Consider the following 576,716-nt stretch of genomic DNA (forward strand, 5'->3'; position numbering starts at 1 on the left):
GATGTGAAGCCCCTGGGACCATGCAAAATGTTGCAATATCTCAAAGAGCTAAAGGATATTTCACCCCATGACCCAGAATACTGAAAATGGGATATGTTTTCCTGCCACCATCCGGAAAGGAAAGAAGATAAGTTTCCAGAAGCAAAGCAACCTGACTGGTAAGGCAGGATACGCATACAGCTGTTGTTTGTTTTTAACTAACCTAATGCCGTAAACACTCTTGGGTCAGATTAATCTTCACCACAGGGTCACCCATGGACACCTCCACCTGGCTGACCCTGAGAGGTCCAACAGGACCCTCCATGAACTCCCCCTTTTCAACGACTCCGGGAGACAGTGCAGCCTGACATCAAAGGACTAGCGGCCATTTAAATTTCAGGATTGCAATTTTGATGATTTTTTTTTTTTTTGCCATTTCATGACAAAGCAGACCCAACAGAATAAGAAAGTAATTTCCAAGACTGATAACTTCGTTTCTTTGGTTTCACCCACTTTCTCGTTTTCTCTGATCCTAAACCCATTCCATGCCAAGAATAGTACAAATAGAGATAAAATCAGGAAATATAAGGGACACTGGCTCCCAACAAAACCCTCATTGAAGCAACAAAAGAAGAAAGAAACAGTACAGGGAGGGAGCAAACAAAAGAAGGACCAGTGCTGGGTGTCCAATGGCTAAAATATACTCGCTAAAATTCTTAAGTCTACATCTCCCCTCCTGTACCTACCTCTGTGTTTGGAGACACCCAGAGAGCCAGACTCTCTTTCTTATATTGCCGAATGAAATGCCATTTCTTATTTGAATTTTCACACTAACTCCTTGGCCTCCTCCTTTTCTCATCCTCTTGATATTTGGATTCCCCTCACGCTGGCCACTGTTCCTTCACACGAATGCTTCCTCTCTCCTGTGACTTTTTTCTCCTTGTTCTTTCAAACCAGCTTTACTCCCGGACCCTCCCCTGGCCTCCCACGTGGCCTGGATGACTCCCTCTGTCTCTTCCTTCATCTCTTTCCATCCCTCATGTGTCCACGTGCCTCCTTTTCCCACCCCACGTCCCTAAAAAAAAAAAAAAAACCAAACCACACCAAAAGAAAACAAAAAAACCACTGTAGTTTCTTAGGCTTCCTTTAATTTAATGCAAAGCAGAAAGGTCACTTTGTATTTCTCTTGCTTCTATTAATTTACAGGTATTCAATCTATCTCTGCTAGATAGGCTAAGGAATTCTTTATCCGTTGCCCTCTTTGGGCAAGGACAGCTATATGAAGTTGTCACAGAGGGAAGGTTACAAGACATGGTAAGGCACTGGGGAGAGAATTAATGGTCTTTCACTAAGCTAGACAGGTAAAGCCATAGCCGGGTAGTCGGAGAAAGCAGATCTGGGCATAGTTTTGTTAAGTTCAGGGACACATGTGCACAGGTTTGAAGACAAAGGAAACTTGCCAGTGGAGATAGAGGGAATACAGAGAGCCTCATAGTCCCTCTGTGATGGGGAAAGAATGTGTTCACAGGACAGAGGGTGACTTTAAGGAGCAAAGGAGGATGCTTTGCTCTGGGACAGCAAGGAAGGACAGGCTGATAAAGGATTTTGGTCAACCAGAGCCTTGGGCTGTGTGATCAGAGAATGTTGAACTGGATGGAACTTTCAACATAACTAAATCCCACCATCTGATTTTCCAGAAGTGGAAGCAGGGTTAGAGAGGCTATGACTGCCCTGAGGTTTCAAACTGCAGCAACGAATGGGCTAGAAGTCACATTAGGGTGACAGCGGTCACCTGGAGGGGCTTAAGTTTTTCTCTCCAATAAAACAGCACATGCATGCTGCAGTGATAGCCATTTCTCTCTGAGTTTACCTCCATCAGGTGCTCTGGTGTGACTTTCATTCACACTTCTGACTCTTCTAGGGCTGGGACCCACTTCGCTGTCAGCCAGGAGTGTCATTTCCACTTTCTCCGTCGTTATTCCCTAAAGCTGTGAGTAGCCATTGAGTTGCACGAATAATTGTGCATTTAAGCAGGTAGGTCTGCACAATTCTAGTGTTTCCATGTACTCTCTTACTTAATCCTCACTGCAAACCCAAAAGGTTGGAGACATTATCCCATTTTACAGATAAGGAAAACAGAGCATGACTAGGTTAAACTGTCTGCGTTCCCATCAGATAAATCACATCAAGCATTTAGAACAGAGCCCAGCATGTGGTAAGCACTCAGAGGCTGTTAGCTGTTGTTATTTTTAACGTTATACTAGACGTCATTTTATGTAGCAGGTGGGAGCACAGACTCTGGACAGATTCTCAGAGTAAAACCACCATGGACACTAAGGGTGTGATCTCAGGGAAACTGTTACTTAACCTCAGTTTTCATATCTGTAAAATAGACATCATAATAATAAAGAAATTACAACCACGCACAATGCATAGTAAGTACTAAGTATCATTACTTCTAGATGTCTGTTTCTTATTCTTTCCTAGTTTAAAGCCTAAAATAAACTATCCATATGCATCAGATTAATATTAATTAAGATTAATACCATCCAAGCCTGGGTGGCCAGACACCATGAGCAGAGTGGTGAAGACCTGACAGCTTTGTTTCCTTATGGGGGTCTCTAGAATTCAGCAGCATTAGCCCTCCAGTTTTACTTGGTTATTCATTCAACCAACATTTGTTGAATACCTACTAGGTACCAACAGAGGAAAGCCACGGAAGTGTAAGTCATCCCTCTTGACTTGGAGGTGCTTCTAGTCTTTTCAAGGAGACAGATAGAGAAATCATTTCAATAAAATGTGCTGGAGTGGAGACTCCACCCCAACACCCAGAGAAAGAGATGACATCTGAGCTGGGTGTTGAAGGATGAAAGAGGGGGAGAGGGCAGAAATACATTCCAGGCAGGGGCAACGCTGGGCAGCCTGGAGGAGCCTGGCTTGGTGAGGAAGCAGGGAGGGAGGAGGGAGGAGGTGTTCTGTTAGGGAAGGTGTGGCAGGAGAAGCGGGACCTGTGAGATGGAGAAGCATCTCGCATACCCTTCTAGAAAATCTGAACGTTACCCTACAGGCAATGGGAAGCTTGCAGAGCTTTTAAGGAAGGGAGTGATAGAATCAGATCCGACTTTTTTTTTTTTTTTTTTTTTTGCGGTACGCGGGCCTCTCACTGTTGCGGCCTCTCCCGTTGCAGAGCACAGGCTCCGGACGCGCAGGCTCAGCGGCCATGGCTCACGGGCCCAGCCACTCTGCGGCATGTGGGATCCTCCCGGACCGGGGCACGAACCCGTGTCCCCTGCATCGGCAGGCGGACTCTCAACCACTGCGCCACCAGGGAAGTCCAGATCTGACTTTTTAAAAGAAAAGTCTGCAGGTGGTGTGGAGGGTGGATTCGGTAAGGAGGGTGGATTCGGTAAGTAGGCTGGAGGCCAGGAAGGCAGTACTGAGTCCCTTTCAGAAATCCTCCCTCTCAAGATCACCAGTACCAGGACCCAGAGAGCGCCATGGGGACAGAGGGGATTAGGCACTGGGAACACAGTTAATTAGGAGGTGGAATCAACAGGACTTGGTGACAGTCTTTTTGGAATGAGCTATTGGGGGTGAGGATTGCACACCAAATCACTGCTCCAGAGCCTGGATGGAGGGGCGGCAGCTGCCTCTGAGATACGCAGATCAGGAGCAGAAACACATTTGAGATGAGGGTGGAATGTGCGGTGAGTTCAACTGTGAGAGCACTGAGGCTTCTGAGGGCATCTCAGCGGAGCTGTCCTGTGGGTGGTGGACAAGATATAGGACAAGAGTTCCTGAGAGAGGCCTGGCGTAAGGCATGGATGGAAGGGTAAACGGTAGCTGAAACCGTGGAACGTCCTGACCCGGAGAAGAACAGAGCGGCCACCGTGCCTGGAGGTCACAGTACGAAAGATCCCAGGGCCGTGGGAAGGGGAGAAGTTTCCTGGATAATTACCAGGAACTTAAGGGTTTTTCTCCATAACTTAATGTGTTAGGTTCCCGAATGCCCTAGCTTAATTGGAGATGATGAATTTTGTTTCTGCATCACTTCCATAAGGGGCTGGAGGCGTCACGGAGAAGTGGAATGGAACAGAGTGACTGGCAGCAACCAGAAAACTCAATTAAATGGAATACGTGTGCGCATCAATTTAAAAAACGTCTGGGGCTTCCCTAGTGGTGCAGTGGTTGAGAGTCCGCCTGCCGATGCAGGGGACACGGGTTCGTGCCCCGGTCCGGGAGGATCCCACATGCCGCAGAGTGGCTGGGCCCGTGAGCCATGGCCGCTGAGCCTGTGCGTCCGGAGCCTGTGCTCCGCAACGGGAGAAGCCACAACAGTGAGAGGCCCGCGTACTGCAAAAAAAAAAAAAAAAAGTCTGAAATTGCCCTGCCCAGACTCTCTGATACTCAGACCCAGTCCCTGATTCACCAAGTTAGTGTTTTCCAGAGAAAAGAACCAGTTCTTACTTCAATATCTTTAAAAAAAAAAAAAAAAGACAAGAAAAGGCTAATTCAAATCATGCCTTAGCACAGTAAGTCTGTACAAACTAATTAAAACACTTGGTTGATTTTATAAGAAATTACATCCTCCCCTGTGTAGTGTCATTTGCTATCCTGTGATAAGCAGAAGCTTCAACTGGCAGTTAAATTATAATTACTAATAATTATATGTCATTTAAATTATTAACTTATTTAAATTATGAGAAAACTAGTTAGGTATACTTAACGCACTTGAATTGAAAGACATCAGTTTTCAAAACGTGAAGTTTCTGAGGATTAAAAAAATAAAAATAAAATGATATCCTGGCTGGCAAAAAGTCTGGGAACCCATAGCAAATGCTCTGCTCTTATTCACTGTCCTACTTAGTGAGCTGGGAGCCACCTGGCAGGGCCACAGGCATCTCCTGAGGTGACCAAAGGGTCCTGCCTGCTCACATTTCCAAACACTTCTGTGAAAGAGATGAATGGAAAATTTAAAATCCTGCCCAGCTAACTCCCAGTCATCCTTCCAGAGACTCTAAGAAGCCCACCAGGGTGGGTGAAGTCTCCCTCTGGGTTCTGTTTTGCCAGATTCTTTTGTCATTGTCTGGGTTTGTGTTTCGGTTTGTTTTGGTTTTGGTCTGGCTCTACTATCAGACAGCAACCTCTTAGGGGCAAACATTACCTTATTCCTGCCTCTGTTCCCAACACCGAACACAGTGCCTGGCATATTTCCAGAGCTCCAAAAATGTGTCTGGAGCAGAACACAGACAATCTGCTCTACAAGGAGATTTGCCTTTGAAGACAGAGGATGAAGAACGGGTATTTTCTACCACGAAAGTTCCAGCGGCAGCTCTGGGCTCAGCAAGATGGAGGAGAGGAGGCCACCTTGCAGTCTGGGTGTGCTGGATACAGGAATCTCTTCCTCCAGGCCATGCCTGCAGCTGAGCACTGGATGGCGGATTATCAGTTTGCACCCTATGAGACAATGGATCTAAATAAGCTTTTATCCTCAGAGTTAGGACTAGTGGAGCCTGGAAGAAATTTTAATTAGGGCAAAGATGGACAAAAGTATTTGCATTGAATGCTGGGTCTTCCCGTTCTGGCAAACGGCAAGAGTAAGATTCAACTCCAGATGCTCGCTACGTGTGTTTCTCCCCCTTTGTAATGAAGATCTCAGTTGTCTCCGGCTTTACCAGATCTGTTTGTAATTGCATTCCTGTCTCTGCTTCAAATTACTCTGACCATTTTCTGCGGAGCTCTGTTTTATGTGCATCCTGGTAGGTGTGACTCCTTCTTAGCTGACTTCTCCAGTCATTTACCTACTCACTTACCCAAGTGGCTCTCCTTTTAAAAAAACAAGCAACAGAGTCTTCAGATTATTTATTTCACTCAGCACAAACAGTTCACAAATAGAAATCTAGGCTTACAAAAGCATTTGGGGGAAGGCTACTTTTAAAATCTTTGAACTGCCAGACATCTGTCCCTAATGGATAAGAAACGTATTGTATGTAATTTAACTACCACCTTCTGTTTTCTATTCTACATTTCTCTTCCCAGATAAAGGGCCTCTCCTCATATCCTCTTATCTTTGCCTAAAGCATCACCTCTGGAAGAAGCAACTAGGAGCCATGAAGAGAATTAATGTGGTCGCAATATGGGGAGGAAAAAATTAAAAGATGTAAATGAGGCTGAAGGGCAGAGGCTTTCGGTTCAGACTCCAGTTGCAACTTACACCTACCTCCCTGTGTCCTTTAAGCGCGTCAGTGTAAACTGCCTGGACCACGGGAAGAGGCTGCATCCTGATTCAAAGATGAGATTTCAGACTGGAATTCTCCATCCTGGTCCACAAGGGGAGTCTGGGCTTCCACCAAGCCAGGAAGAGACCTCTGGACTTGACAAATCCTTCAAATTAATCCTCTACACGAAAGGGCTTATAATCTATTCATCTGATTTTTTTTTTTTTTTTAGCATTATCTTTAGAACCTGGTTGTCTCAGGTATAAGAAGCTGCCTAGAAACCTGCAGGGGCTCGTGATGGAGCGTAGGGGTCGGGGAGGCGGAAGGGAGGAATGGGTTTCAAGGTAGAGAGACCCAGTCCAATGACTCACTGTATGATACTTCTCAAGGGAGATCCACTTCATAAGATCAGATGCTAAAGTGGACGATTAGTCCTTCCGGTGGCTAGGATGCATTCTGACCCCCCTGGCAAGGATTTTCAAGGCCACACTGCAGTGCTGGAGAATCACATCAGTTTATGTCCAGGCTGAGATGCCAGTTCTGCAGTGTGTGTGTTTGTGGAGTGGAAGATGGGGAAGGTCACACTGTCGTTATCCAGCCTACATCCCACGGCTTCATCTTCCATTCATGGCTATTCTTTTGATACCACTAAGTACCGGTAGTTGGGAGAAACAGGACATGATTGATTAATGGGGAAATTCAGTGGGATCAGAATTTTAGAACTCTACTTCTTAAACTCTCTGAGTATCTGTCTCCATGTCAAGAAACAGGACGAAGAAATACGTCACCTAGATGAAGGGTCAGGGTAAGCATGAAGGGACTTCACGTATACTAGCCTCTACAAGGGGCTTAGGAGAAACACCGTTTTTCTGTCTGTACAGTAGAAGCATTGCTGGAATTTTTTCCGGGGGTGGTGGACTTTGAAAATCTTCCAGGATGAAATCACCTTGAGCCCTCTCTGTGAAATAAAGCTGTGACTTGTTCATGGGCGAGGGCGGACCCCGAACTGTTTCCTGAAAAAAATTCCTGGCTTGGCCTCTGATCCCTTCACCTTCCACAGTACTCAAATACTTCTAAAGTCTACGGATCGCCCCTCAATTAATGACACAAAATAGGGTCTCTCTAAGCCCATGAACGGGTGCCTTCTAACGCTTATCCAAAGGCTAGGCCAGAAAGAGTTCCTTGTGAAGGGTTTTTTCAGAATTATTCAGTCCATCACTCTTCTTGGTACTTCGAGTTCTTTCTTTGGATACAGCCAGACACCAGAAAAGTAAATACTTAGACATTTAATCCTTAGGTTCCAAAGAAAACAGAGAGCTGCATTTTCACTGGGGAAGCCCCAACGCAGTCAGGCATTGGGTTGGATCTGCTTGCGTTGTGCCGTTGGGGCCCCTCCATCCTCTGGGTCCACCAGAAGAGACCTCAATCAGAAAAGGCTTTTACTGCTAAGGGCTGCGGAAAGCCTGTCTTCCACCGAGTGCGCTCTCAGAACTGACTTTCTCTCCCCTGTCCTTGTCTTTTGAGGTGGAGCCTCAGAATTTAAGTTGAAACTCAACGGAATAAGTCCGTGGCCCCTCCTGCCTGCCTGATGCTACTGCATCACTCCTCAGACCTCTGCACCTATCCTGTTAGTCTCCCTCCTCCTACTGTAGCACGTGCTTGGGTTGTGAGCTGTCTCCAACCCTTTCTGGACATTAGAAAGTCCTAACAAGCAAAGAAAGTGCTTAATCCGTTTCAGAGACCCATGATTCGACTTATAAAATGGCCAGGCCTTACGTTTCAAGTCTCCTGTCCTCCCAGCGGCCCCTTACACTTCAGTTCTCAGGACACTGACGAAGGGAGGGCGTTCCTATTTAAACTAGTAACTGATTGGCTTCCAACTCTCAGCACCAACTCCTGCAAATTCAAAGGTATAGATAAATGTTTGTTGAATGAAAACCAGATCTGCAAACGGAAGACATTGAAGCTTTGCTCCACAGTTTGAAAATTCTCCCCACATTCAACTACATGAGCCCCCAGTTTCCTGACCTCGTGACTGGTTTTGTTTTGCTTTTCTTTCTGAATTCCCGCTAGTTTGGACACCGTTATGGAGGAGTCAGTTCCTTTCTGCCTGTTTCACTCTCTTCAGGCGAAGGCTGAGAATACTGGTGAGCAGGAGATGGCAGACTGTTTTTGTAAAGGGCCACGCAGTGAATACTTTAGCTTTTGCAGGCCATGTGGTCTTTGTTGCGAGTAGAGTTGATTTTTATTATTCTTGGGTTCCGTATTTGTGAATGTGCCTACTCACTAACATTTTTTTTTTGTTTTTGTGGTACGTGGGCCTCTCACTGCTGTGGCCTCTCCCGTTGCGGAGCACAGGCTCCGGACGCACAGGCTCAGCGGCCATGGCTCACGGGCCCAGCCGCTCCGCGGCATGTGGGATCTTCCCGGACCGGGGCATGAACCCGTGTCCCCTGCATCGGCAGGCGGACTCTCAACCACTGTGCCACCAGGGAAGCCCCCTACTCGCTAACATTTACCTGTAACCCCCAAATCAATACCTTTGGTGGTTTGGCAGTCACGTGTGGGCAGAGCAGCAAAAACTGCGAGTCACCTGACACCCATGTTCCCAGCACTGAGGGTGAACAAGGCAAACTTCTGCCTTCGTATTTCAGCTCTCACACTGTACACAAACATCCTTTTTGGGATCTATTTAGTGTCGCGTTTATTGCGTTGTGTGAGTGATTTTGCTGTTTAAAACGGCCCCCAAGTGTAGTGCTCTGAAGTGCTGTCTAGTGTTCCTATGTGTAAGAACGCTGTGATGTGCTTTAAAAGGGGAAAATTCATGAGTTACATAAGTTTTGTCCAAGCATGAGTTACACCCCAGTTGGTCATGAGTTCAGCCTTAATGAATGAACAATATATATTGAAATAAAGTTTCTTTAAACAGAAATACATAAAATAAGGTTATGTATTGATCTGTTAACAAAAATGTTGTGACCAGAGACTTGCAGGAAATTAACCCTGTATTTCCCTTAGGGGCAATGGTTCAGTATTGCTGATTTACAGAACATTGATTCCATTCAACTCTGCATTTGTAATGCGAAAGCAGCCATAAACAGTATGCAAGCAATGAGCATGGCTGCATTCCAATAAAATTTCCTTTGTGAACATGGAAACTTGAATTTCACATAATTTTTTATATGCCACAAAATATTATTCTTTTATTTCCCCGCTAAACTATTAAAAAATGTAAAATCCAGTTTTAACTTGCTGGCCACACAAAAACCAGTGACGGGCTGGATTTGGCCCATGGACCATAGTCTGCCAACTCCTGCTGTGTAGCCTTATCTTCCATGAATCCCACTGCTTTGAAGCCAGATCATGGTAGATTGGAGAGACCCACATCTCACTCCCCCGTAGTCTCTGCCATCCCAGGACCAACACTTTCATGATGCATGAGAACATTCATGATGTCTGTGTCTTTGGAGTACAAGGAGACAGTTCTGAAGCTGGAGTTCAGATAGCTGGATTTGAAAGCTGGTTGTGTGACTTCCCAGCTGTTTTACTTGAGGGAACTTTCCTGGGCTTTATGCCACAGAGAGAATCATGGCAGTCTGTCTCCTAGGCCTGCAGTACAGGTTAAACTGCATCCGAGGGGCTCTGCAGATGGGATTCCTTTATCACCCTCACCACGCCCACACCAGACCAGTTAGGCAGCTTGACCTCTACCCTTGGGGTTCCTTGGACATTCATCACCCAAGCCTCACTAAGGGAGCAAGTAGATACCGACAAATCTCATTCCTTTCTACCCTGCCTCATTTTCAGGGGTCAGGGAGACGACGCCACGCAACCAATAAAAGAGCAGGAAGATATTTCCCGAAAAACCGCAGCCCCCCTTTCCATTGCCTCACAACTTATACAGTAGGGTGCCCCCCCAGATGGCCCCAGCCTTGTTTAGGCTCACGTGCTGGTGCGAAACCTCTCAAATGTCAGTGCTTACAAAAGAGGGAAGAAAATAGAAAACTCTGTTTATTTTCCTGACTTAAAAGATAACATCGCTTTGCCCTTTCCTTTTGTTTAAGGTCAGATGGGGAGCGTTCTTTGAAAGTGGCTCCAGGAGAGTTTCTCAGAGATCCATGTATTTAGCAATTTATGTTTTTCACTCCGAATGGACCACTTTCAGTAATAATGATATCATGATGATTACGATTATAAGAAACAATGTTTCACCTCATCCGTAAAAATGAAGTAATGATTCAGATCCCAGCCTGATGTTTAAAGTATTTGGCAAGCTGTACAGGAAGGTTGTTATATCTAAGTAAATGTTGATTTTAAAATGCCAGTTTTAGTGGATTTTATAAGCAATGAATGACAAATTAATCACTTTTATCCCAAGGAACTCACAGCACTTCACAGATACGGTCTCATTAATGTTTGCAGAGTGGAAAAGCATCATTCATGAAACCACAGCCTCAGACCTTAGAGCAGCTGGAAGGGCCCTCAGGGAGCCTCACCAAGTCCTGAGTCTATGAACCAGGAAGCCAAGACTCAGGGCTGCCGACCTTGGGCGTCTTGGATCCAGGAAGGAGGGGGAGGTGCGTGCGTCTGGAAGTGCGTCTGCATGGCACGCTCCCCCGACTTGGACGCCAGGAGTTGCGCAGGAGGCGGGGAGGGGGGCGGGGGAGGAGGGGGAGGGCGAGGGGATCCGCCCCTCCTCGCCCGGGTCGCCGGGGCGGAGCCAGCCCGCGGCACGCGTCCCGGGCGTCGAGGGGCGCGGCGAGCGCGCAGTCACGTAGCCACTAGGCAGTCAGTCCGCTCCGCGCCACCCTCGGACCGCGCGGACTCTTGAAGGTCAGCACTTTGAGTTATGGGTGTGATACAGGAAGGGAAAACTCCTCCTTTCCTTCCCTTAGGTGTATCTTCCTAGAAATTGACAGAAAAATGGGAATCTGGCACATTCGTGTATCTGATACACTTTTTGAAAGCAAAGAAGTGTCACCGAATGAGCAGGTGGCTCAGAGAGCACGAGTTTCTCCGGTTTTGCAGATAAGGAAGCGGGTTTGGTCCTAATGGAACCGGCCCAGTCCCCCCGCACTCCCTTGCTTACCCGCCTCGCTCCCGCCCCTCCCCCCCCTCGTTCTTTGCCCTTGCCTCACTCACTCCAGCCGTTGCACTATTTTTATCTGGTGGCTTAGGACTTGAAACAATGCATTAAAAACGGCAGAGCTGGGAGAGCTAACCCCACCTTCGCCAGCAAGTGAGGGTGTGTCTTTAGCGAGTTGCTTCATCTCTTGGGAAGCGGGGAGTGCAACAGGGGCTAACCGCAGGTGCACCCCGAGGCAGCGGGACTTGTGTGTTACGTGCGTGGAAGGCAGGTCTGCTCCACCGCTGTCCTTTGCTGAGCCTTGATAAAGTGCGAGCTCTACTCAAAGCCCAAGCTCGGTTCCTACGCCCCACTGCTGTCAAAGCTGAGTCCGAAAACCTGCACGTTCTCACGCCCCCCCACCCCCCAGACCTTGCCTGCCCTCAGTCAAAGGGACTGATTGATACTACTTGCACGTGGTGGTTAAGACCACAGTTTCCATTACCAACAGAGACGGTTTTCAAAGTCTGGTGGTGGAATTGAAGCCTTCCAAAGAAGGACTAATCAGAAGCCCGATATGTAAAGCAGTGGAGGCTGGAATGCATCGAGTGGCCTGGCTCCGCAGGGGACAGTTTGAAAATCTCTGGCCTGTAGGATAAAGGTAAGGCTCTTCAGCGTGCTTGTCTCCAAACCTTCTAGTCTGGTCTCAATCACGCCCCGCCTCCACTCCCACCCCATGGTCCAGACACATCAGAATATGATGTCCCTTTCCCTCTCCACCTCCCCTGCTCCTGGATTCTCTGCTCAGAAGTTACTTCCTCTGTCATTCTTTCCTCGGAGGCCTCTTAGTGCTTTGTGCCTTCCTTAAAGGTAGCAGCTGTCACACTTTGGTTGGAGGTCACGAGTCCTGAAAACAGGAACTGTGCCTTGTTTTTGCAGCTTTTAACTGATATTTAAAGAACACTTGAGTGCTGGGTTCTGGGAATACAGTTCAAACTCCTGGAGCTGACACCCTAGGAGAAGGGGAGATGCAATGAGCACCATCGAGTAAAAGGTGTGGCCTGTAGAGTGATCAGTAGGGGCGCAAGAGGGGGGAGGACGGAATAGAGAATGTGTGTCAGTGGGGATGGGAGGTTCCAACTCAGGCACGTGGAAGACGACAGGGGCGTCAGCCTGAAGGTGGCGAAGGAGAGAGCAGTGTGGACCTTTGTGGGGAAACTCTTCCAAGCACTGAGAGGCAAAAAGCAAAGACATTTAAGGTGGGAGCAGGGAAGAGGCCAGATGGCCAATGGGAAGCGAAGAAAAGAGAAAATGGGAGGAGACAAAGGGGTGAGATAGAGAGGTGAGGGGTTTTACCGGAGTCAGTGGGTTGGACCCAGTGTTTTGAAGCTCCCACAGTCCCAACAAAGGACACAGGGGCTGCCATGGTGACCCTTCCAGTGCCCAATTCTCGGGCCTTGTTATTTTCTTTCTTTAAAATTTTTTTTGGCTGCTCTGTGCACGTGGCAGGAGGGATCTTAGTTCCCAACCGGAGATCGAACCCTCATCCCCGCATCCCCTGTAGTGGAAGCAGGGAGTCTTAACCACTGGACCGCCAGGGAAGTCCCTTTGTTAGATTTCTTTGTTTCCTTTGACGCCATTAACCTTCCCCCTTTTTTGAAAGTCTGACTTTTGGAACTCTGCTTTCTCCTTTTCTTTCCTACTTCATTGGTCACTCTTTCTTGGGCAGCTGTAATTTTCTGCCTCAGGTCACCCTTGGAGGGCTTTCCTCCAGCCAAGGCCTTACCCTCAGCCCACTGACCTTGTTAACACGCATCCTCGCAGTGTGACCTCATCCACATGGCCACCTAACACGTCAACAAGGTTGGTTCCTCTGGCAAGGAGGAAGGGGAGGATGGCAGAGTGTACCACGGCCAGGAATCATCTAGCCCTGCTTTCCTCTCCAGCTCCAGCTCCTGCGCTTTCCCCACATGTAACCTTCTCTCGGGTCACTCCAAATATCTCCCACTTTTAGACATCTTAAGCTCTGCTTGATACATAGTATATTAAATTAACTATTGCCAAGAAGCAAATCCCCCAGAACTCTTTCACGGCTTACAAAACCAGTAATCACTTATATAACTCTCGGTTCTGGCTTAGGTTCCCTCGTGAGACCACAGTTAAGATGTTGGCCAGGGCTGCAGTCACCACTGCTGCTGGAGGATTCCCTGCTGAGACGGCTTAGTCACCTGACTGGTAAGTTGTGTTGCCTGTTGGTGGGAGGCCTCAGTTCCTTTTCACATGGGCCTCTTCGCAGGGCTGCTTGAATGGCTCGGGCACTGACTTCCTCCAGAGCATGCAATCCAGTAGAGCAAGAGGGAAACTGCAGTGCTTTTTATAATCTAGCCTCAGAGTTCACACACTGTCATCTCCATCGTTCTCTATTGGGCGCTCAGAACAGCCCTGATCCATTGTGGGAGGGGGCTACATGAGGGCACAAATAACCAGGAGGTGAGGGTCATTGGGCGCCATCTTGGAGGGGGGCTATGCCATGTGGTTATCCACTTTCGAAGTCTGAATAACTCTGACTTGTCCCTCAAAACCCTGCTCGCTGACACACAGCTAGTTCCATGGAGAAGCCTCCCCTGGTTGGTGAACTTCCTCTTCTCCTTGCATTAGCCCTTGGGCATCTCTCCCTTCCCTCATGTACCAAGCTGCACTGAAATTGGTGATTTACTTGTTTCTCTCTTCCCTAGTCTTTAAGTTCCTTGAGAGAGAAGAGAGCGTTTAATAGGACAACGTGATATCACAGTGTCTTGAACAGTGGTGCATGGCAGTCTCAGTATATTTTGTATAAGGAATAAATGAATGAGTAAATCACATTTCCTTTTCCAATCAGAAATATTTATATAGCACTTAATTTATATCGCACCCCACTTCAGGTCTCTGTTGATTGGTTTTCATATTTCAGCTTTCATGTTGCATTTCCCACCCCAGTCTCACCCCTGACACAGCCGTATTCTCCTTTGACCCAGCAATTCCATTCTAGGAATTTATTCTAGGGAAATAATTACATGTGTGTCAAAGAGGTAGCTGAGCGCTGTCCATTGCAGTTTGTGTATGATGTTTGGTTTTGTAGAAAACCTAAATTTCAAAAAACAGTGATTTGATTAAATAAGATATGCAATAATAAAATCAACTATTATGTAACCGCTAAGGTAGTACCAAAAAATGTTCAATTGATATGAAAAGATGTTCAGTTGATATTTTTAAATGAAGTAAAACGAAATTATAAAATGTTTTAATTTTTAATTTGTGGTAAAATACATGTAACATAAAATTTATCATCTTAACCCCTTGTTTTAGTAAATTTATTCATTTATTTTTGGCTGCGTTGGGTCTTGTTGCTGTGTGCAGGCTTTCTCTAGTAGCAGCGAGCAGGGGCTACTTTTCGTTGTGGTGCTCGGCTTCTCACTGCGGTGGCTTCTCTTGTTGTGGAGCACGGGCCCTATAGCGCACGGGCTTCAGTAGTTGTGGCATGTGGGCTCAGTAGTTGTAGCTCGCAGTGTCTAGAGTGCAAGCTCAGTAGTTGTGGCGCATGAGCTTAGTTGCTCCGTGGCATGTGGGATCTTCCCAGACCAGGGCTCGAACCTGTATCCCCTGCATCGGCAGGAGGATTGTTAACCACTGCGCCACCAGGGAAGTCCCCATCTTAACCCTTTGTAAGTGCACAGTGCAGTAGGGTTGAGTGCGTTCACATTGTTGTGACACCGATCTCCAGAACGTTTTTCATCTTGCAAAACTAAAACCCTATACTATTTAGCAACATTTCTCCATCCCCCTCTTTCTTCCTCCCCTCAGCCCCTGGCAACAACCATTCTACTTTCTGTCTTTATGAATTTGACTACTCCAGGTACCTCATATAAGTGGAATCATATAGTATTTGTATTTTTGTGACTGCTTATTTCACTGAGCATACTGTTCTCAGGGTTCACCCATGTTATAGTATGTGTCAGAATTCCATTCCTATTCAAGGCTAAATAATATTTCATTATATGTATATATCGCATTTTGTTCATCCATTTGTCTGCTGGTGGATACTCAGGTTGCCTCTACTGTTTGGCAATCATGAATAATGCTGCTGTGAGCACAGGTGTACAAAGATCTCTTCAAGACCCTGGGTCATGTTTTTACTTTTTTGAGGAGCTGTCATGCTGCTTCCATAGAGGTTGCACCACTTTACTTTGCCATTAATAGAGCTCAGTATATCCGACTGCCTTGTGTTGTATATTTTGTCTGTCCTTCTAGAACCACTCTCTACTCTTGTTGACCCTCCTCTGTGCCCTTGGCACTTTGACCTTTGTGGGCCACATCAACAGACTCTCTCACTTCAACTGGGTTTGGCCAATAGAAGTTTCCAGCAGAAGGTTGAAAGGCAGGAGGAGAGTGAGGTCAATGAATTTAGTACCTAGCTCCTTCTTTGTGGTTCACCTCAGACTGCATCTCTCTATTGAGGGCCACAGCGCCTACCAGAAGGCCCTCTCCATCTAACCAGCACTGTCTCTCTCTGTCTCTCTCTACCAGTTACTGCCCCTTTCACTTGCTCTTTCAAGGCTATGCATGGTTACTAGCTTCGAGATGTACCGCACCATCTCTCTTTGCTTGTCCTAAACTCTGCTCACACCTTTGTAAATAGTCCTTCTATTAAACTCTCCTTGAATTATCCTGGTTTCCAGCCAGGATCCTGATGCATCCGTATCTACTTGACATCTCCCCTTGGAATTCTCACAGTCATCACAAACATGACATACCCAAAGCGTAACCTTTGACTTTCCTTCAGTCCTCTGCTCCCCACTTTCTGCGATCTCTGGGAACATTAGCACCGCCAAGCCAGGTGCACAAGACAGACGCCTGGGAGTCCTACATGATTTCTCCCTCTCCCTCACCCCTACTTGCCTTCATCTTATCCATCACTAAGTCTGTAAATTGAGCTTCACACAGCTGGCTTCTTGCTCTTTAGATCTCAGCTTAAATGTTATCTTCTTTTAAAAAAGAACCTTTCTCTACCCAACAGTAAGGACCCGCATCCCTTTATTCTCTCTCCGGGTACCAGTTTGTTTGCTTCTTAGGAAGCAGTATCACTAAGGAAGTGATCATCTATTTTACTTGAGAGTTATGTCCCTTTGGTAGAGAAGGATGACTCTGAGCTATAAAGGGTAATGAACATAGCTCTTAACATCACCTAACTCGGAGGCTGGTTTTTCCTGGGCTTGATCCAACATGGCAGAATTAATCTTTGAAATTCCAGACCTGTGTCTGTGTTAACCCCTTTAAGGTATAGTACCCCTCAAAGCCTCATGGAAAACAAACCATTGGCTTTATCCATCTATCCTACACTGTAGAAATAAATTACATGACATCTGGGGTTTCATAAGAGCCCAGTTCTATTGGCAGTAAGTCCAGGGGTTTCTCCTTGCCTGTACATTTGCTTCAGATAAACTCCACATATAAAAACAACTTTGAAAAGATGTAATCTACATGCATAAAATGCCAGATTTATGATTTAATTATTTGGCGCAATCAGTGATCTGAAAGTTCAGAAAACAAAACAAACAAACAGAACCCTAAATGAAAGAAAACATTTCTGAACCAAATTGCCTTCCTGGTGTAGAAAGTCCTCATATGCATGGAGTCGGACAGGAAACAGAACTAGATCTGTGTGTTACCAGAACAGAACTAAAATATTTGCCTTTTTTCTCCTTGTGGAACATCACCTAAAAGAAATGCCCATTGTGTTTGATGTAGGGATTCAGAGCAGGACTTGCCGTGGTGTTTAGGGTCTCCTTTGTATTGGTTTCATCTGCTTGAACCTTGGGTTGAACCAAGCAAAGCATAGCATTGGATGCTACCTCTGATTAGGGGCTCAAGAAAATATTTAGAGAGATGGGGAAAGTATAAAATGAGAGGATGACTGGTCCATTCCACAAACATTTATTTATTGAGTGTCACGGACAAGGGCAGCAGTCCCCAACCTTTTTGGCACCAGGGAGCGGTTTCGTGGAAGACAGTTTTTCCACAGAAGTGGGGGGATGGTCAGGCAGTAACGCGAGAGATGGGGAGCGATGGGCAGCAGCAGATGCAGCTTCACTCACTTACCCGCCACTCACGTGTGGCCCGGTTCCTAACAGGCCGCCGACTGGTACCAGTCTGTGGCCCAGGGGTTGGGGACTCCTGCTCTAGGGTATTCAAGGTAAATGGATGAGGTTCCTTCCATCCAGGAGATTATTATCTCCCTTGAAAAACATAAAGCACTACAGAAATACCAGTTTCCTATGATACTGTTTTACTGCATCTACAGTGAAGGGAAACTAACAGCCATAGGCAGAGAACAAGTGTTATGGGTTGAATTGTGTCCCCACAAGTTCATATGTTGAAGTCCTAGCCTCAGTACCTCAGAATGTGACTATTTGGATGTGACCTGTATAGGATCTTTACAGAGGTAATATGATTGGTGTCCTTACGAAAAGAGGAAATTTGGAGACAGACACCCATAAAGGGAAGACCATGTGGGCATGAAGACGGCCGTCTACAAGCCAAGGAGAGAGACCTGGAACAGATCCTTCCCTCACAGCCCTCAGAAGGAACCAACCCTGCTCACACCTTGGCTTCAGACTTCTAGCCTCTAAAACTCTGAGACAATACATTTCTGTTGTTGAAACCACCCAGTTTGTGGGAGTTTGTTGTGAACTACCAAGCAAACTAATACAACAAACTCTGGTGAAAAGAATTCAATAGCAGATCGGGGCACCAAGATGAGGAAAAAGGTATGACTGTGTTTTGACTTTCCTTCCTCCTCGGTGGCCCTCTTCTGATAATCTGCCAAAGACACTGGATGTTATTTCCTTCCTGGACTGGTTAAAAAAACAACAAAGAACCAGGAGTAAAGGATGGAACTAGAGCCTTTCTGGAAGCTTCTCTGGGAACTCCCTTCAATTTAAGAGGCGTTTCCTTTACTCCTAGGTTCTAAATTCCTGAGCAGCCTGTTCACTCTTAGAGTTGGAGCCCTTGTCGCATGGAGATCTGGTGATTTGGACACCATAAGCAGCTTGAGGCCTGCCCCTCTGTGTGATTAGGCCAGAGAAAATCAGAACAGCTCTTTGCATCGCAGAACTTTATATAGTATTTGTTCTGTTGTTGTGGACACTGGGGGTAACCATGTGGTGATGGTGTTATCATCTGTTTAAAAGTCATCAACTCATCCAAGGAGACCAGAGGCCATAGATTTTCCATATTCTCAAGACTTAAATGTTTGCTCTTGGACTACCAGGATTGGAGGAATGAGGTCTAAACCTTACGTTGTTCAGCTGAAGAACTAGTGGCTCAGGAACATGTTTTGTCTGGGGTTTCCTATCCAATCAAATCAATTTGTTGAGCACTTACTGGGTGTGATGCTTAAGTTTATGTGTCAGTTTGGCTAGACTGTGGTGCCCAATTGTTTGGTTAAACATTCGTCTAGATGTTGCTATAAGAATATTTTTTTGATGTGATAATGTTTAAATTAGTAGATTTGAAGTAAAGCAGATTATCCTCCACAATGTGAGTTGGGCCTCATCTAATAAGTTGAAGGCCTTAAGAGAAAAGACTGAGTTTCCCTGATGAGGAGGGAATTCTGACTCTGGATCACAGCATCAGTTCCTACTGGAATTTCCAGCTTCCTGGCCTGTCCTACAGGTTTTGAACTTGCCAGCTCCCACAGTTGTGTGAGAAGATAATTCAAAATAAATCTTTTTTTTTTTTTTGTGGTACGCAGGCCTCTCACTGTTGTGGCCTCTCCCGCTGCGGAGCACAGGCTCCGGACGCGCAGGCCCAGCGGCCATGGCTCACGGGCCCAGCCCCTCCACGGCATGTGGGATCTTCCCGGACCGGGGCACGAACCCGTGTCCCCTGCATCGGCAGGCGGACTCTCAACCACTGCGCCACCAGGGAAGCCCCAAAATAAATCTCTTGATACATCTTACTGATTCTGTTTCTCTGGAGAACCCCGACTAGTACAGTATGGAACGGGCATGGTGAGGAATGGACAGGGGATTAATACCTGGCTTTTGGGTTCCTTGGCTCTGCCTTGGTGGCCACCTACCAGGATATAAACCAGAACAGTTGTTCTGCTCACAGCCATGTAATTCATAACGTTGTTGGGGAATGAGTGCTTTTCCTCACACATTCAGTTTTTGGAGTGATGAACCAAAACCAAAATTAAATCCGTCAAAGTACCTGTGAATGTGCTGTTCTTTCCATTGGGCCACACTGGTCCTCTTCTATAGGAAATACCCTCACCAAACCTAGGCAGGTAAGGCTGAAGCCGTCCATCTGTTGTCCCCCCGGTGTGAGTGTCACGTGTTTGTCAAGTCCACTTGATTCCTCCCACACACTCAAGCTCTGTATTCTGGGAGTGAAGCTGAGGAAAGTTTCCTCTTCCTTAACAGAGACTGTCAGAGTGCGCTTGCTTTAGGAAACGGTGAAAATGCAGCCGGAGTGTTCGTGGGGAGGCTGTTTGCAGGCTTCGTTCTTCGGCTGTGCGGAGCTGAAGAAAAATAACCACTGTGGAATCTCAGCTTCTTAAAACTGAACATTATCGATGCTTACTACCTTCCGTGGAGGCCTTGGGTGGAAGGTTACAAAACAGGATAAATTTTCATCTAAAAATAAATGAGCAGATTTTACACAATAGAAATTCTACCTGGGTTAGGATTTCAGCTCCTTTTATTTCACGTCTCCATGAGCTTAATTATACTGAAAAAATTAAGTGAAAAAGTTGAAGGAAGATATTTGGAGAGTTAAGATTTGGGCAAAAAACACAACTTTCATTTTATTTACTTAATATTGATTAAAAAATTTTTTTATTGAGGTATAGTTGATTTACAATGTTATATTAGTTTCAGGTGCACAGCAGAGTGGTTCAGTTTTATATATATATATATATATATATATATATATATATATATTCTTTTTCGGATTCTTTTCCATTATAGGTTATTACAAGATATTGAATATAGTTCCCTGTGCTATACAGTAGATCCTTGTTGTTTATTTTATATATAGTAGTGTGTGTATGTTAATCCCAAACTCCTAATTTATCCCTCCCCCCACTTTCCCCTTTGGTAACCATAAGTTTGTTTTCGAAATCTGTGAGTCTGCTTCTGTTTCGTAAATAAGTTCATTTGTATCATTTTTTTTAGATTCCACACATGTTATATAATATTTGTCTTTCTCTGTCTGACTTACTTCAGTTAGTATGATCGTCTCTAGTTGCATCCATGTTGCTGCAAATGGCACTATTTCATTCTTTTATGGCTGAGTAGTATTCCATTGTATGTGTGTACCACATCTTCTTTATCCATTCACCTGTCAGTGGACACTTAGATTGCTTCCATGTCTTGGCTATTGTGAATAGTGCTGCTGTGAACATTGGGGTGCATGTATCTTTTCTAATTAGAGTTTTTGTCTTTTCCGGATATATGCCCAGGAGTGGGATTGCTGGATCATATGGTAACTCTGTTTTTAGTTTTTAATACTGATTTTAAGCAGAAGCATGGTTTTGATCAGATCTTTGAGTGCAGTCTCTCCCAGGCCTACCACTGGTTACTGGTTCAGCCAGGGGCGATGGAGCCAGTGGTTTCTTAGGGTTCTCAAAGGCTGTAAGGAGACGCTCACAGCAAGGGGTTGAGCAGACTCAATGAGACAGAAAGCAGGCTCCATTTCAAGAAGCTAAGCGGTGAATCAGCTGTTTGCAGAAACCGAAGAGCTGGAGGTATGGATTAAAGATGGATATAAAGCTAAAAATCTGGGATGAAGAGGGATAAAGGGACCAGCTAGGATGCACTTTGCAGGGTGTGAATTTACTATAAAGGAGTTCTCAGAAGAATGGACAAAGGAAAAGTGGACAGCTCATCTCTAGCTTTGCTTATTTTCTCTGTGATTTCCGGCTGGCTTCCCTGACCCTTGGCCACCGCCCACCCCCTCATGGCTTTCACCTACCCCCATCCTAGGCAATAGGCAGCCAATGCTGATGACGTGTTACTTAGAGTGCGAGCTGGTGGTATCAGACTAGGTTAGGCAGCTGTGGGAACCTACTGGCTCCCCTGTGACGCTGACTTGCCTTAACGTTATTGAAATGTGCTGTTTCCCTGCCCTGTTCCCCAGGGCCCCAAGTGAAAGCTCACTGTGATTTTGAAAAGTGAAAAATGTCCCTGCGATGGAGATGCAGGACCAGCTTGTTAACGTTTATACAAGGGTCTATTTTCGGAAGACAAACTGTAGCCAAGACACAGGTCAGAGTTCAGAAAGGAAGATGGGGCAGAAATGATGAAGCTGTGGTCCTTTGCCTTGCATGTATCTGATTCTTAAGACGCTGGTGATAAGGTCCTGGAGGGCTGCTAAATGTGGCGTAGAAATTTGGCTTTAAACATTTTAGAGGCAACGCAAAAGGGGAGCATATGATAAGCGACGTGATCAGGGAAGGGGCGGTTACAGCAGAAGTACTGTTGTTCTTGGAACAGAGATTAGAGAAAGACCCGCCCTCCCACTGCCCTTATCACTGCCACCCACACCAGCTGCCTCTGGGAACAGCATGAAGAAGGCTGAGGAGTAGAGTGGAGCGTGTTTTCTGACATCCTTCTCGTAAAAGCCTCAGCAATCCTCAAGGCCTGGGGCTATAGCGATATAAAAGTCCCCACCCTCCAGAATTTTATGATTTCATTAGGAGAGGGAATCGTTGGTGATTTAATGGGTAGACGGGTTTGCATGGATGCCCTTGGATGAGCATTTCTAGAGCAGGGAGGCTTTTCACGTTGCCAGTCGCTTATACACCATCTGCCTGAAGTGTGGTGTCCTGTGGAGAGACCCGCGACCTCTCCAGTGTGTCCCTTCTGAAAAACAGGAAGTGGCTAAAGAGACGTGACCAGGGAAAGAGAAAAATATACCTTTGTTGCGGTTACAATAATTCATGGGAAAAGTGCGAAACTTGTGAAACAAAATTGTGGGTCTTGGAGGGAGGAACATGAAGTCAAAGGAGAGGGATCGCAGGGGAAGGAGGCGTGACAAGCTGAGCCCCAGAGGAGAGACCACTCCCAGGACTAATCAGAAAAGCTTCAATGAGCGAAAACACCGGAAACTTCCGGAGAGCTGCACCCCCACCCCCACCCCCCCGCAGAGGACACGTTCCTTCAGCCTGAACCACGGCATGGTCTTGCTGGGGTAAAGGCAAGAGGAAAGCCAGGCAAGAATTAATTCTAGAGGGACCTTCTCAAGGGCGTGGCATGATTGCCTCCACGGCGAAGTGCTTCTCTCAGTGGAACCTCCAAGTCATTCTTTCGAGTTAGGTGTGATTTCTTTGTTGTTTAGTTTTATTTGTTTATTCTTGCCCTAATTTAGGTGTGTACTGTTTGGATGGAAACGTTAGTGTATCCTAGAAGTGGCTCTGTAATACTTGGGAGCAGAAGTGACAGCCAGCTTCTGGATGTCAGTGTAAGTTGGGTGTGGCAACCAGGGTATTGGAAGGTCGTAGCTATTACAGGTAATTCCGTTCCCTCCTTGTCCCCTCCCACCAGCCTCCAGGCAGACCAGGTGGCACCTAGTACAATACTTCAGCAGCCCCACATCGGCCCTCGGAGGGCAGAGTGGCTTCTTGTCCAAGTCCCAGCCACTCTTTTTAGCTCATTTCCCCCCAGTGCCTTGCGTTCCCCCTGGAGGACTGGTTGCTGCCATCCCCCCGCCCCAGCAAGGGCCACGGTAGCCCTCCTCTGAAACACGAAGAACCATGCCTTCTCCCCTCCTCCTCTTCCCTCCAGCTTCCCGTGAGGTATTCCAGCTCTACGCCAGCTAGTTTACTGGAAACGTCACCCATCCCCGTTTGTACCCATTAATTACCATTAGTCACACTGGGTGCACAAACGTGACACCTCTCATTCTGGGGCCATCTCATTCGGCCTCACCTGTCTCTCTCCGGCAGCATCAGTCCATGGTTATCACGGGACTTGGAAACTATCTTGTATGTAATTTATCTGCAAGTTTATTGTCTCTTCTTCTCCCTCGAAAATATAAGGATAATGAGGGCAAGGACTTTGCTTGTCTTCTTGATGACTGTGTTTTCAGTTCTGAGAACAGTGTTTGGCACGTTAATAGGTATGCAGTCGTTTTTGTTGCTGTTGTTGAAGAAGAGAGAGGATATAGTCAGTTGTAAACCAGAGAACTTGGGGAAATAGGACATCCCACTGAGTGCTGCCAGGGGGGAACTCAGAGCAGCCAGAGCTCACTGAAGGTGGGAGCGCTGGAGAGCCGAGGAAGGAGGAACATCAAGGTGTGGGAAGGAGGCTAGCGCAGAGGTTCTCAAGGTGTGGTCTGCGGAGCCCCGGGAGCAGGGGTTTCTGAGAGCCTTTCAGAGAGTCTGTAACGTCAAAACTATTTTCATAACCTTATTAAGATGTTGACTTTTCCACTGTGGTGACATTTCCACTGACGGCACAGAAGCAAAAGAGGGTAGGGCATGAACCAAAGCAGAGGCACCAAACTGTCACCACACACTCACAGCAAAAGAGATTCCAGTTTCATTGAAGAATGTCCTCAGTAAATCAGTGAAAGCTATTCATTTTATGAAATCTCGACCTCGTGTCCATTTCATATTCTGTGTGAAATGGGAAATACACATAGAACATTTCTGCTGAATAGTGAAATATGTTGGTTTCCTTGAGGAAGAACACTTGGCAATTGAATCGTGAGCTAAATTGGCTCTTTTTTTTTGTCATGGAACATCATTTTTACTTTAGAGAAGGAAAGACAAACTATAGTTATTTAGACTTGGGCATTTCACACATATTCTGCCAAAAATGAGTAAAGTGAGCTTGTCAAGTGAAACAATGACACTATCAGTTGCCAGCAATAAAATTTTAACTTTCAAGAGAAAATTAGAATTATGGAAAACTTGTGTCCGTCACAGGAAGCTTGAGAGCTTCCTTATAGAGACTTTTCTGTTGAGATTGGTGGTGATATATGAAGAGTGGGATTTTTTGATGTTGTATGATAAAATAGGTCAACATTTGGAACGATCGATATAGTTCAGTGAGTCATAATTTTCCAAATGTTACAGCATCATGCATGAGAAAATGAACTGTACAAAGAGCAAAATAGATGAATGGATTTCATATAAGAGTTTTAAAAGTTCATTGACAAGGTTGCAGATTCCACACTGAAAATTAACTTTAAAGAAATGAGCAATTTAGTTGCAGTATCAAAGAATATGTACAATTATCTTTTTTTAAAAAAAACCTATTAAACTCCTCTCACACACGGGGGCTGATTTTTCTTCATCAACCTCAACTAGAACAAGACATTACAACAGACTGAATGTAGAAGCAGAGCAGATATGAGAATCCAGCTGTTTTCTATAAGCCAGACATTAAAGAGATTTGTAAATGACATCACCCTTCTCACTAAACTTTTTGTTTGGGAAAACCGTCATAATTTTTGTTAGCATGTAATGCATTATTATTTTTTGATAAATATTTTTAAAATTTCTCAGTATTAATGTCTAATATGGTAAATACTGATAACCTACATTTTTAAAAAAGCTCCTCAGAATCCCCTTTTGTGAGTGTAAGTGTTAAAAAAAAAAAAAGTTTAGGGATTCTGAGGCCAAAATGTTTGGAGAACCCCTGGCCTAGATTAGGGTTAAAAGAACTCAGCAGTGGCTCCAAAGAGTGAACCGTTTTCTTCTCCCGTTTCTCTTTAATTGAGGCCACGTCCACACCAATGAAGTGAATTAGAGAAAAGTACTGAAGGAAGGAGGTGAATATCTATGGATGCTCCTTTGTGCTGTAGGAAGTCGGCTCTCACTTCTTCCTCAGACCTAGCCTGTGAGGTCATAGGTATTCAGTCCCATTTTGGTAGAAGAAAGGCTCAGAGTAGTTAGGTACCTTGCCCAAGATCACACAGCCCTGAAGTGGGTGGCAGAACCACAGGTCTGCCCAACACTTCCTGTCAAACCCCAGTCCATCTGAAAATTATCAGAAATGTTTAGGTCCAAAATACTTTCACTTGAAATGTAAGTGTGATTTACTTGAAATGTAAATGTAAGTGTCCAAAATACTTTCACTTGAAATGTAAGTGTGATTGAGGTAAATACAGTTTTGATGTATTTGAATGACCCCAGTGCCTGCCTTGCTGTGCCATCACCCTGGGCTGGCGGAGACAATGGCATCACAGAATAGTTACCAGATTTCCTGCAAAACTATAAACCAGCTGGGCCTCTCTTTAAATTGCTTGGACTGATTCTTCTTCCTAAGAAAAAGGTGTGTGTGTGTGTGTGTGTGTGTGTGTGTGTGTGTGTGTGGTTTTTCTTTCCCTTCTGTTTTTGCTCTGGCATTCTTTTGTGAGCATGTAACTGATTACTAAATAGGGTCAAAACAGCTTGAGTTGGGCTTCCTGTGTGAATGTGCACGGCACGGATTTCCAGCCTTTCGTGTGATATGTTATCTGTGGCAGCTGTGCCCGCCGTTGAAGTTTCGGATGGCTTCCATCAACTTCCTGTATTGTTGGAATGGTGGATGTGTGTGCACACCGCCCGTGGAGACAGAAGGGAGGGTGTTTCTACGTGGTTTTCCTTGGATTTTGTGAAAGGTTTTCAGTTAGATGTGCAGAGGGCCACGTGTTTCTGTGGAAAGAGCTCTGGGTTAGCACAAATGTGGGTCCAGTGGTTGTCTGCTACGAATTATCTACGTAGTTCGGGGCAAATTATTTAGTTCTCCGGCCCAATTCTGCTTCCTTATAAGGTTCCTTCCAGCTCTGAAATGTTGCAACTCGGAGTTCTTATAAAAGCCTCACTTTCCAAGTCACCACACTTTGCTGCTCTGAAACATTCATTTTTCTTCTTTCTGATTTTATTTTCTATGTGCTGTTTGTCCTCTTCCATGTCCCTTTATTATCCCAACATTAAGTGCTCTTGTATTTAACTTCTTTCAAAATGGTTCTCTTTCACTAGCTCTTATCATTCAGTTCCCATTGCCTCTAAAATAACATTACAGATGGTCACCGTTTTCTTAGAAAGAAGGTCCAGAGTGCGTTCACTTCCTGTTCAGTTGGGGGCGGATCTAGAGTTTGGAGATTGGTTTCTGTCAGGATCCTCCCTCTGCCCACAATAGAGCCCAGAGAGGCTGGGCTGGCAGCCACTTCTCCAGCTGTGCTCTATTTTTATTAAATTTAATTAGATTGAAGTATGCAGGATAATGGCAAACTTAACTCATCTGCTGTCCTGGCCCAGTATGAACATTTAAAATAGAACCCGGACGTTAAACTTCTCTTGTTTTCTCCTCAAGCTTGGGCTGTCCCTCCCTCTGCCGGCTTCCCCAGATCCGCCGCGAGTGGGTGCAGCGCCATCTAGTGACGGCATGGGCTGATCTTTTGCTGCCTAATTCCTGCAATGCCTGCCTAAGAGAACCTGTGCACTGTGAAATACAGGCAAACAGGGACCTAAGTAACATACTGGGAACTGCAGCAGGTCACTTAGTATTGATATACAGAAAGTTCTAGTGTGTTATTAACCATTCAAATTTCTGTAAATTACAGAATCCCTGGGACCATGTGAAGTGAAGATTTATGGGCGTCTTCACCTCAGATGAGTCCTGAATGTTGTTTTGAACTTTTCAGTGAGGTTTTGTGTTCTTAGTGTGAGATCCAAGTGTTGGGGGGGTGGTAATTTACACGCATGTGAAAAACATGGTCAAGTTGCTTGATTTGTCTCAGCCTCAGTTTCTCTCTTTATCATCTGTAAAAGATCATTTCTAAAATCCTTCCAACCTTTTAAAAAATTTCAACCAACTGCAAGCACTACAATTCTGTGACTTACTCTAGTGATTGTACACACGTCAGATCCATGGTTCCTTCCATCCTCCAAGAGGAAGTATAGAAAGAATATCAGTAGTTGTCAGTGATCGGGTACTGCTACATCTCCGGTATTGTTTTACACACATTTGCCTTTTTATTTGGTCTTTAAAAAATTCTTGCTGACAGAACTCTGTGAGATGAATATTATTATGCTCATTTTACAGACAAGGAATCTAAGGCTACCACAGCCTGCTCTCCATGTTCACAGGCTGATAAAGAAGATAAAAGAGAAGCAAGTGAGAAATATGCTGTTGTCATTATAATTCATCATAACACCATTGGCAGGGTTCCAACAGTACCAAGTGTATTCAAGCCTCATTGGAGGAGCTAGTTCTCTATCTTTCACATACTCATAAAGCCTCTGTAGTAAGGTGATTGTTAGAGAAATAGTAAAAAAACGAACAAACGAAAAAAAACTTTTCCAAGGATTCAGGGGGAAACTCACATTTTTAAGTGCTAATGTGATGCTCAGACCTGTTCGCTGTGAGCTGAGCAGTGAGAAGAGATAGAGGCCCTCAGGAGTAACTGCTGTGTCCCAGCTGATGATACAAGGATGGCAGGTGGCAGAGGTCTGCCAGCACCACTGGAGGAACAGCTCTGGGGGGCTCCAGGCATATGGCACCGTGACAACATCCTATGTGTTTTTGTTGATTGGTTTGCTTGGGTCTTCTTTTTGAAAGCTGAGCAGCCTTTCCCAAAGTGTGCTTTCTAGGGTGACATTTTATGAGGCACGCAAAGCTTCCAGGTCAAACGGTATGAGAACTGCTGGGCTGAATAAAGTTAATGGGTTTCTTGGCTCTAAGTGTAGGACTGCTTGAAACATTTTATATGTCTGTGTGCTTTTTAAAAAATTTATAAATTAACTGTATTTTAATATACAAATCAAATAACCCCCAAAGTGTAGCTCTTCTCCCTGTGCTGGGAACCCTGTTACCTAACCACTGTTGGTTTGTGTGTGTAACTTTCCCAAAACATCCTTGTAGCACCGCCTTGCTTTGTGGGATAGCACGTTAATTCTGATGAATGATGAAAATGTTCTCTTGCTGTCACCTGGCAACCTAGTCTACACTCCCACAGTGCAATGAGGCCAGTAGCTGCTGCCCCCTGGAGGTGGGCTTCCACCCTCCAGGTTTCATGCTCCTCCCAGCATCCTGTCCTTGGGTTGCCCTCCTGCTTCCTGTCGTCATTGGCATTTGTTATCAATGGTTTTGAGTAATGATCAGTCCTACACTGACCTGATGTCCAGACGGACCATCCTATATTAAACAATAGAAATTAGTCATGAGTTAGCTTATTTTAGGGCCTAAATTGTATGCCCAAGAGGTCTGTTAAGGATTCTTAGGCCGCTAAACAGTTTTTGGGAAACCCTAGATCCTGATTCATGGAATCTTATCATTGTAGTAATAACATCTTTCCTATATCCTGGGCCCTATACATATATTAATTTGACTAACCCCCCACCAGCAACCCTATAAAGGTAGGTGCACGTAGCATCTGTGATTTATAGAAGAGAAATTGGACCAAAGATTGGTTAGGTAACTAATTTCACCTCTAGACCACAACTTCCAGAATCTCTCAGCACCTCCTACTGTTTCCCCTCGTTGGCCTCTTATAACCTCCAAGACTTCTGCTTCTCAGAACCTCAGCTGATCATGACACAGCCTTCTTGAGCATTTACTGACCCGTGATGCCTCCCTCCTTCCCCCAGCTTTCACCTCCCACTCCCACCCTCAGCTCACTGCCCCGAGTGTGACACATTTTGAAGAGCTTCTTTGTCAAACTCTATATGAAGTTTCTGTATTGACATAAAGTGAAAGAAACAAAAAGCAGACTTTTAAGTACAGTTTTTTAAAATTTATTTAATTAATTTATTTTGGGCTGTGTTGGGTCTTCGTTGCTACGTGCGGGCCTTTTCTCTAGATGCGGCAAGTGGGGGCTGCTCTGCGTCGTGGTGCGCAGTCTTCTCATTGAGGTGGCTTCTCTTGTTGCGGAGCACGGGCTGTTGGCACGCGGGCTTCAGTAGTTGTGGCTCATGAGCTTAGTTGCTCCACAGCATGTGGGATCTTCCTGGACCGGGGCTCGAACCCATGGCCCCTGCATTGGCAGGTGGATTCTTAACCACTGTGCTACCAGGGAAGCCCCTATGTACACTCTTGACTTCAATTATGGGAAAAGTGCATAGAAAAGGAGGCTGGAAGGAAATATGGTGATGAGGTTGTGTTAGAGTTGCAGGGTAATGGATGATTTTTTTATTAGTTTTCTGAAATGTGGTTATATGAGATATAAAATGGGAGAGATTTATGTTTTATGAATTTATAGATTTCTTTCCAAAAACTGAAAGACATCGAGCAACTCACATGGTTACCATACAATATCATGAAATATGAAGTAATCTTTACAATAGTTATTTTTTAATTTAATTTAATAATTGCTGTTTGCCTTACACATGTAATTTTGAATTCCTATAAAATGTCATCGAAGAAGCTATTGTTTGCTCTTTTTGGAGCTGAGAAGACAAACCAAGGAAGAGAGAAAGCCAGTGATTTTTTTCCAAGACCACAATTGCCAGGTTCATGTGACTTTAAAGTACCCTCTTTGCAGATAAACATGTGTCTGCAACACCTGTGTCTGTGGGCTGTTTTCACACAACTCCTCTTGGTCAGTCATCACCGTTCAATAATCATTCATCTGGTAGAAACAGTTATTATATAAGACCCCCATTTTCATGGTACCCATAAGTTTTGTTGCTGTATGAAGATCATATGAAGAGTGGCAGAAACATTACAAGACTCTATGGCCTCTGACATTGCTCCTGGGTCCAGCTTCTAACATTAATTCATTAGCCTGCATGCTGGCCTGTCTCCAGGATGGCCCCTAATGAGCCTTGCCTCCTGGATTCACAAGTGTAGTCCACTTCCATATCATATCAGGGTTGTTCTGTGTGACCAAAAGAACCCAGCAGAAGTGATGATTTGTCAACTCAGACACTAGGTCATAAAAGACATCCTGGCTTCCATCTTGCTTGCTTGCTCTTGGATCACTTACTCTGGGGAAAGCTAACTCTCATGTCATGAGGACATTTAAGTGGTCTGTGGAAAGGTCCACATGGTGAGAAACTGAGGCCTCCGGCCAACAGCCATGTCAATGACTGATCTTAGAAGCAAGTCCTCCAGCCTTATCAAGCCTCCAGATGACACAGCCCCAGCTGATACCTTGACTGAAGCCTCCTGAGAGACACTGAGTCAGACCTACCAGCAAAACTATCTCTGAATTCCTGAGCCACAGAAACGGAGATGATAAATGTTGCTTTAAACCAATAAGCTTTGGGGTACCTTGTCTCAGAGTGACAGATAACTAATAGATGCTTCAGATAATATCTTTAGTTCATAACTAAAGTCTGAACTCTACTTGAAGATCCGTACTTAAAGACTTCACCTAAGGAGACTCACCTGTCCTGAGACCTGGTTTAAATGATGACATCCTGGGGACTTCCCTGGCGGTCCAGTGGCTGGGACTTCGCCTTCCAGTGCAGGGGGTGCAGGTTCGATTCCCGGTTGGGGAGCTAAGATCCCACATGCCTCAGGGCCAAAAAATCAAAACAGAAAACAGAAGCAATATTGTAACAAATTCAATAAAGACTTTAAAAATGGTCCACATCAAAAAAAAAATCTTAAAAAAAGTAAACAATTGTTGAGTTAAGTAGTAAAGTATATATTTTAATAAATAAATGGTGACATCCTGGACTTTAAGCTGATGCTATACAGGGTTGAGACTTTTGGGAGGTGTTGGGAGGGATGAGAGTATTTTGCATGTGGGAGGAATGTGATGGTTTAAACTATGTACACAAAGCAACTAAGTCCGTGCACCACAACTACTGAGCCTGCGCTCTGGGGCCACGAGTCACAACTACTGAAGCCCGCACGCCTAGCTAGAGCCCGTGCTCCGCAACAAGAGAAGCCACCGCAGTGAGAAGCCCGCACACTGCAAAGAAGAGTAGGCTCCACTCGCCGCAACTAGAGAAAGCCCGCGCTCAGCAATGAAGACCCAACACAGCCAAAAATAAATAAACAAACAAATAAATAAATAATGTCCACAAATTATTTAACATTCCTTTCAAAAGGAGGCGCCTCATTACCATGTACTTCAGTGTGGGCTGGACTTACTGACTCACTTCTCTTTTTTTAATTGGAGTTTAGTTGATTTAAAATGTTGTGTTAGTTTCGGGGGCACAGCAGAGTGAATCATTTATATGTTTACACATATCCACTCTTTTAGATTCTTTTCCCATATAGGCCGTTACAGAGTACTGAGTGGAGTTCCGTGTGCTCTACAATAGGTCCTTATTAGTTGTCTATTTTATATACAGTAGTGTGTATGTGACTGACTCAAGAGGAGGTGACAGTGTGAGGCTTCAGAGACCAGCTCATAAAGTCACGGGCTCTTCCTGCTTGCTCTTCCTCTTGGATGGCCTGCTTTGGGGAAAACTGTGAGGGCTCTTGTAGAGGTCCACGTGACACTGAGATGTTCTACCAACAGCCCTTCGAGTGAAGCTCATGGGAGGTGGCTTCCCAGCCCCAGTCAAGCCTTTGGATGACTGCAGACCCTGCCGGTATCTTGACCGCAACCTTGTAAGAGACCCAGAACCACTAGCTCAGAACCACTCAGCTGTGTCACTCAGCTGAGTGAAAAAATAGTTTGTTGTCTTAAGTTACTGAATTTGGGGGTAATTTGTTATGTAGCAATAGATAATTAATTCATCAGTGCTGAAAAATTACCTGATAATATTTTCATATTTGGATTAGAAAGTTCTGGATAAATCCAAGTACGTTTTTTCCTACCAAGGTCATGACTTTGTAATTATTCTTGCTCCTATCCTTTCAACATAAGCTCAAAAGATTCTTTTGTCTCTATTATTTAATTTTAACCTATGTTTTCTCTGTCTTGATAGCTCTCAAAGAACTACAGACAGAGAGGGAAAGAGAGAGAGAGAGGTCACGTAACATTGAAGGAAGAGAAGCATTCTTACACAAAGGTACCCAAGCTGATATATGTGTACCACATTTACTGTATATACATACATAGAGTAACTGTGTGTGTATGTGTGTAGATATATATAGTAAATGTGTATATATATATATATATATAGTAAATGTATATATATGTATATTTCTATATATCTGTATACACACACATGCAGTTGAGTGATCAAGTACATATTATACATGTATTCAGTACTCAGTACATGTAACTCACAACTCCATACAGATAATAAATCTCTTAGAATATACAGAAGATACAGAAGAGTCTTTAGTTTCAGGTTCGAGTTGTATATTCCATCCTAAAATTCCACTGGGCTGTCTGGATTTGAAACTGGCTCCTCTGCCGTATTCAATTCAGTCGTCCTGAGCTCCTCCGGGGAGGAGGGGTGAGCAGGAGTCCTGCTAGGCTCAGCGCAGGAGCTGCCTGATGGGAAACTTCCCCTCCGTGGCCCCGTCTCTCTTCTCAGCTGCTCCTTGGCCCATCCTTCCTTTCACTCTGCTTTCCTCTCTCTTCTTGTTTCCAGCTCAGCTTTTCAGTCATCTGGTTGTGTTGTTTTGATGTTCTGTGTGTGAGTCTGTGTGTGTGTGTGTGTGTGTGTGTGTGTGTGTGTGTGAGAGAGAGAGAGAGAGAGAGAGAGAGAACCCGGGAAGGGGCAGTGCCGCGGGAATGGGGTCATATCCACCATACAAATAAACAGCTGCCGTGCTCTGTGGTTGGTGCGTTGCCTGTCAACTTCTGAAAGGCCAGTGGACAAGCCTGTTGCTTCAGCAGAGCTAAGTCTATTAGATCCGCCACGATGAGGGAGAACATAACCTTGATCGTCTTGGTAGTGTCTCGAAAACGGAGATGAGGGCAGGGTATTTGTATGGTTCCAGGGCCTGGGCTGGGTGACTTTCAGGTGCGTCTTGCACGGTGGGGTCGGGATTGGGCCGAGTTCCGCCTTCCTAGCTTTCTCTGGATCGGCGGGCACCGTGAAGTGAGGACCTGGGGCCACTCTTGATGCACAAGCTATGAGTCTTGGTGAGTCAGCTGTCTAGCTGGTTCATTGTTTTCTTCTAGGAGGCTTGTATTTCCTGAAGCGAACAGCTAGATTATTTTGTTTGGTCCTAACATTACTTAACACGGGCACAGGGAAGTACGTTGGTTTGGGTGCTTGGGTGCTACAGACGTGGTATCGTGAAGTGGGGAGGGTTAGTTCCTTGGGGGAGAGGGCTGGGAGGGAAGAGGATGAGGGTGGAGAGACTTCGCAGAAGAGTTACTCGAGTGAGAGATGGAAGCATGATGTGAACTCTGCAGAGATGCGAGCTGGGAAAGGATCCAGAGTGTCTCTCAGACTTTAATGTTCCTACAGATCAGCTGGGGATGTTGCTAAAATGCAGATTCCTTATGCTGCGGCTCTGGGTTCCCGGGTGAGGTGGATGCTGCTGGTCTGGGGACCGCACTTTGAGTCATGAGGTCCTAGACCCACAGAGGGATGTGCAAAACCGCCTGGGCATGAAGTGGTCAGGTGTATTTGGGGAGCATCCCCGGGCTGTTCGTGCAGATGACGGTGAACTAGGAGGCGGGAGAGAGGCCCTGGCTTAGGACGGCTTGTGGCCGGAAGAGGAGCTGGGACTTCAGGAGCCAGGTTCCCAACTGCGACTGCACATCCGAGTTGAGTTAGAAACAGAGGGTCTGAATTAGTGGGTTTGGAGTGGATTCTGTTCACTGGCATGTGCGTTTTTCACCTGCAGCCAGGCTGAGAACCACTTCTGTAAGCAAAGGATAGCCCGGGAAAGGTTTTTAAAGCAGGTGTTCATCTTGGGCGACTCTGACGGCTGCGTGGAACTGCAGTGGATGAAGCAGTAGAGGAGGAGGCCTGAGTTCCCCGGAGAGGGGAGCTTTGGGAGTTTCGTTTAGCCGTTGAATGAATGTGGATTAGAAAGCTGGGTGCGAGCGAATGAGGTCGCTGGTTGGAGAGGAGAGAGCCGAGTTCTGGAAATTGACTGCTCTGGGCTTGAGACGTTTCCCAGGGATGTATGGCCTGTAGGACACTTGGAGTCCCTGGGCTCCTGGGAATAGCATGGGACCACCAATGCCTGCTGGGGGCACAGAGGAACCAGAGTGGGCACAGAGTGCTGGGGGTGGGGGGACAGTGAAAACCAGTGGGGACACTGCCCAGGTTTGCCTAAGCCTGGCCCTGACCTGGCCCTGACACCATCGGGCAATTTCTAGTTGGATATGTTACTGGGAAAATGCCGTTGTATAACCTAGAAGTTTGGAGTTTGATCTGTTGATGCTACAAATGCTTGCTTCCTCTATTTCTTTCAATTTCGTTTCTTTTTTTCCTATTCAATACAAAACTCTAATGTTTTTCTTTTTACAACTAGAAAGAACAGGACCGATGTCTCAGCATCATTACTCAGCAGTTATTCTTGTCCTGTTTGTCCTTTAAAACAAGATGTTTGGGGCCCCCATTTGGAGAGGATGTTACATTTGACCCTGTGCTCGCAGCCTCCCTTGACAGCTCTTCCCTTTCCTGATGCTTTGAAACGCGAACACAGGTTGTATCTTATTCAGTTTGGCCAGGACTGTTACCATTAACCTGAGTTTACAGGTGAAGAAATTGTACAGGTGAGAAAATTGAGGCTCAGGATGGGTCAAGCCATTTGGTTAAGCCCGCCGGTCTTAACAGCAGCGAGAGATAGAACCTGGGAGGGGAGGCTTAACACCTCAGAGAAAGGAAGCCATCTGCTCTCTTATCTCCCCCTGGTCCAAGCTCGCAGTGCTGACTGTAGTTTTCCACTTGTGTCCTGAATACCATCTCCCAGGCAGCCAGCCGGGGGTGATCACCCTCAGCTGTTGAGAAAGGACATCCCTTCAAAATCCGAAAATCGAGGCAACCAATTCTCGGTTTTCCAACTCTAAACTCCTGCGTAGATGAAAGGCAAAGTGTGTTTTTTTTTTCTCGCTTCCACACAGACCTCCCCCAGCCTGGGAAAGGAGAAAGCAGGAGCAGTCAGATGTAGGTAATTAAAGGCTGCAGAGAACCCCCCGCCAGGTGTACCCCCCGCCCCAGCCCAGTTGGCCCAAGGTCAGTCACGTAGTCTCCATGGGGGTGAGCGCTGGGTATTGCTGAGCCAAGACCTGATTCACTGGAACCCATCAAATAGTTACCGAGTGATTGCCTTGTGCCCAGCACTGTTCTTGGTGTGGGAGATAGAGCAGCGGACAAAAAACAAAACCACAGAACAAAAGCCCTGTCCTCTTGGAGCCCTGCATCTTGGGGAGTGGGGAGCAGATAACATACACAAGTAAAATGTAATATTTAAAGATGGTGAGGGCTTTGGGCAGAAAAAGAAGCATGGAGGGGGAATAGGGAGTGTGTATGTGTGTGGAATTTTAAATGGGTTGATCGGGAAGACCACTTTGAGAACCTAATATCCGAGACAAAGCTGGAAAGAAGTGAGGAGAACATTGCTTTCACTTCAGGGACCCAGTAGAGGGAACAGCAAGTACGGAGTCCCTGAGTCCTGAAATGTTTGAGGAATAGCAAGGAGGCAGTAAGGCCAGAGCTGCGGACACAGGGGAGCAGAGTAAGAGATGAGACTGGAGGGAAATGGGGTCTGAGCAGTAGGTGCTGGAAGGTCGCTGACAGTTTTCTTCTCATGACTCTCAGGCCAGAGCAGCCATTTCACTGGCATTGTCAGTGGCCCAGGACACGTGTCTGTCACGGGATGGATGTGGAAATTAGGGAGCTGGGTGTGTCTAGCAAGGAAGCCCCAGAGGCCTCCCACTGAGTCGTCTCCCACCCGTGCAGCCCAGTCTCCTTCTCCTCCTGTTCTCTTTGCCAGATTGCAAATTCTTAAGTGCAATGTTCTTAAGTTGTTCACACCTTCCACATTTCAACAGTTGATAGCCTTAAGTATTCCAGTGTCGCCTTAGCCGCTAATGATCACGATTTCAGTCCTCTATCAACTCTGCACGTACTTTAACATTCCCCGGGAGACCTGCCTTTACTTTTCTTCCACAGATTATGTTCTCTTCTGCTTTCTGTCGAGTGTGATTCTTTGGTATCACTGAACAGCTTCTATGTGAGGTAGCATGCACTAGAAGATGCAGCCGCTGGCTTGGACCGCCTCTCGTCTCTGCACAGACTGGTCTGAATTACTACCTGGTTACCAGCTTCTTAGTTACCAAGTGTTTGGAAGTTAGTGATGACTCAGCATCAGCCGGTTCTGGAAAGACCTCTAGGTGGTGCTGGGCCGGGGCTGACAGCACGGCGCACAGCCGGCTTTTACTGTCCAGAAGAGGGCGCCCTAGTTCCACCTTCGCTGCAGGGCCTCTCCTCCCAGCTCCCGGCTGGGCTCTGTTCCCAGCCTCCTGGGCAGCCAGGGGGGATATGGGAGCCATTTCCTCCTTTTCTTCTCCCTGGCTCTCTAATCAGATTCTCGCTCATTCTCCCTGAGCTCTGCTCGTGTCTTATTTTCATTCCCAGACCTACTGGCCCAGCCCCGCCCTGCGCCTCTGCCCCGCCGTGGACCCTCCACCTCAGCCCCTCCCTCCACACCTGCGCGCTGCTCCGCAGTCTTCTGGCCAAGCGTCTGCTGGAAAATCCTCCAGCCTCTCCAGCATTCTAGGTTGAAGCCCAGCCCCCTAGTGAGGTGTTCAAGGCTTATGAGAATCAAAGCTGCCATCTGCTCTGTCTTCTTCCCTGCCCTTTTCTCCCTCTGGCAGGAGCTGCCTCCCCGCCGAGTGGGTAGAACCAGGGCGTTTGCACAGACAAGCCCAAGTGCAAAGCGGAGGACCCTGACTCTGGCAGGTGGCCCGACCTCTTAGGCCCTCATGGGGCCCAGCAACGCCTCCCCTCAGGTCGGTGTGACAATTAATGAAACTCTTGGCGCAAAGTGTCCGGGTGATAAAGGGCACCATCACTGTTACCATCATCTTCGTCAGTTTAGTTCGTCAGTTTTCACCCTCTTCGCCATTGTCCAAATCTCTACCCTTCTCACCTGTCGATGTGCCACCGTCTAAGGTCCAGCCTTGTGTCACCTCCCGTAGACAACCCTCGTCTACCCCGGGGCCCCGTGGTTCTCTGCATCTTCCTCTGGGAGCCCCTCCTGCCCTGAGCCTGGCAACAGTGAACCGTCTTCCTGGGCACTCCTGTTGGGGCCAGCACTCTGCCAGGCCTGTAAGTTTCTGCAGTGGAAGGGGAGACAGAGTCCCCGCCCTCGCCGCACAGATACTCTGCTAGAGAAAGAACATGCTAAGGAAGTAATGTGTGTGACCAGTTTCAAGAGGAAGGCTGCACACGGCTCTGGGAACATAGAGAAGGAACATGACTTAGTATCTGGTCTGGGTTAGCATGGTCCGACCTCAGAAAGGCACATTTAAGTTGAGGTGGATGTGCAGTTAAGTCAGGCCAAGTGGGGGGGTGGAAGAATATTCCAGAAAGAGAGAACTGTGCACATCTTATCTCTCCTGCTAGTTTTCAGTTCTCTGGGACCAGGGACTGTCTCTTATCCCCATAAGATCTCCAACAGTCCCTAGATAGCTCCTTGCCAAAAGGAATTGTTTAAAAATTGTCCAACACAAGATATAAAGAAATGTAGAGTTTTAAAAGCACCATCTTTAAAATGATGGAGAAAATAGCACTGTCTGTTGCTATGTTTTCAGTACCCTTCTTGGGGTGGTTACTCCACTCACTTTGAATCCGTTACAGGCAGACCTCGGAGATATTGTGGGTTCCGTTCCAGACCATGGTAATAAAGTGAATATCACAATAAAAGAAGTCACATAGATGTTTTGGTTTCCCAGTGCATATAAAAGTTACGTTTACAGTATATTGTAGTCTATTAAGTGTGCAATAGTATTATGTCTAAAAAATTGTACATAATTTAATTTAAAAATACTTTATTTCTAAAAAATGCTAACCACCCTCTGAGCCTTCAGTGAATCATAATATTTTTACAACAGTAACATCAAAGATCACTGATCACAGATCATCACAGCAAACACAGTAATAATGAAAAAGTTTGAAATACTGTGAGAATTATCAAAATATGACACAGATACAAACGCAGGGTTGCCACAGGCCTTCAATTTGTGAAAAATGCAATATCTGTGAAGCGCAACCAGACGAGGTCTGCCTGTACCGACGTAACACGGTAGTGAAAACCAGGCAGGTTCTCCATAAACACCCACTTCTGAGGGCTGAGGCCTCACAAGGTGAAATGGGGGACTTTCTTCAGGATGGCTGTGCTGTGCCTCCCCCCAGAGCAGGGAGCGCTTCCTGCACGGAGTGTGCAGGTCACTTGAGCTCACACACTGAGGTCCCCCGTTAATAAAACAGAGGGGTGTGGGAGTGGATGAGGACACCCTAACGATCAACTTCACGTGGACTTCAACTCGTTTCATGGAACTTTGGGGATCCAACTGCATTTCTTTTTTTTGGCGGTACGCGGGCCTCTCACTGTTGTGGCCTCTCCCGTTGTGGAGCACAGGCTCCGGACGCGCAGGCTCAGCGGCCATGGCTCACAGGCCCAGCCGCTCCGCGGCATGTGGGATCTTCCCGGACCGGGGCACGAACCCGCGTCCCCTGCATCGGCAGGCGGACTCTCAACCACTGCGCCACCAGGGAAGCCCCAACTGCATTTCTTTTGATGAGAAACTTTCAGGTGCCTCTGATGAGGATGCGCACAAGCAGCCCACTGCCTTGTCCGGGGCACAAGGATGGTGGTCTCTCATTACAGGGCAAGAACAAGGCCTATGGAAATGGCCCCACTGTGCCCCTTGAAAGTCGCAGCTCCACCCACTTTATGCCAAGCCCGAAGCCTGGGCACAGGAATCTTTGCCAAGGTTCCCAAACATGGGGCCAGTGCTCAGGCTCGTGGTACGTGTGGGGCTCCCCCCTGGCAGGTTCCTTCCACCCCTGGGGCAGCATTGGGGGCCCCAACTGGCTCCCTGCTAGTGGGGCTGCTCCAGCCTTCCTCTTAATGCGGCATCTCCATTGATCAACCCTTTGGGGGCCCCGGCCTCTCAAAGGCGTGGATCGGGTTAAGTTCATGGTCCTGTTCTCCTCTGGAGCAAGGGAGCCCTGAACACGAAGGTCTGGCTGCCCTGAGTTTTCAGGAGTGACTTGTGGGAAGGAAGGGATTTCCCTTTGTATCTCCAACTCTCATGCCCTTCATTGTATACTTGGCCAAATACCGTGGCCTCTTTCTCTTCAAGAGAAAGAAAAAATCAGTAACGGACGGTTAAATATTGGTCACTGGTGGTTGTAACCCTTGATCAGTGAACTCCGAGGACCAAGCCCACAGCATCAGTTATCATCAGTCCTCAAATAAAAGTCTCACAGATAAGGGAACACTTAACTCTTCCCACCTGGGAGCCTTAGAGAAAGATGAGAGGACTTAGAAGTACGGGCTCTATGAGGAGAAGTTATCTTGGGAGGAGACTCAAAATGCGGGGAGTCAGTGAAGTTGAGACACAGCCCTCCACAGGCAGCTGATCCCAGGAGTGGAATTCCAGCAGCCAGAGCTGGACTCTTCCTTTCTCGTGTTCAGAAGCCAGGCTTGGAGTCGTCGGTGGGTGGGAGAGCTCCGTTATTATGTCCATTTAGGTGGGCCATTTAAAATGGCAAATGAGGGTTGGTTTCTGGAGGTCAGGGTTGGGGGTGACACGGAGAAGAAAGACACCAGGTGGAAAAGTGACTGGAGCTGGAAAGGTGTTAGTCAACTTGCCGTTTTTTGTTTTTAATTGGAGAGACATAAGGGACAAAATCATGGATGAGGCAGGAAGGCTTTTTCATTGCTAAAGGTGAATATGGAAAAGTAATGCTGTCAATTATCCTAAATGCACAGGGCTGTAGGAGGGTGAAGATGGAATCGACGTGTAGCAGTGGGATCGGGGTGATTTCCCTGAAGATGGGACCTGAGCTGGGGGCTGCAGTGTGACAAAGACCTGGATGGATGCAAAGGGCCGAAACCCCCCGAAGGAATACAGTGTGGTGTGGTGGGAAGGGCAGGTCTGGTTCTTGGCTGGGGCAAGTCCCTCCTTCTTGGAGTCAGTGACAGCTTAGGTCCCTGGCAGCTCAAGCATCTGTCAGTTTCCCACCCCCTGAGACTGCTTCCAGGTACACCATCGTCATGGGGACTGTCTTCTGTGCCCTGACCCTGAGGACTGGGCGGGGAGTGATGCCTACAGTAAAAAGCAGGCACTGAAGCTGGTGATTTCCTTCTGATTCCAACCATCGAGAAAACTCGAAAAACTGCTAACAAACCCGTGACGCATAGAGCTTTTAAAGCTGAATTTACACTTAGATGTTTCAAAAATGCAAGATGAGCACAAAGATGGAAGAAGTGGTGGTTTCTAAAGACAAGAACTAGTGATGTTTTTAAACTGAGAGATTTCTGCCAAAGAGTGCATAGTGCGTGATGGAGGCTTCGTTGATTCTTGCCAAAAGATGGGCACAGGTTGTATTTCATTTGTCGTCGTACTTTTCATTTTTGTCTCCCAAGCGGCCATGCTCGGGCTAGTAACTGATGGCTAGATAATTGGTCACTGGTTGGTTTTCATTTTAACCCTTGATCAGTGAACTCCAAGGACCAAGCCCACATCATCAGTTTTCGTCAGCACACGGATGCTTGGGGAGATGCGGTAGCTTCTTCCATTGCTCGGGGAGATGCTGAAGGGATGGGAGGTGGTCAGGACTGCACATGCCAGGGCACCATCTGCTACTCGAACACGGCCCTGCTGGGAGCCACAGCAGTGCCGGCCTCAATCCCCTTTTACGTCACACCCCCAACTCTGATAATGAGCTGACAGCCTGCAGATGGAGCAGGTCAGGAAAAAGAATAAAAGTGCTTGCATTCCAATAACATAAAAAATGATGCTCTTTCAATATTAGTACCGTATTTTCACACATGCCCACTTTCAGATAGTCTAATACATCTTTATTCATCTTAAAAGATGTCTTTTTGCTTTAGTCAATAATATCCCTTTATTAACCCCTTAATGACACTCTGTTATTAAATGGCTAGCTTCGTTTCTTTTAGACAAAGCTAACAGAATCCAAATACAAATTCGCCCAGTTCTGTTGAGTCTAAGGAGAGGTGCCTGTGTGAGTGGAAAGAGGGTAATACCTGTCCTGTCACACTCAAGAGTGGAGATGAAAGGCAGAATTTTGTTCATCTAGTAACATTTTTGAAAGTACATTTAGACATAACAAACTATCTTATACATTTCATAGGCATACAAATTACACTATTTTTAATAATATTTACTACAAAAGATCCTAAACATTATTGGTTAATGCAAATAAAATACCTCCAACTTAGTACAACCGTCACGATATTTTACATCAACTTGTCCTTTTAGAACTATTGCTAGCTTCATCTGGGAAAAGCTAAAGTAACTAACTATATTGTAGAAGAAAAGGATTTTTGCATTTTTGATACAAATACACGTCAACACCAGAGGAGGCACAATAATATATGACAATTCTCTTCATATTTCCCCAAAACAAAATGTATTCAATGAAATACATTTCCAGTGTAATTGCTAATTTAACGTTTTTACAAGTGCATAAGAAGGTCACTAGTGACAGCAAACACTAGATGTCTAGGAATATACATACAAATATATTTACATAATACATATTTAAGAGAACATCCAAAGAAAATGGGACAGTTTTTACATACATATTCAAAGTATCTGAGAAATTCCACTGGGGTCCACATTAGTGAGCCTTAAGTATTGCCAGGGTAATAAGTAGTGTAAATAAGTAGAATAGAAAAGCAAACCTTTACTAATGGTGTCTGTCTACATACATTAATAGAAAATCTAATGGAAGTGGTATGATTGCATTAGAGAAATGCCTGTCATTCAGCCAAATTCTCTTCTGGACGAGCATAAATACAAATGTAAATTTTTCATGGAATTCAACATTCAGTTACACTGGCTACAGATTAATGACAGTGACCCTCTGTCTTTTCTTTATGGAGGTAATATCCAGAGAAGAATAAATGTTTTGTGTGGAGAAAATATATTTTTACATGTAGATTAATTAATAATCAGTTGGGTTGGGTAAATTATATTTTTGCCAGTTCTAGTTGAAGGAGAGACAAAATATATATTGATTTGCCTCATGAGAGATCCAATTTGACAATCACCTCTCACAAGCGGTCCGTCAGATTGGCCATATAGATTACATTATAGCTCTGCTCCCACCCAGGTAGAGTGATGACGAGGCATAATCAATTGGGAAAGACCTGCTTCTAGAGGGGAACAGAATGTGGGTTATAACGGAAATGATTCACATTCCTACGAATGCATCCTACGAATACATACTGGAGGACCATGGTGAATAAAAAATAGGGCAGTTCACAGTGAGCTCTTTGATTAGCTCTCTTAGGCTTCCGTGATTGCATTCCCCATGCCATGCCAAATGCTTTCTATGTGCATTACCATTTCAATCCTTAGCTGGTAAGAGTTCTTTTAAAATATTCCCACTCCAGTTTTGTAGCTATTCGAGGTTGCAGATATGGAGTCTATAATATCAAACCAATAATCATAAATTTGAGTTAAGATTGGGATGAGGGGAGTTGAGTGTTCTGGTTTGAGGTCTGCTGATGCTTCTGTAATTCCCTTCCACTTCCATGGTTCTTCCATCTGTTGGATGGGTGTGTGATGACACTTATCTCAGATGCCCTTTGAATTGACAGAATGCAGTCTGTTTCATGCATTTTTCTTTGGAGAAGGATTACAGTTGGCATTTAAAATTCAAGTTTATATCCAGGGGATGTGATAATTACTTGTCATTATGTAAATCCTAATGAAAGTGTTGTTTAAAACAGCAGATTGCAAAACAGAAAAAAAGTGTTTGCAATTGCAAGAGATGAGCCTGAAAAACACTTGAGAGAATTTATGAAGCGGGGGATGTGCAGGCCATCCTAAAGAGTCTGCATTTTACTCTGTTGGGTGTGTTATTTTCTGAAATGTATTCCACAGAATGCTTGTGCCAGAGGATGTTACCATGTTGAGGGCAAGCTCAGTTAAATCAAATCCCAGTTTACTTTAGGGGAGGCCTTAAATATGCTCATATGCGTTGAGATTCTCTAAGAGGGGTTTTTGTAAATTGCTTTTCTCAAGCAAACCAATAGAATGCGGTAGTAGGTGCACAAGGAATATGAAAAAACTGCTCCAGTTTGGCACTTTCTGCTCAGTTAATTCTTATATTCTGTGTATCCTCGATACACCTGATATTCTTTGCCGTATTATCCTATGTATTTGGCACATAACAGGGTTCAGTGAACAAACGGAAGGAATGAAATATCTGAATAGCCCTCTATTTTCTCACCTATAAAATGGGAAAACGATAATACCAGTTTTTAGAGGATCGAAGAGTTGGATAAAAGTGATCACAGAGCATTTTGTTACGATTTTTTTTAAATTAAAATCAAATGGAAAGAGAATTACAAATGAAAAAAGTTAATATAAAAGATAGGGAAAATATATAAGGGATTCCTGTCCAATTACTGTCTAACTGTGAAATCTTTGCTTAACCTTACTAAAGCTTATTTGGAAAGGGGCTAATCACACTTCCCTTGAAATGTTCTCATAATCTGCCTTGCACCATGACTGGGGGTTTACAGTGTTGTGGGTAAGAACACAGGCTGGGAGGCAGCTGCCTGGTTTGAAATTCAGCCCTGCCCTTTACTAGATGAATGTGGCATTGGGCAATTTAATTGATTTCTTTCTGACTCAGTTTTCCTAATCTGCAAAGTGGGAGCAATAAGTATACTTAGCAATGGTGAGGATTACAGATAAAATAATACATGTTAGATATTTAAGAAGTTAGCTGCTGTTATTATTTCATATTTCCTACACAATACGAGAGACATGCTCAGGCTTTTGCCCTAATTTGTTCTTCCCAGACTGCAGCTGCCCGGCCAGTGGTTATACCCCATTTCCCCCTCCCTCCCAAACTGAGTGCTCACAACTCATTTTTTTTTTTGCGGTACGCGAGCCTCTCACTGCTGTGGCCTCTCCCGTTGCGGAGCACAGGCTCCGGACACGTAGGCTCAGCGGCCATGGCTCACGGGTCCAGCCGCTCCGTGGCACGTGGGATCTCCCCGGACCGGGGCACGAACCCGCGTCCCCTGCATCGGCAGGCGGACTCTCAACCACTGCGCCACCAGGGAAGCCCAGTGCTTATTCTTTTGATGGCCATTAATATACAAGTACGTTAACATTCCTAGCTGATTTAAATCTGGATTATTTTCTCTCTGGATTACTGCTAATTTTTGCCAGTTCAACTGATGGTCAGTTAAAACCCAGAGGAAGTACTGACATCTAGAATTTGGAAGGACACAGAAAGGCAAACTAAAAACAGAAATCACACACCATCTTGTATATAGGGATGTGTAGTGAGAAGGGAAGAACAAACGAAATTGATAATCTAAGACGTGTGTTAGATGGTTTCTTAGTTACCATGACTTGCTGGTGTCATTTAATCACTTTGGTGACAATTTTAAAAATAATAGTTTGAATGGGCCACTCGCCTGGTTGCATCCTTTGTCCATGTTAACGCACTTTCCCCCAAATCGTTTGACTGTTTATGGAATTCCTCACGTAGGCCAGTGAGGCATCAATAAGCCAGCAGAGGTTTTTAAGGCCCTTCCAAGAATCCCCCGCACATGCTCCCCTCCACTTCAGATAGTGGGACTCTGCAGTGATGCCAACAAGTAAAGGGGAATGAACAGGAGAGACACTCCTTGATCCAGTACTAGTAACGGAGTCTAAGTTTTCAAAGTATGTACTTCAGACAGATTAGCAAAATCTATAATAGAGCAAGTTAAGGCCGACTGAATACTCACAAATAACCTGTGTATGTTTAAACTCACTTATTTGTATTTCCTTTTAAGGACGGTCCTAATATGAACATAATTTATTTTAAATGATCAAGATATTTACATTAGGTTGGGTCTTCAAGGGCATATATATCATGTATATATGAAGTATATGGATATACCATATCCATATACATCCATGGAGATTTATACATATATATGTATGTATATATCTCCAAAGGCAGACGTTAGATTTAAGAGTGCTTTGCACATGAATACCAAAGAGATATTATCAACCACAAAGTCAAATATTTGCATACGAAATAACGTCTGGATGAATAGAATTCTTGTGCTCGGCAGATGGAGGGCGAAAGATCGCTATTATTAGTGTTTTTTAAATTTACAGCCCTGTCAAAATTATGTGAAAATATTCCTCTCTAAAGAACTAGAGAGTCATTTTATACAAAGTGGGGTGTGTGTGTGTGTGTGTGTGTGTGTGTGTGTGTAGGGAGTTGCTCATATAGGTTTGTTCAAAGCTTTTCTGGAGCCATCTAATAAACTTGAGTTCCATGTAAGTGGTGGGCTACCACCAGAAAGCCCTGACTTGAAACAGATTTCTAGCAGCAAGGCTGGGATTAAAGATGCATGTGACAACAGGCTTCAAGGAGAGGAAAAATCCACTCATAATAAAAAGGTCATCAAGCCTTAATTGTAAGAATGTCTCTGACTCTGAGAACATTTCTTTCCACCAAAAACCCCCACTAACACTCATGACTTAATGTCCTCATTTAAGAAATGGAAGACATTAAATTAAATTTTAATTTATATTCCACTTTTATGTCTGTTTTCATCGTCCCTCTGATGCAAACTGTGTGCCGAACAATATAAATCGTAGATCTCATTTCCACCCGACAACCTCATCAAACGAAAAGGTGATGATGCAATCTTATTTCGAAGCCAAGAGAGAGTAATAAACACCAGTACTTTTCAGATGCACATTAAAAATAATCCTTTAGGACTTCCCTGGTGGTGCAGTGGTTAAGAATCTGCCTGCCAATGTAGGGGACAGGGGTTCGAGCCCTGGTCCGGGAAGATCCCACGTGCCGTGGAGCAACTAAGCCCGTGCACCACAACTACTGAGCCTGTGCTCTAGAGCCTGCAAGCCACAACTACTGAGCCCACGTGCTACAACTACTGAAGCCCACGAGCCTACAGCCCGTGCTCCACAACAAGAGAAGCCACTGCAATGAGAAGCCCGCACACCACAATGAAGAGTAGCCCCTGCTTGCTGCAACTAGAGAAAGCCCATGTGCAGCAATGAAGATCCAATGCAGCTGAAAATAAATAAATTAAATAAATTTTTTTAAAAAGTCCTTTAAATTTCTTTGAAAGTAGCATCATTATTTTAAGTTAGAGCACAATCACCGAATGGAAAAATAAACCCAACACAAATGAAATCTTATACTATTTTAGTATTTTCAGTGGAAAACAAAACAAGAATTGGGTTTCCTCTGGGTTTACAGTGGCCCATACAGTAAAAAGCCTTTTGTCAAGTGTTGATTCTCTCCTCATTAAGGAACTGCCTGAAACTGTATTCTTGGGTCAACTTACTTTTGCTTCTCCTAATTATATCTGTGTCTCAGAATCCACGACATGGATTTAAACAGACCCATGGTTAAATGTAAACAGATGTGGTGACCAGACAGTGCCCAGCTATTCGTTTGTCTATAAAGTGGCAAACATTGAACCTTTAATTAATAGGACTTGATTCTACCTAAATCCCTAATATAACTATTAAAATGTAGTCCCTTTCAGTAAGATAAATGCCCAGATATTATTTTTAAAGATCCAACAATCAGTCCTCCACCAAGTCTCAATATCTTGTACCTTAATGATCTGTTTGTTTTGAGAACCAATAAAAAGCACTGTTTCAACCAGATTCTCATTTCCTAAGTATCCCTTCAATGCATAAGTAAAGCATCATTCCAGATGAGAACTCATTAGTCAATCCTGGTCTTGCCATAACTGGATATTCCTGCTTCTAATAAGGTTGGAAGAATACCACCTGGGTAACTTGCAACAACTTCCCGGTGCCCACATACTCCACTCTCTACATGCTGACAGTGCCTTTAAAGCCTCTGAGCAACATCAAAAACCTTATTATTTACTTATCGTGAAGCAAGTTCGCTTATCATCTAGAAAAGTTCTCGGAACCCTTCTTGTCTCTCTCCACCATCTCTCACCTTTCTGAAGACTTTAAATAGAAGCAAGGCCTTGGCAACGAAATAATTTATCACATGGTTCAAATTACATTTGTGCCCTGGTACGAGTTTACCTATTATCTTGCACACAGATCTAAATTATAACCAGAGAAGTAGGAATTACCCCCTTCCTATATACAAATGATGTTTTTAAAAGGTATACTTAAAAGCAGAATCTTTTGAAGTCACTATATAATACTGAAAAACAGTATACATGTATTGTTATAGTGATTCAGCTGTATTGAAGTTCATGTTATATTGCTTCTTCAGATCTCTTATATTAACATTTAACCACAAATACTCTTTGTCAGATGCTTCAGATGCCAAGCACTGTGCTTGTCTATAGACTAAAAAGATGATGAATTCATAGTCTCTATAGACCAAAATATAAATGGATTCAATACAGACCAAATGACGAAATTGGATGCCCACTCAGGGGACCATATCACAGACCCAGTGAGAAGAATGGGGTTCATCTTTTGGAGGAGATGTCTGAAATGATCCGATCAATCACAGCTTTCCTTCTTCTCTGCAATGATACACCAGTTGCCATGATCATTCCCAGAGCTCAGAATATGGAGCTCCGACACACTGTCCTTCAGCAGGCCATAGAGCTCGCCTTCTCGAAACACGTGGTAATAGCGCATAAAGGCACCAGATTCCAAAATGTCAGGCTGTTGTTCTTCGACAGAAATGGTGTCACCTGGGTTGGAATCTTTGGAATCAGCTGCAGAAATCCCCCTCCATATTTTACTAGCAGAAGGGGTACCCTCTTCTAAGTTACCTGCATCCGTACAATTCTCCCTGGTGTTGGTGCTACCCAGAAAATTCCCATCTCCATTTCTCCTCACGCCTCTTGGATGGTCTCCATTTAGGTGTTTGTGTGTGGCGGGCGCTCTCAGCCATTCCAGGTGTTTCTGAGAAGTCTCCACAAACACTTCCTCATCTAAATGTTGCTCTCCTGTCGAAAATGGCTCTGGATGATCTAAGTCGAAACTTGAGTGTCTTGAAGGCTGGGTGGATATCGCGCTATTGGCCCAACTTTCTGTGTTTTTCAAGGGTCTCATTTTTTCAATTTGCTTCCTCAGAGTTGATTCATCCAAAGATCTAGAGGAAAACCAGGAACGAAAAGATTTCCCCAGCGTGTTATAGAATCCGTTTTCTTCCTCGCCTTCCTTGGAAATATTTGCACAGCAGGTGCCAGCTAGAGCAGAGTCACGGTCCACGCTGCGGGACCGCCTCGAATCACAGCGCCCCTTAAAACAAACGGGACAGCGACACGCAGAGCAGGGAGGGGGGTAGGGATGGCTTCTTTCTGGATGCCCGCACTGCTTCTTTCTCCCAGGCTGGCTGGATTCCGAGAGGGGCTGGGAGCACAAGGCTTTGTTCCATGGAACAAGCACGTCTTGCTTCTCAAAGTGCCGGTTCTTCTGTTCCATGGCCCAAACATAAATCATCAGCTGGCCTCCAGGAACTAAGACCCTGGCCATTTCCTTTATTGCTCTGATTCTTCTTTGTTTTGTAGAAAAATGATGTATGACTGAAAAAGAAGAAACTAGATCTCAGTGGGTATATACACACGTAAACCTACACGTTTATAGGCTAGTATTTTCCATATAAAAATGATGCATCTTTTTTCCTAAATAAAGACTTTTATTAGAATTATATCACAACTGTTTTCTGGGTGGAAGAATGGTAAAGAGAGAGGTATGCTTTCTTTTTTAAAATTTTATATTGGACATATATACACTACCAAACGTAAGGTAGATAGCTAGTGGGAAGCAGCCGCATAGCACAGGGAGATCAGCTCGGTGCTTTGTGACCGCCTGGAGGGGTGGGATAGGGAGGGTGGGAGGGAGGGAGATGCAAGAGGGAAGAGATATGGGGACATATGGATATGTATAACTGATTCACTTTGTTATGAAGCAGAAACTAACACACCATTGTAAAGCAATTATACTCCAATAAAGATGTAAAAAAATAAATAAATAAATAAAGTTCAAAAAAGAATTTTATATTGGAGTATGGTTGATCAACAATATTGTGTTCGTTTCAGGTGTACAGCAAAGTGATTATACATATACATGTATCTATTCTTTTTCAAATTCTTTTCCCATCTAGGTTATCTATTACAGAATGTTGAGCAGAGTTCCCTGTGCTATACAATAGGTCCTTGCCGGTCATCTATCTTAAAACATGGCAGCGTGTACATGTCAATCCCGAACTCCCTAACTATTCCTTCTCCCCACCCTTCCCCGCCCCGGTAACCAGAAGTACATTCTCTAAATCTGTGAGTCTGTTTCTGTTTTGTAAATAAGTTCATTTGTATCATTTTTTAAAAAAATTCTACACATAAGTGATATCACATATTTGTCTTTGACTGACTTCACTTAGTATGATGCACTTTTGACATGTAGTAATGATTGCTTATAGTTTATAATAATGTTAATATAATATGAAATTGTGTATACTTAAGAGAAAGCAGCTTATAGGTCATCATTTTACTTGCAGTCTTTGCAAAGTTAAAGTGAGAGTCAAGCAGGACTGCCTGTATCTAGTCTTAGGTGGGTTATTAGGCATATTTTTATCAAACAGTATATAGAAAGCACTGGTCTATTAGCTTCTAGAGTTTAATGACACTGTGTCAAGAGAAAACATCAAATTATTTTTCCACACATATGCCTATCACTTATCTCAGGTAGGAAATTTGCACTCAGGAAAGTCTGGACACTACTGCTCAGATATGAGTAGTGAGGGAACAGAGAAGATTAAACAGCTCCTGTAAGCTCAGCATAATCCAGACGTTAGTAATGGTTTCAGGCAAATACATCTCTTTAGTTTGCCTGCCACAGAGAGATAGTAAATGCCTAAAATGAGATGATTATATGGCTAAAGGTGTCAAAGGAAGATTATACGAGAGGCACACTTTGTATTGTTCCCAATCAGGTTTGCTCTCCTATCAGCAGTGCACAAACCCTTGTTTCTCTTACTGTACCATGCAGCAGTGTGAGAGGTATTAGGTTCAAATGCATTTAAAGAACAGGACACCACTGTATTTTGTCCTAGATCTACCAGTGACCAGCCTTATGATCTCTGACCAATTACTTTACTTCACTAGGTGTCAGGCTGTTCTCCCCAATCCCCATCGCCAAAGAAAGGGCCCTTTATAATGGTCAGTTTGAAAGCTTACACTTCTCGAAGTAGTGTCGTGGTCAATGAGCTAAAAGAGGGCAGAGAAGTCAGGACTGAGTAAGGCTTAGGACAGTACTAACGTTCACATCTATGACTACTCCTGGCCGTTAGTGTCCCCCATAACTTGCACCTCATTCGCTCTGGAACTTCCATGGGTGTGTTTTCTAAATGCAGGTGGTCCTCGTCATCTGTGGATTCTGTATCTGCAAATTTGCCTACTTGCTAAAATTGTCTTGTGACTTCAGAACTCAGTATGCTTAGCATTTTCGTAGTCATTCCTTGACATGCATAGAACAGCCAAAAAGTTGAGCCTCCCAAGGCACACGTTCCCAGCTGGGGTCCAGCGAGGAGATGCTCTGCCTTCCTGTCTCAGCTCTGGTGCTGTCAACAAGTGTCCTTTTCACAGTCTGTTTCGTGCCGTGTGTTTTCGCATTTTGGTGTTTTGTTGGTGGTCTCTCTGTTGACGATCCCTCACAGCCCTGCCCCAGCACCGGGTGGAAGTGCTGTCTAGGGTTCGTAAGCCGTAAGGCTGCGATGTGTCTTACAGAGAAAATATGTGAGTTAGATGAGCTCCTTTTGGGTGTTATAGTGCTGCTGGCATGAGTTCAAAAATAAGTCATCTTTAAACAGAAACACACATAAAACAAGATGAGGTGTTGATTAGTTGACAAAAGTATTGTGACCAGAGGCTTACAAGAACCTAATCCTATATTTCCCCTGGGAGCAATGGTTCAGTATTTGTTAATTCAGTGTTCATGGGACATTACAGAACATAACCACGGTGAATAATGAAAATTGACTGTATTCTTGTGTTTTGGCCATTAAACAAAAAACGCTATTAAACCAGGACTATTTTAATACAGTAATTTCTTTTTATCAGATTTATAGGTCTTCAACATTTCAGGATTCTTGGCTTCAGAAGTTGGTTTTTTATAAAAAAAATATTTATTTATGTATTTGGCTGTGCCGGGTCTTAGTTGCAGCATGCAGGATCTTTAGTTGCGGCATGTGGAATCTAGTTCCCCAGGGATCAAACCCGGGGCCCCTGCAGTGGGAGCGTGGAGTCTTAGCCACTGGACCACCAGGGAAGTCCCCAGAAGTTTTGTTTTTAAGGAAGAACATCTTTATATTTTTCATTCCTGAAATATTTGTTATGCGATAATTCATTTTAATACCATAATCTCACCCAGGAAATATCCGAATCTTTCATATTATATTTTATATTTATATTTAACATATAATACTAAGTAACTTTTAAGCCAAATGCTTTTGAAAAAGAAAAAAATTTACAAATGAAGTTTTCATTACATATAAAATGTATTATACATGCCTATGCATACATGTTCTATTAAGAAACATTGTAAATGTAACCCAAATGGGACCTAAACATATATTTATATGAATTTTATCAATGTCAGGAAACTGTGTTGAATTTTAAAGGATAAAAATGTCCCCTGTTGTTTAAAAATCATAATCACAACTTAAAGGCAAAAGTAGTACTCAGTATATGTATCCTGTAGGATAGGGTGTTGAATTGAACAAGTGGGTAGGTAGAATTCAATGACTGGACTCCAGAATCAGAAATTACACAAGGTCATCTTTAAAGTCCTGTTATATCTTGGGATTTTATGATGTATTGTTATTTAATTTTTCAAGGGTGTTTGTCTCATCTAACTGGAAGCATTCAGAATCCGTGGGCTTAGCATAAAGCAGAATTTTTCAACCTCAGCATTGTTGGCATTTGTAAACAAGCTAGATGATTCTTTCTTGTGGGAGCTGGGGAGGCAGCAACTAGATGACAGCAGCACATACACATAACCAGTTGTGACAACCAAAAATGTCTCCAGACGTTGACAGGCATCGCCTGAGGGTGGGGGGCAGTGTAACCGCGAGTTGCGAACCACTGGCACGAATAGTTGGTTGACACTATTTCAACAGATGAACAAATTTTTATAAAATTTTGGTCATACTATACTTTTTTTTAACATCTTTATTGGAGTATGATTGCTTTACAATGGTGTGTTAGTTTCTGCTGCATAACAAAGTGAATCAGCTCTCCAGACACATGTCATACTATTCTAAAAGTAAGCAGAAAGACTGTTTCTTTTTGTAATCTGTGAGTAAAACATAAGGAATGTATAATTAGGTATGATGTGTACTGTCTCATTATTAAATGACATGGAAAACTATATATTTAAAACTATATTTCTTCATGTTAAGCAAGAAATGCCAACATACAGAATTCTAAATAGCGAAGTAAATATATATGGACATAGGAGAGATGGTTTATTGAAAGTTCTCATAATATAGTTCTAAATGTAAAATCTAATTGGAAATTGACTGCACCACGTTAATTTATAGTTACAGTTCATAAAAACACACGCTGGGTTTCCACCCAAGGAAGCATTTTTCATTGGAAGATGGCAACCAGGTGTGCTCCATTTCCTCTGTGGGCAGGAGACTTAAACTGAAAGAAAAGAAAGACTTAACCATGTACAACATGGAGCATTTCCCCAAAGTAAGAAAGTTGGTCAGTAACCCCACGCCTGCAACAGTGGTTCAGCAGCACAGGCTCTTTGTAGGTAGCCAGCTGTATAGACTCTACAACTAAAGTAAACAATAGAAGAGCAAAAAAATACACTTCTCTGACCTCCCTCCAATTTCTGGTTCTTTAGGTGGCATGACCAAACCAAAAATTCTTCCTACTAAAGATTCAGAGCATTGTATAGTGTTGCTTGGTTCAACAAGAATCCCTTCTCTTAATGCTTAAAACCAAATGGACTTAACAGTTTCAAACTGTTAAGCAAAGAAGTAGGGCTGTCAAAGAGCAGGTTTCCATGGCAACCACCTCCTGCCAGTCCTAACTAGTTCCAAGGTTATGGCATCCAAGCCGGCATCCCCTCACTATGCAAAGATACAGGCCCCAGCTAATGGTGGAAATACCGATTTCTCATCTAGTCCAGGACGGAGCAAACAGTCTTATTCCATATGTTTATCTGCAGTCAGTTTTATATAGATTCACCTTGCTTTGATAAAGCTTGTTATATTCAAATACATGAATTTTTTTTAAGTGTGTTGGAGGAAATAATTTGCCCTGCAAAAGATTTTTCACTTTGGGAAAGGATTTGCCACGAGATTTCCTTAAATAACATGATTCCCCAGCATACTTAAACATGACTAACACACTAAGTTTCAGGACTATATGTATTGAGTAAAATGACCCTTACCTGTGTATATTTCAAGCATGGATTTTTGCTGTTTCTTTTCATTTTGGCATGTATATCTTATGAGCACACTTGTTGGGGGAATATGAGGAATGTATTCCCTAGATTTATGAACAGTCTCTGGCAGTAAGAGAGCAGAGTGGCACTATAAAAGCAATGCAATCTGGGACCAGGTGGGACCATCTTCCCCAGCGACTTTTGTACAGTGAGTGGCAGGTTGGTGACACATCCTTCCAGTGACATTCAGTGCCTTAGTCCCACAATATTCTGCTAATAAAGGGCACACCTGTGGCCTGGAAAAGGTAATATGACTTCTAAAGATCTACTTCACGTTGAAAGAATCTGGCTTCATTTCAATAGAACAAAGTACTATTTTCAATGAGTACAATTCCTCCAATACTTTCTTACTCGTAAGTGAAAGAAATTGGAATGAGTCATCAAAAAGAAGAAAACAACAGTTTGAGGGTTGAACTAGTAAAAACAATCATATGTACCACCATAAGTACATTTGAACTTAGTTAAATAGTTCAGTTGCAATATTTTTAAAAATTAGATAAAATGAATTACATAGATCTTTCTACAAAGAATAGATGTTGAGTTGTGAGAGCAGCCTCAACCAGGTAACGTTATTCTCATGGTGAAGAGTGAATGCGTGACGGGGCTGCCTTACCTCCTATGGAGATGATGGCGTCGAAGCCCTGATCCCTAAAGGGGAGATTAAGGTTGTCACATACCATGACTTCACATCCTCTACTCCGGGCAATCTCTACCAATGGCGCACAGTAGTCACAGCCCAGGGTATGTACCTGGCTGTTCACTTTAAGATACTTTCCAGTTCCACAACCTGTAAGAGAAAAACCTGTGTTACACGCTATCCTTAATGGAAAGTGGAACATTGTAGGTTACTTTGTCTTATCACAGGGAATAGAAAGAACTTGATACAGGCAAACCTCGGAGATGCTGCGGGTTCCATTCCAGACCATTGCAATAAAGCGAATGTCACAATGAAGCGAGTCACATGACTCTTTTGGCTTCTCAGTGCATTTAAAAGTTACATTTACACTATACTGTGGTCTGTTCAGTGTCCAACGGCATTATGTCTACAAAAACAATGTACATACCTTAATTTTAAAACAGTGTATTGCTAAAAAATGTTAACCATCATCTGAGCCTTCAGCAAGTCATAATGTTTTTGCTGGTGGAGGGTTTGAAATACTGTGAGAATTACCAAAATGTGACACAGACGCGAAGTGAGCAAATGGTATTGGAAAAATAGCACCAATAGACTGGCTCAGTGCAGGGTTGCCACAAACCTTTAGTTGGTACAAAACACAATACCGAATCTGGGAAGTGCAATAAAATGAGGTCTGCCTGTATTAACTAACCAAGACAGAACACAACATGGATTGAAGGTACACACAAAAACAAAAAGAAAAGCCTTCAGGGAGCACATACATGTTTTTATACAGGAGATAAGAGGAAACGAAAATGGGAAAAAGAAATATTATTTATTGTATATTTAATGAGGTCATGTCCATAGGGCTTTCTTAACAGGATAGCACAATCAAGAAATGTCAGCTGGCCTCCAGCAGAGAATAATAGTTCCCTAGGATCCTAGTGACAAGGTCCAGTCTCTTTACAAAAGTTACCTTCACACACATATTTCATTATGTTTAGGTCTACATGTTCTGGGCATTTATTCTTGTGTTATCTTGCCAAACCTTCATCACTTGCTGGCTATATAAAACAGACTACTGTCAACAACTTTTCAATGGGTATAGATAAAATAACTTACACAATAAAACAGGCCTTTCAAAAATTTAAAATTTGAATGAAAAAACGATTTCAGCATCTTTTTATCCAATCTGTTGTCAGTGCTAGGTTTTAAATGATCTCTATTAACTCTGAATACAACTCTGACAAAGAACTATTTTTTCTTAAATAGACCATTTAAAACAAAATATTTATTTGTTTACTTGGCTGCACCGGGTCTTAGTTGTGGCACACGGGATCTTTAGTTGCGTCATGCAGGATCTAGTTCCCTGACCAGGGATTGAACGCGGGCCCCCTGCATTGGGAGCTCGGAGTCTTAACCACTGGACCACCAGGAAAGTCCCTTAAATAGACCATTTTTGACATTCACTTTCTGGTGGCAGAGACCCAAGTAAGTAATTCAAGATTTACACAGCCCAAAGATTTAGATCAGTCAGATCTCACAGATATTATGGTGAAGAAGGTAGTAACATAAAGGAATAATCATCTTGAAACAAAGCCTTCTGTGATCTAGTACCTAGTATTTTATTCTACCACAGACATATCATCTATTTATTTTTTCAGAAATATTTAAAGATGTCATTAGAGTTGATATCCCTACTGCTGGCATTAGCTCTAAATTTTTTTGCCTGAAAAATATCTACCACTATTCAAAGATGATTAGTTTGCTGCTTTAGAAATACATCTCAACACTCTTTGATAACTCCTCCTTAATAGGTGCTATTCAAAATTATGAGACACTAAAAGCAGAATTAAAATTCATTGATGCCAGCTGAGACAGTGGAGAGCTTGTGAATAAAAAATAAGATTTCCAGCTTCATTATTTCAATGTAAATGATTGAGGTCTTGGAAATATTTTAGATCTCGTAGCCACTGTTTCTAAGAATGCTTTTGCAAAAAAGGATCCAATATTTGAGGGCAATCATGGGGAAGATACAATTCACAAAGTATTTTAAAATTGAAATCCCGAACATTTCAAAGACGATGCTCATATTTTAAGAAAAATCATCTTGTAAATTTTTTTGCTGTTTTGAACTGGCTCAGGGGATACATTTAGAGAAATGAAAGGGAAGATTACTTCAAAGATACTAATAAAAACAGGTTCATAGAACATTGGAGCTAGAGGGACTTGTTCAGAGAGCATATGGTAACAATGAGGAAACTGAGGTCTTTTCAGATTTCATCATCTCCTGAAACGTTCCCAGTGCCCCTGATACCTTTGATATCCTGTATTTGTTTCTCTCTCTTTTTTTTTATTTGCAGCCATGCCGCGAGGCTTGTGGGATCTCAGTTCCCCGACTAGGGACTGAACCCGGGGCCACGGCAGTGAAAGCACCGAGTCCTAACCACTGGACTGCCAGGGAAGTCCCCTGTATTCATTTCTAATGGCATTCATTTTTAAGGATAGTAATGGAACTCCTGAATATGATGCAATTATCCATTTTCAAAGTGCAGACACCGAGATGCTAGAGAGGGGAGATTTTATCCTAATGAGGAAATCAAGAATACTGCCAAGGCTAGTCCCTCATTATCTTAAACATGCAAGAAATAAATCAGAACATTTTTGGTACTGCAGCTCCTGTACACAACAGTCATGCTCCTTTACAAAATCTCAGTGATAACCTTCTGTAGTTCTGCAGAGATACCGTAGCAAGTGTCTGCATTGCTTCTTTTCCCCTCTATTTTGTATTCTGCACCTCACTACAACTAAGGAAGAAAACAGATAATTGCCTCAATTCAACAAGATATTTTGGCCCATGGTGGGCGAGTATTTGCTAGAAATAATTAATCTGAATGTTCCCTCTGAAGTTTGCAGAAAGAACTACATTTTATAAATTAAGAGTTTTTTGCTAAGACCTTATCTGAAAGAGAATTCTCTTTTGCTATGGGAAAAGGAAGAATATAGCCTATTTACTTCGCCTTTTATGTACATCTTTTGAAGTCAGAGATGAGGCAATATGTTTTATTCTGCAGGCCTGGTGCCTGCCCTTTAGTAGGAGCTCTAAATGTTTATTGACTCAGAGAAGGAATGGTAATTAGAGAATAACTTAGCAAATGAAGTCTGACCATAGTCTATGGGAATAAATAATTGAGAGTTAAAAGGCAAGAAGAATTTTAATTCTTGAAAAATTAATTTGAGTTATGTATACAAAAATAAACATTTCAATACTATTAGGATAGTTGTCTCTGATGTCACGTAAAAAGGTCACCTTGCTCAAAAAAGAATCTAGTTCTAGTCTTTATTCTGCTTCCTAAACTAATCCAAGTAAAGCCCTCAAACCACAGAACACCTTCCATGTATCATCTTCTTTTTTTTTTAAATGTTACAGTCCATTTTTATTCATAATTGATTAGTTTAATACTTGCTTGAATTGAGAGAAATATGGGTTTTATATATATATAGGGATAAGGTTATAATAAAATGGTTTGGTTAACCAAATGTGGTTCAGTTTTATTTTTTATTTTATTTTATTTTATTTTATTTTATTTTATTTTATTTTTTTGCGGTACGCGGGCCTCTCACTGTTGTGGCCTCTCCCGTTGCGGAGCACAGGCTCCGGACGCGCAGGCTCAGCGGCCATGGCTCACGGGCCCAGCCGCTCCGCGGCACGTGGGATCTTCCCAGACCGGGGCATGAACCCGTGTCCCCCGCATCGGCAGGCGGACTCTCAACCACTGCGCCACCAGAGAAGCCCATTTTATTTCATTAAAAAAAATTTTTTTTGGAGTACAGTTGATTTACAATGTTGTGTTTCTGCTGCACAGCAAAGTGAATTAGTTATACATATACATATATCCACTCTTTTTTTTTTAGATTCTTTTCCCTTATGGGCCATTACAGAGTATTGAGTAGAGTTCTCTGTGCTATAGAGCAGGGTCTTACTATTCATCTATTTTATATATAGTAATGTGTATATGTCAGTCCCAAACTCCCAGTTTATCCCTGGCATGCACCATCTTCTAATGGCCTTAAATTACTAGCCCATTTCAGGAAAAGGTATTGCCTTAATTGCAAAGATCGCAGGATTTCCTGAGGGTCCTTTGCATTTCTGCTGTCTTTGAATCATCAACGCTCTTTATATTTAAACTACAGTTCCTGCTCACTTCATTCCTGATACCTGCCCTGAAGAGTTAGGTTCCATCAGGAGCCATTATCACACATCTCAGCAGATCAGCTGGGAGTGGGGTGATGAGCTTAATAAAATTTAGCCAATAAAACAATCGCACCACTAAAATAGCGAAGCAGCTAGATAATTCCTGTATGGGCAACTGGAACCCGATTACCTCTGCCTGTTTTTTACCTATGCAAAGTTTTATTAGTCAGTAATTATAAATTGCTAATCTAATAACCAGTCAGATTAAACTGTTGATGATTTTACCTAAGTGGAAAACCTAGAAAGAAAAAATATTTCCTTTTGGAGATAGTCACATTGTTCTACTTCCTTTTTTTCCTACTAATCCCTTTGGGCTTCTTTCTTTCCTTTTCATTGATTTCTTCTTCATTTCAATTTTATTTTAAAACTTGTCTTTCACTGTATAATCAAAATATTCTTATTTACTTACTGAGAGGTAAAAAGTGTAAAGAGTACAAAAATCAAAAGATACAAATGGGTAAAATAATATTTACTAGATATATTTATTGATTTGCACAGCGGTACTTAAAGAATATTATTTGTGCCATAATTTGTAGTAGCAAAATGTAGCAAACAACATACATATCTGTTGGTATGGTGTTATCAGCATAGAAGGCTATGCAGCTTTTAATAGTTAGCAGCTCTATGAGAACAAACACGGAGTGAACTCAGTATATTAAAAGAAACGAGCTAGGTGTATAGCATTTTGTGTAACATACTAATTTGTGTAATTGAAAAAGGGGAATCCACCCATGCACACACTTATATGCACAAATATGCTTATATTTATGTGAAATACCTCAAGAAGGTTATACAAGAAGCTAAGAGCATGGTGCCTCTGATGGGGGTTACTTGGTGCTGGAAGACTGGGATGAGAGAATATTTTTCACTGTACATTTTTTTTTGTACCTTGTTGTTAAGCCATTTAAATGGATTACCTATCAGAAATATTTTAGGGGCTCCCCTGGTGGCGCAGTGGTTGAGAGTCCGCCTGCCGATGCAGGGGACACGGGTTCGTGCCCCCGTCTGGGAAGATCCCACATGCCGCGGAGCAGCGGCTGGGCCCGTGAGCCATGGCCACTGAGCCTGCGCGTCCGGAGCCTGTGCTCCGCAATGGGAGAGGCCACAACAGTGAGAGGCCCGCGTACCGCAAAAAAAAAAAAAAAATTTTAGGCAATTTGTATTCCCCCCATTTTTGAACTGTTTGTTCATATGGTTTCATCATTTTGCAGGGGGGTTGTTGGTCTTTTTCATACTGACTTTGAAGAAGGCTCCACGGAGTAAGAAAATTGTCTATTTTTCTATCAGATATATTGCAGATATTTTTACCTAGTTTGTTTTTGGTTTTTTACTTCATTTATATATTTGTCTAGAAATTTGCCTTGTAGAACCTTTTAAATTTTATGTTGTCAAAAATACCAGTGCAATTAATCCTCATTACTCACAGACTCTGTATCTGCCTCTTCACCTAATTGCTAAAATTTATTTGCAGGGCCCAAGTCTGTACTGGCAGTGCATGCGTGTAGAGCTTTAAACAGAAACACACGTGAAACAAGGTTAGGTATTGATCAATTGACAAAAATATTGTGACCACAGGCTCGTAGGAACCTAATCCAGTATTTCCCCTAGGGCAATAACTCAGTATTCACTAATTCAGGGTTCACGGAAACTTTATAGAACCTAACTACTGTGGATAATGACAATCAACTGTATTTTATTTTATGAGTTCTCCCTTTTTTTGTGTCATACATTGAGAGGCCTTTTGCTTTTGAGAATTTTTTTTAATTATATAGTCATCATCTAGTCCTTTAATGAATTCATTTTCTTATACTTAAATCTTTGCTCCATTTGGAATTTTTGGTGTAAGGTATGAGAAAGTAGCATATATATTCTGTTGTCCCCAAACCTTTTCCTCCCAGCTGATTTAAGATTCTGGTACTTTGCTTATATTATGAGTGGTAAGAGTTCCAAACTTACTGCATTTTATGAAACCAGATTTTTTTTTAAAGTTGACATGATAGAGATGTTTTTAAAGACTCTCCACTTCTACGTGACATGTACCCCTTCCCCAAATTCTACCCTGCTCGCACCATCTTTAACAAGCCAAAAGCCCTGGGCACATCTGTTTCTCTTACCAAAATTTAGAGTGAATGTCAAATTAGACGGAACTTGTAGCTGTAGACTTAACGATTCTTACGGTGCCGTATGCATGTAATTGCTAGAAAGCAGTTTTAAGTGGGCATGCTCCAAATAGGAATCCTACCATGTCTTAAAACTTAATCTTAGATCTCCTGGGCTGTGATTTACCACTTCTAGATTCCAAAAGATACTGAGCCAAAGTCCTCCAAGCAAATCATTATGTGCTTGATTATGAAGATATGATCTAATTAAAGATATGCTCTAATAATAAGAATAGTTAAGGGAAAGGATCCATGAGATTCATAAGAGGTTACAGGACCTCTTCTATAATCTCACAATTCTGGCTCTTCTGTAGAAGGCGTGAGAGCTACTCAGCGTAACCCGCCAAAACACTGTATTCACGAATGTGAATGTCTCTAAGTTAATTATTTTTTTAAATCATTCAGTGTTTTTTAAAGTATTTTTAAAATTAATTAATTTATTTTTTGGCTGTGTTGGGTCTTCGTTGCTGCGTGAGGGCTTTCTCTAGTTGCGGTGAGCGGGGGCTACTCTTCGTTGCGGTGCGCGGGCTTCTCATCGCGGTGGCTTCTCTTGTTGCAGAGCACAGGCTTTAGGTGCACGGGCTTCAGTACTTGTGGCACGTGGGCTCAGTAGTTGTGGCTTGCGGGCTGTAGCGCGCAGGCTCAGTAGCTGTGGCGCACGGGCTTAGTTGCTCCGCGGCATGTGGGACTTCCCGGACCAGGGCTCGAACCCGTGTCCCCTGCACTGGCAGGCGGATTCTTAACCACTGCGCCACCAGGGAAGTCCACTCTGAATTTAAAATGGTCAGTTTCACAAGCGGCCATTTCAATCCTGATTTATTCAAGCAACGTCAGGTTGATTTTTGTGGGAGGACGTGCACGAAGGCTCTGAAAAAATTGCCACTGTCTATATGTTGATTTGAGGGGCTTTTCTACTTTCTGGCTTGACTGTATGAATTTCTGCTATCAAGTGAATATTCCAGGTGCTGACATGCCAAGGACACAATTTCAGACTTCTGGTTAGAACAGAAATGAAAAGTGAATCTGAAAAGGAAAGGCATGACGGAATATATTTCAGATTACGTGGCACCGCCCCAGGTTACCTATGTCAGCGATGAGGCTGCCAGGCTTCTGGTCCTGGAGGAACTGGCGGACACGAGGCCAGGCTTTGCTCTGCAAGTCGCTGAAGTAAGGAGCGGTGCTCTCATACACATCGTGCACATGCTGCTTCTCCAGCTGGGCGGCTGCATGATCCATCCTGGGGAAAACAGGTCCACGCCAAGGAATGCAGTTCAGAGTAGGCACCAGAGATAGCTGATGGGGATGCAGATTTCCTAAAACTGGGAACTTACAACTGCCAAGATTGTGTCGCTTTTATACTTCTGTTTTTCTGGCCATGCCACGCGGCATGTGGGATCTTAGTTCCCTGACCAGGGATCAGAACCACAGCCCCTGCACTGGAAGCACGGAGCCTTAACCAGTGGACCACCAGGGAAGTCCCTGTTTTTATACTTTCTTATAAGCTGCAAAGAACACAGCCTTCACTGGAACCTCACCAGAGTTGTCAAAAGGCTAGCAAATGCATCCTTCTTACCTGCACATCTTCAGAAAACAGTCATTTGGGAATGAGCTAATTATAGTATGTTTCTCTGAAAGAGCAATTCTTTCAGAGAAAGGTTCACTTTGGATAAAATCGTTCTATCGGATGCTAAATAGATTTTAAAATTGCATAGCATGTCACTCAGCACTCCAATCCAATCACAAAGCCCGATTGATTCTACCTTTTTAATTTTTTTGGATTCCAACCATTTCTCTATATCCTACTGATTCTGTTTTAGAAAAGGTCCTCATTTCTTGCTGAATTGCTTCAACAGGCTGTAAACAGTTTTGTTTGTTTGTTTGTTTGCCCTTCAATCCCTTTCCTTCAATTATGCCACAATTGTTTTTCTACAACATAAGTCTTACTGTGTTGCTTCCTATCTTAGACTTCTTCAAAGGCATTTTATAGCTTGTCTGATCAAGTTCAGGTATTTCAGGGGGCATACAAGGTTCTTTTTGATCCGGCCTCCATTTTCCTCTTGAAGCCATTTCTCACTGCCCTTCCCCAGCATCAGATGCACCTGTAATACTCAGTGATCGTGGCTTCTCAGGCATGACACAGCCCGTGTCATCCAGGGGCTGGACGGGTGCTGTGCGTTACCAGGAGAACTCCTGTTCATCCTTGGCATAGGCATTGCCTCCTCCAGGAAGACTTCCCTGACTTCTATGCAGGATAAGGGCAATCAGAAAGGAGTGGGCAGAGTACAAGAGCAGCTCTTAGAGACCTCTGCTTATTTGGGGTTTGATCTTTTAATTATTGTGACATGTGAGTGAGGAGTAGTATCCCAGGGAAGGGCTCAGAATGTGGCTTTTTACCAATCAATATGAAAGTATTTTTAATCTCTGAAGAACCCATTTGACCCTACTCGTGCGTACCAGCTAGCTCAGTCCTGCCCCTTGTACTCCTGTTGCATCCCATGCATCCTCTACAGATTACCAAGGGCCGTAACAGTCTGTTAGATATTTTTCTCTAGCACTGGCTGGAAGATCCTAGGTAATGAGGACTTATCTTACTTAACGCTGAATCCTCAGTAGTTAGCACACAGTAGACCTTCAAAAAATGAACAAACAAGCAAGCAAACAAGCAGAATGGACTCTGAGTACAGAGGGTAACATTGGCTTTGGTAGAAGAGAGTAACCTGGGGAGTGTGGGAAGAGAGGGGACCCTACACCCACAAGCTTGTAGATGGGAATATGGTAAGAGAAGGTATTGTCCTTGCACAGCCTCTGTGTTCCCTCCATACGCCCACCCCCTCATTACTCCCAGTCTAGGAAGTAGGAAGCACTTGGGTAAGATGGCATCTGACTAGTTACTCCACTGTAAAGTGCCTACCCCTCCGCCACCCCTCCCCAGCTTTCTATTTAAGAAATATGAGAGATACTTTGAGACCATGTAAATATCCTATTTCTCTTCATCTCACTCACCACTTTTAGCATACAATCCATTGATGCCTCTTTCTAATTGAAGTATAGTTGATTTAAAATATTGTATTAGCTTCAGGTGTACAACATAGTGATTCAATATTTTTATAGATTATACTCCATTTAAAGTTATTACAAAGTAATGACTGTATTTCCCTGTGCTGTACAATGTAAACTTGTTGCGTATCTATTTTATACGTAGTAGCTTATCTCTCTTAATTCCATAACCCTCTTTTGCCCCTCCCCTTTCCCCCACTGGTAACCACTAGTTTCCTCTCTATATCTGTGAGTCTGTTTCTGTTTTGTTACATACATTCATTTGTTTTATTTTTTAGATTCCACATGTAAGTGAAATCATATGGTGTTTGTCTTTCTCTTTCTGACTTATGTCACTAAGCATAATATTCTCTAGGTCCATCCACGTTGCTGCAAATGGCAGAATTTCATTCTTTTTTTATGGCTGAGTGATACTATCACCAAATGATACTATTCTAATTCCATCATTCCCTCAACTGTGAGGAAGAGCTTTTCAGGATTTACTCTTAAAACAAACTAGCAGTAGGTTATCCCTAATTACCACGGACCTGCCCACAGTCCCTGCAAAAAATCTGGCAAACTCCTGACAGAGTACAAATCTCATTTGTGATGTCTGACAAAACTTCCACCCAAACTGAAACAGCTTATGTTGCACCCTCAACTAGAATTTACAAAGTAAACATATGGCTGGCTATAACTGCCTACACTTGAGAAAAACCCAAACACTGAGCGCTCTTCTCTTTAATCACAATCTCAGTAGACTTAAGTCTGTTTAAAACTTTCCCCCCTCAAGGAATCAATCAGGCAATACAGTCTTGAGAACCGTAAAACAAATAAATTTTAATACTTTATTGCACTTGCCAATGTTAAGTGGCAATCAACATAAACTCGATTCCCCTCCATCTGGCTCCAACTACAAGCTCAGAATCTGTAGTATCTGAACAACACCCCGTGGAGACCTTTCTCTAAGTCTTCCCCCCAAGTTGCCCTCCTTCTACTATAAACAAGTAGCCTCAAAGAGCTATTATAAAGTGTGTGAACAATATAAATCCATTTTGTTTATTTTACACTTAAGATTATATTCTGCAGAATATATAGCTGACCATGAAATTGACTTGTAGAGTTGGGGCCATCTCATAGGACATTTTCAACAGTCTGTGGGTTTAAATTTCCTGCAGTATACACATATGCAAATTCCTTGTGAATCCGGTAATATGACTAAGCTAGTAAGACTAGTGCTAAAGTAGTAACATAGGGTTCAAGCTGGAGCTAGGCAGGTAGGGTTTGGTTTAGCCAGGCGTCTTAATCTGTGTGCTGACAAATTCCAGGCCTTGGAGCTGATGCCTTGTTGGTGAGTCATGAAAGAAGAGAAAGTAATTTGAAAGGGACAGAGAAGTCAGAACGTAATGCACCAAAAACTTGAAGAACTATTTTGGACTTTAAGTGCAATGGAAAGTGGTTCCTTGGAAAACAGGAAAGAGGAGAGAACGTGACAGGAAGTTAATAGGAGAGGTCAGTGGCTTGGTGTGTTTTCCATGGAGAGAGGAGCAAAGAGAGAAACGTCAGCATTCTTGCTTCTAGCCACAGGGTGGTCAGTAACAGGTCACAGATGTTTGTTTTTCCTGTTCTGGGCATGTAACTAGGATAACACTTGTCTACCCAGCTTGATTCAGGCAAAGCCGTGGGGCTTGCTTTGACCATTACATGTGATCAGAGAAGATGTGAATCACTTCTGGGCAGAAGCTCTATGAGCCAGTGTGTGTCTCTGTGATCGTGGAAACATCAGCCCAGGTCCCTGAGTGACTCCCCTTTATGGATGGACAGTGTACATGTTTTAAGCCAAAAACAAGGGAACAAACAGCTCATCATAAAGGATCTTGATTATCTATCTAGATAATGAAAAAGTAAAAACTATTAATCATATTCTGTTAGAAGATAACTTGTTACCATGTGAGTTTGTCCTGTCTTTTCTTTATAAATACTAATACTTTTTACTGTAGATAGAACAAAATTGGGAGAAAACAGAATACGGTTCTATATCCCACTTTTTTAAACTTAATTTAATATTGTGAGCCAGGGAAGGAAAGGAGAGAGGCAGGGAGAAAGGACAGTAATATCTGTGGACCTGAAAGCGTGAAGGCATCAAGGTATTGCTGGAAGCGGTTTCTGTCAACTTGTGTGTGTGTGTATTTAACAGTAAGACATCAGTTTGAAAAAGAAGAGAATCTGTCAAAGGTCGTAGTGAAAAATAACTTTGCAGAGCTAAGATTCGAGGGAATACTTAATCTCTCCCCAAGCCTGAGCCCAAGCACTTATGACCATTATTTACAATCCCAGACATTTCAGAGATTAAATACTTTTTAAAATTTCTGCTTACCCACTCTTCCTTTGAGGAACTGCACCTCTCTTTGGACTTCGAGTGATGCTGGAGCCTGCCAGTCACGTAGGACAGGGGTGGACACATGACCTAATCTAGGACAATCATTCTCTCTCCCCTGGGAAACTGACAAGAGGTAGTTGAAGTCAGATCACTAAAGAAATATCGTCCAGTTTCTCCTAAGTCTTACCTTTCCTGAGGTTTGGTTTGCAGCTCTTCTGTTCTATCAGCTACTTAGTATACTCCCAACAAATCCCTCCTCGTTTGTTTTGATGTTTGCAGGCAAAGCACTTTATTTCAGACTTGAATTCATCTTCACGGTCACCACGTGGACGTCAGGGGGTGTCACAGTGGAAGAGATGCGCTGTGGCCACCAGAGTCCCAAGAGGACTTGCCACACATAGATGAAAGGACTCTTGTTGGAGCCCTCTGGCAACAGAACATGGTGGGATGCAATGTCCTATTGGAACCCATGCTGGACTAAGAGAAGATCAGAGCTGTTGTCATAGTGCGGCCATCTTTGCCACCTGTCCGTCTTTCTTTTCTGTGCTGCCACAACCTAGTATCTGAGCTGTTCTTACGGCTTTCTAGTTGGTCTCTCTGTCCCCCTTGCCTTCCTCCCACTTCTCACACCCGTCAACCTCTAATATATCCGTAATGCTGGGAGGTTGCAATACTCCTTTTCAATCACTATTCACTTGGTGGAGACACCATACGCTCCTATAGTAAAAGGCAACTGCAAAGACCACGTTGCATATGTGCTATTCTTAGCCTGATGGCTGTAACTTGTAATTTCCCTCCATGAACCCAGGAAAAGCAGTTTAGAACCTCTAGTTCATGCCGATGCTGGATAGTTTTCCTATAATGTGCATTTGATAATCTCCCCTCTCTGTTGAAAACCCTTCAGGAGACCTCTATGAGATGAAGCTTTCACTCCTCCATCTGGCATTCAAAAACCTCCATGACCTGGTCCCAGTCCAGCTTTCCAGCCATGTCCTATAACTTCCACAGCTCAAATTCTCAGCTCTACCCAAAGACCTCTACTCACCTTTCCCTGAGTGGGGCTTCTTTATAGCTCATCGTTCAGGTCTTTGCTGAAGCCAGCAGGCTGTTCTTTCTCATCTGAAATGCTTCCCTTCCACAATCTTACCTTCAAAGTCTAGCTCAGCCTCTTTCTCCTCCGTAAAGACTTTAAGGATAGCTATCCATAAAAGTAATAATTTCTCTCCGTATTTCTATATACTGCATATTTATTGTCACTATCACTCTTAGAGCATTTCTCCTGATACTGTCTTGAACTCTCAACTTTGTATATGTTCCCAACTAGATTAGAAGCTCCTGGAGGGCGGAGGGCAGAACTGAAATTTGATCTTTCTTTTATATATATCATAGTGCCTTCACTCAATAATTAACTGTAGAACTAATGAATCAGTGAGCTGTTTCCTTAGCTCCCTATGCAAGACAACAGTGCTTTCCTCCAGATAAACTGGCCCTCAGATATTCGGTCATAAATCATTAATCCCCTGGTAGGAGTCAAGAGGCACTCAGGAAGCAGGGCTAAGACGGAGCTTTCCCGGTTGTGTTTTGTGTTTCATAATTTCCTTCCCTTGCAGAGGCCTGTTTCAGAGATATACCCTAGACACACAATAGTCACATTTTTATAACTAAAAACAAATATAAATAACTGTAAACTGTTCTCTTGTTATAAATGCCACAGAAGACACAGTAGTTAAAAAAAGAGAATAGAACTGCTTTAAATCTCAAAGATAGATTCAAACTATAATTCTAAAGTGAAAATACAAATTGGTCTGGACAGTTCAAAGACTTTACTTACATAATAAAAAGACTTCATTATAAAACACGTAGGTTTATTTTTAAACCTCTTAATATATGATACTTCAAATGTAACACCTACATATTATTTTCAAGTACAAATTATACCGCAACCTTTTGAATGATAGAAACTATCATTTCACAATATGCTTAAGTCCTAGAAACACATTTTGTTCTCTAATAAAACACAATAAACTCCAGCTTACCTTATATCACATTGTCATAAATTTTAAATGAAAGGAATTGGGACCAATTAGGTTTCCCGAATGCGCTCATATTATGTGAATTGCTGGGATAGCTGAAAGCTACTAACCTGAGTCATCTTGTGATTACAGAAAATTACTTCTTGTCTTTGTGAGTCATGGCAGTTTCCACCCTCAGAGAGTGATAGTTGTTGTTCTAATTTTCTCAATGTGTAATGTAAATGCAAAGTAGTAGGAGTGGAATCAAATAGCGAGGCCCTTCGCACGACAGACCACTCTGTACGAGCCTTTGAAGGGAATACAGGACCTATTAGAGAAAAAAACAAATACGAAAGTTCATTTTACATAATAAAAATATTGAACCAGCTACAGCCCAGGTTGACCTCTTGACAGATGCATAAATTACCCAGAGAAGAAGGGATTAGAAAGAACTGTTAATACATGAAACATGCCAGAACTATAAGAGTAGTTTCTGAATCAATTCCTCAGCTTTCTGTAGAACATACAGTACTTGCTCCCAAAATTAAATTGGGTGATTTCATCTTGTTCCTCAAAAAGTTACAAGCACTGAGAGTCAACTTTGAAGGCAGTGGTTTAATTAAATGTAACTATTTAAGAGATACGACTAAATGTTATTAAGTCATTCAAGTACAATTTAACTGTTCAATATTTGCTCATATCATCAGCTATTTCCATGTGCCTTTGACAAGTATTCCTAGTTACTCTTCGTTGTGCGCAATTACTTTTTTCTTTTTTCATAATAGAGCAGGTCTGTCATGAAGCTCATCAAAAGACTCTGAGTTGCTTTTTAAAAAAAAAAAAAAAAGGACCTTGTATGACAGAAAGCACTTTGTAATGGAGAGGTCTTAGGATGTAAAATGAGGTCTGAAGAGATGTCTGGTGCGGTAAGAAAAGCCCATCCTGTAACACCTGGGGCCCTGATTCCTTACCTGTAAATGAGGCCCATGGACTTTAATCTTGATCATAGTTCTCAACCATTTTCCTCAGTCTTCACATCCTTCGTGTGTGCACCTCAGTGCCACGAACTGTACCCCTTTATTACAGTGATTCTCAGGATGGTCCCCGAACTCCCCCGAGCTCCCCATCCACCCCACTCTTGGTCCCTCTTTAAGAAGCACTGATTTGGGTGTGCTTTGGAAAGCTTTTGTCTGGTCTTCAGAGTATGCATATACATTTTAACATGTTATCTCTCACACCTGTGAGACATCTCTCAGTCATATGCAGGTATACAGTCTGTACCACTGAGAGCCACAAAGCTTGGCTTTTTAGGAAGAACATTTAGGAAGAGTCTTGAAAGAGCTACTAGCCAAAAGATCTCATCTTTCCTTTTGCAATTTTAGAACCTGCCTTAATCATAAAGAAGATGATGTTGTCGTCTGAGCCTCCATGCTAGTGGCAAAGCTAAAGGTTGTCCCCTGGGATTCACCCTTCCTGCCCTGACCTAGGGGCTGCTTTGTCACCAGCCACCCTGGCTGTCTAAGCACCTTTCCTTCAGGCATTAGTGCCCAAATGCATTCACCCTCTCAGATATGCCACTGAGGACAGAGTGTTCCAAGCCTTAGTCACAAAGTGTAGCGAATGAAAAGAATTTCAGATAGTGCAGCAGGCATGTGTGAGCTACTCGCGTGAAAGCAGGGGTGGGGAACTTTTCTTCTATATCCCCAAATCATAGCCCCCAAACACCTATAAAGATAATTGACTTTCTATAAGTTTTCTAAATTATGATCCAAATTTGCCTCTCTTGAAAACGAATCATGTTAACTTTTCCAAGAAGTTGCTGGGCAAAGACAAAATAGGGTAGTATCTATCTTTTAAAAAATTGAATTCAAATGAGTCCTTTTACTTTATCAGCCATACATCTCTGGAGTATTTAGTATTAAAAAATGCATTCCTCCTCCCTTTCTCCTTGAATAAATGGGAAACTGTCCTTGAGGGCAAAGGTGACTCAAACCTTCTGAAATTTTGAGGTTAACCATGTGTGTATATTTTCCTGGGAAGAGGGTCAGCACCTCAAACTGTGGCTCAGGGGCAAAGTCAGTTTGGGGTTAAAAATCTATTAAATTAAAAATACACATTCATTCACTCAGTAAATATTATTTAAACCTCTGTTATATAAATATAAGGCACTAGGGATAAAGGTTTTTTTAAGTCCCCCAATTTAGGAATCCAAAATTTAATATGGGAAACATACAAAGAAATAGAAAATTAAAATATGGTAGAACCTTCACTATCGGTATGGATACATCCCGAGAGCTTCTGAGCTTCTGAATCCCCAAGCTACTTATGCCTTGCCTTATTTTGTCTATCGATCTATAGATAGACTGATTGATTGATAGACAGAAAGATTAACAGATAAAATAAACCTATTACAAATTACTACCTCATGGACCTTTGGGCCATCACAAGTATTTAAGACCACAAATGCCAAGAGCCCACATCTGGTATGATGAATATTATGATCCAGGTGTGCACAGGTGCTATAGGAGCACGTAGGAGAGGCAACTCATCCAGCCTGGCGGGGGGGATGGGGGGGTGGGCGGTGGGCGGGGGGGCGCATGTGAATGCTCCCTTGAGAGACTGACAACCAAGTTGGAGCTCCGAAGACAGTAGGGGTAAGTCAGGTAAAGTGGGAGTGGATGATTCTAGCCATAGGAAGCAGCATATACAAAAAAAAAAGAAATGAGACTAATTATAATCTTTGATGAACTTCAAGTAACTTAACAGTAATAGCAAGACACACATACATGTACACACAACATATATTATTTACTACCATCCAGGGCCTGTTATAAGCAGTTAACATATATTAACTCATTCAATCTACCCAATAACTACATGAAATAGGAACTATCTTGTCCCCATTTTATAGACAAGAAAACTGAGAACATAAGTGACTTTCCAAGGTCACATAGCAGAGCCAGGATTTGAAACCAGAAGGTTAGATTCCAGAGTTCACACTCTTACCTAGACAGTCGACAGGGAGGGAGGGAGGAAGGGAGGGAGGGAGGAAGGACAGATGATGCTGTAAGAGTATGTAGGAGTCAGACCACATAGGACCTAGTTTAGCTTTCTAAGGAGTTAGATTTTATCCTGGACATAATGGCGAGCCATAGAATTATGTCAATGAGAGAAATGACAAAATCTGATCTGGTTTCCAGAAATCTATGGCAAGAGTGTAGACTAGTATTTCCTGGACAGGTTCACAGAGAAAGAACCTAGTTAAATACTTTAGACAAAGAATGATATCAAGGATGCTTAGGAGGGGGAAAATACAAGAGATATTAAGGAGAGAGCATCACATTAATAGGACTTGGTGACTGATGAAGAGTTAAGGCAAAGAACACACTGAAGAGGAAGCAGTGATACTGATGAGGCTGGTCCTGTAAGATCTACCACCTCCATCCTAAAATAAAGGGAGAGAGAGAGTGAGAAGGAAAGGCAAACAGAAGGAAACTTTGGTAATGACCATATATAAACTGTGACAAACGCTTCCTTTGGAATGCATGTGAATACAGCCAGAGAAGGTTCCTTAAGAGGTATGCATCTACAGGAAAGAGGCTATAAGAAGGACTAGGTGTTGTAACGGAATTGCCACAGTGATCAGTAACACATTATATTTTATAGTGTGGCCTGGGCTGTTTGTATATATTCCTTATGTTCTGTAATTGACGGCAACATTTTCCAGATAGGGACAGTGGATCTCATGATCACTGCATCCTTGTTGAGTATTGCAATTTACACAGCACTCAATCGGTGTCTGTGGTGAAAATATGTGAAGAAAGGCAGAGAAGAATAAAAAAGAAGGCCCTTTAGATGGTGCTACAGTTCACTGTCAGAGGGAATACATCCAAGGGAGGGTTCAGGTTTGGACGTATTGTTTTTGTGGTATCTGAGGGACAACCAAGTAAGAAGGATATGAAGCTCAGGGGAGCAGACTGGATTAGAAATCATTTAAAAATCATCATTATCCTAGGACTTGGCAGTGACATTTTTTTTTAACTTTTACCATTTATTCCCAAAGAGAGAAGGCATATAGTGTTCAGACACAACCAAATACAGTTTGGTCTGACTCAAATAGCTTAAAAAACAGAATCTCCTGAGCACCAGCCTGGTCCAGGGGATGGACCCAAGAGGCAAAGGCAAGGAACCAGTTAACGATCATTTCTATTTACATGGAAAAATCTCTGCACAATTAAAAAATTAAAGTTGTTGGGCTGGTCCAGTGAAGAGGTAATAAGGTGTTTATTAAAAACTCTTTTTCACCCGGAGGCAGTTAGCATTTATAATTTAAAACCCAGCCCACCACAGAAAGGGAGTGAATTAAATCAAGAGATTGTGCAGAGCAAGAAAAAAAATGAGGTTAGGAGACCATGAGTCACCAATAGTCAGCCCCAATACATGTTAGAGGAGAGGTTAGCCATGTGCTATTAGGGTTCTAGAGTAATTAGACTGAATCCAAGAAATACCGACTGAGAAACTACTAGGCGGCTGTTGCTTTTGGTAGCTCTGAGAACAGAGATGGGTGGTGCTCACTCTCCAGAAGCTACAGGTGAATACGAGAGTGACACCGACTAACGGTTGAATGACACCATAGGGAGCAAGCATATGATTTATTGATAGAGCAGCAAAGGTAGCAAGCAGTGTCAGCGTTTATAATTTGGGGCGGGGACTTCCCTGGTGGTCCAGTGGTAAAGAATCCACCTTCTGATGCAGGGGACATGGGTTCCATCGCTGGTCGGGGAACTAAGATCCCACATGCCGCAGGGCAACTAAGCCTGCACGCCACAACTACTGAGCTCGCACGCCACAACTGCTGAGCTTGTGCGCCTCAACTAGAGAGAGAAAAACCCACACGCCACAACTAGAGAGAAGCCCACACGCCGCAACAAAAGATCCCGCATGCCTCAATGAAGATCCTGCGTGCTGCCGCTAAGACCAGCCGTAGCCATAAAAATAAAATAAATATAATTTGGAGTGATCCTTTAACTCTGAGTGTTACTCCGTCTAAATAACGAGGCATGTAAACCAGGGTGCTGTTCTAATTAGTATTGCCTATGCTACACAGAACCACTTAATGATGCACCAGAGATTATAGTAGAAATGGTAGGAGCAGGGCAGCTGGCATTTCCAATTGAAATCCTATGAGCAGAACAAACTCAGGGCTTTCAAATAACAACATATGTAGCACTGGGAGAATAGGACCCTCTCTGTCATCCCAACAGGGACTGAAAGGTTACCCTGGAGTAAATATATGTGGAAAGAATGTGGACAAAATGAGGGGGGTTCTTTTAGGGGAAAGATCAAATAGTCCGAAAGAATACTTGGTTTTCTTGAAAATGTTCGAAGACTGTGTGTCTCAATTGGCTTCATGTCAGAGTAGAATAGTATCGCCAAAATCTAAATAAAGGAAATGAAGGTGGAAACATCTAGGCGAGGAACGGGTGTCTGTGTGAGGGGCGGGGGGTTGTTCCGGGGGGAGAATACAAAAAAGTAGGAAATGAGGAAGCACAATATTGATCATGAGATCTATTATCCAGGGCTGCTTCTCCGTGAGCACTGGCTGGGCCATATTCATTGTGACTCTGTCACAGTTCATCTTGATTGTGTAGGTTAGAGAATGCCAGAGAAGAACAAAGTCAAATATGAGATTTAAGACAAATGAGAATATAACCCCCAGCTTCCCGCCCTCCGGCATTTGCCGCTCGTGACAATTTGATGAAACCAGCTCTCAGTCTGTGTTAAAGTCGAGGCAATAGGCTCCCAGAACAGGAGCTGGGAAGAAGATGGTTCTGATATCACGAAAGGCAAAGCCAGAAGAGAAGCAGCACAATACCCATCCCCTTTCCTCTGAGGGAAGAAGCTTTCGGCAAGTTGCATGACGAGGAATCTCATGGTCATTTTAGAATCTTCTTGTCAAATGATTGTTCAAGAAGGACCTTTTGCGGGAAGCCCATGTAGTCAACCGTAAAACTATAAATCATGTGATGGTTATTCTAAGAATGGAATTAAGGGGAGAAATGTGAGAGTGAATTATATATTGGTGTATTTTATAAACTACATTTATAATACAATTGACCCAAAAGAGGCACTCACGGGATATTACTGAAAAAAAATCTGATTGTATATTTGACGTTCAGGAAGAGAGTCCATGTGCAAAGTACAGTAAAATCTGGACTGTCAAGTATGTTGTCCTATAGATTCCACCTCCGTCTTATTCCCCTTATGCGTCTCCCCGTCTCCTTCCCCGCTGCCTCAGCCTGAGCTTAAGCCCTCCCCTAGTAATCCAGTTCACACTCTTGTGGATTTCACGGACCCGGAAAATCTCAAAGGGACATTTGGAGAACCAGAGAGACCATAATTTTGAACTGAAGAAGTCCTTTAAAATTAAATAAAATTCAGCTTTATGAAAAATTTACTCTACCTTTAAAAAAGTTATCATTTTACTACAGATTGATGAAAACACTGTGACAAACCAACACTGGAATAGACAACTGGGTTTAGGGAATTCCTTGGCAGTTCAGTGGTTAGAACTCGGCACTTTCACTGCCAGGGCACGGGTTCAATCCCTGGTTGGGGAACTAAGATCCTGTAAGTCGTGTGGCGCAGCAAAAAAAAAAAAAAAAAAAAAAGAACTGGGTTTAGGAGAGCAGATTAATACAGTGGTTTCCCAACCCACCAATCTCCCTGCCTTCACAGCTCTGTGTCCTGAAGTTCATCCTCTACAGCACTGTCACAGTCATGTCTTGCTCCCCCCTCTTCGGACTTAAAGAGAAAGTCCAAATATCTCAACAGGTCATAAAGCCCTCCACAGTCTGACCCCAGCCCACCCCCAGCAATATCCCTTGTGATGTCCCACCCCCCAGCTCCATGCCCTGTGCCCTACAGTGCCGGTCCCCAAAAAGGCCATCAGCTTAGCAACTTAGCTGATTCACACTCAGGCACAAGCTCCTTACCTGGTGTCACCTTTGTGACTTGCGATTCTCTGAACAGTTTAGACATTTGAGGTCTTCGTGCTTTTTGCTCATCTCTTCCCTCTGCCCGGAATTACCTTTCTTCTCTAGCCCACCTGCCAGACACAGTTCTCTTTGAAGGTTCAGCTTGGGTCATATTTCGTGACCCCAGCTAGGATTCACCGCCTCGTGCTCCCTTGTGTCTACTCTGTGGTATACAGAAACACATCAGTACTAGCATTTTGGTGGCCATTGCCTTGTGTCTTTGGACTGCCTCACATCCAGCTGTATTTGTGATTAGGGACAGCCTCTAGTGTGCAGTACTGGTGAGGTGCAGGGCCTTGCCTTTCTCCCTGGCCACTGAAGCAGGGAGGTTTTCCCGCTTCCCTCACCTGGTGGGATGGTGTATTAGTTTGGTAGGGCTGTCATAACAAAGTACCACAGACTGGGTGGCTTAAACAACAGAAACCTACTTTCTCACAATTCTGGAGGCTAGAAGTCGGAGCTATGCTTACAAGCCAGGGAACTCCTGGATCCTCCAGAGGCTGGAGGAGGCAAGGACAGACCCTCCCCTGGAGGCTCCAGTGGGAACTTGGCAACGTCTTTTTCAGATGGTCTTGGTTTGTACCCATTTGCCAGCCTAGACTCTCTTGATTTCGTGCAGTCCCCAGTGTATTCCAGAAATTCTTCTTCTCTACTTAAGATGCCTAGGATTAATTTCTGCTGCTTGCAATTAAAAACTTCAACTAATTTTTTAAAATTTATTTATTTTTGGCTGTGTTGGGTCTTTGTTGCTGTGCGGGGCCCTCTCTAGTTGCATCGAGCAGGGGCAACTCTTCGTCGCGGTGCACGGGCTTCTCATTGCGGTGGCTTGTCTTTGTTGCGGAGCACGGGCTCTAGACACGTGGGCTTGGACTTCAGTAGTTGTGGCACGCGGGCTTCAGTATTTGTAACTCATGGGCTCTGGAGCGCAGGCTCAGTAGTTGTGGCCCATGGGCTTAGTTGCTCTGTGACGTGTGGGATCTTCCCAGACCAGGGCTCGAACCCGTGTCCCCTGCATTGGCAGGTGGATTCTTAACCACTGTGCCACCAGGGAAGCCCTCGACTAATTTTTTTAAAATATCAGTAGCTGTTACAGTCCAGTCCGTTCAGAGAGATACAAAGATTCTGAAAACCACCATTAATGTTTCAGAAAGGGAATCGGGCATCTAATGGCTTACAGTAGCAAAAGGCTAAATCAGTTAATCACCTGTGGTCATAGGAATGAGGTGCCTAAAGAGGCAAGGCTGTGGGGACCAACTCTGCATCCCTGAGAACAGTACAGAAGAAGATAAGGAATTCCAGAAGGGAGATAAGACATTCAGGGAGCTTAAGAAAGAGTAAAACAAACTCGAATTACTTCACTCTTAAGCCTGATTCTCTTACCTCTTGAAGCTAAAGCAGCTGAAAATTAAACTCCAAGTTAGAGCTTGTGGGTTGCCGAATTACTTGCATTTACAGAGTCACCAAGTATTTTTGAGAAAGTTAGGACATTTCTTGGGGCGATAGACTGGGCCCTGAAAACAGGACTGAGAATTAATGGATCCAGCACCTCCTTATTTCCTTGTAGGCCCTACAGTTCCCCCACCAGAGAGGGTTTCTAGGAAGAGGGACATAGGTTGGCCCCCTCCTCACCTACATTCCCTCCACCTCTCACTGTCCACAGGTCTGTACCCAGTCACTTTCCTGCACGGCCCAGGGAGACGAAGTCAAACCCCGAAGGCTTACACACCAGGAGAATTACAGACGTTGAAGGTAGAAAACAAAGAGCTGGGGTAAATGTCCACACGTGTGGATTCTGAGGGAGGCTTCCAAAAGGAGGGAAATATAATTTTAGATTGTACCAGATTTACCAATATGGGCGCCCTTACCAGAGGTTCTGGATTCACTGTGCCAACCTGCCCAAAGTGAGGGGCTCCGAGGAGCTTGCCCATCAGGTACCTCAGAGTCTGGACTCAGTGGTGGCCCAGCCAGAATTGAGATGCCGTACGTTGCTTGGCCACAGATCAGCTAAGGCTTGGCAAGATGACGCGCTTCACGCCATGTAGTGGCTGCCGGATTGGCCTGTTAGTAACAGAGAAACACAGTTTGGGGAAGAATCGAATGGATGGACCTCTCAGAATGGCTCCACCGTGTGAGAATCTTTAACTCAAGAATATAAGATGGCCGGGCTTCCCTGGTGGCGCAGTGGTTGAGAATCCGCCTGCTAATGCAGGGGACACGGGTTCGAGCCCTGGTCTGGGAGGATCCCACATGCCGCGGAGCAACTGGGCCCGTGCGCCACAGCTACTGAGCCTGCGCGTCTGGAGCCTGTGCTCCGCAACAAGAGAGGCCGCGATAGTGAGAGGCCCACGCACCGCGGTGAACAGTGGCCCCCGCTTGCCACAACTAGAGAGAGCCCTCGCACAGAAACGAAGACCCAACACAGCAAAAATAAATAAATAAACTCCTATCCCCAACATCTTAAAAAAAAAAAGAGAGAATATAAGATGGCCAGCACAACCTCCTTCTCCACTACTCGAGAGCTTTGACTCTTTGGGTGCATGAACTCCTTGGGCTGCCATGTTGACAAGGATGGAGGCTATATATGGGCTCAATAATATGATCCTTTCTCCAGGCTGATCTTGCTGCCCCCGTGACCGAGTGCTCAGTCGACCAGCAGAGGGAGTAAACCCTGAGCCCACGATGGGATACAAAGGTTGATTGTCTGGGGCCCCTTTTCATCATGGAGGGGGAGCAGCTAGAGGGGAATTAGATGGGGTAAACATTCAATCTGGATTTGTATCTTCTTGCTTTGCCTACCACGCTTCTGTTAGCAACACCATCTCCTAGCACCATCTCCAGGAGGCTCTGCTTTGCCCTCAGGCTTCCATCTGGTTTGGGCCAATGAAGGGCAGAAGCAGGATTTGGGAGGAGACAGAGGTGAACTTATTTATTATGCCAACTCCCTCCCACAAGGGCCTGGGTTTAACAGTGGCTTTGTTTCTCTCCTGATGGCCACAACTTCTGCTGGGCTGCTCTTTCCAGAGATCAAAGTTCTTGCCAAGTAACTAGTCTTTTTCCCTTTCCCCTTCAGGCCTGGGGTGAATATTGCTCCCAGCTGCTACCCCAGCGTGCTTCACCATCCCTTGTCACGTTTCCTAGGGGCCCTGCCACTTGACTCGAGGATGGAACAAACATTTCCCTCTCTTCCCCCAAGAGCCGTGTGTGTGTGTGTGTGTGTGTGTGTGTGTGTGTGTGTGTGTGAGCAGGGAAAGGGATTATCCACAGCACGCCAGAAACAATCTCTGTAAATCAGTCATCTCCCCAGTGTTCAAGTCCTTCAACATGGATGTTGGCCTAAAGGGTCACAAAACCAGATTTCATATTATCCAGCCTTAAAAGGAATGAAAGTCTGACGCGCACTACAACATGGATGAACCTTGAAGACATTATGTCAAGTGATGTAAGACACAAAAGGACAAATATTGGATGGTCCACTTCTGTGAGCTTTCTAGAGTAGTCAGATTCATAGAAACAGAGAGTGGAGTTGTGGCCAAGGTTGGGGGGTGCTGGGGAATTTGAGGGAGGAGCAGGGGAGTTACTGTTTAGGAAGTTTCAGCTTAGGAAGAGGAAAATAATTCTTGAAGTTGGTTGCCCAACAATGTGAACGTACTTAATGCCACTGCTCTGTGCACTTAAAAATGGTTAAAATGGTAAATTTTAACAGATTTCTGCCCTTTCTCCTGCAAGTCCTGCTTGGGTATCGTAGCAAGTAGTTTCAGCCCATGACAGTAACTGCCCCCTAACGTCTTTGGGACCCTGCCTGTTGTGAAGTGTGGTCCCTGCACCCCCTTTCTCCACAACTTGTGTTGTGGGCATGGGGCTCTGCAGACAATATTTCTTCCTTGCCAAGTGGCTCTGCACACAGGGCACACCACACCAAAGCGAGTCCGGTAGGTGAGAGGAAGGTGGAGGGACCAGCCCCTTTCTGGTTGCTTCCTGTTCCTGCCAGTGTAACCTGGCAACAGTCCTGCACCCCACAGCACCATTTGCTTCCGGGAGCAATCAGTTCCCAGTTCTTTTCCACTCTCCCAGCACCAGCCCTTTGCCCACCCCTGAGAGATACCTCCAAGCCAGGTAGCACTCCTGCCAAGAGATCTGTGCCCAGCCCCTCAGGGCCCCCCGTCTGAGCTCTCAAGGTAACAGCACTAGCTAGCCAGCACCCCCTTCCCAGAGTCTGGGTCCTAACTCCATGGGTCCTCTCTGAGTTTCTGAGGGCTGGTTCCCAGCTCCAGGGGCCCCTCCTCTAAGCTTCTAGGTTCTGAAAAGCCCATTCTCTTCTCTTGGATCCCCCAGCACAGGATGACAATTCCTACGTTACTTGTTCCCTCTATGACTTTCAGTCCTCTAATGCCTGTTTAACCAGCTCCTTATATTAAATTCCCTCTGTTAACATAACTAGTGGGGTTTCTGTTTTCCTGATGGGATGTTGACTAATACTACTGTATTCCTGCACTTCCGTGCAAAAAATGAAAACAAGAAGCTGTGTCATTTCAACAACCTGCTCTAGTTGTTTATTGCCTGTCTGCTTTAACTGGTTTGTAGACACCATGGAACCAGGTGTTTTTGGTTCACTGACCTATACACCCAGCACTGTGAACTCAGCCTGGCGTACAGCAGGCACCCGTATCATCTTAATTGGGTAAATGAATAGGAAATATTTAATTTGAACATAAAAAACCAAAATAATTCTAGTCATGAAAATGTGCTTACAATATATAAAATTTATAACCACGTGCAAATACATCCAAGGGGAAATATGTAGCTGAAGTTTGCAAAGCTCTCTTTCTGAAATTCTTAGCAATATCCATTTTGTGCTTTACCCCCCATTTTCTTGTTTAATAATTTTAGTCAGTGGGGGTTTCTCCATATTTTTCTTGTTCATTAGGGCATGTTATCCATAAGTAGCCAGTCAGTGTGATATTGCAATTTATAATAAGAAATATATATTTGGTCTTCCTCCACTGTTCCTGGCACAGAGCTCCTAAAACCCTTATCATTTCCTATATGAGAGCCACAGGGGCATCTTTTGTTATAATATTTAGTTTTTTCTCAGTTCCTGAAACAGCTCCAAGAGCATAAAGGCGAAATGAGTGTCTTCTGTTATTAATAAATAACCAGCCCCTTTCAACCACACCTGAGTTTCTGTTACTGAGGTGACCTTTGGAAAGCCCCTAAGGAAGGGGCTGGTTGCCAGGGGAACCAACCACGTGCATGATTGGAGGGTTGGACCTACAGGCCTATCCCCCAGATCTCCAGAGAGTTCAAACACCAAGGGCCAAGGATTTAATCAATCATTTCTTCATTAAAAACCCAAAAGGATAGGATTTGGAGAGCTTCCTTGTTGGTGGACAAGAATATCTCCACATGTCAGGAGGGTGTCACACCTCAGACTCCAAGGGGGCAGAAGCTTGGGGCCTTGAAAGATCCAGACCTTGCCCTATGCATCTCTTCCATCTGGCTGTTCCTGAGTTTTACCTTTTAAAAACAAGCCAGTAACCTAGTAAGTAAAATATTTTCCTGAGTTCTGTGAGCTTCTCTAACAAATTAATCTAATCTCAGTAGGGGGTCATGGGAACCCCCGATTTATTAACCAGTCAGTCAGAGCACAGGTGACAACGTGGACTTACCATTGGCATCTGGGGTGTGTGTGTGTGTGTGTGTGTGTGTGTGTGTGTGTGTGGCAGGAGGGTAGCAATCTTGTGGGACTGAGCCCTTGACTTGTGGTGTCCAAGTCTATCTGCAGGTGGATGATGTCAGGATTGAGTTAAATTGTAGGACACTTGGCTGGTGTGGCAGAACTCTCAGACGTATGGGAAACCTCCACATCTGGGGACCAGAAGTGAAGCAGTGTGAGAGTAGGGAAGACAAACACAAGTGTGTTCTTCCTTTACATTTATTCAATCAATAAAATACACAGTTTAAAAATCAAAACACCAATACGTTAAACTTCACAAATAAAACTTCAAAAGGAGAACTCGGGGCATTTTGATGTGATGAAAAAATACTGTATTGGGAGATGACATAGGCCCAGGTCGTCACTGGCCACGTGACCTTGGGCAAGTCTCTTAGCTTTTCTTGGTATATGTGACTTCAACTTAGATATAAAGAAGTAGAGATCATTTCTAAAGTGCCCTTCCTCTTTTAAGACTCTGATTCTTCAAATAGCAATGTGCTTTAACATCCCAAGAGCACAAGATAACTTTCAAGTATCGACAGTCTATCCCAGACTCGAATGTCTTTTTATCACAGTCCCCAAACCTATCACTCCACCCAGACTGAGCCTGGGAAAGTGTGGAGTGACTGACAGTCAAATAAAAAGCTTTGGTGCCAATTCCTATTTCCAGGTCCAAATGAAATTATAATTTTCTGTAGCTAATACTTTTTAAACTTGGCTGGATATTTTTAAGACCCTAATCTGTGGAGCAGTGTTAATATTGACAGCTGCATGAAACATCTAACACATTGGAATACATTGCAAAGCTCAAAGAAGACCAGGTCAGGGCAGTGAACTCTTCTCTTTCCCTGACATCTAAACATGTCAGACAGCACAGAAGACATCAGCCCAAGATCTGACCAATGCAGCACAGGCTCACAGCAAAAAGCCCTGCACCCACGGAGCCATGAGAATGAACTGGAATAATAGTCCTCAGAAAGAACTGGAATAATAGTCCACAGAATGAACTGGAATAATAGTCCATGGAAGGAACTGGAAAAATGGTCCACAGAATGAACTGGAATAATGGTCCATGGAGGGAACTGGACTGGAGGAATCAGGCTCCCCAACTCCAGACTACACTAAAAAGCTACAGTAATCAAGACAGTATGGTACTGTCACAAAAACAGAATTATAGATCAATGGTACAGGATAGAAAGCCCAGAGGTAAACCCACGCACCTATGATCACCTAATCTATGACAAAGGAGGCAAGAACATACAATGGAGAAAAGACAGCCTCTTCAATAAGTGGTGCTGGGAAAACTGGACAGCTACATGTAAAAGAATGAAATTAAAACACTCTCTAACACCATACACAAAAATAAACTCAAAGTGGATTAAAGACCTAAATGTAAGAGTGGACACTATAAAACTCTTAGAGGAAAGCATAGGAAAAACACTCTTTAACATAAATGACAGGAAGATCTTTTATGACCCACCTCCTAGAGTAATGAAAATAAAAACAAAAATAAGCAAATGGAACCTAATTAAACTTAAAAGCTTTTGCACAGCAAAGGAAACCATAAACAAAACAAAAAGACAACCCTCAGAATGGGAGAAAATATTTGAAAACAAAGCAACAGACGAAGAATTAATCTCCAAAATATACAAACAGCTCATGCAGCTCAGTATCAAAAAAAACAAACAACCCAATCAAAAAATGGGCAGAAGACCTAAATAGACATTTCACCAAAGAAGACTTACAGATGGCCAAGAGGCACATGAAAAGATGCTCAACATCACTAAATTATTAGAAAAATGCAAATCAAAACTACAATGAGGTATCACCTCACACCAGTTAGAATAGGCATCATCAGAAAATCTACAAACAACAAATGCTGGAGAGGGTGTGGAGGAAAGGGAACCCTCTTGCACTGTTGGTGGGAATGTAAATTGATACAGCCACTGGGGAGAACAGTATGGAGGTTCCTTAAAAAACTAAAAATAGAGCTACCATATGACCCAGCAATCCCACTACTGGGCATATACCCAGAGAAAACCATAATTCAAAAAGTCACATGTACCCCAATGTTCATTGCAGCACTATTTACAATAGCCAGGAGATGGAAACAACCTAAATGTCCATCGATAGATGAATGGATAAAGAAGATGTGGCACATATATACAATGGAATGTTACTCAGCCATAAAATGGAATGAAATTGGGTCATTTGTAGAGACGTGGATGGACCAAGAGACTGTCATACAGAGTGAAGTAAGTCAGAAAGAGAAAAACAAATATTGTATATTAACACATATGTGTGGAGAGATGGTACAGATGAACCTGTTTGCAGGGCAGGAATAGAAACTCAGATGTAGAGAACGGACGTGTGTGGACACAAGGTGGGAAGGAAAGGTGGGATGAACTGGGAGATTAAGTTTGACATAAATACACTACCATGTTTAAAATAGCTAGCTAGTGGGGACCTGCTGTATAGCACAGGGAGCTCAGCTCAGTGCTCTGTGACAACCTAGATGGGTGGGATGGGGAGGGGGGAGGGAGGTCCAAGAGGGAGGGGATATATGTATACATACAGCTTCACTTATCCACTTCATTGTGAATATACATATTCACTTCATTGTACAGCAGAAACTAACACATCATAAAGCAATTATACTCCAATAAAAAAAATAAAAACAAAACGAAAACAACAAAAAAAGAGGGAACTGGAATAATGGTACAATATAAAGTGGAGTACCACTGCTAGAACCACTCTCTCTGTACTGTTCTGTGTGATGGAGAATACAATACAGTATAAAAGTCGGTCCAACGCTACTTTAGAAATAGTGCGAACAGAGGAAAAACAGGCTTACGTAAAAGACATCACAGAGTCAAAAGTTCAAGGACAGTGAAAGAACAGACTGGTCTGTTTAACGATAGCACATGTCTACAAAAGTGAACAGAGTAAATTTGTTGTTTACATACAATTTTGTTCACATAAGTAAAATACAATGTGTGTGTACAAAATATATATAAGTAAGAAAATATGGTTTTCTTACCTGGAAAAAACTAAGTAGTATTGGAGGGGCCCCAGGAAGGGGCTAAAAAGGGATGCTTACTATCAGCGAGGGAGCCTAGGATCTCAAGGAATTCTCTCTCTCTCTCTCTCTCTCTGTGTGTGTGTGTGTGTGTGTGTGTTTATATATAAATGACACAAAACAGGAAAGTAGACTTACAAGCCTGTGTGGGCACAGAAGTAGGCAGCTCTGTCTCAGAGCCCAGGATGGAAGCCGGGGTGTAACCACGAGAGGGAGGGACTCTGGTTTTCCTAAGTGTGTGAAGAGGAGATGCCTCCGTGACGACTTCTGAAGGGCTGCAGATCGGTTGCTTCTCTCTGTGACGCTGCTCAGGCCAGGCCAGGGTAGTTAATACAGGGCATCTTTTCTGTTCATCACGCCTGAGCTCTTCTCGTAATTAACCGACGTTGTTAAATTGCATAAAACCTACTGGGAGAGGTGGAGGTGCCCTGCTGGTGCCTCCTGTGAGCGACTCAGAGTCGAACCCCCTGGGCTGCCTGTGCGCCTCATCCCGAGGACCGGTCCCGCCCGGGGGGGGGGGGCAGCTGAACACCCAGTCCACGTGGACTCCAGCTCGAACCTCGCAACATCACTAGGATTCCTCTTACCCTGACTGCATTCTGTAAACATTCAGACCTCAGATTAGAGAACATGAAGAGACTCTGGTAATTAATTAAAAGAGCTATGGTAGCTCCTTATGACAGATAAATCAGAAATTGCTAAAAGATCAATGTTTGTTTATGAAAGGAAAATTCTTCTTTTCCAGCAATTCCAAAGAGCAAACCCATGGCTTTCTAGATTAAAGGAACAAAAATCAGGAAGCTCTGCCCGCTTTGTTCCCCTTCTGACCTCATCCTTATCGAACAGGCCACGTCCCAGGAAGGGCACATAATTCTGCAGACCTTTATAGTCCCTTAGCATGTATGTCTTTTGTGATCTGGGTAGCATCTCGTTTAAAATAGAAATTCAGGGCTTCCCTGGTGGCGCAGTGGTTGAGAGTCCGCCTGCCGATGCAGGGGACACGGGTTCGTGCCCCGGTCTGGGAAGATCCCACATGCCGCGGAGGGGCGGGGCCCGTGAGCCATGGCCGCTGAGCCTGCGCGTCCGGAGCCTGTGCTCCGCAATGGGAGAGGCCACAACAGTGAGAGGCCCGCGTACCGCAAACAAATAAATAAATAAAATAGAAATTCATCTATGGTGTTGTGTCCCTTTTTAGAAACCGTATCACAAAGTCCTTGAGCCTGTGCATTGACGGTGGTAAACTAAACTTGTAACAGTGCTTCAAAAGAAATTCATAATTTGTTAATAGCTTAGTCCCAGTTATTGCTTTCATATGGATAATCACAATACAGTATAAAGACAATGTTCTAAAAATGTATTTAGTACTGGTCTGGCTTTCTAAGTTGATTAGTGACTGTTATTCTACCGTGGGAATGACAGCTTCCATTCTTAACAAGAAAAATTTTAAATTCAGAATTTGCCTTCCCTAGAAATTACCAATTTTAAATAGCTGCTTTAATTAGAAAGGATACATACACTTAGGTATAGTGCATTAGGGGCAAAAACTTAAGAAATAATCGAAATGATGTGGGCTTGAGTTGGTCAAATGCCAACAGAGAAAGTCATTTTAATGTCAGCTCTACTACAAGAAAAACCTCCGAGGTGACCAAACACTTGTCATCGTCCCTCTGACTTCCCTGTGTTCTGCTGGGGCTCAGTCTTTGTGTGGAAGCGATAGGGTGGGACAGGAGTAAAGAACATGGCTTTGAAGCCCTAAACTCCTGCACTGTCTCATCCCCTCATGGAACACGCTTGTTCCTAAAGCCTTGGATGGTTTTTTACTTGTGCTTTTGCTCAACACACTAGTGATTAATTTAACTGGTGGAAGATTTCGGGGCCCTGTACGTATCTTTAGATGATCATTTCAGAGAGAAAACAGATACAGGAATTGATTTACCTTGTGCCCTACAGTTAAGCAGTGTTTGCACACAAAATCCACAGAAGATTTCTGCTTCTCAATCCAGTTTTTTGTGTACTGTGAAAAAGTTTATTTTCATGCTACCTGGATTTTGTTACTTATACTTCCCATACCTCAGGAGTATTAACTATTGGTGCTTGTACTGACGATGATGCTACCTAATCCTAAAATGCCTTTGGATTATAATTTCATAATGTAAAACTTGAAAGGGACAATGAAAAATGTAAACGAGATGATGTTGTAACCTCTATTTTTTGCTCCTCTGATCTGGAGGAATGAGGCCGTTATTCCCCCACCCTCCCCCTGCCCCATGCACCTCCCCAGGGGACAACTCCCGGGCAGACGGGCTCCACTCATTTCCAACTGATGGCTTGTTCTAGAAGCCAGAGTGCTTTCCCATCTCCCGCCGCATCTTGCTCCTACTCTGGGAGGGTGGGTGGTATTAGCATGTACCATCCAGCTCCTGTACTAGTGTGGGAAGCCCTGTGCTAAATAGACAGACACTGAACTCAAAATTTAGACCGATTTTAATAAAAACCTAGGTCACATAATTGAACATTAGAAATAGCTGAGGTTGATCCTTTTCATTACCAAGGTACTGTTTATTTTAATCATTTTTAGGGAAATCTTTCTAACATATACTACAATCTTTTTATGTATATGTGGCTTTTTTTTTTTTTGGCAACGCCTCACGACTTGCAGGATTTTAGTTTCCCAACCAGGGATTGAACCTGCACCCTCAGCAGTGAAAGCAAAGAGTCCTAACCACTGCACCGCCAGGGAATTCCCTTATGTCTTTCTAAAGAGCCTATGTAACACATTTTTTAAAATTGATAACATAGGAGTTAATTATGACAGAGTATTATAGAGCAGCGATGCTCTCCAGAGCCTAACAGAGTGTCTGCATTTACGCTAAGTGGCACTAGGTTTTGAATGCATCTTGACTGTTTCTCTGCCCTACCCTGCCGTGGGCAGTCACTTTTCACTCTGTCTCTCTCTTCTCCCTTGTAATTTGCTGCTCTTTGTTGGCTTGGGGCTTAAAAGAGATCAGACAACTAAATCTGTTGGAAGCCTACCTAAAAAATGGAGAAAAAGACATTCGGGTCATTAGAGGGGTCAGCTTTGGATGAACCAGTTTGGTGCTATCTGTACTGATGGCTCTCAGGCTGTGTTGGTTCTGGGTCATGATCTGGAGGCTGGAAAAGGCTTGCTGGACCTGTGGCCTCCTGCTACATCCTCGGGTGCTGGCCCTCTGATTGTCAGCCTTTGGTTTTTCAGGCAGAGCTCCCTGACCTCATCTCCCTGCTGTGTGCTCGCATCAGTGCTGATTCTGTTTCATTTCTACTGAGCTCCTTCCTGATAGCTCAGATCTCGTAATTCTCTCCATTGTCTGTAGCAGTCCACACCTCTGAAAACCAACCAGTGCAAGTAGTGGGGTTTGAATGTTTACCTCACACACCTGAGGCTTTCAATTCAAAGTAAGTGCCACAGTTATGAAAATTGCATAGAAGGAGGAATTATGCCAGGTGGAAAAAAAAGTGGTCTGATTTGCAGGCAGCTTGCATTGTGTTTTATAAGAATATGTTTGACATTTTAAGCTTTCCTGTGGCAGCAAATTGTAGTTCTCCTAGCAGCAAGAGTGATTAAGTCTGTGCCCAGAATAAACCAGACTGTTTTGGAAAGTTTAATTTTTTCAGTTTTCATACTCTATTTTATGACAGTGTTTGTTTCTTCAGCAATAAGCCTGTAAGGATACAGTCTATCATGTCTAATTTAAAACTATAAATACCATTTTTTAACCTTCACAGAGTTTCGTCATAATCTACTTAAAAAAACAAGTTAAATACAGTTTGATTCTAAATTAAAAATTAAATAAGGCAATTAGGATTGACATACATACACTAATATGCATAAAATAGGTAACTAATAAGAACCTGCTGTATAAAATCCAAAAAAAACTTAAATAAGACAAAAGATTTAACATAAAGCACCTATGGCAAGATGGAAATATTTCTTGGTGATGATTACACAACACTTAATGGAATCCAGGAAGCCATCTTCATGGACTGAGTGTTTGCATCTCCCCCAGAATTCATATGTTGAAGCTCTAACCCTCAGTGTGGCTATATTTGGAAATGGGCCTATAAGGAGGTACTTAAGATTAAATGAAGTCATAAGGGTAGGGTCCTGATCTGACAGGATTAATGTCCTTATAAGAGACACCAGAGGGCTCTCTCTCTCCATGTGCACACAGAGGAAAGGTCATGTGAGGACACAGTGAGAAGGTGGCCATCTGTAAGCCAGGAAGCAGAGGGCTCTCAGCAGAAACCAGACAGGCTACAACCTTGTGCTGGAACTTCCAGCCTCCAGAACTTGTGAGAAAACAAATTTCTGTTGTTTAAGCCACCCAGTCTATGGTACTTGGTCATGGCAACCGTGCGGACGAAGACACCATCTATTTTGTGATAGGTACACTTATTTTACCAAGAAGGGTGATGCTGTGTCATCAGCTGTAAGATGTACCCCAATTCCAATGATGTGGAAATGTGAAATATTAAAAAATAAGGATGAAATACAGTGTTTTTGATAAATAGTTTTTAAATAACAACAAAAATAGGACAATACTGACTTGAGTTTTTAGAAGTGGCTTCCCCCTTAGAAAGGCCAGTCAATAGTCTACTTCGATCACCAGATCTTTGTTTGATGGCCTCCTAAATTGATGGAAAATGAGAAGTTGCACAGCTCATGCATGAGAAAACTAAAGTCAAATATGGGCAAATAGATAAAAAAACAAAGCTTTCACTTTTATTGTTTACGTTGGGAACCTAACTCAATTTGCCCAGAAAGCCTGAGATATTGACAAAAGGGTGCCTTATCAGGCTGACTCTGCTCCTACTTCATTAAGAAAACGTAGATTTCTTCAGTTTCCCTCTTACTACCCCACAGTCTTGTACATCCCTTTTGTTTCTGAATCATCAGACTCCTGTCAAGGCTAGCCCCTCTCCTCCGTTGACCCCGTCTTTCCCGGGACAATAGCCTCTTCTTTCCATCCCAGCGTTAGGCTCTGGCCCCGTGGCCTCCTCTCCTCAGCCGGCAGAGACACAGAGCTTAAACAGAAACAGAAAACCACACACAAAGCATGCCATTCCAGACCCTACTTCCGCCCTCAAGCTTTACACTCCTCTTTCCTTTTCAAGAGGGGTCCATGAGCCCCGCCGGCTTCCTCGTCCTTCATTCTCCTCTCAACCCACTGCAGCCTGGTTGCCGTGTGACACACTCTATCACAAAGGTCTCTTGGGTTCTCCTGCCCACACCACCCTGGAGAAACACTACAGTTGAATTCCACAGGATGGTCATTTTGCCGGCACCTCTGGGACTGACCATTAGCACGTGGACCAGAATGTAGTCTTTCTGAAGCCACTGGTCATCCAGCAGCCAAGAGGCCTCAAACAGCTAACGTGCTGCTCAAGCGAAGAATTCAGGACGCTGAGGAAGGCTTGAAGGGAAATGGTTGCAGGATATAAGGGCGGAGAGGGAAGACTGTGATGCTGGCGTGGTCAGGCCGAGGAAAATACCAGCTGTGTGTGGACTGAGGTTCAAGGTCTATGTCACAGTAAGTGAAAATCATGCCATTGGTGTCACTTATAAATACTTGAGAGCCAACGAGTAAATAAAACTATATAGTTCGTTTCTGACGGACTAGAATCCACCTGTACTGATTCTACAAGCCCAGAGGTCCACCATGCCACACTGCAGTCTAGTTCAGATAAACAGATCCATGATCTACCTAAAGTCGTCACAACTTTAACTAAATACACAAAGTATTCAAAAACTTGAATAAATGTTTTAATGGTTACTATGACCTGTAATAAAAATTTCCATGTCAAAATATATCGTATCGTTTTCCTCCATTTTTTTAAAATATTCAATTATTCTTCAATTTCCTGTTTTAAAGGACGAATCATAATACACAGAGCACTGGGAGTCACTCAAAACACCAAACATGTAGTTAAAAGTCTGCCACTTGACAGTTAGCAGGGCATGTCTTGCCTACAGCAACAGTCATCTGCTTTTAACAGCACAAGTGGAGGGATTTCTAGTAGCTTCTGCTTTTCAAACATTCACTATCATCCTAAAGTGGTATGTTATACATAAAGCCGTCCGTGTATACCAAAATGTATCATCCTAATGAAAATAAAAAGCTTCTGCACGCACGTATTGCCAATGCATCTCAAGAGGCCTAAATTTTAACAGGCAGAATAGACACATTATCACTTAAAAGATCATAAATTACTTTAAAAATGTCTGGCTCAGCATTCCCCTTGCAGGTTTCTACATCTACTGCATAAATACAGGTGTGCACCTGTGTCTCTATAGCTTTTTTTAAGGGAATGGCGGATGGTCTGGCCCAGTTTTTCATGGTCACATAGGAACTACAACATTCTCCGCTAGCAAAACAAGAAAAGGTAGGTCTGCATTTCTGGCAACTTGAGGCAAAGCCTCAAGAGCTTCCTGCAGAGAAAACCAGCCTGGAGAATCCGGGCAGTGTCTGCAGTAGGAAAAATTAATGGTAGAAGGTTGGAGAGCCTCGATAATGAAGGTTTTTTCTTTCTTTCTTTCTTTCTTTCTTTCTTCAAGAAACCACTTAAAATTTTATTCTTTAATTAGCAACCTTGGGGAGGAACAGGACATCAGGACTTAAAGGCAGAGGCAGAGACCTGAAAGCAGCTGGCTTTTCCTTGTTAGGCTGGAGCAGATCCCCTCCAGCTCTGGGCTCTGGCAGCAGCCTCCTCTCTACATCCTGGTCCCAGGTTGGTTTGGTTGCAAACTGGCTTCACTTCATCCGAGGCTTAAGCCTTACAGCTTCAAGACCGACATTTTCTCTGGTTTCAGGCCTGTCATTCATTGGATTCTCTGGCCTCTGATCCAAGTCTTGAACCCACATGCAACTGGATGGCAAGAAGTAGTTTGCTCGGAAGTCTGATTGAGCACATGTTCCTCACCTCCTAAGAGCTTGGGTGAAGTTTCTCTGCCTAAGGTAAGTGCAGCTTGTGGAATGTTTCAGCTGGGATTAGAATGACAGAACTGCTGTTGTTTAGTAATTTCCCTGAGTTGGAGCCATGTTCCCTACCACCTGACGTGCCATCACCTGGACCCCTGAAGTTAACATTTTCTACTCTAGCACATGAAGTGCCTATTAATTTTTTAAAAATATGTAGGTAATCTTAAAATTAACATCTTGCATTGATGTGGAACATTGGTTACAACTGGTGAACTAATATTGGTACATTATTATTAATAAATGTTCATAGTATATAGTAGAGTTCATAATTTGTACTATACAGTTTTATGGGTTTTGCCAAATGCAAAATGTCATATATCCACAATCACCCACATACCATGCAGAATAGTTCCACTGCCCTAAAGATCTCCTGTGTCCACTTATTGATCTCCTCTCCCCCACCCCCAAAACCCCTGGCAACCACTGATCTTTTTACTGTCTCTGTAGTTTTGCCTATCCAGATGTCATATAACTGGAATTATACAGTATTTAGCCTTTTCAGACTGGTTTATTGACTTAGCAATTATGCACTTAGGGTTCCTCCATGTCTTCTTGTGGCTCCATAGATATTTTCATCAGGGAATAATATTCCATTGTATGGACAGACAGTTTATCCATTCACCTACTGAAGGACATCTTGGTTATTTGCAAATTTGGGATGTTTGTGTTATAAACATGCACATGCAGGTTTTTGTGTGGATTTGCCTGTTAATTTTTTTTTTTTTTAAGATGTTGGGGGTAGGAGTTTATTTATTTATTTATTTTTGCTGTGTTGGGTCTTCGTTTCTGTGCGAGGGCTTTCTCTAGTTGTGGCAAGTGGGGGCCACTCTTCATCGTGGCATGCGGGCCTCTCACTATTGCGGCCTCTCCTGTTGTGGAGCACAGGCTCCAGACGCGCAGGCTCAGTAGTTGTGGCTCACGGGCCTAGTTGCTCCGCGGCATGTGGGATCCTCCCAGACCAGGGCTTGAACCCGTGTCCCCTGCATTAGCAGGCAGATTCTCAACCACTGCGCCACCAGGGAAGCCCCTGCCTGTTAATTTTTCAGTGCTCGCCGATATAGGTGTGGTCTAATGAGAGCAGACTGGTGAACGCTGTTCATTTTCAGCACCCATGAGATACTCACTTTGGGTCTGCTTTTCTCAACATCCTTAACACCTGTTGGGCTCTCAGCTATCATCTCTGGCTGGCAGATAACTTCTACATACAGATGTATTTTCTGAAGCTCAGTTACCACTCATTACCAAAAGTTTATTAAGTTTCTTCAAGGCTGCTGTTAGAGATGAACGAGATTCCTTTGTTGACTCCACAGAAGGCTGGTATCTGCCACTGAGATTTAAAGAGAGGGAGCAGTTCCTTAAGGAATAAGGAATAAGCAATTCCTTATTTGTTGCAGATATGTCAGTGTAACTTTCCAGGGCTATAAATCTGTAATGGGAATAAAATTACCTAAAATTTCAAATGAAGGGTCATATTTTAATGCATCTATTTCCATAAAGGGATTATCTAAGTTTTGGGTGCACCAGTGTTCTTGACATTGATATCTACTTCCACAGCCAAAGGAAGAATATTTTTCTCTGTATGTGGAAGGTCCGCAGCCGATGACTGTAGCCCATCTCCTTTTATCTCAGCTTCCAAGCCAACAGATGGCTGTTGGTTCTGTTGCCTGTTTCCAGGAAGATCACTGTCCCCTGTGTTATGTTTTTGGTCACGTGGACCAATTCTGTTCGATCTCATGCTGTTGATCCCCTAGTTCTTTGTGCGGCTGGAGGCTATTCATGTGACTCCAACTCTGACATTCTAGATGCCAGGCCTTTTCACTTAGAGACATCTGTGGTCAATGCATTATGGTAGTTGTGACAGAAAAGCTAGCTTCCTTTCTTGTGTGAGGGTGGAATTTGAGACCCTGGGTGTTTTTTTCAGCAGGCAGCTTGTTTAGATTATCTCAAATTCCTTTTTCTGATGAATTCTGCAGAGGCATAGCTGGACTTCAGCCTGACAGAGTATTATGCTGAAGAAGTATAACCAGAAAGGATCCTGAGAGGAAATAATGTTCTTTTTTCCCTCCATTTAACTTCATTTAAAAATCAATATGGTGGGTATATACCCCAAAGAATTGAAAGCAAGGGCTCGTAGAGAAATTTGTGCACCCATGTTCACAGCAGCATTATTCACAATTGCCAAAGGCAGAAGCAACTCAAGTATCCATTTAGTAATGAATGGATAAACAGAATGTGTATACACATACAGAAGAATACTATTCAGCCTTAAAAAGATGTAAAACTCGGATACATGCTACAACGTGGATGAACTTTGAGGACATTTTGCGAAGTGAAATAAGCCAGTCACAAAAGGACAAATACTGTGTGATTCCAGTAATATAATGTCCCTAGAGGAGTCAAATTCATAGAGACAGGAAGTAGGAATGGTGGTTGCCAGGAGCTGGGAGGAGAGGTGAATGGGGAGTTACTGTTTAATAGGTATAATTTCAGCTTTGAAAAATGATAAATGTTCTGGAGATGAATGATGGTGATGGTTGCACAACAGTATGAATGTACTTAATGCCACTGAACTATACACTTAAAAATGGTTAAAATGGTAAGTTTTATGTTATGTATATTTTACCAGAGTTTTTAAAAAATCAATATTACAATTAAGGCAGAAATACAACACAACTAGCACCTTAATCTTGGGTGACCGTAGGTCCTGGTTTGCTGGGGCAGTGCCCACTTGTGCTTCTTTTCCCCGGGGCAATCATTAATACAGGCAGACCTTGAAGATATTGTGGGTTTGGTTCCAGACCACCGCAATAAAGCGAATATTGCAATAAAGTGAATCACATGAATTTTTTGGTTTCCTAGTACAATAAAAGTTATGTTTGCAATATACTGCAGTCTATTAAGTGTGCAATAGCATTATATATTTCAAAAATGTACATACCTTAATTAGAAAATACTTTAATGCTAAAAAATGCCAACCATCATCTGAGCCTTCAGCGAGTCTTATCTTTTTGCAAGAGTAACATCAAAGATCACTGATCACACATCACCACAGCAAATATAATAATAATGAAAAAGTTTGAAATATTGTGAGAATTATCAAAATGTGACACAAAGGCATGAAGTGAACAAATGCTGTTGGAGAAATGGCACTGATAGACTTGCTCAATGCAGGGCTGCCACAGACCTTCAAACTGTAAAAAACACAACACCTGCAAAGTGCAATAAAATGAAGTGCAATAAAACAAGGTCGGCCTGTAGCACCCTTTTCCCTCTCAAAAGTGTCCCAGGTTGAACAATAAGTCACATGATCACGCTGGATCTGTTTCATAATTGCATGAATCATTGCACTGTCATCTTCATTGGCAAATGTCTTAACATTTAGAATGTGCCCGCATTTTCTAGAATTACTCTAATTACAAGCTCGATGTCCCGGAAAACATATCCGATCTTTTTTATTTTTATTTTTTAACTTGAAACAACACTCGTTTATTTGCTCACAATTCTGTTGCTTAGACGTTTGGCATGACACGGCTGAGTCTTCTGCTCAGACTCTGACGAGACTGAAATCAAGACATCAGCCAGGCTGAGCTGTCATCTAGAGGCTCTGGCGTAAAATCTGCCTCCAGGCCAGCTCTTGGAATTGAATTAAATTTCTTGTGGTCATAGGATTGAAATCCTTGATCAGACTGAGGTCCCCCTTTCCTTACTTCCACCCTTAACATTTAAAAAAAAAATTATTGATGACTTGTTGAACACTGACTAAATACCAAAAGCAGTCCTCTTTTCTTACAAACTCCTTACTTCTTTAAACACCAAACCCCTCTTTCTTTGGCTTTTTCTAAAAATTGAGGTAATGTTGGTTTATAACATTACGTAAGTTTCATGTGTACAACATTATATTTTGACTTCTGTGTACACTACGGTGTGCTCACCCCCAAAAGTTTAGCTTCTGTCACTGTACAGTTGATCCTTCTACCCATTTTGCCCTCCTCCCATCCCATAACCACTGCTGTGTTCTCTGTATCCCTTTGTTTGTGTTCTTTTGGTTTGTTCGCTTATTTTGTTTTGTTCTATGTTCCACATAAGAGTGAAATTATACGGTATTTGTCTTTCTCCATCTAACTTATTTCACTTACCATAATACCTTTAAGATCCATCCATGTTGTAGTAAATGGCAAGATTTCATCTTTTTAGGGCTGGGTGATATTCCGTTGTGTACATAAACCACATCTTCTTTATCCATCCATCAATGGGCACTTTGTTTCCATATCTTGGCTATTGTAAATAATACTGCAGTGAACATGGGGCTGTACATATCTTTTTGAATTAGTGTTTTCGTGTCTTCAGATAAATATCCAGGAGTGGAATTGCTGGATCATATGGTAGTTCTATTCTTAATCTTTTGAGGAATCTTCAGATTGGTTGCACCAATTTACAGTCCCACCAACAGAATATGAGGGCTCCCTTTTCTCCACATCCGTTCCAACACTTGTTATTTCTTGCGTTTTTGATAATAGCCATTCTAATGGGTGTGGAGTGATATCTCACTGTGGCTTTGATTTGCATGTCCCTAATAATTAGTGATGTTGGACATCTTTTCATGTGCCTGTTGGCCATCTGTATGTCTTCTCTGGGAAAAGGTCTATTCAGCTCCTCTGCCCATGTTTTAATTGGGTTGTTTGGGTTTCTGTTGTTGAGTTGTATGTTTTTCATATAGTTTAGATATTAACCCCTTATTGGATATATGATTTGCAAATATCTTCTCCCGTTTGGTAGATTGTCTTTTCATTTTGTTAAATGTTTCCTTTTGCTGCGAAGAGGGTTTTTAGTTTGATGTAGTCCCATTTGTTTAATTTTTGATTTTGTTTCCCTTGCCTGAGGAGACATATCCAGAAAGACATTGCTAAGACCAATGTCAAAGAGTGTACTGGTTTCAGGTCTTAAATTCAAGTGTTTAATCCATTTTGAGTTGATATTTTTGTGTATGGTATAAGACAATAATCTAGTTTCATTCTTTTTCATGTGGCTGTCCAGTTTTTCCAAGAACATTTATTGAAGAGACTATCCTTTCTCCTTGTATGTTCTTTGCTCCTTTGCCATAAATTAATTGTCCATACATGCGTGGGTTTATTTTTGGGCTCTCAATTCTGTCCCATTGATCTGTGTGTCTGTTTTTCTGCCAATAACATGCTGTTTTGATTAGTATGGTTTTATAGTAGAATTTTATTTTATTTATTTTTAAAATTTATTTATTTATTTTTGGCTGCATTGGGTCTTTGTTGATGTGCGCAGGCTTTCTCTAGTTGCGGCAAGCGGGGGCTACTCTTCGTTGCGTTGCACGGGCTTCAGGAGTTGTGGGTCGCGGGCTCTAGAGCACAGGCTCAGTAGTTGTGGCACACGGGCTTAGTTGCTCCGTGGCATGTGGGATCTTCCCAGACCGGGGCTCAAACCCGTGTCCCCTGCATTGGCAGGCAGATTCTTAACCACTGTGTCACCAGGGAAGCCCTGTAGTATAATTTTAAATCAGGGAGTATGACGCCTCCAGCTTTGTTCTTTTTTCTCAGGATTGGCTATTTGGGGTCTTTTGTGGCTCCATATAAATTTTAGGATTTTTTGGCTCTATTTCTGTGAAGAATATTGTTGGAATTTTGATAGGGATTGCACTTAATCTGTAGATTGCTTTAGGTAATATGGATGTTTTAACAATGTTAATTCTTCCAGTACATGAGCATGGAATATATTTCAATTTCTTTGTGTCTTCTTTGATTTCTTTCAAAAATATCTTATAGTTTTCAGTGTACAGGTCTTTCACTTCCTTGGTTAAATTTATTCCTAGGTATATTATTCTTTTTGTTGTGATTGTAAATGGGATTGTTTTCTTAATTTCTCTTTCTGCTAGTTTGTTGTTAGTGTATAGAAATGCAACATATTTTTGTATATTGACTTTGTATCCTGCAACTTAACTTCTAATAATTATTTCTAATAGTTTTTTGGTGGGGTCATTGGGGTTTTCTATACATAAAATCATGTCATCTGCAAATAGTGACAGTTCTTCCATTGCAGTTTGTATACATTTTATTTCTTTTTCTTGCCTAATTGCTCTCCAGTACTATGTTGAGCAGGAGTGGTGAGTGTGGGCATCCTTGTATTGTTCCTGATCTTAGAGGGGAAAGCTTTTAGTTTTTCACTACTGAGTATGATGTTAGCTGTGGGTTTGTTATATGCCTTTTTATGTTGAGACATGTGCTTTCTATACCCATTTTATTGAGAGTTTTTATCATAAATGGGTTTTGAATCTTGTCAAATGATTTTTATGCATCTATTGAGATTATTATATGGTTTTTGTCTTTCACGTTGTTAATGTGGTGTATCATGTTGAATGATTTGCCAATATTGAACCATCCTTGCATCCGCGAAATAAATCCCATTTGATCATGGTATGATACGTTTAATGTATTGTTGTATTCTTTGGTAAAACCTTCTAACTCTTGACAAGCTCACTTACTTTGATTTCTGTGGGTTAAAGGGAACAGATAAAAGACATGGTCCTAGATAGCTGCCATTTTTTTGTCACTCTCGCCTGACTTTTTGTTGTTTTCTTTTAAAAATATCAGTAGATATTCCTTGAAGTCAGAAATATGTTTATGGTTCAGTTAACTCCACCTTTCACCACACCATGAGAAAATACACCTCTTTCTCTTTAAGAAAGCCACCGTTCTCCATACTCTTATAAGAGTACCATATTATTATACCCCTTGATTGCTATCTCCCCCAGAGCATCAGTCTCCCAAAGGTAGAACCATATATCTTTAGCACCTAGTACCAATCCTGGTACACAAAGGTGCTTAATATCCACTTCATAGTCAGTGAATAAACAAATCATTCAATGATGTTCAAATACTAGTCCTCAAATTTTGCTTTAAAAAATATACAGAAAGCCCATGCTCCCTCTATCCACATCCCCAGTTCAATCTGGCACATCATTAATCTAACCAGAGAGTGATTTCAGATTTGGATGTTCTACTTTATAATACACTTGGCAAATCAAAAGATCATTTTGATTTTCAATCCATAAAAGGAGTTGTATCCTACAAAGCTGGATAAGCTTTCAGCTCCATATAGCTGAAGACAAGAACTCATCATGCTTATAACCCACGGGGAGGAGAAATCCAGGTTTTTCTCTTGAATGTTTACTCAAATATGAATGAAAGAGAAAAACTGTGGGAGGGGAAAGAAGCTGGAATTAGGTCATTTGTGTGTTACTGTAACATAGAAAGATGAATACTACTTACTTTTCCCTGCAGTTAATCAGATTAAGGTTCGATTCAAGCAGTTCCTTCCTGAGAATACACTTTAAGTGGGGTTTAGTTGGGGGCTCAGTATGGAAGAGAGTGGATTTGTCTTGAAGCTGCATTTACAGAGAAAGAGTACTGTTTTTATTTTGATATGTTTATTTTTGGTGGCTTGGGCAGAGTGGCTAAACTCTTGGTGTCACCACTGGACCCCAAAGAACATACTCTTCATATTATAGTGTGGTTTACCCCCGGCAACATTTGTAGTTTTGCATTTGAATGCTTTCATCACCTATCAGAGAAGATACCTGAATGAACTCTCATTTTCTGAAACATGAAAATCACTTAAAAATTGTATATGTATTAGACTGACAAATTCACTAAATAACTCCATTTGCCTCAGGTACTTTTCTCTCATTTTCTATCTCCAAATATCAGAGGCAAATATAAAATGATTTCATTCAGTAATCAAGACTGATTCCTAGATGTGCTCATGTAATTCTTGAGTAAAAATAAATGATAATGTGTTACTTAGAAATTGTAAAGATCATATTTACTTTAGTAGTTTGAAAAAAAATCTGACAAGCTCTAGAGCATGAAATAAGTGATTAAAGTGAATTCAAGCATACTCTTTTTTAATCTCCAATTAACAGGACATTTCTATCTTTTTAATCCTTAAAAAAAGCACCATTAAAGTTCCAGAGCAAAGAAGGATTCAGTACAAACACAGATACACAGATAGTTCATCTAATGAAAGAACCAGCCTGCCAGGAGCTATTATTTCCATGATCAGACCTTGGTTCTTCCTTTGTGTTGCTATTCATTAAACGTATAGGCTATCTGGGACTTTGGCGGGGAGGACCTTTTAAAAATCATTTTCCCAATATTTTACTTTGATTATTAAACCAAAACAAAGGAACATTATTTCACATTCAGATAGAACCACCATAGGCAGAGGTGGGCGCTTGGTAATTTTTAGTGATTTATTTGCTTGATGCTTTTTCCAGCAATTTTCCAGTAATGACTATAACATCCATCTGATTGAAATGCAAATTGGTTAGCAACTGGATCCTTTTTTGATTCTTACAATATGTCATGTACCTGCTTTGAATGAAATATTCTAGCTCTGATGAAATACGTTTTCAATAAGCGTTAGACATGGAGTGTCACTCAGCATTCATTCTGGTCTCCTTCAGGTGTGCCTTCCTCTATCTCTGAGGCTGGAAAGCCATAAACCACATTTCCCAGAGTCCCTTGCAGCTAGGGTTCTGGGCACAGCTTAGGTTCTGCCAGTGAGAGGAGCTGAATGAGAAGCCAGGTGTCTAAGGAAGATGTTTGCTATCTTGTTTTTGACGTTGGTAACCATGTTCCGTTACTAGCCTCCTGGGTGGAGTGGCGCATTGTAGCAGCTTCTCTGATCACTGGAACACAGCTCAAAGAGTGTGCTCTTGATGTCAGCAGCTCAGGTGGTGGCTCTGAATCCCAACCTCCAGACTTCGGCAATGATGGCCCTAGGGGGCCAGTTCAAAGATACCTGTTCTCTCTACCGTCCTCCCCAGTCAGGGAACCTGTACCATGTGTAGAGTCTCTGCAGGTGCTGTTCACTGGGCATTAAATGCTCTTCCTTCCCCAAAGACCTTCCTTCACGACCCCCTCCCTCCACAGGTCAAATTCCCCATCTCTGCCTTTGACATGTTTCCTGCATAGTACTTAGCACAGTTATAATGACAGGTTTACCTGTGTATTACCAGCAGACATGCTTCCAGGAGGGGTCAGGTCTGCTTTTCTTGCATTCTGAAGGCTTAGCATGGCGCCTTGGGGTGCTGAATGATTAAAACCTGCACGAATCATATTGCTGCTTCAGCCCCAAAGTCCAAATACTCCATTTCTAAATATATAACTGTCCAGGGGGAAACTACGGACTGTTATCATTTTATGAGGGCCACACTTCTAATGGCATTAAGAGAAACTAATTAATTAAAGGTTTAAATTTGATTTGAGAATTTCAATGGGTCATCTCCTTCGATCTCATCATTATCTCCAAAAGCCACCACAGGTAACTTCTTTCACCTAGGTAAGCCAAAGGCCTGTGCATGGGGGAGAAGATGCAAGTTTCACAGTATGAGCCTCTAACTCCCAAAAAACAGTGATTACTAAGAGTCTAGTGTGCTCTATACTATATTCTATGAGCGTATACTAAGTATACCAGGACAGTGGAATGAGCCACTCACCCAAATATTCAATTCTACCATCAATTACACAGCAACCCCTCCGCAGCCCCTAGGAGATGATATTTAAGTCATAGTATTTCTCTTTGTTGTAAGACCGCTCACAATGTGCATTTTACCCCAAGTACCTCCTGACAGCCACCTTAGTTAGGAAGTATCATTATTCCCATTTCACAGATGAGGAAATGGCTCAGAGCTGGGATTCAGTCCAGGTAATGGAGCTCAAACTCCAAGTGGTTAGAAGTTTCTCTGGATGGGAGGTGAGTACCCAAAGTGAATGGTGTCACTCCTTTTGCATACATCTTAGCTAGAGGTCCAGGCTATGTACTGTCTGATGACATCAAGAGAAGAGAATCACACAGACTGAGGGACATTCAACTGGTCATTTAGCACCACCATACTTTGAGCCTGACCAGCAACCAGTGACCAAGGTATGCCAGAATCAGCCTCCATATTTAGTTCCTTCCGTCTGCCCTTAAATAAATACCAGTATCTTCATCCTTTCCTGCCACTCTCCTCAAAACCCTTCCTAATTTATCTACGAGTAAAAACATAAGATTGCACACAGAAGTGCTGACAGCCTGATCGCAACATTCATCATACCAAGGGCTAAATCACAGTGAGAGCTGACTCAGTTCCCATTTAAGATGTCATTCATTACAATTACATTAATTCATTACAAGTGGAATGCATATAAGTATTCACATATCCACCTATCAGGAATACTGAAAGTATTAATACCTTCTTTACAGCCCTCTTAATCCCCAGTAGGATTTGGCTTTAGAAGATACCGCGATACATACACAGAGATATAAGATGTATTGGGAAGCCCCCCACCCCGCCCCTCCGTTTTAATGCAGAGTTAACCATGAAGACATAGCATTTTCCATTTCCCATCCCTCTGGTAAGTAAAATTTTACTAAAACCTTTGAACTACCTTGGTGCTCTTGCTATATGATGACAAACACACAAAAGGACAAATTATTTCCAAAGAACATCATTACAGTAATTGAATCTTTCTAGAAAAAGGATTTCTTTTGAATTAAGAGAAACGTCTGTAGACAGCTCCCCTCTCAAATCCTACCAAATGCATTAAGAAAGCAGTTCTCTGGAGCAGTTTTCCTTAGTGAGGAGGTAGATCCTTTTCAACCTGTCAGGGTCCACTTTAAAAGAAGTTACGGGCAGTCAGTGGCCATCAGGGAGTCACTTTCATTCTCTCCAAATGATCTTCCCCTCTGAGCTACTCTAGAGCATCCCTCACCATCCCTGGAGAGTCCTTTATACTGCGTTTTCAGCCGGCCAACAAGGACAGAACCACCTACAGTTCTCTCTTCCTAAACTTCAAAACAGATTAACCATTCATTAGTCAAGGATTCTCGATGCTGATGAGTCACGTGAATAATAGTACTTCAGCTCCTGAAACAAGGGGTTAAAAGCCAACTGTTACCTGTATTATTGCTAATAACCTTAACCTCAAAATGATATAGTCACATTCTAGCTCTTTGCCCACAGGAAATGTTCAGTGTACACTTAAATGCATGGAGACCAACCCGTAAAAAGCTTTGCATGGAGGTGTTCACAACCTTACCCTCTTTCTACCTAAAGCATCCCATGCTTATAACATTTATCACAGAGAAGCCAGATACTACATAAGGACACAGATAGCAAATATTATACAAATCCTACCATGGCATTTTGATATTCCTTCTTAGACTGTATTTTTGACATTAGCTTGGGCTATTTCAGTTAAGTTCTTCCAAATCAACTAAAAAATATTCTGACAAACTTTCTGGCTTCAAGTTATCTTAGTTCATCGCCTCCTGCTAGTTAAAAATCAATTCCCAAGTGATAGCTTCTAAAGGGAAAGATACACGTGTACTCCAGGAAAACACAAATTCATTTTCACCTTTAGACACTACATGTCCCCTACAGCTCTGGGTTCTGATTTATCCGGTGTAACATCTGAAGCACATCCCCGCAGTCCCTTACTGCACGCCAGGCTCGGCTGGCTGTTCGGATCACGTCTAAGTTTTCAAGGTAAACATGTTACCCTCGGCCACTGGAATGACAGCGGAAGAGCAGGCACTCACCCAGGCGGTCAGACCCGGGACGCGGACGCCGGAGAGCGCGGGAGGCGACCTGTCGCGCCCCCTCCTCCCGGTCCGCGGGGCAGGGGCAGGCGCAGGGCCGGCCGAACTAGGGTGGAAAAGAGGCTTCCCGCCGCTCCGCTCTGCGGACCATTGTCAACGCCACGGTCGCCGGCGCTGGCTGCAAGGTATGGGGGCGGGCAGCTCTACGGAACCGAATAGTTGCAGTGCATCCCCCCCGCCCGAGGCCGGGGGAGAAAATCTGCCTTCGCATCAAAGCCGGGGTCTGTACCGGCTGTAACTTCCACCCGGTGACCTACTTTAGAGTGTGAGAATGAAAGCGATGGGAAAAAATAGACGGAGCGCGCGCGGGGGAGCGGGGCGCCGGGGACGCGCGTGCCCGGGTGGGAGCGCGCGCGCGCGCCCCCAGGGCTTCCAAAGAGAAGTTGCTGCGCGGCCCCCGGAGGCCTCGGGCAGAGCCTGGGGGCCGCTCCTCCGCCAGTCCCTCCTCCCGCTGCGGCCCGGGTGCGGGCTTCCCGGGGCTCGGGGGCCTCCGGGCGACCGCCCGCGGCCCCGGCGGCGCAGCTCCCCGCCCCCATCGCCGAGCCCGCCTTCCTGACCCGCCCTCACCTCTGGGGGCTGCGCTCGGGCTCCGGCGGCCCGGGGACCCAGGCCAGCGGCGCCTCCGGGCCGGGAGGGCGGCCAGCCTCGCAGGCGCGGCGGGCGCCGAGCGGAGCCCGGGGAGTGCCGCCTGCCTGCCCGGTCCCCTGGGAGTGCCCCGCCCGAACGTGCCCGGGAAGTGAGGCTCTGCCGCGCCGCCCGGCCTGGGGATCGGGGTGACCTTCCTGCCCGCTCCCCGCGCTCTTCTCGTCTGTGCCTCCCGGCGTGGCCCGTCCTACGTGGGAGAGGACGCCGAGGCGAGCACACCTGGAGCGCAGCAACGCCGTACCTGGGTGACAACAGCGTGACGTTTCAGCGCGTCTTCTCTCATTTGATCCTGGCAAACACCTTCTGCCACGGAAAGGCCCCCAGTGGGTACATGGGAAAACCGACGATCAAAGGGGTTAAGTCCCAGGTGCCACTGGTCAGACTTTCCGATGTTTTCGCTCAAACGGCCTGCGTAATTTGTTAAGAATTTTTCTAAACTAGACCCGTCAGAAGAAGGGATGGAACTTAGGTTGGAAGTATCTGCCGAAAGCTGGACACAGATTTCCCCTGCCCCACCCTCCGCGTCTGTAGCAATAGGGTTAACTATTTTCTGCCAGGTCCTTAGCCTGGTCGTCTTCAACCTCTGTTATCAAACAGCTCAGTAATTTTAAGAGGCGTATGACTTAAAAAAAAAAAAAAAGGCGCGTACCCAATACGGGAAAGTTAACATGTTTAGTAACTGTTCTGACCCTCTTTGTGTTTCAGCTTGACCCTCCCGACTCCGGGGTCGGGGTGGATGGGTGGAGATGTACTTCCAGGCATAGTTTTTTGTGGGGACCCAACTACATGTCTCATATAGATACCGGTGATGCTATTTAAGGCGCTACCAAGAGGGCGGTGGAGATCAGCATATATAGATCGCGATTCTGGAATAGTTTTCTAGTGCCACACTATATCCGGGTAGGGGAGGGAACCTTTGCTTCGGCATCTCTATCTTAATGCCCAAGGATAATCAAATTGACATTTCCTTTTTATATAAACGTTTCGTTTTGCATTTAAAAGGGAAAAAAATCATGAGCCTGGTGATACATGTTCTTCTTGAGCTGAATGCCAAGCCCACAGAAGTGCCACTGCTCATTTTTGCTTCTATTCAGTGGAATTAGAGCTACACTATTTCCTTGGACGCAGGCTCCATACTGGATACTGGGATGTTGCTTGTGCTCTTCTAACAGTGCGGTAGGAGGCAAAGCACACCTAAATAAGTGTAATACAGTGGCTGCCACATAGCAGGTGCCTAAGAAAATACTTGTCCAGTGAATAGGACCTCAACAGAATGTGATAAATGTGAAAGAGCCCTGGCTTGAATCCTGCAGGAAAACATGTGGGAAATCAGTTATAGGTGACGAAGTCAGGGGAGGCAGCCTGAAGGAGGCAACAGGTGCAGGATTTTGATACGCAGAACCGGCTAAGGAATGGAAATGAGAAAGTATGTTTGCTATGCTTTCAAGATATGGCAGAGGCAGAGGTTCTTAACCTTTTGTAGGTAATAGGCCCATGTGAGAACCTGATAGAAGCTTTGGAACTTTCCTATGTTAAAAAAAAAAGAATGTAAAAATATTTGCATACATTTTCTGGGATTTCACAGACTAGCTAAAGCAGATCTGTGGAATCCCTAGAGGTCTGTGAACATGAGTTACCATTTCCGTGTTGGGAGGCAGGGAGAAAAATAGATTATTCTATTTGAGGCCATTATAAGAGGCATTTCCATGGCCACTGACAGAATTTGAGTAACGGCTCAGGGACTGGAAAGAAAAGTGTGCTACAGAGAAAATGTGCACGCCACCAGAAGCAAAGCACTCCCTCTTTGAAGCAGGACCTTTTTAACACTTCTTCTTATTATTTTTTTTTGTACATGAGAATTTCACTTTCAGCTCTCAGCAAAAGGGTTCAGGGGGAAAGACAGAGATAAAATATGACTGCCAAACATTGGCAGTCACTGATGCTGCGGGGTATCGTGTTATTATCTCCTTATTTGTGATGCTTGACATTTTTCATGAAAAATATTATTATGTCTCAGGTGGATATAACCAATCCTATGATGTTTCTTAACCCAGCTTGTTAGAATGGAAAGTTTGTATGGAAAAAAAAGGAAACAATACAAGTATGCCAGTGTTACCATCTATAAGATTGTTATTAATTAGTGGAGTCTCTACAGAAGTAATAGTTTTACTCTTACAGTGAATTATGAATTGTGGTGGCCATAGTCTCAACAGAAATTAGACCACTGTGGAACAAGTGTTCTCCTGTTTCTTCCTAAACTCACACTTAACTTCATTTTACATTGCTTAGTTAACTAAGTGCCTTTATTATTAATATATATTACAATATATTATGATATATATTATTAACTAATAATATATTATTAAACAATGTTATATTATTATATATTGTAATAGCAACATATTATATATGTTGTATATAATATTGTGTGTTATATTGATATAATAATTACATTATATAATACTATATATTATATTATTTTATTAATATTATTCAACTGCTTCATTAACTCAGTTCCTGTATTAGTTAACTCTGTGTCTAGCGTGCACTTCTTGAGGAGCAGATGGCAGGCCATGGTCCTCTGAGTACCTGCTCTGCCCATTTTGAGAAAGGCAGCCACAGTGGTTCCTTACACAGAGGTTGCCATACTTTCCATCATGTGACTAACTCAGACAAGGATTCATGCCCACCTGAGGGAGCTCTCTAGTTTGTCCTGTGACCTACAAGGCTGCGGCTGGAGAACGATGCCATATAGGTATGTGCTGTATTGTAGATGACGAGACAGACCCAATCAGATCTTTTCCCAAGAGCCTTAGAGGCAAGGCCTGGATTTAAACCCAGGCAGTGAGTGTTCCAGGGCCTGGGTTGGTAACCACTCTGTTCACGGCCTCAGAAGAAGCAAAGACAGAGTTAAACAGAGCCACTTGCATGACTGAGTCACACTGTAGGAGCAATGGATGCCTTGACGCTGAAGAGCTCACCCTACTGTACTACCTGGGGCTACTGTTTCCTTTCTGACCTTCCAGAACCTTCTGAGTTGCTTATGACTGCAGAGACTATTGCTTGTTCTTCGTTACTTCGTGAGCTTCATAATAAAGCAATGTAGATGACCTGCTTCTGTCTTTATAACCTGAAAGAACACCACTGTGTGATAACATACAGTGCCCGTAACACTGCCATGACAGGAAGTGGAGCTACAGCTGTCCCGCCCGTGGCTCTGCCCTTTTAGTGGGCTTCTCTCCTCCCGATAGAAACAGACATGTTATCTGCAAATAAATTTCTACAAGTCAAATCACATTTTCCAATTGACTTTTTTTAAGTAAAATAAATTTTAAAAAAACACATTTTTCCCCTGAACCATTATGAAAATTATATGCAGAATTTAGCAGCTATGATTTTTAACCATTTGTTTAATGGAAATATGAAAAAAACATGTAATGAATAACTACTAAAACCAAATTACTTCATGTCTCTTCTGCTTGACATCCATGACCAGTTCTCCGTTGCTTATTAAATACCACGAATGCCATAGAATAGGATACAGAGCCCCTGACCCCAACCTACCTCTCCAGGCCCAAGGAGAATCATGAGATTTTTCTAGCTTCTGCAGCCCTAAGCTCCACACCTCTGGTTTCTTAAATTAAGGCAAGAAATTCATGTAAGCTATTTTTCTAGAGCTTCTGACCATTATCTTATTTATTTTGTCCTCATTTTCTATCACAATTCTTGGCACTTTGAGGTTAATGCACGTATTTTAATTAATGAATTCACATGTATTGCTACGATGCTTGTATAACTATTCCATTCAGTTCAACCTTGACCATCTACTTCATACAAGGCCTCGATCTAAGTACTGGCTATTAACCATGTTGGGTGCTTACCTATTATTACTATAATGGAGACTTTAAAAATATTGCCATGTATTTACCCACATTTTTCCTCCTTTCAAAGTCATTCCATATTTTTGAGTGATTTTAACTCGTTTAGCATGATACTATCTTGGTGCATAAGAAAGTGGGATCTCTCCACCGGTGGAATGGTAAACTGAGGCGAGATTAGCCACAGATTACAGGAAGAAATTGTGAGGCACTGTCAGAAAGATCACCGGAGGAGACTGGAGACAAAGCAGTCTGAGAACAGGGATAGACAAGGCTCAAGCTTTGTGACCTCTTTGGTTCCAAAGGGTTTCCCACAACAAACCAGTCAGACTGGGCTGGGGGGTCAAAGAGCTCACAGCTGTTGATAATATAAATCAGCACATCTTGGAAACAGGAGTGCCGACCAGAAGCTTTGCTTAGCATCTCGGAGTGTGCAAGGGCTGGGGTCCAATATGCTGTCCACTTAAGTCCTAAATCCTTCACTTCTTCAACCACTTTGTTTCCAGAGAGTCTGGTGCTGTTTCTTTTATCCATGGAACTGGTATTCTCCAGACCTCTGAAGCCCAGAAGGACTCCTTTGGGGGTAAATGGTGAATTTCCCAACATGGAAGATAAGATGGTTTCTTATCTGATAGAGTTTTATGGGCCTCTCTGTCTTCCTGAACTACGTAAAAAAATAACCCCACCAAAAATCTCAACATTCCTCAAGCACCTCTCCTTGCTTCTCTTTTCTCTCTCCGTGATCTTTCCCCGGACAGCCTCATCCACCTTTATGACTGCAAGCAGAATCTCTGTGAAGATGTCTCAAAACTCTGTGTTTCTGAGTTGGTCTTCTCGTAAACCTCCGACCCACGTTGCTGGCAGCTTGCTTGACGTCCCCTTCAGAGTGACCTCAGTACATTTGGATCTGAGGTCCTGTGCTCTCCATGGACCTAATCGAGCTGCTCTTTGCATTTCTCTATGAATCCCATCCTCCCAGTCACCTGCTGCATCCTCAAACTCTTTGCTTCTCCTGGCCCTTCGTATCCCACTGGCAGCCACCATCTGCCAGTTTGATCTTTGTAATGCTTTTATTTATCTACTTCTCTCCCTTCTAATTGTTTCTACTTTAGTCGTTTATGTCCTATTACTTCTCACCTAGATGATTATAGTAATTGTTTAATTTGGTCTCCTGACTTTCAAAACCATGTCTTCTTTAAAACCTTTTAGCTTTTATCTAAAACCGAATCACTCTGTCCAGAGACTTTAGCAGTCTTTATCTATGTGCCTCTTATAAAACCTAATACTAACTTTTTGAAGTATTTATTCATTTTTTTCAACAAGTATTCATTGAACATCTGTCATATGCCGGGCACTGTGCTAGGAAAACAGTGGTGAGCAAAACAGATAAAATTCCTACCCTCATGGAACTTATGGTCTAGTGAGATGACAGACATTAATCAAATCATCACAGATATCACAAATAAAATGTGTAATTTCAAACTGAAGCAAGTATCTGGGAGGAAAGGTGCAGAATGTCATGAGAGTTCACGTGTCCCATCTGTCTCCTCCCGGGAACCAGCAGTAGGATTCATCCTCAAAGTCTAGCCCAGAGCTGTATGTACATAGGGAGGTGTTCAAAAAGTTTTTGTTGAAGGAAATCAGGCATCTACTTCCGACAAGTAAGTGACATGATACTTTTCTATATTACATAGTATTGAATAAAATACATGACAAATGCTGATGGTAACCCACTGCCACTTACGCTGTTGGCTTTTGCTCCATTACCGCAAATCCATGGATCATCTGTTTCGAAAAGCATCCTGTTTTCTTTGCCAGCATGGCAACACGTGAATTCTTGTTATTCCAGTAGCATTATCAAGAACATTCTTTATGGCAGAAGTTCTTATACACACTAATAATTTGCTGTTCTCAGCAGTACCAGCCCCTTAGCCCTCTTCCATCTAGTTCATAACGTTTGCTGAAGATGTAAGAGAGCATTGTTTTTTCTGCCCCACCGGAAGCTGTGTCGTCCTCCAGACATCCTCTGTGTCCTTTTCCTACTTCCTCTTCATCTCTGTAGCTGTGTGAGTATTGTTTCTGCGTCCCTTTTCTCTTCATTTCTGCCATGTTGCTCTTTCATCATCTTCTGCTTGTGATCCTGTCATTTTTTTGGAGTCAGCTTTTTGCTGGAGCAATAAGTGACACATATCTCCTGGTTTATTTTATCTCTACTTTTTTGCAGTGCTATTATATAATGGTTTTTCAAGAAGCACTCTCAGACACAGAAACTCAGGTCTGATTTTTTTTTTTTTTTTCTGTATGTGTTGTTTGTTTTCAGCTTCAAATGGATAGCGAGTGAGAAAGTGACCTTATTTTCATGGTAGGAAAAGGAAGACTGTAAAAAAGAAATTCCAGCAACAGAAAATGTGTCGTATAAAAAGTAGAACATCTAGAATGTAGAAAAATACAGAGGCATGATTTTGAAGATAATTTAGTGACCTAGAAATACAACAGAATGTTAAGTGAAACAGCATAGAAAAGATTTTAGGTTAGGTAAATTATATATTCACATATATGTGCAGGAAAAATACTGGACAAGTATACCAAAATGTTAACAGTGGTTCCCTCTGGGTAATGGAATTTTCACTTTTACGTTCTTCTGTATATTTTGAAGGAGAAAGGGACTGTGTGTAGTTTCAGAGCATGGCATATCCCTATTTGTAGCCACAACTCTGTCCTCATGGATTTTATTGATCTGGCATCCCTGCTGTTACCCATCAAGTGTGTGAGAAGCCGTATCAACATGTGGAAGGCCCTCTTGTTCCTTTCCTTTAATATTATTTTAAGTACTCAAGTGCAGCAGTGTAAGTCCAGTTGTTTTAAATATAGAAGTCACAATTACCACAGCATTTCCAAACCTGAAAGCTGTTCATGGCTATGTCAAAGACACAGCCATATGTGCCCCATCTTGTATTGTGCTTAAATTACTTGTTGTATTTACATCATGTTTTGTTAGGTACCGTCAAATATCAGCTCCCTGGGTAAGCATCTTGATTACATCTACCTATTGTTAATGGTGATCTTGAGTTTATATGATAGTCAGCTCTAAGAAGAATGGAGAAGTAGATTCATTGTGTGTGTGTGTGCACGTGCTTATTGTGTGCACTTATGTGTGTATATGTAGTTCCTAGAGATTTGATATTCTGGGGCAAGTGGAAGGTGAATTTTGAAGTGGTTTTATTTTTCTCTGACAATATTTTTGGAACTTCAGGGGAGGTAAAATTTTTTTTTTTATTTAGACTAGAATAGTAATTAAAATTAGGTACTAATATATGTTACTAGAAGTTAACTTACTGTAAAATAGCTTCAGAAAACTGCGCCATAAGAAAATTTTGTTGGAAAACTATTTGTAATTGCCAATGTACAGTGTTTATATTCTGAGAACAAGCAAGACAGTACTGCGCTCCTACAGTCCCACCACCAGAATTACGATAACCAGAGTTCTTTGACCCCAATCTCAACCAAGATCTCTGGATCTTAGATTACTCGCCTGAAAATTCAGGGAATTGAGTTAGACCTCAGATCACTGAGCTCCCTTACAGTTCTTAAAACAAACTGTAAGCATTTTTGCCTGGATCTAGAAAGTTGTAAAATATAGAGGGAGATTTGGTGCCTTGTTTATCTTTCCCATTTATTATCTAAAGGTTGAGTAGAAGCTTCCTGTTTTCCAAGCTGGATTTCAAAGGATTGGATGTGGAGTTAATAACTGGTACTAGCTTCTATTTAATTCACGTGGAGAATTTAGGAAGAACTTGCAAGATGGAAGAGGAAGGAGACTTATTCTGAGAGGCTCCAGAGGGCAGACTCGGACCAGCGAAGGCGAATTACGGGGAAGCACATTTAGACTCAATATGAACAAGAGGTTTTAAAGTTTGAGCTGCCTGGAAGCCGGGCTGGCTCCTTCAACAGGTACAAATCTTTGTCTCTGGACAGGCAGACGAAGAGGCCAGCTTACTTATTGCTGATCCTTGCAGAAGGAATCCATACATCAGAGGGGAGCTCATGCTTCCGAGACATCTCAAAGTCCCTTCCAGAGCTGGGATTCTTTGATGCGGTATCAACAATGGGTGTTGAGAAACAGCAGAACACAAAGTCTCTTCAGGCATTTGGACAAAGAATGAGGCGGATATTTCCACAACATAGCCTTTGCCACTCCGGTTTCTCCTTCCTTCTCTAGTTAGTTTCATCAAGAAACTGGTTAAGTTTGGAAATAGTAGTCAAGCAAAGATATAAACTAACATGGGGAAGAGTTGCAAAGATCGGTTTCCTTCCATTATTCAAGGCATTTGTCTGAAACCAGAGCAGGGAATATGCCTCAACGACCATGAGGATTCTGTGTACAGATAATCAGGGAAAACAGCATCCTTGGCTTGAGACGTAAGACTGTGCTCATACCTGCTGACCTGGAATTTGTACTTCCTTTTTCCTATTTAATGTGAAAGAAGAAAAGGAAATAAAATAAAGTTAATGAGTAGGGAGGTGATTAAAAAATCCAATTGAACAAAAAGGCCAGAAAAAGGTATTTTGGTTTTTGCAGATTATTTTGTTTTTGTTTTGTTTGTTGTCTAATAGCAAAATGAACAGTCATCACCTAACAAGAATAACAAAATAAATAAAATGCCTTCCTAAGGGAAAGATTGCAAGTGAACTGGCCCAGAGGTTGAAGTCATTGCCAAGGGGCAGACAGGTGGGAAGGCCCTTGGCCCGAACATTTTCTGTTATTGCAGAAGCAAACTCGTCCATCATTTTGGACAGTGGCTCTTACATTCCTGAAGGCCAAGGCTTTTCTGCACTTACTATTCTGGCCACATACAGGCAAGGGTAATGTAATATACGTAGCCATCCCTTGTGAGCTCTGTTTTATCTGATCGGAACTCAAATCAGTCTAACCTGAAGAGAACAATTTAAGAGAAATGCCAAGCACAGTTTTCCTATATCCAAACTGAGTCCAGGTTAAAAGAATTTTCTTTACCCACGGGCTAACTTGACTGAAGAAATGTTCGTGCAAGAGAGAAAGCCATCTCACATGGAAAAAAAAAAAGTTTTTTTTTCAAAAATTCAATTTACACCTAAATTTATAAACTACAGCATACGTAAAAATTCAGTATATTTTAGCTCCAGCTTTAAAGAAAGTCTGAAATTGCTTGGAGTTCTATGTCTCTGATTGTCATGTTCAACTGTTAGGGAAATTTTTATCTTAGAAATTATTTGGAATTAATCCAACATTCCGGACCCAGGTGCATGTTAGAGAAAGAAGGGGAAAAACAAGGATTTGAAAAGACATTTTAGCTCTTTACTATTGACTGAAAGAGAAAAAATCTAGGAGCAGAAACCATTTGCTTCTCAGCAGGTTAAATTTTAATGTTACTGGCCGATTATTCTAACACAGGAGTAAAGCAAGGAATTTCCTCCAAGAAGTGTTCTTGATTTCATGAGAAAATAACATAAAAGAATCACATCATGTTAATAAAACAGTTATGTGTGCATATAAAGTTTAAGAGATGGAAGGAATTTTTGAGATAATAGAGTGTGTATGAAAGAAATAAACGTTTACTCTAAAAACATCTGAGAATTCAGAATTGCATGAAAATGGAAAAAAACCCATAACTGAACCACTGAAAGACACTATTGTTCACATTTTGGTGCATTTCCTTCCTGTCGGCCTGTGTGAGTCCATCTGTTTAATATTTTTAAAATCAAAATTGGGATATTATATTCATTTTTATTTTAAATTGTATCTTTGTGCAACATATCATGTTATTAAGTAATCTCCCAAAACACTGATTTTAACATAATCATAAAAATTAATTTTAAAGATATTTATCATGTGCCAGGTGTTGGACAAAGTACAACAATGCATTAACTCACATAGTCCTCAGGAGAGCCCAAGGCAGCATAATTATTATCCTTTTTTTTAACAAATGGGGAAACTGAGCTTAAAGGAAGTTAAATAACTTGCTCAAAGCCAATAAATGATGGGGCTGCGATTTGAAATGATTTGGTTCTAACTTTAACGACAGTATTCTTTTTTTTTTTTAACATCTTTATTGGAGTATAATTGCTTTACAATGGTGTGTTAGTTTCTGCTGTATAACAAAGTGAATCAGTTATACATATACATATGTCCCCATATCTCTTCCCTCTTGCATCTCCCTCCCTCCCAACTTCCCTATCCCACCCCTCTAGGTGTTCACAAAGCACGGAGCTGATCTCCCTGTGCTATGCAGCTGCTTCCCACTAGCCATCCATTTTATATTTGGTAGTTTATATATGTCCATGCCACTCTCTCACTTTGTCACAGCTTACCCTTCCCCCTCCCCATATCCTCAAGTCCATTCTCTAGTAGATCTGTATCTTTGTGCAACATATCATGTTATTAAGCACTGTTATTGGAGCATTTATTTCCAGCATTTATTGTTTGCAGATTTTTTGATGATGGCCATTCTGACTAGTGGGAGATGATATCTCATTGTACTTTTGATTTGCATTTCTCTAATGACTAATGATGTTGAGCATTCCTTCATTTGTTTGCTGGCAGTCTCTATTTCTTCTGTGGAGAAATGTCTATTTAGGTCTTCTGCTCATTTTTGGATTGGGTTGTTTGTTTTTTTGATATTGAGTTGCATGAGCTGCTTGTAAATTTTGGGGATTAATTCTTTGAGCTGCTTGTAAATTTGAGGGATTAATTTACTTCATTTGCAAATATTTTCTCCCATTCTGAGGGTTGTCTTTTGGTCTTGTTTATGGTTTCCTTTGCTGTACAAAAGCTTTGAAGTTTCATTAGGTCCCATTTGTTTATTTTTATTTCCATTTCTCTAGAAGATGGGTCAAAAAGGATCTTGCTGTGATTTATGTCATAGACTGTTCTGCCTATGTTTTCCTCTAAGAGTTTGATAGTTTCTGGCCTTACATTTAGGTCTTGAATCCATTTTGAGCTTATTTTTGTGTATGGTGTGAAGGAGTGTTCTAATTACATACTTTTACATGTACCTGTCCAGTTTTCCCGGCACCACATATTGAAGAGGCTGTCTTTTCTCCACTGTACATTCCTTCCTCCTTTATCAAAGATAAGGTGACCATATGTGTGTGGGTTTATCTCTGGGCTTTCTCTCCTGTTCCATTGATCTATATTTCTGTTTTTGTGCCAGTACCATACTGTCTTGATTACTGTAGCTTTGTAGTATAGTCTGAAGTCAGGGAGCCTGATTCCTCCAGCTCCGTTTTTCGTTCTCAAGATTGCTTTGGCTATTCGGGATCTTTTGCGTTTCCATACAAATTGTGAAATTTTTTTTTCTAGTTCTGTGAAAAATGCCAGTGGTAGTTTCATAGGGATTGCACTGAATGTGTAGATTGCTTTGGGTAGGAGAGTCATTTTCACAATGTTGATTCTTCCAATCCAAGAACATGGTATATCTCTCCATCTATTTGTATCATCTTTAATTTCTTTCATCAGTGTCTTATAATTTTATGCATACAGGTCTTTTGTCTCCTGAGGTAGGTTTATTCCTAGATATTTTATTCTTTTTTTTGCAGTGGTAAATGGGAGTGTTTTCTTAATTTCACTTTCAGGTTTTTCATCATTAGTGTATAGGAATGCTAGAGATTTCTGTGCATTAATTTTGTATCCTGCTACTTTACCAAATTCATCGATTAGCTTTAGTAGTTTTCTGGTGGCATCTTTAGGATTTTCTATGTATAGTATCATGTCATCTGCAAACAGTGACAGCTTTACTTCTTCTTTTCCGATTTGGATTCCTTTTCTTTCTTTTTCTTCTCTGATTGCTGTGGCTAAAACTTCCAAAACTATGTTGAATAATAGTTGTGAGAGTGGGCAACGTTGTCTTGTTCCTGATCTTATGGAAATGGTTTCAGTTTTTCACCATTGAGGACGATGTTGGCTGTGGGTTTGTCATATATGGCCTTTATTATGCTGAGGAAAGTAGTCTATGCCTACTTTCTGGAGGGTTTTTATCATAAATGGATGTTGAATTTTGTCAAAAGCTTTCTGTGCATCTATTGAGATGATCATATGGTTTTTCTCCTTCAATTTGTTAACATGGTGTATCACATTGATTGATTTGCGTATTTTGAAGAATCCTTTCATTCCTGGGATAAACCCCACTTGATCATGGTGCATGATCCTTTTAATGTGCTGTTGGATTCTGTTTGCTAGTATTTTGTTGAGGATTTTTGCATCTATGTTCATCAGTGATATTGGCCTGTAGTTTTCTTTCTTTGTGACATCTTTGGTTTTGGTATCAGGGTGATGGTGGCCTCGTAGAATGAGTTTCGGAGTGTTCCTCCCTCTGCTATATTTTGGAAGAGTTTGAGAAGGACAGGTGTTAGCTCTTTCTTCCCTAAATGTTTGATAAATTCACCTGTGAAGCCATCTGGTCCTGGGCTTTTGTTTGTTGGAAGATTTTTAATCACCGTTTCAATTTCAGTGCTTGTGATTGGTCTGTTCATATTTTCTATTTCTTCCTGGTTCAGTCTCGGAAGGTTGTGCATTTTTAAGAATTTGTGCATTTCTTCCAGGTTGTCCATTTTATTGGCATAGAGTTGCTTGTAGTAATCTCTCATGATCCTTTGTATTTCTGCAGTGTTCATTGTTACTTCTCCTTTTTCATTTCTAATTCTACTGATTTCAGTCTTCTCCCTTTTTTTCTTGATGAGTGTGGCTAATGGTTTATCAATTTTGTTTATCTTCTCAAAGAACCAGCTTTTAGTTTTATTGATCTTTGCTATCGTTTCCTTCATTTCTTTTTCATTTATTTCTAATCTGATCTTTATGATTTCTTTCCTTCTGCTAACTTTGGGGATTTTTGTTCCTCTTTCTCTAATTACTTCAGGTGTAAGGTTAGGTTGTTTATTTGAGTTGTTTCTTAAGGTAGGATTGTATTGCTACAAACTTCCCTCTTAGAACTGCTTTTGCTGCATCCCATAGGTTTTGGGTCATCGTGTTTTCCATGTCATTTGTTTCTAGGTATTTTTTGATTTCCTCTTTGATTTCTTCAGTGATCTCTTGGTTATTAAGTAGTGTATTGTTTAGCCTCCATGTGCTTGTATTTTTTTACAGATTTTTTCATGTAACTGATATCTAGTCTCATAGCGTTGTGGTCGGAAAAGATACTTGATACAATTTCAATTTTCTTAAATTTACCAAGGCTTGATTTCTGACCCAAGATATGATCTATCCTGGAGAAAGTTCCATGAGCACTTGAGAAGAATGTGTATTCTGTTGTTTATGGATGGAATGTCCTATAAATATCAATTAAGTTCATCTTGTTTAATGTGTCATTTAAAGCTTGTGTTTCCTTACTTATTTTCATTTTGGATGATCTGTCCATTGGTGAAAGTCCATAGTAGGGGTGTTAAAGTCCCCTACTATGAATGTGTTACTGTCGATTTTCCCTTTTATGGCTGTTAGTATTTGCCTTATGTATTGAGTTGCTCCTATGTTGGGTGCATAAATATTTACAATTGTTATATCTTCTTCTTGGATAGATTCCTTGATCATTATGTAGTGTCCTTCTTTGTCTCTTGTAATAGTCTTTATTTTAAAGTCTATTTTGTCTGATATGAGAGTTGCTACTCCAGCTTTCTTTTGATTTCCATTTGCATGGAATATCTTTTTCCATCCCCTCACTTTCAGTCTGTATGTGTCCCTAGGTCTGAAGTGGGTCTCTTGTAGACAGCATATATACATGTCTTGGTTTTGTATCCATTCAGCCAGTTTATGTCTTTTGGTTGGAGCATTTAATCCATTTACATTTAAGGTAATTATCGATATGTATGTTCCTATTCCTATTTTCTTAATTGTTTTGGGTTTGTTATTGTAGGTCTTTTCCTTCTGTTGTGTTTCCCGCCTAGAGAAGTTCCTTTAGCATTTGTTGTAAAGCTGGTTTTGTGGTGCTGAACTCTCTCAGCTTTTGCTTGTCTGTAAAGGTTTTAATTTCTCCATCAAATCTGAATGAGATCCTTGCTGGGTAGAGTTATCTTGGTTGTAGGTTTTTCTCCTTCATCACTTTAAATATGTCCTGCCACTCCCTTCTGGCTTGCAGAATTTCTGCTGAAAGATCAGCTGTTAACCTTATGGGGATTCCCTTGTGTGTTATTTGTTGTTTTTCCCCCGCTGCTTTTAATAATTTTTCTTTGTATTTAATTTTTGATAGTTTCATTAATATGCGTCTTGGCGTGTTTCTCCTTGGATTTATCCTGTATGGGACTCTCTGTGCTTCCTGGACTTGATTAACTATTTCCTTTCCCATATTAGGAAAGTTTTCAACTATAATCTCTTCAAATGTTTTCTCAGTCCCTTTCTTTTTCTCTTCTTCTTCTGGGACCCCCATAATTCAAATGTTGGTGCATTTAATGTTGTCCCAGAGGTCTCTGAGACTGTCCTCAGTTCTTTTCATTCTTTTTTCTTTATTCTGCCCTGCAGTAGTTATTTCCACTATTTTATCTTCCAGGTCACTTATCCGTTCTTCTGCCTCAGTTATTCTGCTATTGATCCCTTCTAGAGTATTTTAAATTTCATTTATCGTGTTGTTCATCGTTGCTTGTTTGCTCTTTAGTTCTTCTAGGTCCTTGTTAAATGTTTCTTGCATTTTCTCTATTCTATTTCCAAGATTTTGGATCATCTTTACTATCATTACTCTGAATTCTTTTTCAGGTAGGCTGCCTATTTCCTCTTCATTTGTTAGGTCTGGTGGGTTTTTATCTTGCTCCTTCATCTGCTGTGTGTTTTTCTGTCTTCTCATTTTGCTTATCTTACTGTGTTTGGGGTCTCCTTTTTGCAGGCTTCAGTTTCGTAGTTCCCGTTGTTTTTGGTGTCTGTCCCCAGTGGCTAAAGTTGGTTCAGTGGGTTGTGTAGGCTTCCCGGTGGAGGGGACTAGTGCCTGTGTTCTGGTGGATGAGGCTGGATCTTGTCTTTCTGGTGGGCAGGTCCACGTCTGGTGGTGTGTTTTGGGGTGTTTGTGGCCTTATTATGATTTTAGGCAGCCTGTCTGCTAATGGATGGGGTTGTGTTCCTGTCTTGCTAGTTGTTTGGCATAGGGTGTCCAGCACTGTATCTTGCTGGTCGTTGAGTGAAGCTGGGTCTTGGTGTTGAGATGTAGATCTCTGGGAGATTTTTGCTGTTTGATATTATGTGGAGCTGGGAGGTCTCTTGTGGACCAATGTCCTGAAGTTGGCTCTCCCACCTCAGAGGCACAGCACTGACGCCTGGTGGAGCACCAAGAGCCTGTCCTCCACACGGCTCAGAATAAAAGGAAGAAAAAATAGAAAGAAAGAAGATAAAATAAAATAAAGTTATTAAAATAATCATTAAGAAAAAAAATTTTTAAAGTAAAAACAAAGAGCTTCCCTGGTGGCGCAGTGGTTGAGAGTCCGCCTGCTGATGCAGGGGACAGGGGTTCGTGCGCCGGTCCGGGAAGATCCCACATGCCGTGGAGCGGCTGGGCCCGTGAGCCATGGCCGCTGAGCCTGTGCTCGGCAACGGAAGAGGCCACAGCAGTGAGAGGCCCGCGTACCGCATAAAAAACAAAACAAGCAAAAAAAAAAACCAGAAGGACAGAACCCTAGGACAAATGGTAAAAGCAAAGCTATACAGACAAAATCACACACAGAAGCATACACATACACACTCACAAAAAGAGAAAAAGGAAAAATATATATATATAGCTTTGCTCCCTAAGTCCACCTCCTCAATTTGGGATGATTCGTTGTCTATTCAGGTACTCCAGAGATGCAGGGTACATCAAGTTGATTGTGGAGGTTTAATCCACTGCTCCTGAGGCTGCTGGGAGAGATTTCCCTTTCTCTTCTTTGTTCGCACAGTTCCCGGAGTTCAGCTTTGGATTTGGACCTGCCTCTGCGTGTAGGTCACCTGAGGGCGTCTGTTCTTCTCTCAGACAGGACGGGGTTAAAGGAGCAGCTGATTCAGGGACTCTAGCCCACTCAGGCCGGGGGGAGGGAGAGGTACGGAGTGCGGGGCGAGCCTGCGACGGCAGAGGCCGGCATGACTTTGCACCTGAGGCGCGCGTTCTCCCGGGGAAGTTGTCCCTGGATAATGGGACCCTGGCAGTGGCGGGCTGCACAGGCTCCCGGGAGGGGAGGTGTGAATAGTGACCTGTGCTCGCACACAGGCTTCTTGGTGGGGCAGCAGCAGCCTTAGCGTCCCATGCCCGTCTCTGGGCTCCGCGCTTTTAGCCGTGGCTCGCGCCCGTCTCTGGAGCTCCTTTAACCGGCGCTCTGAATCCCCTCTCCTGGCGCACCAGGAAACAAAGAGGCAAGAAAAAGTCTCTTGCCTCTTCGGCAGCTCCACACTTTTTCCCGGGCTCCCTCCCGGCTAGCTGTGGCGCAGTAGCCCCCTGCAGGCAGTGTGCACGCCGCCAACCCCAGTCCTCTCCCTGCGCTCCAACCGAAGCCCGAGCCTCAGCTCGCAGCCCCGTCTGCCCCTGCGGGTGAGCAGACAAGCCTCTCGGGCTGGTGAGTGCTGGTCAGCACCGATCTTCTGTGCAGGAATCTCTCCGCTTTGCCCTCCGCACCCCTGTGGCTGTGCTCTCCTCCGCGGCTTCGAAGCTCCCCGCTCTGCCACCCGCAGTCTCTGCCCGCGAAGGGGCTTCTAGTGTGTGGAAACCTTTCCTCCTTCACAGCTCCCTCCCACTGATGCAGGTCCTGTCCCTATTATTTTGTCTCTGTGTTTTCTTTTCTCTTTTGCCCTACCCAGGTACGTGGGGAGTTTCTTGCCTTTTGGGAGGTCTGAGGTCTTCTGCCAGCGTTCAGTAGGTGTTCTTTAGGAATTGTTCCACGTGTAGATGTATTTGTGGGGAGGAAGGTGATCTCCACGTCTTACTCTTCTGCCATCTTGAAGCTCCCCCCCTAACGCCAGTTTTCTTAATGATTATGGTAGACCACCTCTACATGACAAATGTAAATGATCCCAATAAAACGTCAAAAGTTTTATTTCCTTTTTTGTTTTTACTTGTCAGGAAGTCAATTAACTTCCTTCAGAAGCCTTACTGAATAAATCACCGTGACAGCTGTATGAATTGTATCTCCCCTCAGAGAGCAAATAGTGCTCTCTGTACAAGGTCTTCAGTTTTCTTTTTCAAAGCTCTGAGTTTTAAAGGGGCAATACTGTATGTGTCTCTGTGTTTGGAGAACACCGTAAGCCTACCATAGAACTGTAAGAAAATCCAGAGAACATTATATGTGCTTCCTTTTTTGTAGTAACGTATGAATCAGAAACCAAAGTCAGTGTTGCTCTGTCCCGTGGCACTTACCGTATGTTACACTGTGTTACTTCTCTCATTATGTGTAAGTCCTGATCCCTGCCTCGATTGTAAGCTCTTTCAGTATATTCTGTCACTTCTTGCACGTTCAGAGTCTAGCACATCGTCTTGCAAAACAGTTACTTGCAAAACGTCTGCTTGCAATTTACATGATGGTGATTACAGTCAGTGAATTAATACTTCAGTACTAAATACTTAAATGCTAAGCAAGAATCGTCTTAAATGAATCACCTTCATAGATTATCTTGTTTCTGTGGCACAGACAATGCTAAGTGATTATAAACCAGGTCTGCTTACGTCCTCGGCACTCGGGGAAATGACCTAGCCCCGTCTCAGTTTAGTGGGACCATGTCCGTGTAACTTACTTCTGGCTGTAGAATGTGGGCAGCAGTGATGTGTATGCCCTTCCAATCTTGGTCTTACTCCCTGCAACCTCCTCTGTGGCATGATCTCTCTCTCTCTCTGTGTCTCTCTTTGTCTCTCTCTCTCTCTCTCTCTCTCTCTCTCTCTCTCTCAGATACACACACACACAAACACACACACACACACACACACACACACACACACAGAGTCATATGGAAGACAGAAATAGTAGATGCATAGGTCCATGAATCTCTATGTGGAAGGCTACCCACTGAATACTAAATTTGACTGTGATGGGATGTGAGCTACTGAGATTTGGTGTTGTTTTTTAAGCACCTAATACCCTATGGTGTTTGTCACATACTGAGTTTCAGTTATGCCTGAGGCTCTAGGCCAGTCTATCCTCTACTATCATGTTTCTCTTCCTTTTGCTCCCACTATTTCTTCAACCTGAAATTCCCTCCTCTTGTGTCTGTACCTATTAAAACCCTTCCTATGACTCAGCTCAAATGTCCTTTGTGTGAAGGTTTATTTCCTGTCACATGGAATAATCTTGCTCTGCTCTGTTACCAAACTTTGTTTTCTTACTGTACTTTCATAGTTTAGTATGGGCACCACTGTATCCCTAGTCTTAGCCCAGTGTTGGCATTTGTAAGCAGTCAGTAATGCTTGTCAACAAATGACTGACTGAAAGATCAAATGGGCAGATGAATGCATGTCATTCCTCCTACAGGTTTGATAAGTTCTTTGCGTGTAGGATCAGGTGTCATTTATTTCTCTATTTCCCAGTGACAGGCACAGAACGTGGCACCTGGGACGCATTTAAAAAATGCTTGTGACTGCATGTGTGTGTGGGTGTGTGTGTCCATTCCTCTCCCTTGTGGTGAGCAGAACATCCCATTTGCCAGTTGCAGCCGCTTGACCTCTCGTAAGAACATGAGATCCCATCTCATTTTTACTTTTGAACGTATATATAAATGTAAGTTATATATATTTGTACTGATGAGAACTTATAATCTGCTTTAATAGAAATAAATGTTCGTGGTAGAAGCTTTTGACCATGAAAAAAAAGATTAAAAAATTAAAATAAAAAATGCTTGTGGAATGGCTAAGGTGCTATCAATGATGGTGGAGAGAAGTGCAATTTTTTTTTTCTTAGAATAGGTGTTCATCAGGGTTTCATAATTCTGTGAATATTTAATAACATTCACAGATGGGAAATCTATCATTAAACTTGACCTAAATTCCTTTTGTTGCAATTTCAAATCTTCCATGATTCTTAGTTACCCTACAGTCAGAGCACTTTGAAGCAGGAAGAGATTCAGTTCTCATGAGCTATTTCTGTCTGATTGATGTATTTACAGAAGAGATGGTAATGATTCAACTGTTCTAAATCAATACTGCTGCATTATTTCAGGAAAGACAGGGTTTTGAGAGTGTTCTATCATTTATTCCTTTTCCCTTGTGGTTTCTGTGATTTGTCACAAATTCATGGTTATATGGGGGTCGAAAATACGGATATAATAATTTGGGGAGAAAGTAATGGGGTGGCAACCGGGAGGCCGACACTATTGCTGAAGGCTCAGGAATTAGTACTATTCCAGTTATAAAATCAAGAAATGTGTCGCACATGAATAAGCAAGGTGGTTAAAAATTACATGGAATTAATTATTAAGAATATGGCCATTATCCAAAATATAAGCACAACCTGATTTCAGAAAATATAGCTAACCATTGAAAACACCTACCATGATTGTTATTGTGCTGAACAGCCCCAAATGATGCCCTGAAATGTAAAAATATGTATTTATTGCCAAATATCATAATGGCAGCAAAATAAGCTTTTAAATTTTAATTGTAAGATCCAAATATATTTTGGTAAAATATTAAACAATAAGGAAGATGTACAGATTTAAAAAACGGCTCTTTTCACAACCTCTTTCCCACCCCAGCTGCATTGTCCTTCCCGGAAGTCACCTCTGTTAAGGGGTGTGTGTTATGCCTCTAGACTTCTGTGCAGTTGCCAACAAGTATTTGCCCCTACAAATATGATGGAGAGCAGCTTTTCAACACATAGGTGTTATCCTATACTAATTAATAATACTGCAGGTATTATTCTACAACTTGTTTTATTTATTCAACCATTATATCTTGAAAACTAATATCCATACAGACAGATTTGCCTCATTCTTTTTTTAACTGAGGTTGCAACATCCATCCTGTGGATTTACTGCGTTTTATTTAATCATGTCTCTATTGATAGAAATTTACATTTACTGAATATTTATTATTTTGAATTGCTGTAGTGAAGGTCGCTGCATACATCCCTATAGGCACGTGTGTGAGTATTCCTGCAGGTCGGAAAGTGCCAGGTACAATATCAGTGTCAAAGGATGTTTTACGGGCTTCCCTGGTGGCGCAGTGGTTGAGAGTCCGCCTGCCGATGCAGGGGACATGCGTTCGTGCCCTGGTCCGGGAAGATCCCACATGCCGCGGAGCGGCTGGGCCCGTGAGCCATGGCTGCTGAGCCTGCACGTCCGGAGCCTGTGCTCCGCAACGGGAGAGGCCACAACAGTGACAGGCCCGCGTACGGAAAAAAAAAAAAAAAAAAAGAAAAAGGATATTTATAGTACATTTAAAAATTTGATGGATGTTCCTCAGTAACCTTCCACAAAAGCTCCACTGCTGTATTGTCCCAACTATAGTTTGAAAGTATCAGTTCTGGATGTTAAAAGTCATTGTGTTGAGTATTTTTAAAATTTTTAAAAATCCAGATCTTAATATAAGTGTGATCCCTCACATGGCTTCTGTGTGGAAGAAGAATAGGAGGGTGCATGGAGGCTGGGACTTGTGCAGTAGGCAGCAGAGATGGTGATGTTGCTGGGGCTGGAATTCAGATGGCCGCACTGGGAGACATGTAGGAGGGAGAAGGGGCAGGACCTGCGACGGAGGAGACGGTGGGTGAAGGGAAGGGAGCATTCTAAACGACCCCCAGGTTTCTGGTCTGGGTGACTGGGTGGGGAGCAGGGCCATTGGCTGAGATGGGGGCCTGGGAGACAGAGCAGGTTTGGGAGCAGGTGATGACTTCAGCTTCGGACATGCCTGTGGGTCTGGAAAGCAGCTAGGTCATGCCCCTCGTTTTCCAGCTGAGGCAGGTGAAATCCAGAGGAGCCGCATGACCTGCCTCGCACAGCAGAGCGCTGGCAGCACCAGGGGGACTTCCCGCCCCACTTCCTTGCAGAGGTCTAACATATGACATATATTGTCTACCAGTCAGCTGCAAGTCTTTTTAATTTTGTTTGTGTATCTTTTTTCATATATGAGCTTTAAACTTTTAGGTAGTTGAAGCTGTCAGTTGCTCATAAGGGGTTTCTGGGGTTTGTATTTTGTTTATGAAATCTTTCCCCTTCCCATGATGATAAAAATGGTTGCCTATATTTTCCTGTAACACCTTTGTAATTTGTTGTTGTTATGGTGCAAGATAAGGATCATGGTTAACACAATGGAATGCGTCACTCAAAGACCATTTCACCTTCCTTCCAGATTTTCATAGAACTAGGATTTTTGGATGTGAGTCTGGCTCTACCAGTAGGAGGTACTTACAAGAGACTTGTATTTGAACTGAGTTATTTATTTATTTTAACATCTTTATTGGAGTATAGTTGCTTTACAATGTTGTGTTAGTTTCTGCTGTATAACAAAGTGAATCAGCTATACATATACATATATCCCCATATCCCCTCCCTCTTGCATCTCCCTCCCACCCTCCCTATCCCGCCCTTCTAGGTGGTCACAAAGCACCGAGCTGGTCTCCCTGTGCCATGCGGCTGCTTCCCGCTAGCTATCTGTTCTACATTTGGTAGTGTATGTATGTCCATGCTGAACTGAGTTATTTAGAGCGAAAGGAAGGGCATGGGGTATTCATTTGGCAGACTTGGATCTTGGCAGAGCTGTCGAGTACTAGAGTCAGCAGCTATGGTGGCTGCTTCTAATTAGGCAGATGGATTCCTGTTTTGGCAGCTTCCTGAGATGGCAAAGGGGTGTAGTTCTGGAGCAGCAGCTGTGGCAGCAGCTCCTAATTCTGCAGCTTTCTCTTGTGCATGCATCAGGTGCCTTAGCTCTTTAATTCTGGGTTCGGTTTTGGTAGTCATTCCTGGAAATTCAGCCTGGAATCTTTTTCTTTTTATTTACTAAAACAATTTTGTGAGCACCACATACCCCTTAATAAATTCCTTTTATCTTAAGCCAGTTTGAGTGGATTTTATTGTCTGCAACTAAGAACCAAAACAGGATCCAACATTGTTTTTCACCCAAATCTGTCCATAATTACATTTTGAGTCAATTTCTGCATTTTTCTGTTCCATTGATCTACTTATCTACTTCTGTACCCAATACAATACAGTTACAATTGCTGTAGTTTTATATTGTGTTTTACTATAAGTGGGGATGTCCCTTTTCATTGTTGTACTTTGTCAAAATTTCCTTGGTTATTAATGCACATTTTCTTTTCCAAATGAACTTCAGAATTAATTGGTTGAGTTGCATAAAAATATATCATTATTGTTATGATTTCATCTGCATTTAATTTATGTATTAATTTGATAAACTGCTTTAAAACAGCAGTTTTCATATTTTTGGTCTCTGGATCTCTTTATACTCATAAAAAATTATAGAACTTCAGAGAGCTTTTGTTATATGGAATGTATCTATCAATATTTACCGTATTAGAAATTAAAACTGATAGTTCAGAAATATTTATTAATTCATTAAAAATAACCATAAGACACATTATATTTAAATATATATATACCATATTCATTATGAAAAATAACTATGTCTTCCAATACAAAAAGAATAGTGAAAAGAGTGACATTATTTTACATTTTTGCAAATCTCTTTAATGTTTGGCTTAATAAAAGAGAACTGGATTCCTAACCTGCTTCTTCATTCAGTTGGTTGTGATATGCTGTTTTGATTGAAATATATGAAAAAATTCAGCCTCACACAGATACGTAGTTGGAAAAGAAAGGAGTGTTTTAACAGCCTTTTCAGGTAAGTGTGGACATTTTTCTTTGATATTACACCACAACCTGGTAATTAGTAGCTTCATAGAGGTTAGTAAAACTGTGGAATATGAAATCGTATCGATGAAATTTTTGTACTCATTAAAATCCCTAGATCTGTCTTGCACTTTATTTTTTTATAAATTTATTTATTTTTGGCTGCGTTGGGTCTTCGTCACTGTGCACGGGCTTTCTCTAGTTGCAGCGAGCGGAGGCTACTCTTCGTTGCAGTGCACGGGCTTCTCATTGTGGTGGCTTCTCTTGTTGCAGAGCACAGGCTGTAGGCCCGTGGGCTTCAGCAGTTGCAGCACTTGGGCTCGGTAGTTGTGATTGTTGGACTCTAGAGCGCAGGACCAGTAGTTGTGGCTCACGGGCTTAGTTGCTCCACAGCATGTGGGATCTTCCCGGACCAGGACTCGAACCCATGTACCCTGCATTGGCAGGTGGATTCTTAACCACTGCACCACCAGGGAAGCCCTGTCTTGCACATTAAATAGATCTTTTACCCATTCATCTTGTAACGTGATGCATTGGCCATTTGGCAAATATTGGGTTACTGAGTTATGCTGATTTTGCAAATATTAGCACATTTCATCATACAAAATTTAAAATTCTGTTCATTAATATCACCACTGAACTCATCAAAAAAGTTGTCAAGTATTAGAAAGCTGACAAGCTTACTATGGTGAATATAACTTCTTCAAAATTCTAATTTTCACTTAAAAGTTTAAATTTTATCATTAATAATAAATACTGCCAGTTGTTTTCTTTGAACCTATAGGCCCACTTCATTCCACTTAAAAAATATGTTTGCCAAAAACCCAAGTCTAAATAACCATAGTTTTCTTGTCATTTGTTCTTTCAAGTAAAAATGGTGTTCCATGAAAAAAGTAGATGAGTTATTAAGAAAAAAAGTTACCAAACTTTGAGTTAATAGAGTTTTTGGAGTTCAGAATTAAGGATAAGGAACTGTGGACCTGAACTACATTTACTTCATTACTGATACCTACATTTCTTAGTTCACACTTTGGGAATTATCTTGATGGACTGAATAATCAATTTATTTTACAAATATACATTGACCTCTGACCTCTACCATGTGCCAGACACTGTTGTTCCTGGTTCTAAGTATAACAAAGCAAAGTTGTGAAACTTATATTTTAATGAGGTGAGACAGAGTATACAGTTGACCCTTGAACTGGGGGTTGGGGGCTCTGACCCTCTGAATAGAGGGAAATCCGTGTCTAACTTTACAGTATGCCCTCTATATCCGCGGTTCCGCATCCAGGGATTTAACCAACCTTGCATCACGTAGTACTGTAGTACGGATTTAGTGAAAAAATCTTGAGTATCCGCGGACCCGCACAGTTCAAACCTGTGTTGTTCAAGGGTCAACTGTATAAACATCTAAACAGAAAAATATAATCCCCAACAGTCTAAGAGCTATCAGAAGAAATAAAGCAGGATACAGACATAGAAAGTGACACAAGTGTGATAAGGGGCAGGAGTGAACTGGGAGAGGAGTGATGCAGGCTGAGCGGCAGAGCTGTTTCAACAGGGTGGTCAGGGGAGGCCAGCTGGCCTTTTGGCCAGAGAGCTGTGTGAAGTAGGGCAGCAAGCAATGTGAGTATCTGAGGAAAAATCTTTCTGGGCAGAATGAAAAGCAAGTGGTCCAGGAACAGAAATATTCTAGCATGTTGAAGGAGCCGTAAGAAGCCAGAGGGGCCACAGCAGAAAGAGCAAGAAGAGAGTGGAAGGAGTGCCTGCTGCCAGGTCATGTCTTGTAAGGACTTGGAATCTTATCCCGAGCACAATGGCACGCCTTTGGTGAGGGTGCTGACCCAGCAGGGTGGTGGCATGATGAGGCTTCTGCTTGACAGGATGAAAATGGGGAAGTATAACAGGTCCCGGGGTTTGATGTTCAATATCCATTCCGACCTCTTTCTAAAGGGCCTCCCTTTCCTGGAGACACCAGAAAGCTAAAACCCACATCTCCCAGGTTCCTGTTTAGCTGGGGTTCTGGGGTTGATGTAGGTTCCACCAATCAGATGCACTCACATGAGGTTTAGTAGGGTTTTGGCCATGAGTTGGCTGGTTCCTCTGTTTTCTGCTGGCAAGTATCATTGCCAGAAGAAGCAGCTTCTGATCATGCTGGCTTCCTGTTTGTGGCAAGGCTCTATAGTTTGGGGTATGTCACCTTACCAGTTGAGGGATTATGGTAGTGGCAGTAGCTCTGTTGGTGGCCTGCTTCTACAGTGTGGATCATCAAAGTTTTAATGAGGGGTCAAGCTGGTGTTTGTTTCTTCAGCCTTCCCACTGTTGCTGTAAGCTACTGAAATGGCTCCTAGTAAATTCCTTTCTGCTAAACTAGCGAGATTAGATTCTGGTCTCTGCCTCAGTAGAGGGAGCCATGGGGGGAGGCTAACTAGGAGGCTTCTGCAGAACCTTGCAGGAGATAGGATGGTGGGTTGCTGCAGGTGGGGTTGTGAGAAGCGCTTGGATTCAGGACATATATTTAAAGGTTGGGCCCACAGGACTTGGATGGATTGAATGTTGAGTGTTAGAGATTGAGGAATATCAAGGATGATTCCAAGGCTCTTTGGACTGAGCAGCTGAATTAATAGCAGTTCCATTTATTAGCTATTCATGTGACTATGTAGTGTAGGCAGGTGAGTACAAGAGACCAAGCTGATGGGAACGGTCAAAGCTGGAAAATATATAAATATATATTTGGGATTTAGCAGTATATAAATGCTGTGGATGAGATTGTCTGTAGAGGAAGTGAAGAGAGAAGAAAAGGAGGGGGGAGGATATAGCCAAAGTAAGCTCCAGACGTTTGGAAGAGGAAGATGATAAATCAAAAGAGACAGGGGAAAGCAGAGGTGAGGTAGGCGGTGTGGATGCCCTCCAGCCGAAGACGCCAGGAAACACACCTGTAATTGAACAGAGTTGGGTTCATTACTCATTGCACCAAAGGTGAACACATGCCACGGGGATCCATGGGTGTCTCAGTACAAGGGCGTTAGAATCTGTTATAAGATTTGGGCTTGTGTTAGGTGATTTTGGGGGTGATTTTGATCTGGCTTGGATGCTGTCAGAAAGAGAGAATAATCCTATGATTGGATTTCTGAATAAATCTGTGGAGAAGAAGGGAAGACAAGAGCAAGGGTAAAGCTGTAATTAACAAAGGAGCAGCAGTCCCTTGGATTCGCCAGGATATGGGATGTTCAGTACTTTGTGGTTTGGACCATGTTCACACATAGGGCTGTGTTAACACAGCATTGTGAAGCACTCTTTTCTTGTTTTGATGCCTGGTGGTCACAGAGTGACTTTGTTTGAGGTGGATTTTCTGTGAAACTGTTTATGTTTAAGGGGAGTCCAGCAGTGAGTGCAGGGCCAGCTCCTAGCAACACCAAGGTCTGACTATTAGCATCAGGCTAGCTCCCGGATGTCAGGGGTTGCCTTTCTCCTTCTCAGAGGAAACCAGAAGAGTGTGGTGTCATCAAAGCCAGGAGATCAAAATGATTCAAGAAAGGAAAAGTGATCAATTATTTAAAACCCTGCCCAGAGGTCTGGTGAGATGGAATTGAGAAGGTCCTATTGGACTTGGTAATATTGAGTTTTTTGGAGACCTTGACAAAAATATGGAAAGTTAATTGGGTTAAAACTTTCTACAAAAATCTGAGTTCCAGTTTTACCTATTAAAAAAAAAAAAAACTAACTACTTGACCTTGGGAATGTCAGTTCACTTTTCTGAATCTTAGCTTTCTGTTTATAGGACAATGGGGTTGACCTTAATGCTTCCTAAATCTTTGGGGGAGACAGCATTGTATAGCGTCTGTACTATAGAACAGTGGTTCCCAAACTTGAGCATGAATCAGAATCACGTGGGCGGCTTGTTAAAATACAGGTTGCTGGGTCCTACCCCCAGAGTTTTGATTGAGTAGGTCTGAAGTGGGGCCTGAGAATTTGCATTTCTTACAGGTTCCCTACTAGTATTGACAAAAGAAGGATGGCCTCTGTAATGATACAGACCCGGTACCAAATCCTGGTTCCACTTCCTAGTTGTGGTATCTCGAGGCTGTCACTCAAACTCTTGGAGTCTCAATTGCCCCACCTCCATGGATTTCACAAGCTGCTGCTCCAGACCCCTCTAGCCTCAGCAACCGCTGTTCCCAGCCATGCCCTCTTTGAAGACTTAACGTTTCTCCACAAAGCAAATCCAATGTTGATTTTATTAAAATATAGGGGATTTTTTGGAAGGAAGAGTGGAAATGGAGGAAATGGTTTATAGTGCAAATATTTAGGAAGAAAAATTTTTTTTAATCCTACAAACATTTTTTTCCCCTCCTGACACCTCTCCTGCATGGCCAGCCTCTTGGCTTCCTTCCCTCCATCCTTGGACGCTGTTTCATGCAGCCTCTTCTTTCTCTTCTTTCTCTTCTCCTCTCTATTTTTCTCTGCGTTTCTTAAGTAGAGCCATTCAGTACTGGCATCTCCAAGTTATACAGTACTTCCCTCCCATCTCAAGATCAGCACACGTTGGACTTTCAGGTGATCAGAACTTACATAAAGTAACACTTGAGGGATTTGAAAAAACAAAGACATTCAGCTTATATCACATAAGTTAGTAAGACTATCTCAGCCTTTATGAGTGTTTCGAGGATTAAATGAGACGTAAAATGTGATGTGTCTAGCCTCGTGCCCGACCCATAGTATGTGATCAGTAAAAATCAGTTCTTACTCTTCCCTACTTCCAGCTCTCAATTATTGTGATTTATGATTTTATCCTTTTTATGTTTTAAGAACAATCATGGAAAATACCTAAATCACAATTGGAGAGCATTGCCACGTAAGCAGTCCCGCTCATCTCGGTGTTCCTTGCCCTCTCAATACAGTTGATAACAACTCACAAGTGGGTTCTGATGACTTATATCAGTTGCCTTGGGAGCCAAACATAAGGGAATATGTTGATGGATCAAAGTATGGTAAAGACAATCTAAAAGGCTCTTTTGATATATTTCCAATTCCATCTCAATGTTCTTATCAGTCAGTTCTTACTCAATAGCTAAAAGATTGAAAAGCTTAAACTTAATGTGTTTGTTTAAATTCAATGTTCCAAGAGCCTTCCAACCTGACAGCAGTAAAATATTTAAGTCTATTGGTCTTACTGTTCCAGGAATTTCACAGAGACGCTTTGTTCAGATGATTTCCAGCAAGGACATATTAAAATGCATTTATCCCATCTGTCTGTGAAGACCTGGAAGTGGAAACAGATCGTTGGAGGGATTTAGCCATAGGGTCAGATCCTTCTTTTAAGTCCTCATCACCTGGCTCTTAGTTTATGACATTTGAAGCACTTACTTGCCAACAGAGATGAAAGGTATCTATTGATTCAAGATATTGACAGTACTTGGTTGGACTCGTACTTGTAACCCAGACACTGGAATGGATTTTTAAATTAACCTCATTACTCAATCTTCTCTTCAGCCCCCAGATCTGGGAAAACACAATAACAGTCAAATGCTGAGATAATATTTAAAAGCTGCATCTACCTGTTACGGTTTTAATCTAAAATTTTTGGCTTGCTAATGACTTTTGCCAATTGCACATCTCTGCCCACCACCAATCACCCCAGATATTGTTCCGTTCCTTGCACTTCAGATCTGTCTCCCTCACATCCCTTGGAGATGAAGCCCTGTACCTTATATATTTTTCTCACCCCAGGACACACAGCATAGTGCCTTATGCATGGTAGAAAGAACTCAACAAATATTTAAGCGTGAAGAAGAAACCTAATACTTACGAGATCCAAAATATGGAGTCCACTGAAGTTATGTACAATTTTGCAGTAAGATTCTTGCATTTAGGTTTTAACATCTCAGGAAGCAAGCCGAAGCTCTGTAGGTAAGAATGCTCAGACCATTCTCTCCCCAGTGTCTTGTGTTTTCTCACAGGAAAACAGAGTGTCCTCAGAGACTGCTTCACTAAATTAAAAACATGGTCCTACCTTCAGAGCCATGTAACCCAGCTCCTAAACATCACCTTTGCAAATTTAAAATGCTCCTCTCTGAGTCCAGGGTCTGTAGGTGTTGGACCAAGGGGCATGGTCTGTTGACATTTTCTCAGTAAGGAAACTGTCAAGTCAACATGCTCCTTGGGCCATCGATCAAACTCCACACATATAAAGAGACCCACCAGGAAACATCCGTGTGCAGGCCATAGATGCAGGACAGTCAAGGAGCATAAACCTTCTGGGATATCACATTGCAGTCAACTTTCATTAAAGGTCTGGTTTAAGGGAGGCATAATTTTAGCTACATAAACCAATAGTTACGATGGCTAAGAAATCCTCTAATTGAGCTGAGTTTTTTCTTTATTTTCTTTCTCCCTTCATCCCCTCCTCCTTCCCTTCCTCCCTCCCTCCCTTCCTTCCTTCCTTCCTTCCTTCTTTCCTTCCTTCCTTTCCTCCTTTACTCCTTCCTTCCTTTCTTCCTTCCGTGTCTGTAGAAAGGAATAAATAAGACCATATTACTATGCTGTGTTGGGAGCTGTATGCATTCAGCTGGGTCATAACCTTCTTGTTATTTTGATGCAATTTTTTCATTAGCAAATGACATAGTATTCCTGGTTGATTCCTCTGATCAAGATTTGTATTAAGTCAGTAGGAGAGATTAAATCAAGGTAATTGAACAGATTTGTAGCCCTTTAAATGCAATCATTCATTTCTAAATCTAATTCCAGTGACAGGCCTAGGCTTGAGTCATCTTCCTTCTCTGATAGGGAAGTTTCTTACTAGGCAGGACCCACCTCTGGACCAAGAGGAAATAGTAGTGCTTTCGGGCTTTGACTTTAGGAGAATAGACTCAGCAAAAGCAGATTAGCTGCCTGCAGGTGTACATCAGCAATAAGAGCTAAAGAGATGATAGAGGACATTTAGAGGCGTCTTTCCTTCCCTTTCCCCACACACCCTATAAATGGATAGGCAGATACACGTTGGTAAAGAGTCCCCAGCTGGTAAATGAAAAACTTGCACACAAATGACCAGCTCCTCCAGGCTGGAAGGAACATCTCAGAAAAGGTGACCTTGTGTTTGAGGGGCATGAGGTAGGTTGGGTCAGAGGAAACCCACCTCCCAGCCCTAAGAGGGAAGGTGTAACTCCACTGTATTAACATGATCATTTTAAAATTTTAAAAATAATAAAATATTTTAGAATAACATCTAGTTGAGATCATTCATAGAAGAAAATTCTGGTTTGCAGGCAGGGCATGTAGAGAAGTGAGAGAGTAAGTGATTCTGGAGCATGGAAGATGTAGGGTGGCGAGCAACGTCAGGTGGAAAATGCTCTTCTTACTCAGGGAAGAGCGAGGTGATGTTACTGCTCAGCACCTGGTGACAGCCCCATAGCTCAGGAAGTGACCAAAGAGAACTGCAGGGCTTCCTCTGAAAACCATATTATACTCTTTGATATTATATTTTTTAAGAAGTAAATTCTAAGTTCCAACAGCAATCTTTATTTAGTCAAAGTATTGGCTAATTATTTGTGGTTTTGTTTCCGGATTCCTGCCAACAATTTAATGTTGATTTTTCCATATCACTTAGCCTTGTCTCTCAGATTCATTTCAACTACATAACTGCTTAAAATGTACATACGCAAATCACAGATAAAAATGTTAAACAGGGCAGAGCAAAGATGAGAACCGTGTGGTACTTTGCAAGACGACACTCTAACCTCTGTAGTTTATAATCCTTAGAATTTGGGAGATAAATGGATTTTTCAGAATATCTAGTGCAACATTCATACTGATGAGAAACAGAGACCTGGAAGGTGGGTTGAATGGTTCAAGGACATACAACTTCTTTTTCATTTATTCAAGAATTGTGTGTGTGTGTGTGTGTGTGTGTGTGTGTGTGTTGTTTCATCTATTACATGAACTCACTTTTATGGAGGAGTCCAGATCCTCTCCTGACTCCAAGACCAGTGCTCTTTTCCACTAATTCTTTTGACAAAGAATCATGAGTCATCACTGCTGAATACAGATATTTATGCAGCTCTTAAAGCCCCTGGGTTACTGTCATCTATCTGCAAGGGTCTCATGGGATAGTCTATTAAATACTTTGCTAATATTAATATAAATTTGACTGAGCATTCTACTGCCCTAATAAGTAAATGATTTTGTGGATTTAACTTGACATTGCTTGTATGAAAATTAATAAAGGGAAACTTCACTAAAATGGAGTCTGGAAGGCAGGGAGAGCTCTCACACGTGTATATATATACACAATGCCAATATAGATCCCAACAGGAAAAAATGTACCTTGCATTTCTAGCAGGAAGTGACACTACTTTAATACCACCCGCAGGAGGAAAAAAGGTTTCTCTCCTCATCTGGTAACAGCTCAGCCAATGAGAGACTCTCACAGCTCAGACATTGAAAAGCCGCTAAACTTCCAGTTTCCTCCAATCAGCTTTTTGTTTAGACAGCCCCTCCCAACTTCCCCTTCTCCTCTATAAAAGAGTCTCCTTTCTTTTGCTTTACTGACTTGCACGTGCTTCACCATAGTTGCACGTTGCAATTCTTTGCTGCTCCCAAGTAAACCTGTCTTGCTGGTAAAATAACTGGCTATTTTATTGTTTTAGGTTAACGCTTGTAGTTTAATGAACTTGTTTGTTCACTCCATCCCCAGTCCTGTTCCATTCTCCTTCTACTCACCCAACTTAGGACATCTTATCCATTGTGATGACTCCCAAATATGTATCACCAATTCCTATCTTTCCTTAAAGTTTCAAACTTTTCTCTTCCCATATATACCACAGACCTCAAACTCAACATGTTCAAAACCAAACTCATTATCTCTTCCTTGTCTTGAATTTCTACTATCCTTGATACCATCACAGTTGACTTGATGTTTGGGGCTAAAACTGGAAAGCTTCCAGTTTCCTACTCTCTTTCCTCATTGAGTTATCTTGAGCCTATCTCCAAATTCTTTTAGTTTAGATGCTCATTTTATCTTATTTTGATAACCATAATAGCCTCTTAACCAATTTCCAAGTTTCCACACCTCTGATTTCTGATACTGTCTTGAGAGTGCTCTTTCTACAGCATCCGTCCAGTTTTTACCAAACTGGGCAGGTGTGGAACATTATTTTGCAGTATCCTAAAATATTTTCTGTGTAAAAAAAGTTGCTTATTATTGTGGCAGGCAGAATTCTAAGATGGATCCTCAAGATTCCTGGACTCTAGTTACTCAATCAAATACTAATTTACTTACTGCTGTGAAGTGGTTTTGCAGATGTAATCAGAGTCCCAAACTGATTGACTTTAAGAGGGCAGATTATCCTGGTGGGCCTAACCTAATCATATGAGGCCCCTAGTCAGAGAAGGGAAAACAGAGAGATGTGCTCTGGCTGGCCTAGAAGAAAGCAAACCGCTATACTGTGAACTGTCTGGGGAGGGGGTGGGGAGGGGAGGCGGCATGTGGAAGGAAACTGAAAGGGACCTCTAGAAGATGAGAGCAACTCCCGGTGCACAGCCAGCAAGGAGATGGGGACGTCAGTTCTGCAACAGCAAAGAGGCAAAGAACTGAATTCTGCCAACAATGAAAAAATTTGGTGGTGGATTCCCCTCCCCTCTCCAGCCCTGGCCCCACAAAGCCTCCAGGTGAGAACTTAGCTTGGGCAACACGTTGATGTTAACCTTGTTAAACTTGAAGGAGAGAACCTAGTCATGCCGTGTCAGACTTCTGACCCACAGACTGTGAGCTAATAAATGGGTTTTAAATTCCCAAACTTGCAGTGATTTGCTACACAGCAATAGAAAGCTAATACACGTACATAATTATACTTTCGAAATACTGTGCTAAACTGAGTTAACAAGTTTCTTTATTTCAAGAATTCTCAAGTGGAGGGGGGGAGACAAATGAGAAGTATGGGATTAACATATACAAACTACTGTACATAAAATAGATAAGCAACAAGGATTTACTGTATAGCACAGGTAATTATACCCAATAGCTTGTAATACCCTATAATGGAATATAATCTGCAAAAAAATCACTCTTCTCTACACCTGAAATTAACACAATATAGTAAGTCAACTGTACTTCAATTAAAAAGTTAAAAATAAAGTACAAGGTATGTGGGTGTGCAAATACCCTTGCACATCCTCCTTTGAATGCTAAAAAAAAGAATTCTCAAGTGTATATTATGCTCATTAGAGTTTTTGTGAATCTCCAAGAAGGAGATACATTGTGATGTGTTTCCTAAACCACGTTGACTGCAGACTCGGTGAGGGACATTGTTCTACCAGCACCAGTCTGGGAAGCTTCTCATATAATCATTCTATTTCCTTTAAAACTTGTGATGGCTTGCTGTCATTCGCCCCAAAATGTTCAAATATCTTAATTTGGCTTTCGGGGACTTGCACACTTTGATCCCAGCCTCTATTTCCAGCATCATCCCCGTCATTTTCCCACATCCAGCTTGGCTCACTCTTGTAGACCAAGTCATGATAGTTCAGCCTTCTTTGACTTTGCACATGTCTCATTTTTTGAGACACACTCACACATCCCTTCTGTGACAAGTCCCTGTCCCCCCAGGCAGCTGTGCTTGCTGTGCAATTTAAACTCCCATTGTAACTTTGTATATAGAGCCCTTAGGTCCCATGTCATATTATACGTCTTCACCTCTTCATACCCGATTGTGAGCTACTTGAGGAAAGGAACTGTGTTTTATTCATCTCGGTATCCTTCATGACAGAAGTGGACCTCAGGCTTCATCTTCTGGGGTCTCTGGATATCTTACTCTTTCCTTTATAAAAATTGGGGTGACATTAGCCTGTCTCTAATCTTCAACCTTTTTTTTCTTGAATTAAATTTTCAATTTTTTGTGTGTGACCAATTATGAGAAATAGGGAGAGTAGAGAAATGGAAAGGAATATTGACACAATCCTAGGGAATAAGAATGAGCAAAGGTTCAATGTGTGAAGAAAAGTTCCTGAAACTGAAAATCTAGCTACTCCTGGCCCTTCCAGAAATATCTTGAAAATTGAATATCGTTCTCTTTTTCACACCCCAGCCCCGCTACCTATTTTCCCTGGTCTCTTCCTTCCCAGGGGCTATGTATAATTTTCACTTCATTCTAAACTGAACCCCTCCTCACTGCCTGCTCCACACTCTTCACCCAATGATGGGTGTTTCGCCTGTCCCAGGTAAGAATCAGTACTCTCCTTATCTATCCTTAGAGAATTCTGATATGCTGTGTTAAAGCAACGTCAAACAAGCAGAAAAGGCACAATGTTAACATCATTCTCTTCTGCTCTGTTTTCCTGCTTTGGGAAGTTATTTTAAACATTTCTGTCTAATGTAGACACTGATGATACGTAACAAACATCCCTCCCCTGTCTGTCTTCCATCTCTTGCCCCTTCCTTTGGATGAACAAATATTCATCTACTCTTCTACATGTTGCAGTTTCCCTTGCAGTTAAGTTGGGTTGAGAGTCTGCCCATTAGAATCTGGGGAAAAGTGAAGCAAGTCACCTTAAGCCCTGGTCCATAAAGGACCCCATACATTCTTTTTTCCCTCTCATCCCCTGCCCCGGTACCCTTGGAGAGCCCCGTGCACCAGATGACGTGAGTTGAAAATGGAAGAGGAACAACTGGTCTACTTCACTTTGTGTGAAGCAGCTATTACATTAAACCCACTGAAGTTTCAAGCGTTTAGTCATTCACGTGGCAGAGCAGAGCCTTCCCCTAGTTTAGTCTGTTAAACATTTAAAACTTGAAAATAGTCCATAAAAATGTACTGGCTGCAAATATGTAAATGAAAATAAAAGATGAATTTGAAAGAAGTCAGCCAAGAATCCCCACAGTTTTTTCCAAGTGAAGCTTTGTTGTTAAAATTTAAATGCCAAACAAACGCTATAGGTGCTTAAGTTATAATTTAAGTAGTCGGAAGGAAATAAATTTCCCACGCACAGATACAATTTTATCCAAGAACTAGGTTGTACCCCTTCCAGTTTTCTTTCGGAACTCTTAATTATAGAGATTACTAGCTCAAGGAACAGGAGGTTAAACATCTGCTTCCTAAAATGAAGCCAAAGGCTTGAGACAAATAGGGTGAATCATACTAAAAGTAAAGAATGAGAAGCTAAAATTAAACATCACCCCCAGCAGTTCATACCACTTCTAATTGAAATAGTCCTCTATCAAGGGCTTGATGTTAGGAGTGCAGTGAGACAGTGAGCGAACCTTTGAGAAAGGCCTTCTCAATGCTTCCTTAGCAGTCCCATTTTATAATCGCCCCCCTCTCTCGTCACATATAGACAGGGGTGTACTTTGTCCTCAGATCCTTCTGCCCCTGCACCCCCTCCATCTGATGCCTGAAATGTCAGTAATTATCCCTTTGGTAATAAAAGTAATCCAAGTTAAAGGTCTTTTGATTTAATTGAATGTTACTTTTATTTATTTATTTATTTTTGGCTGTGCTGGGTCTTCGTTGCTGTGCGCAGGCTTTGTGTAGTTGCGGCGAGCGGGGGCCACTCTTCGTTGCGGTGTGCGGGCTTCTCATTGTGGTGGCTTCTCTTGCTGCAGAACACAGGCTCTAGGTGCGCGGGCTTCAGTAGTTGTGGCATGAGGGCTCTAGAGCGCAGGCTCAGTAGTTGTGGCGCACGGGCTTAGTTGCTCCGCAGCATGTGGGATCTTCCTGGACCAGGGCTCAAACCTGTGTCCCTTGCACTGGCAGGTGGATTCTCAACCACTGCGCCACTAGGGAAGTCCCTATGTTAAATTTTTATATTAGATTTTTTTTTAGAGTTTATTTAAATATAAGATGCCTTTTACTATGTATAAAACAAATAAGCTACACGGATATATTGCACAGCACAGGGAATATAGTCAATATTCTACCATAACTTTACTTTTTATTTTTTAAATATTTTGGCTGTGCTGGGTCTTAGTTGCAGTACACGGGCTCCTAGTTGCGGCATGCGGACTCTTAGTTGCGGCATGCATGCAGGATCTAGTTACCCAACCAGGGATCGAACCCGGGCCCCCTGCATTGGGAGCATGGAGTCCTACCCACTGGGCCACCGGAGAAGTCCCACAATAACTTTAAATAGAGTATAATCTATAAAAATATGGAATGTTATCATCTGAAACTAATAATAGTGTAAGTCAACTATACTTCAATTAAAGATTAATTAATGATAAATAAATAAATATTAGATGTTTTTAAATGACAGCTTCTACAGGGTTGTATAACATGCCTGTTCTGTGTCTTTTGGGTGACAGTCAGTCACGTGCAGCCACAGGAGGGGACACAGGAGAAGCTCAGGGAATCAAAGTGTATGGTTGCTGCAGGTCCTCGATACAGGAAGCACAGCCCGTGGAGCAGGATCATGTGGGGAAGCCTCAGGATGGTCAGCAGACAGAAAGCAAGAGCGAGGGGAAAACCGAGGCCAGAGCCTGTACTGGGCATTCCCGAGAAGCCAAGGCAGGGCAGGGGAAACAGTTCGCAATTGGCTAGTTGCAATAATGTCTTCGGGCTCTAAAGTACACGGGTGGTCCCAGCTGCCTGGTACCTGGCCTTGGGGTGATCAAGGCAGAGGAATGTGGCCTGCGTATGTGCAAGGTCCAGAGAGAGAAAGTGTGGCCCTGGCCGGGTGAGTTTGCATGTCACAGGCAAGCTGGGCTGAGCCCTTTGCTGTCTCAAAGGGCTGGCCACACCAGGGAGGGGCAGTCTCTACACAGCCAGAAAGGTTTTATAAGGTGTCAAAACATAATGTACAGGGCTTCCCTGGTGGTGCAGTGGTTGAGAGTCCGCCTGCCGATGCAGGGGACGCGGGTTCGTGCCCCGGTCCGGGAAGATCCCACATGCCGCGGAGCGGCTGGGCCCGTGAGCCATGGCCGCTGGCCCTGCGCGTCCGGAGCCTGTGCTCCGCAACGGGAGAGGCCACAACAGTGAGAGCCCCGTGTACCACAAAAAAACAAAAACAAAACAACACAATGTACAGAAAATTTTAAAATATATACAATACAAAGTCAAACAGAAGCATAAAATGAAACATTAACAAACTTACCCATCCCCTCCCTCACCCCGTTCTGCAATTCCATCTCATCTGAAGTAGAGTAAGCACTTTGGTGTGTGTTCTTCCAGGCTTTTCTCTCTTGTCAAACATATGCAAACAAACATACTGACTCCAACATAAGAATGTTTATAAACGTGGAGTCACACTCTGTACATCTCTCTGCTGCTTATGCTTCCACTTGACTATATTTCGTGAACAGCCCTCCACATTAATGCTTGTAGGTATAACTCATTACTGTTGGTAGATGCTTTCTCTTTTATAGGATGATGTTCTAATTTATTCACCCACTCTCTCTTTATAGATGTGTAGGTTATGTTCAGTTGTTGGGGTTTTTTTAATAACTACATGTGTGCTTTAATACATATCCTGGTGCATAAATCCCCACGTTCCAATGCTTTTATTTCCCCATGAGATTGTTGGACCAATGAATGCATTGTAAACGCGAAGAGATATAATCCATAGTGTCAGAATTTTTTTCCAAAATGTTGTAGCAGTTGAAACCAATATCCGCAGTATGGAAGTTTACCACATTCTGATCAGCTCTGGCTGGTTTAAATGTTTTCATTTTTATAAATCTGATAGGTGATAATGGTTTCATTATTTTTCTAATTTATTTTTCTCTTGACTATTAATAACACTGAACATCTCAAACAAAGAGCATCTCTATTCAATTTTATAAGAACACTAAGAACCGTGGTTTTCTCCTGGTCTCTTATGAAGATTTGTTCCCCCTGAAGAAGCTGGTTGAGTTACAGCATATCACACATAAGAGCTGATTTTGCTCTTTTTCCTACAAGTCTGCATTATACATCTTCTGTCTCCCTGGAATGAGATGAAATAAAACTCTGGCCTTTTCCAAATTCATTTGATTCAGGCTGTGTATAGGATTTTTGAAAAGTTCTGTTTGTTATTATCTCATCTTGGAAAATAATGAAAAAAGAACAGCTGTCAGCCTCTTGCTTCTGAATGTTGTTGTAATGTATTTTCTTGGAGGAAATAACACTGAATACATTTAGCTATTGAATATACTTGGTTTAAAACATACCATCATTTTGTGCCGTCACTGAGACCTGATGACACCAGTGTTCTATGGTTTTGGTACCGTTAAGCCTTGTCTTGCTAAGCAGGATGAATCAGGGAACAAAAATCATTAAGCCCTGGTTTCTGTGAGTGAGTCTAAGGTAAATATACCTGTGAGGGCTACGCACTTACTTCTGATGTAGTGGCCTTAGCAGGGAGATTGGCAAGGTGGCAGTGGCCTTATTTTAATAGCCAGGACCTGTGCCCAAGATCCGTGTAAGGGGGGTGATGCTGAGGTGGTAGTATTAGTGTGTTCTCCAGAGAAGCAAAACCAATAGGATCTCTCTCTCACCCCCTCTCTCCCTCATCCATCCATCCATCTATCTATCTATCTATCTATCTATCTATCTATCTATCTGGAGGGTTAAGGAATTGGCTCATGCAGTTGGGAAGCTGACAAGTCTTAAATTTGTACCACAAGCCAGTAGGCTGGAAATTCAGGTAAAAGTGGATTTGCAGTTTGGGGTCCGAAGGATGGAAACTCAGGCAGAATTTCTTCTTCTCCAGGAAACCTCAGTCTTAGCTTTTAAGGCCTTCAACAGATTGGATGGGGCACATTACGGAGGGTAATCTGCTTTAAAGTCAACTGATTGTAAATGTTAATCACATCAAATAAAACTACCTTTACAGTAATATCTAGATTAGTGTTTGACCGAACAACTGGGCACCATATTCTTGCCAAGTTGACACACAAAATTAACCATCACTGTTGTGTATCATTTGCTTCAGAGGAGTTCAAATGACACAACCACTATTCTTTTCTCTATGGAGCAAGCAATTTAAAGTGGAGCCTGGCTGCAGTCCAGCTGTGTTCCAGGAGAGATTTCTAATGTCCCATTTATTTCTAGCACATCTACCCCCATGAGCAGCAAATGCAGAGACCATGAATATATCCTGCTTTAGGGAAAAGGTAGGAAAATATGAAGAGAATGCTTGATTCTTCTATTCTCCCACCTTCCTTCTTTTCCTCCTTTGTCCACTTAACCCAAAAAACTGACCTCTTTTTCTTTTTAAAGTAGCTGGTGTTAAGAGTGCTCAATTGAAATGGAATAAAGCATTCTTTTCTTGGCATAATTCTTCTAGCTAATGGGAAAAAACATTCTGGGCCATATGGATAATTTTAAGTAAAATTTGCACCTGAGTCATTGGCCTTAGCATCTATATACTTTTTTAAAGATTTATTTGTTTGTTTGTTTGTTTGTTTTTGGCTGCATTGGGTCTTAGTCGCAGCAAGCAAGGTCTCCGTTGAGGCATGCGGGCTCTTCGTTGCGGGCTTCTCTCTAGTTGTGGCGCGGGCTCCAGGGCTCATGGGCTCTTGTAGTTGTGGCGTGCGGGCTTAGTTGCCCTGCAGCATGTGAGATCTTAGTTCCCTGACCAGGGATCGAACCCGCGTCCCCTGCATTGGAGGGAAGGTTCTTTACCGCTGGACCACCAGGGAAATCCCTAGCATTTATATTGATGAAATATACTGGAGAACTTAAAAATGTCCACTTCTACTTCACTTGTGTAATTAAAAAAATAACGGACTGAGGTGAAATTAATGTAACATAAATTATTTTAAAGTGAACAATTCATTGGCATTTAGCACATTCACAATGTTGTGCAAACACCACCTCTCTCTAGTTCCAAAACATTTCCATCATTCCAAAGTGAAACTTTATCCATTAAGCCATTTCTCCCCACTCCCCCTTCCTGTCAGCTCTTGGCACCCACTAATCTAGGTTCTATGGCTATGGATTTATCCATTCTGGATAGTTCTTATAAATGGAATCATACCTATGTGACATTTTGTGTCTGGCTTCTTTAACTCAGCGTAATGTTTTGAAAGTCCATCGATAGTGTAGCATACGTCAGTACTTCATTTCTTTCAATAGCTGAATAATATCCACTTAATATATATAGCACAATTTGTTCTTTTACTTGCTGATGGGCATTTGGGTTGTTTCCACCTTTTGGCTATCGTGAATAGTGCTGCTGTGAACACGTGTGCACATGTTCTTGTTTGAGTACCTGGTTTCAGTTCTTTCGGGTATATATCTAGGAGTGGAATTGCGGGGTCATTATAACTTTTTGAGGAACTGTCAAACTGTCTTCCACAGTGGCTGAACCATTTTACATTCTCATCAGCAATGTATGAAGGCTCCAATTTCTCCACATCTTCTCATTTAACATTTGTTGTATTTTGTTTTGTTTTCAAAATGTATTTCATTCTAGCCACCCTAGTGGGTGTGAAGTGGTACCTCATTGTGATTTTGATTTACATTTCCTTAATGACTAATAATGTTTTGTATCTCTTCATGTGCACTTGTGTAATTTTAATATTGTAATTCCATCCTGAATTCTAGGTACATGGCAGGGTTTCTCATCTGGTGTGGTATACATAGCATAGGTCACAGATATGCCAAATTATTGACCCCCTCAGCCCTTGGGGCTGCTGGGGGAGACTTTAGATGGTCAGAGGCCCCTGGGGTCATTCATCTCAGGCTGTGAGCAGACTCCTCCACTTTCTCCATCATTCTCTGTGTGTGCCAGTATGTGAATAATTTTGGAGGTACTGGTTTTTGGGGGTGTAGGAAACCAGAGTCCTCTTGATCCATCTTAGTTAATGGGACAACAGACTGACTCTGAGCTGTTTTATAGCATTGGAATTTGTTTAATTTTTTTCAGAAATCATAACAACTTTCTGTAATGGCTCACTAAGAATAGCCATTCTTAGACTATGTTCCTAAAATAGGGCTATATATTAATGTAATTAGAAAAGTCTAGTGATAGATTACAACAATCATGGTAAGTCATTTAACTTTGGAGAATTTTAATCTTCAAAATGGCATACAACATATGCATACTTTAAATACTAAAATGCAAAGCATTTAAAATACAAATACTATGTATTTGTTTTATATCATGACTTATGAGAGATAGATGTTTTGGATAAAATCCCAGTTCTAGGCAGTGTGAGGATCATCCATCCAAGGTTAACATCTTAAGGCAATGGTTAATGCCAGATATTTCAATAGTTTAGCTTATGAGATATTTCATATACCTGGTGCTTAATTAATAGTACTGTCTTTGAATAGCATTGGGAATCATAATTCAAATGAGCTCACAACATAATACCTTATTTAGAGTTATGTAGAAGAGCATTTAGTTGCATTTTAAAGTCCTTCTGAAGCTTCCTCTGACAGGGACTAGATGTTATCATGTCTGGCTTCTGGGCAATAAGTAAAAAAATGTGCAACTGGATACTCTTGGTGATGAAGAAGGCATTGAGATGGGCCCTTCAATCAGAGTCTATAGCCTAATCCACTCCTGGAGGGCAAAGAGAAAGAGTTGATACCTGTTAGATTTCGTGAATCAATGGAAACATCATCTGAAACAAAATTCAGACACTCAACCTCAAGGGTCATGTTGACCAAGTCAACCCACCATTTCAGGTTCTTCTGGGTCTTAATCCAAAGCTCCTTTCCCCACCCAGGACATTTCTATGCTCAGAGAAAATAGAAAACCTCCCCTCCCCAAACATAGCCATTTTGTGCTAGTTATATCAGACTAAAATGAACATCATAGACAATCTATGGTCAACGCAACCTAGAACATAAAGATTACTAAAGAAGACAATAGGAAGTGTCTCAGCAAGGCAATTAGCAACCTGATTGGTAAACTGTTGCAAACTGCACTACTCATGCAGACACCATGGTTCTTCTCTCAACCCTGGTTTAGAGCCCTTCAAAATTCAGAACTGAGGGAAATGGACATCTTCTAGTTCTGGAACCACCCTAGTATCAGCATGAGCCCGGTAAACACACAGCTTTTGGAAAAAGAGTCAGTGCCAATCACAGCCAGGAAGGGAAATCTATTGGATAAAATACATTTAAGATAAAAATTTCCTAATTATCTACAGGATGACTAGCACCAAGGAATGTTTACAGATAGGCAGATAGAAACTATAGGCAATCTGCTCTTTCTTACGGCAAATTGCAACAGACAAAACTCTCCCACAGGAGGTGAACATGTCCACGTGCCATCCCAAACACAGCTTCCCTGCATTTCTTAATAATTCTGTTTTACTGAAGAAATTAAGTTATACTATTTTGTCATTAGCGAAATAACAATCTGCATGGAAATGACAGAAAACCTGACTTCTGGAGAATATCTGCAAATAAATAATTAATCCTCTTGTGAAACCAATGCTAGAATATTATTACCTAGTTTAATGGCCTTTTGTCCTAAAATCAAATCTCATAAGAACCAGTGGCTAGAGGAAAAAAGTAGCAGAGGAAAAAGAAGTAAAACAAAAACAACAGCATCAACAACAGAAGCCTTATTTATAGCATCATTTTGTGCTAGCATGAGAACACTTATTTTAAAAATAAATATCTTACCAGGATAGCAGAAACGGTTTTGCAAGTGGTAAGGAACATTTTGTTATAAACACTTTCTACCTGCAGTAGAATGCAAGAAATTGAAGGCACAGTAAAATCAATCCAAAGGTCAAATTTTCCAAGTGGTGTCTGTGAAATTCATGTATTTGCATTAGCTCACGTATATGAAAACATTAGTTTCTGCTAACTTTGAGTTTAGAAAGAACCAATGATGGATTTTTAAGAAATGAGGATACAGCCAGGTGTCACTGCTGTGCCTCTGAGGTGGGAGAGCCAACTTCAGGACATTGGTCCACAAGAGAACTCCCAGCTCCACATAATATCAAACAGCGAAAATCTCCCAGAGATCTCCATCTCAACACCAACCCCCAGCTTCACTCAACGACCAGCAAGATACAGTGCTGGACACCCTATGCCAAACAACTAGCAAGACAGGAACACAATCCCACCCATTAGCAGAGAGGCTGCCTAAAATCATAATAAGGCCACAGACACCCCAAAACACACCACCAGACGTGGACCTGCCCACCAGAAAGACAAGATCCAGCCTCATCCACCAGAACACAGGCACTAGTCCCCTCCACCAGGAAGCCAACACAACCCACTGAACCAACCTTCACTGGGGACAGACACCAAAAACAACGGGAACTACAAACATGCAGCCTGCAAAGAGGAGACCCCAAACACAGTAAGATAAGCAAAATGAGAAGACAGAAAAACACACAGCAGATGAAGGAGCAAGATAAAAACCCACCAGACCTAACAAATGAAGAGGAAATAGGCAGCCTACCTGAAAAAGAATTCAGAATAATGATAGTAAAGATGATCCAAAATCTTGGAAATAGAATAGAGAAAATGCAAGAAACATTTAACAAGGACCTAGAAGAACTAAAGAGGAAACAAGCAACGATGAACAACACAATAAATGAAATTAAAAATATTCCAGAAGGAATCAATAGCAGAATAACTGAGGCAGAAGAACGGATAAGTGACCTGGAAGATAAAATAGTGGAAATAACTACTGCAGGGCAGAATAAAGAAAAAAGAATGAAAAGAACTGAGGACAGTCTCAGAGACCTCTGGGACAACATTAAATGCACCAACATTTGAATTATGGGGGTCCCAGAAGAAGAAGAGAAAAAGAAAGGGACTGAGAAAACATTTGAAGAGATTATAGTTGAAAACTTTCCTAATATGGGAAAGGAAATAGTTAATCAAGTCCAGGAAGCACAGAGAGTCCCATACAGGATAAATCCAAGGAGAAACACGCCAAGACACATATTAATCAAACTATCAAAAATTAAATACAAAGAAAAATTATTAAAAGCAGCAAGGGAAAAATAACACATAAGGGAATCCCCATAAGGTTAACAGCTGATCTTTCAGCAGAAACTCTGCAAGCCAGAAGGGAGTGGCAGGACATATTTAAAGTGATGAAGGAGAAAAACCTACAACCAAGATAACTCTACCCAGCAAGGATCTCATTCAGATTTGATGGAGAAATTAAAACCTTTACAGACAAGCAAAAGCTGAGAGAGTTCAGCACCACCAAACCAGCTTTACAACAAATGCTAAAGGAACTTCTCTAGGTGAGAAACACAAGAGAAGGAAAAGACCTACAATAACAAACCCAAAACAATTAAGAAAATGGGAATAGGAACATACATATTGATAATGACCTTAAATGTAAATGGATTAAATGCTCCCACCAAAGACACAAACTGGCTGAATGGATACAAAAACAAGACCCATATATATGCGGTCTACAAGAGACCCACTTCAGACCTAGGGACACATACAGACTGAAAGTGAGGGGATGGAAAATGATATTCCATGCAAATGGAAACCAAAAGAAAGCTGGAGTACCAATACTAATATCAGACAAAATAGGCTTTAAAATAAAGAGTATTACAAGAGACAAAGAAGGACACTACAGAATGATCAAGGGATCAATCCAAGAAGAAGATATAGCAATTGTAAATATTTATGCACCCAACCTAGGAGCACCTTGATACATAAGGCAAATACTAACAGCCATAAAAGGGGAAATTAACAGTAACACATTCATAGTAGGGGACCTTAACACCCCTACTATGGACTTTCACCAATGGACAGATCATCCAAAATGAAAATAAGTAAGGAAACACAAGCTTTAAATGATACATTAAACAAGATGGACTTAATTGATATTTATAGGACATTCCATCCCAAAACAACAGAATACACATTCTTCTCAAGTGCTCATGGAACATTCTCCAGGATAGATCATATCTTGGGTCACAAATCAAGCCTTGGTAAATTTAAGAAAATTGAAATTGTATCAAGTATCTTTTCCGACCACAACGCTATGAGACGAGATATCAGTTACGGGAAAAGATCTGTAAAAAAACCAAACACATGGAGGCTAAACAATACACTACTTAATAACCAAGTGATCACTGAATAAATCAAAGAGGAAATCAAAAATACCTATAAACAAATGACAATGGAGACACGACGACCCAAAACCTATGGGATGCAACAAAAGCAGTTCTAAGAGGGAAGTTTATAGCAATACAATCCTACCTAAAGAAACAGGAAACATCTCGAATAAACAACCTAACCTTGCACCTAAAGCAAATAGAGAAAGAAGAACAAAAAAACCCCAAAGTTAGCAGAAGGAAAGAAATCATAAAGATCAGATTAGAAATAAATGAAAAAGAAATGAAGGAAACGATAGCAAAGATCAATAAAACTAAAAGCTGGTTCTTTGAGAAGATAAACAAAATTGATAAACCATTAGCCACACTCATCAAGAAAAAAAGGGAGAAGACTGAAATCAGTAGAATTAGAAATGAAAAAGGAGAAGTAACAATGAACACTGCAGAAATACAAAGGATCATGAGAGATTACTACAAGCAACTCTATGCCAATAAAATGGACAACCTGGAAGAAATGGACAAATTCTTAAAAATACACAACGTTCCGAGACTGAACCAGGAAGAAATAGAAAATATGAACAGACCAATCACAAGCACTGAAATTGAAACTGTGATTAAAAATCTTCCAACAAACAAAAGCCCAGGACCAGATGGCTTCATAGGCTAATTCTATCAAACATTTAGAGAAGAGCTAACACCTGTCCTTCTCAAACTCTTCCAAAATATAGCAGAAGGAGGAACACTCCTAAATTCATTCCACGAGGCCACCATCACCCTGATACCAAAACCAGACAAGGATGTCACAAAGAAAGAAAACTACAGGCCAATATCACTGATGAACATACATGCAAAAATCCTCAACAAAATACTAGCAAATAGAATCCAACAGCACATTAAAAGGATCATACACCATGATCAAGTGGGGTTTATTCCAGGAATGCAAGGATTCTTCAATATACGCAAGTCAATCAACGTGATACACCATATTAACAAATTGAAGGAGAAAAACCATATGATCATCTCAATCGATGCACAGAAAGCTTTCAACAAAATTTAACACCCATTTATGATAAAAACCCTCCAGAAAGTAGGCATAGAGGGAACTTTCCTCAGCATGATAAAGGCCATATATGACAAACCCACAGCCAACATCGTCCTCAATGGTGAAAAACTGAAACCATTTCCACTAAGATCAGGAACAAGACAAGGTTGCCCACTCTCACAGCTCTTATTCAACATAGTTTTGGAAGTTTTAGCCACAGCAATCAGAGAAGAAAAAGAAAGAAAAGGAATCCAAATGAGAAAAGAAGAAGTAAAGCTGTCACTGTTTGCAGATGACATGATACTATACATAGAGAATCCTAAAGATGCTACCAGAAAACTACTAGGGCTAATCAATGAATTTCGTAAAGTAGCAGGATACAAAATTAATGCACAGAAATCTCTGGCATTCCTATACACTAAGGATGAAAAATCTGAAAGTGAAATTAAGAAAACACTCCCATTTACCATTGCAACAAAAAGAATAAAATATATAGGAATAAACCTACCTCAGGAGACAAAAGACCTGTATGCATAAAATTATAAGACACTGATGAAAGAAATTAAAGATGATACAAATAGATGGAGAGATATACCATGTTCTTGGATTGGAAGAATCCACATTGTGAAAATGACTCTACTACCCAAAGCAATCTACAGATTCAATGCAATCCCTATCAAACTACCACTGGCATTTTTCACACAACTAGAACAAAAAATTTCACAATTTATGTGGAAATACAAAAGACCCCGAATAGCCAAAGCAATCTTGAGAACGAAAAACGGAGCTGGAGGAATCAAGCTCCCTGACTTCATACTATACTACAAAGCTGCAGTATTCAAGACAGTATGGTACTGACCCAAAAACAGAAATATAGATCAATGGAACAGGATAGAAAGCCCAGAGATAAACCCACGCACATACGGTCACCTTATCTTTGATAAAGTAGGCAGGAATGTACAGTGGAGAAAGGACAGCCTCTTCAGTAAGTGGTGCTGGGAAAACTGGACAGGTACATATAAAAGTATGAGATTAGAACACTCCCTAACACCGTACACAAAAATAAGCTCAAAATGGATTAAAGACCTAAATGTAAGGCCAGAAACTATCAAACTCTTAGAGGAAAACATAGGCAGAACAGTCTATGACATAAATCACAGCAAGATCCTTTTTGACCCACCTCCTAGAGAAATGGAAATAAAAACAAAAATAAACAAATGGGACCTAATGAAACTTCAAAGCTTTTGCACAGCAAAGGAAACCATAAACAAGACTAAAAGACAATGCTCAGAATGGGAGAAAATATTTGCAAATGAAGCAGCTGACAAAGGATTAATCTCCAAAATTTATAAGCAGCTCATGCAACTCAATAACAAAAAAACAAACAACCCAATCAAAAAATGGGCAGAAGACCTAAGTAGACATTTCACCAAAGAAGACTTACAGATGGCTAAGAGGCACATGAAAAGATGCTCAACATCACTAAATTATTAGAAAAATGCAAATCAAAACTACAATGAGGTATCACCTCACACCAGTTAGAATGGGCATCATCAGAAAATCTACAAACAACAAATGCTGGAGAGGATGTGGAGGAAAGAGAACCCTCTTGCACTGTTGGTGGGAATGTAAATTGATACAGCCACTGGGGAGAACAGTATGGGGGTTCCTTAAAAAACTAAAAATAGAGCTACCATATGACCCAGCAATCCCACTACTGGGCATATACCCTGAGAAAACCATAATTCAAAAAGAGTCATGTACTCCAATGTTCATTGCAGCTCTATTTAAAATAGCCAGGAGATGGAAACAACCTAAGTGTCCATCATCGGATGAATGGATAAAAAAGTTGTGGCACATATATACAATGGAATATTACTCAGCCATAAAAGGAAACGAAATTGAGCTATTTGTAAGGAAGTGGATAGACCTAGAGTCTGTCATACAGAGTGAAGTAAGTCAGAAAGAGAAAGGCAAATACTGTATGCTAACACATATATATGGAATTTAAGAAAAAAAATGTCATGAAGAACCTAGGGGTAAGACAGGAATAAAGACACAGACCTACTAGAGAACAGACTTGAGGATATGGGGAGGGGGAAGGGTAAGCTGTGACAAAGTGAGAGAGAGGCATGGACATATATACACTACCAAACGTAAGGTAGCTAGCTAGTGGGAAGCAGCCGCATAGCACAGGGAGATCAGCTCGGTGCTTTGTGACTGCCTGGAGGGGTGGGATAGGGAGGGTGGGAGGGAGGGAGACACAAGAGGGAAGAAATATGGGAACATAAGTATATGTATAACTGATTCATTTTGTTATAAAGCAGAAACTAACACACCATTGTAAAGCAATTATACTCCAATAAAGATGTAAAAAAACAAACAAAAAATAATAAAAAGTTTAGCATCCAAAAAAACTAAAAATAGAATTACCATATGACCCAGCAATCCCATCACTGGGCAAATACTCAGAGAAAACTATAATTCAAAAAGACACATGCACCCCAATGTTCATCTAGCACTATTTACAATAGCCAGGTCATGGAAGCAACCTAAATGCCCATTGACAGACAACTGGATAAAGAAGATGTGGTACATATATACAATGGAATATTACTCAGCCATAAAAAGGAACGAAATTGGGTCATTTGTAGAGACGTGGATGGATCTAGAGACTGTCATGCAGAGTGAAGTAAGTAAGAAAGAGAAAAACAAATATCGTATATTAATGCATATATGTGGAACCTAGAAAAATGGTACCGATGAACCAGTTTGCAGGGCAGAAATAGAGACACAGATGTAGAGAACAAATGTATGGACACCAAGGGGGTAAAGTGGTGGTGGTGGGGTGGTGGTGGGGTGATGAATTGGGAGATTGGGATTGACATGTATACACTGATGTGTATAAAATAGATAACGAATAACAACCTGCTGTATAAAAAAATAAATACAATTCTAAAATTCATAAAGAAAAACCCATGCTATCGATGAACCTCCTATTCATCAGTAAGTCACCAGCTCACAGATATCAATTTATTTTTATAATGTACTCATAAATCAGTTTGATGGATTTTTTCCTTATAATGAGCAGACTATTGTGCATATCAGGGACAGGAAAGTTAATCATTTACCTAGAGGTCATGAAAAATTAATTTAGAATGAGTTGACAGCTGTCGTGTGGGTCATTATTACTTTGTTAGAGACAAAGCTTGCTGATATTTCTTTAATACTACTGTGAGATAACAGAAAAATTATATTTGGGTCTCTGCCCGAGTTCCTGCAACAGAGCTCCTAAAACTCTTGCAATTTCCTAGTGATAAGAGTACTGAGAACATCTTCTGTTCTAATATTTGGTCTTTGAGCCCCCATCCTGACACAGAGTTCCTAAACCCCTTGCAATTTCCTGGATGAAAACAGTGTCCTTTGTCCTAATAACATGACTCTTGGTGGGTTCCTGAATGGGGGCTGGTCACCAGAAAGACCAAGCCATGATTAGAAACTTAGAATTTTCAGCACCATCCCCTTCTGCAGCGAGGGAAGAGGGGATACAAGTGGAGTTAATGATTGATCATCCCTGTGTGATAAAGCCCTCCATGAAAATTCCAATAGTTTGGGGTTTGAAGAGCTTCTAGTTGGTGGCCACGTGGAGGTGCTGGGAGAGTGGCACACCTGCACAGGGCATGAAAGCTCCGCCCCTTCCCACACACCTGTCCTACACATCTCTTCCGCCTGGGTGTTCATCTGTGTCCTTTATCATATCCTTTTAAAATAAACTGGTAAACAGTAAATAAACTGTTTTCCTGAGTCTGTAAGCTGCTCTGGCAAATTAATGAACCTGAGAAGGGATCATGGGAACGTCTGATGTATAGCCAATTGCTCAGAAGCACAAGTGACAAACTGGCTTTGCTATCGGTGTCTGAAGTGGGATGAGGGCAATCTTGCGGGATGGAGCCCTTAACCTGTGGAATCTGACGCCATCTCCCAGTAAATGGTGTCAGATTTGAGTTATTAAATTGTAGGACCCCCAGCTAGTGTTGCATAGAATGGCTTGAAACTCCCACACGGTAGAGTCCGTAGCGTTCTGAGTGTGATGATTGTGTGAAAGTAAAGGAGAGATACACTCAGTAGTGTAGGTTTTTGCTACACAAGTACCGTATTATAGTTTTTAATGTTAATGAAAAGTACCACAGGCTTTATAGCCAGGGTTATTATTATCACTTTGTAGATAATTAAGTTGTGTTTCTACATCTTAACAAAATAATTTTTATGATTGAGTATTGGTATTAGAGTCTCATGTGTGTTCAGTAGTTGTCATGTGGCCAGAAAGAGTTCATGGAGTCTCTCTAGTGTCTAATTTATTAGAATTTTGGCGTTACGTCTGTTTGACATAAAATTGAGCAACTTCAGAGTGTAAAAGTTACCTAGAGACACTCCAACATCATTTTGTAATTTTACAGATAATTTTACAAATGAAGGAATTTGAGCGTAGAAAGGTGATGTAACTAGTACAGAATCATAGTTAGTGGAAGAGCTAAATGCAGGATCCAGGCGTTGGACTCTGGTCCCCAAGTTCTTCCTTAAAATGTAAGGAATGAGTGAAGGAGCCCCTCTGAGGGAGGCCTGTCCAGGATATCATCAACTAGAGCAAGAATTCAGCATTCATAACACTGAGAGGCTGCAGGTAGTAATTTTAAGGAGAATAAGAAAAGTATATTGACTTGCATTTGACAACTCTGACTTGACTTTCTCTAAACTTATTTGCATTTGTAGCCATTGCAAACCTAACCAGAGCATTAGAAATATGTTTTTATTGGCGGAGATCTTATTTTTCAAATAGCGTCATTTTGTAACTCTGTTATCAAGCTATCAATTTAATCTACAAAATCGATTAAAATTATGTTTTGATCCTTTCTTGGTTTTTTGTTTTGTGGGTTGGTTGGTTGGTTGTTAGGTTGTGATTCATTTATTTTTGTTTGTGGTCTAATATCAGCGCTGCCTAGGATGTGGCAAGTTTGCTAATGATGCTAATTGAGTTTACATGTTATTTAGTTTTTCTTTTTTTTAATCGCTGACACTCCACCTTGATGTTGAACTGCTCATTATACCACGGAGCTCAGAAATATGCTCCTTTTTGTACGTGAAGTATGTCCACTTAGCATGTAGAATTAGCATGGGTTTAGTTCCCTTTAGACATTTTATGTTCGACTGTACAAAAGCACAATGAAAATAACCAAGGTTCAGAAGGTGTTTTTATAGAGCAGAAATAATGAGCCTGATTCTCTGACTCACAGGCTACAGATGGATCCCACTGTCAGGTTAGCAAGAGAGGAAGAAAGAAAACAATTTTCTCTTGCCTGTTGGTCGGGAACAGGTTGGAACCTCCTTGTTTCTTCTATCCCCAGAGCCTACTGCATCCCGGAGAATAGAGCTGCCCCCTCAAGCCCCTGGGCGCCGACTTTCCAGCCTGACCGCTGTTCAGCCCAGCTCTTGTGATGCAGCGCAGAGGGCGACACGATTCTCAGGAGCCAGAGCCTGGAACAGCTGCCAGGCAAGGCCTCCTTTCATTGGCTGTTCCCCTCCCGTGGATATGAGGGGCTTCTCCGAGCTCGTAGACACTGGCGGCGTCCTTGTGATCATCATCTCGGACAAAGGAGCAAGTGAGTTTTTGTTTGTTTGTTTTTTACTGTCAGTTAACGTTCATCCATTTAGGGCTGAGATTGAGTTTTTTGGTTTGTTTGTTTTGTTTTGTTTTGCGGTACGCGGGCCTCTCACTGTTGTGGCCTCTCCCGTTGCGGAGCACAGGCTCCGGACGCGCAGGCTCAGCGGCCATGGCTCACGGGCCCAGCCGCTCCGCGGCATGTGGGATCCTCCCGGACCGGGGCACGAACCCGTGTCCCCTGCATCGGAAGGCGGACTCTCAACCACTGCGCCACCAGGGAAGCCCTGAGATTGAGTTTTTAAATCATAGTAGATGACTTTGAAGAAGCTAAGGGCCAAAAGACAGACTTTTCCCCGAGGTCTGTAACCAGCTGGTGGCAGAGTTTGCATTCATTCCTCTTTCTACCACACCACCCTTTATTTCTTTCTTTCTACAGTGTCTACATACTAGTTGCTCAATAGGTAGTTACTGCTTTAATTTGATTCAGTTAAGTTAATCATCATATGCGTTAACCTCATCATAGCATTTGGTCTCTGCCCCAAATCTTATGCCCCCGGAGTAACTCCAGCTCAGTCACGAGCTCCCTCCACCCTCCTCTGGAGGCCCACTGGAGCTGTGGGAAAGCTCAGGCTCCCATTCCTGCATCCTTGAGACCTAGCAATGGTGCAGCAGAGGAGAACCATCCCCTATGACTGTCTAACCAACCCCTCTGGGTTTTGTTCACCTTCTCTGGGAGCTGTTCATCCGCCCTAGGGTGTGGAGCTGAAAACAAATCAGTCCGTCGACTCGTGGTCAATGACCATTTTCTGGTGCCTCCTCTGCGCCTGGTAGAGTGCTGGGCCCTGGGAGTATAGCGATACAAGATGTGGCTCTTTCCTGCAAGGAGCTCAAGGATGGGGGGCTGTGGCTGGCTGGGCCCAAGCCTTCTTAGGCCTGATGAGCAGAATGCAGACCTGCCTTATCTGCAAGTAGCTAGAGCCTGGAGAGCCAGCCTGACATTTACAAGGCAAGTTCATGAACTTCCCATCAAGCTTGTGACTGGTGGTTTCCTTTTCCCACCCAAGACTCCTGTTGGGGCACCTCTGTGAGGACTGGGTGGGGCAGTGGGAGGTGAGGCCACTCTCCTGCGTGCTGTCCAAAAGTGGAGCGTTCCTACGAAACCTTTCCTAAGTCGAAACGGTGTAAAGGGAAGAAGCAATTACCTTAGGACACATCTTATTAACAGATGCTCAAAATACATCAAGATGAAGCACAGATGCCCACAGACACAGTTCAAAGCTTATGGTGGCTTGATGCTGAGATGCTGAGTGTGGTTCCCAGGGAAGGAGCCTCGTGGGACCACTCCAGGTGCACGGGGGTACATGCTGCCTCTATAAAGGCTGCTGCAAAACACGTGCTGAACGCTATTTTCGCTTTTTGCCTTTTTTCGTAAAAGAGAATATCCTCTTCAGACTTATTTTGGTTACAGAAAGCAGGTACTAATGTAGGCCTTTTGTAAAAGCGAAGTGTTTAAGTGGTGTAAAGTGAATTTTTGAAAAGCCAGCATATCTAGATCTAGATCTGTTAGACAGCCTCATTACAGATTTGACTTTCACAAAAGTGAGAGCAACTGAAATCCTATTTGTCATTCTTTCCCGTCTTTGATCTCGGACCAGCTATTTGTTGCCTGGTGCAGGTCATTCGGAGTCAGTAGGGTGGGTAAGCATAACTTGCACTTTAGCAGGAGGAAGAAGAGTGGGATAAAGGTCGGCTTGCCTAGCCACCAGGAGACCTGCTTCTTTTTTTCTTTTTCAATTCTTTTTCATTGTGGTTTATTACAGGATATTGAATATAGTTCCCTGTGCTATACAATAAGACCTTGTTGTTTATCCATTCTATATATAATAGTTTGCATCTGCTAGTTCCAAACTCTCAATCTAACCCTCCCCTGCACCCCTCCTTGGCAACCACAAGTCTGTTCTCTGTCTGTGAGTCTGTTTCTGTTTCGTAGATAAGTTCATTCGTGTCATATTTTAGACTCCATATATAAGTGATGTCACGTGGTATTCGCCTTCTTCTTTCTGACTTACTTCACTTAGTATGATAATCTCTAGGTCCATCTATGTTGCTGCAAATGGCAAAATTTCATTCTTTTTATGGCTGAGTAGTATTCCATTGTACATATGTACCACATCTTCTTTATGCATTCATCTGTCCATGGACATTTAGATTGTTTCCATGTCTTGGCTATTGTAAACACTGCTGCTATGAACATAGGGGTGCATGTATCTTTTCGACTTATAGTTTTGTCCAGATATATATCCAGGAGTGGGATTGCTGGATCATATGGTAACTCTATTTTTAGTTTTTTGAGGAACCTCCATTATGTTTTCCATAGTGGCTGCACCACTTTACATTCCTACCAACAGTGTAGGAGGGTAACCTTTTCTCCACGCCCTCTCCAGCATTTGTTATTTGTAGACTTTTTAAAAAAATAAATCTATTTATTTTATTTTTGGCTGCATTGGGTCTGCATTGCTGCACACAGACTTTCTCTAGTTGCAGCGAGCGGGGGCTACTCTTCGTTGCGGTGCGCGGGCTTCTCATTGTGGTGGCTTCTCTTGTTGCGGAGCACAGGCTCTGGGCAAGCGGGCTTCAGTAGTTGTGATACATGGGCTCAGTAGCTGTGGCTCAAGGGCTCTAGAGCGCAGGCTCAGTAGTTGTGGTGCACGGGCTTAGTTGCTCCGCGGCATGTGGGATCTTCCCGGACCAGGGCTCGAATCCGTGTCCTCTGCATTGGCAGGCGGATTCTTAACCACTGCACCACCAGGGAAGCCCTGTAGACTTTTTAATGATGGCCATTCTGACCAGTGTGAGGTGATACTTCATTGTAGTCTTGATTTGCATTTCTCTAATAATTAGCAATGTTGAGCATATTTTCATGTGCCTATCTCAGGAGGCCTGCTTCTTGGCCTCCACGTTCTAGCCCAGAGCAGCCAGACTTTGTGCCCTGAACGCACATGGCATTGTGGGAGGGGATTGAGGTAGAAGACCTTGTGCCACAACCAAGTCCCCCTCTTGGCCAACACCAAATGGAACCAAACACAGATCAATCTGGAGAAGGTTTAGATGGAGGAGAACATGTTTCAGGCTGCCTAGCTGGGGACAAAGGCTGAAACTTAACTGCTGGTGGTGGCAGTGACTCTAGCCCCTCCTGAGCCTCGTCCCAGCTGCTGTGCTGTCACGGCCATTCTCGGAAGTCCCAGGGGTCCCTCCCCGTTCATTCCGTGGGGAGGTTCCGAGGAAGGGGAGTCACAGCAGTGGTGGCCTTTCTTCTCCAAAGACTAGCACCACGTCTAGACTCGTAGCAGGCGGCTAAGGCAGAGCTGGTGGGAACCATCCACTACACTATCACCCAGGACATGCTAGTGGGCCTGTGGGGAGTCTCATTACTGCAGAGATGAGATGCTGTCACCATCAGATGGCGGAGCTGGTGAGTTAGGAACAGAACCCTGGTTTTGAAAAGAAACCTGAGCCTTTGCTAGGGCAACGGGCACAAAGGCTGGTCACAGTGATGTCATCTAAACTGCATCAAATTAAGGAGCCCTGAAGAGGTCCAAGGCTGAGGAGGGTGTGCCCTTCCTCCCTGGGCACGGAGGGGAGGGGATCTCCTATTCAAAATGAGTCGGGGCTAAGGAACCTGGACCAGCATTGTCACTTGTGATCACTTGAGCTCTGGGCATGACCCTTGGGTCCCTACAGAAGCCAAGGGCTGAGGAGGCAGGGGCAGTAATGTGCCTTGTGGGGTACAAGGCAGCCCATTGAGTGCTGGCGTGGCTCCCCATGGCCCCCACCCCCAGATGTAGCTAGGAGCTCTGCAACCGGCAGTGTTCCTCGCCCCCCGGGGGACCTTGTCTATATCCCTTGAAGAGGCCCCTCGCTGATAATGAGTGAGGCAGTGGAACAGCATCTGCCACTCAATTGTGCCCTTATTCTGAATATCCTTTGCACATTTGCAAGCCCTCAAACCTGGACTGGATTTTTGAGTTCTGGCCCAGCACACGCGGGAATCACGTATAGAGCAGAAAACTATTCAAGTTCGGTAAGAGCTGGGTGGGCGATCCACACCTGCTTTCACAGAAGTGGGTACCAGTGACACCTAACCCAGTCCCAGGTGGGCGACCTGAGGCTCTCAACTCGTGCATTGAATTGGGAGAAATGAAAAGTTATTCAAGAGAAGGTGGCTGGGGCTGGACGTGTAGAAGAAAGGTATTCCAGGCAGAAGGGACAGTGTAAGCAAGGGTGTGGAGTTCAGGGAACTGGTGGTAGGGTCGCTCAGTCTTTATTGGCGAAGTTATTCCCAAGACTCTCAGGAAGTTTCTAGAGAGAATTGTCTATTAAGACATTCAGTCATTCAACAGACATGTATCGAATGCCCACAGTGTACAAGGCAAAAGGCATTAAAAAGGTTAATAAGGCTTGAGAGAAAGAGGTGAGGGAGATTAAGAGGTACAAACTTCCAGCTACAAAATAAATGAGACATGGGTATGAAATGTACAGGGTGGGGAATACAGAAAACAAGAAAAAAGAGGTGTAAATGTGAAATGTGTCCAGTTTTGTTGCAGAACAGTTATACCTCCATAAAGCTAAAAATTTTTTCCCTAATGTTAAAAATTGAAATTAAAAAGTTGATAAGGCTTATTCTCTGTCCTCAAAGAACTCACAATTTAGCAAATATTATTTATAAAGGAACAGATGCAATGATAGACGTTAGAACACAATGTTACAGGAACATGAAGAATGGACTGATTACTTGTGATTAAGCAAGTCAGGAAGGCTTCACAGGGGAAGAGATTTTGAAATTATCAAATAGAATGGGAAAGGGACATTTGCATTGCCAAGATGTTTAAACATGTCCAGACTTATTTTAGTTTGCCCTATTTGTGAGAATGCTTCAACTGTCGAGATGCTTATAAATTAGATGCTAATTAATGAAGTGAAAATGACGCAGGGAAGAGATCCAGATTTCTTTTAGAATGGCAGGGTAGAAAAGAGCTCCTTTCTAACGTTAAGTTATGCAAATAAAACTAACTGCATTTATAATTGTAAGAGAATTGGGAATGTAATTTAATATGTAAATATATTCTAACAGGGAATATTTATAATGCTAACAAATTTTCTAGCTAAGATAATGTATATTTATTATCATTCATTTCTAGTTTTTTTGAAATAATTTTCTCCTCAATATTAATGTTTTTCTTCCCTCATGCATAAATATAGTATATTTGCTCTATCACAGTTTCTCAAACTTGATGGGCCCTGCTCTGCTTTCATTTTCTATCCCTGCTTTAAAAAAAAATTTTTTATTGGGTTATAACATACATACCTGCACATATCTTATTAAAGGTGTCATTCAATAAATTTTTACATATGGGTGTATTTATGTAACTACAATTCAGATTAAAATACAAAGCACTTCCAGAACCTTCCAAGGTTCCTTCATGCCATCTCCCAATTAATACAAAACTCTGCGGAGGTAACTACTGTTGTGAGTCTATCACTGTGGATTAGTTTTGCCTGTTTTTGAACTTTATATAAATGGACTTGTAGAGGATATACATTTTTAAGTCTGGCTACTATTGCCAACATTATGTCTCTAAGGCTGAACCATGTCCCAGGTAGTTTGTTCTTTTTCATTGATGTGTTGTTATATTTTATTTATGAATATACCAAACTTACATATCTGTTTCTGTTGATGGCATATTTCCAGTTTGGGACTATCATGAACAAGTCTTAGAGATGTCTTTGGTGGACATATGCATTCATTTCTCCAGGGTAAATAGAGGAGTGGAATTGCTGGGTCATACCATAGATGTATGTTGGACTTCAGTAGAAACTGCTACTGAGTTTTCCAAGTGCAGTGATTTAAACTTCTCCTAGCTGGAACGAGAGACTTGGTAATCTCAGTCTTTTTAATTTTAGCCATTCTAGAGAGTGTATAATATAACTCATTGTTTTGATTTTCATTTCCCTGATGACAATGTTGAGAACCTTTTCATTTGCTTATTGGCTATTTGGATATCCTCTTGCGAAAGCCCTATTTTAATATTTTGCCCATTTTTTAAAAGTTGGGTTGTCCTTTTTTCATTGAACTGTAGGGTTCCTATTTTAAGATGAGTCCTCTGACAGATACGTGCATTGCAAATGTCTTCTCCAGGTCTGTGGTGTGCCTTTCACTCTTTTAATGCTGTCTTTCTGTTGGAAAGAAGTTCTTGACTTTAATAGCATTCAGATGGGTCAATCTTTTCTCTTGTGGTTAGTGCATCCTGTCCTTTTAAAGAAATATTTGCCTCCTCGAGAGAAAACTTCTAATGAAATGAAGACAAAAATTTTAACATCTCTCATAGAACCCTCAAGCCTCTGTGAATACAAATTTAGAGTCCCACTTGAGAGCCATGCTCTCATATATTGTTATAGAACATTCTATCCTCAGATAGACAGATCCCCCCCAAAACAACACGAAAATACAAACACGGTAGGATTCCATTTTAAACCAAATAGGCAAGAGGTTTTAACTTTAAAGGAGCAGCTATTCAGAACTGTAAATAAATATAGGTAAATATATAAAATAAATATTTTTGCTCCACTGTGTTTCAAAGATTCAATAATATGAAAAATTTCTGAAAAAAGAGTGTGAGAGGAGAAAATCAATTCACTTTAAAGCATTGGAGCAAAACCTTGGTCCTTCCCCTCTCTGCCTAATTAGGCACACTCATCTCTCCCCTTGACCTACTTTTATCACTACTCCAACACACACACACACACACACACACACACACACACACACACACACACACGATACTTGTCCCAAGGAAAGAACACAACTGAGATATTTATGGCTTCTGAAACCTGCTCTAACTTGACAGTCCACAAACATAACAGATGGTCTATAATAACTGAACTGTTGTTGAATGTGTCTTCAATGGTTAATTACACACTTATTTCTTAAAATTTAAAACACATGGAGAGTCATTATTCCCACTAAAGGAGCATACACATATTTTCATTTTCTAGTAAGGCATATTATCATACAATTTTAGATAGACAGATATAGATAGATGGTAGAGAGCAAGGTAGATAGATAACAGATTTCAAATAATTTGGCATATTTAAACACAATTACCATCTGCCATATCGAACATAACTTTTCTAAGTTTCTGAAAAGCTGATAAATGTCAGGGTCTTGGGTAGTAGCAAGCCTTTCTTCATGGTACCCCAGAATTCAGAGTACTATTTCTATATGGATTCTTTGTATAAATGGGAGTCTCATAATCTACAGAACATTTCTCTCGCTAGCAAGGTTCCAACTAGAAATAGACACACCAAGAGTTTATACGCCTTAACGAGGGTCAGAGCAAATCACTGAAATAATTGAAACTGTATTTTAAAACTTGGCAGAGAGACCTTCTCTTAATGTTCAAAGATAATTCACAATACTAAGGCTCTGTATTTTTTTTTTTTTTAGATTCAGTAGTATTTATGTATTTATTTATTTGACCACACCACGTGGCTTGTGGGATCCTAGTTCCCTGACCAGGGATGGAACTCGTGCCCCCTGCAGTGGAAGCAAGGAGTCCTAACCACTTGGACCACCAGGGAATTCCCCTCTGTATTTTTTTGAGTGTGATCTTTTCCCAATTTGTCATGATTATTTTGAGAAAAAAAAAGAACCCTCAGTGCAAGAATATTGTCTTTAGTTTTCTTCATTTGTTCATTCATTTTTAATGCTTCATTTATAAAAGAAATTTTGTTCATATGTGAATAATAAATGCAACCAAGGGTTACATATGCTTTCACAGAATGGGGTATGGGGAGCAGTGAGCCTCAAATGAAGAAGGTCATTCCATTTGGGGTGGGGAGGGATTTCGGGAGGCTTTGTAAAAGAGCCATAGAACGACTTTTGAAAGATGAGTAGGTTCTTCACTTATCCATGTCCGCTCTTCCTCGATTTTCGTTTACTGTTCTCTTCACTGCTGTTCTGTTCTCCAAAAATGTTTTCATGGATGTCTTATCACTGGTGTAACCACTGTGGGTGGAATCTGGAAGATCCCTTTAGTCCCAATCCTGAAGAATTCATATCTGCCCCTGGGCTCAATGTCAACAGATCACTCACCGAGAACAGAGTATATAAGAGACTGCTTAGGGTAGATGCTTGCAAGATGTCAGATCAGAGAGATACCTTGTATTTGTAGGAAAGCTCTGGAAGTCTGACTTGGGCAGCAGAGGTACAGAAAATTTGGTGTCTTTGGTTTAGCTTTGAAATTCTAATGAAAGTTGGGTTTTCAGTCATCCATTCTGTGTTGGACTGTTCCTTCCCCTGTGCTTAAGTACATTTCATTCTGTTCTACTTGGAGCAGGACTGAAGTTCAAATAGCAAGGAGCCTAATAATGCCAGATTTCAAACAATTAGATTCCCCAGGAGTTTCAGTTCAATAATTAGGATGGACGTGAACCAGCTGAGTTGTTCTTCCTCTGGTCCAGTTCACAAGGAGACTCTGGTTTCTTGGGGAGGGGGCTGCATCTAGATTCTACAATGTTTTTTTTTCTGAAACTTTACAACTGATTATTGAACAACATCCTCAGCAGAGCGATTCCGATAATTAATTAAAACAAAATACGGAGATAACAATTTGAGCTGAAGAAATTATGTATTATTCATCAAACCAAAAAAACTCTTTGCTGTTGGTAAGGTAATGGGCTAGACTTTTCAATCCTGCGAAGTTTTTTTTTTTTTTAATTCTTTCCCAAAGGGCCATGCTTATTTCTTTTTCACATTGTTATCAGACACATTTTCTACTTCAAGATTGTTGCTCAGCAAGTTTAAATTAGGAAGACATTTTTATTAAGCGGGAAAGAAGTTAGGATTTTTAAAAGTTTAGTCTTTCAATCAGAGGGAAGGAGAGAGAAAGGGAGTGGAAGAGGGAGTGTGTGCGTGTTATATTAAGAGATGCAGGGATCTTGTATGGGGAAAAGAAACATTTTCAAAAAATTGAAACAGTTATGATAGACCTTTCTCTAGTGGGTGTTGAAAAAGTACAGGTCTTCTTTTGGTCTGGTGTTGATTAGATCTGGTGTAGTAAGCTTTAGGAACAGTGGTACGTAAGGTTACGTAAGGTAACTTCCCTGGGTGAAGGCATGTAGGCTAACATGGAAACTTTATAGTCTTGTTACAATTACTTTGTTCAAAATGTCTTTCCAACTATATTTCTGTTGCCCTAGCTTCTGGTGTTGTTTCTTAAGAGCTTCAAATTAAAATCTTAATAATGTTAACATTGTCACGGCCAAAACCTTGATGCTTCTACCCCGTGTGGGTAGAAAAGGTAAGGCTCGCCTTTAACTAAGGCTTAGTCTTATTTTGATGTGCAGCTCCTGACATTTGTTCTGATTCACATGGTCTCTAAGGACACTAGAGAAGACATGCAGAAACACAGCTTTACCTGCACGCAGGTGAAGTCAAAAGCCACCTATTCAATTAAAAGTTCAAAAAGTTCCCTTCTTTTAATATTGTTTGCCTTGTTTTGAACTTTTTCTGTCAGAGCTGATGTTTTTGCCTTGTGATTAACATTTTCCCTACAGCCTTTGAGTTTGTTTGTTGTTCTGTTTTCTCTATTAGCTCTGTTTCCATAATTGTCAGCTCTTCTAATTTGGTGGTGCTCCTTCATAATACTGATTTTACTGAAAGGTTGGGTTATTTTTAGTTGTTTTCCCATATTTATATCTGCTTTGAGGTGAAGGGGTTGGGGGCATGTGAATGGAAAAGACTTGTCCTTGAATGGATGGTTGTTGGTGGTAAACTGTACATGTAGGATTCATAACATTTGATAATATTTGTTTTAATATTTTCATTGTTCTTTATGGCCGGTTTGCTGTCTGTCTTGGGGTAGGTGGAACTTGCCATGTTCAGTAAGAGAAAATATTCCGCTTGCAGACGAGGCTGGCTTTGGTGATACAAGTGTGAGTAGGTGTGATAACGGTGGTGAGAATAAATGAATGAAGTCTAATTGCCGGCACAGAACAGGGCTTCTCCTCTTAAATCAAAATACCATCTTAACTGTTTTCTCACCGCTTCTTTCTAACAAGGCATTTCCCTGCCTAACCCTTTTCCAGTGGCCACTATGCATTCCCTCAAAAAATCTGCAAGCCTCATTTTTTTTTGGTAAATTTATTTATTTTATTTATTTATTTTTGGCCACATTGGGTCTTCGTTGCTGTGCACAGGCTTTCTCTAGCTGCAGCAAGCGGGGACTACTCTTCGTTGCGGTGCGCGGGCTTCTCACTGCAGTGGCTTCTCTTGTTGCGGAGCATGGACTCGACTCTAGGTGTGCGGGCTTCAGTAGTTTTGGCACACGGGCTTAGTTGCTCCACGGCATGTGGGATCTTCCCGGGCCAGGGCTCGAACCTGTGTCCCCTGCGTTGGCAGGCGGATTATTAACCACTGCGCCACCAGGGAAGCCCCAAGCCTCATTATTGTGAGATCCCAGAACAATAGCTTTAAAACCAATACCATTGCTGGTTCAAACTGCCATTTTGAATGATTACATGGGATGGTACAGTAGAATCCTCAAGGTAATACCAAGGATCCTGGTCTTACATTAGCCATGTTTCCTACAGTATCTCTTGGAAATGTATTGTACATTATCTGGGGCACACAGCTTCCAGAAGCCACCCAGATTAGCTACATCTGAATCTGGGAGTGAAGTTGGGGGTGCTTGGGGCCCAGCCATTTTTATAAGCAGCCCAAAATTGAGAAATGGCCACTGTTTCAACTTTCCATTTGTAATGAATATAAACCAAATTGCTGCTATTAATAATTTTCAACTTTGAATCCTATGTCTGGATTTAGAGCAGTGATAAACTTTCTCTCTCTGCATCAGGCTTTCTGGGGGTGCCCCTTGCTAAAGTGCGTATCCATGGGACACATCCACAAAAAATTTCACGTGACTGGTGTGGGCCAGGGATCTCCTTTAGTAAAAGAGAACTCCAAACAGTCTTTTGAAAATTAAATTTTCAGAACTATTGATCTAGTGATTTCTTCCCTGTTTCTGTCTGTCAAACATCAATTTGGTTGACACTTCAAATAGGGAAACATACACTCTTATTTAACGTATGGGGGCCAAATGATGTAGAATCTTCACGGCCAAGGTAGAATGTTTGGATTTTATTCCAAGACTGAAAGAGATGGGTTTTTTAAATAGGTCTAAAGGGAAGAAATGTGATCTGATGTGATGTAATTCAGGTCTCTTCTAAGGCCCTGTACCTAACATTGTTTTTGTAATTTACACTCTTTTTGCTAAAGAAGACCCCAGGTTGTATGTCTCAGACCTGCAAAATCCTGTATCTGCCTGATGGTATGGTACGTGAAGGGCCTGGCAGGGTGTCTGGCACACACGGGGTTCTCAGGAAATGGAGATGCTCCCTCTTCATCTCTGTCTTCTTCTTGAAAGTCGTATCTCACCCTATCCATTTATACATCCCAGTCTCTAGCTCAGTGACTGTCATCAAGGGACATTCTTTTTTTTTTTTTTTTTGCGGTACGCGGGCCTCTCACTGTTGTGGCCTCTCCCGTTGCGGAGCACAGGCTCCAGACACGCAGGCTCAGCGGCCATGGCTCACGGGCCTAGCCGCTCCGCGATGTGTGGGATCCTCCCAGACCGGGGCACGAACCCGTGTCCCCTGCATCGGCAGGCGGACTCTCAACCACTGCGCCACCAGGGAAGCCCTACCAAGGGACATTCTTGAATGACAGATAGAAAGCAGAACAGGAGGGAAGGAGAACTGATTCATTGGTGTCTTCCTTCTCCTACCACTAAGGGTACCAAATAACTGACTTTTCATTTATTTTAACTCTAGCAAATGCAATCTTGTATTGATGGATAGCAGAGCCTCCGCAATGTGTATGACTGTGGTTTTTGATGGACAGAATAAAAAGTGGTACATATGAATTTTATGGGGAAATACATTATTACCGATTTTGTCAAAATGCTGGAAAGTCATGACAATATATTAACAAAGGCAGTCTGTTTTGTTGATTATGAGGCTGATAGGCTGCTGGCCTTTTTTTAGAAAACCTTCACATGTTTTCAAAGAAATAACCTGGAAGAAATAGAAGTTCTTTTGCTTTTCTACTCCGTATAGCATGTATGTCTCCCACTCCCCAAAAAACCATTTTACACATTTTGCAAACATTAATCAATATTCCTGGATCCCAATTATTACTCTAAGTAAAAACTTTTAAAATTATCCTCTCTTCACAATGTGAACTGTGAGTCCAGAAATGCTATGACCACCATCTCAGCAGAAATAGAAATTTGGTTTTAATTTTTTTAAGAAGCTTCCTCTTACCTTGGTTGCAGGGATCCCCACTTTTTCCTACCTTTCTGACTATTCCTTGTTAATCATTTTATGGACTACTATTATTTTTTCACTCTTAAACTCGGACATATTCTAGGCTTATGTCCAAAGTTGCTTTCCTTCTGTTTATGTTCTCCCTGGAAAATTGCACCCACGTCTCTAGCTTCATCTGTCTCCAGTGTCTCCACGTCGAACCCCAAGCCATTTCTTGATCTCATTAGCCTCATAGTTAGGTGCTCCTGGGAGTTTAGGACACAACTTGCAAGGGTTCATGAATACAGTCAAGAGTCGTCTGGTTTAGGATCTTAGAGAAGGAGTGCTGTGTTCTAGCCATGGAGCCCCAGATGAAGCCGATGGTACAGAAGTGAAAGTTTGCAAAGCTAAAAAGATGGACAAACACATTGTCTCGTGGTGAAATGATATAACGGTGGATAATTCCTCCTAATTAGTTTCTGCAATTGAAAATGGTAAAGTTAACATGAATTAATTATTTCTATTTTCATTAATTCAGTTGACTATCCCCCATTATTCTGAATTAATTAATAAGTGGTTCTTATTTCCAATCTTTTCAAAATAAACTTCTGACAATTATTTTTGTAAAACTTAAAATATTATACCTAAAAGCCCTGTGAAAAGTAACTAAGGACATTGTGTTCCATCATTAAAATGACATGTAAACTTCAAATTTAAAAGATAACTCCTCATTCGAAAGCTTTAATAGAATGAAACTCAAAAAGAATTTTATCTGATAAAATTCAGGTCATTGAAAAAAGTTCAGGAAAAAACATTCTCTATAGAAAATAGTACTTTTATTCGATTATTAGTTCAGTTAGTTTTCATCTCCTTTAAATATTAGGTATAGCATCCTCAGATATGTTTAGATATTAACAATCCTGGTAACACATGGAAATATCAAATTTCAGGTAGATTACAGTGAGTTATAAAGGACCTTAACCTCTCTCTCCCTATAAGGTTCATCACCATCACATCCTCACATTTCTGATCTTCTCTAATTCCTTCCATGATCACTACCCCAATATCCATGAGACAAGGAAAAATAAACAAAGCTTAAATATAAGCCTCAAAAGATCCATATTTTAACAGACATTGAGTGAAGAACTTCATCGTGGTTCATAAATTTAAAATGAATTGAGGTGGGTTTCCAAAACTGTTTTAAATGGACGCAAAAAACACCATCTCCAAATCCAGTTGGTTTTGCCACTGTTTCTAAAGATAATCAATGCACATAATTCTCTAAGCAAGGTTCCTCCATAGTAGAATTGTCTTTCCAGGAATAGCAAAGCAACTGAAGAACCTGCTCAGCCTTTCTAACCAAAAATATATATGAGGGATCTACCAGAGTACCTCTTGGCACATCTGACTCGCAAATCCTTGAGAAGTTTTTAAGTGAGACAAATCTGAGGGCCTGATGGAGGTTTCTCTTCAGGGCACAGTCTTTTTATAAAGTTCATGTAAACTGTGACTGCATAGATGGCATCGTGTGAGAAAGATTATTTGGGAAAGTAGACAACTGAAAAAAAAAAAGACAAGCATCTGTAGTTGTATCATAGAACAAAAGCAAGACAGGAATCAAATCTAGCTTGTAATCACACGCTGAAGAACAATTTTGAGTGAAGAAAAGGTGGTGTAGCAGAAATGATTCATTAGCCCTCAGCATCTGTGGACTGATCTCCGGAGCTCCCCTCCCCCCCTCCTCTCTGCTATGTAATTAAACAGCAGGAGGGGGCCCATGCAAAGGGAGGCCTGCAAAATTTTTAATAACTGGGCCATTAGCCAAAGTCAGAATAGCACTTGGGAATGGTTGCAAGCCACACATGAAAACCTTCCAGTTCAACCAAACTGGGAAAAGGCTATTCCTTTTCTCTTCAGAACATCAGTTTCTGAGTAGAGGATAAAATATGATAGGAGACAAAGATGTGCAGGCTCATTTCATAGAGCTTTATGAGAAAAAAACAGCTTACTAACCAAATTAAAGACCTCCATCTGGAAGAGATTGCCAGTTGCAGTTTTCAAAGAATAAAGTCTGCAAGTGAAATATGCATTTAAGAGTAGCAAAAGGAAGTTAAGTTAAATTAAAAATACACTTGAAGGTAAAGTAATCTTATAGATTACATTTTTAGGAGCTAAAAATATGAAAGCTAGTGGGTGGAAAGTAAGTCTTTGGCTATCAGAGTAAATAAAATATCTAAAAAGATTTTTAAAAATCCATTAATGTCTTAGTAACCTTTTTTATTCTAGAGTCTTGTGATGAAACCACTTAAAACTATCTGTTTGGCTTTTCCAGTTAAATGCTTCTTTTTTAGGTATTTATTTATTTTTTACTGAAGTATAGTTGACTTTACGATACTATGTTAGTTTCAGGTGTACAATATAGTAGTTTGGTATTTTTGTAGACCTCACCAAAAAAGTATTAGAACTAATAAATGAATTCAGTAAAGTTTCAAGATACTAGATTAATATAAAGAAATCTGTTCCATTTCTATACACTAATAATGAACTATCAGAAAGAGAAATGAAGAAAACCATTCCACTTATAATTGAATCAAAAAGAATAAAATTTCAAGGAATAAATTTAACCAAGGATATGAAAGAACTAGACTCTGAAAACTATAACACATTGATGAAGGAAATTGAAGACTCTACAAATAAATGGAAAGATATACTGTGTTCAGGGATTGGAAGGATTAATATTGTTGAAACGCCCATACTACCCAAAGCAATCTACAGATTTAATACAATTCCTGTCAAAATACCCATGACATTTTTTCACAGAGCTAGAACAAATAATTGTATAATTTGTATGGAAACACAGAAGATCTCGAATAGCCATAGCAATCTTGAGTAAAAGGAACAAAGCTAGAGGTATCATGCTCCCTGGCTTCAGATTATACTACAAAGTTATAGTAATTAAAACAGTAAATGGTATTGGCACAGAAACAGACACATAGATCAGTTGAACAGAAATAAATCCATACACATATGGTCAATTAATCCATGGCAAAGAAGGCAAGAATATACAAATGGGGAAAAAAAGTCTCTTCAATAAGTGGTGTTGAGAAAACTGGACCTATAAAAGAATGAAACTAGAACGTTTTCTCACACCATATAAAAAAATAAATTCAAAATGGATTAAAGACCTAAATGTAAGACCTGAAACCATAAAACTCCTAGAAGAAAGTATAGGCAGTACACTCTTTGACATTGGTCTTAGCAACAATTTTTTGGAGCTAAATGCTCCTTTAAGAAAATTTCTCCTCAAAGCTAAAGATCTGAAGGAATTTGCAAAGTGGCTGTTAACATTGAAACATCATTAACTTTTTAAAAAGCGTTTGATCACAAGAGATACTAAGACCCAGTAGGACTGGCTAAGAGAGATGGCTTCTCAGACAGAAAAGGGAAAATTAAGCAGAGAGGGGAGAATGAGCTGCCTGTTCTACCTGTGCCTGCCCCACGTTCCAGGGTGGTGATACCTTTGTCACCATTGACCTCTCCATCTGTGGAGTGCTTCTATTTTGACTGTTGGGGCAAGACATTCTCTTGATTTTCTTCTCTTCTCCCCACAAGCAATGTTTCAATCTGCGATATAGGTTCTTCCACTTGGCCCAATATGAAAGCTCTTCTCTTTTATTTACTTCTCTTATGGAATTGACTGGAAAACACACAGACTTCTCTTGAGTCCATGCTATAAACTCCAGTTTTAAAAAATCAAATTCTATGAATATTTTTATGTTCTGCAGTTTTCGTCTCAGCATCTATAATGTTTTAAACTATGCCTATATAGTGCCCCAAAATATCCTTAATGAGTAAAAAAATGGTGGAATTATTATTTTGATCTGGACATGCTTTCAACATTGTCATCCCAATGGAAGATTCATCCAAAATGGCTAAAATGATTGCTCTTTTGTATTTCCTTTTAGGGTAGCCTTCAACTACTAACTTTCTTTCTTTTTTTGAAATTTAAACTCTATTCTTATTTTTATTTATTTTTTGCCTGCAGTTTTTTGTCTTTTTTTAAAAATTGAAGTATAGTTAATTTACAATGTGTTAGTTTTAGGGTGTACAGCAAAGTGGTTCATTTATACATATATATATATATATATATATATATATATATCTGTTCTTTTTCATATTCTTTTCCATTATAGGTTATTACAAGATACTGAATATCTTGTGCTATAGCGTAGGTCCTTTTGGTTATCTATTTTATCTATAGTATCAACTACTTACTTTCTAAATGAATGGTGCGTAGAAGTGATTGGCAAGTGTGATAGACATCACCATGGCAACTCTTCATAAGGGAAATTGATGGTTGAGCAGGTTAAGTGTTTGTATTAAGAGCTTAATAACCCGCAGGCTGTTCTTTCAGGTTCTGTAGGTTCCTCAGGATTTCAGAGGAGGGATAATGAATCAAATATTTTGTTAGTTCAGAAAGCCTCACCCACAAAATATGTATTTAGTACTTTAATTTGTTCTTTGGCTGCCACACAGTTTAGCATGATCAAAATTTTTTTTCTGTCAGTGGCATTTGCGTCAAGAGCTCTGACCAAATATGACCTCAGTCAGCGCTAGATTCCAGCCAACACACACTGGGTCAGACACTGAAAGGATCACACCCTGTCTTCAGTTTCTCCCTCCAAGACCAGCTACATAATTCTAAAGGCTCAGTGCAAAATAAAAATTTGGAATCATTTGCTGAAAAATTATTAAGAATTTCCAGACAATGAAAGCACAGCATTAAAGAAGCCAAGTCCCTTCAGCACAACTGTACAGGTTGTACGTCCACAAAGGCAGCTGGGCTCCCCCTGTCTCCTTGCCCTTTTCTTCCTTCATCGAGGCTGATGTTTTCTTCTCTCCTACTCATTTGCAAGAAGGTGAAAGAAAGTAGCTAGAATCTTCCCCAGGCAGCAGAGTCTTACTGAGTCCTCATTATTCCAAATGAGAGAAAAGAAAAAGCTGAGTGCTGGCTATACAAAACTACTAACCTGAAAGAGTCAGAAAACACTGCAGTGAAAGGAGCCCTGCCCTGGCAGGGATGAGACTGAAGAGCCTTTTGGGCTTATTCCATTTTTAAAAAGTTTTAGAACTCTGTGAAAATGGGTAAGTATATCTAAACTTATCGTATACCAAATCTGGGCTCTGGTTGTTTTAATAATAGGAGAAAAGTATCTATGGTTTAGATCAAGCCATTGTCTTTTTCCTTTAAGTATGTTAACATTAACAAGAAAAAAATGAAAAGTTCTTTTAAAAAATATTTGAGAACCAGTCTCATCCTAATTCTGTGGTATGGGTACAAGAAAGGCAGTTGTGGTTGAGGGATTTGTCTCTGACGGAGTATAACTTAGTATTGCCCTAAATGTGCCCTGCAGATTGCTAGTGTTCCATGATTTAAAAAAAAAAAAGGACCCCATACTCAAATAAGACTGGGAAATGCTGCTCTAGATAGCCACCTAAAAGTCTCCTAGATGTCCTGTAGTTTAAAAAGGAAACAAAAACACAAAGAAAATCTGTAACCCACTTGTTCTTTGTATAACCCAGTTTGGCCCAAACACATTTAGTGACAGAATGCTTTCTTTGTGTAATAACTATTAAAATCCTGGTGTTGATCAAGCATGCTTTGGGAAATGCTGATTTAATGAATCCATGGAGATCATAGGAAGCGATTTTTTTTTTTTTTTTTTTTTTGCGGTACGCGGGCCTCTCACTGCTGTGGCCTCTCCCGTTGCGGAGCACAGGCTCCGGACGCGCAGGCTCAGCCGCCATGGCTCACGGGCCCAGCTGCTCCGTGGCATGTGGGATCTTCCCGGACCGGGGCACGAACCCGCGTCCCCTGCATCGGCAGGCGGACTCTCAACCACTGCGCCACCAGGGAAGCCCAGGAAGCGATTTTGTATTGCTGATCACCTTCTAGGTTCCATCCACTGTTTTATGCGACTGACGTGCCTTGACTGAAAGAAAAGAACCAGCCCCCAGAGGTGGTTATCACGATCCTGATTTTATATACAAGGTGACCACGTTTAGTAATTGCCATGGACACACAACTTTAGGTGGCATAGGGTTTTGAACTAGTGTCTGACTCTAGAGCCTAGGGCCCCTTCCTCTACAGCACTCAGAATTTACTAACAGTGGAAAGAAAGCAACATAAAGTATTTATAACACCTTATGAATGCATGCTCTCAGTTCTGAAGGTTGAGGCTTCTTTCATAAGCCACATGGAATTCTCTTGACAGATTTTTCACAAATGAAACAATGAATCTGCCTTGTCTTGTGGCTTGCCATCTGTTATGAAGCCCAGGAGAAAAATCTTTCTCTTCACAGCAAAGCTAGGCTGAACAATTGTACCAAGTAACTAAGGTGTAGAATTCAGAATACCTCAGTGGAAAATCACAGCTGATGCACTGGTCTGCATACTGTTAAATTGAAACTAATACTGAGAATGTTGTACATCTCACTAGGTTCATTCTAGAGATAAACATGTTAGGAGCTTAGCCCTTAGCAGAAATTTTCAAACTTTTATTAACCAGCTACCGGAGGCAGCTGGATCAAAATCAAAGGCAACGTTCAGGTTTGCATTAACTTCTGCTCGGATCCTGATTTACTTTTTATTCTTAAAGCTGAAAATGAACTTTGCTGGTGAGCAGCTTTTTTCACTCTGTCTGAAATAATTCAGTGTTTTTAGACTTGCTATTTTCTCCAGATTTTCAGGAAAACTTAATCTGTAATTGGTGAATCATTGCACATATTAATATTAAAGGAAGTATTCCATAAATAAAGCCAATCTGGAATAGAGGCTGCATCAAGTAGGTACTTGTGAAAACAGCCATAAAAAGGAACACATGGTAAGAAGGGCAGAATAAAGGGACTGCTCAGACCAGAGGTTACAGTGAGAGAAGACTCACTCAGAGAAAGCTCAATTCATGTTAGCACTTGAGGGATAAGTCGGGATTAAAGACACCAGGTGGATTGGCTGTAAGGCAATCTGTGTGAAAACACTGACATCTAACTAGGAAGCAGTAGACCCAAGATTACAAGAGAAACTCGTTCTGCTAGCAGCTGGGGTGCCTGGGCACTGTATCTGAGAACAGCGCCCCGTCCCCATTTCGGGTGTTAGGGTGAGATAGCATCACCCACGCAGGACTGTTCTCGAAAGAGCGACACCACCACGAAGGCACCACACCAGAGGCAGCAGATGGGGGGACAAGAGCCAGAAAAGCTCCTTCTGGAACACACAGGAGAAGAACCTTTGAAAACTCTCAGAAAGACCTGAGGGGATTCTTGAGGGTGGCTAATTTCTAGCAATCAGTCAATTAGAGACTCTACATGAAGTGTAACTCTGTTACAGAGGCAGGCTGGAAAAGGAAGCAGTATGTAATGACCTAGTTTTGGTTGCACTGGTTATGCTGGCTGTGGTTTGTGTCTCTCCAGCCCCTACTGCTCCTGTAACAAAGTCCTCTCCACCTGACCAGGGGTGTTGGCACATGACCCCAGCTTGGCCAATCACAGAGTAGGTCATGCATGCCCATAGGGCTCTGTGATTAGAACAGGGATGAGCACGTAACCAAGACGGAGCCTATTAGGATATATCCTTGAACTTGTTAAGAGTCGGATTCAAATAAATAGTAACAAAACGTTTTTAATCTAGTTGAGGAAATTTAAATGCTGACTGGACACTTGATGATATCAGGGAATTACAATTCATGTTTTAGGTGTGATGATACTATTGTCCTTATCCTTTAGGTGTACATACTGAGGTATTTATGGATGAAGTGATTTGAAATCTGAAATTTGAATCCAAATAATCAAAATAATATAAGGGAGTGAGTGTAAATGAAAGAAAATCATCCATGTTGAAGCAGGATGATTGGCACATTGGGTGTTGTTACACTATTTTTTTCTCTACTTCCGTGAATGTTCACATTTTTTTCATAATTATGAAAGGAAAGAAATTCCTGAGATTTTATCCACTGAAACTGGAAGAGAGAAGCTGTTTCCTCTTAGATCATTATACTTTGAACAGCATCTTGTCCACCAGTGGAGAAAGCCCATCTTAATAAATGATGAGACCATCCTGCAGGGGAAATAGAGACAGTGCATGGAGGATGAGAGAGGGGTGACTCACACAGTGGTTTTACAGGATTCACATGGGGAGCTGATCACAAAATAAAGCTGATCACATATTATCCCTTCGTGTAAAATGCATGCTTGTTTATGTCAAGAAATATATATTTCTATGCATAGACTACTACACTGGAAGATAATATATAATTCAAATGCATTTGTACATTGCATTAAATATGTTGCATATATACACACATATATAAAATACTGTATTTAAATCTTTAGTCCATCTGGACTTTATTTTAGAACACAGTGAAAAGCATATAATGTTTTTTGGTCCCAAAATAATTATCCCAGCATCATTTATTGAATAATTCACAGTTTTCCCACCAGTTTGATATGCCACTTTAGTAAAATCCCCAATACTTAGGTCTGTATAATCCATTATGTTCTTTTGGTCTGTATACTTCAGCACGTGTTTAACACTGTGTTAATTATTATGCTATACGGTATGCAAAATCTGAAATTTCAAGTTCCCTCTTGTAAAAGACATTCTCATTTTTCAGTATTTTAAATGCCTTTCTGATGTTTTATTTTTTCGGATAAAATTTAGAATAATCTTGTCAAGTTTTTAAAAATCCTATTGAAATTTAGATTGTAGTCACATTACATTTATATATTGTTTGGGGTAATTTTAAGGATGTTGACTATTTTAATAAGCTCTCTGAAAATTGCATAGTTTATATATAGGCCTAGATAAGAGAATTCAAAATACATAGCACTTCTGGTTTTCTTTTTGGAAAAACTGTCATGACTTTTTAAAATTCCGAGTGCTTCATTTGATGTTTCTACTAGATATTTTTGTACAAGGTTCTACTTTATTTCCATTAGCATGGGTAATGCAGATTTGTTCCACCGATGTAAATTTACTTGAATGGTATTCACCTCTATTTATTTCTGATGTATGTTTGAGTTTCTGACAAGTTTTATCAAAGCCAGGTCTTTTATTTTTCATTTACATCACGGCTGTATTCCAAAAGAGACAAAGAGCGTGTATCAATATTTGGGAATTAGGCTCCCCCTGCTGGTAGATTTAGCTCCTTCTAAAGCATTTTACTCTCAGACTCTTAAAATCCAATTCTGTTTTATAACATCTTGGACCTAAGAGATTGAAGTGTTTGCTAACTCCTCTGCTACATGGTCTGCATGGATGTTGATAGGAAATTTAGAAAGCCATATAATTAACTCTAAAACGTGCAAACCAGGAACTACGAAAGAGGAGAGATCACTATAGTGGTGGGCTGGTAAGTATGTAACAACTAACAGTCTGAAAAGCACTGATTTGTACTGTTTGCTAATTTTCGTAGTGTAAAATAGCTCCGTCATGGCTCATTTCAAGTTCTGGATCTGAAGTCAGTGAATGTGCAGCCGGGAACAGATGCTCATAATTGGCTCGGACAAGCCAGCTCCACTACACCACTGGTTGAGGCTGGGGAAGGCTTGAACTGGATTTTATATTCTGCATAGGATATATGAGAGGCAAGAGTGCATAGCAGAAAAAAATCAAGTGCTATAAAGTTAGATCCAAATTTAAATCCTGCTCCACAGCTTTCTAGCTTTGAGCAATATGTTCTTTGAAATTGTGTTCTAGTCTCTAAAATGAGTTAGTACCTCAGCTGCAAAACTATTGTAAAAGTTAAACAGGGTATGTATATAAATCACTTCAACAAATCATGTATTTCTAATAATGGCAAGATAATTATCCACATACACACAGAGGAGGTGGGACCATCTGGACTGGAGTAAAGATAACCAGACACAGAGATGCTCACCAGATGCTGAAACGGGAGCTGTTATACTGACAGGCGCTCATGACCTCTGATCTCGGAGAGTTTCTAGGCTAGGAAGAATCTTCTGCTCAGTTGGCTCTGAGGAAGTCATTCTGATTATAAAGAGAAGTACATATTGGAGAATTATGAAGCAGTAATAGCAGATAAATAGGATTGTATTTCAGTTTTGGTTTTCTGCATAAGCGGCAAGAGAAGGCAATTAATTGTGGAATAACGGAGAGCACATTGTCTTGGAGTGGCAGAGGAACAAGACAGACCTGACTCCTTGCTGTCTCCTGCTGCTGGATGGATTTATTTCTAGTCTTTTGAAAGTTCTCCCTTTGTGTAGGCCTCTTGGTTCCAACTTCCCACCTGATAAAGACCCAAGTCTTCAATCATTTCCTGTCTCTGTTTAAGTATTGGAAGACACGCTCTAGGGAGCTGAGGACAAGCGGATCACTAGGTTACTGGGATGAACAGCCCAACAGCCATTCCATAGCCCAGCCTCTCAGGAATTTCAGCAGAGGACTCCAGGCAGTACTCCCAGGGAGCTGAGAAAGACGTACAAAACGTGCCTGGTCTTCTGTAAGTTTAATTTCTCCACAATATTAAACTCAGAGGATGTCGAAATATCCTTTTTTCTCCCTCTGATAACTGTGTTTTAGGCTCCAGGAATATCCATTCCCAGATTCATTTCCCTAGCAGAATTTCTAGCTGGAGAAGCCTATAGAATACCAAGAATTTTTGTTTGTTTGTTTGTTTTGGTTCTGCTGTGCGATGAAAGCGCCAAGTCCTAACTAACCACTGGACTGCCAGGGAACTCCCGACCAAGACTTTTTTTAAGCGTTGTCTTTTTAATAAAAAATAAACTGTCTGTGACAGGTTGTTTTCTGAGTCCCAAAACAAAGGAAAGAGGAGAGGAGAGAGGTCAAGGGTCAGTCAGAGTAAAAGTGGAACAGGACTCAGATTACCCCTGCCTTTCCAGCCAGGGCAGAAGGGACCACAATCTGCCCCGACCGAAGAAAGAAGGAAAGTGGTCAGACTTCAGGAAAGACTCCTGGGAGTCAGAGATGCACATCTGAGAAGAGGAGCAGCTCCCTCTCGAACCCTGGGAGTGGGGATGGTGGTATCCGAGGTGGCATCTGCTTTCAGAGTAGAGTCTCCAGGAACAGTTTTATCTCCTGGTTGTTTAGGTGTTTAGTATTTATTACCATGGGGTCTTCTAAGATATTTTTAAACACCACCCTGCCAACAGCCTGCCGAGAAAAAGGACACTTCTAAACTATTTCAGTAAAAAGCATGAAAATTTACTTACCATTTTTACCTGATCATCACCCAGTGATCATGTTCTCAAGATGATTGCACCGAATTCAGAGAGGTAGTTTTAAACAGGGTACATTTTTTATTTTTATTTTGCAGTCAAACACAAGATCATTTAGGAGGGGCCTGAAGAATATAACATGATAAAGAGATTCGGAAAATTCCAGTATTTTCTTGACATCCCAGTTGCCACTCCAGGATACTTTGTCCTCCTCAGGGATTCTGAAGGAAGCGGGATGTGGACGGCTGGGTGCAGCTGCCACCTTAGAGCTTCCTTTGGAAAATCTGCCCAGCGAAGGTAGATCCCGGAGCATGCGCACAGCGTTCCACGTCAGGTCTCAGCTCCGCGCAGCCCTGAGGTCCGGCCGAGTACTTACTTGTTCCTTTCCTTCAAAGCTGTCAGAGGAGAGGGAGACATAACTTACGCGTCCAACTGTAGCTCTTTGTAATTGGGATTCTGACCAAGTAAAAGGCAGGTTTTTATTTTTTCAAAGAGGATTTTTTTTTTCATTAAAAAAGGTTTTAAAAACACTTTTAGAGAGAAGCTTTGAGAAAATGTAGGGGAAGCATCTTTAAGAAAAAAATTTAGTTTGTATGCTCTTCTTATTGTTTGTTTTTATTGGAAACTGAGCTTGGTGGGTTTTTGAAAAGCATTTAGCAAAGTTTTGCTTCGGGCCTTTGGGCTGCTATTTTTGTGGCTTATTTTATTTGAAAGCTTTGTTTATTTGTTTAGAAACCGAGGCTAGAGGACTTTAAACAAAATCAAGTTTCTAAAAAGGCTCTTCATTCCCCATCCCCGCTTCAGGTCCAGAAATGTGGTGGAAGATTTCTATAAAGAAACATTTTTTTTTACTTTTGGACTTTAGTTTGCCTGTGTTTAATTAGAAACTGAGGCTGGGGGATTTCAACACGATTTTTTCAAGCCATGTCTAAATTTTACAGCAGAGTCTTTCTCTGCTATTTTTATTTTGTATCAGAAGATTTTCATTTTCTTAGCTTTTATCTGTTACTTTGTTTTATTTGGAAATGGTAGCCTGGGAGCTTGAAACATCATCACATCTTGGAAAACTTAAAAGCCACTTAAAAATTGTACAACCAAACTTGGGGCTGCATATTTCTGCTGTCTTTGTTTTTCTTGAAAGCAGAAGCTTTTGATTGCATGTTGTGTACTTACACCATACGCTGTTTCGGTGTGAGTGGTTGTTAAATTCATTCGTTATTTTTTGTTTGTCTTTCATTTAACTTACTGAATTATAAGCATAAACTTCTAGGCACACGCGATTCCCTGAGAGAGATGGGCTCAGCCTGATTGCTGAAGGATTTAGAGAAAAGCAGGTGAAAGTTGGCACCAACTTACAATATCCCTCTGCCCCCAACCCTGCATTAACCCCACTCCTCCCATAATTAAGGTGCTTGGTTTACTGAAACTCCTTTTATAGAGGACAGTTTTATTAAGATATAAGTCACATATTGTACTTTCAAAGTGTACAATTAAGTGGTTCTCAGTACATTCACAGAATTGTGCGGCTTTCACTAGCACCTAATTTTAAAACATTTTCGTTACCTCAAAAAGAAACGCCGTACCCATTGGCAGTCACTTCCCATTTCCCTTTCTCCCCAGCCCGTGGCAATCATTCGTCTGCTTTCTGTCTCCATGGATTTGCCTATCCTGGCCATTTCATATAATTAGCAGGCATCATACACTTTATTTTATCCAACATGTATTTCCTGAACTCCTCCTCAGTGCTGGGCACCCCCCTGGGCTTTGGGGTACAGCAGTGGACAAAATCAAGTCCCTGGCCTTATGATATTTGGATTCAGTGGGTGCTTGGTTGATTATTCCATTTGGGGAGTAGGGGCAGGATTTGTGGCTGAGCCGTAGACTGAGGGATGAAGGGTGTGAGAGGTAGATTTCAGGTGGAGCTCGAGTTGGTGGTGGGTGTTGGTTGTAGAGTGGGGGGAAGGGGCTGTCACCAGGAAGGGTGGACTGGAAATGGGAGACTTAAGGGGAAAAGGAGGAAGGCTGGGTTTAGCTCATTGGATTGGGGACTAATTGGATCAGGGTTTCCTTGATGTCATCCCGTGTATGATATGGTGAATGCATGCCCGTTTTTACAGGTATGTCTCGTTAGTGCCGACTGGACAATCTGAAAAGGATCCCACTATAAACATGTAGAAATGCCCTTCCACCCACCCCAGCATATACACACACATACTGGGGAGTGAGATACACTCATTCATTCTTTCTTCATTTCTTTTGACAAATATTTACTGAGCTCCTACTTTGTGCCAGGTACTTATCCAAGCTTTGGTGTATGACAGTGACCAAAACAAATGAAATCCTTGGCCTCATGATGCTTAGATTCAAGTGGGTGTACATCTGAATAAATACTTTTTAAAAAATGCATAACTGAGCTAGAAATTAAGACTAAATATAATATTAACCTAATATTGGTGCTTTGCTGGGATGTCAGGCTCAGTCGTATAGCGAGTTGAGTTCCGTGCTTGAGTGGTGGTGGGAGATTAGACTCTGGATCCACACAAGGAGTGACTCTCCCACCCCCTCGCTCCAAAAAGCCATGACACTTGAGTTGGACCAGGAAGATTTTCACACTCTGGCACAGAGGGACCACAAGGGAGCTCTGCCTCCGTGTGGGGATCTGTAGGGAAAAAAATTCAGCCCTAACTATCAAAAGCCACGGACCAGAATCTCACCTGAATTTGTGATGTGAAATTGCAATAGCGAAGACGTTGGAAAGACTTAGAAAAGCCACATCTGGGGAAAAAAATGTAGAGCCATTAGCAGGAGCAAATGTAACACTGCTTAAAATGATATTCGCCCAGCCCACACTGCAGAAGCGTCTCACAGAAAACCAAGCCCTGACAGAGATGAGCTCATTGTTAAAGATGTCAGTGTATAGGAGGACACAGTGAGTGTCAACAGAAACAACACAGGGTAAGTTTACAGGTCTGAGAACTCCGTTTAATGGAATAACCATCCAAAAGAGGATATAAAGAAAGGCTGTCTAAAATAATTAAAGACATGAGCAGGGAATCAAAACTCTTAAGAAAGACTAAGGCCCTGTGATAATAGGGCAAGCAGATTTGCAAAACCATCAAATAGAGCTTCCAGAAATAAAAACACAGACATTTAAGGTAGAAGAAAAATCCTATGAAAAGTTAGGTTAGACATAATCAATGAAAAAATTATGGGAAGGAAAAGAGAGGGGAAATTATCGATAATGCAGCTAAGAGAAAAAATATATGGAAGTATTAGAGGTTAAGAGACATGGAAATGGCAAGAAGAGAATGAAAAATTATAGATACACATAAAATGAGTTTCATGAAAAAAGAACAGAGAGATAAAAATATTCATTACAAATGATAAGAGGAACAATTCATCAGGAAGCTATATTTCTAAACTTACGTGAACCAAACAATAAAGAAAATTTTGTCATAGTTACATAAAGAAATTGTGAAAAAAAAAAACCCACACACAAAATAATTTTTAGTTTTAACACACCTCCCTTAGTATGTGCTATTGGATAGATCAGGCAGGATTAGTAAGGATATGGAATATATAAAAAACACAAGATGGGCTTGATTTAGTGAACCTATACAGAGCCGAACACTTAGAGAATAAACATTCTTTTTAAGTACACTTGAAACATCAACAAAAATTGTCCGTATGCTAGGCCAAAAGGGAAATCTCAAAAAAATCCAAAGAAGAAATAACAAAAACACCATGTTGTCTAACTGCAAGTTTATAAAATTAAAAAGAAATAAAATAATAAATCTCCCCCCCAAAATATTTAGACATTTTTAAAGCATGTATTTAAGTAATTCACAGATCAAAGAAAATTTTATATGGAAAATGAGAAAATATTTAGACTGACAACAAAAACATGACATATAAAAACTAATATGATACAGCTAAAGCAGTACTTAGAAGAAAATTTAACTGCATGTTTTAGTTGGGTTTTGGCCAAAGATAGAAAGATACTAGCTTTCTCTTTACAGATTCAAATAATTAATAAGTTCTTTTTAAAAGAGTCTCTGTTATGAAATATTTCAAACATATGTGAACGTACAAAGGATACTCTAATGAACCTTCAAATACCTATCGCCCAGCTTCAGTAGTTATCCACCCGTAACCACTCCTCCTATTTCATCTGCCTCTCCGGCCTGCCCCCTCCCAGACACCCCTGGATTATTCTGAAGCAAATTACTGACATCATGCCATTTCATCCACAAATATTATGCATATCTAAAGATAAGTACTCTTCAAAAAGAAAAAGAAAAATATAACCACAATATCATAATCACAGCTACATCTTTTTAACAAGTTCTTAATATGGTCAAGTGTCCAGGCAATCATCCCATAACTGATCAGACTGTGACACTCCCTCTGGGTGGCACCCCTACCCCACACTCAGCTATATCTAACATCTTCAGAACTGTCAGGAAAGGAAGGAATGAGAGAGGAAAGAAGAGAAACTTTCTTATCCTCTTTTTAATGTCTGTAAGTAGCACATTCTTGTGACTCTAGAACTGTGCTCTCCAATATGGAAGCCACTAGCCATACGTAGTTGTTTAAATTTCAGTTAACTAAAATTAAGTCAACTTTATTATTTTTTTCAACTTTATTTATTTATTTGGTTGTGCCGGGTCTTAGTTGCAGCAGGTGGGCTCCTTAGTTGAGGCCAGCAGGCTCCTTAGTTGTGGCACATGGGCTCCTTAGTTGTGGCATGCGGACTCTTAGTTGCGGCATGCATGTGCTATCTAGTTCCCTGACCAGGGATCAAACCCGTGCCCCCTGCATTGGGAGCATGGAGTCTTATCCACTGTGCCACCAGGGAAGTCCCTAAAATCAAGTAAACTTTAAACTTCACTTTCTCAGTCGACTAGCCACATTTCAAGTGCTCAATAGACAAAATAGACAAGAACATTAAAGAAAGAAAAATTATTGGATAATCTCACCTTTGAACAGAGATGCAAATAAAATATATAACCCAGATCCAACATGGTATTCTTAAAAGCCCATCAGGACCAAGAAGAAGTTTTCTCAGGAAAACAAGATAACATTTCTTTAGAAAACATAAAATTCTCCACGTTAATGAATACGGAGACAATAGAGTCAGGGAAATTATTTTGCTAAACTTCGTCCCCTATTCACGATACTGCCTTTAGCAAACCAAGGATAGAGGAATCTGCCTTAACCTGTTAAAGCGGATCCGTGAAAACCCCACAGCAAACATCCACCTGGATGGAAGTGTAAATTGGTACAACTTTAGAGAACAGTTTGGCAGTAAGCTGAAGCAGGCTAAAGGAGTACACACTTAAGATTTCAAAAATTCCACTCTAACTGTAGGCTCTAGAGCAGTGGTTCTCAAACCGAGAAGTTTCGCCCTCAGGGAACATTTGGCAAAGTTTGGGAACATTTTTGGCTGTCACACTGCAAGGGGAGGAGTGTGGACGGATGGTGGGGCGTGGTCGTCACTGGCATCTAATGAGTGGAGTCCAAGGACATTCTGCTGTGCACAGGCAACCTCACAACAAAGAATTATCCAGTCCAAAGTGTCAACAGAAGCTCTGCCCCCGAAGCGTGACCAATGATACTCATAGCAGCGCTATTTGCAATTAAAATAAAAGATATAGAAACACAGTTCTTAAAATGGAGCACCGTGCAGCAGTTCATTTGCATGGATTACAAATATCAACATATTTGTTGAAATCTCAAAGCAATGTTGAGTGAAGGAAAAACAGATTGCCACAGGATGTGCAAAATTTATGAAAATTTGTAAACCTTTGCCATCCTTACGGTAACTCGACCCTTGGTTTAGTTACTTGCCACTGGCCATTGGCATCTACCCTCCTCCTCCTCAAGTCCTCCTCTTCGCTTTACTAACCCCGTGACAAGACGTCATGTTTTACATCAATTTTTTTGGACTCCATTTATATTGTTTTTACTATATACGTGTATGATAAAAGTTAAAAAGAAGAATACATGGAAAGGATATGCTCCAACTTCAGGAGAGTGGTTATCTTTGGGAGGAAGGGAAAGGAAAGGCTCTGACAGTACCTTCACCTTCTCTTGAGAAAGTGAAGAGATTGCTGACGTATATGCAGCAACATATTAACATTTCCTTCATTTCCGTGGTCGGTGTTACAAAGGTCCATTCCGTTATTTTTCTGTGTTTTAAAATAGCTCACAATTAATAACTAAGAACAAAAAGGAAGAAAAGGGATGAAGGATAGGCCAACACTGGTCTTAGAATGAGAAGTAAATATAAATCACAGCTCTGCTGTTTTCTCAATAAAACCTTGAGGAGATAGCCGCATTATCCCTGGCATCTTTCCTCATCTGTAAAACAGGCTGACAGTCCTTAAGTCCACATCAGTGTTTTTAAACTTTAGTCATTCTCTAATGCTTCAACATTTCTGCTGCTACTCCCTTATTGCCTGTGATATTTGGGGTGCTCAGCGCACAACCTAAAACCATCTTTCGTCCTGTGACCCTCATACCCCACTTTGGAAAACATTGCTCTATTATTATAAGGCGCTTTGTGGATGAACGGAGGCTCCATATATAAAAACCCCCAAGCCTGTGAGCACATATTATGCGTTCAGCAAATACAGGAAATGTATGTTGGACCTTAATCTACATATGTTATGTCATAAATTATACTTTTTGCAATTTAAAAATATTTAATCCAGGCCTTCTAAATTCACATTTTAAAAATCTGTGATTTGTATATGGCCTGGGGAATATAGACAATATTTTATAATAACTCTGTATGGAGAGTAAATATTGAACTACTATGTTGTATACTTGAAACTAATATAATATGATAAGTCAACTGTACTTCAATAAAAAATAGATCTGTGATTTTAGTAATCTAGGAAACAATGCTTTGGGTTTTTTTCCTTCATTTTTTCTCTATGCCTAGATGCAGTAACTATTTCTCTTCCAGTCTTATCTATAGCGTTAATTTTTTATAATGATAAATGTTGTTCAATGATAAGAAAATGAGTGTAAGTTGAGAGGTTCTAAACTATAGGCTTTTTTGAATAGTGAATGATTCTGAGGCATCCCAGAGGCAAGAGATTTCAAAGCCCCATGCTTCTCTCCCCACCCCTTCCCATGCTTCTGGCCCCTACTTCGGAGGGTTATGATTCTTTGGGGGCAAAGAATGCCCCATCCTCAGCTCCATCTGATAAGTAAGCAGTGTCACAGATGATGACTTCAGCTGTAAGTCAAAGATGCATCTTCTCAGGAGCACAGATCGCAGAAAACAATGGGTTCTGTGATAGCTGTTTCAGCCTCACCCACATGAATAAACTCACTGGGCCCTCACACCAGCAGGGCAGCCGGAGCCTGATTTACAGGACCGCTGCACAGAGCTGCTGTATAATGAAGTCCTTTTGCTCATGGACTTCCTTGGGTAGCTTCCTTGTTGGACTAACATTTCCACAGTGATCCTCATTTTCAAATGTGAGGCAATCATGCCAATAATTTAAAATCCCAAGCACAGTCTGCATTTTGAAGAATGACAAAAAATATTATCTAAAATCATCTATTTGTCCGTTAGGGGAGCCCTTCCTTAAAGGTTTGGCAGGGGAGGGAGCTGAGATTCAGAGAACATCTAAAGGTTAAATCGTCCAGGTTGTTGCTAGTTATCAACGGAATGCCTAAATGCAAAGTTAGCGCCACATACCAGACAGCTCAATCAAAAAACATTTTGAGAGTTTGCTCTGTACAAGATACCAGACTAGGAGCTTTGTGGCATATATAGAAGACTTAGCTACGGCCCCCAGTCTCCAGAGTTTACACTGTATTAGAGAGAAATGCATGTGAAGATAAAATACCAGTGTGCACAAGAGATAATCAGAAATTCATTTCAACACTTTAAGAGATAGAATACGACACCCACATACAAGATTCACTCCTGAATAAATGGTAATGATAATGGCTCAGCAATAACCTAATTGTTATTCTTACCATTCACTGTTTCAGTGCTTACTTTCTCCTAGACATCATGTGAAGTGATTTTCAAATGTAACTCAGATGCTCCCACATCCTTTGGCTTTCTGTGGGCCTGTTTTCTTTAATATTGAAATAAAATGCCTGGAGCCTCTATTCCTCATAATGTGCAGAGTCTGACACATTCCACAATATTTGGGGGGTGGACTTTTCTTATTGAAGTGTAGTTGATTTACAGTGTTGTGTTAGTTTCAGGTGTATAACCCACTGGTTCAGGTGTATAGCACACTGGTTCAGTTTTATATATATATATATATATATATATATATATATATATACACACACACATATATACATATATACACATATATATGTATTCTTTTGCAGATTCTTTTCCATTATAGGTTATTACAAGATATTGAATGTAGTTCCCTGTGCTATATAGTAAATACTTGTTCTTTATATATTTTATATATAGTAGTGTGTGTCTGTTAATCCCAAACTCCTAATTTATTCCTCCCCCATTTTCCCCTTTGGTAACCATAAATTTGTTTTCTATGTCTGTGATTCTGCTTCTGTTTTGTAGATAAGTTCGTTTGCATCATTTTTTTAGATTCCACAAATAAGTGATACCATATGTTATTTGTCTTTCTCTGTCTTACTTACTTCACTTAGTATGATAATTTCTAGGTCCGTCCATGTTGCTGCAAATGGCATTATTTCATTCTTTTTTATGGCCGAGTAATATTCCATTGTGTATATATACCACATCTTTTTTTATCCATTCATAGGTTGATGGAATAAATGTTACTTCCATGTCTTGGCTATTGTGACTAGAGCTGCTGTGAACATTGTGGTGCGTGTATCTTTCTGAATTAGAGTTTTCCTCTTTTCTGGATAAATGGGCCAGAAGCGGGATTCCTGGATCATATGGTAGCTCTATTTTTAGTTTTTAAAGGAACCTCCATACTATTCTCCATAGTGGCTGCACGAATTTACATTCCCACCAGCAGTGTAGCAGGGTTCCCTTTTCTTGGGGGGGCTTTCTGAGTGTGTCTCAAGGGAGTGAGAGTAGGTGGTGGGTGTTCCATTCTCCTGCCTCCTCTCCCCAGATTCCTCCTCCTGGACTGAGTCTGAAGCATGCCCCTCCCAGCCATCCACGCGTACGCTGATCCTCTTTCTGCCCTCTTGATCCCACTCATGAAACTCTTCCCTTCTTCCTCATCCGTTAAAACATCACTCCTACAATGCATTGTAGCAATAAACTTTTCTGAAAGTTAGAGGGAAAAAATAAAGGACATTAAATATGGAACAGCATAGAAAACAATCTAAGATTGAATATTTTATATCTAACAGTTTCTCTTTCCTCCAAAGTCCTCTTCCACTTACCCCTCCTTCTTTCCAGATTTCAGCCACCTCAACCTCATGCCCTCTTTCCTGGACTGACTAGAGGTAACTGGTTTCAAATACTTTATTCAGCAGAGAAAAATCAGCTCTTTGAATTCAGTTCTTTTGCATTATCTAGACATGTGGGGGAGGGGAATGAGAAATGTAGGTTTGCCTTTCAGACCCAAAGATACATCAAGATATTTTCTAAACAAAAGAGCAGTTCTTTCTTTAAGAAATATTCTTCTACCTTGACCAATGACTCAAATGGAAGTAATCTTTAAAAATAATATTCTTGCTCTGCCTCACTTCACATGCGTCTACATATATGAATGGAACAACTGATTATTACTCCCATTTTACAGATGAAGTAACTGAGGCTTAAGGAGGTTAATGTGTTTAATTTACTCAGTTTGTAAGGGACAAAATTGGAATTCGGACCCATATCTACTGATTCTAAAGCCTTATCCTCTTGACTACCCTATTCGTACATCTCTAGTACAGAAAGCACGGGCTGAAGACATTCAAGAAAAGTAAGATTCTGGCAGAAAGAAGAGGGGAAGTTTCAGTTAGAAGAAGAGACACATAAGTGAGGATTAGTCCAAACACAAAGATTTGAACTAAGGGGTGGCAGTGGGTAAACAGTTTTGACCATCTGATGGGGAAAAAAGAGAATTAAAAATGGCTTCACATTTTCTAGACTGGATAACAAGCATCGTTCATTCATTCATTCATCTAATAGGCATTGATGTGTCAGGCACTGTGTATGTCAACATCATGCCAAGTGTTGGGAACAGTAGGAAAGTTAGGGATGAGAAGATGAGGCGTCTACAGTGAGACATGAAGAGGCTGCAGTGAGGAGACACATCCCTGTATAATGTCCAGCAGGCAGCAGGAAATACCAAACTCATTTGTCTAAAAGTTTGGGGCACTTAGAGAACACCAGGTGGCAGCACAGACTTGTCAGTTAAAGGGAAGCAGGCCCAGCTAATATCTATGAAGTCTTGTGTTTTGCATCTGAAACAGATTAAAACAAAATACGCTTATTCTAAGGCAAGTACTTCTAAAATATTAGCAAATAATGTTAACTCGTTAAATGCACGTTTAAACATTTATAACCAACCTTTCCATTTGGCAAGCCGGGAGTTGTTTTAGTAGAAGGATAGGTGTATTACTATTGCTTAGCTTTTACATAGTATAATTTATCCAAAAATCTAGGGGAAATATGCACATGATAACGGCACCATTCTTCCAGCTGGACGCATGTTCTCCATATTCTTAAACTGTACGTTACCATGTCCACAGTTTATAAGCTAACATTTACCCATATTGGCAGAGATGAAAATACTGTAACTGTGAGAACCTTGAGGTTATGATACTGCTAAATGAGGTAGATGTTTTGTTACATAATTAGCACATTCTATTCTGTTTCTATACTTAGCATAATCCTTCTACCCATGCTTTCTACCCACCCCACCCTGCCTTCCCTGCACTTAATACCTTCTTTGGTCTCAGGTTGTTTTATCTTTCCTTACAATTAGTTGTCTACCTTTTCACTTTATGTACTTACAAGTCTCCTTACAACACAGCAGTGCACTGTTATTAGGGAAGGAACCAGTGCAGAGCTCAACATGGAGCCAGCACGATGAAAACGCACTCAGAACAGAAACAGTACCCTCATTCCTCTAAGCTAAGAGGTTTATAGATGCTTTAGAAAGATGCAGTTGGTAACCAACGCCAGTCTCACACTGGGGATATGATGGTTTGTGAGTCCATGATTTGTATCTTGCTGTATAGAGTTATTCTTAGGCCTTTAGTCGATGGTAAATAGTTCATTCCAACTGTGAATTTAGTTCTTTTCAACAAATCCATTTGTGCTCCTTATATAACTCTAAATGATTGAAACTCCTCAGGGAGTGATCCATGGTTCATCCAGCAGATTTTTTAAAAATTAGAAAAAGCTTATGTTGTGAACCATCTGCCCATCAAAACAGGTGTCTATTTCTGGGATTTGGTGGAACTCAAGAAGGTAGGAGAAGAGCTACCTCTAACAGGTGGGAAAACCTGGCAGAGAAAAGGGAGGGGGCAAAAGAAAACTAATCCAGAGAAAAACACCTTACCCACATGGAGAGATACTTTCTAAAGCAACTCTCAATATCATGAGAGGCTGTTCCGGATGAAAGGGACATGACTACTAAATATGATATCCGAACCTGGATTGGATCCTGCATTAAGAAATAAGGAAATTATTGGGATGACTGACAAAATTAAAATAGGGACAAAATTAAAATATTGTGTCAGTGCTACATTTCCTGAATGTGATCATTATACTACAGTATGTAAAAGAATACCCTTATTCTTAAGAGACAGAGGCAGAAGCGTTTACGGGGAAAGGGGCATGATGTCTGCAACTTAACAGATAGTTCAGAAAAAAGAAAGAGGTGAAAAACCAGATATAAAATGTTAACAAATGTTGAATCTAGGTGAACTTTAAAGGTTTATGGAAGTTCTTTGCACTGTTCTTACAACTTTTCCATACGTTTGCAATTACTTTAAATTGAACAGTAATAATGATAATAGGAGTAATAATAATTTAGAGAAACTGGGCATAAAGCTTCGTACTAGCTACATTTTTCTGCTTCAAATCAGACTAGACACCTTTGTCTAATCACCTATGATAGCTATAGAAATAAATATGCCAGGGTCTAAAGTCTATGTTAAATATCCAAAAAAAGTTTTAATTTATTTACATATTTACTTATTTTCTAATATGTTATTTAAAGATTTGTTTTTCACATGAAAGGTGTCAGTACAGCACAAAGACCTTTTTTCTGAATCATTGAGACTGAGTCACCAACCCGACACCCCATAATGGCAGGACACTTTAGGGTGCATTTCCTACAAACAAGGACATCCTGCTACAGAACCACAGGACGGCCACTAAAATCAGGAAATTGACATCGATACATAGTTACCATCGGAGCCTCACACCCCTATCTCGCTAATAGTCCCAATAATGTCCTTAATGGCCAGTGGATCTGGTTCAGAACCACATGGGGGTCTCTTCATTTTCCTTCACTCTGAAACTATTCCTCAGACTTCCTTGATGTTCATGACCACTTGAACATGTTCATGTTCACTTCTGAAGTTAAGTTACCTTGTAAAATATTCCTCAGTTGAGGATTATCTGTTGCGTCCTCATGATTAGATTCAGGTTTTGCATCTTTGGAAAGAACAGCTCAGTTGTGATGCTATAGTCTCCTCACCATATTTGATCAGGGGGACATCATTTCAGTTTGTCCCGTTATTGGTGATACTTGCTTTGATCACTTGACTGAGGTGTCGTCTGCCAGACCTCCCCAATGCAAGGTGACTCTTTTTCTCCTTGTAATTAATGAGTATTTTGTGCAAAGATACTTCAAGAAGAAATAGCCCATTCTTTATGAAATGTGCAATTTACTTATTTATTTATATCAGTATGACTCATAGTTTTCTAGTTCATTCAATAGGTTATAATCTACTAGTAGGATTATTTATTTTGAAGCACAGATTGTCCCGGACATGGCCAGTGGGAGCCCCGTCAAGCTGGTCCTGTGTCCTTTTGACATCCTTTTTGTGGAGAATGTTGTTGAGAAAACCAGATCTGAGTACTAGGTGTTTAGCTCACGGTAACTGGGGCATCACTTCACCCCGGTCCTGTCAGTGGACAGCCAGGCAATATATGTAGGTTTCTGTGTATATTTAAATCTATTTATATTTCTTTATCTGCCTCTCTGTATATTGAAAAACCAAATGTTCACACTGATACTTCCAGTGGCAATCCAACAGCACTGGGCTTGTTCAGTTCTCTCCCTCCTGTGACGGTGAGAAATCTGTCTCCCGTTACCCTTAACGTATTTACTTATTTGATTGATTCCCCAGTATGTAAACAGTCTCTGAGTGCTGTCATGAACATCTCCTCCATGTGGACGCTTTCCTCACCACACCTGGGCTCCAACACCCTCAGGTCCCTGCTGGAAGACGCCCTCCTGGTATTCTTAGGGCTCAGACTCCCCAGGCTGCCCCCACCCCCTGCACAGACACCCTTCTTACCCAATCTGGCTCTGACACCCCATGCCAGGCCACCTTCCCACAAGGGTGTCCTTCCTACCCCACTCACGTTCTAATGCCCCCACTGAGGTCGCGCTCACACAGAGATGCCCTCCTCTCCCTGCCTACGGATGGGAGCTCATTCTTCTTCTAGCTTTCTTGTTCATTCATGACCGTTCTTTATAAAATCAATGAAAATAAGAGGGGAAATGAAAGGTGCATGGAGTAAACTCTGCCACCGCCGTGTGTTTGTAAGTTTAAATGAAGCAGACTTGAAATGAATCATTTAGTTACCAAGATAATATCCCATTAATCTTTAAATTCTCTCAACTCAAATCGTAGGACGTTTACCTGAGTAGCAGAGACTTGGTAGACAGCCTGGGATATGGAAGTCAAAAAAGCAGAATCTATCCTTCCTCCCCCCGAACCAGATTATGGAACGATTTCTGGGCTTCCCAGATGACATCAAGAATTCAGAGAATGAGCCTCAAAGCCTCATTTAATGAACCCATTTTAATGAAGTCATCTGTTGATTCTGTTTTTATTATTAAACAAGCAATCAGGTCTTCTACTGAATGGCCCGGAATTTACTTGAACCGTCAGGCTCCCAAGATCACCTGGCACAGTGGTGACGAGAGCCACATTCGTTTCTGCTCTGTCCCCGCACTTTTAGTCGGTGTGGATGGTGCCATTTGCATGGTTCTTTCCTGACCTCCACTCTTGGCTCTTGATCTGTATCTAAACTTCCAGCTATTCGCCGAAGGCAGCGTGGTACCAAGGAAAGAAGGTTGGTCTTTGGAGCCAGTCTGATTCAGTTTGAAATCTGTTTTTGGTGAAGCTGAGTTTCCTCCTCTAGAGAATAGCATCAAAATCTAAACCTATTCTGCTATATTTCTCTGAAGATTGGGGTGATATAAATGTCATGCGGGGAATAATTTAACAATTATGTATGTGCTTTTCTACTTTTGACTTTCCTAACACATGGCCTTGTTCCTAAGGACACTCAGGTAGGGAGGAGGGTGGGAGATGGAGATGTTCTGTAAATGGAGCACAAAACAAAACGAGTGACAACAGCAAAACGACAGTGTTCTGCCTCTGTCATTTAAACTATGATTTACTCTAAACGAACTAAAACACTTAGAGCTTTAAAAAAAACATTAGAAGCTAGCTTAAATGAAGCAAAACAAAGGCTTTTCAGGCAAGGCTTTTGCCATAAGAAAGGGTTAGCTAAATTCGTTTATCTTTTTCTTCAGCTTAGAGTTTTATGAAGGGGCAGACAGAGCAGAAGAGGAGGGGAAAAGCCTGCCCTTTTCCAGCCCTGAGATGATTATGTAAAGGACGTGAGGAGTTGAGAAAAAGGGAGAGGGGAGTGAGATGGCCAGATAGATGTGTCCTGGTTCTTCCCTCGGAAAGTTGCTATGTAAACTGAGTGCATGGGCTCTTGTCTTGTTGCTTGTTTGGGTCACATATCAGACCGGGAACAGTCCATCCAAGTAAACCTGAAGGTACCATGTGGTCAGGTAGAGAAAAATGGCTTGAAGTGTAGCTTCCCGGGCTTCTCTCCTTCCCATGTCGAGGGCCAATGGACCTGCCTTGGGGCTGCTAGGATAAGGCAGGGTGACCCAACAGAGGCTAAGCGTGGACCACATGGAAGACAAAAGGGAGGCTCAGGAGTCAGCAGGCAGTGGAGGATTCAGAGAAGCTGAGCCCACCTGTGAGAGTTGTGATAGTTGACTAGTGCCGCCTGGACACGTTGTCCAAAACACAGACCCATGAGTTCCTGGGCCCCAGACAGCAAGTTTGGAAGCAGCTGATCAAGCAACATCACGCCAGAGGCCAGATGTTGCCAGATCACACTCCAAATTCAACATAAGACCAGAGTACCCCTTCCCCCTCAAACTCAAGAAGTCTTGCGGCGCCCCCTACCACCCGACACCAACAGCACCATCTTTGGAGAAGACACAGAGAGAAGGGTGATTGGAGAGACAGGACGTTTGCATCCAAATGAGAATTTTTATTTAATCCCATAAGGATTGTTTCATCTTTTAGGTTGGACTGTTTAAATTACATTAGAGATATGGATGGGGGAAGGAGAAAGTCTGTAAAAGGTCTTATCTCGGGTCACAGACTAAGGCTGTCGCAGCGCATACCTTCCTCATTCACATGATGCTTCTACGCTCATCTCAGTCCCAAAGACTTCTTCTGCCGAAAGCAGCCAAGAAACTGAAAACAGGGCCCCAACACAGCCAAGCCATGTTCCAAGAGTGGTTATTAACATCCCATCTGTCACAAGCTCCTTCTGCCAGCAGTGAGAGTGCGCCGCCCAAGGCCAAGGATGGGAGACGAGGGAGGAACAATGATTCCAGTTCCTTCTCTGTTGACGATGCCCATCCACGAGCCTCTTTTCCGTTTTTTAAGGGCATGATGTTAATAGTGTTGAATTTCATGGGAAGAAGAGAAAGTAGTACTAGAGAAGTTTCGCATAAGGCGATCTAAGAAGACTTTCTGCAACTCTGCCCATGGCGCGCCCACATCGGCCATCTCAGTTCCGCAAGCTCCGGGGAATGACAGCAGGGATGAGCCTATTAACCACATCTGAGCAGAGACTTACTCTTTTAAAAAGAGTTCTGTGCTCAACTGAATTCTTAGGACTTGGACCAAAGGAGGGCAAAACAAAACAAAACACAAAGCAGAACATGAGAGGAAAGTGTCCAGACCTAAATGTTTACTTTATACCTCCTGGAACCTTATCCTAAGATATCAGTGATTCAGCTTGTCGCTACCTTCAAAACAATGCCTTTAAACATAATTTGAGTTTAATTCTAAATGAAACTGTTGAGAAGTGTATGTTTTCTTTACCAACAAGCCCAAATTGCTGACTAGTGTGGGCTGTGTTTTTCCCCAAGCTTTTTTTGCAGGTACTGAAGTCTGTGTAAAGAGAGCCCTAATTCTGAAGGGAAAAGTGGGAATTCTCCTGCTGGCAGTTCCCTTCTTGGTTAATTAGATGGTGTTAGGAATAAAAAGGTTGGCCGTGTTATCTAGAAGAAAGTATTATTAGAGATGGCATTAGATCCTAAAAACATTTAATACGCTGTGTCCCGGTCTCCAGGGCGCCATCTGGAGCAGCTGCTTGGGGAAAATGACAGCAAATTGATAGGAATATTAAAAATTGCCTCAATTAATTTATTAACAGAGATAAAACCCTTTGATGAAAAAAAAGCATTTCAAGTGTCATTTGCAAATCATGATTTGACAGACAACAAATGTACATGATGAAGAGTCATAAGACTTGTGTCTCTGCTTAGAACCACCATCCCATTTATACTATTAGAAGGCAAGTAACTTCTCAGAGACCCATTTCCCTTTTTGTAAAAGAGAGATAACTTTTTCACAAAACATCCAGCTAAAAAGTCTTTTGAGATAAAGAACTAAAAGCTAGCTATTAGCTCGTAAGTTTCATACTTCTTTATTTTCTGGCTTAAATGAGAATGGGGTATTCAGATTAATTAATTATTGTGTTTATAAAGTCCCAGATAAATAAACTTTTATTGCAATAACCTTGTTTCAGAACGCTTCTCATGCTCTCTACCAGTTAGGTTAGAATGAGAGGAAAGATTGAAATGCTTAAGAAATGGCTCTCAAAAATAAATGGATAATGGTAAACACACCTGCTGTTTACTTACTTCTTGCCAGATGCTACAAAAGTCCTGGCAGAAAATGAAGAAAAATTGCTGGTCTCACAAAGATCATTTCAGCTCCATCTAGGCCCTCTGGGCAGTCAACACCAGCAGAATTGTTTTAGACCAAGAAGAACAGCAATATGGTAGCTTCATTGTAAACGCTCTCCATCTTTCCTTTAGAAATGTCTTTGGATTTTTTTCTGATGGGCGATGGAGGTGAAGAGATAAACATTTCTTGTGGCATGATTCCCTAATGGTTTTGCTAGCAGAATTACTCATCATTTTCTGGTTGAAAAAAAAATCATTCACCACGCTGAAGCCTAGAACTTGCTTAAAAAAATAGGAATGGTTCTAACCTGAGACTCATAATTTGAATATGTAGAGTTTTGCAGCTGTATCTAGTTATCTTTTGAAAGTCAGTTGTCTTATGAATAAATAAATAGGTTTTGGAATGTTCCGTTGTTAAGAAAACAATAATATAAGAAAAAAGCATTTTTAAACCACTTTATGAAGGTATGATTGACATACAAAAATCTATACATATTTAATATATACAACTTGATGAGTTTGGAGATAAGTATATACCAGTGAAGCCATCACTACAATTTGTGTCATAAACATATCCATCACCTCCAAAAGTTTCCTTCCACCCTCTGTACGTATTGCTTTTTTCTGTATGATAGAACATTTAACATAACATCTGCCCTCTTAGCAAAATTTTTAATATATAGTACAGTATTTTTAACTGTAGGCTCTATGCTGTACAGTAGGTCTCTAAGATGTATTCATCTTATATAATTAAAACTTTGTACTTTTCGCCTAATACCTCCCCTTTTCTGTCTCCCCCCACCCCCTGGTGCCCGGCAACCACCATTCTACCCTCTGCTCCTTTGAGTTTGACTACTTTAGATTCCTCATGTAAATAAGACCAAAACATCTTTTACAGTTAATGATCATGTGATAGTAAACTGGAAAAAAAAAATCTAGATAAGACACAAGAGACAAAGATCACTGTAATTCCAATATATTTTGATACAACCAAATTCTATCATTTAAATGGAAAATAAATGGTGCACATTCTGTCCAAAACAAAACTTTCTGAAGGTAAATGTGTTTCACCCACATTTTTGTTTTAATGTGAATGAAACTTATCTGGACCCGTAAGGAATGCCTGTGAAAAGGCTGCGTACTTTGCCTTTTCTGGGCCCTTTTTAGGAACTGATCCCATCTAAGAGAGAAAACATTCGTACCTTGTTGATTCCTAGTATGCTCGATGGGAATAATCGAGCAGCTCCAAGCTGGATTCCATAGGCCACTGACCCAGTGCCTGTTTCCACTAACATACCTGCTGGGTTCCTTTACCTCAGTCACAGGCACCATCCCCAGTTCTCCCCACTGCCACCTCTGGGCTCTCACTCACTGACACCTGTGTGACTGACACCTGCGTGACAAGTGTGATCGCATAGCCCAGAGCACTCCGTAGTTACACAGAGGGGGCCCTTTTTAGGGAATGGGATCTATTTCGTGCACAATGTACTTTGATGTCTTCAAAGATTAAATGTTCATTTATCACCATCTAACTTCAAAGTCCTAAGCCATCGAAGAGCTTCCATTGATCTGGTCTTAACATTCCTTTCCGGGATGTTGACAGCACCTCTCACATTATCCCACACTTCTACACAACTGGAATACTAGGGAGTTTGTTTGGCTTTTTTGCTTAATACCCCCGCATTTTTTTATTTTATTTGCAAAATTTTCTTTCTCCTCGAGTTTGACTATTTATATCCCACCCACCCTTCTTCCCAGCTGCATTTAAATGACATTTCCACTGTGAAACGTTCCCTGAATTTCCGTCAACCCCTGGCTAGGTGTAATCTCTCCTTCACCTCTGCCTTCTGATACCAGTTAGCTAGTGTCTTTCTTAGAGAGCGTTTATCATATCCTAGCGCATGTTTGTTATTTCTGTGTAATTCTCATCTTCCCTAACAATGATAATAATAATAGCAGTTACTGTTGTTTGGAGGCTCACTGTGTTATAGGCAGTGTGCAAGATAGAACTTTATTCCTGCAATGGTTTTATAAAGCAAGCATTATGATCTGTATTTTACACATGAGCAAACTGAGGCTTAGACAGCTTAAAGCAGTGTGGTCCAAGATCGCAAGGCTAGCAAGTGGTGACACTGGGATTCAACAAGACCTCAGTGCAACTCCAGTGCATTCTCTTAGGCACTGCCTTATTCCTAGATTCACAAGTTCCTTAAAGGGGAGATTGAGGAAACTCACATTTACTGAACATAAAGTGTCCGTGCCACTGGAACCAAAACTTGCATGCATATCATCTCATTTATCTGTGAGTTACATGGTATAATCCACATTTTGCTGTTGAGAAAACCAAGGTTCACTGTAAATATATTTTTGAAAGGGAATAAATTAATAAGACATCTGTAATGCAAATAACTGGTGAACGATTGAGAGCCAGAATATACAGACATGTCCTATAAGTCAACAAGGGAACTAGTAACTACCCTGCAGGAGAATGGGTAAAAAACACGAACAGGGGCTTCCCTGGTGGCGCAGTGGTTGAGAGTCCGCCTGCCGATGCAGGGACATGGGTTCGTGCCCCGGTCCGGGAAGATCCCACATGCCACGGAGCGGCTAGGCCCGTGAGCCGTGGCCGCTGAGCCTGCGCCTCCGGAGCCTGTGCTCCGCAACGGGAGAGGCCACAGCAGTGAGAGGTCCGCGTAACGCAAAAAAAAAAAAAAAAAAAAAAAAAAAAAAAAAAACACGAACAGGCATTTAGCAAAGAAGAAACCAGAATGACCAAAAACATACGAAGTGACGCTCAGCTTTACTTAAAATGTTCACTTTTAGGTGTATTCTCTAGGGAAACTGTTCCTAAGATGAATACAGGTGTGTTTGCCCCAGTATAGTTTGAGGAATGGATAAGCTGTGGTATTGTAATATAAGAGAATGTTTTACTGAATTAAAAAGAATATATGTATAAAAGTAGATGAATCTTGATGATATAATACGGAATTAAAAAATCAAGTTGCAAAAGTATGCTACTTATGTAAAATTTAAAACACACAAAAATAGCAAATATTCTTTATGGATAATATGCATTAAAACCTATGCAAAATATATGTAGTAAAAAGTATGAAAACCTGTTAAAAGTTAATTTATGTCACCTAAGCATCATGAAATTTCTCTCTGAAATGGCTCTACCAGTTTTCATTTGCATTTCCAGTGTATGAAGCTTCCTATGACTCCAACATTTGGGGTTGTCAGGCATTTTGATTTTTGTCAACTCAGAGAGTATGAAATAGCACCTCATAGTTTAAATTTGTAGCTCCTTTCCTTCTAGTAAAGCTGAATACCATTTCGTGTGGTTACCTATGGGGAAGGAGGTAGAGGAATGAGATCAGCGCTTGTGTTAGTTTTTTATCTCTGAATAACAATCACCACAAGGTTAATGGCTTAAACTAACACCCACTTACTGTCTTACAGTCTCTGTAGGTTAGAAGTCCAGGCAAGGCTTTTTGCTGGGGTCTCTGAGCAGGGTCTCGCCAAGGTTTAAATCAAAGTGTCAGCCAGACCGTGTTCTCATTAGAAGCTCAACTAGAAAAGAACCTGCTTCCAAGCTCCGTCTGGTTATTGGCGTAATTCAATTTCTTGCAGCTGTGGAATTCACGGAAACTTGTTTTTTCAAAGCCAGCGATAAAGAGAGAGGTTCTCTGTCTTTACAAGTCTCTGATCCCCAGATCCCCTTTTAAGGCACCCCCTCATTAGGTGAGGCCCAAACAGGGTAATCTCCCTTTCAGTAAACTTGAAGTCCACTGATGAGGGATTTTAATCACATCTACAAAATCCCTTAGCCTTTGCCATATAGCATAACCTGGTCGAGAGAGGGACATGTCATCATCTTTGCCACATTCTATTAATTAGAAACAAGTCACAGGTTCTGGGGAGGGGCCTATACAAGAGTGTGGGTCACTGGGTATAACCCCACGGCCTGTCCACCACAGGGGTAGAGTCTTGACTCGGTCTAAAATATGTTCTTTCTCCAAAAAACAGAATCTAAATTTTAACATTTGTTCGATCTTGATGTTGCATACACAGATTTCCATTATATTGTTTCTGGACTTCTCTTTATCATTGAAATAGTCAAAGTATAAGCAACAAAAAAATTTTTTTAGTTAATAAGTAAGCTCACCAACAAAGGACAGTCCAAAAAGACCAATAGAAATAAACGAGAAGGATGCAGATAAGGGGTCTGGCTCAAAGACCTTATCGTTTTTGTCTAAACACCTGATTCTGAGAGCCCAAAGCAGTGTCTTAATTACCTTTTTTGGCCTGTTTTAAAAACCAGTGGGCCCATGGACCCAATGTCTGAACCTTCTCACCCAATTAACAAAATGCATCTATGTCATGTTTTTATTTGATGAAACAGGAGATGAGCTTATTTGGGTTCCCAACTGCTGATAACTGGACGTCATCTGACTTATTCTCAGAGTTGCAGTCTAAGAGCCACTGCGAATCCAAGAAAACCAGAACCCAGGATCATTAAACACATTTCTGGGTCACATTCCTGCAAAGAGAAAATTAACCCCACCTCTGGTAACTTGTTGACAAGGGGACAGAAATTAATGGTATCAGGCAAAAACCTCTAGTCAAACATGGCTGAAGTCCGTGGCCCAAACTCTAAAGGTTCATTTACTTTACTAGGAGTTAGCAAAGCAAAGAAGGTTCAACAAGATCTGAACAGCCTGGAGGTTTTAATTATATGAACATATTTTGGTTCCAAGACAAAACACTGTAGAGTGGTTTACACAACTCAAAAGAATAGAGGGTCTGAGTAAATTTTTAAGCAGGGGAGGAGAAACCAGTCGTTTTCCAGAAAATTTTTAAATGATGAAGGTATTAATACCTGATTTAACATTTTCAAACTTCTCTTCCTTGACCCCCTAGTTATTCTAAAGTGGTTTGCCATTTTATTTGCATTTACTTTAAATTGTTTCATTTTGTTTGTTTTACCTCTTTCAAAAAAAAAATCCAGTAAAAATAGACACGGAAAAATTGGAAGGCCCTTCTGGAAAGTACTTATTTCAGCCTTCTCTCAGCTCCGTCCTAATAGAGATTGAGGGCATAAAAGTCCTCCATCTCTAGGCATAAATGGAGTCCAGAAAAAAATCACACCATGTGGGACTCTCTGTTGATTTCTGTATGAGTTAGGTTTTATTTGAACAAGGACTATTTTTGATTGGGGAAAAAGGTTGCAACAGGGCACCTGGTGGCAGGGAAAGGACTCCTTAAAGGAAGTTGCAGTCCGACCTGCCTAAGCTGAGTGCCAGTTAAAGGGTTTGTGCATTGATTGTATTTCCACGCGTTTCACACGTACTTCGTCTTCTCCTGCTGGCAGCTTTGCTGAATCATTACACTAACACCGCTGTAGTAGTTATCTGTTACTCCATTAACAAGTTACCTCAAAACTTAGCAGTGTAAAACCACAAACCTTTATGATCACACGTAGTTTCTAAGGCTCAGGAATCCAGAAGCAACTGAGTTGGATGTTTCTGGCTCAGGGTCTCTCCGGAGGCTCTATTCAAGGTGTTGGTCAGGACTGCAGTCATCTGAAGGCTTGACAGGGCCGGATGACCTGCTTCCAGGGTGGCTGCCTGCCATGGCTGTTGGCAGGAGGCTTCAGTTCCCTGACAGGTGAGCTGCTCTATAGGCTGCTTGAGCGTCTTCATGACATGGCAGCTGGCTTCCCCCGGAGAGAGAGATCTGAGAGGTAGAGCAAGGCAAAACCGCGATGTCTTTTATAACCTACCTTGGAAACGACATAGCATCACTTCTGCAGTATTCGATTGGCCTCTTGGACCAATCCTGATAGGATGTGGGAGAAAATCACACAGGGTGTGGCTACAAGGAGGCAGAAATCATTGGAAGCAGGAATAATGGATTATTGATACTTACAATATGCTAGAGTATTTCTCTCTCCCTGTTTCAAGTGACCCCTTTTCCCTAGTACATTAAAGTTTTTATTGTATTTTGGAATTAAAAGAAATCTGAGGGAATTCCCTGGCGGTCCAGTGGTTAAGACTCTGCACTTTCACTGCTGAGTGCCTGGGTTCCATCCCTGGCTGGGGAACTAAGATCCTACAAGCTGCACAGCACGGCCAAAAAAGTAATAATAATTAAAGAAAAGAAAAGAAATCTGAAAATATATAAATGCTGGACTTTATAAATTTCCCCTCCAAAGGTAGGTTCACTTTAAAAGAGAGGTTTCTTTTGGAGGATGATGGAATATTCTGGAGTGTGACGGTGGTGATGGCTGTACAATGTTGTGAATATACTAAAAGCCATTGAATTGTATACTTTCAAATGCTCAAAATATGTTAGGTGAATTTTATCTCAATAAAAACAAAATTTTGAAGAGGGGGCCTGAATAGCACTGATATCAAGTTTGCTGACCCAGAAAGATTTATGGTTGCTTTTAGCTCTTTGTATTGTGTTTGTTCTCTCAGCTCAAAACTTAGAGTGTGGTTAATCCAGAGACCATCAGATCCTGGGAAGATTGATCTATGGTGCTAACACTCATGGTTGGTTGGGGTCTATTGGAAATAATACTAAGTACTAGTGCAGTGCGATGGCAGTGTTTTCAGAGCGCAATTGACATACATTCCTGTGATCCAACTCACATGATCCTTCCGTTAGAAGTACAACTAGCATATTTTATACTGACCTAACAAATGTTATCAATAGATATGTGTATTCTTTGAGCAGTTCCCTCACGATCACTTTTGTCAGAGCATTTTTTGCATGATTTGTGATTTCACTTGGCGGTTGTTTTCCATTATGTCGCATTGTGCTGTCAGTTACTTGGAGAGGTTCCGAATTTTTTTTCTTGTACTTAACACCGTTTGTGGCTATGAGAACTGAGTCTGCCAGAGCTCTTTGTTTTATTGTTGTCATGCATGCACCATCCTTATCAGTAATCAGGAAGACAGAGTCAACATCACCTAGCACTGATTGTCTACCGTGTGCCAGGTGTCATGTATACTGCATCAGTTACTATTAACCAACTGTCCTGAATAGCTATTAGTTATTCCTAGTCTCGAGACTCAGACTGGTTACATGACTTTCCCAGAAGTTGTACCAACAGTTAAAAATATGTCACTAGGGCTTCCCTGGTGGCGCGGTGGTTGAGGGTCTGCCTGCCGATGTGGGGGACGCGGGTTCGCGCCCCGGTCCGGGACGATCCCACATGCTGCGGAGTGGCTGGGCCCGTGAGCCATGGCTGCTGGGCCTGCGCGTCCGGAGCCTGTGCTCCGCAACGGGAGAGGCCACAACAGTGAGAGGCCCACATACCGCAAAAAAAAAAAAAAAATTGTCACTAAAAATAAGATGCTTAGACACAGATCTGTCTGCTTTGGAGTAACTCAATAAATTGTAATCAAATTCAACTGAAATTAATGACATTGAACTCAGCTGACGGGGTATGTATGAAGTTTGTGTGTTAGCTATAAATCTCCCTTCCTGTTTACCATATTCTCCAGTACCTGGCCCTCATCAATCTATGATTCAGAGGACGATGTACAGGAAATGGGGCTGAGTAAGCACGTGACTTTCAGACAGTTCCTGAGCTTCTCTTTACCCCTTCTTTTCCTCTCTCTCAGCAAGTCCGGAGCAGAGTTGCTGGGATGAGATCAGAGCATGACATTGCTTGTACCTGTTGATCAAAATCACAGGGTCAGCACAGCATCTGCTCAGTCCTCTCGAGGCCCAGTGAGTATTTCTGGTTTCCTGGAGGCCTCTTCCAGGTTCGGTTTTTCCGGTTTCCTGTGGTGACTAGTCAAATAGGGAAGCATTGTCTCTCAAGATCGAAGGCTCAATCCTGTGATAAAATGCTTTTGTTATTCCTGTTCTGCCATGATATCTTTTATTAACTGGAATCATAAGAGATCTCATGTATAAGCAGAAACTGAGCAGCAATAATGAAACTTTCATAATCATTGAATGTCCATGCCTTGGAAAGAGTCAGGAAAATGTGCTTAAAGGGCTCAATGATGCCCAGCTCTACTGACATAAGGGACCTTGGGTCAGTGCAGATGTCAAATGGAGAGAGACAAAGAGAATTTCAAAATGCCCAGCTAACTGCAGTGAGATTTGCTGTTTACATTTGCATAGAGATGGCTACAGAGAGGTACCGGAGGGTCAGAGGATTTATAGAATTCTGGTCCTTCTGGGAAGTGAAGAATCTGGTAAGAGCTGGACATATTAACTGAAAAATACACTGGGTTATTTTCATCTAAGAAAGCAATTACGTTAATTTACACAGTAATGATTATCTTTGGAAGTGAAGATAGAAGAAATAGAATGTGTTTGGATATTAAGTAACTGAAGGGAAATTGTAGCAGAAATTATTATATGCTTACCTACCACTACTTTCTCCACTCTGTTTTTGTTCAGATAGACACCCACTTCAGCAAGAACATGTACCTAATGAGAAATAAGCCTAGTCTGAGGTCTATCTAAGTCAGTCATGGTGGTCCCATTCTCTTAACTAGTAACTGATTTAGGCAAAGACATGGGATATAATTCTGGCCAATGAGGCAAGAGGGGAATTCTGGTTGGGGGACTTTTTGTCCTGAGAAAGACACGAAGAAGAAACTGCTCCTTTCTTTGGCCATTGTTGCTTATGGACATCTCTTAGCCTGAAGATAAAACCAGAACACAAGGAAGGCAGAATCATACAGAAGTTGACCTAGAGATACTGATTATGCCACGAATGGAGCCATATTCCCTTGAATAGATTCTTGTTAAGTGAGACAACAAAGTTCTTTAACATTTAAACCAGTTGGTGTGACGTTTTCTATTATTTGCTGCCCAAGTCATTCTAATGATGTAGCTCACAAACCTAGTGCATCATCAAAATCAGAAGAGACTTCTTCACACAATGTATACACCAACATATTATGTATGTGACATCCCCTCCCCTTTGATCCCTATCTCAAGTTGAGAAATAGCTAACCCGAAATTTTTATGACAATTAAAGAGCCAAGGGTAAGCAAGACAATCTTGAGGAAAAACAAAGTTACAGGACTTAACACAACCTTATATCTTGACTTGTTTTAAACGCTGTGGTCTTCGTACATGGAAAGGCAAATAAACCAATGGAACAGAACAGAGTCCGAAAGAGACATACACATGTACAGTCGTTCAGTTTATGACCAGTTATTCTACACTGCAAAAGGGTAAGATGGTATTTTGAACAAATGGTATATGGGTATCCATATGGAAAAATCAGACAGAATTTGGATACCTTTGTAGAAAAGAAATAATTTAAATCCTCATCTTACACCACCTACAAAAATCAACTCCAGGGACACTATAGATCTAAACATGAAAGAACAATAAAGCTTTTAGAAGGTAACCTAAGAGAGTATTTTCATGACCTTGGTGTAGGCAAATATTTTTTTTAATGATACACCAAAACCATAGAGGGAAAGATCGATAAATGGGACTACATTAAAATTAAGATCTAAAAAGTACCATTAAGGGAAGGAAAAGTCATACTACAAATGGTCATATAAGACATCAGATATAAGATGTATATCTGACAAAGACTATATAAGGAACTTATGCAAAGCAATAAGAAAAACACAGCCAACTCAACAGGAAAATGCACAAAAGGTATAAAAATAGACACTTCCTAAAGGGATTTGGCTAATTAACATTGACAAGATGCTCAATATCATTAGGAAATGCAAATAAAAACAACGTGATTTCAGATGAATCAGAATGACTGGAATTAAAAGAAAAAAAAATACTTGCAACAAAATATTAGTGTACATGAGGAGCAAGTGAAACTCTCATGTATTGCTGATGGGAGTATAAATCAGAAAACTGTTTGGCCTTTTCTACTAAAATTGAACATAATTATACCTTCTGACCAGTGGTTTTCTGATGAATATTTAACATTCTCCAAGTGGATTTCCAACATAAATGTTGATTGATATTTTTGTTTATATTCACAAGTAAGACAAAAGTGAAGCCAAAAAGACGCGTTTGGGAACTTCACTCACTTGTTGATAACAGGAACGATTGTTTGCTGAATTGAATAATAGTTTTCAAATATTCAAAAATATTTTCTCAATTTTTTATGCTACTTACAATGTAATGGCTACCAGTACGATACACATTTACACTTAATCTGATTATTAATATTTTCTCCATCTTTGTAAGTCTTGATGATAAAGAAACACTAAGTCAAGTCCCGATTTTTAGTAGTTGCCAATTTCCATGGTATATTTACTACCACCAAAACCAGTGTAATGCTACTTACATGGTGCTCTTGAATGCAGATTTGAGAAGAGATACATAGTAGCACACCGTTATATTTCTACCATATAGACACAATAAATGCAAATAATATTGAGAGAACAAATAATAGCAAAATATAGTAAAAGAAAAACAAGGATATGAAAGGTTTTGAGTATTTATTATTTTTTAAATAATTTATTTAATTGTAAGTTTATATAACAATTTTTAATTATGTTTAACAACTGGATTGCAAATTTCCTAAAGATTTAACTGTGGGCTCTTATAAGCCGGTACAAGACTGCTCCAGCCCACCACTGTTCTTGACCTAGGAACTACACTTCTTGATGTATATCCACAGAAATATGTACATGTGTTCTCCAAAAGACATGCACAACAATTTTTATTGCAGCAGTATTCTTAAAGAGTTAAATGTCAGAAACAATGCAAAGGTCCATCCAAGACAGAATGGAAAAATAAATGATTACCTTTTCATACCACAGAGTATGAGTCAGCAATAAAAATGAACCAATCACTGCTTCAGCAGACTCAACAAACAGAATGCTAAGCCAGGTACAAATGAGTGTATACTGTCTGAAATCAGACAAAGTAATCTATGGTGATAGAAGTCAGAAAACTGTTTATTTTCTGGGGTAGAGTAGGGTTGGGAGTGACTTGGAGGTGGCCTAAGAGGGACTTCTGGGGTGCTGACAAACTTTGATTTCTTTTTCTAGTTGTGGCCCCAAAAGTGGGTTCACTACATAAAATGTCATTGAGCTGAACCCTTAATGCTAGTATGTATGTATGTTATACCTTATAAAAAGGTGTACATTTAAAAAGAATCACTTAGGGAAGTGGTTTTTCTCACTGCATATGCCCTCCACCAGGGAATGTTATGTGATATCCCCTCCTTTAAAGGAAATGAACTGATTTTAAGACAAGTTATTGGAAAAAGTAAAGATGAGGAGCTGCTTATTGTTGAGTCTCTGGATAAAAGGGAAAACATACTCTGGCCCTTGGGAACATCTTTCCCAGGGAGTGAAAAATGCTTTGTTATAAGGACCTATTCCACTCTAAGAAAAAAAATGTATGATATATAAGATCATATTAAATTCAAGTTTAGGGAAAGCGATAGAAACCAGCTAAGAAGAGTCAGGGATGCAGTTTCTATTGATTTTCTCAGGATTCGAGGACAATGTGGGAAATCACGTGGGATTATCACACCATAAAACAGGGCAGACTGCTTCAATAAATGTACTAGAACATCATAGTCTCCTTGTGTAGAGTATTCTGATTCGGGGTTTGAGATCTTCCAGGAATGGTGATTCTGCCCTCCCAGGCTTTGTCTTACTTTAAGCCTTATATCATAAAAGCATTCTGCCCTCTCTGAGGTTTTGCCTAAATATATAAATTATTCTCTGTAGTGTTTTGGCTCCATATACTTACAGTGCTGAGAACACACACTCCACATAATCATTAAAATGACACAGGACATTTCTGAAATGTGAGAGGAATCAATCAGCCAACTACATTTTAAACAGCGGAAAATTGTTCAGGAAATTCTAGAAGGTCATAGTTAAAATGCATTTAAGTCAAGTAATGGTTTTAAGCAGAAATAGAACAAAGTATTTGGGAGACTGTCTTGTTTTGTCTATGTTCATTAAAAGGGGGTCATAGGATCAGTACATACCTTTTAAATCTACCCTTTTGTCAACGTTTTAACTACTAAGAATCTCTTCTTAAAATCTGTTTCCCTCTATTCTCATGTTTTTTAAGATTCTGTATACCAAAAAATTACACATTATAAACGTCGATGTAAATAATAAACAGCCTAAACCGCAAAGTTACATAAGATGTTTGTCAAGAATTAGGATTGGAGCTGGCCAGAAGTAAGGGTGCTTGTTAAGTAAGGATTGACTGGGGTCTGAAATGGTTGCATAGTTATAAGGGGAGACCTTGAGACCATAAGGTTGGCAGCTGCTAGAGATACTGTTGTGAAAATGGCTGGTGGTGTCCACGAGTTTGATACAGTTCAGACAATTCAGCTTCTTAGTAATTCAGAAACATGTCTGAAACCAAATCCGCGATGGCCGCCCGGCTCCATTTTTGGATGCCTGAACCACATTTACTCCAGTTTGATTTTTAAATGATCTTAACTATGTCATCATAAATAATTCATTTTTATTTGTTTAAAAAGGTATACAGTTGCCAAAGAGAAAGTCCACCCAGCCTGAGATAACCAGTATAATCAAAATTATGTAATAAATTCAATCCAAAGAAAAAAGAAGACCATTTTAGTATGTTGTGCTAACTAAATGAAAATATGATTTTAGGGACTTCTGCAAAATTAGAACTTGCATGCAAATCCCTATTACTGCCTGCAGTGCCTCTAGAGACCCAGGACATCAGTTTATGAACCACAGCTCTACTGTTTCATTATTATTGCATCAAATTTAAGAGTAGTCGTTTATATACAATGGATGCTGAGGAAATTTGGATATACCAATTAACATCTAGTCTTAAAAAAGTCTTCCGGGCTTCCCTGGTGGCGCAGTGGTTGAGAATCCGCCTGCCGATGCGGGGGACGCGGGTTCGTGCCCCGGTCCGGGAAGATCCCACATGCCGCGGAGCGGCTGGGCTCGTGAGCCATGGCCGCTGAGCCTGCGCGTCCGGAGCCTGTGCTCCGCGACGGGAGAGACCACAACAGTGAGAGGTCCGCATACCGCAAAAAAACAAAAACAAAACAAACAAACAAACAAAAAAAAGTCTTCCACTGGCATTTTTCAGTCATTTACCTTGAGTTAAAACACAAAGAATTGTTATTAAAGCAATATGGGCATTTTTCCATTACTCAGTGCTTCATATTCAATTTGTGAGCTGGCTGCACTTGCAAGGATTCCCCTCACCACCTGACATCACTTAGTTGACAATGCAAGGATAGCAAAAAAAAAAAAAAAAAAAAATTATTATCTACTAAGGAGCTATATGCGGTAGAAGTCAAAATGATTGCCTAAAGTTAGGTATGAGATGATATACTAAACGTCAGTTGCCCACACCGGCCATGTTGCCCTTTAAAGACAGCAACAGCACTTCTATTATCATTGAAAGGCCACAAAGCACTTTTCTAGATCTTTGTCACAATCCTTAGAGGGAAATCAAGGAGTGTATTGTTATCCTTGGTTATGTATATGGAAATGCAGGCTAGACATTTGCCCAACACCAACTCAGAGCTTCTCCCTCCTAACTCAGAGCTCTGTCCACTATGACAGTGTGCTGCCCGAAAGATAATTACAGGTTCTTTGGCAGTGTTATGGGTTGAGCCTTATCCTCCCAAAAGATATGTTGATATTCTACTTTCTGTAAAAAGAGAAAAACCATGTGAAGACAGAGACAGGGATTGAAGTGATGCAGCTGTAAGCCCAGGAACACCAAGGACCGACAGCCACCATCAAAAGCCAGGAGGAGGCAAGGAAGGATTCTAGCCAGAGTCTCAGAGGAAGCATGGCCCTGTTGACACCTTGATTTCAGACTTCTAGACTCCAGAACTAGAAGAGAGTTGTCTTGAGCCACCCAGTTTGTGGAATTCTGATACAGAAACCTGAGAAGACAAATACAAGTGTGAACACTTAAATTTCAGTTCAAGGCAAGAAGCCTGGAGACAAATTATTTCCCTATAAGGAAAATCTAACTCCCACAAATGAGCTGGGACATTTCTACAAACACTGACACAAGGAAAAAAAAGAAGGGATTTTATGTAGAACCACTTCTCAATCGTGATTGTAGCTTTCCATACCTCACTCTCAAAAAACCTCCTCGTGGGAGATAAAACCTCAGTGGGACCCCAGTTCCCTTGAAGTCACACCCTTTCCCGCACAGGTGACCTAATACTTTGTACATAATACTCCTAGCTTTTGTTGGAGACTTGAGCGATGTGCCAGTGTAAATCTAAAAACGGCAATATTGTTGGAATTCACGCTTATTGGGCAACAAACTCCAGACAGGGAGCAACTTAAAAAAATAAGATAAGGAAGAAAAAAATCACAGACTTTGTCCTAAGAGATAGTCTACAAATATTTTCAGCTGAGACCTGGTGGGTATTTCTAAATTGTGCTCCTCAGAAAACTAGCCCGTGAACAACTCCTTAATAGGGGGGTTTAGTAATCCAATGAGTTTAAAAAACACAGCATTCTCTTAGGGAGATTCCCTATTCACACTTGCAAATGAAATCCTCTGAGAGATATTAAAGTTAACATATTCACAGATGTTTTAGCTAATACTGCATTTCCCCAAATTATTTGATCATAAAACTCCTTTTTCTTACAACAGTCATTATTATCTAAGAATATATACTTCGAGAAACAATAGACTGTGGTATTCTTAAATCTCACCAAGTACGTTAGAGGGTAGCTCATGCAGGAGAGAGCTCTGACGTATTTACTTGCTGTTCTGTACTTCAGGTTCGCTTACCAGAAGAGGTACACCTGAAAAGCTTCATTGAATTACTGAGCATGAGGTATGAATTCAGGTCATGGGGCCTATGCAATTCGGGGGAACCCTTTAAGGAAAAGAATACAGAATGACCATGGGAACACAAGGCCCAGTTTCTTCCTCCCGCCTTGGAATAACCCCAGACAAGGGAGGGTTTCGGAAGTTTATACTCCACTCACTTCATTGAAAACCCATCTCTGCTTCAAATATGGTTGGCTCCATGAAATAAACTAGAAACTCAAATTAACAGTGGCATAAACAGGATAGGAATGTATTTCTCTCTCACGTAATAGTCCAGAGATAGACACTTGGCTGCCTTGTGCAAGGTTCCTTCTATATATCTTGTTACTCTGTCATTCCTAGCATGTTGCCCTTGGCACCAAGTTCCTTGTCCAGGCAGCTGGATTGAGGAAGGGCTGGAAGAAGGGGCTTGCTCTGGACTTAGGAACATGCTCTGCAAAGAACATTTAGAGCTTCTTCTTCCATCGCATTGGCCAGAATTTAGTTAGATGGCCTCCTTTAGCTGCTGGGCAACTTGAGAAAGGAAGGCTGTATTCTAGGTGGTCAGGTACCTCAGCTCAATGTCAAGGCTTTTATTATTGTAGAAGAAGAGAAAGATCGGTTTTAGGGCAGCTAGCATTCTCTCTCTCTCTCTCTGTCTCTTTCTTTCTCTCTGACTCATTAACTTTTTCTCTCCAGCTTTCTTGAGGTCTAATTGATCTCTCATTACCTTTTAAATGTACCAACTCAGAGCTTCAATATCTAGCACGGAGGCACTGAGGTCCCTAAAACCATCAGAATAGTCTTATATGTGTTTTTAGAAAAACAAAGCCTTTTTAGAAGAAAGTAAAATAAAAACCTTCCTGAACTGCAGGGGTCCCCGCATTCTTGGTAAGCAAAAGATACTCTCCAGTTGCCCTGAGGCCCCAGAAGACAGGACTGAACACGAGGTGAGGGCGGTGCCGAGTGAGACGAGGGCAGACCCAGGAGGGAAGCTGCCGCCAAAGCCGCCCTTCCCCGCCCCGCCCCTTGGAATCCGGGAGAACCTGGGGGGCAGAGAGGGAGGTGAGTTGACTCTCCTTGGCATCGAGAACCTTACAGCTTCTTTTTTTTCTTTCTTTTTTTTTCCGGGTGGGGAGAAGCAGGGACGTAAATACTTCACTGGAGGAAGGTTTAAAAAAGAGAATCTGTACTTGGATTGTTTGGAAGAGAGAAATGGAGTGGAGGATGGTCTGGGAAATCTGAGTAGGTTGGTTTCTGACTCTCTGAGATGTATATTCCTATTAACAGCCCGCTCTTTCTGCTCGCGAGCCTGTCAACACTTCAGCCAGCGGAAAGTTCCTGGGAACTGTCTTGGGCGTTTGGCAGGCGCGCCCAGGGCCAACTGTGTAACCCTCCGGGCTGTTGGGATTGGAATTGCTCTTTTAGGAGTGCAGGGCTGGAACAAAGAGGCCCTGTTGGGTATTTCCAGATTCTGGAATAACTCTGCCTTTAATGATGGTGTAGAGTTAATGTGATCTAAACTTGCCATACTCACAGGTTTGTTGTGTTTTTTCTTTGATTTTACTTTTTTCAAGCTGAGCTTAAGAGGCATATACTTGAATCGGTCGTGCACTCACCAAAGGGGTCTGTCTACTCCACAGAGGAGTTTAGATGCTGTTCCCAGCCCGGCTGTGGCGTAAACCTGCCCTGGTAAAGCAGAAAGGCATAGGGTATTGATTATAAAGACTCTTCATGGGCTTCCCTGGTGGCGCAGTGGTTGAGAGTCCGCCTGCCGATGCAGGGGACACGGGTTCGTGCCCCGGTCCGGGAAGATCCCACATGCTGCGGAGCGGCTGTGCCCGTGAGCCATGGCTGCTGAGCCTGCGCGTCCGGCTCCGCAACGGGAGAGGCCACAACAGTGAGAGGCCCGCGTACCGCAAAAAAAAAAAAAAAAAAAAAAAAAAGAATCTTCATTGCCCTCAGTAATGAACAACATTTAAACAACCTTTATTCTTTTTTTTTTTAACCTTTATTCATTTGAGGTGTCTATTAAACGATCTTGATAAGAGTGTGCTGTAATAAAAAAAATCAGATTAAATCTAAAGGAAATAATTCTTAAAGAGGTGGATGAAAAAATGTTGGCAAGGCCTGAACTTCTGGCAATGGCTAAGCAAACGTTAGGATAAAAGATTAATAGGTTCTAATACTTTATTCAAACAAAGCACTGTTTTAAAAAATACATCCGATGTCTGCAAAAATATAAACTTTGGTCATCTGATATTTTGAGTAAATTAATATACGTAGTGTTCTGTAATACTAATTAGTTTATACAGTGCCCATTCAAGGTAAGCAGCGACTAATGATTCAGAGTGATATGAACTGATGTAGAGGGTCACGTCTATCTTGGTACATTAAGTCCATTCTGTTGGTTTAGTTTGTGTGCATCATGCAGGACCCTGGGGTGGGGACGGAAGGGATACAAACATGGGAAGCTATTGTTGCTGCCACAGCAAGTGAATGATCCAGTGGGAGGAGATAACTCAGGTCTACAAATAAATATAATTCACCATATTTTGTAATTGATGCTAAAGATGGCTACGAGCTGGAACAGTAGGCTCCCTTTTCGGAGACTGACTTACTGTGTGTCAGGCATTGGATTATATAATTTACATGATGTCAGTCACTGTAAGGTAGCAACTCCCTGTATGATATACTATGAGGAAACCAAGTAACAAGAAAAGGTAAGTAACTTGCTCAAGGGCAAAGCTAAAAAGCTGGGTAGCCAGGTTTCAGACTCAGACTGCTGGATCCTTGCTCTCTGCACTATAAGACACACATCGGACACACGCATGAGGGTGCAACTATTTCTGGTTGGGGCAATCATGGACTGTCATATAGAAATAGCATCTGAGCTGGGTCTTGAAGGATACACAGTTGTCCCTCAGTACCTGCAGGGAATCAGTTCCAGGACTCCTGTGTATGCTCAAGTCCCTTATATAAAATGGTGTCATGTTTGCATATAACCCATGCACATCCTCCCGTATACTTTAAATCATCTCTAGATTACTCATAATGCAATGTAAATGCTATGTAAATAGTTACCTGCACTAGGTAAATTTAAGTTTTGCCTTTTCGAACTTTCTGGAATATAAAATATATATATATCTTCTATCCACAGTTGGTCGAATTCGCAGATGCAGAACCCATGGATACTCAGGGCCCACTGTAGAAGTTTATGACAGAGTGGTGGGAGGGACTAAAATAAAGATATGGAGACCGAAAAGTACAGAGGCTGTGTAAGGAACTTAAAAGATGTCTAATTTGGCGGCAACTTGATGAATAGAGGGAAATAATTTGGAGAGGTTGAAGCTGGGTGGAGGGGGTGAGGGTCAAGCAGAGGTCCAGTGGTGATGATTCATGTATTGAATTGGGTCCAGGGCAAAAATCCGAGCTCTGTGGCCTGGTTTCCTCTGGACAATAGAGATCAAAAGGAATCCTAAACTCACTTTCCAATTCTGTGTCTATACTTCTCTGTCGGGGAACCCTCAGTTCCCTCTTCCACTTCCCGTCTCAGTCCAGGAGGGCAGCAGGCACCCCCATTCTTCTGCCCTCTCCCCTGGTCCTCCACTAGTCCCTGTCCAAAGTAGAACTGGTTGTTCCCTGGTTGGTGAGAACATGAGCCTCCCACTGGCCACTTTTTACCTGTGGTCAGAACACCCGTGTTAAAGGACAGTCCCATCTGAGTCGTTCCCTGTGTCCACGTGGTAAGCTCTATGCTTCCGGCCCAGGACCCTGATGGGGCTGCTGTCTTGCAGTAAGACCTTCTTCTATCCATCTTGATGTATTCTGGCAGCTAAGTGGACTCCTGATAATCTTGGACTCAGGGACAAGGAAACAAAAAGAAGCCTTCCTTAGACTTCTTTACCTAAACCTTATTCTCCAAATCTTCCTTGCATCGGAATGATTGAGTCCTTGCCCAGCTATTAATAAATCGGCATCTTGTTTCCTGGTTGGTTTTGTTCTCTGCATATATAGATTTCTTGCTTAGAATCTCTAAGGAAGAGGGGAACGGGAAGAAACAGAAGAGACTGGAGGATGAAGAGGAGGAGGGATGAGCAGGAAGAGGAAGCAGGGGAGAGGTTGGGGAGATTCTCATCACCAGCCCCAGGAAAGGCAGATACTTGGGGGTTGATGGGGGTGGGGTGAGGATGGCAAAACTTTCTGGCTTCATGTGTTTTCAGTTCCATACCCCGAAGAAGGGGAATTTCCCGAATTCAGTTTAATGCTACAAATACTTGTTGGGCCTGTAGTACATGTAAGAAACTGTTCTCCATATTGGGAGCTGGCTGGGCAAGGAGAGGAAAGAGATAGACTAGCTTCCCTCAAGGAACTACAGTATGAAATCGAGTGGACTTAGTTAATCATTGAAGTTTAATAGAAGAATTCACTTCTTACCATTTACTGCAAACTCTACAAAATATCAAATGACAAATTGACTCATAAGAGCTCTTAGAAGTGAGAACTGGGTGTCTTCCAGGGGGTTATATAAGACAGACAACACCATTTATAAAAATGAGCTTCTTTTGTAGTTTTTCTTGATTCTGGAAGCTTCAATTACCCTTCTCACCTCTGATAACTTTCAAAAATCATGCAGAGATGCTACCCAACAAGTGCCTTTTTAAGCAAAAGCAGGTCACTCCCCCAGCCAAGGATCCAGCTCTTTTCACATTTCATCAAAGATAACAGAAAACATTCAGAATAATTGTAAACAAAGAAACAAGTAAGAGATTTCCAGAAGCTAATATTTTTAAAATTAGATCTGAGAAAACACTATTGCAGTTGTTAGATTTATCCCCATCTTAGAACATCACCCTTAAAACTGCATAACTGGAAAATTCTTTGCAATGTTCTTTTTCACTGTTCAGTAGCATCTTTGCCTCTTCCTGAGCATATTATGCTACCAGACAGACTATAAACTTCACTCTTTATTACAGAAAATAGCTATAAACATCTACAGGAATATTCTTAATATGTTTTGCTGGTTTTAATGCTTTTCTTATGATAGTTATGAGATTGATTGGTTCTTTGCTCCAGTGTTCTGTAACTCTAGGCAATTAATAGCTTCAAAAAGAAACTAAAACCCCGGAGTTATGAGGGAGAATCAAACATATGCAAAATGATGAAAAATTGATGTGGAAAAGGGCAAAAGCAGATTTCACTGCTGACTTTCGGACAGTGGGCCCTGAGATACACCTCGCCCATTTCTTCTCCATCTTTGACTCCTCTCAGAAGCCAGGTCCCCTATCAAATAAAGAAAACAAGCTAAACACTTAAGGGCAACTGCTATGACTTTTACACACGTGGATGGGAAAATACAATAAACACATGTTGAAAGGGACTAAATGGACGCCAGTGGAAGAGCATCAAGACGTGAGTTTTCCAGAGTGTGCCCTTCACTAGCAGAGATATTCGGGGACATTATATCAGTCAGTGTAGGAGGAGTGTGGCCTTCTGTACTCACAATCCTCCCTGTCCCTGGAGCAAATACAGAAGGAACATTCTGCAGTTTTCCTGGGAATGAAATGACCCAGGAAAGACACTGTAGCAATTGCGTCTCACAGGGAAGAAAGGGGACACTGAAATGAAAAGAGGACCATCTGCTTTTGACATCAGAAAACACCTTATGTTGCAGAGAGTGTTCCTACACCAACCCGGGTGAAACTCTCTGGTTAATTCCGATTATGCCTTTAGGGAGAGGACGGAAGGTAGAGAGAATTAGGTTACTGTGCTCCCTGCTCCCTGCTAAGCTACCATTGCCCCCACTCTGTGTCTATTCATGGGCACATAAGGGACCTGGCACTCCGACCTTCTTCCAGCCAGCCTCAAGAAGAGATGTGCTTGGTGTTATTTCCTAGGGCCACCATTCCTTCTCAAGAAGATTACACAGCAGTGGTCTCAACATCTTTAAAGACTGAACTGAGGCTTCTCTCGGTCCAGCTCCTCCCCCACCAGCTGAGACCTCATTGTCCCTGACTGTAAGGGAGCAGCTCACTTGCTCAGCAATGAGTCGGTCGTGCATTTAGCTCCCTCTCAGCTGTATATTCGAGACTTACAATTGGCTTCTTTTATTCAACCCTAGTTCTTCAGTGGTTAAGCTTCTATACTGTCTTTAGTCCATTGGAGCTAACTATGACAATACCACAGACTGGGTGGCTTACAAACAACAGAAATTTATTTCTCGAAGTTCTGGAAGCTAAGAAGTCCAAGATCAAGGCACCAGCATGGTTGTGTTCGGGTAAGAGCTGGCTTCCTGATTCACAGCCAGCACCTTCTCTCTTGTGTCCTCAAATGGCAGAAGGGTTGAGAGAGCTCTGAGGGGTCTCTTGCATAAGAACACTAATCCTATTCATGAAGGCCCCACCCTCATGACCTAAGCAACTGGCAAGGGCTCCACTGCCTAATACCATCGCTGTGCAGGGGGTTAAGATTTCAACATAAAATTTTGAGGGGATGCAGACATTCAGAGCATACCATATACTGTGCTCTCAGAGACTTTATTTGTCTTGTATTGTAGACTCCCTAGTAGCTGAATTGTTCCACTGTTGACTTAATTTTCTCCTTTCTTGTAGCAACGCTTGTCCTAACAATGCCAACTGCCCACCCACGTGAACTTTTTATGAATACCTGACCCACTCTTAGTTTGCCAGTTATCATGGGCATTTACTTTGTATATCACCTGGTTTTCTCCTGAGGACTAACTGTTAGCTTTAAGAATTCCTTTTCAGCTCACATTTCTGGGTACATTTTGTTCCTAAAATAGCTGACCTTTGACCTTACTTGCTTGTTCAAAAACCTGGCTTTCTCTTGACACTGTGGCTTTAATTGGATACTTAGTCTTCTCTTTTTCCACTTTTGCTAATTTTACCACCATCTAAACTCTGGTTTGAGAAAACTAAATCTGACAGCTGAAAAGAGCACTTAAAAATTCATTAATTGTATTATAAATTACAACTGTATTATGTTTTTCTGCCTTCTCTAAAATTAATATTGCTTCTCATGAATTTATTTGAATACTTTTGCTTATATTTGATTTTCATACATCTTACATTTTTAAGCAGTTAATATTTTTGCATAATGATACTGATAAAGCTTGAGACCTTCCCTAAACAAATAAATTATTAACTTACAACTGAGCTCTAGGCAGAATTATGATTCCTTCATTCGCTAATAACCTATCATAAGAACATAGGGATTTGAATTGAGTCATACCAGGGGCAGTCCATCCCAGTGTTCAGCTGTGAATAACTACTTCAAGTAACATGCAATGGTTGATATGCAGCTGTGCTACCTAACAAGCTTTAAAAGTAACTATTATATATCACAGAGAGCTAATAGCATATTATGGCCCTTTTAGTCATAAATTTGTCCGTGTTTTTCATAATTCCATTTGTGTTTCGTAAGAGAACCACTTCTGCTGTGGACATCAGTCACTCTTTTAGGCTGTATCAAATAGAGAGACATAGGTACAGAAAGTGATGGAGGAGGAGAAAATTTTATTATTCATGCTAATAAAATGTAAAAAAGTATGGTTTCATCTAGAAAAGCAGACATAGATATAACTGTAAAATATTTTTGTATGTTTGGTGTCTTTAGTGTGAGGTAGGGGAAAGAATATAGACCTCAAAGTCAGACAGATCCAACACTGTCCTTTACTATCTTCATGACCTCTCTGAACCTGTTTCTTTAATCTGTTAAAAAAAAACTAATATTTACCTTTAAGGTCTGTTGTTAGAATTAAAATAATAATAAATGAACTCAGTACTTAGTAGGAAGTTAATATATGAAAGTAGTAATACTAGTAATACTAATTTGATATCTCTCACTTGGAAATATTCTTTGAATTAAAAAGTGAAGAAGGAGGGAACTAAAGAATTAGAGTTTTGTTTGGTCTTGGCAACATATAGGCAGAACTGTCAAAGGGAACATGGTCTAGAGCTGCACTGTCTAATACAATAGACACTAGCCTCATGTAGTTACTTACACTTAAAATTTTAAATTAAAAATTTAAATTAAATCTTTGGTTGCACTAGCCACAGTTTAAATGCTTGGCAGCCACATGTTGCCAGTGGCTACCATATTGAATAGAGCAATAGACAATATTTCCATCACTGCAGAAAGCTCTGTTGGGAAGTGCTGGTCTGGATCCAGAGATTCTCTGTAGACTTCATTACTACTGTCAAAAAGCAACTGTCTAGGATTAGGTGGCTCCTCACAGTGCTGGGAACTGGCCAATGCCAGTTTCTAGTTCCCTTTCCCCACCACGTTAATGGGCTTCTCGGTCTCTGCTCCCTTATCTCATCACACAAAGCGCCTTTGCACATTTGTCTGTTCTTATGGCATCTACTAGAGCCTGTCTTGTTTCAAGGTGTCTGTTCACTAAACCCAGCTCGGACCTTTGGGAGCATAGAACCCTTTACAGGAATAACTTCGTTTTCAAATTCAAAGTAATGATTGAAATGCCTCTCACTGTAGAATTTCAGGAGGAAAATTAAGGCTAGGGGATATACCCTATTCTCTTTAAAAACCATGGTATTTGGGCGGCTCCCTAGTTCCCTCTGTCCACAGCTGGTTCTATTCTGGCTGCACTAATTGGATAGATTAAAACATGAAATGTCTCTTGGAGGAATCAAATTTTTTGAGACAAATATGACAGTTATATTCATTGTTTGGGAAGATTTTTAAAAATTTTATTCTTGTTCATATTAAGGGCCATGTGATTCTAATAAGACCCATATAATAGTGAGTATGAAATGGTTAAACAATTAAACTCTGAAGTTCTGCTCCCAGGTAGAGCGCTTAATGATTTGAAAGTGTCATGGTGACTTAGAACAATAGAGGGGTCATACCTTCTCAGATCCATCAGGAAATTACTCTTCCTGCTTGAAATCGCTAAGTTTCAAATGTTTCTATTGCCCAAATAAGGCAGAATACAGAAGTTGTTGCCAGAGGGAGAAACGCGAGGTCACATAATAAAGTGAGGAGACATTCCCATTATATGGCAGGCATTTAACAGGGATCCTTGGAGAAATGCAGCCCCTTTAAATACAGGTGGTGGAGACCGTATCTAAAACCAGCACTTTGAACATCTATAATACAAGAGACTATTTTCTGACTTTAATACATAAGAGTGACAACCTCAGAACAAAACTCCCTGGGTCTAGAATCACACAGAAGATATATAAAAAGATCAGTAGAACCTGGAGGTTCAATATAAGATGAGAATTCTGACCAGACTAGAACAGAAACAATTCTACCAGCCTCATTGAAGGAAGTCAACAAGTCACCACTCGTTGGGAAGAAAGGATAGATATAAAGCGGTATGAGAGTTCTCACCATATATTAAAAATTGCTCAATTAAATTATTAAACTCTAATTAAATGTATATAGTTCATAATGTATAGTGCAAATTAGTCTTTTTCAATTCATTATTTGGTTTTTAAAAATCTTCATTAAAATTCATTTCCTATTCATAAATAGATAAATAGATCTCTTATTCATCATTTCTATTCATAGATAGTATTGACCTGGAACAAGCAGACTGCCAGATATTTCTCCAGCAAAGATGGGTTTATTTGGGGTTTGTAGAGAATTACATCTGCAACCATGTTGAGCCATGGGCAAGTCCCTGCTCAGTGAGGAAAGAATGCTTTTTTAGAGGAGAAAAGGCTACAGTAAACAAAGGGTCCATGGCTCTTCATTGGCTGAGTCCTTGCCTGGAAAGAAGAGGAGTCTTTCCTCTTCCTGTTGGGGCTCTGCTGTCATCACAGGGCATGAGAGCTCCCCCTTCTGGTCTCCAGCTTCTATTTAATTGAAGTTTTTGTTCACTGATTTTTTACAATAGATATTTTGGCTGGACTCTCAATTGATACTTGGATTTGAGATTGTGTGCTCTACCTTGCAATGTGAGGAAAAGGGTGCCCCACCCAAACATATCTTAACGGGACTTGTTTCTGCTTAGCCAGCTAACACAACGAGTCACATGTTAGAGGAAATACAAGGTTGTGACACAGCACCCCCAGAGGCTCTGGCCGACCCGCAGGATCTCTGAGACCTTAATCTGCCTCTGTTTCTGATCTCCCCTTGTCTTTGGCACACTCAACTTTCAGCTGCCTAACTCTCCCCACTCTTAAAATAAGAAAACTCAAATTTCTGAGCCACTGAACAGGGCTGTTAGCTTTCCATGCTGGAGTTATGTCCTACCAAAGGCCTGATGAGTATCAGTGGTTTGTTTCCAAAATGTCTTCAGTTATTGTATGTGTTTTTATGAAAGATTAAAGAAGTAGCATTAATCATCCCAAGCCTTTCTGTCTTTCCCCTTCCCTGCCCAGGCTAAGCATACTTGAACAAATACAATAAGAGCTTTCACTGTGTTGGCAAGGATGTTTGTAAATGTGTGTGTGCGTGTGTGTGTTTACCCATGTGATTTATAAATAACCTAAGTGAACTAAGTAAAGTAAGTTTAGGCCATGCTTACCAGGAATATTAGGAAGCAAAGGCCCTTCAACATCTGAATTAGCTCTGGCACTGTTTCAGGGAAAACTGGCTCACATCTCTTGCATAAGACTTATGTAAGAGATTAGATGTGGTGCCTAAACTATTCCAGTTATCTACAGCATGGAAAAAAGAAAAGTATGCTACATTGTTGTTACTTGCTAGCTCTCTCAATTTCAAGGGATTCTTTGCTTATAGAAGTAAAGCATCTCAATTCTTAAAAAAAAAAAATAAAGGTTAGTTTTTCTAGTCTTTGTCACACAAACATATGTAGAAGTAAACCAAAAAGGAGGGGAAAAAAGCTATGGTACAGGCAATAAGTAGTTTAGAACTTGGGTAGATATTTAAATTAGTTCATCTATAAACAGTAACAAAAATAACAGTTTTACGATTAAACTTGAAACTCCAAAGCCACATTCCATACATAGCTATTACATATCACTGAAGAAATAGATTTTCCCACACCTCATAAAATAGCTCCTCAAATTTTAGAGCTCACTGTTTATTACCATCATCATTATATTCTGGAAAGGATTTAGATCAAATCTGATTTCCAGATATTTTGACCAAAAGAGAAATGAAGGACAGACATGACTTGAATCCAAGTCCATGTGCCCCATGCACAGGGAGGCCAAATGAACAGAGATGTCGGAGTCTGGAGTAGAGAAAGGTCTATCACAGGGCCAAGCAGGGAGAATGGGCAGCTTGTGCTCAAAAGACCCAAACAAACTCCCCGATGATTTTCAGGGAAGCATTTTTAAAGGCAACATTTGGGCCGCAGGGGTTATGACCTTCTTCTGCTGGTGAGGTAACAGGGTGGTTCTTCAGGACTCTCCTGCTCAGCCTGAAGTTACCATCCTCCACCTGGGTGTGGGCCTTAGTTCCAGTAGAACAACTCAAAGATATGCCTCAGATTTTTTTTTTTTAATATTTTTTTTTTATGCACTGGATTGTTGTGTATATCCCTTGAGGAGGAACTAGGACTCTGTCTTAATGCTGCACTATTGTTTCCTGACTGCTTTTCCTTTGTTCCCACATTCCCTCACTTCCCTAATTAGTAACTGCCCTTTGGAACTCAGGGAAAGTCTAGAAGGCTAAAGTCTTTTTCCTGCAAACCAGAAACAGGGGACACGGAAAGGCTTTTGTTCCCTGGGAGGGCCCCACAGGGCCATGCTCAGTTTCATAAGGTTCTCCTTGGTTCTCATTTCTGACATATATATTTTTCTCTTTGGAGCTGTGTGGTAGAGAGAAAAAAACTTAAAATGTAGAGTCAGGCCAGCTAGCTCAGGTACAGATACAGACATCATCGCCTACTTGCTGCATGACCCAAGAAAATTGCTTAATTACTCTGAGCTTATTTTCTCAATTGTAAAAGGAGAATAATAATATCTATCTCGTAGGGTTGTTATGAGGATTTAGATTAAAATAACCAACATGCGTTGAGTGCTTATGTGACACTGTGATTAATAATAAGAAATAAATATTTGGTCTTCCAACTCTGTCCTTGGCACAGTTCCTAAAACCGTTGGAATTTCCTAAGTGATAAGAGTGATAAAGTTATCTTCTGTTATTTATAACAAGCCCCTTTCACCACCCAGAGTTTATGTTAATGAAATGACTTTTGGAAAGCCCCTAGGAACGGATGCTGGTCACCAGGGGTACCAACCAAGTACTGAAAAGGTGGGAACTTTTAGCCCCACCCCCTGACATCCAGGGAGGGGAGAGGGGCTGGGGGTTGAATCCATCACAGATGGGCAAAGATTTCATTGGTCGTCTTACTTCAGGAAGCCTCCATAAGAACCCCCAAAAGGTCAGGGTTCAGACAGCTTCCAGACTGGTGAACAAGCAGTGGTGCTAAGAGGGTGACACACCCAGAGAGGGCATGGAAGCTCCAGCCCCTTCCCACATACCTGGCCCTGTGCAGCTCTTCCATCTGGCTGTTCCTGAGTTATATCTTTTTATAATACACTAGAAATTTAGTAAGTAAACTGTTTCCCTGAGTTCTGTGAACCACTCTGGTAAATTAATCAAAAGCAAGGAAGGGGTCATGGGAACTTCTGATTTATGGACGGTTGGTCAGAAGCACCGATGTTTTATTTGGGCAGATTATGCTCAGAAACTGAGATTGTCTTCCCCAATAATTTATTTAACACAGGTTCACTGCAGGAATTATAATTTATAACAATAATATTTCACAAGACAACAGCATTTAAGATACTATTTCTTAATAAGCTAATAAAAAATAATATATTTCAAACCAGTAATAGGTTAATTACACTATTGTTCCAGGCGGAGAGGAAGTAGAAGGAATAAAGTTCAAATTTAGTCGAGGTGTACCTTTCTACGAGTTGGTTCTCAGCCGAGTCAGTCCTTCCAACAAAAAGTACAGAAGTAGAGTGTGTTGTAGTAGACAACACAGGAGCAGTTCTCCTAGACAGCTTACTATGTAACTGGCGTGTTCTCAGCACTTTATCTAGAAAAAACCATTCATTTACTCCTCATAGCAATCCTACGAAGTAGGTATTATTATTATCCTTCCTTTCCTGATGAAGAAACCAAGGCCCAAGTAACTCAGCTCTTAAATGGGATAATGGGGTTTGAATGGGGTTGTGTGACTCTAGAACCCGCCAGTCTGTGAAGTAACAAATATGTTAGCACTTAGCCAACCACAGGGCCTGTATTAAGTTCTCCTGAAGGGTCATTACACTTATCTTTCCTCTTTCCAGAGAAGAAAATTTGCAATGGGGTAATATATGTTCCACCAGTCTGTAGCGTCCCCGCTGAGCCAGGATGTAGCCTTAGATGGCATTTACCACTTGTTTTGAGCTGCATTTCTGAGCAATCCCAGCAGGGCCCAGGGGGCACTGAGAGTTACTACAGGCCTCACACAGTCCCTGGGCTGGGCTTCAGCCAGAAGGACAGAAGTACTAGGGTGTGGGTCTTTCATACACGGCATTTTGCAAAACTTCATGTAGAAGGAATTGAAAGCAGATACAGTGACCTAGTGGAATAATTAGGCTGGAATAATTAAAACAAGCCTGCAGTATCTGCATAAAGAAAACTTGTGCTTTATAATGGTTATTAGGAAAAAGACAGTCTGCACATTTATTTGGCTCATGTGAATTAAGACATTAAGTCATGGTGGTTTTAAGATGAGGTGTGGTCAGTCATAAAATTTCTTGAGAAACATTGAGTAATGAGGTAGATAGTGCACGTAAACTGACCACAGTGCCAGCCGCAGAGCAAATGTCAGGCAATTTGTCATCGTCTTACTATTACACTCTGTCTTATAGTACATAAACTCTTGAGAACCTCTGGTTGGAATGAGAAAAGTTTCTTTCCCCGAGTGTTCCTAGATGAGAGGATGGTTTGAGGTAAACTGCACCGATTTCAGTGTCTCCCGCAAAATCAAATACAGATAGCTGCTCAGGGCACCTGAAATGTGATGGAGGGTTACCAAGGCAGTTCGCCCAGACTCGTGTTGTTCTTCTGGTGAGAACCGCAATTTCAGGGCTCCCCTGTTTCACCAATCAGCTAGTTTGGTGGAACTGACTCACTTGGTCCTTATAATTAGTTGTCGTGTCTCTGTATACTTCAATATGGAAATTTGCTCAATTATTGTGAACTGTTAAAACCTATTATACAATTATATTATTATTATACAATTATATACAATTAAAACCTATTATAACCAAAACTATTATAGCTCTGTTTGCCGATTAGTGAAATAGTAAATGTTACTCGCCCATTGAGAAGTAGTTCTCCTTCTAAAGAAGTTTAGGTTCTTTAGATCTGCATGGCTTGAAAGTGACATCTAATCTTGGGTTCACTGCTCAGTTGGGTCTGGGTATATGAAGTATTTTTACATTTGTTTTAATTTAAAAAAATTTTAATTTTTAAATTTTTTTTAATTTGAAGCATAGTTGATTTACAATGTTATGTTAATTTCTGCCAAAGTGACTCGATTATACATATATATATTCTTTTCCATGCTATTTTCCATTATGGTTTATCACAGGCTATTGAATATAGTTCCCTGTGCTACACAGTAGGACCTTGTTGTTTATACTTGTTTTAGTATTCACTCTTTTTCAAAGTGCCCAAACCCATCCATTGGTAATACATGACCCAACTTCACTCGGTCATGTGAAGCATTCCATCCAAATACACTGAACACTGAAGGCACATGTCAGTACGTGGGTGGTGGAGCCCCCGCTCTCCCCTTGGGTTCTTGGTGTGCCGTAGGTCACAAGACAACAGCAGCTTACACGTAGGGACGCCTCCAGGGTCAACCTGTATATTAAATATTAATAAAGCTTACTTCCCATCTTGTGTTTAGATGAAAAATAAACAGAAATAGAAGTTCTCCAGTGAATCTTCTCGTGCACACCCAGAGGAGTGTACATCCCACTTGGAACACCACCACTCCCTTAAGGCGTAATTAAAGAGTTACTAAATGCTAAAATGAGAGCTCATCCAAACCCATTATTTTAAGGATTGGTGTGTACAAAGCCAGTGTCCTTGAAAGTTTTTCACAGTTGCTGCCTCCCCAACAAACTTTCCCTGGAAGTCACAATTCAATGCAATTCTGTTTTTCCGCTGTGTTCTCCTCCTACACCATTTGGGAGTTTTGCTGCACACAATTGCAGGGCTGGCTTATTCCATCTGAGAGTTTGTGGCAGGTCCATGATGGATGGCCCAATTCTAGCATAAATAGCAATACATTTCAGTTTGCTAAATACTATCACTGAAGGGGACCTCTGGTCCCCAGGGAGCAGTAGGATGTGGCAACATCAGCCGTGCAATTGTAGATCAGATCTGTTTTTATACACAAAGATGGTCATCAATATCATATTTAGATGTGGTATGAGTCAGAGATTTATATATGATTAAAATAGTTTTAAATATATTTTGCAGCAAGAATAGAAACATTAAAAATCACTCTGTTATGTTTATGCAAAAACAATTTTATTTACTGTAAGAGCTTTTTATTGAATGGCTTTAGAAACAGTGGACATTTTCTTTGGAGATGACCTGTGAGTGGATTTGTTGGTTTGAGGACGGCGCTAAAGTTTTGCGAGAATTGATGAGCTTCCTCTGCCCTGTGCCACCATGGAGATCGTTTTTAGGTGAAGAAAATACCAGAACGATTGTCCATGAATACAAGGCACAACCTAATGTTAACTATTTCCGCAGACTTTTCTTGAGATAGGTGTGTATTAATAAGAGGAGAGAATAAGGAGGAATTCGATTATCCTAGTATGTGAATAATAGCAACTCTCAGACGGTAAGTCCTAAGTGCCACTGGATGTTTAATTTCTGGTTTCAGAAGATCAATCAGCCTGATTCTCTGCTTTGTGCCAAGGAGTACTCATCACCTGGGGGCTTGAGAACAGATCTTCCTATGCCAGTTTTTCTTATTTCATGAACACTTCTGCCTACCTGCCAAACAAATCATCTCGCAGCTCTCAGGAGTTAAGCTCTTTGGTTAAATTCAGTAGCCAGCAGAAAATCCCCTCCATTACGTATATTTTGTGGTTGGGGGGTAGGCAAAGCAACAAATATTCCACAGTCTTTTAACAACTGATGGGATGGATTATCTCGTGATTTCTGTACTCGAGTCAAACACGGAGTGGCACTGATATTGGAGAAGATTTTGTATGTTTGTACCTTTTCAAACATTCAAAGAAGGTGAAGGAATAAGACAGAGAATGTCTGTACACCCATGCCATAGATTCAATAACAATGTCATTATTTTACTGTCTTTGTCTTTCTACCTATGTATTCTCACACACACACACACACACACACACACACACACACACACACTTTTATTTCCCAGCATGCATTGATGATCCTTGCATAACTAATTATTTCTTTGCTGGTTGTTAAATGGTGATTTTTTAGTCTATCATTCCTTCCACGTGTATGAATGGGCATTCTTCTGAAAAGAAAGTCTTCCTTTCACTCAGCAACTCGTGATGTTGATAATTCTTCTCAAAAAGACCATGATGACCTATTTAAGATCATTTAAAAATCAAAATGGAGTAACTGTGGTTCAGGCGTCCAAAATGGAGTCAGATGGCCATTGTGGGTAGAGTTTCAAACATGTTACTGCATCACTGAGAACTTGAGTTTTGTGAACTGTATCAAACTCAAGAACACCACCACCAGCCATTTTCAAAATAATATCCGCTGGCAGCTGCCAGCTACAACATTATGGTCTCAAGGTCTCCCCTTATAAGTGTGCAACCATTTTGAACCCCAACAATCCTTGCTTAACAAGAACCCTTACTTCTTGCCAGCTCCAATCCTAATTCTTGACAAACAATTTATGGAACTTGCTGGGTTTTGCCTATATAAGCCTCCCCCGTTTTGTAGTCTGGCAGAACACAATTCAAGGGCTTCTTGAATCTGTGTCTCCCAGGTTATAGTCCTCAGCTTGGCTCAAATAAAATTCTCTTCTGTTTCTTATTATACATTGTTTATTGATTATTTGTGTTGACGGCAGAGTAAATGCTTATTTTTTTCTCTATAAAAAATTCAGATTGGGGCTTCCCTGGTGGCGCAGTGGTTGAGAGTCCGCCTGCCGATGCAGGGGACACGGGTTCGTGCCCCGGTCTGGGAAGATCCCACATGCCGCGGAGCGGCTGAGCCTGTGAGCCATGGCCGCTGAGCCTGCGCGTCCGGAGCCTGTGCTCCGCAACGGGAGAGGCCGCAGCAGTGAGAGGCCCGCGTACAGCAAAAAAAAAAAAAAAAAAAAATTCAGATTGAGCTCTTGGCATGGTAGTAGCCTCCAATGGTGGTACTTCTTTTTCTCCTTCCTGTTCTCCCTTCCTTGCTTCCTTCCTCTTTCTTGTTTTCTTTCACCCTTTGTTAAGTATCATTGTGGACTCATAAATTCTTATTTATTCATTCAGTGGGTTAAAATTACAGTCATTTTTTTGAGCTTCAAACAGTACAAAAGGTGGCCAGTTGGAGGCTCTTCAAACTGTGCCCTTTAAAAATTTGTTTGACTTTTTATTTTGAAATAATTTCAAACTTACAGAAAAGTTGCAACAATAATACAAAAAACCTTGGCATTTCCTCACCCAGTCATTAACATTATGCAACCTTTGATTTACCATTCTCCCCGCCCCCCCACCCGCCTCTCTCTCTCTCTCTCTCTCTCTCTCTCTCTCTCTCTCTCTCTCAGCTGTTTTTTTCCCAGAGCCATTTGATTAAGTCCTAGTCGTGATGCCCCATTAACTATAACCATTCGAGTTTGCATTTCCTCAAAACGAGGCACTCTTATGTAACCAAAGGACAGCCACCAAATCTGGAAATAACGGAGACAACATTACCATGATCCCCAAACTCCCGTCACCTTCTCACTCAGAAAGAAATTTAGTGCCCAGCTCTTGGTGGAAAGAAGGCAGTTTAGAATGCTAAAACATGCAACCTAAAAATGAAATGTTTGCTGTGTAGTGTGTGCAATTGTGGTAACTGTCTCTAGACCTGGAACATTATTTCTCTGAATATCCTTGGAGTAAGGTCTTGTGGAAGAAGACAGTTGAGAGGAATTAGCCGTAAATCTGGTTCATTATTTTTGTTTTTCTCTGGCAAAATACATTCTTTTTCCATGTAAGGACCTAAACAACTACAAAAAGTTACTCTTTTTTTTTTTTTTTTTTGCTGTACGCAGGCCCCTCACTGCTGTGGCCTCTCCCATTGCAGAGCACAGGCTCCGGATGCGCAGGCTCAGCGGCCATGGCTCAAGGGCTCAGCCGCTCCGCGGCATGTGGGATCTTCCCGGACCGGGTCACAAACCCGTATCCCCTGCATCGGCAGGCGGACTCTCAACCACTGCGCCACCAGGGAAGCCCCAAAAAGTTACTCTTAAGAGCAAGACTTAAAGGGAAGACCCCTAAGCATTTGTAGGCCCTTGCTGACTTTCAAACTGCTTTTCCTGTACTTGTTCATCTCTAGAGCTGCAAACTTAGTTCGAATTTCCATTAAAGTTTTCAAATATTGTAAATGGGCTCCCAGTCTTGGCCTGTGCAGAGCAGAACTGACTTCCTAAAGCACCAGAAGTGTGGGCATTAGAGAACTTCAAAAAAGTCTTGCACTTGCAGGGGTCTCTAAAATTAGGAATATTAGGGTTTGCTTTTTCCCCCCTTCACCTTAATGGCATTTTTATTATTTTATTTTCTACTTCCCACATGCTGTTTTAAAAAAGTTTATTTTCTATTTAGTTTTTGAAAGTAATATTTTCTTTTTTATTTTTTGAAAATAATATTTTTTAAAGATAAGAACCAGTTCGAACTATGAGGTGGTTTAATTGCTCATTAACATATTCTTGTGAAAATCTTAAATTATAACTGATATACATATATATCTAAACTATATATATGTACATCAGTTACATATTTATACTGTATGGGGAATATTATAGTGATTGTTTTCAAATTAAAACACTTTATTCATGGATAATATGGATAGATTCTAAGGCTATTCTTAAAAATTTGTAATTTGCATAGTTGGTGTGGGATAGACACTCACAGGGCACTTGGGGTTTAGGGATTTGTGTTTTCTGTGGCCATAGCAGGATTATACCAGAACCTTGAACCACCCCCTCATCCTTCAGACCTTCCTTTTCTTCCTGTGCTTCCCCAAAGGTCATAAACGTAGTGACACCCTCCTCAGTGCTTGACATGCAAGGGGCAATTGCTTTGCTGGCTTCGTTTCGTGGGCTTGTCTCTGGCAGTATGCATACAAGTGAGTTAAACCTTCCACTGGCAAACAGGACGGGAGAGACCTCACTCTCTTTTGGTGGCTTGCTGGCTGCACCACTTATTTAAATTTTATTTTATTTATTTATTTTGGGCTGTGTTGGGTCTTCATTTCTGTGCGAGGGCTTTCTCCAGTTGCAGCGAGCGGGGGCCCCTCTTCATCGCGGAGCGCGGGCCTCTCACTGTCACGGCCTCTCTTGTTGCGGAGCACAAGCTCCAGACGTGCTGGCTCAGTAGTTGTGGCTCACGGGCCTAGTTGCTCCGCAGCATGTGGGATCCTCCCCGACCAGGCCTCGAACCCATGTCCCCTGCATTGGCAGGCAGATTCTCAACTACTGCGCCACCAGGGAAGCCCATGGCTGTACCACTTTTTTTTGGTTTTTTTTTTTTGGTTTTTGTTTGTTTGTTTTGTTTTGTTTTGTTTTTGCGGTACGCGGGCCTCTCACTGTTGTGGCCTCTCCCGTTGCGGAGCACAGGCGCCGGAAGCGCAGGCTCAGCGGCCATGGCTTACGGGCCCAACCGCTCCGCGGCATGTGGGATCTTCCCGGACCGGGGCACGAACCCGTGTCCCCTGCATCGGCAGGCGGACTCTCAACCACTGCACCACGAGGGAAGCCCGGCTGTACCACTTTTAACGTGAGTTTGATCTTAGCCCAATGTTGATCTTCTGGTCCACAGGTCATTAAGTATTTTATGACCTTTCTCAATCTTAGGTCTGCCAGCTCTTTTTTCTCTTTATATAAGATGTAAGATAAGCCAAATTATTGTTCCTTTTACTAATACTTAAAAATATATTTTGAATGGAACACACACAGAGCAAACAAAACCTGTAATATAGAGTACAAATATTATATTTTCTCAACATAGGTTTATATACATATGACTTAGCAATATAATTTACTTGCACTCCAGGAATGAAGAAACCTTTTTGTCTCTATTTTAAAAGTTTTGTTAATTTTTTTTTCCTGTAAATACTATTCTTTGTAAGAGATAACAGGCTCATTCTGAAAACATGCTTTGTAACCCCTAACCAAAGATCTCAAAAGTCATTGCTTGAAGTGACAGCTCACATCTCATGAAATGGACTTGTTTTGATAGTAGACCCTTGGATTATATGCTCCTTACAGCCCTTTGTATTCACCTGAGGAGAGGGTAATATACAAGCGGTATGACCCACATAACCACAGAGAAGAATCAATCTTTCCTGTATGTAGAATATGTCCCAGTCCTGCTGCCTTGCACGTATACTAGCTTGTACTTCCCCACCTCCGGACTAACCAATGATTATTTTTACTTATTTATGACGGCCTTTCACCAAAAAGAATTTGAGGCAGCTTGCAAAATTGATTAATAGCTATTGGAAAACAGACTTCAGAGCCAAACGCGGGTTTTATCTGGAAGAAAGTTTCACCACAATAAGCATAACAGTTGATCAATGCCAGAAGTAACTTTAAAAATTGCCTAGGAAGACTCATTAATGCTCATTATGTACTTTCTGAGCTCTGGAAATACAAATGCACTTCAAAAGCTACATGATATAGCAAGTTACACCAATTTAAACCACTTGCAATTAAGGAGATATTGACAGCTTCCAAAATAAAAGACATCTGTGTAACAAAATATACAAACCTTGTCTTTTAACAGGAGCCACTTTTTGTCCAAATAGTAATTCGATCCAGCTACAAACAAAATTTTCCTATGAAAGAAAATGTGAGATTTGCTGATTTATTTTTTGCCAACCTGAAGAATTACCAAAGATTCCCCCCAAATAAGACCTAGGACTTTGGGATAATCCTGTAGTTCCCAATTTGGAAACTTTTATTATGGGGACATTGAGCTGTTCTGGATTTTTCAGAAGAGCATATTGTAAAAATATATCCCAAATCTGATTATCCTAGGCTAGTCTCCACCGTTTCTTGCTTGGACTACTGCAGTAGCCTTCCAATTGATTTCCTTTCTTTCATGCTCACCAAACTAAGGTCTGTTCTCTACAAGGTAGCCAACCTCTGAAGATGGAAATCATATCCTGAGCTCCTCTCTTCACACCCTTCACAGGCTTCCTATTTTACTCAGTGATAGGATTTTGTTACCCCACCTCCCCTCTTACCTGCTACTCTGGTCCCATCTCCCACTCCTTCCCTTTGTTCATTCTATTCCTACTCCTTTAGCCTCTTCATTATACTTCCAACAAGGGGAGCCCACTCCTACCTCAGGTCCTTTGAACCTCTGTTCTTTCTACCTGGAACATTCTTCCCCCTGTTATCCCAACAGTTTCTGCCACGAAGCCTTCAGGACTCAACTCAAATGTCATTGTACCAAAGAGAAACTTCTCTAACCGTTCACCTTATATGAAATCGCACACCCTTTCTCTCCGTCAAGCTCTATTTTTCTTGTAAACCGTATCATTGTTTGATATATTATACATATTTTTATCCGTTTGTGTACTATCTCTCCTGACCAGAACGTAAGCTCCATGAAGACAGGGCTCTTTTATCCTTTTGTATTCCTAGCATCTAGAACACTGCCTGGCAAAGTGCTCACTATTGAATGAACGATGACATTTACCCACAAGCTGAGATATGACATTTATTTACTTTTGACTGAAATTCCAACTGAGTGTGATAATACTGGTAAGCTCTCACAGATCAAATCTTCTGATTGGAAGTCATTTATATGAGTGCATCGTTACCTTTTGTTTTCGTTATCCCCCAACAAATTTTTTTAGACATATTTTTGTTCCTAACCACCCTCCTATGACATTTTAATACCGTAGATATATTACGTATGTTTTTATGTACTGTGTATATCTCTCTATGTATCTATATATCTGTGCTTTATATATAAAAAGAGTAAGATATTTTCAGCCACTCCATAAAAACCAATTTCTGCCGTCACTGAGAATGCATGATCTATATCTACATTGGCAAAAATTTGGAGAAATAATTTATTACCTAGTAAGTTAGTCTAGTGGATAAAATCTTCCTAAACATGAGGTCCATTGGAGAAAAATAATGGTCCTATTTGATTAAAAAAAAAAATGGAAAACCATGTGAATAGCTGCTAACTCTCATTGCCACCTTGCTGGGCTATGTCTTCTGTGTGCCAGTTGTATTCCTTCTTCCATTTAGTTGACACGGAAGAATACAAGAACTATGAAAAATACAAGAAATACACTGCACACAGAACCCATGCCTTTGGTTTCCTGGCTATAGTGTTGCTGGCTATATTGGTTTTGATTATATGTCTGCTCTGTGTGCCCTCTTTATGTTATTTTGTGCTTCATGATATTTTTTCCTGCCTCATTCTTTTTTTTTTTTTCTGCCTCATTCTTGAAAGGACTCAGACTGCTTAAAACTTAAACAAAAAGCAATGATAAAATAACAAAATGAAAGTATAAGAAGTGTATTACAGTAAGAACTATATATTTGGTCTTTGTCAATGGTTCCTGACGCAGATCTTCTGAAACCCTTGGAATCTCCTGAGTGATAGAGATGATGCGTGTCTTCTGTTATTCATAACAAACCCCTTTCAATCATACTTGAGTTTATGCTACTACGGTGACGGTGACGCTTGGTGGATCTCTAGGTAGCTTCAGGATGGGGGCTGGTTGCTAGAGGAACCAACTATGTGATTAGAGTGTTGGAACTCTGAGCCCCAGAGAGGAAAGAGGTTCTGGACATCCAGAGATTGAGTTCATCGATCTAATCCTACAGAATGGAACCTCCATAAAAACCCCTAAATCACAGGGTTCAGAGAACTTCCCCATGGGTGATGCCTCTTGGTTCAGCGAGGGTGGCCCCTCAGAGAGGGCATGAGGGCCCCATGTACCTCCCCCACACCCCTCATACTTTGTCCTTTGAATCTCTTCCATCTGGCTGTTCCTGGGTTGTAGCCTTTGAAATAAACTGATAAATGTAATAAAGTGTTTCCCTGAGTTCTGCAAGAAGGATTCTAGGAAATTATCAAACCTAAGAAGTTGATACAAGGCCAAGGCAATATGTAATTAAGGGCCAGATGACTAGTCTAAGAGCAAATGATTTTCAAAGTGTATCCTGCAGAAACTCCAGAGAGGTGCCTTGGGGGCTGCTGTAGGGATGGAGAAGGGGCAGGATTTAGGGCTTGGGAAGGTCAACAAGTAAGGTTCAAGGTCCACCACTATCACCCTTTAATCTCACTTCTGTACATTTCTCTTTTTTTCATTCTTAATTTTCTTTTAATTTTTATTTTATATTGGAGTATAGTTGGGTTACAACTTTTGTACATTTCTTATGTTGGCATTTTGCATGCTTTGTTTAAAGAAGAATGTGATGATTTAATGTGTTCTGTGAAGTTCTTTTGACATTTGAACTGATTGAATTTGGAAGAATAGTTTCCAAAGGTATGATCACAGTTAATATAAACCCATTCAATCAGAAGATACTTCATAGTCAGAATCAGCAGCTGTTGTGACAATCAAAAGTGGAATACCAGCGTTCCAAGGATCTGCACTCAGCCTGTCTCTAAGGCAGTGGTTCTCTGACGTTAGCATCTATCAGAATCACCTGGAGGGCTTGTTGGAACAAGAATTCTGCTTCAGTAGGTCTGGGTGGAGCTTCCTGCTCTAGGCAGGGGAACTTGAAAGCAGCATAAATAAAAGTGGTTTAAAATCATTTAAAAAAAAAAAAAGCCAAAAGAATCAGAGGTGGGGTTTTTTTGTTTTTTTTTAAGCACTGGAGTTTCATCTGCTCCACCTGTGGATTCCCCCTTGCTTTCCCTCATTTTAGTCATGGTATTAAAATTAAAATACAGGTGTCTGATAAGCATCAGTAACTAGAAGTCTGTTTTGAGTTTGTAGATCTTAGATTATCACCAGTTCCTGTTGGGAGACAAAAGACATTAAGAATAACAGAGTTGCAAATGTTCTGTTTCAGACACTCTTCTCTGAAAGAAAAGCAAAAGCAAAACAAGTCAGACAGGGAAAGACAAATGTTATATCACTTAGATGTGGAATCTAAGAATAATATAAATGAATCTATATACAAAACAGAAACAGACTCACAGACATAGAAAACAAACTTATGGTTACCAGAGGGGAAAGGGAGGGGGGAGGAATAAATTAGGAGTATGGGATTAACAGATACACACTGCTATACATGAAATAGATAAGCAACAGGGATTTACTGTATAGCACAGGGAACTACATTCACTATATCGTAATAACCTATAATGGAAAACAATCTGAAAAAAAAAATATATATATATATAAAACTGAACCACTTTGCTGTATCTGAAAAAAGAATATATATATATATAACTGAATCACTTTGCTGTATACGTGAAACTAACACAATATTGTAAATCAACTATATTTCTATTTAAAAAAAGCAAAACAACTCCATCCTATAAACAGCCTTCTCTATCACTCCTTATCCTTATGCTGCTATGTTTTCTTTATGACACTATTACCAGAAGATATCATATATACTTATACTGGCATATTATCTCTCTCTCCCTTTCTCTAAAGTGCAAACTCCAAAAGGGCAGGGATTTTACGTTGCTTTGATACTCCTGTATCTCCAGTGTCTGGCATGTAGCACACACCTTATAAATATTTCTTAAATACTTGCCTGGCATGTAGGACACACCTTATAAATATTTCTTAAATACATGAATGATTAATTGTGACATTGCTATACCTGGCTTCTTTGTCCTATGAAATATTGGTGAAGGCATTTTTAAAAATGTAACATTTATGGTTTATTTTCATGAATATAAAAGTAATAAGTTCATGTTAGAACTGAAAAAATTCAGGGAAGCACAAAGAAAGAAGATCGCTAGTAACCCCACTATACATTTTCATCTACAATTTCTGGTGTTTCCCCTCCTCGCCCCCCCCCCCTTTCTGTATTTAAATAAATGAGATTACAGTCCAATTTCTGAGTTGCTTTTTTGGAATCTGAATATATTGAGAACACTTCCCCAAGTTATTTGATATTATTCTATGGTACTAGTTTTTTTTTTTTTTTTTGCGGTACGCGGGCCTCTCACTGTTGTGGCCTCTCCCGTTGCAGAGCACAGGCTCCGGACGCGCAGGCTCAGCGGCCATGGCTCACGGGCCCAGCAGCTCGGCGGCATGTGGGATCTTCCCGGACCGGGGCACGAACCCGTGTCCCCTGCATCGGTAGGCGGACTCTCAACCACTGCGCCACCAGGGAAGCCCAGTACTAGTTTATTGATTGCATAGTATTACATTATAAGAATGGAATAATTTATTAAACTATGACTCTCCTTTTTGGAATTTAGGTTGTTAACAAATTTTCACAACAGAAAACAATGTCGTCATAGGAAGATCTTTTGATGTATCTGCAATAGTGCATTTCTGAATCTTAAGCATCAGTCTGGGCTTGCATAGGAGGTGACGGTAAGCCATTTCAACAAGAAATGGAAGCTATAATGCATTATTGTTAGCAAATCTTCACACCTTGCAAGTGAAGTTAACCTCGGTTGATATGGATTTAGATATTTCTTTTTTAAAATTATTTTTTGATTTTTGGCTGCATTGGGTCTTCGTTGCTGTGTGTGGGCTTTCTGTAGTTGTGGCGAGCGGGGGCTACTCTTTGTTGCGGTGTGCAGGCTTCTCATTGCGGTGGCTTCTCTTGTTGCGGAGCACGGGCTCTAGGTGTACGGGCTTCAGTAGCTGTGGCACGGGGGCTCGGTAGTTGTGGCCAACGGGCTCTAGAGCACAGGCTTAGTAGTTGTGGCGCACGGGCTTAGTTGCTCCGCGGCATGTGGGATCTTCTTGGACCAGGAATAGAACCCGTGTCCCCTGCATTGGCAGGCAGAGCCTTAACCACTGTGCCACCAGGGAAGTCCCATATACATATTTCTTAGTTCCCGAGATCTTGTATCTAAAGACTTCTTGTGTTACCACTTACAAGGTTTATGAAAGATGTTTAAGATGTGATGTATTTCTGTTATCTCATTAATTAACTTCTGCTTTTATCTTTATGAATTCCATACTTTTGTGCTCCTCAGTTTTATTCTGCATCACCTCTTTTAAATTCCTTTGAGTATTTTCTTCGTCTGTTTTCATTTATTGTTTAATAATGAATGTATTTAAGTATAAGAGGTTAGAGTTCTCTAAGTTCAGTTCACCATATGAACAACATAACATTTGATAAAGAGTATCTGCATTGTCACTATTTTAATATAAAAATGTAACTGAAATTTAAAATTTTTTACCTAAGAGTTTTTCAGGCAATTAAAAATTACATATGTACTTACATACACAAACATCATATATGTTTGTGTGTGTATATGTATATATATATATTATATATATATATATATATGTATGTATAGTCTTTTCTTTCTAATTTCTATTTCTATTGTTTGGGATTAGAAACTGTCATAAGAACACAACATGAGTTCTACCTCCTTAATATATTTCAAAGTGCACAATAGCATATTGTTAACAAGGGGCACTACGTTACACCACAGATCTCTAGAACTCATTCCTCTTGTATGACTAACTTCTTACCTGTTGAACAACAACCCACCATTTCCCCCTCCCTCCCTCCCGAAGAAGCCACATGTGTAAGAGGGCAGGGCCTCTAGGAAGTTGGATCCCTGAATGACTGTGTGGAGCAGACCCAGCCCCACCTACTCATCACTATCTTCTGACTCAAGTTAGACTATTGTGTGAGGAAAGAAAAAACTTCCATTACGTTAACTGAAATGTTAGGGTTTATTTGCTTCAGCAGTTAATATCCTTGAACCAATATACACTTTCCTCCTTCTACACCCTTGCTTCTCAATTATTTCTGGATATATTTTCTGGATATAGTTGCTGGATCCAGATAGTCATACAGTGACACGGAGCAGAGGATGAGGACGGCAAGCCGTGGAAAAGTGTGTGGGAATTCTGCAGGTAGGATGATGGTGCTTAGATGACCTCTCAAATCACCACCCTGAGGGTAGGGACACAAAGTCCCGTTTTCTAGTTTGAACAGCCCATGAAGGTTTTGAGTAATGCAGTAGGCACAGTTATAAAGTGTCTTCTTTAAGTATCAAAAAAATACATAAATATATATACACACACATATATATAAAACTTTTGGAGTAATAAGAAAATAATGGCCTCCATTTACTGAGCACTTACTATGTGCCAGGTATTTTAGAGGGCTGCTGCTTCATGAAGTGAAGACTAAGGATGCAATGTGGCCAGGAATGCCTTGGTACATTTTATCAATGTGACTTCATCATCACTGTTGGTAATGGGAACTCTGCCCTCATTCAGTGTGTGTTTTCTGCCAATCCTTGGTTTTTGGTGATTCAAGAGTTTTAATTTTTTAGTGTTGAAACAAGACATCTCTTGAAGTATGTGGCCCACTCCAGAGATGTGCTCCTTCCCCAGGACCCTCCTCTTTGGACTCCAGAGTCCATCAGCTGGGGAAGAACTAGATGGTTCAAATAAGATGGATCAAAGAGGATGCCCCTCGAAAGACAATATCAACCTCTGAGGGTAAGACAACAATCAATAATTTAGGAATATCTTTTCAGCAAGTGAAATCTTGTTTAGATTATCTTTATCATCTGATATTTAAATAACAGCAATGGTAATACATGATTTATGAGTAATGTTGGACAGATTACAAATAGCTTTATTGTAAACTATCTTATTCGTCAAAAATCATTCACTATATATTCAGGAAAAATACAAGGAAAAGCAAATTAAAGTGTACTGGCCGAGAAAAAAGTCAAAGAAAAAATTTAGATTCCTATAACAAAAGAAACCAGCACTAACAGATGTATTTTGCATTTAGTCCACCTAAAAGGTACCCCTTAAAAAATATAATTTCTGTTGTATTTTTAGGTTTAATTACAGTTTTAGATGCAGTAGTGGGAGGTGCTCAAAGTATTCTCTCTGCTTCTACTCTTTCCCCTTCAACCCAGCCTCTATACTGCAGTCCGAGTGGTCTGTTTAAAATGTAAATAAGACCAGGTCAACCCCCTGCTTAAAACCTCTCAGTGGCTTTTTCCTTTTACCTGAAGTAAAATCCAAATCTTTTTTATCTGAATGATCAGGATGCTGGCTTCTCTCCAACTTCTTGTCATTCCACACTTTTCTCTGCTCCCAAGAATTTTGTTCAGCCACACCAGGCCTTCCTTTAGTTGCTCAAACACACTGAATTATTTCTGACCTCATAACCCTTTGCCCAGGCTGATCCCTCAACACTGAAGCCCTTCTCTGCCGACTTGAAATGGCCAAAGCCATCTCATGTTAACATCACCTCTCGATATTAGGCATTCTGTGAGCTCCTGTAGGTAAATTAGGTGCCCACTGCCAGATTTTCCGTTACAGTGACATATCTTACACAGCACGGTGCCACATGGGAAGCATTACCTGGTCAGTAGACTATACTGTCCCACTAGACCAGGATGCGTGGGCAGTGACAGTATCTGTCTCACTCAGTGCCATGGCCACAGCATTGAGCACAGTGCAGGCCCACAGTAGATGCTCAATAATATACGTTTTTCAATTGTGGTGAAATACACCTCACGTAACCTTTACCATCTTCACCACTTTTCCGTGTACAGTCGAGTGGCATTAAGTACATTCACATTATTGTATTATCATCACCACCATCCATCCACGGCACTCTTTTCATCTTGCAGGTGTGCTCAATAATGTTTATACAAAGAAGAGATGCGAGGTCCTTGGTCCCGTTTGTAAAGTGAAGAATCCTTTGCCATGGAAAATAATCTGTCTCCAATTTAACCATTAGAGAAGTTCAGACTTTAACATATTTGATTTTTATAAATAAGGTAAGTGATGGACACAAAAGAGCTCTAGAAATACTTGAAGACATGGGCTTGGGAGAATGAAGTATTGAATAATACCGATAGATCTAAGTGAAAAGGCTGAAAAAAAGTGAATAAGAAAGGAGGTAAATAACACAGAAACAGGACGTACATTTAAACTAGCTTTAGCCTCTGGGTACAGTAAGATCTTTTACAGATGAATGCTCGTGTAGATGGTGCATTTCCTTCTAACATGGGCTCTCAGAGGAGTGTGTGGCCATTTGATTACCTAAAAAAGGAATTGGAAGACAAGAAACCACCCAAGAGGTGGCTTGTATCTGGGAGGAATCATTTAGGTTTGATTCCTATGAGGTACTTCCAAAGCTACAAGACTTAAAACTCAGTAACTGACTTGGAACTCTTGTTGTCAGACAAAATCCTGGGGTGTGTGTGTGTGTGTGTGTGTGTGCGTGTGTTCAGAGTATTCTGCTAGGATTTTGGGGGCTTGTGGAGGAGGAAGACATATCTATCCTAAAAAGAAGATTTTCAATGTAATAAAACAAAAAAGAGTCAAATCAAATTAGAGACTGTAGAGCAGATATGTACAGATAATTATATACTTATGGGGTGTACATAATCACTAATTAAAATAAGAGCGGAGGGAGACTGAAGTAATGTGGTCTAAGCACAGGCAGGTCTAATGGAAGACAGTGTCTCCCAAAACACAGTGATTTAATGTCTATATAAACACTTTTCTGAACTAAGACAATTAGCATGAATGTAACTCAAATCTGCATAAGTTACAAGTGAATCCTTCAGAACTAACATTAAGCTCTGTAAATGCCATTATAAATCATTACATCTGAAATACTTCCTAACAGAGAATTCTTACAAGAGACCTTTAGGAAGGTGACCAGGTATTCAGCCAGGTCAGTTTTTTAGCCTTTGAAGGATTTACCATTCCTCAAATCAAAACCTAACCATAAATGGAAATTAAAGACAAGCTCCTCCCCACCCAAAAGAAGCACTAAAAGTAAATGAACCGACTATACATCTCTAGGAGGTGTGTTCTCAAGGTGAGCATTTCTCGTGACAAGATACTTTCAGAAGGCAGCGCTGTGCTGAAGTGCTGAGCTCGGCAGAACTTGTCTGTTCCCATCAGTTAGCACAGCCTCGTCTGGCCACTGCTCTGCGTATTGATGGTGTGTAAACGCGCTTATGTAAGGAAAGGAGAAACAAATATACAACCAATGCAGCGCTGGCTACTAGTGCCCTTCGGAGTATGCGTGTTTTGGATTGTGCTTTATATACAACCCAAAATCCTACCTCAATAAATTTGTACAATAAGTTGCAAGCTCTTTGGAGAGCAGCATCACAATACACAATATGGATATGCATTTATTTCATCTTCTTTAACTGGATCGTCACTTCCTATTACAGGGATCCATCTGTGTTCCAACTAGACACTAATGGTGTATGCTAATGGGACACCTGGTTGATTTTTTTTTTTTTTTGCCTCTAAAACAAAATTATCTGTGTTTGTATGAAAGCCGTGACTTCTCTTTATTAGCATCACAGTTGGAGTTGATTGTCCGAAGGAGCCCCCTTCTGTAGTCTCTTCTCCCCAGAAATGTCCAGACACATCCTGGTGGCTATTACGAACCTCGGCTCTAGGTTTGAATCTAGGCTGTACCTCTTATTAACTGTGCAACTTTGAAGAAGTTACTTAATAAGTTTTCTCATTGGTAAAATATGGATAATAGTGCCTATCTCAAAAAACTGTTCAGCAAATGAAAGGAGATAATGCACAAGTGTGTGGCACGTAGTAGCGAATAAATGGCAGCCACTGTGATAATGGACCACCCAGTTGCATTTGATGATGTGCAGGCAAGGCTGTGTGGTCCACTTAGGGGAGCACTCTGAAGGTACCCAGCACAACACGAGCAGAGGCAGCCACTCAACCACAGTGCTGCCTTCAGGAGGTCAAAGGCCTCCTGTCGTGGTCCGAGCACGGGTTGGAAAAGAATTTCCCGACACAAGGCACAAAGTAAGGGAGATAGAGTTTATTAAAGAGAAGGGTCACTGAAAGAACAGCGGGCCGACTTCCTGGTAGCCAGGGAGAGTCGACAATGAGCATGGGTTGCTTGTCTATTTTTATAGCCAGGGAACCTGTAAGTCATCTGCTGACTGGGCAGAGTGTGTATACTTTCAGTGTGCTGAGCGGGAGAAAAACACGGCAAATGTCTTTCCTTATATGGGAGGGGAAAGGGACAGGGCATGCTGCTGGGGAGGGCTCTGGGACATTGCAGTGGTCACAGTGTGACAGAGCGATAGGAGCCCTGTAACTCTTTGTTCAGGCAATATCGTCCCTTTGAGTTTATCTTGTTCTTTGTCCTTGGAGCACACCACATTCCCCCCTCTCCTTATTTACAGGGCCAATTCTTTGGCCCTATTGGATACCCTGCTCATGTCTACCTACCTGCCTAGCTCCTCTGGCATTCAGGAACGCTTTTTGTGAGGAGAAGGGGCGACAATCTCTCTGGCTGCTTCCTGCTGGGCAGGGGTGTCGTAGGGGCCCTGGGTCCCAATGCCCATTCTCTGTCAGGGTATATTTACAGAGGGGATGAGAGCCCACAGAATGATAAGGCGGCTTGTTCCAATGTAGTCCATGTGCCAACCGGCTGGTACCCTTGTTATAGCACCATCTGGAATTAAATCTTTTGAACCTGTTGGGAGATGAACTTAGATAATGTGTTAATAATGCAGGGGTCGAACAACGAAACAAAGGCCATCAGGATTAATGGTCCCAACAAGGGCAATTGCCATGTCCATATCTGGATCCCCAGAGAGGAGACGAGGCTGGAAAGCCAGCTGGGGCCCTGTCCTGCTCTCTCTTTTAAATCTTCTATTAATTTGATGTTTTTCTTTAGAATCTGAAGGTCTTCGTCAATGTGGCCGGAGGTATTAATATAGAAGCAGCATGTCTCATTTAGTAGGACAGAGACACCCCCCGCCTCAGCTGTTATAACATTAAGGGCCCTCGGCCAGAGAGCCTAGGGCTGACTGCTGTTCCTCGGTGGCTGCTACCGCTGCCTTCCAAGGTTCCTGGACCATGATGGTGAGATGGAGAACGCTTCTCCCTAAGGGGTGTGGCTGCAAACCAGAAGAGTCCTCCAAAGACGCTATGTATTATTTTGGGGCCGATCAAGAATTGGGTTATCATAAGCACGTCCCCCTTAATCAGTGGTTTGTTTTCGTCTCTCCCGGGCAGGTCTTAAGGCCTCCTCGAGGAAGGACGCAAGGTTGGGAATGCCTCCTGAGGAAGCTAAATCCTTTGTAGTCATAATGGTAGCCTCTGGGACTGCAGCAATAATCATACAGGAGCCCCTCCAAAGTGTGGGAAGATCCAGACAGACCCCGTTACCACATAGAGATGAAAATCCAGTGCCCCTGAAGGATTCCCCTGCTGTGGGTCCCCAGAGCCAAGCCCTGACCTTTTGGGAGTTTTCCTCTGGAAATAGACTGGGGTCCCATGGCCTAGGATTATATTGGGCAGGCCAAACTCCAAGGAAGTAATCATCTATACATAAAGGGGAGAATTCGGGCTCTGACTGATGATGGGTATGACAGGGGGATTGGCATAACGAATTTCAGAATATAGCTGAATTATGTTATATTTTGGAGGAGAATCTTGCTGGGAGGTTAAACTAAGTAAGTGTCCGGTGCTCACACTGACCCCCACGTATTTAGTTCCCAGGGCCGAGCTGTTCATGGGGATATGGTCTTTGTTAATATATTTATTAGTCGCATCTCTCCTTGAATTTCCCCAGCACAAAGTGAAATGACCTTCATGTACATTATATTTATTTTCCTCTGGCCAGGGATCCCACTCCAGGCTAGTCTGATTAAAATTGAGGGTGTAGTTACACAGAGAGTCATTAAACCAGCCCCAAATGGGTCCCCAACCATCCGGGTTTTGGAGACAGAGCTGTGCCTCATCTTGCCCAAGCTTGGGCTAATGCCCATATCCTGTTTTTCTCTTCATGAGTACAACAGGTGGTCAGGACTACACATGAATGTCTCACCAGGTCGGGTCAAAGGCTATAGTGAGGGCCTGAAATTCCTTAATAAAAGTGGTGGGATCCTGACGGAAGGAACCTAACTTGTTTTGGATTTGGGAAATGTCAGACATGGGAAAGGGAACATGGACTCCAATAGTGCCCATGTCTCCATTTACTACTTCCCTTAAGGGAAGCATATTAGAATCTGTTTCCTGGCGTTGGGCAGTCCACGACCTTGTGTGGGGAGGGGAGAGGGGGCTTTCTCCCTGATAAGGGGGTGACTGATGGGGAGCTGTGGGTTGAGGGGGGGGCAGGGGCTGAAGCAATGAGGGTTGATGGCGTGGGGGACAGGAAAGGTCGAGTAGAGGGTCGTCTAGGAGATCTGATGGAGAGGGAGACAAGAGGGGGTCGGGGGGGATAAGGCGGCAACAGAAAGACACAGGCGGCATGAGTCCCTCAGATCCAGATTCTGACTAAGGGCCATAAAGGTCTGGACATAAGGAACCTCTGAGTCCTTTCCTTGTTCCTGGCAAAAGAGATGAAGTTGGAGGATCGTGTTATAATTTAGTGTGCCTAAGAGGCCATTGTTCTCGGTCCCTCAGTTTATACTGGGGCCAAGCCGTGTTACAAAAGAAAATGAACCTCTTCTTTTTGAGATTTTCAGGGTCAAATTTTCCCAGTTCCTGAGGATACAGCCGAGGGGTGAGTCCGAGGGAGGCTCCCGAGACGAACCAGAACCCATTCTTAGCCTGTACGCCGTAGAATGGGCGCACTGAGAGTCACCGGCTGACAGAGAGGCGTCCCCTTTGTCCTGGTGACCTCTCCGTGCGACTAAGGCACAAAATGGGCCGACTGCCCCAACAATCGCATCCGACCGTGAGAGGTGACCCCTGAGCGTGCGACTAAGGCACAAACCATGCGACTAAGGAACCGTGAGACTCGAGCAGAGAAAGGAAAGAAAAGAGAGATTCCCGGGATCCACCGGGTGACTCACCGTTTGGTGATTCCCTGAAACGTGAAAGGCACTCCTGGGATGGCTCAGAGGCAGCGCCTAGGCTCCTGTAAGTCAATCCGGACCGAGAAAAAGGTGAAAGTAACAGAGGAGACAGGCTGAGGAATCGGCCTCGTAGTCCTGCCGGGAAGGCGGTGGCCAAGGGGAGGGGGCTCAGCGTTCTGCATGAACCAATATGTGCCTCACGGTGCACGGAAGTTGCCTTGCTGGGGGCAGACGCTCTAACAGCCTCGTCCGTTCCATGACCCCCTTATCCTTTCACGGGAGTCTTCAAGCGGCAGGCGCCCTGATGGCTTTCAAATGCCTGACCCGTGCCCGCACGATACCAATCGGCCCAGTCTGCAGTCAGAAGGAAGGCAGAGGGACCCTCACCCGTTCTGGGCGGCAGTTACTGGGGCGAAGTGAGCCGTGGAGCCTTCGGAACACACCGGGGTGTGGCTCTGGCCAGAGTCCTCTGTTGTTTCCCTGGCAACTTGCCTGTTCACAGAGGGTCCTACGGAATGAGGAGAGGAGGTGGGGGAGGAGATCCCCCCAGGAGACATTCCTGTATGGGCCACCAAAATGTCGTGGTCCAAGCGCGGGTTGGAAAAGAATTTCCAGACACAAGGCAGAATGTAAGGAAGATAGAGTTTATTAAAGAGAAGGGTCGCTGCAAGAACAGCGGGCCGACTTCTTGGTAGCCTGGGAAAGTTGACAGTGAGCATGGGTTGCTTGCCTGTTTTTATAGCCAGGGAACCTGTAAGTCATCTGCTGACTGGGCAGAGTGTGTATACTTTCAGTGTGCTGAGCGGGAGAAAAACACGGCAAATGTCTTTCCTTATATGGGATGGGAAAGGGACAGGGCATGCTGCTGGGGAGGGCTCTGGGACATTGCAGTGGTCACATTGTAACAGGGATGAGTCCTGTAACTCTTTGTTCTGGCAATATTGGCCCTTTGAGTATACCTGTTCTTTGTCCTTGGAGCTCACCACACCTCTCTGCTACTTGCCAGGACTACATTAGTGTGTAACATCATCTTTTTTATTTATTGAGGTATATTGATTTACAATATTATATTAGTTTCAGGTATACAACTTAGTGATTTGGTATTTTTATAGATTATACTCTGTTCAAAGTTATCATAAAATATTGGCTATATTCCCTGTGCTGTACATTACATCCTTGTATCTTACTTCTTTTATACCTAATAGTTTGTACCTCTTGCCCCTCCCCCATCCCTCTCCCCTCTCAAACCACTGATCTGTTCTCTGTATCTGTGAGTCTGTTTCTGTTTTGTTATATTCATTCATTTTATTTTTTAGATTCCACATGTAAGTGTCTTTCTCTGTCTGACTTATTTTGCTGAGGTCCAGGTCCATCCACATGGTTGCAAATGGCAAAATTTCATTCTTTTTTGTGGCCGAGTAATAGTTCATTGTATACACATACCACATCTTCTTTATCCATTCATCTGTGGATGGACACTTAGGCTGCTTCCATATCTTGGCTATCGTAAATAATGCTGCTATGAACATTGGGGTGCGTGTATCTTTTCGAATTAGTGTTTTCATTTTCTTTAGATAAATACCCAGAAATGGAATTACTGGATCATATGGTAGTTCTATTTTTAATTTTTTAATTTTTCTTTATGCAGCCTGCACTGGCCTTCACTGCCTTGGCCCCTGACACTAGGGGAGGAAATCATCCCTGGGTAGAAAGCATGGAGGGTCCCTGTGCCCCTGATTGGCATGTGCACCGTGGGTCAGAACTAACTTGATGATAATACCTCCCCTCTTTCCCCTTCTTTCTCACTCATACCTTTCTCCTAGAGCCCTCTTGTCTGCTGTCCTGCAGGATACCTGGGAGCTTAGCTCTTATATTGGATCAGGTAAACAATGGGTGTTAATCACACTCCTAACCCACACATAAATAAATTGGTGGGAGGCCTTGTTTCTTGTATTTGTCTAGTTTGCTTCCTGGGAAACAATGGCTTTCTTCTTTATCCAGCACTAACTAATTTCCGGAGTCATTGCTGTTATGATAATCTGTGCTGTCCACGACACTGTATGGCTGGCCAACCACTTATACTTTTACTGCCAGTCTCTCACGAGGACAGGCTATGATAAAAAGAAAATATCCAGGGAGATCACTTTTTCTAGCTGTCCTGTTATTGGTGAAAAAATACTTGCTTTCCTATGCTTTCTAAAATCACACACAGCCTTATTTTATTTAAGCATACAGACTTTTTTTTTATTTTAACAAAGATCCTATTTCAGTGGATAAAACATAGTTTAGTCGACTCCTGTTCATCCCATTGGAGAGGGAGGGATTCCTGCCCAAGGGTTCCTGGGATAGCCAAACATGACACCAACACTGGACAGGTGAGATCCACAGCAGTGCATCGCAGCCCAGGAGAGGACACTGCATGCCATGCAGAGCCACCCAGGAGCAAAGTGAACCTGTAGTGTTAAGAGAGTGAGGTGACATCTGGTTCCTTTGGAGGATGTGATTGGCCTGTTTGAGTCATTCTGCTAGCTGGCAGGGAACTGAAACTCACTACTCCAGGTGAAGTAGGATCTGCCTTCGGTTTCCTTGATTTGGAGGCTTACTTGGCTGGGACCTCGTCCATAGGAGCAGAGTGGGGAGGGGAACTTCCTATTAGGACATGCAGGGCCCTCCCAATCTCACCACATATCAAGGCAACAGAGAATATTTCATTTTAATAATTAATTATTAAATTAATGATTAAATTTAACTTAATTTTAAATCTAACACCAGACATGTGAACCTCTCATTCTCTTGGTGTATAAAACCAGAGCAGGTAAAAAGACTTTTTCCCCTACAAGCTACCCAAGGCTAGGACAAGGCAATACTGTGAGAAAGAAGCAATTATTTGGTATCTTCAGGCAATGAGACATTTTATTTCCTTTCCTGAAATATGGATACCGTTCTACTCCTACCACCTAGCTTCCAGTCATTGATTAAGAGGGGAGGGAGATAAGTTTACCTGTTTCCCAATTTAGATCCCCTCTCAAAACAACAGAATGATTCATAATTTTCTTATGTACTCTGTAGCCACTACTTCACAACCTCTCTCCCACCCATTGTTGAAAAACGATTTTCTTTTCTTACATATTTCATGGCACCCTTATTTATGTTTATATTATTAATATCTATACTTTGGACAACATTATAAAGCCTTGGAAAGTCAATGCATGCTCTGTACTTTGCAAAGGTCATTATCAGAAGGATAAGAATAAAGGAGTGGCCTCCACCTGCTCACCTCTGCCACCTTGGATTTGACGTCATTAACACCGCTGCCCCTTTGTCAGGCACTGCGGGTGTTGTGATTGGGAGAGAGAGTGTGCTTCCATGAACACAGGACGTGCAGGAGGCATATTGGATTCCTTTGCCTTCAGCATAACAGAGGAGGTGGCCCCAAACACCGTGGGAAGGCTCCTGATGCTGACCTGGGGGTGATCCCCTTCTCCCTGGAGCTCCGTGGCCTCTGGGCTTGGCCTCAAACAGGTAAGTCCCTTATGTTCCTCAGCTGGGATGGCCTGGGTTCAACTGTAAGCCTCCACTGATGGTCTTGGCGGCTAAACAAGGTTTTTCCAGTGAGCAGAGCCATCTCTTGCAACTGAAGGGGACACAGCTGAAGGTGAAAAGAGTGGGCAGTGTCTAGTTTCAGGTGGCACTGTTGTGTGTCTTGACTGTGGATGGCTATCTTTACAAACTTCAAGGGAAGCTGCCTGGTTAGCTCCAAGGTCTTGGTAGGCCCGGGCCTCTTTCCCGGGTGTCTCGCCACACCTGGCGCGCCCCTTGCAGCTGGTTGGGCCAGGAGCATAGCATCAGGTAATGAGAGGCTGGGGCCGGTGGATCCCGGTCACCATTTGCACTTGGCGTGTCCGTGGATCACTTCTCTTTTTGCTGGTCTGGTTGAAGTCGCTCTGAAAGATCGCTGCGAACTTGAATTACCACGCGCTCCCTCGTGCAGGTAGTAAGCAAGCTCACTGCACGCTGCTTTACCCTGGGTAAGAAGGCGAGGCAGACGCGCGGATGCGCAGCACGGCCATCATTTATCAAGACAGCTCTGCATGGCTCCGCATCTCGCGGGCCTCCTGTGTTCCGCAGGCCTGGCCGGCAGGGGGCTGACCCACAGTCTGCGCAGGCCCCACTTCTGCTCCACAGCCCCCGGGTAGGGGGCGCTCAGAAGGGAAGGGGGCGCAGATTACCCTCCCTTCGGTCCTTTGCAGCCAGCTGGGGACGAGCCTGGGGTCTGGATGCAGACTGCGCGCATCCGAGGGCACCGAGCCAGAGGTGGTGGCGCACTCGGGAGGGGCCTCCCCTAGCCTCGTAGACAGGCCCGTTCACCTTCGCATCCCTTGACCTGAGCCGAGATGCTCAACTGCTCGCCTTCTTCTGATCCTCCACCTAAACCACCCCGTGGGGCCACCTTTAAGCCTCTGCTGCCATTGTGACCTGGCGCCGTCACACCGCCCTCTGCCCCCAAACCCCGCAACCGCGCTGACACCCTGGGTGGAAGCGCGGTGCGCTTGTGTCGACTCCGCCTCCATAGGGCACGGCCCACCCCTCTGGGGGCAGACCCAAGGGGGGTTTCTTAATTACAAAATGAAAAATTTCACATGTGGGCCCAAACTGCTTGGTTTTACGCTGGAAAAGTAAGAAAAGGCAGGCGTCTGTTTGTTCAAAAATGACAGCCTCCCTGAGCTGGAAGGGACTTCAGAAGTTATATGTCACAACCCCCTCATCATACACAGAATTGGAGAAACTGACCATGGGTGTGCACGATCCAGGTGGCTTACCCTCTGGGTAAAAGGGGTTTTGGCCTTATGACACGCAGCAGTCTTTAAACTCACACCCTGTTGGCCGTTGCAAACTTTTCTTACGTGTTGAGGTGGCTCTATTTTTTTGCCCCAGATAAACACGAAACAACTTTGATTTATCATAGAAACAATTCCAAGACGTTCTTGAAGCAAGTTGTTTATGTAAACAGATACAGATGAAAGCTTCATAAACTCCGTTCTTGCTGTGGCTGCGTTTGAGTTAGTTCCATTTGGAGCCAGATAACTTGGCCACATCAAATTGAAGGGAAACAAAAATGAGCTGTTTTGTTACTCAAAATACCCCTTCTGGTTAGAAAGGTTTGATCCAAATCTAGAGAAGCCTGCCTATGGGACAGGCCTTAATTTTTTTAGACCAGAGTTGATGTAATAGGGGACAATGATATCTTGATAACTGGATTAATAAATCTTCTAAGGCCAAAGGCACTTGTAGAAAAATTATCCTGGTAATAAACGTGCACGTGGGAAACTTTGGTTCCCTCCATGCTGGATGAGAAGTATCGTCACCTTAGACCTGAGTCAGAGATTTCAGGTCCTGAATTTTCACAGACAAAAACCAGAGTCAGGATCAGGTTAAATTAGTGGCCAGAATTCTGGGGGTTCCTATGAGTTAATCAGCTAGCAGTGGGAAGGGTCATCAAAACTGACACTTGGGGCTTCCCTGGTGGCGCAGTGGTTGAGAGTCCGCCTGCTGATGCAGGCGACACAGGTTCATGCCCCGGTCCGGGAAGATCCCATGTGCCGCGGAGCAGATGGGCCCATGAGCCATGGCTGCTGGGCCTGCGCGTCCGGAGCCTGTGCTCTGCAACGGGAGAGACCACAACAGTGAGAGGCCCGCGTACCGCAAAAACAAAAACAAAAACTGACACTTGTATACTGAAACATATTCCCATACGTCACATTTTACTTAGAGCTCTGGTCAAGGCGTTTCTGATTACAAGGCATTTTATTCAAATTGATCACGTGTTTTTGATTTGGTTTCATATGGGAGTTGATGTGATTAACTAAGTAGAGACATAAGAATATGGGAACTAATCCTACTGGGTTAGATCCCTGGACCATTCAGCCCAGTATTCTCTTATCGACAGAAGTACCAAAGGATGGATCATAGGAAAGCATTGTCTTCCTTGACTAAATTAAATTTCGGTAGAGTCTGACTTCCTTTAGTAGTATTTTAATGTACCAGTTCTTAAACTTGTTCAAAACCCTTTAATAATGCATTTTGTTTATTTTTGTGATAACTCGTGTTCCATGCTGGATGAAAGAGTTCTTCATGTTTACTTATTTCACTTGAGTTTGAAAGAATGTCCGTTCTTACTTAAGTTTGAAAGACTGTCCCTTCATCTAGCTTTGTCACAGTTGGAAAGGAAATGGAAAAGAGATGCTTCTCTCTGGTGCAAGGCCGTAAACCAGCCTGGCCTACAGCAGGCACTGGACGCTGAATAAAGATGACCTATAACGCGTATCAGTCTGTGTTGCACATCTTCCTCCTCCGCTTTTTTCTCCTAACTTTCTCAACGACTAACCTGGTTGCTTATTCTACCATTATGTCCTTGTTTTGACTCTCTGATCTGTACGTGTTCACCTCCTGGTTATGAACTCTTCCATCATCTCTCCTTTTTTTGACACTGACCCTGGAGACCGTCTTGGGACACAGATCATCTGACCTAACCTAGTCACTGGTGTTTTTCTACCTAACGTGCATGATTTCCTTCACCAGTTCCAACGCCCTCCCCATACAACCAACATACTTCAGTCTTTCAGATGAAATTCTACAAATATTCACTTTATCCAAGTCACTCATTATTTTATGAATTGCAAACTTGAATTCTTATGATTTATCTAGTAACTCAGATTCAAAAAATGTCACATAGGAGCTGAAAATGAGGCAAGCAAAGGTACACTGCATGCCTTTATCGTCTAAACCAGGTGACAGCCCAGTCAAGCTGTACAATCCTGGGAATGTACAAATGAAACAAAACCACGCGGGTGGGGGATAGGAGCAGGGGCTCCTCTGTATTTGATGGGCGTGGCGAGTTGACTGGGGATTTACCAGTTTACCAGATTCCCAGCACATACATGAACTTTCAAGGAGTCAATTCACTTGTTGTTTTTCCTTTTCAAGTAAGGTGATATTACAACTTCTCTTTCTCAAATGTAATTATAATTTTGTCCAGTCCTTTCCTAGGAAATCATGTTATAGGTCCATTCCGCATCATTAAATCCATAGACTTCGCTCTCCCCTGTAGCTGTGGCACAAATGGCCAAAGCCATCACAAGCAGAAGCTGAGCATCGAAGCACGCATGTGTGTATCCTCTGTGTACCGTCTGTATGGAGCACCGGAGTCCTTTCCTTATTCTTTCATTCAATAGCTTTTTTTATTGAGGACCTATTATGTGTTCTAGACACTGAAAATCCAACAGAGAATAAAGCAGTTTCTAAAGTTTTCCCTGTACAATTTATATTCTTGGGGGAGACAATAAATAAGAAAAAGAAGCCATGTAGTATATTAGGGATAAATGCTAAAGACAAAAAACAGGAAAAAGAGATAGGGAGACCAGGCAAGACATCACAGGTGCCATTTGCTCAAAAGTCTAAAGGAAGAGAGAAAGGCAGCCTGGAGGATCTCAAGCAGAAGAGCATCCCTGGCCAGGAGAACAGAAAGGACCAAGGTCCTGCGAGGCCGTTGTGTCCGGAGAAGTGTGAGAAAAGAGAGAGCAAAAGAGCTGGAGGGTAGGATAGACCAAGTACTGACTTCTGGGTCATGGTTGGGACTTTGGATTTTCTTCTGAGTTAAAATGAGAAATAGATGCTGTGTTTCGAGGAGCATGCTGTTTATGTTTTGAGAAGATTACGCTGCCTGCTGCGCTGATAACAGAATGCAAGGGTGTCACGACAAAAGCAGAGGCCAGTGGCAGCAACCTAGGTGAGACATGCTGCTAGTGGCTGGGACCAGGGTGGTGGCAGGGGAGGAGTGAGTTGGAGTCAGAGTCTGGATACACTCTGAAGGTAGAACCAAAAGGATTTTCTGGCCCACCATGTGTAAAGTGTGAGAGAAAGAGAGGAGTTGAGGATGACTCCAAGATTTTTTTGACCCACGTAGGCATCCTACCAGGTCTTCTCAAATGTTCAAAGACTTTCTGATTTTCCCAGGAGTTTAGTAAGCATTTCTAAATAATAATAGTAATAATAACGTTAGATCTTATCCAAAGGAATAGTGCTTTATAATTTTCAAATTATCAAAGCTTTATTTGCTATGTTAGGCTGTTTGTTTCTTTGTTTTCTTGATTTATTTATACATGTGCACATATATATATTTGCTGATTATAATTTTTCTCTATATCTGTTTCCACTTGCAAAATTTTTTCTCTTACCTAAAGAATACCAAGACCCATTGCGTTATTTTAGGAGAGATGCTGATAGCTTGAGCCAGGGTGATGGTGGGGCTGGCAGGGGTTTGGGGAGCAGCGGGAACAGTGAGAAGCGGTCAGAGTCTGTATATATTCTGAAAGCAGAACTAAAAGGATTCTCTGGCAGGCCCGATGGGACATATGAGAGAAAGGAGAAGTGAAGAATATAAATTGTCCTAGTGTGTTAATGGTAAATATCTTTTTATCACTGATGAGAATGAAGAATATTAGGTGATATCATTACTTTGTGTGTGACTCATTCAGCAATGATTATCTAGTGCCCTCAGTGCTAGAGACACCTCAATGAACAAGATGGGCAGAAATCCCAGTTCTCAAGGAGCTTACATTTTAGAGGACAGAAACACTTTGTATATATATATATATATATATATGATGTCAGGTGACAGTAAGTGAGGGGTCGGTGGACAAGAAAGGAGGATAGACAATCCAGGAGACTTTATATGTAGTTAATTCTTAGAACTTCTTAACTAATGTATGGGATTTTTTTCCTATGTCTATTTCTAGTTAACAGCTTGATACTGGGAAATGCATTCATTTTATCAATTTGACTACCAGTAAAATAGAATATGGGTTACATAGTATTTCTAGGTTCTTCAGAGTATTAGAAGAATTAAGAATGGTGCCCTTGAGCACTTCAACAGTGTTCCCCAAGGGGATAACAGAATACTTTAATACTGGGCAGTATACTTGCTCAGACAGTAGTCATTGCAGGCAACTGGGTTTAGACATCTACTTACCGTCACCTCTATTTAACCTACTCAGTTTGTCCTCATTAGGGCTCTTCACTTAGAACACCATTATAGCAATCATATACTGTATTTTTAGCATCTTATATAAATTTCCCCACAAATGCCCGTTATATAACCAGCTCCCCTCCCCCCCAGGCTCTCCTCCAGCCTCTCACAGATTTATATAAGGGGCGAGGAGGGGCGTATGGGGGGGATCCCTATCCAGTGACTGCAAATGTTTGTGTCCCAGAGATGGTTCTCCCTCCTCTGGACAGGGCTGGGCGTGCACCACCCAAGTGTGCTTCTGATCCCTCTTCTCAGCAGCCTTCACCTTCTGCTGTTATATTTTCATCAGGTGTCACATTGCTGTGTTCCTGTGTCTGGGAGACTCTCTGCCTCCTCTCACTGTGTTCAAACCAACCCCTAGGACTCAGCTCCGGAGGCAGAAGGCACCTGAAAGAGAGTTCCACTTCTAGCATTTTTCAGATGGCAAACGAGGCTCAGCAAGGCCAGGGGATTTCCTCCCGGATATAGAGGCATAGACGCGGTCAAGACCAGGTCTCTGGATTCCCTTTCTAGTATGACTTCTATTAAAGCAGCATCTTCTCAGGTCTAAGAGTCCTCGTGTATGTAAAACGAGGGGTATGCAAGGTGGCTCTAAAGTCCCTTCCATCTGTGCCTTATGTACTGATACGCTATTATTGGGTATGTACTGATTGTTTCATTTTAGAATTCACTGTTCTCAATGCATTGACTAGAATGTTACCAACTGAAATGAATCAGGAAGAGGACATAATTTTGCTTGGCTCTTTTAAGCTTAAATTCAATTTCTGTTTTTTTAATGGTAAGAATGTGAGGAAACAAATGGTAAATTCACCCACAGTAAAAAAAAAAGAAAAAGAAAAAGGGGTTCAAATACACACCTTCAGGTGATTTGTGCACAGGAAAAGCACTATGTTACGTGATTCTTAAATAGTTTATCTAACTATACCAGGAAAAGTCTCCTTCTGGTGCAGTGGGGCGGGGGAAGGCAGGGATACGCAGGGAATGATGGTGATAAGCATTTTCCAAATTAGGAAATAGATATGCTTTTCTTCTTACTCTCTTACATAACTGATCTATTTTAGAAGACAACACAAAAAAACTGAAATGAAATACAAATCTCATGATTTTACTACTTTGTTAGCAAAGACAGAAGTAACGCTGGAAGGGAAAGAGAGGAGAGTTTCACCCCATCCTATTCCTCTTGGCCCGGAGGATTTTTTTTTTTTTTTTTTCCCACAGGATTCCCTCTCCTCCATGGCAGCCTGCTGGGTGAGTCAGAGACCAAAGTCCAAATTTTAGAAAATGAATGAAGAAAGATACTAATTTTCTCTCCTCTGAATTTAAAAAGCAGTCGCATCAAAGTACATCTCCTCTTTTGGTGGCATAGCATGACAGACAAGTGACCGGTCTTAGAGTCAGTGATCGTTTTGCCCCAGACTTCCTGATTCAGAGGGAAATTGTGCTGCACACAAAGGCCACAGAGGCAGTACAACCTCTTACATAAATAAGTTACATAAATGAGAACCAGTTACGTAAATGTATAAACGAGCAAACAGGAATTATAACCATTCACAAATGCCAAGGAGAACACGGCAAGATTCCTCCTACAGTCCCATTTTTCCCCCTTCACATTATCATAATTGTACTATTTTATTTCACACCAGAATCAGATATGGCTATTTGTCACATTTATTGGGGAAAGAAATTCCAAAGGATAAATGATGCTTCATATTATTTTCTGAACCATATATTTTACTTTTGGGGGAAATTCCCTAATAAAACCTGATTTGAACTATACTTGATAAGAAACATAAGCATGTTTATCAACTTATACTTTTTTTGTGTAATCATGAACACATGTATTCATTACTATTGTACATTTTGCAAGCGGCTCTTAGGATAGGAATACATCACAAAAGTAAATGTCCATGGGCATATGGATATTTGTTTTACTACTTATGGTTTCAAGTTTCAGATGAGTATGTGGGCATCTGACTAATGTCATTCTTCTGTTTATGGAGGGAAGGGAGTGATTCAGGGGTCTAGAATTAGATTCAAGGTTGTGCTTGTGAATCAATCCCAATACACCACACTTCAGATGATTAGGAGTTGCTCCTTGGGTCTCAGCTGGCAATCTGTTTCAGGTTCAATGTGGATGTTGTCTTGGGGGCAGTGTATCTACGTCTCTGAAGTCGTGAGATTTGCTAATTATGTAGTAGAAACACATGTAACTCAAAGCAGTTTTGAGCCTAACTGCCTGTTCTCTGTAAAGAGGGATGTTGATTAAACGTTAGCCAGTTTCATACATAGTATGCTCAGGTTGAGTCCCTTTAGCTCCGTTTTGAAAATCTCATGTGAAATATTTTTATCTAAGATCTAATAATAGTGGAATGCGAGTAAAGTGATCTTAAAACGTTTGTATATTATTAGCTGTGTGATTTTGGGCAAATAACTTTCCCTCTCTGGGCCATTGTTTCTAACCATTTGAAAAAGGACAGCATTAACAATCTAGTACCATATAATCAAATCTATAAATATTTTCAACGGAGAGCTTTAAACCCGCTACCACCAAGTTTAAAGGAAATATAACCCATTATACAAAAACCAGATCATTTTCCTTCTCTTCTGTGGGCAAAACTGCAGACCTTGCTTGGGTTGCAGTGATATGACTTTCCTGTGAAAAAGCATTCACCTGGTGTTTTCTCTTTAAAAATGCCAAATATAGGCCTTAGCCAGCTGTTGGGCAGTAAATGAGATGTGGAGAGGAACCTGTGGGCCTCCTCCCTCGAGATGGTGGGGGGGGCGGGGTTAAACCAGAAAAGCAGCAGTAATTTGGCACCAGGGAAAACTGTCTTACACTCTGGAGGGAGTCGCGTCAAGTAGGTGAGTAGAGTTATTTTGTTCCTAAAGTTGACCTACTCTAGACTTGGGGAGTCACAAAGTCATCAGACTGACTTTGCGCGTTCCTAAGCCCTCTGCCTCTACGTGTCCATCTGTAACTTGGGCATAAACTAGAGAAAACGCAGATGAGCACCTACACTACACCGGGAGGCTCCCAGGGGCCAGGAAGAGGGGGCGGGTCCCCACTCAGGTGGGCGTTTATGTCCGGGAAGGGTGGGCAGTTTGGGCCTCAGTCCCGCGAAGCCTGCTGCCCGGCAGGAGAGCACCCATGAAGCAGGGATTAGGGGAGAGTCCGCGGCAGGTGCGGGGTCGTCCGACGGAGATACCAGTGGGGCGAGGGAGGTCTGGGCTCCTTCGGGCTTTGTTCGGTTACAAGCCAGGCCCTTCTTCCGGAGAAGCCAATTAGATCCCCGCTGGGAGATCATCTGACCTCGCGTCTCCCGCCAGGAGGGGCTTCGGGAGGGGCTGGACAGGCGGTAGGATCCTCGGGGACCCGGTCGCGGGGCGGGGGTTGGGGGGGGAGAGTGCGGGGGAGTCCCGGGCGCCTCCGCGCAGCCCGGTCCCGCCCCGCCCCGCCCGCGCCCGCCAGGCCCCGCCCCCGGGGCTTCCCGGGCGCGCGCCGCCCCGCTGTGTCCGCGCGCCACGCCCCCCTGCTCGCGGGCCGCGTGCGGAGCCGCGCGCCCCGGAGGCTCCGGGACCGTGGCGGCGGGCGGCGGCGGCGGAGCAACCCTTTGCGGGCCATGTCTTCTCCGGTCGTAGCGAGGAGCTCCCAGGGAGAGAGCCAGGAGGCGGATCCCCGGCCGCGGAGCCGGGGCCGGTTCTGGGAAGTGGGCGGCGGCGGCGACCGGCTGGAGCGCGCGGCCGCGGAGTCGGAGCGCTGGGAGCTGCTGCTCCGCCGGGGCGAGCTGCTGGCGCTGGGCGGCCACCTGAAGGGAGCGCTGGAGGCGTACGCGGCGGCGCTGCGCCGCGGGGCCCCGGTCAGGCCCGAGTGCCTCGGTACCCTGGTGGACTGCCTGGTGTTCAACTACCGGCTCCGCCACGGGCTGGGCTGGAGCGCGACCCCGGCGGAGGGCGCCCACCCCGGCGCCGGCGGGCTGCTCAGCTGCCTGGGCTGCCGGGGCTTCCTGAGCGAGCCGGTGACCGTGGCCTGTGGCCACAGCTACTGCCGCCGCTGCCTGCGGAGAGAGCTCCGCGCCCGCTGTCGCCTCTGCCGGGACCGGCTGCCGCCCGCCGCGGCCGCTGATGCTGAGGGGACCTCCCCGCGGCCGCCGCCTCTGGCCGCCGCCATCGCTGCCTCGGGCTTCAGGACCAGCGTCGTTCTCAACCACCTGGCCGAAAAGTGGTTCCCGGGCGAGCGGGAGAGAGCCCGGGCGGCCGGGCGTCTCGGGGAGCTGCTGCACCAGGGGCGCTACCGGGAGGCCCTGGCCGCCGCCTGCGAGGAGCTGCGAACAGGTGACCGCGCGGGCCCCGCGACCCCACCCTCCTTTCCCCGACGGGCGGGCGGCCACGAACTCGTCTACGCCCCCGGGAGGCTTCCCGAGGCCGGCTGCCTCTCGTGGGTCGGGTCTCGGGGTCCTGGAGGGTGTGGGAGGGGGCGGCGCCCCAGGGTGCTTCGGTCACAGTGGGGATCGCCCTCGAGCCGACTGTGACGCGGCGCGGGGTTCCCTCCGCTGCGGCCTGGCGCTGTGGCGGGCGCGCCCGGAGTGGAGCGGAGCGGCGCGGCGCGGCGCGGGTGGCCGGGCGAGGCCGCCCGAGCGCGGGATGGGGAGGGAGTTGGGCGAGCCTGAGCGGCTGTTCTCTTCCTGCCGCGCTCTTTCCGGTAATTGGCCGCTCGGGCCGGGCCGGGTCCGCCACGGGGAGACGCCAGCCGGGGCGGGGAGAGGATCCCCAGACGAGGCTGGGTGTGCAACGTATACCTTGGTCTCCCACAAAAGTCACCGGGGCAATTGGAAACCGCTGGAGGCAGAATTGCATAAGCGGGGGGCGGGGGGCGTTGTGTAACGGGTGACGTCCGGTGGGCGTGGCAGGAGCTCGGCGCCCGCACCCCGCACCCGGAGGCCCCGTGGGCCGCCGGGCTGCGGAGGTGCTCCGGGTTGTTCCAGTCTTAGCTGAAAATGCCTGCCGACCTGGTTCCTCTTGATGATTTCCCCCTGTGTGTGTCAGGGCGTGCTTATTTCAGAAGCACACGTGTGCTTACTTTCGAAAACACCTAGTTCACGGTAAAGATAAAGAGTCAGCCTCTGATCGAGTTCGTTGCCACGCTTGTTTCCCTTTCCACTCTTGATCAAGCTGTGGGGAAAAGGCCTTGAAGATCTTTTGTCTGTTTCTTCGCCTCCAAGAAGCAGTTTCGGCCTCCTAACTTAGGCTAGCACTTTTCTTTTTGGGCTGTGGAAAGGGACGTTGCCGGAGTTAGTTCGCTGTGTAAAATTAAGAGTTGTTCTTTAATTCGGTGGTTTTCTACCAGGCGGATTTTACTGCCCGCCCCCCAGCCCCAGGGGACATTATCTGGGGCAATATCTAGGGAGATTTATGGTTGCCACCCCATGTGGGAGTGGTGCTGGTGTATCTAGTGGGTAGAGGCCGGCGATGCTGCTCAACATCCGGCGATGCACGGGACAATCTCCCACACAAAGATCAGGCCCCAAATGTCAATTTTGTCACTGTTAAGCCTTGTGTTAAGTAAGGATGTTTCAAGACTAAGGTCTGTACAGGCATGGAATAACACTTGGGGAAATAATCCCCAAGAAAACAGACTTCCAGAATATAAACTGATGCTAAGTATGAGGTGCATTTATAAACTGTAACAAAGTATCTTGTTGTAGGTCTTTTACACTAAGTGCCCAGTCACTTTGAGCTAGTTAACTGTGTTGAGCTGTTTAATACCTTTAGAGTTCAAAGCACAAACTTGGCATATTTTCAGTATCTTTATGGGAGTAGCAGTTATAAAATAGAATGATAGATCCAAAACAAAAGAGAACTATTTGGAATGCAAAATTCCAATACAACTCAGCCTCTCTGGGTGAATAGAGTATGAATGGTGAAGTACAGACCATCTAGGACATGGTCCTCCTTTTTTTTTTTTTTTCATTTATTTATTTATTTTTGGCTGTACTGGGTCTTTGTTGCTGCGCGCGGGCTTTCTCTAGTTGCGGCGAGCGGGGGCCACTCCTCGCTGCGGTGCGCGGGCTTCTCACTGCGGTGGCTTCTCTTGTTGCGGAGCATGGGCTCTAGGCATGCAGGCTTCAGTAGCTGTGACACGTGGGCTCAGTAGTTGTGGCTCGCGGGCTCTAGAGCGCAGGCTCAGTAGTTGTGGTTACACGGGTTTGGTTGCTCCGCGGCATGTGGGATCTTCCCGGACCAGGGCTCGAACCCGTGTCCCCTGCATTGGCAGGTGGATTCTTAACCACTGCAGCACCAAGGAAGCCTGGTCCTCATTTTTTAAATGAAGCAGAAGCTGCAGCAGTGAAATGACTTGTCCACAGTCACACACAGCCAGCTGATTGTGGAGGCAACACCATGTCCTCCATTCCTCCTAAATGTTGAACCAGGGTTCATCCTACCGGTATAACTCATCCAATGAAAATGTTTAACATAAATTTCCAAGGAATTTTTTTGTCACTAGTGTAAAATAAAGGATGAAACTTACTGACAGCCCTGTTCAGTATTAACTCCCACTGATTTAGTGGTTTGACCTCTTAAATTAGGCATTTCGTAAGAATTCAGGTCCTAATCCATGGAAGAACACGGAGTACATTTACTAATTAAGATTTAGCTTAATGTTCTATGACCAATAATCTTTTAATTAAAGAAGATTTGGGGCCTGGAGTTGAGGATATTATTTTTAACAGAAAAAGACTGAAAGATCTATTCTTTCTCCTTTTTTCAGTTTGCATAGCCTGCATGTGGGAATTCTGTCCACTCAGCTGCTTAATTCTACTTTAGCAGGACTAGAACCCAAGTCTCCTGACTTTCACCTCATCAGTCTGTTTTCCCCTCATTTTTAGGTCTTTCAAAAATCATTAATTCCATAATCAAAAATGTGTCTGAATGGTACTAATGAGGATAACTTTTTTCATCCTTTGAATTTTTAGTGCAAAGTAGGAGGGAAAAAATCTTAGAGCTAACAAATTATAGTTGGTAAAGTACAGATATTATGTATTTAACAGTTTATGGGCATAAATAAAAAAGGTTTAGTAGAGTTATAAATGTACTTGTAGAGTTAAGCTTTAAATTTTTGAGAGCCAGGCATTTGAAATGTATTTATATAATTATACAGCTGTAGTTACTTAAGATACTTTCATTATTGTTAACAATGGAAAAAGACCTTCACTATAATTTCTTCGTATAATTCTTACAATGAAACAAATACTATTAACTAGAAAAAATAATCTAGTCTACAGTTAGCCCACACACATCCAAATTTAATCCCTGTCAACAAGAAAGGAAAGTTAGAAAACCTTTGCCAAAATCAGAACGTTCCCATTGAGATTACATAAGTTTCTGTTGAACTGAAATATATTTAGATAACATTTAATCCATTGATCTTTTGGTATTAACTCTCAGATGTTTCATAACTTTGTCTTTTTAGTATTCAAGGATATTATGTAAGTCTTTTCTGCATTGAACCTTTATACTTAAGAGTCTTTTGAAATAATGCAACTTTGCTGTGCTCTCTTTTATTTTTTTTCAATAAAGATTTTTTCCCTTTTTGTTTTTATTATCTTATTTTTGGCTGTGTTGGGTCTTCGTTGCTGCGCGCAGGCTTTCTCTAGTTGCGGCAAACAGAGGGTAACTCTTCACTGTGGTGCGCCGGCTTCTCATTGCAGTGGCTTCTCTTGCGAAGCATTGGCTCTAGGCGTGCGGGCTTCAGTAGTTGTGGGCTTCAGTGGTTGTAGCACATGGGCTTAGTTGCTCCACGGCATGTGGGATCTTCCCGGACCAGGGATCAAACCCGTGTCCCCTGCATTGGCAGGTGGATTCTTAACCACTGTGCCACCAGGGAAGTCCCTCTTCCTTTTATTTTTAATGAATTTTTACCCTGACTTGCCATTCTCCCCCCCAAAAGAACACCAACAGAACAGTATAATTTACAGTTTGAACTGGTTAAAAAAAAATAAAAGTCGTAAGGAGGAGAATATTTTATTTGAAATACTTGGAGAAGGAAGGTTTTGTTTTGAATATTAATTATGTAGTCCTTGACTATTACCAAGTATTTTTAAATTCTTTGTCATTTCATTGTCATAAAGAATCCTGTGGAGTACCATTATCCTCAGAGGGAAATTGAGACACATAGGGTTAGAGAATGCAGTACAGCCTAGTAGTTAGAGCTGTGCATGCTGGTGTCTGATGACCTGGGTTTGAATCACAGCGCGGCATCCACCTGCTCTCTGGCCTTGGGCCTGTGTTTGACCTCCCTGTTTTGCTTTCCTTATCTGAAAAGTGAAAATAGTGTCTACCTCATAGAAAGATAGCAACCATAACAACAGCCTAGGGCTGTTGTGAGAATTAAGAGTCAAAACAGGTGAAGTGCTTTGAATGGTGCCTGATGGATAAATACTCAGTAAAAATTAAAATATTTTTAAAATGTAAAATTTGTGCTCCAGCAAGAAGGTGATTTAGCTAAAATTGAAATCTAAATCTTATAATGTCAAGTCCTGCTCTTTTCTCTCTACCACATTAATATTACCAGAGTGAGGGTTAAATCCTGATTCTTGCCTGCATATGTTAATTAGTAGTAACATTTTAGCATACATCAATAAAATATAGACATTGCAAGGCTTTCGTTATAAAAAGGTAAGTCAAATTATAGGTAGATACTGAATACATTTAAAGAAAATGTAAAGGGTTTTTAATATCTTAGTCAACTAGGTTAACATGAAGAGATTTGAATTTAATTCATCAGTAAACTTATATATGCCCTAACTTATTCTGCAAAGTACCTGAAACAGTAAACATTGACATTTATATGGTGCTTTATACTTCACTGAGTATTTTCACTTCCATTATCTTAACTGATTCTTACAAAAGATCATGCAAGATAGGAGAGCATGTATTAGTACCCCTAATTCACAGATTAAAGGGCTCCAAGAATTTTAAGTGACTTTTTTTAAGGCAAATAAGTAACCAAATTAGAACTGAAGGAAAGAGCTCCAAGAATTTTAAGAGACTTTTTAAAGGCAAGCAAGCAACTGAGTTGCAACTGAAAGCAGAAATTGGGCATGTGAATATTGCTTCTAAGACTGAAGTTGATTTTAAAAATTAGCATATAAAACATAAATCTTAGGTGTTCTTGCTATTAATTTAACAAGTATTTGTTCAGTGCTTACTGCATACTAGGCATTGTTTTAGATGCTGGAAATACAGAGGTGAGCAAAATCAAGTCCCTGTCTTTATAAAGTTTGTATTTCTTGTTTCTTTTAAAATTGCAGCAAATTGGTATTTACAGTATTGAAAATCACCAGAAAAGGGGCTTATTGCTTAACTGATTTCTAACAAACTGAGCCTATATCCAGTATATCTGTGATTCATCTTTCCTTTAATTCAGAAGTCACTTGAAGGATTTTTGCAGTGCCTCAGGGTTACTATAAAGATCAGTTATAACAGCTTATTCTTATTGTTACAGATGAAAAGGGGGGTATATAAATAACCCTTAAGTGCTGTGTTTTAAATAATTTCCATGTTTTTACTTTTTTTAATTCATCAAATGATGAAAGATTTATCAAAACTCAGTTATCATAGATTTCTCATTATTTTTATATTAACCTTTGGTTTATTCGGAATTGTTTTTCTATTTAGTGGAATATTTCTAAGAGGCTTAGATATATTCAAGTATAATTTTTAACAAATTTGTATAGTATTCTGCCTCTTACATTGTAAAGATACTTTTCAAAATTGTTATGTTTTACTATAGAAGGTGAATGACTTAAGAGAACTATAAAATGCAAGGCAGAAGTTTCTGTTCAGTTTTTTTCTTTGGTAGGATAAGATCATCATTTTCTTTTTTCTTTTTTGCTTCCCCTCCTTTTGTCCAACCTGCGTTACTGATCCCTAAAGATATTTCTCATCCAGCTAAGGTTTATTTGGGTAAAAGAGGTAGAAAATACTTTTCTAATACCTTGTATCAAGAGCTAATCTCATTTATCAATCAGCTTGTTTTGAAATATTCTGTAATATTAACAGTAACTTATTTATTGAACACTCTTGTGCCAGGCACTATGTTAACCGTTAATATGCACTATCTTATTTAGTCCACAAAACAGTCTTAAGATGTAGGTATCGCCAGCATTTTATAGGTGAGGAGACTGAGGTTCAAAGAGTTAGGTAAACTGTCCAAAGTGGATCTGGAGCCAGATCTTCTGAATCCAATGGTTATGATTTTAATTAGTATGCCAGACTACTATTCCTGGACTTTATTAATCAGTCACTAACAACTTGTCAATTGGCAGCTCTTAGTTTAACTGTGATAACCAAGTTCTACCGTACTGAACGTGACAAAGAAATAGAAGCAAAGAAATTCGGTATTTCAGTTAGCCATTGGAATTCCTGAAACAGCTCAACATATAAATATCCAAGAAAAAAGACACTCAAGAGGAATACTTACACATGAACAATCCAAATAGCCAATAAATAGTTTTAAAGGTCAAACTCACTGAAAAAATGCACATTAAAATAATGATGCTGAGTGGCATGGACATATATACACTACCAAACGTAAAATAGATAGCTAGTGGGAAGCAGCCCCATAGCACAGGGAGATCAGCTCGGTGCTTTGTGATCACCTGGAGGGGTGGGATGGGGGGAGGGAGGGAGATGCAAGAGGGAAGAGATATGGAGACATATGTATATGTATAACTGATTCACTTTGTTATAAAGCAGAAACTAACACACCATTGTAAAGCAATTATACTCCAAATAAAGATGCTAAAAAAAAATAATGATGCTATTTTCATTTGTGTTTTCCTAGGAAACAAATACACAGCTTCTGGGCGTGTAAAATAAAGTTTTATAAAAGAAGGGTGAGCAGAATGTATTGAGGACTGTATATCTATATGACTTCCTACACAGTCACTCAACTTTATAGAAAATAAGGAAATAAACTCATATGTAAAAGCTTATAGATATATGTTCATTGCAGTATAGCAAAGAACTATATAGTAATGAATTTTTATATTAGCAAAAATTAGAAGTAATAGGGAATTTTTAAATAGATGGTATACATAGTGGAATAGTTTGCAACCATTAAAAATCTTGTGGATATAATTACATTGACAGAAAAAGCAGATTATACACAGTATATATGGTATATTTTATAAAACTGTACATTAAAAATGTAATCTACACAAACATAAAAAGTACAGGTTATATGCCAATACTGGTTATTTCTCAATTCATGAGAGCATGAAGTGAGGAACTTTAGGGGACAGATTTTAATGAATTTCTTTGTGGTGGGAAAAGGATTTTTAATTCTTAATTTTCTGTATTTTTCAAAGTTTAAATATTTTATAACTTCTGTTATTCAAAACAAGTTTCTTGAAGATGAAGTAAATGATGTGTACACTCCTATTACTACCCATCGCGTACTGGAAAACAGATGAGTCGTCAGCGCTCTGGAGAACTCTCCCTCCACAGCCCATGTGGGGCCTTGGACAACTTAAAACTAGTTTCCTCATTGTAGCAGAATTTTATTTCAGTCTTTTTATTTGCCTAATGACTCACAATATTACTGGGTTGAAGAGAAGAGAAAATGAGGGCATGAATTGAGGAGCTCAAGGGGACAGATTTTAATGAATTTCCCCTGGTTCAGCAAACATTTATCAAAGCCAGGATTTGAGGATACAGAGACAGTAAATACTGGAGGGAGCTCAAAAACAGATTTTTAAAATTAAGTAAATGCTGCTCACAAACAGTAAAGGAACACAATCATAATAGCAAACACTTAAAATAGTGCTTAAAATATACCAAGCCCTGTTCTAAGTACTTTGCACACATTAACTCTCTCTCTCTCCCCCTCCCCCTCCTCCTCTCCTCCCTCTCTCCCCCTCTCCCTCCATCCCTCCTTCCCTCTCTCTCCCTCCCTACCTCCCTCCCTCTCCCCCTCTCTCCCTCTCTCTCTCTCTCTCCCCCTCCCTCCCTCCCCCCCTCCCCTCTCTCCCTCTCCCCCTCCCCTCTCTCCCTCTCCCCTGTTATTAGCATAGAGGCGAACAGCAAGAACTCTGGAGCCAGGCAGCTTGGAGGTAGCATCTAGAATCCACCACTTACGGGCTGTTTGATCTTGGGCAAATTACTTAAACTCTCTGTACTCAGTTTCTTTATCTATAAAAATATGGACAGTGTTATACCCACATAGGATTGTTCTGAAGGTTGTAAATTATTTAGAACAGTACATAGTTTGTTGTTGTTATCAAATAACTGTATTAGCTGAAAAAAAAATCATCTCACGTAACTTAAATTCTTGCCCTTTGCTTCTTTGTGTATATTTTTGCATTAAAGAAGTGTGCTTAGTGCATCGCACGGGGAGATCAGCTTGGCGCTTTGTGTCCACCTAGAGGGGTGGGATGGGGAGGGTGGGAGGGAGACGCGAGAGGGAGGGGATACAGGGATATACGTATACTATACGTATAGCTGATTCACTTTGTTATACAGCAGAAACTAATACAACATTGTAAAGCAATCATACTCCAATAAAGATGTTTTAAAAAAAAAAAAGTCTGCCTAAAATTAGTTCAGTTCTTCCCTTTGGGGTAGATTATTTTGTGTGTGTGGTACGCGGGCCTCTCACTGTTGTGGCCTCTCCCATTGCGGAGCACAGGCTCCGGACGCGCAGGCTCAGCGGCCATGGCTCACGGGCCTAGCTGCTCCGCGGCATGTGGGATCTTCCCGGACCGGGGCACGAACCCGTGTCCCCTGCATCGGAAGGCGGACTCTCAACCACTGCGCCACCAGGGAAGCCTTAAATTTTTTATTTTATATTGGAGTACAGTTGATTAACAATATGTTAGTTTCAGGTGTATAGCAAATTGATTCATTTATACATATATCTATGCTTTTTCAAATTCTTTTCCCATTTAGGGTATTATAGAATATTGAGTAGAGTTCCCTGTGCTATATAGTAGGTCCTTGTTGGTAATCTATTTTAAATATAGTAGTGTGTATATGTCAATCCCAAACTCCCAATTTATCCCTCCCCCCACCTTTCCCCTTTTGTAACCATAAGTTTGCTTTCTAAGTCTGATTTCTAAGTTTCTGTTTTGTAAATTAGTTCATTTGTATCATTTTTTTTAGATCCACATATAAGTGATATCATATGGTATTTGTCTTTCTCTGACTTCTTTCACTTAGTATGATCATCTCTAGGTCAATCCATGTTGCTGCAAATGGCACTATTTCATTCTTTTTTATAGCTGAGTAGTATTCCATTGTATGTATGTACCACATCTTCTTTTCTCATTCATCTGTCAGTGGACATTTAGGTTGCTTCCCTGTCCCGGCTGTTGTAAATAGTGCTGCAGTGAACATTGGGGTGTATGTATCGTTTTCTCTGAATATATGCCCAGGAGTGGGATTGCTGGATGGTATGGTAATTCTATTTTTAGTTTTCTGAGGAACGTCCATACTGTTCTCCATAATGGTTGTACCAATTTACATTCCCACCAACAGTGTAGGAGGGTTCCCTTTTCTCCACATCCTCTCCAGCATTTATTGTCTATAGACTTTTTGATGATGGCCATTCTGACTGGTGTGAGGTGATATCTCATTGTAGTTTTCATCTGCATTTCTCTAATAATTAGCCTTTTCATGTGCCTCTGGGCACCTGTATGTCTTCTCTGGAGAACCATCTATTGAGATCTTCTGCCCATTTTTTGATAGGGTTGCTTGTTTTTTTGATATTGAGCTGTATGAGCTGTTCCTAGATTTTGGAGATTAATTCCTTGTCAGTTGTTCATTTGCAAATATTTTCTTCCATTCTGTGGGTTGTCTTTTCATTTTGTTTATGGTTTCCTTTGCTGTGCAAAAGTTTATGAGTTTAATTAGGTCCCATTTGCTTATTTTTGTTTCTATTTCCATTACTCTAGGAGGTGGATCTAAAAAGATACTGCTGCAATTTTCTAAGAGTTTTATAGTATCAGGTCTTACATTTAGGTCTTTCATCCATTTTGAGTTCATTTTTGTGTATGGTGTTAGAGAGTGTTCTAATTTCATTTTTCTACATTTAGCTGTCCAGTTTTCCCAGCACCATTTATTGAAGAGACTGTCTTTTCTCCATTGTATAGTCTTGCCTCCTTTTTCATAGATTAATTGACCATAGGTGGACAAAAACTCAAGTTTATAGCTGAGGAAACTGAGGTACAGAGGGGTTTGCCAATTTGCCCCAGTTCACAGCGAGTGAGTGGAGGAGCCAGAAGTTGAACCCAGGCAGTCTGGCTTCCAGGCTCACGCTCTGAATCCTTATGGGATGCTGAGTGGCAGCAGACGCAAAGGAAAGCGTCTTGGAGAAGAGACTGGTGAGCTGAGTCTTACTGGATTAGAAAAAGTTATCCAGACTGAGGGGAGTTGGTTTGAGGTGGTCTCACAAAGAATGATGAGGAAGCTCTGTGAAGAAAGGAGGAGATGTGAGTAGAAAGGCATGCATGGAGCTGAGTGAGCAGCTAGGTCTTGTTGGAGTCAAGTGGGAGGCTCATAATGATGGGAAAGAAGGCTGGAGAGGTGGGCAGGACCCAAGCAGGGAGAAACTGGGATGTTGTGCTAAATGCCTATTCATCTGTGGATGGTGGGGATACAGGTGAAACTGGAGGCAGGGGGTGCAGTGAGCAAGCTGCTACAATAGTCTTAACGATATTCTGGAAGCCAAAACTAAGGCGATTAGCAGTAGGATTGGAAGAGACCAGGGATGGATTTGGGAAATATTAGAGGAGATAAAATGGACCACGGTTAAGAGTTTGACTTGGGACGTCAGTGTTACAGAATATAGTGACCAGACACCTTGTTTGGGGGGCGGGGTGTGAGAAGTGTACTGAACTTGAGGAAAAACACAGCAGGCTGTTGGAAATTTGATGCACCTGGAGGTAGAATGAGAAAATTAGATGTGGGATTTAAATCATGCTCAGTACACTTAGCCCAGACCCCATCTTTATACTTCTTCATTTTTCCAACAAATTGAGTCTGTAATGTGCCAGGCACTGCATACCTGCAGCTGTGGACTGAGAGGCAGGCCCGCCTGGTGGCCTATGCAGTGAGGTGACTAGTTCATTCCAGCGTCGGCAGGGCCAGGTAGGAAGCAGACAGTAAATGTTTGTCGCCTGTTTCACACCTGAGTTAATCACACACACGCCAGGCTGATGGCGTTCTTTTTCAGTTGCCTTTTTCGCAAAAGTGGATACAGAGGGCAGACATTCTGTATCCTTAGGATATTCGAAGGGCCCCAATTAGTGCATTTGGCTCTTTTTTTGAATTAAGAAGGATCTGCAGGAAATAAGTGGGGTAGCCCTAATCTCTTTTAAAACATATTGGAGAGTGTGAACTCAATTGATGAGGTGGGGTTTTTCCCACCCAAACAGAGTCATTCAAATGTAGTCCTTTGGGCTTCCCTGGTGGCGCAGTGGTTGAGTCCACCTGCCGATGCAGGGGACACGGCTTCGTGCCCCGGTCCGGGAAGATCCCACATGCCGCGGAGGTGCTGGGCCCGTGAGCCATGGCCGCTGAGCCTACGCGTCCAGAGCCTTGCTCTGCCAAGGCAGAGGCCACAACAGTGAGAGGCCCGCGTACCGCAAAAAAAAAAAAAATGTAGTCCATTGACATTTGAAGTTCTCAATAAAAACATGACCTATGAGGATTTGGGGAGCAAGAGTTTTAAAATATGATCCTCTTCTCGTCTCTTCATGGGGTCCACCTCTTTTCTAATCCCAGTAGACACTAGCTTTCCAGGGAGTCTGGATAGCCTGAGTGCTTCTGTGTTGAGATGAGAGGGGCACAGTTCTTTCTTGCTTCCCTCAGAGGGGAGAAGCGTTGTAGATTGACTGGGTGCTTTAAAGGCGGAGATCTCCTCCTCCCCTTCCCCAGTGCTGCCCTAGAGAAGCTGCGTAAAGGGCACCACTGAGCAGCGAGGCCTTGATCAGAGGGTGCGTTACTCACGAGGTCCGAATGTGTACTGCGTCAAGTGTCATGCCATGGGGACTTGCTGTAAAAAACAACATGTGAGAAGATAAAAAGCCCAGTGAGGGATCCGTGTGTGGAGTGGGCTGCTTGTTGTGACCGTGAACCCCCTGTCTCTGGAGGTGCTGGAGCACAGGCGGGGTCCCAAGAATGCTGTTGGAAGCACCCAGCTGTGCACGTCCTGGTCGCCGTCCTCTCCAGCTCAAGGGTTTGGATGCTGCTGTAGTGACTGCTTACTCCTTGGACGGGTCTGGCACACATTGCTCTGTTTCCCGAACTCCAGTTGTGCTTGTGAAATCAGGATCACATGGTGCCATTTCACAAGAAAATAGAATTTTCTAATGAGACTGTAAGCTCCTCGAAGACATGGATAAAGTAAAATCTTTTAAACCCCCTCAGGGTCTAGCTTGGACTCTTCATTCTTGATTGAGTAATCACATGGAGCTTTCAGTTTCTATGCATTTTTGTTCAAAGTTAATGATTTACAATTATATTGCTTTAAGAAACAAAAGATGTAATATGCCACATGTGTCTTTTTCTACTGAGGAAGTAAGAAATATTTTCATGAAATATTAATTTTATTCTTGAAAATTTTTCATTGGTATAAATCTGAGGGAACAATAAAATTTGGGTTCTCAAGTACCAGCAACTGAAAAAGGCCTAATTTAATTGTTTAATCTAGATTTATCTGTAGAAAAGCAATGATTTAAAAACTAGAGTAGGGACTTCCCTAGTGGTGCAGTGGTTAAGAATCTGCCTGCCAGTGCAGGGGACACAGGTTCGAGCCCTGGTCCGGGAAGATCCCACATGCTGCAGAGCAACTAAGCCTGTGCGCCACAACTACTGAGCCTGCACTCTAGAGCCCACGATCCACAGCTACTGAAGCCCGTGTGCCTAGAGCCCGTGCTCTGCAACAAGAGAAGCCACCACAATGAGACGCCCACACATCGCAAGGAAGAGTAGCCCCCGCTCGCTGCAACTAGAGAAAGCCTGCATGCAGCAACAAAGACCCAGTGCAGCCAAAAATAAATAATTTAAAAAAAAATCTAGAGTAAATCAGGGAGCTATTAACGAGTTTTCTTTTATTATAGATTTTGTTTTTCAAATGAGGCATTATGGGTCTTTACACCCTTCCCACAATGAATGCTTTGTTTTATAAGCATACATTTTGGAAGCCTCCAAAGATGAATAGCTTTCAAAGAAGACTCAAGTTATGTCATCTGTAGATGTACTGAAAATTAGTTTCTGGCCTAGACTTCAGTTTTACAATCTATGTACCTGTAGTGATTGATTGTAGTATCATAAATGAACCGTCTGAAATTTTGAGTGCAGTTGGATACTAGTTTAGTTTCTCAAATAGTGATGGAGAACATAGTGAAATTATCAACAAAGTTCTTTTCCCTCAAATATTTGAAATTAAATCTGTCTGGGGACTGTCCAATACTATTTTTGCTAATGGCAGGAATTAAAAATGTTTTTCCTCTTAAAAAAACTGAGTCTTATCAACCCATTTCCTCCAGAAGCAGGATCACTGTGTACTTTCCTAAGACTGTGCCTTGGTCAGTCTTTGTAACTATGGGATCCCATGTGCATTGGTTACACATATGGTCATTTATAAATAGGATTTCAAAACTGGTATAAAAAAGTAAGATTTACCACAAAAAGGCAAATCTTCTAAACATCTAAGACATGAGTCTTTTAAATTTTAACAGAATGACCTATTTTAAGCAAACATTTTCTTAGGGATGATTATTCATATTATAAAAATATTTTCAGTTTTTTTAAAAAGCATAATTTCCTCCACTAAAATAATCTACTCGTAAGGATTTGATATAAATTATAAATCGTAACATACTATTGGGTTGCACCTGTACAGTGCTCGGTTCACTGCCTTTGCTTTGGTGGTTACTGACTAGAATCACTGAGTCAGTTCGTAATCTAGTATGATGTATTTTGTGGGTCATACAATAATCTTTTAAAAATAATCAAACCTTCATAGTATATTTATTTCAGAGCCCAGCGACTTGACTCTGAAAATTTACAGAGCTGAATCATATGCTGGTCTGCGAGAGTTTAAAGCAGCCATAGAAGATTTAAATGCAGTTCTCTTTCAACTGCCAAATTGGCCTGAGGTAAAATTACTGTCTTACATTTGCATACATTTACAAATTTCAACTGCAGGGAATATGCATTCAGTTATGGTTATAAGTTATAATGGAATGGATTGGGTGATTCTTTAAATAAAATATAGAGTTCTAGAAATCTAAGGTCAATATTTTGAGTGGATGAACATCATGACAGTTTTTTAAACTGTAAGAAACCTTTGTCTCCTAACCAAAGAACAACCTGAATTCAAGGCACAGAAAAAAACAGACTTTAATATACAGCATTTCCTCAAAGAGACACAACTGGCCCTATTGCAGAGCTGGATCCAAACTGGTTATCAATGGAGGAGGTTTTATCAACGGAAAGAGAAGGGGTCCTTGTGGCTGAACAGTTGACTGAGGCATTGTGATGGGAACTGGATGATTAGGCTGTGGTTAACTGTGGTAGATGGGGTCAAAGGAGGTTGCCTTGCCCATGCTGTTTTAAAAAAGGACTTGTGGCATGTATATAATATATAATCAGTTTACTAATTCTCCTTTTTATCAAACTGCCAAGGCAAATTAGTCCATCTCCCATATACTTTAAGCTAGAAGTCATTTTTTTATGTGACTTTTTCCTCCATTCAAAGCTGTGCCTTTGAGGACAGTATAGTAAGGATGCTCTAAAAGTTATAAATTAATAAGGAAAATGATTCAAAATTCCATGATGGCATGACTGGTTAGTACAGGTCCAATGAATGTTAAGAGGGAAAATGATTGTACGGACAGCTTTACAACTATTAAAAAGAAAGAACCCTCTGGACTTATGACTGAAGGGATAAAATGAGAAATGTGGTTTTGAAGTCACTTTCTGGGCCTCAGCTCCCCTGTAGGTGCCTCTCCAGGGCAGGGTGTAAATATGCCTTTAGAATGCCTGGGCCTCCTCAGTCAGTCAGAGTTTGAAAATGAGTATTTCCAAGCAGACTTTCTTTTGTTTTCCCCTTGATACTGATTTTTTAAAAAAAACAATTCCATCCATAAAAGTCATGTATATGTGCTTTTATTGAAGGTCTACTTCAGGAAAGGAAAAGTCCTCCACGATGCTGGTTTTTTAGGTGATGCCTTACAACTGTTTCTTCAGTGCTTAGCGCTTGATGAAGATTTCGCACCTGCAAAGCTAGAAGTAGAAAAGGTAATCAGTTTACCAACTATAATACTTCAAGGTAGGGCTACGACACAGGTCTTTTTACAAATGCCAGTTAGAATCTTGGGTAAGAACATAAGGAGTGTCCATAAGTCAAATTCAGTAGCAATTTGACAAGTAGTTTTCAGGCTTATATACTTATTAGCATACTGAATTCTTACCGAAATCAAAACATTTCATTCAGAGATAGTTAAATGCATTATTTTTGCCTAGTTAAATTTAGATGTTCTCTAATAGTTTGTTCCATGGGAGCCAGACTAATCATCCTTAATTAAACATTGTTGTCGTGATGTTCCTGCTCAGGAATTTTTATTGGCTTCCTTTGCCTTTCATTTCAGGTCTCAACTTTGCTTGCTTTCCGTGGTTGCCAGTGGTATTGCCCCACTCAGTTTGTTTTGCCTTAATATTCTCAGTACTGCATATATCCCTTTCCAAAGTTTGTTCAGCGATGTGTCAGTAGGTGTTAATTAAAAGGAAAAAGGGAAGGGGGTTCTCCGATCAAATAAATGACTTTGGAAAACATTGGGTCGAACCAAACAGATTTCTTCGGATTTTGTCAAGAGTTTTTGCTTTGCTAGCATGACAACAGCATTCAGCTTTTGCCAGATTTACCCACAGAGCATCTGGGATGACTAGAGTCTTTGAAAAATGTTTTGGGAAAATCTACCCTAATATAATTTCAGTGCCCTGTCATGAGATGCTCCCCTCGATGTCCCCCCAAAGATGCCACATTATTTATTACCTTCGTAGTGTTTCTCAGAGTGTGGCTTTTTTTCAGAATCATCTCGGGTGCCTGGTAAACACAGAGATTCCTGGGCCCTACCACAGACCTTTGGAATTAGAATCTCCGGAATTGGGGCATAGTTTAACAAGCACCTTGGGAGATTCTTATGTACCTTGAAGTATGAGAATTTTGAAATTTTTCTCAGATTCCAAATGCCTTATGAATACAGCTAACATTGCTATATCCTCTATAAGGTTTGTTTGCACGCATGTTCTAGCCCACTGATTTAACAAAAAATGGTTTACTGTTGTGTGTTGTGTGTTTTCTGACTGTTCTCTTTGCTAGAGTGATTGCCCTGGTGAGATTGCAGACTTTTTAAGGGTGTATGATTTTGCATTTTCCATGCTGCTGGATATCCTTATACGTCTGTAAATATTTGTTTGTTCGTTAGTAAGGTCAGGTGAATGCAAAATACCTACTGCCTTGAAATATTTATTTTTCCTCAGTATTTTTTTGGGTAAATTGTGGTATAATGTACATACAATAAAATGCATGGATTTTACAGTTCAGTGAGTTTTGAGAAATTATACAGTCACGTAACAGCACCCCAATCAAGATATAGAATACTTCCATCATCCTAGAAAGTTCCCTCATCTCCTTTCCAGCAAATTCCCAATCTCTCTGCTTGCAGAGGCAACTACCGTTCAGATTTCTATCACCATAGAATAGTTTTGCTATTCTAGAACTTCGTATACATGGAATCATACAGCATATACTCTTTTGTGTCTGGCTTTTTTTGCTCAACATAATGTTTTTGAGATACATCCAGTAATTTTTTTCTTTTTGATTGTTTACCAAGTATCCCATTGTATGAACACACCACAGTTTGTGATATTCACAGTTAGTGGCAATTTTCATTTGGATTGTTTCCAGTTGATGCTATGGACATTCTTATACAAGTCATTTTGTGGACATATGTTTTTATATCTCTTCAGTAAATACCTAGGAGTGGAGTTGCTGTGTTCTAGGGTAGGTGTGTGTTTAACACCTTTTTTTAAAATCAGGAAATGTAAAACCATACCCAAATTTTAAAATGTTTGTTCATTAGATGGGGTGTTGCTTGAGCACATACAGATACACACACTTTTGTTTACATTATATATATATTTCCTTTTTAATTACATTGTAAAGACTCATGAAAAATTCTGATTTTTGTGTATTGAGAGACAGTACAGCTGAAAAGCCAAACCTCCAAACTGAGGCTTTAAGAAATCGTCTGCTGTACATATACACACAAAATTTGTTTTGACAAGCAAACATGTGAATCCCTCTCATTTCCTTGTAGCCAGGTTCTTCCTCCGTCTTAACCACCCCCGTTTCTTTGAGAGTTGTAGACATATTCCTGAGAGAAGCACCCAAGATTTTGATACTGCAGCTGCCTCTCATATCAGACAGCTGCCATTTGGTGCCACAAATAATGCTGGGCAGTGGTGACTGACTGTGCAGGTCACTTGTTCAGGGAGAAACTAAATTCAGTGTAAACACATGGAATTTTAGAGTTTAGTAGTTAAAGGTCCAAGTTCACATAAACACTCTTAAGTCCACCTTAAAATATACATTGGGATGAACCATGAACTATTTTGACAGGATAGGACTCACTGATGTTCAAAGGTAATATTTTCCACTTCTCTTAAGATCTCTTCTTTCTACAAACCTCATATTAAAATGTCAACCTTGGACTTCCCTGCCCGTCCAGTGGTTAAGACTCCGTGCTGCCAATTCAGGGGGCACGGGTTTGATCCCTGGTCAGAGAACTAATAAGATCCCACATGACTCGGGGTGTGGCTAAAGTAAAAAAATCAATAAAACGTCAACCTTTACCTTGGGTACCTTCTCAGGCTACCAAACTCACCACCCCGTGCCTTCCTTTTGAATCATTTATTTGAGGTGATTTGACCCCACTGAGGCACACCTTGGTTTTGCAAGACTTTTTAATCAATATGGAAGTTCTGCTTTTTACCTAACCTGTTCCTTCCCTGCTCATTAAAAATAAAGTTGGCTACAACTTTTCTTTCTTTTAAACTGATGGATAGCCGACTCAGAATATTATATTAGTTCTAGGTGTATGATATAGTAATTTGATATTTTTGTAGATTATACTCCATATGAAGTTATTTGCTACAAATTTCCCCCAAATTCTTAAATATTAGGTAACTTTATATTAAATTATCCTCAACCAAATATTTTATAGTTTTCATTACTTTTTTATAATATTTCTCTTACAGATTTTATGTGATTTATTGTCACCTGAAAACTTAAAAGAAGGCCTGAAGGACTCTTCCTGGAGTTCATTACCGTGTATTAAAAACAAACCTTTTGGTTTTCCTTCAGTAATAGAAGAGTCTCATTGTGCCAGTGAACTTAGCCCAGAGCAGGTAAGGGGGTGAGTAAAGATAATCATGGGCAATCCGTTTAGGTACTTTCAACCTAGTAGGCATTGTCTTAATAGAATTTCATCTATGGCCTTTTATTTTATACTGAAAACTTTTATGTAAAGTATATGCTCATTAATCACAAATTTAGGTCATTCAGTGTCAGAAAACTTTCAGTCTCTTGGAAAATACAGAACATTGTATTTATTTCCGTTTCCTTGGAGTAGGAACTATATTAGCATAACTGCTTTAACCTTATTATGATGTAAGCCAGCTTGATGTCCAGGGCTATCTAAGTACTGGCAAAAATCACTCACTTGCCAGGGTTTTAGAATTTAAAGTTGGTGCTGTTTAAATGAACAATAAAATGAACATTTTAAGACATCAAAATTTCAGTTTGGTTCTGGCGAGAATAAGGATAGTAAAGAAATACAGTTAGTTACCCTTATTTGTTGTATTTTTTTGTAGAATGAAGAAATAGCAGAGGTCACTTCAGAGCCTGTCAAAGGAAGCCTAAACCATGCTCGGTCAGCACAGGCTATAAATTCGACAGACATGCCTGCCAGAGAGGATTGTTTAAAAAGAGTGTCCTCAGAATTTTCACTCTCTGTTCAAGAGCAAGGTGTTCTGCTGAAAAGAAAGCTGTCTCTCTTAGACCAGGATGTGATGGTAAATGAAGATGGAAGAAATAAGCTGAAAAGACAGGGAGGTAAAAATTTCACTACACTCCTATAAAACACATTGATTTATTTAGAATGGCCTTCAGACTTCTTCCTAAAGAAGATAACCCCATCTCTTTGTTTTAATAGAAACTCCCAATGAAGTCTGTACGTTTTCATTAACTTACGGTGACATCCCAGAAGAATTAATAGATGTCTCAGATTTTGAGTGTTCTCTCTGCATGAGGTAAGTATGTACAATTTTATAAAAGATGAATATTTTACATTAATGTAAAGTACAGAGTAGATAAAGGTAATCTACTCTGTAATAATAGGCAATGTGAAGTAACAGAACAGTGGGTTAAAAATCAAAAGATATGAATTTTACTCCCAGGTTTCCCTTTCACATCTTAGGCAAATAATGTAATCTCTGAACCTTATTTAGCTTTTCCTTACTTAGAAAGTGGGGTCAGGGTTTGCATAGCCTATACTGAAGTCTTGTAAGAATCAGATGACTAAAATATAAAAAGTATCTGGGGAATTGTAAAGTACTATAAAAGCTCTACATGTTATTATTGAGACTCCATGGTTTTAGATTTGGGTAAGAATACAATGATGTATTGTGTGTATAACATTGGATAAGGATTTCCATTATGCAGAATGCTTGTAATTGTAAGACTAATAGTTTAAAAAGAACATTTTCCAGGTACAGAAACTGTGCTGGAGGCAAGGGAACGCTGTAAAGCACCCGGCACTGTCCACACCAGGCCAGGGGTGATGAGAGGTATTTCTGAGCAAGTCCCTTAATTCTGAGTCTTGGCTTCTTCATCTGTGAGGCGAGGGGATTAGACCCAGATGATTTCTGAAGTACCTATACATCTAACAGTACTTCTAGGAACTTCCAAAGTATCATGTTTCAGGAAATAATGTAAGAAAAATTAGTTTTTCCATATTGTTTGAATATTAAGCCTCCTATTTCTTTAGAATTCAGTGGTGGTAATTTAGTGGATTATTTTTGTAAGGCTTTTATAATCTTGTTAAGAAAACCAATTTTAAAGTGATGATAAAATAAGAATCTGTACAAAAATGAATGAGTAATTATTAATGATATAGTTTACATCATTAATTTTGCACTAAGTCTTTGAAATCTGGTGTGTATTTTAGATGCACTGCACATCTCAGTTTGGACCAGCCCCACTTCAAGGGCGCCATAGCCACATGTGAGTGGTGGTTATGTTAGTACAGCTCCAGGCCCCCAGCGCAGGGTACCTCTGGATGGTGAACTTTTAAACGCTTCAGGAGGATATACTCGTATTTACCACTGCCCCTTCTCTCCCCTCCTGCCCACCAGACCCTCCTTCTTCCTCCTCTACTCTAAAGAGAGATTAGTGTTATGGTTCCATTATTAGTTTGTTCACTTTTTCCAATGGAGTTTATTGTGAAAACTAACATGTATTTTGGTTGATTTCAGGTTGTTTTTTGAGCCAGTAACAACCCCTTGTGGACATTCATTCTGTAAGAATTGTCTTGAGCGTTGTTTAGATCACACACCATACTGTCCCCTTTGTAAGGAAAGCTTAAAAGAGGTAAACATTTTTATGCTTATCTGTTTATTGGTCTTAAGTGTAGCAACATGGTTTGATTTTATTCAGCCATAGCAATGATTAATAGGTTCAGAATAAATTACATTGTATATGCTGAGTGGCCAAAAGGGACTCTGTTTTGTTACCCATATGCTAGTGTTAGAGAAAAGTGAGTTTGGAGAGGGGAGGAGAAAGCAGAGAGGGTCTGAAGGCCAAGACCTCTTACTTAATTTTTTAAACAAAGGAGGTGTGGTCAAGTACCTGGTCGGGAATCTACTGAATTTTAATGATGACAGTATTGGGGAAGCCCAACTGCCCTGCCTCCCACCACCATTTTTAGGCTAGATTTCAGGTCTAATCCAATCCCCTTAACATCTGGAGCAACTGTGTCCAGTAGAACTTTCTGCATTGATGGAAATGCTCTGTATCTGTGCTGTCCAACATGGTAGCTACCAGCCACATGTGTAGAAGGAATTGTATTTAAAATTTTGTTTAATCTTATAATTAATTTACATTTTAGTAGGCACATGTGAGTAGTGGCTACCGCATTGGACAGCACAGCCCTAGAAAGAGGTGGCCTGGCGAGAAGAGAGGGAGGCACAGCTTCCCACGTCCCTCCTTGTCTAGGAAGTGAAAAGCACTATTCACCTGCATTAGGAAAATAGCTGCATCTCAGGTGGGTACCTTCCATAACCAGTGGGAGAGCAACACCCTCTCAGTCGTGCTTGAGTGACTTGAAGTCCCCAAAGGTGAGGCCAAAGCCTTCGAATTCTGAGTTCCAGGTGCAGTGGTAGCATTGATCAGGGAGAGTGATTCTGTCCCTGGATTGTTTGAAGAAAAGAAGTGTCTTCCAAATATGAATTAAAAAATTGATAAAACCATTTTGCTATGGAAAATAGTTATTTCCTATACAGAAAACATAGCTCTGTACAGCAAGCCTATATGTAGTAAAACAGAAAACCACATAAACAATGTTCAAGTCAGGAAACATAAGATAAAAAAACTTCCTTCTTAAAGAGTCTGTTAGTTATTTCAACTAGTATACTCAGTGTTTTCAGTTGAAGTACTCTAAACATGCTGTCTTTCCTGGTTTTCCAGAGTTTTTAGATACACTCATATATTTATTATGCTTTTTTTCAGATTAACATTTAGATACATTGCTTTAAATTTACAGTTCTCTCAGTTTTAAGGAAAATAAAATAAGGATATTATTTAAAAACATAACATACTGTTTAAAAATAACTTTATCCTTTGTCCTGACCTGAAGACACCCTGTATAATATAATTGGTAAAGTCTAAATATATATATTTACAAGGATAAAATTGACATGCTCTCCAGTTTTCTACTTCTCCTACTTGTCATTTCATTTTGCTCATTTTTTCATCTGAATACATTTTAAAGACACGGTTTTTGTAGCAGTATACTAGTCCGGTGTGTAACATTTTCCTGTTGTTGGTATGTAAGTTGTTTGGTTTTGTTGTAGCATACTGTGGTTTGTGTCTTTTGACACTGTGGTTTGTGTCTTTGACTCTTTCCTTAGGGTAAATTCTTGGGAGGAGAATTACTGGATCAAAGGCCGTATATTTATAAGACTCTTACTAAAACCAATTGCCAAATTGCCTAGGTCCCGAGTAATGTACAAAAATAGATTCTTACCAGTACTGTAAGAGAGGCTGTATTTCCCAAATTTAATACATGAGTCTTAAATTTTGAAACATCTTAATTTAATAGAAAACGGTAATGAAACTGCTTTTATAGTATCTGTCATTTGATTAATTTTATAATAAACTATCCCCTGGGAACTTGTTAGAAATACAGATTCTCAGACCCTACCCCAGAGCCACTAAATCAGAAACCCTGGGGTGGGGCTCAGCAGTCTGCATTTTAACAAGCCCTGGTTCATGCTAAACCGTAAAAACCACTACTATAACCCATTTCCCCACCATTCATATTTCCTGCTCTGTACTTCATCGGATAATGACAAAACTTTTTGCTGGATCTACAGAGAAAAAGGTGCTGGCTTCTCTTTATCTTGTGATTGTCTCCCAGGAATAAATTGGTATTGGGCTTTTCTTGTTTTTTTTTTTTTTTTTGGTCCAAAATCCTGCACACACACTGACCTGGTCCCTGGCCCTATGCAGTTCTTAGTTTAGTTACAGAGATATAATGTATCCCTGTCCATGTAATATAGTGCAGGGTATGGTAACTGCCTTTTATATGGTAAAGGGTTAAGTAACGGACTCTTGGGAGACAAAAAAATAACTAAGGAACACTTTATGCAAAAGGTAGAATTGGAGCCAGACCCTGAAGGATAGTCAGATGGCTTTTGGCAGTTGGAAGAGAGAATAACACAAAAATACATGAGGGTGGCAGTGTTCAGAGTATTAAGGGAGTGGCACAAATGGACCATTTTATACAGAGGGTGGCTCACGTAGGAAAAGCAGCCTCTTGATAAGGGGATCATTAGTCATAGTGGGATGACAATGGAAGGAAAATCTGAAAGAAAAATTACCTGGAAGCTCTGTCACTGAAATGGGGGACAAAAAAGGAGTAGTTTTGCTTTTCTTAAGTAAGGCAAATAAATGCATCATTTTCTTCATTCCTTATCTTATTTTTGTTTCTCAATTCAAATGGTAGTTTCAGATACTCATGCACTGTGAGATGGAACTTGGCCTTTGGTGTGGGAGATGGCAGGGCAGCGCTGACTGCTGCTAATAAAGATGTACGATCATAGCAAGACAAGGGTCTTATATACAGAACTTGGTTCAGGTTGCAAGTATGTGTCTTCAATGCTCTTGAGTTAAGCCTCAGGCAGGTTTACCTGTTTAGCACCATCCATTGTAATGGTCCCCCTCACTAATTAAATTAATTCAGAACTGACTGTATAAATATGTAATAAAGGCTTTACTATATCAAGTTAAACTGTTTTGCCTGTTTTATACTGTAGGAAGAAAAGCACTGGAATGTAAAATAATATTGTTTTTCAGTATCTAGCAGATAGGAGGTACTGTGTCACACAGCTGTTGGAAGATTTAATAGTGAAGTATCTGCCTGATGAACTGTCTGAGAGAAAAAAAATATATGATGAAGAAACTGCTGAACTCTCACAGTAAGTTTCTTCTCAGAAAAATTAACAATCAAATTACGAACTACTACCCTTTGAAATAGTAAGGAGAAGCCTCACAGCAAGCTGGGTTCTGTCTTTAGTTCAACCCAGTGTAGTCAAAGGCATATTTTAAACAAATAGTGGCCAGCTTCCCCTGTCCTCGACAAAAGTTTTTAAAAGTTCATTTGGTAACTTCTAGATGTTCTGTTGGGAGTGACTGACTCAGCTCTCTGCACTGAAGCAGTGTTTTAGGTGGAGGAGGGGTTTCCTCCAGTGACATCAGGCCCTGGAATCAATCGGGAATGGAGAGGGGTGAGGTGGTTGCTGGGAACTGCATCCCTCAGGCGTCAATCATGGTGGTGCAGGGGGAAGGTGGAGGATAGATGGCCTGGATTGGCAGGAGGGTTAGCCAATCAGAGGTTTGAAGGGGGTGGGACCTTGAGGCCTGAGACTGAAATTGGAAGGGGTGACTTAGGGGCTAAATTCTCAGTTAAGGAAGCTATTGACTGTTAGCAGAAATGACTTAGTATCAGCAAGGTGAAAAACCTGGTGGTAACTTTGGGATTCAGTGGTACCACTAGTAAGAGCACATAAAAGCCAATTGGGGCTGGGTAGGTTGGACATGGTTTTGTTGCTCTGTATAGCTTGCTTTCTTCTACATTTCTTTTTCCTTTCTCTTCCCCTCATGTCTTTTCACCAGTCTCTTCTTGAGTGTCCAAGTTTCTTTCATGGGTTTCTAATTTCTTAACTCTCTTTTTTTCCCACTTACTTTTAACTGGACACTAAAGAGCAAAATTGTAATTTTTATATGCTGTTTCTAAAAAATACAGATTAAACATTTTATATTTCTAACTTTCTAAGAAAAAAATAATTGTGCTTGCAGATTTTCTTTTTCAATATCTGTCTACCAGATGTCTTCATTGGGCTAGTGGCCTTCAACAGAAGAAAGGTTTCTAATCTTTTGTTTGTAGAAGTTGATATTGATTTGTCTCCTCATGGAACTGATATTTTATTGTGTGATTTTATGATAGAAAATATTCTGATGTGAGGATTATAAGCCTTTTTGACCAACACTGCAGAAAGCTGGGATATAAGAATGCTTCAGATGTATTTTTGAAATACTAAAACATGGTGAGAGGACCAGACCCCTCACAGAAGAGTGAAATCCATGGATGACAGAAAGAGTAGTGATGTGAGGGAAGCTGAGTGTGATGGAGAAGCCTCAGGGAATCTTGCTGTGTACTAACAGGGCTATTCTTTTAAGGGGTAGCTCATCCCCTGGTACTTACAAGTTTTGCTAATTAAGAGGTATACTGGCTCCCCCCCCCCCCGTTTTTATGTTCATAAGAGTGCTCAATGGTGGTAGAATATACAGTTTTAAAAGTAGAGGAACTAGGACTGGTATGTTAAACGTGTGTATTAAATATTGCCTTTACTTAAGTAATTAGTGGTCTTTTTGAAGAAAGACTAGAAAATATAAAAACATTAGTATGTTAAACGTGTGTATTAAATATTGCCTTTACTTAAATAATTAGTGGTCTTTTTGAAGAAAGACTAGAAAACATTAGTGGGGGGGGGCCATAATCTGTAACCCGAACGTAATCATCATTGGCATTTCGGCATATATCCTTCCCGATCTTAATGTATATAAATACATTTTAAACAAAGATGGGATCATTTTAATCCTATCATTTCTGTAACTTCCTTTTCTCGTTAATCTGAACATTTAACCATAGTATCATTTTATGGTTACGTCATAATTTATTTTACTGGCCTTCTCTTTTTGCTTCTAGGTTTTGGCTACTATACACAGTGCTATGTTGAACATTCTTATAGTACTTGCAGGAAAAAAGTGAGCCTTTTGGTTCAAAGGATACGAATCTTTCTGAAAGCATTTGATGCATATGGCCAGATTCTTCTTCAGCATGGCTGTGCTGTTCACGCTGCCAGTTTTCCCACACCCTTGCCAAAGCTGTGCCCTGCCTTTATCCTTCACATTTCTTGCCAGTCTGGCAATAACAGTGTTGTCATTTTAATTATCTGGAAGAAATGTTATCTCATTGAATTACCTGGTTTTGTTAGTATGAAAATATTTTAATGCCTAAAAATTTTGAACGATTTGCTTTTTTTGTGGGACCTCATGTTTTCTTATTATCTAAGAGTGAGAGTATACTCTGTCATGTTAGAAATATTTTAAACAGATTTTAATATAAAATAGTAATTATAATCAATTGCTTTGTGATTCATAAAGATACTTAGCTCTGTATGATAACTTCGTATATCAAATTCAAATTTACTTGTAAGAGGATCACCAACATATTTTTAGGATTAATATTGTATCAATATGAGCTTAAATGAAAAGGATGCTGATTCCTTTTCTTACCAAGAATAAAAATCACCTGATTTTAGAGTGAATTTGCCTATTATTTATTACTGTTGCAGGCTTCACTCATTTTTGTTGTTTGTCCTGATATATAATAATGAAACTTTTTTCTTCTTCAGCTTGACCAAGAATGTTCCGATATTTGTTTGCACTATGGCCTACCCCACTGTGCCTTGCCCTCTTCATGTATTTGAGCCAAGATACAGATTGATGATTCGAAGAAGTATACAGACTGGAACTAAACAGTTTGGGATGTGTGTCAGCGATACACAAAATGGGTATGCTTTTTATGTAAATATTTTTATTGATTTCTGGAATTTTCTTTGAATATTGCTGAGAACTTGCATGTTTGTTGCTTGACCTTTGATGTTAATTGGAGTTTTTCCTTTAGTTTTGCAGATTATGGTTGTATGTTACAAATCAGAAATGTCCATTTCTTGCCTGATGGGAGGTCTGTGGTTGACACAGTTGGAGGAAAGCGGTTTAGGGTTTTAAAAAGAGGGATGAAAGATGGATACTGCACTGCAGACATTGAATATCTGGAAGATGTGAAGGTATGAAAAACTATTCTTTTTCAGCATGCTCTGGTATACTGTGTCCTAGGCATTGTACACGTGTAAAGGCTGATAGGAACATTAACCAGTTCTTCCTGTCAGAGACCCTCAACAATACTTATACAGATTAGCTCCAAGTTACCTTTTCATCTTGCTCTTAACCATCCTGAGTTCCAAGAGAACTTGGGAGACGAGCACCTAGATATACTGTTCATTTCTACTGGCTTGACAGCCAGCACAGTGCCTAGAATGTATGTATTTGCATGGTAATTGCTTAACAATAGCAGTGGATTCAATTGAACTTCCAATCCATGTAAGTTATGAAACCTGCTAATTCCTACCCTTTTAAACTGAATTTATTAGTAGTCAAAGCTGATGTAATCATCAGTAGATTGAACTTTGATGTAAAGGTAAACACATAAAATCCCTGAAGAATTGTTCTATATTAAGATATGCCTAAGATACCCTAAAACTGAACACAGCACCCAACTGTGTCTAACTTTAGGGCAACACAGATAAAGCACTGTCCATATAATTGGTGGTGGTATCTTACCTGTGGAGGGTTACTGTGAAAATTTTCTTGGATAGGGTTAATGCTGCCCTTTTGGTACTTCCAGTACCTACTCTATCATCTGCAGTTCGTTTAGGTACCAGAAAAATGATTTGTGGTACTGTAAATATCAAATGAAAGGCAACTTCCTTTGGAAGGGCATTAGAAAAACATAGATCTTACACTCTCACTTGTTCATTGATCTGTTTGAGCCCTTCATCTCAGTCAGCACTTATTCAGTGTTGGCATTAGGCATTTCTACAAACAGTGGCTCATTAAATTTTCAAAACGCTATGAGATAGCTAGCAGATGAAAGAAATCAGGAGTATGAATTTGCCAAAGATCCTGTAGGTAGTGTAAAAAAATAATTTAAAACCAGCTCTCTGGCTCCAAGTGCTATGTTTTATCATTATATCATATTGCTTCTCTGCTGATAAACTTGATTAATCTGCTATTACCTGTCCTATCTTATTATAAAGATGTTATGGGGAAACTCTGCTTTGTGCAGTGAGCCAAGAGTATGAGTTGGAATTTTGAGTTGACTGATAGTCTGTCTGTGCCTTAGTAATATTTGGCTAATGGAATCATTTGCTAAAAGGTGATGTTCTTTGTAAAACTAATAACCTTATTTTAGTTTTATGTAAATTTACATCTTCATATATTGGATTTGCTGATAAAATTCCTTGAGTATGTGGCTAAACTTATGACTATATATAAATATATGACAGTAAATTAGCATATTGAGAGTATTATGGATTTGATGTTTAGAAAATTGAATTCTCTATGTCATTGTGGTCTTGTCTAATAATTTTTCTTCATCTATATAATGATTTCTTGTTCATTCTGGAAAAGCTTCTCAAATTTTGTTTTTTATATCAAAGTTGTTTTTTCCCTTGGTGTAGTAATTCTAATTTCTGTGACCTCTGATGACATTTTAAATTCTGTTATTGCAATGAAATTCCTTAACTTTAAAAGCTTGCCTTTAAAACTTCTGCCTACTTCTTAGCTCCTTTTTCTAACTCAGACTTTTATTTTTATCATTCCCTGTTTACTAGAGTTCACGGTTTGGTCCCTTGAATTTTGTAAAGGTAGAAAGCAGATACTTTTTTTTGGTAATAGTTCTTAACAAGTCACAAGTTTATTTGCTGGGGGTTTTTGTTTTTGGATCAAATTTTTTTTATTGAAGTATAGTTGATTTACAGTGTTGTTAATTTCTGTTGTACAGCAAAGTGATTCAGTTATACATATGTAGACATTGTTTTTTTAATATTCTTTTCCATTATGGTTTATCATAGGATATTGAGTACAGTTCTCTGTGCTATACAGTAGGGCCTTGTTGTTTATCCATGCTATATATAAAAGCTTACATCTGCTAACCCCAACTTCCCACTCCATCCCTCTCCCAGCCCCTTCCCCCTTGGCAACCCAACCACCAGTCTGTTGTGTCTGTGATTGTGTTTCTGTTTTGTAGATAGGTTCATTTGTGTCATGTTTTAGATTCCACATTAGTATGATAATCTCTAGTTGCATCTAAGTTGCGGTTATTTCATTCTTTTTTATGGCAGAGTATTATTCCATTGTGTATATGTACCACATCTTCTTTATCCATATTCCTCTGTCCACGGACATTTGTTTCCATGTCTTGGCTACTGTGAATAGTGTTGCTAAGAACATAGGGGTTGCATGTATCTTTTCAAATTATGGTGTTCTCTGGATATATACCCAGGAGTGGGATTGCTGGATCATATGGTAATTCTATTTTTAGTTTTCTGAGGAACCTCCATACTGTTTTCCATATGGCTGCACCAACTTACACTCCCTCCAGCAGTACTGGAGGGTTCCCTTTCTCCACATCCTGCCCAGCATTTGTTAGTTGTAGACTTTTTAATGGTCTACACGGGCCGTTCTGACCTGTGTGAGGTGGTACCTCATTGTAGTTTGGATTTGCATTTCTCTGATAGTGATGCTGAGCAACTTTTCACGTGTCTCTTGGCCATCTGTATTTCTTCTTTGGAGAAATGTCTAATTAGGTCTTCTCCCATTTTTCAGTGGGGTTACTTGTTTTCTTGTTGTTGAGTTGTATGAGCTGCTTATATATTTTGGAAATTAAGCCTGTGTTGGTCACATTGTTTGCAAATATTTTCTCCCATTCTGTAGGTTGTCTTTTTGTTTTGTTTATGTTGTTTATCGTTTCCTTTGCTGTGCAAAACCTTACAAGTTTAATTAGGTCCCATCTGTTTATTTTTGCTTTTATTTCTATTGCCTTGGTAAGAAAACATTGGTACAACTTGTGTCAGAGAATGTTTTGCCTATGTTCTCTTCTAGGAGTTTTACGGTGTCATGTCTTACGTTTAAGTCTTTAAGCCATTTTGAGTTTATTTCTGTGCATGGTGTGAGGGTGTGTTCTAACTTCACTGATTTACATGCAGCTGTCCAACTTTCCCAACACCCCTTGCTGAAGAGACCGTTTTTTCCCATTGTATGTTCTTGCTTCCTTTATTGAAGATTAATTGACTGTAGGTGTGTGGGTTTATTTCTGGGCTCTACTCTGTTCCAGTGCCAGTACCACACTGTCTTTATATTATCCCACAGCTCTCTTATATTGCTTTCTTTTTTTTTTCATTTGGCTTCCTGTCTGCTTTTCTGATTGGATAATTTCCATTATTCTGTCTTGCAAATCACTTACTCTTTCTTCATTATTCATTCTGCTATTCATTGCCTTTTAGCTCAGCTTTTGTCTCTGCAAATGAGTTTTCTAATTTTTCTTTGTTTCTCTCTTACAGTTTCTAGCTCCTTTTTACAGTAATCTGTCAATAGCCTTTCTTAATTCCTTCCATATTTTCATTACCTCCTTTCTGAACTTGGTGTCTGTTAGAATGAAGAGGTCAACTTCATTGTACTTTCAGGGGAATTGTCTTGGTCTTTTAACTGGGAGTGTGGTTCCTCTGCTTCTTAATTTACTTATATTTCTCTTACTTTGTGAGTTTAGGAGAAACAATTATCTACTGTGGTCTGGGAGGGCTATTTATATGTGGGGTGTCCCTGTGTAGCGTGTGTGGGTTTAATATATTTGGTGCGAGGGTTGTCATATGCCTGTCACCTCTTTCCTCAGTGTGTGCCAGCTGTTATCCCCTTGATAGGGGTTGTGCAGATGCAGTCACTGGTGCCTGGTCCTGGGAGGGGAGGCAGGAGGTGGCTTGCACCCACTCCTGGCGTCTGGGAGGGAGGCAGTGGCAACTTGTGACAGTCTCAAGCACATGCGGGTAGTATCCTGCCCTCTGCGAGCGCACACACAGGAAAAAGGCTACAATGGCAGGTCCCACCCCTCCCCTTGAGCACCCCCCAAACAAAGCACCCCCTCTAAGGCGGCCCAGGTTTCCTCCTCATACACTCTCAGTTGCGGTTGCACCAGATTCTAGCTACCACCCCCAGGCTGTTTCCACACAGCCAACCCCAGTCCTCTTGCTGGGTCTGATCTCTGAAGCCCGAGTACCAGCACCCAGCCCTGGCTGATACACATCTCAGGCTGGGGAGCCCACAGTGGCAGCACTGACCATCTGTCCCTTCTCCACTCTGGCTGCCACAAACCAGCTGCTGTGTTCTCCAAGGTTCTGAAGCTCCCTACTGTCCTGGTCAATCTCCCTGCCGGTGAAGGGGCTTCCCAGGGTCTAGGAACCTTTCTTCTTTCCCAGCTCCCTCCCAGGGACACGGGTCCTGACCTGATTCCTTTCTCATTTTCTTCTTTTTCTGTCTTCTTTTTTTCCTACCTGTTTACATGGTGATTTTCTTGCCCTTTCAGCAGTCTGAGGTCTTCTGCCAGTGTTCAGTAGATATTCTGGGAGAATCATTCCACGTGTACTCATTCCATATGTAGATTTTTGATGTATTTGAGGGAGAAGGTGAGCTTCACATCCTACTACTTCACCATCTTGATCCCAGCCCCACAAGTTTATTTATTGCTCATATCAAGACCAATGTGTGTTAGCAGAGGACTGAATCTTGTATAGCCAATTCCAAGACCAGAATGCTTGAATCATATGGCTCTTCTTTCTTTTAAAATTTTTCGTGTGATAAAATATACATGACATAAAATTTACCATTTTAACCATTTTTACATATGCAGTTCAGTGGCATTAAGCACGTTCACATTGTTGTGAACAACTTTGGTTTTCTTTCTCATTTCAAATCCTTCAAAAATAAGAAGTATGTTCTTTTGTCTCTTGTGTGCTATAGTCTTTTTATTTATTTTATTTTTGGCTGCGTTAGGTCTTTGTTGCTGCGCACGGGCTTTGTCTAGTTGCGGCGAGCAGGGGCGTGGTGCACAGGCGTCTCACTGCGGTGGCTCCTCTTGCTGCAGAGCACAGGCACACAGGCTTCATTAGTTGTAGCACGCGGACTCAGTAGTTGTGGTGCACGGGCCTAGTTGCTCTGCAGCATGTGGGATCCTCCCGGAGCAGGGCTCAAACCCATGTCCCCCACACTGGCAGGCAGACTCTCAACCACTGCACCACCGGGGAAGCCTCTGTGCTATATATAAGTCTTACCTTTTATGCATCAGGATATTTTCAGAGTCCCATTGTTGTTTTTTATTGAGTCACTCTTGAAGTAGGAAAGGCTGACTCAGGCCTGGTATTGGTTCAGTGCGTTAATGTATGTGAAATATAGTGCTCTCTGGCATGGAGTGAGTGGGATATGAGTGTTAATCAATATGAGATGGATGAGTTAATGTTCCATCTTCCCACCTGTGTTTTATGAGACTACTCTTCTGGATCTTAGGCTGGAAGGCTGATGCATTTAATTTTATATTTGCAGTTTGATGAGCCAGTAGTCCAAAGGGCATACACAGGGGATGGAGGTAGCCACGGCCTTGGGCCTTTACAGCAGCAGCAGCTCATCATTGTATAATGAGCATATAACGTATTGTCTCTCTTTTGAAATTCTGGCTTTATATGCTAAGTTATTTGTTGCAGTTTTTGTTTTGACCCAGTTCCCTGGTTAAAGGTGTAATTATGCTTTCCCTCTGTCCTATTACTGCTTTTGCCGTGGCACCTTAAATCTCCCCCAGTCTTCCCTTGCATTGTAGCAACTGTATTCCTGGTTTTTTTGTTCTACTGCTTTCAAAGGCTGTTGATCCATAAAGATGAATTCCCAGTCCCTGTAGACCTTTATCTGAGAACTAACTCTCCATCTTACCCCTCCCAGTTAGGGGCTGTTAGTTGGGTTCTGCAGTGTCACACTGCTAACTCAGCAAGACTGCTAACTCAGCAAGGCTAGGTCAGCTACGCTGGGAGGTCAAGGCTTGCTGTCTTTCTTAGTCTGGCCCATTGGCACTCTGTGAGGCAGAAAGGTATGGTGTTTACTGCATAAGAATAATACTCTGATCCAGCACTGAAATAGGTATTCCCTATTTTTTTATGGTTTTTTTTTTTTCCATTTCTGTAGGGATGGATGGGAAGATTAGACACAGACACCTTACTGACTGTTGTATTTCTAGGTTGAGAATGAAGAGGAGATAGAGAACCTCCGACAGCTTCACGATTTGGTCTACTCCCAAGCCTGCAGCTGGTTTCAGAATTTAAGAGACAGATTTCGAAGCCAAATTCTTCAGCACTTTGGATCAATGCCCGGGAGGGAGGAAAACCTCCAGGTATGATGGCTTTGATATTGTTTCCAAAAGTCTCACTTTTTGTGTAAACCCAAGTTGGTAGATTTTTTGTTGTTATAAATTAATTTATTTATTTATTTTTGGCTGAGTTGGGTCTCTGTTGCTGCAGGCGGGCTTCCTCTAGTTGCCGGGAGCAGGGGCTACTCTTGGTTGCGGCGCACGGGCTTCTCATGTTGCGGAGCACGGGCTCTAGGCGTGCAGGCTTCAGTAGTTGTGGTCGCAGGCTCAGTAGTTGTGGTGCACGGGCTTAGTTGCTCTGCAGCCTGTGGGATCTTCCTGGACCAGGGCTTGAACCTGTGTCCCCTGCCATTGGCAGGCAGATTCTTAACCACTGCACCACCAGGGAAGTCCCGAAATTGGTAGATTTTTTAAGTTTCTTCATCTTTAGTTTTGCACATCTCCTTTGTCCTGTCTTTAGATTCGTGACCATATTCTCTAGCACAGGGGTATCCACTGCATCTTATATAGGGAGAGGATGGAAACAGTGTCAGCTGAGATGCATATAGGAGCAAGTGCAGGAGGAGAAAGCCCCCAGCTGAGGATTTTCCAGAAGGAGGGATAAGGAATTAAAAATGGGACATGGGAGATAGGATCAAGATGGCAGAGGAGTAGGACGTAGAGCTCACCTTCTCCCACAATTACATCTACATGTGGAACGATTATCACAGAACATCTATTGGATGCTGGCAGAAGACCTCAGACTTCCAAAAGGGCAAGAAAATCTACACATAACTGGGTAGGACAAAAGAAAAAAAGAGAAAGGAATTGGGATGGGACCTGCACCCCTGGGAGGGAACTTTGAAAGAGGAAAGGTTTCCGGACACTGGGAAGTCCCCTCACTGGTGGGGAGATCAGCTGGGACAGAGGGAGAGCTTCAGAGACACGGAGAAGAGCACAACAACCAGTTTGCAGAGGGCAAAGCAGAGAGAGACCTGCACAAATGGTCGGTGCCCCCAAGCACTCACCAACCTGAGACACTTGTCCGCTGGGGCAGGAGGGGGCGAGGCTCAGGCTTCAGCGGTCAGACGCTGGGGAGAGGGCTGTGGTTGGCTGTGTGGAGACAGCCTGAGGGGGCTAGGGTGTAGGGCCCCACGACCGAGGGAATACGGGAAGAAACCTGGGACTGCCAGAGAGGCAAGGTGCCATTGTTCGGGGTGTGCAAGGAGAGGGTCAGGACTGCCGTAGGAGCTTCCGTCTCCGAGCACGCACTCTCAGGCAACAGGGCACTGCCTGCCTGAGCTCAGGGGCGGGTGCAAGCTACAGCTGCCATCTCGGACTCCAGAGGCAGGTGCAGACCACTGCTGCTGCTGAGGGTCCCACAACCACGTGCCAACTGCTGCCCCCTCCTCCCTGGCAGCGTACATAAGCCACGCACCGCACACCCCAATCCAGGGGACAACGGCCAGCACACACCGAGGAAAGGGGCAACAGGCATCCAAACCAAGAACAGCCCTCACGCCAAAAAACTGTTAAACCCACGCAAGCTACGTAGGGACGCTCCCGCGTGTAACAGCCTGCCAAGACCACAGTACGTAAGTGCTTCTCCTAAACTGACGCAAGCTACGTAGGGACACTCCCGCGTGTAACAGCCCGCCAAGACCACAGTACGTAATTGCTTCTCCTAAACTGAAAGAGTAACAGATACAAGTAAAGTGAAGACACAGAGACCACTCCCAGTTAAAAGACCAAGAGAATTCCCCTGAAGGAACAGACCTCTTCAGTCTAATAATAGATACCGAGTTCAAAAAGGGAGGTAATGAAAATACTGAAGGAATTAAGAAAGGCTATCAACAGAAATGCAGATTACTGTTAGAAGAAACTAGAAGGAAGAGCCAAGAAAAATTAGAAAATTCATTTGCAGAGATGAAAGCTGAGCTAAAGGCAATGATAGCAGAATGAATAATGAGGAAAGAATAAGTGATCTGCAATACAGAATAATGGAAATTACCCAATCAAAACAGCAGACAGGAAGCCAAATGAAAAAAACAAAAAAGAAAGCAATGTAAGAGACCTGTGGGATAATATAAAGCTGGCCAATCTATGCATAGTAGGGATTCCAGAGGGGGAAGAAAGAGAAAAAGGGATGGAAAATGTATTTGAAGAAATTATGTCTGGAAACTTCCCAAACCTAAAGAAGGAAACATATCTAGCTACAGGAAGCACAGAGGGGGTCCCAAACAAGAGGAACCCAAACAGACCCACACCAAGACATATTATAATTAAAATGGCATAAGTTAGAGGCTTCTAAAGGCAGCAAGAGAAAAACAGGGTTAATTACAAGGCAACTCCCATAATGCTATCAGCTGATTGCTCTACAGAAACACTGCAGGCCAGAAGTGAGCGGCAGGATATATTCAGAGTCCTGAAAGGGGAAAACCTGCAACCTAGGGTACTCTACCCAGCAAGGTTATCAGTTAGGATAGAAGGAGAGAGAAAGAATTTCTCAGACAAGCAAAAACTAAAAGAATACAGCAATACTAAACTTATCTTAAAAAAATATTGAAAGGTCTTCTCTAAATAAAAAAGCAGCAAGAAGATATAGGAAGGAGGAAATCACAATTGGAAAGTAAATAAACTAGCCAGTATACACATCAAAAAGAAAAAGAAAATAAAAAAACCCTATTAGTGAAAGCAACAATAGACACAAGGAATAGCAAAAGGATAAACATTAAGATGTAAAAAAGGACATCAAAACCATAAAATGGGGCTTCCCTGGTGGCACAGTGGTGGAGAGTCCACCTGCCGATGCAGGGGACACGGGGTCGTGCCCCGTTCCGGGAAGATCCCACATGCCGCAGAGCAGCTGGGCCCATGAGCCATGGCTGCCGAGCCTGTGCGTCCGGAGCCTGTGCTCTGCAATGGGAGAGGCCACAACAGTGAGAGGCCCGTGTACCGCGGAAAAAAAAAAAAAAAACATAAAATGTAGAGAAGGAAAGTAAGAAAATGTAGATTCTTTAAGAATGTGTTTGAGCCTACATGACTATCAGTCTAAAGCAAGCACATATAGGAAGGGGTTAACATACTTGAAAAACAGGGCAACCACAAATCAAAAGCATACAATAGATTCACAAAACCCAAAAAGAGAACACAAGCATAAAATGAAATCATCAAACCACAAAAAGAAAAAGAAAGGATCAAAGAATCAACTGGAAAGCAAGGTTTAAAATGGCAATAAATACACATGTATCAATAATTACCTTAAATGTCAATAGACTGAATGTTCCGATCAAAAGACAGAGTTTCAGATTAGATTAAAAAACAAGAGTCTATAATATGCTGCCTACAAGAGAGCCACCTTAGGGCAAAGGACACACATAGACCGAAAGTGAGGGGATGGAAAAAAAGGTATTTCATACAAATGGAAATGACAAGAAAGCAGCAGTTGCAATACTCGTATCAGACAAAATAGACTTTGAAACGAAGGCCATAAAAAAAGGCAAAGAAGGACACTATATAATGATAAAAGGATCAATATAAGAAAAGGATTATGCGCTCGTCAGCATATGTGCACCTAAATACATAAAGCAAATACTAACAGATAAAGGGAGAAATTGATAGGAATACAATAATAGTAGGAGACTTTTAACACCCCACTCACAATACGTGGACACATCTTCTAGACAGAAAATCAATAAGGCACAGAGATCCTAAATGATACAACAGTGAGATTTAATTGATATTTTCAGGACGTTATATCCAAAAAAACCCAGAATACACATTCTTTTCAAGTGCACATACTAGAGCACAAAACTAACCTCAAAAAATTTAAGAGTATAGAAATTATTTCAAGCATTTTCTCTGACCACAACAGCATGAAACTAGAAATCAACCACAGGAAAAGAAATGAGAAACAATTACATGGAGACTACTAAACAACATGCTACTAAAAAAACCAATGGGTCAACAAGGAAATCAAAAATTAAATTAAAAACTACCTTGAGACAATGAAAACACAGCCATACAAAATCTATGGGATGCAGCAAAAAGCAGTTCTTAGAACAAAGTTCACAGCAATACAGGCCTTCCTCAAAAAACAAGAAAAATCTCAAACAACCTATCACCTAAAAGAATTAGAAGAACAAAACCTAAAGCCAGCAGAAGGAAGGAAATAATAAAGATCAGGGAGGAAATAAAATAGAGGTTAAAAAATATAGAAAAAAAATAAAACCAATAGCTGGTTCTTTGAAAGGATAAACAAGATTTTCAAACCTCTGGCCAGGCTCACCAAGAAAAGAGAACCCAAATAAGATAAGAAATGAAAAAGAAATCTCAACCAATATGCCAACAACTTTGACAAATTTGACAACCTAGATGAAATGGACAAGTTTCTACATACAACCCACCAAAACTGAATCAAGAAGAAATAGATAATTTGAACAGACTGATCACCAGAAGTGAAATAGAATCTGTAATTTAAAAAAACCAAACAAACAAAAAAAGAAACTCCCTACAAAGAAAAGTCCAGGGCCAGATGGCTTCACAGGTGAATTCTACCAAACATCCAAAGAAGAACTTATACCAATTCTCAAACTCTTCCAAAGACTGAGGAGGGGGGAATACTCCCAAGGACATTCTGTGAAGCCACTGTCACCCTGATACCAAACCAGATAAAGACACCACCAAAAAAAAAAAAAAAAATTACAGGCCTATATCTTTGATGAATATAGATGCAAAAATTCTCAACAAAATATTAGCAAACTGGGCTTCCCTGGTGGCACGGTGGTTGAGAGTCTGCCTGCCGATGCAGGGGACACGGGTTCGTTCCCCGGTCTGGGAAGATCCCACATGCCGCGGAGCGGCTGGGCCCATGAGCCATGGCCGCTGAGCCTGCGCGTCCGGAGCCTGTGCTCCGCAACGGGAGAGGCCACAACAGTGAGAGGCCCGCATACCGCAAAAAAAAAAAAAATTAGCTAACTGAATCCAGCAACTCATAAAAAAGATCATACACCACAACCAAGGGGGAGTCATCCCAAGTTCACAAGGATGGTTCAACATATGCAAATCAATGTGATACACCACACCAAGAAAAGACAAAAACCACATGATCATCTCAATAGATGCAGAAAAGCATTTGACAATATTCACCATCCATTCATGATAAAAACTCTTACCAAAGTGGGTATAGAGGGAACATATCTCCATATAATAAAAGCTATTTATGACAAACCCACAGCCAGTATAATACTAAATGGTGAAAAGCTGAAAGCCTTCCTGCTAAAATCTGGAACAAGACAAGGATGCCTGCTCTCACCTCTTCTATTCAACATAGTATTGGAAGTCCTAGCCACAGCAATCAGACAAGAAATAAAAGGTATCCAAATTGGAAGGGAAGAGGTAAAATAGTCACTCTATGCAGATGACATGATACTATATATAAAAAACCCTAAAGACTCCACACAAAAGTTACTAGATCAAATAAATGAATTCAGCAAAGTAGCAGGATACAAGATTAACATGCAGAACTCGGTTACATTTCTTTACACTAACAATGAAATATCAGAAAGGGAATGTAAAAATCAATACCTTTTAAAATTGCACCAAAAAATAAAGGACTAAAGAGAATTCAAAGAAATGGAAAGATATCCCATACTCTTGGATTGGAAGGATTAATATTGTTAAAATGGCAATATTACCTAAAGCAATCTACAGATTTAATGTGATCCCTATCAAATCACCCATGAAATTTTTCACAGAACTAGAACAAATAATCCAAAAATTTATATAGAACCATAAAAGACTCAGAATTGCCAGAGCAATCCTGAGAAAAAAAACAAAGCAGGAGGCATAACTCTCCCAGACTTTAGACAATACTACAAAGCTACAGTCATCAAAACAGTGTGGTATTTGTACAGAAACAGACATACAGATCAATGGAACAGAATAAATAAACCCATACACCTACAGTCAATTCATCTTCAATAAAGGAGGCAAGAATATAAAATGGGAAAAAGATAGTCTCTTCAGCAAGGGGTGCTGGGAAAGTTGTACAGCTGTGTGTAAATCAGTGAAGTTAGAACACACGCTCACAGTGTGCACAGAAATAAACTGAAAATGGCTTAAAGACTTAAGACAACACCATAAAACTCCTAAAAGAGCATAGGCAAAACATTCCCTAACACAATTTGTACCAGTGTTTTCTTAGGTCAGCCTCCCAAGGCAATAGAAACAAAAGCAAAAATAAACAGGACCTAATCAAACTTACAAGCTTTTGCACAGCAAAGGAAACCATAAACAAAACGAAAAGACAAACTACAGAATTAGAGGAAATATTTGCAAATGATGTGACTGACACAGGCTAACTTCCAAAATATGTAAGCAGCTCATACAACTCAACAACAAAAAAACAAACAACCCAATCAAAAAATGGGCAGAAGACCTAAATAAACATTTCTCCAAAGAAGAAATACAGATGACCAATAGGCACATGAAAAGATGTTCAACATAGCTAACAGAAAAATGCAAATCAAAACTACAATGAGGTACTACCTCACACAGGTCAGAATGGCCACTATTATAAAGGCCACAGGGCTCTGCTCTGCCAGTGGTTAAGAATCTGCTTTCCAATGCAGGGGACACACAGGTTCGATCCCTTGTAGGGGAACTAAAATCCCACATGCCACGGGGCAACTAAGCCCATGTGCTCTAGAGCCCGCGCCCCACAACTAGAGAGCCTGTGTGCTGCAACTGCTGAGCCCGTGCACCACAAGTCCTGAACCCGCACGCCATAACTAGAGAGAAGCCCACGCACCACAATGAAAGATCCCACATGCCGCAACTAAGACCCCATGCAGCCAAATAAATAATGGTTTTTTTTTTTTTTAAAAAAAAAAAAAAGGCCCCAAATAACAAATGCTAGAGAGGGTGTGGAGAAAAGGGAACTCTCCTACATTGAAGGTGGGAATGTAAGTTGATGCAGCCACTATGGAAAACAGTATGGAGGTTTCTTAAAAAGCTAAAAGTAGAGTTGCCATATGATCCAGCAATCCCACTCCTGGGCACATATCCAGACAAAACTTTAATTCAAAAAGATACATGCACCCCTGTGTTCACAGCAGCACTATTCACAATAGCACACGTCACAAGACATGGAAACAACCTAAATGTCCATCGATAGAAGAATGGATAAAAAAGGTGTGGTACATATATATATACAATGAAATACTACTCAGCCAGGACAAAATAATGCTATTTGCAGCAACATGAATGCAACTAGAGATTATCATACTAAATGAAGTAAATCAGAAAGAGAAAGATAAATACTGTATGATATCACTTATATGTGGAATCTAAAATATGGCACAAATGAACCTATCATGAACCTGAACCTATCTACAAAACAGAAATGGACTAGCAGAGAACAGACTCATTGTTGCCAAGGGGGAGGTGGGGAGGGAGAGGGATGGACTGGGAGTTTGGGGTTGGTAGATGCAAACTATTACATTTAGAATTGATAAACAACAAGGTCCTACTGTATAGCACAGGGAACTATATCCAGTCTCTTGGGATAAACCATAATGGAGAAGAATATAAAAAAAGAATGTATATATGTGTATAATTGAGTCACTTTGCTTTACAGCAGAAATTAACACAACACAACACTGTAAATCAACTATACTTCAATTTAAAAAAGGGGACATGGTACCATCTAGTAAATTGTGCCTGTAAGACAGCTACGTCTTCGAGCCTCTTTGGCTTTGCTGTTATTCTTTGAGAGTTGAGAGATGTATCATTTTCTATACTTTTAAAAAATCTTGTCACCTTTTCTGTTATCCCCAGCTTTTTACCCTGCCACTTTAATTCATCTTTATCTCTTCATGTTTTATATTTCACTCCTCCTGAAACTATCGTTCTTATGGTCTTGATCTGGAATTTAGGGTTTACATTTAAGTTTAATCTAATTAGCATACAGCAGGTGCTTTCTGGTCAAGCAGAGCACTGCAAGAGGCATAAAGAAGAGTTCCTATCCTGGAAAATCTGGAAAAAGACCCACCAAAGCATTAGGCATAAGCATTGTTGAATTGAGTTGGATACAATGTTTGTGGTTAGATGGGAATAGATTACATAAAGGAATGGCTGTAAATGAATATCAGATGGACAGAGGGCCCCTGTGATGGACACTGTCTCTCATTCCAGTTTTCAAAGGTCGGCCTACATCTGTCTGAATCTCAATTGAATCCTTCACCTGAACTTGAAATTTCAACATCACATCATCTCCAAACTGAGTTCTCAGTCTGTGTCCAGCATATATTAGTTGCCACGTGTTTGTTTTATCCTGGCTACCTGAATCTGATTGAACTTGATAGAAACAGCTTTTGATGAGCACAGAATTGAATAAGTACATTTTAAATGTTAACAAACCAACTTGTAGAAAATTTCAACATTACTTTCCAATCACCTCCACCACCCTCACTTTTATTATGCAGTCCTCTTCCACTGCTTTCAGTTAGTCATACTGTATGAGTCAGGATTCAGTCAGGAAAACAAAAGCAGCCACTCTATATATCCCAGGAGTGAAGGGTTTATTGTCGGAATTAAAGTTGACACCCCCATTGGGAGAGCTGGAGGAGGGAGGATCAGATCAGGCCATCATCAGCGGAGCTCAGGGACTCTCTTCCTGACACAGTGGAGCACGGGCTCAGGACTTGAGGGGAAGCTGCTGTCATCCTTAGGAATCCCAGGGCAGTCCCCACCAGTATCTCAGTTTGCAGTAGTGGAGCAGGTGGTTTTCACAAATGCTCTGGAAAGCTTCTGCAAATCTCACATCTGCCCACACTTGGCAACAGCCTCCAGAGAACAATGGCTTCCTCTCCCAACTTCCAAATCTTGAAAGAGTGCCTCTCATTGGTCATGTTTAACCTGGAACCACCCCCTCACATGGGGGGAGGGGATCCTGGGAAATGTAGTTTCTGATGTCTCTACGGAAGGTGGCAGTGATGCTGAGTTGACAACAGGCAGGACACAGATAAGTCCAGTTTGATTCTAGGAGGAGCTTATTGATATCAACTCATGTCACAGCTCCTTTTGTCATTCTGAAACTTCATGTTTTAGGTTCAGTAAAAAGCAATTCAGTGTGTAGTAAAGGTGGCTTAAACATTCTTGTATATAAATTCCTAATTCATTCCATAGCCAATAGTCAGCCCTTGCAACATCAGATGAAGTTCTTTGCTAGAGATATGTTTATTTCTCAAATGAAACTGGAAGCTGAGACTTTTCTTATATCCTTCCTAGGATTCCACAATTCTTTGAAGACATTTAAAAATATCACTTAACTTGTCTTAATATTTTATTTATTTATTTATTTTGGCCATGCCGTGTGGCATGCGGGATCTTAGTTACCCGACCAGGGATCGAACCCATGCCCCCTGCATTGGAAGCGCAGAGCCTTAACCACTGGACCACCAGGGAGGTCCCTTAGTGTTTTAAATATATATTTTAAGAAAGCAGTTCTCAACTGGGGACAGTTTTGCCCCTGTGGGACATTTGGCAATATCTGGAGACGATTTTGACCATCAGAACTGGGGGAGGTGCTCCTGGCAGCTAGTAGACAGAGGTCAGAGATGTGCTAAACATGCTACAATGCACAGGACAGTCCCCATAACACAGAACTGTCCAGCCCCAGAAGCCAGTAGCCTGAGATTGAGATACCTGTTTAGGTCAGTGAAGAGGAAAGAGTGCTGGCTATGAGGCAGGTCTGGATTATTTGAACCTTGGCTCTGCCACATAGGAGCTGAGATATCTTGGACAATTTGCATTATATTTAATTAAGCTTCAGTTGCCCCATTTTATATGGGCATAATAGTGCCCTCCTTACATGATTGATAAAGGATTTGAGATAGCCATTCTGACAGGTGTGAGATGACAGCTCACTGTGGTTTTGATTTGCATTTCCCTGATGATTAGTGATGTTGTGATATCACCTCATACCTGTCAGAATGGATACCGTCAGGAAGACAAGTATTAGTGAGGATGTGGAGAGAAAAGGAAACACTCATGCACTGTTGGTGGGAATGTAAATTGGTGCAGCCACTGTGGAAAACAGTATGGAGGTTCCTCAAAAAAAATTAAAAATTGTACTACCATGAGATCCAGCAATGCTACTCCTGAGTATATATCCAAGGAAAATGAAAACACTAATTTGAAAAGATACATGCACCCAGTGTTCATAGCAGCATTATTTGCAATTGCCAAGATATGGAAACAACCTAAGCCCATCAACAGAAGAATGAATAAAGATGTGGTGTGTGTATGTGTATCTACAATGGAATGTTACTCAGCCATAAAAAAGAATGAAATTTTGCCATTTTTGACAACATGGATGGACCTGGAGATTATCATACTAAGTGAAATAAGTCAGAAAGACAAATACTGTATGTTTTCACTTCTATGTGGAGTATAAAAAAATAAAACAAATGAACAAACATAACAAAACCGAAACAGACTCACAGATATAGAAAACAAATGGTAGTTACCAGAGGGAAGTGAAGGAGGAGGAGGGGTAAAGGGGATTAAGAGGTACAAACTACTAGGTATAAAATAGGTAAGTTACAAGGATGTAAAGTGCAGCACAGGGAATATAGTCAACATTTTATAATAACTTTATATGGAGGATAATCTATAAAAATACTAAATCACTGTTGCACGCCTGAAACCAACAGTATTGTAAGTCAACTATACTTCAATTAAAATTTTTTTAAGTTAGAAAAAGAATCTGACACCATAAAGTGCTCAATACAGATTAGCTTGGTGGTGGTTTTTTACTGCTGTAATTACATAAATATTTGTTTTATTAACACTATACAATGTGGATTCTTTTTAGGCAATCCCTAATGGACCCGCCTGGTGTTGGTGGCTTCTTGCCGTCCTTCCCGTCGACCCCCGCTATCAGCTGTCGGTTTTGTCAATGAAGTCTTTGAAAGAACGGTTGACAAAGATACAGCACATACTGACTTATTTTTCTAGAGACCAATCTAAGTAACCAACTGCTTGGATCTTCCTCTAAAATTACCCTAATCTGGCTGTGGTGATGGCCAGATTGTCCGCTGCCTTTGCACATCCAGTGCTGGTTTGAGAAATGTAATGAAACTTTTTTTTTTTCTTTTTCCTTCAACCTCCTGAATCATGTGGTTCTGCAAACAGATACCTTCAACTAGGATTTAGACCACTAAGAACTTGCACAGAAAAACACACACTAAATGTGTGTTAAACCTCTACATTGTGATGAAGTTGCACTATGTACCATACTCTAAATGAAATGAGAACTCTGTGTGTGGGTGCGTGTGTGGGTGTGGGTGTGGGTGTGTGTGTGTGTGTGTGTGCGCGCGCGCATGCGCGCCCGTGTGGGTAGTATGGGTGCATTTTCTCTGGCTTTAAAATTTTAAAAGAAAAAAAAAAGCCATAGAGAGCAGAACTTGCCGAGGGTCATTTATTGCCCAAGTTTACAACAGTAGCGATACAAGTTTTTGCAAATTGAATTTGCCTCAGATTTCTCTGTCCTGATGCTTAATTTGCACAAGTACGTAAGCTATGGTATTGAGTATCACTTTTTGTCGGAAATACCGCTCTTGCTGAACTGTCTTGACCATTGACTAGGACACAGTTTCTTATTTATGTAAATACTTGCATCCCAATAGCCAACAGGCATCGGATGCAGAACCTAGAGCCAGTTTTCAGGAACAATTGCAAACCTGACTTGGTACTGTGCATCTATTCATAAAACACTTAAAACTGTGAAAATATGGTTTACACTTAACTGTACATAAAGGTAAATGGAGAACTCAGTTCAGTACCAGTTAGTTTGTACATTTTAGGGGGGCTTTTCACATTAACTGCCCATCTATGTAATTTATAGTTTGACATATGTTTGTTTAAAAAAATTACATAGTATAAACCCATTAAGGATCTAAGGGAAGAGAAGAAGCTTAATGTAGAACTAAGCTTTTAAAGTATGTTGGTTTTTTTTTTTTTAATTCTCGTCTTGGTGCAAATGTTAGTTATGCCTTATTCATATCACAGTTAGATCACCATGCTGTGACATGGTCTGTATTCATGCTGCCCTAGATACTTTTGTAATTATTTGTTGCAGACTTGTGACTGTCCCTCTTAACTTTCTTTTATGTAAGTAATTTGTAAAAGTTTCTTAAAAATTTTGCTTTTGCTTATTTAATTTTGAATAAAAGCTAAATTCATAATACTTTTTTTTCTTAATGATTAGGTTAATGTCAAAAAAAGATCAGCGGAGGAATCAAGCTACACAGAGAACAGATGAGTTTTGCCTACTGTTTTGTGCTGTGAGATGTAAGCTATAGCTTTCAAAATACTTTTTTTTTTTTTTTTTTGGTCATCTTTTGACCAAACAATGAAGTGTCTTAAGGAAAGTTTAGGCCTAGAACCATCCTCTAAAGCAGGGGTCCCCCAACCCCCGGACTGGTACCAGTCCGTGGCCTGTTAGGGACCGGGCCGCACAGCAGGAGGTGAGCTGCAGGCGAGCGAAGCTGCGTCTGCCGCTCCCCATCACTCGCGTTACCGCCTGAACTACCCCCCACCCCACCCCGGTCCGTGGAAAAAGTGTCATCCACGAAACTGGTCCCTGGGGCCCAAAAGTTTGGGACCCCTGCTCTAAGGCACATTTTTCAACCTCTGAAAAATCCATGTCCCTTTTAGGATAAAGATAAGGCTCTTAGTTACCCCCATAGGGGACACCTCTTGGCTAAACAGCCTCGATTCTTTCAGTCCCTGATTTCCCAGCTAGGATTTAATATTGAATGTTTTAATTAAAAAGGCAGAAATCACTGCCTAGATAGAGAGCCACCATTTGCCCTCACAATTATGCTAGTCATGAATCGTGAATAGTTCTACAAAGAATGGGCCATTCCCCAAAAGTACCTTATCAATAGTTTCTGCAGTGTTAGATTGAACTTTCTTGTAATAAAAAACTATCAAGTGCCTGTTAAATAGCTTAAATAGTGTCTGGGTGGTATAAATGAAGAGTTTACCTATACAGTTCTGTATAGTTCTCAAAATATGTATCAGACGGCAGCAGGAGTTACCTGGTGCTGAATCGACATCCGTGGTATGTATTGCGTGTGTCCACACATACACACGCACAAAGCAGCATTAAATGGTCTCTCTATATATACACACACACACTAATGGAAATTCATGGGTTTTATCATTTGACCCTAGTTTTGTGGTAAATGATCTCTGATAGTTATTCTGTCTATAGATTTTTTTTCTTTTTAATCTCTGGAAATCTTTTTCCTACTGCACTTTCCATCCAGATTATCAGAAAAAGAAGGAGGGGGAAGAATCTGACTTTTTTTTTCCCTTAACACTTGAAGTGACTAAGTTCTGTCGTGAATTCCATATTTCAAGCCAAGGTGGCTGGTGGTTGATCTTCTTTTCTTATACACCTGTCTCTACATGTCCAGTTCTTCCTGTTTCTCGAGATCAACTTGAATGCCTTCACTCAGCTAAAACCCTGAATCCGTAGCACTTTCCTTGTGCTTTGCTTATAGCATGTATGGGGGATATTTGAATTAAATACATAAACCCTCTCCTGAGTATCAAGATCAGTGTCCAGCAGTTTAGACAGATTCAATCTCCAAGACACAGGGTGACCACTGAACAGGGTTGATGAAATAAATGCCAGTTAAGAAGGGAAGTTGAATAAAGATGGTTAGACTGAGCAAATACCTCGTCTTACCTTCCTCCCCAAGTTCAAAACAATGACAGTAAAGAAAATGAAATCTAATGGCGTTGCAAAACTAAAGTCAATGCTTTTTGAGGAATTTTTGAGATATGGAAACGGGATCTAATATAGAAGACCAGAGGAGAGCATAGCTTTACAGAAACGGAGGACTGCAGGGGAGCCCCAGACTGGTAAAGGGTCTTGGAAAACTTGGGCAGGTTCCCTGGGGAGGCTGTATGTGACACGGCTGGATCATTTGGCCTCTCCCCACTTGGCCAGGGCAGCAGGCAGCAACAGCAGCTGTTCTCAGGCCAAAGCACCAAATGAGGGCGTTGGGCCAGAGAAGACCATGAAACCTTCATTAGCCACGTGGGATGGAGGGCTCTCACGCACAGACAGTAGGCTGCTGACTTCGCTCACACGGCAGGCGTTCCAGCGTTCACCAGTCAGCAGAGGCAGGCCACCCAGAACCACACCAGCACCCACAGGAAGGAACAGAGCTCCCACGTGACAAAGATGAGGAGACAGTCAACTCCTACACATTTGAGGAAAAACATTCTAAACAATACAACAAATCCAGTGCCCTTCGATTTGAGGACGTGCAATTCCAAAAATTATCTGGAGATCTAAAATATGTTCCTCAGACAGTCCCTGGCACCACAGAAGCATTCAATAAAAGTTTTTGGAGTCAGTGAATGAATCGTAAAAATAAACTAAGCAAAAATAAATAAATAAATAAAATAAACTAAGCAGACGAGTTAAACAGAAGAATGAATTCAGACAAAGGATGAAGGAATGAGGCAGAGCGTTGAGTTGGGGTCCTTTCCAGAACACAACGCAGAAATCAGTAGAGGCAGAGTAGGAGGGAAATATCGAGATGTGGGGGAGAGATTCAAAGTTTTAACGTTCATCTGAGAGAAGATTCTTAAGAGTAGGGAAGAAACAAATAATGCACGTAATTAGCTCAAGAGTAATAAAATAATTTAGGTGCTTTCTTAGGTACCAAGTTGATCCATTTAAATAGGACAATAAGGCAAACTTAGATGACCAAGGACAGACAAAACAGCAATATCTCAACTGTCTGGCTCATCGATCCACAGGGAAATGACTGGCTCAATGAGATGAATTTTCTTCCTAAGCCAACACTTAAATGCCAACATTTTTTATAGATAGGACATTATGACGTGGCTTAAAAAATGAGCTCTCTTACAGACCTGCCTCCAAATAGCCTTTGGCTGTTCACCAAAATTTAGAAGTATCCTTAAGGACTTTTTTTTTTCTTTGGGCGGGGGCAGGTCACAGTAGGATATTGAAAAGCCTACAGACTTCGTTCAAAATGTGGTAAACACGCACATTTAATCCTCAGAAAAGTCCTGTGAAGTAGGTAGTGTCCTTGTAAGGATGAGGAAATGGGAACACTAAGTAGTTAAGTAATTTCTCAAAGGATTACACAGCTAATGTGTGGTGGAACTGACCGAAGCCAGGCAGTCTGGCTCAACCTTACCACCACCCAAGTTCTAAGGCATCTAAGAAGGTCGATATGTGAAGGGTCTGGAAGTGACTGGCGTGACTCCCTGACTTAGTAGGCTTTACACTTGGGGGAGGGATGCATTTTACAGCGATAACATTAGGACTTATTTTTAAGCACCTCACCAAGATGGTGAGATGGCCAAACTGGGCTCAGCCCTATATTTTTGGGAGCAGTGTAAATTGCTAACAACCTTTAATATTGCAGTTATGTATCAAGGATCATTAAAATGTTCATAATCTTCAACCCAAGCTCATACTGTGGCATCTTCTTATCCCCCATGTTTCAAGTCACAGAGACCCAAATTAAAACAAAAAAACCCACAACAGAACAATGGTATCTAACATTGAAATTGGGAAAATCTCATATGCTTATATACCCCATGCTTGTAATACCTTCTGTATTCTTTGAAATGCCTTTGTTGCTGTGTACTCAGTGACTTTCAAATCTTAATCCACTTGATTTAATTGTAAACCAGTATTACTGGAATTAGTCAAGAGAGTCAACAAACTCTTCCAAAAAAGGAAAGGAGGGAAGGAGGAGTGTATATGAGATTCCTGAAAAGAATTTTCTTATCATCAACAAATTGAATATGAAGCTAGAGAAATGACGACGTAGCAACATACAGAACAGATCACTGCTGAACAGCCGAACATGCTAGAACACATTTAAGCAAGGACAGCAAAGAAAACAAAATGGCAAGGTGAAAGGCTGTAAGAACTCCTTGTGCAAGCCAAGGAGTGAAAGAAAAACATACCTTTAGTTCCAAGAACATTTCCACATCGGTGGAGTTAGAACAGACTTAGGAATTACCAGACTTAGGAATTACCTCTCGTACTCAAATGTCCAAGCCCAAGACAGGATGTTAAGTGGCAAGTAAAAACAGATGTGCAATAACCAGGTCTCTTGGTGTGGAGCAGTGGCGTTCGACTGAGCTCCTCTTAAGTACCAGACCCCATACTAGGCACGTACACACACGTATGTTGCTGCTGAAAGTCTAATGCAAACCTGACTTTTGTTCCTTTGGTAAGTGATCTAGGTTCTTCCCTGGCACCCCAATTTTTAAATAACTTCCCTGTTCTCTCTCGGCATGAAATAATAGTTGAATTTATTCAGTGTTTTGGACTTGGTATTTCACTGTAAATGTATTGAACTATGCCACAGATGCACATACACATATACACACATACGCATCTCCAAATACACATTTTTCTTTTTCTCTTCTTCTTTCCCATTACATGTATGTTAGCCCATCTGATATTCTTTCATAGCTCTCTGATGCTCTATTTTCCCTTTCTTTGCTCTTCGTGTTTCAGTTTAGGTAATTTTTCTTTGCTCTATCTTGGAGGGTGGGCATTGGTTTGTGTTGAGGGGTTCACTAAATTACTCCATAATACTGCTGCCTGGGCATCAATTTGTGCGGCCAAGTGCCCAGTGGGGGCCTTGAACTGATACTAGCCCTCCCACAGGTGCGTGCCCTCCATGGCAGCCTCAGAGTCAGGTTCCTGATGTGACTTCTCCAACACCCCGCTGATAAACAGTCTCTCCTGCCTCCTAGCTTTCTCCACTTGTGCACGAGAGCCCCCTGGAGCTTACTTAAACCCTGCTCTTTATGGTTTGAATTAACTGATCCAGCCTTAACCCGGGACCCGCAAAGCACTGCACCTGTGGACCCTAATAAAGCCAGGCGCCCCAGGTCCTGCTGCTCCCACCCTGCCTGCATCCTGCCTTTACCTCTCCATGTGGCCGCTTGAGGCTGCCACGGGCCTCCACCAGGACCTCTGAGGAATAATCATCTTCTCTATTTCCCTTTCAGTCTTCGTTAAACTGTGGCTCATCATTTGACTCAATACCAAGGTTCTACCTAACAAATGTTAATTTAACAAAATCACAACAGTTTGCCTGAGGTTTTTTCTTTATGTTGGTGTTTTATGCTTTTCCTGCTGCCTGTGCCTCACGGCAGTTTATAATTTTTCAGTGCTTACTTGCCCGGTAAATAAGGGGGTTTCTCTCTTATCATGGGCCCCCCTCCGTTGGAGACACTCCACTCCAGCATGAACTTTGAAGATGGCTCTGCTGGTTTTGTATGTAAAGAATAGGTTCCTACTGTTTAAAGCCACTCGGTGTGTGGTACACCGCAACCTCAGGACCTAATACAGCATTCAATTCAGGCTGACGACAAGGATTATGACGCAAAGGCCACGTGGAAGTGGGTCTGAAACTGGTGGAAAACTTCCTTTTTCAGATATAATTGATTCTAGTAACTGGAGTTGGGAAATTTGTACGTAAAGTTGACAATAATGAAGAAAGGTAGGGAATGAAAGACAAATCAACAGATGAGACTCAAAATAATTATGCCTTGACTCCAGAAACATCTATTCACAAACCCATTCAGACTGTCAAATATGAGACACTGTAGACAAGAAAATCATCCTCCCGATGTGGAGAAAAGGGCACACGACACTGTTGGTGGGGATGTAAGCTGGTGCAGCCACTATGGAGAACACCAAAAATAGAACGACCATATGACCCAGCAATCCCACTCCTGGGTGTATATCCAGAGAAAACTCTAATCCCAAAAGATACATGCACCCCTATGTTCTTAGCAGCACTATTCACAATAGCCAAGACATGGAAACAACCTAAATGTCCATCGACAGATGAATGGATAAAGAAGATGTGGTACATATATACAATGGAATATTACTCAGTCACAAAAAAGAATGAAATAATGCCATTTGCAGCAACATGAATGAAACTAGAAATTATCGTACTAAGTGAAGTCAGTCAGAAAAAAAAAGACCATATGATATCACTTATGTGGAATCTAAAATATGACACAAACGAACCTATCTACAAAACAGAATCATGGACACAGAGAACAGACTGGTGGTTGGGCTGTGAAAGGGGAGGGGGTTGGGGGAGGGATGGAGTGGGAAGTTGGGGTTAGCAGATGTAAGGTTTTATATATAGCATGGATAAACAACAAGGTCCTACAGTGTAGCACAGAGAACTATACTCAATATCCTATGATAAACCGTAACAGAAAAGAATATAAAAAAAAAGTCTATATATGTATAACTGAATCACTTTGCTGTACAGCAGAAATTAACACAACACTGTAAATCAACTATACTTCAATAAAAAATTTTTTTAAATCCTCCTCCCATCCCAAGCCAACACATCTGAATGATTCTAGCACGTCATATGTGTACTAGTTACTCAATAAATACCTCTAGAATGACTGCCTATCTGGATATAAATATGAACAAGTGATTTCATGTTACTATTAAGTTGGTTTGATTTTTAAAACTGAGAGATCAATGGGGTCTCTGGGGAAACAGAAATTTCATGAAGTCAAGTTACTCTCATTCTTAATTTTACAGAGTCTTATGCTACTTCTGTACCATATTGTTGACAATATATGAAGGTTAAGAATGTCAGATGGTTAGAAAATCTAGATCTAAGTGAGACAGCACTTTTTACTGTTGTTGGGCAAGGAATACCAACTTTATCTGGAAAGTCCGAAGGCTGAGAAGACAGCAGACTAGCATCCCAAAGAACCATCTTCCCGGAGGTAGAACTCAGGCTTCTTTTATACTAAAAGAGGGGAGGGGGGCTTCCCTGGTGGCGCAGTGGTTGAGAGTCCGCCTGCCGATGCAGGGAACACGGCTTCGTGCCCCGGTCCGGGAGGATCCCACATGCCACGGAGCGGCTGGGTCCGTGAGCCATGGCCGCTGAGCCTGCGCGTCCGGAGCCTGTGCTCCGCAACGGGAGAGGCCACAACAGTGAGAGGCCCGCGTACCCCAAAAAAAAAAAAAAAAAAAAAAAAAAAAGAGGAGGGGGTGAAGTCCTGGGTCCCGTCACACTTCAAAGGACATGTGTCAATTTCTTCCTTCCTGCACCCGTTCACAGGATGTGTCAGGATGTTTCCTGTGAGCAAGAGCCTACTTTGTGCCAGGTGCTCTCACAGCGACAAGGGACTTTGTGGAATAATATAAGTAAGGTCTGTGCCCTCAATAAGCTTCAAACACTACACTGCGGGGGAGAGACTAGATTAAATAGTCCAGAGTGGCCACAGGGCAGGTCAAAGGGGACTGATCCGGCACACAGTCCATCACAACCAGCTCTCAGGCAAGGCTCACATCCCAGGGTCTGAGGATACTGAACGGTCTTCTCCGAAGACCTGGGCTTCCTTTGAGGGAAGGAGGGAGATCTGCAGGCTTCCTGGATCCTACTCTAGTCCTTGAAGCCTCTGGCCTGGACAGACACGCCCATGGCTCCCTGAAGGTGGCGCACACGCGGCCCCATGGGACCGCGGCAGAGGGCGTGCCGCCCCGGGTCCAGGTCCGTGCGGCTCTTGGGTGCCCAGCAGACACCAACGGGGTTAGGGGACAGCCGCCTCCACCTGCTGGCCCAGTACAGAACTACTGGGGCCGTCGCACCTTCCACCAAGGCCACGGGGAAGCTGGATGGGGCTAGGACAAGGAGGCTCACCAGCCCTCCCCACGCCAGGCGTGGTCCCCGGTGGGGTCTGCGGCTGAACTCCACTCGTGGCAGTGGTCCAGCGTCCACTGCTAGACGCGCCGGAAGTCCTCCCAGATGGGGAAGAGGCCAGTTCTCCGCACCACCGGCCGGCTGAAGCTGGGGGGGCCTCTGAAGCCAGCAGTCCTTAGCTTCTGTTTCTGAAAGCTGCCTTTGGGTCCATAGTCCTGCCTGCTCCGTCCAGGCTGCGAGAGCTACCGGGGCTCGTGGTCCAGCAGCTGCGCCATCTCGGCCTCCTTCCCCCCTGGTCACGAGGTCCTCTAGCAACGTTGCACTGGGAAGCGGCTGGCTCAGTCTTAAGAGTCAGACTCCTTGGCCCCCACGGCCCAGCCAGCGTCTGAGCAGTAGACGAGAGGTCGTGCTTCGTGTGGGTAGCGGTGCCAGGACGGGGCCGCCTCCCTGCTGCTGCTGGACCAGACAGGTCCGGATGCCCTTGCACAGCATTCCTGAAGGCCCTTCAGGGCCGCCACCGCAGCAGCCAGGATGACACTGTGAGGGCGCCACTGCAGACAGAGGAAGGAGTAAGTACAAAACCCTAAGGGGAGATGAGATTGGTGTGTGCAGGTATGAAAAAGGAGGCCAATGAGGCCAGAGTTTAGGGATTAAAGAGAATAGCAGAAGCAAAGGACAGAGTATTAGGGAGGGACCAGATTACATAATATTTTATAGGCCACAGTAAGGACCCTGGATTTTCTGTGAGTTGGTTTGGGAAGCTGTTGGAGAGTTTAAAGCAAGGGAGGCATATGCTCCCAGTGGCTCCCTGCTGTGTGGAGAATGAGAGAGAGTACTATTTTCACAGTTAGATCTTTGGTTCCAACAATACTTATTAGCATCTACCATGTGCCCAGAACCGTTACAGGTATTTGGAATACTTGTATCGACTCCTTTTACACTTACAGTTTGGTAGGAAAGACAGATACGTCTGCAAATGTGTTATGTGTATGATCAGTGTTCCAGGGTGGGCTGTGCTGACTGGGGAGTATATGGCCACTGTGAAGTAAACGAAGAATGAAAACTAAATGGAGAATTGATAGAGACTAGGACTGGACCGGCGAAAAAAATGGGTGTGGGCAGTGGTCCAGGTAGACTGATCAGCGTGGGATCAGAGAACCACAGGGAATTTTGTATTGCTTATGGTGTGGCCAGAAGGAAGGTGGGTAAGGGGAGAAGTAGGTCTAGATGAGGCTGAGGTGGTAGGTGGGTGTCAAATCACAAAGGCACGAGAAAGAGCTAGGACTTTATCCAATGGAAAGCATCCCTTATCAAACACTCATTTCAACCAGATTTTTTCATACATGACAGATCACAAAAGGCTGCCTCACTTTAGACCTAACCAATGTTATTCCTGCACTCAAAAGTTTATAACAAAATATCCATGGCCAGAAAAAAAATTCAGTCTGGTATCAAAATAGCTTTAATTAGATGAAATCAATCAATATGCTATTTGTTGAACTTTTACTATGTATACAACATATAAATACTAAAATCTTATGCCTGTTGATTTTAAATCTCTGGGTGGTTCATAGGTATTAGGAAAAAATTATTTACGTATTTTAGACTTTTAAATTCAAAGTATAACGCACATATAGGAAAGTGTACAGGATTCTGGACAAGATGGTGGAGCAGAAGGACTTGAGCTCACCTCCTCTCACGAAAACACCAAAATCACAACTAACTGCTGAACAAACATTGATAAAAAAGACTGGAACCTACCAAAAAAGATATTCACATCCAAAGACAAAGAAGAAGCCACAACAAAATGGTAGGAGCAGCACTTTCACAATATAAACAAATCCCATACCCACCAGGTGGGCGACCCACAGACTGGAAAATAATTATATGGCAGAAGTTCTCCCACAGGAGTGAGAGTTCTGAGCCGAACATCAGGCTCCCCAGACTGAGGGTCTGGCATTGGGAGAAGGAACCCCCAGAGCACTTGACTTTGAAGGCCGGCAAGGCTTGAATGCAGGGGCGCCACGGGACTGGGGAACAGATTCCACCCTTGCAGAGCACACACAGGGTTTCACATGCACTGGGACCCAGCACAAAACAGTAACTCCACAGAAGCCTGGGCTAGATCTACATGTGGGTCTTGGAGACTCTCCTGGGGAGGTAAGGGTTCGCTATGACTCACTGTGGAGGCAAGGACACTGGTGGTACAGGCCCTAGGGAACACTTATCAGTGTGAGGTCTCCCAGAGGTCACCATTTTGGCACCGAGACCTGGCCTCACCCAACAGCCGGCAGACTCCAGTGCTGGGACACCTCAGGCCAAACAACCAGCAGGGGCAGGGAGAGAAAACAGCCCCACCCATCAGCAGACAGGCTGCCTAAAGTCTTCCTGAGCTCACAGCCACCTCTAAATACAGGCCTTGACATGGTCCTGCCCACCAGAGGGACAGGCCCAGCTCCACCCACCAGTGGGCAGGCACCAGTCCCTTTCACTAGGAAGCCTGCACAAGGCCCTGGACCAACCTCACCCACAAGGGGGCAGACACCAGAAGCAAGAGGAAGTATGATCCTGCACCCTGTGAAAAGGAGACCACAAACACGGAAAGTCAGACAAAATGAGACAGCAGAAAAGTATCTGCTGTCTTGTTCCAGGTGAAGGAACAAGATAAAAACCCAGAAGAACAACTAAATGAAGTGGAGATAGGCAATCTGCCTGAAAAAGAATTCAGAGTAATGACAGTAAAGAGAATCCAAGATCTCAGGAAAAGAATGGAGGCACAGACAGAGAAGATACAAGAAATGTTTAACAGGGGGAAGAGTCAAGATGGTGGAAAAGGAGGACATGGAGTTCACCTCTCCCCACAAGTACATCAAGAATACATCCACAGGGCTTCCCTGGTGGCGCAGTGGTTGAGAGTCTGCCTGCCGATGCAGGAGACGTGGGTTCGTGCCCCGGTCTGGGAGGATCCCACATGCTGCAGACCGGCTGGGCCCGTGAGCCATGGCCGCTGAGCCTGCACGTCCGGAGCCTGTGCTCCGCAACGGGAGAGGCCACAACAGTGAGAGGCCCGCGTACCGCAAAAAAAAAAAAAAGACTACATCTACAAATGGAACAATTCTCACAGACCACCTGCTGAACACTAGCAAAAGACCTTAGAAACCTAAAAGCACAAGAAAAATCCTCACACAGCCGGGCAGCATGGGAAAGGACCTGCACCCCTGGTGGGGAGCTGAAGAACAGATGAGACTCCCATACGCGGGGAAAGCCTCCCTCACCAGCAGAGAGATCAGCTGGGACAGACAGCTGGGACACAATACAAGCAAACCGAATCCAACAATACATTAAAAGGATCATACACCATGATCAAGTGAGATTTGTCCCAGGGATGCAAGGATTCTTCAATATCCACAAATCAATCAGTGTGATACACCACATCAACAAAAGACAAAAACCACATGATCATCTCGAAAGATGCAGAAAAAGCTTCTCAAAAAATTCAACAACACTTACGATAAAAACTCTCCGGAAAGTGGGCACAGAGGGAACCTACCTCAACATAATAAGGGCCACATACGACAAACCCACTGCAAACATCATTCTCAATTGTGAAAAACTGAAAGCATTTCCTCTAAGATCAGGAATGAGACAAGGATGTCCACTCTCACCACTTTTATTCAACATAGTTTTGGAACTCCTAGCCATGGCAATCAGAGAAGAAAAAGAAAAAAAAGGAATCCAAATTGGAAAAGAAGAAGTAAAACTGTCTCTGTTTGCAGGTCACATGATACTATACATAGAAAATCCTGAAGATGCTACCAGAAAACTACCAAATTCATTGATGAGCTACAGTAAAGCTGGAGGATACAAAATTAATACACAGAAATCTCTTGCATTCCTATACACTAAGAACAAAAGATCAGAAAGAGAAATTAAGGAAACAATCACATTTATCATCCCATCAAAAAGAATAAAATACCTGGGAATAAACGTACCTAAGGAGGCAAAATACCTGTACTCAGAAGACTATAAGACACTGATGAAAGAAATAAACGATGACAAACAGATGGAGAAATATACCATGTTACTGGACTGGAAGAATCAATATTATCAAAATGACTATACTACCCAAAGCTATCTACAGAGTCAATGCAATTTCTATCAAATTGCCAATGGCATTTTTCACAGAATTAAAACAAAACATTTTTACAATCTGTTTGGAAACACAAAAGGCCCCAAATAGCCAAAGCAATCCTGAGAAAGAAAAACAGAGCTGGAGGAATCAATTCCCTGGCTTCAGATTATACTACAAAGCTACAGTAATCAAAACAGTATGGTACTGGAGCTAAAACAGAAATATAGATGAATGGAACAGGATAGAAAGCCCAGAAATAAAACCACACACCTATGGTCAATTAATCTATGACAAAGGAAGAGGGAAGAGATATGGGAACATATGTATATGTATAACTGATTCACTTTGTTATAAAGCAGAAACTAACACACCATTGTAAAGCAATTATACCCCTATAAAGATATTAAAAAAAAAAAATCTATGACAAAGGAGACAAGACTACACAATGGAGAAAAGACAGTCTCTTCAATAAGTGGTGCTGGGAAAACTGGACAGCTACATGTAAAAGAATGAAATTAGAACATACTCTAATACCATACACAAAAATAAACTCAAAATGGATTAAAGACGTAAATGTAAGTCCAGATACTATAAAACTCTTGGAAGAAAACACAGGAAGAACAATCTTTGACATAAATCTCAGCAGTATCTTTTTGGATCCACCTCAAGTAATGAAGATAAAAATAAACAAATGGGACCTAATTAAACTTAAAAGCTTTTGCTCAGCAAAGAAAACCATAAACAAAACGAAAAGACAACTCTTAGAGTGGGAGAAAATATTTGCAAATGAAGTAACTGACAAGGGATTAATCTCCAAAATATACAAACAGCTCATGCAGCTCAATATCAAAAAAACAAACGACCCAGTCAAAAACTGGGCAGATCTCAATAGACGTTTCTCCAAAGAAGACATGCAAATGACGAAAAAGCACGTGAGAAGATGCTCAACATCAATAATTATTAGAGAAATGCAAATTAAAACTACAATGAGGTATCACCTCACACCAGTCAGAACGGCCTCATCAAAAAATCTACAAACAATAAATGCTGGAGAGGGTGTGGAGAAAAGGGAACCCTCCTACACTGTTGGTGGGAATGTAAATTGATACAGCCACTAGGGAGAACAGTATGCAGGTTCATAAAATAACTAAAAATAGAGCTACCCTATGATCCAGCAATCCCACTCCTGGGCATATATTCGGAGAAAACCAGAATTCAAAAAGATACATGCACCCCAATGTTCATTGCAGCACTATTTACAATAGCCAGGACATGGAAGCAATGTAAACATCCATCAACAGAGGAATGGATAAAGAAAATGTGGTCCATATATACAATGGAATATTACTCAGCCATAAAAAAGAACAAAATAATGCCATTTGTAGCAACATGGATGGACCTAGAGATCGTTATACTGAGTGAAGTCAGAGAAAGACAAATATCACAATATCACTTATATGTGGAATCTAAAAAAAAGGGGGTACAAATGAACTTATCTACAAAACAGAAATAAAGTTACAGATGTAGAAAATAAACTTATTGTTACCGGGGGAAAAGGGGAGAAGGATAAATTGGGAGACTAAGACTGACATATAAACACTACTATATATAAAACAGGTAAATAATAAGGACATACTGTATAGCACAGGGAACTCTACTCAATACTCTGTAATGGCCTATATGGGAAAAGAATCTAAAAAATAGTGGATATACGTATATGTGTAACTGATTCACTTTGCTGTACACCTGAAACTAACACAACAGTGTAAATCAACTATATTCCAATAAAAATTTTTTTAAAAAGATACAGGCACCCAAGTGTCCACTGCAGCACTATTTACAATAGCCAAGACATGGAAGCAACCTAAATTTCCATCAACAGAGAAATGGATAAAGAAGATGTGGTACATATATACAATGGGATATTTCTCAGCCATAAAGAAGAATGAAATAATGCCATTTGTAGCAACATGGATGGAGAAAGACAAATATCATGACATCACTTATATGTGGAATCTAAAAAAAAAGATACAAATGAACTTACAAAACAGAAACAGACTCATAGACTTCAAAAACAAATTTATGGTTACCAAAGGGGAAAGGTTGGAGGTGGGTAGGAATAAATTAGGAATTTGCGATTAACATATATACACACTACTATGTATAAAATAAGACAATCAACAAGGACCTACTGTACAGCACAGGGAACTCTATTTGATACTCTGCAATAACCTATATGGAAAAAGAATCTGAAAAAGAATGGATATATGTTTATGTATAAATGAATCACTTAGCTGTACGCCTGAAACTAATACAACATTGTAAATCAACTATACTCCAATATAAAATAAAAACAGAAAGAGAAGTGTACAAAGGATAAATGTACAGCTTTAATGAACTACCACAAAATGAAGATATCTGGGTAAAGCAGTAGAACACAACTAGTACCCAGAAATCCCTCCATTCTCCTTCCAAATTACTACCCTCACCTCCTCCCCAAATGTAACTACTACCTTGACTTCTAAAACCACTGATTAATTCTGCCTGTTTTTTAATTTATATAAATGGAATCACATGATATATATTTTGTGCTTGTCTTATTTCAATCAATATTATATCTTATTCATTTTCCTTGTTGTATAGTATTCCATTTTATGAGCTTACCACAATTTTTAAATTTGTTCTAGTGTTGATAGACGTGAATTATTTCCAGTTATTTTGCTATTATGATTCATACATTTGTGTATGTGTCTTAAGACACAGACACACATTAGGGAGGTTAAAAAAGGGTGTGAGGCTAAGTGTGCTGGAATCACTCTCAAGTGCTGTGAAAAGCCAAGAATTGGTTGGCCCTGAATTTTGTGTCATTATGATGTATTAAATTGATAGAATATTGTTTTGCGATGTAACCCAGAGTTAGGAAGGAATCAAATGTTTTTCAGTTATCCTGCGGGGGAGGTAAAGTCTGAGATATGTCTGACTTTTTACCTGCATGGGGTCAACCTACAATTTGGAGTGAAGTGAATATGCATACACCATGCACATTTTTTATTTATTTATTTTTGGCTGCAGTGGGTCTTCATTGCTGTGCACGGGCTTTCTCTAGTTGTGGTGAGCAGGGGCTACTTTTCATTGCAGTGTGCGGGCTTCTCATTGCGGTGGCTTCTCTTGTTATGGAGCATGGGCTCTAGGCAGGCAGGCTTCAGTAGTTGTGGCCAACGGGCTCTAGAGCACAGGCTCAATAGTTGTACATGGGCTTAGTTTCTCCACGGCATTTGGGATCTTCCCGGACCAGGGCTCTAACCCATGTCCCTTGCATTGGCAGGTGGATTCTTAACAACTGCACTACCAGGGAAGTCCCACTCTGCACTTTTTGATTGTTAACCTAATGCCTACAATCTTAACTATAACTTTAGAATTATATATGAGGATCTTCAGAATGAAATCAGAATGTCATCTTAATTGAGGAGAAAACAGAATTTCTTACCAAGGTAAAATTTTCTGATCTGTTTATAAAAACGTGTCAAGAAACACCTATACTCCATTTCTGCATGAGATAATCTGGTGATTTGTTAAATATCCTGAATTTCTAAAAATTACTTTCTAGATTGTTACTCAAATCTCTTTCCCTGCAGAGACACACAAGCGTCACCTGGTGGCCAGGAAGATCAACTCCAGTCTGAGATGTCATGCTTTTCGAAGTCTCATTCTAGCCTATTTTCCTGCACAGTCCCGTGGGGGGATGGAGGAAACAGGGGCACTTGCTAGTAAATATCAAGGCTCACACCTTTCCTGCCTCACACTGGTTACCAGAAAGACTTGCAAATGTAGTAAAGAGTATTGCCCAAACCTAGAAAACGAGGGTTAGACTGACTGCTCACCACATGGTGATTTAGATAATTGTTTTGACAGCTTGTTTTAATGTAATTACACATATATAACACATTTCTATAAAAAAATTAAGTAATACAGACATATAATAAGCAACAAGTAAAATTTCCTCCCCATTCCTTCCTAGCATTCCCGTTTTCCAACCCCATATGGGCTCTGGTCACTGTCTGGACATGTTTTTAGATAGAAAAGGCTTGCTGGAGGTCTCTTCATACTAAATTAGTAGAAAGTTGGGGGAAAAAACCAATGTAGCAGGAAGCTCCATCTGCCACATCTCCTCAGTTGTAGAAATAAGTCTCAGTTAAGAGATCTAGGGGGAGGAGTCAAGATGGCGGTGTGGGAAGATGCGGGTCTTCCCACAACTAGGGCACCTGCTGGCTGCTGGTGGGGGACCCTGATGCCCAAGGAGACGGGAGGGAACCCCCAAGTGAACCAGCAGGACGTGCGGGGAAGAGGAGGGAGAAGTGGAGGCCGGACAGGATTGGCACCCCTGAGGCCAAGGAGATCAGGAGAAGCAGGCAGGAGGAGCAGAGGGTGACTGCCCCGCCCACTCGGGTACAGGGAGCCTGCTGAGCTCCCAGGCCGGTCCCCTGCTCTCCAAAGCCCCCTCCAGGCCGTGTGGGTCCTTGGGGACATAGGAGGGAGGCTGAGGGGAGAACAGGAGAGGCAGGTGCGAGGGGCCCTCCGGGACCGGAGGAGCAGCAGAGGAGCGGAGAGCATTTGCTCTGCCCACTCGAGCCCAGGAAGCCTGCAGGGCTCCCAAGTGAGGTCCCCTGCCCTCTGAGACCAGGGGTGGGGCCACGCCTGGGCCCCTTCTGTTCCTTGAGCCTAAGCCCCACCCCCCACAGCCCCCAGGGCCTTTTCCAGCCCTGTGGGTCCTGAGCATAGGCCCCGCCCACTGCCCAAACCACACCCTTGCTTAGGCCCTGCCCTCCACAGCCAAGGCCTTCCCCCCCCACCCCCACCCCGCTTTTCTTTTCTCTTTTCCCTCCTCCTCTTTTTTTTTTTTTACTATTGTGGTACTGTTGTACCTTCCAGTTGTTGATTCATCTATATTTTTATTTTTATATTCTTTCTAACATATCTGTTATTTTCCTAGTCTAACTTTATTTTTTACTTTGTTATTGTTCTCTGTTTTTGTTTTTTTTTTGCCACCCCATGCAGCTTGTGGGATCTTGGTTCATGAGCCAGGGGTCGGGCCGAAGCTCCTGTGGTAGGAGCTCTGTGCCGTGACCACTGGACTAACAGAGGACCTCAGACCCCAGGGAATATTCATCGGAATGAGGTCTCACAGAGGTCCTCATCTCAGCATGAAGACCCAGCTCTACCCAACAGCCAACACGCTCCAGTGTTGGAAACCTCAGGCCAAACAACCAGTAAGACAGGGACACAATTAAATAAATAAATAAGACAGCAAATATGTCACAGATGAAGGAGCAAGGTAAAAACTTACAAGACCAAATAAATGAAGAGGAAATAGGCAAACTACCTGAAAAAGAATTCAGAGTAAAGATAGTAAAGATGATCCAGAATATTGGAAATAGAATGGAGGCACGGATTGACAAAATACAAGAAATGTTTAACAAAGATCTAGAAGAACTAAAGAACAAACAAACAGAGATGAACAACACAATAGCTGCAATGAAAAATACACTAGAAGAAATCAATAACAGAATAACTGAAGCAGAAGACCGAATAAGTGAGCTGGAAGACGAAATGGTGGAAATAACTGCCAAGGAGCAGAGTAAAGAAAAAAGAATGAAAAGAATTGAAGACAATCTCAGAGACCTCGGGGACAACACTAAATGCACCAGCATTCGAATTATAGGGGTCCCAGAAGAAGAAGAGGAAAAGAAAGGGTCTGAGAAAATATTTGAAGAGATTAGAGTCGAAAACTTCCCTAACATGGGAAAGGAAATAGTCACCCAAGTCCAGGGAGCATAGAGAGTCCCATACAGGATAAACCCTAGGAGAAACACACCAAGACACATTTTAATCAAACTAACAAAATTTAAATTTAAAGAAAAAATATTAAAAGCAACAAGGGAAAAACAAAAAATAACATACAAAGGAGTCCCCATAAGGTTATCAGCTGATTTTTCGGAGGAAACTCTGCGAGCCAGAAAGGAGTGGCAGGATATACTTAAAGTGATGAAAGAGAAAAACCTACAACCAAGATAACTCTACCCAGCAAGGATCTCATTCAGATTCGACAGAGAAATTAAAACCTTTACAGACAAGCAAAAGCTAAGAGAATTCAGCACCACCAAACCAGCTTTACAACAAATGCTAAAGAAACTTCTCTAGTTGGGAAACACAAGAGAAGAAAAAGACCCACAAAAACAAACCCAAAACAATTAAAAAAATGGTAACAGGAACATACATATCGATAATAACCTTGAATGTAAATGGATTAAATGCCCCAACCAAAAGACACAGACTGGCTGAATGGATATAAAAACAAGACCCATGTATATGCTGTCTACAAGAGACCCACTTCAGACCTAGGGACACATACAGAATGAAGGTGAAGGGATGGAAAAAGTTATTCCATGAAAATGGACAGCAAAAGAAAGCTGGAGTAGCAATACTCATATCTAATCAAATAGACTTTAAAATAAAGACTGTTACAGGAGATAAGGAGGGACACCACATAAAGATCACAAGATCAATCCAAGAAGAAGATATAACAATTATAAATGTTTACGCACCCAACCCAGGAGCACCTCAACACGTAAGGCAAATGCTAACAACCATGAAAGGAGAAATCGACAGTAACACAACAGTAGGGGACTTTAACATGCCACTTACACCAATGGACAGATCATGCAAACAGAAAATAAATAAGGAAACATAAGCTTTAAATGACACAACAGAACAGATAGATTTAATTGATATTTATAGAACATTCCACTCAAAAGTGGCAGAATACACTTTCAAGTGCACACAGAACATTCTCCAGGATAGATCACATCTTGGGTCACAAATCAAGCCTCAGAAAATTTAAAAAAATTGAAATCATACCAAGCATCTTTTCTGACCACAACGCTATGAGACTGGATATCAACTACAGGAAAAAAAACTGTAAAAAACACAAAAACATGGAGGCTAAACAGTGTGCTACTAAATAACCGAGAGATCAATGAAGAAATCAAAGAGGATATTAAAAAATACACAGAAACAAATGACAATGAAAACACGACGACCCAAAACCTATGGGATGCAGCAAAAGCAGTTCTAAGAGTGAAGTTGAGAGCAATCCAATCTCACCTCAAGAAACAAGAAAAATCTCAAACAATCTAACCTTACACTTAAAACAGCTAGAGAAAAAAGAACAAAGAAAACCCAAAGTCAGTAGAAGGAAAGAAATCATAAAGATCAGAGCAGAAATAAATGAAATAGAAACAAAGAAAACAGAGAAATAGCAAAACAAAGAAAATAGCAAAGATCAATAAAACTAAAAGCTGGTTCTTTGAGAAGATAAACAAAACTGATAAACCCTTAGCCAGACTCATCAAGAAAAAAGGGAGAGGATGCAAATCAATAAAGTTAGAAATGAAAAAGGAGAAATCAGAACCAACATGGTAGAAATACAAAGGGTTATAAGAGACTACTACAAACAACTATATGCCAATAAAATGGACAACCACGAAGAAATGGACAAATTCTTGGAAAGGTACAATTTTACAAGACTGAACCAGGAAGAATTAGAAAATATAAACAGACCTATCACAAGTAATGAAATTGAAACCGTAATTAAAAATCTTCCAACAGGGGCTTCCCTGGTGGCGCAGTGGTTGAGAGTCCACCTGCCGATACAGGGGACACGGGTTTGTGTCCGGGAAGATGCCACATGCTGCGGAGCGGCTGGGCCCGTGAGCCTGTGCTCCACAACAGGAGAGGCCACAACAGTGAGAGACCCGTGTACCACCAAAAAAAAAAAAATCTTCCAACAAACAAAAGTCCAGGACCAGATGGCTTCACAGGTGAATTCTATCAAACATTTAGAGAAGAGCTAACACCGATTCTTCTCAAACTCTTCCAAAAAACTGCAGAGGGTGAAACACTCCCAAATTCATTCTACAAAGGCACCATCACCCTGATACCAAAACCAGAAAAAGATATCACAATAAAAGAAAATTATGGATCAATATCACTGATGAACATAGATGCAAAACTCCTCAACAAAATACTAGCAAACAGAATCCAACAACCCATTAAAGGGATCATACACCATGGTCAAGTGTGATTTATCCCAGGGATGCAAGGATTCTTGAATATATGCAAATCAATCAATGTGATACACCACATTAACAAATTAAGGAATAAAAACCATATGATCATCTCAATAGATGCAGAAAAAGCTTCTCACACAATTCAACAACAATTTATGATAGAAACTCTCCAGAAAATGGGCACAGAGCAAATCTACCTCAACATAATAAAGGCTATTTATGACAAACCCACAGCAAGTATCATACTCAATGGTGAAAAACTGAAAGCATTTCCACTAAGATCAGGAACAAGACAAGGATGTCCACTCTCGCCACTCTTATTCAACACAGTTTTGAAAGTCCTAGCCATGGCAATCAGAGAAGAGAAAGAAATAAAAGGAATACAAATTGGAGAAGAAGAAGTAAAACTGTCACTGTCTGTGGATGACATGATACTATACATAGAAAACGCTAAAGATGCCACCAGAAAACTAGTAGAACTAATCAATGAATTTGGTAAGGTTGCAGGATACAAAATTAATGCACAGAAATCTCTGGCATTCTTATACACCAACAACGAAAAATCAGAAAGAAAAATTAAGGAAACAATCCCATTTACCATCGCAACAAAAGAATAAAATACCTAGGAATAATCCTGCCTAAGGAGACGAAAGACTTGTACTCAGAAAACTATAAAACGCTGATGAAAGAAATCAAAGATGACATAAACAGATGGAGAAATACACCATGTTCTAGGATTGGAAAAATCAATATTGTGAAAATGACTATACTACCCAAAGCAATCTACAGATTAATGCAATCCCTATCAAACGACAAGTGGCATTTTTCACAGAACTAGAACAAAAAAGTTCACAATTTGTATAGAAACACAAAAGACCCCAAAGAGCCAAAGCAATCTTGAGAAAGAAAAATGGAGCTGGAGGAATCAGTCTCCCCGAATTCAAACTATACCACAAAGCTACAGTAATCAAGACAGTATGGTACTGACACAAAAACAAATATAGATTGGTGGTACAGGATAGAACGCCCAGAGATAAATCCATGCACATATGCGCACCTAATTTACAACAAAGGAGTCAAGAACATACAGTGGAGAAAAGACAGCCTCTTCAAGAAGTGGTGCTGGGAAAACTGGACAGCTACATGGAAAAGAATGAAATTAGAACACTTCCTAACACCATACACAAAAATAAACTCAAAATGGATTAAAGACTTAAATGTAAGACCAGACACTATAAAACTCTTAGAGGAAAACACAGGAAGAACACTCTTTGACAAAAACCACAGCAAGATCTTTTTTGACCCATCTCCTAGAGTAACGGAAATAAGAACAAAAATATACAAATGGGACTTAATTAAACTTAAAAACTTTTGCACAGCAAATTAAACCATGAACGAGACAAAAAGACAACCTCAGAATGGGAGAAAATATTTGCAAATGAAACAACAAAGGATTAATCTCCAAAATATACAAACAGCTCATGGAGCTCAGTATCAAAAAAAAACAAACAATCCAATTTAAAAAATGGGTGGAAGACCTAAATAGACATTTCACTAAGGAAGACATACAGATGCCCAAGAGGCACATGAAAAGATGCTCAACATCACTAATTATTAGAGAAATGTAAATCAAAACTACAATGAGATATCACCTCACGCCGGTCAGAATGGTCATTATCAAAAAATCTAGAAACAATAAATGCTGCAAAGGGTGTGGTGAAAGGGAACCCTCCTGCACTGTTGGTGGGAATGTAAATTGATACAACCACTATGGAGAACAGTATGGAGGTTCTTTAAAAAACTAAAAATAGAACTACCATATGACCCAGCAATCCCACTACTAGGCATACACCCTGAGAAAACCGTAATTCAAAAAGAGACATGTACCACAATGTTCACTGCAGCACTATTTACAATAGCCAGGACATGGAACCAACCTAACTGTCCACAGACAGATGAATGGATAAAGATGTGGTACATATATACAATGGAATAGTACTCAGCCATAAAAGGAAACGAAATTGAGTTATCTGTAGTGAGGTGGATGGACCTAGAGTCTGTCATACAGAGTGAAGTAAGTCGGAAAGAGAAAAACAAATACCGTATTCTAACGCACATATATGGAATCTAAAAAAAAAAAAAAAAGGCATTGATGAACCTAGTTGCAGGGCAGGAGTAAAGATGCAGACATAGAGAATCGACCTAAGGACACAGGGTGGGAGGGGGAAGCTGGGGCGAAGTGAGAGTAGCATCGACATATATGCACTACCGAACGTAAAACAGATAGCTAATGGGAAGCAGCAGCATAGCACAGGGAGATCAGCTCGGTGCTTTGCGATGACCCAGAGGGGTGGGATAGGGAAGATGGGAGGGAGGCTCAAGAGGGACGGGATATGGGGACATATGTATGCATACGGCTGATTCACTTTGTTGTACAACAGAAACTGACACAGTTTTGTGAAGCAATTATACTCCAATAAAGATCTATTTTAAAAAAAGAAATCTAAAAATTCCACCCATGAGTTTTCAAAGATCCAAAAATTGTAACAATTGACACTAACATATGAATAAATACCAAATCTCAAACTTCATGCAGTCTATTAAAACAATACCACTTAAAGACTATATGTAGTGAATTTCCACCCTCACCACAATCTTTTACTAGTTTATCTCCCATTTGGTTGAGACTTTCTTGCCACTGGTGTTAAAATATGAAAAGTCACAGTCCATTGTCAAATCAAACTTTCTAACAGTTCTCTGGTCCTAAAGACATATGCATCTCTGTAAGCTAGTCCAACCACACACATCTCTCCTTTTACTACATTAATCTATTGACTAGATCCTGGTTTTAGGCTCAAGAAGATAACCAGAGGATACTCCCTCAACGATCTATACACTATTATGGTTCTTCATGACTCTTAACGATTGGGAGTGTATGTCACTGGCATTTCCTGTGACCCACTCAACATCTTAAATCCAAGCCAGTCCTTCCCCCACCCCCACCCCGCGCCCGCCCCGCCCCGCAATCTGAGAAGTCACCGAGACCCAGGAGAGCTCTGGCTACAAGCACCTATAAATGTTCTTTCAGAGCGGTCATGAAGCCAAGGTCATGTCTCTGTTTTCATTCACAAAATGAGTGCCTAGTATGTCCTGCCAGATGCTTGGCAACAAAAATGAGTAACACCAATTCCTTGCCTTCAGGAATCTCTCATTATAACAGGGACTTTTTTTTTTTTTTTTTTTTTTTTTTTTTTTTTTTGCGGTACGCGGGCCTCTCACTGTTGTGGCCTCTCGCGTTGCGGAGCACAGGCTCCGGACGCGCAGGCTCAGCGGCCATGGCTCACGGGCCCAGCCGCTCCGCGGCATGTGGGATCTTCCCAGACCGGGGCACGAACCCGTGTCCCCTGCATCGGCAGGCGGACTCTCAACCACTGCGCCACCAGGGAAGCCCTATAACAGGGACTTTTAACAAAGTTAAAACACAAAACTGATTAGAATAAAACATTGATAACTTCTAAGATAGAAGCCTCTGTCCAGAATATATTAATAGTTCCTATAAATCAGTAAGAAAAAGACAAATAATCCAAAATAAATGTTCAAAGGATGCAAATGGCCAGTTCACAGAAGAAGAAATACAAATGATTAGTAAATAAAACTGTTCAACCTTGATAATAGTCAGGAAAATGCAAATTAAGATAATGAGATGTCATTTTTTAATCTAATAGGCTGGAAAACAGTTTAGTAGGTTATTAGCATCCAGTCTTGGGTATGGGGAGACGGCACCCCAAGCTCAGCTGGTAACAGCATAAATCGGTGTCATGAGGAAGGGGCAACCTTTGGGTTTTAACTTAAAAATATTCATATTCTGTGATCTAGAAATCTTTTCTTGAGGTATACTTCTAAGGGAAACACTCAAACATCTGCAGAGAACGAGGATTACAGGGTGTTTATAGCAGCACTGTTTGTAATGCCAAGACACAGAAAAACACCTAAATGCTCACCAATGGAAAACTGGGTAGTTAAATATGCTAGTTAGTTCTAGATAACAGAGTATTATGAAGCATTTAAAAAGAATAAGCTCTGTTTCTGCTGACATGGAAAGCTCCGCCAGAATATTTGCTAGAATGATAACCCATAACTTTACTGACAGACCTACTAAGTACCCACTGTAATAAATGGGAAGGGCCCTGCCTAGGTATGTCACTGAAGGATCACACAACACCTCTTTCCTCTTTTCTCTCTTTCTGAAAATTCCGTTAGACAGATTTTCCCCACTTAAGATTTGTTCTCAATTTCTAGTTTTCTTTTGTCTCCAATCTCTATCTACCTTTTTTCTTAATGTTCAACATTCCTGGAATTTCCTCAGCGTCAGCCTTCAAAACTTATCATGAATTGTTATTTCAGTTACCATTTCTATAAACTGCAAAGAATTATTTTTTCTGTTTTCTTTTTTTTTTTTAACATTCTCTTCTGATACTATTAAGTGTAGCTTTTGTCCCCTTCCTGCATCTTCTGTTTCCACTCAGCCTCTTTTCCCCATTTGCTGGTTTTGGTCTTCATTTTTCATGTCAGAGCTTTTCCTTGCAAGCGTGATGATTTCTGGCCATCCATTCACATTTTAGAGAGACTCATACAGGTAGGGCTGGGTTTGTTAAAGGCTGGTATAAAAAATTAATGAACAGAAACCTCAGTTAAATAGAATCTGGAGACCAGAAGGGGGAGCTCTCAGGCCCTATGACCACAGCAGAGCCCAATAGGAAGAAGAAAGATTCCTCTTCTTTCCTGGCAAGGAGTCAGCTAAGGAAAAGCCATGGACTCTGTTTGCTATAACCCTCCCAACTTCCTTTCCCCCCCCCCATAAAAGCGCTCTTCTTCCCTTGCCATGTGGGAAACTCACATGCTGCTCATCACGGTTGCAGCCCCCGAACAGCAATTCTCTGTTGATCCTGAATAAACCCATCTTTGCTGGAGCAATAGCTGTGCATTTGTTTCAGGTCAACACTGCCATCACAAAGGACAGCAGGGAGAGCCTTCGCCCTGAGGGACTTCTGTGGCTGTATTTTTCTCCAGCGTTCTTCAGTTTCTCCAGGACGGATGCGGATGTCGCATGTGGGAAGGAGGCTGACGAGCCACCGTTCAGGGCGCCGATTTTTCTTCAGTTCCTGCCTCTTAATCCTCCTGGTCTATGCGGGCCTGATGTCCCTGAGATCAGCACCTTCGGATCAAATCCTCTTGAGTGTAAACCTCCTGAGCATGGGCAGCAGGTGAACAGATCAATTCGCACCCCCTTCCCACTTTTCCAGCCCTCTTCACAGATCAGACTGCCTCTAAGTTCTGGTCCTCTCGGGCCATCTTCGGTTATCAGTTATCCCCTCACGCAGGCCGTTGCCCTGAACTTCCTCTGTTCTGTTCAGGCATCACCTTCTGTCCTCTTTCTGTCTTTAGTATTTGTTGAGAAATTTTTCCAGGTAAAGGAGGTAAACATATTTGGTCATTTTATTTTGAATTGGAAGCCCCGGATTAATCTGTCACTCTCAAAAACAGGGTTAGTTGTCCAAAGAAGAAAACCATCCACTAGGGCTATGTCTTTCTTTGCCACTAGGTGGTGCTGCCACATCTGAAGATGAAATGGGGCCAGTCACCTCAGCTTCAGAGGGAACTGGATCCATTCTTAAGGATTTGTCTCTCATTTGGACGAAGCATATGCTCTTACATAAGGCCATAGTGCTTTTAAAGTTTTTTTTCTGTTTTAGAAAAATATTCTCTGTATTAGCAGGGGCACACTTTTTTATCCATAATCTTTGAAGCCTGAATGATAAACGAACATTTTTACTAATATTCGCTAGATGTGAAATCTTTGATGAGTTCACTTACCTTTTCCAAGCCTCACTTCTCTCATCTATAAAATGATGAAAATAATAACTATATCTCACATTGTGTAGGAGTTAAATATTCATTACATATCTCACAGGGGCATAGGGTGGGTGCACAAAAAAATGCTAAGAATGGCAACACTGTTAGAATAAACGTTAGGCTTTTGAGAGCACTTCAAAAGTCAATTTACAAACCAGGAAGAAACAGAAAATATGAACAGACCAATCACAAGCACTGAAATTGAAACTGTGATTTAAAAACTCCCAACAGACAAAAAGTCCAGGACCAGATGGCTTCACAGGCGAATTCTATCAAACATTCAGAGAAGAGCTAACACCTATCCTTCTGAAACTCCTCCAAAAAATTGCAGAGGAAGGAACACTCCCAAACTCGTTCAATGAGGTCACCATCACCCTGACACCAAACCAAAGATATGACAAAAAAAATTACAGGCCTATATCACTGATGAACATAGACGCAAAAATCCTCAACAAAATACTAGCAAACCGAATCCAATAATACATTAAAAGGATCATACACCACGATCAAGTGGGATTTATCCCAGGGATGCAAGGATTCTTCAATATCTGCAAATCAATCAGTGTGATACACCACATTAAAAAACTAAAGAATAAAAACCATATGATCAACTCGATAAATGCAGAACAAGGTTTTGACAAAATTCAACATCCATTTATGATAAAAACTCTCTAGAGGGCTTCCCTGGTGGCGCAGTGGTTAAGAATCCGCCTGCCAATGCAGGGGACATGGGTTCGAGCGCTGGCCCGGGAAGATCCCACATGCCGCAGAGCAACTAAGCCCGTGCACCGCAACTACTGAGGCTGCACTCTAGAGCCCGCGAGCCACAACTACTGAGCCCGTGAACCACAACTACTGAGCCGGCATGCCTAGAGCCCATGCTCTGCAATAAAAGAAGTCACAACAATGAGAAGCCCGCACACAACGAAGAGTAGCCCCCGCTCACTGCAACTAGAGAAAGCTCGCTCACAGCAACGAAGACCCAACACAGCCAAAAACAAAAATAAATAAATTTATATTTTTTAAAAAATCCCCAGGGACTTCCCTGGTGGTCCAGTGGTAGAGAATCTGCCTTACAATGCAGAGGACGTGGGTTCGATCCCTGGTCAGGGAACTAAAATCCCACATGCCATCTGGCAACTAAGCCTGCATGCCACAACTACTGAGCTCGCGTGCCTCAATTAGAGAGGCTGTGTGCCGCAAACTACAGAGCCCATGTGCCCTGGTGCCTGCGAGCTGCAAGGAAGAGCCCACATGCCGAAACGAAAGATCCCACATGCATGCCTCAACGAAGATCCCATGTGCCACAAATGAGACCTGATATAGCCAAAGATAAATTTAAAAAATTTTTTTTAAAAATCCCCTATAAAGTGGGCATAGAGGGAAGCTACCTCAGCATAATAAGGCCATATATAACAAACCCACAGCTAACATCATTCTCAATGGTGAAAAGCTGAAAGCATTTCCCCTAAGATCAAGAACAAGACAAGGATGCCCACTCTTGCCGAGGCAGGAGATAGATGGGCCCCAGGCTGAGCAGCTGGAATCTTCCCCTGTGGACAGATACGCCAGGATAAAGATAACGGCAGGAGCAAGGGGAGCTGAGTCCTACTCGGAGAGAAGATAGAGAGACCACATACTTCTATGCTTGAGGTCAAGGACACCTTCCCGACTGCACATGCAACAGAAAGGTTCCTCAGAGGTCAGAGAAGGGAAGGGGTGTCAGACCATAATATGTTCTTCTTCCCAGAAACCCCTGCACTGGAATCCGTCTTGGCTAAAAGATGCACGTGCACGCAGGGGAGGGCCCTGAGTTAGACCAAATATGGACTCAGAGCCAGGCAAAGCAGGATGACTGGCCAGAGGGAACCGGGATGAACTGCCCCATATAAGTGATCTGAACTACCCCAAGGGTGCGACTCTTTCTCTGGGCCCTCCCATGTGTGTCTATCCACATGTACTTTCTTTTCCTCCTCAAAAACACTACTTGTTTCACTACCTTCCTTCTCTTTGTTGAAATTCCTTTCTCCAAAGCAGACAACCCAGGGCCTTGTAACTAGCCGCTGGCCCTGGAGATCTAGTGGCTGGGATTTGGTGTTCTCACTGCCGCGGCCTGACTTCTGGTCGGGGAACCGAGATCCTGCTTCAAGCCACTGCAGGCCGAGGCCACCCGCGATCATTTTTGGTGCCCAAACCTGGGAATTCAACGTAAACCGCGGGCTTGGCCCAGCTGCTGCTTGAGGCCCCTGACTTTCGCTCTCGCCCTGTTTCTCTCGCTCTCTGCTTCGCTTTCTTTTCAAGACCCACGGGGCCTAATCTCGGTCCACTCACTGTGTTATGCCTCCCCCAGGTGACGGTGGCAGCGGACATCCCCCAGGCCATGCAGATCCAACTAACACTGGGGTGACTGCTGCCGCTGTCCTCTGGGACCTGGTGGAAACGTGATTTCTCACCATGAAGGAGTCCAAGGGGTGCCTGCCTCTCTCTCCCCATCTCCCTCCATCCCTCCTTCCCTCCCTCCCTCCCTCTCCCTCTCCCCCTCTCTCTCTCCCTCCATCCCTCCCTCCCACTCTCTCCCTCCCTCCCTCTCCCTCCATCCCTCCCTCCTCCCTCTCCCTCTCTCCCTCCCTCCCTCTCTCTCCCTCCCTCCCTCTCTCCCTCCCTCTCTCTCTCCCTGTCTCCCTCCCTCCCTCCCTCTCCCTCTCTCCCTCCTTCCCTCCCTCCCTCCCTCTCTCTCCCTCCTTCTCTCCCTCCCTCTTTCCCTCTCCCTCCCTCTCTCTCCCTCCCTCTCTCTCTCTCTTTCTCCCTCCCTCCCTCTCTCTCTCCCTCTCTCCCTCCCTCCCTTTCTCTCCCTCCCTCCCTCTCTCTCCCTCCCTCCCTCTCTCTCCCTCTCTCCCTCCCTCCCTCTCTCTCTCTCCCTGCCTCCCCCTCCCCCTCTCTCCCCCCCATCTCTCTCCCTGTCCCGTATGGAACCCCCCTCTATGCTTTTCTTTCCCACCTCACTCGTACAGCAAGATCTCTTTCTCACTTTGTATCTCTGCACCGTTTCAGGGAAGGATTTTCTGGACCTCATTCCTAAAGTGCGTCCCCTCCCCGCCGCTGCCAAACTCACTGTTGCCTCTGTCAGATAAAATTGGGAAGTGCCTGATGATTTTATCTTAGCCTCAAGATAGATAGGGTAATGGATTGGGGGCTCTTCTGTTGTCTAGTCTTTCACGTCTCACTCAATGTCCAAAAATCTACTCTGAGAATTTCTCTGCCTCCCGGCCCCTTGGGTCTTGAACGTGTACCATCTTCCAGAGCGCCCACCTCTGATTTCTCCAAGGGCTCCTCTCTGCACCTATCGGACCCCCTACTCCAGGCCTCGGCAGCCTACACACTGCTACACAGAAGCCTGCATTATAAGCTTTGTAGATGCTTAATCACGAGGACTACACCCCAGCATAGGAAGACCTGTCACAGGGCATAAGCTCTATAGACCACAGATCCCTCCCTAAGGGGAATCCTGGCAACCGGTCTGCACTGGTTCAAATGTCCTCCCCTGGCCACATGGGGGACACCTTGCACAAGGTACCAAGGATGACTGGAAATGTCTGGTTAGGAATCGATGGGGAAGTAGACGATGCTGCAAACCCCATCAGCAATAAACTGAAGGGAATTCAGAGGATGCTCTGAACCTCCTTCAAGCGCCTCCTCGTGATGTTTCTGGGACACCAAATTCCATTTCTAGGAGAGCTCTTCTGTTCTCGGTTGCAGGCTACCCAACATGAGAGGATCCCCTCCCAAGCCAGAAGAAACACCTCTGGAGTGTAACCTTTAAGAACTAGAAACTTTTTAAAATAGACGGGTTAAGAAAGGAAAAACAAATTCTACTGTAACACTGCCTGGCCTTTGTTTCAGTTTCGGGATAGAAAAATGGCCTGAAAATGGGTCTGTAAATTATAATACCATTCTGCAATTGGATCTTTATTGCCGCAAGATAGGAAAGTGGACTGAGGTTCCCTATGTTCAAGCCTTCATGGTCCTTTACCAAAGTCCCGCCCTGTGCAGCTCCTGCAATCAAAAGCCTGGGGAACCAGAGAACCCTCCCGACGTTTTAGATGATCCCCTCCTAACTTCCCCCAACTGTCAGGGGGGAAACCGAGCTCCCCTACTCCTGACAGTACCCGACTTCTTCAGAGCCACCCACTTCTCTGGTGTCACCTACCTCTCCAGAGCCCTCTGACCGATCCCAAACTCCACCTCCCCATGTCCCTCTATACCCTCCGATACCCCAAGAAAGACAGACTAGTCCGTCCAGGGTAACTCGCAGTGGAGCTTCCTGTCACCCAGGATCGGGGAAATTATCCCCTCTTAGGGAAGTGGCAAATAGCAAAGGGACAGTCAGAATACATGTGCCCTTCTCTTTAGTTGATTCAGCCCAATGCAAACAAAGACTGGGCTGATTTGCTGAAGACCCTAGTTTGCTGAAGGGTTTCAGGCCCTAACTCTGGCCTTTGATTTAATTTGGAAGGATGTCCAAGTTGTCCTATCTACTTGCCGTACCCCTGAGGAGAAACAGAGAATTGGGGAGCAGCCCAGGGGCACGCTGACCAGCTTGCCAGGGACCAACCCAAACATTTTGTTATGGGTGGAGTCGCAGTCCCAAATCAGGAGCTCTGTTGGAATTATGATTCCTGGGAGGGAACAGAAGCCAGCAAGCACATGATCCAATGTGTATTAGAAGGGATAAGAAAGTGTATCAGAAAGTCAGTTAACTATGGAAGGGTTAAAGGAGTGACACAAGAAGAAAAAGAAAATCCAGCCCTCTTTTACGGATGGCTTGTGGAGGCTTTTAGAAAATATACTAACATTGACCCCTCCACTCCCGAAGGTCAATCCCTGCTGGGACAACCCTTTATCAGCCAGTCTGCCCCTGATATTAGGTAGAAACTCCAAAAGTTACAATTAGGACCACAAGCCCCCATGCCCCAACTCCTAGAGGTGGCCTTTGGAGTATTTAATAATCGAGATCAAGCTGAGGAGGAAGAAAGAACCAAACATGAGAAAAGACAGGACAAGGCTCGTGCAAAACTGACAGCCGTTGCTGTCAGCCACGCCTTGCAACCTCAAGACAACCCAAGGGGGCCAAGAAAGTTCAACTATCTGTCTGGAAGTAAGACCAACGAGGGGGAATGCTCCAAGTGCAAGTCAACAGGCCGCTGGGCCCAAGAATGGCCCTAGGCCGTGCCCAGCCCGCAAACAGGTCATTGGAAGTGGGACTGCCCTCGGTCCCAAAGGGGAAGGGGGGTCCCCACTCCTGATATTGCCATGCTGGACGACATCCCATGAGATGTCTTGTCTCCATCACGGAGCCCCAGGTGGTCCATGATATGCCAGGTGAGAAGATCGATTTTTTAACTGACACGGGAGCCACTTACTCTGTCCTGATTTCTCATGCTGGGCCTCTTTCCTCCAAAAGCTGTACTGTGACTGGTGTCCAAGGAAAGCCTCGCGCCCATTACTTTACTGGGCCTTTCACTTGCCAATTTGAGCAGCGTTTGATTTCACATACCTTTTTAGCTGTCCCTGAGTGTCTTACCCCACTACTGGGGAGAGACCTTCTGGGCTCCGTCGGGGCCATATTACAGTTAGGAGGAGAGTAGCCCCTTATCTTGACCCTGACTAAGGTAGATCAAGGGCCTGTTCCCAGCTGTATTCTCCAACCAGTGAACCCTGCAGTTTGGGACAAAGGAGTCCCTGGGAGGGCCATAAACACCCAACCTGTAAAATTAACTTTAAGCCAGAAGCTGCCTACCCTAACAAGAGACAACACCCCATAAAGTTGGAAGCAAAAAAGGGCTTAAAACCCCCTGTAGATAAATTCTTAAAACATGGCCTCTTGGTGTCCTGCCAGTCTCCACGCAATACTATTTTTCCCGACGTTAAGGCATATGGGGAATACAGAATGGTACAAGATCTTAAAGCAGGAAATGATGCTGTGGTCCCTATTCACCCCCTCGTGGCCAATCCTTATAACACATTAGCCCAAATCCCTGAGGATGCTAAATGGTTTACTGTGCTCAACTTCAAGGATGCCTTTTGTGCATCCCAGTTCATCCCTCCTCACAGTATCTGTTTGCCTTCCAGTGGACTAATGCCCTCTCAGGCCAAATGCAACAATACACCTGGACAGTATTGCCTCAGGGACCGCCCACACTTGTTCGTCCAGGCCCTAGGAAAGGAACTAAGGGAGATAACACCTAAAAGAAGGGGCTTTTCTACAGTATGTAGATGTTGATATATTAGTATGCAGCCCCTCCACGGAGGCCTCAAATCAGAACACAACTGAAGTCCTTAATTCCCTTGGGGCCCGAGGTTAGAGTCTCTCGGACACAGGCACAAATCTCAAAGCAACAAGGTAAACATCTGCACTATATTATAAACCTCGGAAGTAGACCGTTATCTCCAGATAGAAAACGGGCTAGATTAGGCCTAAGCTCTCTAAAGACAAACACCTTTTTTGGGCATGGCAGGATTTTGCAGAATTTGGATTCCAGGATTTGGGATAATGGCTTAAGCCCCTGTATGAAGCCACTAAAGGCCCAGATACAAAACCATTACTTTGGACTGGGGAACAGGAAAAGGCTTTTAATACTATCAAGCAGGCCCTCACCAGAGCCCCTGCTCTGGGTCTCCCCAGTTTGAAAAAGCCATTCATCTTATACGTGACTGAAAAGCAAGGGACAGCTTGGGGGGGTCCTAGTACAGAAGCTAGGGCCAGTTCCTCAGCCTATAGGCTATTTTTCCAAACAACTAGACTCGTGGCCCAAGGTTGGCCTGGCTGCCTTCGGGTAGTAGCTGCCTCTGCTCTATAGGAAGAAGCTAACAAGCTTACCTTTGGACAGCCACTGGAAGTCCAGACCTCCCATCAAGTACAAGGGATCCTGGAGATCAAAGGCCACCACTGGCTAACTGGAGGCTGCTTTACTAAGTACCAGGCTTTGTTCCTCGACTCCCCAGAGGTAACCCTCAAAACTTGCTGCACCCTCAACCCAGCTACACGGATGCCTGCTGACAGCCCAGAGCTAATATATTCCTGCCTCGAAACCCTTGACCAGGTCTATGCCTCTAGGCCTAATCTAACAGAGCAAGCCATAGAAAACCCGAGGAAGAATGGTTTACTGACAGCAGTAGCTTTATTAAGGACGGGGTCAGGAGGGCAGGGGATGCTATCATGAGCGCTCACAGTGTCACAGAAGTGAAACCTTTGCCACCCAACACTTCAGCCCAGAAGGCTGAACTGATAGCTCTAACCCGAGCCTTAACCTTAAGGGAAGGAAAAATTGTAAATATATACACAGACTCAAAATATGCCTTCCCTGTTCTGCATGCCCACATAGCTATCTGGAAGGAAAGAGAGAATTTTTAAATACAAGAAATTCCCCTAAAAAATGAGGCTGAGATTTTACATCTCATAGAAGTGGTTCAAAACCCAAAACAGGTAGCACTCATTCACTGCTGCGGGCACCAAAAGGGAACTTCTCAAATTACCCAAGGGAACAACAGGGCAGATCGGGAAGCCAAGAAAGCAGCCCTGATACCCACAACAGAAGTGGCATTGATCCCATCCCTTGCCCCTTCTAACATCGTACCAAGATACTCAACTTCCGAAGAGACCTGGCCACGAGACCAAGGGGGAACTAAGGGAATAGATGGCTGGTGGCACATAGATCAAAACTTGCTCGTACCTCTTTCTGACCAATGGAAAATTATTAAAGGGCCACATGATTTCTCCATCTGGGGAGGGATGCCATGTCTGCTGCGGTTTTCCAGATTTTTACAGGAAAGGGCTCCCAGGGACAATCAGAAGGGTTACTGGAGCCTGCGCCCTCTGTACCACCCATAATCCGGAGGCAGCCTCAAGCCGCGCCCCTCCCCCTCTTGTTAGCCCAGCCCAGTGACGTGGAACTTACCCAGGAGAGGACTGGCAAATGGGTTTCAGTCAGGTGCCCTCTTTCCAAGGCTTCAAATACTTATTAGTATTTAAAGACACTTTCACTGGATGGGCAGAGGCCTTCCCCAGTAGGACGGAAAAGGCAACCAAAGTGGCTAGAGCACTTCTATCAATACAAGAAATCACTCCTAGGTTCAGGTACCCCGCCACCTCCAGAGTGACAGTGGACCCTCATTCAAAGCCAGGGTTACCCAACAGCTCTCGCAGGCCTTCGGGACCAGATACCACCTGCATTCGTCCAGGAGACCTCTGTCCTCATGAAAAGTAGAACAGGCTAATCACACCCTAAAGAAAACCGTGGGCATACTGTCAGGAAACCAGAACCGTGGTACCGCCTGCTGCCAATAGCTCCCTTAAGGGTCAGGGCAGCCCCTAAAACAACCACTAAGTTAAGCCCCTTTGAAATGACACACAGAAGGCCATTCCTTACCTTGGACATGCTAACTGGCCCAGAAACCCAAGCCCATCTTAAATACATTATAAACCTACGCCAGGTCCAGAGGGCGACACAAGCATACGGCAACAGAACCCAGCCCTCCCCAGGTAAGAGCCCCAGTCACTCCACTGTAAATCCTGGGGACTGGGTGCTCTTAGAGACCTGGAAAGATGAGTCCCCCGGCGCCCAGCTACTCCCAAAGTGGAAGGGTCCTTAACAAGTCCTGCTGAGCACCCCTACAGCAGTTAAGCTCCAGTCACGAGTTGGGTCACGAGTTGGGTCCATCTGTCCAGGATTCAACCTGCCTCCACTGATGGTACAGGAACCCGAAGACCCACATTCCAGCCATTCCCATGAATCCACCCCTTTCCCCCAAGTCTCCACAGGACACGGAGGACCCTGAACAGCCTGAAAAACCCAGGTGGACGAGGAAGCCCCTCCAAGACCTAAAGCTCTATTCAGGAAGGACAGAGACTTCTTGGACCCAGGGCCAAGTACCCACAGCCACTAGCTTCCTCCCTGCCTTCCAGTGCTCTAGTCCGCTTACAGAATAACTGGCACGCTCTGGGAGAGTTAGATGATAACTGTCCCCCTCGCTCTCGCGTTTGCTTTCGCAATTTATCACGAGTGCCGCTGCAGTCCTGCGCCTATACCCGAGAGAGAACTCCTCTACCCATGCTGGGCGGTTTAGTGCGACTCACCTGAAACCTCAGGACCCATACTTAACCACTGGCTTTCAACTCCCTACAACACTTCTTTTAATGCTCCTGCTTTCCAGTCATTTTTCAAGATCAAAACTCTAATTGGTGCAACTATGAAGGTATTAATTACTTTAGATTTCCTCTACCTCTTTCCCTTGTCCACAGGACAGACGGACAACTCTCAGGTTCACACCGTGCAAACTCCTGCTTCCTCCCCTCAGTTGACGGGACGCTGGATTTGCTTACCCTGCGAGCTAAGTCCATCATCGACCATAGCGACCTCTTTGTCTATCCCGTAAAGAATTTTCGCCAAGTTCCTGAGGGAAAATGGACTTTCAAAGACCCATGACTCAGTGCTGTGATGTACAGAGTCAAATTGTTCATCTTTCCACAGAAAACAATTCTCATGTCTCTTGCCTACCTCTTCCTTAGCAGCAGAAAGAGAACATGAGGTCGAAACTGGGGAATGAAAAACTGGCATTAAGACACCCCAGCGTTTCATGATGCCCCTCGCCCAAGCCAGAGGTCCAGCTGCCCGTCTGTGCTCAAACCCTAACCCACTACCTGATGGAAGAAGGATCCATACCGGTGGAGCAATTGACAGAACGGAATGGATGGAGCGCATTGGGTGTATGGTTGGAAAATATTTCCACAACGACAGGATTGGATGGCTAAGCTTTGAAACCTTAGGCCAGTTAGTCTATTGTGCTCCAACAGGATATGTCTTTGGATGCCACGTAGATAAACAACTGTGGGCTACTAACTGCCTACACAATCATTCCACACCCACGCAGTGTAGGCTGGGAACATTGATTTCCCCTTTCTCAATCCACTCCTCAAATGAATCCAAGCACTGGGTCAGTTCATTAAAACCGTTCACTGGATTGACTCGAAACTTACCCGGAATATCCCAGATGGAGATGCCCATTTCCTTGGGTATGCACTGTTACCATGGCTGGGGGACAGCTGCCCACCAATACGTCCTTCAAAACTTGCGTCGCACTCTTACCACCACAGCCAGTGAGACTACTAAACCTCTTATTAATTTACAGAGTCTCTAGATTCCCTGGCCAAGGTGGTACTTGACAACCGATTGGCCCCAGATTATCCATTGGCAGAACAAGGAGGAGCGTGTGCAACCGCCAATACTTCCTGTCGCAGGTACGTTAACCCCTCTTCCCAGGTAGAAACCAACACTGAAGCAATTCAACAATAAGCCACCTGGCTTCAGGAGACAATTAACCATCAATCCTCGTTATTCAATATGGGCGGGAAAACTGAAGACTGGTTCTCTAGTTTGTTCTCTTGGATCCCACAAGGTATTAAAAACTTTCTGACAGGCTTCCATTTCCTTATACCCCTCCTCTTTTCAGTCACACTGATTTATGTTATACTTCGCCTAGTGCTTTGTTGCCTTCCGTACTGTTATAAATCTATAACTAAGACCTTTCAGCCCAAGTAGGAGGGCTGGGACCAACAGGTTCAGAACTTCCATTTTAGAAACGGAGAAACATGCGAAATTTTAGCCCTGAGATTAACAAAAATGTGCTGACCACGTATAACCGGATTCTTACCCCTGCTTGAGTCTCGGAGTATAACTGTCGTCACTAGTCTTTAGCCCCCGCTCCTCTCATCTCCCTATTCAGTTTGCTTCCTCGAGGGCACAACAGGGTAATGGTGATGCATGGATTCCAGCTGCTCCCCGAAAAGACCCTGCAAGAATAACAGAAGTCACCCCGGGGTCCCTCAGCAAGATATGGCAAGAGTTGCATGGCTCCAGTTAGGTAGGGTCTGTAAGCCCCATGCCAGCCTGAAGAAGCTACAGAAGACAGACCTTCGGTCTTTATCTTCCCAGTAAAGATTTCTTGGGGTCCACGTCTCTCAGGGGGAATTTGAGGCAGGAGATGGATGGGCCCCAGGATGAGCAGCTGGAATCTGTCCCCTGTGGACAGATACTCTAGGATAAACATAATGGCAGAAGCAAGGGGAGCTGAGTCCTGCTTGGAGAGTAGAGAGACCACGTATCTCTCATTCTTGAGGTCAAGGACACCTTCGCGACTGCACATGCAACAGAAAGGCTCCTCAGAGGTCAGAAAAGGGAGAGGGCGCCAGATCATAATATGTTCTTCTTCCCAGAAACCCCTGCGCTGGAATCCACCTTGTCTAAAAGATACACACACACACACACACACACACACACACAGGGGAGGGCCGTGAGTTAGACCAAATATGGACTCAGAGCCAGGCAAAGCAGGATGACTGGCCAGAGGGAACCAGGAAGAACTGCCCCATGTAAGTGATGTGAACTACCCCAAGGGTGCGACTCTCTCTGAGCCTGCCTGTGTGTGTCTATCCACACATACTTTTTTCCTCCTAATAAACACTTTACTTGTTTCACTACCTCTGTCTCTTTGTTGAAATTCTTGTCCACAAAGCAGATGACCCAGGGCCTTGGAACTAGCCACTGGCCCTCGAGGTCGAGTGGCTAGGATTCGGCATTCTCACTGCCACGGACTGGCTTCAATCTCTGGTCTGGGACCTGAGATCCTGCTTCAAGCCACTGCAGGCTGAGGTCACCCGAGATCATCGCCACTTCTGTTCAACATAGGTTTGGAAGTCCTAGCCCCAGCAATCAGATTAAAAAAAGAAATAAAAGGAATCCAAATTGGAAAAGAAGAAGTAAAACTGTCACTGTTTGCAGAGCACATGATGCTACACACAAAAAATCCTAAAGATGCTACCAGAAAACTACTAGAGCTCAATGAATTCAGTAAAGTTGCAGGATACAAAATTAATACACAGAAAGCTTTTGCATTCCTACACACTAAAAATGAAAGATCAGAAAGAGAAATTAAGGAAACAATCCCATTTACCATCACATCAAAAAGAATAAAATACCTAGAAATAAACCTACCTAAGGAGGCAAGAGACCTGTACTCAGAAAACTATAAGATACTGATGAAAGGAAACAAAGATGACACAAACAGATGAAAAGATATAGCATGTTCTTGGATTGGAAGAAGCAATAATGTCAAAATGACTATGCTACCCAAGACAATCTACAGATTCAATGCAATCCCTATCAAATCACCAATGGCATTTTTCACAGAACTAGAACAAAAAAATTTTTAATTTGTATGGAAACACAAAAGACCCCAAACTGCCAAAGCAATCTTGAGAAAGAAACACGGAGCTGGTGGAATCAGACTCCCTGACTTCACACTATACTACAAAGCTACAGTCATCAAAACAGTATGATGCTGGCATAAAACCAGAAATATAGCTCAATGAAACAGGATAGAAAGCCCAGAAAAAAACCCCACACCTACTGTCAATTAATCTACAACACAGGAGGCAAGAATATACAATGGAGAAAAAATAGGCTCTTCAATAAATGGTGCTGAGAAAACTGGACACCTACATGTAAAAGAATGAAATTAGAACATTCTCTAACACCATGTACAAAAATAAACTCCAAACAGATTAAAGATCTAAATGCAAGGCCAGATACTATAAAACCCTTAGAGGAAAACATAGGAAGAACACTCTTTGACATAAATCACAGCAAAATCTTTTTGGATCCACCTCCTAGAGTAATGAAAAAAAACCAAAAATAAACAAATGAAACCTAATTCAACTTAAAAGCTTTTGCACAGCAAAGGAAACAATAAACAAAACGAAAAGACAACCCTTAGAGTGGGAGAAAATATTTGCAAATGAAGCAACCAACAAGGGATTAATCTCCAAAATATACAAACAGCTCATGCAGCTGAATATCAAAAAAACAAACAACCCAATCAAAAAATGGGCAGATCTCAACAGATGTTTCTCCAAAGAAGACATACAGATGGCCAAAAAGCCATGAAAAGATGCTCAATATCACTAATTATTAGAGAAATGCAAATCAAAACTACAATGAGGTACCACCTCACACAGGTCAGAATGGCCATCATCAAAAAATCTACAAACAATAAATGCTGGAGAGGGTGTGGAGAAAAGGGAACCCTCTTATACTGTTGGTAGGAATGTAAATTGGTACAGCCACTATGGAAAACAGTATGAAGGTTCCTTAAAAAACTAAAAACAGAATTACCATATGATCCAGCAATCCCACTCCTGGGCATATATCTGGAGAAAACCATAATTTGAAAAGATACATGCACCCCAATATTCACTGCAGCACTATTTACAACAGCCAGGACATGGAAGCAACATAAATGTCCATCAACAGAGGAATGGATAAAGAAGATGTGGCTTCCCTGGTGGCGTGGTGGTTAAGAATCCTCCTGCCAATGCAGGAGACACTGGTTCGAGCCCTGGTCTGGGAAGATCCCATATGCCGCAGAGCAGCTAAGCCCGCACGCCACAACTACTGAAGCCTGCGCACCTAGAGACCGTGCTCTGCAACAAGACAAGCCACCACAATGAGAAGCCCGTGCACCACAATGAAGAGGAGCCCCCGCTCAGCAACAAAGACCCAATGCAGCCAAAATTAAATAAATAAATAAAAGAAGATGTGGTACATATATACAATGGAATATGACTCAACCATAAAAAAGAACGAAATAATGCCATTTGCAGCAACATGGATGAACCTACAGATTGTCATACTGAGTGAAGTAAGTCAGACAGAGAAAGACAAATATTACATGATATCGCTTATACATGGAATCTAAAAAAAAGGGTACAAATGAACTTACCTACCAAACAGAATTACAGATGTAGAAAATAAACTTATGGTTACCAGGGTTACGGTAACGGAGCGGGGAGGGATAAATTAGAAGATTGGGATTGACATATACACACTACTATACACAAAATAGGTAACTAATAAGGATCTACTGTATAGCACAGGGACTCAATACTCTGTAATGGCCTACTTGGGAAAAGAACCTAAAAAAGAGTGGATACACGTATATGTATAACTGATTCACTTTGCTGTACACTTGAAACTAACACGACACTGTAAATCAACTATACTCCAATAAAAATTTTTAAAAAACGAACAAACATAACAAAACAGAAACAAGCTCATAAATACAGAGAACCAACTGGTGGTCGCCAGAGGGAGGTGGGTAGGGGGGGATTAGGAAAATAGGTGAGGGAGGCTAAGAGGTACAAACTTCCAGTTAAAAAATAAATGAGTCACAGGTATAAAATGTACAGTGTGGGAAATATAGTCAATAACTACGTAATATCTTTGTATTGTGGCATATCATAACTAGACTTATTATGGTGATCATTTTATGATGTATAAAAACATCGAATCACTACGTTATACACTTGAAATTAATAAAATATTGTACTTCAATAAATTATACTTCAATAATAAATAATACTTTATTTATTACAAATAAATATTACAAATAAATATTTATTTGTAATAAACATTACAAATAATACAAAAATAAATAAATTATACTTCAATAAAAAAAATGATACAAATGAACTTACTTACAAAACAGAAACAGAATCACAGACTTAGAAAACAAACCTATGATTACCAAAGGGGAAAGGTGGCAGGGGAAGGGATAAATTGGGAGTTTGGGATTGACATATACACACTACTATATTTAAATTAGATAACCAACAAGGACCTACTGTATAGCGCAGGGAACTCTATTCAATATTCTATAATATCCTAAATCAGAAAAGAATTTAAAAAATAAATATATGTATATGTATAACTGAATCACTTTGCTGTACACCTGAAACTAATACAACATTGTAAACCAACTGAACTCCAAAGTAAAATAAAAATGTAAAAAATAAAATTTTAAAAAAGAAGTTTTTTGTTTGTTTTTGTAAAGCAATGACTTTTTCTAAAAAATTATTTATTTATTTTTGGCTGTGTTTGGTCTTCGTTTCTGCACGAGGGCCCTCTCCAGTTGCGGCGAACTGGGGCCACTCTTCATCGCGGTGCGCGGGCCTCTCACTGTCGCGGCCTCTCTTATTGCAGAGACAGGCTCCAGACACGCAGGCTCAGTAGTCGTGGCTCATGGGCCAAGCTGCTCCGCGGCATGTGGGATCCTCCCAGACCAGGGCTCAAACCCGCGTCCCCTGCACCGGCAGGCAGACTCTCAACCACTGCGCCACCAGGGAAGCCCCGCAATGATGTTTTTAAAAATTTGAAAATGATTATACATAAAAGTGGTCTGTGTATGTGATATATCTTATAGTCAATGACCCACTGGAACTCTTATCTCTTTGAGGAAATGGACTCAGATCCTGTGGGGCTCAATAGGTCATCTTACAGACATTTCTGAGGGTGCCTGGCTAACACGTGTGGATTTCCCCTCCTGGGGCAATTGTCTTTGATCCTCGGAGATACGTGTTTTTACTATGAGACACAGGTAGTCTTCTCTGAGTTCCATTAGAAAGCACAGTATCCTTACGATAGATTCCTAAGCCAGCTTACCTCAGCTTCATGTGGATTCTACGACTCATAATCAAATGAGCCTTAACTAGTGCAGCAAGGTGAAATAATAAATGATTTTAACAGTGCCAGAATTTCCCTTAGGGATGGAACTTTTTTTTTTTAACCTGAGAAAAATACCTTGAGATATAGCTTAGAACTTATGGTGAAATTCCTAAGGCAGAACTTGGCAGGAGAGAGCTGAACTGCTCCAAAAGGAACGAGCAGGAATTTGAAGGTGGAGAGCAGTGCAGTGTGTGTTTGCTGCAGCTGAGGACAAAGAACACTCCGAGCTCCCACTGAACGTGGAGTAGAGTTAAACCAGTTTTACTTTGATTTCAAAGGTTAGGCTACTTCTGACAATCGAATTACACTACCAAGACACCCAGAACTACCAACATTTCCGAACACCCCCTAAGAGGGTGAAAACCATGAGAACTGACTGTCAACCAGGCACATAGCAATAAGGGCCAGGTGTGGGTGAGTGCATGATACACAACAGGACATGGCGGTGAGACCACTTACCACACTGCTCGTCCGCCCCATCCGGGCACTCCTGCTCTCCGCTGCAGAGCCAGGCCACAGGAATGCATCTCCCACCACATGCAGCTTGCCTTGTCATCTGACACTGTATTTCATCTGCAATGAAGGACCAAGAAGCAAAGCCATCAGAGTTCCTGGATTCCTTGGGTCCAGGAGACCTTTTCATGTAAGCTGCTTTCACTGTTCTGTTTGGAAGACCTTCCTTCAACTATCATCTAGGAGAACGCTAGGGGGTTCAGTACCCTGAAAACCCATGCAGGTTCTCCAGTGACGATCCTCGGGGACCATCCTTTCTGATGCTGTGGAGTTGTTGCTGGAGAGCTGTCATTCGCCTCCCCGTTGTCTTGTTAGAATGGCTCAGACTTACACTTGTGCTTAAAAAGATACTACTATCTTCTAGGCCTGATTCGGTCTTACAGACTCAGAGTATGAAGCGTTGCAAGTTTAGAGGTCTAGGCTCAAAGCACTTGACTTTAGTTTCCTTTTAAACATGGGTCGATACAGCTTCAAATGAAGTTACGGTTTGGGGTCCTATATACAATCTTTATAAGAATACCTCTAATAGCCTGGTTATAAATACTTAAGTTTTCCGTTATTTGCAGGATACTGATTTATATTATCAGCTTTATTCAAATCATGAACTTGTGTTTCTCAACCCTGAACGATTAATGGTCAAAAATAAGCCTGTTATGGATGTGGTGCTCAGAGAAGGTCTGGTTATACTTAGTTTACTATTTTGCCTAACTTTCAAAGAGAAAAAGCCAATCCTTGGTTCCGAGAAAACATAAGCCACATGTCCCATTTGGCAGAAGTCTCCGTAAGACGCAGTGAAGACCCAGCAATCCTACCCCAGGGACAGTGTGTGCATACGGGATGGAAAGTCGTGTGCAAAGCTATGTGATGGGAGTTGACCATGGAAGCCCACTGCGTAGACTACACCTTCTTTGGTAAGGAACCAGACCTCAGTCTTACTTGCATCCCTCTAAGATAGTGCTTTTAGCATAGTTACTCAGTGTTTGATTTTAAAGGCTGGCTTATAAATTGCATTATAAGTGAAAGACTCAGGAGGCACTGGTTATTAATGAATAGCTAACAACTTTGCTGGCTACTCACATACCATCTGGGCAATCCCACTTGACTTGACCAAAACCATTCAATTGCAAGCAAGTGAGGTCAGCAACCCCTAAGATGGGACCCCAGGCTCAGTCGTCAGGCTAATTACTAGGTTGGAGTTCTGGTTAGACCACGTACTAACAACATCACCTCGGGAGAGTTACTGCCTCCCTCTGGACCTCAGTTTTTCTTGTCTGTAAAGTGAGGCTAGTAAATAAGTGGTTCTAAGAGGAAAATGCAAGGATTAAAAGAGTACAAAGTCACTGGGCACAATACCCACCAAACAAATGCTCCCAAAGTGTTAGCTCTTCTGCTACCTCTCCTAGCAGATCCTTCCAGAAGGGTCCCAGTTAGGGCTGCAGTCAACCCTCAGAGACTCACACTGCTAGGCGAGTCCCACCTGGAACACTATTTGCCCTGGTGATTCTCAGTCTGGAGACCCAGTGTGCACATGGATTCTGAACACCATCTGTAGATGGGTCTCAAACATTACTTTTCAAATTTAGGTACATACTTGCTGTGAATAAATTTAAAATGTATTTATTAATCTATTTACATATTAAGTTCATGGTAGCTTTCTCCGAGTCTGTCAATATACAAAGTGTAATGATCACGGGCTGTTCTACAACAGACATCACAAAGATGTCTTCATACCAGAAGGCCTGGGCGAACACTGCTTAGTGAAAAAGGCAAGTAACTTTAAACCCTGTTTCTGGGGTGGAGCAAACAGACCACCCAGGGCAAGGGCTTCCTGCTGCAGAGACGCCCCACCAGGTTAGGCAAAAACCCTGAGGGTCAGAATCCCTCCTGGAGGGCAAACAGCTCAGAGACTGACATCTCCTGCAAACCAGTTAACAGTACCTTGACCAACAACGTGTCTGCATGAGTTAAAAAATGAGTTAAAATCTGCCTCATCCATGAGGGCCAATTGGGAGCACCTGTCAGGAGAGATGGGCAATCCTGCAGGCCAGGTCGTTTGACAAACACTGGGCACCTCCTGCACCTGCCCAGGTCACCAGCCACCAGCCCTACGGGAACTCTGGGTGTCTCAGTCACCCTGGGACCCCGACTCAGCTCTCCTCTGCCTTGGGGTCCGCCTACACCTGAGTGGTATTAACAAGCGCCGCTGGAAGTTGCTTGCTAATCGCACCTGGGCCCAAGCTCCGTTTCCCCCGGGCTGTTTCTGGAGGGAAGCACCTCTTCTCAAGGTCCCGGGCCTCCAAGAGGCTAAATTTGCTGTCTCGTTAAACCTGGGCTGCGGGCCCATCAGAGACCAGGGCTAGAAAGCCAATTCCACTCCCTTGGATGTTGGGGAAAGGAAGAACCTTGAAGGGAGTGTGCGCCCTGCACTCAGGTGCGGAACGAGCTTCCTTTCTCACCGGCCTGAGGGCCAGAGAGGAAAAGACATCCAATCCATCCGCTGAGCCCACCCACCAGGCAGGCTTGTTAAGGAGTAAAGGGCTGAGAAGCAGGGGGCCCCTCAAGACAGTGTACCCTCGCCCTCCCAGACAAAAGGTCACCGCAGGACGGGGGACAAGCCGCGCACACCCAGCGAGGGCGCCCCAAGCTCTGCTCCGCCCCCGCCCGGCAGCCGGGCAGCCCCGCGACCCGCAGCCTGCAGAGCGGGATACGGTCCCTCCCGGGGCGCCCCACCCGCGGGCCCCACTCACCGGTCGCGGAGCCCCCGAGGCCGCCCACTGCTGCCAGCACGGGCGGCAGGAGCCGAAGGAGCGACCAGAGTCCCATGGCCGCGAGGAGACAGCGCGGGGACCCGGGCGCGAGGCGCGCTGCGCGAAGACGCCACGGTCAGGCGGAGCGCACGGGCCGCCCGGGCGGCTTTAACTCGCGCTCGCGCCGCGAACTGGGGAAGCCTGCGCCGGTGGGCGGGGTGGGCGGGGTGGGCGGGGTGGGCAGGGCGCACTGGGAGTTGGCGCCGCCCAATCACTGGGAAGAGCCGCGGGGAGCGAGAGGGGCTGCAGACCCGGCCGTGGTGCCTAGCATCCCTCTCCCTCCGGGTTCTCACTGGGTACTAGCGCCTGGGACCCCGCGCCCCTCCTGCAGTGGGACAGCAGACGCTCAGCCGATTCAGGGCCCCTGTCACACTCATGGTCAAATTAGGGTTGGTCAGCCATACTTAAGGCTTCTTAAACTTTAATTTTAATTGAAGTATAGTTGATTTACAATGTTGTGCCAGTCTCTGCTGTACAGCACAGTGACTCAGTTATACACAGAGACATTCTTTTTTAATATTCTTTTCCATTATGGTTTATCCCAGGGGACTGGATATAGTTTCCCATGCTATACAGTAGGACCCTGTTGTTTATCTGTTCTAAATGTAATAGTTTGCATCTACCAACACGGAACTCCCAGTGCATCCCTTTCCCTGCCCGCCCCCTTTGGCAACCACAAGTCTGTTCTCTATGTGAGTCTGTTTCGGTTTTGTAGATAAGTTCATTTGCGCCATATTTTAAGTGATATCATATGGTACAGTACTGTATGGTATCTTATGGTATTTGTCTATTTCTGACTTACTTCACTTAGTGTGATAATTTCCGGTTCCATCCCTGTTGCTGCAGATGTTACCAAACTTGAGTCTGCTTGCCCATGGGCAGTAAAGCCAAGTGGTGGAAAGCGTTTGTTGCAGGGCGAAGCAAGGAGTCCAGGGCAGCCAGTGCTTAAAAGACTCAAACTCCCTGAAGGCTTTCAGGGAATGGGTTTTAAAGACAGGATGAGGGGCTTCCCTGGTGGTTGAGAGTCCGCCTGCCGATGCAGGGGACATGGTTTCGCGCCCCGGTCCGGGAAGATCCCACATGCCGCGGAGCGGCTAGGCCCGTGAGCCATGGCCGCTGAGCCTGCGCGTCCGGAGCCGGTGCTCCGCAACGGGAAAGACCACAACAGTGAGAGGCCCGCGTACCGCAAACAAATAATAATAATAAAAATAAAAATAAAGACAGGATGAGGGAGGGGCGTTGTGGGGTGTGTGATCAGCTCCTGGACATTCTTCTGATTGGTTGGTGGTGAGGTAATCAAGATCAACATCATCAACCTGGTTCCAACTGGTCTGGGGTCTAAGTGCTTGTGGGCAGCATACAGTTAACTTCTCCCACCTGGCGGGGGTTTCAGTAGCTGCAAAACAACTTAAATGGTGTGGCTCAGAATAAGATCTATAGCCCTTCGGATTTGGATGCCTTTTATTATGTTTTAAGTTTTAGAATGTATACAACGTTCATGCCTGTGCAGCCATCTCACTTCCCCACCTCCACCCCCAGCAAACACAGAGGCACTAAGCAAGCACTAAGTTGGTCTCAGTCCACCTCAGGCCTCCTGCACAAAGGCTGCGCTAATTATGGGCATGTTTCTGTGGCCGAATCTCAAACGCAGCAGGCAACAATTTAATTAGCCCCAAGTCAATAGAGCTCCATGAACCCCATCAAGTGAACCAAGCCTCACTAGTAATTATCAGCAGAAGATTTTTCATGTGGAACTATGATGCGTAACATTTGACAGTACCCAACGCAGAATATTTGTAATTTTCTGACAATGACTAACAATGGAGAATGGCATTAAAATGCATCAGAATTAATTCTGCTACAATCCTGGATTTAGAAGGCACTCCCACAAAAGGCTATAACACACAGGAAAACCCCAACTGATATACGGTCAAAGGATAGACAATTCACAAAATAATTTCACAGACGCTTTATAAACTTTTTCTCAAATAAAGTGACTGCATGAATATTTTATGTAGAAAAAGGCTAATGTTGGTGGGATGGGTCACAGTGCGTTACTCTTATCTGTATTATATATAACTACCCATCATATAATTCCCTCACTTGAATAGTTCCTTATATTAAGCAGCCCTTGGAATCTGCCACCAAACCTCATTTATGAAGCTAATCACTGTTTTGGGTTAAGAGGTGATTTTGGGCTTCGATTTGAGACTTTGTGAGAGTTTCAGTCAAAGAGATCTAATGAGATAAGCCAGATAAGCATGTGGAACGGGCACCCAGGCACCTCCCTCAAGGTACACAAACTACCCCACCGCCACCGCCCGTGACACAGGACAATGCAAATCCAGCAGTGCACCCAGTTCTTCAGGGCCAGCCCCTTGTCTACCTATAAAAAGTAGAATGTAGGAATTTTCTCTACAAAGTCATAAAAATAACTTCAAATTTTCAAGGGTGGTACGCTAATGGAGCGTTATTTTTCCTGCATTCTCATAGGCTCGGTTATTCTCACTGTCCGATCTTTTTAGAGTTTTCACAGCCTAGTCCTGCGGACCTTGCTAGTCGGTATGGATTCGGTTTGGCTGTGAGTGATGGAAAACTCAAAATAACATTTTCTTAAACAAGACACAAGACTCCAAGTAGGTGGTAAAGGGCTGTGTCGTTGTCCGCAATGGCTCCGTCGCTCTGCAGTACCTGACAGGCTTCCTCTGGAGAGGAAGAAGGGGGTCCTGGATGCTTGGGAGGGTCTGCTCTAGAGCATGGACGGATTCAGTGAGAATCACATGTAAAGTGTTTATTCCTGGGCTTGACTTCTACCAATAATTAATCAATATTAACTTGGTGAAGGGGCAGTGGGGGAAGCTTCTGTAGTTCTAGAGAAACAGAAAGAACCAGTGCATTCAACTCAACTCAGTGGCATTTGGTATAAAAATCCACTGTACTCGTTCCCCAGGAGTACCCCACTCCATAAGAATAAGCCTGGCCGAGGGCAGGCGCTCGGGGCGGGGCAGCAGGAGGAGCTGTGACACCCGGAAAGACCCCTGGAAAACCCTTTAGTATGCTGAGGGTCAAAATAAGTCATAGGGGCTTCCCCGGTGGCGCAGTGGTTGAGAGTCCGCCTGCCGATGCAGGGGATGCGGGTTCGTGCCCTGGTCCAGGAAGATCCCACATGCCGCGGAGCGGCTGGGCCCGTGAGCCACAACTACTGAGCTTGCGCGTCCGGAGCCCGTGCTCCGCAACGGGAGAGGCCACGGCAGTGTACCGCAAAAAAAAAAAAAAAAAAGTCATAAACGGATAGCTGTTCAGCCCTGAAAGAGGACATCTCAGTGGAAGATGCCTGGGTCTCCTTCAGAATCTTCCAGACCGAACGCATCAGAAACCAGAGGTCCACTCGGGCCCTTGAAGCTTCACCCCACGGCCTACTGTCCTCAGCTTCCACCCGACCATGCTCCACAGATCTCTGCTGCCCCCAGCCTGCCACAAACAGCCGACCTTGAACACTCGATCCCCATAAGGGCTCCGGTAGCTAATGCACTGTGACCATGGGAACCTCCTACCACCTTAGAAATGCAAGCTCCAGACTTCTCCAGAGCCTTCCACCAGGCAAATCTAGGGAGGCTCTGCAGGAGAAAGCCTGGGGGTCGGGGGTGGGGGGTTCATTCTGAACCACTTGAGTGCTTCGCAGTGCAGTCAGCCTGACCTCAAATCGCTGCCTCCTTGGGCCCTGCCTGATACTCCCGTTCAGCTGTTCTCTCTTGTTTTGCTAACCCATTTGGCGCCTTACCTTAGCTCCCACTTGTTACTTGGCCCCCAGGCTTGCTGACCCGGCTTAGAATGTTGGTTTGGGCTCTGACTTGCATTTCTTCGGGGACTTGACTTTCAGCGTTTACCTGTCTGTGATTGCATCAGAACTTCCAGCGACAGAAAACCCTCATTCCTCTGCCCCAACCCAGCCCCTGCACCAAGTGGGGCCCTTTGCCAGCCCCACCTGACCCAGGAAGGCGATTACCGAAGAGGATTCTGGTGGAGAATCTACCTTATCTCCTTGGACCCTGTGCACACCACTGGTCCTGCAGGGCTCTGGAGAGGGTGGGGAAAGGGATCTGATTGAATTGATTCCACCTGCTGTGTGAATTATTAATATGCATTTAACCCTCAAACATATCTTAGATGTATTTCTGGTTTTTAGAAGTAAATAAATGTAATGAAACAAAGTGAAGTACTCAATTTTTGGGGTACGAAGAGCCTCAGGCTGGTGTCAGCCCCTTCCTCCTGGAGGTGGAATCGCCCCGAGGCTGCCCTCAGCTGCATCTTATTTTTATCTCTTTCCCTATTCCAAGTCTGAAATCACAGATCCCATAAATACTTCCATTTTTCAAATGACTGCTATGGTTGTCACAGCGGGTACACAGATACGGGAGAGTATACATACTTTGTTTTTTGTGCGTGATTTGGTAGCAAATCATATATTTGTTTTATATTTGATTCTTTCCTTTTTCCTTTGGGTGCTGGCATATGGAACTGTCTGCTTCCAATTCCACCTTGAACAGTGGCTCCAATGATTACCTTTGGGTTTTCTGTCCCCACTCGATGGAAGAGCTCCACAGACTGAAAGACAAGAAGGGGATATATTTGACTTACCTTTATAAAAGCAATAAATTAGGTTTTAAAAAGTAAGATAACTGGGACTTCCCTGGTTGCGCAGTGGTTAAGAATCTGCCTGCCAATGCAGGGGACCCTGGTCCGGGAAGATCCCACATGCTGCAGAGCAACTAAGCCCATGCGCCACAACTACTGAGCCTGGGCTCTAGAGCCCGCGAGCCACAGCTACTGAAGCCCACGTGCCTAGGGCCTGTGCTCCGCAACAAGAGAAGCCACCGCAATGAGAAGCCCACACACTGCGATGAAGAGTAGCCCCCGCTCGCCGCAACTAGAGAAAAAGCCCGCGTGCAGCAACGAAGACCCAACGCAGCCAAAAATAAATAAATAAATAAATTGGGGAAAAAAACAAAGATAACTGGTGTCTTGAATTTTAGTAGATATCAAGTAAGGTTCTATTCCTTTCTTATACCTTGTTACAAAGAAGTGTTATGAACTGCAGGTGAACAAAATCTGCTGCTGGCTGGGCTAACATTAGGGCAGATATTTCTAATGTAGTCTAACTGATGAGGTTAGTGCAACACTGTGATATGATAATAAACATATATTTTGGTCTTTGTCCTGGGTTCCTGGCCAGAGCTCCCCAAATCTTTGTAATGTCCTAAGTGATAAATGTGCTAGGAGCATCTCTTTTTTTTAAATTAATTAGGCTGCGTCAGGTCTCAGTTGCTGGCACATGGGAATCTTTGTTGCGGTGCACGGGCTTCTCTCTAGTTGTGATGTACGGGCTCCAGAGCACGCGGGCTCAGTAGTTGCAGTGCTCTGGCTCAGTTGCCCTGCGGCATGTGGGATCTTAGCTCCCTGACCAGGGATCGAACCTGCGTCCCCTGCATTGGAAGGCAGATTCTTAACCACTGGACCACCAGGGAAGTCCCTAGGAGCATCTTTTATCCTCATATTTGGCCTCTGACCCCAGTTCCTGACCCAGAGCTCCTAAATCCCTTGGAATTTCCTGGGTGATAGGAGTGTCTTTTGTCCTAATAAGGTGACTCTTAGTGGCTTCCTCCAGAGGCTGGGGCTGGTCACCAGGAAGACCAAGTGATGGTTAGAAGCTTCGACTTTTCATCTGCACTCCTCATCCACCAGGGAAGGGAGAGGGGCTGGAAACTGAGTTAATAACCAATCCCGTTTTCATGATGAAGCGTCTATAAAAATCCCTAAACTACAGTGTAAAAGAGCTTCTACACATCCACGTGCCAGGAGGGTGATGCACCCTAAACCCACAGGGACAGGAGCTCCTGAGCTTGGGGCCCTTCTGATCTCGCCCTATGTATCTCTTCATCTGGCTGTTCATTTGTATCCTTTATCATATCCTTTATTAGATAATAAACTAGTAAATGTGAGTGTTTCCCTGAGTTCTGTGAGATGTTATAACAAATTATTGAACCAGAGGAGGGAGTCTTGGAACCCCCAATTTGTAGCCAAGTTGGACAGAAGTGTAACTGACCTAGGGACCCACTACTTAGGACTGGCATCTGAAGTGGGGTCTGTTTTGGGAGACGGATCCCTTAACCTATGGCTCTGATGCTGACTCCAGGTAGACGGTGCCACACCTGAAATTGAATTGTAGGTCACCTACCTGGCGTCAGAGAGTTGGTCGATGTGGGAAAAAAATCCTACACGTCTGGTGTCAAAAGTGTTGTGAGTAGAGAGTAGAGGAATAGTTTTTTCTCTCATTTAGTGAATTAAAGTCATCAGAGACTTTACCAGGTAATGTCTGGTTACATATACAAACCACATGTGGATCCCTGAGTCAGAGATGCATATGAAATTTTGTGTAGTTTTGGAAACGCTAAGGATATGGAAATATTTGTAATTAACCATTACCTGCACTTCCCATCAAAACTTTACTGAGAAAGCCTGCCCAACCTCTAAACCCCAGAACAGGACTCTTTGAAATGATCTGCACAGAGAGTTCTCTCGATAACTGTCAAGTCCAGGTCATTAGTTGTAATAATTCTAGATGGTTTTATAAAGCTGATTAACAAAAGGTTTAAATAATCATATATAACTTCCTACAATATATAAAATCTGTATAACTCTTATAACATAAATGGATGTGATGATGCTGTGGAAGCCAGCAAAGGAAAAGACCTGCTTTGGGGTTTCATTTGGTATCCAAATGCAAGGTCACTGGAGCAAGACTAAACTCGGAAAATTTCCATGAGCCAATGGACAATTTTCCAGTAACAGCTCAGGACTAGTGATACTGAGTTGTATATGAGGCCAGAGGTTTATAACAATATCAAGTTGGTATTAATATCAATTTGCAAGTTTGTTTCACTTTGATGAGCTTCAACTGTGAGAATAAGCACATGGTGGTGTAGGATGTTTATCTTCCTTCCTAGAGTGATATTACTTGTGTTATCTGAAAAAAAAGGATAATTTCTGGAACATTTATCTATTTACCATGGCAAAGCCAGGAAATGTGTCTATTGACATTCAAAATACAAAATATACTTGTAGTTCAAAAAAAAATAGAAAAAATGGTTTCCAAAATTGGATACCTTTCAAACATTTGTAGATTTTTAATTTGAGCCACTGACAATAGTTAGTCAAACAACATTGTACTTTTTATTTTCTGTTTGAGAAGCATAGACAGAAAGGAGCCAAAAGACTGAGAAATTGAAAACTACTATAAAACTGTCCTCATTTTTCCTGATTAAAGAGTAAGCTAGGGGTTTCCCTGGTGGCGCAGTGGTTGAGAGTCCGCCTGCCGATGCAGGGGACACGGGTTCGTGCCCCGGTCCGGGAAGATCCCACATGCCACGGAGCGGCTAGGCCCATGAGCCATGGCTGCTGAGCCTGCGCGTCCAGAGCCAGTGCTCCGCAATGGGAGAGGTCACAGCAGTGAGAGGCCCGCTTACCACAAAAAAAAAAAAACCTGCCCTCATTTTTCCTAATTAAAGAGTAGGTTAGGCACTTCCCTGGTAGCGCAATGGTTAAGAATCTGCCTGCCAATGCAGGGGACACGGGTTCAAGCCCTGGTCCGGGAAGATCCTACATGCTGCGGAGCAACTAAGCCCATGTGCCATAACTACTGAGCCTGTGCTCTAGAGCCCATGAGCCACAACTACTGAGCCTGTGTGACACAACTACTGAAGCCCACATGCCTAGAGCCTGTGCTCCGCAACAAGAGAAGCCACCGCAATGAGAAGCCCGTGCACCACAACGAAGAGTAGCCCCAGCTCGCCGCAACAAGAGAAAGCCCACGTGCAGCAACGAAGACCCAATGCAGCCATAAATAAATAAATAAATAAATAAATTTCTAAAGAAAGAAAAAAGTAGTGGGCTAGTCTGATTCAGAAAAGAGCCTGAATCAGTGAGGACTTCCTAAAAATGTAACTTATGGCAGCCCTTGACAAGGATAGGAGAATCAAAGTTAAAGCCTTAGAAAATTTTCAAAATTGTTTTAATAAAATAAAGACTAATCATTTGTAACTCCTTGGTTTCTTCTTCTTCTGTTTTAATGCATTTGCTTTAGCACTTAATGGACTAAACACACACACTCCTTCTTTGATTATTGCTGGCAATGTGCCCTCTCTGGAATGACACAAAATTCCAGATTAATAGAGTTCAAATTAATAAACTATCTTGGCTTTGCCTTTATAATGTCAGTTAGAGATAGATCAGTTGCTGGCTTTTGGGGGGGTATTTTTTTAACATTCCCAGAAAAAGAAGTTACAGCTGTATGACAAGATGATTGTACATTTCTACTAATGGCCGCCAGAGGTCTGCTCACCACTGCAAATCCTCCAGGCCTTGCTGCTGAAATGTGAACCACGGACAAGCAGGGTGGGCATCCCTGCTGGTAAGAAATACAGAATCTCCAGCCCTCCCCCAGACCTACTGAATCAGAACCTACACCGTAGGTGATTCGTACGTAAAGTTAGAGAAGCACTATCCTAGGTTACGGGAAGAAAACATTTTATATTCAATATATGATCAGAATTAAAAGAGCTGAAAGCTCGGAGGATCTCGCCATCCAGTTCCATGCTCAATCTCCTATCTTCTGATTTGTTGGTTTTTCATAAAAGCATTACAGCTCAAAAACTTTTTTTTCTCAAAAACAGTCGACCTAAAGTGTTCCTTTCATGACACATTCTAATCCCATAAATTATCATAGTCGTGAATATGTTTTATCTAATCTCTGATTTATAGATTTGGGGAGTTGAAAGAGCCCTTAAATATGATCTAACACTAGTCTAAATTTTCTCATTTTACAGAAAGAAACCCTTGGGCAGGGGATTTTCAGAATGTGATCCAAGTGAGATTCCCTTTCCCTCTGCTCCCAAATCCAAGAGACTTGCCTCTTAAGAGCCAGGACCTACAGTGGGAGTATATGAGGGCTTGGGCTCTCTGTATGGGTCACTCCCCACGCCCGCTTCTTCTTTGCAAAAGCAGTGGTGCTGAGCTGGGTGAGCTTGGAGAATGGAACAGAGCTTGTCAATCAAGATGTGCAGAACCCTAGCATGTATTCTTTCCTACTTGACTGTGCCAGGATTCCCTAAAGGGACGTAAAGGTTTGGACAAGCCCTCCCTGCCATGGGCGCCGGGAGAGCCCAAGACGATGAGAGATCAAGGATGCTTCCTCTGGATGTCTTAGAGGGGGATTGTCAGTTTCTATACCAGGACCACAGGGAGGGGATCTAGAAGAATCTTGGATCTAAAGGTGTCTAGAAGCCAAAGAGAATACAAAGAAACAACATTCAGATCTTACACCCAATGGAACAGACCTGCTGGAGCAGACAAATGGGTTCCTAAAAACTAAAATTAAAAAGAGCACTTAAGAACAAAACTATAGGACAACAAATAAAATTTAAAAAGTCTTCCTAGAGCTCAAAAAACCTTACCAATTCAGCATATGAATCAAGCGGGTAGATGGTAGCTGACGAGGATTGTATTCGTGGCCTAGAAAGTCAAGGACCATCAACATCACAAATCCCAGAGCAAAACATGCAAAGAGATGGAAATCATGAGGGAAAAGGAGAAAGATTTGGAAAATGGATGCAGGATTCCTATCATTTGAATAATATACATTCTAAAAGAAGAAGGACAGAAGAAGTAGAAGAAATAATTTTAAATAACAGGAGAAAATTTTCCCAAGCCAAAGAAAGACCTGAGTTTTCAGAGTAAGAAGGCTCAGAATCCTTGGCTGGATTGAGGCGACAAGCGCACACTTAGGCATAACCTGGTAAAACAAGTTCCAGGATTTCCCTTTTTTGACTGCTCTTGGATCTCTTACCTGCAACACCAGAAGCTAGAGGTCTGTGGATTCGTACATTTAGGCTAGTGCAAGAAACTCCCAAGAATCCTATATCAGGCATTTCGGTCGTTTACCTGTTAGGGTGAAAGAAAGATATTGAGGACATGCACTAATTCAGAGAATAAATCACTGAGTTTCCCATCTTAGGTAAGTAATTGAGGAAAGGACCTTTCCAAAGACCAAATGTTATATACGTCTAGCAATCATCTATCTATATACACATCTATGCTTATATAAATATACATCTAGCATTTTTAGGTAAGTTATACTTAAAAAGGTGTATCTGAATATCCCGTCTGCCATATTACCAGAAATGGAACTGGTCTGTGTGTGCGTGTGTGTGTGTGTGTGTGTGTGCGCGCGAGCGTGTGTATGTGTCGGCTCTTTTGCTCCAGGAAATCTAACCCTTCACAGGGCCTTACCTTACTGCATGAATGACTTCACTGTCTCAGCTGGGCTGCCTCAGCCTCAGAGACTCTCTTCTACCTTATCCAGCTCCCCTGAAAGCATTCTGAGACAGATTTTTGCTCTGACTGGACTTTTGTCATATCTGGTAGCAAGAATTCAAAGGTTGTTATCCAGTGGAAATGTAAGATAAGAATCACACGCTTCAGTGGATTTCTGGGCTACTGAATAATTTCATAATTATGCCAACTAATAAATGCCTGCCAACTACAGAAATAAAGGCAGGAAAAGAAGAGGTAGGTACATGTCAGTAAATGAGAAAAAAAAAAGAAATCCCTAGGTCTTGTGGGACACTGGGATACTGATCATGGATGACTGATCATGATTGGTATTAGATAACTTTAAAATTACACTCAGCTAAGGTCATCTGATGTAAACTTGAACTAGTGGAAAGCAGCTCCCGTCTGGATTAAGAAACATCTTTCAACCCCTACAGACTCACACTCAATAGCAATTCCAGCATAATATCTATAGCTTGTTCGATAAAGTCATTGTTTGAGTTACACTGAAGGCTTCACTCTTAATTCCTTATTTCATTTCCTTACTGTTTGTTCTCAGCGCTCTCACGTTCACAGTCACTTTCTGTCTGAAGCCACCTCAGAGTCTTCTTTTTATCCGAATTGCGCCATCTACTTAAAAGAATGATAATTCTATGTGTACAGCTCTGTCTTAATTTCGAGGCAACATTTTTCCCCACTTTCTTGAATCCCGTGTTGTAACGTGCTTGTCTTCAGATGACTTTTTTCCCCCGAAGACACTGAACTTTCAGTATCATTCTGCTGATTCATTTGTGTTGCGTCATTCATTGCATGCCTTCTATGATTAATAGTCAAATCTAGGAAATTAAGGAAAGAATTTCCAGGAATTAAATCGCCTCAGATCAAATGAAGACATTATCATGGGTAGGTTTTGGTTTCCTAGCGGATGTATTGGATACGTGGCAGGGTCATTCACTGAAGCATTTAAAATGGGTTTCTGCTAAGTGTCCAGTGACAGATGAGTGGATAAAGAAGATGTGGCACATATATACAATGGAATATTACTCAGCCATAAAAATAAATGAAAGTGAGTTATTTGGAGTGAGGTGGATAGACCTAGAGTCTGTCATACAGAGTAAAGTAAGTCAGAAAGAGAAAAACAAATACCATATGCTAACACATATATATGGAATCTAAAAAAAAAAGGATCTGAAGAACCGAGGGGCAGGACAGGAATAAAGACACAGATGTAGAGAATGGACTTGAGGACACGGGGAGGAGGAAAGGTAAGCTGGGACGAAGTAAGAGAGTGGCGTGGACATATATACACTACCAAATGTAAAATAGCTAGCTAGTGGGAAGCAGCCACATAGCACAGGGAGATCAGCTCGGTGCTTTGTGACCACCTAGAGGGGTGGGATAGGGAGGGTGGGAGGGAAACACAAGAGGGAGAGGATATGGGGATATATGTATAGGTATAGCTGATTCACTTTGTTATAAAGCAGAAACTAACACAAATAGTAAAGCAATTATACTCCAATAAAAATGTTAAAAAAATAAAAAATAAAAAAAATACAATGGGTTTCTTCTTTCGGTTTCCCGCTGGTGTTCCTAGCTGCTGGGTGCTGACCTTGCCTCAGGCACTTTGGACAGAGCAGAAAGCAGAAGCTGATGGAGGACAAGGTTGCTACCTTCCCTTCACAGGGGTTGGCGATCACTAAAGGCAATGTGTTCTGTGTCCCAGGGAGGGAAGAAAGAGACACTTTCTGTTGTTCTTATTGTTTTCTCCTCCGTCCCTCCCTCCCCCCCTTCCTTCCTTCCTTCCTTCCTTCCCTGTGTTTCTGTAGTGAGATCATTCAAAGTGTCCCGGAGACCCACACCCCAGCACCTCTGGAGGAATCCACGTGATGTAACTAGACACACCAGGCTTCACGGCAAACGAGGAAGGTGGTCTTCTTGGGTTGAGAGCGGGGAGCAGCTCACCTCTAGGGACCACGGGCTCAGAGAATTATGTCACGAGGCAGCCAGCATGCACTGAGAAGCACGTATGAATCCTTCTCCCTTCTGAGTACCATTCTCAGTACTATTTGTGTGTCAGAGAGGGGAGGGGGACATTTGTAATGATAGAAATGGAACTTTCTGCTGGTTCCCTCCAAATGGAAATCCCAAATCAGAATTAAGCTAAAGTAAGAAAACAGTTACATTTCTTGGATACATACGTGGATTAAGGTTTGCAAACGCACGTCCTCCACAAATATCTATCACAGGAGAGCATCACTGTACTGGCCCCACTGCTGTGACAGAGTTTTGATTCTTGAGACTAAGATACCTGCAGACCATGTTGATTCTACCCACCTTTGAGAAAATATATGTGGAAATCTGTGCAAAGTAGAAAGTGCTGGAAGCGATTATAATTACTAAGTAAAATAGGTGTCAGGTATGGCTTGAAGGACTTGGCGTGAGAATCCCTGTGAAGCAGTATTGAAAATTTGAGAAAAAAAAAATTGAAAAGTTCCTTTAGAGATTTATAAAACTGAATTTTAATACAAAACATCACCCAAAAAATCTTTAAAATAATTTCAGAGTCGCCTATAACAACACACTCTGAATCTCAAGTCTGGCAATCTCGCTGCACTTCATTTGTCTGAGTTTGGTTGAAACTATGAAATTGCCATTTTGTGGGACAAAAAATTGTCGACTGTCAGTGATTTCATGTAGTTTATTTACCCAAATCAGTGAGGGGGCTTCTGGTTTCTGGTCAGACGTGTGAAGAGTGTGAAAGTCCTCATTCCTGTCTTCACAGCAAGAAAAAGGTTGAACAAAGTGAAGGCTGACAACTCTTCTTAGATCCATCAGAGAACTGAGGTCACAGGCCAGCTATCGCCCCTAAACCTGGAAAGACAGACAGGTGGAGACAGTGGGTCACATCTTCCTGGGAACCGAAGCCCAGGAGCAGAAGGCTGCAGTCAATATGGATACGAACACTTGAAGGGGTAATTGGCAAGTTGCTGGAGGCTCAGTGTGGGTGCCTTGAGGGTTAGAAACTCCTGGCATCCCCGCCTCAGGGAGATCCCCCCACTTTCAGGAGTTTTACCTCCAGGAGCTCTGCCAGGTTCTTCTGTGAAGATTGGAGAAAAATCCCCTTGTGTTTCTGGCAGGTGGAGGGGAAACAAACATTCTGAAATATACCCAGAGCATTCTGTTCTCCTTAGCAAGGACCACACTCAAGGGAAAGCCTCAACGACCAGGCTGAAGAGAAGTCCCAACTCCAGCCCCTTCTAGTCCTCAACGTGGGGAATGGGAAATGCCCGAGACAGGCTCAGTAAAAGACTGAGACCTAATCGTAGGACTGTAGATGCCTCCCTTCCCCACACCTCACCACCACGGGACAGAGCTCCTGGGCCATGACAGGGGAATATGGATTAAGAGCTGCAAGCCTCAAGACCCTTTTTTTTTTTTTTTTTTTTTGCGGTACGCGGGCCTCTCACTCTTGTGGCCTCTCCCACCGCGGAGCACAGGCTCCGGACGCGCAGGCCCAACGGCCATGGCTCACGGGCCCAGCTGCTCCGCGGCATGTGGGATCTTCCCGGACCGGGGCACGAACCCATGTCCCCTGCATCGGCAGGTGGACCCCCAACCACTGCGCCACCAGGGAAGCCCTCAAGACCCTATTTAAAGAGTCTTTGGGGAAACGCAAAGACAATAGGGGAGACAAAAGCAACGGCACTGGAGGACACTTTAGCCTTGGACACCACAGCTATAGGAAACAGTAAACAGACTAACTCCTAGCCAGATAAATGTGAAACCTCATGCATAGCCTCTCTACCTCAGCTCCTTCTAAGGGCAAAAGAGAGGCACGGATAGTCAGGAAGCACCCAGGGAATCTCTTAGAGGTGAGGGTGGGGATACACTGAATCATTCCCACAGCGTTTATATACAAGTTACCCCAAGGCTATAGCAGTTATCCTGTGCAACATTGCCAAAGATTCACAAAGAAACATGACCCTTCTTGAAAGATTTACAGATTACCAGCACTGAAAGGATTCATCTAGGGCTGGTCCAACCCTTATTTCGCAGATAAGAACACTGAGCTCCAAAAACGATGAGCATTGCCCTGTACAATATAAATAATGGGAGAGTCACATCTGGAAGCCGGCTTTCCTCACTGAAGAAAACAAGCAAATATATTGAACAGGAAGGACTCTTGGGATGTTATGTTAGAGCTGAGTTTATTTTTTGTCTCCCACTGTTCTGGTATATTTGCTCTGTAGTGGAAGTTCTTCCCTTACCTCTGAAGGAAAAATACATCTACTGTTAATCAGCAGGTTCTTGATGTAGTAATTTACAGTGTTCAGACCTACATAATGAGCAAAATTGCAATCAGACTTAGAGGAAACGTCTCACACTGTCCTTCCTTCCGCTCATATACCCAAGCTGGGCCTGCTGAGGACAAACCCCTTCAAATAGGAAAGGAGGGAGGGGTCATTCCCTTTCTTTTCTCCTCCTCCAGCAACAGTGTCTGTCCCTGTGATGTTGTGGTTTATAATAAAAAATATATATTTGGTCTTCATCCCTGGTTCCAACACAGAGCTCCTAGAACCCTTGAAATCATCTCCTAAATGATGAGAGTGACAAATGTGTCTTTTATTTATTCATTTAATCTTATTTTTGGCTGCATTGGGTCTTCATTGCTGCACACGGGCTTTCTCTAATTGCAGTGAGAGGGGGCTACTCTTCGTTGCGGTGCACAGGCTTCTCATTGCGGTGGCTTCTCTTTGTGGTGGAGCACAGGCTCTAGGTGCGCAGGCTTCTGTAGTTGTGGCATGTGGGCTCAGTAGTTGTGGCTCACGGGCTTAGTTGCTCTGCGGCATGTGAGATCTCCCCGGACCAGGGATTGAATCCATGTCCCCTGCATTGGCACGTGGACTCTTAACCACTGCACCACCAGGGAAGTCCCGACAAATGTGTCTTTTGTAACATTGATCACATAACTTTTGGGTGCATCTAAGGATGGGGACTGGTTGCCAGGGAACCAACCATGTGGTTTGAGGATTGGCACTTTTGGCCCCCTCCATTTTCCCTACCCCAAAAAGGGGAGAGGGGCTAGAGATTGAGTCAATTGTCAAAGGCCAGTGACTTAATCAACCATGCTTACGTCATGAAGCTTCCATAAAACCCCAAAAGGATGGGGTTCAGACAGCTTCAGCGTTGCTGAACACGTGGAAATTTGGGGAGAATGATGCAACTGGAGAGGGCGTGGACGCTCCGAGCCCTTTCTTCCTACCTGGCCCCGTGCATCTCTTCCATCTGGCTGTTCCTGAGTTAAATCCTTTTATAAGAAACAGGTAATCTAGTAAGTAAAATATTCCTCTGAGTTTTGCGAGCCGTTCTAGCAAATTAATTGAACCCAAGGAAGGGATTGTTGCAACCTCAGATCTACAGCCGGTGGACCAGAAGCACAGGGAACAAACCGGACTTGCTGCTGGCATTTGGGGGAGGTGGGGCGGCAGTCTGGTAGGACTAAGCCCTCAGCCTGTGGGATCTGACACTGTCTCCGGGTGGATAGTGTCGGAGCTAAGTTGAATGGTAGGACACGCAGCTGGCAATGGAGAATTGCCTGTTGGTGTGGAACTCACCCCATCCCCTGTTGGAACTGATGATCAGAATTGTTTAGACCTGATTAGGTGGATGCAGGGAGAGCAAGAAGTAAAATGAGATGGAGAGTTTTTACTTGAATGGTAATGTTTTTATAAATTTATTTATTTATTTTTGGCTGTGTTGGGTCCCCGCCGTGCGTGCGTGGGCTCCCTCCAGCCGCGGCAAGCAGGGCCCACCCTCCGTCGAGGAGCGCGGGCCCCCCACTGCGGTGGCCCCTCCCGTAGAGCACGAGCTCTAGGCGTGCGGGCCTCAGCAGCTGTGGCTCGTGGGTTCAGTAGGCGTGGCTCACGGGCTCCAGAGCACAGGCCCAGCGGCCGTGGCGCACGGACCCAGTCGCTCTGTGGCATGTGGGAATCTCCCCGAGCCAAGGCCCGAACCCGTGTCCCCCGCACCGGCAGGCGGACTCTCAAGCACTGCGCCACCAGGGAAGCCCTGAACGCTAATGTTTTAAGGTGGTTTCATGCTCTCTGGGTCCACTCTTTCCCTCCTGAGGCACTTCTGAGAGTTTCTGAGACTCTTTCCCAGCGGTCAGCAAACATGTTCTGTAAAAGGCCGGGTAGCAAATGCATGAGGCTTTGCAGGCCCTACGGTCTCTGTTGCAACTCAACTCTGCCATTACAACGCCATAGACAACATGTCAAAGAATGGGTGTGCTGTGTTCCATAAACCTATACAAAACAGGCAGCGGCCTGCGGGCCTCAGTTTGCCAGTCCCTGATCTCTGCAACCCTGGGAAGCTCCCACTGAAGTGCCTTTGACCTGGGCAAATGGACTTTATTTTGTGGCTGTTCACGCCCCTCTCAGGCCTTTGGGAAGAGCAGAGCCCGTCACCTTCTCCTCTCCTGAAGCCTGGTGCTTTCCTGAAGGTCACCCAAACAGGTCCTAAGGCAAATCTTCATTCCTTCTCTTGGTCGTAGGCTCACCAGATCAGGCCCACGGGAAACACAAACCATCCCCCAATCTCCCCAAAACTGAGCAGCCAACCCTCAACCTGGCAATCTACTTCACTCTGCCATCAAAACAGCTGGCCAGGCAGTTCTGGACCTTAGATTCCTCGGGCACAAGTCAAATCCAAGCCCACTCTGTCTATCTAGATGTAGGGCACAAGTGTTCTGAGTGATCTTTTAAAGACCCCCTGCCCATCCTCTCTGCTTGAGGTAAGAGGCATAGGTAGAACTTGTAACATGCTGGTAGCCATCTCCAAATAAATATAATCTCCACAAACCCCTTCCATCTCCAACAAAGCGACCTCCTTGACCCTTAGTGTGGATGAATCATCTGACAAGCTTTCCCACTTCCATGGGAGAGTCAGTCTCACAAAGCACCTGGAACACATCATCTATTGTCTTCATGCCTCAGATAAACTGAGACAGGAGATGCCAGTTTCACATTGTGTGAGTAAAGCACCGTCCCCTGACTGTGCCCAATGATTCAGTCCCCGTGTTTCTCTTCCCTCCGTCTGAGTTCCGGTTCTCCAGCGTGTCTCAAACTGGGGTCATCTAGCTCTCTCACATAAATTTTAATTTTTTTGTGATGAAACTCCACAGCAAGTTAACACATGCATGTTCACAATCTCCCTTTTTCTTTCACTGCACTCGTGAAACAGTGGGGAGGAGCTGCCAAGAGGGAAGAGGACAGATTTGAGGGGAGAATGAGGAGGAAGAGAGAGTGAGGAATCGCATGGAGCTGGGGACAGGGAGGCTGCTGCGGCGGAGACCCTGGGGCGATGGACACGGGGAGGAAGGATTTTAGGATGCTTGGCTGTGTGTGTGATGCACCCATGTAAAGCACTGAACCCTCCTTCAAAGAAAAGCCGTAAGAAATATCTATATTACTCTTTGAGGTTTCTGGAAGAGTCTGCTTCCCCCCCCAACCTTTTCTTTGTTATTGTTGGTGGGGAAGATTGGCATCAGCAGGCAGAATTATGCTTCAACATGGCCCAGCTATATTCAGGCTGCATTCCAGATTGGTGGATAAATACAAGTATTGCCACCTGATTTCAGTGCCCATGTCTGTCTTACCAATTACGGACCACCCTTAGGTAGGGTAACCCTATGGCCGGATTACCCAGAGCAGTCCCTATTATTGTTTGTTGTCCCAGCATAATAAGAGGGTGTTATTACACCCCCTTTCACTTTCAAAAGTGTCCTGATTTGCATGATACATTATCTGGTCACTTTGAGTGACAACTTTTAACTTTACTGCAGTGTTTCTCGCTGCTCGTATTGCTGAAGATTAAAGTATGTTTTATACTATGAAAAAATAGAAGTCAGGGCTTCCCTGGTGGCGCAGTGGTTGAGAGTCGCCTGCCGATGCAGGGGACGCGGGTTCGTGCCCCAGTCCGGGAGGATCCCACATGCCACAGAGCGGCTGGGCCCGTGAGCCAAGGCCGCTGAGCCTGCGCGTCCGGAGCTTGTGCTCCACAACGGGAGAGGCCGCAACAGTGAGAGGCCCGCGTACCGCAAAAAAAAAAAAAAAAAAAAAGAAGTCAATTATTTCCATTGACAAAATCAATCCGGGACTTAAAAAAAACAACTGTTCAGAGAGTTAGTCACACATTGGATCCTCATGGTTCCAGAAATGAGGAGTAATTTAATTAGCCTCTGTTGCACAGGAAGCAATGGCACCAATGTTGTTATGGTTCACCAGCTTGGCTATCCGTTAACATCGGTACCCAGAGACTTTATTCTGCTCACCTTCTACACATGGGCAGTTCTGGGCATGAACACCTCCTGTCTCCCTTCCTCCTAACCAATATATTTCTGAGACTTCCCAAATAACCAGCCTGTTCACGTCAGAGCCCCCAAGACATCTGCCATATTCCTCATCTCCTCCTCTTGTTTTTTCCTTTTCCGCATCTGCTGCTTACAAACGTACTTGAAGGAGCCAGCTTCTTGCTACAGCTGATGGAATCACAGATAAGGCCCAAGGTCGGTGCAAAGGTGATCTGTCCTCAAGGGGTCGCTGCAGAGCCAGCTCCGTGGAGAACTCAGGAAAGGATCCCTGCTGGCTGCAGTTGGTCCCTGGGTCCAAAACCCAGCCCATCCTATCGCATAAGGACTTTCTAATAAGTAGAACTGTTTGAAAGTAGAAAGACGTGCCTGGTTAGGTCATGATTTGCACATAATACAGGCAATATTCAAGGAGTAACTGGATCTGGGTCATTCCCAGGCTGTTACAGAAGGAGTCTCTTCATTGGGTGAGAACTTAGACGTCAAGCCCACCAGGATACCTGCAATTCTGGGTCTGCTATTCTGAAATTAAGTGACTTACTGTCCATCGACACACTTAGAGATATGAAAAGAGTTTTTTCAACCATGGTACATTGTTTAGATCATGCGATTTATAAACTAGAAAAAAAGCATGGACAAAAGATGTGTTCTCTAAGCAAAGCTACCTTTTTGGTTTACGTGATTATTCTTCTCCCCTCTTAACTAATATTTTGGTTTGGGACAAGACATTCATTTTGGACTCTATATACTCTTGGCTTACCTACTTAGATCCGAATGTCAAACACTTTGATACCTACACTTTATAACAGAGCCGAGGCTGTCTACAGCTGTTAGTGATGACTGGGCCCAGACCCGTGCTGTGGTGTGTGTGGCAAGGCACCTGGTGAGCAATCACTCAACGCCCCACCTTCCCCTTCAAGGAGATGGTGTTGGTAGGTCTTTTATCGCTTCCCGGCTTCCTGTCACGCACTATGCGTCAGGGCAGGATAATTGACAGGATGTATACCGAGTTATGAGTAATAGTCTTTCCCCAGCAGTACCTAATCTTTTATTTGGTTGCTGTTGCCCTATCATTAGCATTTCTTACAAGGACAAGAGGTCTGCCTAGCGGAAGAGCTGACACATCTGTGGGGAAATAAAGTTGCAACCAAGGTAACTACTTTCATTCCATTTGCCGAAAAGTTAGGACTTAGGAGAAGCAAACAAACAAACAAACAAACAAACAAAATCCAGGGAAACCAAGAAAAACAAACCCCAAGACAGTCTAAATCGTTTTTAAAGGCTAGTTATGCTCTCATATTTAAAAATACAATGTTATATAAGCCATGTATATGCAAACTATATGTGATATCTGAATCCATTCCCTCCTCTGTAAATAAAGGGGTGTATACAACCTCTGTGCTCTCTCTCCACCCAACAATTTGATATGAACCCAAGCATCATGAACATGGAAATAATTAATTTTAGAAAATGTAACTAAACACATTTAAATGTGTTTATGTAGACACATACTTGCATTTACCCTGCGAAAGCAATACAGTCAAATATTAAAGAATACATTTCCTCTCATAGGGAAATAAACTGGGAGAGTGACTTTGCCTCTGCTGGTGCACAGTGACATGAAAACCTTTCCAGCGTGGCCAGATCTGGCCAACTAGCCTACTGTTGCTTGATGCAACTCTTCCTTCCTGAACCTTCCCTATTACACTCTTCCGTTCCCCACCCTATTTCTAAACCTTCTTCAGTTTGTAACTTCATAGGGATACATTTTAGAATCTTGCAGCTCTTTTTATGGTTTTGTGACCTCTTGGGAGAAAAGCTCCTCTAAAGAGAGAGAAAGATGAAACCATACCCTGTAACTTACAAGGCCCATTATTAGGTAGAAACAAAATGATTAACTGACACCCCCCACAGGCTTGCCTCCAAGAGTACCAGGGAAAGTGCAGGAGTGGAAACAACTTGCTAACCGTGCATTCAACTGGGCACGGCAAGGGAGCATTGAGGGACTAGAATAAGGACAGGGAACTTTGGATGTCACAGGCTGAAAAGCCACCGCATGGAACACATGGAACACCCTTGCCCCCCAAGTTGCGCACACTACCCAAGAAGAGGCATGAAGGCAGTCGCACCTGCGCATTGAACTCTTGAAACTTACACTTCCCACCAACCATTTCTTTTTTTTTTTTTTTTTTTTTGGTCCGCGGGCCTCTCACTGTTGTGGCCTCTCCCGTTGCAGAGCACAGGCTCCGGACGCGCAGGCTCAGCGGCCATGGCTCACGGGCCCAGCCGCTCCGCGGCATGTGGGATCCTCCCAGGCCGGGGCATGAACCCGTGTCCTCTGCATCGGCAGGCAGACTCTCAACCACTGCGCCACTAGGGAAGCCCCCCACCAGTCATTTCTTAGACCCCTCCCCATCTCGCTCCCTACGTCCACGGTAAATAGCCCACTCAAAACCTGATCACGGTAAATACCCCACTCAAAAGCTGATTGGGGAGACAGATCTGAGCATTGCCCGCATCTCTTTGCTCGACTATCCTGCAATAAAGCCTTTTCTCTCTCTGAAAAAGGCCATTGCTTCGGTACCTGGTCTTTCCGTTGTGCAATGGGCAGTGACCCCGCTTGCTCCATTACAGAGAAAGAGTGACACAGTTATTCCCCTTCATTCCTTTTATCTTTATTACCATGGATTTCTTTCTCCTTCCCTGTTTCCCTAACCTTGCTGTCTCTTTAAAACTGTTAAAACGATTTTATTAAGTCTAAATACATGAGAAAAATGTATCTTATGGTTCACGACTTATGCAAAAATACTTAATCGTTAGCCAACTAGTGGGACTGAGACAGAGAAATATTACCCTGTATATTTTTTCTCCTCTGCCCACAAGTTTCTATCACCATTTGGGTACAACACAGGGTACTGCAAAGAGCATTAGAATGGGTCTTAGAGGACCAAATTTGGGATCCCTGTTGAGCTCCGACTAGGTCTGACTTCCTCATTTCATTTGTGCTCTATGCAAATTTAAGATATATGCAAATATACATATGTATGCACACACATACGTAGATATACACACATATTTTTATTTGATCATGTAATCACTACAAACTTCATTCTCTTTTTTTGCTTTTTTCAGTATAAATTGATAAAGACTTGTCTTGCTGAAATTTGTACACAACGGAAGTTGATTTTTTGAAGGTATCGTCATATTGTTTTTCATTTGGCTTTCAAATAATCAATATTAGGAATCAGAGGTGTATGATATGTATAAAGATGTGCTGTCTACAGGGGATGTCAGACGTATGCTAACTCTCCACTGTGTAAAGAGATCATCTCTAAATCCCTTGAGTGACTGTTTAGCTAACGTTTAGAGTCTCTTAAGCTTATATTTGATGCTAAACCAAATAGGCCCTTAGGGAAGAATTAAGAACAAGCCAGACAGTATAAAACTCTTATTTTGTTAAAGTTGAATAGTATTTGTTGCATTAGGTATAGCCAGGGTGATTACTCTGAGGGTTAGTTGAGTACTGTCTGCCCTCATAGCCTCTAAAATAAAGAGACCCAGGTACACATGTGGACTAAACGGATTAAATGCTTTTATCTTATTATTTGCCATTCAGAGGATGCCCTTTCAGAAACCAGAATGTCATTCAGATTAATAGACAAGGTCATGCCTCCACTACCACAATGAATCAAAATTGTGGGGGCAGGGGTGGGGCTGGGGTGGGGGAAGAGGTAAGGAACAAATCTTGACCTAAATGCCATGAACTTTCTTTTTGTATGCTTGAGTCTTGGATTTTATCCATAGAAACAGCAATGTTATTCAAACAATAGGAAGTAGAAAAGATTCATCACTATTTAGCAAAACTTTAAGGAAACGAAAGTCAAAAACATTCCTAAATAAACAGATTTTTTAAACACTAACTCTCCTTTGGGTTAATATTGTGATAACCTAATATATGTTCTTTCATTTCAGGAAAATTATTCATGAACATTTTTTTTGTTAAAACACAGATTTTGCCTAAATTCTAAGTTAAAGCAATGCAAATACTTCTCTGTAAGTCTAGTTGAATTTTTTTTTTTTTTTTTTTTGCGGTACACGGGCCTCTCACTGTTGTGGCCTTTCCCGTTGTGCAGCACAGGCTCCGGACGCGCAGGCTCAGTGGCCATGGCTCATGGGCCCAGCCGCTCCGCGGCATGTGGGATTCTCCCGGACTGGGGCACGAACCCGCGTCCCCTGCATTGGCAGGCAGACTCTCAACCACTGCGCCACCAGGGAAGCCCTTTTTTTTTTTTTAATTAGAGGTTACATGTTCAGTAATCACTTGTATTTATTGCTCTTGCCACAGTTTTTTTTCAGGGATTCTTTGGAGTTTTTTCGTATATTTATTCATGAATAAGATTATTTCTCTTTTTCCCATTTCTTCTGTTTGGACATAGCTCTGCTGGATGCTTCAGTAACTGCCAGGTCCCACCATCGCTTCCAGATACCACAGCAGGTTTGGTACCAGGGTTCTGCTCGGGACCTGCTGCCTCTCCTAGGCAGCTTGCTTTGTGCACTGGGTGCCCAGCCACACTCCCGCTGAGCTGCCAGGTGCTACGGTCTCTGCCATCCTCCTGGCACCATTGTTTCCCACTGTTCGCTTTTACCCCCCAGACACCCAAAGCTGGATATATAGGCCCTCTGTATCCGCAAGCTCTGCATCCACGGGTCGAAAATATTACCCCCAAAATGCCAGAAATTTCCCAAAAGCAAAACTTGAATTTGCCTCCTATCTCATGGCAACTATTTACGTATCATTTACATTGTATTAGGTATTCTAAGGAATGGAGAGATGGTTTAAAGTATATGGGAGGACGTGTGTAGGTTATATGCACATACTACATCATTTTATATAAGGGACTTGAGCACCCATGGATGTTGGTATCCGAGGGGCATTCTGGAACCGATCCCCCCGTGCATACGAAGGATACTGAGAGAGGACTGTACCTCAGGCTTAAGCTGGCGTACACTCTGTATAACGTAACTTCCCCGGTAAGAACAGGAAGAGAATGAGGGGAGAATTTTCCCAAACCCCTTAAGTAAACTTACTGATCGTGAACTTCTGGTATAATATATGTAGACTGTTAATTCTCATCCATTGCATGTAGCCGTTCTTTACTTCTTCAGTTCCTTTACTTCTCTGTGCTTCAGTCTCCCCATCTGTAAAGTGGGGATAATAATAGTATTCATCTCATAGGGTTTCCATGAGGCTTAAATGAGTTAATAAATGTTTCATGCTTAAGAAAGGGCTTATAGAGCGACTGCTATTTAAGTGTTGGCTGTGATTATTTTCCTAGCTTACTGTAATTCATTTTGTCATATCCTGTATTTCATTAGCTAACTGAATGGTTTTCACAGGTGACCTAAGTTTGCTTTTCCCTTTCTCTTTTTTATTTTTGTCTCCCTACTTCCAGTGTGAGGATTTTCCTTTGAAATATCCTTCCTGCTTTTGTTTAGCGCTTTTGCTAGGATTCCTGATGTGGTTGATTTCTCATTCATTTACTGGCTAATCTCATTCAGATTTTCCATCCCTTCCTAGGCAAAAATGGAGGGGTAGGTGGTGCTTAAGAGTCAAATCAAGGAGAAGCCAGATTTGTGACAAGTGAGTCAGGATCCAGAAGAGGGGGATGTATGAATAAATTATCCCAGAGGCGGAGAGGGTGACGGGGGATGAGAGGAAGGTGCCCCTCGCTCCCCACAGCCTCCTTCCAATTCAAGGACTGTATGAGCCTCTCAAGGCTTGATGGAGAATCAAGAAATGGAAGTCCCTCCTGCCCCCACTCACCCAGTCCCCCGTCACTTCAGCCAGCTCACGGTGCCCTCAGCTGCTATCACTCACCAAACGTGACGTGCTTCTCAAGTCCCAGGCCTTTGTGCACCCATTCCTTCTCCCCAGAATGAGCACCATTTCCTTCTTGGGGAAAACCATCCTCCACCTCTCAAGACCCAGCTCACGGTGTGGTCCTAACTAGCCTCTGAGAAGCCTTCCCCTCCCCCCATCGCCCTGACAGGGGCCCTGACTGTTTGTCCCAACTCTTCCTCCTGTTGCCACCAGCACAGAACTTACTGGGGTCTTCATGATGAACCGGGCTTATTTCTCCAATTTGAAAGTGAGCCCTTGGAAGGCTGGGACTTTTTATCTACAGGCCTGCTAAAGGGCCTGGCACCCGGTAACCAAACCAAACCAATGGTGATTACATGACAGACTGAATGACAGCAGAGCGAGGAGAGAAGAGGAAAGTTGCTAAGAGGTGAGATTGTCCGAAAACTCCCTGTAAGTACAGGATAGTAAACTATGGCCAGATGGTAATAGGTAAGGGAGAACAGTGGGAACAAGAAATTGTTAGGAAGTATTCAATATCCTTCCTTCTGTGAATGAGTCACTTGACCCAGCTGTACCCTGCGAACCTTTGTCTACCTGGCTAGTTCAGCTGGAGCTGCTACACCTCACCCCCAGGGCTGGACATGATTGAGGTCAAGTTCATGGCTCCCCATTCACCCCTTCCTGACTATGCAATTGGTCACTCCCAGGAGGGTGAGGGATCCTGAGAATGGAGCATGTAAAGTGCTGTGAGCATGGAGAGCTAGGGAACCAGCTGAACTCGCCAGCCATGTGCTGCTTCTTTCCCTGTCTCTGGGCGCTGTCCTTCACGTCCTTCACAGCAGTGACTTTAGAGCCCTTCAGAACTGGGGGCCCCCAGCTCAGTGCTGTAAGCAGCCTACTTGCTTCAGCTCCAAGCTTCGGGGCCCCCCAGCCTCACCCTGGTCCGAGGTCTCAAGTTCAAGGCGGGGTCCTGTCTCAGTCAGGCCTGTGGCACCTCTGTGAAAACTACTTCTTTTAAAGTCACAGGCCGGGTGCCACAATTAGGCCTCTGCCGTCCTCTCTAAGCTGCTAGATCCCGTCTTTGGAAGTGCTGAGCACATGGGTACTATTTCTGAATCTGTGAGTTAATTGTCTTGAGTTCCAGTCCATTCTGTTGAGAAAATGGGCCCCTGCAAGTGATTGATGGGAGACACTTCTGAAAAGTGGTGCAAGAGCACACCTCCCACTTCTCAGTCCAGGGAGTGAACGTCATTGATGGCCTGCTATGTGCGGGGGACAAGGCACAGCCTCGCCTAGTCCTCAGCAGAACGGCATCTTCCCTCCCCGTGGAGGTGGCTGGTAGAAGCAAGCGGCTTCCTCCCACTCCTTCCCAAGGAGCCCAGAAGAGCAAACCCATCCAAGGAGCGACCAAACGTTTAGTTTGTTCCAAGAGGAGGATGTGTGGGACTCGGTGGAAGAAACCTGTGCTGAGTCCCCTGCCCGCACCCCGGGGCCCAGAGCAGAGCGAGGGACCTGGCGGGGGAGGAGGGCCGCCCAGCTTCCTCCCTTCCTTGGCGCTCGGTGTGCAGTCTTGCTCGCCTCTAAGTCTCGGCATCTGGATCCCTCTGACTCACCTCTTGCTCTGACTCGGAGGGTGTTTCCAGAGCATTCCATCGGCCTGAACTCAGCGGCAGCCCCGGCCTCGCCCACTGCCGGGGCGCCCAGGGCGCTGCTTCCTGAGCGGCCTGTCACCCCTTCGCCCCCTCTTTCTGCGAGGAGCCCACTTTCCTGGGAGCCGGGCAGGTCACGCCTTCCCAGAGGCCTTGACCCGTCCACACAGAGGGAGATTTTGTGCAGAGCCGCGAGACCGAGCTTTCTCTGAGCGTCCCCGGAACAGGAAGGGGAGAAATTCCGAGCTGGGCCTCAGGGCTTCTGCTCCACAGGGATCATTTGTGGAACAAGAGGACATCTTCTCGGTCGCAGGCACCCGTGTGGTGCCGAGAGGCTGCCAAGGGACCCTTCCCTTCAGCCAGGCTGGGAAGGACACCGGGAGGCAAAGCTGGCCATGCGGAAACGGGGGTGGGGGCCGCCTGGGGCTGTTTCTTCTCCATTTTCAGGAGTCGGTGTGGAAAATTCCCATTCAGACATGAAAACGGAGCCCTCGGAGGGGCCATGGAAAAATGTAGATTGGACCAAAGGACATAATGAGATCTGATTCAGATGCAACTTCCAAAGAAAGCTAAAGGTTTAGGCCTTCACTGAGTCCTGTGTAACCAGATGATGTGGTGACTTTGATGCCCTCCAGCTCCCTTCTTTTTTGAAATGGAGTTAATTGTATGTCTTGCCATCCCCCAAAAGACACAGCAGGAGCATAAGCACTTAGACGGTGGTGACATTATAGTAAAAAAAAAATCACTAGTGTTCAGTCATCGCAAAGCAGGATTTGGAGCACCTGGGAGAGACCAGGTGCGGAGACCAGGTGGAGAAATTCCTCTCTGAGTTTTAACTACTGGGTTAGGGTTTCGGGTCTGAGCTCTGCCTGGGAAGGTGGGCAGACTCAGAAGGGAAATGAATGGTGTCCCCTGAGGGCTGACCACCTAGACAGGGTGGGTGGGCCAGCTGAGAAAGTCTTATGGATGGGGGAACTCTCGGGACAGTATTTTAACAAGTGGCAATGTTACCCCACTAATGGAAGGTGGAAATCAAGAAAAAGCCAAACAGGGTGGGAGAGAAAGATCATGTGAGACAAGGAAAGAAGAAAGAACCAATGGGTAGTGTAGAGGGACTCAGTGTCAGGAGAAAATGAATGTTAACTTTCCAAAGAGTCTCTGCTACAGTAAGCCTTTCAGCCACCTTGAGAAAGCCTTAACCTCTTAGAGAAGTGCTTCAGCTAAACGCGAAGACTGAGGATAAATACTCCAAAGGAATGATGGTAAGAAAGAGAGCAGGATAGAGGCCCTGCTTTAGTGACCGTAATTGCTAATAGTGGCAGTAGAAGATCTTAACCATTCATATATTTTAATAGCTTTAATCATAAGTTAAAAGAATAGTTGTATCTATTAACAGCTTATCACGTACCTCCTCATTTTGACCCAAAACAAGGCCCTCAGAGCACTTACAAAGCACAGAAAAGAACGACTCAGGTGCCACCCCAGGACCACGGACCACAGAGAGGGCTCCAGTCGAAACAGCCAGATTCTAATTCTAATTCTCATCAGTGTCCCTCGGATTAGAGTCGCCCAGTGAGCCAGGATGGCTTGTCCTTTGTACACGGTCCTCAGCTGCGTCTGGCTGGTGTTTAAAGACAACAGTCATGTTCAGTCCCCTTTTCGGTTGGAGTGAGCCAATTGTCCAAGGAGACAAACCCCAACCTACTGCCAGACTGTCTAAATGAAGAATCACAGTTAAAACTTGACAGGAAAAATAAATCCCTGAATTCCTAGGCTAAATGTCCAGGTACCATGCTGGGCCTGCATTAATAATAAAGTTCCTGACATCTGTGAAAGGGCGGAAACCTTCACTGCTTACAAAACAGACGCAGTCATTGTTTGTTTGTTTAAGGGGAAATAGCCTCTGGAGAACCACAAAACTGGAAAAGACATCACAGATTATCTTCTAAGGTAACCCCTGGGCTAAATTTTTCCCCAAAAGATTTTAAATGGACTGATTATAAAAAATAAACATATTTATAAGTGATTACTAATAGTGAGGTCGTGTTTGAGAGACGGAAAAAGGAAAGCTGTAGTTTTAACCAGGCTTTAAGAAACTGCAAGTATAAAGACAGAAAGTAGCTCCGGAGTTGTCCGGGCCTGGGAGGAATGGGCGCTTGAGAAGGGATGGCTAAGGTGGCAGTGTCTTTATGGAATAATAAAAATGTTCTAAAATTGATTGTGGTGATGGATGCAAAATTCTGAATTTACTAAAAGCTATTGAACCGTACACTATAGATGGGTGAATTGTATAGTATGTGAATTATATCTCAATAAAGTTTTTAAAAAGTAAAGCATTTGTATGATAATTGAGTATTTTGCTTATAGCCTGGGGATCTAGAGAACTAAAAGGTGTACAGCAGCACTTCCCGAACTTTAATGTGCGAACAAATGACATTGGGATCTTGTTAAAATGCAGCTTCAGATTCAGTAGGTCCTGGGTAGACCCTGAGATTCTACATTTCTAGCAAATTCCCAGGGATACAGACGCTGCTGGCTCATGGGTCACGTTTTGAAGGATGTCAAAGATGTAAAGGATAGTCATTTTCCCTGAAGAATTTGAACAAGAATTGGTGAGACAAGGTGCCCAGAAACTACTGATTAAAAGAGATGTGTTTGAAAGAGGGGTGTGTGTGTGCAAACTTTAAGTGCTCTACAATTTTGTGAAAATTATCCAAATTCCAGCCCTTAGAATGCTCTAAGAAAATGAACATAACTTTTTTCAAGCCCTGACTATCCCCATCCTAAGCCCATAATCCTTTCTTCGTGTCTATGAGTCTCATGGATAAAAGTCACAGGACATGGTCGTGTCATTGATCTCTGTTTTTTTCCCATATGGCTACCCTGTTCCTTACAAGGATGCTGGACAAGTGAGTGGGGGGTTCTCACCTGGGTGTAAAAGCGACTTAGCGAAACTTTCTGAGATTAGCATAGCTCTTAGTTGCTGAACAGTGCCACACATTTCTATCAATCAAAAGAGCAATGACTTGAGGACATTACTTAGGGCTCGGGGCATCCAACAGGGATTGCATTACAGCTCAGTGATTGACAGAGAGAAAACATGACTTCTGACCCTAGGATTGTGGCCTGTCACATGTTTCGTTGACTTTTTTTTTTTTTTTTTTGGCCGAGCCAAAAATCCCTGCAGGATCTTAGTTCTCCAGCCAGGGGATCTTAGTTCCCCAACCAGGGATCGAACCCATGCCCCCTGCAGAGGAAGCATGGAGTCCTAATCACTGGACCTCCAGGGAATTCCCTCATTGACTTTTTTTAATGCAGACAAATTTCCTGAGGAGATCTATGGATGCAAGAGTGAGTTAAATAGGAGTTGGAAATGTTTGTACCTCTCTGGTATTCTTTAAAAAAAAAAATCTAATTTCAGCATTCTGCAAGATCCCAGATTTTACCAAGAGCTGGATATTATCAACTCAGAAGCTTAAAAAAGGTTTTATGATCTTTATGGCGCACGCGGCAGCCTCTGCCCACTTTGGAGACTTTCAGTTCTTGTCAGGGCCCTTGTACTGTCTTAACTTCCTCCACCCTTTCTGGATGATGGGAGCTGGGGGAAAGGCATGGCACCCACAAATCCACCCGGCTACAGCCAGAAAGAGTCCGTTGCAGTCACCCCTGACTCCGGATGCAGAGAATATAGTCATTCTCAGCTAAAGCAAACACTTTCCCATCTGGGAGGCCCACTGAGCGACAAGCAGCTTTTGATGTAGACATCACTCCCCCAGAGAGCTATTTGTCTGGAGGCTTTGGTGGGGGCGAGAGGAAAGAAGCTTGTCTGCCAAGATGCCGTGCTATCATAGTTTTGCTTCCTGCAATGCGATCCTCATGGGTTTGGGTAGAAGCGGTTACCCTGGCACTTTCAAAGGAAAGTTGCTTCTGAAACCAGATTCTTCCTGCCAGAGCCCTGACATGCCTTTATTAAGGCTGATGAAATAATCTGCTGAGGCTTGAGCTCACAGACCTTTCTGGCCAGAAATGGACAGAAACCAGGCATAGGTCTGAACTCCACCAAGTGCGGCTGTCAGGGACACTGGGCTAGGTTCATGGAGCCTTTATGCCAGAAAGACTGAGAAATTATTTTGGAAAACTGAATTCCTGCTGTAAGAACATCACACTGAGAAGCAGCTCAAAGGGAAGGCACCGTTGGGCCATTGCCAAGAAATAGAACTGTGTCTTAAAACTGGTCTGAATTTCGGGAAACCCAAACAGAGCACTACATAATGGAAATTTTTCTCAACAGTATTCCTTAAAAATCACTGATAAACATTGAAATGATTTGTAAACTTATGTACACTCATGAATTCAGGTGATTCTCATTAAATTTCATCCTACATTTTACCTAAGCATTGAAGGAAAATGCTCCTCATATAGAGGAAGTCGCATGAAATTCTCTATTGCAAGTAACTAAGGTGACGCGTATCCAGGCTTTCAGCCCTGCGCCCCATCTCAGAGGCTCAGTGCTGGGGCTACTGGGACAGCCTCATTAGAAGCCCTATGTGCCACCAAGCTGGCGTCTCAATGACACTCAGACTCAGCCTTAAGGAGAAAAATCTCCCAATGCAGAGTGGAAAATAAGCAGCTTGAGAAGTGTGAAAACTCTTGCTTCCTTTCTGCCCAGGGAGCCTCAGTTCGGGGCAGAAAATGGAATTTGGTGTTTGGAGCCATCTGGCAAAGAAACCACACTGCTCTCTCTGTCCAGCTGTCCTTCCTGGAGCTGGGCGCCAGGGTGACAAGCCCGAGGTAGGGAGACACCTCAGGAGAGCGACTGTGGAGTCATAGCAGTTTCAATGTGAGTACCTGCCTGGGACATCCCCTACGTGCCCGTCCCAGGCCCCTCACCCCCCGAGGCCTCAGCACAGCGGGGCGGCAGCTTGGCAACTGGTCAGGGCTGAGCAGAGGGTCTGAGGAAAGAGAATGTCTTTCTCTGGGTACCACGGAGGGGGGCATCATCACTCTGGGAGCGCATAAAAGGTAATTCAATTGAAAATGGCGCTGATAAAACTTGTGTGCATCTGTTACTACCCACCTCATTCCTACACATTTTAGAGGGACAGATAGTGTTGGCATGACGTGCCAGAGAAATTGTAAAATGTTCCTTTGAATTTAACTTTTAAATTTGTTTTATTTATTTATTTTTGGTTGTGTTGGGTCTTTGTTGCTGCACGTGGGCTTTCTCTAGTTGTGGTGAGTGGGGGTTCCTGCACGGGCTTCTCATTGCGGTGGCTTCTCTGGCTGCGGAGCACGGGCTCTAAGCATGTGGGCTTCAGTAGTTGTGGCACGTGGGCTCAGTAGTTGTGGCACGTGGGCTCTAGAGCACAGGCTCAGTAGTTGTGGTGCACGGGCTTAGTTGCTCCGCGGCATGTGGGATCTTCCCGGACCAGGGCTTGAAACTGTGTCCCCTGCATTGGCAGGCAGATTCTTTTTTTTTTTTTTTTTTGCAGTACGCGGGCCTCTCACTGTTGTGGCCTCTCCCATTGCGGAGCACAGGCTCCAGATGTGCAGGTTCAGCGGCCATGGCTCACGGGCGCAGCCGCTCCGCGGCATGTGGGATCTTCCCGGACTGGGGCACGAACCCATGTACCCTGCATCGGCAGGTGGACTCTCAACCACCGCGCCACCAGAGAAGCCCCAAATTTAACTTTTGATATTAGTCATGGAGCTCAATGTAGTCACTATTGGAATGGAAAAACAGAAAGCAGCTTAGGTGTAAAAGACAGAGGCTTTTTGGTGCGGATGGTCCCTGTGTGAACAGGAGTGAGTCGTTCTTCAGAAATGTGGAGGCAAGACCGATGGGTTTGACCACATTAGACATGATTCCAGTCTGGGTCCTGTCACTCACCAGCCATAAGGACTCTCCGGCAGGTCAGTTTCTCTCTCTGAGGTGCACTGTGTGGACTGTCCTTGGGGAAGCTGTACCTCCTTGGAGGGCTGGTGTGAGATAAGACGTGTGAAAGTGCTTTGCGACTGTACGGCCCTGGATGATGAGCGGAGCACCATTTTCCCCAAGCAGTGGTCCCAATCATCCACTGTAAGCTGTGCATCATAATCAATTCCATCAGCACATTTATTAAGCACCCACTATATACAATATAAGGGGCTGGGGTCGTTCCAGACATGGTCACTGCCCTAAAGGAGCTCATGGTCTACTTAGTGAGAAAGAATATATACTCCGTCGCCACTCTTATTACAATGAGATAAAAAAACAGGCCCTGCCTCTCCATGAGTGTGCCAGGAGTGAGTCAAGAGTACCTGGTCAAGAGTGACCCAGGAGGGACTTCCCTGGTGGCGCAGTGGTTAAGAATCCTCCTGCCAATGCAGGGGACACGGGTTCAAGCCCTGGTCCGGGAAGATCTCACATGCCACGGAGCAACTAAGTCCGTGTGCCACAACTACTGAGCCTGCATGCCACAACTACTGAAGCCTGGGAACCTAGAGCCTGTGCTCCACAGTAAGAGAAGCCACCACAATGAGAAGCCCACGCACTGCAACAAAGAGTAGCCCCTGCTCGCCGCAACTAGAGCAAGCCCGTGCGCAGCAACAAAGACCCAACGCAGCCAATCCTCCTAAAATGTAGGTTTCCTGTCTTGATTCCTACATACGACAGAGAAATGTTCTACGGAGGTAAAATGATATTTCAAACACCAGGACTTGAAGTCTTTTGGAACAGAGAAATCAGGTAAACAAGGAGACTATTATTATGTCATTCATAGTTTTCCAATATTTTCATTAGACACCAAACTAGAAACTTCTGTTTATACAACCCGGGGAGTTCACGAATGAAACGTTGCCCAGATAAAGGCATTCCTTTCTCGGTGCTCAGACCACAGGGGTGTGTGAGTGAAAGCTGGACAAAGAACCTGGATTACATGGCCGGTTTCTGTTCACTAAACATCGGGGTGTCCACTTACAGACAGACACACTGACAGCAAACAGAGTCCTGCAGTAGCATTCCCAGGGCTTGTGACATGCTCTTAACAGAATCATTCCAGGGATATTAAGTGTCTGTCTCCGACAGCCTTTCTTTCCCTTCACGGTAACGTTAGAGGTACCACAGAGGAGAAGTTCCAGACCTTCCAGGGTTTGTGCCCTGGAAGGCGATAATCCTGACTCTTCAGCAACCTGCTCCCAGAGAGGAGCTCCCAGAGAAAGCTCCTTTGTAGGAACACTTGTGAGCTGGGCATTGCTCAGCAACGGTTATCCTACCCAAAGGACATCAATCCCCATGTCACAGTGCCCTTGGTTTTCTTCATTTCAATGCTTTCTCCGATGGGCTGCTGTCTTCCCAGAGTTGAAACAAAGGGGGCTGCCCAACGATCAGGCAGGGCCCGGCAGCTGGCTCGGGGCTGTCAGCAGGCTGAGGGCTGCAGTCAAATGTGTGATTCATAGCTGGGAGGAGGCTGCCAGCTCCAGCTGCAGGGGTAGAGTCGGCACTGGCCGAGAAGGCCCTGTCTGCTCTGTGCCCTTGTGTGCCTTCTGCGCTGGAAGCGTGGCCCGCACACTCACCCCCCACTTCTCTCCCCCAGTCCCTGTTTCCGTGTGGAGCTGTTCCACTGGACAGAACAGCCAGCGAGCCCCTTCATTCTGTCCATAGTCAATCAGGTACTCGAAACAGCGCATGACTCATGCTGAACTCGGCCAGGACCAACAGCATCAGGCTCCTTTTGCTGAAGAGTTAACTCTAAGTTCCATAAACAATTTCCATTAGTGGAGTTCTTGTTGCTTACACGGCACTGTCTACAGTCAGGGAAAAGCCACAGAAAAGCCAAGCCGCAGAGTAGCACAGTCTTTTCCCTCCTTGAACGCTCTTTCTGGAAGATCATTGTGGAAACGTTTTCCTCTGCGACCTGGCCATCGTCAGCAGGTCGAGTTGGTGGTGCGGGCTCAAGGCAGAGCTTATCAGAGAAGTGGTGGGTTTCAAGTGCAAGAACCAGCAGTGCTACGCCAGAGAGGAGAGAGGGTCAAGGATAAAATTCATCATTAAACTCAGGGGTCTGCTGTCAATGCTGACTGCGGTTTGGGGCAAACCTCAGGATTTCTATCTGGGAGGAAAAACAGTCCATACCTCTCCATGGCAATGAAATGTGTTGTCCTAAGAACTGAGGAGCTGTAGCACTAAGGGATCTTTAAAACTTTGGTGTGCAAATGATGTTTTTAATACCTGGGTTGAAGGCGATGAAACCTTGTCAATTCTCTGAATCAAGTGAGAGGTCAAGTTGCCTCCTCGCTTTAAGAAAGCTTCTGTTGACACACTGCTAAGAGAGAAAAGCAAAGTGCTCTTGTATCTCCAGTCTACTAACTTCTGTGTGAGACAAAAGAAATATATTTGCCGCTGCCCATTTGGTTCATGGCACACAGGAAGGAAAAAGAAGAAATCAGTGAGGATGGGTGGGAGCAGGGTGGAAACGATGGAGGGATGGCGACAGGAGATGGGGGGGTGATACTTCTCTGAGTATATATTTTTTGAATAGTTTGGGCTTTTATCGCCATGTTATGTTTTATATTCTCAAAATAAATAAAGCCAGTAAGACTGAGGGGTAGGGGAGAGGCGATCTCTGTCACTCCTTTAGGAAAACCAAAAATTGTTTCCATCATCATGGTGATGGGAATGGTCAGTAAAAAAAGGACATAAATAAAGGGCACAATTTTTAAAAATAAATTTATTTATTTATATTTATTTATTATTTTTGGCTGTGTTGGGTCTTCATTGCTGCGTGCAGGCTTTCTCTAGTTGCGGCGAGCAGGGGCTACTCTTCATTGCAGTGAGCGGGCTTCTCTTGTTGTGGAGCACAGGCTCTGGAGCACGTGGGCTTCAGTAGATGTAGCACGTGGGCTCAGTAGTTGTGGCTCGCAGGCTCTAGAGCGCAGGCTCAGTAGTTGTGGTACACGGACTTAGTTGCTGCGCGGCATGCGGGATCTTCCCAGAGCAGGGATGGAACCCGTGTCCCTGCATTGGCAGGTGGATTCTTAACCACTGCACCACCAGGGAAGTCCCAAGTCTTTCTAACTTTTAAGGGAAACTGCTATAAACTTGGAAATTGAAATCTACACAATCTAGAGTTCTATAGTTTCCACATGGCTGGAGCTCTTTGAGAACAGAATAGTGTCCATATGATCCCAGTGAGGGTCTTGACAAGAGTGATGCTGTGGACTGAATGTTCGTGTACCCCCCCCCAAAATTCATACATTGAAACTCAATTCCCAATGTGATGGTATTAGGTGGTGGGGCCTTTGGGTGGTGATAAGATCATGAGGTTGGGGCCTTCATGAATGGCATTAGTGGTCTTACAAAAGAGACCCCAGAGAACTCCCTTGCCCTTTCTGCCACGTGATGATACAGTGAAAATATGGCCATCTATGGACTAGGGAGTGTGGTATTACCAGAACTGAATCTGCTGGACTAGGGAGTGTGGGAGTGTGGTATTAGGACTAGGGAGTGTGGTATGGACTAGGGAGTGTGGTATTACCAGAACTGAATCTGCTGGCACCTTGATCTTGGACTTACCAGCTTCTAGAACTATGAGAAATAAATTTCTGTTGTCATAAGCCACCCTTTATGGCATTTTGTTACAGCAGCCCTACTGGACTAAGACACAAGAATACCTTTTTGGGAGTTGTGGGAAGTCCTCAGGGCTGGCTCCAGGCAAGTGATAAAACAGGTGGTTTGTCTCTGAATCTTGTCTTCTCATTTCCTGCCTTCTCTTCCACCCTTAGATGAAGAGTTCAGTTGCCATGCTCAGTTCCCTTAACCTGTCTCCATGCCTGATTAGCTCTGAGAGGGCATCAAGTCAGGAGCCTGAAGAATGACCTTTAGGTCTTAAGACCATACATAAATGTTCTGGTAGTCTAGCCACATCCGGTGTTCAGGACAGTGTTCTTGTAGGAAATAGCTGTAATCACTTCTGGTAAAAGATCTGGAAAGATCTGAATCCAGCACTCAGAATATGTGCTAAGTGTACATGTTCAAGTCCTACTGGGATAGCCCAATACCAAGTTGGCTTGCTGGCATGCAGAAAAACACCAAGTAAACTTGACTTTGCTTCCGCTACTCCAGAAAGTTGGGATGGATGTATTCAAGTCCCAGGAGGAAACATGCAGATCAGAGAAGACTGAATACCCAGGATCCAGTAAGGTTCCAAACTGACCATGGAAGTTCTGGCCCATCCCCGGTTCCCCCTCAATCAATGATATTGTGTTCGGGTTAATTTGGACTCCTTTCCTTGAGACGACCTCCATTCCAGGGCACAGGTCCTCCAAAGACATCTCTTGCCTGGAGTAGGTTTCCTTGACTGTCATTAACCACATACTTAGCATTGGAAAAGAGAAGGAAAGAGTAATTTGTCGACTTTTGTCCCATAGAACTTACCCTAGATGTTTTATTCTTGTCTTTTATTTTTAGCAATGACAGCAGTTGGTTTAAGTTTTGGTTTCTAATAAATCAATTCCATTTACCTCACCCTCTATTAAATATGCCAAGCAGATTTTACGTTATAAATCTACTATTTTAATGAGATTTAATGAGCTTATCCTTAGATCTTCAAAGATTTATAGACATTCATCAGAGTGGGAAAGGGCTGCTTCCTTTATTGGCTGTATATTTAAAGAACACATTTCAGAGAAGTCATTAAAGTGACGTGTGTCTTCCCTCTTCAGAATCTTCATAACTGTTTTGTGTACATGTGTGCATCACAAAAGAGCTTTTTCCAGCCCCAAGCCTTTGAAAACCAGGACGTGTCACACAGTGATAACTACAGCTCCCCAGAGCCCTGTCTTTTTAGATCTGAGCCATGTGTTTTGATAAATAAATCATCTCTGAAGTGCTTATCTTGCTTCTGGCAAGGATATAATAATTTAGATGCCTGCTTCGTAACGCCTACAGGAAAGAGAACGACTCCACATCTTGGCATGAGAAAGGGAAAGGCCCGTTAACCACCCAAATTACAATGTGGAAAGGATATGGGGGCGACTTGACTCAGAGTTGGAGGGAAAAAAACCTGGAGATTTAAATACCAGTAGTTGGGTCTAAAGCCAAGAAAAAAAGGAGATGAACTCACAGATAACAGAACTATGAAATAGCCGGATGTTACAGGACTGTCATCATATAAAGGTCCCTGCTTATTTCTGAACCTCAGTCCGTGGAAGAAACTTTTGTTACTGGACTTAATCCATTCGGTGTTTGAACTTTCTGTGGGGTAAAGCCATGCATCCCAGGTGTTTTTTTTATAAATCTATTTATTTATTTTTGGCTGTGTTGGGTCTTCATTTCTGTGCGAGGGCTTTCTCTAGTTGCGGCGAGCGGGGGCCACTCTTCATCGCGGTGCGCGGGCCTCTCACTGTCGCAGCCTCTCTTGTGGCGGAGCACAAGCTCCAGACGTGCAGGCTCAGTAGTTGTGGCTCATGGGCCTAGTTGCTCCACGGCATGTGGGATCTTCCCAGACCAGGGCTCGAACCCTTGTCCCCTGCATCGGCAGGCAGATTCTCAACCACTGCGCCACCAGGGAAGCCCCCCCAGGTGTATTTTGGGGTAACAAAAAAACAGTTACATCGAGCCCCTGAATTTTCTGTGAATGAAGCGGTTTGCCAAAGCTAATATTTGTAGCCACGTGACTTACCGTTCACGGAAGAGGTGCACCAATGGGAATGAGTGGGTGGCCAGTGCCCTGCAGAACCACCTTGATGAAACGAGGCCTGAACACTCCACACTTGGATTTCACCAACTGTGGATAGAAGAAATTGCCCTATCTAGAAAAATGTTATTTTGTTTATGTGCTATTGGGAACATTATGCGATGCCTTCAAACAAGGAAATCCTTGGCAAAGTCCCTTCAAAACCAAGCACCGGGAAAAGGTTTGTTCCTCCCGATGAACAGTTTCCTAAAATTACACGAATTCTGCAACCGGTTGTTTTCCACTTTTTTAGGTTGGTGGACAGCTCAGAAGTAAGTTTGATCGCTATCATTCCTCTCAATTAGAATGTATTGCTATAGTTCCTTTTCTTTCCACCTTAATTTTGGGTTCATTTTTGTTCCTAAAACCTTTTCTACCATCTCAGTTTTTTTTTTTTTTTTCCTGAAGTGGGTGGCATATAAAAAAGGTGCAATTAATTCAGAGGTTTAAAATGTGCCTCTTGAGACGTTTATTTCCAAATAGCGCCTTATTCCCCGGCAGAATATTTGTTTCCTCCCTCTCCATTGTTTATTTATTTGAAGTAAGAAAGAACAAGAAAGCAAAAGACAGCAAATCGAAGGAGAGGGTTTGCCTGGAAAATTCCCAGGAAGAAGCAACGGACAAAATAATACCCCCTGAAACAGACAGGTCCTATGGAGAACTATGATTTCCATGTTCAAAACTCTTTCTCTTGTACAAACATAGTTGGAAGCTGGTTTTAGCCACTTCTTTCCTCAATGCTCAAGCGAGAGTTGAAATGACAAATGTGCCCCGAAGCCCCAGGTTTCACCTCAGATGTTTGCAAGTGTAGGTGTGCTTACCTGGAGTCCCAGGATGGAAGGCTTGTAAAAGGAGTGAAATTAATATGCAGAAAGTGACCTGGGAGATTTCCCCATCCTGGTTGCTAGCCACATTCCTAGATTTCTAGGACATTCATTAAGATCTTTGCATTTGTTTTAAAATTGTCCATAGTTATTAACAAGGTTTGAGAAATTAGTTCACAAGTTGGAAGATTACTCTTTAGGTAGAAATACAAGGGCCTTGGGCTGTTTCTCTTCAAATGAGTATTTAGTGACTTCTTGTGAGTCTAGTTTTGAGGAGGAAAGATCTGCTGCTTCCTAATTTTCTTTGAGTATTTTTAAAGTATTTTGAATGAGTTTTTGAAAATGGAAACCCAAAAGAGCTTAGAACAGCAGGGGGACTAGCGATCTGAAAGTGGGAACACTGGAGTTCGACTCTTGCCCTGTCCTTATCTAGGACAGCAGTACCAGTGGGCTGTTTTCCACCTAGCCCTCTATCCATCCTTCTCAACCCTGCCCAGGGAGGCCAATCCTGCAGACTGTATCACCCAGGTCCCCTTGCTGTCTGGCATCTCACTGGTCTTGGCCTAGGGATGACAGGTGGGAAACAGGTTGAGTGAATCCTCCCCATTCCTGCCCTTGCTTTTGCCTCATCGTCCTTTGCTTTTCTCTAACCCTGCCTACAACTCTCTAAGTGGTCCCCTGTTAAGGTCTTGTCATTTGAACCATCTGGGGTGGCTTCTGCTTTGAGCCAGGCTTCTGATACAAATGACAACCAGCTTTAGCAAACTGGAAATGGATTTCAAGCAGTGGGATTAAATTCTGAAATTCTGGGATCACACCAGCTGTGTCTGAATTCTTCCTAAGAGACTTGTTAGGTGGGGAGAGAAGCGGGGAAGATTAACTGGTCTCCGCATGCCTGGGGCCCTTGCGGCCTTTTGCTCTATCTTACGAGAAGTGTAAGGCAGAGGACAGTTCAGGTGGTCTTGAAGCCACTGCTCCAGGGGCTTAAAAACAATTTTACCCGCCAAAGGTATTAACGCACTTGGGCACTTGAGGATAAAAGAGCTTTCTTTACTCATGAGTCAACCGAAAATTTTAATTAAAAATGGAGGGTTTTTTGGTTTTTTTTTAAATAGCCACTTGACAAGAGGGTAAAGGGAGCCCATAATGGGATAGTGAGACCAGAGTCCAGGCTTCACTCTGCTGGCCACACTGTCCTCAGGACCTTGCAATAAGCTAGAAATGTACACAATTGTAGGCGAAAACTTCGAGGCTAGGGGAGGAGAGGAGGCCAGACCAGGGTGGGCAGTGACATCCTCAGTCTTTTGTATTTATATCTTACACACACACACACACACACACACACACACACACATATATATAACATCCAAGTACAACAGTCATTTGTACCATTTCCCAGGAGACACAGATGTTTCCAAGGCAAGGCAGGGCGGGGCTGGGGGCAGCACGCGGGACGGGGGCTGCCTCACAGAAGCTGCAGGAGCTTCAGCGATTGTAAGAGAGCTCCGGGCTCCGCCGACGCCAAATACTGGCAGCAGAGCCAGTCCTCCAGCTCCACCCCGCGCCGGCGGTCCACCGCCTTCTCGGCGAACTTCATCATCATCAGGGCCCGCTTCATGTCGATCCAGTTGCTGAGCGTGGCGCACAGCGCCTCCTCCGAGGTGCCCGGCTGCTCCACCAGCTCCCGCCGGGGTCCCCACAGAAGGCACTGCAGCACGCGCTTGGCCTCGCCGATGCGGATGCGCTTGATGGGGTCGGCCTGCAGCAGCAGGTGCGCAAGCCGCTGCAGGCCCGGCGAGTAGAGGGACAGCGCAGGCAGTGGGGGCAGGTCCTCCTGCCGGTAGTCCTGCTCCCGCAGCTGCGCCCGCACCTCGAACGGGTTGGGCTGGTGGAGCAGCTCGTAAATGAGGATGCCCGTTTGGAACTCGTCGAACTTGCGGTACTGGGAGGCAGACACAATCTCTGGGGCCAGGCGGGCCTGGCTCTTTTTCTGCTGCAGGTTGGTGGAACCGCCCGGCTTCTGCTTGGCCTTCAGGAAGTTGCTGATGATGAGTCGGGGCAAGTGCTTCTCGCCGGGCCCTCCCTGACAGGCGGGGCCAGCCGGAGGGGTGGGCGTGACGCCGGCCGGGAGGGCGGCAGAGGGGCAAGAGGAAGGGGTAGCGGCAGGGGCAGGGGGTATGGTGGTGGGAGGGGCCCAGGAGGTGGCGGAGGAGGGGTCCGGGGAGGCCTGCGGGGCGCAGTGCACCAGCAGCAGGTTCTCCAGGCATAGGTCCCGGTGGATGATGCCGTGCTCCTTTAGGTGCTCCAGCCCGTTGCAGAGCTGCAGAAGCAGGAAGCACACGCGCCGCTCGTAAACCTCGGGCTCAGACTGGTGGCTGGTGGCTGAGTCTTGCACAAAGTCCGAGGCGGTCTGGTGGGGTACCTCTCGGGTGATGACCACCACGCAGTCCTGCTCCTGGGCGGGGGGATGTGAAGGCAGGGCAGACAGGAGGTCCTTGGGCGCATCGGGAGAGGTGAGCATGCTGGAGGGCACCGAGGCGACAAAGTGGCCGCAGTCCTGCTGGATGTTGAAGTGCACGGGCACGGAAGGGCTGCAGTATGAGGCTGCTTTGGGCTCAGGGGTTTTGCAGATCTGTGGGGGAAAGGGGCAGTGAGGTCAAAGGGCCAGAGCCAGCATTCGGTTCAGCAGCTGGGGTTGGGACATTTAGCTTTCCACATGCAAAACGGTGAACTTACACCCATATCTCACACCGTACACACACTTTAACTCAAAATGGATCCCAGAGACCTAGGTCATAATGGAGAGACTTAGATGTGAGAGCCAAAACATACGCACTTTTGAAGAAAACACAGGACAGAATCTTTGAGACCTTAGGCTGAGCCAAGGACCTCTCAGATACCACACCAAAAGCATGGTCCATGAGAGAAAAAAATGGACAAGCCTGACCTTACCGAAACTCAAAACGTGTATGCTTCAAAAGATACTAAGAAAATGCAAAGACAAGCAATAGAGTGGGAGGAAATATCTGCAAAACACATATCCAGTAAAATGATTTCTATCCAGAATTTACCAAAAATTCTTGCAATGCAGTAATAAGATAAATTACCCAATCAAAAAGTGGGCAAAAGATCAACAGGCATTTCACCAAAGAAATATATAATTGGCCATAAACACATGAAAAGATGTTCGACATCATGAATCATAAGGGAAATGCAAGTCAAAACCACAATGAGAGACCAGGTGAGGCCCACCAGAACGGCTATAATAAAATGATAACCGCAAGTGTCTATGAGGATGTGGAGAAATGGGAACTCTCATTTATAGCTGGTGGAATGTAAAATGGTACCACCACTCTGGAATACAGTTTCGCAATTTCTTAACAAGTTAAACCTAAAATTATCACACAACCCAGCAAGAGTGAGTTCCCTTGGTAGGAAGACGTCCCCATGCCCACGGCGTAGGCTGGACAAATTCTCAGGAAGCCAGATAAGAGCTTACACAGGCAGTCAGCCTCACTCCCCAGCCCTCGCACCTGAATTGGCAGCTACCTTATAATAGATGTGTTCGACCCCTGGGATGTTCCCTTCTTGGGGAATCTCGGGGGCAGATGCAGGCCCTAAACCTCTAGGACTTGGTCAAATTCTCTTAGGCTGCCCTAGTTTCTAGATCCAGGTACATATGCCATGCCTACCGGCTGGCACAACCTGTGGGGCTGATTTCAGTGGAGCCGCTAAGTGGAAGCCATGAGCTTTTCCTCCAAGGGTGAGTCAGAGCAGATGAAAGAAAACAGAAAGCTCTCCAGAGAATAGGGAACCCAGAGGGCCCAAAGGCACCCTCTGAACCAGAGGTGGGAATAAACAGACGGATGATCTCAAGCTCCTTTGGGGAATTCCCAGTATCTTTCCCACCTCTTCTACATCTTCTTGTACTAACGACAGCGACTGCCAACTAAGGATCCTGAGCAACAGGAACCCTCATCTGGTGGCCACACAACTGAAGAGTCTTGAGCCAGACACAATGGCCCCCTGTCAGGCCTCAATTTCCCTCTAATTACACTGAAAGGGTCGGTATATGGTCTGTGGGTGCCCCTCTCAGAAGGAGATGATGCAACCCCAGCCGTACTTTGTAGAAAGGTAAGGATCAGTGCGTAATCCTGAGAAGAAAGGCATTTCGCCTCCATCTATAAAATATCATCCTGCAAACAATCCAAAAATAACCCTTTGGGGTGCTGCACGGCTGCACTCAGATGAGTACAGCAGTGTTTATGGAGCACCACAATGCTTACAGGTGACGTTTTTAGAAGTTCTGTTGCAAGTACCTTTTCAAAGAGATTTATTTATATTGCAGTTCTACAAAGCTCAGCATAAAACCTGGCATAAAAGAGCTCCGCTTCTGAGAAAACTTTTTAAAAGATAATTGGAGGGCTTGGGGGAGAGAACACATTAATTTATTGATCCCTCTATTAGAGAAGTAGAATAGAAATAAAAGGAAAGTACATTTTATCCCAGACAGTGCTTCCTATTACTAACAAAAGTGACTTCAGAATGCATGCCTAAAAGGCACTGCTGCAGGCTCTTTCTTATCCAAGCACACCCAGCTATATTCAGTTTTTATTTTTGGCTGTGTTGGGTCCCCATTGCTGCACATGGGCTCTCTCTAGTTGAGGCAAGCAGGGGCTACTCTTCGTTGCGGTGCACGGGCCTCTCTTGTTGCAGAGCACAGGCTCCAGAGCGCAGGCTCAGTAGTTGTGGCGCACGGGCTTAGTTGCTCCGCGGCATGTGGGACCTTCCCGGGCCAGGGATCGAACCCGTGTCCACTGCACTGGCAGGCGGGTTCTTAACCACTGCGCCACCGGGGAAGCCCTGTATTCAATTTTTAAATGGCAATCTTCTGGAACACTATTACACTAAAGGAAATTTGGGAGGGGTCCTCAAAAAACAGTCTTGCATATAAATACCAACCCCTGTGTATGGACCCGTCTGCTGTGCCATCCATGGATACTGACGTCATCCCCTCCAGTGAGGGCTTCTCAACTACAACATATACCTACTGAACTCTTGCACCATGCCTACAAGCATTTTGTCATGTAGTGTCTCGTTAAATCTCATTGAACAACTCAATGAGGTAGATGCTACTACAGAGGAGGAAACTGAGACTTCAAGAGGTTAAATTATTTGCCCTAGATTATACAGCTAAGAAGTGTTCTGGAGGTGAAAAGTATGGGCTTTGGAGTGAAAAGGACCTTAGTTTAAATATAAACTCTGTAAACATTGGCAACTTTCCCTTGATTCTTGTTATTTGTAGTAGTTATGTTCTATTAAGTAGCCACAAACACTGAATGCATGAATGCTGAACCACTGCTCCTGGGGAAATACAATGTGAAGTTCTTGCAAGCCTCTGGTCACAAGATGTTCACCAACTTATCAATATGTAACCTTGTTGTATACTGTGTGTGTTTCTGTTTAAAGACGCCTTATTCATAGATACTGCTGATGCACTAACACTGACTCACAGCCAACAGCAGTGTAACTCATGCCTGAACTAAGCCGATCTAACACCCTCTCAAAGGTGCATCACAGCCTTCCTGACCTTAGGAACACGAGACAGGACTTCAGCGCTCAGCGTGGCCATTTTAAAGCGAAATCGCCAACGAAAAGCACGGAAGTGTGACGATGAGGCACTCAATAGACACAAAAAGCACACCTGTGTACAGTTATGAGAGCTGAAACAAGAAGGCGGAGGGTCCCTTTGTACCACCTCAGCTGAAGACGTGCAAGTCAGATGACCCGGATTTCCGCCCCTGCCCACTGTATGCCAGTTCAGGAATGAACCCCAAAGCCCTCCAAGTATTGACGTGGGGTTACAAGTAAGTTTCAGCATCGAATTCACAAACGCAGAATCCACGAATACTGAAGATCAATGGTATTTATCTCCAAGTATGTTTCTCCTCTGTATCTCAGGGGCAGTGTCCCTCTTCACAGGGCCACTGGGAGCATTAAAGGACACAGCACAGGTGTGGCTTTCAACACAATGCCCAGGCGAGCACCCACCGGGAGAGGTTGCTATGGTGACTGCCCTTGCGGGTCCGGCTGTAGCCATGTGGTGGTGCTGGGCAATTCCAGAGCTGGCTGGCTGTACAAACCCAGAGGGTTCAGCTGCCGGGGCCTGGGCTGTGTTTCCAAGGATCCCCTTTCTCCAGGGTATCAAAGGCCTGGGCCCGGCAAACACTCTCCTTGGGAGCTCCAGGCACTTCGCACAGAGGTGTAAATGAAAGAGGAGAGTAAATGACAAGTGGCCTGGATGCATTTCAGAATCAGTGAGCTGGTCCCTCTGGCAAGACCTGCAGCTTCCTCACTGCCTCGAACAAAAGACAGAGCGCGTGTTATCCAGAGGGGCAGCCCTGGGCCACCGCCAAGATCATTCTACAGTGTCAAATTAGAGGTGAGGGGAGAGGAGGGGGCGGAGGGAGGGGACGGCTTCTTTTCCACCCCATCTCCCCTCACCGCCCCCCAAGTTCATTTTCAGGGAGTCTGTGCTTGGGTTCTGGCTCAAGACCTTCACACAGACCTTTGGTTCAGCTCAAATTTCAAACGTTTCACTGAGCCAAGTCTCACTTTAAACTTTGGTGCCACGGCCTGATTCGTGGTTGAAAATCTGGGCTAAGTCACGTCTGTTAAATAAAAAAGGCCCAGCCCGCTTAGCGCAGGTCCCTAATTACCGGAGTTCTGGCTGACTGAGGCATGAAACAGCTTCGAAAGCACACACAACTAAGGCTTTTTTCCCCTCCTCATACTCGTGGAGCTGGGCTGCATGAGCTGGCTTCACCTCCTCGTGGCTACAGGGCGTCAAGCCCACAAACGGAGGGACCAGCGTCAGCCCGAGCAGGTGGGAGCCTGCAACTGAAGCTCCCGCTTCCCAGGCACGGATGAAATGAGCTCAGCCACAGCCAGGCGGTGCGGGAAGGAGCCCCCTCCCCACTCCTGGGGATTCAGCCGATTCAGATGACTGTATTCCATCTAGGATCAGCACTAATGAAGTGGAACAGCAGTGTGGAAGGATGCTCCGTGCCCCGCCCCCTCCCCTCCCCCCTCCCCTCCCCCCGCAGACCAGGCCCATTTGCAAATTGATATTGTTGTTCCCCAGACTCTGAATACTGGAAGCTCTTCTCCAGATTTTCTTTTCACACATTACGGAGATAGTCCCTGAGCTGCCAAGGCTCCAGCAAAATCAAAGAGGAGACCCCGGGGACTCTCTTCCTTAAGAGGACCAAGGTCTATCGCTGGCTTCCTTATGGTTTAGATTTCGAATGCAATGAACGATGCTGCCTTTTAACATCCTCTGGAAATGCTGAATTTTCTGCACTGTTCTTCGGAGAACTGGCTAATTCTACATTGTTACAGGAGGTCCTAGAATCCAAGTTGCACGTCACCATCATGGATATAAAAAACAAACCCCTTTGCCCGGGGGTTCTGATCCAGCGGCAGATCTTGCGCCACGTGGCCCCCTGGGCCATATCACTTTCCACCCCATGGGCAAGAGGGATTAAGCCTGTCCCACCAGGCTCTTTCCTCCTCAAAATGGAGAAGTCAGCTGTCTCTTGACAGTGAAGGAGCCGCCCAGGTCCAGCCCAAGTAGGCGGGGGAGAGTAACACATGCACTGAACACAGGAAATGTTCAGGGTGGAAGCAGAGACATTATTCACAAATCCCTTTCTCAGGTCCACTAGGTTGGCAGAAGCAAAGAACTTCCTAAAGGCACCTCCATCCCCTTGACTTTCAAGGAGCTCAAACTTACATCCCTTTCAGTGCATGGATACAGGCCCCTGGCTCTGGGCCACCAGCGATGACCAGGCTGACCATGTCCAGCTCTCTGGAGGGTCTACTCACTCTTCCTTTACTGGATACAGCACCCTGCTAATAGGAAGGGAAACGCTGGGGTTGTTTCTTTTTCTTTTAATTGTGGTTGGGGGGGGGTGACCAGGAAGGGTAGCTCAACAAGAGAGTACTGCCGAGTTCAGATATAAAGAGGCAATGAAGTTCAAAAATCTATCTAGTCTTTCGGGGCCTTGATTTCTGACAATGAACTGGATCCTCCTAATAGCTACCTTCCTGCCTAGTTTTTTTGCAAGAAGGCAGCGAGTAATTATACAGAGCCCCTTGAACAAATAAATCAGGGGTTCCCAATCTATATTTTATGGTGGTGTCACCAGTTTTTTAAAAGAAAAATCTCACAGTAAAATTCACTGCAATTTTCCTTGGCTAATAATCATAGTATTAAAAAAAATCTTACTGGTAAGAAGGAAGCCACCCCGCCAAGGTCGTTTCATGTTAGTTCACCGTTTGCATTTTTTCTAATTAGAAATAAAAGAATGTCTTGGGGCAGGTGATGGCAGAAAAGAGTTCAGGGTTCCCTTCTCACTCCTCACAAAAGCCTGCATTTATAGAAGGACCACAGACCACCAGGTACTCAAGGGACACCAAAAGAAGATGAGAAAAGGGGCCACCAGAGGGGCCAGATGGATACAGACAGCTCCACCAGCTTACTCAGAGCTGTGCCCCAAAAGAGCAGTGGGGCGTGCTAGCAACAGCCCTGATCCAGGGCCAACGATTAAACAGCTGTGTTACTTTGGGCTAGTCACTTAGCTTCCCTGAACTTCATTTTTCTTAACTGAAAGGGTGGTAGCATAGGCTTTGAGACAAGACAAAGAAGACTTCAAATCCATCTTAGCCACCTGCCAGCTGTGGGCAGATTACTTAATCATTTTGAGCCTCAGATTTCCCACCTGTAACACCTACCTCCCCTGTGAGGATTTGAGGTCGTGTAGTTAACACACCCATCCAAGAGTCTAGTTGTATACTGACTGCTCTATCAATAATATTACTGTTGTGGTTCAAGATGATGTTTGGGTCTAACTCTCCTTCCGGCTCTATTTTAAGAACTATATCTGAATTGCCTACCTCCCGTATTAGATTATAAGCTCCACAGGAACCATATGTTCACCTCTATATACTCAGATCTTTACAAAATACCTGGCTCATAGGAGGCATTCAATAGAAACCTGCTGAATAAATGAATGAATTCTCCATCACATTAAAAGGCAACTGTCTTAATCCAACTCGATCACGTAGGTTCGTTCCTGAAAGCACAGAATGAACCTTGTATTCATTGTACAAATCACACTGCACCACGTCCTGGGCCAGGCAGAGAGTGAGATCACCGAGCATTTTTTGGAAACTACCCTCCTTCGGGAGCTGGCTGAGGGGAAATGGCTTCCCCAGCCATAGCGCTGCCCCCCCAGCCAGGACCGGCTGGCGGCACTGTGGAATGGGAGGAGGGGTTGGTACCTACTTTCACAGCGTAGGTGCTGCCGGGGTCCTCGGAGCAGGTGGCACAGTAATAAATGGCATCCCCCGAGTCGCAGCAGGGCTTGTTACAGGCCAGCTTGAACAGGGACCAGTTATTCTCGCTGAAGTGCAGCCCCTTTTTCTGGCCGCCCATGAAGAGGTCCTCACACCTGGCCACGAGGCGGACCAAGGACTGGGCGTAGAGCCCTCCCAGCTTGGTGTAGGTGCCCTCCTTGCTGCTGATGCTGCTCAGGAGGCTGTGCAGCTGCAGCTGGGCACTGCCCGCCGAGGCCTGGCTGGACACGCTCAGCTGGGAGGCCGCGGCCGAGGAGACCCCTTTGCCCTGCAGGCTCTGGCTGCCCGCCAGCCCTGGCGCTGGGCCCCAGGGGCCATTGTCTTTGAATGTTTTCTCCAGAGGCTCGGAAGCAGAGAAGGTGTGCTGGAGGCGGCTGCCGGGGCCTGAGGAGTAGCTGAAGTGGGACTCGTCATGGACACAGACGTTGGTTTCCGAGTGGCTGAGGTTCAGCTTGGGACCTGCTGTTCTTGGCTTGGGGGAGCCTTGGGTCCAGAAGAAGCCATCCGGAGAAGAGGCCGCCCGGCTCACTAGCTTCTTCTGGGGGAGAGGTGGGGGCTGCAGGGGGCCACTGGGGGACACATCCTCAGTGGAGCCCGAAGGGAAGGGGACAGGGCTGAAGAGCTCCTTCCCGCTGCTGGTGGGCGAGTGAGTCAGCTCAGATGATGGACCTGAAAAAGAGAAACAGAAACCATCAGACCGGGGGCCCAGGCCACTCAGTTCCAGGGTCCCGTGGGCCATTTTTTTTCTTTCCATCAAAGCAATCTATTTTATTTTGTTTTTATCTATTTCTTGAAGAGACAACATATGCACAATGAACACAACTCAAAATGCAAAAAAGGTGTACAATGCCAATGAAGTCTTCCTCCTACCCTGTTCCTTAGCGCCCAGTCCCTCTCTTCAGAGGAAACATGGCTGGCAATTTCCCACACATCCTTCTGGAGATCTGCCAAACAACCCAAACACACACACACACACACACACACACATTTACACAAAGGAGAGCAAACGGTGCCCACTGATTGCAGTATTCCTTTTCTTCACTTGCCACTATGGCTTGGAGATATTCCACATCAGATGATGTTCAGGTCTATCTAATTCTTTTTAAAAGCTATCCCATACTGTATCATCATATGCAAGTACCAAAATTTATTTAACTGGTCCCCCGTGGATGGACACTTAGGTTGCTTCTAATATTTTGCAAACAATGTTGCAACAGCACCAACAAACTTGAACATGTATGGCTTGGCTGGATTTTTTCAAAATGTCAGTTTATAGAGGGTACAATTTAGCTACAGTATAATTCCTCCTTTTTAGGGTATAATTCTCTGAGTTTTGACAAATGCCCTGATGGCCTGGGGGACAGTGCAGGCCCACAGACATTTCAGAAGACAGAGAATGTGATTTCATAAGAAGAAACAGATTTCAAGGGAAAGCGAGTGGTTCCCAGGCCCCACAGTTCCCAGAGGTGCACGTGGATATTGATGTGATTTGGGGAAAGTTCCGTCACTGCCTCAGGCCTCCGCAGAGCATGGGGACCTTCAGAAATGTCACAGGCGGTGAGATAAGAGCGAAGCCTGGACTTACTCTTTATATCAATGTATGAAATGGAGAGTTCACAATGAAACAAGAGTTCAGGTAAAAAATACATAAGAAAAGGTACTGACATCAGAGACAAGAAAGGGCCAATTGAAAATAATACTCATTTCTTTCATTCTAAGAACTGACTCAAAGATATACCCAATATTTTAATAACAGTTTTTAAGGGGACTAAAAAAAAACCAAAACATTAACTGTATCCATACATTATAAAATACATCCTATTATCCTGAAGGTTAAAATGTGAAAGAAATATGGGTCTCAGATTCAAGGAAATAGGCAGTTATGATGTGCGCCCCTCATTTAGTTGACTGTGCATGTAGCCTAAGGGTGGGGCACATAGTGCCTCTCTGGACGCCCTCCCACCTTAGCAGGACGACCAAGATGCAAGACGCACAACAAACACAGAGGCCGGAGGCAAGTGGAGAAAGGCCGCAAAGGAAGCAAACTGTCTGTTAGTTTTGTGTCACTTCACTCAGAGGCACATGGCCTTCGCAGGGCTGCTTCTGAACAGGTAACAGCTGTCTCTGCTTGAGTCCCTCTCTGATTTCTCCAGCCAAAGGGGGACAGAATGGGCTGGCACCAAGCCTCTCCCATCAACACGGGGGCCTCCTTACATGGGGGTGCTCCACAGGCAGGAGGGAGCCAGGTGGATGACCATGTCCTCAGGCGCCGATGTCCGTGCCTCAGCCCCATTGACCAGCATCAGTAAGTGACAGCAGGGGCCTCCTGCACAGTACAAGCTCCAGCGCAAAGCCCCCAGGAGGACAGAGTTGGTAAACGCAGCTAGTTGAACACAGGAGCTGGGAACCAGGTTTGTGCAAAGAGATGCATTATCAACACGCAGAAGATAAGGGTTGGGGAGGCGGCAGGCAGAGCGTGATCAGAATCCCGGTCAACGCTTTACTCAGTGCCTCCAGTCTCCCTGTCCAGACAGGGACAGCCTGCCTATGGTCAGGACACCTGGGTCCCCCGTCCAACCAGCCGGGGAGCTTTTTGACAAATCAGTTTCATGGCTAGTCCCCTCCTTAAGCCTTATGCTTATTCCCACCCCTTTCTTTGCTTTGTCTTCCTGGGCTTCCCCCTACAGCTCTCCTTGACGCTTTCAACACATTCCTTTCTGCCTCTGGTCTGATCTGAGGGCGCATAGTGGGATGAACCCTGATGTAAGCTGTCAATCTTACTCGGCTGAATTTCCTCATTTAAAAACTGACCGGGGGGCTTCCCTGGTGGCGCAGTGGTTGAGGGTCCGTCTGCCGATGCAGGGGACACAGGTTCGTGCCCCGGTCTGGGAGGATCCCACATGCCGCGGAGCGGCTGGGCCCGTGAGCCATGGCCGCTGAGCCTGTGCTCCGCGACAGGAGAGGCCACAGCAGTGAGAGGCCCGCGTACCGCAAAAAAACAAAAACAAAAACTGACCGGATTGCATCCCTGCGAAGGCTCCTTCCAGCACTAATAGTCTATAATTTCAGCCATTCTCTCCATTTTCAACAACTCCTCATGTGCATTTTGTCTCAAAGCTGCCCCTGAAATAAAATACCTCTAGGCAGATGGTTATCTTGCTTCCACTGTTCCTCTATCTCTAGTTCCCACAAGCTGCTGCTGGAAAACTTTTCAATCCTTAAGGATAGCAGGAATCTTAAAAAAAAAAAAAAATATATATATATATATATATATATATATATATCGGTAACACTTCTCATTCCCTAGATTACCAAAGAAAACCAAGAGGTTGTGCTTTAGCACAGAAAATAACACGTGTGTTCAGGCAGTTGGAAGGAAGTGATTTTCTCCTTTGCCCTGTGTGTGTTCTCTTGCTTTCTTGTGGGAACTGTGAGTACGTGGCTTTGATCAGATCTATATCCCATAACCACTTAGCTAAGTAGGGGCAGGAGTACTGGGTATTAGAAGGAGGTGCGGCTTCAGGGATTAGCATGTGGACTGGTTCATTTTTCTTTATTTCTTAGATGTTAGGTGTTTCTCACCCAACAATCACTGCCTAAAGCACACAGTAATCAGAGGACGGCACTGCACAGGAAGGCTCCTAGCCATGCACTTCGCCAGAGGTTGTAAAGGACTGCATTACACAGACCTCATCTGGTGAAGTGAGGCTCATCTGAAATGTGCACTTCCTCTGTATGACTGGGCATTACATACACATATTGTGATTTTTGCATTTAAAAAAAAATCTCCTACTTGGGTAACAGGTACACCATCTTCTGACCATTCTCCAGATGTGGACCCGCACCAGGCAAAAAGACCATAATTCACTCTGATCGCCCCCAGGCACCCCAGGACCATATAACATCTCAGCTGTTAATATTCTTGGCTGTTAATATTTGGAGGGAGATGTCTACGTGTAGCCCTTCTCGATAAAACCGATTTCTCCAGCATGAGACAAGCAGTTAGCTGTCTTCTGCGGGACCAGAGAGCCCCCCAGAAGACCCGCTCTGGTTCTGTCGTGTTGTTGGCTCTCGCATGGGGCACCTCCTCACAGACACAGCTTATCCCGGTTCTATGCCAGTGTTAGACCACCCTGTTTCCAAATTCTGGCTTACAATTAAGGGTGTAAAAAGGATATGAATGGAAAATTCATATCAAAGGATATGAATGAAAAATACTTTGCTGGGAAGTCTGCCTACATCATAGTTACATAATTAGTGGTTTTTTGTTTTTTTTAAATGACTTTGAGTCCTAATTGGGCCAGAGAGCTACAAATCCCATTTCCTAAGTTTTCCTTCCAATTTCCAATTCTGCATGTCAACCCTGCAGCCGGCTATAGAGCAGAACACCTCTGCATCTCCTTAGTGCCTGTGCTTCAGAGAAGAGAAAAAAGTTTTCTAGAGAACTTCCTAGAGAAGTTTTCTAGGAAAAAACTACACATCACATTTGGTGCACTGGGTGGGATCTTAAAACGATGGAGAGGAAAGTATACCAGTTTGGTGCCATTATATTTATAAAGCAAGAGAAGAGAAATCAGGATTTCAACGGTGGGGGAAAAAAAGGCTCAACTCCTATGCAGAAATGCAGGCCAAAAGTTCAAACCCAGCACTGTGAGGTTTTCTGATTATAGAGTCCTCTCTTCTGGCTGGGTTTTAATAGGTACTTTCACTGTTCTCTATAGCCAAAGGGAGAGCTGGGCTTCAGGAGGAAGTGGTCAGTCCAGTTTTGAACCGTATAAATGAGCCCGTGTGGCTTGCTTGGCGCCCGGCTCTGCCTCCTGACGGCAGCTGGGCCAGAACAAATGTGGGGACAAAGGGCAGGGTCCCAGCTAAGAGTCCCCCAGCTCCAAACTTCAGCTTTGGTGTCTGACGATTCTCCAACTTAAAGTAAAGGAAAGCAAATTGAATTTTCTTTTGTTCGAAACACTGAGTGTTCTGTGGATTGTTTTTAAAAATGAGGATAAGAGATTTGGCTGGAAACGGCTGTATAGATGAATCCATGCATTCACTCAGCATTTCTTGAGCACCTACAAAATGCAAGGCAGGGGGAACAAAGCAGATGGAGAAAACCTCGCCCACACTCTGTGGCCTGGTTCAATCCCTTCATGTTCAAGGTGAGAAAACTAAAGGCATCTGTGTAGGCCAGGGTCGCACAGGAAGTGGCAGTCTTACAGGTTTTGGCCAAAACCCCTCTTCCCACCCCCAGAAGACGTGAAGAGTGGTGGCAGAGGGGATGTTCTAGCCTCACAGAGAGTAATTTTTTCCTCCAAAGGAAAATTTGGTCAGAATAAACTCTAATTTTTTTTTTTTAAAGGAAGGCACATAGCATTCCTTCAAGAGGAACCCTTGCTTTTTCAAGAAGGTAAACGTGGTCTGAAAATGGAAGCATAGTATTAGCATTTTACAATTGGATGGAAAATGTGGCATTTGTGAGAAGTCTCTCCAGACCAGTTAATCATCCCAAGAAACAGTGATCCAGATGGGTAGGCAATTGACATGCAAAACAGGAGAAGCACCGTCTCAGTTTGGAAAACAGGCTCGTGGAAAATATTGCGTGTCTACAGCCCATGTGTGGTTCCATGATCTTTCCCCTGTTGTAACAAAATCATCATGGGTTTTCTTCCAAATGAACAGTAAAATTAAAAGTTAGTTCAAGGCACTTTCACATGCTGTTGACAGAAGCATAAACTGACATTTTTAGAGGTTAATTTGGTAACATCTGTTTAAAAATGCATATACATTTTGACATATCGATTCTACTTCTAGTAATTTATCTTACAGATATGCTCACCAAATTATCTTGGTGTACGTCACAGGATCTTCCTGCAGACTTGTAATGAAAGTAACCTAAACATGCATTGACAAGAGAAGGGTTTAACCAATTTATACAATGAAAAAAATATACAGCATGAAAAAAAATGAGGTAGACCTAGAGGTTCTGATTTGAAGGACTTCAAGATACATTAAGTACAAAAATGTGTAGAACTGAAGTTTATATTTAAAATATGGATACGAATTTCTGGGATGATATAGAAAAAAATGTTCCAAATGGGGGGTGGAGCTGGGAGTCTGAAGACTCTGACTTTTCACTTTATATCTTTCTCCATTGTTTGGATTTTTATCATAGACACGTATTGACTTCATTGAAGTAATAATATATTTTTAAAAATTTAGTTTAAAGGGAATAGCTCAAACTAAAACGAAGCTTCACTTTAGAGATACTGTGAGGGCTCAGGCCACAGACAATCTTAAAAACGCGTATTTTTTCCTTTAGGATAACTTCTCCATCCTTCAGTAACACATCTCCCAGAATAGAACCGGTGACTCAGTCTGTCTCCGTGGGGGATATACTGTGTTAGAGCAAAACATCAGTGTAATATATTAGACTGAACCCATCAATTTAGGATCAAGTGCTCTAACAAGCCTGCTTAATTGTCAGAAAGCACGCTATTTTTGGCTAGAGAGTTTTAGATGCCTTTTTCAGGACCACCTTTCTTTTTTCTTTTTTTTTTTTTTGGCTGTTATGTGCGGCTTGTGGGATCTCAGTCCCCTGACCAGGGATTGAACCTGGGCCACGGCAATGAAAGCCTGGAATCCTAACCACTAGGCCACCAGGGAACTCCCAGGACCACCTTTTTAAAAATACTATTTCTTCTTCTTTTTTTTTTAACATCTTTATTGGAGTGTAATTGCTGTACAATGGTGTGTTAGTTTCTGCTTTATAACAAAGTGAATCAGCTACACATACACCTACATCCCCATATCTCCTCGCTCTTGTGTTCTCCCTCCCACCCTCCCTATCCCACCCCTCTAGGTGGTCACAAAGCACGGAGCTGATCTCCCTGTGTTATGCGGCTGCTTCCCATTAGCTAACTATTTTACATTTGGTAGTGTATATATGTCCATGCCACTCTCTCACTTCGTCCCAGCTTATCCTCCCCCCTCCCCATGTCCTCAAGTCCATCCACTACGTCTGCATTCCTGTCCTGCCCTTAAGTTCTTCAGAACCTTTTTTTTTTTTTTAGATTCCATATATATATGTGTTAGCATACGGTATTTGTTTTTCTCTTTCTGACTTACTTTACTCTGTATGACAGACTCTAGGTCCATCCACCTCACTACAAATAACTCAATTTCGTTTCTTTTCATGGCTGAGTAATATTCCATTGTATATATGTGCCACATCTTCTTTATCCATTCATCTGTCGATGGACACTTAGGTTGCTTCCATGTCCTGGCTATTGTAAATAGAGCTGCAGTGAACATTGTGGTACATGACTCTTTTAAAAATACTATTTCTTCTTAGAGTCTCAGGTAACAGCCTGAGTGGGTGAGCAAGGGCTCAGTGAGGGTCAGGCTGTCACTCATTCTGACTGACGTCTTTGTGGACTTACTATCTCCCCACCCTTCCCTGGCCCCTTCCTGGCTGATTTTCCCCATAGCACTTACTGCCATCTGACACACTGGCTACTTTAGTCCCTTATCTTCCTCATTGCCCATCTCTCCCCACTAGAATGTGAGCTCCACGAAAGGAAGGGACAGGGCATTTTTTGGTCACTGCTGTATCTTCAGCATCTAAAACTGTATCCAGCCCATAGTTTGTATTCAACAAATATCTATCAAACCAATGACTGAATTAATGTCTATATTTCAAAAATCTTCTTGGCATTATTGTTGAGAAACACAAGCTGACTACTGTCAAGATATTTAATTAACTTCCTGTGTTTCTGGGTTGGCAGTTACAAAAAAATCAGAACACAAACACTGCCTCGGTGCATAGCTTCATGGGAGTTTATAAGTATATTCACTACTGTATAGTTATTTAGACCTCTCATCTATCACTTCTGCCCATATTTTCAGTTCAACACAGCACTCATCTCCTTTGGGAAGAGGGGAACCTGGCATCTATGATGTTTGTTTAACTGTGGAACTGAGTTGTAATGTTATCCTAAATCAAAAGGGAAAATGATCTTAATGCAATTATGAGGTCTGCGTATTTAAAAGTAACCATTTAAAAGCACAAGAGTCTTCTGGTGACCATTTCTGCTGATCATTCCCCCCACGCCCATCCATCCATCCACTACAGAGGACCTTCCCCTTGGCAGCGTTCGTGGATCTGTCCTAATACATGCAGTTTGTCCCTCCCCAACCAAGCATAAACCCGACAACTGCTTAGATGGATTTTTCCTTTCACCGAGTTGACCTACTGTTCAATGGAACTGCCCACATGGACAAATGGGATAACAGATGTGCTTGGAGAAGTATGGAATGTGATACAAGCACAAAGAGCTGACATTAACACTGATATAAAATATTTTGTCAACGAAAAGTTTAGACACACTCGTTTTTAAAATGCAACCAAGTTATAGCTTTCGATTATGTTTATTTTACTTAGAAAATTTAAAACTATATTTTGGGGAACCACAAAACCTGAATGGTAGAAAACTAATTTTCACCATTAACCCTGATGAGCTTCCAAGAAGTTTACACAGACTACTACTATGCTATGCCCCAGAATGACTTTGTCCTTAACTCCCCCAGGCCCACCCATACCACAGAGGCACAAAGTCCACGAAATGCATTGTTTTCGTTACTGAATTCTTACTGACAAAAATCAATGTATAGTTGAATGGTCTCTTTTGACTTAATATATAATATTAAAGAGGTGGACGCTACATTCTTGACCTAACTCTACCTCTCCCGTTTGGATTCCCTCTCTCAGCTTTGGCGCTAGATGCCGAATAGTAACAAAAGGCACGATGGGTCAGTATTTCAGCTACGAGGTAAAAGTGAGTACGGATTCACAGGATGGAAAGCTAATTGTTCAGTAATAGATTAAAACCAGCTGTCTTGGCTACTGACGAGCGGTTGAATGAAGGGTTTCCTACATTTTAGGACCTGCGGTTCTGGACATTCTCCAGCTTAATGTTTAAGAGACACAGAAAAGGAAAAAAAGAGAGAGAGAGAATGCCTGTGGTCTCTTGCCAGTTTCAAAGCATGGTTCTGGGTACAGAGCCATAAGCAGGAGCAGCAGATAGAAACTGCTTTGCTCTGAGAAGCCAGAGTCCGGTAAGAAGGTATATATACCTTTTTGTTGATCTTCCAGGAATCTAAATTTCGAGGTGCATTTCCACTGAATAACTCGTTCGTGATAAAGGACTAACCATGAAAATATATTCTTTTTTAAAAATTGAAGTACTGTTGATTTACAATGTGATTTCAGTGTCAGGCGTACAAGAAAATATATTCATTTTAATTCGAAAATGACTGAGTTAGGTGTCACCATTGTACTCATAAACCCTCAAATGGCTCCCTATTTCCGAACTCCACAAACTGGTTTTGAGAGTTTTGTACAATCCAGCCCCCAGCCTCCCACCACCTCATGTCCCACTGCCCCTCATTTGCTTCCACTGAAGTGCGTTGGGCTGGTCTGACCCTTTCCCCATGTGCTCCGCTAACCCTGTGCCTTCTATCCTCTTGAATTGTTTCCTTAACCTGCAAAGACCCCTCCTCCTCCCTCTACCGTCTCAATTTTAACCACTCTGGAGACAAGAGCTGAAGTCCCATGTCCTCAAAAAGCCTTCTGGGGACTTGCTTGGCAGTGGAGTGGTTAAGACTCCACGCTTCCACTGCAGGGGACGCGGGTTCAATCCCTGGTCAGGGAACTAAGATCCCGCATGTCTCAGGTGCGGCCCAAAAGAAAAAAAAAAAAAGCCTTCTCTGAACCCTACATCAGCACTCATTGATTTCTCTCTCTCTGGAAGCTTTCATAAGCACTCCTGTTCTGAGCAGCCCAATTTCCTAGCTTAACCCATCCACCCACATGTCACGTATTTTAATCTTACCTTCCTGGCTAGACCGTGTAAGAGCCCTGAGAGCAAACATCATGATCTGCTGGTTCTGAGAAGCAAAGTGCTGGGGCAATTAAGTCCAGTTCTCACTAACACCAGCTGGCAAGTGGAGGATGAAAGACCCCTCCCTCAGAATTGCTCACAATCCCAAGACAGCAGGTCAGGGCTGACCAGCACAGGGACTAACGGTTCACGTGCCCAGCCCAGCCTTCGATGGCATAAGGTGCCTTGTAGAATTTCTGCACAATGGAATGGGAAAAGGAAAAAGATAGAAACCCAGAAAAATCTGCAGAGAAAGAAAATCCTTTTTTGCCACGTCCCACCCAAATCAAGGCTAAGATATTTCCTGTTTTGAAGTCAGAGCTGTCAGAAGTTTCCCATCAGAACACACCACAGGCTGACGTACAACATATGCTTTTGTCTTAGCAGCGCTAATCTTTTAGATAGAAAAATGTTGGTGACAGTAAATTCACAATGGAACCCTCTACTCCAAAAATGCCTACTGAGAGGAAATGCTTCCTTAGGACTGAGAAAGACAGTCATGCTAGCACGCGTCCAAACCTAACATGCTGGGGCAAGTCAGTGAGAAAAGCAGGAGAGGACACACACACACAAGTGGTAAAGGGTGAAGGTGTTAATAGTACCCATCACAACCACAGGAAAGCAAGAGTTCTTTTTTTTAGGAATACAGTCGTCCTTCATTATGTGCGGGGAATTGGTTCCAGGAATCGCCTCAGCTACCAAAATCCGTGGATGCTCAAGTCCCTTATATAAAATGGCGGAGTACCGTCGGCCCTCTGAACCCGAACCAACAGAGGTTGGAAGGTCTTTGAATCTGCGAATTTGGAGCCCGAGAATACCAAGGGCCGACTGTACACCCAGTCAGGACTTAGCCGCATATTACGCCTTAGAGCTCAATCCAGAAAGTGGGGTGGATGGTGGTCTAATGAAGCCGGCATGCTTTAGTTCAACACACGCTTATGTAAGCGCCTGCTGTGTGTCCAAGGAAGTGTGTGCATGTGTGTGTGTGTGTGTGTGTGTGTGCCCATGAAAGAATGAGAGAGACAGAGGGTGGAGGAGGGGGAATTTGTGGTTGGCATGCACCCAATCCCCTGTAAACTAATCCTGAGGACAGAAATGGAACGCAGACCTACACACAGATGTCTCATTACCCAAGGAATCAGGAGTCTTTCGATATGCTTCCGACTTCAGCCTCCTCCCACCTTGCTGCCATGCGGATGCGCTGTGTGTAACTGGAGAGGGAGATATGGGATGAGGCGCCTTGTCATAAACTCAATAGGGAATAAATGTCAGCTGCTCCTTGGTAGAGTCTACTTCACAGGGAAAGTGGGACCAAGACAGTAGGTCTAGCTTGGCCCTTCCGAATCTAGGCAATTAACCCAGGCTGGCCTTCCAGACTCAGGGAATCTAAGCCTCTCCATCAAGGTCAAGTCTGTTACCTCCATCACTGCAGGTCCTGGAGTCGGAGGCCAGGCTGTCCGTGGAGCCCGTGGTGAAGCTGACGTGGACGCCCCTGAAGGATGGGCTGAGGCTCTCAGCAGAGCCCTGGCTCACCTTCTCCAAATCAGAGCTGCTCTTGTTCATTTTTAAAAGGTGCCTGGAAAATGTAGAAACAAATGATAAAAGTAATTAATTTGGTTTCTATTCAAAAACCAGCTGATGGATTATGAACCTACTATGCTCCTGAAGCCTGATCAGTGCCAGTAAGTTTTAAAAAAACAATTTGGGGAAGAGAGAACAGGGACTCTTCTGAAACCTTACGCACGTGAATGGCAGGAGATTTCTCAAGCACGGTTAAGGAGAAGTGAGTCTATTAAATTTAGAAAAGCAGCAAAATCATGATTTGGGAGGAACTGCCTTCATATTCTGGCCCCGTCTGCCAAAACATTTACGTCATCTACTACATTCTATGTAACATCTCTACAAAGAAAAACTGAACATTATCATACAAGCCAATGTATAGAGATACACAGAGATTGGGTAGGTTTTGCAAGATCACAGGACAAGGGAATTGCAAATTCAGACCAAAAACAAGAGATTTCTTTTGTGCCTGATACCCTCTTGACATAGCTTCAAAGGGTCTAGCTTATTCCTTGGACTTAAGGTCAATTTTAACCAGACATCTAGTGCAATGTTTAGATGGAACCATGTTAACATAACCCTTATTCCAGAACTATGGAATGAATCTGCCCTTAGGCTTTCTATGAAATCTTTGATTGCATCTCTAAGATAGCACGACCGATACATCAGGGACAGGAATACCAAGTTCAAGAAAAAAGAACTCGCCGTGGAGAAGACGGTTCCATTATTAAGTGGAAGGTTTAGCTTATTGATTTCTCTTTCCCTCTTTCCAAGGACTACATGAATATTCACTCTGACCTGACATTTCCCCCACGCAGCCGGACAGACCACAATCAATCCAGCCCTTTTCCCTGTTGGTGGTAACCCAGATTTGTCTGAACTGATATTTCCTGATTACATGCCTGCTCCCACTACGGCAGATCTATATCTCAATATCTGCTGTAGGAAATACACAATACAGTATTGATTTGGCATCAGAACTGCCTCATTTAACGCACATGACCTTACAGCCAAGAATGTATCGATCATTCTCTGTGTTCAATATTGCGCAGCCCCGTACTGGTCCTCACAGGCACTGGAATCCCTTGTTCATTAACAGAAAAGTTTAGAGAAAGTTCGCTCCCATGAAATGTGCTCCCTAGAAACATGTCTGTCTCCCCACCTCCAACCCTTAGAACCAGATTAAAAGACGTTTTAAAGCTGTTACACCTAAGTGTGACCGTGATGGCCATGTTACAACTAATAGTATTCTTTATATTTCAATGTCACTGTAGGGACCGTGGGGATGTCAAATCTTTTGGAAGTGCTACGGCAGTATATTATCTTTATTTTACCCTCTGGCAAAATATAATCATAGAAAGTTTCATGAAATATTTTTATCCTCATCAAATCCATCAATAATGGCTTTTGCAGATGAAGCCAAGATATGAAGCTGTGAATAACGACAAGTCCTCAGTCTAGGAAAAAAGCCAGATCTATGGCAATCCAACTACGCTGCCCTCTTCAAAGTGGCCCCTGGAGTCTCTTGGTTTTCAGGCTCAGAAAGCTGCCAAGGGAGAAATTCCAGCACCATAGCTGCTGAGCTGGTGCAGAAAAACACTAGATGAAATGTATATAAATAGATGAAACTAAGAAGTACATAAATGTGTGTATGTATGAGTATATACAGATACACATACGCACACATACACATAATTATTTAGTATAACAGTGAAGCATAAAAGAAAGAAAAATGCGCAGTGCCAGATGCAAAGGGAACAATGATTTTCAAATGACTCGTAGTGAATGAATGGCCAGGTCAATTTCATGAGCCAAGGCAGTTTACCGACTAGCAGTTTATTTTAATAAGAACAGACGAGAAAAAAATATGAAAATATAGAGTGAGGATTTGTGAAACCTTGTTTTGTGGAATTTTTGTTTCGTGTGTGTATGTGTGTTGGATCACAATATTAAATATATTTCTTTAAAATATATTTTAAAAACCTGGTTCAAAAAAGGTTAAATAGGGATAGACAAACTTTTCCTTAAAGGCCAGATGGTAATATTTTAGGCTCACAGATCATATAGTCTCTGTTGCAAGTATCAACTCCGCTGTTGTAGCAGGAAAGCAGCCATTATATGTAAACAAATGGGTACGTTTTCCAGTAATACTTTATTCACAGACATAGATGGCTGGCCTGTGGGTGGTGGATTACTGACTCCTGATCTATTGATAGAACAGCCTTATTCAACAGAAGTATAATGCAAGTCATATATCTATATATGTATATATATATATAAAATTTAAAAAATTTTAGTAGCCAAATTATAGATGAAATTAATTTTAATAATGTATTTTATTTCACAAAATGCATAAAAATATTCTCATTTCAACATGCAATGAATATAACATTATTAATGAGATATTTTATATATTTTTTTCATTCTAAGTCTTCAAACTCTGGTATGTATTTTATATTTACAGCACATTGCAATTTAGGCTCACCACATTTTAACTAGTGGCTATTACAGTGCAGATCTAGAGAAACTCATGCATGGACAAGACTGTTCACAGTGTTACTAACAGCAAAAACAAAATCATAAACAGTCCAATGTCCATCAATAAAGGAGTGGATACACTGTGGTAGAGTCTTGTAATGGAATACCACATAGCATTCAAAAATAAATAAACTTGATTTTAAGGTACCAGTATGAAAATTATTCTTAAAATGTTGAATATTAAAAGTAGATTGCAAAAGGCTCATGTAAAGTGTGATACCATTTATATACAATTTAAAAACACATAATGATGCTATGTATTCTTTATATATTACATATATGTGGTAAAATGGAAATAACTTCATCAACTTCAAGATAGTGATGACTCTGGCAAGGGGAAATTGAAATGGAAATTGGATGGACAGGGATCTTCCACTGTACCTGCAATATTTTATTTTAAAAAATCCAAAACAGGTAACAAAATGTTAATATTTGAAAAATCTTAGGGGGACACATGAAAGTGAGTTAAATTGTTCTTTGAACTTCATCGTTCGCTTGAAATACTTGATAAGTTGAAAATGAACACAGAAATGTTCATTTCTAGAAAGAAGGAAAGAAAATCACTAGGGCCTGAATGAGTCCAGGATGGCCATTCCTGTTGACCTGTTGCTGAGCCTCTGAAAGGCAAGGAACACAGAGATGACCCAGTGAGATTTCCATCAGTCCCCATGGGACAGACAGGCTCTATGAGGATTGGTTCCGCCACAGAATAGCCTCATGGATGGAAAAAGTTATTTCTCAGTCCTAACAACTCGCCTGAGACTGTGGGTGTTAATTTTTCTGCATCTAGTCACTATGAGAAGTCATAGCTGTGAAGCCCACCAAGTGAATGCAGACAAAACCAGATTATTCCTGTGGTTGCAGGATAAATTCTCAAATGCAGACTTTGGTCAATCTTAGTACAAGCCACAAGTGGAATTTTCACGTTTCCACGGCTTCTGGGGATATTACTACTGTTTCTCTACCAAAAAAGCTCAGGAAGCCCAGGTTCCCGCCCAGTAACAAAAACCCAATAGGCAGTTGGGATGCTTAGATGTAAATAAGGAGGAAAGGGGTGACCCCTTCTCTTAAATCTGTCATATGAACTGCATCAAATATCTTCCACCTTGGAAACCTGTATGATCTGCTGTCTTAGAGAACTGCCACTTTAATTATTGAATGAACAAAAACACACCAGATTTGAAAACGAAAGGGGAAGCTGGCCATCAAAGCAGACTGACAATCACATTGTTTTTGTATCTCCAGTCTGTGTGTGCAGTAGATTTCTTAAGAATCCCTGCAAAAGGCTTAACATTCCGAAGGTGACTTTTCTGAGCCCTAATGGATTGTTCTGTCAGATGCAAGGCCAAGGTCAATCCGAATGTACTCAGCAACGCATAACAAGACTATACTTATTCTTTTTTACAGGCACTTTTCCCTCATTAATGATAGTTTGATTTGCCTTTCATAAAACCAGTGCAAACCATCTATAAGATGAACTGATGTCATGTGATTTAAGGAAGTGGCTTCATGGGCCCAAAACCACATCTAGTCTTTCCTCTCTGGGTGGCAAATAACTCTTATCAGCTGCAGCGAGAGAGCCCGGCCCGCACAGATGTCTTTGCTCCGCGCTGTGATAAATGACTTGCTCTTGCTCAGACTTCCTCCCCTGCCTCCCCACGTTGATTAGACACAGTCACAGGAGAGCAGCGTGAAATACACAGCCAGTGGCACAGCGTCCTTAGAGACCTGAGCCCTGCAGCTGCTGCCCGGTGTTTGCAGAATGGCTTTTCCCCCCATTGTCCTTGGAGAAAGAAGCCTTGCCAGAGTTTTCTCCATACTGTATTAGTAGAAAGCTGCAAAAAATAATAATAATCCAGCCGGAAGAGCCATCTGCCAGACTTCCTCATCTGTAGGAAAAAAGCCGAGTCTAAAAATACCCCCTGAGTTTTCAGAATGTCCAAAATTTTTAACGGATACTGGACCCCAGTGTGGGTCAGAGATTGTATCTCGAACTTCACATGGCTGCTAGAATCCTCATACGGCAGCACAACTTAAAGTGTGACAGAGGCACATTTTCATTCTCACGGCCAACTTTGGTTTAGTTCACATCCATTTGGTTGAAAACTTTTTGCTTCTGGAGCAGGAGATATGAAAAGTCACATAATGCCAGCATGCAGTTTTAGACTAGCTCTCCAGACCCTGGTACACAATCCCACCACCCAGTCTTTGGATTGGGCAAGTTCACTGCTAAGTTTAGCCTTTTGGAGAAGCCCTTGCGGGTAGCTCTGAAAGCACAAACACGTTAGAAAACTCTATATACCTTGTTTACATTACCAAGAAGTGAAAACAGACTGGTTTAGATGCGAATAAATCAAGTCATGCCTAAATCAAAGAACGAGAGCCTCTTACCATCCCAGACTCCAGCCTGCGGTGCTGTGATCATCCGCATGGCCCCCCAGAGCCTGGGGATGGGCCGTGCCAGTGACCGTGGGGTCCCGTGGAGCAGCCCTGAGGATAAAGGGTCAGCTTCAGAGGCGGCTGAGAGTGCCCTGTCAGACCGCTGTGAATTCACCAGCTCAGAGCTCTCCGTTTCCCCTCAGTTCCTCTCTGACTTTTCTATAAAATGCACTTCCTGCAAAAGCACAGGAAAATAGGGACGGCTTTGCCTCTGTGACCTGCAGCTTTCAATCTCCAATTGTCCTGTTGGGCTGCATCATTAGAAGCAATTCAAATACCCTCTCAAATACACTCGGTTTCACCCCATTCATTCTCTACTATTTGGCCACATCCTAAAGTCAAAATCCTTCAATGATTTGAGCTAAAACACGGGGTTTGCTTGGTGAATAAGAGCACCTCGTTTTTATTTATCTTATGCCTGTAGGACCTGCAGTGCATCCCCCATCCTGTCTCTTCTGACTCTCAGATTTTCCAACGAATAAATATTGACTGCCTGCTGCGTGCCGGGCACTGTGTCAGGTCTTGTGCATACAATAGTGAGTAGAGGTGACACCGTCCCTGCTTCAACAACCCTTCCCTGGTGGCACAGTGGTTAAGAATCCGCCTGCCAATGCAGGGGACACGGGTTCGAGCCCTGGTCCGGGAAGATCCCACATGCCACGGAGCAACTAAGTCCGTGCGCCACAACTACTGAGCCCGCACGCCTAGAGACCGTGCTCCGCAACAAGAGAAGCTACCACAACGAGAAGCCCACGTACCACAACAAAGAGTAGCCCCTGCTCGCTACAACCAGAGAAAAGCCCGCGCGCAGCAACGAACACCCAATGCGGCCCAAAATAAATAAATTAATTAATTAAAAAGCACATTTATCTACAACCTGGTAGATAAATATTGATCAATCTCCTTTCAAAAAGTATATACAGGGTTCAAGCCACATCTTCCAAAAAGATCTGCAGCCTTGGGGCAGATCATCCTGACTCAAAATCTTTCCAAAATTCTACTCTCATAATGATGACCAACCCTGAAGAGCCCTACACGGAGCTCTTGTAAGTATTCTTGACCTTGGCAGCCATACTAGATCAGCTCTGGTCCTCTATGGTGACAGAAACACACACCCTGGATTTTCTTTGACACTCCCTATTTCAAATATTTCCCCACACGGTCTGTACATTAGAACATATGCCTAGTTTTTAGTTTGGAAAAAAATTATCACCATTTTGGTTAATCAGTACCTATTACTTATGCTCATATATACTTTGCTCTAATGGGGCTAGTCTCCCACTGTCCGCAAAGCACCCTGCATTCCTGTCCTTTCCCCACCTTGGCACAGAGGAAAACATTCTCTCTCCCCTTCAAACCTTTTCCATCCCCAAGACCTAGCAGCAGGATCACTCACCTAAAAACCCTTCCTAAACCATCTCAATCTTCTCTGACTGGTCTCTCCCCTCTGGAACTCACACCAAACAGTCTGATTCACATCACTAAGCATTTGGTTATAATCCTGGTTAGATTACTCTGTTTCATGTGAAATAGGCTTGTTGCCACCACAATTATAAACTGTTTGAGGAGCTGTGTCATAGTCAGGACATGCTGGAACACAGAGTAATTATTAAATACTTCTTGATTAAGTTTATCTGCCTCTGTTTCAATAACTGGGAGGCATCTAGGAGGATAAATGTTTCCTTTAAGAAAAGAATTACACTTGCCCAGCTACACTTGCCCAGCAAAACTTGCAAAAGGGGCAAAACTTGCAAGAGGCAGGGACACTGAGTAAACAACAGCCCTCAGCAAAGCTGGACCTTTCTCATATCTACAAAATATAACAGTCCCAAAATATCCTGAATTTACACAATCTTGCAGTTAAAAAAATTTTTTTTTCAAGAGATGGGATGAGAAAGGCAGATAGCTACACCAGAAAGGTTCTTATTGTTTTTATCTTTAGTGCTCTTTGATGACGATGCTATGGAAGTTATTTTGCAAGTGTCTAAGTGCCAAATGAAGGAACTAAAGGATCCAGTCTGCTCTGGGGCAGGTTTCCCCGCTGATTTATTAGCATGTATAAAGATAGGAAATCAGTTTCATTTTGGGTCAGATGACCTTTACGGTCCCCACGGTGCAGACTGGTTAATTTGCATTTGCAGTTAATGCACTGGTGACTGCTGGGGCTCTTCAAGCTGAAAAAGCCTTTGGTTCAACCCAAAAATGAATGTGCTTTGCATTCAGTGGAAACCATTTAAAAACAGAAATAAAGCCTTTTTTTTTTTTTTTTCTTGCGGTATGCGGGCCTCTCACTGTTGTGGCCTCTCCCGTTGCAGAGCACAGGCTCCGGACGCGCAGGCTCAGCGGCCATGGCTCACGGGCCCAGCCGCTCCGCGGCATGTGGGATCTTCCCAGACCGGGGCACGAACCCGTGTCCCCTGCATCGGCAGGCGGACTCTCAACCACTGCGCCACCAGGGAAGCCCAAGCCACGCTTATTTTTAAAGATAGTGGTAAGCGCGCCTGTGCACGCACGCACGCACGCACGCCTGCACCTACACACACATCTCTAGGTTACTAGTTAGCTAGTATAAAAATGGATGAAAATGCTTAAATTGGTCAAATGGAAATCTGGAGCCATTTGCCCTGACTATACACAGATATACTTTGGCGTTGAGAGACACAAATGGTTTTAAAAGATGACCTTTCCTGTCTTGGAAAATCAGTCTCTTATTTGTGGCCGCAAGTCTGCATGGCTGTGTCCTTCCCCAAGGAGGTTCTGGTGCAGGAGTGAGAAGCGCAGATGTTTGCAACTACCAAGCGTGGGGAGGTTTCAGCTAAGGCTGAGGATGGGGAGACCAGCTGTTGACAGCAAGTAACAGAGTACGGAAGAACACAGCGGCTGGACGCCATCACCTGGTCCACTACGCTTACACCTCCAATCCCATCACCTGAGAACAATAAGTCTTCAACTCCTGGCCTGTTAAGCCAAGGTGGAAGCTCTTACATCTGTTCACACAGGGGCAGATGGGAAAGAAGACGATGAATAACCACTGGAAGTAAAGACTGAACAACTGCAATCCACAGAGGGGCCCCTCCCACCAGCTGCCCTGCCCACAGGCCAGCATAGCGTGGAAGGACCCTCTGGAGCCTTTGGGAACAACAGCAATGTAAGCATTGGAATAGCTTCCCAGACAGATTTCAGAGTCACCCAGGAAGGCCACTGATGTAGTTAAGAGCATGAACACTGGGGCTCCGCTGCCTGCGTTTGGGGTCCTTGCTCCACTGCTTACTGGCTGGGTGTCTTGGAAAAGACGCTTAATCTCTCTGTATAGCTTCCCATCCATAAAATGGAGGTAACAATACTACTTACCTCATTGTGGGGAAGGAGAGTGGTTAGGAAGATTCAATGACTTAATATTTAAAAAGCGCTAAAAGCAGCACCAGGTACATAGAAGGTACTGGTTATACAGAAAGATGGGTGGATGATGGATAGATGGGGAGAGAGACAGAGAGACTTCAGCAGCCTCCAGCAAACCCAGCAATTCTTTCTGCTACCTGGATAGAAGCAGAAAATGGATGGGCTAGAGATTTCACTCTCTTGGTACTTTGAAGAGACCCAAAAAAGAAAGTTCATCAGGGTGATTCTTTGAGGACATGCATTATTCTAAAATAACTAGGAAGAGTTGACTTGTCTGTCATCCAGACCTCAGTTTGAATCTACACATTCAAGAGCCTGATAAACGGTAGTGTAGCTCCAGGTTCAGGGGCTGACGTAGTCTTCAGATGACCAGGTAGCTTAGCGCCATTACACAAAAATTTAGAAACAGAAGACCCTCTTTTATTATATTAGCCTGCCTCCCCGCTGTAAAAAAAGAACCTCCCATGATTCCTTCCCCCTTCACACCACCTCCCCACCCTCTAGCACACAGAAGACTTCCAGTGATGGACTGAACTAAAACTGTACTGGGTTGTTGCTCACCAACCTGGGAATCGCCGCTGTTCTAGTCCTGACCTATTCCTGTTGGAATCAATCCACCACAATGATCTCTGCCTGGCCAGAATCTTTTTGTTTCTAGACTACTGATTTTGGCAACCCTGCTTTCAGAATGATCTTTCCCTCCTTCTCTTGACTCAGCAAATGCTTCAAGTCCACTTTGTTGGCCCAGCTTCTGAGCCCAGCTATTGGGCTTAAGAAATCTGTACGTATTTATATTAGATTTCATTCCTACCCTCCTGACTCGGGAGATTCAGGCTATTTGTAACTAAGCTCCTAGGATGATCTACTTCTCTACTCTCCACTTTGGTCCAGCCTGTTGCCTAATAAGGATAAGGTTCCCCTCCTACTCCTGGGTCAGTTTGTCAGCACCCTCTTACCTGCTCCCCAACAGCTTCATCTCCTGTCCACAGACTTAGCTGAACCCTCCCCACCCCAGGTAAGGGTTCTGGTCACCCAATTCCAACATGGGATGGTGTGCTCCCCACGCCATCAATTCTCGGACGCCAGCTGGGTGTTCTACCATTCAACTCAATTCTGACACTATCTACCCAGAGACAGCATCAGGTTCCACAAGGTTAAGGGCTCAGTCCCACAAGACCGCCCTCTGTTGCAGATGACCGGCTAGGGTTAGACAGGTTGGAGGTTCCAAACTGGCTGCAGAAGCTCACAGAGAAACATTTTACTTAAAATTAAAAGCACATGACTCAGGAAGAGCCAGATGGAAGAGATGCCTCGGGCAAGGTATAGGGAAAGGGCAGGGAGCTGCCACGCCCTCTCCCAGTGCCCCACAGGCCACCTGTGCCACTTGCTTCACCAACCTGGAAGCTCTCTGAAGCCTGTCCTTTTGGGTTTTTATGGAGGCTTCATTACATTAGGTATGCATGACTGATTAAATAATTTAAATCATCGGCCACTGGAGACAGATTCAACCACCAGTCCCTCTCCCCTCCCTGGAGGTGGTAGTGGGGGGTAAGACTGAAATACCGACCCTAATTACATGATTGGTTCCCCTGGCAACCGGCTTCATCCTTAGGTGGGGTCCAAAAGTCAGCTCATTAACATAATAAAAGACACCTTTATGGCTTTCAGCACTTAGGAAATTCCAAGGGTTTTAGGAGCTCTGTGCCAGCAATGGGGAGGAAGACCAAATGTAGATTTCTTATTATAAATCAAAATATCAAACTAGGTAACTCCAAACATCCTCAGTCTTCACTAGGCAGCCCAGTGCTTCTCTAGGAAAGCACAAAACCGTGCAGACTGGGACCACAATTAACGCATGCTTCCTGACCAGCTAGCTCTTGCGGCTCCCTGGCCATCCTTTCACTGGACCTCCCATTCTCCAAAGCAAGACTGCTGTTAAGTATTTCGTCGCACACACATTTTACTTTTCTGTTTCCGTAGAGGTTGTGGGACTCGAGGGACATTGTTCCAGCTAATGATTAAGAACTCTCCAGACAATAGGGGCTTCTTAGACAATGGGTGAATTTCCAGGATGTCCGGCCCCCTTCCGAGAAGGAGGGAGATAACAAAATGTAAAAAAGGTGTCTGTCAAAGACCAATCAGGCAGCTGGGGACAAGTTCCCTCTCTGGTCCGAGCCTAAGCCGGGACCAATCAGCAGGAGAACACAACCAAATCTATAATTTACATACGGGGAAGTGGGAAACTATAAAACTGACATATTCGCGCCCAAAAGGGTTCCTTCTTCGACCTCCTGTGTGAGGACCAAGGAACCCCGGTGCACCGGCCTTCAATAAACCTCTTGCGTTTTGCATCGACTTCCGACTCTTGTTGTTTCCTGGGCGAGTCGAAACTCCTAGGAGACCGCGCAGGTCTAACATTTGGGGGCTCGTCCGGGATTCCACTCGCCCCGGACCACAAGAACATCGGGAGTTGGAGGTACCAGGTAAGCTCGAGCTTGATTGTCTGTTTGTCCCTTGTTCTCTGTGGGCCATTATCGGAGGAAAGCCGTAAGAATCGGCTTATTATGGAATCTGTATTGGACCTCTGGCTAGGCAGACGTGCTAATAGCCAGCGTCCATGAGCCCTAGGGGACGCCCTGGTGGCTCATCTGGAAGGAGAGGCAAACTCTGTCTCCCCTTCACTCGGTTTCGGCAGTTCCCTTAGTGGTAACTGCCATCTGAAGAAGTTTCGGGTTTCGGCAGTTCCCTTGGTGGTAACTGCCATCTGAAGAAGTTTCGGTTTTGAAGCGAGCTCGCGGTGGCCCATACGTATATGTGTTTTGTGGAGTTTTAAGTGTTTCTGATTTGTGGTCTATTTCTTCTTCTTCTTTGACGGACGACAATGGGACAAACTGTGACGACTCCTCTTTCCCTTACCCTAAGCCATTGGACCAAAGTTCGGGCCAGAGCCCATAATTTTTCGGTAGAGGTAAAAAAAGGAAAGTGGCAGACTTTGTGTGCCTCTGAATGGCCAACATTCCAGATAGGATGGCCCCCCGAAGGATCCTTTTTATTAGACAAGATTAAGCTGCTGAAGTCTAAGATATTTAATATAGATCCCCACGGACATCCAGACCAAGTACCATATGTCTTGGTCTGGGAAGATTTAATTCTCTCCCCACCTCCGTGGGTCCGGCCCTTTGTTTCCTCAACAGGTACGTCCGCGCATACATCAGCAGCGTCGGAGATATTAGCCTTAAAGAAAAACCCCAACACGGAAAAGCTACCCGACGCCCCGGATCCACCGAAGGCGATTTATCCTGACCCGCAGTCCGATTTGCTTCTTTTGGATTCCCCACCCCCTTATCCTCCGGCCCCGAATCCCCTACCACCTAGAGGACCCCCAGCTCCACTGCCCTCGGCACCAAGGGAACCATCCATGATGGAAGAAGAAAGGGGTCCCTCAGTGGGCACTAGGAGCCGGAGGGCTATCTTCCCGGACTCCACTGCCCTACCTCTTAGAGAATATGGCCCCCCCGATGGCCAAGGGAATAGACCTCTCCAATATTGGCCCTTTTCCTCTGCAGATCTTTATAATTGAAAAATGCATAACCCAACTTTTTCCGAAAATCCACAGGCCCTTACCGCTTTAATAGAATCTCGTTTTCTCCCACCAGCCCACATGGGATGATTGTCAGCAGCTGCTCCAGACTCTCCTAACGACTGAGGAGAGGCAACGGGTTCTTTTAGAAGCCAGAAAAAAAAAATGTATTAGGCGCCAATGGGCAACCTACCCAGCTGCCTAACGAGATTGATGCTGGTTTCCCACTCGTCAGGCCAAACTGGGATTTCAATGCCCCGGAAGGTAGGGAGCGCCTGAAAATGTATCGCCAGGCTCTGGTGGCGGGTCTCCATGGAGCGGCCAGACGGACCACTAATTTGGCTAAGGTAAGGGAAGTAACTCAGGGGCCCCAGGAATCGCCAACTGTGTTCCTGGAACGTGTAATGGAAGCCTTTAGACGCTTTACCCCTTATGATCCAACTTCGGAGGGACATAGGGCTACTATAGCAATGGCTTTCATAGATCAAGCGGCCCTTGATATTAAGAAGAAATTACAGAGGCTAGATGGCTTGCAGGGATTTTCGCTTCAGGAGTTAGTAAAAGAGGCAGATAAAGTATGTAACAAAAGAGAAACAGAGGAAGAGAAGGAAGAAAGAAAGCAGAAAGAGCAGGAAGCCCGTGAAATAAGACGGGATAAGAGACAGGAGAGGAATTTAAGTAAGATACTGGCCACTGTGGTTGGAGGAAGAAATATAGGGGGTAGAAATAGGCAGGAAGAGCGAACGGCAGACAGAAGGCAGCCATTAGACAAGGACCAATGTGCCTACTGTAAAGAAAAAGGACATTGGGCGAGAGAATGCCCTAAGAAAAAGAATGAAAGAAGGCCAACCAAAAACAAAATCTTAACATTGGAAAAAGAAGACTAGGAAAGTCAGGGCTCGAACCCTCTCCCCGAGCCCCGGGTAACTCTTAAAGTGGAGGGGGAACCTGTTCAATTTTTGGCTAAACTCAGATCGCATCAAGTTTGCTCCAGCTACAGGACTCAATCCAGCCACGTTGCTACCTGATCCTGACTTGGAAGGCTCCACCATCATACATGATTGTCAGGAAGTACTAGCCGCAGCACACGGCAGTAGGCCGGATCTGATGGACCTGCCCCTCCCTGATGCTGATTTCACCTGGTTCACGGATGGGAGCAGTTTCCTGGAGGAAGCAAGCAGAATCCATGTTACAACAGATGCACAGATGGACACATTTGGGGACTAAAAAGATGGTAGCCTTGTTACAAAAAGCCGGGTACGAAACCCCTGGAATGACAAAATTAGCTGAACAAATTGTGCAGGAATGCGTCCCATGTCAACAGGTAAACGCTCACAAAGGGAAACTTGAAACTGGAAAGAGACTCGGGGGGGACCGCCCAGGAACTTACTGGGAAGTGGACTTTACCGAAGTGCGTCCTGGAAGGTACGGTAATAAATACCTTTTAGTTTTTGTAGACACTTTTTCAGGATGGATAGAGGCTTTCCCAACAAAGAAAGAAACAGCTGCTATAGTAGCCAAGAAGATTTTAGAAGAAATTTTTCCTCGATTTGGAGCATCAAAGGTAATAGGGTCTGATAATGGTCCAGCCTTCGTCGCCCAGGTAAGTCAGGATGTGGCCAGATATTTGGGGACTGATTGGAAATTACATTGTGCCTATAGACCCCAGAGTTCAGGTCAGGTAGAAAGAATGAATAGGACTCTAAAAGAGACCCTAACTAAATTGTCCTTGGAGACTGGCGGTACCGATTGGACGGTGCTCCTTCCATTGGCCCTATTCCGGGTTAGAAATACACCTTCCCGATACCATCTTACTCCTTTTTAAATATTATATGGTGCCCCGCCTCCCCTCCTCACTTTAGGAAAAGAAATAAAACCTGATTGCCAAAATAACACTGACTTATATGCTAGGCTACTGGGACTCCAATTGGTCCAGAAAGAAATATGGTCCCAACTCGCCAAGGCCTACCAACCGGGAACACCGGGAGAAACTCATCCTTTCCAAGTCGGAGACTCCGTATACGTCCGTCGGCATCGAACCCAGACGTTGGAACCTCGATGGAAAGGACCATACACCGTCCTCCTAACCACCCCAACGGCCATAAAAGTGGACGGCATCGCTGCCTGGATCCATGCTTCACACGTGAAAGCTGCACCAGCGGCGGCATCATGAGGATGGCGGGCCCAAAGAACCGACAACCCGCTCAAACTCAAGCTTCTACGAACCTAAGACTTATAATTTTGGTTTTACTGCCTTTACTGACTGTAAGTGATTTTAGCCCTCACCTCCCCCAACGTTTAACTTGGCAGGTAATTTCTCAGACTGGAGATGTAACCTGGTCCATTAGTCATACTGCACCCCCCTGGACCTGGTGGCCAGATCTTTTTCCTGATGTTTGTAAATTGGCTATAGGAGCACCTTATTGGGATACAGAAGATTCTCATGATATGAACACTGCCCCTTCCAAAGTTTCGGAAACTGATTGGTTTGGGCCGGGTTGCAAAAATGCAGGCAAAAGAATGATGCTTGGTATCCTCACTTTCTACGTATGCCCCGGGTTCCACCGCCCTTGATCTCTGAATTATAAATGTGGTGGAACTGAAAACTTTTATTGCAAAAGCTGGGGATGTGAAACTACCGGGGATACTAATTGGAAACCCATCTCAACTTGGGATTTTATTACTGTAACGGCTAATTATTCTCATAATGAGGATACCGGACACCGGAGTAAATGTTCAGGATGGTGTCATCCCCTTAAAATTTCCTTTAGTAATCCCGGAAAAAGAGATAAAAAATGGATAAATGGTCATTCTTGGGGCGTTAGATTTTACATGAGGGGATATGATTTAGGAATATTAATGACCCTTAAGCTAAAGATTGAGACTCCTGCTCCTATATCAATAGGCCCAAATCCCATACTTGGCCCCCCTTTGCTTCCCCCGGCCCCTTCAACTACGTCAACAAAGAATGAGACTAATGAAACCTCTGGATCCAAAGAACCCACAGTTAAGCCTGGGACTCCTCAGGATAGGATGCTTTCTTTGGTGCAGGCAGCCTTTACGGTTCTCAATGCTACAAACCCAGAGGCTACAAAATCATGTTGGCTTTGCTATGCTGCCCCTCCCCCTTATGATGATGCTATAGGATATAGCTCCACCTATACTAATTCTACCTCCTCAGACCAATGTCGATGGAAGCAAGAAGGGAACAGTAAATTAACCCTGTCCTCGGTTTTTGGAAATGGTACTTGTATAGGAACACCTCCCCAGTCCCATAGACACCTTTGTCATGATTTTAGCCTCCCTTCAGGCTCAGGATATCTTGTACCTCCTCAAGATGGATGGTGGACATGTAACACGGGGCTCACCCCTTGTGTCTCTTTAGAGGTTCTTAATACTTCAGCTGACTTTTGTGTGTTAGTGCAATAAGTCCCCCTGGTTTACCACCTTAATCTCTACTCTGTTGGGACCTCTTATTGTTTTATTGTTGATTTTAACTTTTGGACCATGTGTTCTAAATCGCTTGATAGCATTTATTAGAGAACGTATCAGTACTGTACAAGTTCTAATGTTAAGACAACAGTACCAAAGTTTACGGACAGAAGGTTGAGATTCCATGATTGGAATCAATAGTCACAAGAAAAAGGGGGGAATGTGGGACTCGAGGGACATTGTTCCAGCTAATGATTAAGAACTCTCCAGACAATAGGGGCTTCTTAGACAATGGGTGAATTTCCAGGATGTCCGGCCCCCTTCCGAGAAGGAGGGAGATAACAAAATGTAAAAAAGGTGTCTGTCAAAGACCAATCAGGCAGCTGGGGACAAGTTCCCTCTCTGGTCCGAGCCTAAGCCGGGACCAATCAGCAGGAGAACACAACCAAATCTATAATTTACATACGGGGAAGTGGGAAACTATAAAACTGACATATTCGCGCCCAAAAGGGTTCCTTCTTCGACCTCCTGTGTGAGGACCAAGGAACCCCGGTGCACCGGCCTTCAATAAACCTCTTGCGTTTTGCATCGACTTCCGACTCTTGTTGTTTCCTGGGCGAGTCGAAACTCCTAGGAGACCGCGCAGGTCTAACAAGGTGAATACCTGGGTTTGCTCCAACTCCCTGCTACTGTAAGCAATGTTGTAAAGATCTTCACTGGGGCTTCCCTGGTGGCGCAGCGGCTGAGAATCTGCCTGCCAATGCAGGGGACACGAGTTCGAGCCCTGGTCTGGGAAGATCCCACATGCCGCGGAGCAACTAGGCCCGTGAGCCACAACTACTGAGCCTGCGCGTCTGGAGCTTGTGCTCCACAACAAGAGAGGCCGCGACAGTGAGAGGCCCGTGCACTGCGATGAAGAGTGGCCCCCACTCACCGCAACTAGAGAAAGCCCTCGCACAGAAACGAAGACCCAACACAGCCAAAAATAAATAAATAAACAAAATTTTTTAAAAAAATTAGAAAATTAAAAAAAAAAGATCTTCACTGTATATGCCCCTAATTGGTCTGTGTGTGTTACCCTAAGGCATGGCTCAGGAATGAAGACCATGGGGACACAGTGTGGTCTCATACTTAATCGTCCGGAGTAATTCGTTTTAGCTCCACTTACACCAAGTCCTCAATACTGGGTGATTGAATGACTATCAACACCAAGAAAGTCTCAGACTCTGTACTGTTGGAAGAGTCTTTCATTAGCTTTCCCTGCTTTCACAGGAAGCGCAGACCAGTATTTAAGGTAGGCCAAGAAGCTGGATCAAGGGGCTGGATTTAGGATTTACTGCACAGACAATTCCCTGTTTCAAGAGAACACAAATATAGAGAAGGCATTTTGAGAGATTTGAAGGCAGGTCACCAAGTAAACATAACAGATCAGTGAATATTCCTGTCCTGGTTTTCTTCTACTTTCTTACCTAGGAAGATGCGTTTTGTCCTCACGTTGAACATTTTTATTAAAAAGATGGCTTTGGGCTTCCTTGGTGGCGTAGTGGTTAAGAATCCGCCTGCTAACGCAGGGACACGGGTTCAAGCCCTGGTCTGGGAAGACCCCACATGCCACGGAGCAACTAAGCCCGTGCACCACAACTACTGAGCCTGTGCTCTAGAGCCCGTGAGCCACAGCTACTGAGCCCACATGCCACAACTACTGAAGCCCACGCACCTAGAGCCCGTGCTCCGCAAGAAAAGAAGCCACCGCAATGAAGAGTAGCCCCCGCTCGCTGCAACTAGGGAGAAGCCCATGCACAGCAACGAAGACCGACGCAGCCAAAAAGAAATAAATAAAAGAAATAAATTTATTAAAAAAAAAAAAAGATGGCCTAACTTGCCACCAGTCAAAAAGACTTGGAAAAATTATATGTAATATTAATTATGAAAACAATAATTTGTCTTCAATTTCCAAAATTTAAATTTATATTATAATATTTAATTTCCAATTACAAAAACTATTCCTCCAAAAGATTCTGACATACCTCCTAACCCTTAGCCCTCAATCTGGGACACAGAAAGTCAGTGCTATAAGTCAAAGAGGGTGAGGCTAAGTGAAAATTCATTGTTTAATGAGATTTAAGGACCGAAAATGTAAATTTAAGGTCTATAAGGAGAAATAATACTTTAAATATTGGATACTAGGCTTAACGGTAACTGTTTTTTACTAAAATAGAGTTCCCAAAATGCATGGAATATTCATAATCACTCATTAAACTTCACAGAATATTCACAGTCACTCATTAAGAGAAAACCAAACATTTTGGCACAATAGTCTGAAATTGAGGCTGTAATCAGAAAGGAAGACCATCTTCTGCAAACTCTTTGCTTTGGGCCATGTGGGCTGGACAGACCACACACCCCTCCCAGGTATGAACTTTTAAATTAGTATACGAAACAGTTATTGACCACCAATGATTTTGCATCACCGATGGTAAACTTTAGATTCTGAAGCTGGATTGGCAAGCAGCTGGCACACATGTCTGCACTCCCCCCTCGTATAACGTGCAGACAGTACTGATGGATGATGGCAAGCTCTCCTGCAGGGTGGGCACGTGGCCTCACTGTTTTCCATGAAGAGCTGCAGACTGGTACTCCAACTGATTGCAGCTGGTGTGGAGGATGCAACCTAACTTGTGGTGCGAGAATATGCAGTCACAAAACCCTCCTTTTGATCTGCACACATTCGTAAGGATTATTTTAAGTGACCTCCTCACTATGACTGATTTTAACATTCCAAGGACTCTTCTTCCCTTTCTTCCTGATCTTCAAGGTCTTATTACTAATTAATGTGTCTATTTATCTCAACCATTCATGGTTTTATCCAAGGTGGCTGCATTTTCATTCATTTTGACTGTCTACAGAGCTCCTGAAGTCAGGAGCCATTCTGGAGGGTTTCTACAACTCAGGGACATATGGTGCACACACCGCCAATTATGGGCCTAAAACACAAGTTTTAAACTCTAGGGAAAATTTTTATAGCACGTGCATAAGTGGGCACGAAACGGCTAAAAACCAAACCGACAGGAAGTCAGGGGGATCATTTGATAGTGACAGATACTGAAATTAACTGGAGAGTAAAATATCTGAGTAAAAAGGGAAGGATTTTTTTAAAGTAGTCTTTAATCTGGAACTTCCCCTTTGCCCCCAATGGAGAACACTTGTTTATATAAGTCTGCCTGTTAAAAAAGTACAGAGAATAAACTGTCCAGGGCATCAGACAAAAGTGGAAGCAGGGGATTTTACAGAGCTGTATGGGAACTGCACGAACACCCTTAATACCCAGCATTTTTAGGGATCTGCTCAAAAGCCAATAGAAAGAAATAATGAGCGATTTTAGCACAGAGGATGAAGACTCTCATCTTAAACTCTGAAAAGTATTAGCTGCAGAAATGGCTGCTGAGGAGTCTCTGTAGTTGGTCTATCTACCCTGATAGAGGGAAACGCAAGCCTTTTCATGATCGCCAAACAACAAATTTCTTGCACTACAAATAGAGAATAGAGGTGTGAGTTCCACACCTCAAAGGTAGGCTGGCTATTCTAGGAACAAAGTCCCTTTGATCACTTGATGGGCAGAGGGGGCTTGATCATATGGCCCATGCTTGTGTTTCCCAACCCACCTCGGAAAGCACGGAAAATCTATTCTCAGAGAAATTAAACCACACCCTAGAATTCCTTGCAATTCATGGGTGGGGAAAAAATGTCCTTAGGTGATTACTGCCTGAAAGGAACATTCTTGTGGCAAGAGAGGGCTGGGCTCCACACACCTGCTCAGCTTTAAAAAAAAGAGCAAATGTACAATCGTTGGAGAGTAATTAATCCATGAAAGGATGCATTGTGCCCTCATGGTGTTTGCCCACCTTGAAGCATTAATAATTATTAACTTCAGTTTCTTTAACTCAAGGCGACAATGTTCTATTGAGCAAGGCTGGCCACAGAATTATAATGGGGTGTCCAGTAAAAAATAAGGCCAAGATCTGTAGTTCCCTCTGGCCTTTCTTCCCCCAATTCAATAATCTTTTATTGAATACCTACTATGTCCCAAGGTATCCTATGGGAAAGTCAAAGGAAAATGTATAAAACGTGGTTCCTGTACTCCCAAGAGTTTACAAGCTTTCAGAGAGATATGAATATGAATCCAGTTTAGTTCAAGACACTGCATTAGCTGCCAAAACAGAGGCAAGAAAAGAGCACTGGGGCCACCCGAAACCTGGGTGTCAGAAAGATACTTTGATACAAGTATTTAATGATGCTACTTGTTCCTTTTCCAATATTTCTTCATGCGCAAAACATAAAGTTAGGTGCTTTGGGCCATAATGAAATAAACAGGGTATGGCCTCTGCCTACTACTGTCTATTGGATAAAAATTTCTTGAGCATCTACACGTGCCCGGCATCAAACAGGATATTTTGGGATGACAGATGGTTAAGCCTGCTTTTCACCTTCAAGGAGCATCTGGATTTTTTTTTTTTTTAATAAATGGTTATGTATATGCTGTACTATGTGTGATCTTGTATCAGGTCAAAGGACCTTAAAGGAAGGACTATTTTTTCATTACTCCTGGACACCAAGCCGAGCTTACCTTGGCCTTACTGAATAGAACAAGGAATCTGGTGAGAGGCCAGATGCTATGGTAAACAGTCTCATCAAAAGCAATCAAAGCAGGAGTGAACCTTTCGTGGTCATTTTGCACATCTGCCGATTTCATTCATACCAACTCAACCCTCAGGGGCCTTAAGGGGCAGAACCCCAGTCACTGGCTTTTTAGCACCTTGTACAAAGTGTAACAGAAAGTAGGCAATTAGTAGATATCTGATGAATAAAATAAAGAATCTCTAATCCCTAACCTTCACCATGGATGCCTGCTCAAAAATGGAGAGAATATTGCAAATATTTCATATATATGAAAATCAGTGATTTTTAAAAAAATTACAGAATAGGAAGATAGGAATCAATTTGATTTCTCCCTGCTTCAGCATCACTAGATGTCCCATGTCAGGTTCTACCCACAAACTCATGGGAAGAGGCCAACTAGTAATTTCCCTCTGGCATGGAGCAGGGTATAAACTTGTATTGTTGATACACGTGCTTTGTTCTGTTTGCCAAACTTTGTGTGTGTGTTGAGGGGGGCGGGGTGTGGAAGGCAATTTCTCCCCCTGAAGTATGCCCAGTATTCAGTCTCCCCTGGACCGACTCGACCTCCAGCTGACTTAGTTTTGTCAAAAAGGCTAAACATAGAGAAGATTCTTGAAGCACATACAGTGCTTTCCAATACAAACTGTGATCTTCAGAATGCCACCCAGAAAAACCTGTTGTACATGAAGAGTGTGGGATTTCTTAGTAAATTGTTGCCATCCCATTGTAATCCACTACAGTAGAAAGGGCTTCAGGAATAAAGCATTTGGAGGTTTCATCAGATTGGATATGGGGTCTGGAGACAATGACCCATCTCACTCATCTGACTCCCATCCTCAAGGTCATGCTAAGAGATCATGTGATTGAGAGACCACACAATGAAGTCGTTTTGGTTCCTCTGGATAGCAACGTGGCCACTTCTGTGTGCAGAAAAGACCTCTATCTTTGACACCATCACCACCTGTCTGCTGAGAAGCCACGTGGAAGGGAGGGAGGGAGGGAAATTAGGAATGAACGAAAGTCCAGGACAGACTCAGTCTCTGCCCCCAGAATCCCTGCAGAGGAGGAGGAGAACTTAGTACTATTGGGTTAAAATTACAATAAGCATGAGTGATAACTTGAAAACAAAGTCATCCCTCGCTTTCTTGGGGAAACGTTTCTTTCTTTTGATTAGTCTCACCTGGGGCCAGACCATTTGGAAACTAAAACCCTATAAACCTGTCTTATTTCTCAGTCACCTGTTGTCCTCTAATTCCACCTCTGAGTTCAGGTCTACCAGCCTAATTTGGGGTTTCTTTGTGAAATGCCTGCTCTGCACTAATCAGATGATTTTCCCTCAACTGACCTTGTCATTCAAAAGCCATAAGTCATTTAAAACGCAGTTTGCATCCACAAGGAAATAAAAGGCAGAAATAAATTTGATTTTTTCGCATCTTAATTACTCCCCCAGGCACTGGCTGCTCTCATTAAACTGCCTTAAGTCTTGAACGTGACATTTAAACTAAGAAGTCCGCACTTCCTTCCTGCAGGTTTTCATTTTCTAACCAGCAATATTTGTTGACCCTCACCTTCCAACTCTGCTCTAAAGTGGAGCAGGGGTGACCCAGACTCAGTGGGGTCAGTCAGGCTGAGTAGGTGTGAGCTTGTACAGGTAGGAGGCTGCCTGGGCAGCAGCAGGTAAAGAAGGACCCAGGACCCTTACCTGCCCGGGAGGAGGGGTGGGCATATACTTAAACACCTCTAAATGGCTTTCAGGCATTAAATGAGTATTGAGAGCCTTCGTCCTACACGGCATTACAGCAAGAGTTTCCTCAGGAACCCTAATGGGAGTTTACAGAGGATGATATCTCAAAACAGACAGATAAGCTACTGCCAACCATTCAAAACAAGACCACAGGAAAGCCAAGCCACTCTCGACATCTATTTTTTTTTTTCCCGCCAAGTGAGTCAGTTTTGTAAAACAGGACCGTAGGAGCATGATTCTTTCTTCTTCCATAATGGCCCAAGAAAGTAGGTGGATCTGCTTAAGTAAGTGTTAGTAAAGAGTAACACCACCTTGCATCCAGCAGCCCCCTTCTCTAGAGCTGTGAGTGTACATAATACACATCGTGACAGCAGGTATCGTTGTTCACAGGTGAGCTTGATCCTTAGAAACAGGACCCACTGAACAGATGACCCATGTGAAGAAATTAAGTTAACCTGGGATGTCGCTCAAAGACCTTCCAGCATTTCTCCATCTTGGAAAACTGACATCAGCCTGCAATAGTCACCAATGTGGTGCTGGTATCGGTCCTGGATCAACTGTGGGCTGCATTCTCATCAATACTCTGATGTGCCACCACACGGCTAGGTTTGAAGGCTGTGGGTTCCTGACACCCTCCTCAAAGGAATTCAGTACGTACAGTACCGAGTTCCAGAAACAAAAGTCAATTTATGGTCCTGAGCCTGCCCTCTTATCTCCTCATGGGAGAGATGTGATGATTCAAAAGAGAATGTTGGTAATGCTTGAAAAATCTTCCTCAAATGAATATATATATACTAGTTTGATTTATTTTAAATGGTACCAGATGCTCTTTTCTTTTTTCTGTGTTCCCTTACGCTAATTTTATTTCCTAGATTTTTCTCCCCAAAGTTCTGAAAATAAAAACTTTTTTTTAAGAGCTGGCACCTAGAACCTCTGAGATTCCCACCTGGTTTATGTTTTATATAATCCAGTGGTTTTGTCATAAAAAACTGGCCCCCAAACTTGATCGCAATCAACCCAGATGCTAACGAACATTCTACCTGAGTCACATTGTTACAGTGGGTGACCGGGGTTTCTCCAAACATTATGATTCTCACCAGGAAAGTTTTAGTTCCTTCCCCAAGGCTCAGGTGGTGTTCCTGGGATCGGGCCAGGCCCATTCCTACAGGGTGTGTGTGTCCCTGCCACTGTCAACAGCTTGGGGCGGCTTTTGCCTACATAACTAATCTCTGCATTGGATTCTGCTCATCTCACTCGAGAGCCTTTCAACAACGGGGTGCTGCAAATGTATTGTTATTATTAGCCCATTTTGGACAATGACTTGGAGTGGAGTTCACAGCGAGCGGCTTGCGTAAGATCACTTCACCTGCAGGTGAGACAGGCACAGCATGAACTCGATTTTCTGACTCCAAAGCCAGTGCTTTCCACCAGCCTTCCCAGGCCTGAGGCAGACAGATACAATGCCCACGTTTTACTCGCATGCCCTGCCTGCTCCCTAAGCCGGCTGATGTGCCCTAGGTGTTTGGAAGCATAGACTTTGGAAGCAGACTGCCACGTATGGCCGTGTGACCTTGGCAGGTTACTCAGCTCTTCCTATCTCTGTTTCGTCATCTGTAGATGGTAATTCCTCCTTCCTAGAGCTATTCTGAGCATCAAATGAGTTAATACGTCTAAGTCTCTTAGCTCCCTGCCTGGCCCATAGTAAATGCCATATAAATGGGAGCTCTTCTGAGCTGCCTCATTCATTTAGGGAGTGAAAACTGTAGCCCAAGAGCCTGCGGTCGCCCTACGATCTGGAGGATGGCTGTCTACTCCGCATAGCAGGCGCCCAACTCGATACCAGAATAAAGTAGCGGTGCCAGAAAAAGCCCACGTTAGAACGCATCACAGCCCGTGATGCTTTGATGTTCAAAGTCAAGTGTCACAGCCGCTTCCCCCTGCGGTCAGTTCCCCGCTTCTGACATCAACCTGGAGGCACATGAGCTAAAACAGAACCAACAGAGATGACCCGACTGAAGGAAAGTCTGTTCGGAAAGGCTGTCAGCTTTTGAAAAACAGCAGGTTGCTCCTTTCCCTGATAGGAATCAGTTCTGCTCTAATAGAGGGCCATTTTTACCCCCCAGAATTTGAACTCCATGCACAACTCAATACCTTAAAAAAGGCATTTGTTTTTCTTGGGCCTTTGAGAGGGACTTTAAACCGGACTTTAAACTCGGGCCTTTGAGAGCAGTGAAGCAGTGGAGAGAGCTTTCAGTTTCAGCATGCTACCATGAAACTACATATATATTTTTTTCTTTAAAAACCCACATCTGAGGGTTCCAAACCATGTGCAGCACCTCCTGCTACTCTGCTTTTGGCTCCAAAGCCTAATCGCCATCATGGTCCCAATTCAGGAGCCCTTGCTCCTTGGCCTCCCCATCTCGTTGCCTCTTGAGATTCTGTAGCATAGCCTCCTGGAGCCTTCTTTTCCACGTTTAAGTAAACGGGGAATTTCAGGATTTGGAGGGAAAAGCCTGCTGAAGACACTTCAGAGGGACGGAGAGAAAAAAGAGTACCAGATTATAAGAGGACGGGCACCAGGAAAGAGCGACAGCTTGGCATTGCTTCTTGGAAAGACGCCTTCCGAATAGCCAATCCCAAGCAGGGCACTGCTTGTAGGCTTGTGTGCTGAGCCCCAAGTCACAGAAATTTACACAAAGGCACGAGGGCCTTTGGGCCGACACTGGTGCCCGGAGGTAGGGCTCTGAGCCTGGGCCTGATGGCTTCGGTACAGGTGGCAAAGACCAAGGTTTCTGGAAGAGGCCTCGGTCCTGCCAGACGAGCCCCGGAGTCGCACGCGCACACACACAACCGTACTCACCGTGACTTCGGAGGCGGCGGAGGAGGCGAGAATGCCTCGATCCCACTTTTGTCCTTGGGGAACTCAAAGGCAAACGAGGCCGATTTGCTCATCCCGGTCCCGGCTTTGCTCTTCGGCCCAGAGGCGCCGTCTGTGGGGCGGGGTCGGAGCCAGGTGGAGGAGCTGCATGGGCCCATGGGGCCACCGTCCACCCCTCTCCCCCAGCTTTGGCTCAGCAAGTCCTGCTCCACCTCCTCCTCTTCCTCTATCCGGCACTGGCGGCTCCAGGCGCCGGTCTGGTACCGGGGCCGCCTCTGGTCCGAGGCTGACGTGGCAGTGGCGGGCGGGGGGCCCCTGGCAGAGTCGCTGGCAGGGACACCGTTGGCCCGGCAGGAGGAAGCAGGGTCAGCGGGGCCCCTGGATGGAGGCTGGGGCCCAGTGACGCCCGAGTTGCCTTCGCTGAGGCTGGGCTGGGGGGAGGCCGATGGGGACACCGGGGACCCTGCGGGGCTACTCTTGGACAGTTTGGGAGGGATGGCAGGCCTCCCCTTGGGCGTGCTCTCACTGGCACCGTGATGGCGGCTCTCCCTCGAGCTGAGCCCCTGCCCAGCCGAAGGCTCCCCTTCGCCTGCCTCAGGGGCCTGGCTCAGGGGCCCACGAGGCCACTGCACCCCCACCGAGGAGTCAGGGCTGCTCAGGTAGATTGTCCGGTGGTCTTCTTCTGGGTGGGCCGCCATGACTGTGATGGTGGCCGCCACCTGGGGGGCCACCTCTGGGCCTTCCCTGTCCTGGCCCCAGCCAGACGTTGTTTTCTGAGCCCAGGTGTTAGCCATCCTCACCTGGCCCTGGCCCTGGGCAGCTGCCGCCTGTTCTGCCTTGGCCTGTGGCCTGGAAGGCACTGGAACAGCCTTCTTCCTCTTGGTGCTCTCAGCATAGATGGGTTCAGGCTGTGCAGTCTCCCCGGGGTGGGATGGGGCCTGGGGCTCCCCAGTCAGCCCCAGGCACCTGCTGGAGGCCACCCCGTGGCAGCCAGAGTCCTGCTGCTTCCCCGGCCCAGGTGCCTTCATGAGGGAGCAGGAATCACTCTCGTGCTGGGGGACCAAGGGGCTGCTGGCGCGGCTACTGGCACTCCCGCAGGAGAGGCCATCCGAGGAGCTGGCAGCCTCCGAGGTGAGGGACTGCTTCTTGGGGCCCAGGCGGGGTGGGTTCTCTGTCGGGCCCTGGCTGCGGCACTCCCTGGGGAAGCTCAAAGCCCGCCTCTCCTCCTCGGTTGGCTTCGAGCACATCCCCTGCTCCCAGCAGGCCGGCGAGCAGTCCCCGCAGCCCTGCCTGCGCCCGGAGTCCTCAGCCTGTGAGGCGTCCTGACCACCTGGGCTCCCAGGGCAGCAGTCCAGGATGGAGCAGTATTCTCCCCCTTCGCTGTCCCCTGAGGGCGAGCACCTTTGATCGCTGTCATCCTCCGAGGGCAGGGATTCCCGCAGGGGCTGTGCAGAGGGGTAGGGCCTGGGGCCCTTGTGGCAGCCAGAGGTCATCTCAGCAAAGGCAGCCAGTTTCTGGCGGAAGCTCTCCTGAGGGGAGGTCAGCTCTTGGTAGGGAATCGTGGATTTATCTTCTCGTCCAAGCTTCTCATCGGGGAGGCTCACTGGGTGGAAGGCGACACTCCGTTCCCCCCGGGGCTCTAGGCTGTGCAGGCCGACCATGGCATAGGCAGGGGGGCAGCGAGGGTGCCCCCCGTCTGCCGGGGCCAAGGGCCCAGCAGGCTTCTGGACGCCTCGGAAGCTGCCCAGGTAAACTACCGGCACATCTTCCTGCTTCGGGAGGGGGAGCTTGCCGGGGGCTCGTCTCCAGATGACCTACACAGCCCCAAGGTTAAAAGACTTACATTAGACCTTGTCAGAGAAAAAAGGAAGAGAGAGAAAGTGAGAGGGCAGGGCCATGACACTGTAAACTGTCTTCCGAGCCACCATGAAGCAGGCGGGCAGCGTGCCTACCCTCTAACCTCCCCACAGCCTTCTTGTCATCACTGGGGGCCCGTGGAGCCACTGGGCTTCCCGTAACCTGCACTCCTCACCCCCGTCTGTAATTCTTTTGGCTTAGGTCTGTGAGGTAGGGGGGGAAAAACGCCAAAGAATAACGTTTTGCCTTCTCCCTCGAAACTGCTGGACGAGATAAGTTCTCCCAAGGGCTTCGAAATAGAGTTTGGGGTTTTGTTTAATTTTTGCTTTGTGTTCATTAGTGTTTTGATAACATTGTCACAGCACAAAGAAAACAAAGCCATAAAGCTTTTAAAAACACTTTGGGGGGCTTCCCTAGTGGCGCAGTGGTTGAGAGTCCGCCTGCCGATGCAGGGGACACGGGTTCGTGCCCCGGTCTGGGAAGATCCCACATGCCACGGAGCGGCTGGGCCCATGAGCCATGGCTGCAGAGCCTGTGCGGCTAGAGCCTGTGCTCCACTACGGGAGAGGCCACAACTGTGAGAGGCCCACGTACAGCAAAACCACCCCCTCCAAAAAAAAACAAAAAAAACCCAAAAGACACTTTGGGTGGGTGGTGGTGGGGTCGGAGGGCAGCAGGGTGAGGGCCGCTCTCCGAGCTGGGTCTCAGCTCCCTTGCTTCGCTCTGAGCTGTGCTCTTTCTCCCAGTTACAGGCAGTGACCTCAGCCGAGGCTGCATAAGTGGCTGGACTAGTCGAGCTAGAGACAGCGATGTGGGGTGGTCATTCCCATCACTGAAATCACTGTCCCCTCCTCCTTCCCCTCTAGTCTCCCCTATCCCCAGTTTTAAAGCAGTCTCAAGGCAGGGTCAGCCTCTGGCTCCTTTCCAAGATGATTCAGAACAGAAAGAGTCCCTGGTTTACATCTGTGAAGGTCAAAGGTATCGAGAAAGGCCTGGGGAATGGTTGTAACCAGCTTCTGCAAAATGGGGCGGCTTTGAAGGGGACAGGAAGCTGAATGCAGCCCCAGGAGATGGCTCACCTTAGTCAAGCCTCCCTTGATTTAAAACTGACCTCTGATCTCACAGACGCTCACACACCCTTCCTGACCCACTCACTATGATATTTTAAGGAAAACTAGTTAAGTTCTTAGAATATGCCCTAGAAATGCAGATTCCCAGAAGACATGTCTAGAGGCAGCAGGCTCCATGTGCCCTTTAAATAATCACACCTTGGTCAAGGTCACCTGGGGGATGAGCGGAATGGTCTAAATCTCTAAGGATGTAATTGTCTTTAGTAATCCTAGATCAGAGCTGGAAAAACCCAAGCTCCCAAATTGGAAATATGAACACTGTCTGGGAGTTGGATGACATTATGGAATTACTGCTGACATTTTTAAGTGTGATAATGATATTTTTGTATAAAGACTTTATGTTTTAAAGACGTACGGACATGATGCAGTATGTGGGGTTTGCTTTAAAACCCCAGGTGGGGAAGGGAGGGTCGGGGCAGGGGTAGAGATGGAACAAGATTGGTCATGAGTTGATGATTGTTCAACCTCACGCGGCAGGGTGGTGGATGCATGGGATTCGTTAAGCAATTCTTGCTACTTTTGTATATATTTAAAATGATCCATTAAATAAAAAAATTTTTTTAACTTTTTAGAAAAAGCTTCATTCTGGTGTGCCCTGATACAGTCTTCAAATGAACTTGGGGGGACTGCATTGATGGTTCTCAGCCTAAAGGGACAGAGAGAAAGGAGGGCAGAGAGAAAAGAGAGGGCGGTAGTTGGGAAGGAGCAGTTTTGGGGTGAGCCAACAGGAAGCCACCCTGCAGGAGTCCTGCTGGGACAGCCCTCCTTGGCCGCCCGCCAGTCACCGGTGTTACAACAGGAGCAGCCTCGTAAAAATACCACAAAAATACCACGGGGCTGAGTCAGCCTCACCTGCGCAACGTCGGCACTCACGCCAGCCTCTGTCCACCCATCGGAGGCGTCGGAGCTCATCATGGTGGGCTTCACGGCAATGGTGGGCTTGGAGTAGGGCGAGCTGCTCAGGCCTTCATCTTCCGGGCGGCCGCTCTCGGGCCTGGGGGGCAGGCGAGGCGGAGGGGGCAGGCTGCCAGCTCGGGGCTGGGGGCGGCCAGGTGCCGGCTGGTGGTCGGTGCGCAGGCAGAAGCAGTTTTTGCAGGACCCGGGCTTCCAGATGTGCTCCACAAAGTCGCTGCACGCAGACATTTTCGGGCTCTCGGGGTTCACTGGGATGGTCTGGTGCATCTTGAGCAGCAGGCGGGGCGCTGGTTCATCTTGCGCCTGGCTCCCTGCCGTGGTCTCAGGGGAGGCGGATGGGGCTCACAGGGTGGCTTCCTGGAAAGGCAGAACACTTGCCTCATCAGAGATCTCCCCTGCCAGAGGACGGGGGCATGATCAATTCGGGTCTGACGATGTGACTGGGGAGCAGAGCGGGGAGCAGGGGGAAAGGAGGAGAAAGAGGTAAAGATGAATATTCTATTTATTCTGAGACCCTCACCCATTTGTCATGAGGCTCTTAATCCCTTTCTAGTGGTGTGGCCTTAGAAAAGCCCTAAAAGCTAAACACAGCTCTGTTGCATGAGTAGAGAGCGTAAAAGACACTTCAGTCCCCTAAACTCCTGAGTGCTTGGAGGTTTGGGGCAGTTAACGGGGAGAAACCGCACAGGGCTGGCGATGAGAAGCTTGTGGCTGACCCATGCCTCCCCTGCTGCTAGGGGTCTCGAGCCTGGGACTCTGCCCCAGAGAAACAAGAACTACCAAGTAGGACAGCAGATAAAAATCGTGGCTTCTGGAAGACAAGCCACAATTTTTAACCAAGAACGATGTGTGTGGGGAGGCAGGCCTGGGCTCTGAAATCAGCACTGTAACCCATACTTGTGAGGATATGGAGACAGAAGTGGTGAGCAAGGGGGGAGGTGGGGTGCCGGCTGCCCCCCAGGGACCTTTGTCGGGAGGTCTGGCATCTTGGGAATTCGCCCTCCCCGGCCCCCCTTTCTTAGTATGCCTCATTCAATCCAGGGCTCAGTGAGATCAATACAGCCAGAGCTGCAGGGCCAGGGGGAAACCGAAAGAGAGATTCATGGTCACAACAGCCCTGTGGTCTAGGGCTGGTTAGGCTACAACAGAAGGAAGAGATGATCACAGTTATTTTCCCTACGAGGCCCCTGAAGGGGAGGCAGTGAGCTTGCTGAAAGAGTTTGTTGCCTCTGACAGTAAAAACTGAAGGCTGAGAGTTTGCACCATAGAATTCACTCAGTAAATTCACCATTGAGGGGGAACTCGAAGGGTTGCAGATTTTAACTAGTTAACCTGAATAACATCCATCAGGTAGCTGTCATCCCCATTTTACAGATGGGAAAAGAACGGCAGCGACATCAACTAAGACTTGGCCACAGACACAGAGAGTTCGGGGGTTCTAGAAAAAGAAGCCAACTTTGCTGGCAGCTCCTCATTATCACCTCACTCATCACCTCATTCTTTATACTGAGTTGCTGCCATTATCTGTTTGCTGCTTTTGCTCTTCTTTCCTCATTTAAATGAACTAACTTCCTCAAAAGGAGAGCGTTCAGGAGAAAATCGTCCTGAAGAATCTACAGTGAACATACTCTCATTAAACAGGGAGGGTTTGGCCCTGGGATCTGCTTTCCACTTTCCTCCCGTGAGACCTGGCTCTGAGGTTGATGCTGTCCATACCGTCAACAGGACTAACCAGGTGGAATGAGCCAGGAGCCCCAAAGATCATTCCAGAATCTCTGTGGGAAGAGCTCTCTTTCTGGTCTCCCACACTCACAGAGAGGGGTGCCTATTCAACAAGAGCTGAAGCTATATTGGCCTCTTTTCCCTCCAAAGTTAACCAGGAAGCCCACCGCATCATCTTTAAGCTAAATGAACTCTCTGAAATAAAAGACAAGTATTTGTCTTTTAGTTTGTGACCGTTGTTAGGATTCACGCATCAAGATGATTGCAAGTTGGGTTCTCCTCCTCCTGCTACACCCAAGTTGCAGGTTCATTCCCTGCCAAGTTCCCAGAAGAGGTCACTAAGCTTCAACGGGCAGAGGAGAGCAAGGGTTTTTCTTTCTCCAACAATCCCAGGCCACGGAGAGCTCTAGGCTCTGCTGCTAGATTGTGGAAAGAGGAAAAAGTGGAGGAGGTGCTCTGGTGTTCAGTAAGGCAAATCTCCATACCCCTGCCCCGAGGCGAGGAGAAAGTCCTTTCCTGGGGTTCCTGGCCCCCCTCTTCTACTGCAGGCAGAGGCTCCCACGCCCCAGGTGGGATGGAAGGCGAGAGCTTGGGAATTGGTTCTGTGTGGGCTCAGCTCCTTCCTGCAGCTCCTCACAGGGCTGGGCTATCTGAGGACGGGGTGGGGGGGGGGGCGGGCATCCTACAGATTAGCAAAGCAGCCGCTTGGGGTAGCCACGCCTCATCTCCTGCTCAACAGGCAACTGACCCACGCTTGTCATGGTTACTTGGTGCCGGAGGTTCCCCTCCTGTGCCACAGATGGCCCACTCCAGCCCTGGGACTTTTGGTAGGCTCTGGATTACCAACGTTCGGGAAGCTTCCAGAACCTCTCCCCAGTTCATGAGCACTCTCCTTGCTCCCATCCTCAGCTCTGAAATTCTCTGACGGTGAGTACAACTTCTACCACAGACTGGAGAGGTTTTTCAGGAAAAAAGAATGAAGATGAGAACAGAATAAAGCCCTGAGCTCCTCTCCATCGCTGACTCATTACACATCCTGTTAAAACTGGTTTCTCAGTCACAGCAAACAGAATCTATCACTACATCAAGCCAGAAAGGATTCTCTCTGTCTAGAGAGGTTCTGTGCTTGGAATTATATCCGATTTGTTTTAAGTAAAAGACGGTGGAAAACTCAAGTGGCACTCACAAAGCAGGAGCCCTGCCTGCCTGCCAGTGCCAGCTCTCCACAGCCTGGGAATGGCACCTTTCCAGCCCACATTCCTTGCCTCCGAGGGGAGGTAGCCCCCAGAATTATGCAAATTCCTCCATTTCAGTGGGAGGCAGCGGTGTAAGATTAGAAAAAGATCTCAGCATTCTTTCTGATCCAAGTCATGATAAAATATCTTTGCCTCTGCAAACTTCTGCACCAGATTTGTGGCTAAAGTGTGCAAGATCGAAGCTGTCAGACACACACCCACCCCACTGGAAAAAGAATCCGAAGAATGGTGACCAGATCCATAAAATGAAATCTCTGGGCTCCAAGTGCCCCTCATACTTGCATGGAAAGTTGCTCACACCTTACCCTGAAGTGACAGAACTCCAGAAAATACTCATCTAAAAAAATTATCTATATTACAGTTAGATGAATGCAACACCGGAAGAGAGAACTATTTATGAAAGTGTTTGTCTGGATTTCAACACTCCATTGACAGAGGTTGCCCCGGCAGAAAGGAGAAAGTGACAGCCTTACCTCCCCTCTCCCCCCCGCACACACAGAGGGTAAATCATGATATTCGCTCAACTTTTAATTTTCTTTTTTCCTTCTCCAGGGCAATGTAATCTAATCTCAGCAGTAGGAATGTGGTTTCTGTGGGTTAGACCCATTAGTCTAAACCAGTAAGGAAGATACCCGCGTTCCACAAGACCCCATGATAGCGAAATAACCGCACAGTTTCCCAGTGCTTCCTGTCAAATTTCCGGCTCAAAAAGGGAAGGGGTTGTTAAGGACAGTTCAGGCCAATGGTCCATAGGGCCTTCCCAACCTGACTCGGGGCTGGACGCCTTGCAAAACTCCTCCCTCCTAGACCTTTGGGCTTTGCTATCGGCTCTGCAAAGCCATGTGCTTGCTGGCTGAGCTTCACCTGAGAGAAACATACAGAGCCGGCCCTGCCTCCATTCTCAGTGGAGAGGTTCTGTTTTCTAAGAGAGAGAGAGAGAAAGAGAGAGAGAGAGAGAGAGAGAGAGAGAGAGAGAGAGAGAGTGTGTGTGTGTGTGTGTGTGTGTGTGTGTGTGTGTGTGGCTGGGGAAGCGGCAGCACAAGCAAAGGTTAACAACGTGCCCACAGTAGCCTTTCAGAGGGCTCTGCCACGGCTCAAGAAAAAGGCATCGTCTCGTCCCCCTTGGAGACCCCCAGGCTGGCATCCAACTCGGGGCTGCCTAAGAGGCAACTACTAACTTGGGGCCCCAAAGCATCACCCCCGGGGTCCTGGTCCGAGGCGCGCGGGCGGTCTCTCCCTCTCTGCTCCTTTGACAATCCTGCGGCCGCGGAAAGGCAGTCTCCACAATAGCAATCCCCAAAGCGCTCCGGTCTCCTGCCCCAAACCCAGCAGCCAGACCAGCGAGACCAGCAGAACAGTCGGTTCCCTTGCCGGAACTCGGAGGAAAGTTTCCCCGTTCGAAAGAGCGCGATTCTCGAATGAATCGAAAACACCCCTCCGGCTCCCCGGTCCTCCGGGATCGGCGCCTCCACCTCGGGCGCAACCCGGGGCGCACGCGGTCCGGACGCTCCACCCTCCCCCAGCGGCCGCCTGTCACTCCGGGGGACGCCGACTGGGGTCGCCCGCTCGGTAACCGCCGCGCTCCCCCGGAGCTTCCCTCTGCGCCCACGTTTGCCAAACAAAAAGAGGCAGGCTTTGGAGAAGGCGCCGCGGGCTCACCTCGGGGCCGCGCTCCCCCGGCCTCGCCGCTGGTCTCCGAGCCGCCAGCCGCCCCGCCGAGCGCCTCGGAGCATTGTTTGCAGAGTGTGTGCGCGCGGTCCGTGCCCGGCCGCGGGCGGTGTCGTCTGCCTGGGCCCGGCGGCCGGGTGGCAGCTGCGAGCGCGGCTCCGCCCCCTCCGCCTGCGGTGGCGCCGCCCGCCCAGCCTCAGCCGCACCTCCGGAGTCCCTGCCGCCGCCCCGCGCCCCCCGCCGGCGGGCGCGCTCCCTGGCCCCTGATTCCTCCCGGAGATCCACGCCCCGCCCCTCCCTCACGCTCCCGACGGAGGCTCCGCCCCCAGCCCGAGACTTGGAGGCGTCCGACCCCCGAGCGAGCGCCCTTTGCCACCCCTCTCCAAGGAGGGCCCGAGGGGTTCTGCAGGGGCGAGTTTCGGTTGTCTAAAGCCTTCCTTTTCCCATGATGTGCGCATAGGTATGTAGTTGTCTTGCGTCCCTTCATCCTGCCTGCTCTGAGAGACCCTGAGAGGACCAGAGAGGCGTGGAGTGTACAGCCCCAGAGCTGGAGGGGCGGGCGGGTGGGGAAGGAAAGCGAGGGGTCCGGAAGGGAATGATGAGGTCAGGACCGAGACGCGTTCCGAAAGCTGCGTGGGCGCCGAGATTGTCATGACTTTTGCAGGTAGGAGGAGGCTGACGCACGACCCAGCCGGACTGGGAGTCCTGACAGCGGATTCTGGGTCCTGCTCAGTCCCTCGACTGAGGCCTCAGGCAAATGGCTTAACCCCCTTGAACTTTAGTTTTCTGAAAGAGGAATACAACGGTTAGAGTGGAAAGAGCTGGTCTTCCTCCACACTGGGAAAGTGAGGGCTTTCGGAGGCCAGTATTACACCTGTGTTTACACCGTTTCCAGTAAGTGACTCATTCACTGAGATAGAATGAGTTCGAGATAGTCCTCCGGCTAAAAATCTTTTAACCGAGAGTATGACAGCCTACGACCCAGTCAGTGCCCTCCCTTTCTCCTGCTGCCTGCAACAAGCTTGCACCTTGACCTGGGTGTTTCCTCAAGGAGCTCGCACCAAGGTCACCACCTGGCGCTGGCCTGGTTGGGGGGAATTCGCGAAGACCCCAGAAAAACACTTGTGGCTTTCTCTCTGCTCCTTCCTCCTTCGCAGAGAGGCAGTGTATAGTAACTCCAGCGGGAGTCCTCCGCCAGGCAGCCCACCACGATGCGCCTGTGAGTCTCCACCCAGCTCAGAGCAGGAAAGCTGGTTCTCCTTGAGATTCCTGCGTTCTCTTAGCGATCCGCCGGTGACGGAGCAGGAATGGGGGGTGGGATGAGGGTGGGGAGAAGACATGTATTTGAGGTTTGGTTTCTGTGTGAGAAAAAGAGAAAGTTAGAAAGGATATTTAAAAAAATACTTGCTGTGCTCCAATGTCACTGATTTCTCCTGAGTATGAGTAGAACTGGGGAGAAGGTTTAGAGGGAGGAAAGTACGTTAAATACCTACCCTGTGCCAAACAACCCCATGCGAGGGACATCATCCCCATTTCACAGAGAAGAAGACCAGGGCGCAGGGGGTCACGTCATTTGCCAGGGCCCATCAGCTGAAAAGTCGTGGTCCTGGGGTTGGAACCAAGAGCTGTCTGACTCCTCTGATGGGCAGTTCCACTCTGCCACTCTGCCCTCCGCTAGTACTGGTTGTCCAGCTCTATTTTTCTTTCTTCTCGAAGTGAAGGGAAACCATTTGAACAAACATGGAAGGAAAACTCCGTTTAGGCTCCATCATCATCCAACAAAACTGAAGGGTCAATCCCACTCATTTACAGAGAGACCAGGAGGGGAAGGTGTTGATAAGCAGGTAGGGACAAAGTGGTTGTCGCTGGAGAAATCCAAAAATGACATCAGGAGGTGCATGCAATTCAGTTACAACCGAAGAGGGCAAACCCGGGTGTTTGACAAGTTCCTAGTTCCCATGATTCAGGTGGGATATCTCCGTTCTTCCTCTGTAAAGCCTGGTGGGGACACCCACCCCGCGGAATGGAGCATACAGGAGGCACTCGCGTTCCCACATTGTTCCTTCTCTTTACTTAATTTGTCTTTAATATATTAACAGGCTAAAGAACGTAATTATAAGAAGCAAAGGCTATAGTATAAGATTGGCGGTTCTGTGGCATGGTTCAGCAATTGAATGGTTAATTCAGTCTTGCAAAATAAACTGTTTTCAAGCGTTTTGCTGCGCTCACACGAAGTAAATGCATTATACTGTAGTTGCTGACATATAAAGTGCATCTTTTAATGCAAGCGACATGGCCTTAAAACTGGCTTCATCTTGCCTAATGAAAAGAATAAAAAAATACGTCAAAAGAGTTGCTTAGATCCACACAAAATACCCATTATCTTATGCAGTGCTCCACCAGTGACTGTTAAGTATGTTATCTCCTCAGTGAAGCTACAGTAAGCTCATGCATTTTAATAAAAAATTCTTGCTTGAACTTCCAAAATTCACCCTGCAATGCAGTGCAATTAGTGTATACACAGCATTCTGCGTCTACCCGCTTATCAGTTCATTTTCACGACATTTTTAACTGCAGGGCTTGGCTTCCCAGATACAGAGCAGACCTCGAAGAAGAGTGATTCCCTTCAGGGTTTTAGTCCTGGAGCACCATTCTGTACAAGAGAGCAGTTAAATTTGGGGAAATTAAGACAAAGTCTGGGGCAGGTGGTGCTTTGAGGTAAATAAGGGTAAAGTAATTTGGAATTAGAAAGGCAAAAAGGTAGGATTAAATTATACAGAGAAAATAATGCTAGCTGGGGTACTTGAGGAGTTAGCATGAAGATTGGACCAAAATAATCCAAGCCTGTATCTCCCTAGCTGGAGAAGAGACCTCAAATGATAGAGAGGTGTTCAATTTTAGTCAACAAACATTTCTCGAGTGCCTTCTCCTTATGAAGCACAGGATGAGGGAATATAGGGGGAAAAAGAAAGATGAAAAAAAGACAGAATAAAAGCTCTATGAGAGGAAGATAAGCTAGGAGCAGTGAGGATTCAAAGGAGGAAAAGATAAAACCGCAAGAAGTGGTTTCAGGGAGGAAGGGGCTTTGTAGGATGAGAAGGATTATAATTTGTGGACAGTGGGGACTTTCCAGACGGAGAGAGTGGTATCCGCAAAGGAATGGACGTGGGCGAGGCAGAAGACTTTTTGAGAGATTTCTTATCCAGTCTGGCTGGAGCATGATTATTGGAGACAAGCCTGGAAATGGCGTGGGGCACTGGGCAGGAAAGGCTTGCTTTCTAAGTGAGCCAACGGGAGAGGATTGACATTTCTCATCAGCTGGACGATGCTCTCCAAGTTAGTTTTTCATTTGCTCTGTCTGGATCTTATATCTCAGGTGGATTAGGAAGTGGGAGAAGAAATTGGAGACAAGGAGACTGGCTTAGAGTTTCTAACCCTGGTCCAGATGGGAGGTCAGGGCTTGATAAGGGACATAAGCAGGGGCAATGGAAAGGATGGATGTTGGAGGGAGGGCTTTGAAAGGCATCAAGAGGGAGATGTGGGAACTGGATGCTTCCTGATCACTGTGAGCAGTGAGATCTTAACTACTCATGGCTTACAGGATGGGGTGCTTCCTCTGTGTCAGGCCCTGTGTGCTACATGCTCTATGTGCTTTCACTTAAACTGCACAGGGACTCTGAGGTCAGTGCTGTTGCTGAGGGAGAGGAGGGAATCAAAGATAACCAACAGAACTTTCGCTTCAAGAGACTGGTAGAAAGATGATGTCATTAGTACAAATAAGGAAGTCAGAGGATTTCGCTTGTGGTCTCTGGAGTCTGAAGTGTATGGAGCCATCTGGTGAATGAAGTTCTCCTGCCAGAGTGGTGTCAGGAGCCAGAGGAAAAATGAAAGAGCTTGGAGGGGTGGGTGAGGAAGGAGCAAAGATGAGGCGAAGAGAGGCCTGGTGATCTAGAAGGCCATGCATGAAACAGAGGCGCTCTCTTCCAGACCTTGTGTAATCCGGAGCAGTGTGAAGAGAGGTCTCTTGGAGAGGATGGAGGAAGCATTGTCAAGGGAATTCCAGGTTTCTGCTAATTGCATGAGGTGGGGTGTGTTCAAGACCAGCTTAAACTCTTAGTTACTTTGCTTATATCAGCAGGTGTTTCCAGCAGACCCCATGGAAGAAGTAGATCAAATGGGAGCACAGATGGGATGGGAAAGGCCGGCTTGACAGGGATGCAAGTCGGGAAAAGGGCGGATTTAGCAAGGGGAGGAGGGTGACGGCAGGTGAGAGAGGATGAAACTCCTGGAAGCCATGGGTGTGTGCCGGGCTGCCTTGGTGGCATCTGGAGTCCCAGAGCCATCATGGAGGGGATTGCCAGGGTAAGGAGAGAAGGAAAAAGGTCTTCTGAAAGTTTGCTGTGAGGAGCCCTTCTGGGTTCCCTCTGTCCTGCGAGAAGATGGTATTCTCAGCCAGCCAGTAAAGGTTCCTAGGCGTACGCGGCCCCACTCCTCTTTCTTTTTCCTTCCAAGTGATAATGAGCTCTTTAAGTTGCCAACCCTCAATTCTCTCTTCCTTCTCGAAGGTGTGGAAACTCAATCTGATCAGTTAATCCTGGTCCTGTGGTTATGGCATCACATCCTTGTGTCCCAACTTTGTTTTTTTTAAACCATTCCCAACATCCCGTTCTTCCCTGTCTTTAGTCCCAGGCAGTGCTACCCAGGATAAGCCATGTTAAATAATTTACATTATTTTATCCCAAGCACTGAATAGATTCCCCCCTCCAAACTGAAAGCTATTATTTAAATAACTGCAGATGTCAGAATCTCAACCCACATGGGACTGAAAGCCTAGGGTTCAGGATTGTTACGACGTTTCTTTGTGCCCAAGCGCCGTAGAACTCAGATGTCAGGTGTTGAAGAAGGAAAACACTTTTCTCCCCTTTTATAATATAATTACAGTGAGATGTGTATTCAGTGACAGATACCTTATTGCAAACCTCATTTTTTTCCAAAATGTTACTGTTATGGATTGACTTGTGTTCCCCTACCACCCCTCCCCCCAAAAAGATATATTGAAGTCTTAACCCCCAGTATCCCCAATAAGGTCAGATGTGACCTTATTTGGAAGTAGGGTCTTTACAGATGTAACCAAGTCTAAATAAGGTCATTAAGGTGGGTCCTAACCCAGTATGACTGGTGTCCTTATAAAAGGGGGAAATTTTGACCCAGAGACAGACACACAGAGGGAGGACAGTGTAAAGACACAACGAGAGAAAGGCCATGTGGGTAAAGTGATGCATTTACTAGCCAAGGAAGGCCGAGGATTGCCAATGCGCCCCAGGAGCTGAAAGACACAAGGAAGGATTCTTCCCTGAAGCTGTCAAAGAGAGCTTGGCCCCTGTGACACCTTGATTTGGGACCTCTAGCCTCCAGCACTGTGAGACAATAAATTGCTGTTGTTTTGAGCCACCCAGTTTTTGGTATGGCCAGCCCTCTGTTTCTAAGGCTTCAGATCCACAGCTGGTTGACTCCAAGGATATGAAACCCAAGGATACAGGAGGCTGACTGTATTCCTTGAACTACCTCATTTTATATAAGGGACTGGAGCATCTGTGGATTTGAGTATGCGGGGCACTCCTGGAACCAATCCCCCACGGATACCTAGGGACGACTGTACTTTGTTAGAGCAGCCCTAGGAAACTAATATAGTTCCTAAAATAAAAATGTTCCAATGAGTGATATACACTACAGCTTCTAGACAGATGATCGATATTTTTCAAAAATCAAGAACATGACCTACAGAGGCATGTTAATTAATGCCCACCATGAATGTAATGCCAGACAGTTCACTAGAATAAGAAAGTCAGAGTGTCCCTTCATTCAACCTGCCCGAGGAAGAAAAAGGTCATTCTTTCATCTGTAGCTCCCTCTTTCTCCAGTTTTAAGGTCCATGGTTAGGGGAAAGTCCCAGTTCCTTAATTGAGTTTGTATTTGCATGGTTGAGAAACTCTTTACCTCCACACCCAGGCAGTGTGCATTAAGTATCTCGAAGCCCATCAAGGGATTGTTCTGGGTCCACAGACACATCCAGAGATGCCCTTAATGGACCTTAGAAGTCATCTTGGCCTAATCCTTCACTGACAAATGGGGGCCCTGAGGCCCTAGATGACCAATGTGACTTGCCCAAGGTCTCATAGAACATTTCATAATACTTCTTCTGAGCTTTCAAGGTTGTTTGATTTTAACGTGAACTCAGCTGTGAGTTAAGGATGTGAAAATGAGAACTATTTGAAGAATTAATTCATCACGCCCACTGCTTGGCTTTCTGACTGAGCTGGGGTCAGAGTTGAAAAGCAGCAGAACATTTTACACTGGGAAGGTCACAAAGGAAAAACAAACCCATTTGAAAGATGTGTTTACTTACCCTCAAGCAGACCTCCTGATGGCGCAGCCACATTGGAAGACAGTCTGACAGTTTCTTAAAAAGTTAACTGTAAACTTGTCGTATGGCCCAGTAATTCCACCCTCAGATATCTACCCAAGAGAAATGAAAATATGTCCACACAACAACTTGCATACCAATGTTCATACAACATTATTCATAATAGTTAAACAGGGAAACAACCCAGATGTCCATCAACTGGTCAATGGATAAGCAATATGTGATATATCTGTATAATGTAATACTATTCAGTAATAAAAAAGAATGAAATAGTGATACCTGTGGCAACACAGATGGACCTCAGAAACATGCTAAGTACCAAGTGAAAGAAGCCAGACTCAAAAGACAACTTAATGTACGATTCCATTTCTGTGAAATATCCAGGGGCTTCCTTGGTCGCACAGTGGTTAAGCATCCACCTGCCAATGCAGGGGACACGGGTTTGAGCCCTAGTCTGGGAAGATCCCACGTGCCGCGGAGCAGCTAAGCCCGTGCGCTGCAACTACTGAGCCTGCGCTGTAGAGCCTGCGAGACACAACTACTGAGCCCACGTGTCACAGCTACTGAAGCCTGCATGCCTAGAGCCCATGCTCCGCAACAAGAGAAGCCACTGCAATGAGAAGCCTGCACACCGCAACGAGGAGTGGCCCCTGCTCGCCGCAACTAGAGAAAGCCTGTGTGCAGCAACAAAGACCCAATGCAGCCTAAAAGAAAAAAAAGAAAAAAAAAAAGAAATATCCAAAAAAGGCAACTTTTCAGAGACAGAAAGTAGATCAGTTGTTGCCTAGGGCTGGAGGTGGGAAAGGGGTTGGAGAGTGAGGATGAACTGTAAATGGCCATGGGGGGGATCTTATTGAGATGATGAAAATGTTCTAAAACCAGATTGTGATGATGATTGAACAACTTGACCAGTTTACTAAAAATTATTGAGTAGCACGCTAAAAATTGTTGCACTTTATCGTATATAAATTATACCTCAATAAAGTTGTTTATAAAAAGAGAAAGATGGAATAGTATTCAGCCTTAAAAAGGAAGGAAATTTTGACACATGCTACAACACAGATAAACCTCGAGGGCATTAGGCCAAATGAAGTCAGCCAAGAGGACAATTGCTGTTTGATTTCACCTAAGTACCTAGAGTAGTCAAAGTCATGGGGACAGAAAGGAGAATGGTGGTTGCCAGGGCTTTTGGGAGGGGGGAGTGGGGAATTATTGTTTAATGGATACAGTTTCAGTTTGGGAAGATGAAGTTCTGGAGGTGGATGGTGGTGATGGCTGTACAACAATGTGAATGTCCTTAATGCCATGGCATCGCACACTTAAAAAAAGTTATAACGGTAAATTTTATGTTACATATATTTTATCACAATTAGAGAGAGAGATCACCCGTGTCTCTGTGAGAGAACTGCCTGAGTGTGAAAGATGAAGCAGGTCTGAGAAATCTCACGTATCTTTAGGTCAGTGAGCCTTAGTCATTCAGAAGGCCATCGGGTTTAAACTCCTGTAGCAGATAGATGGATCCATGATTCTCTAACATCACAGAAACTCCAGGCTGATTGCTGCCTGATAAATCAGGTCAGGGTTGAGAAAACATCACATGCTTTACTGTGGTTGAACAGTTGCTTCCCCCCTCGTCTTTCCCAAGGCAGCTTCGGTTTCGGTTTTACTAGGTCAGTAGGCTTCCCGAGTGTCCTGACCTCTGTGTTGTTGTTGACTTTGACAGGAAACCTTCTGTGTAACCTTACCTCTGAGACCCAGTTATCAGTTGCCCAAACCCAGCCATAAGGATGTCATTCCATGGACCATATCTTAGAGGTTTTCACTTACAAAGGTAAGCCGGTGCTCTAAATCAAGTTTTCCTGAGGATTTTTTCAGTGGTAGAATAAAAGGTTTCTATTTATCTAAAAAGAAACATGTCATTTGCCATCTGTTGTAAAGTTGTCTAAACCTCTTGAAAAACTGTTTCCTTTGGTTAGTCACCCTTGAAGTGAGGTGGCCTTTTCTCTTTCCCTTCTTCTTTTTTTTTTTCCTTAGCTTCTCTTTTTTAAAATTTTTTTTTTTTGCGGTACGTGGGCCTCTCACTGTTGTGGGCTCTCCCGCTGCGGAGCACAGGCTCCAGACACACAGGCTCAGCGGCCATGGCTCACGGGCCCTGCCGCTCCGGGGCATGTGGGATCTTCCTGGACCGGGGCACGAACCCGTGTCCCCTGCATTGGCAGGTGGACTCTCAACCACTGCGCCACCAGGGGAAGCCCTTCTTAGCTTTTCATAGAAAATATACCACAAAAGGATCTTAAGACAATTTTTGGACACAGAGCATTTTACCAATAAACAGCCTTGGCCCTTTGCAGGAGTAAAATCCCATTTTAATACAGCACAAGGGACGCTGGAGAGAGGTCTTATTTCTCTCTGCGGTACACCACATGGTGAAACCAAAAAAAAGACTTTAACTTGCTTCCTCCTTTCAGGTTTCTGAGTGCGTGCACTCAGTCCAGAGACGTATGTTGCTTGGTTTCTGCATGGGGTGGGGTGGGGTGGGGTGACATGGGGGAGCAAATAAACCTCCCCTGTAGGACCTGCAGGTACCCTGTAGCCTCCTTCAATTTCAGGTCCACGGTACATAATTGACACAGAGTATCTATCTATGCCAACCCCTGCACCTTCTACAAACACTGACTCTTATTAGTAAATTACCTCTTCCCAAGTCATAATGTCACAGAATTAGCATTCTCATTTTGCATCTCTGTCAAGTAGTAGGGGGAGGACTTGCCTAGGCAGACCAGTTAATAATCAAGTGTAGAAGATTGGAGGGAAAAAACCACGATTAATTTGGTCTTCCAGAGCCTCTGTATAAAACTCCCAGATAGCGTCGCATGCAGTGTCACCAGTGCGGCACTTTGTGGAGTCGGAATGATCAGCGCACTCCTGATTGGTGCTGACATATAATAATAATTGTGGCCGAGAGGCTCCTGGAGGGACACTTGGTGGAGTATCCAGTGACCACAGAATGTAACCGATTCAACAAGCTTTGCAGTGACCAGTGAATGGGGAAAGGGGGGCATCATAGCTAGAAGAGAGAGCAGAGCAAAAGCTTGAGCTGATTTACTGGAAAGCCCCAGGCCTTGTTAAGGAATCTTTATGATAATAGCTCTTTTGACTGGCCGTTCTGTTTTTTCCCTTTCAGAAGTAGCAATGGTGGTTGGCTGGGAAAGATGTGGAGAGAGCAGGGTAGGAAGGGGGTCAGAAGACACGTGACAGGGCTGATTAACAAGTAGTCTTTGTGAGCATTGGCCAGGGGACACCTGCAGCTCTTCCAGACATGCCTGCCCAGTAGGGGTGGTTTGAATGAGAAAACAGCTTCCCAAAAGATGTAACACAAGAGCATAAAAGGAAAAGAAAACTGTGCATTTGTGAGATGAGGGAATTGTAGAGTTTTATCTCTGATTCTCCTTTAAATAAACCTTTTACTATCTAATACTCTCACCCGTAGGTCAGGGCTCACCAGATGACGAGAGAGAGGACTCATTACCAGGGCTCCAAGCTGGTGTTTTGCTCAAAAAGGAATTTGCTTTCAAACAGACATGTATTCACTAATCTCTTTTCTTAAAAAAAAATAAATAAAACAAACACAAAATCTCTTCCAACTCAGCTGACTAAGTCTGAGTGGGAATGACAGCAGCATTCACTGGCGTGATCCCACAGAGCAAGTGTCCAGGATGAAAATAAATGTGACTTTTCCTATCAGGGCACAGTGGTGCTTTGTTTGTAATTCAATTAAAGAACAGGCGTTACAATGCTCTTGTATGACAGAGGAGATAATAAAGAGATCCACATCTTTGGGGCTGAAATTCAGCTAAACCTGTGCTTGACAGTTTGGAATCAGTATCTTAAGAGAGCCAGAAGGGGACAGTCCTTGGTTTCCAAGGGACTATACTTGGGGGAGGGGGGAGAAGCAAAAGAAAAAATCCTCGTACCTTCCATGTTCAACCAGCTTAGCCCAGATGTATTCTAGGTGGTTGTTTCTCAAATTTATTGATATGTTCCATAGCTAATAGAGCCTTGATGAATATCAATTGTGTGATCATATTGTGAGATATTAATTCATCTTTCGGTCTGTCTATCTCTCTCTCTCCCCCCCTATTGAAATGCTAAGTCGCCAAATAAGGTCATCACTTAAGTTTGGTTTTAGCAGGACTTGGAAGGAATTAAGTGAGGTGTCATCACTGTCACCTTTGGAAAAGCTTTCCTGACTGTGGAAGCTGAGTTGGATGTCCCTTCTTGGCATTTTCACTGGCTTCAGTTTCCTTGTCTGTAAAACATAATTAGTGATACCTTCCTCGGGAGGTTGTTTTGAAAATTAAGTAAGCTAAGTTATGTAAAATGCCTAGTTCAGAACCTGGTGTCTTAGCCCATTCAGGCTGCTATAACAAAGTACCAGAGACCAGTGACTTATAAGCAGAAAACATTTCTCAGCGTTCTGGAATCTGAGAAGTTTGAGATCAAGACACTGGCAGATTCAGAGTCTGGTGAGAGCTCACTTCCTGGGTCATAGAAGGCTGTCTTTTTGCAGTGTCCTCACGTGGTGGAAGGGGTGAGGGAGCTCTCTGGGGTCTCTTCTATAAAGGCACTAATCCCATTCATGAGGGCTCCACCTTCATGACCTAATCATCCCCAAAGACCCCCCCGTCTCCTGGTACTATCACCTTGGGGGTTGGGTTTCAATACATGAATTTGGGGGGGACCCAAACAATCAACCTGTAGCACCTGGCAGGCACTCTCAGTAATCTATGGGCATTGTTAGAGCATGCATCAGAAAGCTAAGTCCATTCATTTACTCATTTGGCGCGCTTTTTTTTTTTTTTTTTTGAGGACACACCTTGTACTAGGCGCTAAGCAAGCCCCTGATGATAACAGCAATGAGCCCAACAGATATGCTTTCTGACTTCTGAATTGGACAGTATAATGGAGGGGAGAGGGGTAGGCAATGGGAGAGCCAAACAGGACCATGCACTTTTGATGACAAATTGTGACAGGTGCTCTGAACGGACAGTGCTTTGTAAGGTCACAGTGCAGGAGAACTCCATCATCTAGGGAGTCAAAGAAGTCTTCCTTCTGAATGGACTTTGTTGCCGAGTTTGCAAGGATAAGGTTTGACATGGAGGGTGGGACATGAGGCAGAAGCAGGATGTGAGAAAGGGGTATCTGTTCTGTTGTGGTTTAATTTCATACTGTTGGAGGATCAGGGGATTTATTGATGTGAACTTAGAAGACTAAATTCCTCCAGTGCCTTTTCTGGCATGAGTTGCTGTCCTCTGGTATCACAGGGATGTGTATGAAGGGAACACAGACAATGCAAGGGAGACGGTTTAGGGGTCTGCGGGGAAGGCACCTGGCTGGCAAATAGGAAGGAGCCAATAGGATCGTGGAGTTAACACAGGGAACACCGGGCTGAGAGGCAGGAGAGTTAGATCTTGTCCCCAGCTAGCAGCTGTAGGATACAGATGAGAAAACTGGGCTTCAAGAAGATTGTGTATTTACCCAGGATATGCACCTGACAGGTGGTAAAACTTAAACTAAAATCCAGGCCTTCTTATTCCAGGTCTCTTGACTATACCACAAATGGAAGGATTTGAGAAAATAATCGCTGAGGTCCCTTCCAGGTTTAAAGTTCAATATTATGAATGATCCCCATGGTACTTCCTCAATAGTAAAGAGAAAAAAATGAAAAAGAAAGAAAAGGAGGAAAGGTAAGGTCAACAAGGATGGAAGGAAGGAAGGATGGAAGGAAGGAAGGAAGTATGGAAGGAAGGGAGGAAAGAAAGAAAAAGAAAGAAAGAAAGAGAGAAAAGAAATGAGATGAAGACCCACAGAGACAGACAAAAAAGAAAAAGAGAAAGGAAAAGAGAAAAGAAAAAAATCTTAAATTTTATCTATGATTTTTCTACTTTGGAATATGTCCAACTTAATCATTTATAGAGCCGTTAAAGTCCACATCAGAGCACTTGCCAACTGAGTGTTCTGTCTCCAGCCCACCGTCAGGGCACTCACTAGGATGGATGTGAGACTTCCCTGCCATATTATCATAATGTTTATTCCAGCCAATGCTTGATTATCTGTGCCAAACACAGGGCAAACCATGGAGACACGAAGCCCTGAGAGAGTTCACACGGTTCTGAGTCATTAGCTCCACTATCCTCGCAGCTCCAAAAGCGGCCAAGCTGGAGGTGTCTGCAGAGCTTCATTGCCTAAACCTCTTCCATGCTATTGTGTTGAGCCTGTAGGTTCAGAAATGAGACATAACGCCAGGCAAAGAAACAATTTACTTTGCACCCAGGGCAGACACCAAGTTAAGTCACCTGGCCAAAATTAGGGTCTTGAAGGTAGGCAGTGCCTTGTCCTTTTATTTTTTACACCAAACCTCCTTTTGGCTACTCTAGGTATAAGGCAAATTTGCTTCTCCTCGAAGCCTTTTGGGCATTTCCTTTTTCCCTAAGCCATGGCGACCAGACACTGTTCTTCATGCCAATGTCTGCTTCACTGCCCTCCCCTGTCACACACACACAATTTTTCAGTTTACGCTTTTGTAAGAAATTTAAATGTGTTGCCAGTTAAACACAATATCAAAGGCCCCAAGTTGTTTAGTTCTGTTTCTCTATTAGAAGAAAGGAATCATGATAAAAATTGTGCTTTGTGGTTCTAATGGAATTTAGATATGTTTTTTAAACAAAATGTTGGTAAGAGACACCTATCTCCTCCTCACCAAAACCCCTCATTTTATAAAACAAGTATTTTAAAAAGTTGGATCTATTTTTTTTCTGTGGAATAGAAACTCAGGAGTGACGTTGAAACTTGCTGTTAGTAATACATAGCAACAGCTCCCGGGCTCTCCGTGGTGTAGAAAGAGCAAGCTAATGACTAAAATTGAGATATTCTGACGTGATATAATACATAGACAATAAATTGTCTCCTAAAAACAGCGTATTAATAGCACTCTCATTTTAACCAAAGTTACTGTAAAACAGAAGGATCTTCTCAACGCTTATCCCAAATTCCATTATTTAAGTATTTCCAAGGGCTGGAGGAATATCTAGAAATGTACAGACCAGAAAGTACAAGAGAGTCAAGAGAGAAAATAAGGTCAGTTCTTCCTGACACACAAGCTACTTCAAAGGAAACTGGACATCTTTTAAGGAGCAAGGGACTGTCTTTTGGGGTCTAGGCCATCAGAAGACGGTTCTGTTCAGAAATGTCATCTGTGTGTCGTGGAATCCCCAGTCTAAGATTTAACTCAAGACTGGCTACACTGGGTCATGTCATTGGAGAGTAACCTATGTTACTTTAGAAAAGATGTTTGTTTTTTTTTTTTGGCCACGCAGCATGTGGGATCTTACTTCCCCAACCAGAGATTGAACCCACACCCACTGCATTGGAAGCACAGAGTCTTAACCACTGGACCACCAGGGATGTCCCAAGATATTGTGTTTTAAGAAAAGACATTATTGCCCTTTGTGATGCTAACCCTCTGTTCAGGATACAGACACATCCCTAGTTCCTCTTAATGACCTATGATGTGTGTATAAACTGTGAGTTTGTATTCACACTTTTGAATGTATGTACATTTAGTCTGTATCTTTCAAGGTTATCAAGTTCAATAAGGTTTCCAACTACTTTGCAAAGTAATACTTTATTTTACTTTCTCCAAATGCTCTCATTTTCTATCTCCAAAAGGTGATCCTACGTCCCCTTTGGGCTCCACGGAAGCTGTTCATATTCTTTCACTACTTCTTCAAGATTTCTTTTTTTTAATTAATTTATTTATTTAAAAATTAAAAAAAAATTATTTTAGGGCTTCCCTGGTGTCGCAGTCGTTGGAAGTCCGCCTGCTGATGCAGGGGACACGGGTTCGTGCCCCGGTGTGGGAGGATCCCACATGCCGCGGAGCGGCTGGACCCGTGGGCCATGGCCGCTAAGCCTGCGTGTCCGGAGCCTCTGCTCCACAGCGGGAGAGGCCACAACGGTTGAGAGGCCCGCGTACCGCAAAAACAAAAAAATTATTTTATTTTTGGCTGCGTTGGGTCTTCGTTGCTGCGCACGGGCTTTCTCTAGTTGTGGCGAGCATTGCGGTGCGCGGGCTTCTCATCGCGGTGGCTTCTCTTGTGGCAGGCTCTAGGCGCACAGGCTTCAGTAGTTGCAGCACATGGGCCCAGTAGTTGTGGCACTCGGACTCTAGAGCACAGGCTCAGTAGTTGTGGCGCACGGGCTTAGTTACTCTGCGGCATGAGGGATCTTCCTGGGCCAGGGCTCTAACCCGTGTCCCCTGCATTGGCAGGCGGATTCTTAACCACTGCGCCAGCAGGGAAGTCCCTGCAAGTTTTTTTTTTAAATCTCTCTTGGTCTTGCCCTAAGTTTCAGTACACAAGTTCGTCCTAGACATGTCCCCTTAAATCTGTCATCATCGATGGAATGCGTTTACCCTACCAATGAGTTTTTCCTTCCATATTTTCTATTCTAATCGGTTCTAATTGTTCTACCCATAGAGTTCTTTCATACCACCCTCCCCAATCTAAATTCTGTTCATTCTCCAAAGTTCATCTTAGGTCATTTCCCCAACTCCCCCCACCATGTCCTTTCCCTCTTAATCCAATCCACTCCAAACTCCAAACTACTCTACCATTTCTGTTGGTCCCCTTGATGCCACCTCCAAGCCTCCTTTCATTGTTCTTAACCATTTTAGAGTTTTCTCTCTTGCTCTTGCCTTGACAGTGAGAGACCAAAGGCCAGATATCCCAATTTAGACTTGTTCTGTAGGAGGGAGCTTTGCATCTAGCAAGAGCCATACACTGCATTTTAGAGTCTTTAATGGTTTTTCCCTGTCAATCTTTGTCAAGAAGATATTTAGTCTGTCCTCTTGCTAAGTTTATTCCCCACCTGGATCCCTTTTATTGCATCTACACAAACAAGGACACACCTATTATGACTGTGGAAGCTGGTTATCTCAATATGAAGTAGCAGGAAGGGGATTCAGTGGGCTATCATGCTGATAGATTAAGACTCTGCAGTCTTTAGAGCAGCTACAAACTTCATGGAGGTGTTTGACTGAAAATTTTATGGTATCTTTGGGTAAAAGAAGGGAAATAAATTGTGCTGAATCTGAGCATATCTGGCTCCTGAAGCAGTCATTGCTCATTCTGAATTAACTCACTGGCCTTCTGGATTTTATATACTGTACACCTCACAGGCTTGTCCTGCCACAGGCAGCGTGATTGACCTTCAGGGTACTAATAAGGTCAGCATTTGCTGCCCTGGTCCAACCACCATGCGTACTCGGTTCTCATCACCACTTTTCTGAGCCAGGGACCTCATCTTTTCCTTATGCAGTTTCTATCGTCATAAGCTCAGGGTTAAGCCAACAGCAAGGTGATGTGTTACCAAAAAAAGTCAGTACAATCTTAGACTCATTGCAGCTTTGGTGATGGCATCCTGGGCAGAGCTGACGTTCTAGCAGAGCCAAGAGTCTGGACACTGTTGATAAGGAACAGTTTAAAGGCTGGAAGCTGTATCACCCAGAAAAGAGGATGAGAGCGAGCAACAGGATTCTCTTTTTATCTCTACGGGTTGGGAGGTAATGTGGAAGTGGGACTTTGTTCATATGAAAGCTAGGACTAGTGAGGTTAAATTATAGGGAAGCTCCGTAAGTTTAAAAATGGAAGGGATTGCATTGTAACTGGTGGGCACTCTCCTAACACTAGTCAGATGTAAGGACTTGCGTTCAGTGGTTAATCAAGATACTATGGAAAGAGATGCCTGCATTACGTGAAACTAAAGAGACGCAAATCAGCTCATAACTCCAGCCTTCTTTGAATCTGTGATGGTTTCCAATTCATTTATGTCTTTCAAGAGATGTAGCACCTGAAACAAGTAAGACTCCAGATTTCGTATGGATGAAAAGATTTTATGCGAGGGCAGGATTGGGAGGGGGGAATGGGCAGGGGGAAGGTTTTTCCAATATTAATCTTGATGGTTTTGTTCTAGTAGGTCTATCTTGAAAACAGCAGTGGTCACTCACAAGGCGATACTAATTTTGTTCCCTCCTTCACAACCAGTACACAACTCATTACAGTCGCCCCTTACTATTCATGGGGGATTGGTTCCAGGACCCCCACGGATACCAAAATCCACAGATCTCAAGTGTCTTATATAAAACCCGGTAGTACCATCAGCTCTCTGTATCTGCGGGTTCCGCGTCTGCGAATTCAACCAATCTTGGATTGAATTTCGACTATAAGTACACGAGGATTTCAGGGATTCTAAAACCTCTAAAACTTTGAAAACTAATGTTTGGTTGCTTTTTCATGTCAATTTACAATGACTAAGAGTACCAAATAATTAGGCTTTGGGGGAATTATTCTTTGGAGAAAAAGTACCTTTTACTGAGTTGCTTTCATACATATATCACATTCAATCTCTAAAATAATTCTACAAGGTAAGCATTTTATTCCAGTTTCACAGTTGATGGAGTTGGGGGACTAGCAGGCAACTTATTCAAGTTCACATGACCATAATGCTGCTGTGCTAGTCTTTGAATCTGGGCCTGTGTGATGCCACAGTCCTTTCACAGAATCCCATGGCTCTAATCGTATATCCTGCATATTTTTGAAAGATGGAAGGCAATGTTTAGAGAAGCCTGTTACTTCTGAAAGACATGACTTGGCTTTACAAGGATGAGGAGTATTGCTTAGCGGGTGGGAACTCCAGCTCTGGCAATGCACTAGCATGGGTCTGAATATAAGCTCTTTCCCTCTTAAGTCGCTGAGTGCCCTTCAGCAAGTTCAATAACTTGTGTAGGTCTCTATCCTTATCTGAAAAATGGGAGTGCTAACAGTATCTTCCTCATAGGGCTGTTTTTAATAGTAAATGAAATAATATATGGAAAGCACATAACACGTGTGGACATGGTAAGTTTTAGCCATTGTGAGGAGTATACGGTTGACCTTGAATGATACAAGTTGGAACAACACTGGTCTACTTATATGTGACTTTTTTCTATAAATATATTGGAAGAATTTTTGGAGATTTGCAACAACTTGAAAAAACTTGGAGATGAACCGTGTAGCCTAGAAATATCGGTAAATACAGTACAGTATTGTAAATGTATTTTCTCTTCCTTATGAGGGATTTTCTTAACATTTCAAGATATAGTAGTTCTGTCACCCCTTCAAAGTTCCCATCGTGCCCCTTTGTGTCAACGCCATCCTGCCATTTCTGGCCCCTGGCAATCGCTGACCTAATTCCTGTCCTTATAGTGTTGCCTTTTCCAGAAAATCACACTGGTAGAATCGTATAGTATGTCGCATTTTGAGTCTGCCTTCTTTCACTTAGCATAATGCTTTTGATATTCCTCCATGTTGTTCCATGTAGTAGTATGTTTTTTTAATGCTGAATAGTATTCCATTATATGGATATACCACATTTGTTTACCCAGTCATCAATTGACGGACATTTAATTTCTTTCTGGGTTTTGTGATTTTGAATAAAAATTCATTTTGAAAGGGTTTTTTTTTTTTTTTGAAAGTTGTCAGCCTTGGTTTTTAGCAACTTCCCATAACTTACTCATGTAGCAATTAGCAATCAGTACTTTTAGTTTGATTTGATATTAAGGAATTATCTTTTGCCTTTCGCCTTTTCAACTGAAGTATTCATTCTGAAATACGATGACAACTAGGGCAGGCTGGCCATGGGAACTCAGCATAGATGCCTCCAATAGGTAGCCTTCTTCCTGTACTTGTCATTCCAGGCCTGCGACTTTCCTCGTGGAGAATAGAATGCCACTTCTTCTCCGTATCTGAACAGGCAGATATTCTGCTCGAGGAGGGGACTCAGAAGGTAGTGGTTGTAGCTGCCTGAGATCCAATAGTCGCCCTTTGCAATAAGGCTGTGATATAAATAATCGCATGTGCATGGGTTTTCAACTTTACTCATGGGAAACTGGGAGCCGAACTTTAGTTCTTCAAACTGTTCCGTTTTGAAAATTACCTATCTGAGAAGTAAGAAGAAAAGGGCTTATAAAGACATCAAAGTTCTAAGATAGGTGAGTTCTGATTTATTACTTAGTGTATTCACTGAAACTGGAATTTGTCTTTTAGATTCATCTGCCTCTGGCATCACAGTGCTGCAGCGTGCTGCAGTATCACATTGCAAAGCTATGGCTGTTGAAACTTCTCTCTCTCTCTCTCTCTCTCTCTCTCTCTCTCTCGCTCTCTCTCTCGCTCTCTCTCTCGCTCTCTCTCTCTCTAACATCTTTCTTTTCCCAGAAAAAGGTAGGGGGGAGGAGAAGATGAAGCAAGGAAAAGGGGGTAAGGAGTGGAGAAGAAGGAAATAGAAACCCTGGGTAATTATATAGCACCTTTGATGTTAGAATCTCAAAAGTTGTTTTCAAAATCAACTCACTTGACACTACTTGACTGTCAGGACGGGGGAAACCAGGCAGGAACTGGAATGGGTTTTTGTAGAGAAACACAGTGCAGAGGTGAATTTTATGTGTCGACTGGCTGGGCCATGGGGTGCCCAGATATTTGGTCCAACCTTATTCTGGATGTTTCTGCGAAAGTGTTTTTTGGTGGAGATGAACATTTAAATTGGTGAATTTGAGTAAAGCAGATTATTTCCATAATGGGAGTGGGCCTCATCTAGTCAGTTGAAGGCCTGCATAGAACAAAAACTTGAGCTCTGGAACAAGAGGGAATTCTGCCAGCCCACTGCCTTGGGACTTGAATTGCAATTCTTCGTTGGGTCTCCAGCCTGTCAGCCTATCCTGCAGATTTTGGACTTATCAAGTGTCCGCAATTCCATGAACCAATTTCTTAAAATTTTTAAATAGTTATAGATAGATATAGATATAAATAGATACACACACATATCCTCTTGGTTTTGTTTCTCCAGAGAACCTTGACTAATGTACACAGCAAGTCAGTGGCAGAAGGAGAACAGCCATCTGAGTGGAGACAGGAGAGTCCAGTGGTTAATGGTAAAGGCCCTGGAGCCAATGAACCGCCTTCAAATTAAGGTTCTGCCAATCATCAGCTGTTTGCTCAGTCTCCTTATCTGGGGAGCAATTCTACCTACCTTACGAAAATGTGAAGGGGTAAGGGCCCTGGAAACCCAGCTGCAGTTACCGTTGTAATTAATATCTGAGTCTTAGTGGTACCTATTTTCTAGGTCTGCTTCCACACCACAATGGCAGAATTGAGTAAGACCTGCAAAGCTGAAAATATTCACTATCTGGCCCATGCTTGGAAAAGTTTGCTGACCTCTGAACTATGATGTGGGAAAATCTGACAGTAATACTGCACAAGTAATTTGACTAATGTTCTTTTTAATCAGAAACCACGTTCTTGCAAATCTATCTTGAAGTTGGTCTCTTTGTATTAAACTTTAAAACTTCTTAGAGGCATCAAACAGTCTTGCTAAGTCTCTGGGACGCAGGTTGTCGTGTTTGAGCAGAAATTAGCCATCCTTATGTTTTCTTGAGTAGGCTCCTTCTGAATCTATTAAAATTGCCAATATCATGTGTAACAGGCTTCTCAGAGATCTTGTTTTTGATTAGTTTGGGAATTAGTAATTTGGCCTAACCACCTTTGAGAAAAGGACAGAAATAATTACTCTAAAACTTGGAACATTTTCTGGGTTTGGGAGTGACAAGGTAGGGGATTTTGCTGGGATTATCTCATTTGAATTAGTGCCAGTCGAGGCATGCCAAGAACATTTCTCTTAAGAGCAAAAGGAAACATGTCTAGGGTGGCTGATGTTTACTAAACAATGTATACGCTGTAGGCATAGATATGCATCCACACATATGTCACAAATACACACACTCACATGTACGCATTTCAGGCACACCACTCTTCTTCCCACTGAGATTTATTTTGTTATAATTTTTCTATTGCTTCCAAGAGACAGAGACAGCCCTGTCTTCATTCTGTGACTCTTATAGTCCTAGACTGACTACATTGGTGACCACAGTGATGATTTCAGAATAGGTTGCATTCAGCCTTGCAAGTCCTACTCAGCAACAATTTCCCATCACCCCTTTAGCAGCATTCTCACTTGTCTTTAAGTTTGTTTGCTGGGCAAATGTCCAAGCAGTGACTGGGAGAATGAATCACTGCGGGGAATGACATCATAAGGGAGATTCAGGGGGTGCTCATCCACCCAAGGGGGGTACCTGCACACGCTGTGATGGGAAACTGGGTGATGCGGATGGGGAAGGACTATTTATCCTTGACACAAGGGATACTTTCTGGCAGATGCGTTTATCTGATTAGACTCTTAAAGGGTGAGTAATGACTATTGCCAAGAAAGTAAAGAGGAGCAGAAGGGACGAGTTTTGAGTCAAAGGGTGCAGATGGTCAGAAGTCCCTAACAGTTACTCACTGGTCATCGGTTCTGCATCGCTTCCCCCTGTTTAAGTTCCTGCCTCCCCCTACTGCCCACTGCCACCCTGGATGTTTCCAGGGAAGATGAATCAAGTCAACCCCATAATTGAGGAAGTGCCTTCTGACCTCTGGTCTCTGTGAAACTCTAACTTCTGTTTCTTCCTCTGTAACAGCGTCTCGCGGTAGGAAAACACCACCGTCAGTTTCATTCCTGCACGGGCGCCTTGCGTGGCAGGCTTGCCCTGGGTGGGGCGGGGTGTAGCTCTTCCACAGAACACTCTTTATCTGGATTAGATGAGAGGCTTGATCTGTCATTGGTGCTGTTTTAACCAAAGAACTGCCTTCAGGACTTTCCTTAGTTAGTGAAACTATTGTTGACAAACCAAAACTGCATGCAGACTCACACCCACAGTTTATTCAAGCCAGGTAATACGCTAGTGCATCGTGAAGGTAACAGTTTCTTTCTTGTCAGAAGGCCCTGGGCTCAGATATCAGTCTGGTGGTTTCATAAACATCTTCCATTAAGATTCATTGTTAGCCAAGTGTCTGCAGGATCTGATTTAAACGTGTGATAAAACACAGTGGGGCATGGTGTAGTTTACACGTACATGTAATTTACGTGTATAATTTACATGTTTAATTCTTTCCTGAATTTTTTCCTCTACTGTTCACAAACTTAGACATATCTCTTTCTTGAATTAAATAGTAAGTAAGAATTTAATAAAGCACTCCCTGAATAAAATTTTAGAAAGTCTACTGCTAACTTTGATGGTTGGAAGATGGAACTGGTATGTCAGTGTTGATATTTGCTGGTGGTCCTCATCTCGCCTACATAATACGGTTTTGTGTAGGGATGTGAGCACTGCCTTACACAGCAATATGACACGATCCTTGATATTCCGCACAATTTTGGAGCAAAAGCATGACACTAAGACCCTTCTGACAGGCTTTCCACTTTGCCCTGTTCAGCATTACAATTGGGGCCATTCTTTTTCCAAGATAGTCATTGAGACCAGCACTATCAGATTATGGCTTGATAGCTATCTATCCCCTTCGGTTTGATGTAAAAAGCAGGCATCCCTAATCACTCCACAACTTAAAAAGGACACAATGTTATCAGAGAAGAAAGTTTTAAAAGAAATATTTTAAACATTATTTCACAAACTTTCTAAACCCTTAAAGAAATCTGGCTTTCCATGCAAATATGTTAAATAATACATGAAGCTGTTAAATTTGATGACTTTTTAAATTCCCTTCTGTTTTATGTATTTTATGTGGAGAGGGCCAGGGGACAGAAAGAATTTCACTGCTCCTTTCTAGGATTTAATCACAAATACCTTGTTTTTTACTTCTGGGGAATACTATAAAGGGAAGTTGGGATGTGATCTGAAAGGCCTTGGTTGATTCGATTATATCTGATGCATTTGTCAATTGATTGAAATTATCAGATTTCAGAAGTACCTAGGGACAGAGGAAGCAATCTCCTGAAAGTGATAGCCCAGTGCTGGGTGACAGAGGGGATTGCACAGAGAGGACTTCCTCCCTCCCCCATCTGAGTAACAGATGTTCTGTGTTCCCATCACAAGTGTCTTTTGCACATCCCTAGTCTGATATTCACTATCATGAGGTTTCACGATCTGCCCATTCCATTCATCTCTGTTTCTTCTGGACTGTGAGCTCCTTGATACCAAGCATGTGTTCTTTATACTGTTTTCCTAAATCCCTGGGCAGAGTAGATTGCTCAATGAAGCATTTTGGAAGGAAGGAAGGAAGATAGGAAGGAAGAGAGAAAAATGAGGGAGAGAGGAAGGAAGGGAGGAAGAGGAAAAAGTTTACATATAATGTTTACAAAGATACTCACCAACGGTAGAACATGTACTTAGTTTGATGAGTCATTTGATTAATAACGAAGTATGATTATTTAAGATTCAAATACAAGTTATAATTTAACAGGTACTCTGGGCCTGACATAATGAAAAATAAGTGCAATACATTTTAAAGGCTTTCAAGTCTTAAGTATAAACTAAACAGATGAGATTTTTCAACCTTAAGAATTACCTGGGATATTAGCTTTGGAAAGTGTAAAAGGCAAAAAGAGGGAAATTAGCTGAAATGAAGTCAGGGGGATTATTTGCATAAATATGTACAGTCACTATAAACTTCCAAAGGAATTTAAAATCACAATATAAACTTCCAAAGGAATAAAAAGGAATTGCTAAAAGAAAGCAGCTTTACTTATTGTCTTTATGTATTGAACCAAAATATTTTAGTAAGTCTTACTGTTAAGTGGTTGATTTAATTCTTTGTAAAGTTATTTTTTTAAAACCTGGATAATGTAAATATGTTGGTTAATCATTGGAGAACTCCCAGTCTTCTTCTTTGTTCCACTTCGTAAACAACCAGAAGATTGTAAATCCTTGAAGTTTCCTTGGAGTTATCTTAGGTAAAGTCCAAAGTTTAAGGTAGTGTTCCATAAAGCATAAATCTCACGACCAAAGTCCCTAAATCTCACCGCCAAAGTCCCCTAAAGCAGAGAAGGATCAAAGGACACTCAGCATTCTAGGTTAGTCCTTACTTAGCCTGCTTTCAACCTGTTTCTTTAAAGATTCATCATACTTGGTGTTTCACCCACGACCTATCCAGCTTTTCTTTAAAATATACTTTTTTTAATCTTAGAATAGTTTTACTTATTTATTTTTATTTTTTAATATTTATTTGGCTGCATCAGGTCTTAGTTGCAGTGCATGGGCTTCTCTCTAGTTGTGGTGTGCTGGCTTCAGAGCGCACGGGCTTAGTTGCCCTGTGGCATGTGGGATCTCAGTTCCCTGACCAGGGATCGAACCCGCGTCTCCTGCGTTGGAAGGTGGATTCTTAACCACTGGACCACCAGGGAAGTCCCCTAGAACAGTTTTACATTTATAGAAAAATCGCAACAATAGTACAGAGAGTTCCCATACACTCTGTATCCAGTTTCCCCTATTATTAGCATCTTACATTAGTAAGTTACATTTGTTACAATTAATGAACCAGTATTGACACATTCCTATTAACTAAAGCCATAGTTTACTCAGATTTCCTTAGTTTTAGCCTAATATTCTTTTTCTGTTCCAGGATCCTGTCCTGGGTACCACCTTTCCTTTTGCTGTCAAATTTTCTTGGGTTCCCCTTGGCTGTAACAGATATTCAGACTTGCCTTGTCTTTGATGAACTTGACAGTTTGGAGGACTAGTGGTTAGGTATTTTGTAGAATGTCCCTCAGTTGGGATGTTTTTCTCATGATTAGATTACAGGTTTTTGGAAGGAAGACCCCAGATGAAGGGCACCTCTCAATACATCAAATCAAGAGAACATACTACCAATGTGACCTCTCAGTGTTGATGTTGACCTTGAGCTCCTGGCTGAGGTAGTAGTATCTGTCAGTTTTCTCCACTGCAGAGTTAGCTCTTTTCCTCCTGGTTCCAGACTGTCCTCTTTGGAAGGAAGTCACTAGGCACAACCCACACTTAAGAAGTGGACAGTTATCTTCCACCTCTGGGAGGGCAGAGTACAGAAAATTGTTTGGAATTTTTTTGCACAGCCAATTTGTCTCTTTCTCCGTTTATTTATTTATTCAATCATTTATTTATATACATATTATGGGTATTTATTTTTACTTTTGGTTGTAATCCAATTCTACTTTATTTTCTTGCTCAAATTGTTCCAATTTTGGCCATTAGGAGCTCTTTTAGTTGGCTTCTGTGTCCCTTTGACATATGTCTATCATTATGGGGTTTTCTTTTTTATCACTTTTTACAAAAACCTTCCGGCACAATAAGATACTTCAGACTCAACTTTGGTGTTTCCTGCCCCAGTCCTAGCATCAACCATGTCTCCAAGGAGCCCTAGTTCCTTTTACTGGAGGATGCTATAAGAAACCAAGGTTTGAGGTCTAGGTATTCTTGGTGTTGTTGCTTCTAGGTCCTCTCAGCTGACAGAGAAAAGAAATTCATGTGTGTACATTAACTTGTATTTATATGCATGTCTATAAATATTTGTATATGTAACCAAATATTTGTATATGTAGCCATACAGACACATCTATACCTCTATTCAGCTAAACATACAGTGTTTCCAGTGTGGATCCATTAACATATGGATCATTCTAGCCTTCTCCCTTTGCTTATCTGTAAACTCTTATGCCAACAATGAGAAATCTGACTCCACTGTCGGTCATTCATTTACTTAATTGTCAATTTCCAGCATGCAGGTATAGTAAATCTGAATTGTGCATCTGTACCCCTGTGGGAAACAACTTTATCAACTCAAGCACAAAGCTTGCTTTCAGTTTCTTTTGCCTTTGGTCTTACAGACTCCACTTACTTCCAAAGTTACTAGGGTCAACACCAATTTCCCCCAAGCCCGAAACCCCTTGATGGGTTGTTTTACGCATTTACAGTATAGTTAACTTGTTTCCTCACATTCTGCATTCCATCTCTGGGATCCCCAAACTCCAGATGATTTTTTTGAATTTGCATACATTGAAGTTCATGCTTTAAACCTAATACATGAGGTTCATGTATTAAAATAACGTTTTAAATTACCTAACGTCTAGCAAAACTGATAAACTATGGCCTACCTTGTGTCAGGCCCTATAACAATGTCATTCGGTGGGGCTTTATCTTGTAGTCTCCTCGGAACAGCCCTGATGTGTCCCTGCATAATCAAGGCCCAGGCACCCCAGTCTAGGAAGCACGGACTACGGAAACTGCCTTGTGATATTTATGGCCGCGTCTCTGAAATTCTAGGATTCCTTAGATTTGTGTAACCACATTTCTCTTAGCTGTTCCAGAATCTGCAAAACACGATCTGTTTGGAGAACTGCATTTACATAAAGTTAGAATTTTTTTTCTTGTTGCTCTTTTGCTCCTAGGAAGAAAGTAATTTAAACTGCAGGGGAGAATAATAACTACTGAAGTCAATACTAGCTTTTGTCTAGAACAAATGCCATCAGCGCAACTTAAATTAGAATCCCCTTTGTCAGTCTGGGTTTGCTGAAAACAACGATTAAGTTGCTCTGCACTCACAAGCGATCTGCTGCTATATTGTTTTTTTATGGGCTTTATTTGTTGCCCCAACCACATTATCCAAACAGCATGTGCAAAATTATGCCAATGAAGGACAGGCAATGGTTGTGTGTTGCTGTTATTGTTGGGTGGGGGTGAGGGATAGGACTGGCTGGAATTAGCACATTAACAAATAAATTGTCGTCCTGAAGGACTTTCATGCTTTGTAAATCTTTCCAACTTCATTTTACCTAACTCCCAGGATGATCGTCCACCACATGATGGTATAAAGTTGTCCCCAGTGGGGAATATTTATTTCTAATGGTGCCATGACAGATTGAGGACTTGGTAGGAGCGATGCTCTGGAGTTGTATGATTGAGCTGAAAAGTTTAAGAAAAATATACTTAAAATCGTAACATTTATGTAGTAAGGCACTGGACTGTATCTTTTGTTTGTTTGTTTAAGCTACTATTTTTTAAACATCTTTATTGGAGTATAATTGCTTTACAATTGTGTGTTAGTTTCTGCTTTATAACGAAGTGAATCAGTTATACATACGTTCCCATATCTCTTCCCTCTTGCTGGATTGTATCTTTTGATGTGCTGCCCCACTGAGAGATTGCAAGCATCCCTGGGGGTGGAGCCTCCCCTGTGGTAGGAGGGACTGCTGGGTGGGACTTTTCTGCATGTTAGTTATAGATCAAACAGCCACCTGTTGTGCAATGGGAAACTTGGAACCCAGAGAAGGAATCTAAAAGCAGATGCTTCAGGTTGAGATGTCCTTTGGCGCTTAGCAATGTCGATTAGGTGTAATAACAGAACTCCACCTCTGAAGAGATAGAAAAAGGTTTCCCCCAAACTTTCCAGAATATTATTTTTGTTCACAGAAGCTAAGCATACTTTGTCATCCAAATACTTGGTTTTGAATGACTGGGAGGAAGAACCAGCTTAGTCAGGAAGGACAAGCTTACCTGAACTGTTCACTTCAGGCTGGAGGAAGGGCTGAGAAAAGGAGTGGCTGGGCTGGGTCATGCAGCCTGGACTGTTGTCACGGCCCCCACGAGTGGTGATTTCAGGTGAAACGTGCCTGACATTGGGAGGGTTCTCAGGACTCCCATGATCGCCATGCCCGAGCTCTGAGGGTCAGACTCTACCTGCTTAAGACAAGGGTGGGATTTCACCCAAAGGGAAGAAGTAATGATCTCTTATCCCAGAGGAAGAGGAGGCTCGGTTTGGACCAGGCTGAGAAGATTCTTCTCTTTTTTCTGGGAACCAAGTTGGGCTTGGACTCTGAACTGCGGAGGTGGGGACGGTGCCAGGGGAGGCCCATGGAACCTAGACCGGGGTGCAGAGGTTGAGTCTGAGCCTGAAATCCTGACAGTATCCAACTCTAGAAGCAGTTATGAATTTCACCGAGCTTATGGCCAAGTCTTCTATAAGGTTTTATGAAAACCCTGATCTCAGATGTACTATGTACAGATGTATTGCAGGGGGTTAAGGAGAATCAGACCCCCTCTTGGAGGCTGGAGAAAAGGATGCTATGAGGACAGAGATGCATGGCCCAGTAGAGTTGCACTCTTATATAAGAAGCAGCAGCAGAAGGCTGCAGGCCAAGAAGCATGAAAAAAGCAACCCCCCAAAACTTACCCCTGAGAACATATGTGATGGCACCTTGAGAAACCTCAGATTAGCTGGGAGGCATGGGGTGAGGGTGTATGTGGGTGTTGGGGAGTGGGGGCTACATCTGAGTAACTAAATCAGGAGGGGCTCATGCAGTAATGTCTTGGGAGGGCAAAGATGGGAACCTAATTTCAGTTCAAGGTCACAGTTTGGAAATGTGAAGGACACAGAAGTCCCACTTAATTTTCTTCAGCTCCTAAGCATGTTTCTACGAATTTTATCCCGTGAAAGGAATGCTACTGCACATCAGAAACAAATTCAGTGGCTAATTTGAAAAAGCAGTTATTTAAAAATAGAACAATATTTCAAACATTTTAAGCTAAGGCAGCACATGGGAGTCACATTGCCCCCTTTCTCTTCTTCCCATAACTCCGACGTATGTGCTTTCTTGTGCACACAAGTTCACTCTTCTCTCTCAAACATCCTTAGCACAAGTGGAGTACTTATGTTCTTTACAATCCTAAAACCTTCGATTATAACCCACGCTAACGTAACAAGGTAATAAAATGTGGAAGCTTGCCAAACATTTGTAGAGTACTGTGCCATTCACAAAGCACTTCAAAAATATTTGATCTCATTGGAATAACACTTTCTTGCCAGCGTAGCTGTGTAGGTTTCTTTCCATTTTCTTTTATTTTATTATTTTTATTTATTTATTTATTTATGTATGTATGTATGTGTAAGCAAGAACTCATTTTTAAAGACTGGGCAGGACACGAGCTCCCACTAGCTTTCTAGATTCAGCACACAGGAAAACAACGTTCAGTTTCCTTTTTTGGTATCACATGCTCCGATCTCTAAACAGATACATGAAGTGGGTCTCTAAACTGTGAGTGGAAGTAAGCTAATCATTGACATTCCAGACACTTTGCTACTTGACACACTTAAACAAAAATGGCCAGCCGCTCTGCAACTAAGTTTCTACTCTGGAGAAAAATGATCCCCTTTAAGGGGCCCACACAGCTCTGCTGAGGTTCCTGGTAGACTGTGACCTGTCTGCTTGTTTTTTTTTCCAGCATCCCTTGGAGTACCCCGCTCAGAGACTGGCACAAAGGGAGTGGGTATCGTTGTTGAACAGGAAAAAATAAGGTAATTGCCACCAAAGGAACACTCCCTCAGTCCCAAGCCTTTGCTAACAAGTGCCAGATTGAATCCTCTTAACTACCATGTGATGTATTGATTATAATCCTATTTCACAGATGAAGAAACTGAGGCTGTGATAATGTGATATAATAAGAAATATATATTTGGTCTTTGTCCTCGGTTCCTGGCACAGAGATCCTACAATCCTTGTAATTTCCTGAGCAATAGGGGTGATAAAGAGCATATTTTGTTATCATATTTGTTGTAGTCCTCAATTCCTGACTCAAGGGCTTCTAAGCTTTTGGGATCTCTGGAGTGATAAGAATGTCATTCTTATGCTAATGAGATGACTGGTGGCTGGGGTCCTCTAAAGAGCCTCAGGATGGGGGCTGGTCACTGGAAAGACCACAATGAGAGGATCGGAACTTTCATCCCCACCCCCTGACTTCCAGGTGGAGGGGAGGAGCTGGAGACTGAGGTAATCACCAATGGCCGTGATTTAATCAATCATGCCTATGTAATGAAACCTCCATAAAAAGCCCTAAACTGCTTGGGGGCGGGGGTTTGGGGTGATTTAAAGAGCTCCTGGTTGGTAAACCGACTGAGGTGCCGGGAGGGTGGTATGCCCACATACCTTGTCCTGTGCATCTCGTCCACTGACTGTTCTAAGTTGTATCCTTTATAAGAAGCTGGTAATAATAAGTAAAGCTTCTTCCTGAGTTCTGTGAGCTGATCTAGCAAATTACCAAACCCGAGGAGAGGATGCTGGGAATCCCCGATTTACAGCCGGTGGGTCAGAAGTATGGGAGGTCCAGAACTTACACTGGGTGTCTGAAGTTTTGTGGGACTGAACCCTCAGCTTGTGGGATCCCATGCTAACTCTGAGAAGCTAGTATCATAACTGAGTTAAATTGTAGGACACAGTTGGTGTCCAGAGACTTGGAGAATTGCTTGGTGTGGAAAACCCACACTTGGATATCACAACTGTTATGAGTAAAATGGTTTATAGAGGCTCAGAGAGATTAACTTGTCTAACTCCACACAGCCTAAGAGTGTAAAAGCTGGTATTTGAACCGAATTCCTCAGATTTTAATTCCGTAATACCATGTTGTCTACTGTTTTATCTGTTTAACTTCTGGAACATTCTTATTAATCCTGGTGCTGATAAAAAATGTATTTCATGAGAAACCCACAGTGGCACTTCAAAATGAATTTTTGTAATCTTTACGAGAGAAAAAAAAAGCATAAATACACCACTGAATGTCACAGTGAGTGGCTGAAGTGCTACGTCTGGAAATTAAGTCTCTGGTCCCAGGTTCACTATGGACTAAAAATATTAATTCTGATAAAATAGGTGGTTTCTCACTTTTGCTTATTTTGTTTTACTCTTTCAAAACATAAGCAACTCATTATCTGTGTTTTTGCTTATGAGATAATATTAAACTTCAGGAAACCACATTGTTCACTTCAGTGGAACCAGCTGGGGAAAAGGCATGATAAAAATTAGAAGGATCACTCCCGCTAACAATAATTCCACCACCAGCAGCAAAACCAACAGCATAATCATCACCACTACCCTACCACCAGTAAGACGACCACCACCACCATCACCATCAGCATTAGGTTTTCTTGGGGCAAGACAGAAGGTGTCGATTTCTCTTCCTTATGTGGATATCACATTTATGACTTCCCTTTCACTAAAAAGTTATGTCCCACCACTATCCAAGCCTATTCAGACTTCAAACATTGAAACATGGTTTTGACAGGATACAGAGTTTTAGTAAGTAAAAACAAAGAACTAAGCCACGTTAATGGCAGGGGTAGTTTACAAACTCTTTTTGATCAGTCAGATTTTTTTCATCATTTATATAGAAGTGGTCAATTTTCAAAAATGTCTTTGAAGTAAGTTTGAATATACGCTTTTTCTGACTTACCCCCACACCTCCGAAAATGTGTGCGCGCACATACACACACACTCGCTCACACACTCAGACACACTCAGACACACACACTCACATGATTCTATAATAACATTTAGCTCTTCCTTATGAATTTATGTTATACAAATACAAATGTCTCTCTCACTACTTGTCTTTCGAGGCCCTAGATGACTAATAAACTGGGGATCAGACTTCGCTCTCTGCACAGCGTAGTTTCTAATCTATAGTGACCTGTGTTATGAGCACAATCCCTATGTTTAAAAACTGTAACAAGTAGATAATGACTAAGATTAATTTTCTTAATCAACCAGTTAGATTTTGAGCACACAAACAGATATTTTCCTTTTCTAGATATCAGTATAAAATCTATTAAGAATCCATCTGAAACTGTTCTCAAAGTCTATGACATCTCTTATTTTATGATGGTAAACTCTCCCTATTCAGAATGGATTTGTTTTGAAAAAGGCCTCATTCAGAGGCAGGCTGTTGAGTAAAGGGAATAATCAAACTGAGTATGAAACTGTTTGTGTTTTGGTTAAAAACAAGCTTTTACTAAAATGTAATACAGTGATTCTGAGTGGGTAAGTAAAAATTCTGGGGATGGTGTATGTGTTGGTTATTTTGAAAATGCATTCTGAGATGGCAGATTGAAAAAGAAAATCCTTGATTTCATTAAATAAACAGTAAAAAACATTGCAACTTAAGTTTAAACTTTCTGGGATGGCATGATAAGTGTGGTGGGGTTTAGGACAGAGGATAGCTGACGGTCTTAAAAAATTTTTTTCACATGTCAAAAAGATGTATGAAAGGTTAAAAAACGTTGTAAGAAGACTTTTTTCTTGTGCGGCTTCTAACTTGATTTTTAAAGAAATTCACAAAATAGAACTCCAGAAATATTTTGAGAAATGGCCTCTGCAATGAAATAGAGGTATAGTCTTAGGGCGACTGTTTTGAAGGTTAATGCTCATTTTAGTATTAAAGTTCTAGTATACTCACTTAAAAAAATAGATTAGGGGCTTCCCTGGTGGCACAGTGGTTGAGAGTCTGCCTGCCGATGCAGGGGACACGGGTTCGTGCCCCGGTCTGGGAAGATCCCACATGCCGCGGAGCGGCTGGGCCCGTGAGCCATGGCCGCTGAGCCTGCACATCCGGAGCCTGTGCTCCGCAACGGGAGAGGCCACAAGAGTGAGAGGCCCGTGTACCGCAAAAAAAAAAAAAAAAAAGGAAGACACATATGCTGGCTCCTACTCTGTAGTTTCTCTACTGTCTAATCTGAGAGGCAGGATGGGCAGCCAGGTGCCCAGACACATATGGGCACCCAGGTGTGATGTGTTACCACACCCCAAACGGAAAGAGCAATATATTTCCTGCTCAGCACAACTCCCCTATTCTGGACGTACAGGTTTCACCAATGTCCAATTTCTTAGACAAGAAAATAGCTGGTCCAATGTAGGTTCACGAGCGATCAGTGTTTCTAAAATCTAAGACCCTTTGTTTCAGCCCCGTGTGGCAGTCTTGCATCCCCCCAGGCAGCTGTGCATTCATGGGAATCCACTGAAGTCATTTGTCGGCAAGGAATTCCCTGATTGGGCTTGGGACATGATGCAGCTATTTTTAGGGTTTCAGCTGGTGTCCTTACCAGTTCCACATGATCTAGAAGTTGCTCCACTTCCTTCTATTGAGATAATTTGGGAAATGAGTGTTAGATGGAATTTCAGTCTCTGCATCTATCATTACTGATGTTTTAAAATAAACAAGTTCTTAGAATTCTTTCCACCAACCGGAAAAAATCTAGTTGCCACTTCAGGTTTGAGTGCCTTAGGAAATTATGGGAAAAATCAGCTAAAGCGAGTTGCGAATCTTGGGCCTCTGTCACTATACGAGTAAGTCAAAGAAGGAGCCTCGCTTGGGACCAGCTTGCAGGGTAATTTTCACACTGGACTCTGCTGAGCATCACTGTAAAGGATGACAGATTGTGAGATGGTAGGGCAGGGTCACATCCTCTACATCCCCTGGGGTGCTTGTTAAGACTCTCAGACTCCACCCAGATCTTCTGATCAGACTCCTCAGGAGTTAAACCCAATAACTTGCATTTCTTATGGACTCCCAGGTGACTCTTAAACACACGCAAAAGCTTCAGAACCACTGCCGACTGTCCATAGATTTAGGAGCTGGAAATTGGGGTCTGGGCTGCCCCCATCCCCATTCCACATTCATCTACTTTACACATGGGAAGAAACACTTCTGTGGCCAAAAAATTTTAAAAGTTAGAAATAACTATTCCAGTGTAAACATCTGAAAAAGACCTTCTCATGCTTATTTTCACTGATGATTTCTTTCTAGTTAGAATACAAATGAATGCATAAGAAAGTGATTTTGTCCAGAAAACGTCAGGATATAGAAAGCCACTTACTTCATTCATCTACCACAAGGACCCAGTTCTGCATCTCCAGCTGCAACTGATCTGTAGGATTCGGGAGACTCCCAGGAGTGTTGGGCCAGGGTGTCTGGGATTAATGGCCTGCCACCATTGCACATCCAGGACCCTACTCCCCCGTCCACTTCTCAGATTTGGCCTTCAGCCCAAGAGCTCCTCATTGCAAAGTTTAAGAATGTGACATATACAAGCATGATCACAGAATGCATTCCATATGCTGGCTTTTGGGTCACACAGAATGAAGACATTAAGAACATGTTAATATGGTTGCTTGTAAGACAATTTTGTGGTTTTTGCTGTCCTAAATACCTGAAATAAGTCTTTCTTATTGTGTCAAATTTAACAAGAAATCTAGAAGATGAAAGGAAGTAGTGGAACTAAAACTTCCAAATTTTAACTCATATAATATACCATTGAGTTTCACATGTTATGAAAACTTATTACTATGACTCAGATAAGTTTCGTAGGGTAAAAACTTCAAATCCATAAAAATACAGTACATAGTAACTCACAAATGTTAATTAATTTATTAAGCATCTATTATATACAAAGCTCCATTCTATATATTTTGTGAGAACTACAAAGGGGATAATATATTGATTCAGGCTTTCAAGGAATGTACAATTGAACAGAGTGTAAAGGAGAGGAGTAATGCTCATATAAGACTCTGTAGCAAATGCAAGGATTAGAGCTCTGTCGTTACATATGAGAGAAGGGGAGGTCTGAGTGCTTCTTTGAAGCTGTTGTACTTTCACAAAGGTATACTTTTTAAAGATGGTACCTTTTGCCATGGATTCTTTGCTGTATTTGTGTGTGTGTGTGTGTGTGTGTGTGCGCGCGTGTGTGTCTGCCTTCCTCTGAGTATTTATTTCTGTATGTTTTGGCTTTTATTTTACAGGTTATTAAAAGAGTACATATGCACTAGAATATTAAAAAGTTAACCTAGAAGCAATTACTATTGTCAGTTTCCTATATATCTTTTAGAGATATCCTATGAAATTATAAGCATAATGTATGTACATATTCTTTTCTAATCCCTCCTTTTTAAAAAGCAATAAATATCAGCACATGATATACACCATTTTTGCTTTTACCTTGGAGATTATTTCCAAGAAATACATATATAGTTATTGCACTTTAAAAATGGCTGCAGGCTTCCCTGGTGGCGCAGTGGTTGAGAGTCCGCCTGCCGATGCAGGGGACCCGGGTTCGTACCCTGGTCCGGGAGGATTCCACGTGCCGCGGAGCGGCTGGGCCCGTGGGCCATGGCCGCTGAGCCTGCGCGTCCGGAGCCTGCACTCCGCAATGGGAGAGGCCACAGCAGTGAGAGGCCCACGTACCGCAATAAATAAATAAATAAATAAAAATTAAAATGGCTGCAGAGTATTGTATTATCTGAATTGTATTCATAGTATTCTATTATCCATAATTATTTTAACTAATTCTCTATAATAGTCATTTATAAAGTTTCCAGTTTGTTGCTGTTTCAAAAATTTCTAGAAGTAGGATTGTGGAATATATGCACTGTATGCATACATGGTTACCTTGGAAATTTTTAATATGAATGTAAAGTCTAAAGTTAATGAATACCTTTACCACCCACCCAAACAATCCAATGTATAAACACTTTAACTCCAATCACCTCCTCCTTACTTCTATACCATTGCTGTATTTTAGTTTTATCATTTTTGTTTAACTCTGAAAGTATATTATTATTGTTGTTTGCCACATTAAAAGTTTGTTTATGTATGCCCACAATTTTACATATTTCTTTACTCACCATTCTTTCTTTCATCCCAGACCTTTCGTCTAGGATTAGTTTCTTTCTATGTGAAATGCTTATTTGGAAGTTCTTAAAGCCAGGGTCTGTTAGTTGGAAACTTTATTAGTTTTTATTTACCATAAAATATCTTTATTTCATCGTCATATTTGAATGATTTGTGGGTATAAAATTTTAGTTTTTGAGTTATCTTTTTCTCAGCATATTGAAAATATTATTCCACTATCTTCTGATTTTCATTATTGCTGCTAAGAAGTCAGCTGCCAGTATAATTGTTACCCCTTTGCAGATGATTCTTCTTTTCTGGCTGCTTTTAAGATCCTCTTATTATGTTTTTTCTACAGTTTGATTATGATGTGTATAGTTGTGGATCTTAAAAAACTTAATTTTCTTTGAAAGATTCATCTTTCAAATATGAGAATTTGAATCTTTTGACAGTAACAGAAAATTCGTAGCCATTTTCATTTTGAATATTGCCTCTTCTCCATTCTCTTTATTACATCCCTCTGAAAATCTGATTGTGATTTTGGGATTCTGAAACTCACTCTATGCTACAAGATTCTTAATATCTTTCTAATTTTCAGCACTTCATTTTCTCTCTCTGCTGCATTAGTGTAATTTCTGCTGAACCATTTTCCATTTCAGTGAATCAGTCTTAAACTGTGCCTGTTGTGTAGCCTGAAAATTGAGCTTTGACTTTCAATCACTATATTTTTGTTTTTAGACATTCTTTTGGATTCTTTTTGAATTTTCTTGATTGATTTTATAATCTCTCATTCATGACTCCTGTTTATGTGTTTGTTGTAGTGCTGACTATGGACTCATGTTCCTTGGAACTTTATCTGTAGTAGTCTTTGAAGCCTTAGTTGAAAGTAATTTCCTTCAAAGATAATATGCATTTACTTCTACCTTGTAGAGCAGGGCACTACCCACTAGGGGCTATTTTAAAATCAGTTCTAGATTTGAAGTAGTGTGAATTTGGGCTGAATATTCCCATGAAAACTAGATTATGGTTATGAATTCTCAGGGGAGAGATTTTTCCCTTCAACCCAGCTCCAAGGTTGAGAGACACAAGCACTTTTTAATGGTCCCTTCTGTGGGTTCTTAGGTTTGTCTGCTGTTCCTAGATTACTCATGGGTCTTCCTTTCAGACTCCCCCCTTTGGTTGCACATGAGGATTTGTCTTATGCCTCACAGTTTGCACAGTTGTCAAAAACAGAAGCTCAAAATAGTCATGATTTAAAAGATTTCCCCAGAGCAAAAGCCAGATTCAGTGCTTAGTTACCTATATATATTTCTCCTTTTAATTAACTTTTACCCTCCATTGATTTTCTTTTCTCCCTTATTCATGAGTGCATTTATAAAGAGGTTTATTTTTTTAAATAAAAGCAGCATCTATCTTTGTTGTTTTCAGTGGAAGAGCAGATCAGGCTATTGCTCTAAAATTATGTCAAGAAACAGCAGCCCATAAAATTCTCAAGAGCTGAGCTTCAGTTCCTTCCCACAGACACTTCAATTCTTGTCTCTCTGAGGCATACACTAAGATCACGATAATGGGGGCAGTTACAGTGCAGTGCAGTGGGGATGCTGGTGCCTTTGATGGAAAAGTGAGGGCTTTCACTTCTGCTGTAGCAGCAGGACTGCACTGACACTACATTCTTCTGCTCACCCAGGTCAGGGGGATGTTGTGTGAGTTCCTCTTACATCCAAACATTTCTGGCACCGCCAAAGTTTCTCACCTGATACTAATTGTATGACCAACTTTGAAGAAAGTATTAACCTCAAGTTGAAAGCTATATCTATCTGTGTTTATGGCACTGGGGTTACAGGAATAATCTGGTGAGTTTTCCGAGAGTGGATTTGTCTGCTCCTGTTGCCATAACAAAATACCACAGACCGGGTGGCTTGAACAACAGAAATTTATTTTCTTGTGGTTCTGGAGGCTGGAAGTCCCAGATCAAGGTCTGGCAGGGTTGGTTCCTGGTGAGAACTCTCTTCCCGGCTTGCAGATGGATGTCATCTTGCTGTGTGCTCACATGGTCTTTCTGAGGTGCAGGCTTGGGGGAAGAGAGAGATAGAGAGAGGGAGATTGAGGGGGAGAGAGAGAGGGCTCTCTTCTGTCTCTTCTTATAAGGGCACCAAACCTATCTAATCCAATTGGATTAGGGATCCACAGTTACGACCTCATTTAACCTTAATTACTTCCTTAGAGGCCCAACTCCAAATACAGCCACTCTGGGGGGTTAGGGCTTCACCATATGAAATTGGGGGGGGCGGACACAAACATTCAGTTTGTGAATGAACTCACCTATACGAATGTCAGGTGTTAGGGGACTATTACAGGTTACAATCCGAGGCAGTGACAGCCAGTTTTAGCCCTTGGAAGGCTTTGCTCTGATGTTTACCTGCTTGGTGATACACTAGGCCTGTGTTTCAAAGCAGGGTGTTTAAATCTCAAAGGGGTGGACAGTGCATTAGGAGAAAGGATAAAATATTAGAGCCCTATTTATAATTATTTCATCTTATCATTTTACAATTTGTTTTTGTGTTTTATATATATATGGAAAGTATTTTACTACACTTATACATGTATGTAGTTTATATAATCATAAATATACTCATAACAAGGAACATGTCTAGAATAATTACTGAGGGGTAGGGAATCACAAAGTCCCAGGGATCACTTGCAAGGAAGGAAGATGGCCCTTTTCAAGGTATAGGAATCCATGAACACAGTTAAGATATAAAACTCGATAATAAGAATAGATCACAAGAAAAAACCGTCAGAGAAGTAGAGACTGTTGATAGAAGGAATGAGAAGGATAAACCATGCCACCCCAACCCAGGAGGAAAGGAAAGGAAAAATGAGAATGAAGAAAGTATTGTTATTATTTCCCAGTAGCTTTTAGTTGTCTCTGCTGTGTTTGCCCTACTGATTCTTTTGTTGTTGTTGTTAAAGATTTTTCTCTTTTTTAAAAAATTAATTAAGTTTTGGCTGTGTTGGGTCTTCTTTGCTGCGCGCGGGCTTTCTCTAGTTGCCGTGAGCGGGGGGCTGCTCTTCGTTTGTGGTGTGTGGGCTTCTCATTGCAGTGGCTCCTCTTGTTGCGGAGCTCAGGCTCTAGGCGCGTGGGCTTCAGTAGTTGTGGCACATGGGCTCAGTAGTTGTGGCTCACGGGCTCTAGAGCACAGGCTCAGTAGTTGTGGCGCACGGGCTTAGTTGCTCCCTGGCATGTGGGATCTTTCCGGACCAGGGCTCTAACCCGTGTCCCCTGCATTGGCAGGCGGATTCTTAACCACTGCACCACCACGGAAGTCCTGCCCTACTGATTCTTAATAATCCCATTGGTGGCGTGACTCCAGCTAACCACAAGTGATAATCATATAAGTGTTTGCTCTCACAGAGTGCCATGACTTCTTGCAGAGGGCTCTGAGCTGCTCACAGAGTTTATCCTGAACCATCTCTCTGTTTCCTTCATAGAAAGAATAACGTTTGGCCTTGACCCAAACATCCTCTCTGCTGATTAATCCGAGAATTGAAAAGCAGAGTTAACTGCACTTCACCAGTACTCTTGAGGTGCAGGAAAACACATTAAATTGTTTTCTTTGAGAAGGTATTTTAAAACTTGATGTGTTGGATTCCCTTCTGAAAAGGGAAAAACCAGTCAGGGGATTGGCTACCCTTCAGTAATGGGTGAGAAGGAGTCCTCTTTGGGGTTATAAAGAGGCCCAGAGCTTCGGTCCTTTCCTATCTGGCCCCCACAAGGATGTAGAGTTCTATGTGCAGCCCCCAAATTGCCTGAAAATCAGAGCGGCCGCTTCTACTCAGATCCCAGTCAGTGCTTGTCTCTCGGAGGCAAAAACACAGGCATCCATGCACAAAGAACAAATGTCCTTGTTGGCAACAGGCATTTGCAGAGAATCTGGGCTGGATAAAGGGGAGGGGAAGATTTTCTGTGTCTCATGATACACAGAGAGTCAGTGTGCATGCCCGGGGCCAGCGTGGAGGCAGGATGGGTCTAACTCAATGAGTTTATTCTCTGCTAGGTGTTGAAGGTACAGAAACACATAATGCAGTTTCCCTTCCAGGAACAGTTCACACATAGTACAGGGCTCAGTAATTTGCCTAAAATTTTATGCCAAATTATGTGTTCATTTGGATACAAGCATTTGTTTTTTCTGGGGATGTACTTCATAGATTGTAAAAAGGTCTGTAACCCCCCAAAATGTTAAGAATGATTGTTCTACACAAATGCTTTTTCTTGGGCATCTTTTCATTCAAAAGGGATGTTAGTTCTTAGAATTAGATAGAAGCATCCAGGGCACACAGAGGGAGATATATAGAGTTGGCAACACCTTTTCAGAGGTCCGGTCCTCTAACTCTTACCCTGCTGCTGAAGGGCCTGATAAAACGCTTCCAGGCAGATTGAGCTGGTGGCATTGGTGGTGGCAGTGGTGGTGGGAGATTCTGTTTTTTAAGGACTTCTAGGCTTTTATCTTTTTTTGACATTCACATGGATGACGGATAGATTTCTCATCAAGATCAAAATTTGTTAAATCCCAGCATAAGCACTTTGAGTAGAAGGAGAAGTTTCCATCATAATATTTTTAAACTTTTCTTTTCCTATACATCTTCAAGGAAGACAGATCTATAACAAAAGTAATGTGTGTGGCAGGGTGTTTGTTGGTTAGTGAGAAGCTGTCATTTTAGTGGTTAAGGGCACAGACCCTGGAGCCAGGCTGCCTGGGTTCAAGTCCCAGCTCCTCCAATTTGTCACTACTTAATCTCAGTTTCCTCGTCTGCAAAATGGGAATAGTAACAGTATCTGCCTCGTTGGGTGGCAATGATTTGATGAGCTAATGTATGTGAAGACCTTAGAACAGTGCCTGATTGCTTATAAATGCTACCTTAGCACATTCTTAATGATACCTCCCCCTCCAATCCCTCTAGACCCTACCTCTGCTCTCCATTCAGTAACTAGATGGTGGTAGGTGATCACTCTCATAGGGAAGCAATGTGAAAGCAAAGATCAGAGGAAAAAGTCTCCTCATGGCCTTTGAGTTTCAGAAGAATAGGCTTTGAGGAAATGGAAACAGGACAGAGGTAACAGACTATCAATCTCAGATGAGTAGTCGGAAGGGCCCTCCCTTCACCCTCACATACACACTGGCTAGAAAAGGATGCCACAGGCTGGAAGGAGAGTGAATTGGATCGGGGAGTTATGAGACCTTAGAGGCTGGGAGGTCCCTAAGGAGGCCGTGAGCCCTGGTTCCACGTCAAGCGTGAGGGATGCTGGAACCTAAAACCAACCCAACAAAAAGAGAACAGAGGGCTTCCCTGGTGGCACAGTGGTTGAGAGTCCGCCTGCCGATGCAGGGGACACGGGTTAGTGCCCCGGTCCGGGAAGATCCCACATGCCGCGGAGCGGCTGGGCCCGTGAGCCATGGCCGCTGAGCCTGCGCGTCCGGAGCCTGTGCTCCGCAACGGGAGAGGCCACAGCAGTGAGAGGCCCGCGTACCGCAAAAAAAAAAGAGAACAGAGTGAGCCCACGTCCTGTTTCTTTAATGTTCTGGGGAAGTGACAATGACTCTACTTGGCAGATGTGGCCTTATAGAGTTCTCCGGGCCCCATCATGACCCCAACATGATTTCTTGGTCCCCAAGCGTGGCAGAGTACGGGAATGAGGCAGCCCCAGCGACCACCCGGGCGGACAGTGTGTGACATGAGATGGTGCTTCCCAGCAGGAACCAGGATGAATAGAGGACACTGAGGATGAAGACCAGGTCTGCCCTCACCCCGACACCACGTTAACCCCCTGGAGCTCAGATGCCACACTCGGGAAAACAGAGGGGAGACTCACCCCGCCATCTCAGGAAAAAAATGGAACTTGAAATAAAAATTAAATCGAGTTATGAAAAATTCAAGATTGCTTTTCAGCACATTTGAATTTGCAGAGACTTATACCTACTCTACCTATTCCTTCGTGACTCAGTCGTTGTCCTCATTCGGGGAAAGTGAACGAAGTTTTGGCTTGAAAGATTTAGTTCAATATCCGAGTCAGCAGGGTGCATCTCCTCTGCCCGTCAAGGCTGCACACACTGAGAAGAGACAGGGAACTGGGGAGCAGTGGACCCCTGAGATCACAGTCACAACACGTCAGGCTGGGGGAGGGAGATGAGCAGGCGCTGGGAGCTCTCCACTGGGAGGGATGGGGAAGGGGAGCATTGCTCCGAGGGCTGGACCTCTATCCAAGGCAGGGACTGTGGGAACATCCATACCCGTAAGATGGGAGTACTGTAATCCTAGCTTCCTGTTCTGTTCCAGCCAGGATTCTCTACACAAGCATTAATGGATGTCTACTCTATTCTAGGCATTGTGTTGGATGCAGGGAACGTTCCTGGGTGAATGAGAGGGGGTCTCTGCCCCCAGAGTGTCCATTTGTAATAGAGGCGGGGCAGGCACATGGCTGTTAGCGAGCCACCCGTAGTGGTCCCGCTCAGCCATTGGTCGGCCTCGCAGGGGGCCCCTCCCCCAAGCAATGACCGTTAGTGAGAGACCCTTAGGGACCAACCGTTAGGGAGTGACCGTTAACAGTCCTGCTCCGCCGCTGGTCGGCCTCGCAGTGGGCCCCTCCCCCAAGCAACTGACCGTTAACAGTCCTGCTCAGCCGTTGGTCAGCCTCGCAGTGGGCCCCTCCCCCAAGCAACTGACCGTTAGGGAGTGACCGTTAACAGTCCTGCTCAGCCGTTGGTCGGCCTCGCAGTGGGCCCCTCCCCCAACTGACCGTTAACAGTCCTGCTCAGCCGTTGGTCAGCCTCGCAGTGGGCCCCTCCCCCAAGCAACTGACCGTTAGGGAGTGACCGTTAACAGTCCTGCTCGGCCGTTGGTCGGCCTCGCAGTGGGCCCCTCCCCCAACTGACCGTTAACAGTCCTGCTCAGCCGTTGGTCAGCCTCGCAGTGGGCCCCTCCCCCAAGCAACTGACCGTTAGGGAGTGACCCTTAACAGTCCTGTTCGGCCGTTGGTCGGCCTTGCAGGGGGCCCCTCCCCCAAGCAACTGACCCTTAGTGAGAGGCCCTTAGGGACCAACCATTAGAGAGTGACCGTTAACAGTCCTGCTCAGCCGTTGGTCGGCCTCGCAGGGGGCCCCTCCCCCCAAGCGAGCCAAGCGAGCGGCCCTTAGCGAGCAAGTGTCAAGGAGCCACTGTTAGCGGTCCCACTCACCGTTAGCGAGCTACCATTAGGGAAGGACCCTTAGCGAGTAACCGTTGGTTAGTGAGCGAGCCTTAGCAGTCCCGCTCAGCCATTAGTTGGCATCGCAGTGAGCTCCTCCCCCTCCCCTTTCTCTGTGTAAAAGACCCGAATTTGGACTGAGGGAAGATGGTTTTTTGAGACACTAGTCAGCTATTCTCTCAGTCGGCTAGCTTTCCCGTTAAAGTCATTACTCCTTGCCTCAACAACTTGTCTCCCGACTTACTGGCCTGTCGTGCAGCGAGCGTGCTTGGGCCGGGTAACACATTCCGGGCTCACAAAGACCTTTACACGTTAAGCAGACAGTAGGTAAGGTGGGAGCACAAGCTGGGGAGGGGAGTTTGTCCAATCTGAGAGCTCCAGAGCAATTCCTAGCAAACAGGGCTCCTACGCTGGGTCTTGGGAGGATAAATGGGTGTTCGTGAAGGAGACAGAGATGCAGGGGACACAGCTGCATCACAGGTGTGCAGGGAAGGAGCGGCAGAGGGCACGGAGCGCAAAGCATTCGGCATCTCTGCACTGTCGGGTCAAGTCACCGAGTGGAGATGTGAAGTCGGAGATGGAAGTTTGGGCCAAGTCACAGAGGGCCTTGGAGCTTATTATCAGGAGTTTAGCCTCAGTTCTGGAGCCAGTGAGTAGCTGCTGACAGGTTTCTGGGCAGATGGCGCTATAGCCAGGTTTATATTTCACAAAGACGTGTCTGGGGCAAATGGGAGAGAACTCGAGGGGTGGCCAGAATGTTAGTTAAGATTGTCTGCAGACCCTCATTCACCAACCAGCTCCAGCAGGTCCCCAGATTGGACCACTGGCTCCACAGACCCATCACCAAGTCTTGCTTGTAAAAGAAGGTCCAAAGGAGGTTTCCGACTAACTGGGCACAGTGCAGGATCAGACACCTGAGATCTGAGGGCTGGTACTTGGTCTGGTTTCTGATGAGTTAGAAGAGCAGCAGACAACTCTCCTTGGCGTCCAGACTCCTGCCTGTTCCCCCTCCGGCAACCTCAAGATCCAGATCGCCCACTTCCCTGACCTTGCTGCCGGGTGGGAGCTTCCAGTACCACACCCTCTAGCCATCCTTGTGTAGCTGCCCCCAACCCAGGGTGGAGGTGCTATTCTTGGAATGAGGAAGCAGGCCATCTCGCCAGTGACTGCCCTAGTCCCTCAGTGCAATGGGGTCGGCAAGTGTCCCTGCACCTTCCAGAACTCCCAGTTTCAGCCCAGAGCAGGGTATGACACTTCTGTCAGCCTTAGGACAATTGCAGATTTGTACTTTATCAAAACTGCATTTTCATAATTAACAGTGTGTCCAGGGCTTCCAGGGATTGCAGTAACTCCATCCTGCCTCTTGCTAAGTCATTTGGCTGCATTTCGGAAATACTGTCTCAGTTCCGACTGGCTTCAGTCTGCCTCTTCCAATTCATTATTCATGCCTGTGGCTCAGATTTTCACATCCTCACAGCCATTGGTGGCCAGCGATCTTGGCTGGGAAAGGGAAGAAGTGGGAAGGGAGGGTGAGAGCATACAAAGTAGGGTGATGGGAAATGACAAAAAATAAATAAAATCATGCAGAGGGTTGGCGGGGGCGGCACAAGGCAAGGTGGGGAGCAGATCTGTGGATGACTGGGCAAGGGGATGGATGGGTTAAACAGGAGTAAGAGGGAAAAAGCTCGGAGAGACAAGAGAACAGGGCAGAGGGAAGTGTGGCACTGTCCTGGAAAAGGAAACTATGTGACTTGACTGCAAGATCAAAAGCATGCAGGGGGTGCGGTTGGATCCCTGGTCAGGGAGCTCAGATCCCACATGCCCCGTGGCCAAAATAATCAAAACATAAAACAGAAGCAATATTGTAACAAATTCAATAAAGACTTCAAAATGGGTCCATGTCAAAAAAAAAAAAAATTTGAAAACAAAACAAAACAAAATGCAGCTCTTGCTATTGATTAATTTTGTTTATCTTTGCAGCACACGCCGGGCTGCAGAGACATCGTAGGTGGGTGTGAACAGGGAAATGAGCTCACTGTGCAGAGTTCCCAGTAGCTTTGATGCTGTCCCACAGGTTTCTTAGGAACCACTACGATTCCCTTTAAACAATCCTTCCCTCCCCAACCCCCCCCAAATCCTCACTCTTTAGATTGGGTAGTCCAGTTAATGACGTTGACTGTTTCCGCAGATCCTGTTGGAGCTTTGGCCCTGATGACTTATGCATCTGGAACGTTCCATGGGATGGAGCACGGCTGGGCAGGGTGGACCACTGAGGACAGAGAGCTGACCCAACAGACACCTGATCTGACAGGAGCAAGTCCTGCAGAACCTGCGCTGGAGAGATTTTGGCGATCACCCAGCCGCAGTTCACCACCCTGGCTGCACCTAGACGCACCTGGGAGCTTAAAAAAATATTCGTTTCTGGATTCCATCCCTGGAGGTTTAATTCAAGTGGTCTGGGGTAAGGCCCTTGCATCATTATTAAAAATAAGAAAATCAAGCGAGGCTACTGTGCAGCCAAGAATGGAGACCCCTAACATAGTTCAGACTTTTCATTTTACAGATAAGAAAACCAAGGCTCCCAAAGGCAACGTCAGGTGCCCTGATTTTCACAGATAAGGAGTCAAGGCCCTCCTGGCCCCTCAGGTGAATGCTGGCTCTGCCAGGCTAGGAGCATCTCAGCACAAGTGCCTTCCTAGCATTACTCCTGAGCCTTACTCCCTAACATGTCCATCTGGGCCTCAGCACCCTCCGGAGAGGTTCATTCTAGCCTGCTGAATATTTTATAAGTGCCTGAAGACAGGTCAGACACATAAATAACTCCTTCTGTGAGGGAACACACACACACATCCGTGCCCCCCATCCCAGCATGTGCACACACACGTACAAACACACAGACACAGCCTTCCCTCATTTGTGTTTGAAAGCAGGTGGCTTTGTTTCTGAAATGTAGTCACTGCTAACAATAAAAAACGTGAAGGAAAAAAAGTGAACAAAGGGAGCAGCTCTGCTGATGTTCCATTCCAGAAGCGTTCTGTTTGATCCTGGCTGGAGCAGGGCATTTCTTAGATGGATTTGGACTTCATACACATTTGACTGAACAAGGGGTGCTGGGGATGGCAAAAGTGAACACTGAGCCTGGTGAAATGAGGCAAAAGGATGCATGCCTCTCTTTACAGGAAAAATCCAGTTTATTAACAGATTGTGGAATTTCAAATGTAGAACACACTGTATAGCTTTCTTTTTAACATCAACTCCAAATGTTTTTTTCCTTTTTCTTTTTTTTAAAAAATAAATAGAATAGCTTTGCTGCCTAATAATACTCAGGACAAATATTCTCTGGTAAATTACAAATAAGAGAAATCAATTTGATTTCATACAAGGCTGCATTTCATTTTGGAAGATCTTTTAGTCACATTTAAGTGCAAGAGAAAAAGATAACAGATGAAATAGCTTCATATGGAAATAGAACATTCTTGAACATTTGTTTTAATTCATTTCCACGTCCAGCTGAGCATGATGCTGAATAATGGTTTTCACAATGACTCAGGGCATCTCCCTCCCCCGCCTCCAAGAATGTTTCCAGTTACATTCAAAACCTTAGATGATGGAGGATGAAAATAGCATCTTATTACACACCTGTCGGGTGGCAACATTCATTCCTAGGAGAAATATCTCCCCCAAATGTTGCAGCGGGAGACTTAATTTATACACACCACAAAATTCATATTCATGTGTGCTCCATTTAGGCTTCATTACGCTTACAAATCTTCTGATGAATGATGAGAAATCAATAAACTGAGGAACTGTAGATGTAGAAACAAAAAAAATAGAGTTCACCATCCATGACAGTTAGTGCCAGCCTGTAGATGCAGTTGTTATGGGTCTAAAACAATGTCAAGTTCACTTGTGCAGTTATCTCAGGGTATATTTTCCAACTATTTATCTTAAAAAGGGACACTGGAAAGTTAAACTACAGGTACATTATAGAGATTCTTATGGCTTCAATTTCAATACCCCCTCTGGAAATTTTCCAGGTAGAACTCCTTCTGAAGTTCTATGAGAAAGAAGAGCTAAATGTCACCCATGACTGCAGACCTCCCTGGGGCCTTGAAGTCAGTGCAAGAGGTGAAACAGCATCTGCAGGCTGAACAGGTAAACGTTATGCAAGGGAGTGCCATCCTGTCTCATCATTATGCTTTTTATCATTAAAACCACTATTATTTAGAAGTTTGAGACTTTAAAAAAAAAAAGATATTCTATGCTTGCAGAGGCTAAGAACTCTCGGCATACATTTTTGAGCTTTGATGACCCATTCTTTGTGGTTTTAGTGTATTCTTTTTTTATTTTTTATTTATTTATAGTTTTGACTGCATTGGGTCTTCGTTGCTGTGCATGGGCTTTCCCTAGTTGCGGTGAGCCAGGTCTGCTCTTCATTGCGGTGCGTGGGCTTCTCATTGCAGTGGCTTCTCTTGTTGCGGAGCATGGGGTCTAGGTGCGCAGGCTTCAGTAGTTGTGGCACGCAGGCTCTAGAGTGCAGGCTTAGTAGTTGTGGCGCACGGGCTTAGTTGCTCCGCAGCATGTGGGGTCTTCCCAGACCAGGGCTCGAACCCGCGTCCCCTGCATTAGCAGGCGGATTCTTAACCACTGCGCCACCAGGGAAGCCCTAGTGTATTCTTAAAACTGTTTTCTGAGGAATGTCTTGATTTTCTTCTGTACTTTTTTTTTTTTTTTTTTTTTGGAGGGTAGGGCATCTATTCAGATACAATTCCTGATGGGCTTCGTTTTCATAAGGTGATGCAAAGACCCGTGAACGTGAATTAGCACTGTTGAGTTTCTGCATATCCATTTCTCGCCCCAAAGTCTAACCCTGCATTTTTTCCCACCTGCTGTGGTTCATCAGACCCCTCCTACTTGAAACACTCAAGGTCAGGGGCTGATGGATGATCCAAACTCTGCTTGTTACTCTACTTCATGGTTCTAGACCCAGTGGTTGCTCCAGCAGGTGGGTACATGACCCAAGCTGGCCCAGTTTAGAGCTTGTCTATGGCTCTTCTACATTTGATGTGGAGAGCATGTTTTCTCTTTCTTGCCTCACGGGCTCTGAAGTGCCTAGAATTGTGCCTGATGTAGATTAAGTGTCTCTTCTCATTATTGTTAATGGGATGTGCCTTCAGGGCTGCTAGTGGCCATGGCCCCTTCCACATGAAGGAGCCTGCAAGAATGAGGGCAAACAAAAACAAAAGCTGAGATGAGAGGTGGAGAGAGAAATCTGGTACCATTCACATGAATCCATCCTTTTTTATGGTTTGGTTCCATGAGCTAATACATTTCTTTTTCTTGTTTAATTTGAGTTTTGATTCTGCTATTTGTAATAAAAAGTTCTGATGATGAACATAACATGATGTTATTTAGCAAATGCTTGGAAGTGTGGACTAGAAAAAAGTAAAGATTGATGCAGGAGTTTCTAGTAGGATAGACTCAGAGACTAAGACAGAAAACGCAGGGAGACAGGTTTGAGGGATGATTATGAACTTAACTTTGGATGTATTGAGTTTGAGGATCTTTGGATTTTGCCATGTGGAACTGCTCATTAGGTGTTTAGAAATAAGGATAGAAAACTCAGGAGAGAGTTCAGAGGTGGGGATATAGATGTGTGGTCAACAGAATGGAGCTATAGCTGAAGCCCATGCTGGATGGGGTCCAGAGTGAGACTGGAAGAGGCACAGGAGGAAGAATAGGCAACGGGAGGTGATGTGGTCCAGTGAGAGGACAGGAGAGTCAGGGTATATAACATGAGAGACGTCAAAGAGGATAATCCCAACAACACCCTCAAATGATGCCAAGAGGCTTGGATGGATGAGAACTCAGAAGAGACATCACATTTTAACAGGTAGTTTATTGGTACCACTTGAAAGAAAATTTCAGTTTAGCAGGAGCAAAACACAGACAGCACAGGGTTGAGAAATGGGTGGGAGAAATGGATGGCAGGTGTGGTCAAAAGAGGGAAAGGTGTGGGAATTCCACAGTTTCAGTGGAGTCAGATCACCTCTTTTTTTCTTGAGAGTAATTGTGATTTAAGCATATTTGTATGTTAAAGAGAAATCAAAAGGCAGAAAAATACATCTGATGGGTACTGATGGAAGAAGCATGTTAAAAGAGGAAGTGATAGAGGGTAAAGGAAGAAGTCTCAGAGAGAATAAAATACATTTCCTTATTTAAGACAACAGGGCAATAGAAAATGACCACGATGAGCCTGGGAGAATTTAAGGTAGGAGGTGAACGGTAGCTGGAACTCCATCCCATGATGTTGAACCCAGGAAGGTAGATGACAGAGTCATGCACTACATGGTGGGTGGGTGAAAGAACTTCATTGTGGACAGAATTTAGAACCACTATGAGAAATTAATTGAGTTTATTATAATAACTTTGGAGCAGCACTGAAGTTAGAAAGAACAAATTGGCAGTAGATTCAGTCAGTTGCTACTGGCAGCCCAAGATAAGGAATAGCAAAAACCAAAGATGCATTTGCCCAGTTCAATGGAAAGCCAAGGAACAAGGAAATCTAGGATGCCAGGGAGTCTTACTGAGTGAAGAGAGCATGTTTGTCTCACTTATTAGCTTGCTTACTGTGGACTCGGTGCAGGTCGGTATCCAGCAATGAATGGAGATGCAATAAAGATTTAAACCATTGAAAAAAGGCACTCGTTAACTTTTATGATGTACTCTTTCATCTAGTTTGAGCTCTGAAACACAGGAATCACTTTCCTTTCGTCTTTGCATTTGCCCTGGTGGTGTGATTAAAAAGAACAAGATGTTTCTGGAATCATCCCTGTGGAGAGAGAGGGTGGTGATAGCCATGGGAAAAATGGGAAGTAGAAATTCTGGAAGAATAAATGAATGTATCTGCATTCGCATTGTGAGGAAGGAACCAGGTGTGTGTGTGTTCTAAGCACATGTGCTGATGGTTTAAGATGAGGCAGTGCATGAGTCCCACGGAAGGAGAGGATTTATAAAGTGATGGTGAGCAAGGAGATCTGGGCAGAATATAGGGTGACCAATTGTCCCAGTTGCCCAGTGGAAGGTGAATATGGGACTTTTAGTGCTAAAACGGGAAAGTTCCAGAGTGATCAGGATGTTTGGTCAGCCTAATATGTGCAGAGAAACATGAACAAGTATATTAAATATCCATTTCTCTTTAAATAGAATAGTTTCAGAACTCCTGGAGACTTTGTGGAAGATGACACCCTAGGGAGCCCCTGAGAAAGAACATTTGAGTTACATCGGCAGAGTAAGATTGTTAACTCCAGGAACTGGACACATTTCTAAATTGGGCTTCTTGAAGATTTCTAAAACTTCCAAGTAATTGATCTGAAGCTAAAAGTGTAAGCCTAGCCTTTATGATGACATCTTAGGTAAACTATCCTATTGCTCCATTTTAAAACATATATATATATATATATAATAGAATCACACAATAGGTGGCCTTTTTTTTTTTTTAAAGAAGATGTTGGGGGTAGGAGTTTATTAATTAATTAATTTATTTTTGCTGTGTTGGGTCTTCGTTTCTGTGCGAGAGCTTTCTCTAGTTGTGGCAAGCGGGGGCCACTCTTCATCGCGGTGCGCGGGCATCTCACTATTGCGGCCTCTCTTGTTGCGGAGCACAGGCTCCAGACGCGCAGGCTCAGTAGTTGTGGCTCACGGGCCTAGTTGCTCTGCGACATGTGGGATCCTCCCAGACCAGGGCTCGAACCTGTGTCCCCTGCATTAGCAGGCAGATTCACAACCATTGTGCCACCAGGGAAGCCCTTAAAACATATTTTTATTAGAACCTGAAAGTGTCATTTAAAGCGACTCACCAGCTTTCTTGCAGTACAGTTCACAGGATACTAGGGGAAAAAAGTTATTTTTATTTTTTCCTCTCTACCCTCCCCCAGCTGAGGAAACACTGTGCTGGGGCCCATCCACTGTCTCCAATTAGCAGGTGAGATGCTTGCATGTTTCAAAGGCTAAACAAAACATAAACCAGGCCTTATTAGCCTGCTTTGGTGCTGATCTGGACCAAAAGCTGAATAAAATGCATGAACATAATAGGAACACTGTAGATAAATCCCACACAGAAGAAACACACATATAACAGAAACATAATTGTCTTCAATTTGCAGATTCACACTGGATCCTAAGAACCTAGAATGAATGGAGCCTTTTCTTACATCTTAGCTTGAGTCAGTGATTTCAGTAACGTTAACAATTGGATGGTGGTAGCGGTGGGTGAATGGGTGGGGGGACAAGTGTCTTCAGAACTTCTCTTGGGGGTGCAGAACCTGCAGAGGACGATCGAGGAAGTAGTGGTGGGAAAAACAAACACAAAAACTCTGAGCAAAGGAAAAGATGGTAATTCCCAGCATTCTGAGTTGATTGATACGCTCACACACAAATGCTATGAATGACTTACTGCTTCATTCAAATTCTTGCTCCAAATCAGTGGGTCTCAGACTTGGCTGCACATTGAAATTACCTGGGGAGCCTTAAAAGACCTGGTGCCGGGGTCCAATCCCAGAGATTCTGATTTAATTGCTCTGGGTTGTAGCCTTGGCAGCGGACTGCTTCTGTGCAGCCAAGATCGATAGCCGCTCCTGTGCTGTCAGTCAAGAAATCAGGAGAAATGGCGCAGGCAAGCAGTTCTCAAATTGCACGTGCCTAAGAATGGCCTGGAGGGCTTGGTAGAATCTCCTGGAGCCCATCTTCAGAGGATTCAGTACGTCAGGGTGGCGGCTAGGGATGCTGCATTTCAAAGGGCCAAGGACCTCGCTTTGAGGACCACTGGCTTCGATGGATATTCTGTTACTATGTCTGGAGACAACTAAGCCATTCAGCATTCCTTGTGTACCCCTGGGAGCTCTGTGAACCCTCATTTATGTGTGCTTGGAGGGCACATCCGAATTAATTTGCCCCACTCTCTCAAGCCAGCCGATGGGAGGCAGCCTCTTTTTTTTTTCTAGCCTGGAAATGTAACGGCTTTATTCTTTGCTGATCTTGTTGATTTTGGGGAAAGCCATCTAATTATTTGTGGGTGTCTGGTAATCCCAAGGAACACAGTGTCCTGGGCATGCGCCAGCCAGCTCCATGGAGTCCCTCAGACCTCCTGGCACACCAGCTAGCCGGGGCACCCTTCCTCCTGTGTACCCCTCCATTCCACCTTGGAGTCCTCCCTCTGTGCTCTAGGCCTGCCCTCATCTAACAAGCAGGACCCACAGCGCATTTGGAATCCTGCCCCATTGTGCTCAGAGAACCGTGGTGGCCCAAAGAACAGTAATAAATCACAGCTACTGTTTGTGAGGGCACTTATTCTGCCAGGAACTGTGCTGGCACTTCACACACATCTTTTAACTTAACCTTCACGCCAACCTTCAAAGATGAGAATCATTATGCCCATTTTATAGATGAGGAAACTGAGGCTCAGAGAGTATGACTTGCCCAAAGCCTTAGGGCCATTAAAGGAGAGATGGGATGTGTGGCTGGGCCTGGCTCCAAAGTCCATGCTTTTCCCCCTACCCTTCTGCCTCCCTGGCACAGATGGACTAGGGTGGCAGAAAGAGCACTGGATCCCAGCTGGTAAATGGTCTGGCCTCCACTCCCAGACGCCGCTGAGTGGACAGCCTTGGACAGGTTGCTGGCCCCGCCCCTAGTGCCTCTGTCCTCAGATCTTTATCTATGAAATGAGGGGTTTGACCATATGGCTAAGGTCCCTCCCACTCTTACTTTCTCACAGTGTCTCTGTGACTAACACAATTGTGCTTCCTTTCCCGGGACTCTGCCCTGCCTGGTGATCACATCATATGTTCAGCAGACCTGTATCCAGGGAGAGCATCTTCCAAAGGCGCAGGTTGAGTAGCTGAGGTGCCACTCAGCCAAGGTAGCGGGGGGTTATGTCAACCTGTCTGAGAGCTGCCTAACGACAATTTATAACCCACTTGTAAAATGTCCATTCTCTGGTGAAACCTGGCGTTCAGTTGTCTGAGTCAGTACTAGATCGAAAGCTGGTCACCTAAAACCTGAGGGGGAGGAGGACGGGAATCAGACACACTCCAGTGTGTGTCCCCTTGCCTGTTGGTCCTGGAGCAGTAGCCTCGGGGGTGTCCCCTGCCCAGAGGAGGCCAGAGAGATGTGCACTGGGCTCCGCTTTCTGTAGCCTTTCTCCCAGGGCCCCAGGGAGCGGGTGTGCGGAAGGAGGTTGTCCTTACAGCTTTTTATTATGATAGTTACTAATATTATGGTTATAGATGGATGTGTTACTTTCCCCCAGGTAAACAGAATCTGACCTGAAATTAGGAACCTTAAATTGTTCTTTCATATATTTTTTTTATTGAATTATAGTTGATTTACAATGTTGTATTAATTTCTGCTGTACAGAAAAGTGATTCAGTTATACATATATATATTCAGTTATATATATATATACACACACACACATTCTTTTTTTATATTCTTTTCCATTATGGTTTATCATAGGATACTGATATAGTTCTCTGTTCTGTACAGGAGGACATTGTTGTTTATCCATTCCACGTATAATAGCTTACATCTGCTAACCCCAGCCTACCACTCCATCCCTCCCCCAGCCCACTGCCCCTTGGCAACCACAAGTCTGTTCTCTATGTCTGTGATTCTGTTTCTGTTTTGTAGATAGGTTCATTTGTGTCATATTTTAGATTCCACATACGAGTAATATCATATGGCATTTGTCTTTCTCTTTCTGACTTCACTTAGTATGATAATCTGCATCCATATTGCTGCAAATGGCCTTATTTCATTCTTTTTTATGGCTCAGTAGTATTCCATTGTATATAGTACCACATCTTCTTTATCCGTTCATATCTGTTGATGGACATTTAGGTTGTTTCCATGTCCTGGCTATTGTGAATAGTGCTGCTATGAACACAGGGGTGCATGTATCTTTTTGAATTATAGTTTTGTCCAGATATATGCCCGGATATATGCCCGGATATATATCCCAGTGGGATTGCTGGATCATATGGCAACTCTATTTTTAGTTTTCTGAGGAACCTCATACTGTTTTCCATAGTGGCTGCACCAACTTATATTCCCACCAACAGTGTAGGAGGGAGGAACTTTAAATTAGAGTTGATCTTTTTGTTCAGATGGGCCTCATTTCTCATATGTAATGTCGGATGAAGGGGTGAGATGGACCACCGATCTTCAAGTCCCCTCCCATGCGTTGTGAGATTCCATCACAGATCAGAGGGCAAGCAGACGCAAGTAAGCAAAAGGGGACACAGAGCAGGTGGATGCCAGGAAACCTGCTTTCTAAACAATCAGGTAATACAAAGATTTTGTTGTTGTTGTTGACTATATATTTATTTTAAAAATTGTGGTCAAATACTCATAACATAAAATTTACCATCTTAAAAAAAATTACCATCTTAACCACTGTGAAGAGTTCATTTCAGGGGCGTTTAAGTACATTCATATCATTGTGCCACCATCACCGCCATCCAACCAGGAACTCTGTTTATCTATAAAGATATGTTAACAGTGTTCACACAGGACTAAAAATAGCATCTCCAAAAGCAATAATATTTTGAATTTATAAACCTCCTTCATAGAAATTTAAGGCATTTCACAAACATTGTCTTGTCTGTCCTTACGATGACCTTATGTAGAAGCAGAGAGATCGGAGAGTGGACAGATCAGACAAAAAGAAGGAAAAAGACCCGGGGGGACATGCAAGTTTGCTAAATTTCATTGTGACCCGCAGAGACTCAGTGAATCATCCAAGGTCTCATAGTTTTCAGGTAGCTGAGGATCTTAGAACTCGGATACGTGCCTTTAAGTTCAGTTTTCTAAGACTGTGATAACATCAGCCAGAGAGAGAAGTTAGAGGACAGTACGGGCTTGCCCTGCCTTGAGGGAGGAGTTTTCTTCACGGATACATTGTTGGGATGGGTGTATCAGTGTGGGAGTGGGGACTTGGGGGGCAGGGATGCTTTGGCAGAGGTGGGGTGACCTGGGAGGTTCTCGGGTTCTGTCGGTTTCTGGGCAGCTACTAATAGGGAGCTTTGAGTGGAAAGGGCTGAGACCTGGTTATAACACTGAGAGAGGAGTGCTCACAGGTGCAGAAAATTTCATGGCCTGGGAATGAAAGCTTCACTGTCCAGGCTGTGTGTGTGAGAGAGAGAGAGGGAGAGGGAGAGAGAGAGAAAGCCAGGTGGAATTCAGATAAAAAGATACAAAAGAAAAAGTATGTGATTTTTCCTGGCTGTGGATGATGGGTCAGATGACGAAGCTAGTCATCAAAGTTAGTAAACTGAATTCTTGTTTTCAATTTGGTGATTTGTTTTTAAAAAATGATATTTTTTGTTGGAGAAGAAAATTGTATTCGTGGAAAGTTGTGTTTCAGTTAGATTCCACCTTTTGGTGACTGGAAAATTTCCAGTGAATTTCCAGGAACAAGAAAATGGCAGTGTTCCTGGTGCAAAGTCTGAATCCTCAAAGTCCAGGAACAGTCATGCATAAACTGTGATTAAAAGACAGAAAATGAACTTAAGAAACAATCTAACAATTAGAGCCTGGCAAGTAAGATGCCGTCCTTTAGCCTGGAATATACTCATCAACGTGTGTAGGAGAAGGGGCTGCTTCTTCGTGAATAGAGTGGATGATTAACTGGTCTGGTGGTCTCTACTCAGCCAGTTATATGTCATTGGTTTCCCACTGAAAGCACATGGAATAAGTATTAGCTCTGCTGTTGTTCCCTCTGCAGTTGGCCACATTCTGGTGGATCAACAGGGAGGCCAAGAGGAGTTGGCTTCAGATATTCTCCCTTCATTCACTCCATTTCTTAAGAGCCTGCTTTGTACCAGGCACTGTGCTAGAAGCTGCTGGGCAGGGCTCCAGCCTTGACCTTGGATGAGTTTACAGACTAGCAGAGGAAGGGAGACAAGTGTCATTGGTGCCGTGAAAGGAGTTTGTGCAGAAGGTGCTCAAAAGGTACAAACTTCCAGTTATAAAATATATTTCATGGGGTGTGATGTACAGCATGGTGACTATAGTTAATAATATATTATTAACTATATATTATATAATTTTTATATAATATTATATATTAATTATATATTATATAATTAATAATATTATTAAATATTGTGTATTTGAAAGTTGTTAAGAGAGTACATCTTAAAAGTTCTCATCACAGGGCTTCCCTGGTGGCTCAGTGATTAAGAATCCACCTGTCAATGCAGGGGACATGGGTTCAAGCCCTGGTCTGGGAAGATCCTACATGCCGCAGAGCAACTAAGTCCTGCGCCACAACTAGTGAGTCTGCGCTCTAGAGCCCGCAAGCCACAACTGCTGAGCCCATGTGCCACAACTACTGAAGCCTGCGCGCCTAGGGCGTATGCTTCTCAACAAGAGAAGTCACCACAATGAGAAGCCCGCACACTGCAAAGAAGAGTGGCCCCCGCTTGCTGCAACTAGAGAAAGCCCAAGCGCAGCAGCCCAATGCAGCCAAAAAAAAAAAAAAATTTCTCATCACATGAAAAAAAAATTTGTAACTATGTGTGGTGATGGATGTTAACTAGACTTATTGTGACCATTTCACAATATACACAAATATCAAATCATTATGTTGTATACCTGAAACTAATGTAATATATGTCAATTATATCTCAATTATAAAAAAGAAGTGTGTGTAGAAAATACAATGAAGGGATTGATTAGCTTGTTTGAATGGTGTATAAGGAATAGGGAGGGCTTTTGGAAGAGATGACATCTAAACTGTGTTTAAAAATAAATAAATCGGAATTTTCCAGGCAGGGGGGTTTTCCAGGAGAGGTTAGATGCACTGAAGGGAATGGGGAGCAATTGAAGTGAAGGTTTGGACTCCATATACAATCTTTAAAAAATGATTACCAAACGGCATGGGGCACTGGCAATCTGAATTGCCTAAAGGGATTTGGCCACAGATCCTTATAAGAGAAGACAAAGGTGAAATTGAATAACAGAAAGAAGGAAAATGATGAACAAGTACATGAGAAAAGTTGAATGGGAAAGGAGTAAAGAAAAGTGAAAAGATTTTAAAAATCATATATTAAATCCCAAACAAAGAACGACAAAGTGGTCAGACTTGGAGCAGATGATCAAGAGACAGACTTTTCCATTCTAAAGCTGGACGACATGGTCTGCATCGGACAGAGAACCACCTAAACAGAAGTAGGAGAAGATGGTGCCATTTGGTGACACAGTCTGTAAAGACTAGAAGCCTGGTCCCAATGCCTGGTGACATTGAACCTGCACAAGGGAGGGAGCCCCCAGATGGCACCATGGGGCAGCAGCAAGGCCCATCGTGTGCCCTGGGCCTGAAACCTCCCTCACCTCCTCCCCGAGAGCTGCTCGCACTCTCGCTCCCTCCAGGAGTGGTGATAGGGCCCAGAGACTCAGACGGCAGAAAGGCTACTGGAATCTGGCAAGCCCTGGACAGACAGTTGTCTGCCTTCACCTCCTTTTATCGGCTCTACCACAGCAGACTTTGTCCCAGGACATAAAACCACAGAACCACAGAATTTCAGTGAGAAAAGAGCATAAGTATCTCCTAATTTAATCGTTTCCAAACTCCTTTGATCATCTACCCTCAGCAATAAAAAACAATTTGAGCATGTAGCTTCAATTTAAGCGTATTCATTCATTTTTAAATGACATACTTAGCCTTCTGTACTAATATATTTACTTTAAACATACACAAACATTATATTTACAAATAAATAGTTATATTATTTTCTTCCTGTCCTCTAACATATTATCTTTGTTGTCTCTGGGGTATATGAAATCTATTTTTAGATTCAAATTCAAAATTCAAATTCAACCAGATGTTTTCATCTCTTCTGTAACTCTCTTCCAAAAAAACAGTCTTTTTCTTGAACACCTAGAGGGACACTGTTCCATTTTTGGGAAACTTCTCGGAGTTCCCTGGTTACCGTGTCCCAGGTGGCCAAGGAGGGGGGCTTCTGTACAGGCTCACACCAGGAGTTTGGGTCAGAGCAGAACGCTTCTCTGGGAAAGAGCCCTGGTTCCGCATTTGGCTCTCCCTGTCTCTCACCACCATCTGAGCTGTGAGGACAGCAGGAAGGCCTCTCACTGCCACAGTAAATATTATGGTTGCCTCTGGTATGCAGAAGAGCAAGAGGGGCGGCTGCATTTGCTGCTTCCAGGTGGCAGACGGACAAGAATGAAAGCAGGCAAGGAGGAACTGGAGGGGCGTCTGGGAAAAAAGAGAACAAGAAAACCTCACTAGTGTATGATATGTACTATAAACAGCCCAGGGTTGTTTGGGGTAAGAAACTGTCAACATAAATCAGTTCTTTCTCAGCGAGTGTGGGAGCAGGTGTTCCAGGGGAAGGATGAGCATGGCAGCTGTGGTGGGTTCTGTGATCAGGCCCTGATTGCACGGAAGTCCCCAGATGTTAATGTGGACAGGGCGCAGGGGCCCCTGCCATTTGTAAAACTCGCTTTTCAAAATCCTGCATTACCACAATGTGTAAATTCTTTCAGATCATGGATTGTTTCCTCAATTCTTCAGCAGTTTTTCCAAAGCACACAAACATTAGTGGTGGGGCTGGTTTGGGGCCAAGAATCCTTAACTGACCAAGAGTGCAGAAAGGCCCGGGGATGATAAAAATGCAGGCCGGCCTTGCTCTAAAACATCTCAGGATGCTCAGAGAACCAACTGGAAATGCTTCTTTGCGCAGCTCTTTGCGAAAACATTTGAGAGAAAAATCTCTTTCAGTAATTAAACTGGGTGGTGGGGGGGTTGGAATCAAAGATCTTTCTGGCAATTCGAGATGAACTTTCTCTCTTCCCCCTCCCTAATCCTCCTGCTTTTGAATGACAAACTAAGTCAGATACCGAGGCCAGATTTAAAATCACTGTGACTTTTAATTTGGGTACTTATTGTTTGATAGCAAAAGAAAAATATTTCTTTTGAGGTAGGTGCCCCAAATTGAAAGCTGCTCTGAGTTTAGGGAAAAGGCAGAGTCTTCAGGGTCCATAGGAGTTGGATAAAACTCAAAGGGAAAATAATTTGGGTTTCAGTTGTGGAGGAGGGGTGCTTATACTGTGGTAACAGTTGGTTTTTGCTTGTCTGGAATGCTTTTCCTAACTCCCGATTTCAGTAACTTGCCCTGCTGCCCTGGCCATGGAGACAAGTGTGTATCCCAAGCCTGGGCAACCATTATATCCCATCTTCCTGACAACAGTGATTGGTACAATGGTTGGATCCTTGACTCAGGCAGGGCTTTGCTGAGGTCTGATATATAAATAGGAAGTGAGCTTCCATGGCCGCTAAATGGGAGGGTGTGGATTTGGGGCTCTTGGACATCATACTATCTCCTGCCACGTGGAAAATTAGAGTGAAGCCAAGAGACAGGCAGAGATGGAAGATGGATGGACACATGCTTGAGGATGGCTGGGGAGGGAGAGAGTCCTGGGAGCAAGGCATCAGACATGACGCTCTCTCGTAGCAGCCCAGGTGGGATCTGTCAGCACGTTCTTTCATCTCCACCTTTGAACTGGAACCTGATCCTGATAATGTGACAGAGTCTTATCTCCATCATAACAACTTTAGGTTCAACCTTCATTGTGTCTCCCCTGGAAAATGACAGTAGCATTTTCCTTGTCCTCCTGCTCCTGCTTTGCCTTGATGCAGTCCATTTTCCATGCAGCAAAGAGGTCATTTAGTTGTCTGCCTGTACAGTGTTTTGAAACGTTAATTACACCTTGTCACTGCTCTGCTCAAACCCTTCAAAGGATTCTCATCTCACCCAGAGGAAAGCCAAAGTCTTACTGTGGTTTTCCCTACAACCTCTGTCCCTTCCTCCTTGGAGCTCATCAGCTTCCTCAGCTCCTGAACGATTCTCCATCCTCTGACATGGCTGTCTTTTAATTTTTGTGCACTATATATTTACCTCTCTGGTTTTTATTGTTGCTTTCATTGCTGTGTCCTGCACGTCCCCAGGAGACCCTGGAACACAGCAAGCACCACAAATTCCAGTGCTGGCCTCCAAGGCCTTCCAGAGCTGGTTCCCTCTGCTCTTGCCTTCATTCTATCACTGATCCCTTCCCGCCTTCTGAGCCTACATATTCCCTTTATTTTGCTTAAGCTAGTTTTGAGTTGTGTCGGAAATTTTTAACCAGGAGATTTGGGGGAGACCTGTACATCACTAAAGCTGCCATAAGTAAATTTTTCCCTAAGCTTTTGATGTTGGTTCAACCTAAGTGCTCTAAAGATACCACTTGTTGAACCACCTCCCGCCAAAGTTTAGAGGTTATTAATATTTTCCATAATGTTTTGTATGCTTAAATAGTGTGCTCTTAAGATTTTTGCTACATTCTTAAGCTTGAGCCTTAGTATATTTCAGGGTCAGCATTCTCCTATGTCTTAAATCAAATCTAATTCAGTGAGCAAATGGGTTCAATTTAGAAAACTTCGGTGTATAGTCAACTTTCCAGGTGGGTAACTACTCTTTAATAAAATGAGAGACACTGTGGGGTTAACACTCCATCTTTTTATCCTCTAGATGGTATAGGGCTAGAGGGAGATGACTGACAAGGAAGCATCCAGGGATCATCTTTTTTTAGCAATAGTTATGTTGCTCACCTAGCTGGCTTCCTCTAGGCTGTGGACCACTGGTTTCCCTTTGCTGTGGGTTAGTGTCATCTGGGTAACTTTTCAAACTCTCTATACCTAGGCTACACCCCAGACCAATTAAATCAGATCTTTAGGGGTGAGAAAGCAACAATAATGAAAACAATAGTAGGTAACATTTACTGAGCACGTACCACGTGCTGGGTCCCGTGTTACATGGCTTCACACGCATTACCTCATTTCACTCTAACAACAATTCTATCAGGCAGTACTGCTATGATTCCCTCTAAACATATGAGGAAATAAATCGAGTCACATAGAGCTTAAGTAGATTGTCCAACATCTTACAAGGAGCCAGTGATGAGAACCAGTTACTAATCCAGGCAGGCTGATGCCAGAGCCTAAGCTCTTTTATAATTTGGTTTTTATTTTTTATAAAAATTCAATACACGTAGTTTCAAGAGCCAAACAGTTCTCAAAGTTCATTACTAAAAATATCAGCCTATCAATCCCGTAGCACCACACCCAGCTGTCCTACTTCCTCATTCTCAAGACTATCACTTTCAGTTATTTTACTTTTTCTTTTCATATTTGCATACGTGTCTCTCGCTATTACTGTTCATCATGTGATCTTTTTCTTTTTTCAGTTTTAAGCATTAGCTGTTACCTTCCCATGTGGAAGATTAAGGCAGAGTTTTAGTGCCCATCACTGCTCACTTCTCCTAGTATAGCTGCATCATACTTTGATGATATCATAGCAGATTACATCATTTGGATTGTGTAAATCCTGTTTATGGCTGAGCTATATGGTACGCTACTACGTCGTTATTTCTTCCTTCCTGAAACAATTCTATTCTTGTTTTAAGCTGTAATCTCTGTTGTTACCTCTCTGAAAGTAACAGTGGCAGTTTTCTGTTTGTTTTTGACAAGAATGGGGAGTAATTCTCATGTCCTTGCATAGTTTCTGTTTACTTCAAGTTACTTTTTTGTTTGTCTGTTCTGGAGTTTGCCTTTCATATCTGAGACTTGCTTCAGATGTCCTGTGATCCTTGGCTGTTTGTTTCCAGATGTTAGACGGGGGCTAAAAATCAGACTGGGAACCACGTGCACAAGGGCATTTATGGTACGTCACTGGGCATTTGAATCTCAGGCCGATTGTGTTTCCCAGAGGAGATCTTCCAGTCTCCTGTCTGAAGAGTGTTACCCTGGATGCCAGCATTTTAGGAGTAGAGTCAGGGAGGGAGGTTGGGGATTTTCAGTTAATCCTTCTGTTTTCAACCAAGCACTCTGGCCCGAGTACTCAACTGGTCTGGTGTCTGTAGATCTTCTGTTTTGTCCTCCTTAGAGAATAAGACTCCAGTCTTCTGGGGAGGGGTGTGGCAGGGAGGGACACTCACCCATCCGTGCAGAGTTGAGGAGGGGATCTGTGCACCTTACTGCTTTGTAAATAGACTTTTAACCAACTGTCTCCTTTTCTGCCCCTTGTTTACCCTCACTTCTAAAAGCACCTGTGCTACCAATTCCTGAGGCTTCTGAAGGTTCTGGATGCAAACTGAGTTGTTTCTCAGCTTCCTGCCTGCTGACTTAGAGTGATTCTGCCTAGAAATTCTGAGCCAGTTATCATTTGTCCTTCTGCTTTTAACAAACATCACACACACACACACACACGCACACACACACACACACACACACACACACACACACACACAGAGATATGTATGCATGTATTTGCTTTATTATCTTCTGACCCAGTCTCTTTGTCCTAGTAACTTTATTCCGAATCCTCATTTTTTTGGGAATACAGACAGGAGTGGAGTTAAATGAGTGTGTCCTATCATCCTCCTTGTGGAGCGGTCAGAGCCCTCAATCACCACCTCCCTTGGAATGATAGACAATGAGCTATTTTCACGCTCCTAAATGCGTGTATCAGCACTGTCACGATTTTTGTTTCACTGGCTTTTCTCAGCCTAGTTAGACAGGTCATGAGGCTGTCATATGCCCATAGCACAGATGAAGGATGACATGGCAACAGTAAGGGACTGTGCCAGGACCACACCACATGCCTTCTGACATCTTTCCAACGCTGTTTCTGCATTTTCACAACTGTGTCCTGGCCTATACTGAGGAGACTGTCTGCCACTAGGAACTCTCGGATCCACCAGTGATCCTGGGAAACCATGATTCAAATTTCAGGTTCCAGGCTTCCCTGGTGGCACAGTGGTTGAGAATCTGTCTGCCAATGCAGGGGACACGGGTTCGAGCCCTGGTCTGGGAAGATCCCACATGCCACGGAGCAACTAGGCCCGTGAGCCACAACTACTGAGCCTGCGCGTCTGGAGCCTGTGCTCTGCAACAAGAGAGGCCACAACGGTGAGAGGCCCACGCACCGCGATGAAGAGTGGCCCCCGCTCGCCGGAACTAGAGAAAGCCCTCGCACAGAAATGAAGACCCAACACGGCAAAAATAAATAAATTAATTAATAAACTCCTACCCCCAACATCTTCTTTAAAAAAAAAAAAATTCAGGTTCACTGCCTGAGTCTACAAAGAAGAGACATAGAAGAGGGAAGTGTGGTATACAACTCTTTTATTCCATTCTGGGCTTTCTTTATCTGCTCCAACTGTTCAGGCTCCTTAACATTTAGGAGCAGATAAATGCAGAGATGACTACATTTGGAGGAGCTACAAAGGATGCTAAAAAGGCATGGGGCTTCCCAGGACTGGAAGAATGAGTAAAACAGTAAACTTTGTTCCCAGGCTGAAGAAAAATGCTGTACCGAAACTGAAATTGGCCCTTGGGATGACATTTGGAAGCCAAATGAACTGCAGCTGTTTAAGCAGTGAGGTCAATGGCTCAGCTATTTGTGGAAACGTGGGGATTCCCCACTGACCCAGAAATCCTTGTCATCCATGGCTAAGGACATACATTGTGAAGGTGATGTGCGCAGTAGATCTTTGAAAACAGGAAGACCTGGGCAGCTCTAGCTAATGCACATGGCTATGTTGCCCTTCTCCTGAAGCTTAGGATCACTGGCAAAATCCAGCTCCATGGCCTAAAAAATAAAAGAGGACCAAACGGTAAAAAGAAATCCAACATTATGGTGAATGGGCTAGACTTGATAAGGTGCACACAGAAAACTGCGTTATTTTGTCTCTCTCTAGTGCAGTTGAATCCCTTCTGTAATTCTGTAGGCAAGTTCATTCCCATTGCTGGGGGAAAACTCAGGCAGGTCCACTGACTTTGTCACTGCCAGTAATAAAAAGTCTCTGGGTCCTTTAGATCTCAAGATAAGTCTCATTTCAGAAATTAGGCATTTCAGTAATTAAATGTATGCATCAAAACTCGAAACTTCATCCAAAGTTAAAGCTTTTCTCCTGCTCTGTGTCTGCCGTGGGCTCAAGATCTGACATTGCGATTTTTCCTCCAACTTCTTCTTCCTGGCACTGCTCCTGGCTTCCCTGGAGCTGGAGCTAGGGCAAGGGAGGTGTGGAGGGAGACCAAGAGGTCTTTCCTGAAGGACCCAGATGTAATCAGACAGTGGATTGCACATGATCTTAGTTAGGTGACTGTCTGCTTCTCTCTCATGGGGGCCCTTTCTGACTGTGGACCGCATGGTGAGGACAGAGCTGTTCTGCTGCCTGGTCCTTACGATGACTCCCCCCTCAGTCTTGGGGTCTCTGCATGGTGGTTCCTCTGTTGGAAGGCAGTGCCCCTCCAGGAAGCCCTGTTGGGTGTGGAGGGGGTCTTCCACGGCCTGTGAGCAGTGCTTCCCCACTCAGCCCAGGCCCACCTCCCTTTCCCTCAGCTCTTCCTGCCCAAGCCTGTGGTCATAGCTTCTGCCCTAAGGTTTCCCAGGCAGGAATGAGGTGCCAGTGTCTGTGTTCTGCGCACTCCACGGGGGTGCAGTCACATTAAAAACTCTGTCACCATGCTGCATTCTGTTCCAGGTAGTGCCTTACATGGCCTGGAAGAGGGGAAGGTCCTCTCTCCGTGGGGGTGGGAGGAAGTGAGCAGCATCCTGGTGACCCTCTCTGGCCTTTCTAGCATCCACCTCTGGATATCTAGGTGGGTGATGGTATTTGACTTTTTCTTTAACCTTTTTGGATGCTTTTTGCTTCCTACATTGGCCTGGCACCTAGTGATTTGTTCTTGGCCTGTGGGAGCTGTCACAGCTGAAGAACGTTCCCCAAAGATATTCAGTCCTAAGTCCCACAACCTGAGACACTTACCTTACATGGCAAAAGACAGGGTTAAACTAAGGATCCTGAGATGGTATTATCCTGGATTATATGGGTGGGCTCTTCATGCAATCATAAGCACTCTTCTACAAGGGAGGCGGAGGGAGGTTGGACACATAGGGTTAGGATGCAGGTGGTACAGGTGGTACAGGTGAGGTACAGGTGACAGAGCTGCAGCCACAAGACAAGGAATGCCAGCAACCCCCAGGAGCTGGAAGAGGCAAGGAGCCTATCCTCCCCTAGCGCCTCCTGACGTGGTGTGGCCTTGGCCTTGATTTCAGCCCAGTGATACTGATTTGGGACGTCTGGCCTCCAGAACTTGGAGAGAGTAAATGTCTGTTGTTTAAGCCGCCCAGTTTGGGGTAATTTGTTACAGCAGCCCCAGGAAACTAACACAGGACTGTCAGCCAGAATCCCATTTTAAATTATATTGTAAAAGAAATAAATTTTTAAATTATCCCAATGCCTCTGAAAGGGGCTGCTTATCACTCTTGCTGGTTGTGTTGATATATTTGACTTTTAATGTGTATGGATCAGCCTGAGGGACATGGTTGGACTGGTGATGTCTCCACATTTGTTATTGCCTCTGACCAAGGGGCAGAGGCACCACCCCGCAGGTGCTTTGTCACTTTCTGGCCTCAGTCATTCTTTCTTTGACATAATCTCTGTAGATAGAACCTTCTTAACTGTCCCATTCTCAGGCAGCATCCTTGACCCATTTATGCTTGAAAATCACTGTCTATATACGCATCTGTTTCTTTCCTTGAGAGGTTTAGTATTAATTTTTCCCCAGGGGAGCTCCCAGGGAGAACACAGAACAACATGCCCAGTGCACTCCCTGCGGAGGGAGGAGGATTGCCTTGCTGGAGATAAGAGATGTGATTGACATCTCTGATGCATGACTGGCTCCCAGTTCTGGCATCCTTACTGTTGACTCATAGAAACTTAAGAACCTGAAATTGTATAGTCCAGCTCCTAGAGTTTTCACATGAGGCCCCGAAGGCCTGCTGAGTTCCCTGGTGAGTGGCAAAGTCAGTGTTACTCCCAGGCCAGCCGTGTGGCACCCTGCCACTGGGTCACACAGTTCCCCTCCCTGTGCTCATTTCCTCATCTCCAAGGATGAAGGGAAGGTGGGGTTGGGGAGGGTCATTTGCTCATTCAACAAACAGTGTTGGGCAGCTACCACAAGCCTAATCTCCTGCCAGGTGCTGGACACCAACCAAACTGTCCCAGACTAATAGGCCTCAGCCTGGTGAGATACATACTCTTTTCAAGCTGACCTCCATGGAAGTCCACTGTATATAACAAAGAAAAGCAGAAGGAGGGCAGGTGGGGTGGGAAGAAGGGTGGAGACTGAGAAACTGGGTGCACCACAGCTAGGTACCTCCCACCCCCGACAATCCCCAGTCTTAGGAACCCTAAGACTCAATGGTTTCTCAGCTTGAAAAGTGCTATTTAAGAGCCCAGCTTAGGGCAGAGGCCACATGTTCTGACTCTGAAGACATTCTGCTCGGTTTCTAATCCTGACATTGCTGCTTCCAAGGGTTGGGCTCTTGTTCGAATTACCTAATCCTTCTGTGTTCCAATATCCTCATCAATAAAATCAGGATAGTACCTAATTCTAATAGTTCCTAACTCTTTGGGTGTAGAAAAGATTAAATGAGCTCATTCATTCACAGCAGTGCCTGACACAGTTAGCGCTCAAGAACTGCCAGGTGATAGAATTTATGTGTTTATGAATTGCCCTTCGACTCTCCACTGTCCTACATACGGTCCTCATTCTTCGATCAGGGTGGACGATGTCAATGGAACACACTTGAAAGTTTAGGAAAATTCCACTCGACTTCAAAGCACTATGATGAATGATCATGTAATTCCTGCCTTCTGATGGGCAGGACTGAACTTCAGCAAACCCTGGACACTGATTGGAGTGAAACCCAGTCAAGGGGAACAGAAGGGAAGCCATGTGGGGCTTCATCTCGCTCTGCCAGGGAATGGACTTCTCTTTGCAAGTTAACAACCAGAGAGTCAGAGGGAAATTGCTTTTGTTGGAGGGTTATGCCTTTGCCACTAGAAAGTTTTCCCTCCTTGCCAAGCCCTTAGCCAAGATGCAGCAAAAACATAAATGACAAAAGCTGGGAGTGTTCCAAAGCAGACCGGAGAGGAAATTTAATTTTGGAGATGGGGTGGGAGTTGGGGGAGAGGGCAGAAAGGAACAGGAAGGGAGACAGGCTTGGGAAAAATGTCAGGGGTGGGAGGGGAGGAGGTGAAGGAGGCTGCATGGGTCTGCTCAGTACAGAAGCCCATCTTGCAATATAGAGTCGGTGCTCAGGGCCCCAGGAGCCTGCATCTTGGACAATGGCAAACAGATGGGGCCTGGAGGGCCTGCAGATGACTCTGGGGGAGCTTCAGCTGGTGGCAGATGCAGCTGGGGCCAGTGGCCACCTGTGCTCTGGCGCCCTCGCTCCCCACCTGGCCCATCTGCATTTACTCAGTCTGCCAATTATAGCTGTAAAGCCCCAGGGGCTCCAGATCACGTTCCTAAGGAAGGCTGACATCAGACCCAAGGAAGGAGTGCTTCCTGTCTGGTGCACATTCTAACCAACCATGCAGCCTGTGGCAGGCTTCCCTGCGTTGCAGAAACTGTGAGGAAAGTGAGCCTGGGCTGAGTGTTCCCTGTTCTCACCTGGGTGCCCTAGCATCTGTTTGTTCCCAGCCAGTGGGAGGAGGAGGATGGTGCCAGGGGTTGCCTCAAATTCTTGACCTTGCTGGAGAATAACCCCATGCTTCCTGGGGGAGTGTCACTTTCACATAGAAAAAGAGAACATGGGCACAGCAGTTGGGGATGAACCAACAAGAAGGAAGGTCATCCTACCCGGTATTGAATATCGACAACATCCCAGACACTGGATCTGGAAATTTACATGCATTCTCTGGCTTATTCTCAGCAGTGATGCTTTAAGGTTGCGATTACATCTTTACTTTACAGATGAAGAAACCCAGTCTCACTGATTTCAATCATCTTTCCAAGGCCATGTAGCTGGATTCAAACCCAAGCCTGTCCTAGTCCAAGGGAGGAGTTCTTGCTATTACCTGAGTGGCTCCCAAATGTTAGACTGGTGTTGGGGAGCTGTTTAAGGCTACACATGTCCGGTCTCATCTCTAGAATCAGAAATTCTGAGGTGAGGCTGGGGAATCTGCCTCCGCAGATGTTTTGAGGCCCTCCTGGTAATTCTGATGCTCAGCAACATCAGGCACCAGACCACTGCACCACACTGCCCTTCCCAGCAGCACCTCTGACCACCGCTTAAAGCAGCGCTTGTACTTGTCATGGGCCTTGCACCTGGGGGAATTCCATCACCAAATCTGCCTTGACCTGTTATAATTCCCTTTATCCCGGATCCCTGACTTTCCTTGGGAGGACTCTGCTTGGTCTGGTCGACCTGCTTCCTACTGGCTCCCTCTTACAGCCTCCCTTAAGATGGGATCTGGCCTCTCTGTAAACTCAGTCAGGGATTTCTTCATTTCACAAACACCTCTATAGCAGTAACTCTGTGCCTGGTGTGCTTTAATCCTTTACATATGCAATCGAGTCTCATTTTTGCAGTAATTGTGTCTTTAAAGTCACAGGGAACACTGAATTAGCGAATACTGTACTATCCGTGTTCTTGGGAAGATTCAGGGTTAACGTTCCTTCAAGCCTTTAGCCACAACATTTTCATCAGCTGATCAGTACATAACTTGTTTTATCTGGCTTTCTGTTTAAAGACACCTTGTTTAATAGATATTGTGGACTCATTAACATCGAGCTTATAGCCAACAGCACTCTGAGGCGTGCCTGGATAAAGCTTATCTAACACACGTATTTTCTCTGAAAGATCCTTCCACAGCTTTCCGTACCTATAAACACCAGTTGGCACTTTTCAGTGCTCTGCTTAGGGCATAATATTATGCTATATACAGCATAATCATTAATAAAAAGCACAAAAATGCAAAAACGTGGCCCTAAGACTTCAAAAATGACACTTGTTTGGGCTTCCCTGGCAGCGCAGTAGTTGAGAGTCCGCCTGCCGATGCAGGAGACACGGGTTCGTGCCCCGGTCCGGGAGGATCCCACATGCTGCGGAGCAGCTGGGCCCGTGAGCCATGGCCTCTGGGCCTGCGCGTCCGGAGCCTGTGCTCCACAACGGGAGAGGCCACAACAGTGAGAGGCCCGCGTACCGCAATAAAAAAAAAAAAAAAAAAATGACACTTGTTTATAGTCTGAAGCTGAAACAAGAAGGCAGAGTGTCGTCTTGCTCCACCCCACCTGGAAACCTGCACGTGGGGAGACTCAAATCCCTCACCACCTCGCATGTGCCAGAATGACCACGAAAGTGCCACGAGTACTGATTTGGGAGGTTACAAATAAATTTAATAGCAGGCGAATTCTTGAATTGTGTGGATGAACTGTATTAACGTGTCTAATCCTCACAACAAAAATATGAGGTAGGCACAGTGATTGCCCTTTGCCAATCCTGATGACCTTTAGAAAAAGTTATCAGCAAATTCTAAAGATGTCATTCCCATTATAACAGATGAAAAAACTGAGTCACAGAGAGGGCAAGTGACACAGCTAGTAGGTGTCAAAATCTGGATTTAAACCTAGTACATTTGGCTGCACAGTTAACCAGATAACCATGCTACTCTGTAGGGACTGCAAACTTATCTATGGACTGCAGAGCTGACCCAGCCGAGAACTTGCCCACTTGAGGGATGCTGATAGACTTAAAAAGGGAAAAAAAATGAACAACTCTGAACAGGTGGTAGGCACTACTAGATATTCATTAGGCCTGTTGCCTGAGTTCCCTTAAATTTGGGTTTCTCAAAGTATGTTCCAGGACTCCTGTCTTCAGAACCATTTGTGTAATGCAGAGTCTCAGAGATTCTGATTGAACTGGTGTGAGGTGAGGGCTACATTTTTAGTAGGTACCTCAAGTGAGTCTGATGTTTTAGGATTTGGAAAGCACTATCTAAAATTCAGTACCACCTTGAATAAAAATTACACGTCAAAAATAATATTTGTGAAATTTGTAGCATTCCGAGTTCTTCAGACTTTTTTTTAAGGCCATCTCTTTTTTGTTTGTTTGTTTTCTTAATAGGATGGTGGGGGGAAAATGGGTCCAATAAAGATTATTGGGAACTCAATTAAAAATTAGAAAGAGTATTTTTTAAAATGAGTTGCTTCAAGATTTCCATAATACCAAAAGTTAAAGAAAATTCACCTTACCCAGAGATCTTATTTCTTTCTGAAGAGTGGATTCTAACCTAGCTCAACCTCCTCAAACACTTTGGCCTAGGGAGAAGCAAGTTCTTAACCTTCTCTGTTTATCAACTTCCCCAAGATCTGGCCTTTAAAAGAAAAGAAATTGCAGATTTACTTGAAAACAGGGGAGAAACAAGATTAGCTTGTTAATATTACTTTTAGAAATCTGAGCACTTAAAAAAAAGCGAGTGAGTGATTGTTGTATCAGTGTGTGCATTTGTCAAAATGCTCTTATACACTTGTGATTTATATACTATACCATTAGTAAATTGTAGTTCAATAAAAAATAAATCTACAGAAATAAACAAAAAAGTTAATGACTGCTTTTGCATAATTCTGCTCCTTGATTTCTCTCCTTTCTGACTTAGAAGACAAGATCTGTGTGTGCACCAGCTTTCTTTGGGGATTTTGTTCTCACTTGTTTAGTCCTGTGCAAAAGTCAAAGACGTAATAGCTAGAAGGGCTGCAGAAATATTCACCAGCTTAATGTTACCTCTGGTAAGAAGGGATGGGTATGGACTTGCCATGCCTTCTGCTGTATTCCTCTTTAAAAATGGAATGCACTATGATTGTTTCAAAGAAACAGTTATGTACCACATCAAAGGATCTAACTGTAAAACCAACTACCATCCAAGGTTCCAGGCAACTCAATGGTCACAGTGCCTTGGTAAAGGGCAATCTCACGTCTATGAGATTTTCTGTCCAGACACCAATCCGCTGACCTCATCTTCCCCTGTTACACCAACTCATCCATCATCCAGGAGCTTGGAAAAGGAACACCTTACAATCATCTGTGAACATAAACTCTGAACTATGGTCCCAGATGGAGCTCTTTTCCATATACATACAGTTGACCCTTGAACAACACAGGTTTGAACTGCGCATGTTCACTTATAGGCGGATGCTTTTTTTCAGTAGTAAATACAGTACTACACGATCCATGGTTACTTGGCTCCGCGATTGTGGAACCGCGGAGGTGGACTACCGGGCCTGAGCTTCCACAGAGTTGGGTGACCGCAGTATGTCCTAGAACAAATCCCCCGAGGATACCAAGAGACGACTGTACTTCTCTCGTTAGCAACGGTAGCTCTAGAGGTTGAAAGATGGAGCAGGTTGCTTTTCACGTAGAAAAGGAAGTCCACTGACCCTGGCTGGCTCATGAGGCAGAAGACTGATGCTCACGGTGTTCTCTCCCTTAACCGACTTCCCAGAGAGGAAGCAGCCACAGTGGTTGGGTGACCGACCAGAGTTCAGGATGCAGACAGCAGTTGGTTTTTGTGACAGGGGAGCATATTCCCCAACCAGTGAGCTACTCCTGATTGTAATGCTTTTCTTGGGCTAAGGGATTTGTTCTCTGGCATTTTTGGCTCTTGTGTAACAAGGCTGGATGTGTGGCAATCATCAGCATAATTACTATTTCACATTTGTGTTTCCTATCTCTTGTCAGTTTATGCTCCCAGTTAGAGAGGGTTAAGAGGCTCAGCCCTCTGGCAGCCATAGCCATGGCTGGCCTTTCAGAATCTAACACAGATTACTATGAATCATCTTCAGATTTCTTATCCTTTCATTCCTGATAACCTGGAAAGCAGGATGGGATTTTGCTTTGGGAACTATTCACACATTTGTTTTCACGAGGCCAGTGACCTCCTTTTGAACTCAGGTGTTCTGCACACCTGGATGATAATATGTTTCAGAGTCTCAGAAAAGTTGCCTGATCTGATAGCTTTGAGGGAATTAAAAAGGACGCAAACACAAGTAGATAATTAGCAATTGTACCCGTAGATGTCAAAATACCTAAAAGGTTCTCAGTTGGATGCCCAAGTAGAAATCTGATTGAAACGATTTCCTTAGCACATTTGTAAAATGTGGACATGAGTGTGACTGTATTTTATTTTTCTTTTTTGCTTGTTACTACATTGCAAATCGGTTGGGACCTGAATCAATGTGTTAAAAAGTGGGCAGTAAAGAGAAATATGTCTTTTGCTGCAGTTTGGGGCCACCTGCTTGGTTTTAAGGACCATGCCAGCAAGGAGGTCAGATTAGCAGATAGTGAGAAAGCAAACCTGCCCAGAGCATAGGCCAGGGCTGCTCTGACAACAGCTTGGCAGTTCTCTTCTTGGAACCACTCCCTTCTGAGAGATGCAAGAGACACACAAGCCTTCAGCCTCAAGAAAATTTACCAGCGCTCATGTTAAGAAGGAAGGGACGAATGCTCAAATTATCAATCCAAAAATTGGGCATATTAAGTGACTACACACAGCACCGAGCTAGATGGTACACATAATGTACAAAAAAGCAGAATTTTTACCTTCCAGGGACTTATGATCTAATATTTCTCATATAAACCAAAGACGAAAACACAGTGCAATCGTTCTTCTCCTGAAATGAGACGTCAAATGTTGAGGGGGAAATGTAAGCGAGGGAAAACAGCAGTTTGGAATGTAGAAATTTGCATCCTGTCCCTGTCATGGTCAAAGGGAACTCTGGATGCCAGTGTTCTACCTAAAAAGTGAGGAAGGTAATTACATGCCTTCTCAACCTCCCTTCCAGCTTCCGGAGCTCTGATTCTGCGGCCTCCTATTTCCTATGCTGGCAACAGAATTCAGGAGAAATGTTGGTAAAGAACATTCAGTGAGATGGTTAAGTCATTGCCATCAAAGACATCATCAGAGGAGAGTGACTAGTGACATAATCTAGCATAGTATGTTAGAAAAATATCTGTAAAAACCTGAGGTCTTTAGAAATAAAACACTATAATGGTACCTTTGGTGGATTTCTTGGTAGATGGCTTCACCAACAGGCAAAGGAATACAGAAAGGACATGTGAGATATCTCTTACCCTTTTAACTGGGTACTGAGAAGTTTTATTAGCCATACTTGCTTGATGGGTCCTCTGGTCCTTCATTGCTCCATTCAGTGGTCTGCTGCAAATTTCTGCCGTTTAAAAGGCAATAAACAAACAGTGGGTAAAGTGAGAACTGTCAGCGCCAAATCAACGTTTATTAAAGATCTACCACGTGTCAGTCCTTGTGTTAGAAACCAGAAGGATATGTGTCCACATTCCCAAAGAAGGAAGCTAGGATTCTCCTCAAAGTAAATCGCTCGTAAAGTATGAGAAGGTTTCAGGAAAGTAAGTGGCCTCACTTTCTACCAGACCGCTTCTTTGTTAAATACAGCTAGACCTCAGCTCACACTGAAAGCTCCTTCACAGCCACAGAGGACTATTTTAGCCCATTCCTGTAGGACTGGAAGCTCTGGATAATATTTTGCAAGTCATGAATCAATTAAGCCTGGACTAAACAGCCTCTGAATGAATTTTCTTCATATAATCACGTATCCTGACATACTTATAAATGAAACTACTAATTTAAATTAAAATGATTAAATGAGTTTTGTCTGGTATATGGTATTTTGGACTAGAAGAAAACCACTAAAAGCCCTTCCAGCCCTTAGCTTCTATACTCTAATTTTGCTTGTTGTGATTTTTAAAATATTTATAATTCATTTTTAAAGTTAAACTTGTTATTTTAAAATAATTATAGATTCACATGCAGTTGTAATAAATAATACAGAGACATCACATATTTCTGTTACCCAGTTTCCCCTGATGATAGCATCTTGAAAACTGTAGTACATTGTTACACCCTGGATATTGATATGGACACAGGCAAGATAGGAAACGTTTCCATCACCACAAGCACCCCTCATAGCCAAACTCACTTTCCTCCCACCCCGTTACCTGTTTAACCCCTGGGAACCACTAATCTGTTTTCCACTTTAATAAGTTTGCCACTTGAGGAGTTATGTAAATAGAATCATGCAGTAGGTAACCTTTTGGTTACTTTTTCACTGAGCATGATTCTCTGGAGATTCATCCAGGTTGTTGCCTGTATCAATATTTTATTCTTTTTATTGCTGTGTAGTAGTCCATAGTGTGAATGTACTGTAGTTTGCAGGACAGTTTATTTAACCATTCACCTGTTGAAGGACATCTGAGTATTTCCAGTTTTTGATTTCTAATAAAACAGCTATAGAACATCCACATATAGGCTTTTATGTGAACATAAATCTTTACATCTCTGGGATACATGCCCAGGAGTATAATTGCTGAATGGTATGGTAATTGCATGTTGCTGGTTTTAAGAAACTGTCAAACTGTTTTCCAGAGTAGCTGGACCATTTTACATTCCTATCAGCAATGTATGAGCGACCCAGTTTCTTCACATCCTTGCCAGTATTTGATGTTGTCACTATTTATTTTTAATTTAATTTTATTTATTTATTACTTATACAGCAGGTTCTTATTATCTATTTTATACATATTAGTGTATATATGTCAATCCCAATCTCCCAATTCACCCCCACCTTCCCCCCTTGGTGTCCATACGTTTGTTCTCTACATCTATGTCTCTATTTCTGCCTTGCAAACCAGTTCATCTGTACCATTTTTCTAGATTCCACATATATGCGCTAATATACGATATTTGTTTTTCTCTTTCTGACTTACTTCACTCTGTATGACATTCTCTAGGTCCATCCATGTCTCTACAAATGACCCAGTTTCGTTCCTTTTTATGGCTGAGTAATATTCCATTGTATATATGTACCACATCTTCTTTATCTATTTGTCTGTCGATGGGCATTTAGGGTGCTTCTATGACCTGGCTGTTGTAAATAGTGCTGCAATGAACATTGGGGTGCATGTGTCTTTTTGAATTATGGTTTTCTCTGGGTATATGCCCAGTAGTGGGATTGCTGGGTCATATGGTAATTGTATTTTTAGTGTCACTATTTATTTTTATTTTAACCATTCTAATAGGTGTGAAGTGGTATCTCACTGTGGTTTTAATTTGCATTTCCTCAATGGCTAGTGCTGATGAATATCTTTTCATGTGCTTATTTACTATATGTATATTCTCTTTGGAGAAATGTCTGTTCACATATTTTGCCCATTTTCTAATTGGATTGTTTTTGTTGTTGTTCTTTTTTATGTTGAACCCTAAGAGTAGTTTATATAGTCTAGACACTAGTCCTTTGTCAGATATGTGGCTTGCAAATATTTTCTCCCAGTTTGTGGCTTGACTTTCACTGGACAAAGTTTTAAATTTTGATGAAGTCCAATTTATCAATTTTTCTTTGTAGAGATTATGCTTTTGCTGTCAAGTCTAAGAATCCTTTACTTAGCCCTAGAATCAGAAGATTTTCTCCTGTTTTTTTCCTAAAAGCTTTATAGTTCTATGTTTTACATGAAGTCTGTGGTACACTTTGAGTTAATTTTTATGTAAGGCGTCAGCTTTGAGGTTTATATTTTGTTTATTGATGTCCAATAGCTCTAGGGCCATTTGAACTGTTTTTGCTCCCTCGTGTCAAAAATCAGACATATCTCTGTGGGTCTGTTTCTGGGTTCTCTACTGTATTTGTTTGCCAAGGCAGTAAGTATTTAATTATTTTTTAAGAGAATGCAAATGGTATTTCTAATTTCAGTGTCTACGTGTTCATTGCTAGCATATGGAAATACAATTAATTTGTATATCTTCATTTTGTATCCTGTGTCCTTGCAGAACTCACTTATTAGTTTTAGGAGATTTTGGCGATTCTTGGGATTTTCTACATAGACAATTATGTTATTTGCAAACAGGAATAATTGTATTCCTTTCCCATCTGTATGCCTTTTATTTCCTTTTTTAATTGGTTAGAACTTCCAACACTATGTTGAATTAGAGTGGTGATCAGACATCTTTGCCTTGTTCATGATCTTAGGAGGAAAACATTCAACCTTTCACCATTAAGTATATGTTAGATAATCTTTATCAGGTTGAGGCAGTTCCCCTGTATTGTTCTTTTTTCTTAGAGTTTTTATCATGAATGGATGTTGAATTATGTGAAATGCTTCTTTTGCATTGATTAATATAATCAATGTAATTTTTCTTCTTTAGCCTGTTAATATGGTATATTATTGGAGAAATGTCTGTATTTTGGAGAAACGTATATTATATTGGTTGATTTTCAAATAGTGAACCAGCCTTGTATCCTTGGAATAAATCCCTCTAGGTCATACTGCATAATTCTTTTCATATTTTTCTGAGTTCTTTTTCTTTCCTTTTTTTAATGAACCTTTCAGTATTATTTTATTTTTATACTATAAGCAAATATTACATTGATACAAATAAGAATAAAATACAAAAATAAGACAATCTGTACAGATTCTATTTTAATATGATCAAATTTTAAATACCACTGTAAGCCAAAAAAATGAAAATTCTATATTTGGCTTATTATTGCAGACGTGTTAATGTGAGACATTATAGTTGATAAATGTCTGACCCAGAAGGTACAAAATTATGTTAATTTATTAATTCATAATAAGATGATAGACTTTAAGATGTATATTTTTTAATAGTTTGTACCTCTTTTTTTAATAAATTATTTTTATTTATTTTTGGCTGCATTGGGTCTTCGTTGCTGCACATGGGTTTTTCTAGTTGCGGAGAGCGGGGGCTATTCCTGGTTGTGGTGCACGGTCTTCTCATTGCGGTGGCTTCTCTTGTTGCGGAGCACAGGGTCTAGGCTCGCGGGCTTCAGTAGTTGTGGCTCTCGGGCTCTAGAGTGCAGGCTCAGTAGTTGTGGCGCACAGGCTTAGTTGCTCCGCGGCATGTGGGATCTTTCCGGACCAGGCTCGAACCCGTGTCCCCTGCATTGGCAGGAGGATTCCTAACCACTGCACCACCAGGGAAACTGCAAGATATATATTTTTAGTGTTACTAATAGTAGTAACTTTAAATGTTAGGCCATGAAACTCATATATTGTGGCAGAGGGGAATAGTCCCCTTTTTCCCCTTTTCATTTTTCTTTTTTTTGGCTGGCAATTAAAATGACATAAGGCAGATATTAGCAGGAGATAATCAAATTTATTATGTATTGTGAAATAAAATTCATATTTTATGACAAGAAAAATTGAAACAAAAAAATTTTCTTTGGCCTCCTCTCTCCCCTCTACTGTGCATTGTGTATCTGCGTAGATCAGACCTCTCCCATCGGCAGAAATACCTGCTCAACCGTAAGGAGCAACACACTCTCCTAACACCAACAAGACAACTCCTTAAAGATAGCATTCCTCCTTGATCTTATAAGGGGCGATGACAATGCTTAGATCTGGATTGTGTAAGCTGTCAGTAATACATATAATGTACAGCCCTCTGTCTAAAATAATTTATATATAACTGTGCCTTGACCTCTAACGGAACAGTTGTCAGAGCTTTCTGAGATGCTGTTCCTGGGTTATAATCTTCAAATTTGGTTCGAATAAAATTTCGTAGAGTATTGATTAATTTTTGTTGACAGTATGTATGGTGAATTCATACAAGCATGAGGGGTTCCAAAAACAGTAAGGCGAGATGAGGTATATATGTCATTGTGGACTAAGGAGAAGGAGGTAGGTGTTGGGGACTTCAAAAGGAAGTAAGGTACTGCGTTTTTTCTTAATATTTTGTTAAGGACTGTTGTATCTATAATTTTTTTTATTTATTTGTTTATTTACTTATTTATGTTTTGGCTGCGTTAGGTCTTCGTTGCTGCGTGTGGACTTTTCTCTAGTTGCGGCGAGCGGGGGCTACTCTTTGTTGCGGTGCACGGGCTTCTCATTGAGGTGGCTTCTCTTGTTGCGGAGCACGGGCTCTAGGCACACGGGCTTCAGTAGTTGTGGCTTGCGGGCTCTAGAGCACAGGCTCAGTAGTTGTGGCGCACGGGCTTAGTTGCTCCACAGCATGTGGGATACTCCCAGACCAGGGCTCAAACCCATGTCCCCTGCATTGGCAGGTGGATTCTTAAACAATGCGCCACCAGGGAAGCCCTGTATCTATAATTATGAGGGATATTGGTCTGTAGGTATTTTTTTTCTTTTTGGTACTGATTTTGAAATCAGGGTAATATTAACTTCATACAATGAATCGTGACATGTTCATTCCTTTTCTATTTTCTGGAAGAGCTTGCATAGAATTGATGTTAATTTTGTAAACATTTGATATAATTCTTCAAGTGACCTTGATATTTCTTTTTTGGAACTTTTTAACATTATGAATTCAATTTACTTGACGGTTGTAGGGCTGTTGAAATTGAGGTGGAGTCTGAAGGCCGGGCTCTCCACTCATCCCCCATGGACACCCGCGGCAGGAGTGGTGGGGGCTCCTGTTACGCTGGCTGAGAGTGGGAGTCTTGCTCCCTTTATGCGCCTCATTAATGCTGGTAGACCTTGAAAGTCCTCATCTCCCCCTGGCTTCCCTGGCACCACCCCACACAGTAAGGGGATAGATGCCTGATTACTGTGGGTGAGGAGGAAGGGCCAGGCTCCCCGGGTGGTCTCCACCTGATGCCACAGGGGGATCTCACTGCAGGCTCTCTATTTGGCTTCCAAGGGGGGTATTGGGGCACCTTGGGACAGCCTTGCATGGGTGGAAATCTCCACTCAACTATATTAGCATCGGTAGAGATGGGACCACAGCTCTTTCTGAGTTATTTGGCTGGAGAAGAGAGGTTATTGTATGCAAGTTTTCTGTCTTGCAAATTTTCTCTCTTACAGGTTTTCTCCTTTCCTAGTCCTTTGGCTAAAGAGAGTAGGCTTTCGTTGAGTTTCTTTTATCTACACTCTTGCGCATTTCTGGGTTACTGACTTCTTCAGCTCCTAGTCAGAGATATATGAGGACAAAAGAAAACTGAGAGAACTCACCACTGTGTGGTTCCTTAGGCCCTGGGTTCCCCTAGCTTCTCTGCCTTCCTCTCCCCACCTTCAGAGTCTTCTGTGCTTGTTTTAGTTGCACTGAGCAGGAAGAATAAGGAAGAGGCATCTATTTCATATCCTTGGAGATGGAATTCTCTGTGCTACCTTGTTTTTACAAAGGTTTTTTAAAATTTTTATTGAAATATAGTTAATTTACAATGTTGTGCTAGTTTCAGGTGTACATCAAAATGATTCAGTTTTATATATATATAGTTTCATATATATGTATATATAGTTTTATATATATATATGTATATATATATATATATATATATATATAAAATTTTCCATTATAGGTTATGACAAGATACTGAGTATAGTTCCTATGCTATACAGTAGGTCCTTGCTGGTTATCTATTTTATATATAGTAGTATTTTAATCCCAAACTCCTAACTTATCCTTCTACCCCATCCTCCTTTGGTAATCATTTTGTTTTCTATGTCTATAAGTCTATTTCTGCTTTGTAGATAAGTTCATTTGTATCATTTTTTTAGAGTCCACATATAAGTGATATCATATGATATATATCTTTCTCTGTCTGACTTACTTCACTTAGTATGATAATCTCTAGGTCCATCCACGTTGCTGCCTTTTTTAATAGGCAAAACCAGAATACCTCTTTCAAAGATTCTTTAAGCTTTTATTCATTTAACAAATGTTTATTGAGCATCCACAATGTACCAGGCGAGGCCCCCGCCTCTGAGGAGCGTACATTCTGGTGATGGAGACAACCATTAAACCAATAATTGCACCATTATGCTGATGTGGTATGGAAGATAAAAGTCAGCTTGTGAGTTATCATCATTGCTATCATGAAAGGACATTCATTTAGGGCTTTGTTGCACATAGGCTGTACAGAGGAAAGAAAACCCAACAAATGTCTGATTCTACTAACTTAGTTAAGAAGCAATTCTAGTCTTGGCCATGTTCAAGAAGGCTGTTGCAAAAGTGATTGTTTTTATGCATCTAAATATAATGTCAATGAAAGAAGCTGCTACCCACGTTTGATGACAAAACTGTGTTTAGTTCCTTAGTATTAACCACTTAGAGCATGCAGATGATTTCCACGCCCACTCCCTCGACCCACTCAAATGCCAAAAAAGTCTAGTTTCCTTTCAATCTTCCCATTTCTGAAAACAGCCTGTCCATACACCCCCGTTGTTCAAGTTCCAAGCCTAAAAATTGTTCTCTTTCCCTCACCAGCCCCCTACCTCCATCCAGCCAGCAGCAAAACTTGTCAGCTGCACTCCCCAAATATCCTGAATCTGATCCCTTCTCACCATCTCACTGCTGCAGCCCTGGACTAAATCACCACCTTCTCTGGTCAGGACTGAAGCAAGAGCTCCCAGATGGGTCTGCCTGCGTTCACTCCTGCCCCACGTTCATTGTCCCACAGCAACAGAGTGTTGTTTTATTAAGATATATTTACAGAACAGGTGAGTGAGGGATCATGGGCCCTTTTCTCATTGCCATGGACTACCAGATGAAGAATTGATGCAAATGGCTGTGGAAAGATATGAGAATAAGTCATAGGAAGTGGTTACTAAAGGCAAATGTTCTGAGACAATAAAGTACATTGTCTTGTGGGAATGTAAATTGATGCAGTCACTATGGAAAACAGCATGTAGTTTCCTCAAAAAAATTAAAAGTAGAACTACCATATGATCCAGCAATCTCACTTCTGGGTATTTATCCAAAAGAAACAAAATCACAATATTGAAGAAATATCTGCACTCTCATATTCATTGCAGTATTATTCACAAATAGCCAAGACACAGAAACAACCTAAGTGTCCATCAACAGATGAACTGATAAAGATGTGGCATATATCAGCATATACAATGGTATATTATTCGGCTATGAGGAAGAAGGAAATCCTGCCATTTGCAAAAACATGGATGGACCTTGAGGGCATTATGCTAAGTGAAATAAGCCAGAGAAAGACAAAAATGATCTCACTTACATGTAGAATATTTTTAAAAAGTCAAACTCATAGAAACAAAGTAGAAAAGTGGCTGGTGGGTGAGGGAAACAGAGATTGGCAAACAGGTACAAACTTTCAGCTATAAGATGAATAAGTTCTGAGGATCAAGAGTAAAACATGGTGACTATAGTTGATAACACTATATTGCATATGTTGTTTTAAATCTTCGGCCAGATCACGCCACTTCCCTGTGGTGAACCCTCCTAATGCTTTTCTTACACACTTGGAATAAAAGTCAAGCATCCTGCCCTGGATTTCCAAGTCTGTCTTGAATGGTCCTCTGCCTCTGTTTCTCTTGTTCCGCTTTCATCTTGAGCCTCATCTCCTTTGCCCCCCAAACTCCAGTCATAACAGCCATCTTTCTGGTTTTTAAACACCACCATGCTTGTGCAGCCTTAGGACCTTTGTACTGCCTGGTCTTTCTGCCTGGAATGTTCTTCCAGCTAACCTTTGATGGCGGGCTGCCTTTTGATTTTATGTTACCTCCTCTGACCTTCTAATTGGACTGATGGATAACCCCTCTATTATTCTTTATGAAGTCACCTTTACAAAAATTCTCAGGCATAACATGTATCATCTGTTCCTTTTCTTGTTTATTTCTTTGTACTCTATTTTGCCCAGTAAAATATCAATTCCACGAAAGAAGAGGGACATTCTCTGTCTTCTTCACTGTCCCTAGTAGTTCCTTAATAAATATTTATTTACAGTGTGTGCCTCTGTTTCCTCATCCATAAAATGGAGACAGTTAATCGTACCTATCCCATGGGGCAGCTGTGAGGATTAAATATGTTAGTATTCACTATGCATGTAGAATAATCCTCAGGCCATGGCAAGTGCTTATACGTGTTAGCTATTATTTTCAGAGGCAGGTGAATGGGTAATATGGCCTATCAAATTCTCTTCCAGTTTTGCAAACTAAAAGAAACTTGAATTTAAATTTAGTAAAACTGAGTGAAATTTGAAATTTAATGAAAACAGATGCTGCCATTTATTCCTCTTCTTAGTATGTATAGTGGACAAAAGAATCAAGAGTTTTGATTTTAAAACTTTGGGCCATTCTATGACTGCATTTTATAGCCTTGAGAATATCATTTAATCACTCTAACCCATTCCTGAGATGGAAACAGCAACTGTTACCCTTCTCCCTGTGAGCAGGGTTGGTTCTAGGACTATTACTGCAGGGGGCAAATACCCATCTAACTGGCATCCCCTTACCCTAGCTGAGCTCTGCCTTCATCATTCTCCTCCATGTTCCGCATCCAAATGTGTTCTCAGGAAAGTACCGGACGAACTCATCACATGGAGGTGAATGACTAGGGTGGCTTCACACATCAACACTACCAGCATCATTTGCGTTTGAACTGTTTTAAGCTTTCCTTTTGCAGAGCATCAGTCATTAATAAGCCAAATAAGCCTTTTGGGCATCCCCAAACCCATTATCTGTGCATAGCCGCCCACATAGACACCTGCCCCAGTTGTGAAAACTTGTCGCAAATAATCCAGATGAGCACTCTACAAGGCAGACCTCCTCTCACAGACCTGTGCTCCTAGGGATTTATCAACAGCCATGTTTACGGGAGCCAGGGTGACCACACTGAGAGCGTGAAGGCATTCAGAGGCGTGCAAATGAAGTGACACCTTGGAGGGAGATCTTCGGCTATGGTTTACAAGTATTTGAAAATGCCAGAGAGATTTTAGATATAATTGTTCAAGTCATGAACACAGTTACCTTCCCAATAGCTCGAATGATTACATAATGGTAACACAGAAGACATTTAAAACTAAATGGAGGGTCTCCCTGGTGGCGCAGTGGTTGAGGGTCCGCCTGCCGATGCAGGGGACACGGGTTCGTGCCCCGGTCCGGGAAGATCCCACATGCCGCGGAGCAGCTGGGCCTGTGAGCCATGGCCGCTGAGCCTGCGCGTCCGGAGCCTGTGCTCCACAATAGGAGAGGCCATAACAGTGAGAGGCCCGCGTACCGCAAAAAAAAAAATAATAATAAATAAATAAATAAATGGAAAGAAAAATTGAAGTGTATTGTGTGGAGGTAAAAGTAAGAGTTAGGTGTCTCCCAGCTTTTACTGTTCTTTCCCCTGAATGTGAAGAGGGTCACGGTACAGAAACTGAGCTTGGACAGCTCCATGGATCAGAAGAGAATGTTAGGCAGGAAAAGATTTGCAAGGACCTGTCAAGTATTCCCTGAACAGAAAGCGAGCAGCCTGTTTCCTCAGAATGGTCTGTGTGCCCTCATGGAATCCAGTACCAAGAACCAAAATTAGCCCAAATGACGCTCAAAATTAGCCACATCAGGAGCTGAGCTCAGTTACGTCATGAATCATATCTTCAACAGTGATACTAGCAAAACCCTCTTTTTACAAATCAACACTCTTTGGGGACTTTGATGGTCTAATAATAATAATAACATTAATAACAATAATATCTAACACTTAACGAGCACTACTGTGCCAGATACTCTTTCTGAGGACTTCATTATTAATAATAATGTAATTTAGCATTTATATTAATAATAATATGGGAATATTAGCTAGAGGGATAGTAACTCACTTGATGATCATTCAGGAGTTACAGGTACTTTCAGTCCAGTGAGAGTAGTGGGTTTTGTTGGTTGCATTTCATAGACAGCAGTGTGTTGGGCTGTGTGGTACGGGTGAAAAGAGGAAAAACTGTAAAACCTCTGACCAGGAGATCTGCTCTACAGCGAGACCCCTCCAGGGGCTCAGACAGAAAGGAATTCTGCATGAGGATTCAGGGACCTTGTTTGGGCTCAATCAGAAGGAGGCCTTGGTTACTCCTTTCACGTGTTGGCCATGGGAAAGGAAGAGGAAGTGGGGACCAGCAGTTGTGCCAGGCACATGCCACACCTTTGCCACTTCCGCCTCAGGACTTCTCTAACTGTTTGAAATAGTGTCTTCTGCCCACTTCTAAGGAAGGAGTGGCTACTTCCATGGGAAGCAAAATTCCACAGTGGCAAGAGCACAAGGTCTAATCTGGTTCTAAAATTAGAACAGCACCAACAGAACAAAGATTTTTGTGTGTATGTTCTGGTCATCATCCGAAACACTCACACACAGTGATCATATTGTTCAAAGCAAATTTCATTACCCACAGTCCCAGCCACGGGATGCTTTTTTTAAAACCTTCTTTGTTTCAGATTTGCTGAGTTATTCAGACTGTTAAAAAGCTAAGTGCATGTAAGAGCTCTAAATCAAGTCATCTGTCTAGAATATTTCCTTTGAGGAAAGTTCCTTTTTTCATTCTATCTCTCACTCTCACCACCACCACCCCCTGCCCCCGCCTTTTTTGGAATAAAAAGACTTCAAAGGGTAAATTGCTTTATTTTTCCTCTAATGGTATCCTGGAAAGAAGAGGCAGCCTTTTGAAATACATGTCTATCTGTGAATGCCAGAAAAAAAAAAAGGTGCATAGCTGTTATCAGCTCCTGCCATCAACATTTTTTAATTTAAAGAAGTATTCAGCTGTCTGAAATTAGGTTGCAGACTCTCGGGTTGCATATCTTGTGGGTGGGATTTCTTGGTGATATAAAACAGCATTTAATAACTGATATGCAACTTGGGATGGGAGAAATACAATGAAGAGTAGAAGATACACTGTGTTGGGAGAGAAGGGAGGGTGCGTGAGTGTGTAGATGGTGAACGGATTAGAAGGGGGAAGAAATTACCCACAGTGCAGACATTCAGTGACTCCCATTTCAGACAGGTCAGAGAGCTACTGCTGCCTCCTTTCATAGATTTTGCTAGAGGCGTCTAGAAGTGAACATGCCCTTAAGCTTTCTCAACCAAGAGATGAACTTCTGAAAAAATATTCACTCCTTCCACGCAGACCATCATTCCAATTTTCCCCTCTAGGCACTGCTTTATAAAAATCATATTGTCATCCAACACAGGAGTCCTCCACTTCGACACTACTAACATTTTGGGCTGGATAACTCTCTGTACAGGGGGCAGGATTGTGCACTGCAGGATGTTTGTCCACACCCCTGGCCTCTCTCACGCTGGTAGCGTCTCCCCCCCGGCCCAGGACAACCAAAAGTGTCTCCAGAACTACCGAGTATCTTTTTTGGAGACAAAATCACCCGCAGCTGAGAACCACTATTCTAACCCAATGAACCACAGACTGCTAAGAAAAACACAAATTGCTGAGAAACATCTAATCGGCAGATAGAAGCCATTGCCATCATTTTTTAAAAACCCACCCAAGGAAGGAAAATGACCTCCAATTTCTAACTGAAAACAGATCACTCCTTTCACTTAAATACAAGAATGATAACAAGGCAGTGCTTAGCTCTGTACAAAGTACTGTGAATTTTATTTGTGACTTTTGTTATGGAATAAGTTAACGTGAGTCAGTCACAACTGGCAATTCTTAGGGTGAGACACAATGATGGGAAGGGAGTCAGGGTAGCTGTTGGAACCAACTTCACTCATTTTACTCCTAGAGTCACCATTAGATAGGCTCCATGGATGTGTTGCCCTTACGATTGTGGATCAGAATGTCACCTCGTGAGATCAGTGGGAGATTCACCCATGAACACAGCATGAGAGTTGAGCTCCCTCTCTCACCTTCGCGTAGACTAAGCCACAGTCACCTCTGTGGCCCCACCATGCTTGGCTCAGGTGTCAATCTCTTGTCAGCACCTGAAGCAGTTTACTGCCCCTCTCCCCTCTTTTTCTCAAACATACTCTTCCTCTCCAGAAGCATAATCTCCTCAAAGCCTAGATATTGTGGCTTATTTTACGAGCACAATGCCGGGTAGGCTCTTAATAAATATTGGTAATTGATTAAGCCCTTACACCGTCACTCTAGGTAAATTCAAATGGCCACAGAGTTCCTATTGTTTTATAAAGTTACTTCCAACAGTAAGTTAATACTCCAGAGCTGAAATTGTCTAAAATTTGTTGGAAATTATAAACACAGATCACATCTTTTCCTCCATATATATTTTGTGAATAAAGACAAAGCAAATAAAATAGCTTCCAAAATGTATCTATGTGCAGACCCAAAATAATTACATAAAACATATATATATTTTTGTGATTTATGTGCCTACGTATACACTGTGAATCTATTCCATAACTTGTGAGGGCTGTTTGTGCTTGAGTATTATTCATTTGTTTGTGCTAATCAATATATATTGAAATGATATGCTTAAGAATAATAAGAAGACAATGCATGAATAACTATCTTTTTATGCAAGACATTTTTGAAGCATCAAATAAATGTTCTTTGTAAAAACACACATTTTCCCCTCATATCTTGCATTTACTGACATCTCAAATAAACCCAGAAAAATAAAGTACTAGACTGCTGGGAAATCCCTGTCACTTTGTTAGAAATCTCAGAAGGGAAGGCTCTGGTAAACCATAGATATGACAGCGAATTTCAACAGCGACTGTCAAGTACTATGCGTGTTTCATTAACAGGAGAAGCTGAATTGGGATTCCACAAGACTGTGACTGAATTAATAAGCCTGGCTTCCTTTGTGAAGATAGTTCCTTCAGGGCATGCTAATAATGGGCTCCAGATAGGGAATGTCAGAACAACAGTTATAATAAGACATGAGATGGGAAGTGGCCTCTGCACTTTTCAGTTTTATAGCAAGCTGTTAAGGGTTTAATGAGATACATGGTCAGAGTGACCCTTTCTGCTGAGGTATGCTTTCAGCCCCTCCACGGGAGCTACTGTACCCCACCCAAGTGACGGGGTGGGGGAGAAAGTGATAAAGTTACCTCCAAAAGTAAACCACGTTTTTAAAGTATTTCTTTTGGAGAATGGATTTATAGCACGATGGCAGGAAAGCTCAGTTTGGTATTGGACGGGTATCTCATGGTCTGCACCTGACCATGAGAGCGTCCATCATCCGAGTGGATGGTGAGTCAATCACAGGACAGGAGGCCTCCTGCCCCACAGTGCGAAGTTGAAACAAAAACAATTGCAGTTTGTTATGTGGTGTATCACATTGATTGATCTGTGGATATTGAAAGATCCTTGCATCCTTGGAATAAATCCCACTTGATCATGGTGTATGATCCTTTTAATGTGTTGTTGAGTTCGGTTTGCTAAAAAAAAAGGAAGGAAGGAAGGAAGGAAGGAAGGGAGGGAGGGAGGGAGGGAGGAAGGAAGGGAGGAAAACAACTCCCCCCGCCCCCTCCCCACCACCACAAAAACCCCCAAAAACAACAGTTGTGGTTATGCACAGAAAGAGCGGCACTAACTCTAGATGTAGCGCACACAGCAGCAGGGATAAGTCATGGTCCTAAAGCAGAAGAACTCTAGAAATGCTGATTGCATGGATGGGTGAGTATATATCAAGAAATACCCCTGAATCCTGTTTCAGAGTAAACTTATTACATGAGAAATCAAGCTAATGAATCAAGCATCCACATTACGCAGAATTTATCTGTGTGCTTTTAAAGCTTTTATGTTCCCCTAGGACATTTAAAATGCAATTGATTAAACAGTGCAAGAAATGTTCTTCCTTTGTTTCTCTGTCTTTTTTATATTTTTTTCTGAAATAAACACATATTTCTTGTTTAGAAGGAAAAATAATAAAAATTATTTTAGAAACAGTTTAATTTACAAAAGTGGTATTTCCATGCACACTTTTTGAAGTAAATTATTCGAGTCTTAGAGCTGGTGCCAGCTTCACTTGTGCTTAGCAGCTGTGCTTTGCCTTGCCTGACTCTGCAGCCTTTTTGTGGGACGAGAAAGCCGAGGTCCAGGGAAGGTGAGCTATGTACCCATAGGGACAGATGTGACTAGAACAGGTGGACTCACAACCTAGGGATCCTTTACTGAGAGGGACACACTTAAATAAAAAGAACAGCAAGGTTGAATGTAAAAGACAGTTTATGCTAAACTGAGTTACTGGACTCTAGAGTGTTTCTATTGTTATCAGATAAATTATGCCACCTCTTCAGTGTCTTTGGATGTCCAGACATCTGTGTGACATCAAGTGGTAAATAATAGTACTATCACCATCATGTTCATTAGCAGGTACTTGACTTGAATGCCTGCAGTTATAATTAAGCTTTTCCTTGGGAAAAATTTCAATACCATGTTCAGCTTTCTGTATGGTGTTTGCCAAGCTATGTCTGCAACCGTCTTATGTGGTACAAATCAATCCACCAACATCTCCAACATGGAGTTTTCATGGGGAAGAAAGCAGTTAAGATTTAGAGCAGGTGCTGCTTTGACTATTAATTATAAACCCTGTAGAACACATTGAAATGTCCAGTATAATTCTGAGAAACATCTCATTCTAAATTGGAAATTTTTTTTTTTTTTGGTACGCGGGCCTCTCACTGTCGTGGCCTCTCCCGTTGCGGAGCACAGGCTCCGGACACGCAGGCTCAGCGGCCATGGCTCACGGGCCCAGCTGCTGCGTGGCACATGGGATCTTCCCGGACCGGGGCACGAACCCATGTCCCCTGCAACGGCAGGCGGACTCTCAACCACTGCGCCACCAGGAAAGCCCTGTTTTTGCTTTTTAAGGAGACAGCCTTAGGCAAATTCAAGGTGTAAATATTTTAATGGATGCAATAAAAAGTTGAGACTCTCTGAAACTTAGGTTATGAAAGCACTCAGTTCTATTAAATGACTCCGGGAATGAGTAGGAGGTTGTGAAGGATTCTGATCCAGCAGAATATGAAATATTAATATCAGTATTAAAATTTTTGATAGTCATAGTAAACTTGGGCTAAAATAAATGTAGTCCAAGGACAGAGAAGAAGTCTGTTGTCCCTGGCGGGTGTAGATCTGGGGTGGTCCCAGCTCCCAGGGGATGAAGGGAACAATAGAATGAGAGGTTGGGATACTACAACGTGGCAGGTGGGACTGCTTCCTTCAGTCCCATGTAGGAGCCATGAACATGGGCACTCTGGCCCCAGGAAGCAGCTCATATATAGCTGGGGAAACATGGGATGCCAGGCCCAGAAGACCATTTATTAATGAACACAGCACGTTGAGAGTACACTCTGCTTTCCCCTACATCACCGGAGACAAGCCTTGTTAAAGAAGCACAGTATTCACAAACAGGCAAGAGAGGGCCTCAAATGCAAGTGTGAGTCCACACCAGAGTTACCTAACATGTTAGATAAATAAACAACATGAGAGACACGAAAACTTGTAAACAAAAGAACTGAAATAAATGAAAACGAGTTGAGAGAAGAAAGAGGTGCAGGCATTAAAAGAAATGTTGTTATGAATAATATCTTCAGAGGAAATAACAGAGATTACACATCTGTAAGACAAAATCAGGTTATATGAACAATCATCAGGGAAACTGAAGATAAAAATCACCATTATTGAAAGAACCATTTCAATAGATGGATGGTGAGACAAAGCTTAAAAGCAACATTGTAGAGAGTGGGGCTAAGAAATTGAGAAGATAGTTCAAAAGAACAAAAAGATGAAAAATGAGAAAATGGAATTAAAAGGCTTAGAGAACATCTCCAAACATTATAACATCTATCTTAAGGAAGAGAATAGAAAGAAGAAAGGAAAGAAAATCGTCTAAAAACAGTACAGGAATATTTCCCTGGGTGGAACTATAATGCCAATTGGTTAGATTTTATTTCTACTCTCAGAAATTAACTATATCAGCAATTACCATAAAATAATTCACCTGCTAAATACTCTCAGAATGGGTAAAAAACAAAACCAAGATAATTCAAACTATATGCTGCTTACAAGAGATACAAACATGACACAGAAACACATCTATGGGGAAAAAAAAATCTTTGAAAAAGATTTACAAAACAGATGGTAACAAAAAATCCTTAAGTGTGATAACATTATATTAGACAAAACAGAATTTGAAGCAAAAAAAAAAAAAAAATCAAAAGAAACAAAGAGGGTATATGTCATATTTTGAAGAGGTGCAGTTATCCAGGAAATTATAACATAAATCCTAATGTAGCCAACAAATTGCCTGAGTTACATAAAGCAAGAACTGGGATAAGTACAAAGAAAAATAATATTCACAATGCTAAAGGGAGATTTTAAAATATTTCCCAATAAAATGGTCAGATAGATACAGATACATGGGATTCAAATGACATAATAAACTTAATTCAGTATGCATACATGACTGGTTTAAAAATATTTACAATAAAAACCTCCAAATTTTATGTGTGTAGATATAAAATACATACACATACTTTTAAAACATACATGGAACATTCCTAAAACTGTCCATGTATTAACACAAAGAAAATCTTCACAAATTCTGAAATTCCTAATCAAGCAAACATTAGACAGACCACACTCATCGATCACAATGCAATACAATCAACATGAAATAGAAAGAAAAAACAAATCTAAAAACAATCCAACTGGATTTTAAAAACTCTAAATCCTTTCAAGTTAAAGGAAAAATTTAAATAGAAATTGCTAGCTATTCAGAAATGAACTACTATAAGAAAAATATATCAAAACCTGAAGCATACAGGCAGTGCTCAGAGGAAAATATATAGAATTCAGTGCTTTTATTGGAAGACAGTGTTGGATTCCTTAATTTATGAAGGCCTGAAACCTAACCAAACTGGCTTAAGCAAATGGAAAAACGTATTGGTTTATGTAATTAAAAAGTCCAGGATAGATTTCAGGCATGGTTAGATCCAGGTGCTGAAAAAAAAATCGTCAATTCCTGTTTCCTCAGTGTTGCCTTTATTCTCAGGTAAACTCTCCCCATATGACTGCAAAATAATGGTCAACTGCAGGGCCTGGCATATATATTCTCAGTTCAACAACCCCAAGAGGAAGAGAGCCTTTTTTGGCAAGACACAAGAGTCTTCGGACTCACTCCAATGTGATCCCTTTGAATGAGAAGTTGGTGTGCCCCACTCAAAACAGAAATACTAAGTAAGGATGCATAGGAATAAAATCTAATTCTATGGGAAAGATCAAAAATAAACTAAGGTTGTACTCAAGAGTTAGAAAGATAATGTAAACCCTGAGAGTAAAAAAAAAAAACACAACTAATTAAGCAAAATGTTATAAAAAGATGAAAAAGTAGTGGAATTTATTAATTAAAAAAACCACTTTACAAAATAGACAAATCTTTGGCAAATCTGATCAACAACTACGGTGGAAACAAACACAAGCAAAATTAGGATTGAGAAAGAACAGAACTCAGGACATGGATTTCTAAAACTGTAAAAGAATACTTTTTATGACTTTGTTTTAAATATCATAGAAAATATAAGTGAAAGAGATGATTTTCTATGAAGATAAAATTAATCAAAATTTGGCTTAAGAAATACACCTGACATGAGAAAATCACCCTCCCCACCACACACACACACACACACAACCTGAAAAGGGCAGTCAAAGATATATTCCTAATAAATGCCACTAGGTTTGGAATTTTGACAAGTACAGTCTACTAAGCTTTCAAGAAAAGATACCTCCAACATTGTATAAACTGTTCCAGAGCTTAGAAAAGTATGCAATACCTCCCAATTCATTTTATGATTTTGGCATAATTCTGATGGCAAAACTAGGCAAAGAAAGTATGAGGAAATGGTATGCAAATCTCACATATAAACAAAGGTGCAAAAGCCCTAAATACCATATCTACAAATAGACTCCTGTATTTAATACGAAAGTTCCACAAGATACATAGATTCAAGACTTCCATATAAATGTAGATAACATTATATTCACTGATAATAACCATTAAGCATTTCAATGAAAAACTCCTATTTTCAACAGAAACAAAAGATAAAATGCTTAGTAATGTGCTAGCTAGAGCTATGCAAGACCTAAATGGAAAAATCTATTATAACATTTCCAGAAAGGTGTGTACTGAGAGCCGAATAGGCAGAGGTAGTCCAAGGTCCAGTAGGAGAAGAGGAATTTCCATCATCTCCCCTTTAACCTCTGTGCGTCTAAGATCAGCCGCCCACAGATGAGGAACTTACATCCTAGGCTGAGGGATGGTCCTCAGCCCAGGGAACCTGAGGCCCGGGGATGCCTTCTGCTTCCCGGGGCCTCTGCTGTAGGACAGGTGGGGCGGGTTCTTCGGCCAGGTTCTTGTTCAGTATGTTACATCTTTTCCGTATGAAGCTGCTTTGTTCTCCCCCAGAAAGCAAAATTCTTCCCTTTTTTCCCCGCATTTCTTGAGGCAGGTCTTATGTGGCAAAATTCCCTTTCTCAGATTTTCTGCTTTCCAACAATTGCAGGCCCATTTGGGGGAAACGGGGAGTCCCAGAAGCTGCTTTCCGGGACAAAATGATTCTCTGTTCTGCTCCTTGTCACCCTTCACCCTTCAGCTATTTCTGAAGATCAGTGCAGAGTAGGGGAGGGAGGAGGGCAAGCACCCTTAGTTACCCCTCGGAGCCCCATGTGACCTGGTCAGGGCCATTCCTGGGCCTCTCAGTCACTCTCTGTCAACTGCAGGGCACGCTCAGTGGAAGGAAACACCAAAATGCAAAGCATCAGCCATCCTATGGGCCTTAAGTCCCATCTGCTATCCTTCAGGTCCCAATCCCAATTCTAGCACTGTCCCCACTGTTGGTAGAAAGGATGTCATCTGGAGCGGAATAAAAGGAAAAGGGCTCTGTTTGCCTTTAGGTAAGAATTCCTCAGCAACTCTTCAACAGCCTGGAATTATACTTTGTGGAGACTCTAATCCACTGGGAAAAAAGTTTGTTTGTAATAGTCATTAATAGTCACTGTAATAGTCACTCCATGGCTGCCCTTGTCTTTTTCTCCTGACTAGCTGACCCTTGTGCCTCTTAAGTTTCCAGTCACTCATCTTTCTTACCTGCTTCTCCACTATCTTCCTGAGCCTCTTCACCCCTGCCAGACTCACACACAACGCTGCCCTTCCTATTTTTTGTTTGTTTTCATTTTTGTTTGTACTTAGGCTTTTTCCCCCTTTTATCCTGCATCAGGACCTAACTCAATTCACAATTTCTTGAATTGGGGCCGATAAAGATGCTGGCTTTGGCAGCATCCATCCTGTTTTCCTCCTACCTAACTCTTCTCTCCAGTCTCTGCCCCACTTTGGGTCCAGCATTTTCTGGGGTCAGAGAGCCAGCACAGGGAGAGGGCTGCAGGGGAGGCACAGGGGTGGCAACTCAGATCCTCCGGCCCCGGGTCCAGGCAGGTGATAGGAGCTTGTGGATGGACCAGATGGCAAGCTGGCAAGTGCATGCCTAATGAAAGGGAGCAGCTGCTGCTCAGCTGCTGATTTGTGCCAGGTGGGAGTGCGGGCTCAGAGCTGCCAGGGCTTTCGATGTTTAAGAAGCCAGAATTATCTTTGTTATGAGGAACAAAGGCTGCCCAAACACTATATAACTCTTCAGCTAGATCTGGAAACCTGCAGGAGGTAACTACCAGCTGTAGCTCAAACTTAGAGCTTGTTAAAGATTGTTATCTCCCACCTGGGGATTGGTACCCAAACAAAGCAGAGAGCAGATGGGTGTCCAACAGGAGGACCGGCCCTTCCTCCCTATCCTCTCTTGGGGCAGACTGGCTGATCTCAATCGTGCAGCTATGGTGCATGTCGGGCCCTGTGTTAAGCTTTTCATGTGTGTTATCCCAGAGAATCCTCACAATAACCATGAAAGTAGGGCTGCAGGATAGCAAATAAAACCACAAGACTCCATCAGATTTGGAATTTACATGGGACATACTTGTACTGAACAGTTATTTGTGTTTCTGAAATTCAAATTTAATGGGGCATCCTGTGTTTTATAAAATGTGTTTGTCCTGGAAGTATCCCCTGAACTAGCGTGGCAGGACTGGGAAGTCTCTTCAGCACGCAAAAATGTTGGGCAAAGTGACCATGACTGTGATAGGCTCTAACTTGACCTCAGAGGAGGTTATTACCGCTGAGCTTCCTAATTAAGAACTTGTCCGGCCCCTTGAACAGCAAGTGTTGCCACTGGGCGCCCTCCACGCACATGCCTGGTCATCATCTGTGAGTGTGTTCCAGCCTTCAAAAGTAGGAACAACACTGTTACTCCAAGATCTTCCCATAACTAGGCATAAGCAATGGCCATGGGGAGAAGAGGAAGGAACGACAGGCAGAGGAACTGCACAGTATCCGAAAACTGGATGGAGAGATAGCACTGAATACAGTAGTGGCAGGGGTAGGAAGTTGCCCTCAGGTGGCACTTGGTAGCATTTGTGCTGTAGATACAAGTGCTTCCCAAGAGTGTGTCCCGAGATAGAGAGTAGCCCCCATTGCCAGGTGACCAAGCGTGCCTGGGTGGCTAGAGACCCACAGCTGGTCATCTCCATTGGAAGCAGTCTTGTTTGGGCTCCGGATTACCTCTGGGTGACATCAGTGTGACATACGAATGTTGCCATTTTTTCATGTAATGTGATATGAAAAGCATACTATAGAATTTTTATTTACATTTTCACAAAAACAGCCAACCAGACCCAGGGGCCCTTGCCAGTCACCACTCAGTAGCTTAATCTCCACATAAAAGGAGCTTTGACTCCAAGGCTGCAAGTTTACATGGCTTTCACGTGTGAAGGACTAGTTACATGCCAAGTTTATACCACCTAAGTACATAGCCATGTTGAGATAACCATTATATGTGTCATCTGCAAGACACATCATTATTTTTTCTCATGGGTCCCTACCCAGTAGATTCACTGCAAATATGATGAGTTCACTACCCAAGCTACATCCCATAACTCAGATAGGATCCTATCAGAGAGACTGAGGAAATAATTTTCTATCTGCTTGAAGCGCTTTAAGCTATTCAGTGGGGGAAACGTGTGATCCCTTTAAACATTTTTTAAAAATCCCAGTCTTTGGATTGGAGCTCTTAGATTCTTTCTTTTTTTTCTCCCCTTTAAACATATGAACAACTTTTAGAAATCTGATCAGGTTGTTAAGAAGAAAAACATTTCAATGCACAAACAGATAATCTGTGAGTACAGTGAGGCGGAATGCCTGATAAGAGAGGAAAAAAATGATCTCAGCTGACCTGGGGAAGGAAGCTGGGCATGTGCCAGATAACGTGTGTGATCCTATGTCTATAATATGCTTCTTCTTAGTTTTTTTTTTTTTTTTTAGCACAGGGACTGTTGATGCTGAGTATAACAATAGCCTTGGGTAGCAAGGAGGAGGATCTTGGAGGAGGGAGCTGGCCAGGGGCTGCTTGGCAAGGATTCAAGATCATGAGATTAGCAAATTTCCGGAAGGGATCTGCTGCAGTTACTTCAGCCTGACTGCTTCACCAGCGCCTGTTTCTCTGCCACGATTGCATTTGTAAACGGGCCAAAGGCCCTAGACATGCATTCGGCAGCAATTCAGGGAGGTAGACAGTGGGTGGAGTCCAAATGGAGCCAAGGAGTCCCCAACCAAGCGGAGAGAGAGGGGCCTGGAACACACGAGATTCTAGGGACTTGAGTCAAGAGGAAAGGAACAGGCTGCAGGTGGGACCTTCTAACATAAGGCATCCACTCCATTGTCACAATAGTGCCACCATCGTGACCTGAGCATGGAGGTTAGCCACCTTCTACCCCACTCCTTGCTGGGTGTGGGGAATCTAGAGTTGGAAAGTGTGTGCTGACACTCGGAGAGGGGCAGGGCTTGCCATGAAGACCTCTGAGCCCCTGGGACAGGACAGAGAGAGGGACTCTAGCAGAGGTTAGGTCTTCAGGGAATAGAGGTGGTGAGTCTTTCAAGTGGAAGTTCCAAAGGACAAATGTGGCCTATCTTGCAAGATTCAGAGAGAGGCTTTCCTGTTAGAGCAGGACTAGATATAGTCTATAGCAGTGCTTCTTAAATTTTAGTACGTGCACGAATCACTCGGGGATCTTGTTAAAATGTGCTCCGGAGCAGGCCTGAGTCTCTGCATGTCTAACAAGTTCCCTGATGATGCTGGTGTTGCTGGGAAAAAAAAAAAAACTCTGACCGAAATGCCAAAATATAGAAGACTTCAAAGGAAGATTTTTGAGCTGAAAAGAAGTCAAAGACAGTCAGTAAACTAGTTTTATCTGGGGCCTGAGTATGACCAGGATTGGATTAAACAACGATTTTTAACAGGTTAAGAATTGTTGCTAAGGGTAACAAATTGGTCCTAGGTGCTTGTATTTCTTTAGCATTTGCTCTAATGGTAATCAGTTTGTAAATATAATATTTTTATGTCTGCACTTAGTTCATTTAGAAAAGAGTTAAGTTCTTTTAAAAAACTGGTGCATAGGAGCTGTAAGTGTAAACATTTACTGAATAAACACAAACAAACAAGTGAATAGGCATTGTACATCCTGACTTTGTTAAGATAATGGGAAATACTTCACTTCAGGTTGAAATGCCATAAACTGTGCCTTCTCCTGGTCCCTCTCAGCCTCTGCATTTTATTGTGGACAGAGAAGCAGTGAGAGGGCGTCTAGTTCCTTTCTGGGACAATGTCAGACTACAGCCTCCTTCCAGAATCAGGGGCCTTTGCCTCTGGAGCTTCAGGCATGGTGGTCATACTCAGCATCCCCTGCATCCTTTGCACCTCTGGATATAGAAGCCAGGCTGGGCTCCTCACCCAGAGGGGAGGGCGCAGCCTCACCCGCTTCAGGCCTCTCTCTCTTTCCCTCCTGTCAACTCTACTTTTCACTTTGGCACTTACCCGATGATCTATTATTTATCTTCCTCTGTAGGTTGTGAAACCCTCAAGTACAGGGACTTCTTTCACTGCTGTATCCCCAGCTCCAAGAAGAGCACCCTGCAAACAATGGTGCTAAATAAATTTTTGTCAAATGAATGTGTTTGTGAGAGAATGAAGTGGGCTCATCGTGCGGGTCTCACCTTCTCTTCCCTTCCCATGAGCGTGTGAGGTGACTTCTCAGTACCCATTAAACAATTAGTTCCATGCAGGCAGCTCCCACCAAGCACATCAGTCTTGTTTCTGCTCCACCTGGAACCTCCTTCTGGATCAAGACACTGTCCTCCATCCCCACCCTCTCACCACCCCCTGGAGCCTTCCCAGCCCTAGTGATGAGGATGCCCTTTAGCTTAGCCCTTTATCTGTCTGGCCAAAAAAAAAAAAAAAAAGTAACTTTGATTTCTAGTGTCTAATCTTTTTAAAAAGAAAAAAACAAACCAAATAGTAAAAAAGAGAGAGTAAATGATCTGGGGAGAGCATTTTTCAAAATTTATTTTTCTCAGAGTAAATAGAATAGAAACATGTCGGCATGAAGGAGACAAAAGAAATGCGGTACTTGTCTAGAGAAACCACTCTTTTATTTTCAAGATAAATTATTATTTTATGACTAGGCTTTAGAGCCTTCTCATTATTTGATTTCCTTGGGTGCATCTGCTGAGTTGTTGTGTAGCTTTATCTTCTCTTGATCTCTAGGCTAGGTGATGACTTTAGTGCCTCCACGCCTCCCATAAAACTGTGTCTTCCTACAATTTCTAGAACGTGCATCTCAAACATGGAAATGTCCCATGTGTCTCTATAAAAATCTCTATCTATAAAAGTCAAGACCTGAAAGTTGCTAACATATAATACAACCAAAAAGAGTGATTTTTTTAAAAATTGTAATTCCTGTAACATTTAATTGTTCCTTTCACTCTGCTGTTTCCACCACATCCCTCTGTCCCAATAAATATTTAGATATGGAAATGTGCCTTCACAGATGCCATAGTTACATTTCCTCATAAATATGCATCTGTTAGCTTTGGGGATTTGGTTGGGGAGAGAGCATCTGTCTTGTGGAAGGAAAAATTCTGCAAATGATTTCCCTAAACGAGCGAAAGTCGCGATGAACTTTTTGTCACCTCCTGCCCAGCATTCCTGCTCAAGGAGCAAACTTTTGTCTTGGCATCTGAGTAAGACCATGAGGAGATGCAGCGAGAGCAGGAGGAGGCCGCTCTGCCAAAGAAAGAGGCAGGTAAAGTTCAAGGAGAGAACAGCTCTGCTCCCCCAGAGCCCGCGTGAAGTGCTTCATATGTATTTATTTGCTGACTTCTTAGATGCACTCTGCTCTGAGAGTTACTTTCTAGGGAACCATCCCCGCAGCAATATCTGTGTTCAAACACAGTTTCTTTACACATGTATCCCCCGGGTATTGCTAGAGCCTTCCCAGAGACCGCCCACGTCACCATGCCGGCACAGGTCCTGCCCCACCGAGCACCACCTTCATAATCCAGGGCTCTAAGTTAGATGAATGCAAGCCTTCTGCCATCAGCAGCCTAACAGACCATCAAGTCAAAATTAGCAAGACTTGTTAGAAATTCAACTAAGCCAAGGAGAGATGTCCCCCCTCCCCCACAGTCCTCCACGATTATATTTTAATCAGTAACATAAAAATGTCACTTTTAAAAAGGAAGAAAAAATTAAAATTTTGTGAAAATTATCTTTGCTTTGGTAAGAAATGGTGCTGTTTGCATCTTTCTCAGTGCTGAAAGTAGCCTAAGTGTTGACTTTTCCAAAGGAATGGAAACATTTGCATCAGAATTTTTGAGAATAGAATTCAAATACTCCGAAATTGTGGTCTAGTCCAGGGCCCTGGGTGTGCATCAGCACAGTCCCAAGTTCTACTGCAGCCTTAGCATCAGAATCTCAGGCTCAGACTGGCCTCAGCCAGTGGTCTCCAGAGTGGGCTAGAGTGACACAGGGGGTGCAGTAGAGAATTCACTGCAGGAGGACTGGAAATGATTAGAACTTCTATTTTTCTATATTTCATCTCATTGTCTGAAGTCGTATTATATATGTTCAAGGTACACATAACATATGTTTAAATATACATATGTTTGAAATATACATAATATCATTTATTTTATATGGTTAAAATATCAACTTGCCTCTCTATCACTTATAGGTAAGTAGTCATATTTTGGAGTCCATGCTCAAAAACTTTTAGACAAGGGTGCATGACTAAAATTTTGAGCTAGCCAGGGACCTAGCTCACAGGCACAGCCTCTCAGTGGTCTGCCTCTGTCAGGCCTGAGTCTCTTAATTCCCTCTGCTTGTTATCTGACTGTTGTCACATGACTTGGTGGTTTCCCAGTTCCCTCAGGAAAGTCATATCTCACCCACCCATCTTAGGTCTGCAGGATCTGGTTTCCTTCTCCAAACTCCTTTCCCTCTGGCATCCTCACTGTACTCTACGTCCCAGCTTTCAGGGACAAATCCCGCTTCCTGAGCACCCATTCTGGCTCCTTCCCAGGCCTTTATACACGTTGTTGCTTCTCCTGGGATGTTCTCTTCTTCCTACCAACCTTCCCTGGTCAGCTTCTGTTCAACATACAGTACTTAGTTTAGATGTTATTGTTTTGGACCCCAAAGACTAGGCTAGGTGTCCTACCTGGGTGCTGCCGTAATGTGTAATAACTCTCTTTTATCCAGCTGTACAGTAAACTCTTGGAGGGAAGGTTTATCTGGCTTGTAATTGTAATTCCAATGCCTAGTAGATAATAGATATGTCAGATATAAGTGGAAACCATTCCACTGTTATTTTTCTAAACAATAAAATGGGTCCACTTTAAATGTTTAGTTCCCTCCTCCCCACCTTTTATGATCTCATAGGAAAAACAAGGGAATTCACAGTTTCCATATTTCCAAATGCACAGTCCCAGCAGACTAAATTGTGTGATGAAGAGATAAAATAGGGAATGTGTGAATGAATCTCTCATCCAGGCCACCACATCTCATTTTGACCATTGGAAAGAATAGAAGAAAGAAAAAGAAAAGAAAGGGAGCAATGGAGGAACCATTTTCATCTACTTGGAAGTGAATCTTAAAATACGTTCTGTTCTCTCTCCAACCTCAAATACGAGGTGGAAGTTGTAATTGCTTGGTAACACTGGATTGTCCACTATTCACCACATAGCCTTTAATACAGAAAGGTCATTTAAAAGGGGGACAATAGGATCACTTCCCTGCCAACAGCAACTTATAAGAACACAAGATAGACAGCCTTGGTGTCCACCCTGGGTGGAGACAGCAACTCTCATAGGAGGCATTGTCATGAGTTTTAGTTTATATGGGAGACTGGAGCAGAGGTTATCAAGTGACACAAATAACATATCACGTATCAATCCCAGCTAATCCCAGAATGTTATTGCATCCAAGGTTTCCTGACATTAGAAGTATAAATCCAGATGGGTCAGAATTCCCCAGATAAGTTCACATGGGCTCAAGACCAGCCCGCAATTTGAGACCAGCCCCAATCCAGGACTGTTAGCTCTGCATTCCAACTCTATCACTGCCCGAGGGAGCAGAGGTTCTGGAATTTCCATACCACTCAGTGACATATTTGGGGTCACAGCAAACACCGACTGCCTATCCATTTCCTCAAGGACACCGTGCTTCACATTCCTCTTTAATTTAATCACGGCTGTACATCCAAGCCTGGCATCCCTGCAGTCATTAGCAGCTCAGCCCTCATCCCCACACTGTCTCCCATTCTGAACCAAAATTCCACCCCAGCCCTCCCCTCCAAGCCATCCACATACCCCCTGAAGTCCAGGAAACTCCACAACACCTTCAGTTACGTCACTGAGCTTGCCCTTCAGTCTTGGCCTTCTCAGAAACCAGACTGCCTCCGTGGGCTCTGCAAACAGTTCTCTTCCTCTGGTGGCCAGTCCACGTGGAGGACATTTCCCCTCCCAGCCCCCTTTTTTGCAGAGTGGAGGGAGAGCTCACGATTTCCTTCCTGAGCTGGCTGCTTCCAGACCACTTCCACTGGTTTCTTAGCAGTAAACAACAGGGACAGATGGCAGTGTCTACTCTGAATCCAGCGGAACCTCCTGGGAGGCCTTCTTTCTCAGAGAAGGGTGTAGCTACCAAGAATAGGAGCGAAGTATTTGAAGTGGGTCATTACATGTCCTAGTGAGGGGCGTCATTCCCACTCCCCACCCTGGTTCCCAGGCTTATTCTGGCTCTGGGAGAAACAGCCCTGTACATGTGGAACAATCAGATTTCCCAGTTTTTATGTCTGTCATACCAGAAAACTACTCATGGCACCCTTGTAACTCTGACACCGTTCGGTCTTCCAACTACTCAGATCTGAACGCCTGACTCCCACCCTCTACTCTGACCTCAGATATGTTCTTTTCTCCATATCGACTGTCTCAACAAACAGCCCTCCATCCATCCGGTTACTCAAGCCTGAAACCCGGGTGTCATTCAGATCATCTCCTTCGCCCTCATTCCCCATATTCATCAATAACCAAATTATATTTCAGAATATCTCACAAACACTCCCTCTTCTTACCTCCACGGCCCCCTAGCCCAAGCTCTTATTATCTTTCCCTGTATTACTGCGGTAGCCCCCTCTTAGCTCGCTCTACATCCATTCTTTTATCATTGTTATTATTATTATTTCACATCCAAGTTATTTACTCTGTGCCGCTGAAGAAATCCTCTTGAAAAGACCAATTGGGTTATGTTACTCTAACGCATAAAACTCTTCAAAGGCTCCTCACTGCATTTTGAATAAAATCCAAATTCCTACAAGATCCGGGCCCTGCCTGTCTCCTCGTCTCTCGCCGGTATCCCTGTGCCCAGCAAGCTCGCTCCGCACTGGCCTTCTTTCTGTTCCTGAACGGGGGGTGTGAGTTCTCTCTAACCTCAAGGTCTCATCATAGATTGTTCCCTTTCTGGACGTGTCTGGCTACTTGAGGCACCATGACCCACTCCCTCAGGCCTTACTTAGCTTCCAGCTCTTAGAGAGAAGCCATTGTTCTCTTTGATTCTACTCAGTTGTTTTTTTTCCTTAGAGAAATCAGCACAATTTGTAATTGTGTATTTTTCAGATTCTTAGTAATGACCTGTCTCCACATTTGAGGGCAAGTTCCATGTCAGGGGCTTTGTTTGTTGCTCTCTCTACTATTCCAGTTACCTCCCCAGAGTCCAACACATGGTGAAGGTTAACAAATATCTGTAAAATTCATAAATGTATTTAACAACTACATTAGCACTTGCTAGAAATACATTGTACATTGCAATTCATTCCAGAAATACCTACCGAAGTCTGTTATGTGCATAGTGCCAGATACTGTGCTAGGTGTTGTAGATGCCAGGAGAGGAAAGCCTCAGAGGACTGACAGTCTACGAGGCGACTGGCCAGTGGCCTGAGAAGCTCATTAGAGGAAAAACTCAGGTTTCTAATGGGCCCAGAGGGGCAGCCAACTCTCTCTTGGGGGCCCAGTAAAGGCTTCCCAGAGGAAAGAATGTCTCAGGTGCATCCTCTCAGGCAGAATCGGTTACGTAATTTGCAGGGCCCAGTGCGAAATGGAAATGTGAGGTCCCTTGTTCAAAAAATAAGAATTCCAAGATGGCGACTGCAGAATATGAAACCGAGTGTGAGGCCTTTCTGAGCACAGGCCCCCATGTGACTGCACACGTCGAATGCCCATGAAGGTGGCCCTGCTCTCAGCATCGTGAGGACATGGGTGAGAGTGTTTGTAAACAGGGTTTAGGCAACCACACTACCTAAGATTTTAGAGCAAGAAAGACCCTCATTTGTCCAGCCCCCCATTTGAGAGAAGTTATATATTCTCTTTTCATTTTCAAGTTGTTTTCTGAGACTCAGTGAAGGTAAAATTACCACTGTCTCAAAAAAAAAAAAAAAAGGCAGTAACATTAGGGTATTAGAGCCATGCTTCCACCAGGACAAAACGTTTCTCAAGGAAAGGACAGACACTCCTCTCTCCCGGTTCTTGTGCAAAGCCAGCACATCCTGAAGCAGCCTGAATGTTTTCGGCTGGGACCATCCAGGCAGGCAAGCACGTGGGCACCGCATACATGGTGGCTGCCAGGAGGAATTCCCCAGGGACCAGTGAGACTGGCAGAATTCAACTCTAGCAAGTGTTGGCAGCTTTTGCCTTTGCTCTCTTGATGCTCTCCCTCCATTGTGTGGATCCTCTCTGGCCCTCAGCAAGACATTGGGAGGTAAGAGGCTCAGGCCCTTTCTTGAGAGCATTTGAGTTTCTTTAAAGACTCAGTGGAGCCTGTTATGGTGAACTTCAGGCATTTGCAGGTTGGTGGAAAACACATCTCTGGCTCCAGATGTCTTCCAGCCTCAATCCTGCTGCAGAGGCAGCCCGCCGCTGCCCACATTCCCGGGCGTACCTGCCTGCAGAGACAGCACCAACACCAGCCTGTCTCCTCCGAAGGCTTGCCTGGGACTCCTTGGACACACCCAGACTCAGCTGAGTAAGACCGGCAGGTGTGAACGGAACAAGCCAGTACATTCCCTGGAAAGAGAGAGCTGGAGCTTGAGTAGGGGCTGCCAGGCAGTTCAGGCCACCTCTTCCTCTGTGGGAGCAACATGTGACTCTCAGAGGAAAAGCAGCCTCTGGCATGTTGCTGAGACGCTGAGCAGTTGCCTGTTTTTGTCAGGGGGCTGCAGGATTCTTTGGGGTGTCAAGCAGGATGAGAAAACGCTGTGACTTTGGTTTAATTTAATGGAGACACAAAAGCTTTAAACTTCAGGCATGTGTGTCACACCCCAAAGTGAGTGCCAGGAAGGAAGCTTCACATTTTCCATGCCCTGCGTCTTCTTTGCCTTAAGATCATCCCTGACTCGCTACCTCTTGCCAAGGAAAACCAGCACCTTCTATAATCATTGGTACAAGACAGAAGCTCACCTGGGGCAGACATTCAGTGAACGCATGGATGAATGAATGAACTAACAAATGAACTAAAGAATTCACCACTGTTGGGCTTGGCCACCATCCGATGGAAACAGATGGAGGAGTAGACTGTCAAAAGCATGTTAGATTGCGCCAGTGCAGGTACCATACTGACTACGGGAAAGTTCAACTCTTTTACAAGTGCTAATCAGATTGCTCACATTTTTCATAGTATAGACTTGTGAATTCAGTCTATTATATAGTACATACATTTAGAAAGAGGAATGCTTTCATTAACGTATTTATCTATTTTATTAATAATGATATAATGTGTAAAATGCTTTGGGATTCACTAAGATGAAAGCAAGCAATATAAACATGAGATATTATTATGCTTCTTATAATTACAGTGTGTGTATACACAGCCATTATGAGTGCTCCTCAAACAACGTACCCTATCATGCTACTGTTACAAAAGGCAATTGTTGGAAGGGTTCACCAAGGCCAGAGGATACCATTTTAAAAGGATTTGGGTTGGCTCACTGTTTATAGGAACACTTTGGTGTGAGTCAGGTGCTTCAAATTCCATTGGCCCAGCCTCAAACATGGATTAGTTTTTAACAAGTTCAAAGAATAAAAACCAGCTCTTCCTCAACTTCCCAGGAATATATTCATTGCATCTCCTGAGGCAGTGAGTACTCATAGTATGAGAAAGTTTTTCGTCTTTCTTATGTGCAGCCTGAGTCATTTCAAAGCTGGAGAATGATGGTGGAGGTGGGGACAGTGAGGAGGGCAGTAGGCCCCTTTCATTGATCATCATTCTATGGTCCCAGCCTTGCACTGACTCAGAGTGAATTTTCCATGAAGCCTGTATGTCCCCCAATAGAGCAAAAATTGATTTGTGGGAGAGCAAAAGAAACCTCTTAGCCTTTTTATATGTAAAGCACAGGTATTCATAAACTACATTAAGAATAGCTCTTAATAATGTTTCTGCAGTGTGAAAATTTCAAGGAAGAAACTAGAAAAAAATGTCTAAAATGGCTCCTTAGGAGGAGTGATAATGAAAAAAAAAAGTTGAGAAACACTGCTTTTGCTCTCTAAGAAGAGTTTAACAGGTGAGAGTCAAGCTTCAGGGTGACCTTGGAACCCTGGAAAGAGATAGATCCTCCTAGGAAACCATCTTCCTGCCATTTAATGGAGAGCTGGCATCCCACAATTATGGATTTTCTCCTGTGACCTAAATTTTGAATCCTTGCCAAAGTGAAAATATCTCTGGGTGAGGTAATACTTTAAATTTTATCATTCACTTTTATCTTGGTGTAAGGATCTAGCAATTCCTCCTCTAATATAAAAATTTTAACAGGAGAGACTATGAGGGTATTTGGTACTTGGGGGAGGGAAGGCAGTACAATTGAGGAAAAGATGAAAATATAATTGGGCCAGTTACAGAGGTCAGTGTACCATCTCAGTGTTCAAGAAATATGTTTATTTTATAGAACTCCATGTAACTTTTTAAAGATTTAATTCTGCTGGGGTATCAGAAAAATGTCACAATAAATTCAGCATTCCCTTCATTTCCTGGAATAAGGCTTGAGTTCCATGGCAATGGTGGAGTGCCAAGGCCTGGCCGATGGCAGGTCATGCTGAGACAGATCTTCAACATCATCATCATCTCATCAGTACCTGCAGGTCAACACTGAGTCACCCCTGCCGGGTCCTTCACATTGACTCTACCTCCATGCTGGATACTTGGTGAGATGCTCTGGCCGCATTGGTCCAGGTACATCACATTCTCTTGGACTTGCCTCCTCTCTAGGGTTCTACCCAGGAAAGGGCACAGGGCTTTACTAATTCCCAGTATCATCCCAAACCTATCGGAGATTTTCATCCCTGCCCCTCACAACCCACCTACGGGAGGCTTGGTTTGCCAGGGACAGAGCACAAGAGGTATAGAAGCACCTAAACTCTCATTACATCTGCTCAACTTCCCTCCTTCCTGTAGCCCAGGGAGTGCCTGTCCAGTTTCCAGGCTGAGACACTACCTCAACAATATTCTTCCAAATCCATTGCTTGTGCACATCTGTCCTTTCTGGCTCCCTGAAGCCCTTGGCTGTTGTGACTCAAATGCCCTCAGGTGACTCCTCTTTTCTCTGTTCTCTGCTGTCTGCTTTCTCACACCTGCCCTGAGGCCATGTGTGTAGAAATGCCAAGCTGACTGGACAGGGACAGGCCAAAAGGAAGAAGGAAATGCCGGGGGAGCAAAAATCGGTTACTAGTTCAAACCATTTTACCACCTTAAAAAAAAAAAGCACCATTTCAGAATTTGGGTGATCCACTACTGAGAGCTGGTTGTGTGGATTTCCATTCTACACTGTATTCAGAGAAATTGCCGTATATTTCAGTCATGCTAGTGTATCATTCATAACACAAACCTAGTGAAAGCCGTCTCTCCTTTTTGCTCAAATGCACTCCTGAGATTGTCATAAGGTAGATTGTCCTATGTATTAACAGGGTTAAAATAATAAAATTGGCATAAAAGTCATACAGGTGACAACACATAGCAATTTTAAAAGTCTATGATTATTTGAGTGTGAAATGAATGCCGTTGAAATGAATTTTTTCAGGTCTGATAAGAACAAGCTAACTTGAGATGTTGCTTTGAAGTCAAAACAGATTGAAAAAATTACAAAGCTTTGCTAATGGTCCAAACATGAAGCATGTTGATCATTTTGCCACAGAAGCTACTGATGCTGCTTGTGCCAGGTGACGAGAGAGACGAAGGGCAGAATCTGAAGTTGCGGCAGCCACAAAACCAAAGTCTGCAACATATAAGCTGAGCTAGTCTGGATCAGTGTTATGTGCGCTCAGGAGTGTTTGTCCTTGCTGGGTATGTTGTCATCACGGGATAAATCTGACTTTCACACAGGATACTCCCCGTTCACTTGGTGAAGTTTTTTCTTCCTCAAAGTGGTACTTCAGATATGAGCCTTATCCTTGTGCTTTCTACAGTCTGCCGTCTCACATTTACGATCCACGTGGGTGCCAGAGGAGGACTGCAAGGCATTCTCCCATGTGTCATCTCGTTCCTCCCTTTGGAGACTTTGACGGGGGCTCAGGGGGTGGGAGGGGAGTAAGATAGTAAGAGTGATGAGCACTGGATTTAAAGAGGAGTAAACATTGAGGTACAGTGAGATTTCTCTTTCATGGTCACATTAGGAATAAGAGCACAATCTCTTCCTTTCACTCAATCCCACAGTCCTACATGGAGAGGTTTTCCAATTCTTTGTTTCCATCTTAGACCTTATTTGGTTCCAAACGGAGAAACAAAACAAATAAAACAAAAAACCAATCCAGGATACAAAAAGAAACCCACCCATTTACCTGACAAACAAATGATTTTCAAAGTTTAGCTTTCAGAATGTTTTGCCAAGCTCGCTGTTCTTGCCACTAAGATGGAATGACAATGCAGTGCTTGGAAGTGCTGGCAAACAAGTACGTCACCCCGAGTTACAAAGAAAACGAAGACACCAGAGAATCCTCACCAAGTTTTAATATGTGGAAATAGCAGTGCCCTGAACCAGATCCTTGGAGGCGAAATCAAGGGGATAAAGCGACCAACAGCTCATTTCCATGTGACAAACCAGCCCTGGGAACTCAGATAAGGCTTAAGTTTCATAAATGCTACAAATCCGTTTTCTGTTTTCCTGAAAGTCCTGGCAAAGATTCAAAGCCAATGCATGAAACAGACAGGAGGCCTGTTTCTGACCAAAGTCTGTGACAGCAGAGGGTCTGGCTCCAGGCAACATGAACAATAAGCATCTTCTTTCTGGGTGGTGACTGAGTTCTCCCATGGAGCCATTGTATGTAAAATAATTTCTAGTAACTAGAACCTAGCTTCAAGACAACTCCACTAGTCAGTATGATTTATCGAGTGCTTACTATATGCTAAGTATTGTTCTAGGCATTTTACATTATAATCTCCCCTAATATTTGCAATAACCCTATGAGATGGTATTATTACAGGCCCCATTTTATTGATATAGTAAATGAGGTCCAAAGAAGTTAAGTAATTTTTGTTCAGGATCCTATGGCTACTAAATAGTATAGGTGGTTTGGACTCCAGAACCAATGCTCTCGATCGCTGCAGCATATTGCAGTGATCGTAATAGCAAATATTATTATCCTCCTCTACATGTATTTGAAAGGTAGCATAACTAGATAAAAAAATACAGTTACTGGTAGACTACTTAGGAATGATTATTCTTCCCTAGATTTAGTCTGAATGTGACATGCTGATACGTAAGAAACAAAATGTCAACCGGTAAACATGTTAAAACCGGTCCAAAGGGCATTTGGAAAGCTGCGTATACATAGGCGATTCAATAAATTGCTGGGTTAGCTATAAAGCTGGTTCATGTTCAGTTAAGTTTAAATGTAATGTTTGGGGTTATCTATTCCACTAGGGAGAAATTATTTACATCTCTACTCAGCCAAAATTTACAAGTTGATATCTGTCCTTACAAAGATATAAATTAGATCAGTCAATAGAAAGCCAATCCTAGCACTGCTAGGATTTAACTGGTTTTAACATGTTACTGCTTCCCTCATTAGTCAATAAGTTGAATAAAATCTCTTGCACATCTTCATTTTATAGTTGTATGAAAGTCATCTTTTTCAACCCTTTGAAAATTATGCTTTGACTGGATGATTGTATTCTCTGAACAAAAGTTTGGCAACTGTTTTACCTTGCTTTTTCCCCCTCAAATTTTAATATTGATTTTAAAATCCTTACAAAGGTAGGGGAACAAAACCTTGTGTCTAGCCAGCTCAAAATGGGCAAAAAAAAAAAAAAAAAAAATTATCCAGAGAGTAGGTAGGAAGTATGTTTTAAAACAATAAAAATAAGGCTTCGCTGGTGGTGCAGTGGTTGAGAATCTGCCTGCCAATGCAGGGGACACGTGTTTGATCCCTGGTCTGGGAAGATCCCACATGCTGCGGAGCAACTAAGCCCGCAAACCACAACTGCTGAGCCTGCGTGCCACAATTACTGAAGCCCGCGCACCTAGAGCCCGTGCTCTGTCACAAGAGAAGCCACCGCAATGAGAAGCCCGTGCACTGCAACGAAGAGTAGCCCCCGCTTGCCACAACTAGAGAAAGCCCGCGCGCAGCAACGAAAACCAAACGCAGCCAAAGAGAAAATTAATTAATTAATTAATTTTTAAAAAACTTAATAAAAATAGATTCTGTTCTCTGATGATCAAAAAAAAAAAAGCAGCCACTGGGACATGAGGAGGGGAGTAGGAAAAGAATAAGAAGAAAGGAAGAGCAAAAATCTTAGTTCTCCCTTTTGCTTTAGCACAAACTATAAAGGATAGTGAGCTCATTTTCTAGGCAAAGTGGTCAGTAATCAAATTTTAAAATGAGAGGGGACAGATTACAGAAGTCAGTATTTAGTATAGGTCCTCTATCTCCTTTTATTTAGTATAGGTCCTCTATCTCCTTTTAAGTCTCTCAGCTACCCCTTAAATGCTACCCCTTCTTTTGATCAAAGTAAGTCTTTGATTCTACTCATTTAAAGAACATGAAATTAAATAGGTTAATTTATCCAGAGTGGTGTAATCTGATAATAATCCAAATCTCTGTTTAACTTAAACTAGTTCTCACTTTTGTTTGTGGTACAGGTTAGGAAGAAATGTGAGGCTCTTTGGGAACTAATTAAATATTTGCTAATTCTAAGGGCTTAACGTAACATACTCCTGATGTTGATACTTAATTTGTGCTGACATTTTCTGAGCATTCCAGGAGATTTTTGAAGCTGGACTTTTAAGATAACAGTTGCCTATTCCTGTCCTCATAACTATGACTTACCTACATTGGACTGGTTTTTATTCAAATTGATAAATACAGTAGTGTTCCTTTTCTTTTTGGTCCTGCATGAATGAAATGCCAACTCTTTCCTCCCAAGAAAATAAAACCAAAATGTCCTACTTTGGAAAACTACAACTGGATTAATTTCCCATTGAACAAGTTTAGCTGTATAATTTTTAGCCTATTCTAGAATAACTGGACATCAAATCCTCATCTTCATTGCATGTTACAAGTATCTCTTTCTCCCCCAATTCTATGAGATCTGGAAGCTAAGCTTGGAAAAGAAGCATGGCTCATCAACTCACCAGCATTTGTGCCATTTCAGTAGGAAAACATGAGTTGATAATATTTATCTCTGTAAGTTTTCAAGGTGTTTTTACTACAGTATTTTTTATACTGAAATATTTGAAAAAGTTTTCAATGAATAGTTAGCGTTCTTATAATGGGAAAATAAGTCCATACAACTATTTTCACTTATTTATTCCTTATTAACTTGATTTTTTAAAAAAATTCAGACATTTTTTAGAGCAGTTTAAGATTCACAGCGACACTAAGAGAAAAGTATAGCAATTTCACATATAGCCCCTGCCTCTCCCATTATGAACATCTCCACCAGTGTTACATTTGTTACATCATAATCACCCAAAGTCCATAGTTTACATTATGATTCACTCTTGATGTTGTACATTCTAGGACTGCACAAATGTATGATGACATGTACCCATCATTATGGTATCACACAGAGTATTTTCACACTGCCCTGAAATCCTCTGTGCTCTGCCTATGTGTCATCACCCCTTAAGCCCTGGCAACCACTGATCTTTTTACTGTCTCCATAGTTTTGCCTTTTTCAGAATATCATATAGTTGGAGTCATACAGTGTGTAGCCTATTCAGATTGGCTTCTTTCACTTAGTAAAATGCGTTTAAGTTTCCTCCATGTTTTTTCATGACTTGAGAGCTCATTTCTTTTTAGCCTTGAATAATACTTCATTGTCTGGATGTACCACAGTTTAATCCCGTCACCTACTGAAGGACATCTTGGTTGCTTCCAAGTTCTGGAAGTTGTGGATAAAGCTGCTATAAACATCCATGTGCAAGTTTGTGAGTGGACACATACATGTTCAGCTCCTTGGGGTAAAAACCAAAGATCCAAAGAGTGCCATTGCTGGATCATATGAAGAGTACATTTAGTTTTCTAAGGAACAATCAAACTGTCTTCCAACAGTTTCTTCACACCATTATGCATTACCACTAGCCATGAATGAGCGTTCCTCTTGCTCCTTGCCAGCATTTGATGTTGTCACTGTTCCAGTGACAGTGTTACAGATTTTGGTCATTCTAACAGTCTATCACTGTTGTTTTGATTTACATTTCTTTGATGACATGTGATGTGGAACATCTTTTTATATGCTTATATCCCATGTGTATATCTTCTTTGGTGAGGTGTCTGTTAAAGTCTTTGGCCCATTTTTTAATAGGGTTGTTTGTTTTCATATTGTTGAATTTCAAGAGTTTTTTATATATTTTGGATAACAGTCTAGAAACAGATGGATCTTTTGCAAATATTTTCTCCCAGTCTTCTCATTCCTTTGACATTGTCTTTTTCAGAGTGGGTGTTTAATTTTTAATAAAATTCAGTTTATTGATTATTTCTTTCATGAATTTTGACTTTGGTGTTGTATTTAAATATTCATTGCCAAACCTAAGCTCATCTAGATTTTCTCCTATGTTACCTTGTAGGAGTTTTATAGTTTTGTGTTTCCATTTTGATCTGTGATCCATCTTGAATTGATTTTTATAATGGGTGGATGGAAGGTCTGTATCTGGATTCATTTTTTTGCATGTGGATGTCGCGCTGTTCCAGCACCACTTGTTGAAGAGACTACTTTTGCTCCATTGTGTTGCGTTTGCTCCTTTGTCAAAGATCAGTTGACTGTATTTATATGGGTCAATTTCTGGGCTCTCTATTCTGTTCCATTGATCTATTTGTCTATACTTTCACCAGTACCACACTATCTTGATTATTGTAGCTTTATAGTAAGTCTTGAAGTCAGGTAGTGTCAGTCCTCCAACTTTGTTCTTCTCCTTCAGTGTTACGTTGACTATGCTGAGTTTTTTGTCTTTCTGTATAAAGTTTAGAATCAGTTTGTCAATATCTACAATTACTTGTTGGGATTTTGATTGGGATTGCATTGAAATTATAGATAAAGTTAGAAAGAACTAACATCTTGACAGTATTGAATCTTCCTATCCATGAATGTGGAATACCTCCTCATTTACTTAGTTCCTCTTTGATATTGTTCATCAGGGTTTTGTAGTTTTCCTCATATAGATCTTGTACATACCTTGTTAGACTTTACATAAGTATTTCATTTTGGGGGGTGCTAATATAAATGATATTGTGTTCTTAATTTCAAATTCTATTTATTCATTGCTGGCAAATAGGAAAACTATTGACTTTTATATATCAACCTTATTAATTTTTTAGTATGGAAACTTTCAAACATGCAAAATTAGAATAAGAGTAACTATAAAATAATTTACCCACATCAACCATATCCTCCCCACCCTCAGGTTTATTTTGAAGAAATCTCAATATAATATCATTTTAGCCTTATTTCAGTAACCATTGCTAAAAGATAAGAATTCTTTAAAAATAAGTAAACACATACCACTGTCATAATCTCCCTCCAAATTAACAATAATTCCTTCATATCACCCATTACTCAGTCAATATTTAAAATTCCCTGATTGTCTCATAATTTCTTCTTTTTGCTCTTCCTAGTTCAAGGGTAAGTATGTGTGCCTTTGCTCTGGATGACTAATAGGAGGAGTGACATCCAGAGAATGAAAACTGGAGTTTGGGCTGACTCTGGCCTAAAACACAAGACAGGAGGGGAAAAAGGGCCTTGAGGTTTCTTCAGGCCCAGCCCAACTCAGCAGTCTACAAAAACCAGCAAAGTTCTGGGACAAAATCTTAGGCAGGATAAAATGCAGATATCTGATTGACTATGTCTTGCATTGCGTCTCTCAGGAATCTAATCTTGATTGTATATGGGCACGTTAATTACAAACCCTGCCATCTGTCATGCTTGATAACATTTGGGTAGGTAGTACTTGGGCTGATAATGGAACACTAGCTCGATGGAGAGTCTCCAATGATAAAGGCAAGAGTATCTACGTTTTCCCCGGACTTTGTACTCTATGGAGAGAGTGATACTGCAGCATTAGCAGAGGCTCTTGATTTTGGTGTAGATTGCTAACATCCACAATGACATTGGCTACTTCAAGGTATTGCTGCAGTTATTACTGTTGTTAATGTTGGTAATAATATTAATAATAGCAGGCATGAATTACTGCTTCTTCTATGAGGAGGATGTCCTTAATCCCATATGGAGAAACTGAGACACAGAGAAATTAAGCAATTTGCCCAAAGTCCTGCAGCAAGTATCAGAACCAGATTCTTAATTAAATTATTTGAAATCACTGTCCTGTTTCTCCTTCCAATTTCTGCATTTCTCAGCTAGTAGGGAGGGATCTAAGTGCTGTTTAGGGAGATTACCCCTAAGGGTAAGGGCAATCTGACACAGTAACTGGCATCTGGAACCAACAAGGGAGAAGCAGCAAGAGTGAGTTTTTAGGGTTCTTGTGCTTTATCCACAGATTCTCAGAGGCACCTGACCATGAGCTTTAGCAGTCGAATACCTAAGGTAAGTCAATTTCTTATACTAGACTGAACAGTAGTAATATACAGGATGAATATACAAAAGATGGATCCATTGTGGTCTCTACTGCTAGTGTGAGCTGTTCAAAAGCCTCCTCCCCTTCCCCCAGGCAAGGTTCCTCCTGGCCTAGGATTCTCAGTGAAACATAAGTAAACCCTGATCAAAGGGTTGGAATCAGAATTTTTACCATAGAAGCCTTGAGGCATTTAATCAATGAGCGGGTATTTTAAATGGGTGTCTCTCTCTCTCTCTTTTTTTTTTTTTTTGCGGTACACGGGCCTCTCACTGCCGTGGCCTCTCCCGCTGCGGAGCACAGGCTCTGGACGCGCAGGCTCAGCGGCCATGGCTCACAGGCCCAGCCACTCCGCGGCATGTGGGATCTTCCCGGACTGGGGCACGAACCCACGTCCCCTGCATCGGCAGGCGGACTCCCAACCACTGTGCCACCAGGGAAGCCCGGGTGTCTCTCTTAAATGGGGAATTAAGCATTTTTCTTAGGTGGAGGTTGAGGAAAAATTCAAGGAATTAGCACAACTCCAAGAGCTAATGAGGAATTTAAAAAATCTTACCAATAGGACACTGTGTTTCTGAGAATTAGTTTTGTTCAAAAGCAGAAGAGTTTGTTTTCTGTGGATAAGACATCTTCAGAGACTGCACACGAACCCAGGACCAGTACTCGAGAGACAGCTGGCTTTGGAAAAAGAACAACACATTCAGAGAAAAGTGGTATTGGATATAAAAATATAGTTTTATTTTGCAGTTAGGACAGAAAGAGTAGAAACATGCAGCAAAGTGCGGAGGAAGACAGTAAGTTCAGGCAAAAGTCTTGAGGAAGATAGAATTTAAGGGTGTGTGTGTGTGCGCACGCACGTGTGTGTGTGTGTACATGTGTGTGTGCGTATGGAGAGAAAAAAAGAGACAGAGAACAGGTGAGCTTCCTATGTGCTGACACAATGCTAGATGCTGGGAGATGAGAGAGTTCTAAGGGTCCAGGAAGACACCCCGGTTTCTGATATTGCAAAAAGGTTGGATTAAGATGTCATCACTGAGGTGGGGCAGTCTTGGGAAGCAGTTTCCAGAGGTGGCTCTTGTTAAGAAAAATGTGGGGATTATTTTTTCAGATGCCAAGAGTAAAGAATATATTTTTTTAAAGAGGAAATTCTTTAGGATTTGACAGCTACTAACCTAAGCTACCAGCCTGTGCAGGAGACAGAGAGAGGAACTCAGGAGGCAGGGATAAGACTTGTTATCCTGTCTGGGCCCTGACAGTTTCTTGTGGTGAAACTGAACAACATGGTTTTCTAAACCATCACCCTGAAACTTTTAACTTCAAAACGGCGGTCATTGATTTTTGATGACTGTGACTAGCAGGGTTGACAGCAGCGGGTAGGTTAAACACTCCAGTTTTATAGATGAGACAACCGGGGCGTGAGAAATAAAATGATCATGGGGGTTGATGGCAGACCATGGTAAGAGTCTGTGGCTAGAAAGTTGGCTTCTCATCTCAGAGACATCCTTTCGTCAAATTTACCCTGGATATTGTCAAATTTGGAATGATGCAAAAAAGGCAGGCTACACTGGTCATGTAAACTTGCATTACTAAGAGCGTCTATATAGTAGTGAATATGTGATAGCCAAAACTTCATCAACAGAGAGACACTTTAAGAGCCCCATACAACTCTTGACTGTGTTCCTTACTCTGGATTGAGAGACATCCCTTCCCTCTGGCCTTTTCTGTCCTTCCCTCTTCCACAACTTCTCACTCTTCTTCATCACTGCTTTTATTCCTATGCTCATGCCCTCTGCATTTTGCAGATTAAAGCTCTTTACTTCCATGGTGAATAAGCAGGCACATTAAAATATTCCCAGGGTAGCGATTCACTCCATTTGATCAGATGTAAAATGTCTGGAATCCAGACTACCTTGCAGCTATGGAAAAGAATTTCCAGGAAACCCTGACCATTAGTCTAAAAGCTAATGCATTTGAGCATTCCTCTGGATTATGAAAATGGAAATAATCCCTTTCCCCAGGGAGCAAAGAGGAGCCAGAACATCCTCACCAATGATCAAGCTTTCTACAAGATACACTCACAATTATGCACATGATCCCGTCATTAATGGGATCTTGGTGGATTTTCTGAATGGAGCCTGAAGTCTTGCCTGGAAGTCCTTTGCTTATTCCTGTGGATGAGCAGCTGCAAAGACACAGCACAAGTTCAACTTCCTCAGCACTAAAATTCTATTTTGAAACAAAAGACTGGAAGATAGAGGTTTGAGCTCTCATCCTAGGGGAATTTTAGGAGAGGGTCCTGTTTGGAGTGGTGCTAGCCTGGGGTCCAGCAGGGATGAGATATTCCATTACTGGTAGATCCAGCATAGTGGGGACCTGTGGACAGAGCTGCTGAAAGTTGGAGTGATCAGATCAAGTGTCATGTCCAGAAGGCAGACTGGGGCTTGTGGAAGACCTGGTCAATTTGAGACAGAGACTCAAGGACAAGATGCGATCCCAATCAGAAGGCAAGCTGAGACTGGAAAGACCAGGCTGGGGGCAAATCACTCAGCTGATCTTGGAGACCATCTGTGAGTGCTCTAGGGAGCAGATGTGCCCATGGTTTGGGGTCCTCCATGAATTTTTTGATTTTGTTTTCTAATTTGATTGCTTTTGGCTCACTCTTAGTGGAGCCAACTATTCTTAAACATCCAGGTCTATTGACGTGTGCAGAAAGGACTTACTGAGTGATCTTGACCTTTCTATTTGGGTCTAAAGAAGAAAAAGGAGAAAGGAGTTCAACCTTTAAATTGCTTACTACATTTCACGTTTCTTCTCAAGACTTTCCTCATAAATTCTTATCTTTAGGAAACAGAAAGCAAGTATTCTTATCCCTACTTCAACACAAGATGAAGCCAAGGATTAGAGAGTTTAACTAAGTAGGCAAAAATCAACAGCTAGTAAGTGGAAATTCCAGAATCAAAAAGCAGCACTGTGTTCCAAAGGTCATGCTCTTTCTTTCCTGCCATGCTTCTACATCTTCTGGAACAGTGGTCTCAGGACCCATTTACATTCTTAGAACTCATTGAGGACCCAGAAAAGCTTTTGTTTATGAGGATTATATAAAGATTAACATTAGAAATTAAAACAGGGAATTTTAAACATATTCACTTAAAATAATAAAGCCATTACATGTTAACAAATATTTTTATGAAAAATGATTATATTTTCTTAAGCAAAATAAAAAAGAGTAGCATTATGCATTTTTGCAGGTCTTTTTAATGTCTGGTTTAAGGAAAGAATTTAATAACTGCTTCTGCATTCATTCTGCTGTGATATGTTGTTCAGATTGAAGTATATGAAGAAAATCCAGCTTCATGCAGATGTGTACTTGAAAAGGAAAGAGTATTCTTTTCAGAGAATTGGGGGTATTTTTCTTGATGAATGTTGCAGTGTGGACTCTGACACCATATCCATGAAGGTTCCATACTCTGTTACATTAAAACTTCTTTTTAATCTCTTTTTAAAATATTTTAAAATCTTTAAAAAAAGTCTCTCTTGCACTTTGAATGAATCTCTGACCCATGCATGACTTTGTAGTCATCTGAAAATACTGGTTTACTAACCCATGCCAATGTCAGCACACTATTACCCACCACCTGAAAGTCACAATGATTAATATCAACTTTGATCTCTTCAGAAAAGTTGTTAAGAATTGGGATGCTGTGAAGCTCAAGGTGCCAGGAACAAGTTTTCCAAAGTTCAATTTTCACTTGAAAGGTCAAATTTTATCACTGGCAACAAACGCTGTCAGTTTTTCTTGAAGTGACAGTTTCACTTCTTTCATTTCTGAGAACATGCCAGATCTCCAAGTCTGAATAACTGTCATTTGCCTGTAAGTCATTTTTTCCAAGTAAAAAATGATGTTCCACAGAAAAAGCATCCAATTCAACTAACAACTCAGTCATACAGGTGCTTTTCCTCAAAACAACCATCACCCTTAGGTAACGCGGCAGAAGGTGCTCCCCCTTTACGTGTACTTCTGTTGTGTCACACGTAACATTAAAAACACATGTGCAGCCAAGTCAAGCTCTTCAAAATGAATGACTTTCGTGGCTTTACCGAGGACATTCTTTTTTTTTTCTTTTTAACATCTTTATTGGAATATAATTGCTTTACAATGGTGTGTTAGTTTCTGCTTTATAACAAAGTGAATCAGCTATACATATACATATATCCCCATATCTCTTCCCTCTTGCATCTCCCTCCCTCCCACCCTCCCTATCCCACCCCTCTAGGTGGTCACAAAGCACCGAGCTGATCTCCCTGTGCTATGCGGCTGCTTCCCACTAGCTATCTGTTTTACATTTGGTAGTGTATATAAGTCCATGCCACTCTCTCACTTTGTCCCAGCTTACCCTTCCCCCTCCCTGTGTCCTCAAGTCCATTCTCTAGTAAGTCTGAGTCTTTATTGCCATCCTGCCCCTAGGTTCTTCGTGACCTTTTTTTTTTTTTCTTAGATTCCATATATACGTGTTAGCACACGGTATTTATTTTTCTCTTTCTGACTTACTTCACTCTGTATGACAGACTCTAGGTCCATCCACCTCACTACAGATAACTCAATTTCATTTCTTTTTATGGCTGAGTAATATTCCATTGTATATATGTACCACATCTTCTTTATCCATTCATCTGTTGATGGACACTTAGGTTGCCTCCATATCCTGGCTATTGTAAATAGAGCTGCAATGAACATTGTAGTACATGACTCTTTTTGAATTATGGTTTTCTCAGGGTATATGCCCAGTAGTGGGATTGCTGGGTCGTATGGTAGTTCTATTTTTAGTTTTTTAAGGAACCTCCATACTGTTCTCCATAGTGGCTGTACCAATTTACATTCCCACCAACAGTGCCAGAGGGTTCCCTTTTCTTTACACCCTCTCCAGCATTTATTGTTTGTAGATTTTTTGATGACGGCCATTCTGACTGGTGTGAGATGATATCTCATTGTAGTTTTGATTTGCATTTCTCTAATGATTAATGATGTTGAGCATTCTTTCATGTGTTTGTTGGCAATCTCTATATGTTCTTTGGAGAAATGTCTATTTAGATCTTCTGCCCATTTTTGGATTGGGTTGTTTGTTTTTTTAACATTGAGCTGCATGAGCTGCTTGTGAATTTTGGAGATTAATCCTTTGTCAGTTACTTCATTTGCAAATATTTTCTCCCATTCTGAGGGTTGTCTTTTCGTCCCAGGGACATTCTTAAGTGAAACTGGAATTTTATTTTATTTCCGTTTAGTTTTACTATAATGAAAATAACGATTAGTTCAGTTTGTTACAGTCTTGATTCATAGTGAGGCACTAGCAGTTTTACCTGTTGTTGCTTTTGCCCTGTCAGTGCAAATGTCAATACAGTAAAAAGGCAAATAAAACCTTAGTATTATTATTATGACAATTGGTTAGATGTTGTGAACCCACTGACATGGTCCTGGGGATTCCAAGGGTGTCTATGGACTATACTTGGAGAACCTCTATTCTGGAAGAACTGGATGAGGTCCTGGAGTGTGTCAAGGCTGTTTCCTCCTCGGGGCCTGCAATCCGATGTGACCCAGTCACCCAGGGGCAGGTTGGAGGCCTGAGACTCAGGATCTGAACAGAATTCCCATAAGCCTTGGTCCCAAGAGACTTCCTCTTCTCAGATTACATCCTCTTCTGTCCTCATAGAATTTACATCTTAGTGAGGAGAGACAGCCAATGAACAAAATGAGTAAGTCGATTATGTAGTATATCAGAAGGTGATAGTGCAGTGAGGAAGAATAAAATAGGGAAAGGGACTGGGGTGGGGAAAGGTTTTGGGATTTTAAGTGGAGTGATCACGGAAGCTTACTGCAGAGCCCACTTTGACTTTAACCACATGATGAGGCAAATGTTATTCCCGCTTTAGAGGTGAGGAAATGGAGGTGCAGCTGGAGTAAGTGATTCATTCAGAGTCTCACAGGTGGTAAATGGCAGGTCTAGGATTCAAACTCTAAAGCCTGGCTGTCTCCACTGGCCTGTTATTCTCACAGGTGTGTAACAGGTCTCAGACACCCCAGCAAAATTCTAATTTAGTGACCCAACTTGAAAGTTCTAAACTTATTTAGGGAAAGGAGATGACAGCTTTCTAAATAAAAAAAGAAGAACAAGGGGAAAAAACAACCTCAGGAGGCATTGAAATGTGAATCCTAGTTAAAAATTATGATTACATTAGGAAAATCCTTTTTTTTTTTTTTAATATTAGGCTTTTGAATGGGCTTCTTTCTGGACCCTGAATTTCTCCTCCTCATTTATTCTGTAAGTGATTAATAGGCTTTTCTCTTTGTCATGCACTGTGGCAGGTGCTGGGGGGGAAGGCAGTCCCTTGCTGAAGCAGCTCACAGTTTTAGAGGGGAGAGAAGGGAAGAGGGGACATTCCAAATGGAGGGAGAGCCTCTCTCAACCTTAACCAGCGGCATCAAAACACGCACTTAATTGGGCTAAGATTTAAACAGAAGTGCGCACACGCACACGTGTGCACACACACATCTGATTCCTCTGTCTGAGGTTGAGGACCTTCTCACTGATATTAGGTGAAAATTTTAAAAGGACAGAAATGTCTCCCACCCCTGCATGACCCACACCCTCCCGCTTCCCTGGACCATGATGGTGGGAACCTTGTAAAATGGAGAAGCTGGAAACAATAACCCTTTTTAATTCTAGCAGTCAGATAAGGAAGATATTATTTGTATTTTACGTATGAGGAAATTGAGGCTTAAAGAGTCTCTTTGCTCTCTTTTGTCGAATTGATCAGGCCTAAGCCCCCACACGAATGTCCCCAAGTCCCATAAGGAGAAGTGCCTGGTGTCTCAGTCCAGCTCCACAGGACATCCCTGGGCCAGTGCGGCCCACGCCCTCTTGGCTCTTCCCTTTCTGCCTTCCTTCCGTTTCAGCATTGCTCTCACTCTGTGGCTGGGCCTTGCGTTTCCCAGACACTTGCTCACCTCTTCCAAGGGATGACGGATTTGGTTCCTCTGCTTGAACCCTTTGCCATGTCCCCCAAGCTTCGTTTTGTTTTGTTTTGTTGGTTTCTTTTCAACCTCAGGTTTTAAACTGGTTCTGTCTGCTTCTGGTGAGCTGGGGTGAACCTCTGTTCATCCAGCCACCCCTTCTGAGCCCGGAGTCGGCCTCCTTGTTCAGGCCCTGGATTCTCTGTCACTCTCAGGGTCGTGCAAACACAGGGTGGCTCTGGGAGTAAGGTCTCCTTGAATTTTACACCCTACACCTCTGTCTTGCGTCAGCCTGGCCTTGTGAAAATAGGATGCTTAACATCAAGGATTACCAGGTTTGTTTTTTTTTTTCCCCTTCAGGAACTGTCTTCTTCTGCAATTACTCACCCAGAGGAGGACTCATGGATGTAAAATTACCAAAAGAGCTTAAAGTAGGCACACCCTTCTCTGAATCTGCCATGATTCTCCACTGTAGTGTTATTCTCTTCCCCTTTGTAATTAGTATTTAGGGGGAAGGATTTTGAAACCACGTGAATATTCTGTTCTTCCTCCAGCTTTCAGTATATTTATTCATTTACTTCAGTATGAACTTGTTTCTTACTTTATTCAAGTTGTTATAACCTGTTATATAATTATTTATTTTGATGCTCAAATTGTCTCTGATGTGGCCAGTGGAAGCCTCTTCAATCTGGCCTTTGTTTTCTTTTCACGCCCTGTTGTTGTCTCAACATTTCCTTGCTTACTGGCACAACAAATTATTGCAGACTCCATTTGTACTTGCTTTGACTGGAATCAGCTCTTACTTGTTTTAAAATGGTATCTAGAAGCCAAGATCTGGGCACTAGGGTGGCTCATTGCTATAGAGGTACCATGTTCTTAGGTCCTCCCCGTGGACAGAGCTAGAGAACATACATACACACATATAATTATCACTATGGTAATTTCTATAGCTGTCTTATACGTTGAAAGCTATGAATTCATCCTGATGCCTCTAATTCCAGTCCAACACCACTGGGTGTATTTTTTCCCCTTCCTTTTCATATCTGTAATGCCCTTCTCTGACAGTGAGAAGCCAGGCTCCCATTACTCTTAACAATAATATATATGATCAATCTCCCCGTATGTACACAATTTCCATCACTGCTGTTAATTCCCATCACTGAAGATAGCTTCCTCTCTCTGCTTGGGCTCTGACACCCTATACCAGGTTCCCCTTGCCCTTGGGGATGCCCTTCTCACCCTATTTATGCTCTGACTTCTGGTGCTGGGCCACCCGTCTCCCTACCTGATTGCCCTCCTCACCCTCGTGGACTCCACCACCTTACCATCTTGCCCCTCTCTCTGTATGAGCTTTGACACCCCACTCTAGGCTACTGTGGCCCCTCTTTCTCCTCTGCATATGGATACCTACCTAATGGCTTTAGGATTGAATTGTTCAAGAATAGAAAGAAAGGGAAAGGGGAAGAGAAAGATCTCTGATTGTATTTTATATTAACAAACATTTTTTATTCTTTCTGACTCCAATGGAAATATACTACCCAAATTAAGGTATAAAGGAACAGCCCTTCTTGATTGATAGATACCGTAACATTCCTTAAAGCTATCTTTCGAGACTCACTACTTCTCATTTATTCCTGTTACTCCTGATACACAGTGTAATTTGTTAAATGAGGGACAGGGAGAAAGTTTAAACTCTCGTGTGCCAATAACAGTAAAGGAGAGGAAATGGTCAACCCAAATGGCATTAAAGAAAGGAAAGTGATAGTACTCCAGCCTTGAGAACAGCAGATCTGATATATTCATTTGACTGTTGAGAAGCCACAAAAGAAGACTCATTGCAGTTTGGCTAGACTAAGAAAAAAAATAGTATCCTCTTTTCAGGCTTTCAAGGGTTCCCAGAGCTATTCTGACGGCCTTTTCTCCCTCAGATTCTGCAGGTCACAGATATCAGCACTGCCTTCTTTGCTCTAAGGCTGCACCAGCCGAACTGTGCTTCCCGGGCTCTCTTTGACCTTAGTAGATAGTTCTATTATCTCACAGGCACAGGCAGGGGAAGACATTTTTGCATGTGTCAGAGTAATTAGAGATCCCTCTAAGCGCTACCGATGAAGATGTGTCACCCCCATCAAGGCCTTTAGTAAGACTGCTCCTTTGCCCACATTCCCATCCCCAGGCGTTCCTTCTCAAAGCTGAATTCAGAGGAGCTGGCCTGGAGCAGACAGCCACACAGCTCCCCACTCCCAGCAGGTCAAAGTCTATAATGCGGGGCCTTTTAAAATTGAGTTTGTTCAAGTTCAGGCATCATTGGATACCAGTAAAGGAACCTAAAAATAAATCCAGCAGAGGAAGCTTCAAAAACTTCCTGGAAGGTGGAAACAACTGGAGGTTACAGAGGGCAGTGGGATGACTTCTAATGACCCCATGGAAGCCGTGAGGAATTCTCAAATTGCCAGGAATGTCACCAAGTACTGTACCATGCTGTCTTGAATGGGGACAGAACCCAGCATAGTGAGTATAATAGCTGTTCAGTGTTCAGAACGTGTGTGTGTGTGTGTGTGTGTGTGTGTGTGTGGAGGACGGTGTCCCTGTGGTGTCTGCCCTCCACTGAGGGTTTGATGTAGGCACATTCCAGGTGCTGATGTCCTCTGAGGCCAATTCCAGCAAGACATGACTTACAGTACTTCTTATCTAGTGAATATCCGGTGCCAGATTTTATATGCAATTCCACCTGCCTATAAGTGTGTTCCTTTTATCCCATTACGTGAAATTCACTGTGTCTAAACCACACTCATAGATTTTCCTCACAAAAACTACATGAAGTTTGGGCTTTTCTTTTTTTTTTTTTGCAATACTCGGGCTCTCACTGTCGTGGCCTCTCCCGTTGCGGAGCACAGGCTCCGGACGCGCAGGCTCAGCGGCCATGGCTCACGGGCCCAGCCGCTCCGCGGCATGTGGGATCTTCCTGGACCAGGGCACGAACCCGTGTCCCCTGCATCGGCAGGCGGACTCTCAACCACTGCGCCACCAGGGAAGCCCAAGAAGTGTATCCTTTTAACTTCATTTAAATTTAAAGACTGTAAGACTATAAAATATATTGGAAATTTTGCATAACTACTTTCATTCTTTTTTAGAAACTGTCTTTATAGGTTAGCTAAATGTTTTTGAAGCTTAATTTGTTGTTATTTTAAGTCTCCAAAATACAATTGCTTTGACCTTTAGGATATTGTTTTGAGTTTAGTTATCACAGTGAACTTTAAGAGTATAATTTTGTTTTCTATTATCAAATACCTCTTTCTTCCAGCCCCAGAATAAAGAGTCACAATCCTTAGCTCCAATACCAAATAGAATAAATATGACTATAATTTCACGCAAAGAGTGAGTGGCAAGGTCAGATTTTAAAAGCCACGTGGAGATTAGATTGGCACAAATGAAAGTGTGCATGTATTATATTCGATTGAATAAAGTCAAATTATGCATGTAGTGTATGCATAGCAATGGGTACTTTAGGGAAGCTGCTCTTAGGTAGGAATTAGCTGTGGTTGACTAAGTTTGCAAAGTGCAGAAAGCTTATTAAATAAACAATATAGTAAGACATTCCACTTAACCCAGATTGTACATGAAATCAGTTGCAGGCTGTTTGTGAATGAGATGTGGAAAGCACGAACTGCATGTCTCTTTTCGAAAGTGTGCGGATAAAGAGTAGAGATACATAATCATTACTAATAAGCTTGCACTTTATAATTATGCTACAGAGAGAGAGAGAGAGAGAGGGAGAAACTGTGTCATTCATTGCTCAAGGCACCCAAATCACAAGGGCTGCCTCAAAGCTTCCCTGCTGGTTATTGTTATAAAAGAGACAAGTTACCTTCCAGGGCTCTCCTTCCAGCAGACAGCAGGTCCATGCAGAGAGAGAATTCCCACAGAGCAGAACAGACCACAGCACCCCTCATTAATGCAGCCTGTCTGGGACCATGCAAATGCTTTTGCAGACCAGTTCTACACTTCTGCACAGTTCATTTACAGAATTTACACTGAGAGGGCATAGTTAAGGAGATGGGGCCCTCTTTGCATGGGGGAATCTGATTATACCAAATGGCCAAAGCGTCCTGGAGTCCTTTAGTTATATGCTCACTTGGGAGGAGTTTGTGGAGATGGGCTCTGAAGAAGTCAGATTGTTTTGTTTGTGAGAAATAAAACGGAAGGTCTTGTTAAAGCGACCCCCTCAGTCAACTTTCCTGAAGCCTGGAAGCCTCAGTGATGGGGTAGGGTCCGGGGGAGGGCAGCGTGATAGAGGAACTTCACAACCAACTTTCTGATTGGTGTGCCTCTCTCTTTAATGAGGGAGTCAATCAACCTAATTAACCTCGTTAAATAACACATACAGTGCAAACTTAGGTGTTAGAGAAAAGCAGAATCTGTCAAGACCTCATCACAGAGATATCTAACATGAAGATCCAGGAGCAGAAGATCAAGATTTGTTCACAACCAGGTATGCTCATGACTGGCTTCAATTCTGATTGGACAGTATCCTGGTGAAAGTCTGTTCCGATTGGTTGAGGCTCACGTACCAAACGTTAACTATTTTGAACATCACCTCTACTGGAATTCTTGCCAGTCCATGGCCCTTAAGGAGCCTGGAAAATTCACAAAACTCTTAGCTGTAATTATTCTGATTTGAAGAGAGAGACAGAGCAGAGAGACAGAGAGCAAGTTGACCATACATTTTGGATCCAAAGATGCAAACAATTTAGCCATCATTTTTATGTTTGGAAAATAAAGCATTTTGCTCCAGCCAGAGCCAAAGGCAGGAGGGGAAAGGCCTGGGAGAACCATTGTCGATGGCGTGGTCCTCCTGAAGCATGTGTCAAAGAGGAGTGACTTCCATCACCTGTAAAGCACTTTCCCTCAGTTTAGTTCTAATCCTTTGTCCCCTAGCATATGCTACTTTTTACTATTGGTCATAGTTTTACAAATGTGTACGATCTTTGGAGGCAGGGAGGAACCATGTCATATTTTTTGTTGCCTTTGTTTACCATGCCTTGTATGTTGCATATTTTGTTGACTGATCAATTAATACAAATAAATATGGTCTTGCTCCGTGGATTTTCTCTCTAAGGAAAGTAAGACTCCAGAAAAAAAGTATCTCCCATGTCCCACTCTTTTTTCCCTACAGTTTCCTGAAAGATGAAGTCTCTGCCAGTGGCGCCGGCAGGGTCCAGGTGCAGACCCAGTGTGTGGTTGTGTGATCCCGTGGTGGTCAACCACAGTGCCTACTGTGGGGAGGGATATGGGGATAGCAACATAGCTGCTAATGCATAGATTCCAGCAGAATGACTCTTGCTTTCAGGCAGAGAAGTGGGTGGGTGATTATTCTTTGCTGAAACATCTCCAGGGAAAGAACAAGGACTGACAGTCTTCAGTGAGCTATTTCAGTTTCTGATTCATCATTTGGACAGGAAATTCTTGTCATGTATAATCAAAATCATTGTGCCACAAATTAAGTCAAATGTTCCTGGTTTTCTTCTTTCTAGAGGTAGATCAGAATTAGGCACTATCCTGCATTTTGTAACCGGTTATGGATAAAATTACATGGGATATCTAGATTGTTTATTTAATAACATTTTATTAAAATGCCTTTGTGAGCAGGAATTCCATTTGAAGCCTACTGGTCCTAGAGGGGAAAGAGAGCTCACATCTTGCTGTGAAAGTGTGTTGAATTTACAAAGTGGGGAAAGAGAGGTGCCATGGGATGATATTTCTTTGACATGGTCTTGGATGTTCTGTTTTATGTGGTTTGGGTAGGTTGTGTGGGAGTTGGGATGGACTTGTTCAGCTGGCTTGGATGTTTGAGGTGGGGATGTGAGGGGGGGTTAGGTGAAGCTTCTATGTGATAAAGGACAAAGACTCTTACAGCTCTCTCTTCCTTACCTGCCTGTGTTAGAAAAAGCACCCAATCAAACTCTGTCATCAAGGCAGTGACTCTCACACAGACAGGAACCATATGAAATATTTAGACAAGATTGTCGTTGTGTGGAATCTGTGGAAACCAGACCACCCTTCCTATGGGTCAGCTGCCAAAGTCCTGAAATAGCTCTCAGGGCCAGGGCCTTCCTTTACGGTATTTCCTCTTTCTGCATAGAACTGGGGGTGGGGGATGGTTTTACTCCCATCTGGCTTCACCGTTGCCTCTCCTGCCCCCAATTTATTACCATGCCTTTATTTCCTCTCACATTCTTTCACCTGTTTAAACTTGGGAGAAAAACAGGGAAAGAGGAAAGAGGAAAGAGGAAGGGAGACCGGGACAGGCCTTCGACTGAGAAGCAGCTGCTTGCATTGTATGCTACTGGCAACTCCAGTCCTTCCTGGAGCATCTCCAAATACCTCTTCCAAATGCTGACTGATATAGAAAATTCCATTTTGTTCTCCTTCCAAATTCAGATCTCCACCATGGATTTTGTCATTTTGCTTTATCTTTTTGCAATGAATTTTATCCCCCACCCCCCAAAAAAAATCCCCTTAAAATAGTTTACCTGTAATTTAGAATTATAATAGAAACATCCAACACATCAGTGAATACTCGAGATTACGACTACTAGAAGAGAATTTAGAGATAATCTAATCCAACCCTCTCACTTTTCCATTGGGAGGCTCAGAGGGGTAGAATGACCTACCCGAAATGAGGCACGTAATAAATGGGAGAACCAGACTAGAAATTAGCACAAATGCTTTGTGTAAGACTGTCTGTAGGCCCCTGCAGCAGATCAGTGAGCAATAAAAATAACAGTGATGTTAATTTGAAACAAGATATTAAAACTCTTAGTAATTAAGAATGATGGGAACGAAGTGAGAGAGTGGCATGGACATATATACAGTACCAAATGTAAAAGAGATAGCTAGTGGGAAGCAGCCACGTAGCACGGGGAGATCAGCTGGGTGCTTTGTGACCACCTAGAGGGGTGGGATAGGGAGGGTGGGAGGGAGACGCAAGAGGGAGGAGATATGGGGATATATATATAGCTGATTCACTTTGTTATAAAGCAGAAACTAACACACCATTGTAAAGAAATTATATTCCAATAAAGATGTTAAAAAATAAAAAAGAATGATGGGGACAAAGATGAGGAAGAGAAGAGTTGCCCCAGGCTTAGGTACACTCTGAAATGTTAAATCTGTTGAAACCAAAAAGAATATTAATGAAGAAAGCTTTATTCTGGGAAGAAGGTACCTAGATGGCTATGGTCATTGTCAAGACAAACTTCTGACCTTCTGTCTGTCAAGTTTTATTGCCATGATTTAAATATTACAGAGCTTATGTGAGCCATTATCTGTATCTCTCTTTGTTATAAATTACACTGAGAATGTTCTGTAGCATTACAAGAAGAAAAAAGGACAACTACCAGTAGGACATACAGAGCCTTGTTGGTGCCAAAGGTTATTTAGCAATGGATAAAAATTCACTCCCTCAAGAAACATGTATCCCTGCTAAGATGCCCCATTGACTCCTGCCCCCATGAGTTCAGTGTAGTACTGCTTTCTGTGGAACCCTCTTGGGAAGGTGTATAGCTAACACTTTTTTAAATTAAAGTTTTCCACTAATAAAAAAAAAGCATAAGCAGTAATGGAAGTCAGAGGGTTCCTCTGATACTGCACTGTATTGAAATACAGTAAGACGAGTTACGTTGGGCTTCTTTCATTTTTTAAAGGGTTCAGAAATCCTTGAGCTTCAAATCAGTATATAAAAATGCCCCATTATCTTAATTATCAGGGGTCATGCTTTTTCATGGAATGCCTTTCATTTCAGAGATGGCGCCTGCTTACTCAGCACCGGCAAATGTTAAGGGACACATCCGAGCTAAATGACTATCATCTAGTCTTCATGGATAATTAAAATCCACATTTTTTGCAACTCTCTTTTATCCTTGAGGTAATCAGGAGGTACTGACAATGAATTAATTTATCTCCTGGCCAATCACATATTTTCCCATTGCTTCAAATCAGTAATTCTGACTGATGTAGTTTTCATCTGCTTAACTCTTCGATCCACTTTTTGGCAGGGGCATGATGTCATAAAGAAGATATCAGCTCAGAAGCCAGGGCATATGGGTCCAAGTCTTACCCCTGAAATGTACTAGGGATCTCTGACAAGGCACTTCACCTCTAAATCTTTTTTCCTTCCTTCATCTGTAAAATGAAAGCATTGGGTTAGACAAACTATACATTGTCTTCTAGTTTTAGCATCCATTGTGTCTGAAGTGGCAAAGAAGGAGGAGGAGAAGGAGGGGAACAAAAGGGCCAAGATATGGTTACATTGCAGACATTTAATGCCTGTGTAGTTGGCAGTCAGCAGGACCAGAGAAATCAAACCCTGCCCGCTGGAATCATTTTAACCTGGAGTGAGGCATTTACTTCCTTACTAGGACAGCATCATATTATATATCAAATACAACAATTCCCTTAAAAGCTAAATTTGAATTAGTCATATGCAAGCATCCCAAGGTATAATCCGGATTGGATCACAAGGCAGTCACAAAGGGAATTACTTAGTCTAACTTCTTCCAGGATCATTTTCTATATTAATCCATGAATTCTCATCTTTTTTATTGTCCTTTTCTAGACCATCATTTAACCCGGTTTTAAGATAAAGATGAGCTAACTTCCTGCCGTTGTACACTGTAGCGTGAGGTACGGTTTAGCTAAGAGCCATCTTTCTAATCACTTAGCACTCTGGTAAGTTGGACTCATGCATATTTATGTGGAAATGTTCAGTCGTTTTACACCAAGAAATCCACACCTAGACATTTCCCTGGTGAATGGTTCATGAAAGCAATTTTCCACATTAGCTGTATTTCTGACAATCCAACCCAAAATAGAAGGTTGCTTTGCAGAGCTTAGGGCAGGTGACATCTAATAGGATCTCAGAATCAGAACTGTTCTGGAAAAACCCGAGGGAGAACTTGCCCTTGGCATTCTCAAAGAGGGAGCACGGCACATTTCTGTCAACAGTCCTAGGGCCTTTGCATCATGGCCTATCATTGTGGGGTTGTGACAGTTAAAACAAGAATCGGAACTGTGGCTTCCTTGGCTAAAATCCCTAGGATGGGGTCCGAGATAGCCCTGGAAGTTCATTTTACTTGACAGCAGGCTAGACAATCTTGAAGCCCAAGTGCATTTGCCATTAAAATTCTCAGCAAACCACTTCTACACCACTGGCCATTACTCTCGTGCGCCTGATGGCAGCATGATGGAACAGTGCATATCTAGTGCACAAATACAAAACACTTTATTGAGCACCTGTTTTGTATCAGGGCGTGTGTTAAGCCTGAGAGCATTAAGTAAACATATGTAATCATTACCCCTCAAAAGCATTTAGTTCACTCTGGGATCCATAGGAAGCTTCCTGGAGCAACTGATGCCTGCACTGAGCCTTAAAGGAGAAGGAAGAGTTAGCCACATGGACAAATCTAGGGAAACCTCTCCTAGGGAAACCTAGGAAGGAGCAGAGCCTTATCTGCAGGGAAAGGCAAGCAAGTTGATGGGAGCAGAGCGTGGGGCCATGGGTGGGCATATTATCTCTGTAAAGGGCCAGATAGTAAATATTTCTGGCTTTGTGGCCCTACAGTACTCAGCTCTGTTGCTTGTAGGATGAAAGCACCATAGATGATGGGGCGTGGCAGTGTTCTAATAAACTTTTATCTCCAACCCAGGTGTCTGGAGATATCTGGCCAAGGGGCCCTGGTTTGCCGGGCAGGGCAGATCGAGTGGGTTACTGGGAAGGTCAAGGGCCTGTTTTGGTGGGACTCCTTTACCAGGTCAGGCCTCTGGAGCTTAGAGAAGTGGGAAACAGTTAAGGCCTGAACTGCCCACAGGAACCCAAAGGCTAGATGGTCTTAGTACCTCTTGATAAAACTTACAAAGGAAAACCTACACCAAGCAAAAGCATTGGCAATTTTCTCTCTCCTCACAGAACGCCCAGAGTTCCTCCAAGGCCTTGCCTGCTGGATTGGCACAGCAAGAGGCTCCAGCTCAGGCCAGGCTCTCCCCTGTGTGACTCTAGGCACCAGGGTCTCTTCCAGCCTCCCCCCGCCCCGCCACCCCCTAGGCCTCTGGAGATACTGGCATGATGAGATGTTTTATGAGGTTTGTTCAAGAGCAAAGGAAGGAAAAGAGGGGCTCCAGAGAGCACCAGAGATCTCAACAGAATATATGTATTTTCTTCACTCCCATAGAGATTTGGGAAATTACAAGCATTTATGCAAATATGTTTTCCATTACATTACCATTTCTTGTCTCCATTTGCAGACTCCCACTCCAACCAAATTTGCTATGAACCAACCGAGAATAATATGGCTTATTCCTCCCTTGTGTGACAATTTGGCTGGCTCCGTCACACATTCAAAATGCACCCTAAGTGAAACAGTATCTGTTCTCTAATTGTGGCTCGGGGTAAGAAAGAAAATACAAGGTTACCAAGACTCAGAGGACCACAGCATGCTTAGACCCAACCAAGCAAGGAAGAAGCGGAGGAATTCTTTGGGGGGTTAAGTTCTTTTTCTGAAACAAAGGCTGTAGAGTTCTTTGGGGGGTTAAGTTCTTTTTCTAAAACAAAGGCTGCTACAGCCAGAGCCTCATTAAACGTTCCCTACAACTGTGGACTAGGCTTCAAAAGCTAGGTTGGCACAAATAACTTTTCAGTGACATTTTTGCTTTTACAAATTAAAACAGTTCTTAAATTCATGAGTCAGCATCATGAAGATTGGATTAATATGTAAAGGTTATTGGCATGCAGTTTTCACAGTATTGTTAGAAGTCAACACTGAGTCATAGCCTCCCAGGTATGAAAAAAGGGAAAGGCTTATTCCGGGTTTGATGAGAAGGCAACCAAGATGGGGCTTTACTGTGGGTAGGGAGTGGAGGGGTTGGGCTAGAGACTGCAGAATTTGAGATTCCTGGCTGCCAGCAGAGGCTTACAGCACCCATGGGTCTTCTTAACTTGGTTGCCCACATGTAGAGCAAGCAGGGAAGAAGGGTCGGAGTCTGCAGTGGTCAAACATAAAAAACAAATCAGCCTCTTCATTACATGTCCTTTTTGTCCTCCTGGTTCTCAGTTCCCGGAGCAGAATCTGAGATCTCAAAGAATCTTCCAATGGATTCCTTTTCATATTAAATCAACCAGACTTGATTTCTGTTGCTTGCAGTCAAGAATCTTGACTGATACCAGTAGAGCCAACAATTTTGTCATTTCAGATTAAACAAACAAACAAGCCTTAAACTTTAAGCAGAGACAAACTGTGAGCACTGTTTCAAAGCAGTGAAACTGTTGGCATAGATTTCCACAAATGCATGTTCTTCTTTCTGCAGTAGTGATTACAGCAAGTCAATATTGGAAAACACTAGGAGTTCTTTTAGTTCAGTCTTGGGCACAAAGATGATTCAGACACACAGAATTCTAGAGCTTAAAGAGGCCCAAGAGATCATCAGAAAAAACAAAGCAAAACAAACCTTTAGTTACTGATGAGGAAACCACCACCAAGAACAAAGCACTTTTCCCAGTCATATCAAGAGGGTCAGAGAGCAGGCATTCGGATTTGTAGTCAAGAGCCCCTTTTATCATAGCTGGCAGCTTCTTGGAATTCAGCTCCAGAGGCTTTCTCATGCCTTGGTGTTAGGAAGAACAGAATCTCTCTTCATTATATATGAAGGCTTTCTCCTATATCAATGCCACAGTGCTCTGCTGCTGCCTGGCTCATTTATATAGGCTAGTGTATTGATGAAGCCAAGGTCATAGGCTTGAATTAGGAATGAGCAGTCAGTCTGGCTCATGTTCCACAGCACAGTGTCCAGAGGTTGGCTGGCTGTGCTGTAAAAATGGGACCCTGCTGTGGACACCTGGGCAAGCGTGTGTGAATGGCTCCGTGAGGTCCATGACCACTTCTCAGAATGCGGGGCAGAAGCACCCCTCCCAGAGCTTTACATCAGCTTTACATACAGAGGAGGTAATATTAGACCCTTTACATTAGAAAAGAATGCATAGTTGACAGAAACCAGTGAAGAATTCTATTTATTAAATAAAGCAGCCTTGCCAATTAGGAAACTTCCTTTGTAATAGGATAAATGCCAGGTGTTTCTTCCCTTGAGAACTTTCCTATTCCTCCTCTGTGCCCTACCCCAGATCATGCCTGCTCTTTAAAAAGAAGGGGACCAGCCCCAAGAGCATTCCATTGCCATGGCCTTACAGTTGCCAGCACGCACTCACCAATTTCTTATTGATGCGATAAGTTTGAAAAGAACCAGGAGCACCAAATGAATGCATATAACAGGCTTAGTGAAGACAAAACAATGAAAGATGTCACTGCAGGCTGAGTTAATTAAGAATTAATTAGAGAAAGAACTAGTTCTTGAAGAACTTTTATGGAGTGAGAGCAGAGTGTGAGAGGCATCCCAGTATTTGGAGGAGCCAAAGACACCAGGGAAAGGGTGTACGAGGATGCCCTGGGCATCCCACAGAGAACTGATGGAAAAGGAAGGTTCCTTTAGGAAAGACGTAGGAGATGCGTTTCAAGGAAGCAGGCTAAGGCCGTATTGTGGAGGGCTGTAGTGACAGGCTAGGCAGTGCCATCTTTGCTCTGCAGGCAGGGGGAACCACTTGAAGCCCTTAGAGCAGGGGAGGAATGCTGATCAAAGCCATGGTTCGGGAAGAGGAATCTGACAGTGGCGTGTAGGCTGCGTTGGAGGTGGGTGGCAGGAAGGCTGGAAATCGCATTCGTGATGAAAAGAGACCTGAAGTCGAATAAAGGGTTGATGATCCAAGGTCTGCATTCCTGATGAGTCACAGACGGGGAGGGAGGAGGAGGGAGGAGTTCTGGTGTCACCACCAAGTCCCAGAAGACGTGACTTTGCTTCAGACCAGGATACCAAAGACCTCCTCTCTTCAATGAACCTGGCCCTGTAGATACACAGGCAGGCAGCCGAGCGAGCCTGATCCAGTAGCGGACAGAACACTCTGGACCACACAGAGTCTTTGTTAGATGAGCTGTTCTGATTAAAGACAAAGTGTGTTTGACAGAAGACAGGGAAGAATCCCACGGGGACCTTCATCTACCTTGTCCTGTACCTACTCAACCAGATAGGGCCTGAGATCTGTGAAAACTGAGTATCCTTCAAAGCAGGATGCAGGCTGATGGTCCCCGCACCTGGCCCCACAGAACCTGGCCCTCCAACCTACTGGTTCCCTACAGATGAGAAGCTGATTGCACCTGTCAGCAGGCTGCTGGGCTGCAGGACATGCACACAGCTGGATGGGGTAGGGATGGAAGGGGAAAGAGACATTCATATCTTACGTAAAGTTTTGTAACTAGACTACACGTAGATATTAAGAACCTGGGTCCCTTCCAGTCTGTGTTCATTCAGTCTACTGGTCAGACTATTTTGCCTGATTTAAATAGTCTTCTGAGTCAAACAAATGGCCTAATAGATACTTTACAGAACTGACCAAACAGTTGACTGTTCTGTCTTTTCAGTTCATGCTATTAAAAGACACCAGCACTTTAACTTCCTCAAAATCTGTAGGAAGTCTTACAGCACCTGGCGTCTTAGCACCACATTTTGAATAATAATCTTTTTTTATCTGTTACCACCTACATCCAACACATTTATATGGAGCAAGTAAATTTTCCTTGTTACAGAGCTTTATAACCTCTGATTAGTTGGTCCATAAGCCCAAAAGGAGAATATAGATATCAGCCTTGACAAAATTAGGAAAGGAAAAAACATGAGATAAAGGGAATTAAAAGATGTTTGTGATGTGGGTGTATAATTACGGCCAGCGAACACCCTGGGCTCAGGAAACAGAACAAGGAGGTCCTGGGTCATTGGATCCCTGACCCCAGAGCAAAAGCAAAGAGACCAGGTGACACAGGAGGGCTAAGAGCTGCTCTGCAAAGCCTGAGCTCCTGAACGAGCAGGTGCCACAGGAGCAGCAGCCCCCTCCGTCTGTTTCTCCGCCCCCTTCCCCACTGAGGAGGGTCTGGAGGAATCCTGTGTCCACAGAGCAAGTTCTCCAGCAACCCCCTCACCAGCCCACCACTGAGAGATCCAGGGGCTCAGGTGGCAGGAGCGTTGCTGGCGCGTGCGTGGAGCCAGGGGAAATCACCGCCTGCTCAAGCTTTGCTGGAACGTTCAAGAGGCTGGTTTCATATGATTAAAAGCTCCATCCTCCAGGAAAGAAGCCAGGTCAGTGGGGAGCCTGATTGCCAGAAGAATTCCACAGGGAAGCAGGAAGACAAGTGAAGGGCTTGGCTCTGCTGCTACCAAATACACAGCTGCGTTCAACCAAGGGGAGCCTGACCTTTCCCACCCTAGCTCAGTCCTGGTTCTCTGGCTGTGCTCTGGGCACAGTCCTGTGATCCTCGTGAAAAGCCAAGTAGGAATACATGGGTTAAGCTAAATCCATAGTCAGGGAATGTACCAGGCACATGTCCAAGAGAGAGCTGTGCTTGTTAGTCTGTTGTATTTTAGGTCCATGCTTTGCATCCTCTGTTCTGCAGAGTAGAGGGGTGACAAGGGGAAGGACATTTAGACAGACTCTGCACCCTGCCCTGCCTCAAACAGAACAGCTCTGCCAGCGTCCCAGATGTCCCCTGGGCCCTCTCAGCCTTCCAGAGCCAGGTAAATTGCCTGGGTAAGGAGTGTTCAATTCCAAAGCCTCTGACTCTGCAAGGTCCTCCCCAAGATTCTCCCTGGAGGGCTGACAGCATCATGGTTCTCTCGGTAGAGTGAAATCCTGCCTGCTTACAAAGTTCTGCATCTCTCTGCTGAACACAGGAAACTAAGCCACATCTCTGATTTCCAATGGGAACAAAAATAAAACAAAACCCAAAAGCCTCAGTCATGAGAAGCACATGTGAGCACAACAGACTTTGAGAGAGGGCTGGAAGCCACAAGGAGAGGGTCATAGTGTACCCCAAATGCAAGAAACCCTAGAGGGTCTGTATTAGGCGTTCCTGTTCTCTAATACTGTTGCAGCCTCCCAGTGGCTGGGGTCTGCTCTCTTGGCCCTTTACTGAACCAGAGCTAAATAAGTCCCTTCCTACCAATGACTCCTCTCTCCTACCTCTCCCTTCTTTTCGCTTTCCTCTCCTTTTCCTATCTCTATTCCATCCCTATAGGGACCAACTGATTTCTGCCCAGGCCCCTGGAGTTTCACCATCTAACTTAAGCCATTATCCAGATATTTTTCCAAAGATGCATTTGATTCTTGTTATTCACCATAGTTGTGAGCTATCAAATCACGGCAAACACTGAAGCAGGGAACACTCGTAGGAGAAATAACTTAGGGTTAGGTTCCCGTGAGGCTCTCATCACAACTTTTTTGTCAATCAGTCAATACATAACTTAGTTTTATGCATTTTTCTATTTAAAGACACTTTCTTTAAGAGATGTTGTTGATTCAGTAACGATTCATTAATGACTGAACTTGTGGTCAACAGTACTGTTAACTCGTGCTGGGATGAAGCTTATCTATTTTCTCTGTAAGGCACTTCTGTGCTTAGGAACAATAGACAGAACTTCAGTACTGTGCTTTGGGGGCCATTTAAACAGCAAAATTACCAACTAAAAGCACAAAAATGCAAAAAAAAAAAAAGGTGGCCCTAAATAGGCCTCCAAAAAGGACACTTGTTGACAGTACAAGAGCCAAAGGAAGAAGACAGAGCACTGCCTTGTTCAGTCTCAGCTGGGAACATGTACGTTAGGTGAATTCATTTTTTGCTGCTCTGCAGATGTCTATGAATAACTGCAAAAGCACTGCAAGTATTGATCGTAGGGTGACAAGTTTTAGCAAGTAGGTAAATTAAAAAATATGGAATTGGCAAATAGGATCAACTATGTCCTTTTCTAAGAAGCATAATGGTGCCAACTGTTCAGATAACAGTTTTCCATTTTGTCACTTATATATATATATATTTTTTAATTAATTAATTTTATTTTTGGCTGTGCTGGGTCTTCGCTGCTGTTCGCGGGCCTTTTCCAGTTGCGGCGAGCAGGGGCCACTCCTCGCTGTGGTGCACGGGCTTCTCACTGCGGTGGCTTCTCCTACTGCGGAGCACGGGCTCCAGGCACACGGGCCTCAGCAGCCGTGGCTCACGGGCTCCAGAGCGCGGGCCCAGCAGCTGGGGCGCCCAGACCCAGTTGTTCCGTGGCATGTGGGATCCTCCCGGACCAGGGCTTGAACCCATGTCCCCTGCAATGGCAGGTAGATTCCCAACCACTGCGCCACCAGGGAAGTCCCTCACTTATATATTGGCATAGGATTTCATTTGAAAAATTGGTTCTCCTGTTTAAAGGAGATTTGGAGGGACTTCCCTGGGAAGATCCCACATGCCCTGGAGCAGCTAAGCCCATAAGCCACAACTACAGAGCCTGTGCTCTAGAGCCCGCGAACCACAACTACTGAGCCCACGTGCCACAATTACTGAAGCCCGTGCTCCGCAACAAGAGAAGCCACAGCAATGAGAAGCCCGCGCGCCGCAAGGAAGAGTAGCCCCTGCTCACCACAACTAGAGAAAGCGCGCGTGCATCAATGAAGACCCAACGCAGCCAAAAATAAATTAATTAATTAAAAAAAAAAAGGAGATTGGGAAACCATTGCTTTGGAAAACCTGATCCGTGGTTCATTCCAGTTGTGATTATCAGTCTTGTCTAGTAACAGGGAACTGATGAAACTTGTCAACCAGGTTGAGTCTTAATATCCATAGAGAGTGAGGTTTGCCCACATGAACAGAACAGAGAGAAGAGTCCAGAAGTGGGGATGTTACACGAAGTGGGGAGGTTACATGTTACTTTACAGATTTCTGCTTGGTAGAGAAGGTAACCTCAAGGTCATGATTTTATTGTCCTGAAGGACATTAGCCAGTTTTGTATCCAATCTACGAAATCTTATTCTAGAATTCCTTTTTTCCCGAAATGCCTAGATGGTGGACCCTAAGCATCTAACCTGCCCCTTTCATCAGCCTGAGAAGCATTATTCAGACCTTGCAGAGTCTCCGGGTATATCCTGCAGATCATTACAAACCTCGGGAATATTCTGTTGTTTCAATTAAAAGACAAGAATTTAGATGTTTGTGTCGAAAATCAGCACCAGTTTCCTCTTCTTGTGAAAAGTTTACCCTGAGGCTCTGGAATCAGCACTGGGTGAGATGCAGTAAACGCAGACTGATGATAGGTTTACTGCAAGAGATTTTATGTTTTTGGAGCTTCACCAAGGT

The 576,716-nt window shown here is 43.0% G+C and overlaps 4 protein-coding genes and 3 long non-coding RNA genes across 11 annotated transcripts in view; 4 read left to right on the top strand and 3 right to left on the bottom strand.

Moving 5' to 3' along the window:
• The first annotated feature begins 10,914 nt into the window (after window positions 1-10,914).
• On the top strand, window positions 10,915-210,658 carry LOC109547665 (uncharacterized). Of its 2 annotated transcripts, XR_012328874.1 has the most exons (7): window positions 10,915-11,030; window positions 11,774-11,923; window positions 13,402-13,497; window positions 90,916-91,060; window positions 154,455-154,709; window positions 203,145-203,253; window positions 210,246-210,656. It is a non-coding gene; the product is annotated as an uncharacterized lncRNA (long non-coding RNA). The 2 variants fall into 2 exon arrangements; XR_002173590.3 differs by having other exon boundaries at window positions 11,007-11,923; window positions 210,246-210,658.
• TRMT9B (tRNA methyltransferase 9B (putative)) lies at window positions 44,178-67,934 on the bottom strand. The gene is made up of 4 exons (XM_004319082.4): window positions 66,222-67,934; window positions 61,891-62,045; window positions 54,392-54,565; window positions 44,178-48,845 (listed from the first exon to the last, which is right to left on the bottom strand). The coding sequence occupies exons 2-4, from the start codon at window positions 62,042-62,044 to the stop codon at window positions 47,812-47,814; spliced, it is 1,362 nt and encodes a 453-aa protein (XP_004319130.1). The 5' UTR covers window position 62,045; window positions 66,222-67,934; the 3' UTR covers window positions 44,178-47,811.
• Window positions 210,659-234,911: 24,253 nt separating the features above from the next.
• LOC109547674 (uncharacterized) lies at window positions 234,912-254,800 on the top strand. Its single transcript, XR_012328867.1, has 6 exons — window positions 234,912-235,980; window positions 237,406-237,489; window positions 237,915-238,083; window positions 239,238-242,481; window positions 244,089-247,943; window positions 253,796-254,800. It is a non-coding gene; the product is annotated as an uncharacterized lncRNA (long non-coding RNA).
• A 2,209-nt stretch (window positions 254,801-257,009) lies between these two features.
• Window positions 257,010-302,670, top strand: LONRF1 (LON peptidase N-terminal domain and ring finger 1). 2 transcript variants are annotated; one of them, XM_019921333.3, is made up of 12 exons: window positions 257,020-257,838; window positions 271,549-271,667; window positions 272,689-272,811; window positions 275,833-275,982; window positions 276,448-276,688; window positions 276,789-276,885; window positions 278,110-278,224; window positions 281,210-281,331; window positions 283,831-283,989; window positions 284,103-284,265; window positions 290,310-290,462; window positions 301,297-302,670. In XM_019921333.3, exons 1-12 carry the CDS (start codon window positions 257,127-257,129, stop codon window positions 301,453-301,455), a joined length of 2,313 nt encoding a protein of 770 aa, XP_019776892.1. In that variant the 5' UTR covers window positions 257,020-257,126; the 3' UTR covers window positions 301,456-302,670. The 2 variants fall into 2 exon arrangements, with proteins under 2 accessions (XP_019776895.1, XP_019776892.1); XM_019921336.3 differs by lacking the exon at window positions 301,297-302,670 and having other exon boundaries at window positions 257,010-257,838; window positions 290,258-290,394.
• A 36,406-nt stretch (window positions 302,671-339,076) lies between these two features.
• LOC109547661 (CD320 antigen-like) lies at window positions 339,077-360,549 on the bottom strand. Its single transcript, XM_033848791.2, has 6 exons — window positions 360,390-360,549; window positions 358,230-358,519; window positions 357,199-357,293; window positions 351,861-351,902; window positions 344,437-344,550; window positions 339,077-339,209 (listed from the first exon to the last, which is right to left on the bottom strand). Exons 3-6 carry the CDS (start codon window positions 357,278-357,280, stop codon window positions 339,139-339,141), a joined length of 309 nt encoding a protein of 102 aa, XP_033704682.1. The 5' UTR covers window positions 357,281-357,293; window positions 358,230-358,519; window positions 360,390-360,549; the 3' UTR covers window positions 339,077-339,138.
• A 26,613-nt stretch (window positions 360,550-387,162) lies between these two features.
• PRAG1 (PEAK1 related, kinase-activating pseudokinase 1) lies at window positions 387,163-440,382 on the bottom strand. Of its 3 annotated transcripts, none has more exons than XM_073798525.1 (7): window positions 440,240-440,382; window positions 435,540-435,959; window positions 431,683-433,514; window positions 406,872-407,029; window positions 406,584-406,664; window positions 395,451-396,190; window positions 387,163-388,733 (listed from the first exon to the last, which is right to left on the bottom strand). In XM_073798525.1, exons 2-7 carry the CDS (start codon window positions 435,867-435,869, stop codon window positions 387,567-387,569), a joined length of 4,308 nt encoding a protein of 1,435 aa, XP_073654626.1. In that variant the 5' UTR covers window positions 435,870-435,959; window positions 440,240-440,382; the 3' UTR covers window positions 387,163-387,566. The 3 variants fall into 3 exon arrangements, with proteins under 3 accessions (XP_073654626.1, XP_033704680.1, XP_073654627.1); XM_033848789.2 differs by having other exon boundaries at window positions 435,540-436,042; window positions 440,240-440,374; XM_073798526.1 differs by lacking the exon at window positions 406,584-406,664 and having other exon boundaries at window positions 440,240-440,381.
• A 96-nt stretch (window positions 440,383-440,478) lies between these two features.
• LOC109547676 (uncharacterized) overlaps window positions 440,479-576,716 on the top strand; it is a 161,916-nt gene continuing 25,678 nt past the window's right edge. Inside the window, exons 1-6 of the long non-coding RNA XR_012328868.1 lie at window positions 440,479-440,708; window positions 448,396-448,503; window positions 468,844-468,916; window positions 484,485-484,757; window positions 486,334-486,451; window positions 552,375-552,421. This is a non-coding gene — a long non-coding RNA (uncharacterized lncRNA). The remainder of the gene's footprint in view (window positions 440,709-448,395; window positions 448,504-468,843; window positions 468,917-484,484; window positions 484,758-486,333; window positions 486,452-552,374; window positions 552,422-576,716) is intronic.

This window comes from Tursiops truncatus, chromosome 21, assembly GCF_011762595.2.
Source record: "Tursiops truncatus isolate mTurTru1 chromosome 21, mTurTru1.mat.Y, whole genome shotgun sequence".
NCBI lineage: Eukaryota > Metazoa > Chordata > Mammalia > Artiodactyla > Delphinidae > Tursiops > Tursiops truncatus.

Bases quoted from the DNA above. Each gene is read 5' to 3' on its own strand.
- TRMT9B (XM_004319082.4), bottom strand. From the start codon at position 62,044: ATGGATCATGCAGCCGCCCAGCTGGAGAAGCAGCATGTGCACGATGTG. The intron at 54,566-61,890 runs GTAACCTGGGGC...TTTCTCTTACAG, and splicing joins CAGCCTCATCGCTGACATAG to GTTGTGGAACTGGAAAGTAT. The intron at 48,846-54,391 runs GTAAGGCAGCCC...CTTCTTTTTCAG, and splicing joins CGCCATCATCTCCATAGGAG to TCATACATCATTTTTCTACA.
- LONRF1 (XM_019921333.3), top strand. From the start codon at position 257,127: ATGTCTTCTCCGGTCGTAGCGAGGAGCTCCCAGGGAGAGAGCCAGGAG. The intron at 281,332-283,830 runs GTAAGTTTCTTC...TTTCTTCTTCAG, and splicing joins GAAACTGCTGAACTCTCACA to CTTGACCAAGAATGTTCCGA. The intron at 283,990-284,102 runs GTATGCTTTTTA...TTTTTCCTTTAG, and splicing joins GTCAGCGATACACAAAATGG to TTTTGCAGATTATGGTTGTA.
- LOC109547661 (XM_033848791.2), bottom strand. From the start codon at position 357,280: ATGCCTGATATAGGATTCTTGGGAGTTTCTTGCACTAGCCTAAATGTA. The intron at 351,903-357,198 runs GTAAGAGATCCA...CTTGTCTTTCAG, and splicing joins TCTAGCTTCTGGTGTTGCAG to TCTGTGGAGCTCTTCCATCG. The intron at 344,551-351,860 runs GTAATCATTGGA...CCTTCATTGCAG, and splicing joins TGGGGACAGAAAACCCAAAG to ATGAAATACAGTGTCAGATG.
- PRAG1 (XM_073798525.1), bottom strand. From the start codon at position 435,869: ATGCACCAGACCATCCCAGTGAACCCCGAGAGCCCGAAAATGTCTGCG. The intron at 407,030-431,682 runs GTGAGTACGGTT...TACATTTTCCAG, and splicing joins CCGCCGCCTCCGAAGTCACG to GCACCTTTTAAAAATGAACA. The intron at 406,665-406,871 runs GTAACAGACTTG...CTCCCTCTCCAG, and splicing joins CAGGACCTGCAGTGATGGAG to TTACACACAGCGCATCCGCA.